Source organism: Talpa occidentalis, unplaced genomic scaffold (assembly GCF_014898055.3).
Source record: "Talpa occidentalis isolate TD23 unplaced genomic scaffold, MPIMG_talOcc4v2.1 talOcc4.9, whole genome shotgun sequence".
Lineage (NCBI taxonomy): Eukaryota > Metazoa > Chordata > Mammalia > Eulipotyphla > Talpidae > Talpa > Talpa occidentalis.
The window spans coordinates 69,135,634-69,594,269 of NW_023605305.1; the positions used below are offsets into that span (position 1 = coordinate 69,135,634).

General features: G+C 45.7%; 5 protein-coding genes, 2 long non-coding RNA genes, 1 other non-coding gene and 1 pseudogene across 20 annotated transcripts in view; 6 read left to right on the forward strand and 3 right to left on the reverse strand.

The window, feature by feature from the left end:
- The window catches only part of LOC119236622 (uncharacterized), a 22,044-nt gene extending 7,350 nt beyond the window's left edge, over window positions 1–14,694 (reverse strand). For 2 of the 6 annotated variants that reach the window (XR_005123111.2, XR_008550341.1), the window contains exons 1-3: window positions 14,507–14,694; window positions 10,689–11,007; window positions 9,639–9,699 (exon numbers count right to left, since the gene is read on the reverse strand). This is a non-coding gene — a long non-coding RNA (uncharacterized LOC119236622). Of the gene's footprint in view, window positions 1–520; window positions 739–9,638; window positions 9,700–10,688; window positions 11,008–14,506 lie in introns of all 6 variants that reach the window. The other 4 variants (XR_008550342.1, XR_008550344.1, XR_008550343.1 and 1 more) reach the window with 4 other exon arrangements.
- An 88,034-nt stretch (window positions 14,695–102,728) lies between these two features.
- On the forward strand, window positions 102,729–164,845 carry UNC5A (unc-5 netrin receptor A). Its single transcript, XM_037500768.2, has 15 exons — window positions 102,729–102,798; window positions 149,356–149,577; window positions 154,799–154,942; window positions 155,210–155,313; window positions 155,448–155,628; window positions 157,054–157,218; window positions 158,200–158,388; window positions 158,496–158,798; window positions 161,291–161,378; window positions 161,568–161,736; window positions 161,860–162,093; window positions 162,230–162,379; window positions 162,458–162,622; window positions 163,246–163,424; window positions 163,652–164,845. Exons 1-15 carry the CDS (start codon window positions 102,729–102,731, stop codon window positions 163,815–163,817), a joined length of 2,529 nt encoding a protein of 842 aa, XP_037356665.1. The 3' UTR covers window positions 163,818–164,845.
- On the reverse strand, window positions 164,777–179,902 carry HK3 (hexokinase 3). Its single transcript, XM_037499884.2, has 19 exons — window positions 179,719–179,902; window positions 177,588–177,706; window positions 173,877–174,039; window positions 173,534–173,688; window positions 173,322–173,441; window positions 173,131–173,226; window positions 172,159–172,258; window positions 171,884–172,067; window positions 171,251–171,406; window positions 170,868–171,101; window positions 170,244–170,539; window positions 169,986–170,125; window positions 169,780–169,899; window positions 167,843–167,938; window positions 167,559–167,658; window positions 165,843–166,026; window positions 165,614–165,769; window positions 165,208–165,441; window positions 164,777–165,122 (listed from the first exon to the last, which is right to left on the reverse strand). Exons 1-19 carry the CDS (start codon window positions 179,780–179,782, stop codon window positions 164,978–164,980), a joined length of 2,862 nt encoding a protein of 953 aa, XP_037355781.2. The 5' UTR covers window positions 179,783–179,902; the 3' UTR covers window positions 164,777–164,977.
- Window positions 171,317–179,760, forward strand: LOC119236183 (uncharacterized). The gene is made up of 3 exons (XR_005122999.1): window positions 171,317–171,378; window positions 178,926–179,044; window positions 179,430–179,760. It is a non-coding gene; the product is annotated as an uncharacterized LOC119236183 (long non-coding RNA).
- Window positions 179,903–185,145: 5,243 nt separating the features above from the next.
- Window positions 185,146–298,480, reverse strand: UIMC1 (ubiquitin interaction motif containing 1). Of its 2 annotated transcripts, XM_037501275.2 has the most exons (15): window positions 298,408–298,480; window positions 287,143–287,297; window positions 261,728–261,812; window positions 245,185–245,309; window positions 244,392–244,497; window positions 243,344–244,080; window positions 235,851–235,915; window positions 233,799–233,875; window positions 230,274–230,377; window positions 225,758–225,911; window positions 191,211–191,289; window positions 189,023–189,191; window positions 187,370–187,433; window positions 186,264–186,306; window positions 185,146–185,762 (listed from the first exon to the last, which is right to left on the reverse strand). In XM_037501275.2, exons 2-15 carry the CDS (start codon window positions 287,287–287,289, stop codon window positions 185,552–185,554), a joined length of 2,166 nt encoding a protein of 721 aa, XP_037357172.1. In that variant the 5' UTR covers window positions 287,290–287,297; window positions 298,408–298,480; the 3' UTR covers window positions 185,146–185,551. The 2 variants fall into 2 exon arrangements, with proteins under 2 accessions (XP_037357172.1, XP_037357173.1); XM_037501276.2 differs by lacking the exons at window positions 243,344–244,080; window positions 244,392–244,497 and having other exon boundaries at window positions 185,147–185,762.
- Window positions 298,481–300,005: 1,525 nt separating this feature from the next.
- On the forward strand, window positions 300,006–401,017 carry ZNF346 (zinc finger protein 346). Of its 4 annotated transcripts, none has more exons than XM_054691858.1 (7): window positions 300,006–300,107; window positions 376,207–376,310; window positions 377,480–377,572; window positions 379,304–379,448; window positions 383,519–383,752; window positions 393,742–393,835; window positions 396,535–401,017. In XM_054691858.1, exons 2-7 carry the CDS (start codon window positions 376,215–376,217, stop codon window positions 396,620–396,622), a joined length of 750 nt encoding a protein of 249 aa, XP_054547833.1. In that variant the 5' UTR covers window positions 300,006–300,107; window positions 376,207–376,214; the 3' UTR covers window positions 396,623–401,017. The 4 variants fall into 4 exon arrangements, with proteins under 4 accessions (XP_054547833.1, XP_037355155.1, XP_037355153.1 ...); XM_037499258.2 differs by lacking the exon at window positions 300,006–300,107 and adding an exon at window positions 367,883–368,331; XM_037499256.2 differs by lacking the exon at window positions 300,006–300,107 and adding an exon at window positions 368,096–368,331 and having other exon boundaries at window positions 383,567–383,752.
- On the forward strand, window positions 307,607–308,523 carry LOC119236601 (E3 ubiquitin-protein ligase RNF138-like; annotated as a pseudogene).
- On the forward strand, window positions 315,415–315,518 carry LOC119237297 (U6 spliceosomal RNA). Its single transcript, XR_005123247.1, has one exon. It is a non-coding gene; the product is annotated as a U6 spliceosomal RNA (small nuclear RNA).
- Window positions 401,018–415,699: 14,682 nt separating the features above from the next.
- On the forward strand, window positions 415,700–426,783 carry FGFR4 (fibroblast growth factor receptor 4). Of its 4 annotated transcripts, none has more exons than XM_037499615.1 (18): window positions 415,700–415,815; window positions 418,366–418,511; window positions 419,150–419,413; window positions 419,498–419,578; window positions 419,680–419,846; window positions 420,722–420,845; window positions 421,295–421,485; window positions 421,614–421,752; window positions 422,087–422,280; window positions 422,368–422,513; window positions 422,602–422,723; window positions 424,022–424,132; window positions 424,218–424,408; window positions 424,994–425,116; window positions 425,201–425,271; window positions 425,501–425,638; window positions 425,937–426,042; window positions 426,140–426,783. In XM_037499615.1, exons 2-18 carry the CDS (start codon window positions 418,421–418,423, stop codon window positions 426,284–426,286), a joined length of 2,406 nt encoding a protein of 801 aa, XP_037355512.1. In that variant the 5' UTR covers window positions 415,700–415,815; window positions 418,366–418,420; the 3' UTR covers window positions 426,287–426,783. The 4 variants fall into 4 exon arrangements, with proteins under 4 accessions (XP_037355512.1, XP_037355514.1, XP_054547832.1 ...); XM_054691857.1 differs by lacking the exon at window positions 415,700–415,815 and adding an exon at window positions 416,264–416,406; XM_037499616.2 differs by lacking the exon at window positions 415,700–415,815 and adding an exon at window positions 416,987–417,349.
- Window positions 426,784–458,636: the final 31,853 nt, after the last annotated feature.

Here is a 458,636-nt window from a genome sequence, read left to right on the forward strand (position 1 = left end):
CTCTAACGGTGGGCTTGTCTGTGTGGTAGTGGCACTTCACTGGTGGTGGGCTGGGAAGCACGGCCACGCCTAAACTCAACACGCCTATGGGTCTTTCTCAAGTGAGTGAGCGCTGCCCTCCAGGCGTGGCCCCCTCCGGGATGTTGTTCTAGTCAGGTTTCAAGCAGCCTTGGTGCCCTCCCTGGGCTTAGGCATGATGGGGTTTAGAGAACGGGGTCAATGTCTTTCCTTACACCTTACAATTGGCCAGGGCGGTGCCGGTCTTGGCAGATTCTTCAGAGTGAAAGGTGGCCAGACTGGACCCTGTGGGTCCAGGGCTCTGTTGATGTTAGAGAATGAACTTGGACTCTGGGCATAAGTGCAACCTAAACTCTACCAGTTGGGTGATTGGCTTTACCTTGCAAGCCATAGCTTCCCAGTCTGAAATAGCAGAGGTACCTATTTAACAAAATGCCTGGCCCACAGTAACGATCAGCCAATAGGAGTTACAACAATAGGAGTTGTTTGTTTTCAGAATTACCCAGAAGGTGGTGTGGTTAAGAGCTTTAATTCTGGATTTGAATCTCCTGGGTGAAAATCCTGGAACTCTCTCTTTCTAGGTGGAGCTTCCAAAAACTTCATGTAACCACTCCAAGCTTTGTCTCTTCATGTGTGAAACAGCTTCATAATAACTCCCTCAGAGGATGTGGAGGACTCAGTCTGCTATTTCGTGGATCTGAAGACATCTAAGCACAGAGGCTGACAGACACAGAGTTAGTGCTCAGTGCATGTGGACTGTTGAACCTCATCTCCAATTGCTACCCTGTTGGGAACTGATGCATGGGATGACCTCAGTGTGCCCCTCAGCCTCCTTCAGCACTTCCCTTCAGTCTTCTGGCCCTTGACAGAATGCTCTGGTCACTGAGATGGGACTCCGCTGGCAACAAGCAAAAGACCAGAGAGAAGATAGAACTGCAGGCAGGAGGGGGTGACCAGAAAGTCTTTCCTTGCCCACAGCCAAGGGCCCCACAGTTACTGGTCAATACTTCATTGACTCCTGCCATCACTACATATCTCCACATCTCTAACTTGAAGGGGGGGGTCTTTGCTGCATAGTCTGGTGTTCCCATGGCAACCTCTCAGCAACGCAAAACAGCCATTGCTCCCATAACAGGCAGCCTTCACCCTTCCTCCTGCAGAAGTCACATTAGCGGTGCCCCAAGGAGCCCTCAGCACCCTGGACAGAGGACCAAGTCAGCCAGCAGCCTCTTTTCTAACCCCCCTAGTTTTCTGGGCTTGCTGGAGGAGGCAGTGGTGGGGAGTTATTTGTTCTAATGTATATCGATTGAGGGCCTATGATGTCCAACAACACACCAAATGCTTGTTAGGGACCCAGCATGGAGAAGACACAGAGCCCTGCCCTCGGGGACTAGAATTATAGTTGGTCTCTACTTTAGGAAGGAGAGAAAGGAGCAAGACAGTTTCAGTCAGTGCTAAACACTGAGAAGGAAATGAAATAGAGCCACGTGGCAGAGGGAGTTGGTAGAGGGGTCAGGGCGGGTCTCTCTGGACCTTCAGCACTGAGCACTGAATTAAGGGGAACCTAGCCAGTAAGACCCTGGGAAGAGTATGTCCAGGTGGAGGGAAAGTGAGTGCAAAGGTCCTGAGGCAGGAGTGAGCCTGAGTGTTTGAATGAATAAACTGAGGCTGGAGGGTGCTGGGCAAGGTAGACAGCTGGCTCCATTATGAAGGGCTTTGTGAGCTGGAGTCAGTTTTGGGATTTTATTTGAACTACAATGGGCAGCCAACAAGTGTTTTACACGGAGTAGAGGCATGGTTAGAAACAGCTTTAAAAAGAATTTTTGGATTATTTTGGGTCAAAATCCTGCCTGGGAAGCCCCACATTTCCTGAGTGAACTATGTTTGGCTGAGAAATAGAACTGCAGCTTCTTGTAGCTGGTCTTCCTTGGACCCCTGTTTTGCTCCTTTTCCCCCTTTCTAGTGTGGAGACCAACTAGAATTCTAGTCCACGAGGGCAGGGCTCTGTCTGTCTTCCCAGGAACCAAGGGGATCCTCTCACCCAGTATATCACCACCCTTACCACCACCCTCATCTCCATGACTTTGCCATTTTTGGTTGCTGACAGCAAAGCCCTCACCCCTGGACCCAGTCAAGCATGTTCTACCCCACCCCCCCAAGCCATTTGAGAATTCACCCTGATGAATGGACAACCTCAGACCTATGAATCCTTCAGCCAGTCCAGGCCTGAGCGCTCAATCTCTCATAACTCTGTGTTAAGGATGTGGAGTGACACCTGAGACAGCTGGATAAAGGATGAAATAAGAGGCTTGATAAGTGGGATTGATGGCTGTCCTTGCCCAGACTGAGCTGGGGGAAGGGCAGAAGACCACCTAGGATGAGTTATTTGTCATCCCAGGGTGTCTGGGGTGCAGACTCGCTCCAGTCCACATGACAGACAGGCTTCCGTTGATCTGTGGCCCCTTCGGGAATCTCAGTTCCAAGGTGCCAGAGAAGGCCCTGTGTTCTTGCGGTCTGAGAATTTAAGAAAAACAAAACATTCTCCTGTGACTAGAAGACACAAGCTGGCAGAAGGGGGCATGAGATGCTGGCACAGGCCTCTGGGAGGCGGAATGGCAGGAAATGGGACCCCCCACCTTCAAGTCCTATCATAAGCAGACAGCATTCTTTTCCATGCAGGACAAAGCTGAGCCAAATTGGCTTAAGCCCAAAGGGACTTGACTGGCTCACCCAGATGAATAGTTTAGGGGTGTCTTTTCTTCAGGTGTGGCTTGATTCAGGACTCCAACAACACGACCAGTCCTTCTATTATTTGGCTGAGCCTTGGAACAGGCTCCATTCTTGGCAGGCTCTCTCCTTATGGTTGCAAAATGGCTGCCAGGAGCATCCAAGATCATGCTTCCTTATTTATATCCAGTGGGAAAGATTCCCAGAGTTGAACTAAAACCCCAAAACTGACTCTCTTTGGTCCACATGATCAGGACTCCTTTATTAATTAACCTGTCATTGTGCAGTGGGAAATACTGATTGGCTAAGCTATCCTGGACTCATCCCTGAAGCTGCAATGTGGGGCCAATTCTACCCAAATGCATAACTGGGAAATTTAGGATTCTCTGAAGAAAGGGTGGGAAAGAAGTAGATGGTGGAGAAGTGACACGATGTACCTGCCATCACCTTTCAGTCTCATTTCTATTATTCCTGGATAATACCCACATCTCTCCTTAATCACTGACCCAAAATCCTTCATAGAATTTCCAGTTCTACCTATCCCCTCATACGAAATCCTCTTTATGAGTCAGGACCATTTGGTTGCAAGTGACAGAAACACAATTAAAATTGACATAAGCCAAAAGGGAATTGTCTCACATAATTGTAAAGTCCAGAGACAGTGCTGCTGGCATTAGACCCAGGTGGTCCCAGCAACTCTGAAGGTGTCATCAGTACTTGGCCTTTCTCCATCTCTAGGGTCTGCTCTTCATGTGACTTCCTTCTCAGAGGAACTCTCCAGGAGTTGCAGGATGGCTGCAGCTGTCCAGGGCCTGTTCAGGATGGTTTGCCCAGTGTTAAGCCAAAGTCCTAGGGTGATACCACTGGTCCACACCTGAGCAATCAATGAGGTGGGACGGGGCCAGCATTAGTTGAATGGCCAGGCCTGAGTTGTGTGCCCCTGAAGCTGCAGGAGGGGTGCCCCACCTGCCACGCAAGGACTAATGGAAAGTCAAAATGCTGTTTCCAGAAGAGCCAGCCTGGAAGCTGGGAAAATGACAATGGCCTGCAGTGACCATGCATTACCCACACTGCATTGCTCTCCAGATGGCCTTCCCGCTCTGGGTGTAGAACTTGGGGTTGGGGGTTACTGTCATCTTCCTTTCTTTAGTTAGTAAGTGCTTAATAAACCCTGCAGAACAAACGAGAGTGGCTTGAAGTTTGATGTCACAATCACAGCTGTTGTGGGTGGTGCAGCTACCCACACACTCTGCAAGTATCACCTTCGGGAATTACACTTAAAACAAGAACATAGGAACAAATGGATGCCCAGAGATGTGACATAATTCTCCTGGGTCACACAGCTGGTGAGTGACAGAACTGACACCCTTGCCAACCCTGCTGGGTCTAGTCCCCCTGGCTTTACCTTTGGCTCTGCACCCCCTCCCCCAACAGTCCGCCCCCAAACCCCACTCACTGGTAAATGTGAGCAACAGGGGATTTGCAAATATTTTGCATGTTTACTGGCCAGCCCTTGTTGTATGAAGAGACTGCACTTGAGTGACCACTAGGGCTTGTTCTAGGGAAAAGGGACAAAGTCTGGGCTACCCCCTTGCAGTGCCTCAAGGAGGGCCAGGTTTTCTTGTTGTCTGTTTACACTTGCACTTGCTGTTCCCTCTGCCTGGGATGCTTTTCCTTGCAAGTCTCTCAGCTCCTTCAAGAGGCCTCCTTAAGTCGCCCCCACTAAAAACACCACAGAGCGTTACAGCACTGCTCAACCTGGCATGTTCTTATTTGCCTACTTGTTTATTTTTTAATCTCATTCCATTGGAATGGAAAGTTCTGGGGAGCAGGAAACTTGTCCATGGCTTGTTCATGGCTGTTGGATCCTCAGGGCCGAGAAGGGTCCCCAAACACAGTAAGTGCTCAAGAAGTACCTTGACATGGGAAGGTTGAACGCATGGCCTCACAGAGCTCATGGTACGCTGTTGTGATTGCTGAGCTCGTCAAGCCTTTCTTGTGTGCTTGCCCTTCTGGACTGGGGCCTCTGCTTGGCAGTCTGGCTTGTCTGTTGCCCACCAGGCTGAGTTGAGGGGCTGGAAACCACCCAGGGTAGGCGGCTTTCTTGCATGAGTGTTTTCCTGCGGGCTGAGGCGGTATCCCCGGGAAGAGCTTGTGTGCTGACTTGCAGGAGGAATGTCCAAGGGGGTTCCCAAGAGTACGTGTGTCTGCCCCCCTGGGCTGCATATCCCTGTGTGGCCTTCGAGGTGGCTCGTGATGGGAACACAATTGGCGATGTTCCCCAGATGGCATCAAGATGGGGTGGGTGGGGGTGGGGGATTGGCAACTGTCTTCCCATTGCACAGTGACAGCCAGATGTCTTGATCTGTGACTCCTGGTCAAGTGTCCCCACCTGGGCTAGGAGTCAGTTTGTGTGTCTGGATCTCTCTTTAGTAGGGCCTCAGCCCCTGCTGTGTCCACACTCTCGCCAGCATGGCTTGCTTTTTGGGTCTCCTTACCCCCCAGTGCATCTTTCAGATCCCATCACTTTGTGGCCTCCATACCCAGTTTCTTAATTTTAGAAATAACCAGAGTCTCCTCCATCCACCTCTGCTGTGCTGGAGCACAGGAGAGAAATGACCATTTACTTGTCCTGGCAGGATCAAATCTTCACAGTCCTGAGCTGGGCATGAGATCATGACCATCCCTGCTCTCCCCTCAGAAAGGAGGCAAGGCTAGAAATCCAGAGGTTTATCCCACACCAGGTGAGGCCAGAAGGAAGATAAGCGACAGCACATCTGGAATAAATCCAAAAGTCATACCAGGGCCCTTGAAGACCTGCCAGCTGCTCATGTCACTTCCAGTGCCCTGGGCTATAGCTCATGTCTCTTGGCTCTGCTCTCCCTTGGAACGCCATCTTCCTGGTAGCTCAGCCTCACTGTTAGACTGCAGAACTAGGGGTTCTCTGGGGTCCCTCAAACTTGCGTGCTTTAAGTGGATTCTGCCATCCACCACATAAAGACAAACATTCTCTTAGTGTGAAAGAACTTTAATAGGATTCATGTGCACAGACAGAAGAGAAGAGAAGAAGGATAATAGTTTCCAAATAAAACACCCAGTTACCTATTCCTAGCCAAAACAGGGCTGACCTAAAGTAGGGCCACTGAGACCCAAAAGCTTGGCACAAGTCTAAGGTAGCTTCTGGTGGGGAGCCATAGGAAAGGGGCAGAAGGGACAAGGCGAGTCTAGAAGGAAAAGAGCAGAATCAAACAAAGTACAAGTCAAGGCAACTGCTGCCATTGTCCCCACGGGTCTCTCACCCGCATCTCTTTCAAGCGTCTCTACATGTCTCCTTCCATGTCCCTCATGTCCCTGGTGCAAGTTCAAAGCCGAAAAGTAAAATTGCTCTACTTCCTCACATGCCTCACTGCTCCATGTGCCTCCTCCTGTGACCCCTTCAAGTCTTCTTCTAGGTCTCTTCAGCTTCTCTCTTCTTGGCTCCACCCTTCATTAGAAGGGGCAGGGAACCTGGAACCTCCCTTTGTGTGGAGATGACACTGTAACATCACCACTTCTCATTCACTCAGCTCTCCGCTCAGGGCTCAGGCCCACATGGGAATCTTGGGAGGGCTTATTTGCACCCCCCACCCCGTGCCCCCCAATTTCCCCATTCAGGAGGCCTGGGTGGAGCCTGGGAGTTTACATTCCTAACAAGTTCCCAGGGATGCTGAAGCTTCTGATCCAAATGACTTTTGACTTAGTGGGGACTCTTTGGACCCCTCCAGTTTGATCACTGCTACCGCCCACCCCATCTTTCTCCATGACAACCTGCTGCTTAGCTTCCTTTTATCTTTTTTCCATAGCACTTATCTGTGCTTATCTTTGGGTTTAGATTGCTTATTTGTTGTCCATCTCCACGACAGCAGACCAAACCCCAGAAAGGCTGGGGCACGTTGTTTTCCATTTCCTGAGTCAGATGTGAGTATAGTACCTGCGTTGGGACAGACACAGGGGCACACCCCCACTCCCACCCCTCTGGGTTCTTCTCAGGCTGGGTGAGCAAACACATAAACATTGGACAGATAAGGAGGAGAAAAGACCAAATTTAATCACATGCATGTGGAGAATTTATATGACTGTAAATTCTAAGGCAAATGGGCCAAATCTGGGGTTTATATGCTGTGTTAAGGGGCCTGAGGCATGAAGGAGAGAGAAGAGGGGTCTCTCTGATGAGGAGGGATGATTTCATGTGACTAAACCTTGCCTCTAAATGTTTGCTCTGCCTTAAAATAGGTTTCTCCAATAAAGAGGTCGTTTCTGAGATGTCAAAAATGTATCCTTTAAGGTTATGGAGACAGCTTCTCCACAGTCCCACAGGGCCTTATTGGACCTCAGGTCCACACACCCAGGTGACAGTTATTGGAAAAGTCCTACTTTGGACACTCTGGAAATATCCTGCCTGAGTACTTTTGGGGAGACTGATCCCACACCAGGCAGAGTAGGAGCTCAGTCAACAGGCGTTGGATGCAGGGATAAGGAGTTTTCTCTACTCTGCCATCTCAAGGGATCCCCTGGTGTTTAGCAGAAAGGTCTCAGGAAATCTGCCTGAATTCAGCAGGCAGATTGTGGAGCGGCTGCTGTGTGATAAAAATTCCAGAGTGGAATGAACGATGAACGTTCTCTGCCCTCGGGCACACACCCACTAATGAGCCAAGGAGGCTATTTTCAAGCAGCCAAATGTTGTTTCCACCACTCAGTCTATAATTGTGCTGCTGACACTTGGTGTGACCACATGGAAGAGGCGAGATTATTATTATTGTTGTTATCTAATATTTCTTAGGTATCTTGTGGTGGCTGCGCCATTTCGCTCCTGGCTTCTAATCGATTTCTGTTCCCTGAAGACATCTTGAGAACCAGTCTCCCAGCTCATCTCTCGGGAGTGAGAGTCAAGGAGCTTCCCGGCCCTGGCGGGGCAGCTGAGAGGCTTGGGAGCGAAGAGGAGGCTGAGTGTACCCATGGGCTGTTTTTAAAGTTCTCATCTAAATTGTAGAATGTGGAAGGATTGAACTTTAAGAGAATTTCCGCAAGTAAATGATTTTTGACTCTGGCTACTTGACAAATGCCCTCACCCTACATGTCTTCTGTAGAGCCCAGCAGCAAATGCCACATGCAGCCTGGAGAGGAAGCAGGACCACAAACTGTCCTGGACCCAAGACATCTGTGTGTGCCCTTTGAGCAAGAGGAGATAGGGGAGGACGACCCAGGGGAAGGGCACAGAACAGGAAACTGTGTCAAATGCCACATGGGGTGGGGCAAGAGCTTCGAACACCCTCCTACCCCTTAGGGGCAGCTGCCTGCCCAATCCTGTCGTCTGCCACCCCAGCCGGGAGGGATGGGCGTAGTCTGGGGTCTGGGGGAGTTTCTGCAGGAGAGACACATTTCCTGCCTAATGGGAGATGGTTGGATTGGTAATGAGCATTCTTGCTAATTTGGAGGAATGATTTAGCACCAGGAGGAGCTTGGGAAAACATCTTCTGAATAGAGAGAGCAGGCTAACCCCCACCAGGCTGCAGCTCAAAAAATCCCTTCACTCCCAGGTGTTTGTGTCAGTGTCCATGGGGAGGGACTGAGAGCACTGGGTGCTGCCTCCTTTGGAAGGAAGGTGGGGAGGTAGGCACCAGTCCAGAGCTTGAGAAGGGAGGTGACCTGAAAGCACAGGTCCTCTCCAACCCCCCTCAAGTGGGAGGTGCAGTACAGAGGGTCAACCTCTGAGGCTGGGAGAGGAAAGCTGTGCGGGAGCCACGGCCCAGCCATGTAGCCCAATGGACACTCACTCTGCCCTCACTGTCTTCCCCTGCTGTGGGGACAGTGGGTGGGGTAAGAGCCACACATTTTTGTCCACTCAGTAAATATTTATGAAGCACCTACTATGTGTCAGGTGTCATTTGGGGATCATGTGGACATGTCTGTCGGGGTCCCTGCTCATGTTCCAGTGGAGAAGGATGAGGACATAGACAGGTAAGCAGTAAATGAATAAGATAGCATCAGGTAACTGCAGTACGGAATATAAATCAGAGAGATGTGCGAGAGAACGCCCGGGGGCAGCAGAGGGAGGTGACACTTCAGCTGTGACCTGAGAGATGACGAGAATCTGGGGGAAGAGCAAGCCAGCCAGAGGGAACAGCAGGGGCAAGGGCCCCAAGGTGGGAACCAGCTTAGATTATTCTGGAGATGGAAAGAAGGGAAATGACTGAAGCAGGGGGAGTAGGGGTGCAAATGGAAAGGAGTTTGCATTTCATTCTAAGTGTAACAGGAAGTCATCCGAGATCTTCAAATGGGGAATCCCATGCTCGGATTTGCTTTAGAAAAGACTGTCCAGGATGCTCTTTCAGAAGAAGACAAGGGGTAGGAATGGAAGGAAAACTCCAAAGACTGTAGTGAGAGGAGAGGGCTTAGGCGGGGAGGAGGTGGCGGGGGAGGGGGGTGGGGGTGGGGACGTGGAGGGGCGGTGACAGGCAGAAGGGGAAGGGGCGGGGCTGGAGTAGGTCCGGGGGTGGAGCCAGCAGTATCTGCCAAAGGGTTGCTTTCAGGGGCAGGTGGAGGCGAAGGAAATCCAGACCTGGAACCTGGGGCATAGGGTGGGGATCAGGGAGTTCGGTTGGAATCTTGATTCAGAGGTGTAGGCCTGGGAATCGGTATTTTTAATGCGCCGACCCTTTCCCTCCCTGTAGGTGATTCAGGTGAAGTTCTGAGCTTTAAAATTCCAACTCTGGAAGCTGAATTTTCTGTGTATAAAAAACAGTCTGAGGTTTGGGATGCCAAGTAAGGGATCAAGATACAAAGGTTTAAACACAGGAAATCACTTATCATTTTACTTGTTACTGCTCTGTCCATGCCTTTTCCCAGGAACCTACCTCCCCAAAGGCCCTTTCTCTTCTTACACTCCAGATTGGAAGGTAGCAGGAATCCTGCTGCCTGCGTGTTGAGTAAAAGAAATGAGTAAATAAGAGGTTGATACCCCTAAACCCAATCTTGGCTGGTACCTAAGATTCCAAGGGTCCCATGCAAGATTTCAAATCTACCTGGAATTCCCTTAGGAATCAAAGATGGGCTTAAAAGTAGCAGACTACTCTCCCTAGGGTTTATTTTCTTGCCAAAAAAAAAAAAAAAATGTTGGGGGTTGGGACCCAGTTCCTTCTATTTGTCTATGGTCCAACCTAGCTTCTATTCTAAGTTTACCTCATGATCCAGAATGGTTGCTGAACTTCCAGCCATCGCGCCAAATTGGAAGGAGTAAATGGAAGAACAAAGAGGGTAAGGCTCCCCCTTTTAAAAGAATCTGCTCAGAAATCCCACATTTGCTTATATCTCATTGCCAAAATTTAGTGCATGGCCTACACCTGGTTGCAAGAGAGGCTGGGAAGTGTAGTTTTCTTTTTTTCCTTCTCCCCCCTCCCCCACAGAGCCCAGGACTCTGCAGCAAGATAGAAGGGGCAAAATGGATGTTGGAAGACAATTCGTCACCTCTGTCCTAACACATTAAGAGTGAAACCATATAAATAAGGTAAGGCATCCGCTTTAAACTCTCTCAGAACCTTCAGTATCTACGGCCCTTAGACTCCAGGTGCCACAGGCTTACTTCTTCTGGATCTGGACCCCCTCACTTTTTCCTTTGCTCCCCCCTCAATTCATCTCTGCCTGCCCTCCTCTTCCCTCTCTACTGGTAGCTTCAACATGTCAAACTCATTCCTCCCTCAGGGCCTTTGCACTTGCTGTCGCCCCTGCCTGTCCTTCCTCCAAGGTCCTTATGTAGCCAGTTCCTTTCAGACTCCTTACACCACCTGCCGTCCCCTCCTCACCAAGTCACTCTCATACCATTCATCTGTTTCATTTTTCCAAAGCACTCAGTATAGTCTGAACTTGTATGTTTTATAGCTACACTTCACAAGAGGAGGGAAACTCACTTTTGCTGGATGCTCCGGGGTCTGCCTCTTGACATTCAGGTGAATACGCAGCTAGAGGAGGATCTGGGTCTGCCTTTTCTTCTGTGAGGTGGCCTGTGGAGTGCGGTGTAACAGGTGGCTGCCCAGGGCCCAGCATCACTGTCGCATTTCTTCAGAATGGACCTTGTTGCGGAATGGACCTTACTCTGGCAGCCTCGGATCAGCCTCCCTGGGGGAGTGGGGGGTCTCACTGATGTCCACTGCACGTATCCATTTTGGAGGGAAGGATGGTTATGGTTTTGGGTCCCTGTTCCAAATATTCAAACTGCCTCGTCTGTACCTGGAACTCAACAGATACCCCGGGATCCCTTGTTATTGTCACCCTGGAGGGCCTTTTCGCCCTCTCTCTGGGCAGACCCCCTGATCCCTGGTCTCTTGGTTTGCTCCCTCATGGTCATGGAGGGTAAACTGCAGGGCTTCCTGAGATGCCTGAGAAGTGAAGACGGCCTACAGGTGTCTCCTTCTCTCATCTGCTTAATAGCTTACCTGGGTTATAGAATCTAGTTGGGAAATAATTTTCTTTCAAAATGTTAAATTCACTACTATGTGTCTTGTGTGTCTTCTAGTTTCTCTGCAAACTTGTGACTCTGCTATTGTTGTTGGGCTTCTGAAAGATTGCTGCATGTGCTTGGGGTGGGCGCAGTTTTAATCCACCATTCTATGTAAAACGTGTGTCCTTCATTCCTCTACAATTTTCTTGAATTATTTCACGGACGGTTTCTTTCTATTTTCTTTTTTCTTTGGCTCTGTTACTCAGATGTTGAATCTCTTGAATCAGGATTTCAATGTTCTTACCATCCTTCTTCTATTTTCCATCCCTTTATCTTTTTGCTCTATTCTCTGGGAAATTTCCTCCAATTTGCTTCCTAATCCATCTATTTTAAAATAATTTCTTTCTGCTTTTACTTTCCAAAGCCTCTCTTTTAATTCTCTATTCTTTATGTGTCCCTTTTATTAGAGCTTCATGGATATAATCTCCTTGAGACTATTAATAATAATTTTAAAAGGTTTTCTTTGCCTTGCATGGTCTGTTTCTGCACACTATTTTTTATTTTTTACTTGTCTACTTTGTTCTCACATGTCTGTGATAGAGGTGTCCCTGATCTGTGCTCCACCAGATCATAAATAATTACCAAAACGTGAAATTGAAGCTCAGAGATCTCCAAGGGTCAATGGTTGGGGGATCCACCCACATCAGTAGCTTGCAGTCTTTCATGTGGGACTGGTCAGATTTCCTAGGGAAGCTCTTTCAGGCTCCTGCCTAAAGGAGTCTGGTCTATTGGCTTCTGGAACTAAAGCCTTTTCAGTTATATATCTAAGTCTTGGCTATGCCTTGCTTTCCCCAGTCCAGAGAATAAACCCTGACTTTTGAGGTTCAGGAGGTGAGGGGTGGCTACCCAACAGCTTGGAGTGAGGTTGGTTTTTGAAAGACTTTGCTCTGTTTTAACTTCAGTTGTTCCCCATTTGCAGGCATACCTGGGGCTCCACGTTCCTGAGGCTTTGAGGGACTCTGGGGTGAGAATTGACTTGAATCTATTCTGGAGAATCAAACAGCTGAGCAATTTGTCTCTCCAGCACCTTGTGTGCAGGTACCACCCCTCCCTGTTTCCAGCTTCCAAAGTCATTGCATCATCTTCTTCCCTGTTATCCTTCCCATTGAGTTGACATCTCAAAAAAAAAAAAAGTGTTTTGCGTGGTTTCAGTGGGAGCTGGAAGGAAGTGCAATTAGATATGGATGCCCAGTCTGCCCAGATGCCCAGTCTGCCTCCCTGTCTCCTTATCTCACAAATGAGGGACTAGGAGTGAAAACTAGGGGCTTTCCATGGTGATGGACAGTGGTTACATATCTGAATCCCAGCCTGTATTTATGGAGGTCATCACTTTATGAGACCCACCACCTCCCACTCTGAAACTGAAAAGTCTAGAAACACCTCCTGTTGTCCCTAGCAGCTAGACCAAGTCTGTGTCCAAACCCAGCAGATAAGATGCTCATTGCACCAGATCTGGGTTTGGAACTAGTGAGCAAAGCAGGTTCAGGGAGAATCTTCTGGGTGCATTGGCAGCAGCACTGTGCCTCCTGTGAGCTGTGGGGGCCAGTGTCAGGGTGCAGGCATCTGGCTAGATTCTTAGCAGGATTTGTATCATGATCATGACCCTGATTTGGACCAAGAACCCTGAAAGATACACACAGCTGGCTAGCGGCAGGCGTGGAGTCAGGGTCAAAGTGGAAGTTTCCTTCCATGTATACTTCTCCCGTGCTATCAGGCCCTACCCAGCCCTTTGAAGCTGCATCTGGAACCCCACGAACTCCCCTCCAAAAGACCTCTTCTTTCCTGCTTTGCCTTTCCTGACGGACCCTCTCCTGCCCTTCCTGGTTCTTGACCTTCTTGACCTTCTTGAAAGACATGTCTCTTTGTGACAGTCAGCACTGGTCATGTATCCTCATCTACTCTGGTCATACTCCTGCTGTTTAGCCATGTCCACATCCCTTAGTACACCCCAGCCCTTGACCACCAAAGTCATCTCGAATCATTATTGAAGTGTTTTCAAAATTATTGCCAGTTTCATATGTTTATACCTTCTTATTCTCACTGGAAATGTAAATGCCTCATCCCTTCACTGCAAAGTATAGGGCCAGGCAACATGCAAAATGTTCAATAAATATTTTCCCATTTCCCTGTTCTGTCAAGGAAATAAGGTGCTTATGAACTCATGTATGATTTACAGACATGAATGTCAGTAGTGAAAACTATTCTCCCTTATCTGAGCTGAGTTTTCTACTAGTTTTTATTGTAAAAACAATAGAACATGAAAGAAATGTTGGGAAAAAAAAGGGGGGAGGAATCACCCCTAATTCTACTAGGCATAACTATTTTCATTTGTGTGTGTGTGTGTTGCCTTCAAGCCTTTTTCTGCAAGTGTTCACACATTTACAAACCTCCAATCCTAGTACTTGCTTCCCACAAAATTCACCGCAAATACCACTTTCCAGGGCAGTTTTCTCACCCCAGTAATTCCTGTGCCCTCTGTCCCTGCCATTCTTACCCCCAGTGTTATTGTCACACCTCTCCCCAGGTGGATGTGCCCAGGAGACTTCAGAGGCCGGAATCGAACCTCTGGGTTTCTCCATCCCAAATCCAAGGCAGGGCACATGGCGGTCACGTCTCACAGCCACGCTTTTGTATTCTACACTGTCACTGCATATTAGAACAGACGCCTATCCCCTGTTGCTCTACAGTTTTCATAACGATCTTTTTTAACAGGTCCAGAATATTTCATTAAGTGGATGTTTCATAATTTAGTTAACCAGTCCCCTATTGGGGAAGATTTGGGCTGTATCCAGGGTTTTTTGTTTTTTTGGGTTTTTTTTTTTTAAATCACAAATAACATTGTAACAACTGTTCTTGCCACTATAGTTTATTTCTCCTTTTAAGTAAATTCATAGAATCCCTGGATCAAGCAGACTCCTGGTTCTTTAGCCCCTCTCAACCTAGCAACAACCTCACCTGGTACCAGCTCACAGGAGAGACACAGTTGCCCCCACAGCCCTGTCCTCCTTCATCATAAACACATCCTGTGGCCAGTTGGAGCTGCCTCCCCAGCTCTTCTCAGAGATCAGGGTTGGAGTTTCCCTCACTCAATAAATGTTTATTAAAGTACTATTTATCTTGGATTCTCCTGGGCCTGCTACAAAATCTTGCATGTCCAAGATGCTCACAACATTCACCTCATGTGTCTGCCTGCCCTAATCTGTGTCCTTTCTTCTGCCATCAACCCACCTGCCTGTATTTTCCATGGTCCTGATGTGGTTTTTGATCCAAGGGGTAGACCTGGGTTCAGGGTAGGCCAATCAGAGTGCTGCCTCCCTTCTCAGCAAGGATTGGCTAAAGGGAGATCATGTGACGCAGCCAAAGCCAGTGATTTGCAAACTTGGGACATGGTGAGAGGTGGCATTTCTTCCTCTAAGGCTGAGGGGATGATGCAGTTGTGATGACATAATATTGACAGTGAGATAATAGTGGGTGGGACACTGGAGCTGCTGGTGGCTATGTTGCCATGTACAGGGAGATCCTACTGAGAATGGCTTCAGGGTAAGTTGAGACTTTTTTTTTGTAAATTGAAGTAACATTGATTATAACACTATATAAGTTTCATGTATTCATCGTTAACATTCTTTCATTTATTCCTTCTGTTCCAGAACAGGAAGAGGGGCACCCCAGAACCCCCAAACCTGCTCATTCTAAATATGTTCTGCCATCCACTGCATCAAGATGGAATATACTCTAGAGTATAAGATCTTTAATGGAAAGGAACTTTAATACAATTAGTGTGCAATATAGAAAAGACAGAGAATGAAGTTTCTGAAAGAAGCACCCAAAGTTATCCATCCCCTTGTGGGTAAATGCCCAGCCGAACAGGGTTGGCCCAAAGCAGGGCCACTGAGGCCTGAAAGCCTGCCACAAGCCTAAAGCACCATCCAGTTGGGACCCATAGAAAAGGGTCAGAAACAGCCAGACAAGTCTGGGAGGAAAAGAGCAAAATCAAAATCAAGACAAAAGCTGCCATTGTTAACCTCCCCACGGGTCTCTCACCCACATGTTTCACCCAGTCCAGGACTAAGATGCAAGCGTAGCTTCTTCACATGTCTCTCTGCTCCACGTGCCTCCTCCAGGTCTCCTGGCTCTCCATCCTGCTGCATTCCTTCTAAAGGTCTCTCCATCTTCTACTCCTCCCTGCTCACCTCCACCCTCCCTTGGGTGGGGCAGGGAACCTGGAACCTCCCCTTTCCTGGGCACTACCCTGTTACGCTTCTGCGTCTATTTGTTAGACTCCACTCAGTGCGGTGCCTGTTCTGGCGTTGGGGGAAACAATCCTGAACTAGGGAGAGTATCTGCTTTTATTGGCCCTTCAGTCCACACTGACATTTGAGCAGGGACTTGGATGATGCAAAGGGACCGCATTTCAGGAGAGAGCGCCTGCCAAAATGCGCTGCCCAAGGTAGAACAGGGAACAATCTACAGATTTTTGTTTTTAATTTTTTTAAATTGTGGTAAATTCCATATAAGAGTTGCTATCACAATCATTTGGGATGCACAGGTTTTGAAGACATTTCTGAACACCTGAATCTTACAGTACCTGAAGCAGTTACTATCCTCTGATTTCTCAGTTCTGGTCAAATTTCAACTAGACTCTCTGCCACTGGCTCCCTGAAACCTTATACAATCCATGTTGAGTGAACAAATAGATAAATGAAAAAACAGGAAATAAACCAAAAGTCTCCAGAAACATACACTTCCCGCAGCAACATATCGGTAGCTTTTGTCCCTGCAGCCTCATCAGCGCTGGGTGTTATCATCAAACCATTATTAAGCCTAGAATATGAAATATGGGGAGGAGACAACTGATCCAAGGAGCGAGAACTGGGATCCAGCCTCGTCTCTCTTCCAGAGAGTTCTCAGTGCTCATCCCCGCACAACTGGGCCACGGCCACTTTGTTCTCTGCTCTGAGCTGTTGCCTTATGGTAGGTTGTGACATTTCCACCTGGAGGTGTCTCGCTTATTGCTCTGGGGACGTTTTTATTTTTTTATTTAAAGAGAATTTTCATGGCAGTCTGTGCCACCAAGGGCCGTCGGGAGCCCCTGGCAATATGATTCTGTCTGAAGAACAAAGAGGCAAATTTGCAGAAGATCAAATGCAAAGGCATCATGAGAGAAGGAGAGGGCTGGGAGTTACAGATGAAAACGGTGGCGCTTCCAGCCCAGATCTGTGTGTTTTGCTGAGATCTGAGAGTTATGAATAATGGAGGATCCACACACAACCTGGGGTGCGTGACTGTTGGGGATGTGGGAAGAGGGCCCCCCGCCTTGCTGAAGACACCACCTTGCCATGAGGAGTAAGTAGGGCTGGTCACAGCCCCTCCGGGCAGGGTCAGCGCAGTGAAAAAGAACGGTGAAGAGAACAAGGATGGAGTTGAGGAGCTTGAGAGCCGGAGCCCCAGCAGCCGCAGGGCTCTCACTGCCGCGTGACAGAAGCTCAGGCACAGGGAAATCTGCAAAGTGGGGTCTGGGTATCCGTGAGGATTTCAGGGGGAATGCAGGACGATTCTGGGCAAGATGTCTTCTCTGCCAGGCTCAGGAAGGCACCCCTGCAGCCCCATGTGGGAGTGAATGCCCCTCCTCCTGGCAGCTACCTGTCTCCTGACGCACCCTGCTCTCCCGTCACCCCCTACTCATGCTCCTCAAGGCTTGCTTGCACTTAATGGCCCAGTGCCCCTCCCTGGTTTCTGCCCTGTGCTCAAGCCCAGCCCCAAGCCTCCCTCCCTTCTACAGCCTTCCCATTCCACAGGCCTTACCCCAGCACCAGGCCCGCTTCCCCTCTGCCCTGGTGCTCCCCCTCCCACCTCCTGGAGCTCTCCATTGCTGGGTCAGCTGCCCACCTGTTTCCACAATCTGCCTGCCCAGTGAGTCCTCATGGGCACCACAGACTCCTCTCTCTGAAGCTCTGAGGCATCTGGTCCTCCCACCCTATTCCTTGGCAACATTGTCTCTGTGGACATGGCCTGTCCTTCTGGGAGTAGATGCCTCATTTTTCCTGGCCTTTCAGCACAGGAACTGACAAGGGAGAGCTGCTTTCCTCTGTATAAACGGAAATCCAGACATTCGCTCTCCAGGCCTTCCTGATCACTAGGTTGGCCCGTCAGTTATACCACCCCAGCTGGCAGGGTCACAAAGAACCGGGACCACTCAGAATCCAGGACCTGTCCTGTGGGTGGGCAGCGGCAGCACTGGCAGCAAGGGCAGGCTCGTCCATCTTCCAGAGGCAGCAAGAACAGGACCCAACGGGGCAGGTTGAGAGGTCGAAACCAAGGGCAAGGGTGGTGATGTCCTCAGGAATTCCTCCTGGTTGTTCCTCCTCTAAGCTTGACGCTTGAGCCTCCCCAGGGCTTCTGGCATTCAAATATCCTGTCATAAATACCTGCCCTATTTACAGCAGCCAGGTATTGTTTCTATTGATTTAAATTATGTTCAGTTACGTTATATTGATAGATCCTGGCTTGTCATTCATCTTTTTCAATGTTGGGGTTTCCCCCTTACTCCGGCATCTCTTTAAAATACATTTAGTATGTTTAAAAAAGATAAATCAACATAAAGTAAAATATTAGGTCAATTAAAAGGTCCCTCAAATTAAGATTTGGGGAATCTATCAAAACATGGCCTAACAATCTCACTTTGGAACTTGTCCTTCTCCTGTCTTATTGAATTACTATAGCTTGGAGAATAGTGAGATTTCCAAACTGGACCCAGAAACCCTCATCTTCTTCCTCCTTCCTATTTTTTCTTACAGCCAAGTGCTTCATTGTGTGACGAGACCTTAGCTCACTGAGGCTTCCTCTCTCAGGGGACAACTGAATTGCTTTCCATCTTTTGTTGCTACCATGCGGTGAATGCCCCCATAGCTATACCGCCTCATCTGTGCAAAGTGGAACATTTATCAAGTCAGAAAATAAGATACAGAACAATCTGCAGATATGTCATGTTTTGCTCAAGAAAGAGGGAAAATAAGAATCTCTTATACCTCCATAATGACACTCTGGAAGGATAGATACAAAGCTGATCCTAAGCACACCTGCCTTTTGTGGTGGCTGAGAGGCCTGGGGAGCTGGAGGCAGGGCCCAAGGAGGCCAGTGACGTTCCTATTCACCTGTGAGTCTTGTTTTGCTTCTGGAACCACATGACAGTATTACCTAAAAACAATAGTAAGTGTGGAGGTGACACAGATGTGGTCAAAGTTGGTATTGATGGCTGAATCTCGGACCTCCTCCATATTGTGGCTTTGGGCCAGGCTATTCCTTCACCCACTGGAGACAGTAGGGAGGCTGGGGCAGAGCGTGACAGTGAGGGTGGGGCCTGTATTGCGGAGCACTGCTGGGCTGTGTGCCAGTGACTACTCCAGCTGGGAAACCTGCCCAGTGTCCTAAGGTGTGGAGGAGGAGAACTCCTTGAGACTGGACACCTCCCCTCCCAAGACTCCAGAGGGGCCCACCAGGTTAGGGAGCTGTGCAATGATGGCCAAGTTGGCAGGTCCCCCTACTTATAGAGACATTACCTGTTCTGCCAGTGAAGCCATGAACTGCCCCCCACAGCGGAGCCTAGCAGAGCAGCCCACTCCCCTGTTGGACCCTGAAGCTGGTAGAGGCTGAACTGAGAACACCTTAATCTCCTCTGCAGCTGGACGAGGACCTTGGGTTTTGGGGAGAGAGCAGAGGAGCCAGGGGCGCTTGGGGGAGGGCTGTGCACCCGCCTGCCTGCCCTGCATGTCTCCAACAGCCTTTGTTCGTGAATAAACACTCTAGGGCTGCCTCCCCCCAACCTGAAAGCCGCTTCTGCCGGAGAGAGAAATCGTATACAATCTCTGCTTTAGATGTACAAAAAGTCTGAAATTGCTTGGAGACCAGGCAGAGGGAGGCTGGGCGAGGCTGGGGGGATCTGGGCGGGTAATTGCAGGTCATCTATCTGCTCTGTCAGCGCGCGCTTGCTCCCGAGCTTTGCAGAAAGGACTCTGTGAATTTGCCTTTCCCCGCGCCCACCTCGCCCCCCCACTCCATCTTGCATTACTTACTCTTTCCTCAGCAGCTGTAAAACCTTTTTCCTAAAGCTGCCCTCAAGCATAATGAATAGGAGATATTCGGAGCTGGTAAGAAAAGACAACCCAAATGATGCACATTGCCTTTTTGGGGGGCCCTGAGATGGATACCCACCTGGCAGGAATCTGCTGGAGGGGCATTTGCTTGGAGAGATTTCCACGGAACCTCTGCCTGTCTCTGCAAGCACCATAAAAAGAGTCTCAGTCGTGCCGTCCTCTACTTCATTCAGGACAATGGCCCCTTCACATGGGCCTTAAGGTACAGGACCCATCAGAACCCCCTCAGCCTCTCCAGCACGCAATTAGGTTCCTCAGGGTAGCCTTTCAACACCCCTTGAGTCAGTTCTGACAGTCCTAAAACCAGTACATTCCCTGAATTGAAGTGAGGAGTGCGAGACAGGTATGTGACCAGCCTAGCTCCTGGAGAGGGTACAGGCTCAGAGATATGTGCCCTAACATGGTGTGATGGTGTGACATGAAAGTCCTGGGAGGGGCTATGGCGCTGGCCTTGCTCACTGAGGCACTGAAGGACCCCGGGGCCACCAGCAGCAGGACTCCAGAGGAACCTTACACCCCAGGAACATGGGAGCCCCTGGCCCTGGCTCTGGCTCACAACTGCTCCAGGTCCTGGCTTCCTCATCACACCACAATAACACCAGAGGGGCTGGTATGCTCACACAAAGAGCACCAGGCGTGGTCCCAGCACTTTGTATTACCTCCCCTGCCCTGTCTGACTTGCCGCTGGGTCAGGCTCCGAGCGCCCTGTAGGTGGGGCTGTTTATAAACGATAACCGACCTTTCGTATAAAGATCCCCCGCTGGAGATGGAAGTGGAGACTTGAGTTAAAAGTTTCCCTAGAGACCATGGAGGCCCCACTCCTTTTCTCACCACCTCAAAGTGATGCTCAGAGAAGTTAAGGAAATCTCTTGGAGTCACACAGAGCTGGGTCCACGATAAGTGAGAAAGTGGCCACATGACTGCCTGTCTTTCAGGGTAATGGAGTTGGCCACAGGGCGGGGGTGGGCAGCAGGTGCTGGTCGGGGTGGTGGCAGTTAGTGGAAGGAGGCTCCTGCCCGTGTTGCTGCAACCCTTCTCCTTGGCCAAAGTGGCCTCAGTCTTGTGTCTCTCCCAGCGTAGAGAGCTGGGGCAGCGACTGTCCATAAGCCCCCAGACACTTCCCAGCTCCTCTCTAACAGGGAATCTGGAACTTTTTATGTGGCTACTTTTCCACCTCTCCAGCTTCCTTCTGTGCCCAGGAGGGTGAATGGGTCAGGATGTGATGGCAGTCAGGGATGAACCCCAATGCAGTGCACTTAATCCCACTGACCCCCTGTGGCTGGTGGAGGAAGGAGGGGTGATTCTTGCTCCCCGCCATGGGAATGGTCATATCACAGGGCTCCAGCCTGCAGAGATGTCAGTGACCTGGTCCTGGTGCGTTCTAGGGGCAGTGGGGGTGAAGCCCTTACTGGAGTGCTCCATCACTTTTGTGGAGGCAGAGCTTGCCAACTCTGATGCCCACAGCCAAGCCAGGAGGGAGGCAGCTGGCAGCAGACCAGCTGATGTTTCACTGGTGGTGGACCTGGCCGGCAGGCCCACATGGGTGACTGTGCTAAGTCTTGAAAAGGAAATCTGAACTTTGAAAGAAGAACTAACTGGATTTTTAGATACTGTATTGGTCACACGTGCCCACGAGCCCCCAGGAGTCTCTGTGGAGCAGAGGTCTCAGGTGCTGACAGGGCAGGAGGGCTCAGGCCGCTGGTTGGGTGGGGCTGAATTTTGATGGGGGTGGGGAGGCACCCAGATTACCACACCACATACCTGGAAAGGCCAGTGTGTTGAGGTCTCTTTCCTACCACAGCCTTCTGATTCTGGGCTCTTCCCCTTCCTGAGGGAGGGGAGGGAAGGCACTGGGCATCCCCTCCTTGCCTCCTGCATGTTGCATCTCCTCAGCCTCTCTGGTCCTTCCCTGCTCAGGAGGGCAGGATGGACCCCAAACATGGCTGGTTCACTGGCACTGCACCCTGCTCAGAGGACCAGCTTCAGGTCTTGGTCAAGGATGGTCTTCTGGCAGGTCTTCTGCCTTTCCTATATTGCCCTGGGCATGAGACTGTTTTACCCTCTTGCTTCTTCTGAGGGGTGTCCCCTGGCAGGCACCTTGGCAGGTTCTGGAAGTAGGACACACTCACACCTGACCTCAGTCCCTCATCTAAGCCCCAGCATCCCTGTCCATAAAATGAGGCAAAAATACAATCAGTACAGAGGAGCTTGCAGAGGCACCGGGGTCTCCTCTGACCTGATGACAGGGAAGGAAGGGGTGCAGGTGGACCGGCCGGCCTGGACCTTTTGTTAACAAGCTTCAGATTCAGAGCCCAGATGAGGGGATGCACAGCCCCAGAGAGATGTTCTGTCAGGACAGAAACTAGATGTTCATCACTCGCTATTAACTATTGTCAGTCTCACTCGCTCTTCCTCTCCGGCTCCCCAAGGGCTTTCTCAGCAACCCCTCCTAGCTCCATCCTCAGGCTCTTTCCAGATCCCACCCCACCACCCTTCCCATCTCCCTCCTGCTCTGCTCTGTCCTGCCAACTGGCCCCTTGCAGGCATGCTCCCCTTTCGGACCTCAGCCTTGGTTGTTCTGTTTACCAGAAGATTCTCCTCACAGGTCTCCATGAGTTTCACTCCCTCTCTTCCTTGGATTGCTGGTGACATTTTATCAAAGACCCATAGAAAAGAAGACCTGCTTCCAGACCACCCGTCCTGTCACCCCTCCCTCGCCCCATTTTTCTTCATAGCGCTTTACCACCTAACCCTCTACATGCTTATTATTTCTCAATTTCACCCCTGATATAGGTGACTACAGAAACAGAACCCTTTGTTTCATTCCCTGGCCTGTCCATAGCACCTATAGCACTGCTTGACACGTGGTAGGGCATCTGTGGACTGGTGGTGAATGAATGTATAGTTAAATGCAGGCATTTAAGTTATTCCAGTTTCCACAACCCTTTGGGACTTTTTTTTTGGGTGTTGTTAACATATGAAACCCAAAAGATAGTATTTAAGTGAGATTTTCTTGGCCTCGAAGAGCATCTGAGGCTGAGCATGACTGTGGGTGCCTGAATCTAGGGGTCCTGGCTTTGGTTAGTGCCCATGAATAAGAATGTTCCTTTTCAGGGATGGGGACATGGAGGCTGCTGTGAGCCCCAAAGAAGAGGCAACATGGTCTACGGCCCTGGGGCTCAGAACAAAGTCCCACAGAAGTCTAGGCAGGTCCAGGGGATCCCAATACAGAATAACGCAGGCCTTGAGGAAGATCTTCAGAAAGGGTATTGTGGGATGAGTAGGAGCTACTAAGCCAACTAGAGAAAAGAAAGTGAGAACAAGGGGATAGAGCAGACACAAATTCAGGGTCAACGTGTATTGACAGATGGACAGTCCTCTGCCTGGAGTTTCATGGGTTCTGTGTGAGAAAAGGTCATGGGTCAGCAACACAGGATTAAACAAGGTGAAACTGGACAGGACTTGTCAGAGCCTTTAACACACAGTGTCCACAGGGGCACTCTAGGACAGCACATAGTATGCCTCATTTCCCAAGCTGATTTACTTCATAGAGCACTCTGAAGGCCCAGAGACCCACTTTACTCACCTTGGGAATTAGTAATCAGCAGAGGGGCACATGGTAGCCAAAGGAGGGGACTGGGATGGGACAGAAGGAGAAGAGATGCTGTTGTCAATGAAGCTAAGGCCCATTTGTCAATTCTTTGAATGGCCTGCAAAAGAGTTTGGATTTTATGCTATAGGAAGCTGATGTTGATGATGATTTTGTATTTAATCTGGATCTGTTTAGTGGTTCCAAGTGCTATCAAGATGCTAAAGAGGTATCGATGAAGAGGCCTGGCACTGGGGCAAACTGGAGCTCACGTGCCCCTCTAGGAAGTGAAAGGCTGTACTACATGCCTGCAAGAAGCACCCATCCTATAAACTACATGAATGGTGCTTCCTGGAGCTGTGTAGTGCATGTCCTGAGCACCTGTCCGTAGCAGCCCTAATGGGGGGACAGGCTCGCTCAGCGCTGTGAATTGGTGCTGAATGGGAAGATGGTCACTAATATTAGAGCTAACTAGTGTTCACAGAAGACTGTATTTCCTTGACCCTTGAAATGTGGATGGGCCATATGGTCACTCCTAGTCAATGATAAATGAGCAGAAGTCAGATGTGTGCCACACGCCGAGGTTGTACACATCCATGTGTTTTTTGCTCTCTTCTACAATGAGGCCATGTGCCACACAGGTCACTACATGATGGTTCCATCAGTCCAGGTCCCTAAGAGGCTATGGGGACAGCCCTTCGACGGCACTGGCTATGCCATGTGAGAAAGAAAGAAACATCCATGTGGTAAGGCCCTGAAACTTGGAGGTGTTTGCTACTGCGGTAGAGCCAGCCTGTCCTGACCTACGCAGAAGGCAGGACTTTCCCCTGGGTTTGACCCAGGCATGCCCACTGCTGGGACCAACGACTCAGGAACACTGGCCACACAGCTGCCCCATGAAGGGGAAGCCCTTGATCTGACATCCTGTCCCAAGCAGCAGCCCTTCCCCACCCTGTCTTGTGCTGACGACACTGTTGAGCATCTACAGTCCAGACTCTGTTACTCTCACCTCCAATTGCAAAGAGAAATCTTCTGGTCTTAAATCTTAGGTGTGGCCTAATGGCCACAGGCCCTTAGAAAACTGTCTACAGAATGCAGCTAACCTGTTCATTTTGCACCTTCCTAGGCAATCTCATAAGCTTGTGGGTGTTTGGGGACAGGACAAGACTCTGGTTTGTGATTAACTGGAAGAGAATAGCTGGTTACAGAGAAAGAAGGAAATGCTAAGACTCTTTTCAGAGTTGCTGGCAGGCAGCTCTGGGGTGGTGGGGGGACTGTGACAGCAACTGACATACTCACTGAATCAGCCTTGAGGGATACAGGAAATGGTGATTAAGAAGCCGGCTTGCTGCTGGCTGGGTGACCTTGAGCAAGTCACCTCACCTATCTGCGCCTCTGTTGCCTTGCAGGGAAGTTGGGGATCATCCTAGAAACTGCTTCTCAGGGACGCTGATAATCAGAGTGAGGTGCAGCCCTCCACTGACAGGAAAGGCTCGGTAAATTCCAACTTTTGAGGTTCTCTGTGTTGGGCGTCAGCAGCACAGAGTTGGCTCTTGGAGCGTCCCTGCCATTCACTGCAGGAGGCTAACCCAGGAAGGGGCCATGATTGGGTTTCCTGAGACACATGCAGACTGGGTCCCCTGATCCCTACCCCCAGCCCAGGGTCCTGCCAGTAGCAGGTTATCTGTATTCCTTTCCTAGGGTTGCTATTATAAATTGACACAAACTTGGTGACTACCCCCTGCCCCAGTTTTTAAAACTGTGGTTTAAAAAAGTACACCATCTGAAATGCACCGTCTTAACCATTTTTAAGTGCTTAGCTGAGTCATGAGAAGTACCTTCACACTGTTGTGAAACAGATCTCCAGAAGTTTTTCCATCTTGCAACACGAAAGCTCTAGATTTTGGTGAAATTGAAAGCAACACAAATTCCAAAATCAGTCTCAGAGGGATAACATCAGGAGCTGGCAGGACTGGCTCCTTCTGGAAGCTCTTGGGGTGAATCCACTTCCTTGCCTTTTCCAGTTTCTGGGGGCCACCTGTTCTCTGTAGCTTCTTGGCCCCTTCATATTACTCCAACTTTTGTTTCTGTTGTCACATCTCCCACTTCTGTGTCAACCTTCCCGTCTCCCTCTTACAAGGAAGCTATGATTGCATAGCTGGAAGATCCAGGTCAGCCCCCATCTCAAGATCTGAAACTAAATCGTATCTGTAAAGTCCCTTTGGCTGTGGAGGGTCACTGGTTCCAGAAGTTAGGGCCTGGGTCCCTTTGTGGGAGCACTATTCAGCTACTGCACTGGCCATTTTGGTTAGCTCAGGGCCTGTGTGCCTTTCTTAGCAGCCCGAGGAGCAAGACTGGGGAAAGCATTGGAATTAGGGGCTCTTGGGGCAGCAGGACCTTCTATGAGGCCACTTCCACCACCTCAACTTCTTTAGGTGGCCGTGTCTCCCCCACACCATTCATTGAGCCAACAAAGCACTGAGGATAGAGGCAAAAATTGCTTTTTTCATGATACTTTTGTTCTTGTGGGGAATATGGAGAAGGAAGAAGGCAAATACCTGGAATGAGAGGCAGGGAAGTGCTAAGGAGAAGAAAGAGGCAGGGGTAGGGGAGGAGGATAGGGTAGGACCTTCTCCCAGGTGTGGCAATTCAGTCCACATTTATAATGCCAAACACTGTTCTAGGCCCCGGACACAGCAGCAAAGACAGGCCCAGCTGCTGTCCTGGAAGAACCTCCTGTTTTAGCAGAGAGACAGCCATGGAGTAAATGGATGCGATGAATTCAGAGAATGATGAGGCTCTACCAAAATGGAATGGTGTCTTGGTTGAATTAATGATAGAACCACTTCATCCAGAAGGTCATAGAGGGCCTCTAGGAGGAGGTGATCCCTGAGGACAGGTTAGTTAGCATGTGGAGATGACAGAGTGTGGAGGGCAAAGATAGAGTGTGGAGAGTTCAGGGGGCAAGGGTTCTAGATCAAGGAGACAGCAAAGGCAACATAAAAGTGAAGCACCTGGAGACACATTGTCTGGGCTGTAGATGCTCAACAGTGTCGTCAGCACAGGACAGGGTAGGGAAGGGCTGCTGCTTGGGACAGGATGTCAGATCAAGGGCTTCCTCTTCATGGGGCAGCTGTGTGGCCAGTGTTCCTGAGTTGTTGGTCCCAGCAGCGGGCATGCCTGGGTCAAACCCAGGGGAAAGACCTGCCCACACCTGGTAGCCACCTTAGTCAGAGTGAGGGCAGGCCCTAAGGCCTAGCTGGAACCACCCAGGCTTGGCTCATCCCCTACCCCTGAAGGGAAGCTGCCTTGGGTCTTGCTACTCCAGAACAGGGCCCTGTTCCCTCATGTGGGCTGGTTTCTTTAACGAGACCATCTGTCTGGCTTTCCTCACTCCGCTGAGCCTGATGGGGCCATCTATCTCCGCCTTCCCATCGCCCATCTGTCTGTCACCACCTGGAACCCCTGCCACCCACACTGGGCTCTGACGGGGGCCTGGCAGGTTTGGCCTCTGGCCTTTGTGTTTATTCTTCTCATCTGGCCACATCTGGCCTCCGTGCTGAGTCACTCGCTCCATCTGCCTGTCCTCGCTATTGGACGGCCACTGTCTCTCCCTGGCTCTCCCAGCGCCACGTGGCAGCCCACGCATGCAGCGAGTGCCAGGGTCTGCACACACGTGGGGAAGTGACTGTGAGCAACTCTGTGCCAGCCTGTGTGCTGGGTGTGGGGCCCACTTCTGGAGCCCCTAAGTCCCCACCGCCTCCAAGGAGAAGGGGCCCATTTGCTGAATCTCAAAGAAGGTGGGTCTCCTTCTTTGTGGCCCAAAGGCCACAGCCAGGCCCAGGAAGAATACAAAATGCAGGAATAAGCCCAGCCTACTCCATGCCAGAGTCAAGATGCAGGGGAGTAGGGAAATGAGGGAAGGGTAGCCCTCTCTTGCCGGGGTTCACATCCCAGCAGGGTGGTTTCCAGGACTGGAGCTCTGAATTTGGGCGGGTCACTTATTCTTTCCAAGTCTTTCTTCATATTTTTTGAAAAGCAGGTTGCACTCGGATGCCTATCGTGTTACCATCATGTAACCGCCCCCATCTCTAGCAACAGCACCCCACATTTGCTCAAACCCCTCCCCACAATTCCGGTGGTTTGGGCAGGGCTGACATTCAGGTTAACTCCAGGAGAGGGCATCTGACCAAGAGTTTAACCAATCAGAGCACAGCAAACTCTGCCCCTCCATCAGTGATTGGCTCAGGAAAAGTTGGGCCCCGAGCTGGGGTCAATGAGGGCTAGAAGATTTGCTGGAACTTACCTAAGGGAAGGGGCAACTCTTCACCCTAGGTCTGTGAACCATCAAGGGTGGCCAAACCTCCTAAGTGGTGAAGCCAGCCTATGAGGGGAACCAGCAAAGGGTGAGCAGAGCCAAAACATGAAGAAGGGGAGCAGAGTCCCAACGACCCCTATATCTAGCTGGGCTTGACCCCGCCCTCACCTCTGGAGTTTTCCATTAGCAATGCCAGTGCTTTCCCAGTTACCATAGAGTTTGAGCTGAGTCATGTCACTTGCAACCAGTCTTATGTGACAGATCCTCGAAGGGGTCTGACACCTGCCTGATTCTAGTAGGCACTCAACAAATATTTATTTTAAAGTAAGGTCTTTGCGAGTGAAAAAAGCCAGTCTCAAGAGATAACATGTCATATGTTTCCGCTTACATAACATTGTCCCTATGGCAGTTACAGAGATGGCAGATCAGCAATTGCCAGAGGTCAGGGACAGTGGAGGGGGTGGAGGTGGACATGAAAATAATGTGATAGCATGAGGGACAGTGTGGTTCCTCAGATCGCATAGGTGATAAAATGACACTTTGTACCAGTGCTAGTTAAGTAATATGCATCATTTTCAGTTAACATAGTAAACAGTGTATGGGACCTCTCAGCTCAATCTTTGCAACTTCCTCTGAATCTATAATTCCAAAATGACAAGAAGTTCTTTGTAGACTGTTACAAACCAGTAGGTCTTGGCCCTAAATGGCAAAGAGCATGGATGTTGCAATCAGACAGTCCCGAGTTAGAATCCCAGCACTGCCATTTAGTTAGTGAGCTGAGTGATCTGAGATCTGTTGTGTCTCTTTTCTCACTCTCAGAGTCCTTATCTGTGAAATGGGACTCAGCTTGCCGGGTGGTGCGGAAGAGAAGATGAAGTGGACTGCACTCTGCCTAGCTCATGGCAGGCACATGGCAGGCAATAAACAGAGCTGATAGGTATAAGAGGATACAAATACAGGGCTTCACAGGAAGTCCATGGCTTGTAGGGGTCAAGGTCTTGGCATCTGGAGCCAGCCTCCCTGGATTTGAATCCTAGTTCTGCAGCTCTGGGTGACCTTGGGTAAGCTACTTGGCCTTTCTGGGCCTCACTTTCTCCATCTGTAAAGTAGAGATAATAATACTTCATAGGCTAGTTTTGAGGATTAAGAGATAATGCACCTGCTGCCCTTAGGGAAGGATGGTAATCAGAGCCCTGGGTACTCATTTGGTGGAGAGCCTGGCTCCCTGGGTGGGATGGGGAGCGTGTGCCTGGCCAGACAGTGGGATCTGTGGCAACTTTGCCCAGGGAAACGCTGACTTCCTGGGATATTAGTACCTGGATCCTACAGCCAATGAGAGATCCCACCCCTGGCTAAGCAAGACACCATCGGGGTCCTGAGAACCTAGGCACAGGCCTTCCCAGTTCTGCTCTCCCTGGAAAGGGAGCATGTAAACCTGAACTGGACTCTACACGGAATGGACTTTGAGGTACAGCTTCCCGGGAGAAAGGGAAGGATATGGGATTCAAGGTCAGTGAAATAAATTATGAGAACAATGGGGGCTGGAAAGTGTGGCTCAAGTGGGGGTAGGGAAACTTCCTCTGTCCCCAGATATATATTTCATGGTTCTGTTGTGGCTTTAAGATGCCTAAAATTTCATCATCACTGAGCTTATCTCTTAGTTTAAACATTGCCCGCACCTACGTTCTGGTGCTCTTTTAAACTAGAGGAGTAACATATTATGCCACTACAGTGTGGATTAATTTATGACAGGGTTTGAGGTGAGGTCTGCTAAAAGAAGATAGAAGAGGGATACAGGAACAAGGGGGAGAATAATGCTGAAGGCACACTTGGCCTGTCCTGGCTGGCTCTTAGTGATAATCTATTTAAAGGCATCCCCTCGCTGTCCTTGTTGATGTAGATCCATTTGAACAGTTTCAGGGTTGCAGTCTTTGTTTGATGCGGCTCTGAGCCTGGCTGCACAAGGGCCCAGCGCTGAGAGGAGGATGGCTCCTGGCAACGCTTACTAGCCAGGTGAGAGCGTGGAGTTCCTGAGGAGGAGGAGAGGCAGTACAGGCAGCAGTACAACATTTGACAGCCTAGTGCCTGCTACTGCTGGGAGGATGGCACATGGTGAAGGTGAAAATTCCCATCCTGGAACCAGACAGGGACACTTGTGAGAAGGGAAGTTCAGACTCAAATAAGCTGATCATTTGGTTGGGTGGGAGAGCTTTATTAGCTGAGAATAAGACAGGACCCAAGCTGGCTTCAGCAAACAGGTATGGCTCGGCCTAGGACTCACTGTGCGAACATTCAGTAGTTCTTGAGACCACATGCTTCCTGTTAAGCATGAAGGAGAAGAGCGTTGTCTGTAGCTGGGCATTCCCTGCAAAATCTTCCCAAGACACTTTCTGACTGATCCGGCTTAGGTCATCATGTGATTCCCCAAACCAGTTGCTGACTGCAGGATTGGATATGCCGATTGATATGCTGGGGTCATGGTAGGTGGGAGGGAGGTGTACGAACTTTGTCCCAGCCTGGCAGAGAACAGAAAAACAGAGCAGGGCTGACTGGCAAGAAAGCAAGCAGGACACTAGCTCCTCACAATAACTTAACCCTCATACCCAAGCTTTGTCCCCTTATTCCCCTGAACCACCTCTGTGGAGACTCTTCTTAACTGTCAACAAATGAGAACATCGAGATGGAGGAACTTGCCCAAGGCCACACACCCAGAAAGGGATTCCAACCTTGTTCTATTTTATTCCAAGTTCTTTACTTCAGCCTCTCTTGGTCCAGCCTGTCTTCCTCCTCTGGCCCTGCTATTCCACAACATTTAGACTCCTAGATTTGGGAACTGGAAAGGATCTTAGCATTTATGACTTCTGAGCTCCTTCAGTGATGTGTTCAAGGTCTCTCAGCCAGGGAATGGCAAGAGACTAGAATCTTTGTCACTTATCTCCTGTCTGTCTCGAGTCACTTGGGAACCTGTGTGGTTGCGCTCTTCATTTGCTTGCTAGCCTCAGTTTCTCCCAGTCCACAAAGCTCCCGAGGGCACTGTGACTCAGGCTCCTTGGCTGATGGGCTGTGCCCTTTCTGGGCCTCAGTGTTACTGCTCTTTGGGTGTGCCTTATTCCTCCTCCAGACCACTTTTCCTCGCTAATTGCCTTGTTCTAATTCTTTAGAGGTAATTTTCTTCTGTTACTTTATTTCTACAGTTAACATCCTCCAATTAATTTCATAGCTCTTGAAAGTTCTCACATAAGTTGCTCTAAAAACTCTTTCAGTTTCATCATTGGGATAATGAGTCTGGTCATCAACTCCTGAGGCACTGGGGTGCATTGGCTGCATATACAGTCTTTTGAGAATAGACTCATTTTACAGGGAGGGAAAATTAAGGTCCTAGGGCCCTACAGGGGCAGGCAGAACTGAAATTTGAATCTTCACTTCCTGCTCCTGCTACAGGGAGAGGCAGTTGTATATAAATCCCCGGTTCCCAAATGTGCTTCTGAACATCTGGAGTGGCTCTGCAGTGAGCTTGGTGGTCATGCCTGTCCTGGGAAACCACCCTGGTGTTTGGGAATATGAAGTTCAGGGGAACAGTCTCAGCATCCACGCACGAATGCAAAGAAGGCAGTGGTGGCTCCAGCCTCTCCCTGGCAGAGGAGGGGGAAAATGCAACACCAACTACATTTGCAGAGAAATAAAAAATGATTTCAAATTCTATTTTCCTGTCTCTCTCAGCACATCCCCTGGCGCTATTTTATCTAGTAAATAGGAGGTCTAGTTGTTATTCTCAATTATGATACTAATTCTCTGGGTGACCCTGGGCTACTTACCTCTCTACAAGGAGCAGGTTTCTCCATCTATCACCACCTGCTCAAGGACAAAAAGATGTTCTACTGGAAGGGACCACCCTGTGTCTGGAATAGGCCTGGGCCCTCATTACCCAGCAGGCTCTGCAGGCAGGGGTGTGGGGTGGCTACCCATGGGTGAACAGGATGGTGCGGCCTGGTGCCTGCATTCAGCATTCATTCTCTCTCCTCTTTCTTTTCTTTCTTTCTTAAAAGATTTATTTATTTATGCATATAAGAACTGGGATACAGGCCAGAGTTTTGGGGGGGGGGGGTGAGAGGATTCACCAGAGACAGATGGGGAACAGAACAGGCAGACTGACTGAAATACACTGCTGAGGGGGGCATTGGGTGAGTCAGGAGAGGTCTGCTGTGCCATGTGGGTCACCTCCCTGGCCAGGGATCAAACTTGTGCTGTAGAGGTTGCAGTAAGCTTCATAGGTTGCATCTTAACCCCTTATGCCACCAGGGAGGCCCCCTCTCTCCTCTTTCTTAATCAAAGACCCCTCCCTCCCTATAGTTTTGTTTTGTGTGTTTATTTTTTATTTTTATTTTATTTGTATTTTATTCTGCCAACCTCCCTGTCCTGTTTCATTCTGGAATTTTCTCCTGCCCCAGCTACCCTCACCCCAGATTTGGGGGAGGAGCGGCAGTAAATTCCCAACTGGCCACCAAATTCTAGCATCATGTAGTTAGTTTGATGTTATTTTCTTATTTTTCCAGCCATCTTGCCTCCTTAGAGGGGAGGGGGCAAGGTTGCCACGGGCAATTGGCCTGGAATCTGTTTACCTCAGCACTCAACATTCCCTCTCCCTGCCTCTCTCCCTCTGTCTTCTTCATTCCACTCTGGCTCCCCAAGCCATCTGGAAGCAGGCTTTCTATTCCCCTCTCCACCAACCACATGTGAGAGCCGGAAAAGGCCAGTTTGAGCTTCATGTGGGAGGCCCAAGCTTCCCTGGAATATGGGCAACTGGATTTTGAAAACAACTCATTGGTGACAGAGGGGAAAAATACAAATAAAGACCCATAGAGACTCTGGGCTAGAGTTTGGCAAATAGGGACGAAAACAAGTCCCTGATGAAAAATTCTGATGATTTTTGCTCTTGTTCAGAACTGAAGACTAGTTTTAGAATATTGGTCCTCAGGAAAGAAAGGGTTCAGGTGGAGGTGGCAACTGAATCTGCTTCTCCATGAGGCAGACATCTTTGCGGCCTGGGGGGCTGAGTCCTCATATTCACAAAGCCTCTACACTGCATTAATGGAGGGTGCTCTGTGAGGCAAGCAGGAAGTATAATCCTTTGTTGCAGTTTTTGATAGAAAAGGAAACTGCAACTGAGAAAGGGGGTTGGTTCTCTCTATGGTTGAGGGTCCCATCCTGGTCTTTCTGCTAAGCAGGCAGGTGCCTTCTGTGGAGACAGAGCTTTCCATAGCTTAGGGAGGAACTTCAAGTCAGATCTGTGACAAATTCTCTCCTAAAACCCAGGGTGACAAACAAAATAATCAACAACTTGAAGGTCAGGTGCTGACCCCTCAAACTGTGGACAGCCATGAGATGCAGCAGGTCCAGATGGCCCTAGAGGCCTTAGGAGGCCAGAGTGGGGACAGAGGACTGGGGGCCTTGGGAGGCAGCCACTACTTACCACCTGGGTTGGGAGCCTTTCAGTATTTTGGTAGCTGGCTCACACCATGTGTCCTGGATATCCCTTGGCACCCTCCTGGGTCCCTGGACGAGGAGCCAGGACACGTCGTCCACAGAAGCCAAACCTTCCAGTTCTCACTGACATAGACCTGGGAGGCTGGCAGGAGGATGGGAGGCCAGGCTCTAGGGTCATTCAGCTGGCCTTGGATTCCTTACCTGTGAGTGGGGGGCAACTCTAGCACCTGGTGGAGAAGATGACCCTGGTTCAGTGCTTGCCCAGAGCCTGGTTCAGAGCCTGGCATTATTGACACTATGATTTGATAAACATTCACTGTTCTGACTTCCAGAACTGCTCTTCCATCCACCTCAGATCCCATTGTGAAAAACGTGACCATCAAGCAGCAAGATTAATTTTCGTAACAAGTAGACCAGCATCCATACATCCGACAGGGCCGGGAAGCTACAGCCACAACTGTTCTCTCTGTTTTAGGCCCCTTCAGTGGGAAGTGTAGAGAATCTACTCACAGGGTGCCACACAGATGACAGATCCTCTCTGGGAGTTATGACTGCAAAGATGGGACATCCTGGCTTGTTCACTTGCCCAGGTCTTGCCTGGCTCTGGAGGATCCCCTCCAGACTTCACACTGTCCTCTGAGTGTACAGGGATGCGCAGAATAAGGGCCCAGAGGCTACCCGCAGGAGGCCCTTCCCACACAGAAGGTGGCATTAGAGTCACCACGCCATCTTCTGAGGGGTTGTGTGGAAGTGTTATGGAACTCTGCCTCAGCAGTGGGAGCCACAGGAGCAGTGGTGTTCTTTTACCCTGCTGCTCCACCACAAGTCAATTGTGGCAGTTGCTCCTCAGAGACCTTTTATGTAACAGCGTACTTTCTGGATCATGGAATGGACCAATCAGGTGCAAGCTATGAGCTGATTGGTGCTAAATGGTTCAATCAGCTACAGGATTGAAAAATGGTCCACTCAGACTTGTGGGTGGGGCACCCTGAAAGAGAATATAAGCCAGGGTCAGAGGGACCTGAGGGGAGACGATGCCAGCCCCTGAAAAGAGATGGCACCAGCCTCTGAAAAAAAGAAGACAATTCCAGCTTCCCAAGGAAGAAGAAAGTAGGGGAAGACTCTGTTTCTGGTCTCCGAAAGGAAGAGGAAAAGAAGCTTCCAGTAGCCCAGCTCTGAGGAGGGAAGAGAAGCTGAAGACCTTGTCAGAGACTGGGCCTCCGGTCCTGTCTCTAACGTTGTCTAAAAGGAGCACAAAAGGCCCTGGGCCTGGAGTGTCAAAGAGCCATTTGTTGTTGGTATAACCCAATAGCTCACAAAGAGCTGTTAACACTGGGTGTTTCTGATGCTGCCTCTGAGGGACCAGTAGTGGCCATCACTACTGGCCACTGCTATCCAGCACTCCTGGTGATTGGTGGCGACTATCACTGATGCTATCTGGGTGAGACAATCACCACTTGTGGACACAGTGAGCTCTTTGTTTCCCCTATTTGTAAAATAAGCCTCATGGTTGTTGCTCTTGGAGCCTAAGGTCTCTTGCAATTGTGTGCGTGGGTGAGAACCCACAGACAGTGACCTGTCCTCTTATCAGGCACTGTCCTTTATTAGGCTTCAGCCCATGGGCCCTACTGTGTTGGTGTTGTATTGCTATAGCACTTGGTTTTGGTTTTTGGCCTTTGGAGGCTTTCTGGCAGCTCTCTTGTCTCAGAGCCCGGGCAGGTGAGTGGGCATTCCATCCTTCCCTCCAGCCTCCTGCCTTGTTGCCCTTTTGCCCTGTTCCAGAAGGGGTCCTTCTCCTTTGAACCCGAGTCACAGTTTTGGAAGGCAGCCCTCTTCTTGCACTAGGTCTCCTACGTGCCTTCTCACCACACATGCACATGTGGCACAGCTGATAGCAAGGGGCATCTCCCTCGGGGGGCAGGAGAGTCCCAGCCAGGTGCAGGATGACAGGGAAGGAACTTCCCCACCCAGATGCCTTTTCTGCCTCTTCTCTGTTCACACCACCAGCCTTGGAAGATTCTGATTCTACTAACTGACAGCAGTAAGGCCACCACTGCACCAGGCCTTATGGCCTCCGGGATAGAGGATGGGGAAGGCGGGCTTTTAGAGGGAACCTCAGTGTAGTCGCTCTATTCTTCATCCAGGACATCCCCATCAAAGCATGAGGGTCCCCATTGCTCCCATATTAGAGTCACCAGGGGCACTTGTTAAACACACAGATTCTGGGTCCCATCTCCATCCTGCAGTGAGAACCACAGGGGGCAAGTCCATGAAAGTGACCTTTCTAAGGATGACACCATACATTCTCTTGCTTCAAAGTGTTTGAGAGCCACTCCCAAGAAGTCATGCTTCTGGGGACAGAATTCTCAGCTCCCTCCTCCCCTACCGCATACTGCCTGGTCTGATGCGTTACAGGCACACTACAGCCGCACCCCAGCTGTGATTTGGGAGAGAAGCAGAACCCCTCTCCTCTGTTTTGACTCCTCTGAGCCTTGTGTCCCAGAGGGCAGAAGGCACCTTGCCTTGCGGCTTCCTAAAAGCAGCTCAGATAGGAGCTGTCACAGTTGAGGACATGTCCTCCTCAGGCACCAGCTGGTGGGATTTGTTGGGATAGGGAGGCCCTAAGCCAGAGGTCAGAGCCTTCCCATCCAGGCTTCACCATCTCCCATCAGCGTGATGAGGGCAAGTCTGTGCTTGGTGCTGGGGCATGACTCTGCCAAGCAGGCATGGCCCCTGTTTCCACAGAGTGAGGACTCAGATGATCAACTCACCAACAAATCAGCAAAATGAAGTGATTGCAAATAACAATAACTATGGTGAAGACAAGGAAAAGGGGTAGGAGTGCGTGCTGATAGAAGGTTGGGGATTGTTCTCTGAGGAGAGAAGTGAATGCAGTTCATTGGCCTGATGTAAATGGTGGCATGGCCTCCAAGCCTGAGTGGACAGCGTGTTCAAAAGTCCTGGGGCAGGAAAGGGCAACTGCTAAGGGAGCAGATCACTAATGTGACAGGAGAATATTGAGGGAGAGGCAGTCAGGAGAGGTCAGCAGTCAACAGGTCTTGCAGGACTGGTGGGGTTTATTCCAATTGTAAGGGGAAGCTTATTCTATCTGGGAGGAGTGAATGGGTAAGTGAAGTTGAGTGTGGGTCCAGATCAGTACCAGGTGCATGCTCTCTGCTCTCACCTGGGACAGTAAGGCTGGGACATTAAGGTCACAGCTAGCTTGGGACCATCACCTCTATAAAGAACTTGAGATTGTTCCCAAGTCCAGGCAGTGGGATCCCATTTGAAGACATCAGGATGGGGCTTGTCTAATGACTGGCTTCTCTCTCTCTCTCTCTCTCTCTCTCTCTCTCTCTCTCTCTCTCTCTCTCTCTCTCTCTCTCTCTGCCACGAGGTGACAAGTAAAGAATATTCCTTCTCTCCTTTGTTTCCTCCCACCTAAAATCCAGCCAGAGTTTTTCAGAGGTCCTTGAATGAAGTGCCCCAGGTAAAGACAGACACTGGGCATTTTGGGTTTCTGGATCTAGTGAGTTTGGTGTCCACACTGGGGAACCTCTTTTCACCTCTTCCTGGAGGATGGATGCACTGGCCACCTGCCTGAGGCTGTGCAACACACTGGGGATGCCTGCCTCTGGGGACAGGAGTGGGCTGCAGGGAGAAGGAGCAGGAAGGAAAGAGGCAGAGGCTGTGCCGGGAGGGAGGGCGACTGTTGCCATGGAAGGAGCTGCAAGGTATTCTGGGATCAGAATTCTCACTGCAGAGGACTGAGGGGGGGGGGCGGTGGAGATGGTTGGGGAAGGTGATGGGGAAGCTAGTGTCTTTCCTTTGTCCTTGGCGCTTTCCAGCATCCCTGCAAGACAGTGAGTGGTCCCCCAACGCCCCTGAAGCTGGCGGTTCTGCAGCGGGCCCCCTAGCGATCCCCTGCCTGTCCTGCCCGTTTGCCTCACGTACAGAAGGCAGCCAGTGGCCCCTTTCCAGGAGGCCTGTTTACCAGCACGACAACAGCAAATTAGTGCTTTTACAAGGCATTCAGCATTTATCCCAGCAAACAAGCTCACCACAAAAGGGGGCCTGCATGCCTGCTCCCCGGAATCTGCTGAAACGGGGTTTGCTGTGCATCTTAATCGACTTCCTTCCACCCACCACATTAAATGCATTTAATCTACTCTTGCAAATGGCTAATTTTGAAAATCCTCTTATCAGAATTAGGTTCTCAACATCCATATTTATTTACTTTTCATTTTCATAATCTTTTTTTTTTTTTTTCCCTGTGTTTGACTGAATTCTGTTTTCAATCGTCTGACTCTATCTCACAGGTCCCGGCGTCTGGGTGTGGGGGCGGGGCGGGAGGCCATGGCTGGGCACGAATGGAAAATGGAAGCATGGCAGGGATGGAAAAGGGTTGGATTTAGGAACTGACTTCAAGGATCAGAAGCTGGGCTTTCCCGGGGTGGGGAGCCATCTTTAGGAAAGTACAAAAAGCTGAGACTTGAGCAGAATTGGGTTAAGAAGACGAGGATGTCTTGACAGGTCCTGGACTCTGGGGCAAACCTCTGTTTTAACAAAAGGGAACCAGAAGACAAGGCAGAAACATGCAGGAAAGGGGTTGGAAACCACTGCTAAGCCCAGGTGCCTTCTGGGTGCCAGCTCGGTGCTACATGTGCAGGCAGACCTCAGAGCTGTTGCAAGTTCAGTTCCAGACCACAGCAATACAGTAGACAGCCCCATAAAGGAATACATGTAAAAGTTCCCAGCACATGTAAAAGTTCAGGTTACACTATCCTGTAATCTATTACAAGTGCAGTAGCATTGTGCCTAAGAAAACAAACTACATACCTTAATTAGATATGACACAGACATGAAATGAGCACAGGCTATTGAAAAAAAGGCTGGACATAGGGTTGCCACAAATCTTCAGTTGGTACAAAACATAATATCTTCCCAGCGCAATGAAGCGAAGTGCAATAAAATGAGGTGTGCTTGTGTATATCATCCCCAATGCTCACGTCGGCCCTGCTTGGGTGGTGGGAGCCCTAGCTTACAGATGAGAAGACTTGTGCAGGATTCCAATGTACACCTTCCCTTTTGCATCATACTGTCAAGATGGCTTATCCATTTGAGCGTGTAAGAAGCACAAGCAATGGGCTCATGACACGGGCCTGTGAGAAACACAGATTCAAGGGAGAGGCAGCCTTTCAGAATCTGGAAAATGGCTCACCACGTTGTAGCCTGTGCCAACAGAAGTGTGGATTTCTTGGGTGCCTTTCCCAACCAGATTAAAACCTCTGAAAGTGACCAGTGACTGAAGAGCTGTGAAGAGTGGGCTAAGCCATTGACTGGGTGATTTTTGTTATTGCTGGTCCTGCTTTCCCCTATCCCCCAATCCCTCGTACTTATGAGCTTCTGTGGGACAATGACTAGAGCAAAACCTGGAATTTGATTATATTTCAATTCCTTTTGATATCAGCTGGGCACCTCCTATGGGCCAAGCAGTGTTATGCAGAATACTGAGCTGGAAGGATGCATCAAAACTATTTCCAGTGACAGGAAGAACATTTAGTGCATTTTGAAAGAAAGGCATGGAACCAAAATATAAGCACATATAAATGAGGTTATTTTATTCTCTCAAAGAGCAGCTAAGTTATTTTGTAGCCACCTGCTCTGGCAAAATAAGTGGAGATTTTCAGATCTAATAGAAATTTTTAAATTGTAAGGCATTACACTTGGTAGCTGAGATTAGGGCTGAATTGTCAAACTGCACTTCTGCCACGATCACAGCGTGTTTGACCTTGGGCAGGTGAGAGACTCAATATCCTCATCTAGAAAATGGGGCTTGTGGTAATGTTTATCCCACACTTATGCAGACTTAATGCTGCACGTGGGGCTTTCAGTGCAGGATCTCATGAGCCATACGCTTAACAACTAAATAGCAAACGTTATTATGTATAATAATTTACACAATCAAACTCAGGTTGAAAGTGGAGAAATAAACATTGATTAACTGTTTTCCAACATAGAAAGCAGGCTTGCTAAGCACCTGGAAAGTGAATTAAACTGTCAGTGGGTCTCTGGGCCCTGGTGCCAGGAGCTGGGGGAGTGGCGGTCCAGCGATTTACCCATGGTTGAGCAGCCCCCTCGCTGGCTTCTCTGGGCCCTCCTTTCCCTCCTGCCTCCCTACCTCTGGAATTGAAGGAAGTCTGTAGGATATGCCAAAGGAAGTTCCTCAGGCTTGTAATAGCCTGCATGTGATCCCCCACCTCACCCACCTGAGGCTAAGAATTTGCAGAAGACAAAATTTCCTCCCATCCCATGTTAGGATGTGTGGGTGTATGTCTGCAGGAAGGAAAGCAGTGGGAGTGTGTGTGTGCATGTCAGGGAAGGAGCTGGTGGGTACATGAGCAGGGAGACACCTGTGGGTGTGGGTGTAGGGATTTATGAATGAACGAGTGTGTGTGTGTGTGTGTGTACGTGCACACACACACATGCGCTCACACTCCCACAGGGACAGGGTTTTGTAAAGGAGAGCCTAAAAGAAGTTCAGTGTTTGGTAAAACCAATTCCTCCAGTGTCCACTATGGATCAGGAACCCTCCAGCCTGAGTATCCAAGTAAGTTAGGTTTAAGTGAGTTCAAATTTTTGAAGGACTGAAGACTCTGCTAGGTGACAGAGTGGAAGGCCGGGCCACCAGGTAGTGACAGGGTGTTTTGGAAGGACAAGGGGGGAGGGTGTTGGTAATGGGGGCATGGATTATCTTCAGAGGTGGGCAAGGTAGAAGTGGGGAGTAGATGGTTATGTGGACAAAAGAGGAGGTGACCAAGCGCAGGGGGACTCTGAGAACAGCATCCAGGATGCTGTCACTGTAGTGCTGACCAGTCAGGGAGAGTGGACAAAGGATGGAGGCCATGGAGGGAGGGTGAACTGCCAACCCAGGAAAGCATGAGGACTCCACCCTGATCTGATGAGGTGGATGGGACTCGGGCAGGGGAGGGCTGAGAAAGGGTGAGGATCTGCAGTGACAGAGCTGCACAAATACCAGGTATTTATAGTATTATCTGTTGATTTTGAAAGCTGAGTCAAGCTGCATTTAAAATATGAGATTACATACCAGAGGAAAGAATCTGGTCCTTTATTAAGAGAAAACAGAAAAGCTCCAGAAGCAGGTCTCTCGGGGGGAGTGGGGAGAGAGGAGCAGTAGAGAAAGGAGGCTCTGGCTGGGGACCCCTCCCCAAATTTGGCATCTCCTGCGAGGAGTTGTCAGTTCTGTTGCGACTGCCATGGGAGTCTCCTGAGAAGCGGCTTCTTGCTCTAAAGCTCTGGCTCAAGCAGAATAAAAATCTTCCATTGGTTCCTTTAGCACAACTCAGTGGGGATGAAGTGTTTAAAATTTGTAGACACATGTACACACTCACACACACACTCCTGCTCCTCATGAGCCCCTGGGAGCACTGAGGGCATTTCCCCAGATTCTGCCCACCCGGCTGTATGGAAGGGTCAGTGCAGTTTTGCTTGTGAGTGACAGAAAACCCAACCCCAACTGGCTTATGCACAAAAGGAAATGTTTTGGCTCTCATAGCTGAGAAGTCAGAGGGCTATCTTCAGATTAGGCTCAATTGCCAGCTCTGTGTGGGAACTCCAGAAGCCCTGGGTGCTGCTGTGTGCTGGCAAGATAGCTGCTCATGCTCCCCTCCCTTTGGGGTCATTTCAGAAGGAAGATCTTCCTGATCCAGTATGTTGTTGGCTAGAATTACACAAGATGTCCCTTTGCTGGGGTTCCTAGACACTGCCCCACCAAGGAGGTCATCAGGGTGCTGGACATGGCTTTGCCTGGCTCGGGCATGTGGTCTCTCTTTTCACACTCCCCTCTCCAAGGCCAATGAGGAGGCAGGTGGGGCCTCTGATGGGAACTCAGATGCATGCCACAGCTCACCTATGCTAAAGGGAAGCTGGGAACAGAGCAAGGGAAATTCAAGAGACAGGGTAGCGGTCTTACTCACTGTGGTGGCCATTTGTCATTTTCCAGTTGTGCAGAATCCAACTATTTCATGGATATAACCCCAGATTTCCCCTCTACATTTGGGTAGCTCAGGCACCCACTTCTCAGAGCAGAAGTTATCAACTTCTCCCTCTTCCACTCCAGATGCAATCAAGGTCTGGGCTTTTCTACTACATGATGGCTCCCAGAATCCTGACTCTTGAGCAGTATCTCAGGGACCTTGGGGACAGAAAGAGGGTCTGTCCTACCTCCCCAAGTTTCTGGCACTGAGATGGGCAAGTTTCCACCAAGACAAGACTACAAGTCATCTTTTTGGCTTCCTGTCTCACTTCCTACTCATCCCTAGACCTTTTTCCCAGCCTCCCTCCTGATTTGGGGAGACCCTGACAGATAGTCAATAATTCCCTTTTACTTGCAGTGGCCTCAATATCCTCTTGCTCATGACACCACTAAGTCCAGTTTGTTCACTCCAGACCTGGTAAACGAAGGGGGCTATTGACAGCTCTGGAGGGGAGAGAATTTCAACCCCCACTCCCAGCCAGGCCTCTGCTGCCAACTCCCAGGTAGACCTCCATATAGCTGGCCTTCACGATCAAGCCCCCTTCCAAGGGGCTTCCCCTTTCTGGAACTTGCCCCAAGTCCTAGTTTCTAGTCTGAGCAATAGGCTAGTCCCTGACTCATTGGTAGGATCCTGGTAAGTTGTTCAGTGAATGAGCTGGGGCACACTGAAATTTTAATCAGCGTGTTTGTCTCCCACTCACCCACCTCTGCAGAACCACATTTCTTCTCGCCCCGAGGACGTCTTTCCTCTCCCAGCCTCCACAGTAAAGCATGAGTCATTTGCTGCAGAGCCAGACATCCAGGCTGCAAAGGCTCAAAAGCCACCAGCCCAAGCAGGAGGGACGAGATGCTGATGGACCTGGGGTTTTCTGTTCTTGGAGGCTGGGGGAGGATGGAAGTGGGAAGGGATGATATCCTGTGATGGCAGAGCAGTAAGTGCTTCCCTGCCACCCCGGCATCCCTCCTTTCCATGCCCTGCCTCCAGAACAACTTCCAGAATGCCCCATAGAGCCTAAGTCCCTTCTAGTAATCTCTGTAGTTGTCAGTTGTCACCAATGGTTAGTGGCCAGTTGGTTCCCCATTAGTGCTCTGAGAGGAGTGGTGTTTATCTAAGCCCCAGCAATCACAGTCCACCCTCGGGCTTGGCCATCCCCCAGAATGGAAGGTGGTGACACACTGAGGGGGGCAGTGGCATAAGGAGAAAGATGGGTCCTTTCCCAGGCTATGTGGGAATGGGTTTGCAGTCACCCACAGAGCTGGAATGGCAGCAGGACCAGTGCTCTGTCCGAGGTTAGGAGCCTGCCTCATGCATCTACAGAAAAATATGGACTCATTTTGACACCAACACTCAATTGGGAATTTTGGTGCACATACGTCTAGAAAATGTGTGGTCATGTTATTAGCACACAGACTAAGGGGCACCCCAAGATCCCCAAACTTGCACACTCTAAAGGGTTGCAGCCATCCATGCACACAAAGACAAAGCATACTTAGTGTAAAAGAATTTTAATAAGATTAGTATATATCAGGAAGATAGGAATAGAACACCCAGTTATCCATCCCCTGTGGGTAAATGCCCAGTCAAACAGGATTGGCCCAAAGCTGGGCCACTGAGGCCCAAAAGCTTGCCATAAGTCTAAGGCACTTTCTGGTGGGGAGCCATAGGAAAGGGGAAGAAGGGGCCAGGTAAGTCTGGGACCAAAGGAGCAGAATCAACGTACAAATCAAGACAATGGCTGCCATTGTCAGCCTCCCCATGTGTTTCTCACCCATGTGTTTCTTTCAAGAGGCCTTTCTTTCAGGGCCTTCCAACCCCAAGGCCCTGATGTAAGTCCAAAGGCAAGAAGTAAGCAAGCTATTCTCCAATATCTCTTCCAGAGTCAACTTGTCTTCCATGTCACATAGCTTCACCTGGCCACTCAGTTCCACCCCTCATTAGGTGGGGCAGGGAGCACGGAACCTCCCCTTTTAGTGGAGTTGTCTCTGTTATGAAGTGTGGAACTAACTCAGTTAATCCACATTCATGATCCTCAGGAGGCTCCTGATACTGGGTGAGCCTGTGTCTGTCAATCACCTCAGTAGGTGGCCTCGAATCACCTCAGGAGGGGGGCAATGGGGGTGGGGTGTGGCATGGGGTAGTGTGGGTGGAATGGGGGTAGAGGTCTGTACTGAGCTTGGCAGTCCAGAAAAACTTCCCTGGAAACCCCCAGACTAGTACTCTTCAAATCTGTTCCCCCAAAATCTCAATAGTCTGTACTGGAAGTTTCCTGGGATGACTTTAACTTATCCACCCCCGCCCCCGCGAAGTGCCCTGTGTACCAAAATCTATCACTTGGTAGAAAACTCCTCAGTAGGTCTTATTTAACACTTAATGAAGACATGAATATGTGCTCCCCAAAAGGCTAGTAGTGGTACGTTAGTTCATTGGGGGGGGGGGCCGGGAGAATGCAGCTATTCAAATACATGAGTTGCACTGGCCACATCCAAATCAGAATTAAATCTAGTCAGATGCCAGAGTTAAAAAGACCCAGTGATATATTGGTCTGGCGGTTTCTTTTATGAAAACAGCTCTAAAGCGTTGCCTATTTTTCACTCAGAGCTCACTTTAAGTGCGTTCCATTTTGGACTTTATAATTTATCTTAGAGCTCCCGCTGTATCTTTGCTCTCCGAGTCTTGCGATGGCTCTGGGCTAAAAGCAATAACCGCCCTCAGATAAAGGAGAAAGGCTCGTGTGGCCAGCGCTCAACCCTGAAAGAAAGAGATTTCCGGGAGACCCCAGGTGGTAGCTGCGCTGCGGGGGCCCTTGGTCTGGGCGGGTGGTCCTAGGCCGCCTTTCATCAAAGGCTGCGAACACTTCAGTACAAAACAACCCGCAGCCCAACGCAGGATGGCTTCTGCTTCTGTGTGTGGGGATCAGTGGGCAACACCCCTGTAATCACGAGTAACGTGGGAACAAGCTCTGCTGAGTGGCCCAGCTCCAGGATGGGCTGTGAGTGGGCTGGCTGCACGTGGCAGATTTGGCCGCCAGACCCGGGATCGCAGCCAGGGGCTGATAAGAAGGATCCAGGGGGTTCGCAAACATTTTAAATTATTTGTTTGTGTTAATCTTATGAGAAAGATCGTGTGATTCACATACATTTTCAGCATGAGGCTAGAGGGGGTTAGATTATAAAACAGGTGAATGGATTTACTGATAATATGTAAGTAGGGAGGCCACAAAAGTGAGTGAGGTCTGGGAAATGTGACTCTGAGCTATGTTGCTGCCCTCTTGGCTAAAAGCATGCAGACCTTAAGCTTCCACATCCTTTCATAGTGATGCGCCTTCTGAAGTCAGAGAGCAGCTATGTTAGATAGATATTTATAGTAGAACGTGGAGGTGGGATGGGCTGTGTGTGTGTGTGTGTGTGTGTGTGTGTATGTGTGTGTGTGATTTATTTATTTTTGGTCACATTTACACAAAAAGAGCTAATCAAACCAGAAATTATAAATCAAAAGGAAACAGACCATACAGTGAAGTTCAGTTTTTTCACACATTTTTGCAGTTTTGGAAAAACCAATTCCCAACAATGAAAATCAGTTAATTATACGGTAAGTTAGAACTGGCCTTAGAATGCCCTTTCTAGGTCAAAGACAAAACCCCAAGCTCTCCAACATGTAACAAATGCTTACAAATCAGTGAGAAGAAAGACCTTGTGGAAAAATGAGAAAGGATTTCAAAGCAAATGCAAACAACATTTAAATATCAGAAAAGATGTTCAACCTCCTGCATAATAAGAAATGCCAATTAAAATTATATTGACACATCTGCTTCCAGCTATGATGGACTAGCTTGTATCAAACCAATTGTCATATTGGGAATAGTTAGAAAAACTGGATGAAATATTACAAAAGCAACTGTTTGGATTTATTGGAACATTACCAAGCCTCCCAGATTCCAGAGAGAAGAAAAGCACAGAGAGGGGAGCCCAGTATTTGGCAATGCTCTACCGCTTGAGGCACTTTCCAGTTCCAAAGCAGAGCCTGAGAGCCTAAGAGGAGTTTCTGGCAATTTCGTGGGACTGGGGAGACAAAAGTTGGAATTCAGAGTCTCTTTGGAAGTCAGGACATTATTTGTACAACCATGTTCATAGCAGTGTTATTCACAATAGCCCCAAAGGCAGATGCAACCTCAGTGTCCATTGGCAGATGAACGAATAAGCGAAACTGATCTACACATACGATAGAAAGTCATTTAGCCTTTTTTTTTTTTAAGATTTATTTATTTATGCATACAACAGCTAGGGTACAAGCCAGAGATATGGGGGCGGGGGGCGGTGAGAGGATTCACCAGAGACAGAGTGGGGAACAGAACAGGCAGACTGACTGAAATACACTGCTAAGGGGAGCAGCGGGCGGGCGAGTCAGGAGAGGTCTGCTGCACCATGTGGGTTGCTCCCTGGCCGGCTGGGGATCGAACTCATGCTGCAGAGGCTGCAGATTGCTTCATAGTGCGGTGCTTAACCCCTTGCGCCACCAGGGAGGCCCATTTAGCCTTTTAAAGGAAGGAAATTTGGCACACACTATAGCATGGATGAACCTTGAGGATATGCTTTATAAAATTAGCCAGACACAAAAAGACAAACACTGTATGACTCCATTTATATGAGGTATCTCAAATAGTCAAATTCATAGAAATGAGTTAGAAATAAAATGGTGGTTTCCAGGGCCTGGGAAGAAGAGGAGAGATACTGTTAAATGGATACTGTACAGGGCTTCAGTTTAGCAAGATGGGAGCGTTCTGGAGATGGAGGTGGTGATGGTCACACATCGTGGAATGTTCCTAGTGCCACGTAATTTGTAAATAGTTAAGGTGGTAAATTTTTTTTGTTATGTGTATTTCATTCCAATTAAAAAAAATAAAGACTCTGGTGAACAGCCTGGGTTTTCTTCTGAGATTGCAAAGGGCTCTATCCCTGGAGCAAGTGACCCTGAAATAAACCAGTGCTCAGGGGCTGCTGACCCATTGCGAGTCACCTGAATCCTGACTGGTAAAGGCAACCTGAGGTGGCTAGGGCTCTTCACTTAGGCAGGAGTAAAGGTAACTTCTCCTTGGAGGAAAATAAATGTTTGGATGGTCAAATGATCTTCCCCCAAATGATCTTTTCCACGTTCATCTATTTTATCTGACATTTAATGAAAAAAAGAAATGTAGAAATACAAGAATGGGACAAAAATCAAAAGAAGGATCCAGATATTTGAGATCCTAGCGTGGATTTTTTTTTAAGATTTTATTTTATTTTTAATTTATTTATGCGTACAAGAACTAGGGTGTAGCCCAGAGGTGAAGGGGGTAAGAGGATTCACCAGAAATAGAGTGGGGAGAAGAACAGGCAGATCTACTGAAATATACTGCTAAGGGCAGCAGCAGGCAAGACAAGAGAGGTCTGCTGTACCATGTGGGTCCCTGGCCAGGGATCGAGATCAGACCCTCTAGGCTATGGCACTAAGTCTCAACATTTATGCCACCAGGGAGTCCCCTACTAGAGTGGATTTTTAAATAACTGTAATTAATATAAAACACTACATCACCACCAAGTTGGATTTATTCAAGGAGGGCAAGGTTGGTTTTCAAAAAGTCTGTGTAATTTCCAACACTAACAGAAGAAAGGACAGAGATGATGATCATCTTAGTAAGTGCAGAAAAGGAAACATCACTTGTAATTTTTAAAAGCTCTTAGCAAACTAAGTATACACAGAAACTTCTTTAATATGATAAAGGGTACAGACAGACAGAAAACATACAGCAAACATCATACTTAATGATAATATTAGCATTTTTGTGCCTGAGGTTATAGATGAAATAAGGATGATCTCCATCTCTACTTCTCTCCAACATAGTATTGGAGGTCCTTTTAATGCACAGGTCAGTAAATACAATAAAAAGTAGAGGGATTGGGAAGGAAGAAATACATTATGGTGTATAGAGAAAAATCACAGGAATATATAGATAAACTCTAGGAATTAGTACTTGAATTTAGCAAGGCCACATGATACAAGGCCAATATTTTCATATACCAGAAAGAATTTGTAAATGAGTTTAAAAAGTGGTGACATTTATAGTCATGTAAAAACTAAATGTTTGGGAATAAATTTAATAAGAGATAAATAAAGTTTCTATCCAGAAGTTAGTTATAATCATTTTAAATACAAGACAACCCAAATGACACCAATGGTAGAAAAGATAAATAAATTGGTATACAGCTACCCATTGTGTAACAACATACAACCTCAGTACACAGTAGGCTAGACCACCTAGGCTTGTATAATTATACTCCATGAGGTTTGTATAATTATACTCCATCATAAGGAAATTACCTAATGATGCATTTCTCCGAATCTATCTCTGTTGCTAAGTGGCATGCGACTGGAGGTATTCAGTGGAATACTATACACCAGTGAAAACAAGTGACGGTCAGCTTGTTGCAGTATCAATCAATCTCACAGACGTTACGCTGAATGAAAGAAACCTTACACCTAAGTATGTACTATATGATTCCACTTATATAAGTGGCTAAAGTAGGCAAAACAATTATAACTGTGGTGATATCAGTCAGGTTAAGAGTACCATGGGGAGAGGAGATAGGGACTAGAAGTGGGGGTGAGGAATGCTCTGGGTGTTCTGATCTTGTTCTATATCTTGATCTTGTTTATGATGTACATTTACTTTGTGAAAATTTATCAAATTGTACACTTATGATTTGTGCTCTTTTCTACAGGTATGTCAGATTTAAATACAAACTTCATTCATAAAAAATTATACTGAAACACCAAAAACTGGCGGCCATCCAACGGTTGAATGGCACTCTGTGTTGGTGTGTGTAAACAGGCACTCACACACCTTGAAGGTGTATACAGCTTCTATGGAGGATGATCTGACAATATGTCTAGTTATGTGCTTAAAAAATTAACTGACTATTGTTTAGGGCAGTTTTATGTTCACAGCAGAATTGAGCAGAAAGAACAAAGAACTCCTATATACCCTATTCCCCCCAAACCTCCCGCCATCAATGTGATAAGTTTGTCAAGAAATCAGCATTGATACAAAACTATCCATCAAAGTCCGCAGTTTACATTAGGCCTCTCTCTAGGTGTTCAGTTCATGGATTTTGACAAATGTATAATGATAGTAACATTCAAAATAGTTTCCCTGTCCTAAAAATCACCTCCCTGCCCCCTATCCCCTGGAATCTTTGGCAACTACTGATCTTTCTTTTTTAATAGTGGTAAAATGCTCATAACATAAAATTTATCATTTTAACCATTTTAGAAATGTACATCAAATATGAATGAATGTACAACATCACCACCAGCCACCTTGAGAGCTCTTTTCATCTTGAAAAACTGAAACTCTGTGCCCATTAAACAACAACTCCCCGTTCGCTGTCCCCCTGTTCCGGGAACCATTGTTTCTTTCTGTCTACTTTCTGTCTCTGTGAATTTGACTCTTCCAGGTACCTCATGTACCTGGAATCACACAGTATTTGTTCTTCTGTGACTGGCTTATTTCACTTAACATAATGTCCTCAAGTTCCATCCACGTTTTATCATATGTCAGTATTTCCTTCCTTGTTAAGTGTGTGGATATGATACTTTTTGTGTCTGTCCGTGATCACTTTGCCTTCCCCATTGGGCTATTGTGAATAATGCTACTATGAATCATGGTCTCTTTGAGACCCAGATTTCAATTCTGTTGGGTATGTAGCCAGAATTGGAATGGTTTGATCATATGATAATTCTATTTTAAATTTTTTGAGGAACCTCCATACTGTTTTCCATAGTGGGGGCACCATTTTCCATTTCCACCAACAGTGCATAAGAGTTCTGATTTCTGGGCCTCCCCTGGTGGCGCAGCTGTTGAACACTGGGTTGCAAAGCTGCCCACAGCCTCTGTAGTGCCAGTTCGAACCCCGGCCACTGGTGAGGACCTCTCCTGATGCGCCCACTGCTCCCCTCAGCAGTGTATTTCCAGTCTGCCTGTTCTGTTGCCCACTCTAGCTCTGGTGAATTCTCTCACCCTCCTGCGCTTCTGACTGTACCCAGTGCTTGTGTAAATAAGTAAATCAATCTTAAAAAAAAAAAAAAGTACTGGGCCTCCCCGGTAGGGCAGTGGTTGAGCGCTGGGTTGTGGGGCTGCCCGCAGCCTCTGCAGCGCTGGTTCGTTTCCCCGCTGCTCCTGGCCATTGGAGGAGGGTCCCACATGGTGCGCAGACCCCTCCTGCCGCCTGCTGCTCCCCTCAGCAGTGTACTTCGGTCCTTCTGCCTGCTCTGCTTCCCACTCTGGCTCTGGTGAATTCTCTCATGCTCCCGCGCTTCTGACTGTACCCAGTGCTTGTATAAATAATAAATAAATAAATAAATAAATAAATAAATAAATAAAATCTTTAAAAAAAACAAAAAAAAGTACTATGGTTTAAAAAAAAAGTTCTGATTTCCCACATTCTCACCAACAATTTTTATTATGTTATTTTTTAAGTAGCCATTTTAATAGATGTAAGGTGATGCCTTAATGGTTTTGATTTGCATTTTCATAAGGATTGAGCACCTTTTTGTGCATTGATTGGCTATTTGTACATTTTCCTTTGGAAAAATACCTATTCAAATCTAAAGGAAAACTGTTTCTCTATTCAGAATACTTCTGACACCAAAATGCGTGGGAGTTTTTTCCCCCACACCAACCAATTTTCCAGCTCTCTGGACACCGACTGGGTGTCATAATTTAATTCAATTCTGACACTAACAACCTGGAGTTAGTGTCAGACTCTACAGGTTAAGAACTCAGTCCCTCAGACTGCCCCCACTTAGATGTCAGTTGCAAGTAATGGGTCCTCAGGGCACCCACACTTCTGTCTGACTTGGCTACAAAGTCACTTATTGCCACTTAAGTTTAATAATTTGCTGGAATGGCTCAGACGCTGAGAGAAACATTTATGCACACTTGCTGGTTTACTACAAAGGATATATTATAAAGGTGAAAAAACACATGAAAAAGCAGAGGGTGAGATCCAGCAGGGTCTCAAGCACAGCAGCTTCTGTCATGGAGTTGAGGTGTGCTAACTCCCAGCATACCAATGTGTTCATCCTTCCAGAATCTCTCTGAACCCCACTGTTTAGAGTTTTTCTGGAGGTTCCATTGTTTAGGCATGATTGATGAAACCATAGCCAATTGGTGATGAACTGAAATTCCAGCCGTGATTCTCACCCTGAAGGTTGGGGGTAATGTGGAAAGTTCCAAATCTCTGATCACATGGTTTGTTTCCTTTGACCATCAGCCCCACTCCTGAAACTCTCTAGGGACCCACCAAAAGTCACCTCATTAACATGCAATTAGCATACATTCTAATCATTTTGGAGATTCCAAGTGACTTAGAAGCTTTTGTGTCCAGAAACTAGGATGAAGACCAAGTGCATATCTGTTTCTTTTATCACAAAGACAATGGCTCATTTTTCATTGATTTTTTTATTATTGAGTTATATATAGTTCTTTATACATTCTTAATATTAACAACTTATTAGATATTTGAATTGCAAATACTTCCTGTCATTTTACTCTATTGTGTCCTTGGATGCACAGAAGTTTTTTATTTTGAAAAAGTTCACTATGTAATTTTTTTCTTTTATTACCTGTACTTTTTGTGTCATAGCTAAGAATTTTTTTTAAAGATTTATTTATTTATACAAGAACCGGGGTACAGGCCAGATGTGTGGGAGGGTGAGAGGATTCACCAGAGACAGAGCCGGGAACAGAACAGGCAGACAGACGGAAATACACTGCTGAGGTCTGCTGCACCATGTGGGTTGCACCCAACCTGCAGGGATCCAACCAGAACTGCAGAGGCTGCGGACAGCTTCACAACGCTGCGCTCAACTGCCTGTGCCAACAGGGAGGCCCATAGCTAAGAAATTATTGCCAAATCTAGTGCCATGAAGTTTGTTTGTTTTTTTTAAACTAACCAAGTTTATTTATTTATTTATTTATACAAGCACTGGGCACAGTCAGAAGCGCGGGAGGGTGAGAGAATTCACCAGAGCCAGAGCCAGGAGCAGAGCAGGCAGAAGGACCGAGGTACACTGCTGAGGGGAGCAGCGGGCGGCAGGAGAGGTCTGCGCGCCATGCGGGACCCTCTTCCGGTGGCCAGGGAGCAGCCGGGGATCGAACCAGCGTCACAGAGGTTGCGGGCAGCCTCGCAGCCCAGCGCTCAACCGCTATGCCACCAGGGAGGCCCCGTGCCATGAAGTTTTCTTCCAAAATTTTTATAGTTTTGATACTGGGCAATAAGGGGCACTAAAACTGGCCAAGAACACTGCCCAAACTCAGGTCTCTGCCTGAGTTCCTCACCTGTGCGCACGATTGCAAGATCACTCAGGTTCAGAAAATAGCAGCAAAGCTGGGAACAGTTTCAATTGTTCAGCTGCCTGCAAAGCCTCTGAAATTTTCTCCTCTGAGGTTGGTAGCTGGAAGCCTCTCCACTTCCTTTGGAAGATCGGGAGTGGTGAGGGCAGGAATGGATGACCCTGGAATCACTCACTGAATCCTGGAAAACGTTGAGTAATCACCTAAGACCTTGAATCCCAGGGGCTGCTTCTGCAGTCCTTTATATTTCCTATCTGAACTTCCACCCCCACCGACACTTTGTCCATATTTCTCCCGGGGCTATTCATCCTCACCAGCACCACCCTTCGGGGGTGCCACTTGTAACAGCCTTTGGCTTCAGCCCCTGACTACAGTTTTAGCTCTTTCAATGAGGTCTTTGATTCTAACCCTTTGAATTAATTTTTGTATATGGTGTGAGGAAAGGGTTCAACTTTATCCTTTTGAATGTGGATATCCAGTCCCCAACACTATTTGTTGAAAAGACTGCCCTTCCTTGATAGAATGGTTTGGCATCCTTGTCAAAAATAATTTGATCACATATGTGAGGGTTTATTTCTGCACTCTATTTCATTTCATTGGCTATATGTTTATCTATTTGTCGGAACCACTCTATTTTAATTACTGTAGCTTTGTCATAAATTTTGAAGTCAGAAAGTGAGACTCCAACTTTGTTTATTAGCTGCTGAGTTTTGCACTGTCTCCATGGTTTTGTCTTTTCTAGAATGTCATATAGTGGGTAGCCTTTTTAGATTGTCTTCTTTCACTTAGTAATTATGCATTTAAGTGTCCTCCATATCTTTTTCTGGTTTGCTAGTTCATCCCTTTTTAGTGCTGAATAATATCCCATTGTCTCCAAGTATCACAGTTCATTAACCCATCCAGCTCCTGATGGACATCTTAGCTGCTTCCAAATTTTGGCAATCATGAATAAAGCTGCTATACACATTTAAAGTAGTTACTGGCATACTTGGATTAGTATCAGCCATATTTATTACTGTTTTCTGTTCATTGTCTTTGTTGTCTGTTTCTTGTGTGTGTTAGTGTTCCACTCCTTTTCTGTCTTCTGTGTTTTTATTTTATAATTCCATGTTCTCTCCTTTCTTAACATATCAATTATACTTCTTGTTTTTAATTTTATTTGGTGGTTATCCTAGAGTTTGCAATATACATTTATAGATAATCCAAATCCACTTTCAAATAACAATATATCACCTTATACCACTTTCAAATAACATTATGCCACTTAATGGGAGTGAAACTATCTAATTCCTTCTTCCCATCCATTCTATCATTAGTGTCCTACATTTCACTTACCTATAAGCTATAATCATCAAATACATTGTTGCTATAATTATTATTATTTTGAACAAAGCTGTTATCTGTTAGATCAATTAAGATTAATTCTTTTTAATTTCACCTTCACTTATTACTTCATTAATGTTTTTTTTTCTTTATGTAGACCCAAGTTTCTGACCTATATCATTTTCCTTCTCTCTAAGAACTTCTTTTAACATGTCTTACAAGGCAGATTTAATGCTGACAAATTCTCTCAATTTTTGACTGAGAAACTCCTTATTTTTCCTTCACTTCTGAAAGATGATTTCACAGAGCACAAAATTCCAATCTGGTGAGGATTTTTTTCCCCCTCTCAACACTAAGTATTTTACTCCACTTTCTTTTTGTTTGCAAGGTTTCTAGAGAGTTGGATGTAATTCTTAATTTTGTCCCTCTATAGGTAAGATGATTTTTATCACTCTGATTTCTTTCAAGATGTTTTAATTCTTGTTTTGTGAAGTGTGAATACAATATGCCTACATGTCTCTTTTTTGGCTTTTGTTCTGTTTGGTGTTTTCTGAGCTTCTTCAATCTTTGACATGGTGTTTGACATTAATTTGGAAAATTCTCAGTTATTATTGCTTCAAATATTTTTTCTGTTCCTTTCCCTCCTGTCTAATATTCTTATTATGTGTATATGACATCTTTTATAATTATCTCAAAATTTTTGGATATTCTGTTCTGGTTTGTTTGTTTAGTTTTGGAAGTTTCTTTTTCTTTTTTAATTTATATATTTTTTACATCATTTTTCATTTTTGTACAATATCATGTAGTGTTTCGCCTATATTTCCTTTTATGTATTTTATTGTTTCAGGTCTTATATCTAGTTCTTTAATCCATTTTGAGTTGGTTTTTGTGCATGGTGTTAGGTAGTAGTCAAGCTTCATTCTTTTGCATGTAGCAACCCAGTTTTCCCAGTACCATTTATTGAACACACTTTCTTTGCTCCAATGCATATTCTTTGTTCCTTTGTCAAAGATTAGTTGACCATAAATCCGTGGGTTTATTTTTGGATTTTCTATTCGATTCCATTGGTTTGTGTGTCTGTTCTTGTTCCAATACCATGCAGTTTTGATTATTATGGCTTTGCAGTATAGTTTGAAGTCTGGGAGTGTGATGCCTCCATTCCCTTCTTTTTTTTTTTTCAGAAGAGCTTTGGCTATTTGGGGTTTTTGGTGATTCCATATGAATTTCATCAATAATTGTTCTATTTCTTTGAAGAATGACATTGAAATTTTGATTGGAATAGCATTGAATCTGTATATTGATTTTGGCAGGATGGCCATTTTAATAATGTTTATTCTTCCAATCCATGAGCTGGGGATGTCTTTCCATTTCTTTGTGTCTACTTCTATTTCTTTTAACAGTGTTTTATAGTTTTCTGTGTATAGGTCCTTTACCTCTTTTGTTAGGTTTATTCCCAAGTATTTGATTTTTTTGTTTCAATCATAAAAGGAATGGTTATTTTGATTTCTTCTTCTTCAGATTTATTGTTTGTGTATAGGAAGGCTACTGACTTTTGTGTGTTGATTTTGTATGCTGCTACTTTACTAAACTAATTGATTAGTTTGATTAGTTTTTCTGTGGAGTTTTTGGGGTTCTCTATGTATATTATCATATCATCTATGCATAATGATAGTTTTACTTCCTCCTTCCCTATTTGGATTCCTTGTATGTCTTTCTCTTGTCTTATTGCTTTGGCTAGGACTTCCAGTATTATATTGAAAAGCAGTGGTGAGAGTGGACATCCTTGTCTTGTTCCAGATCCTAATGGAAATGCTTTAAACTTTTCACCATTGAGAATGATATTTGCTATGGGCTTGTCATATACGGCCTTTATGATGTTGAGGTGTGTTCCTTGTATCCTAAGAATTTCAAGGGCCTTTATCAGAAATGGGTGTTGTGCTTTGTCAAAAGCTTTCTCAGCATTAGTTTTGGAAATTTCTTTTAACAGGTTTTCAAACTCACTGATTCTTTCCTCAGCAGTGTCCATGTTACTGATGGGACCATCAAAGGCATTCTTCAATTCTCTTACATTATTTTCAGTGTGTAACATTTCTTTTTTTATTCTTTTATTCTTCCATTTCTCTGCTTACGTTCTCTATCCATTCTTGAATATTATCTACTTTCCCCATTAGAGCTCTTAGCATACTGATCTTAGTTATTTTAAATTCCCAATCTGACAATTTCAGCATCTCTGCCATTATCTGAGAGTGGCCTCGTGCTGTTCTTTCTCCTGTGTTTTTGCCTTTCAGTATGTTTTTTAACTTATCTTGAAAGCTGGGCATAATAATGAAAGAACTGTGGTAAATAGGTCTTTAGTGATGTGGTAGTAAGGTGTGGGGTGAAGGAAGGCTTTCTAAATTCCTGATTTATAAGCCTGTGCCCCTGGGCTGTGACCTTCAAAAGTGTCACTCAGTTTTCCACTCACACACCCCCACCTTAGGTGGGACAGGAAGGCTAGATTGTGTGGCAACAGAATATTTTCCTCCCCCCACAATGAAAGCAAGATGGAACTGGAATTGGGTATTTTTCTTCTACGAGATCAGTTATCATCTGGTAAAATAGCTTCTTTTTGAGGACAGTCGGCTTATTAAGAGAAACAGAATGTTCTGGGAGATTTCAAAATAGCAGCTTCTTCCCTCCATTGCTGGAAGCAAGAGGACTTTTTTTCTAATCTTCACTCTAAGAACATGGTAAAGCTCCTAGAGGTAAAACTCACAAACACTGTGGGGGTTCCCCTAAGACTGTCCCCTCCCTGAGTTTTTAACTCTCAAACTTGTCCACCTTGAGCTTCCAGCAATTCATCAATTACGGCTTAGGCTTTCCTACCCAAAACTGGTTCCCCCAGAGATTTCTGGTCCTGGCTTTCTGCTCTAATAAATTGTGATTCTCTGTGTGCACCTGTCTGCCTTTCTAATTTTGGAGACAACAATTTGCTCTGTGACCTCCGTTCTCTGCTGGGTCTAAGAAGGGTTGTTGCTTTTCAGTTTGTCCAGCTTTTATCTCATCATGTGAATGGAAGAGATGACTTCCAAGCTCCTTACCAGAAGGTCTGGGACTTATCTCCCATCTTTACAAATTTTTATTATGGATATGTTTAAGCATGCACAAGAGTAGAAAAGACAGTATAATGAACTCATGACTCATCAACTTCAATGTTCACCATTATTCCACAGTTCTTGTTTCATCCAATTCTCTTTCACACACATTTTTAGTTTTAGCAAATGTACTTTGTTCTCTCTGTCAGAGGAGGCCCCACCCCGTGAATCCTGGGTTAGGGGTACAGTGGAGCATGACTGGCTCCACTGTGGGGACTCCCTGCTCCCACCATGACATCTGGCACAAGCTGAAACCAGTATGAGTAGATTTTGATGGCTGACCACAGCACAAGCCTTGGGGAGAGAGGTTTGCGGTATACGGGGCCCCAGAGCTCAGCATGCAGCCAGCTGGTGGCTTCTGACAGTGGCAGGGTGCTCGCTCCTGTAGCATCAGCCTGAGTGACTCCACGGAAGCCCAGGCTCCAGCAACTTGGACATGTACATGCCCTGGTTCCACTTGGGGCCCACCCCCAATGCAAGATTGCCAGGTCTGGGTGTGCCGGCCTGGTTTTGAAAACAGACCAATCAGGTTTGAGTGCCCACCTGTGCCATTCAAGGTTTTGAGATCATTCAGGTATTGAAAATGGACCAATCAGGTTTGAAAGGCAGGCTCCTGGAAGGGGTTATAAGCTGGGCTTCAGACAGCTTCAGATACTCTCATCTGGATGCTCTACTTGAAAGCTCTTCCACATAGACCTCCCAGACCTTTGCAGCCCTCTGAGTCCTGAACTTCACATCAAACAGCTGCCTGATTGCTGCATCTGCCTCCAGCTCTGCTTGCACATCACCTGATGACTGGTGCTGCTGGCCAATGCCCGCATCTCTGAAAGAGATCTACCGCTGGTGCCTGATCCACGTTGCTGACTGCTGACCTGTGTCAGCACCACCTCCTGTTGCTGCTGCATCCATCACCATCCAGTCTGGCCTCTGGCATTGCCTGACATAGCCTCTGAATAGGTGCTGCTGGCTGCTGCAGCGCCACCTCATCAGCACCACCTGTGACTACCACCATGAGCTGGATCCAGGTCCACCGCTTATCAGTGTGCTACCAGCTCCAGGCTCTCATCTAAGGGACAGTGACATCTTGTATGGGCAGCTTTTGGCTTTGGACTACTGGACATTGTAGAGACTGTCCAGGATAGGAAAGCCAGTCATTTGCGGTCTTACCAACTCTTTCCTTTTCCCAATTTCCCTTTTGTTAATAAACCCCAGTGTCGCTGCACCCTGAGCTTGAGTCATGTCTTACAGTTATAAGTGCATAGGTGAGGATCCATGAGCAGTGCCATCCCCCAGGCTTTGCACAGTTTCATCGTTAGCAATTTCACTTCTAAGAATTTATATTTATATATATATATATATCTCTACACATACATATATAAGCAGAATTAGAAAAGCAAGAGATTGGAAGTAATATGAAGCAACAAGGGACTGGTTAAATACACAATGGAGCATCCAGCAATGGAGAACCATCCAGATGTAGAAATGACCAAGGAATGGTGTTATACGGCAGCGTAAAACATTTCCCAAAATGTATTGCTAAGTAGGGGGGAAAAACAAAATAAACAAAACAAGAGGCCAAAGGATCCATCCAGTACATCACCATTTGTATAACAAAAAGGGGAAAGGTGATGTGAACCTATTTTCTGGTAGGTGCATAAAACATCTCTAGAAGGATAAACAAAATGAGATAAGAGTGATTGCCTTTGCAGGCATTGCTGGTAGCTGGGAAGAGGTGTGAGGGAGATTTTCATTTTTCTTTTGATTTTTGAATCATGAGAATGCATTACCCTGCTGAATGAATGAGTGCAATTTTTTTTTTTCTGAAGGAAGGAAATTCTCTTGCAGCCTGGAGGCTGGCAAGATGATGGATACGGAGACCCACACATTTATTGAATATTCATGCCATTGGGTTATCACCCCGGTAAGGTGTGCTAGTGAGGTAAGCAGTTCACACCCATTTCACAGATGAGGAAGCTGGGACTCAGAGGCAGAAGGAGCTAGGCCCAGAAACTGCATCCAGGAAGTGGCAGAACCCGCTTGGCACCCAGGTCTGACTCTGGCTGACAACCCAGCCCATTCCCCCACAGGAGGTGAACAGGCAGCTTGACTTCTGCATGACTATGACCAGAACAGATCTGAATTGCTGGGTCTCCAGACATGAACTCAAGGTCCCTTGTGGGGGAGCCAAATCCACTATGCACGCCAGAGCAGCCACACCTTCAAGTTCATCCACTCCTTCAGCTGCTGAATTAATCCCAACATTCTTACTCCTCTCCCACCCCCCACACCTTTGAAAACAAGATCCAATTTAATTTAGGGAGAAAAAATGTACAAAAGCCGTAACACTCATTTTATCCCTTGAAACACAATCAGGCTGAAGGAAAGAATTAATTTTTAATTCATCTTAATTACTCAGAGAAATAATCTATTGGCACAGCCTGGCCCGGGGATGCCCCTGCTGGATCTCTGCCTGCTATCAAAAGCACCTGAATCACTCCAGGAGTTGACCAGAAGGAGGAGGCTGGTGGGGTCAGGGCTGGCATTCTTGTACAGGTATCCTATGCATCTGTTATCTTCCTTCATCCCCATCTCAGATTTCTTAAAGCTGAGATTTATTCCTTAGAAATGCACAATGGGGAATGCTGGTTTACAGGAACTGCCAGACCATTTTCGACCTGGGCTAAGTATTGTTGACTACGTCTTCCTCATTGTTTCCCGTTTGTTAAGCAGAGGTTGATTGCACACCTACTATGTGCCAGGCATTTTGTGGGAGCTGGAATCCAGAGCACAGGTCCCTACCCTCATGGAACTGACATTCTAGGTGGAGGGGCTGGGAGAGACAGGGAGTAAACCAGTAAGCAAGTAAATACAATGATTTCAACTGGTGATAAGTAGAGAGCAATGGGTTGGAAAGTGATGGATAAGGGTTTGGCAACAGCAGACAGGGAGTCAGGAAAGATATCTCTAAAAAGGGGCTATTTAGGGCTGAGGCCTGGAAAGAGCTTGCCAAGCAGGGGACATGGCAACTAAAAAGGCCCTGAGCCAGGGACAAGACAATGGTCTGGAAGTGAAAAGGCCAGTGCAGCTAGTATGACTGAGGCAGGGAGTGGGTGGGAGTTGATGACTTCCAATTTCATTCTTATACCAGGGAAAGCCATTGTATGCCCTGCATGCATACACTAGGTGCTCAGTCGGTGCTTGCTGATTGGCAGAAATGGCACCCCCTGAACGGAGAGCTTTTGGGAATCCATTCGCTGCCATTTTGTCCCTTCTTTGCTGCCAGGGAAATTCAGACAACTGCTAATGTCCAGGAAACCGCCCTCTGCCAGCCCTCACCAACACTGTTTTGATGTGCTAACAACTCTTAATGAGGATCCTAATGAGTCACTAAAAATGGCATCATTAGGTTGAGAACAGAACAGTCCACACAAGCAAATGTCCAAAACAACTAGATTAGCCAGGGAGCAGATACTGCCCCTTCCAGCCTGCTGGGCAGGCTTTCCCGTCACCCCCTGCTCCCTACTCCCTTACCCCCCAGCCCCAGATCCCCTGGTCCCAAACAAGCAGGGAACTCATTTTCTCCCTAGGTTATTATTCCCCATCCCAACACCTTTACAGACAGTTTTGTTGCTACCACATGAAGCTGTTATCTAGGAACTGAGAAAAAAGCAAAAAAAAAAAAAAAAAAAAGTATAAGGATTTGCTTGAATATAAAAGTGGTGAAGCCATTGCTGGAGGCTGGTCAGAGCGTGAAGTGCTAATGCATTAGGGCAGAGGTTCTAAAATGAGGGCTGCAGGCTAAATCTGACACAAGTATGTTTTATTTGGCCTACACAGCAGTTACAAAAAAAATTTAAATCAGCTTCCTACATTAAATTACTGGAAGGGTTTACATAAAAAGTTGGATGTTCAGCTTTTCCTGTGTTTATTTTAGTACATAGTGTGGCAGTGCTGGGCTGGGGTTGGGTAATGACCGTCCCTTAGAGAGGGCATGCTCTATCCTCTTTGTCACAGTGCCCACCACCCCCCTAGAGCTCCCCAGTCTGAAGCCAAGTGTCAGTTGCCATTTATCATTAAGTGTGTCCAATTGATTTTCTCTTTGGAGATTTAAGAAGAGAGAAAATGTATGTCTCAGAACTCCTCTTTATCAAATCAAGAGAGAGAAAAGAGAGAGAAAGATCAAGAGAGAGAAAAGATGGGGAAGAGACTACTTCTTGAGGATGCAGAAACAATTCCCACACATTTAATATTCAAGCAAAGTATATCTGCCTCCAAAGAATCCACTAAGATGCCAAGATGCCAGGGGAACATGTCCCCACTCCCAATCCCAGCCTGGCTCTCTCCAACCACAGTTGCTGAAGACTTTGGCTCCTGCTGTAGGGATTGTCCTTTCTACTCTGGGGGCACTTTCTACTGCATGGGCAACAACAGAATCTACGTTTTCATCATGGAGAATTAAAATGATTTGCTTTGAGTACGGTACAATATAATGAATACCTTGAATGAATATTCTTTGTGAACTTGAAATTTACCATTTTTTCATTTGAATATAGATTTTAAAGCCCAGAAACAGGACCTTCTTAACACCTTCTATGGCCCAGCAATGAAGCCCACTGAAGACATTTAAGACTTTAAACATCTGGGGAAGCTGGACACACTGGCCAGGACCTCACACATGGTCAACAGGCATTCTGGTGACATGCAGAAGACCTTTTTCAAGGTGCTCAAAAAGTGGGTTGGTTGAGCTACTTCTTATTATTTTGTTTTTAAAAGTAAGTCATGGACCTCCCCTGGTGGTGCAGGTGGTTGAGCGCAGCACTGTGAAGCTGTCAGCAGCCTCTGCAGTGCTGTTTCGATCCCAGCCGGTGAGGGTGCCACATGGTGCAGCAGACCTCTCCTGTCTCGCCCGCTGCTCCCCTCAGCAGTGTATTTTGTCAGTCTGCCTGTTCTGTTCCCCGCTCTGTCTCTGGTGAATCCTCTCACCCTCCTGCACATCTAGCCTGTATCCCAGTTCTTGTATAAATACACAAATAAATCTTTAAAATAAATAAATAAACAAAAATCAGTCATGTGTGTGCATGGAAAAGAAGTCAAATACTGCAAAAAATGTTATCATGAAAATTAGGTATCCCAAAACCCAGACTCTTGTCTCCTGGTTTTCCTTCCAGAGGCCTCTGTGCTCCCATGGAGCAGGAAACTGAAGTGGGTGGAGTTGTGTCTCACCCTGTCAAAAAAAAAAAAAAAAAAAAAGGATATGCTCATGAAAACTGTGATCTTTTTTGGAATAAAGTCTTTACAGATGTAATTAGGTGAGGATCTGGACTTGAGGAAATTGTTGTGAATCATCCAGGTGGGTCCTAAATCTAATGAATCATATCCATATAAAATATCACAGAAAAGAGGAGATAGAGACTGGAGTGATGTGGCCACAAGCCAAGGAATGCCAGAAGCCCCCAGAAACTACCAGAGACAACAAATAAGTTACCCCGCAAAGCCTCAGGACAGAGCACAGCCCTGCTGACACTTGGATTTCAGACTTCTGGCTTCCAGAACAACAAAAGAATTCATTCCTATTGTGTTTAAAGCCAGCAAGTTTGGGGTAATTTTTCTGGCAGGCACAGGAAACATATCTAGAGTTCCTGCCATCTCTACATATTTCTTCTCATTTTCTACATTCAGGGAGTGCACTGTGCCCAATGAACTCCCTCTGGCTCTTTTTTTTGCTGAATAGAATTGCTGGAAAATATGTCTCACAGACAGCTGCATGGTCTTCTGTATGTTACTGTTTTCAAACACATGCTCTATCACATGGAAGGACTGTTGACTGGTCCACCCCATCACTTACTGATGCCACTGAGGTTGTTCCCGGTCTTTCATGACTACAAACAACACTGAGAAGGACATCTTCTCCCACACAGGTGTGGACACCTGCGCAAACACCGTAAGACCGATTCCTACAGCGGAATTGCTGCAACCAAGAGTGTGTGCATTTCCCATTTTCACAGGTATTGCCAAATTGCCCTCCGAGGAGGTTATACCACAGATTCCTTTTTAAAAGAACATTTTTTTTCTCATTATAAAAGTAATCTTTTAGTAGAATTCTTAAGTGTGATTTGATTATACCCTGTAACCAAAATCTTTTCTAGCAGAACATAGTCAATGGGAAAATAACATCAATTACCTGAAATTTTCTTGCCAGCCTGGCTGGATTGGCTCTCTTCTGTTAAACAGTGGGTTCTTGTATCAGGCGTCTGCTTTTCTCCTGGGGCCTCTGTCGGGGGTGCAGGGCTTGAGGACTGGCTCTCTGAGCCCAGATGGTTGCCTGGGCCCCCTCCCTGTCAATGACTAATCCAGCCTGCCCCAATTTCCAACCCCCATGTTCCCTCTGCATGAAGGGGCAGAAGGGAAACAGAGCATTGCTCCTGCATCTGGACAGTCCTCTTCAATACCAAAGGTCCAACTTATCCTTGTTCTTTGTGTTCTTGGGCCAGGCTTTGACTCAGAGGAAAGTTCCCTGTTCCTTGCTATGATGAAGAAGAGGGTGGCCTGGTGCCCTGAGGCTCCCCCCAAACTCCATCTTGCAGGCAATGGGGGCCCTCTCTCATCTTCCTAGCCTGGCTCTGTTGTCAACACTGATGGTCAGTCTCCTCTGGTGTACCTACCTCCAGGTCAGACCCTCACAAGGGTTGTGGGATTGTGGAGTGATCCTGAAGATCATAATGTCTGGTCCCTTGTTTAGGGATGGACAAACCAAGGCCCAGGGAATGAATTGACTGGTCCAAGGCCACACCCACAATGGTCCCCAATCACCTATTATTGAAAACCTTGAGCTCTTTCCATGGGATAAAGAAGATATGGGCCCCACCTTCTCCTCCAGCCTCATCAGCTACTTGCTGCCTCACCTAAAAGGCTTGAACAGATCAAAGGTATCTGAAGTGCACCTGCTGCTGCCTTCCATTGCACCTACCCCCAACACACATGAGGCTGTGGCACAAGTCCAGCTCACATTCACACCAACCTCTTCACCCCTTGGACTGGCCTGCTAAATTCCTTGTCATTTATTATGACTCAGCTCAGATACTCCCTTCTCCAGGAAGCCTACCTTTCTTTTCCCTGTCTGCATTATATGCCTCTTCTTAAGTACCTGAGTACATCTCTAAGACCTCAGTTACCACATTTATTATGATTTGTTTGGGGTCTGTGTCCATGCCACCACACAGAGCTCTTTGAGGATTGAGAAGAAGCCCAAGTGGTCTATGTCTCTCCCGTAACACATGTTGGAAGAATGAGAGCTCAAGCAGAAGCTAGGTGACTGTGATGGACTACTAAGAAAGAATCCTAGGGTGGGAATCAGGAGACCTAGATCACTGCTATATATTTATTATTTATCTGTCATTAGGCAAGTCTCTTACCTTGTTGAGACCTTCATTTCCTCATCTGTAAAATGGTGCAATTTGACTGTATTTCAGTCAGCTGTTTTATGTAACGATTATAGACTCTGAGTGACAATAAGCATTATGCTGTTTCATGCATTCATGGTTGTCTGGGTGTTGGCTGATCCAGCCTGTACTCCACAGAGTGACTGATTGGATTGGGCTCTGCTCTGCATATTTCTCATGTTCCCTGGCTCAGTGGGGTAACCAGGTACTGTCTTTAGATGGGGATGCAGGGGCACCAGAGGACAAGTGGGATCATGAAGTGGCTTCATAGGCTTGGAAGAGGCATGTTTGCTCATGTTCCACAGCTTGTCATGGTGCTGAATCCAAAGTTAAAGAACCAGGGGGCATTCAGCTTCTGGGGAGAAACTGCTGAGTCACACGAGAAAGGGTGTAGATACAGACAGGGTGCGAAATTGGGACCAACAAACCAGTCTGCCTCGGGCTGCCTGGCCCCTGAAGACCATGCAAGGCCTGGGAGGCCATGATCACTGGGATGGTCCAGTGTCTTCTCCTGTTCCCGCCAGTTCACGCCCTCCTGCCTGCTGAACTGCTTCCCCCCTTCTTCTGTCAGCCTGGGGCCAGGTCCAGTGGAAATTCTATGAGTACAATTCTGTCTTCTCCCCATCTCAGCCTGTGGTTTTCAGCCTGTAAAGAAACCTCTGCTAAAAGCTGCTCCCTCCTTCAGCAAAAGCACAACCGCCCACTTGTTCTCTCAAACCTGAAGCCTGACATTAGCCTCCTTCTCCTCCCCTTCAGACTCACACCAAGCCTGTGCATTTCACCTCTGAGGCCCCTCCAAACCCTGCTACCTCCTCCCATTTCCGTCTGTTCTGCCCTGGCTCTGGCTGGCTCATGTCTACCTCCCAGCCCAGAGTCCAGGCCCTGCCCCCTTAAGAGGCAATGCCATGCTGTCACCTGCGAAATCTTCATAACAGGCAGATCCTACTGTATCAGGAACACTTTGCTGGGTCCTTCCTGCTAACAGTAGGGGCAACCAGGCAGGAAGTTAAAGCAATGAAAAGATGGGTGGGTGTTATAATCTGAATTGTGTCCCCCACCAAAAAAAAAAAAAAAATGACATGTTGAAGTACTAACCCCCAGTGCCTTGTAATGTGATCTTATTTGGAGATCAGGTCTTTACAGAGGTAACTAAGTTACAGTGAGGACATTAGGGTGGGCCTTAATCCAATATGACTAGTGTCCTTACACAAAGGGAAAATTTGGACACAGACAGACATGCATGAAAGGTAGATACAGGGAAAAAGCCATCTGCAAGAATGCCTGAGGCTATTAGAAGTAAGGAGAGAGAAATGGAATAGATTGTCTTTCATAATCCTCTGAAGGAACCGTTCCAGCTGACGTCTTGATCTTGAACTTCTGGTCTCCAGAACTGTGAGACGATTTCTGTTGTCTGAGTCCTTCAGTTTGTGGTACTTTGTTACTAGCAGCCCTAGGAGAATAACCCAGTGGAGAAAACAAATAAACAAATCAAATGTTAGCACAGCCGGTGGGAAATTATATCTGGGAATCAATAGGGAGTAGTGGGGACTCTGGCAAACCAGGGAGCCCACGATCCAACAAAAGGCGGTTTCTGCAAATACCTGTGATGTAGGATTACAAGCCTGCTATCACTAAAGCAGACTTTTTAAAGGAACCTGGAACTCTAGATTTCTTTATGAAATCGCCTCATCTTTTAATATTGTTAAGAGGTACAAAACAAAATGCTACAGGTCAGAATTGGTCTGAAGGCTGCTAGTTGTGACTTTGGGCTTAGAACAGGGATTGACTGACTACAATCTACTATCCAAATTTAGCCCTACAGCCTGTGTTTATAAAGTTTATTGGAACACAAAAATGCTCATTTATTTACATATTGACTTTGGCCACCATCACGCTAAAGTGGCAATTGAGAAATTGCAAAAGAGCTGTTGGCCCTCAAAGCCTGAGATATTTACTCTCTGGTTCTTTGCAAATGAAGTTTGTCAACCCCATGACTTAGAGAAGAAATCCCAACCCTTCTTCTGGCATAAAATATCCACAGTAGTCAGAAATTCCCTTCCTTGTCTGCCACTACTGCTGCCTCCCCCCAAACACACACAATTACAGTTGACCCTTGACAACATGGGCTTGAACTTCTAGGTCTATAAATCTATAGGTGTTTTTCTACCTATGGGTCTGCATTCAAGGATTCAATCAACCATAGATGCCAGTGACTGAATCCCTGGATGCAGAATTTGGTGTATTGGAGGATGACTAAAAATTATATTGGATTTTCCACTGTGCAGGGGTTGATGCCCCTCACTATTGTGTTGTTCAGGGTCAGCTGTATTCTTCAGAAGTCCTGGGCTTCTTTGGTTCCTGGAATAGTCCCTGCACTCAGGGGCTGTAAGCTAGTCCACACCATCTGTGCCATTTCAGAGGCCCGTCCTGCTGGTCTGATCCACAGTCTGATTTTCTGGTTTCAGTTCCCAGGTTGTTTGTAAGCACATGGTGTTCCTGAAGCTGCCTTTCCTTGCTCCCTTTTATGCATTCTTTGTAAGCAGCCATCTTGTTCTCATTTGTTGCACTCTGTGGCTTTGGGAGACTAAGCATCTTGAGGGCAGGTAGAGCCTGCTCAATCAGCCTCAATAGCTACCTTGAGCACTGGGGCCCAGCCTCAGCCCACCCCACAGGCAGGGGCTCAGGCGAGAGGGATGTACTGGGAGGGAAGGGGAAGAAGAGCTGAGATGGCAGAGAAAGTTTGTCTGTAGGAGCTGTACCCTCCAGGGTACTCAGCAGCCTTCTGATGCCCCCCAGAAAGGGTGCCAGCTCCTTGCATCCTCTCCCTCCAGTGCTCTGTTGGGAGTTCATGCTCCGCCAGTTGCCATCTCCAACTGATAAATGGAGTAAAAGCTGGAGCCCCTCTATACCACAGTGGGGCCCTATTGTCTCCTACTGAAGGGAGCTCATTTATTTATCACCTCACCCATTCATTCACCTGATACATTTTCATGCAAGACCAACTCAGAAAAGCAATGCTCTGGGACAGTGGAGAAAACAAGAATGATTCACTCAGGGCCCCTGGAGGGAAGTGAATTGTACCACCAAGTTTCACTCCTTCTGCATCAGGTAACAGCCTCAAAGAGAGTTGAGTGCACCCCCCCTCCCGCCTTTGGCTCTAGGTTTGTCCATGAGGCTGGCTTTGGGCCAATGGCAGATGGGTGGAAGTAACAGTTCTGATGTAAACCTCAGGAGGCACCTTGTGTCTCCTCCTCACTTTGCTGCACATGTCACTACCTGGGAAGAGCCCACTTGGTTTGTTGATCCAAGGAGATGAGAGATAGGTAAAACAGTAGCCCAAATCAACATAAACCCCACACCCCTGGATCAGTGACAGACACCTAGCAGCCAGCTGCCCAGCTGAACCCAAGCTGACCCCCAGGTCATGGGTGATAATAAACATGTTCCTTTCAGTCATTGAGTCTTCAGTGGATTGTCACACAGCAACAAGTAACCCAAACTGCCTCTGTCCTCAAGACCCTCCACCAGTTAGGAAACAAGCTAGGTCCCCAAGTAACCAGTATATAAAGCAGGAAGGCTGATTAACTTCTGTTTGGCATCTATGGTAGGTAGAATAACAGCCCCCCCAAAGATGTCCAGATGTCCAGATCTAATCCTTAGACTCTAGGAACAGGTTAAATTATTGGGTAAGGGAGATTTAAGATAGCAGATGAAACTAAAATTCTTAATCAGCTGACCTGAATATAAGGAGAGTAGCTTGGGTTAGCTGGGTGGGTCTAACACGTATCAGGGGACCCTTATATCAGAGAGAGCAGGAGACCAGCTGGAACCCGAGAGATGGTGCTTGACCTGTCACTGCTGGCTTTGAAGAGAAGGAAGCGGCCACAAGCTTTAGCATGCAGGCAGCCCTAAGAACTGGAAAAAGCATGGGAATAGATTGTCCTTAAAGCCTCCTAAGAGGAAGGCAGCCCTGCTGACTCCTGGATTTTAGCTCACTGACTCATTTTGGACTTCTAATCTCCAGAATTGTGAGAGGATAAATGTATTCTCTGCTAAGCCACCAAGTTCAGCAACAATCAGAAACCAATTCAGCACCCTTCCCTGTCCCAGCTCCATCCCGCACCCACTTGCCACCCTCCTCTATCAGCTGTTCCTGGAGGCATACCCTCTCTTGACACATACCCAGGCCCCCTGGCCCTCTGACTTACACTTGGGTGCTGCTAATGGGAAGCATGTTCTGGAAACAAGGGTGGGAGGAGACAGAGCCAGGTATTTCTCCCTACCCCACACACTTCTTCCCCCATCACCACCCTCATCCACCCTCCTTACCCCTCCTTTGAGATGGCAGCTGTGTCCACAGCCCCTACAGGTGGCTCTCCTCTCTGGCACAGCTCTCCCCAGTACCAGTCCTCCTTCCTCTCCCTTCTTGGGTGCAGAGGTGGGAATGGCCTGTGGCTGATCCCTCCTGATTGTGGCTTCCTTTATAAATCCACCTGAACCTCTGTAGACAAACCCCTCCTTAAAGTCTCTGAGTCCCTAACAAGTGACCTTCCATCCCCTGCCAGAACCCTGCCTAATGACGCAGGGTGTGGCCATCAAAGAATATGCCAGTGGATTCTGTGTGGAAGTCAAGGGAATGCTTTGGGAAGGATGGCTCTTGATGTATTGTTTGCAGTTTCTCCACATGTGGGAATGGGAATCCAGGACCCTGGAAGCAGGAAAGGGGCCTGGGGCTATTGACTCTTGCCCCATAATCATGTGAGTGATTAGGTGACTTGCTCACCTCCCTGCCTGCCCCTAGAATGGGCAGTGTTGGGTAGACCTCCCAGGCCGCGTGAGGAGTGAAGCAGCTGGCAACTTTGGAAGCAGGATAGATGGTGGCTCCCGGGCCCAGTGGGACAGTACAGGGACAGAGCATTAGGATCTTGACAAGCGATCATCAATGTGCTTAGGGAGCAGTGAGCAGCTAGCGTGCCTGAACAGTAAGACCTGTGTCTGGAAAGATACATGGGGTCATGGCCCAGAGGCATTTAAAATTAGTGCAAAAACGTTTGGCTTCAATTCAGCTGGCAGTGGGCTGCCCAGAGGGTTTTTGAGCAGGGAAGAGAGACATGATCCAAGTGATCCAGAAGAAAGAGAGACCGAGAGAGACAATAGAGAAAGAGTGGAAGGAAGGGAAGGAGAGAGAATTTAGAAGGATTAGGATCGTTGGCAAGTTCCTTTGGAGAATTTCTCAAAGCCATCTGTGTCTTGTTTTCTTTGTGCAGAAGGGGAAAAGGAGGTAAATAGCACTCTGGAAGCACTGTATTAACAACTTGGGCCCTGAGAATAATTCTTTTCCTAGCTAATGTGTCTTTCAGCTACAACTCCTCTAACCAGAGTGGGCTGGGAATAAGCAGGTCACCGTGTTGAGTATTCTGGGAGGATCATCCCATCAGAGTTTATGAAATGGTGCTCTCTGTGGTTGTGCAAGGCTTAGCTGCTACAGGGACAAGGGAACAGAACAGATAAGTTTAGGGGACCTGACTCACAGCTCTGCTCAACCTGGAATTCCTAGCCTCTTCCCTTCTAGACATGGAGGTGAGAAGGACTTAGTCCTCAGGCTCTGGCTAACTAATATGCTTCCTGTTTTTCCTTTCAACAGGAAAGGGAAAATCTGAGCAGGTAAACACAATTACACAGAGCCACCTGATAAATGAAGTTGGTAGAAGCCATCCATGACTTGGTGACAGCATACTCCAAAAGGGCAGGAAAAAAAAAAAAAAAACACACCATTCTCTTAATTTCTACTACTTAAAACCTGGCCTGCACAGAAAGGCCAGCCCATTAAATGCTGTTTGTTTTTTCTGGTCTACTATAGCAGTGACATCTGACTTTGGCATCTTTTAAATGTTGTCATCATTATTTCCTTAAGATGAATTATTTGGAACTCTTTTCCATACTGTTTGGGAATTTTTGTTTGCAAGAGTCAGAAACCTCATTAAGCTGGCTCAAGAAAAACAAAGGAAGAGAGAAGTTCAAGAGTATGAGCTGCAGCATCAGGCATGGCTGGATCCAGGTACAAAAACACTCTTCATCAGAATTCTGCTCCCTATCCCTAACACAGGTTTGTTTTCTCTGTATCGGTTTCACTCTTCAGTGGCTTCTTTTTCCTGCAGCTCCAGGTTTTTATTTTAGGCTAAGCAACTCCAGAAGAAAGGGAGTAAAGACTTCATTTTTCTTAGATGTGACAAATGTCCCAGAGTGGAGTCCTATTGACTTGTCCAGGGTCATGTGTCCACCCTGACTTCATTGTGTTGGGAATAAAAAGCTCTGAGTGGGTAAATATTAGCCAGGTGCCTGTCCTAGGTGCCTACCCCTAGGAAAGACGGTTTTAGCAGAAAAGTACCCCAGGCACAATGAGTGAGGAAAAGGTGGATGCTGGGTGGGCCAGGGACCACCACATATTCATTCCTTATTTTCTTTTTCATTTTCAATAGTCCAGTGAACTTTCTAATTCAAGAACATACATGTCAATAAACCTGCAAGTACAATGAATCACCGCTAGACCTGGCCAAACTGACTGAGTTCTTGCTCACCTTCTTGGGAGCTGGGAAACAGTCATGATGCGGCCCTACAGAGGCTTGGGCAGGAACACTGGCCCCTCCATTTAATGTAGTTGTCCCCAGAGCAACAGACAGAAGAGTCATTGAACACATCAAAAGGGCCCGGCCTTTTGCTTGTATAAGGAGTAATAGGGGCACAGCCCCAGCACAAGCAGGTCCTAAGGCTGGTGTAAGGAAAGGAATGAGGGAGATGCCATTACACTCTAAGATGGGTCCCTAAATAGGGGTCTAGCCATGTTATTCAGAATCACTTGGTTGCAAATGACAAAGATGAAATTCAGACTGATCAAGCAAAATAGTAATAGTAAAATTATTATTCATAATAAGTAAATTCTGGTTGTAGTAGATATAATTAATAACAGTTGATATATAATTGTATTTTAATAACATAATTGTATAATATAATAATTACTAATAATATTATGGATGCTATTATTTCCTGGCTCAGGTATGGCTAGCTCCAGGTGTTCAGCAGGTCTTCAGGAAGCCATAGATCTCATCTCAGGTCTGTTTTCCTCTGTTGGCTTCATTCTTAAGTTCTCATCAGTATCAGACTGTAGGTCTCTCAGCTCAGCAGTCCCAGTAGAAAGAGCAGACCCCCTTCCAACAGTCCAGGATTCTCCTGGGTTGGACTTTGGTTCCCTATATAACTGGGGGAATGGGAGACACTGGCCAGAGCAGGGGCATGTGCACCCCACCCTTCCCGAGTGATCAGCTCCTTCCAACTATAAGGACTGAACAAGGGGGAGGGATGGTCCCATGGAGAGGGATGTTCCCTGCAGGAAAAAACAACAGCTGTCCCTCGTTCGGGAGGGGGATGGTGGGGAGCATTTGAAGAACAGAACAGAAGGCGGCAGCATGCCAAGCAGAGAGGAAGGGTGTTGCTGGGGGAGAGTCTGAGTGAGGAATGTGTGATGGGGGTGGGGGAAGAGGGGGGCCGGAGCAGGTGTGAGGGTCACAGATGGCAGAGGTCCTGGGTGGCAGCACCAATGGACAGCCCTGCGGGCAGTGCAGAGGGAGACAGGAGCTGGGGTCAAAGGCCTGAGGGGCAGTTTGACGCAGCTGTGGAGTCCTGTGCTCTCGGCTAGAGTCTGACACCCACACAGAGCAGGCGCCCCCTTCACTCCTGAGACTCTGCTGCCGAGAAGCTTCTGGTCAGTGACATTCCGGGCTGTTCTAAATGGCAGAGGTGAGGATGACACTTGTCCTCTCTCAGGAGGCTCACTGCTGCTACTCTGCAGTGCCCGCAAAGGGCTTCCTGTGCGTCTGGCTTTACTCTGGGGACAAGGACATGGAATGAGGGGAGACCCCAAGGCCCAAGTTCCGAGAACTCACTTCCTAATTGTAGCCAGTGACAGGCCCTTGCTATTTCCACTCAGGCTCTCACCATGCCTGGCTCGTGGACAGGCGTGAGGAAACGTGTGTGGAATAGACAGCGCTTGGTGGCAACGGCTCTGTCTTGAGAGGAGCTGCTTGTAATCTGCCCCACCTGTAACTGGCTGGGAGGCTGTCACTTAGTCACACACCCTCGCTGGGCCCCCAAGTCCTCATTTGTCACATGAGGGGTAAGAGCAGCCTGTTCCCAAGTCCCCATTCTAACTCTAACATTCCCTGGCTCTCTGGCCCGAGACAGCCACACTCGCTCTATCCCGTCTCCCGAGAGCTCTGGCTCCTACCCAAGGGCCCCTTTGTGCCCTGTGCAGAGCCAGCCTGGGCTGGCCTGGGTAGGGGAAGAGGCATTCAAGGCGCTGTAATTATTGTAAAGAGGCAAGTTTAAGTGTTTAGTTTTATGAGGTAGCCGGCCCTCTCTGTCAGCAGAAAGCCACGCAGCTCCCTGGGTACGAGTTAATTTCCTCCGTGGCTCGTTTTCTCACCTGCCGTCATTTTTTCTCAGCTGCTTTATGGCTTTCGGAGCAGTGTGTAGTGGCAGTGGCTTCGAGCGCCGGAGCAGGAAGCCTCCCCCATGCAGGAGCCCACAGGCAGCCAGGCCCTGCCGCGGGCAGTGGAGCCAGTGGCCTCTGCGCTGGATGGTGCTTGAAGGCAGCAGCCTAGGGGGGAGGCAACAGCGATGCTTCAGAGCCACACTGGCCCCAAGCAGGCCATGGCCCCTGGAACCTCTGGCCGAGCTTGCAAGGAACAAGTCTAAACTAAAACAATGGTCAGGTCAACCTCGAATCTGTCCCGAGTGCCCTAATTAAAGAGTAGGAGACCTTCCTTACCCTCTGGCTCATAGTGAGCAAGGAGGGGTGTGGGGAGCATGCAAAGCACCAGCTTTGGCCTCAGACAGACCTGGGTTCAAATGCCAACCTTACCATTGCGTGTCACCTGAGCCAGCTGACTTTATCTCCTGGGCTATCATTTCCTCACCTGCACAGTGGGGATGTCTATGGCTTCTGCCCCATGGTGCTGAAGGGATGGAGGTGTGCTGTATATGCAGAGCACTTGACACAGAGTCTGCTCCCCACATGTTAGCTTGCTTTCCTGAACTGCCCTGTTGCTCAGAATGATTCTCCCACCACCCCTGTGGGCTGAGGGGAACTTGTCCCCACACTGGGGAGAAGCAGGAGTCCTATGAGCAACTAGACAACCTCTGAAAGATGCCTGTGTCCACCAAAGCCAAGAGCAGCCTTTCAGTGACATCCAGCCCAGCCATGCATGTGGCATTGACATAACGAAGACCTATGGGGTCCCCAAACTAAGGATTGTTAGTCCCTCCCCAGGATGAGGGATTGGAGCTCTAGAGAGATGTCCATGTACTGAGACTCTCTGGGTGCTTAGAAAGCCAAGCCAGACACCTGGGAGTCCCCAGAGGGCATCTTAGAGTCACAGCAAAAATGGGCTTGCTTCTTGAGGTTATAGACTGGCAGTTTTGAGACCCCATCACCTGATCTCACATAACTGGTACCTCTAAGGAATAATGGCGATAAAATAAAGGGAGGCAACTGGATATGCTGTAAGGAAGGGCTCTGTGAATTGGACCTGAGCTTGAATCCATTATTGCCCTTGAGCAAATATCAAATAATTTCATCCAAAAACTGGGGGAGGGGGAGAGCAGCTACTTTCCAGGGCATGTGTAGAGGATTAAATTAAATGAGTAGAACGCCTGGGCTGTCTTGCACACACTGAGAATGCTGGGGGTGATATCCTACTCAGGTGCCTAGCAGCAAGGAGTTGGGACACCCAGGGTTTCTTCAAGATTCTGCTTCTGCTCATCTTCACCCTTGAGCATATAAGTGCCCCCACCCCTGGCAGTGAATCTCTGTTAAACTGTATACCCCTGTGAGACTTCATTAAAGTTATGAATCCTCTACCCAGAAAAGTACACACATATAGCACCCCATAGATCTGGTGAGTGATTTCAGAGATTCTGGTCCCTCCTTTAATCTATCTACAAATCCTTTGTTAAGACCCCCAAGCAGATGTTTCCTCCAGCACTTTGTCTTCACCTTCTTTGTCTTCATGTGGGGGTGCAGGCTGAAGGTGGGTTCCATGTGGTTTACACTTGTCCTTTTCAGACCCAGAATTACCTGGATTCACAGACTGGCTACAATTAAGCAATGCCCTGCCCATATCTCACACTATAATTGGAAAACTGATTCCATGCCCACCTTCAGTAGCAGACCCTGAGTAACCATTCCGTCTACCCCCTTCTCCCGGCTGTGACTATGGGTTCAGGGATGTTCAGGTAACCCTCGATCAATGAGAAATGAGATTAGTTGCAGAGTTTCTAGGAGAGCTTTTGGAAGCTCAGAAGACATTATCACCATTCACCTGAAGAATGTGGCATAAGACTGAAATGGCAGCAGTTGTTTTGCTACCAGGAAGGTACAGCCTGCAGCTGCTCCAGGTGGAGGGATGGAATAGGGTCTGAGCAGGCAAAGGATGAAACTCACAACATAGAAGTCAAACAAGAGAAATGGAGCTGCCAGATCAAGCATACCTCCAGACTTGGAAACTGCGTAGCCCTTATGGTGTAACCAAGTAGACTGGGGTTTCCTGTCACTTGTAAGCACAGAGTATTCTACTGGAAACCCCTGGTAGACTGGATTAGAGAATAGATGAGGGAGGAGAGCTCAAGAGTTAGAAAGGTAATTCTTTCAAAGGCTATGGAAGATTGGAATATCTACTCATGCATCTGCTGCTGGGGAACCAGGAAAACGTCTGGAATGAGAGAGTTGATTTATTTTTCAGTATTATTTGTCTGGAGAGAAGGACGTATTGGCTCCTTGGGGTTGAATTAATCACCAATTCCATTTAAGTCTGCAAAGTTTTCCTGAAAGCCAGTCATATTGTAAGCTCTCCGGGGAGGGATGAAAGATACACGTACAAAAGGACTGTCCGCGGGGGGTGGGGGCATCTCCCAGTCGGATGAGGAAGACTTAGATAAGACTTCGCGACACAGGCAAGATGGAATAAGTGCTCAGATCAAGATGGACCAGTGGGTTATGGGAGCCCAGGAAGAGGAAAATGCAGGGCCCAGGGAAAAGGGATAGGGTCCCTTTCTCTGCTCACAAAGGCATGGCGCCACTGCCTTCTAGAGAGACCACCTTTTTCCAATTCATAAAATAATGCCTTAGGGGCTATTGCAGCCCCAGGTGCCAGGAGCATTCCAGCAGCTGCCCCTCTACCCTAGTCCTGAATTCTCCGAAATGCTGTGTTCTCCAAAGTGTGCGTTGAGGACCATAGCAGGAAGGGGGTTTTAGGAGGCACCAGGAATAGAGAAAAGTCATACTGTCTCAGTGGGGTGATGAGAAAGTACTTCTTTGCAGTTCTCTCTACAACCTTCTATGGGGGACGAAGTCTCAGTTTGGTGCTAGCTCGCCCTTTGCGTGTCTCTAGCACCTGCTGACCTCCCTCTTAGCCAAAAGAAGGAGCAGGCCTCAGCCTACTGCCTTCCGCAGGCAACAGGCTTTGCTCAAATTTCCGCAGACTGTTTTGTTTTCATGGCATTTATTTTAGCAGTTGTCTTCTATTTATGGCAAGTGATATTGGCTTTCCATTTATGGCAGTGATAAAAAGCTTCCCTTTACATTTCATTTCTTTTAAGTCTTTTAAAGGGGGCTGATTGAAAGGCAAATATTAAGCAGTACAAGTAGGACACAGATATTACCCAAATTGTGACAGTGGAATGTGAATGATGGGTCTGGAGGGTAGTTATTGCACAAATATGGACTGCCTACTATGTGCCGGGGCTGGGAAAAATAGCAGGAAAGCAAGCAGGCAAAACCTCTGGCCTCATGGTGCTTACGGCCTAACCAGAGCATAAAGAGGGGAGGACATCACCAAGATGAACAAAATGCAGGATGTGTTGGTGGCAGTCAATGATCTGCCTGAACCGAGGCGAGGACAGGGATGGCGCTGCCTGCTGTGGGTGTTGCCCTGCAAACCTGCTGCCTGGAGCTGAAAACCTGTAGCAAGTACAGGTTTGGAGGAGGAGGTGAGGCCTGTGGCTTTGAGGCACCCCAGGAAGTGGCACACGGGCAGAAGGAAACAGAAAAACCCAATCCTATAATCCTCTCCTCCTGGTTTAGAGACTCTGGTCAGTCCTGACATCCGCAGGAAACCCCACAGCTAGGCTCTGTCCTCCTTTCTTCGTACCAAAGAGCAAAGCAGTACCTGCTTTGAGCAGGACCTACCTGCTCCCAACCTCACTTTGCAGAGCTGAGAGGGGTCACTTGGAAAGCAGCCCCTGTGCACAGCATGGGCTCAGCTTCTCCTGGCCCTGCACTGTGCGCAGGTGCGGCCCCATGCATGAGTTCCAGACCCAGCATGACAGGGCCCTGCCGGGCGCTGCAATCACTGCCTTCTGAGTCATCAAACTGCCATTGACTTATGGTCAATACTGGTACCGGGTGCTAAGTGCACTTTATTATTTCACTTCTTTGAAAATTGGTCATCTATCTGTGGTCCATCTGTAGCCTGGTAGGTAGGAAACTGGGAATGTGAACCCCAGCTCCCCTGTTTACAAGCTATCTGCTTCTGGGCAGATTCTCTTGCTCTCTTGAGATTTTTATTCTCTTGCAAATGAAATGGGAATAACACATGTCTGAGGTCACTTGTGTGTGTTAGGCACCTGCAGCCAGCCAATGGCTGCTGCCCCCATCCACCATAGCTCTAACTCCGAATTGCCGAGGACCCTGCCTTCTCCTTTCACACACGAGTTGGCAGGAGGAGGAGGTGTTTACTACCCCACACCAGGTGCTTTTCCCCTCACTGAAAGTACAATAGCAAACAAAACAATCACCGCTAAGCTTCTCACTCTTGTGGGAACAAGTCATCAGAGAAATGCATGAGATTTCAGCAAGTGAGGACAATAAAGAATGTTTAGCCAATTCAGATTGGGAATCCAGAGAGGGCTTTGCTTTGGGGCAAGAAGGGGTGAACTTTGCAAAGGTTTGGGTGCCGGGCACTACAGGTAGAAGGAAGAACAAAGCTAAGTCTCTGTGAATTGTCTGAATGATTAAAAGCAAGCCACCCCTGCTGGAGGCAGTGGGTGCTGGTGACGTCAGTAGGGGAGGAGGTCATGTGTCAGTCCCTGCTGGAAAAGGAGAGACCTCTTGGGGTTCATCCAGCATGGGAAAGCCAGGGGTTCGCATTCTGTGCTGGGGTCCCTTCAACAGCATCTTTAAGGACCTCCCACTTGACTGGACCCTGGGCTTCCACCCACTAGGTCAGACAGTCCCTGCTGCCCCCCCCACCCCCCCACCTTGCTTCTGGGGTCAGTTTCATTTTGACCAGACCCACAGAGTGCCACGTGCTGGCTGGAGTTCTCTCCCTGAGTCCCAGTTCTCCTCTAGCTTGGAAGAAATCTTTGTAGTTTGCACGAAGGAAGGGACAAGAAGGAGGGGGAGAGAGTAACGTGTGTTCGCTGGCAGCAGAACCACAGCAGCAGCCAGTGCTGGAAACCATCCCAAGTATTTAGAAATTAAAATAATAAAAGAAAACTGAGCATATGGAGTTTGTAAAGTGCCGTCCATCTCCAAGAAGGGATGAGATTTATTCTGAATGCATAGAAGGGCTGGGCTCTCGGTGGACATGTCCGAGGACTAAGGATGGACTCTTGTCAGGGGGTCAGGGAAAGGAGCATGCGCTGCTCTGGGCCATGAAGAATGGGGGAACCCCCTTTGGATTGTACTTTCAGAGAAGGAGGAAGAATGTCCTCTATGTCTCCCTAACCGCAGGGGAGACTCCAGTGCTGCTCAGCCCAGGGAGCGCCCCTCCCCCCCAGCCCAACCCCAAGCCTGTCTTTACTTCTTCCTCTCTATATCCAACTCCAGAGATGTCCTGTTGACTCAGCCTTCAAAGAATATCTAAATGCAGCACCTTCTCACCTACTCCCTTCCTCTACTTTAACCCAGCACCCTCCTGTCACCCAGCCACTAACAGCCACCTCTGCCTGGTCTCTCGATGCCTCTTTCCATCCTCCCCGCCCCTCCACTCTATCCTCTGCAACTAGGCCTCTCCCTTAGAAGATACTCATTCCGCTTTGGATAAGAGTTCAGCTCCGCCCATGACTTTCAGGTCCTGCATGATCGAGGATCTACCTGCTCCCAACCTCACTGGCTTTCCTTCTTCCCTCAAATAAGTCAAGGTTATTCTGCCTTAGGGTCTTTGCAAGTGCGGTATCCCCTACCAGATACACTCTTTTCGAGTCTTTCTATGCTTGGTTCCTCATTCAGGGCTCATCTCAAAGGCCACCTCCTCAGAGAAGCCCTCCCTGCCACCCCATCTAGAAAGCCACTTCTCCAGTTCCTTTTGACATCACTGTTTATTTCTAAATACACCATCACTATCTAACATTGCCTTGTTCATTTGTTTGACTCTTTTCTCTACCACACAATTGCCATGAGCCCTAGACCCTGTCTGTGCTTTTTCCTGCTATGTCCTCCACACCTGGAACAGTGCTTGACCCAAGTAGATGCTTCACAGGTATCTACTGAATGGGAACTGAATGAATGCCTGGCCACCTGGCTTATTTGAGCATCAACCAGGTGTTGAGCAATACCCACGCATAGCCTTGAGATTGCCGAGTGGCAAACAGCCCCTCTCTTGGGTAGAATTCATGAGGTTCTGGTGGAGCTCACATGATCATGAGTCAGGGCACTGCAGAGTGAGCCTGCTTCCAGCCAAATCACTGGACACCCCAGCATATCTGGGGGCTCCCTACCCTGACAGTAGGAAATCAGGCAAGAAATCTCAACCTCCCATTCCTAGAGCAGGGTGCCCACTTGGGAAGCACAGGTGCCTGGTGTCCCCTGTGCAGACAGCCTGGCTGGCAGAAGCCAAACAGGTGTGCTGGCTGGAAGGGATGGGCAGCAGGGGTAAAGGGACGGCGGGCATCCTGTGAGCACCAATGAAGTAGCAAACTGGCCAGTTCAGGAGTCCAAAGGGTCCTTGAGGGCCTTTAAGTGCCTTGACCTGGGGGTACAGAGGAAACTATAGGAGCAGAGACATCTGTGGGGACAGGGCAGAGAGGCCCTGCGTAGCTGGGCCTGTGAAGGGGGCAGAAGGTTTCCTCCCACAGCCCCTCCCCTCTTCCCTTCTCTACCTCCCCCTCCGTCTGGCTGCTCTTCTCCCGCTCTGCTACACACTGGCCTCCGCAAGATGGATTTTCCTGGCTGTGCCAATCTTGCTGCCACCTGTTCGCACTGTGCTGGAGCCAGCAAAGTGGCTCAGCTTCAAACCCAGAGCAGCTGGGAAAGCGGTTGCCAAGCCTCCTTGTCCCTCTCGTTCCCCTCCTTTGTTGCAGTGGCAGCAGCTTGGGCCCCAAGACATCCTGTCACCTGCTGTCAATTGGATGGCCCCTTCGCTCCCCTCCACACCCACAGCTGCCCCTCCGGCTTCCCCAGGCCTCAGCCCCTCTTGGGAGGGCTAGAGAGCAGGCCACGGGTGGGGCCTTCACAGGGGTGCTTGCCACCCTGCCTGTCACCTACCCCAGCCTGGACTCTCAATCCCCTTCTCCTCCCCCTTCATGGGATTCCTCAACTTATTGCTCTTTCCCCAGGAACTCCAGATAGAGGACTGAGGCTGGGACAAGGGCCTCAGACAGCCAGGAGGACTCCAGCTTGACCTGCTGAGACTGTGACAGTGCCGGTGGCCTGCAACATTCCCAGACAGAGCCACCCGAAATTCCAAGAGAGAGAGCTTCGAAAAGTCCCTGCACTAGCAATCCAACCCCTGCCAGAGGCTCTAGTCCTAGCCCTGCCCCTAAAGCTCTGACTCCATGACCTTGACAAAGCCCTTCTGAACCTGATTTCTTGCCTGCCAAGGGGCTAGGTTGGTGCCTGCCCATCCTGCAGTGCCAGCGTACAGAACAAACAGAGAACGAGCTCCTTGAACTCCTTAGGGAACAAGGCAGGGATATAATTAAACACATGCGTGGGACAGAGAAATGCAAACTGTAAAGTACTGTGTAGCAGGGGGAGCTGTTTTTGCTCATTCTCTCGGGGTATGGACCAACTCTGGGAGAGATGGCTAGGCCCCCTGGCCAGAGTGCCTGCCTGTACCCTCTCCTCCTCCTGGAAAAAGGTGTGGGTTGTGTCTATCTTCAGAAATACCAGCTCCAGCTGAGGGGGCATCTGATGGCTGAGAGACAGACACATCAGAAGATAGAGCAAGACACAGGCAGACAGACAAATAAACACAGATGAAATAGCCGGTGAGGCCGATGGCTCTCCTGATGGGAACAGACAGGCAGCGGCGGCTGAGCTCCCATAGCCTGGGGCCTTTCTCTGCTCCACTGGGCTCCTTCCCTGCCTCCTACCCTGTGCCATTAGCTCTCCTGCTCCCAGACTTTCAGGCACATGCACATGCAAGCGCGCATGTTTGCGCATGCGCGCGCGCGCACACGCACACACGCGCGCGCGCGCGCACACACACACACACACAGATCCTGGTGCTCACACAGCTGCTCCTGCAGTCACAGAGGGCAGGGCTGGGGGCAGAGACCAGCCTCTCCCAATCCTGAGAGGCTACGTAGAAGGGAAATAGTCATCAGAATGTGTGTGTGTGGGGATCTTCCCATGGTGCCAATGACTTGGGGTCTGAGGAGCTATACCTTTAAACCATTTCTGTGGAGCGGGGACCCTAATCCCTCAAGATGAGTGATCAAGAAGAAACTGAGGAGGCTGGTGGAGGAAACATGGCATCTGTTCAATTTTGTCACCATGCATCTTTCTCTGGGTGCTTGGTGTTGGTCACCAGGATCTTGAGACAAGCAGAGAGCCTAGGGGCTCCTAACACCTTTTGATTGATGGGGAGAGAGTGGGCTGGGATTGCCAGGTCTGGTGAGGTATGGAGAAGGCAGGGGCTCAGGCTGGCATTCGCTACCTCTTTGCCCCAGTCATGCATCTCCCCAGATCTGCTCTTTCTAGAATGAACAAAGGATCAGGCCCATCCCCCCTTACCTTCTCCTCCCCCAATTTCCCTTTGCACATGCAATAAAATTCAAATCTACTTTATGACTTACCAGGGCCTCAAGGTCAGCCCTGATTTCCCTCTCTAACATACTTCTTCTTCACCATCCATCCACTCCTGCCTTTTTGCTCCTGCAATAAGGTCCCATCTCAGGGCCTTTGCACTGGTGGCGCTTTCTGTCTGAGACACTCAGGTTCTGGTTCTTGCCTTGGTTGCCTCTTCTCATGATCTAGATCTCAACAGAGAGAGTTTTCCCCACTGCACTGAGTGCCCTCCTTCCTCTGGGCACTAATCTCTCTCTGTAGTTTTCATTTGTTTGTGGCATAGCAGATACCCCTGTGTGAAAATACTTCCTTTGCATGTTTTTAGTCTGTGCCCTATAGAAGGCAAGTTCTTGTCTTGTTCATGGCTATATTCCACAGCCTGAACTGTCTTCCACATGTCTGAAGAAGAGCCTGGAACACAGTAGACATTTAATAAATATTCCCCAGTGAACAAGAGAAAGAACCTAAAGAGTTACCCGAGAAACTGAACAGAACAGAGGAGAATGTGGCTGGAGGACAGACATGATTTTGAGGGGCCAGGACCAGAAAGGCCTCCAAGGGACACACAATGCCAATGCCCATCTTACCATGGATTTTGCTTGGCTTGCTCCCTGTAAGGGAAGTAAAAAATTATCAGGCTTCTCTGACCTCCCGCCACAAGTATTAATGATGGATCCCTGCGGTCCTACATGCATGCCTGATGGTGGACACCTAGAGTAGGGTTTGGGGATGCATAGGTGGGCACCCCTGGGCTGAGACTGGGCTTATAAGGGTGGCATCACAGGGAACCAGCAGAAGAGAGCAGAACCATCAGGAAGGCAGAGACCACCAGAGAATGCCAGCCTCCCAGCTCCCTGAGCCCTCTGCCTGCTGTGTACCTGGTAAAATTTCAATAAAAGCCTGAAAAGCCACTGGGGGCTCCAGGACTCTCCTTTACCCGTCTGCCCAGATCATAGAAAACCTGCACTGTGCCTTCCTGCCCCTACATCCCCTTTACATCCATCACCTAAAGACGATACACTAGTAGCTCCATTTTACAAATTAGGAATGTAGGGGCAGGAATGGGCACAGGGCAGGTTTTCTATGATCCAGCAGATCAGGTAAAGGAGGAGAGAGTCCTGGAGCCCTCGGTGGCTTTTGCAGGTTTTTATTGGGATTTACTAGGTACACAGCAGGCAGAGGTGCTGGGGAGCCAGGAGGCTGGCAGGCCTCCCAGACCCCAGCAAGCCTTCACTCTCTCTGGGCTCTCTGGTGTTCTGTGATGATCTTGTTCTCTGCTGTTCTCGTGGTTCTGCTTCTTGTAGTTCTCTGCTTCTCTGTTTTGTTCTGTTTCTCCTGGTTCTTCTGTTCATTCTTACTCTGCTGGCACCCCCGTGATACTGCCATTATAAGCCCATTCTTAGCCCAGGTGAATCCCATCTACATATGCCCACACCCCATCAGGCATGCATTTGGGACCACAGGGTTCTGTCATCTATCCTAATGGTGGGAGGGCAGAAAAGCCTGATACTTTTTACATTAGCCTGCAGGGCAGCTGAAGTTCAGAGAGGCTATTCAGGTGTCAAAAAAGATACTGCTTAAAAAAAAAATAATAAGGTGGTGACTCCACATCTCACACTTCCTCCCCTGTGGCACATGGCCTCCCAGCTGGCTGGAGAAGGGTCTTGGGCTGCCATCTGTCTTCCCAGAGTCACTCACAGTCACAGTTCTGCTTGAAACAATAGCAAAGAGGAGCAGTGTGTGTCAGGATTTCAGGAGCCCAGGCTAAACAGGGCACTGGTCAGAAAAGAGAAGCCAGAAAAGCTAGTCTTGGGTCTTGATGGGCAAAGAAGAATGAACAGAGATCTGACTCATGGCTGAGAAGAATTTCCTGGAGGAGACTTTGCAAGGAGGCCTTGTACTTGGTCTCCAGGACTAAAGGCTTGTGTCTGAATCCTAGACCTGCTTCTAACAACACACCTCATCTTCTGGCCTCACTGTCCTCTTCTGTGGAATGAAGATAATAATGCCTCACTCCCAGAGTTACTATAAGATGACCCAAGCCCTGTGTGTGAGTGTTTTTATAAACTTTCAAGGGTTGTATAGATGTACATTGGTGGAGGCCCATTTGGCTTCGAGTTGGAAATCCACTTCAAACTAGCTTAAGAAGAGTATCTTATGAGCCCTTGTATTTGAAAAATCCTTGAGGTAAGGGAGGTTTGGCTTCAGGCATGGCTGAATCAGGGTGCTCCAACAGACTGGATCTCTCTCCCTATCTCCATGTTAGCTATCTTTGATGAGAGACTCCTTTCTTTTTTTTTTATTTATTTTTTTTAATTAATAAATTTTATTTTTATATTCCCCATACAATTGCAATCCCCCCATTCTGACCCCAATCCCTCCCCTCCCGCCCCCCACCCCAAAAAGTGTCTCTGGTTCATAGTTTTTGTTGATTTTGATTTTCACTTTCTTATAGTTATTCATTTTCCTGGTCCCTTTTTAAGTTTTCTAGATCCCTGCTATGAGTGAGACCATCCGGTATTTTTCTTTTTCTTTTTGGCTTATTTCACTGAGCATGATCCCTTCCAGCGTCATCCATGTTGCTGCAAATTGCATGTGTTTATCTTTTTTGAATGCTGAGTAATATTCCATGGTGTATATGTACCACATCTTCTTGATCCAGTCATCTATTTTTGGGCATTTGGGCTGTTTCCAAAGCTTAGCTATTGTAAACAGTGCTGCTATAAACATAGGGGTGCAGGTGTTCTTTGGAATTGATGTTTCTGTGTTCTTTGGGTAAATACCTAGGAGTGGAATTGCTGGATCCTGTGGAAGCTCTATGTTTAGTAGGTCCAGAAATCTCCACACAGCTCTCCATAGTGGTTGGACCAGTTTGCACTCCCACCAACATTGCAGAAGAGTTCCTTTTTCTCCACAACCTCGCCAACATTTGTTGTTGCTAGATTTTTTAATATGTGCCATTCTCACTGGTGTAAGATGGTATCTCATGGTAGTTTTGATTTGCATTTCCCTGATTACAAGTGATGTTGAACATTTTTTCATATGCCTGTTGGCCATTCGCATTTCCTCTTCAGAGAAGTTTCTTTTTAGTTCCTCTGTCCATTTTTTGACTGGATTATTTTCTTTGTTGTTGTTGAGTCTCATCAGCTCTTTGCAGATTTTTGTGATCAGTCCTTTATCATTAGTGTTGGGTGCAAAAATTTTCTCCCAGTTGGTGGGGTTTCTCTTTGTTTTTGTTATTGTCTCTTTTGCTGTGCAGAAGCTCTTTAATTTGATGTAGTCCCAGCTGTTGATCTTTGCCTTCACTATCACTGCTTTGGGTGATGTGTCTGTAAAGATGTCTTTGATATGCAAATCACGTAGTGTTTCGCCTATATTTCCTTCTATGTATTTTATGGTTTCAGGTCTTATGTCTAGTTCTTTAATCCATTTTGAGTTGATTTTTGTATATGGTGTGAGGTAGTGGTCAAGCTTCATTCTTTTGTATGTAGCGACCCAGTTTTCCCAGCACCATTTATTGAACAAACTTTCTTTGCTCCAATGCATAGTTTTTGCTCCTTTGTCAAAGATTAGTTGACCATAAATCTGTGGGTTTATTTCTGGATTTTCTATTCGATTCCATTGGTCTGTATGTCTGTTCTTGTTCCAATACCATGCACTTTTGATGATTATGGCTTTGTAGTATAGTTTGAAGTCTGGGCGTGTGATGCCTCCATTCCCTTCTTTTTTTTTCAGGAGAGCTTTGGCTATTTGGGGTTTTTTGTGATTCCATATGAATTTCATCAATAATTGTTCTATTTCTTTGAAGAATGACATTGAAATTTTGATTGGAATAGCATTGAATCTGTATATTGCTTTTGGTAGGATGGCCATTTTAATAATGTTTATTCTCCCAATCCATGAGCAGGGGATGTCTTTCCATTTCTTTGTGTCTTCTTCTATTTCTTTTAATAGTGTTTTATAGTTTTCTTTGTATAGGTCCTTTATCTCTTTTGTTAGATTTATTCCCAAATATTTGATTTTTTTTGTTTCAATAATAAAAGGGATGGTTTTTTTGATTTCTTCTTCTTCAGATTTATTGTTTGTATATAGGAAGGCTACTGACTTTTGCGTGTTGATTTTGTATCCTGCCACTTTACTGAACTGATTGATGAGTTGAATTAGTTTTTCTGTGGAGTTTTTGGGGTTCTCTATGTATATTATCATATCATCTGCAAAGAGTGATAGTTTGACTTCTTCTTTTCCTATTTGGATTCCTTGGATGTCTTTCTCTTGTCTTATTGCTCTGGCTAGGACTTCCAGTAGTATATTGAAAAGCAGTGGTGAAAGTGGACATCCTTGTCTTGTTCCAGATCTTAATGGAATTGCTTTCAGCTTTTCACCATTGAGAATGATACTGGCTGTTGGCTTGTCATATACGGCCTTTATGATGTTGAGGTACGTTCCTTGTATCCCAAGAATTTCAAGGGCTTTTATCATGAATGGGTGTTGCACTTTGTCGAAAGCTTTCTCAGCATCTATTGATATTATCATATGGTTTTTATATTTCTTTTTGTTGATGTGTTGGATAACGTTGATTGATTTTCGGATGTTAAACCATCCTTGTGTCCCTGGAATGAATCCTACTTGGTCGTGGTGAATTACCTTATGGATACACTGTTGGATTCTGATAGCTGAAATTTTATTGAGGATTTTTGCGTCAGTGTTCATTAGGGAGATTGGCCTATAGTTTTCTTTTTTTGTGTTGTCCTTGTTCGGTTTTGGTATTAGTGTAATGTTGGCTTCATAGAACGTGTTTGGTATTGTCCCTTCCTTCTCAATTTTTTGGAAGAGTTTGTGAAGGATAGGCACTAATTCGTCTCTGAATCTTTGGTAGAATTCATTTGTAAATCCATCAGGTCCTGGGCTTTTGTTTTTGGGAGGTTTTTGATTACCATTTCAATTTCGCTGCTTGTAATTGGTCTGTTTAGGTGTTCTATTTCTTCTTTATCTAGCTTTGGGTGATTGTAGAGTTGTAGGAATTTGTCCATCTCCTCTAGATTGTTAAACTTGTTTCCATATAACTGTTCATAGTAGTTATTAATAATTCTTTTGATTTCTGCTGTGTCCGTTGTGATTTCTCCTCTTTCATTTATTATCCTATTTATTTGTGCTTTCTCCCTTTTTGCCCTTGTGAGCCTGGCAAGGGGTTTATCTATTTTATTTATTTTTTCAAAGAACCAGCTCTTGGTTTCATTGATCTTTTGGATTGTTTTTTTAGTTTTGATTTCATTTATTTCTGCTTTGGTTTTTATTATTTCTTTTCTTCTACTGGTTTTGGGGCTTTTTTGTTGTTCTTTTTCTAGATCTTTGAGTTTCGAGATTAGGTTGTTTCTTTGAGTTCTTTCTTGTTTCTTGATGTGAGCATCTATTGCTATATATTTTCCTCTTATTACTGCTTTTGCTGCATCCCATACATTTAGGAAATTGGTGTCCTCCTTGTCATTCAATTCAAAGAATTTTTTAATTTCTTCTTTTATCTCCTCGTTAGTCCAGTGGACTTCCAGTAGTGTGGGTTTCAATCTCCACGAGGTAGGAGAATACCTTGCCTTCTCTTTATGGTTTATTTCTAGTTTGATGCCTTCATGGTCAGAAAAGATGGTTGGTATGATTTCAATCTTGGTGTATCTGTTGATGTTTGTCTTGTGCCCCAGTATATGATCGATCCTAGAGAATGATCCGTGTGCGCTTGAGAAAAATGTATACTCAGATTTTTTTGGGTTTAGTGTTCTATATATGTCTGTTAAGCCTAAGCACTCTAGATCCTTATTTAGAGCTTTAGTGTCTTTACTTATTTTTTGTCTTGTTGATCTATCCATTGTTGATAGGGGTGTGTTGAAGTCTCCCACTACGTATGTGTTTTCTCTGATGTCTGTTTTCAGAGATGCCAATAGTTGTCTGATATATTTTGGTGCTCCTTCGTTTGGTGAATATATGTTAATGAGTGTTATTTCTTCTTGAAGTATTATCCCCTTGATCATAATGTAATGACCACTGGGGTCTCTTTTTATCTTTTTAAGTTTGAAATCTGTTTTATCTGATATGAGTATAGCTGTTCCTGCCTTCTTTTTTGGTCCATTTGCTTGTAGAATTGTTTTCCATCCTTTAACTTTGAGTCTATTTTTATCTTTTGCAGCTAAATGTGTTTCCTGGAGACAGCAAAAGGTTGGGTTTTGTTTCTTAATCCAGCCTGCAACTCTGTGTCTTTTTATTGGAGAGTTTAGTCCATTTACATTTAGAGTTAGTATTGATATGTTAGCATCTGTATTTGCCATTGTGTTTGTCTTTCCTTTGATTTTATTTATTTATTCTTTTAATAACTTTCTTTGGCCTTCTTTTGTTGTTATTCGTCCCTCTGAGGTTCTGGCTTTAGGACTCCTTGTAGTATTTTTTGGAGTGGGGGTTTAGTTGCAATGAAATTCCGGAGTTTCTGTTTGTCTGGGAAGGTCCATATTCTTTCTTCAAAGAGGAAGGAGAGCTTTGCGGGATAGAGTATTCTTGGTTGGCATCTGTTTTCTTGGAGTCTGTTGACTATGTCCCTCCACTCTCTCCTTGCCCGTAGTGTTTCTTCAGAGAAGTCTGATGTCAGTCTGATTGGTTTCCCTTTGAATGTTATGTGTTTCTTCCCTCTTGTTAGTTTCATTATTTTTTCTTTGTCTTGGATTCTTGGGAGCTTTACTATTATGTGTCTTGCTGTATTTTTCCTTTCGTCATGGAAGTTTGGTGTTCTTCTTGCTTCTTGTATATCAATTTTCAGATCCTTCTTAGTGTTTGGGAAGTTCTCTTCAATTATATCCATGAATATTTTCTCTGTTCCTACATCTCTCTCCTCTCCTTCTGGGATTCCTATAACTTATATTTCCTTTCCTCATGGAGTCAGATAGTTCCCGAAGTCTTTCTTCGGTCTTTTTCCTTCGTACTTCTCCTTCCTTTTCTGTTTTAGTTCTTTTTATTTCTGTGTCTTCAAGAGTACTTATTCGTTCTTCCATTTCATCTATTCTGCTTTCACTGCTTTTCCCAGAGTTCTTTAGCGTCTCCATTAATTCTTTGATCTCCTGCATTTCTTTTACTTCCCTCTTTAGGGACTCAATTTCATTCTTCTGGTCATTAATTATTTTCCCCTTATCATTGTTTTCCTTTATGACTTCTGTCAGTTTTTTAATCACAGCAATTTTAAATTCTCTATCTGGAAGGCTCAGAAGTTCTTCCAAGTTACTGTCGTTGCAATCTGGAAGATGGTTTTCTTTTTGTGGTGTGCTATTTTGCTGAGGAGTTGCTGGGTTGCAAGTTGTTTTTCTACTCCCTACTGCCTGTTTTCTAATTTGCCGTATTCCTTGTGACACTGTGTTGCTGGTACTGGCCGGCATCTTGGGCGACCTTCCCAGCTCACCACTGGCTCCTCTGGGGAACTTCTGCTGGGTTCACAAGTCTCCAGCAAAGACAGGTCCCTGCTCTGTCTCCTCGGTGAGCCTTCTGCTGGGTTCACACAGTCTCCAGCAAGAAGGGTCCCTGCTGCAAACTGCCGGTGCTGGCGACGCGCTCCCCTGCATGCCTGGTCTGCCCCAGCGGTGGGTGCTGCTCCCCTCTGGGCTGGAACTGCAGGCTAGAAGGCGCCCAGCATGGGCAAGCCTCCCAGCTTACCTCTGGAGAGACTCCTTTCTTATGCAAGTCATTGCGAATGGGTGGCCACAAGTCACTCCAGGCCCCCTCACTGAAAGAGGACCAACCCCACCTGAAAAGGAGCCTCTCCTGCCTCAGCCTAAGTCCCAAGATTGATTCTTATTGGTGTAAACTGGTGGCCCAACCTGAGCCAATTACTGGAAATCAGGCTACTTAGATCTTTGATTAGCTATCCTTAAAGCCAGGAGAGTGGGGTTGGCACCATATGAACCACAAAGACTAAAGAAAATGGGGTGCTGCTTCCAGGTGAGGAGGGGGCCTGGGAACCCAGCTGGACATTAACAAACTTGCATGGCAAGATAAATGGTGACCTACTGTAGGACTGTAGGATAAATGTAAATTGGTCAGGCTTTTATGCCGCTGGCCTCTGCGACTTTCACCTGTGGCCTTGATGGTGCTAATGCAGAAGGTGCTTGGGATCATGGGCTCAGGACAAGCCCAGTGGTGGACACCTGAAGTATGGAGTGGGCCTATGTAAGTGTGCACACCTGAGCCTGGAGGAGGTATCACACAGGTGATGATGGAGGATGGCTACGGTGGCAGAATGGCTATGAGAGGATGAGTGACTACAGAGGCAGGACCATGAGGGAATGCCAGAGAAAGCCCAAAGAGTAAAGATTTTATGGGGGCTTGGAAACCTCCCAGCCTCCTGGACCCCCGGTCTTCTTGCTTTGCCAGCCTGCAAGCTTGCCCCACAACAATTGGTGTAGAAAGACCATTAAAGCCTAAAAAAGCCACTGAGGGCTCTGGGGATTCTCCTTTACCCATCTGCCCGAAACCAGAGAGAACCTGCCCCATGCTTGCTGGTGCTACACCTTCCCACCTGTTGTGCCAGCAAGCACAGGGCAGGTTCACTATAGATTCCAGCAGATGGATAAAGGAAAGTCCCAGAGCCCTCAGTAGATTTAACAGGCTTTAATGCTCTCTCAGGGAACCATGTACATAGGCATACCAGGCAGGGAGGCTAGCATGCAAAAAAGCAGGCACGGGCCTGGCAGGGATGGGGGTACTGGGAGGCTGGCAGGCAACCGAGCCTCACAGCCCTCCTCCCACAACTTATCTTTATGCTCTTTCTCCAGGCTCTCTCTGTCACACTCTCTCTCCTCATCTTGTGGTCTCACCTCTTTTGTAGTCCTACTTCTTGTCCTCTAGCATTCATCATCTGTCTCTGAGTGATGCTGCCCTTATATCCCTAGCCTCTAGGCTCAGGTGTGCACAATCAGGCACACGTGCCCCACACCCACGGTCCCAAGCACCTCCTGCATTAACACGACGAAGGCCACAGGTGATAGCCACTGAGGCTGGTGGAGAACAAAGCCTGACTAATTCATTTACCCTACACCACCCTCCTAGCTGGCACTGCAGAGCAGCTCTCTTTGAAGCGCCAGGTCCCAGGAGGGTCTACTCTAGGGCTGCCCTTCAGGGGCTCAGAGGAAGCCACTTCTTTGGGAAAGTATTAAACAGAGTTGTGAGGGTTAAACACCATTGTTCTATCAATGTGGCTTGTAAATGATGAACATACCCTTCAAAATGCTAGAGATTGTCCTTAATGTTGTTTTAGAATGGGAGAGAGAGACAGGGAATGAGAGAATTTTGGAACAGGAAGGAGTTTAGAAATCACTGGCCACTTCCCCACCCTCATTTAAAAAAAATAGTTATCACTGCATGGTAGCCAGCAAAATGAGTTTGAAATGCAGATGGTATCTTGTCACTTCCCTACCTAGACCCTCCACTGGCTTCCCTTTGCTCTTGGCATAGTCTATCAACAGATTCCACTCCTCCACCTTTGGTCCCTGGGATCCAATCCCCGAGTACCTCTCCAACACCCTGCCTCCTTATCCCCTCCCATCGTCCCTGTGTGCCCCTGCCTTTCCTTTAATTGTGCAAACAAACCAAGAGGGTTTCCTTCTTGGGTGCTTTGCACCTACTATTCCCTCTGGCTGAACCACTGTCCCCCCAGGTCTCCAAATCACTGCGACCTCATCATTTAGGTCTCAGCTGAAACAGCACCTCTCTTCCCTACTTTCTCTCACTTCACCCATTTTATGTTATTCACCATCTGGAATTATCTTGGTGGTTTATGTGTTTGCTTATTTAGTGCCAGTCCTTCTGCTTGCCACCCCCAGTGAGAAAATCAGATTCAAGGAAAAAGAATCTACACGCACAGGACCTACTATATAGCTGGCGGTCAATAAATATTTGGTGAAGGAGTGTATGATGGACAGATATGGTGATTAGTGGATAGGTAGATGGATGGTGAGTGGATGGGCAGATAGATGGGTGGTAGAATGGAGGGTAGATGATAGTAAGTAGGTAAATGGGTGGATTGGTGAGTGAGTGAGTGGATGGGTGAATTAAGTGAGTGAGTAGGTGAATAGATGGGTAGGTGGGTAAATGCATGGATAAGTGGATGGATGGATGGGAGGATGAGTGGGTGGGTAGATGGGCTGAACCCATGCTCTGCCTAGTCCTGCCTCCACTCTTTATTTTTTTGCTCTTAAAAAAAGTGTGTACTCAAAGAAATGGAGCCAATCCCCTGCTCATAAATAGGAAGAATTAACATAATTAAAATGGCCATCCTACCAAAATCAATATACAGATTCAATGCTATTCCAATAAAAATCTCAATGACATTCTTCAGAGAAATAGAACAAATACTAATGATAGAACAAATACTAATGAAATTCATATGGAACCACAAAGAAACCATGAATAGCCAAAGCCCTACTGATGAAAACAAAGGAGAAAGGAGGTATCACACTTCCAAACTTCAAGCTATACTACAAAGCCATAATAATTAAAACAGTTTGTTATTGGAACAAAAGTAGATACACAGACCAATGGAACCAAATAGCGAGCCCAGAAATAAAGCCACACTTATATGGACAACTGATCTTTGACAAAGGAACAAAGAATATGCAATGGAACACATACAGTTTGTTCAATAAATGGTACTGGGAAAACTGGACCACCACATACAAAAAAATGAAACTAGACCACTACCTCTCATCGTGCACAAAAATCAACTCAAAATGGATAAAAGAACTGGACATAAGACCTGAAACCATAAAATATATAGAAGAAAATATAGCTAAAACTCTACAAGACATACATCGCAATAACATCTTTAAAGACTCTCCACCCAAAGCAAAGATAGTCAAGGAAAAGATAAACACCTGGGATTACATCAAACTGAAAAGCTTCTGTACATCAAACTGAAAAGCTTCTGTAAAGAGACATTAACCAAAACAAAGAGACACCCACTGATTGGGAAAAAATATTTGCACTCCATACAACTGATAAGGGACTGATCATAAAGAGATACAAAGAACTCACATGACTCAACAAAAACAAAGTAAACAATCCAGTCAAGAAATGGGCAGAAGAACTTAAAAGACATTTCTCCAAAGAGGAAATGCAAATGGCCAACAGGCATAAGAAAAAATGTTCAACATCCCTTATAATCAGGGAAATGCAAATCAAAACCACATTGAGATACCACCTTACACCAGTAAGAATGGCACATTAAAAAAAAAAAAAAAAACAAGCAACAACAAATGTTGGTGAGGATATGGTAGAAAAGGAACTCTTCTACATTGCTGGTGGAAGTGCAAACTTGTCCAACCAGTATGGAAAGCTGTCTGTTTCCTTAGTCTAAAAATGGAGCTACCATATAACCCAGCAATTCCACTCCTAGGGATCTACCCAAAAGACACAAAAACATTGATTCAAAAGAACACCTGTACCGCTATGCTTATTGCAACACTATTTACAACAGGTAAAACCTGGAAACAACCCAAATGCCCAAAAATAGATGACTGGATCAAGAAGATGTGGTACATATACACAATGGAATATTATTCAGCAATCACAAAAGATAAACTCATGCCATTCGCAGCAATGTGGAGTGTAGGGTAAGGTAAAAGCATCAGGCTTTTCTGGCCTCCTGCCATCAGGATAGATGAGGGAAACCTGTGGTCCTGAATGCATGCCTGATGGCGGGCACCTGGAGTGGGTACACCTGGGCTGAGAGACTGAGTTTATAAGGGCGGCATCACGGGGATGCCAGCAGAAGACGAGAAGCAGAGAAGCAGAAGCAGAACCACGAGAGAAGCAAAGAAAACACAAGAGAACGCCGGAGAGCCCAGATAGAGTGAAGACTTGCTGGGGGCAGGGAGCCCTGCCAGCCTCCCGGCCCCCCAGCACCCCTGCCTGCTGTGTACCTGGTAAATCCCAATAAAAGCCTGCAAAAACCACTGAAGGCTCCAGGACTCTCCTCCTTCACCTGTCTGCTGGAATCATAGAAAACCTGCTCCGTGTCCTTCCTGCCCTTTACATGGAGCTAGAAGGAATTATGCTCAGTGAAATAAGCCAGAAGGAAAAGAAAAATATCAGATGGTTTCACTTATAGCAGAAATATAGGGGAACCAAATAAGACATCAGTGTAAAAAAAACAACAGTACAAAACACAACAAAGCAAAAACAGACAATTATAAATCATACTAGGAGGAGGAGGGAGGGGGATCAGAGGGAGGGAGGGCGGAGCACAGGGGACTGAGGTGATGGTGCACGGGTGCACTGGTGAAGGAAACTCTATAGGGACTACACCTGAGGGGGTGGGGGGAAGCAAATATTGTTTAAAAGTGAACAATGATGTAAAAAATGTTTAAAAATTAATTTTAAAAAGTGTGTCCCATTACCCCCTTTAGACTGGAACTGACTTGTAGTTCTGGTAGAAAAAAACCCTCCAGAATCCCCATTTCACGTGGGCTCACACGATGGGGCTTCAGTACCACCTGCCTTAATAGCTGAATTCAGCTGACCTCCAAGCCTAATAAACCAATCATTATAAGATTCACAAAACCCTTTCCCTCCATCTGCCCTCACCTGCAGCTGTTTCTCCTCAGCTGGGTCTGCCTGTCACCATTTCCAGGAGCTGGGAGAGAGACACAGGCAGCCTCCTTACCTAGCAGGTCATGCTGGTGAGCTGAGCACTTTTGTCCTCACAGCAGTTCCCAAGGACCGGTGTCACTTAGTCCCTTAGAGCTGCTCCTGGAGGCAGGAAGAGACAGGCTACCTCTTTGAGGATCCTCTGCCTGAGCTTGGAGATCTGGGAGGTTGGCAGGGCTGGTTGCCACCATGGGGCTGTGGCAGCCTCACACACAGCCTTCTATAAACTGCGCTGGCATCTCAGCGACAGAGACTGAAGAAGGGAGGAGGCACTGCTGTGACCCTGGCTCACTCCTATCCCTGAGGGTCCAGGGGGATATGTGGGCTAACAGGACCCTCAGGAAGCAAGGTGGACTAAGAATGCACATCCAGGGGATGCCATGAGTCAGGTCCTAGGCAATTCTTAGCATGAGGTTCCGAGGGAAGCGTCCTCCCTATCTGGAAAATTCCATCTTGATGAAATCTGATTGAAGAAAATATCAACTCTTCACATCACTGATGAGTGGAGGTGGGGGAGTGCCAAGGAACTGTGGTACAGACAGAAGCATATAGTAAGAAACCATATTGTAAAAAAACTAAAAGCAAGCAATACGATATCAGTTATGTCGACATATGTGTGTGTGTACACAGAGCAAAGCCCGGAAGTTTATGCACCAGGTTTTCAGCAGTGGTTCCCTCCCTGGGAAAGTCTGAGATTTGAAGTGGGGTGATTTTTAGTCTTTGTTTGTTTTTAAACAAAAAATAAGGTATTCAGATTTTATATGTGATGTTAAAATTTCATTTTAAAAGATATTCACCAAGTATGTAATTTAGAGTGTGAAGATCAGAACAGCTCACAAAGAAAGGGGCGGGAACATCACAAAAGGGGCACAAAAGGGTGCTGGCTGACACAGGCTCCCCTCATGGCAAGCTGGCTGGCCACTGGAGTCAGCCCTGGGCAGTGTTCCCTGTGAGTGCCCCTGTCAACTTGGGCACTGGGACTGGATACCCCCTGGGACTGGATACCCCAAATGCCTCCCCAGACCTGGCATTCCTTACAGCTCCCCGCAAGATCCCATCCTGAGAGAGCTGATACAGACCCAGAAATTAGCTCCAAGGCTTGGGGGACCAGGAAGGCAGGGAGTTGGGCCCAGAGGGAGTGGGGAGCATTCTGCTGGACTGATCTCATAATGTCAGGCCTGCAGCATCTGGTCTTCTGCCCAGCTGAGTGACAAGAACCCACGTGCTCATGCAAGGGGGGTTATTTTATTAACCAGATAGATTAAGCATCTCTCCTTCTAATTACCAGTTTAATTAACCTTGGCACATAGTATGTACCAACCCTCAAGGGACTGAGTCAGAATTACTGCGCTGGGTGAATGCCGCCCATCTGCTGGTGTTAGATTCAGCTGGCCCTCAAGAGGCCAGGCTGTGGGCTTTAAGGACCTAGAGTCTGGCAGTACCAGGGAGAAACTAAAGAAGAAAGAGGATGGGGGTTGTGAGAAACTCTAAAGAGGAGGGTCTTGCCATGGTGCTGTATTTCAACAGGGTTGCCTCTTCAACTACCCTCCTGCACATAACCCTGGACATGGTGACCACAAAGAAGTCAGTCTGGGCCACCTCACTTGGGCCTTCCAGGTATCTGCAAAGTACTTTGGAACCACAAGATTTGTGTTCAACTGCCATTTAGTGAATGGTGCTTGTGCATGTGTTGCCTCAAATTCCCAAGCCTCAGTTTTCTCATCAATAAAATGGTTACAGTGATACTTAGAACACTGGTGAATTTATGAGGTTTGACTTAGCAAATAGAGGTCACAATGCCTTGTAATTTACATTCATTTATTCATTCACTCGGTACATATTTTTGTAGCAAGCACCCCATGTTTTTGACATAAGTAATATAACGATGATCAGGAAGAATTTAGAGACTGAGTGCTCTGGAAAATGACAGTGTTTGGCTAAGAACCTGAGTCACTCGCACATGCATGTGCACACACACACACAGAGGCAGACATTCCCCTTCACAGCCATGAACAGAGCATGTACTTCTCTGCCACATGCCTACATGCATGAAGAAGGCCTCCTGGTTCCCATGTTCTCAAGAAGTGGGAGGCCAGGGATGCCATGTGATAAGAAGCTCATAGGCTGCAGCAAAGGGGTTTTAATACAGTTATTTATTTGTTTAAAAGCTTATTAAAACCCTAACCTAGTCTTCTCTTCACTAATGCAGTGTTATTGGAGCCTCCCGATGTCTGAGTGGGAGGGTGAAGATGAGTGTGTGCATATGCATCTGTGTGAGAGAGAAGATTTTTGATGTAATTGTGTGTAGGGTGTGCCGGTGTATGTGTGTATGAGTGTACATGTATTTGTGTGTGAGTGTGTCTGAGTGTGGGGGGTATGTTTATTTGTGTATTTGAGTTCTTGCAATGGTGAGCAGTGTACCTCAACCTATTTTTCACTATCGCCCTAATAAGGAGCTTAGTAGACAATTTATTCCCTAATTGCCCCCTCTCTGAAATTGTAATACCACAGATACACTACATATCTGTTTATATGCCTTATATAGGGAGTCAGTTATTTTCACTCACCCACAACTTCAAAGAAACAATTTCCACCCTTGGGGACATTTTTCTGTCCCTGTTGAGAGTTCATGATATAGAGGAAGAGTTTCTGGCTCCCGGGACCTGGGACCTTGACATTGCATGCTGGGATTACCAGCTGCAAACCTTTTAGAATATTCCTGGTCCCCACTTAGGGAAACTGCCATAGGCCTGGGAAAAAGTCAAGAAATCCAGGTTTAGCAAACTCCTGGGGGATTGTGATGCCTCGATTTGGGGTGGGGGAGGACTGGGGCAATCAGGAGTTTAAATCCCTTAAGGGTTTTTCTTCATCCCCCATCCAGTCCTAGAGAACAGGGGCTCTCAACCCACAAAGACAGCCTCCGTGTACCAGAGTTGCCCAAATGACGCTGAGGGGAGGTTGGTAACTCTGCCAGAACCCCTCCCACAGGCTCAGGAGCTAGAGAAGACAAGACGAGGTGTATGTCCCCAAGACCAGGACCCTGCAGCTGGAGTCTGGAACAAACACTGACCCAAGTGTCTGGAGTCCCGTTTTCCATCTGTTCAATAGAGCCACAATTGTCGCACACACTGACCTGGGCCTCGCTTTTGAAAGCCCCAAATTCCCCCCATCCCAGGGACTCAGTGTACGAGGTGCTGGAGAGGAGGCAGAAGCTTGCCTCAGTCCTGCCCACCAGCCCAGTCAAGGATTGAAATAGGAGCTCCAAGCTGTCAGGGGTGGAACCCCATCTGGGTTTTGTCAAGGAACTGTTTGCAAAATCAGTAAAAAACAAGGACCCCCTACCTGGTCCTGCCCTCTGCGGGTGTCAAAGAAAATCTCTGCCTCTTTGGAGGACTGGACTAGTGCCAAGCCCCAGCCCTGCATGTCTGAGTGATCAGAACACAGGGGACCAGTTGATGCTCTGTGGGCACTGGTCCTGTCTGGGGCTGCCTCAGGGCAGATGGGGGCCTGGAAGGGAGAGGGGGGCTATTGTGGTGGTTAAGGAGCTGTGTGGGGTAGGGTGCGGTGAGGTAGGATGGGGGCAAAAGTGGCTCAGGGAGGGCTTGATGGCAGCAGAGAGGGAGGTAGGATAAGAATGGATGGGAGAGAGAGAGAGCAAAGAGAAAGTGCAGCGGGGTGGGGGGAGGACACTGCAGTCTGGTGGGGAAGCCAGGAAGGCATCCTTCTCCCTCTCTTAAGCTTTTAAAGGCATCAGAGCATCTTGCTAATTGTTCATCTCCCAGAGACGCTAATGAAATTAACTCTGCAAAATGCTCATCAGGTCATCTGCAGAGGGCACAGTGCCAGGCTTCGGCTTAGTCCAATCCCATCCTCCTTCTCCTCCTCAGCTCCTCCTGTCCTTTCCTGATGATCCTCCCCCTCCTTTTCACACAGGTCCCTCAGCAGGAAACACCTCACCTCTAAACCTGCCTAAGAGTGCCCAGTGGGGAAACTAGGAATGGGGGCTGTGTAGCCAGGGCAACTTCAGAGTCAGAGATGTCATGGAGCTCACAAAGAAGGAAATGTCTCTTTGTGTGTGTGTATTTCTATTTTCTGAGAGTACATATGTGTGTGACGACATATCCATCATAGGAGCATGTGTCTCTAAAAGTGAAACCATTTGTTAGACTAAACATGCTTTCAATCACTAAGCAAACATTTTTGGAGCTGTTTCTAGGGTTAAATTCTCATCCCATCCCTTACAAGCTGAATGGTTTTACATCTCCTATTGGGAACTTGGTTGTGCATCTATACGGTGGGGACAATAATGGCACATACTTCATAAGGATATGAGAATTGAATGAGATAAAACAGGTAAGGAGTTCCTTGGTGGGCACGCAGCGAGGTCTCAGGAAATGCCGGGAGCTGTCCGTGGTGCTGAAAGCTCCAAGGCCAGATCTCAGTTCCTGTACCGAGGCACCACCAGGCCAGCCAAGAAGTTCAGGCACAAGTTCTCAGCACCAGGAGGCAGCATGGAAAGTGGGCACATGAATATTCTATGCAGAAAAGGAGCAGAGATATGTCAAAGTGTTTTTATGTGTATGTAGATACATACAGGGAATTTGTTTTTATTGGTTGTGTTGCCAAGCAAGCACATGTGTGAGTTGGGTGTAGGAAGTGCACTTGTGTTAGGAACAGAGACTGAGTAGGTGTTGGCATGATGTGTATGTGTGTGTGTGTGTGTGTGTGAGAGAGAGAGAGAGAGAGAGAGAGAGAGAGAGAGAGAGAGAGAGAGAGAGAGAGAGATTCAGGGCATGGATGGGTCTTGGAGTTCTGTGTGCAGAAAGGACTGGCCTAAATGTTATTGGGGTTCCTCTAATCAGGCTTGTTTTCTAGTACTCTCTCCCCTCTCAATTTCCACACATTGCTCACTTGTCTCATGACCCAATTCTCACTCCACCCTACTTACAACTGAGAGGACACCTATGTCTTCTCCCATAGGCTACAGCTTCCCATAGCGCTGAGCACTGCAATCTAATAAACGCTTGCCCTATGTTGGATAACAATCTAGAACAGATGTTTATAAAGTATGGTTGTGTGTCATTCTTTCAAATGCAAATGACAGCAACCCAAATGGGCTTAAACAACAAAAAAGGGAATATAGGTAACTGAAAAACCAGGAATGTATCTTGTAGCTTCAGGAGGAGCTGGATCCAGGCTCTCTCTTCTTCAGGCTCCACTCCTCTCTGCCCAGGCTCAGTGCCTGGCATATTCTCCCCACATGGTGGTAGTTCCAGTATCATATCTTTCTTGCCCCAAGTCCAGCAAGAAAACAAATTCTTCTTAGTTCTGACAAAAGCCCCAGACATGAGTCTCAGTGTGTGACATCCCTGAACATATCACTGTGGTTCAGGGAATAGTGAATCTTGAGTGGGGCAGCTCCCTTACAGGGGTGGTCCCTGTAAGGAAAGATGGGAAGATGTGCTTCCAGAAAACAGGAACTGGATGCTGAGAAGTGGGCATATATGAATGCTAGGATCAGGCAGGGACATCAAGAGCCAGTGTAGGCTCCCCAAGAGCAAGTCCTGACTGCTGAGTTCATTTCCTTTTTGATTGGGATATTGACCTGTAGATCTGGGCAATGCTGAAGGCTCATGAGTCTCTGGAGCTCTGCAGATCTTTCTGTTTATTTTGTGGGTACAGCAGTGAGTTGAGGGATGGGTCAGAGGCTTCCTCAGTGGACAAAAGAGAAGCTAACTTATTGCCCTAGTGCAGTCTCCAGTGGGGAGTCACTAGATTCTGTTCCTGGCCCTGACCTCAGCAAACTGTTTAGTAAGGATGTGGTTGAAGCTGCAGCTTGGTTGAAGGAAAGTATAGAAGACTTCCTGATCTCATTTGAGAATGACAGGAAGCTGAAGAAAATAGCAAGTACTCTGCCTGACAGCCTCCACATCCTGAGAGGGCTCCATATGGGAAAGAGGGATTAGATGGAATATGATGGAATAGAATTGGGATGAATTGAAGTCTCTGCATTTAAATTTAGAAAGCCAGCAATCTAAGAGTAGACAGGAAACACCCAGTTGTTGACAGTACCTATGGTACAGCTCTAGGCACAGTTCCTCAAAGTGTGGGACCAATAGAAATAGTTGGTAGGGAGTGGAGAGGGCTTGGTAAAAACACAGTTTCCTAGACACCTCCCCAGACATATGGAATCAGAACAGGGATAAGGAAAGGCCTGGAGATTTGTATTTGAACCAATATCACAGGAGCTCTGGCCCACCTCCAAGTCAGTGATGGCCTTACCAAGAACTCCCCAATCCAGTGGGCACTAACAGCCCATGTCACTGGCCAGCAGGTGATTTGACTCTTACATGTGTATTGGGCCATGAAGGAAGGAGATGTGCCATGAGGACAGGATTCCCTTCAAGAGGTGCCTTCAGAAGAGTGGCCTCGCTGGAGAGCATCCAAACAGGTAGCAAGGACAGGCCTGTGACAGAAGCAGAACTGTCTGGACTGAAAGGAAAAGATTCAGGGATTGACAAAGGTTTTGTCTCCTGAAGTAAAAGAACAAGTCTTCTGAAATAATAGAAGCTAAAAAGGAATTGGACATACTCGATGTAGCCCCAGATGAAGAACCCAAAGAAGGGCAGATTCCTGCTCCCCAGAGAGAAAAATACCTGGCTAGCACGTGCTTAGAGATGAGATCCACACTCTGTTACTGGTATATTGCAAGGGAGACTACAGAAATTTGTTGAAGGTTACCAACCATGTAGGCCAGGTCAGGCCTCTCCCCTCCAAGTCTGGGGCTTAAGGGCAAAGAAGGTTGGAGATGTCAGGAACCCTGCTCCTATCTGGCCATCTACGAAACAAGCCCTTCTTGGCAGCCCCCACTCTGGATTCTTAGGCAAAAATATCTTCCTAAGAACTGAGTGATTGAGGGAAACATTCATGTGAGGATCTGGGGACAGAGTGTTTCTGGAAGAAATGAAAATAAGAAGGCACAGAGATGGGGATGAGCTTGGGTGCTTGAGAAACAAAAAGTCCTATGGGCTCTAAGTCCATGGCCAGGGTGTAGAGAGAAGAGTAGCAGACAACTGATAGAATTACACTGCCTGATCCTCTGGGGCAGGGTGGGGGTTGCTGTATCAGTTCTGGCCAATGAATTGAGTGGAAGCATCACAATGACAAACCTCACTTCTTCTGGACTTAGCCATTGATTGCTGATGGGTGTACCTAGAGTTCCTTTTTCCTCTACCTCACTGATCAACAATATCCCAGAGAGTAGCTGCTTTGTGAGCCTGTGTCTTAGAGTAAGGATGATCTGGAGCAAGCAACCCATTATGGGCAAATGAGAAATAAGCCTTAGTTGATTTTAGCCACTGAGAGGACTGATTGAGGACTGATTGTTACCATATCATAAACTATACTATCCTGACTGCTACACAGGCCATTCCGTTCCACCTCAAGAAAGAGGGTTAGAGAAGTGAATAGAGCAAACAAATTGAACAGAGACCCTTCCTTTCCTACACTCCAAATTTATCTCCAAATTCTAATCCTACAGCATAAAATGCATGAAGAGGAAATATAAGGAGCATGGACATTGAAGTCAAACCTCCCAGGGACCCATCTCAGCTTTTCTCGCAATCATTGAATAAGGCTGGAGCTTGACATATGGCAATACCCCTCTCCAAACCTCAGTTACCTGAGCTGTAGAATGGGGAAAGTCATGTTCATTTAACAGAACTGCATGTGAAGATTAAACCAAATTATAAATATAGTCAAGGACATCGCAGAAAACACCACACTCCATTATATCGTTTTAAACCCCAGTCCCCAACCTTGGAGCATTGTCCTCAACCACTTCCCTCCAGTATCCACACCCCAGCTCTCATCATCAACCTCACTCCATGGGCCCCAACTGCAGGTCTTACTACTATTTCATCTCTCCCACCACCTCTTTGGGAACAAAGTGGAGAGTGGTGTCAAAGGGAACAGCCTGTTACACATTGCTTCCTCAACACACACGCGCTCTCTGCTCTCTTTCCCCAGCAGACCCAGAGTACATACAAACAATCCCTGAAGCATAATTCAAAACCCAGAAGCTGGTGGGTATTTGTGAACATCTTCATTTGGGCTCATATAAGGTTAATTTTGCCTATTTTTTAGTTAAAATTTTAGGTCCAAAGATTTCAATGGCTTCTATTGAAAATTTAAAAGATATTCCATAGTGCCCCTCCCAACTGGCACCTGGAGCAGAAGAGCCAGCTGCCCCTTTAGCTGGGACTCTGTGTCAGTCCCAGCGAAGTCATTGCTTCCTTGGCTCTGCCATCCAGCTCTGTGGATGTGTCTCTGAACACTAGATGCTTTTTTTTTTTTAATGTAGAGTTAAGAGGAAAGCAGAACATTTCTCATCACCCTTCTCTATCAAAAGTGGAAAACAAAAGACAGACCAAGAGAGGGCCTCGTGTTTCAAGAAATATAAGAGAGCTCATATCTCTTTGTGCAAGCGAAGACCATTCTTATCCTGCCCAGCGAGCAGCACCAATTTGTATTATCGACCGTCTGTCCCCTGTAGGCGTTTTAGTTTGCGACCCCGCCGTTACCCTTCTCATCCCTCCAGACCCAGTGTAGGACCCTCTCCCCGCGCGCGCGTTTGTCATTTTCTCCTTCAAGACAACCCTGTTTATTTTAACCCGATTAGGGAATGGGGGTGGGGAACAGAAGACTCCAGCAGCGGTCAATGCGGGAGGATCCAGGAGGCAACGTGACTTGCCCAAGGTCACAGAAGTAGAAGGCGGAGGCGCCTAGACCCTATCCGAGGTCTCTCTAGCGGCCAAAGCCCAGCTCCTTCTTTCACGCCCACGTCTCCCGCGCGCTGCGCTCTCCCGGCGCAAACACCTAGCGCCCAGCAGATGCGCCCTCGGGTTGTTTTCCTTAGGCGCCAGCGCCCTAAGGTTAGGGAAACCTTGGATCACGCTGGATCCACTGGGCTACGTGGTTGTGACTGCGGTTGTCCCCAAGTCTGGCCTGCCGGGTACTGGGGGTCCCGGCATCTCCGCACGCGGCCAGGGCCTGGAAGCTCTCCCGCAGTCCCCCTTCCAGCCGCGGGCTAGCGGCGTACCGCGGCGCGGGGACGGCCTCCGAGCGCAGCCGGGAGGAAGGGAGTGGGGTGCTGTGGGGGGAGAGAACTGCAGCGGAACCTGCCCGGACACCCCTGCCCCAGACGGATCTCCGCAGGCTGGCTCCGCGCCGGGGTCGCCGCAGCCTCGGGCCCCTCCCGGGCCACCTGTGCGCCGGCTGGCGGGCCCGGGAGAGCCCGGATCCTGAGACCTAATCCGCTCCGGGTTTCAGGCTCCTGCCCCGGCCCCCGGAGGCCGCGCGGGGCGGTGGACGGCCTCCCCACCCGATACCCCTGTCCTTCCCTGGGGGAGCCTCGGGCATCGCCAGGAGGGATCCCCGGAGCTGGGGGTGGCCCGAGCGTGCGGCGTGGGGCGGCTCAGCCCCTCCTTTCTCCCCCCGCCCCGCCCTGCCGCCGCCCCGCTCCGCAACTCCAGTCCGGGTTTTGCGGCGCCCGCCGGCCCGCTCCCCGGCTGCGGGCTCCGCGCGGCGGCTGGCTCGGTGCGCGGCGCGGCTGGCGCTGCGCTCCGCCCCGGCTGCATTGCTGCTCTCCGGGTGCCCAGGGGAGCCTCGCGCCGCGTGCGCCCTGAAGCCAGCCACCCAGAGGCAGCTCAGTCCGCTGGCATGGGCCCCGGGGGCGCCCCGGGCAGGGGCTCTGGGCTGAGGCGCTGAAAGCCGCCCTCCCGCCCGCGGGGCCCCGCGCGCGGCCGGCGAGCCCGCCTGCCCGCCCGCGGCCATGGCCGTCCGGCCCGGCCTGTGGCCAGCGCTCCTGGGCATAGTCTTCGCCGCCTGGCTCCGCGGCTTGGGTGAGTCACGCGCGCGCTCTGGGGAGGGTTGCGGGGGACCGTGCGCGCGAACGCTCGCTGCACTGGGGGGTCCTCGACCCGAGCTGCTGGACCGGGCTGGGAGCCCCCCGAGGCCAAACTTTGCGAGGCGGGACGTGGGGGCTGCCTCTCACTGCTGTACTGCTTCCCTGCGCGCTTCTCCGGAAGCCTGGGTTGTGCCAAGTCCAGGAGCAGCTGTCAGCGCACGGGGCTCGCGAGTGTAGACGCCCCACGCCTCCGGGCGGGGGAAGTTTGCTGTTTGCCCTGCCTCAGAGAAGGGTCGGGGTTTCGATCAATGCCCCGGAGAGCCTGACTTTGAGGGTCATAGATTGGAGGGTTTTGACCACATCCCAGTGCCCAGGAAATTGAAAAGGGGTATTAAGATACCTCTTGCCGGTAGCATCTGCCCCAAACAGCTACTCACCATCTCCCAGCTTGGCACCTGGCCTCTGCCCACGTCCGGAACACAATGTCCTCCTCTGTCCCTGCCACACACGCTCGCACACGCACACACTCAGGCATGGAGGCACATACAAGGGCCTCTGGCCCTTGCAGCCATCATAGTCAACGCGCCATGGCCCCCGCTGGGGCTAGGGCTCCTCGCCTCCCTGGTGCTTGGGACCAGAGTTGTCTGCAGTGGGTCCACTGCCATTCCCCTTCTCCTTTCACTCCACAACCTCATCCTCTCTTCACGTCCCTTTGACCACCCTAGCCTACCCCTAACTTGCCCAGGAACTCTACCCTCAACCTACCTCCTTGGGAAGAGGGGGGTTCCCCTGCATCCTTTGTCTGCTCACCCTGAGCTTCAACCTAGGCTGAGCTGTTGGGGTCTCCTGATCTCTGCCTCCCCGCCCCCTGCCCCCCGTCCCCCGCCCCCCCCCATGCACTTAGCAGAGCTGAGCTTCTGTGTGTACGTGTGTGTGTGGGGGGGTGTCATCTGTGTGTGTTCAATGGGAGGTATGGGGCTTGCCCTAGCAATTCTTGATTCTTGCTGCATGGAGCACCTGGGGGTGGGGGGAGGTGCCCTCCAGCCTGGTCAGACCACTTTTAATCTCTGGAGTGTCAGAACAGAGCGCTGGGGTGCCTGCAATGTGAAGCCAGACTGATAGGAGATCAATGCGTGAGACTTCAGAGACCAACCCAATGATTGAGCTGATGGCTGTTTCCTTAAAGGGTGTCTGCGTAGTGTCTTGCACCCACCACTGACTGACTGCTCTCCCCATCCTGATCCCCTCAGTCCTTTCTCCACCCCCTCCCTTCCCACCACTCTATCTTCCTTCTCCATCAGTCCCCCCTCTCCCCACTGCCCCATGCCTTCCTGCCCCATAGTCTCCCTTCCTAATCCTGGTCAGGTTCAGGGGCTGTGCTGCCGCTGGGTATGTGTTCATATTGCACACATGTGCATTTTAGGAGTGTGTGTGCAACATTCGGGGGATGTGGGTTGCACCAATGACCATGGTGAACTGGAGGTGTCTATGCTGCACACATGGGGGAGGTGTTGCCAGATACCGAGTCGGTGCCCAGAAAATGTGGATTGAGTTGGATGTGTGTGACAGGGCTGTGTGGTCATATCTGCATGTTGCCCACGTGAGCACATGTGAAGGCCGTGGGGTGGCATGTGTGCCCTGGTGATGGCAGGGGCTGGCGGTGTGGGCAGCATGGGTATGTGTGGCCCGCTGCACGTGTGTGATGGCTGTGAGCAGCGGCCCAGGCGAGCATGTGTAAATAAGGGGACTGTGCTAGTGATTCAGGGTGCCGCAGCCTAGGGAAGTGCCACATCGATTCCTTGGGAGGCCCTAGAGTGGGGGAGCAGCATCCTTGGTTGGTGGGCCACCTGTTGGGACCTGCTTCAAGGTTGTCCAGGGAGCTGGCAGGTGGGCTCCTGTGCTACAGGGCAACCATGGAGCAGAACCTGCCTCTGGGCATCAACTGTCAGGCCTGTGGGAGGAGCTGCTGAGGGAATAGGGGGCCCATCTCATCTGGGGCCCCGTGCTGAGGGCACATGTGCCCTGGCAGCCTGGCCCTGCGATGACCCCACTCTTCCTGCACCGCCCATCAGCTCCTCAGCAACAGCAGGCACTGAAAAATGTGTCTGTGAGTGGCTGAGGGAGGGATGGCCAGGCGGGCGGCAGGGGGCGCCGGGGGCTAGCATGTCCGCAGCCTCCTGCTCTCCTGGCCAAGCGCCACCCTCTGTCGCCTAACATCACACACCTCCACCTCACAAAAGGCGGGCCCTTATGAGGGTGGACCCCTCTCTGTCCCCACACACAGGGACCTGTCTGTCTCAAGGATCTTCTCATTCACACCCAGTCGCACAGCTGGCACCTGCCTCCCTGCCCTCTGGCCACATACACCTGACCGTCTCCTGGTCACACAGATCTCTGCCCTCCTAGGGGTTCCATGGGGAGCTGGCTTTCCTGAAAGATCTGGCTGAGGGGTAGCGAGCCGTGGCATTGCCCGTCCTTGCCTCAACATTCTGTCCTGGTGACGCCTTGCTCAGGACTGGTCCTGGACCCCTCTGTCCACCCCCACCCCAGCTGGAGCAGCTGTTTGGGAGGAAGGTGTCTTAATTGGGTTTGGGACACCCCCTACAGGTACTGCTAGGAGAAGGCTGGTCCTCTCACGGTTCAGCCTGCTCCCCCTTGCCCATGTTGGGGGAGGGGGGCTCGCTCAGGAACCAGGGGATTGACATTGGTCCTGGTGCCTGACCCCCAATGAAGAGATACTGACCTGGGCAGTATCTCAGGGGCCTGGGCACCTCCTGTCTTATATCCCTTCTTCCTGTCTGGTGCTGCCCTGGGCCCCAGATCAACAGGCTCAGTCCATGCAACCTGGAAGGCAAGAACCTGCCCTAAACTTGGGGTGGGAGACCCTTTCTCCAGACAGACACCCCAGAACTGGGCTTGGCTGCCTTCTTAGAACATACCTACATGCTAGGCCTGTCATTCCAGGCCAGCCCTGTCCTCTGCCCACCCGCAGACCCCTTCACTCCCAACCCCAGGGCTGGAAACCTTAGCATCTCAGCCCCCCTTTCTCCTTCACGCTTCATGTCTAACCCATTGCCAAGTCCTCCGGCTCATTCCTACTTGTGACATTGCTTGTATTCCTCTCCTTTGTTGTCGCCCCTTTCTCCTTCACCTTTCTCACCGAGACCAGTGCTGCTCCCCCTCCTGTGCTTCCTCCACTTAAACTATTGTCCCTTGTACCAGGCTAGAACCTTCAGAGGCTCCCCAGTATCTGCAGGTAAAGTCAAACCCCAAACCTGGGGCCCTGGGGGAAGCCCCCCTATCACCATACTGCCAGCATGCATCGCTTGGCTGATCCCTCATGAAGGTGGATGTCCTCCTGGCTCTGACTTGCTGGCAGTTGGGCATCTATACCCCCAGACAATCTCTGCCATCCACACTGTAGCTCCCTTGCCTTGAAAAACCTGGCCCTGCCTGCCACGATCCCCACCCTATACCCCAACATCCTCGGCTCTGTCCAGACCCAGGTCTACTGGGCAGGACCCTCCCTGCCCACTGCCACCTCTCCAAGCAGAGATGATCCCAGATGTGTCTTCTGGGACCCAAACCTGCAGACTCAGGACCCTGGGATGTGGGACTGAAGGGCACCAAGCTATGGCACTGCCTATCTCCATCCTCACAGTCTGTCCCGGTGGCCCCTTACTCAGGCCCCTCCTTACTCTGGGCTGGCCTTCACACCAGCACTTCCTTGCTCTATGTAGCACCTACGTGGGGCTCCTGGTTCCTGAGGCTGAGTCCCAAGAGACTGTAGCCCCTGGGCCCTGGCCACCCTTTCTGCCCAGATAGACTTAGCTTCCTGTGACCAATTCTACCAGCCACCCCTTCACTCTGCTGGTTTGCTGCATGAAAGTGGCAGTGAAGGATCCTCTTGCTTCTGGGGAGCGTAGGCCTCATCTTCAGTTAGATGGAATAAAAAAGGCAGGGGCTTTGGAGGCAAACAGAACTAGGATTGAGTCCAAGCCACTTGACCCTGGACAAGTAACTTTTACTCCTTGGCCTATTTCCACATCTATAGAATGGGGTCACATCTACTTCCCGGGATTATAGGGACAGGTTTACGGTGACATGGAGAGAGGATCTCCCTCCTCTATTTCCTCTGGCATTTGAAGGGGCACATATTAGGACAAAACTGGGCTCTTAAGATGTAAAACTGGGGTCTTAAGGGCCCAAGCTGAGAGGTAAGAGAGAAACCATCTGTGAGCTAGATGGGAGAGTCAGTCTTCACCTCTGGCTGCTCCAGCTCCAGGCAAAGCCCCAAGGAGGAATCATTGCTCTGGGTAGAAGATGTCCTCCTATCCCTGACCCTTGCAATCTGTACACACCATCCCCTGCAGGGACTTGGGCCTGATTCAGACACCGATTCCTCCAGTGTGCAAAGAGCTTTGTTTGGGGCTTCTGTGAAGATGATAATTTGAGCCAGCCTGGCCTGGAACTGTGTGCTGATGATCAGCTCTGATACCCAGAACATGGTAACAAAGGAGGGTAGGAGCCCTGGCTGAAACTCACTTTTCATCCTGATTTTGCCTTTTGATTACTGTGTGGTCTTGGACAAATCACTTAACCTCTCTGGCTGTTTGCTTCTTTGTATACAGACTTGATAACTCTTTTGGGACAGAGGCTGCTGCCCAGGGAGGCTGTCTTCAGAGTCTGGGGGAAAGGGGGACTATACATTCAGCACAGTTTCCTCCAAGAACTGCTCACACCTGCCAGCACCTGCCAAAGCCAACAACCACCCAGCAACAGCTGCCCAGGTTGTACTTGTTCAACATAAATTTTGTGCCCTACGCACTTCCCTAATCCATGCCCTGATCCCAACCTAGAAAATCCAGGCGGCTCTAAGGCAAAGATGGGAATTGGGAATCCCAGCACCAAAGTCAGGAAGCAGGGTCCTGCTGTAGCTGGTCATCACCCCCAATGGCAAAAACAGATCTTCCAGGGCACCAAGAAAGTTACAGTATCATTGCCTGAGCTCCACCCTCTTCCCAAGCACTGTGTCAGATGCCACAGGGAGCCTTTGACCCCAGAGCCAGTACTCCAGGTCCATAGAGAAGGTGGTGGAATGGTTGAGTTGACAGGCTCTGGATTTTCTAGGTTGGGATTAGGGCATGGGCTAGGGAGGTGCCTAGGGCACAAAATTTATGTTGAACAAGTACAAGGTCAGGCCCCGAGAGTGAGTACCTCTTGGAATTTTTTGCCCTTGGCACCATCTGGTCTCACCTTAGTCCTAGCCCTGGATCCAGCTACTCCCTGAATGTCTTCAACTTCCTTGTCTGTAAAATGGAGTTGTGCAGATTAGGTGGGATGATGCTTGTCAATCCTGGCGCATAGTAGGTGCTCAGTAAATCTTAGCAATTGACTATAATGAATATGGCAGAGGGTGCTGTTCCTCCTCTCCTTGGGGGAGTCCTTGGTGCCTCCTTGTGGGAAGGGGGAGAGTGGGGTGGGGAACTAGGTGGGAGGGCAGAGGCCTGGGGGACACTTCATGGGGGGAGAGGGGAGACTTTTTCTCTGCCACTGGATGCTCAGGAGCAGAGCAAAAAGAAGTCTCCCCTCCTCCAGGTGTGGGAGCAGAAAGGGTGGAGCCCCAGTTTGAGAAGGGAGCTGGGGAAACTCATAGAATCTGGAAAGATTCAAGGGGTAGCTTCTATCCACAGAATAGCCTGCAAAGGAGTAAGTTTTAGGACCCATTTAAACCAAGGGGTTTGGAGGCTGAAGTCCCTAAGTCCAGTGAAGGGCCAGCCCTCCAATGGCTGACTCCCCCTGAGCCAGGCCCCGCCCCACACCTGAATGCTAGCACTGTGTCGTCTAGAAGGCTCAGGGTCACCTTGAGCTCCAGACGAATATGTGGCTGAGATTTGAGGAGGGGGTGTCAGTCTAAATTGATTGACAGAGCCCTGGAGACTGGTTTCAGGGCGTCCTGGGGAAAGGCCGTGGACCCTGTAACCCACCAATGCCCTAGCGCTCCCTAGCCAATGGGGGGGGGGTAGGGAAGAGGGGGCTCCACTGGCCCCACCACAGCAAGTCCAGCAGAGAGCCCCCAGCAGGGCAACACGCCGAATTAGATCCCTACCCCTCTTCCTGGGGTGAAGACTAGATGGAGTTGCTGTTTTTTCCTAAGTCTTTTTAAGACTACCACCCCCCCAAAAAGAGTGCCAAGCCCTGGCAGCTGGGAGTGAATCCTTTGAGCCGGGTCGTGACCCGAGCCGACATCCTCAACCCACCGCGCCCACCCCGCGCAGCCCCGGACTCCGCTGCAGCGGTGGCTCGGGGAGGCGGGCCCGGGGTGGCGGCGGCCTCCGGCCGCGCCACGGAGCGCGTGAGCGGCCGCGGGGCAGCAGGCGCCCGAGCCAATGGGAGCCGAGCGGCGGGGATTCGCAATTAGCAGTTGCGCCCGCCGCCCGCCCGGGTTCCGGGGGAGGGCGCCCTGGCGCGGGGCTGGGGGCGCCGCGCGTGCTGCCCCGACGCCCCTGCCCGGCGCCCGGCATTGAACGCGCGGGAAACTCGGGCTGCTGCGCCGAAGGGGGCGGGATCCGCCCGCCCGCCAGCCCGCCCGCGGCCGCCCGCCGGATTAGCGGCTCTTTGTTCCGGGCCTGTTAACAAGTTCCTGGCTGAGCGCTCGGCTGCCGCCCGGGAAGCGGACGTCCAGCCTCCCAACCTCCAGGCGCGGCGGTTCGGGCCTGCGGGGCTCCGGAGCTGTCAGGCCCAGCTGCAGCCCCCGCCCGGGTCAGCTGAGATGCGGCAGGACGGCGGGCTCCGAGGGCTGTCTGGTGGGGGGTGGGGGGTGGGGTGGGCCCTCCAGCGCCCCCAGGCTGACCCCACTGCGGAAGAGAGGAGCCTATCCCATTCCCTGAGCGCCTCCTGTAGGCCAGGCGGCTTCAAATACACTTCCATCATTGTCCCCATTTTACAGATGAGGGAGGGCGCAGCTGACCTGAGGGAGGCCCAGCCATCCTAGGTAGGGCTGGGGTTCCAATCTAGGGCTTCGGTACCCAGAATAATTCTGCTAAGAGTGTTACAGGGCAGGGACGGGGCACCCCAGGACCCCCATACCTGCCTGCTCTAAATAGGTTCTGCAATCTTTCACATCAAGACAAAACATATAAGACTTTAATATAATTAGTGTGCAAAACAGAAAAGACAGGATATAGTGTCTAAATCAAGCACCCAACGTTACCCATCCCCTCTTGGGTAAATGTCCAGCCAAACAGGGCTGGCCCAAAGCAAAGCCTGAAAGCCTGCCACAAGTCTAACACACCTTCCAGCGGGGACCCATAGAAAAGGGTCAGAAACAGCCAGACAAGTCTGGGAGGAAAAGAGCAGACTCAAAATCATGATAAAAGCTGCCATTGTTAACCTCCCCACGGGTCCCTCACCCACATATGTTTCACCCAGTCCAGGACCAAGAAGCCAGTGCATCTTCTTCACATGCTTCCTCCAGGTCTCCTTCTGGCTCTCCATCCTGCTTCCTTCTTCTCCAGTCTCCTCTCCAGCTTCTCCTCCCTGCTCAGCTCCACCCTCCCTTGGGTGGGGCAGGAAACCTGGAACCTCCCCTTGTTCCTGGGCACCACCCTGTTACAATAGGAGAGAAGCCTGGAACTGGAAGAGGAACAGCTTTGGTGTCTGTCAGCCGCCACATTATATATATAAATTTGGTGATGGGAATGACCTTTGAGCCCTTGTGGGACTCTGCCTGGAATATCTGAGCTTAACTTCAGGACCATGAAGTAGGTGAGATTAGTCCCATTTATTAGATGAAGATCTTGAGGCTTGATGAAGTGGCCGTGCTCAGTGTGACCACCTCGCCTACCCCTGTGGAGCAGAACCCTACCTCATATGGCCACTTGCTGTCAGGGACTTGTCTGGTCGATACCTCATGGACTTGAAAGACAGGGAGAATCTCTGGGGACCTTGATTTTCTATGTGACCTTAAGTTAATCTCCTCACCTCCCAGACTCCATTTGCCCCTCTGCATACTGCTTCCTAAACCCACCAGGATGTGACTGGGTTCTCTAAATCTGGGTTCCTAAATTTGGACAGGAATGTCCAGGCCACAGGACTTTGATTATAAACTTCTCTAGAGGTTGGCTTTCTCATTTGCTGCACTGCATCAGGTGACCAGGACTGCCCAAAGCCACTGTGATAATGAGAGGGAATCCACCCTAGTGACCTCCAGCTCAGCGGTTCTTCATACAGCCTGGTTCCAGGCCTACCCACCCACCTACCTACCTGTGTGCACGCGCCCCCCCCCCCACACACACCCCTTTCATACCTGCCTCTGGATGTCATTCCTAGGAGCTCATCCCACTGTACACAATGTCCCAGCAGAGAATGCTAAGTGTGTCTGTTGCTGATGTTGGAAACCCAAACCCAAACAGATAAAAAAAAAAAAAAAAAAAAGGTGGGTGTAGATTTACTGGTACATGTAACTGAAAGGCCAAGGGTTGCTCTAGTTTCAGGCATGGTTGGATCCAGGGAGAACAGTGTGACCAGGATACATGCCTCATCTCTCTCAACAGCACTCTCCAACAATCTCCAGGAATTACTAGTGATCCATCCTTGCAGGTTCAGTCTGGGGGTAGGGGCAGGAGGAGAGCCTCTTTGCCCTCAACCATCCAACAAATGAACCGGTCTTTCCTCATTGGTGTCCCCAAGAGCCAGAGTTTATGCTTATGTACTTTGACTTGGACCCATGCCACCAGGCCATGTCCCGCATGTAAGCTGCTCCACCACTCACAGCTTCTTGTTCACTGAAAAGGAATGGACACAATATCCTTGGATTTAACCATTGTGTCATCAATACAATTTGCCCAAGTATTCAGTAAAAAATGCTGACTAGCACCAAGGATACAGTCAGAGACACGAAGATAAAGACCCAAGTCTAGTTCAAGGTTAGCTATTTAATTGACTGTGTTAGTTAGAAGACAATGCTAGCCATTCAACAGGATTTGCATTCCCTTAATTGTGCTGTCATGTGGTTCCTATCTCAGTTTGCTGATCCTGAGATTTATTTTTAATCAGGTGCCTCACTGAAATTCAGACATGCTGTTTCCAACCTGCCGCTGATCCACTAAAACAGTGACCATATAATAAAGGGTCCTTGGGGTCACAGCGTGTCCCTGTGTCCCTGCTTTTCTGGTCATCTGCAGCTGATTGAGAAGCTCTGTCACACTCATGCCTGGGGTTCACATCAGGTTCACCTCTAGTGGACATGTGTTGGGTTTACATTCTGTCCAGCTTCCATTCCCTGTGCCACCAGGACCACACAACCTCTTCTTTTGTGTAGGGGAGCTGCCTAAGGACATTTCAGTCAATGATGATTCCCTGTTTGTGAAATTATACTCTATGACATTCGCATAGTGAGGAAATCGCCCAATGATGCATTTCTCAGAAGGTACCCCAGTCATTCAGCAATGCATGGAAGTACAGCCTCAGTGGGTGTTTGGGGGTGTGGGGCTTCATCTCAGCAGCAGGAACAAAGTGAAACAAGTAAGTGATTTTCCCTGTCCTGTTTCCTTTCCTGCTTCAGAGCCTACTTTTTACACCATTTGTTCTATCGCTCAACAACCCAATTTCTTGCCAGTATGTCCCCCTTTATCTTAATTTTGAGACTCACTTTTGATGCTTCCCTTGAAGAACCCTAGTGGATGCATTTACCAAATCAAACCTTATTTTTTTGAAAATGACACCACAGCTCACATATCCACCCCACAACTACTCTTGTGTCCTCTTTCTCAGAGGTCAGCTGCGGCATTCAGCAGGATCCCCCCTGCCAAGACCTAGGGTGTGATTTCCCAGGACCAAGAGACCTGAACTCATTCCAAACAAAGAATCTCAGCTTGCTCTCCCCTTTTGGTTGTCAATGCTTCCTTACTGAAGTTTATCCTGCCTTCCCAGAGTTTGTTCAGTGCCCTGCAAAATGGTAGGTTGAGAAAGCCAGCTTCCCAGTGTCCCCCAGTCAGTAGGCTACCCTTTACCAGTCTCCCTCCCACTCTCCTCCTGCCCAGTGTTACTGCGGCATCTCCCACTGCCCTCAGCTGGACCTGAGCTCAGCCTTCCCTGCACGCTTCTCCATCCCTACCTCTCATGTGGCCTCTATCCCTGGCTTTGGCTGTCTTTTCACACCGGGCACTTCTGGTCAGAATCTGAACCTACCTAAATATCTGACAGCTGTTCCAGCACTTTCCTAGAGACTCCTTTCCCTCCAAATTCTGTGGAATCACAGAGCCAGAGATCCATCTTTGAAACCCGCCTGCTTCTCCCCTTTCCTTCCATTTCAGATCCCTGGCTTCCCAGGGGGCTTGTCTTTGAATTGGCTAAAACCTGGCCTGGGAACCCTTTTAAGCATGGTCAGCATTCCCACCCCAGCAGTGATGTGCTGGTAAGTATTTAAGAGCTGACTCTCTGGGAGAGACATATTTACCTATTTCCATGGTGAAAATATTCCCACCATAGCCTATTTCCAGCTAGCAATGCCAACCAACTTGCAGAATTCCAGAAATTTTAACAATGAGCTTTCCTGAGTCAAGATGAGCTGACCCCAGCACACCGCTCTTTCTGGCTCACCCAGCCCTTTAAAGATGTAGTCACATGGAGGAAGTGGCACAGGATGCTTGGGTCTCTCCCAACAGGACTCTTTGAGCTCCCTAAGCTTATAAGGACCTTTCTCTGCAGCTACCAGGCTCTTTGGAGGGCTGAGGGATGGGAAGTCCATTAAGCACTAGGCGGTTGCGTGGTTAAGAGCCAGAACTCTGCAGTTGGTGTGGGTTAGAATCTGAACCAGATGACTTTAGACAGGCAGTTTCAGCTCTTGTGCTAGTTTCCTCATCTGGAAAATGTGGAAAATAGAAGGTTCCTACCTCGTAGGGATGTGAGTGTTCAAAGAGTTCCTCTATGAAAACATTTAGCCCAACACCAGGCCCTCAGTGACTGCTCCACGAATAGGAGCTTCAGCTGATGCTCCGTGGATAGCAGTGGGGAGACTCACTTTTGGCCTCTGTCTATGACTTACCCCTGAATGGGGGAGGAGGGAGGGTCCTTGGTTAACAGAACTGGCAGAGCACATCAAGGGCAGGACCCTTGACTCTTGAATCTTGGCAAAGTGCTCATTCTGGGCAAAGTGAATCTTGGCAAAGTGCGCATTTTCGTAAGAGTGCTTGAGAAGAAAGGTTGACGTGGCCAAGGGCGACTTGCCCAGAGTGACTTGGCCAGTATGTCTCCTAACAGCCTGGAAGCTGGCGGGTCCTGGGTTGGGCAGAGCAGAGAAGTGTCAGGGGTTATAGAGACATGTGAAAGTGCAGCTGCACTGAGCAGGGACAATGTCGGGTCTGTTCCCTGGCCACCCTCCTTCCTTTTCTCCTGAGTTCTGGGGGACCTGAGGCCTAAGGAGAGGGGCCCCACTTGGGGCTTTGGCATGGGCTGTGAAGGGAGGAGGAGGAAAGCACGTTCTCCCCTGTGGCAGCACGTGTACAGGGCGGCCAGGAGGCTCAGCGGCTGGAGCAGACAGCGCCTGTGGGGGACCAGCAAGAGAAGGGCTGGCTACATCGCTGAGCCGGGAAGTGACAGGCAGTGAGCGGTGTTTAAGGAAGATTAATCTGGCAGCGTATGGAGGATGGATGGGAGCTGGGAGAGGCTGGAGGCAAGGAGACCAGCCAGGAGACTGCCACGGTCATCCAGGCAAGAAATGACGAGGCCTCTCTTCCCAGCGAGTAGGCTGAGTAGGATGGAGAGAGGGAGATGGATGTGGGAGACATTGGAAAGGAGGAGCCTCTGGATGTTGCATGTGGGGGTTGAGGGACAGGGAAGAGGGAAACATGATTCAGAGCTTTCAAGCCTGGAGAAGTGATGTCAGAAATGGAAAATGGATGAGGAGCTGCAATGGAGAAGCAGCTGAAAGAGCAGGAAAGCTCCATCCAGGCAACTCACCACTGTGCCCCAGCCCCAGCCTAGCGTAGATGTCAGATAGGGCACTGTGGCCACAAGCCACAGAAACTGACTCTGGGCAAGTCAAACAAAGGGAAGGTAACAATATACTCAGGGCTTACAGGTGCAATAGGTAACCAAGAGACAGGCTCAGAGTCGTGTCCTACAACAGAAGCCCTCAAAGGTCAGGGGGTGGGGTCGGGGGATGGAGCTGTCCCCTTTAAGTCAAGGCACTGAAGACAGGAGAATAAAGTGGACCTACTTTGGGTGAGGGTCCGCAAGAAAGCAACACAGGAAACTGAGAGACGACCTTGGCAGGCAGCAAGCTCCTTGCTGGTGGGGCTGACGAAACAAACCTATCAGCATCAGGTGGCCTTGGGGAGGCTCTGGGGTAAAGGAGGGACTTAACTTCAGAATTGACCTGGGCCCCACTCTCTTTACCAGTTGTCCTTGAGAAATTCCTTACCCATTGGCAACTGGGCTTTCCGGAAGGATGAACCCATCTCATGAGATTTTGTCATCTCCCCAGTACCTCTTTTTTTGACTACTCGCTGGTTCTCCCCTGGCACAGCAACCCCACACTTCCTTAGGTGACCTCCTTCCCAACACCACATGGTCCTGGTGGGATTGTCAATCATGGGGCCCCACCTCATGGCAAAGCTCCTGACAAGGCTGGCAAATCCTGGTAGAGATCCTGAACACTATGTTTGGTCCAGAGTGGCCACATGACCTGGACTAAGCCAATCAGGATCTCCCTCATAACGTTTCCTGCCTGAAGGCAGTAACCCTCTCTGCCTCTGGGGTTCGGATTGCTATCTGTGCAGATGTAGGCAGCGATGCTGTGTCTATGGCAGCTACTTCCTCTTTGTGTGGAGGGAGCCTGACTAGTGAGGCCAGAGGATCAGAGCCCTACAGAGGGGAGATAGCCTAGTAGCCCCAAAGTCCCAGAGACATCCCTGGGTGGGCAGGGGTAGGGACCTGGCAGCCACTTATAAGTGTGTACCCCATCTCCCAAGCATCCCCACTGCCAGTGCACCCCAGGCATCACCACTGCTTGTGCATCCCCATCACCCCTGCATTCTTCACCCTGTGCACTGTGCTCGGCACTCCACCCCTTCCTCCGTCCCAGCTCTAAGAGGCTGTGTTCAGGGCCTTCAGACTTTACCTATTCAGTGTGAGGTGACAACCCGTAGTCAGGTGGGAATGTGTAAAAGCTCGTTGGAAGCCCAGGACTGGCACTTGGAGATGCAGTAAGGGCAGGCAGTGGAGATGAGAGGCCACTTCCTAAAGAGTTGCCTGTGGGCTCCCTGAGCTCAGATCCCATCCTAAGAGGCGATTGGGGAATGACTATGGCTGAGACAGAAAAGGAGGATTTGGAGGGGGTGTCAATTTCAGGGGAGCCAGAGAGACAAGTGAGAGCCTGGAGAGAAGTTTGAAATTTGGAGAACAGGGAGGTGGCCTCGAGGCAGCTGCAGGGAAGGCCAGTGGGTGAGGTCTGGAGACATGCCCAGGCAGGACGTCTGGAGGAGCACTCAGCAGCCTGTGCTCACGTGCTGTGGTGGGTGGGCAGGGCGTAGAGGCTGCTTGGGCTGTGTAGACCTGGGAGAAAAAGATCTTAGAGCCTGGAATTCAGTCAAGTCTTCAGAGGAGGAGCCTGAACAGAAGAAGCAGGGGAAAGACAAGCAAGGTTGCTTAGTGTCTGCAAAGCACTTGCACAGAAGCTCTGCTGGTAGGCTGAGGGAGAGTGGCCGCCGATGTCACAGGGCAGCCACTGCAGAGCCAGGTCCCAGTCCCTCTGGTGTCCATCTATGGACAGCCCAGAGCTGGTGAGCTTTGGAGAGAAGCAATGAGGATGGACTGAGGGGCAGGACTAGGTAAATAGGCGCCTTCCATCCTAAGTAAACATTAATGCAGTGCCTACTGTGTGGCCAGCACTGCATTCAGTCAAGACCAGGGTGGAAGAGTTGAAGGCAGCAATTGAAGGCAGGCAGAGGGCTAAGTGCCCTTGAATGAGTTAGATATGGCACATTGGGTGGCAAGTTAGATGGTATGGTCAGGCCTCTCTGAGGAGGTGACAGATGAGCTGAGATCTGAATGACAGGAAGGGGCCAACTATGGGTGCATGGGCTGGAGGTGGGAATGAACTTGGTTACTATAAGGAACACTGTGGTCTGGACCCAGGGAAGTGTGGAGTTGGAGGAGGAGAAAGCATAAGAATTGGTATCTATCTGTGTTCATATATGCTGTATGCCCCTTTGCTTCCAGAAAGGCACAGAGTTGCTGAGGTAGCTCTAATAGAGCACATGGGGGTGAAGAGGGAAACTCGGAGATGGGGGTGCTGCAGCAGAAAGCCCAGATCTGGGATGGCTAGAAATGGCCCTAGCCTGGACCCTGGCATGCATGTTCAGAGGGTGAGCCCCCAGCCAGACATACTCTTCGGCCTCTTTGGGGAAACAGTGAGAATGACCTGGGCCTGGGCCATCATGGAGATGACCTGAGGCATTGGAATGGAGAGCAGGGGTGAGGGTGAAGGAGGGTATGGGGTGAAGGCAAGAGACCGTTGCTGCACCTGTAGCTCAGCCCCTGCCCCTCCATCACCTCCTATAACAAATATTCACTGTAACATAAGCTGAAGGAAGTCCAGTGAAGTGGAGATTCATCCCATTCTTGAGCACATGCGTGTACACACACAAACATTTAATTAAAATGAAAATCACATCACAGAATTAGCCTTTTAGAGTACACAGATCAGTAACATTTAAACCATTCACAGTGTTGCATAACCATCACTTCTGACTAGTTCTGAAACATCAGCTCTCAAGGAGACCCCGTTAGGCAGTCACTCCCAATTCCCCCCTCTCTTCCTGTCTGCCTGGGGGAGGCTATTCTTGGTATTTCATGTCAGTGCAGCCACACATCATTTTTTTCTCCTATGACTGACGTCTTCCACTTGGCATAATGTTTTCGAGTTTCCTCCTAGGGGTAGCATGTATCAGTACTTCGTTCCTTTTGATGGCTGTGTAATGTTCCAGTGTTTGGCTTGAGCACATTTTGTTTATCCAATATCATCAACTGATGGTCTTGAGGGTGTTTCCACCCTTTGGCATTTCTGAGTAACACTGCTTTGAATGTTCATGTGCAAATATCTGTTTAATCACCTGATTTCAGTTCTCTTGCATACATACCTAGAAGTGAAATTGCTGGGTCCTACAGTGACTAGGTTTAATTTTAAAACAAACTTTTTCTTGACAGTGGTGCCATTCTCTCTTCCCACCAGCAATGCATGAGCTCTCCACATCCTATGCTTATTTTTGAAATATTAAATTCTTGGAAAAATTGTCTTTCCCCTGTCTTGGTGTCCAGCTTTACTTAGTGCTGGGGTCCATGTAGAACCTGCCGGCCAGGCCAGCCTCCCTGCCTGGAGTGGGTGTCATGGTCTGGAATGGATATCAAAGGGCAGCTTGGGGCCTAAGGCAGCTGGGCGCATGAGGATCTACAGGCTGCCTGTCAGGGAGGGGACTGGGCCTCTCTCCACGCTCTCCAGACCCTCCACCCTCTCCTTCCTCTGAGACACCCCCAGCCCAGAGCTGCCCGCTCCATCCTCTGCTCCATTCTGTGTGTGTCTCGTCACCAGGATAAATGTAGCTACAAACAATGCAGCGGGCTGGGTGCTAATTTGTCAGACGCAGTGCACGCCTGTGATTCCGAATACATTAACATTTTCACATGAAATCATTTCAATTTTTAGTGATTAAGAAGTATTTGTTTTAAAAGCATCAGGGTGATTTACTGCAGGCCTGGGGGCGGTGGGGGCGGGGGAGCCCCCCAGATGTGATGTCATTCACGGGCACCAGCGCAAGCAAAACTCATGCCAGTCACCGCCCACCCCGCCGAAGGCTGAGGATTTCCTAGGCATGGGCTGGCGGAGGCAAGGAGTAGGCGAGTCACAGGACCCCGGGGGTGGAGACCTGGGGTCTGAAGGTCCCTTGAGGGCCCTGAGGCCCAGAAACCTTGGTCCTTCTATTTTCTCCCCTCTTTTCCATGTAATTTCAGCCTCACTCAAAGTCACCTCCTCAGAGAGGCTCCCTCTGACCCCCTAACCTCAAGTAACAGTCTATTACTCTGTTTTAGCTTCTTTGTGGCACTTGTGCTTGGAGAGGACCTTCTTAATTGACTTATTTACCCTTATATTTTATACCCCCAGTAGAACTTAAGCTGCTTTTGTTTTTGTTTTTGTTTTTTAAAGATTTGTTTATTTATGCATATAAGAGCTGGGGTACAGGCCAGCAGTGTGGGGGGTTGAGAGGATTCATCAGAGACAGAGTGGGGAACAGAACAGGCAGACTGACCAAAGCATGGTGCTGAGGGGAGCAGCGGGGGAGTCAGGAGAGGTCTGCTGTGCCATGTGGGTTGTTCCCTGGTGGGGGGATCGAACTCATGCTACAGAGGCTACGTACAGCTTCATAGGTTGTGTCTTAACCCCTTGCACCACCAGGGAGGCCCAGAACATTAGCTTCTTGAGGTTGGTGGTCTGTTATGTCCCTCATGCCTAGAACAATACCTGGCACTAAGGAGACACTACATATTTATTGGATGGATGGATGGATGGATGGATGGATGGATGGATGGATGGATGGATGGACGGACAGGCGGCTCAGTGGTTGAATGGGGAGGGGAAAGAAGATGATTGTTCCAAAGATCCTTCACCATATCATGTAACCTGTCATCCTTGAGTCAAATTTCCTCTGTGACTTGAGGGATGCTAACCTTCTCCAGACAAACGCCCTCTAGGGTCCCAGAAAATTATAAGCTCATTATCACTGGGACTAGGGCTCACAGGCCTCCCTTCCTCCAGTTTTTAGAGCCTGCCTTTGCCTCTCTCTCTCCAGATGGCTGGGCATCGCTATGAGGGGTCTCTAGGACTTTGGACAGACCATGTCCCAGCTGCTGCTGGCCCTCTCCTCCCCTCCCAGGGCTCTTACGCAGCATGGCCCTCTCAGAGCAGCTCACGGAGCAGCTAAGTTCTGGGAACGAAGGACATGCCTGCAGGGGGCACGCCGTGGCCTATGTAAGACAGGATGTGCTCAGAGCTTTGTCGAGTAAGAATCAGTTTCCTGCAGGCTCCTTTCTTTCTGTGGTAGCCGTACGGGAGACCCTTCCTCATCCTTCTGTGCCTCCCAAACTCCTGTGGCCCCACACCCGACCCCTAGTCCCCGGGATCAGACACCTCCCCCACCTACCCCAGTGAAAGGAAAATAACTGGAAGCTTTTATCGTTCAGCAGAAGCAACATCAGAAAACAATTATTGTTTTAATTACCTGCTGTCGCCGTACAAGACAGGGAGGTTGTAAAGTACGATAAAATCTTTCATGTTAATGGACTGCCAGCCTGGGCCAGGGCACGATTTATGGGACTGCAGCTGGCAACTCCAGGCAGCTGGTATGGAGCCCCTACCCGTCCCTGGGGCCAGGTCTCCCACGCCAGGGGCTTGGCACCCCTTTTGTCCATCACACTTGTCCCAACATGGCAGGGACACTTGCCTTCTGGGCCCAACAGTGCTAAAGACAGCACATACACAGGAGTGTCCTGGAGGCCCTGTCCCCTGTGGAGCATTGGATCAGCCCTTTTTTCTGCTCCTAGGAAGAGGTACCTGGGGCAGGCTGGGGCAGGCATGTGAGCCTGTCTCCCTACAGGTCGTGTCTCCCTTCGACTCCGCTCTGCTCTGGCCGCCCATCCTCCAGCAATATAGATGAGTGTTCCAGGTACCTCTATGGGCTCCTGTGCCACCTGGAGCTGGTCCTCCCCATCAGCCCTCTAATCTTGAACCTGTCTCCTCCTCCCCCACCATCTTCCCCTTCCAGAACCTGAGTGCTAGCCCCCCCTTCCCCCAGGAGAGCTCTTCAGCTGTCCTCATGCCCAACCAGCCTAGCCCCGATCCTGTTCCTGCCTCTTCCTAAAGCCCCTAGTGGCTCATCCCTGATCGGGAACCAGCCCAATCTTCTCCTAAATATTTTACACACTGTCTCACAATAGAACTTTGAGAAGGTACTATCCTTGAGTCCCCCATTTTATAGAATTGGAAACTGAGGCATGAAGAAGTCAAGTGTTTGGCAGACAGTCTGACTTCAGAGGGCTGGTATGAAGCTAAGTGGGATAACAGTTGTGAGATGTTTGGAACAGTGCTAGGAAGGGAGCTCATCCCCACTACATCTGGCTTTAATAATAAGGCTCATTTTTATTGCTGTTCAACCTAGAGCTTATCAGCTGCTTTCATTATGCCTCACTTTCCTCATCTATAAAATGGGGACAGGGATCCCCTGTTCTATGGGATAAAAGGATCACATAAGACCATGTCATGGTGCAGGGCTTAGTGCAGGACATGTCAAAGTGCAGGACAGGGTATGTGGTGAGAATTCAGGACTCATTAGCTGCTGTCCTTGCTGTTGCCATGGTAATGTTGGCAGAAGTTGAGACTGTGAAGCTAAGTTGAGTCTACTTTATGCAAAGTCATTACTGCCACACCAACGAGTTTCAAGTTTCAAGCCAGTGCAGAGATAGTGAGGAGTGCTGAAGATTTTAAATGTGATCAGATCTGACTTTTAGAAGGATCATAATGGCCCAGCGGTAGATTGATGGGTGAGAGTATCAAGGATTCATACCAGAATGACCCAGATGAGGGCTGACGTGCCCTGCTCTGTGATCACAGCTGGGAGAATACCAGCCATGTGAAGGTGGATGGGCAGGGCTTGGGCAGAGGCAAGTCAAGGGTTTGCATCCTGCTAGTCTCTACCAAACTTAAACCTTTTAAAATCATCCTTCCCTTCCTGTTGCCAAGCATGGGACTGACCACCCTCATCTCCAGGACATGGATCATTGGCTAAAACCCAAGGCACAGCAGGCTACTGGGGTGCAGCTTCTTGAATGTCCTCAGGAGCTTGGGTTTGTCTCCAGACAGGCTAGTGTGCAGTCTGCTAGTCAGCCCCAGATAGTGTTATTCAAGAATTCATTCGTTCACCCACTCATGCACTCATTCCACAACACATGTCTCCAACAATTGTTGGTTGAGCGCCCTCTCTGTACCAGGCTCCTGGCTGGACCCTGGGGATGCTGGGAGGTTACGGTAGCTCTGGGAGCTGATGTTCTAGTGGAGGAGATGGGCAACGAGCCAGTGAACAAATGAAGAAATGAAATAATTGCATGCTGTCGAAGTGCAGAGGAGAACAAAGAAGGAGCAGAGACAGGGTCTTCCCTCCTCTCTCTTCCGCTCAGCCTCTGTCCTGTCTGCCTGTGAGAAGTGGCTCTCAGCTCCCCAACCCTGCAGAGATGCATGGTTGGCATTAGCCGCCCAGCCTGCCAGATATGTCTCCCTGTCTTCCCTGGATTACTTCTCCCATTTTGGCCATCACTTCAGAACTCTAATATATTCCCCTGAGCCCAGGAGGGGCCATTCATTTAAAAATCTTTCTACGGTGCCTTCTCCTCTGAGGATCCTGAGGGGAAAGAAAAATGCCAGGAGAAGATGAAAAAGAGAGAAAGAGGAATCTGATTTCAGAACTCCCAAACAGCAGGACAGATGCAGAAGGATACAGGACCCTGCTTGCTCAGAGATGGATTTCTCCAGTGTTCATCCTCCCTCTTACTATGGGAACCTGAACCCCCTTCCCACCTTGCCCTCCCAGGGAGAAGCTACACCTAGGTCCTGGGAGATGGTGTCCCTGATTACGATTCCATTTGCCAGTGTCCTTCCCTCTCTCCTCCAGGAGTGAGGAGCCAGGTGTGCACTGTGGACCACACCCCAGCCTCAGCAAGCTCCTGCCCAGTAGGTGGGCCAGAGTAGCTGGCAGGCTGGGCCCACTCTGTGCCAGGTGGTTAGGGTAGGCACGTGCCAGTGTGTCAGCCTCAAGCAGAATGGAGTGTGAGGAGTTAATGGGAGTGCTGTGAGCCCTGTTTGGTGCTCACATGCCTCTCTAGGCTGGGAGTCATCACCCCTCTGGGGTTTTGGGGCAACTGCTTCTCATAAATGCACTCAGAAATTCCAGGCCCCTGCTCACACAGAGGGTGATCCCTATGCTTTTCAGTCAGCATGACCAGGGAGAGAGGTGGTCTCAGGGTGGCTTGGTGGGGTGACAGGTGTTCTCATGCATCACAGAAACCTGGGAACGGGGCCTCTGGCCAAGGCCTGGCTTGTATACCTGGGGGTGGACATTGGCCCTGGTGTCACTGAGGAAGTATGTGCCCATGGGTGAAGGTGATCTCTCTACATCTTGGAAAGCAGGGATGTCTGCCTTTCCAGGCCAGCCCCTGGAGGTTCAGGGCCACCTGCCAGAACTGCTTCTCTCTAAGTGTGAACAGAAGCTGCCCGCTGAGTCCAGTGTGCACTGAGTGTGTAACACACGTGAATGGTCCCAGGTGGGGGCAGCTGGGCAGCTAGCTGGGCTCCCTGCCCATGGCTGAGCAAGTTTTCATCCAGGATTCTGTAACTACCCCAGTCCAAATTTCAGGAAATTCCCTGATCTCCTCCCAACAATTCCAGATGCTCCAGAGCCTCCGATACATTTCTCTCATATGCTGGCATTTCCCTGCCTGGCTCCGTTCTGTCCCACCTGTCAAACATGAAATCACTGGGTTCTCCTCAAAGGGCAGCACTGAGTCCCTTCTCAATATGCAGATGTGTTGAGCAAGTGTGTGGGGAAGTGTAGAGTGGAGTGCACTGATGTGTCTGAACATGTGTGTAGAGATAACATGCTTTGCGTAAATGGATGCTTTGATAAAGAGAGTGTGTGTGTGTGTGTATGTGGCCTCCTACTGTGTGTATCCTTAAGTGCTCTGGGATGTGGGGTCCATGTGTAAGTTTGTCTTAAAAAATAGGTTCATCTGGAATTTGCAGCAACTCTTTCATCACTGATAAGGGGCTGACAAAAAAAAAAAAAAAGAAACAAAAGGTCTGAACAAATAAACAGTCTTCTGGATAGAGAAGTGTAAATGTGAGCTCAGCCAAGAATTGGAGCTAATCTTTTTTTTAACATTTAAATAAAAGATCTGGAAGAGGATGTGTACAGTGAAATTACCAAGTTTGCAGTTAAATCTAAACTCTCCTGGGTGGTAGTAAAATACCAAGCTGGTGAGGGATAAGCTTTAGGAAAATCTTGTCTTCAAAGGCAGTGGGCTGGCAGAGACTGGCCAGTGAATTTTAGCTGGGGAAAATGATGTGGTTGGTCTCTGTGAAAGGGTATTTGGAGCTTCTTCTCTAGCGGGGGAGCCAGAAGGGCAATAGAAAGCTGAACATGGTTGGGAAGGGAATTTGAAACCAGCCATAAATGATCCCGTCTCCCCACACAAGTGAAGGGACTTGCATCCTGCAGTCTGGTGAGCTTGTGGCCATGCCTCCTTAAGGAACCACCAGTCTGAGAACCTGGATTTTATTAGACTTGACATGATCTGGGTAATTCATTTCCCTTCCTTTACACTCAGTTTATACATCTGTGAAATGGAGGTAATAATCCCTGGGGGCCTACTTCACAGGGGTGTGAGAGAGATCAAGATCTCACATAGATGACAATGTGCAGGTAACTGTTGAAGTTCAGTACAACTGGGAGTGGTTGTTACAGAGAGTTGTGATGAGAAAGGTACCATCATATAAAATCAAACTAGCTCACCTGGGACAGCTTCAGTGTACAGACAGAGGCTGAGAGGGGATATGGTAGAAATTTATAAAACCAGAAAGAGCATAGAGAAGGGAACTTGGGCTCCTTCGCTAAATCCCAGACTGACAGAATGAACTCTTCCCCGTTCCTGGCCCCCACCAAAGCTCAGGAGAGGTAAGTTTAAACCCAGTAATAGGAAACCCTGCTGCACTCAGCAGGGAATAAACTTTGAAAATCATTTCCCCTAGAGGTAATACAGGCTGGAAATATAAATTACTTCCAGAAAGGTTTACATAAGTTCACGGATGGCAGAGTCAGAGTGGCTCCTGGGCAAAATTGGAATGTTAGGAGGCCTTTGCCCTATCAGGATAATGTCAGAGGGGAAGTCCCCATCAGAGCCAAGTGCCAGGGCTAGATCTAGCAACCTGTAACCCTGTCTCTTTATGTGAGTCTATTTGTAGGGCTTGTGTATTCCTAGCTGATGAAGATGACTCCCCTCTAATCAGTCCACCTTTGTTCTGAAACTCTCTTTTTTTAGAAAGATTTTATTTATTTTTGCATAGAACTGGGGTACAGGCCAGAGGTGTGGGGAGTGAGAGGATTCACCAGAGACAGGGTGGGGGACAGAACAGGCAGATCTGCTGAAGTACACTGCTGAGGGGAACAGCAGGCAAGACAGGAGAGGTCTGCTGCGCCATGTGTGTAGCTCCCTGGCCGGGCATTGAGCTCAAGATGTTGTGGTAAGAGCTCTGAGACTTAACCCCTAGGCTGCCAGGGAGCCCTGAAACTCTCTTTACCTCCTCCCCCAGTCCATCACCCCCATTGCTCTTCTCATGTGCCTCCTTAAACTCCATAGAGTTCCCTAAGTCCTGCTCCCAGGTTTCCACACTTGCAGTGCTGATCGCTGTCTCCAGTTCCCCCAAAATCTCACATGCTATAACAGAGAAGCAGCTATTTCCTCCCTCCAGGCAGTGTCTTCTACCGCAGGCACCTAGCCTGGCAGTGCTCGTGAGCCAGTGAGGACTCAGATCTCCTGCCAGGCCCTCCAATTAATGCTGTTGGCATGCAGTCTCTCTCTCTGGCTGCCTGCCCAGAGCCTTTCTCTGTCTGGCTGATTCTCCCAGGGTCCCCAGCAGAGACTGGCCAAAGGTAGAGTGATGTTTAAGCCCCTCAGGGACCCACAAGCCTGGAGAGCTTGGGTACCTGAGGATGCCACAAGGAAACAGGTCTGCTTGAGTCTGGGCCAGATTATCTATCCCAGGCAGAGGGTCTTGGGGAACTGAGATTAGCTGGAGAAGAAAGGTTATGTAATCTGCTTCCCCACTATGGTTCCCAAGATGCTTTCAGCCTTTACAAAGTCACCATGGATGGACTGTATTTAGCTTTGGGCTCTGTTGTAGCACCACGGACAGCGGACCTGGGCACGTGTGTTTTCAGAACCAAGGACAGCTCCCTAAGGGTCTGCTGCCAGCTCTTGGGGCTGTGCCTTTCCAAACTCTGCTACCTCCCCCAGTAAGGTCCCCACCACCACCTCCGTATAATTCATTTATTCATTCACCGAGATTTTTGAGCACCACCTACTATGTGCCAGTCACTGTTTTAGGTACTTGAAGGACATTGTTAAATGAAATGAAAGCTTGCCTCATGGAGTGTCCATTTTCTGGAGTGTGGACTCCCACTCCCTCGGCTTCCACTCAAGTTCCCCGAGCTTGTTCCAGACAAGGTGGCCTAGTGCTCGCTTCGGCAGCACATATACTAAAATCAGACAAGGTGGCCTTGCCTGCCTTTGAAGAAAGAACATAGTATGCCTTCTTGCATTCCTAACTCTGCTGCTGAAATCTAGTGGGAGGAAACTGGAAAGGTAGGAGTAGAGATTGGTGAGATCAAATTCAAATGGTATTTTAGAAATCAAGGAACCCGGTATGATCCGATCATGACCCTTCTGGAAAACCTTCCATGGTTCCCCGGTGTCTATGAAAATTAATAGCAGTTCCTCAGCCTGTCATTCAAGCCCCTTTGTAAAATGTTTCTGATCCACCTTGCCAGCCTTATCTTCTTACCTCTGATCTCATGTTTCCTACACTTCAACCAAACTAGATTCTCAGTTAAGGATCTTTGGGTTGCAATATGGCAGAAATTCAACTCAAACAGACATAAACAGTAAGTGGATGTTATTGACTCTTGTAACTGAAAAGCCCAAAGGTATGCTGACTTCAGCGGAGGCTCCATCCACTGGCTGAAACAATGTCACACGAACTGCTTTCTCTTTTGCTCTAGTCTGCCTTCTCTGGTGTTGGCTGGGTCCTTGGCCTCCTCAGGACAGGCCCTGGCAACCCTCCCTGTCTTAGAAATTAAGCGACTATAAAAAAAAAAAAATAAAAAATAAAAAAAAAAAAAAGAAATTAAGCGACTACAGCAGCCCAGCCCCAACATCCCCACCCCACACCATTCGGGAGAGCACGTGTCTCCATGGAGCCCTTGTCTCTCCCAAACCAATCACCACAGCCAGGGCAGGAAGTAGAATAAGTCTAAGTCAATCAGGCCCACTCCCAGAACTAATAGGGAGTCATTTCCATCCAAACACTGACTGAACGTGGAAGAGCAAGGGGTTCCCTGCAAAGGAGACTGCTCTGGAGGGAAGCGGGGCTGGGGAGGCAGTCGCCTGGTCCAAGTATCAGTGTGCTGTTCTCTTTTCTGCGTCTGTGATTTGGCACCTGTTCCTCCCCTGCAGCCCCAACCTACTGATACCCCAGACGGCCTTCAAAGTGCTTCTCAGACACCGTTGCCTTCCTGACACCACTCTTGTCGTTCCCGTTGGGGAGTCACGTCTGCCTCCTCTGGTCTCTCACAGTACTTTGCTTTCTTCTCCCTGGTGTCTGCTCATGCGTCCCTGACCTGCCGGCACTGGAGGGGGTGGGCACGCCTCCCAGGGCACGTGTGCTGGAGCTGGGTGAGGGGTGGCCGCTGTCACGTTGGCTCGCAGGCAGGCCAGGAGGGCTGTCTGGCCAGGCAGATCCAAGGCTGTCCCTGCTGCCCAGGTCTGCCCCCAACTTTCACTGAAAGTTTGAACTTCCCAGTCTGTGGGGAGAGTCCTTGTCTGAAGCTGCCCTGGCTCAATGTGATGGGAAGGCGGAGGAGGTGTGTGGAGGAGGCACCCCTACCTGAGAGCAAAGGCACTCAGGGGAGGGTCCAGGGGATTCCCAGGAGAGTGGATGCTACCGCACAGGCAACACCGTGTGTCCCACTTCCCACTGTGGCATCATTGCCGCCGCCTCCTCAGAGTGCTAACCTTTCCCTGTCTCTGGCATTGGGTGAGGGGCCTGGGGTGGGGAAGGATTTGTAAGGAAAATGCACATCTGAGAAGAGACGGATACTAAATGGCCGAGGGAGGAGGGAAGGAACTCAGAGATGCTGGGGGCTCAAATGTGAGGGGCGTCGTGACAGACTGAACTGTAAGTCTGGGCAAGGGCCTGGTGGCAGAGCTATCATTCATCCACCACCAGTGCACTAACGCTCACAGCAGCCCATCTCTCTTCCATGCTTTTGTTTTAATAACAAGTTGGGCTCAACAAGGCGGGAGATGACATCTCCTGATCTCTTTCTCCATTTTGTCCAGGAGCCACTGGTCTGGAGCAGAGCTCCGTGTGGCCGAGGGCTCATGTAAGGGACAAGCAGGCATTCTCTGCCACTGCCTCCCCCGCCTCAAGCACTTCCTGGGGGGAGTTAGTCAGCAGGACAAGTGGGAGTCCTCTTCCCAACCTGGCTCAGGCCTCCATGACCACCATCTTCTAAATCAGTAACCCAGAGAATATCAGAGAAATCTTATTCTGCAGTAGGGAAAACAGGACCAGCTGATGGGAACACACTCCTGGGTGACCCTACATGGCCCCCATTGGAAAGGTAGGTGGGGCAGGGCAGGGGAGAGCTTCCTGCCTCCCACTCTTGCCCTCTTCAAGGTTTCCCCCACTATCCTTGAGAAGCCTATGGCTGGGGAAGGGCTGCTGCCCTTGCCAGTTTCCTCTCCTGGGCTTTGGTTTCCTTACTGGAAAACGTCCATCAGATGGAGGGTGCCTTGGCCCATTCAGGCTGCTGGAAGACTGGTAACTTGTGAACTGGTGACTTTGGAACATGTCTGGGTCATAGAGGGATGGGGTGAGGGAGCTCTCTGGGGTCTCTTTTATAAGGACATAAACCCCACTTATGAAAAGTCCACCTTCATGACCTGATCACCTCCCAAAGGCCCTCACTTCAGAGTACCATCACCTTGGGGGGTAAGATCTCAACATATGAATTGCAGGGGAGGGACACACAAATCTGAAGTTTGTGACAGAGGGGAGCGAGTGACCGGGCGTTGAATGGAGGCCGTCTGGTCAGCCAGGAGCTGAGAGCCATGCAGGCAATGGGAATTTCAGGAATTGTTCTTGTCTCTTCCACTAAACTTGTGAGGTCCTAGGTCAGGACAGCATGGTAATGATGTGGAGCCAAAGTTGTAGGAGGCACCAAATGTCTGCTCCAATCTATTTCCTTTGAATCACAGAGCTGCTCAGTGATGCAAGCAATGTGGGTACCTTTTGCAGAGAGGGATGCCCCAGAGTCTGAGGGACTTGGTTGGACATTCTACTAGCCAAAGGTGTGGCTGGACTCCGACATGGGCCTTCAGCCCTCAGGTCAGAGCCCTGTCCCTTACCTGAGCCTTGCTCGGGGATGAGCCCGAAAGAGCTGGGCAGCATGGCTGGGGTCTCGGGACACACTTGGAGCCAGACTGCTGGTTCTGCCACGGGTAGCAATGTGACCTCTCTGGACCTCAGTTTGCCATCTATAAAATGGGAATAATAATTCAGTTGACACTTGAATAACTAGAGGGCTCGCTAGGGGTGCTAGCCGCCCCAACACACACACCATTGAAAATACATGTGTAGGGCCTCCCCAGTGGCGCAGCGGTTGAGCGCTGGCTTGAGAAGCTGCCCACGGCCTCTGCGGTGCCGGTTCGATCCCCGGCTGCTCCCCAGCCACCGGAGGGTCCGACGTGGCACGCAGACCTCTCCTGCCGCCCGCTGCTCCCCTCAGCAGTGTACTTCATCAGTCTGCCTGCTCTGCTCCCCGCTCTGGCTCTGGTGAATTCTCTCACCCTCCCGCGCTTCTGACTGTACCCAGTGCATGTATAAACAAACAAAAAATAAATAAATAAATAAATAAAACATGCCTCTATAAGAAAATAATAAAAAAAAAATTTAAGAAAATACATGTGTAACTTTTGACTCCCTGAAAAGTAACCGCTGGTAGCCTGCTGTTGACTAGAAGTCTTACTGATAACAAAAAGTCAGCTAATACATATTTGTATATTAAATGTATTCTATGCTGTATCCTCATGTTGAAGCAAGCTATAGAAAAGAAAATAATGTTAAGAAAATCACAAGGACGGGAAATACATTGACTTGGCACTACTGGGCTGGATTTGCCAGTACAGTGAGCTTATATCATCTGTTTACAAGAAAATTCATGTATAAGTGGACCCATCTAGTTTAAACCCATGTTGTTCAAAGATCACCTTTAGTTTCTAACTCATCAACTTGTTGAGAGAATTAATTGAGATATTGAATATAAATATGCATATCGTGTAAAACAAAGATGGACTGTCTTATCAAGTTAAACACATGCTTACCATATGCCCCGGCAGTCCTGTTCCCACGAGAAATGAAGATGTCCACCAAAATGCTGTGTGTGAGAGTCACAGCAGTTTGTAATCCCCCAGATCTAGAAGCGGCACCGGTGAATGGATAAACAAGCTGGGGGAATTCAGACAATAGAATACTGCTCAGCGAGAAAAAAAGAACCAATGGCAGATTAAAGCAATACCATCGATGAACCTCAAAGGCATGTGGCAGACACAAAAGACCACATACTCTATGATTCCATTTCAGTAACAGTCTAGTAAAAGCAAAACTATAGTGACAGAAAGCATGTCAGTGGCCCTGGGGCGTTGGGAGAAGGACTTGATAGCAAAGGGCCTTGAGGGAACATATTTGGGGGAACGAATCTATTCTCAATCTTCATTGTCAAAACTCATTGGACCATAGATTTAAAGGGAGTGGATTTTATCTTATATATCAAAGACAATCCTAATTTTTAAAACCCATAGCCAGGGCCACAGTAAACACTATGTTCGCTGCTGTTGTGATGATTACTGTGACCATCATAATTTCCCCTAGAGGGGTCTTTGGATTGGTTGGTCACATTTGGATCTGCCCTGGCCATGCCTGGTGCTCACCTAAGCTCAAGGTGGAGGAAGAGCCTCCCATCCTCTTATGGGTGACCCTTCCTGCCAGGAGTGACTGTCCTCTCTGCCCACCTGTCTCTGGTGGGTGTAGACAGACATGCAGGACACATGGGGAGAGTGCTCAGCTGCTTCCTGCATCTGCCTTCCCTCCTGCTGATCCTGTGAGGCACTCGGCAATGTGTTAGTGAGAAGGATGCCACAAGAAATAAAGTTTGTTATGAATTATTCTACTTGGGACTAATTATAGGCACAAAGGAGAGAATTATTTACAGAGGCAGGAGGCATTGGGGAGGGAGAGGGACCCAGAGGCGTAGAAACAAGGTGGAGAGCTGGAGAGAGTTAAGTAAAGGGGGCTGTGTTTGGGGGAGTAAAATAAATATTAAATAAAAACTGTAACTAAACTCAGGTCCAAACTGATGAAAGTGTCCCAGCACAGATCAGCAGCCTGAGCCTTTGTTGTCAGGAACTCCAGATAAATTGCAATTTCTTGGGGACCAGGGTTCTCTGGAAAGAGTGGGGGCAGACATAGGATGGTTCCCCTCTGAAACTGCAGAGCGCCTGTGGGGGTATCTGTACTGCTGGCAACTGTTTTCCATGTTCCCAGCCTGTCCCAGGGAAGGAGAGGCCAGGGGAGGTGGGAGTGGAGGGAGACTGAACCAAATGCAGGTGCCCACTGGTTCTAGCAGGCCAGTGAGGCAAGAGGCAGGAGGGGACTAGGTGAAATGCACCAGGCCTAAAGGGGAGGGCCAATTGTGGCTCAGGGGAAGGAGTGGGATAGGGTATGGTGTGGCCCCAGTTTCCAGTTCTCTAACAGGAGGTAGGGAGTGTGTCTGTGTGAAAGTGGCCTGGCTTCCTGTTGTTTCAGTTGGTTCCAACTAGGTCCAGCCATAGGCTCCCTACCCAGTGCTCTCCATTGTCAGCAGTCGTGACACCCTCAAATCTGCAGGTGAGCAGGTTGGTGGCTCTACCAGCTCGGTGGAAGCGCCCTACCTGGCCAAAGGGCACAGATCTTACCCATTCCTGAGAGTGAAAAGTAAGATGAGGTTTTTCAGTTTTTATACCTGGTAGCACACCATCTACCCACTCAACCAGGCAAGAAATGATGGTCATCTTCTGGCCCCACCTTGCCTCCCTTCTGGCCAGGTGGGTCACTCTCCACACCCTGCCCTCTGGATGCTTCTCACATGCATTCCCTGTCTCCAACAGCCTGTTCCTGGTTAGGCAGCTCCCTATATTCTGTGACAATGACCTTTACTCTCCCACCCCCTCCCACAACAGAGCTCTCTAAAGCTCTCTGATCCCTTCTGCTCTATTCCAGAACCTTCCCCACTCTCTTCACGTCTTGAATCTGAGGCACAGATTCAAAGCCTCACTAATCCACCCCATGTTGCCATCACATAGCCCTGGCTTAAATTCTTTGCTTCTGCTATTCCCCCAGCCGAATGTCCTTCCCTGCAGCTCCTTCCAGTCCTTTACCTTTTCCCCAGGGCAGAGCGTACCCCCTTTTCAGGCCCCTGTTCCTACAGTGGGGCACAGCCAACTTCCTCTGCCACATGGTGAGCACCCCAGTCTGCAGCCCAGGGCTCAGTGCCTGCCACAGTGCAGGTACTCCAGAAACGTGCTCATTCCTCCACTCAGAAATATAAATTGAGAGCCTCCAGTGTGCAAGGCCCTGTTCCAGGTGAATAAGAGAGACAAATGAAAGCAAAGAAACAAGTCAAATGGGGAACCTGTCAGAGGGGATGAGCACTGCAGACAGACAGGCTGCTCTTTTGGATAGGGTGCTCAGGGAAGACCTCTCTAAGGAAGTGCCATGAGCCAAGATCTGGAAAAGGAGGAGTGAGCTGCAGCATCAGTGGGAACAGCATCCCATGCAGGGGGAACAGCAGGTATAAAGGCTGCCAGGTAGGCCCAAGTATGAAGTAGTAGAAGAACAGATAAAAGGTGCTAGGTAGTGAGTTGAGAGGATATCTGGTGAGGGGCTGGAGAAAAAGAGGCAGATCCAGCAGGTTTCCAGCTGCATCAGTGACAGTGTTAGGGGGAAAGGATGTCCTGAGCTAATTCCATACAGGCTTTGTGGACTCCACCCCCACTCCAGACCAAAGCCATCAAGACATTGGGAAAGACAAATCCCATCACCACCAAAGGGAAGGTTGCTGGGACCTGAGGGTGGAGTTAAGCCAGGTTTGGTATAAAAACCAGACACGTGGGCCTTTGGGGTCTCTCTCTCCTCTTGGCTTCACGGCTCATGGCTTGCAGCCAGCTCTCAGCATGCCATTTGGGATTCCAGGGCAGCGGAAAGGGTAGGACGCATTTAAGACTTTATTTCCCTCTTTTCTCCCTGAGTTGTACATGTCCTCATTTCCCCTCCCCTTGTAAATAAACCTTTTATTAACCTTTTGTGTATTATTAATAAGTCCTTTTAAGTGTGCGGGTGAGGACCCACAGTTAGACAACCCGTTTTATATCGGGGCTGCCCTGTAACAGTTTGGCGCCCAACATGGTTTCCAAGTTACACCCGTGGCTGACCAGCCCAAAGTAACTTTCCTTGCGTTGGTCACCATAAGCACACTAGGTCTGCAGGACTTGCAGTGTAATCTTTGTCTCAAGTCTTCAAAAGTCTGCTTTTTTCCCCTACTGTCCACATGGGGAGCTATGGTTTGGATGGCCATGCAGGATGGTTGAGAAGCAGCAGCCTGCAATTAGAAGCTTGGAGTCTTCTGCCCTGAGATCTTCACTGAATCTCATGTTATCCAGGATCAAGGAGAAAGCAGATCAAAAGAACAGGAGGGAGAGAATATCCTGGGCAGAGCCCTAAAGGTGAATACCAGGAGGAGCTCTTGGAGTCAAATATGTCCTTCTCAACATGAAGGTGGAGGTGACAGCCCAACTGTAGGGGCTAAGTCAGGAACAGGATTAAAGGGTAGAACTATGTGACCCAGAGCAGGGGAATGAGAGAGGGGACCTAGACTAGAATGAAATCAAAGGGCTACAAAGGTGATCTTCTTGTCCTTGATAGAGGATTGCTGAACAATCACTGACACTACCTCCAGGAAGCACTCCTGAATGCCTCAGATCAAACCCCTCAGTTAAAGTGTTTCTCTGACAGAACTCATGATAAGTTGTGACCTTGGAATCATATCTGGTTCTGACACGTAACTAATGTTTCCTCTAGGAATGGTGAGATCCTCAGGGAGAAGCCTAGGTTTTGCCCTCCATGGTAAATCCAGGCTGCTGCCCAGGGCCTGGCAGGAGAGGCGGAGGACACCAGGAAGAGCAGGCGCAGTCCTGGTGTGGAGGCCCCAGAGGAAGCCTTGGCTGCTGGGAGGTGAATTGGCCCAGAAAGAGGTCATGCTGACCTTGAAGCCAGGCAGACTGTGGGCTGCTCCAAGTGTCTCAACAGGGGGTGGATGTGCTAGGGAACAGGGTGGATGCAGCCACTGCACAAAAGCTCCACCCTTCCACCGGGAGCTTCCTCGGGGGCACCCCCACCCCTTTCTCCTGGTAGAATGAAAGAAGCAGCCGCCCCCTTGGGCCTCACACCCATTTGTGCCCCTCTGGTGGCAGTGCCCAGAAAGGGCAGATAAAGGTCTGCCTGGTCCACATCTCCTGCTGACTCCACACGCAGCAGCTGGGACCTTTCCTCCTGGGGTCTTTGTTACATGAGAGGATGCTTGGTAACCCCCCACCCCAGTCCCCTTCTCAGAAACAGGATAGAGGGAGACAGACAGGGCAACTGTAGGGTAAGGAAAAAATGTCAGGCTTTTCTGCCCTCCCACCATGAGGATAGATGATGGATCCCTGCGGTCCTGAATGCATGCCTGATGGCGGGCACCTGGAGTAGGGTGTGGGCATAGGTAGATGGGATTCACCTGGGCTAAGACTGGGCTTTTAAGGGCAGCGTCACAGGGATGCCAGCAGCAGCAGAAGCCGAAAGAGAAGCCGAGAAGCAGCAGAACGAACGGAAGAGAAGAGAAGCAGAGAGAATGCCAGAGAGCCCAGAAAGAGTGAAGATTTGCTGGGGGCTGGGAGGACTGCCAGCCTCCCGGCTCCCCAGCACTCCTGCCTGCCGTATGCCTGGTGAACCCCAATAAAAGACCTGCAAAAACCACTGTGGGCTCCAGGACTCCTCCTTTACCCTGGATTATAGAAAACTTGCTCAGTGTCCATTCCTGCCTCTACAGCAACCTAGGGGACTGGCCAACTCTCCCAGCTGGTCCAGGTGGGAGAGCAGGCACCTTAACCCTTGAGCCCTCCTCTGGGGCCTCCTTGGCTGGGGGCCCCAGCTGGCAACAAGCCTATGAGGGTCTCGGGGAGAGTGCCTTTGGGGCTGAGGTGGGGGGCCTCAGCAGTCTCTTACTTCCCTCAATTCATTAAGAACTGTAAATTTTCTCATTAATATACTTAAAGTTCGTTTTAAGGGGAACAAGCGCAGAGATAATTGATAATAAACCCTCCATTAATGCCCTTGGTTTACTGTATGTAATTTATATCCGCTGATAGCGTCTCTCACTCCCAATTACCCATTTAGCCGTGGTGATAACAGCAGTTCAATCAGACCAATACCAACTTTTATATATTCCAACCCAATAGCAATAAATACCCACTCAGAGTGACTCACTGGGCCCACTGTCTTTTTTTATTAAGATTTAAATATTCATGCAATTGTTAGTGATTTATTAAGAGCTAATGACCCCTTCAAGAGGTTCTAAATCTTCACCCAAAGAGGCCCTGGCCTTTCTCTCTCCCTTCACCCCCATCTCTCCTTAATTTGCACCCCCCCCACCCCCACAATCGGGAAGATAAGCTGCTCTTCCACAGCCCTGATGACATCACAGCATCACCCATGTTACCCTGGCGATGGAAGGCAGGTGCAGCGAAGGCCAAGGATGGAGGTCAGGTCCAGGTTGGGGTGGGGGGTTTGAAGATGGAGACCCTTGCTCCCTCCCCCACCAGGCCTGGGGGACACTGTAACAGGAAGGCCACACTCTGGCACTGCCACCCCTGCTGACCAAAGGCCCCACATTGTAGCCTCCTCTGGTCTGGCTGGTCTCCAGGAGCCCCTCCTCCCCATGCTCTTCTCCGCATTCTCCCCCTCCCCACCTCACAAGTCCAAGTCTCTGCCCATCTCTTTATGGGCCCTTGTGAAGCAGATCCACCAGTTTCCCTCTCCTCTGCTACCCTGTCCCCCCTTTCTTTCATTTACAAATGTTCCACTCTGATTGCATCAAAGATAAGAGGGGGTGCAGAGACCTGGGGCTGGAATTCCAGCCCAGAGAGGGCAACAGCTTGCCTCAGGCCTCGCAGCAGGGCCCTGGCCACCTTTCTCTCCCTCCACATTCTCTCCCGCCCCTTCCCCACCTTCTTCAGCCTTCTCTCCTCCACCTGCAAGACCTCAGAGCCCATTAAAGGGGCAGGAAAGATAATGAACAAACCAGGAAAACATGAAATCAATATCAGGAGAAAAAAGTACAACTGCCATTAAGTGAAATAAACAAGCTGGTAATTATTTGGACAGCGGGTAATTAAAATAGGGTGAGGGCTCAGTACTGTCTCATCAGATGTATAATGGGCACTGCCAGACACCCTCTTCCCAGCTAGAAAGTTGCTTTTGCTCACCCAAATTGGGGGGTGGGGGGTCATTGAAGGGCCATGAAGGGATGGGAGGCGTCTCTTCTGTGTAGTGCTCCCCCAGCCTGTCTGTTCCCCTGTCTCCAGCAGCCTCTTGGCTCACTCTGGGTCAAACTCTGAGACCAAGACCTGAAGTAGAGTCACTCCCCAAGCCCTCTTCTCCGGCACCCCACTACTTCCTAAGCACTACTCTTTCTTGGACCCTCAACCCCTGGAAAAGGAGAAGTGTCCTCAGACCACAGCTAAGTGTGAACACTTGTGTTGACAAATTCTGGCCACCTGGGGTTCTGGACCAATGACCCCTCAGCTTCTGCCTAGACCCCAAGGCACTCCTTTGAGAAGCCACGATGAGGGGTCCCAAGGAAACCCCTCCTTGGGTGATGGGATCCTGAAAGGTATAGGAAGAGTGCAAGAGGGGAGAACAGATAGGAAGAGCTGTGATGGAAGTGGGGGTGGGGAAAGAGGGTGTTCTCTTGTCTTCTGTGACCCCAATTCTTGGATTTGTAAAGTCGAAGGAAGTTTTGGACACTGTCCAGTCCAGCTTTGGACGGCCAACTTGCTTGGCCCACTGTAGGGTAAGGTAAAAGGTATCAGGCTTTTCTGCCCTCCCGCCATCAGGATAGATGATGGATCCCTGCGGTCCTGAATGCATGCCTGATGGCGGGCACCTGGAGTAGGGTGTGGGCATAGGTAGATGGGATTCACCTGGACTAAGACTGGGCTTTTAAGGGCGGCGTCACAGGGACGCCAGCAGAAGCCGAGAGAGAAGCCGAGAAAGAAGCAGCAGAAGCCGAGAGAGAAGCAAGAGAAGCAGAAGCTGAGAGAAGGCCGGAGAGCCCAGAGTGAAGACCTGCTGGGGGTTGGGAGGCCTGCCAGCCTCCTGGCCCTCCAGCACCCCTGCCTGCCATATGCCTGATGAACCCCAATAAAAGACCTGCAAAAGCCACTGAGGACCCTGACTCCTCCTTTACCCGGTCTGCTGGATATTAGAAAACCTGCACTGTGTCATTCCTGATCCTACACCCACATAACATTTAAATATTTAAATTAGTTGTCAACATTTTAAATGGGAAATTTCACAAAAAAACTGAATTTCCGTCTTCTCTTGGAAGAAAAAAATCCAAATCTCGTTGGCCTCTTGTCTGACTTGCCCAAGGAGCAGCACTTGGCTGGCCTGAGAGCATCCCCTGGGCAGCCTGGAGGCCCTCTGCAATCCGGGCCCCCCAGCTCAGCCTCTGACGCCACCTCAGTTTGCCACCCCTGGTCCTTCTGAGGTCCAGAGAGTACAGTGACTTGCCAAAGCCACACAGCCAGGTAGAAGCAGGTGGAGGCTGGGGACCCCATCTCCTGATGCCCACCCGAGGGCCGCTCTGTGATTGTGGGTCCTGAAGCAGTCCTGGCAGAGCCAGCGCCCCACTTCAGAGCTTGCAGTGAGCTGTTGGGAGGCGTGGGACTCCAGTTCAGCCACTTCCCTGACCCCCAACCTGCCAGGTCCTGAGCAGAACCCAACTGAGAAGCGGTGACTCAAGTCTGCCCTTGAGGGGGTAAGGGTTCATGGAGGAGGCAGTCATGGCAAAACCAGAGTATAGTTTTCTCTGCCAGGGAGCTGGGAAAGCAGTCATGCATCCCCTGTGCAAAAAGCAGCTGGGGAGGACATCCTGAGGAGGTGACACCTTGAATTATGAATTAATAGGACTGGGAGGCATTGGTAATGGGTGGGGTGCCCTCAGGTACCTGGGGAAGTTGGGATGAGGGAAGGGGGCCAGAAGTGCAGAAAGAGAGGTGGATGCAATGAGTGGAAGAAGACCTGGCTACTGTGAGACTCCCCTGAGGCTCCTTGGCCCGCTGCCCGGGAGCAGCTTTGGGGGAGCCACCAAGCTCAACTTGGGATGTGCCCAGTGTGAGGTTCCAGGAGGAGTGTCTAGAGGCAGAAGTGTCAGAATAGAACCCAGCAGTGAGGGGACATGGAGGCCCTACTTGGGGAGCCATGGCAGGAGGTGGGCAGGGACCGTGGTAGCAGAGACCCTAGGAGAGGGCAGAGCACAGCCAGGTGGCTGCCGGACAAGGAACAGAGGAGGAGCTGGGTGTGGGCCTGGTCACACAGCTGCCAGGGGCTGGTGGGACCCCCGAGTACAAGCTGGATATGTGGGGTAGTGGCAGAGTTTCCATGTATGAGGAGGGATCCGGACAGACTTAGCTACTGAGATTGCAGTTCCAGGATGCCCCGTGACCTGAGACGGCAGGTTCACCATCCTGGTGAGGGCGTCAGCCTCCCTGGCCAGATCTAGTGCAGAGCACGGCCAGCGGGCCATGGTGGTGGGCCCACTGTGTGCCCAGGAATGCCAGAGAACATGCGCACCACACGATCCTGGGCGCTATGTGTCCAGGCTTTCCCGGTGGAGCAGTGGCGGCTGGACGCTGGACGAGGCAGGGATACAAGCCCACGCTGCACCCTGCCCTGTGGCCACGCCTCGCACAGCATCTGGCACCTGCATCAACCCCCTATTTGTTGAATGCGGTGGCCTGGCAAGGTGCCTGGGGCACGGTGGCCAGCCTGCCTGGGCGGGAATCCATCACTGGCTACTTCGCTTCTCCCTGCCTCCGTTTCACGCCTGGCAGTTGGAGATTACAAATTGTTGTTTGGCTTCTAGAACTGTTGTGAGGGCAAATAAGAAAATGCACGGGAAGTTAGGCATGGTGGCTGTGACGGCGTGTGTGGGGCGCAAGGCCGTGCCGTGGTACTGCTCCCGCAGCCCAGGGCACTGTGCGGGTTCCCGCTTGCCCCTGGGCTCCCTGCCCTGCATGCAGAGCCGGGCTGGGGGAGCAAAGCTGCCACTCCTGAACCACCCCGGCCCCCGCTCTGGCCAGGTTCGCATTAAACTAGTGAGATATGTAATGCCGCCATATTTGAGACAGGGTCTTTAATTAAATTAATTGCCGGCAACGTTGTAAAAATGCTGATGGGTCATAAACAGCGTGCCTGTGAGGCCATTCGTCATCTCCTCGGACTTGCAAGGCCAGCTGGGGGCAGGGGCGGTCCTGCCAGGCTGAGGCCACCAGGGAGCTCTGCTGCCACCAGGGCCGCAGACAAGAGAGGGGAATGCAACCTGGTGTGGGGAAGCTTGTCTTATGGGTGCAGGAGGAGATTAGCAGTGCTGGTCTTACTTAGCCTGGAGGTTTGCCTGGTGAAAGACATGGATGAAAATTGAGACAGGAGTTGGCAGGAGAGGCAGCAGGGGCATCCTGCTGACCATTCAGAATGACCCTCGATCCATGGGCAATCTGAGAGTCAGGCCCAGCCCAGCCACTGATGGCTGTGTGACCTTGAGTAAGTCCTTCCCTCTCTGAGCTCTAGATTTCTCATTAGGAGGACAGGCAGACCTTCTCCCAGCTTCTGTGCCCAGTGCCCTCCTGGCCACCCTAACTCTTCCTCTTGCCTTGCAGGGAACTGAGCCAGGGGTCCCTTTATGTTTCTTACATCTCTTTCAGCTGGGGCTGCCACAGGCCCTGGCAGCACTGAGAGCCTGTGTGCAACCTCCCGCTGTGTGCTGGTGAGGGGGCTGGGCCGGTGCCCACCGACCCTATGCCAGGCAAAATGTAAAGGACACACACACACACACACCCAGAAACGTGCCTACAACAACACACTGCACCAGCAAAAGATTCCAAAGCAGTAGAAGAAACCTTCCTTCCCCAGTTCTCTCTGGGCTGTGTGACCACATAATTACCCTGGATTCCATTCTATTTAATTGCAGCTTATTAAATTCTAACCAGCCAATTATCAGCCACAATTACAGCTTAATTCAGGGACACAATAGCTATTTTATCGTTTGTTAATCAAATGCTTATTTAGACCTCAGCTTTATTAACTATTTCTCTGGCCCAAAGCAAGACCCTGGGACAGGAAGGAGGCCCTGGGAAGGGGTCCCTGCAGGCCTGTACCCCCATCACTACACTCCCTCCCTGGGCAAAGTCCCTTTTACAAGCAGGTTTGTTGACTTAGAGATGGCAAGGGAGAGGCATTGGATCAGGCACTGGACGTAGAGTTGGCAGACCTGAGTGTGTTCATTCATGCACATAGTTATCAAACACCTACTGTGTGCCAGTCCCTGTGCAAAGTTCTGGATGTTTTGACAATAGCTGTGAACAAGACAAGAACCATGACACACTTCAGCAGGAGGGGGCACAGATAATAACAAACAAACAAGTACTTAACCAAGATGGCTTCGGATAGTGGTGTTATGAGGAAAATAGACTGGCAAAGAGGCTGGGGGTTCTAGAAGGGGTGATTTCAGGCTCAGCAGCCAGGGTGGGTGGGGGTGCTTTCAGGGGAGGTGAAGTTGGAACTGAGACCTGAGGGATAAAAGGGGGGCAACTGTGGAAGATCAGCCAGTAGCATGCTGCAGGCAGAAGAGTAAGTGCAAAGGCCCTGTGGTAGGATTTGCTTGAGTGGTTTAAGAAACAGAGAGGGACAGCATGTAAATGGAGTGGTCAGAGGGTGGCATAGTAGAGAGTAGAGCCCAGGAAATGCCCTGAGCCTGGCCTGACTGGGAGTGTGGAGAGCAATTCTGCCCTTTCGTGCCGTGTGACCTTAGGCCATCCAGTGCTTCATGATGCTCATCTGTCAAACGAGGGAAGGTAGAAGGCACCCAAGTACAACTGCCTGATGACAAGGTCTGGTCTGCGGCAGCTGGCAGGCAGCGTGGTCCGGTCACGCACCCCGCTCTGTGTGACTGACCTCTGAGCTGAAGTGGTGCCTTCCCCACCCCCGCAGCCACTCTGTGCTCTGCCGTTCAGCTTGCCTGCGTGTCCTCGTCGTGGTGCCTGTGTCTGTCCTTGTGACCAGGCCCCTGGAGCCCCCTGGGGAAGAGGGTGACTTTCGTCCAATCTTAGGGATGTGGCTGCTGCGTCTGTGATACTTTCACGCACGAGTTACCATGGAAACTGGAGTACCTCACACATGTGTGCACCCGCATGCGTGTGACTCTGGAGAACAACCCTCCATTCCAAGGGACACAGTGAGGGGCTGTTACCGCCACCCAGTCACCTCCACTGCCTGACGCTCACAGACAGGACAGACTGCCAGTCGTCCTCCCTCCCTCACTGAGCACACCCGGGGGCAGACCTGCCCTGCCCTCAGGGAAGCCCTTGCTGTGGGAGCCACAGGCAGGGAGGCAGATGACTGAGGGCTGGACCAAGGGAATGGATGAGAAATAAGACAGGCCTTGGTGGATGCTTCCTGTGCTGGGGCAAGTGTGGCTGTCCTGACCCACCACGGCCTGGTTCCAGGCCAGAAGGGTGTGCTCCAAGGAGAAAACAAAGGCTAAAGAAATAGGGGGCTGGTGTGGGAGTCTGGGTAGCTGAGTGAGTCCTGAGGCAGCTGGTGGGCAGCACAGACGGGTTTGTCAATGTTGGCTTTGAAGAATTCTGGAGCATGCACCTCCACCTGTGCTTTACTCTGGTCCCGTTTCTATCCATCCTCGCCTCTAGGCAGGTCCACTCTGCTGACTTGCCTCCTGGAGCCTCAAGTTTCTTTGTGTGGCCCCCAAATCTGTCATCTTGGAGCCTCCTGGTCCCCAACCCCCAACTGCCCAGGGTCTCTGACAGCAAGTGCAAGTTTGTCCCTGCTTATCAGTTTCATAGAGAGGCTCCCTCATCACAGAACTGCCCATGTTTGAAAAAGAATCACTCCTGAAGCATCTCAGGCCACGGGGGGGGGGGGGGCGGGGGGGGCCAGACAGGCAGGAGAGCACAAATCCCCGTTGCCCTCCATCGGTGCCCCTCTACCCTCCACTACTGTGGTCTTAGCTCCCAGTCCCATCTGCCTCCCCTGGATCCTGTACATCTGCCTCTGCCTGCCAGGGTCTAGCTTGAGCATTTCTGGGGTGGATGGATGGATGGATGGATGGACGGATGGGAAGGTGAGCAGAGCTGGCTCCTGGCCAGACATGAGCCCTCCACTCCTAGCCGTCCTTTCTGGGCTCTGGTCCTGTTTGAGGGAATAATATCTAACATTCATTCAGCAAACATTGTATATTTACTGTGTGTCAGGTGGGGCTGCATGAGGGGTGGGGGCTGTCACCAAACCTGCCCTCAAGGCATTGAGAGTGGGGAGGCAGACTCAGGAATGGTGATGATATGATGTACAAGGTGCTAGGGTGGGTTCTGGGGCTCAGGAGGTATGAGTGACCCTAGCTCAGTCTGGGGTCCAGGAAAGCTTCCCAGCAGAGGAGATATTTAAGCTAGCCTTGAAGGATGAGTAGCAGTCACCTGGGCAGATGGCAGATGGGCATTGGGTCCGAGTGAGTAAGTACCCATACTCCAACTGACTTCATCCAGAACAAGGAATCCAGAGGTAGCTCTGACTTCCCCCTTGGGGCCCCAAGCCTCAAATGCTGCCAGGACAAGTTGGCCCCTGTTCCCTGAGTTCTTCATTCTCTGAGTCCCTGCTTCAGACCAGTGGTTGGGCCTATAAGGCCTGCAGAACTGGTTCAGCAGAAGAGGGGGGTCTCTCTTCCCAACAAGCCAACCCAAACCTGGAATCCCATCTGTTGGGATGGTACAACCTGCCCGTGTTGGAACCTGTCTGTCATATGCGCACCTCTGGGTCCAGAGGTGGGGTCAACCCAGCCCACCTGGACCATATCACCACATTGCCTAAATAGGGTAGGGATGGGGCCCTCTCTGCAGAAAAGCAGGTGCTGTTAGCCAGAGCAGGAGGGAGGCAGGGCCTAGAACTAACAGAATGTGCACATTCCCTTAAAGAATCACAGGTAGTCAAGATGCTGCCCCACAGGGGTGGAGGCGCAAGAGGGGTGAGCAAGTGACAGCTCAGGCCCTGGGCCAACAGGGCCTCTGACGCCAGGTGACGGGCGGGCGTGAAGGGTTCAGGGCTCTATCTTGAGGCACTCTCTTCTTCCCCACCTAAGTGGGCCTACCAAATGCAAACCCCCAGGCAAGGCCAGCTGGGAGCACAGATGCAGGGGCTTGGGGGTGCAGCTCTGCATCCAGAACAATAAAAGCAGGGCCTTGCCAACCCTGCCCTCTTGCCATATCCCTCCACCTCCTGGACTGTTGGGAGGATGACAGGAGCTGGTATTGGACAGGGACTGGGCAAGCCTGCTCTTGGGAAGCAGTGCTCACATCTCCCGCCTGAGAGGGGCCAGGTGACACCCTGCCCCCACCCCTCCTTCCTTTTCCCAGAGTCTTCATTCAGTAAATATAAGTTCATTAATAGCTTGATTAATCACACCTCATATTTTCATGGTGCTTTTAAAAATAAAACATTTGAAAGCATTTTCACACTCGCCCTGGGACTCAGAGCTGCATGGCAGATCTTATCATCCCAGACTGCAGGTGAGAAAAGAGGGGCTCTACCTTACAGCAGAAGCACTTTGGGGTGTGGCAGAGGGCATCCCGGAACTTGAAGCTCTCTCTTTGCCTGTGGGCCACTGCACTCTCCAGGTCTCCCTACAGGACAAGAATGAAGGGGCTGGGGCCTCCCTGGTGGTGCAAGGGGTTGAACATCAGCACTATGGAGCAGTCTGCAGCTACTGCAGCACGAGTTTGATCCCCAGCCAGGGAGGTGACCCACAAAGCACAGCAGACCTCTCCTGTCTCACCCACTGCTCCCCTCAGCAGTGTATTTCAGTCAGTCTGTCTGTTCTGCTCCCCACTCTGTCTCTGGTGAATCCTCTCACCTCCCGCACCTCTGGCCTGTACCCGAGCTCTTGTATGCATAAATAAATAAATCTTTAAAAAAAAAAAAATAGAGTGAAGGGGCTGTTTTTGGGTAGATGTAAAATTCAAGAGCGAGGAAGGGGTAGTCATTGAGTCACTCAACAAACACTCCATCAGTATCCAGATCACACCTGGGCTCCTGCCCAAGCAGGTTCATGGTCTGGTGAGCATGCAAAGAGATCCAGTCCAGAATGTAGTGTGCATCCTGGAGGGAGGCTCAGGGGACAGTGTGGCCACTCAGGTGAGTGACAGAGTGTGGATTCAGGAAGACTTCCCAGAAGAAGTGGCACAATTATTGACACTTAAAGACTGAGTGGGAGTTCCCAGAGGGACTCGTGAGGGAGTCCATTACGGTGCACTCCACTGGATGCCTCTCATCTGGCCATGCACTGCCACTCCTGCCTCCCTCCCCCCTTTCCTCATACAGGGGATTCGCATCATTATTCTGCAGACTGAGGATTCCATTGTCCTTGCAATAAAATCCCAACTCCTTTTAGGACCCTAAAAGTCTCCAGGTTGGGGATTCACCTCCTAGGAGCCTCCCACCTCCCAGTTCCCCACACTGGCCTCCTGGCTGACCTCACCAGGGCAGCTGCTACCCGCTGAGAACCTCTGCTATTCTCTTTTCCTAAAACCCTCTTCTGCTTGAACTTGGCTCCATTCAGATGTCATTCCCACAGAGACCTCCTGTACCCACACTGTTTCGGAAATAGCTTGCCTTACTTGAGAACCCTCAGCAATGTCTAGAATCCTCTATGTTGTTTTATTTCTCTGATTTAAATGAAAATTTTAAATTGAAGCAGGGGTTGTGTCTTTCTTGCTTACTGTGCAATATTCCAGAAGGGTTCCTGGCTCCCCATAAGCAAATTGGGGGGATGAGGGAGGGGGGAGGGAAGGAAGGAAGGAAACACTTCAGGTCATGGGAGCACAGTGGGAGAGGACGGAGAAAGTGGCACCTATCCTAGGTTCAGCTCCGACCATTACCCAAGTGTCATCCCCCTTTGACCCCCAGCATCCCTACACACACATGGACACCCACACATGACATCATCTCTCAAATCCCTTCTCCCTCACTGCCCCTGAGAAGATGCTGGGAGTGGAGACCTCTAGGATCTTTGCCTCCACCCTTGGGGGGTGACCAGAGCAGGGGCCCCAGCTGGACTGACTTGGGCAGCCTGTGCCCTCCTAAGACAAGAGGGAGCCAGCTGGCCAGTTTCGGGGCTCACCAGAACTGGGGTTCCTGTTTCAGGGCTGAACAATGACTGCAGCCCCACCTGCAGTTCCCAGTGGCCAAAAGCCTATTGGGGATCCCCTAGATAGTGAAAAGAGGTCTTTGAACTGAATTGTAAGGAAGAGATTGGGCCTTATTTTGCAGGTGGGCCACAGTGGACAAAACGTTGGGGAACCTGGGCAGTGGGTCCTGGACGTCTGGGCCTGTATCCGCCAGCCCTCCTGCAGCACCCATGTTTCCTTCATGTTGGTGGCCTCAGCACCCCACTCTGAGTCCCCAGTCACGAACACCAGCACCAGGCAGCCTTGAGCTGGGTGACAGGGGCTGGGGTAGACAGGCTAACAGTGGCTTTGGACACCCACTTTCTTCTCCTGAGCTAAGAGCTGTGGTGCCAGTGAGGTTGGACCTCCATGCGGAAAGGTGAAACACTATGTTTGGTTTCGGGGAAAGTGAGGTGGGGGACCTCTTTCCAGAGTGACAGTGGAGCCAGAACCTGAGGAAAAGGTAGGAAAGTTCTGGAAGAGGAAGGGTGGGTGTTTTAGACAGAAGTGCATAGACAATGACCTGGAGGTGGGGAGGAAGTGTTTTGGAGACATCAGTGGGTGTTTCTGCATCGGAAGTCTGGAGAGTTGAAGAGAACCCTCTCAATGGGCCAGCACAGAAGACTTAGGGATGCCAGCCAAAGACACTCGGCCCCATCCTGAAATACCCACAGGAGCTGAGCAGACAATAGTAATAGGCACGATTGTTTAATGATGAGGATATGTTCTGAGAAACATGACATTGGATGTTTTTGGTACTGTGCAAACATCATAGGGTATAATTACACAAACCAAGATGGTCTGTCATACTACATACCCATCCTGTATGGTACAGCCTGTGGGGACCACCACTGCATAGGCCTCCCCTCATTGACCAAAACACCATTAAGCAATGCATGGCTGTAGTAGAAGCAGGTCCAAAGTGAGGAGGGAGTTGTGAGGACTGTTATAAGAATCATAGATCATCTGGCACAAGCTTGGTGTTATCTTTGATAGGCAAGTACAGGATCAGGTCAAAGAGAAAGAATGCTCATTTTAAGTAACTGATGGGAAGGGAAAGAGCTGAGGCTCACGCTGTGCCTTAGTTCAGACATGAGGTGTGACTAGGACAGTAAGAGGGGTCTGGCAGATTGCAGGTGCTAATCGCAAGGGTGGAGGTCACAGCCTGGAGGAGACACGGTGGTGGGGGGGCAGGGGGGAAGCTCACTCTGACTGTGAAGAAAGCTTTGGGTAGCCCCAACAGCCTGTCTGGGGGGAGCCTGAATTTACTCCCACTCATGGCCTTAGAGTGTCCTTGCTAGAGGGCAGAGCTGCAACCTGGAGGGTGCCCCCTGGGTCCACATGATAAAGCCTCCCCTCCCCCGGGATGGGGAGGGGAGGCCACCAGCCTGGCGTGACGGAGGCCCCGGAGAAGTGAGCTATGTCCCTTATTGGTCACAGTACATTTATTTTTCATTAGCAGTTAAATGCAGACATGAGGGATTGTGCTGGGTTCAACGGGCAGCTGACGTGAGCAGTGCTTGGCGCAGTGATCGATAGGGAGGCTGGGGGCCCACATTTGCCTATTCTCCGCCCCCATGTCCCCAGCCCAGACCCCTGCCCACCAGTCCCAAGCCATAGGCAGGCACAGGCCACAACATTGGCCCATGGGGGCTCCCACCTCTTGTAAACCTGTGATGTCTACCTATCACCTCTCAGCCCCCTGCAGGCTGCTCAAGATTCAAGTTTGGCCCTGGCATCTGTGAGATGCTGCAGCTTCCTCATACAAGTCTAGAAAGACCACGGATCAACCAGTTCCCCGCTCCAGGCCAGCCTCTGGAGCCCGACCTCCCATTCATTTGCAGGTGCTGACACAAAGGTGGAGGTCACATAGCCAGGCTTTGGGAGACCTGAGTCAGGTTTAGTTCTGCCCAGGCTGAGCCAGATGCCTGGGTCAGGGGCTGGCAAGCAGCTGTTGAGTGACAGTGAGTAGACGTAATAACAAAAAGTGAGTCCAGGTGAAAGCTGGAGGTTCTAGAGGGTGTCACTTGTCCCTGTGCCCTGAGATTCCCCATCTGTAAGATGTCTACACAGTTTTGCCCCAAAACCTACACCCTCACTTCCCTCAACCTAATGGGAAGACCTGAGGGTGCTGGCAGGGCCCTGTGGTGGTTCAGGATGGGGCAGGGTTGGGCAAGGTGAGCTTTCCCCAGCTGCCAGCATGGTCCCCGGGCAGCCTGACCTTCATCATGTCGCTGCAGGAAAGCTCCCTGCCAAAGAGCCATTCCAAGAGGCAGAAGGACAAGCTGCAGTGAAGCCAGGGGGTGGTCAGGGAGGGGAGGTGGGGAGGGGAGGAGTGGGTGACACCCCCAGCACCACCGCTGCTGCCAGTCCCTGCCTTGCTGTGTCAGAAATGCTCCCACCTCCCTGCATCCTTCCCACAGGGAGTATTCCTGGGAAAAGGCACCTGCCAACTCTGTGCCTCCGTTTCCTCATCAGCCCCCACCCTGAAGAGATTGCTGTGAGGGTTACTGAGGCAAGGGAGAGGAAGCCCTTGGCATTAGTGATAGCAGCCTCAAAAATGCCTTTTTCATTTCATCTTCACAGCAGCCCTAAGAATTTGGTACCATCTCCCCATTTTGCAGGCGAGGAAACAGGCTCAAGGTGGGGTGCCTTGCCTGAAGTCACACAGTTTCTTTGCATCACTCAAGCCTGCCAAACTCATCCACTCTGAGCTGCCCTGAGCCAGCCCAGGATGCCTGCAGGACAAGATGCAGATCCCCTCCTCAAAGTCACAGTCTTGGGGTGGAGGTGCAGATGGAGGGGGTAGAGAGTCCCCGTGCAATAGGAAAAGAGGGCAGCATGGATGCCCCTGGGGTGGGCGGGGTGTGCAGTCTAGGCCCAAGGAACCAGGCCTCAGGGTTTGAAGTCCTGGGGTAGGGGTGGGGAAGTGCCCTTGGGGAGAACAGAGGAGCCAGGAGGCCTCTGTGTTGAGCCCCAGGAGACTTCTCCATGGGGCAGATGACAAGATATGTGACTGGCTCAAGGTCACCACTAGCAGGGAGCAGCAGAGGTCTCTGAAGCCCAAGTTTCTCCCTCTTTATGCTCAGAGGCCCCTGCTGATTGTAAATGTAGGTTGGCGCAGAAATCACAGCAGCCCTAGAGGGGAACTTTTTGAGTGGAAGAAGCTGAGGATGCGCCCCCATCCCCAATCCCCATGGCTTCTCAGGGGTCCTGCCGGTTGGAGCAGACGGTCAGACGGCTGTGGGGTTTACTTTCACCAAAGCCACAGAGCCAATTACCTGTGTAATTAGCAACAAATGACTTGTGGGATGCTTGTGGTTTTCAGTTAAAATTAGAAGAAAACCCATATCCAGTTCTCCTTGAAGGGTAGGGCATGCCCGCGTCCCTCAGGCTCCGAGACACTCTCCTGGTTACACCCAGCCCAGGTTTGCTTGCCCCAGCTCCTCCCTGGGGCCTCTGTCCTACAAGACTGTCACCGGCACCCCAGGGGCCCCTCAGAGCTGCACCCCGACACTGCCTGCTCCTCTCCTTCGTTTACTCAGTGTGTTCTGAGCACCTGCTATGTACAGGGACCAGGAGTGAGGATTGGCTCACAAGCTGTCCCAGGGGCAGCGAAGGCACCGAGCAAACTATCCCTCCCCTGCCCTGCCCTCAGCTGTTCACCTGCCTTGCTAGGGTCCCCTCCTCCCCTCTAGCTTTCCCCTGGGCCACCCTGGGCTGCTGGCTGCTCACCAGATCCCCAGACCACTACCAGAATACTAATAAACCCTGACCACAGCCACATGGGGAGAGCCCCCTACATTTTGGGCTTCTACCCCATCTCATTTCACCCCACACACACACTCTGCAGAGGCTGGTAGGCCCCCATTTGTCAGAGGGATACACTGAGGCTCAGGAAGGGCCATGTGGATTGCTGGGTGGAAGTGGCAATGTCTGGCTTCACTCTGCCCATCGGCCCCACCGCCTGCATCCCAGTCGCCTTGGCCGTAGGGCCCCAGCTCACTGTCCCCCTTCACCCCTGCTGCAGGTGCTCAGCAGAGTGCCACGGTGGCCAACCCAGTGCCTGGCTCCAACCCAGACCTGCTGCCCCACTTCCTGGTGGAGCCTGAGGATGTGTACATCGTCAAGAACAAGCCAGTGCTGCTGGTGTGCAAGGCCACGCCCGCCACGCAGATCTTCTTCAAGTGCAATGGCGAGTGGGTGCGCCAGGTGGACCACGTGATCGAGCGCAGCACAGACGGGAGCAATGGTGAGGGGGCTGGGCAGGAGGTGGGGCACTCTAGGGGTGCAGGAGCAGGCTCCCACCTTGAAGAGAGAGTCTCTGTGCAAGCAGGAGAGAAGGAGCAGCATGATGCCCGCCTCGGGGGTGGGCCAGGACCAAGGAAACTGGCCTCCCGCTTGGAGTCCTTAGTGAGTTTGGAGCTGCCTACAGGAGGGGTCTAAGCCTCAGAGGACACAGAGGCCCACAGAGGACTTGCAGGTGCCCCAGCTACATGCCCTTGAGTGCAAGGCCAGGATGGCACCAGCTCTGTGCCCTCCACCCCAAGCCCCCAGAAGAGGCAGGACCCATAACTAGGACCCTTGGTATCTACACCTCACATTTGGTGATTTCTTTGTGTGCCCATTTGTTCATTCATTCCCTGAGCAACCCCTCCCATGCTGGGGACACAGTCCCACCAGAGGTGGACTTGACTGAGTCCTGGGGGTGAGGCAGCAAGAGGAAAGTAGGACGGAGGCTACTCAGGGGAGGTGACATGTAAACTGAGGGGCATAAGAACTGGTCAGGGAGGAAAGAATGAAGGGATGGCCCAGGCAAGGGACATGGCACAGCAGAGGCCTTGAGAGAGACCAGCAGGGAGGATGTAGGATGTGTGCAGGAGGCAGTGGTGCCATCCGGGAACCTCACCCTTTGGACTCTGGAGTGAGGTCACCATCCTGTGGGATTTCAAATGACAAGTGATGGGGCCAGCGTGGGGGACAGGGTAGATCCAGAGACGCTGAAAGGGGAACCTGTGGTACTTGGTACAGGCAGGAGGGAAGGGTTCTGGGGGAATGGGCCTCTCATAAGACACCCCACCTCTCTTCTTAGACAGCAAGTAGGCAGTGGGCCCATGGCCAGAGACCTTTGTTTGGATTCCAGTGCTCCCTAAGAGCAGACCCTGCAGAGCTGACAACAGACTCTTCTTGTGCCCCTGACTAACTGAATCCCAGTTAAACTTATTTTCTCTCCCTTCTACTTGGTGCTTTGGGGAGCCCCATACACACATGATGAGCCCTCAAATTCAGTCCTGAGCCCCTTCCCATCTTGGCAGATGGGCATCATCTAGCCTGAGACACACATACACACCCATAGGGTCCAGTCGCCAACATGAAATCCCAGCCTCAGTGCAGCCAGGACAGGAGGACAAGGCCCAGGACCACTCATGCTATTGGCAAGGGCGGCAGGAGGGCTTGGGGTGCTCATCCTTCTAGGCAGGAGGAACTGAGTGGCCCAGGAAGGACTTCTGGAGGAGGCATCCAAGCACAATTCTTAAAACCCTCCAGCATTTCCCAAGCCAAAGGACCAAAAGGCACAGGCACAAACACAAGAATGGCAGCTGCTGCCAGGGCCTCAGACTTAGGGAGGGAAAGAAGGGACAGGGAGGAGCTCAGGGAGTGCTGCAGCTAGATTTGCACTGTGGGATGTTGGGCTGAGCAGAGGAAGACTGGAGTGGGGCAAGGGGGGCTTACCTGGGAGAAGATCGAACAACCCAGGAGTGAGCAGAGAGTTGAGCAGAGTTTAGGCATCTTGTCCTGTTCAGGAGGGGAGGGTATGGAGGCCTCTCCTCTGACTCATCTGGCCTACCAGGCTCAGCAGAGGCTGCTGTCCTTCCCCCAAGTCCTAGCCCTCCCCCTCTTAGTGATTCCTGCCCTGGCCTGCACATCGTCTGACATGCAGTCCTCAGGTGTTAATTGGCAGATGCTTGGATTCAGCCCCCAAGTCTCTCTAGGCAGGTGATCCAGCTCTGCCCCCACTTTCAGGAGGAAATGTTGAGGTCGGTGACCTCTGTGGCCCAGAAGAGACCTGGGTGCCGTCAGCCCCTTCCCATCTTGGCAGAGGTACCAGAAGCCTCCCTGCCTTGCCTTCCCAGGCAGCTTTAGAGCCCACCTTGTCCCAGCGGGAGGGTCTGCCTCTCGCGGGCAAATTCCCTCCCTCCCTGGGCTTCAATTGCCTCCTCTGTAAAATGGGCATGAGGAGAGTCCCATGCACAGCCAATGTGAGCCCAGCTTTCCTTTCTCCCCGTCCTACTCTCCCATCTTCTCCCAGGGTCCACAGCCACTTTGGGACATGGTAAGCCCCCTCCCCCCGCCCCCGCGCCCACCACTGCTATGGCTGTGCAGGGAGAGAAAGGACACGTGAGGAGAAGAAGGAAGCCACAACCAGAAACCGCCCTCCTGCCGCGGTGAGGACCCTCTTGGAAGGCCCCAGGCCAGCCCCGTGCTACTCCCAGCCTCCCCGTCCAGGTCCCACACACACACCCCTCTCTTCTCTCCTGCCTGGAAGTCTGGGATCCATGGCTTGGCTGAGACCCAGGCCCCCACCTCCCTCACAGTCACAGGCTGGGCCAACCCACATACCAGAGTCCCCAACAGACTTGCAAGGCTTGGCTTCCTTCAAGCTTGGCAGGGAGCAGAGCTCCTGGGGACACACTCCCCTGGGTGGGCTCCTGCCCTGAACCCCCAACCCAGACCTCCTGTGTCCAGTACATCTGAATTGTCTTTGATTATGTTGCTTTCTCAACCAAAGGCCACTGTGCAATTTGAGGTAAAGAGATCTCTTTCCCTTTCTCTCAAGCAGATGCCAGGGTATGGCTGGTAGCACTGTGCAGACACACAGAATGCAGACCTTGACCCAGAAATGTTCTGTGGCAAGATCAGAAGTCACCCCATAGCTGCAGCTCCACCCATTCTTGGGTGGGGTTGGGGATGGCTGGGCAGATACCCCAGGAGAGAGCACCGCCATGTTCCCCTCAATTGCCCTCATTCCCCATCAAGTAGGTTAGCAGTTAGGGAACAAAGCCTGAAAAGCCCTCAAACCCAAATCTGCTGATGCTATTAAGGCCCAAAGTTAACAAAACCAAGCTTTGGAGTCCTGTCTAAGAGTGTAATTCATTATTTGTTAAACAAAATGATTGATTACTAGAAGCAAATCTGTAAGAAGGAGAACCTAAGTCCCAGCTTGACCTCAGAGGGCCCCCCCTCCACTCCTCACCCAACTCTCCACCTCCCCACACACTCAACTCACCCACCCAGGGTCTCCCCACATGGCCATGGCATTCACACGCCTACTTACACCCCACATGCTCCCGGGCCAGCAGGAGCCCCTCCTCCTTCCTCCCCATCCCTCCCCAAGGCTGGCATCTGCTCACATTTACCAGGTTGGTGCAGACAGCAGTGCCCAGGAACTGCTCCCAGGAGCCAGGCTGCTCTGTGACCTGCAGGGAGGAGGGCACAGCCTTTCACATCAAACACCGGGCAGGGCAAGGTCTGGGTGTCCCCATCAACCCACTACCCTCCCGGAGTTTGTGGAATTCAAGGGCATCTTTTGCTGAGCCCCTGCCTGAAGCTGGGACATTGTGGACAAACTTGGCCCTCATTCATAGCAGCAGGAAGAAGAGGAGGTGGTAGGACAGAAGGGGGAGGAGAGAGGGAGAGAGAAATAGGAGCTTAAATTTAGTGCAGTTCTTCCCAAGCTGAGTTGCCTGGGCGGTATGTGAGGTCCTCCCATCCCCCCTCCCAAAAGACTGGAGCTGTCCATCCCTAGACCCATCCAACCGGGAGACAGAAAAAAGCACCTAGTTTAGAATTTTCTGGAGGTGTCCCACCACTAAGCCCAGAGTCCAGAGGAAAGTGGTCTTATTTCTACCCCTGGGTATACATGGCTCCTTCTTAGATACCCCAAGACTTGGTGTTCCTCAAAGTTCACTGGTGCCCAGGTCCCCTCTACAATACACAGACCTTGTGAGGGAACCTTGGTGCTCAGCCCTTACCCCAGCCCCACAGAACTCACACATCCGGGGCCCTAGAGAACAGGAGAGAAAAGGGGCAGCAGGCAGTACCTAGAACAGATGGATCAAGCCCAGCTATAATGACCTCAGCTGGAGGTGACACCCCCACCTTCTGTGAGAACTCACTGGAGGACAGGAGTGAGTGATAGGAAAATCTGGAGACCCACGGTGGGAGCTGGAGAAACTTGTGGAGAGGGGCCTGGGCAGGGGTCAGGGAAAGACACGTTAGAGAAATTAAGAGAGAAAACAGCCTCCCGGGCTGGCTGCTAGCTGGACTGCCTCGCCTCCCGCAATGCAGCCCTAATTGAATTTCTCTGTTAACAATGGAAACACCTCGGCAGTCCAGCTCTCTCCCTCTTTCTGATAAGCCAGTGACCCGAGGGAAATTGGGGTCAGGAGGAGGAGAAATTGGAAACAAACAGTCTTTTCTCACTCCTGGGGACACTGGTTTTGGCTGGGGCCCCCAAGGAGCTGGAGGAGAGCTGACAACTCCCCTCTGTGTCCTCAGAGGCGCAGACCCTCCCCTGCACGGCCTCATCCCAGGTCCTGGTGTGGCCCAGGGCAGGAGACTGAAAGCATCCATCTCCTTGAGAGGGTTCCCCCCATGCAGATTAACCCAGTCAGGGGTAGAGCAGGCCCCAGACACCCATCTCAGCCAGCTTCCTCTCTGTGGGTCTCCCTCTCTCCACCACTATAGTCTCTCCCTGTGGCAGGAGCACCCCGGCCCACCCTAAGGTGACTGCAGAGTACCCAGAGTGCTCTTTGGATCCAGACAGCCCGGGTGCCTATGACAAGCTGCTCCTCTCTGGGCCTCTATTTCCCCATCCATCAACTGGGAGCAATATGATCTAGGGGTATAACTTGAGGAAGCAGGGATGCTGTGGTGTGGAAAACCCTTGCTAAGCCCTAGGGGTCTATTATCATGCTCCATAACTGCAGTAATTATATTGTTAATAGCTGTTATTATATTATCACAGCCAGAATCTACCTGCTAACCCCCACGGAGGTGAGCCAGATCCTTCTTCACCCATTTTTACCCACAAAGCCCCCAAAGCGGGCCTGTCTGCCCACCCCCTCTGCCCGAGTGGTGGGAGGCCAGCCCTTCCCCAAGCTTCCCCATGCTGTTGTCTCTGAACAACAGGAACCCCCTTTGGAGATATTTCTTTAAGTGACTCCAGGGAGACAAGACTTAGATAACAAAGTGTAATGAATGGAAGTTCTGAGGCCTCCTGGCCTTCAGGAGCTATCAGCTCCTGGGACCCTTCTATGCTCCCTCTGGGCTGATGGGTGCACCCAGTCTCCTGTCCAGCAGAGGGAGTGCAAGGACCTCACACACACACACACACACACACACACACCCTGGTTGCACACATGGACCCCGTGAGAGGCCCAGCATGGCCCCAGTACGCTCTCTCCCACCAGGGCTGCCAGCCATGGAGGTCCGCATCAACGTCTCGAGGCAGCAGGTGGAGAAGGTGTTTGGGCTGGAGGAGTACTGGTGCCAGTGCGTGGCCTGGAGCTCCTCGGGCACCACTAAGAGTCAGAAGGCCTACATCCGCATCGCCTGTGAGTCCAGGGCCCGGGTCTCGGGTGGGGGGTGGCCCAAGCGTGTCACCCGGGAAGATCCCATCAGAAAGCCTCAGGTCCTGTTTTGATGGGTGGAGGAAGAGCCTGTGCATGCTGCCTAGTCACCTGTAGGTCCCCTGGGCACGTGGTACTTCTTCACCTCTTCCTGCCGTGTGCTTTGGCCCCTGTGGGACTGGGAAACAGGCCCAGCCAGGCGGAGCTGACTTGAGGCTCTTGGGCTGGAGGACATGCTTGTTCTTCTCCCAGATTTGCGCAAGAATTTCGAGCTGGAGCCATTGGCCAAAGAAGTATCCCTGGAGCAGGGCATCGTGCTGCCCTGTCGCCCACCAGAGGGCATTCCCCCTGCTGAGGTGAGAGGGGCTCCGCTCCACAGGTGGGCAGGGCTCCCAGGTCTCCTTTCCACCTGCCCAACCCCCCAGACTGAGCCCCTCCCCACTAGGGGTCACTCGCTCCATCAGGCAGCAGAGGCATGCCTCTCCCCCAGGTGGAGTGGCTCCGGAATGAGGACCTGGTGGACCCAGCCCTGGACCCCAATGTGTACATCACCCGGGAGCACAGCCTGGTGGTGCGACAGGCCCGCCTGGCCGACACAGCCAACTACACCTGTGTGGCCAAGAACATCGTGGCACGTCGCCGCAGTGCCTCGGCCGCTGTCATCGTCTACGGTGGGCATCCACGATGGCGGGCAGAGGGCCTCCAGCCTGGGAGAGGCCCTAGAGGGGCTGGCAGAAAGCAGTGAGGTGTGGCTGGCAGGGTGAGAGAGCCATGGCGACAGAGCCAGGTGGACAGACAGTGGCCTGACCAGGAAGGAAAGGGAGAGGGCTGGCTGTGGCTGTGGGGGGCCAAGGGGCGTGTCTGAGGGGGTGGGGCAGTTGGGGTCATATGTGGCCAGACCATGGCCTGGCTTACTAGAAGGCTGTGGGAAGGGGGAGATGAGGGTCCAGGATGGGAGTCTAGGAAAGGCAACAACACACCCTGTGCTCTGTGCCCTGGCCCCCCACGGTAGGAAGTAGTTTCATGGGCACCCCCAGAAACAGGCAGAGGGAGGGTGCAGGAGTGGCCTTTATGAAAGGCCATGGGTCTGTGCCAGAGGAGCATGGGAACTGCAGTTAGGGCTGGCGGCCCCGAGTGTCCACAGCACCCACTGGGAGAAGGGGCTGTGAAGTGGGTGCTGCTGGGCCCTAGGGCAGTGGGCACAAGCATGGCCTCCCCTGGGGGGCTTCTCTTCCGGCACAGCCCCAGCCAGCCCGTTTCCAGCTCAAGCCCCCCTGCCCTCCTGCCCTGGTCCCTGGGCCAGCGTGTCCGAGGAAGCCCCCGCTCCCTGACCCCAGTCCTTCTCTGTCCGGCCAGTGAACGGTGGGTGGTCGACGTGGACCGAGTGGTCCGTCTGCAGCGCCAGCTGTGGGCGCGGCTGGCAGAAACGGAGCCGGAGCTGCACCAACCCGGCACCTCTCAACGGGGGCGCCTTCTGTGAGGGGCAGAATGTCCAGAAAACAGCCTGCGCCACCCTGTGCCCAGGTACCAGTGGCCACCACCTCCCGCATCGCTCCTCACCACACCATCTCCGTGTCCTGGCTTCATCTCGCCCACCAGCCTGCCCCCCATGGCTCCATCCCACCTGCCCACACGCAGAGCCAGGCTCAGTCCAAGGCCAGGATGGGGTTCAGTGTGATCAGAGGCAGGACTTGTTCTTGGTCCCGCCTGAGTCACAGAGTCTGAGGTGTAGTCGGGACAGATGCAGTCAGTGCAGGACAGGGCCCAGCCCGGGGGCTGCAGAGCCACTTGTGCTGGGACTCATAGGGTCCTCTGTGACTAAGCGCTCTCACTGCCCCAGGGCCAGGACGGCCCCTCTGGCGTGGGTAGAGCCAAGCAGGTCCGGCCTCATTGTGCCTCCCGCCATTAGCATGCGTCATCCAGACCAGCTGGACACCCAAGGACATGGAGACTGTCAACTGGGCCCTGGCCCCAGCATTGTATCGGGTCCAGATGTCCAGCAGGGCCGCATCAGCGGTCCAGACGTCCAGCAGGGCCACATCAGCAGTCCACCAGGGCTGGCTTCCCAGCTGACCAACTGTCTGTTTTGTGTCTAGTGGATGGCAGCTGGAGCCCATGGAGCAAGTGGTCAGCCTGTGGGCTTGACTGCACTCATTGGCGAAGTCGGGAGTGCTCGGACCCAGCACCCCGAAATGGAGGCGAGGAATGCCAGGGCGCTGACCTGGACACCCGCAATTGTACCAGTGACCTTTGTGTGCACAGTGAGTCCTTTCTTTCCTGGGAGTCCACTTTGCTTCACCAGGATTGGCCCTGCCCAGTCCAGGGAGGTGGTGGCCAAGGAAATAACCAACCCTTGCAAAACAGCACCTCAAGAACCGCCCCCACCCCGCCCTGCCGGATCTCCAACACACGCCCACACACTCCCCAATAGCAGCCACACTTCCCCTGAGAGAAACACATTTAAACCTTTACCAGGCACACCCATTCCCCAGGAAATCAACTCCCAAACACCACCCCTGCAGATTTGCCTCCGCAGGGACCCCACGTACACAGCAAGTCCTATCGGGACTCCAGACTTGTGAGGCCTGTTAATTACAAGGCCATAACTAACAATTAAAGATCTCCGTTGGATTTTTTTCTTTAGAACACACCCTCCCCCATTCTTTCAATTAAAAACCTAATTATCTGTGTCAATTCCTTTCTGATGGACATTTCTTCCATTATGCAAAGCCCTTCTCAAATCAATATAGTTTCCTCCAGGAAGTCAATCACCCCCTACAGACCTTGCCCAGGCCTCAGGGAGGCAGCCAAGGAGAAGAGGCCTTGAACCCCAGCACCTGGACCAGTGCCCAGATTGTCAGCCCTCCTGCCCCCAAGAAAGCAGATGTTCTGTTTTGAGGATCCAAGGAGCTCACCCTAGCCCCAGCTGCCCTGAGCCCCAGAAAAGCAGGTTTAGCCCACACCAAGCCTCCCTGGGAAGTGGCTCTTAGCATCCTCCATTATTTGGCAGCAACCTCAATCTGAATCGAGCCCTCAATTCTCAGAGTGACCTGGCAAGGTGGTAGCAGATGCAGGGCTTGGATGCACATGGACTGGCTCCGTGCTCCTCATCACCTGCATCAACCGCCCCAAGTGCCGATGCCCAAGGAATGGAGGCCTCACCCTTCTGGGTATAGACTGCTGACCTCTCCTTCCCGGCCTCCCATACCTTTCCCCTCCCAAGGCCACACTCTCTCCCGCAGCTGCTTCCGGCCCCGAGGACGTGGCCCTCTACGTGGGCCTCATTGCCGTAGCCGTGTGCCTGCTCCTGCTGCTGCTTGTCCTTATCCTCGTTTATTGCCGAAAGAAGGAGGGACTGGACTCGGACGTGGCTGACTCGTCCATCCTCACCTCAGGCTTCCAGCCAGTTAGCATCAAGCCTAGCAAAGCAGGTGAAGGGCCCCTTATCCCCAGCACTCGTGCGCAAGCCCCATGCCAAGGATGGTCCTGATGGGGCCACCCCTAGTCCCACTCCCTGAGTCTGTCTCTATCCTTGCAGACAATCCCCATCTGCTCACCATCCAACCAGACCTCAGCACCACCACCACTACCTACCAGGGCAGTCTGTGTCCCCGGCAGGATGGACCCAGTTCCAAGTTCCAGCTCACCAACGGGCATCTGCTCAGCCCGCTGGGTGGTGGCCGCCACACACTGCACCACAGCTCACCCACCTCTGAGGCTGAGGACTTTGTCTCCCGACTTTCCACCCAGAACTACTTCCGCTCCCTGCCCCGCGGTTCCAGCAACATGGCCTACGGGACCTTCAACTTCCTCGGGGGCCGGCTGATGATCCCTAATACAGGTGGGAAGGACCCCAGAATGCCCTGGGGAGCTCTGAGAGGCAAGCCCAGAGAACAAGACAGCCCCGATGACCCTTCTATGCTTCTCAGCCGCAGCCCAAGTCACTGAGCCAGACCAGCAAGGAAGGGGGATGGAGTTAGGAGAATGCAGTGGTGACTGGCATGAGGTTGTGATCTCTTCTACTGGGACTACTGCCCACTCATTTACTCAGCCAGCTTGCATGGGCCAGCTCTTGGGCCCAAAGGGAGAGAGCAGGTGGCCACCCCAATGACCCCAATGAGCAGTGAAGAGAAAGCAGGTAGAGTAGCCCCTTATGCCTAAATAAGGGACCCCTCCACCTACCACCTCACAGAAACACATGTGTCTGGGTTGCCAAGAGAATGGGGGTCACCTTGGCCTCCTGCTCTTCTTCACTTGCCCACTCACACCCTGATGAAGAATCCACAGGCCCTTTTTGTGCTCATTTTTCCTGGAAGTACCTCAGCCTCTAGTGTGGCTGCCCACTCCCACCATGAAATTCTCTATTCCCTCAGCTTAGAGGATCCTGAGCGCCCTTGACTTTTTGCCCCTCCAGCTGCCCCTGGTGTCTGCTCCCTAAGTGTAGGTATTTCTCAGGGCTCCCTCATGGCCCCTGCTGAGTCAGTCATCTCACCCACTTCATGGCGTTAGCCCGTGACTGTGCAGCTCCCTCCCCCTGCTCCATCCCCAGCCACAGCTCTCCTGGGCAACAGAGCTGCACACCCAGCTGCCTCCTGGGCAGCTCCATCTGGATGTCTCACAGCACCTCAGATTCCTCGTGCCTAAAACAGCACCGTCTCCCACCCTCCCCCAGAACCTCTTGCTTCCCTCTTTCCCTCCTCAGGGACAGTACTGTCTCTCGAACCAGAAACTGGGGTCACCTTGACCTGCTCATCTTCACTGGCCCGCTCACCTCCACGCCAACTCGGACAATACCAATCCCATCATTCTTCCTCCTCAGTGGTCCTGCAGCCTCCTGCTCCTCATCTTCCCCGAGGCCTGAGCCACCGTCCACCTCCCACTTGGTTCATGGGTCCCAGCATTCATCCAGGAAGCCATACGTGATCATGTACCACAGCCCCCAACAAAGCCTGCAGGACCTGTCCCTGCCAACTGTGGAGGCCTCTCCCCTCCCACAAACCTTCACTGGCACATGGAGGCCACAGTGGGCTCCCAGCACCACAGACACACTGTGCTGCACTGTGGCCCCATTCATCAACCCCTCCGCGTGGTGATATCGTGCCCCTATCCCCATTGGCTGCTGGAATGATGTCAGGTGGCTGATACCAAGCCCTTAGAAAGGGGCGCAGTAGATACTCAGTGACCATCAGCCCTTTATTCCTCAGGCAGGGTGAGTGACCTGCTTGCATCTGGTGCCCAGCACCCTTGGCTTCCGCCCACTTGCCTCTCCCATTGGCTGAGCACTTCGTGAGCGCAGGGCCTATGGTTTCCCTGCCTGTCCGAGAATGGGCATTAGCTTTCATTGAATGAGTATGCAAGTGAGTGTGCCTGTCACACTTAGATCTCGGGGACTGTCACCAACACTGGCAGCCAGCACCAGGAGGCAGCGCGGGCTAGCGAAGGAAACAGCAACCATAAATGTGCCATCAGTGGCTTCAGTTCCAGGAAGCAGTGGCACTCCACCTGGCCACCAAAGTTGCCCACCCCAGAGAGTGTGTGCACTTTCAGAGTTGGTAGGATGGAGTCATTGAACTTCTTCCCCCTCCCCACTATGTAGGGACTCCCAGTACTAAAAATGCAGGAAGATGGGACAGGATCACCCCCATATTGGATCCTGCCCACTGCCCCTCCCCTTGAATCACTCCCTTCCTCAGCAGGCACTTTTGATGCTGCCCCTACAAGACAGTTGGATGATTCTGCCAGACAGGGTGATTCGTGTGCCCTGGCTCCCAGACTGGGGGGACAAGAGGGGCAAGCTCCATCTGCAGGGGACCACTTGCCCTTCAGGAACCAAAATCACCCAGAGGTGACCAGGAACGACAGAGAGGGTGGGAGGGCAGAGTACCCAGGCAGAGCATGCCTAGGGCAGTAGTTCCAGAATTGGCAGGATGTGAGACATGGGCTGGACTGAAGATGCTGCTGCAAAGGCCATTGGGGCCAGAGGCAAAGGGCTTTACATACCAGGCCAGGGAACCAAACCTTCCCTGAAGGCAAGGAACGTTTTGAGCTGAGAGGGCCCTGGTGATGGGGAAGGTAGGTACAGACCTGGCACCTTGGGTTCTGGAGATTCTGAGCCAAAGCTAACTGGGCATGCTTTCCCCCCTGTGCTCCTCAGTTACTCTTGGGCCACCCTGACTCAGCTTCATGCCTGGGTGGGTGATTAGACAGAGGAGACACCTCGGCCCCCACCCCAGGCTGGGGTCAGTCCCCAAAGAGAAGCTCCTGGAGGGGCTGTCGAATTGGTGTTTGGTATCTCTGCAGCCCTGGTAAACCTCTCCTTCTGCTCTTTCCCAGGCATCAGCCTCCTCATCCCTCCAGATGCCATCCCCCGAGGAAAGATCTACGAGATCTATCTCACGCTGCACAAGCCAGAGGACGTGAGGTGTGGGTATAGGCCCCGCCGCTGGGCCGGGTAGATCCTGTTCGCTGCTTCAGTCTCTATAATGGCCCTTTCAACCCACCCTGGGGGTTGGTTGGTGGGGAGGGGAGGGGTGCGCTGCTCTGCCCAGAGCCCCACTCCAGGATGGCCCGCTGACGCCTTTCCCTCCCCACCCATATTTCCCCACTTGAGGTTGCCCCTAGCTGGCTGTCAGACCCTGCTGAGTCCCATCGTTAGCTGCGGGCCCCCTGGAGTTCTGCTCACCAGGCCTGTCATCCTGGCCATGGACCACTGTGGGGAGCCCAGCCCCGACAGCTGGAGCCTGCGCCTCAAAAAGCAGTCCTGCGAGGGCAGCTGGGAGGTGAGTTCAAGCCCACCCACCCCAGCTTGGGCTCAGCTGGAACTAGGCAACCCATCCCTGAGTCTCTGGCTGCTCCTGGAAGCTGCAGTGGGCCTTGAGCTGACCCATGGGCCCTGCCTGTAGGACGTGCTGCACCTGGGCGAGGAGGCACCCTCTCACCTCTACTACTGCCAGCTGGATGCCGGCGCCTGCTATGTCTTCACCGAGCAGCTGGGCCGCTTTGCCCTGGTGGGTGAGGCCCTCAGCGTGGCCGCAGCAAAACGCCTCAAACTGCTTCTGTTTGCCCCCTTGGCCTGCACCTCCCTGGAGTACAACATCCGCGTCTACTGCCTGCATGACACCCATGACGCGCTCAAGGTACCACCGCCCATCCCTGCCACGGGGGGCCTACAGGCTCCTGCCCTGGGGTGGGCAGGGGCTGGGGGCAGAGGCAGGGTGCAGTGGGGAGGGGCTGCCTGGCCCCCAGGCTCTACTGACCACCATGGTGCTGCAGGAGGTGGTGCAGCTGGAGAAGCAGCTGGGAGGACAGCTGATCCAGGAGCCTCGCACACTGCACTTCAAGGACAGTTACCACAACCTGCGCCTGTCCATCCATGATGTGCCCAGCTCCCTGTGGAAGAGCAAGCTCCTCGTCAGCTACCAGGTAAGAGTGTTCAAGGTGCCTGGGGCTGGGCATATCTGGAGCTGGGCACGCCTAAACCTGCCTCTCCACCCCTCCCAGGAGATCCCCTTTTATCACATCTGGAATGGCACGCAGCAGTACCTGCACTGTACCTTCACCTTGGAGCGCGTCAGCCCCAGCACCAGTGACCTGGCCTGCAAGGTGTGGGTGTGGCAGGTGGAGGGCGACGGGCAGAGCTTCAACATCAACTTCAACATCACCAAGGTGGGCAGGAGAGGCATCAGCAGTGCTGTAATGTGCTCCACCCTATCACCCTGCTCTGTCACCCAGCCCACCTGCTCCTAGAAACCACTTGGCAGCTTACTGGAGTCTCCAGGGAAGGAGGTGTAGATGCAAACACAGACAGTTGGGGACAGACGCAATCAGACTTGGGGGACAGCATTGAAGGGGAATGTGGGAGCAGTGGGAAAGGGAAAGAAGGCAGCCCAGGTACCCTTGGGGGCTTTCTGAGAAGGAAGTTTGTACTAGGCCTCTAAGGATGAGTAAGAGGCAGGCAGGCAACAGATAGGGAAAGGGTATGTCTGGCAATGGGAACTGAGAGGGAGAACAAAGGCCACTAGTGAGAGGAGAGCTGTGAGTCCTGAGAGGTGAGCAGAGGATAGGCAGGTGACTAGGGGGTGGGAGAATGAGGCGCTGGGTTCCCCTGCTCACTGGCTGTATAACTTTGGGCAGGTCTCTGCACCACTGAGCCTTGGGTCCCTCTGAGCTCCATTGAGTGCCCATGCCCCCCACCTGTTCTGGGGTGATCTGGGTCACCCCCGGTGGGAGGCACCCATGGACCTGGGCTGGAAGTTCTAAGAGGCACCTCTACCCTTCCCTACCCCCAGGACACGAGATTTGCTGAGTTGCTGGCTCCAGAGAGTGAAGGGGGGGTCCCAGCCCTAGTGGGCCCCAGTGCCTTCAAGATCCCCTTCCTCATTCGGCAGAAGATCATTACCAGCCTGGACCCACCCTGCAGCCGGAGTGCCGACTGGCGGACTCTGGCGCAGAAACTCCACCTGGACAGGTGGGTGGGAGATGGGTGAGGAGGAGCTGCGAAAGTCATCTGCTGTCCAGCCTGGGTGGGTGGGGTGGACAGGATGCCCTGTGAGGCCTGTGCCTCACCCACCAGCAATTGGGGCATCTGGGGTACCAGGGTGGAGGGGTTTCCCTGCCCTCGGGTAAGCACAGGGGTGGAGGGGACAGCCTGAGTTGCGGGCAGGCTGGTGACAAGCTCCTCTACTTCCTTTGCAGCCATCTCAGCTTCTTTGCCTCCAAGCCCAGTCCCACAGCCATGATCCTCAACCTATGGGAGGCGCGGCACTTCCCCAATGGCAACCTCAGTCAGCTGGCTGCAGCAGTGGCCGGACTGGGCCAGCCAGATGCTGGCCTCTTCACAGTATCCGAGGCCGAATGCTGAGGCCAGCCAGGCCCACAACGTCTACACTTCACCAGCTTTGGCACCCGCCAGGGACAGGCAGAAGCCAGATGGGGCCCTTTCCCCACACCGGGAGAGCTGCGTGAACAGGCCCCTGCCTGACGGACACTGTCCCTTAACACTGGTCCTTCAGGCCCGGCCTTCACTCCCACCCCACCATGGCCTGCCTGGCCAGGCTGGGACTGCCGCCTGCTCTGACTCTGCTCCGGCCCCCGGGGCCCAGAGTGGACAGTGCCTCAGCCTCAGCTGGGCCCAGCCTGTCTGTGTGTGTGTCTGTGCGTGTGATGCTACCTCTCCTCTTGCCCCTGGCCCGGGGGCCGCATACACACGGGCATGCACGCACACCCTGGGCTTGGGACATGGCCCTCAGAGCTCCTGTCTGAGCTGGACCTTATGCAAACATTTCTGTGCCTGCCGGGAGGGGGCACGTCTGAGAGGCCCGGCTCCAAGCCTGCAGGACCAAGGGGCCACAGCCGACAGGGGGAGGCCCCTGGATTCAGGCACATGACCACCACACGGGTATGTGCCCACGCATGTCTCGTGTGCTCATCTTACACGCATCCCCTCCACACACACGCATCTCATGCTGTACACCGGAGGCTGCTCACGTCTCTCATGCCTGGTGTCGGTCTACATCTGCCTCTCACATGCTGCCCTTCTCCCACCCACCCAGGGACACCCAACAGCTCCTCCCTTTCCTCCCCCAGCCCCCAGCTTCGAGGAGCCCTGCCCAGTGGGGCATGTGAATATGCAATGGGAGCCCCGGGCTGGTCAATGGCAAGTGTGCATGCCGTGGCGTGCCGTTCCTGGGGCTGGCCGGTAACCCCATGTGGGGCCTGTCACGTGAAGTTCGTGCCCTGACTCTGTCTCAAGTGCATTCACGCACTTACACTTGGCCTTATGTACACAGCCTTGCCCGGCCGCCGGGGCGCGTAGGGATTTTAGCGGACGTGAATGTAAATAAATTATATATATATATTGCTAACCCAAGTGCTACTTCTCTTGGGGAAAGCCAGGGGTTGAGATCAATAGCCACAGAAGGGACACACAGGCTGTTCTGGGAGTCCTGAGTTACTAGACCTGACTGGGGAAACAGTCGGGTCTAGAACCTGGTCCAACAAGGCTGGTTCCTGGCGACTTCCTCAGACATGGGTCTTCTGGGCAAGGCGGCAGGCAACGGCAGTGACCAGCGCTGCACCTTTGCCGGATCCGTCCTCCGACTGCAGGAAAGTGACCACACAGCGAGGGGCCAGCTCCTGCACTGTGGCCGCCACCAGAGTGGAAAAGCTGTGAGGGGGAGGGGCTAAAGTAAGCCCAGGTTAACCAGGCCCCCTTGGCCAGGCCCCCTCCCCAGCCCAGCACCCAAACTCACTGGGGGTGCAATTTGTAGAGGGTCCCATCCACCCCCACAGACACAGTCAGCTCTTCCAGGCCCCGGTTCTCACGAATCTTCTCCACCACGGCAGCCACACCTGCCCCACAAAGCTGGGCAGCCCGCTGGGACACAGCCTGGCACACCTCCAGGACCATCAGGGCATCATCTGTGTTCAGGGGCAGCCCCAGATCCTCCAGGATGGCTCGGACCTGCCTCAGGGCCAGGCTGTCGCTGGGGATAGGAAAGAACAGAGCACAGAGAACCAGGGTCCTGCAGTCCCTACCCACTTCTCTCACGGCTTCTCCATCCTCTGGGGTGAACCTCCCACCAACAAGCACTTCACCCAAAGTGGACAAAGAGACTCCTTTGGGAGGCTGGAGGAGGTAATGTAGGTCTCATGCACCTTTCAATCTCAGAGAGAAACTTGGTTTTGAAGATGTCCCTGGTCTGAAGATGCTGGGTCTGCTGGCCCCGGAAGAGAACTCCAAGACTGGTCAAATGCAAGAGAACATGGCGGACGATCTCCCCCAGGTACATGCCACTGATCATCTTCTCAAACCTGCACAAAATCATGTCTTTGCATAGGGCAGGAGACCTAGCCAGCCAGCCATCCTGCTAGGGCCAGCCCATACCTCTGCTTGCCGGGATTGATGGATGCCTGGTCAACACGTGCATCGAAGCAGGTGCTGAGCATGTCCAGAGAGCCATCATCCCCAAAGGCACCCCACTCCATGTTGATACACATGTTGCCAGAATCCCCGGGCACACTTGCCACATTCTGGAGCTCCTCCATGTAGCAGGCATTGGTGCCAGTTCCTGCAGAGAGATCCGATGGGGTAGGAGCCACTGACTGAGGCAGACAAGGCCCTGTTGAGCCCTTCCCATACTGAGAGGGCAAAATTTGGGCTCATTCCCTGCCTCTCAGTTACCCCATGCTCACAACCTGCCCAAGGTGCTGGTCCTGCCACCTTTCTGACATCTCTGCCACAGACCTCTGCCGCTGACCCTCCAGCATCAGCTCCTCCAGGTTTCCACTACTTTGAAGCCCCACCAGCACCGCCATCAGTGCATGTGTCATGTGAGCCCACGTGCTGCTAAAATGTCATTCCATTAGGAGTATATGACAGGCCTCTTCCTGCGGGTGAGAGCCCACGCTTCCCAAACTGGCCATCAAGGCCTTTAATCAAACTAGCAGGTGTGAGCCAGGAGCTGAAGACTAAGAGAGGACTCAGACAAAACGAGGCCCACAGTGGCCACAGGTTGGGCAATGAGCAGCCAACTCTGATAGTGTGTTGTCTAAATAGACATGCAAAGAAGAGCACTGTGGGGACCCTGACGACTGGTGAGTCTTCCAAGGCTACAGAGAGGAAGTGACATTTGTATTTGAGGTCAAGAAGCACAGAAAGGAAAGGCATTCCAAGCAGAGGGCATACCCTGGGTAAAGGCATCTCCCTCCTCCCCAACACTCAGTCAGCTCTAGGCAGGTGGTCTCCTGAACAGGCCCACCCAAAATTTCTCCATCCAGTTGTTTATTCTCACAGCATCTCTCAAGAAGACCCAGGTCTCGCAGGAGGCCAGAGTGGACCTTGTATTCTAAGAGACCAGTGCCCAGGGATCAGTGGAAGTCCTCCCTCACCTAACTGGATCCTTTCTTCCTAAGTCCCACTCATACTGCTTTCTCAACCTCATCACTCTGGCCTGCAGAACCAGATTCATCTCTCTGTGAATGCCATGTGATGTTCTGGGCTTAGCCGCTGGCAGATGGTCAGTTCTGAGAAGGCAGGGAGTTCCCCTTCTTCTTGTCTTCCTGTCCCTTCATCCATCCCTCAGCTGGCCACAGAATAAGTGATTAATATAGACTTAAAATTTTGGAATACCTGGAGGACTCTCAGCCCTCCATCTCTATCCCCTGCCCCACAGTTCCTAGCACTGGTTGGGACCATGGCACCAGGAGCCAGGCATCATGCCAGGCATTGCCCCCTCTCGTTACATCCTCATGTCCCTTTGAGACAGGCATTATGACTCTCCATCTCAGAGACAGAGAAATGGAGGCTCTGGGACTTGCCCATGGTCCCGCAGGTACACGTGGCAGAGCCCGTATTTCCACCCAAATCTGTATGACTCCAAAACTCAGATCCATTGAACAGTGACCAAATGGAGTCTTTGAGAGCTTAAGTGACTGTGAGACAGCAGCTGAGCTGAGCTAGACCCCCCTTACCTGATAGAGGGTTCCAGTTCCCTATTGGGTAGAGGGGGATAATCCCATATCCCCCAAGCCAGGGAACATCTAACTCAAGAAACCACCAGGAGGCAGTGAATTATCATCAAACAGTAGGGCCCCTCCTCACCGACAATGAGGCCGACCTCGCAGCAGGGATCCTCATAGCCACAGGACATCATGGTCCCCACTGTGTCATTGACAATGGCAACCACATTCAGCTCCACTCCCTGCACACAAAAGGATGCTGCTAGTTGCTGGGCAACGGGGTCGTCACGGCAACTGGTGCTGGACCCAAAGGTCTCTACAGCAGAGGCCCCCCCTGTCACAAAGCAGGGGACCCTTTGCTCCCCTCAAGGTCTGCTGAAAGCCCCAAAGCAACTATGGAGTCAGGGAGTCACCCAGACCCCTTACCTGTTTACGCCCAATGGCTTCCCGCAGCAGACAAACAACATCTTGGCCCTCACAGTCTGATGCTTTAAAGCCTTTCGTCCAGTTCAGGAGGATGCCCTGCAATGGGGCCAAGGTGGGGCAGGAAGCTGTAGGTGTATCTTACTCTGTTTCTCCAAAGCTTGGATCCCTTCATTGTACACAATATCTCCCTCCCTGGCAGGATTCCCTGTCCACTCTGCCATAAGGCTGAGTACTCTGCCGTCTGCCCCCTCCCAACTCCCTGGGAGGCTTCTGGTATGAAGGGACCTATTAATAAGCCACAGATCTACGCATTCTATTATTAGAAGCCTCAATGGATCTGAGGGTCTGGCCATCTTAAGACATTTGCCCAGAAGGAATGGCCCTTTGTAATTGGGTTAGGAATGAACAGAGCTGATAAAGTGAGTGCTGCGTAGGTATGAGAAAGGGGCAGACCACAGATTCTAGTCTTTCAGAAAGAACTAGCAAGAGCTATGGGAATGGAAGGAATTTCTCCCAGTATTATTTCCTTTTATCCCTTTAGCCATGTAACAACAGATATTCTACACTCATTGTCTCAAAAATAGAAACCAGAGAGAGGAAGAGAAGAGATAGTCTAGAGGAGACCAGATCATGAGTAATAGCAAAGCTTCCATGCTCCCTGACAAGGGAAGGCCCCCACACACACCAGCTTGGAGAAGGGGGGCAGGTGTAGAGGGGAGATCTGGCCAAGCCGAATTTTGGATGACTTCCGAGAAAGGAGTCCTATGTCCTTTTCTGTGGGGGAGGGAGGAGACAGAGGGATTTGGGTGATTTGAGAGCAGAGGAGGCCTCTTCTCCTTCCCTATTTATGGACCACGGAGATGCCAAGACCCACAAGAGGAAGCAGCAGAGTCTAGACCACTGGAGTCTGGGTGACTCCCTGAGTCCCCCATGTCTGCCCATTCTGTACACATGTGCAGCCAAGATGGGCCCCTCTGTGGAGAAGAGATCCAAATTGACTAACATGATGTTCTCCCCACAAAAAACATTGTGGACTCAATAAAGTGATAGGAAATGCGGAAGACTGTGTTTCTTGCATGCTTCACTATGCATACTGAGTCCCACATGCTCTTCCCACTTGAAAAAGAATAATCAGGTGTGTGCATTTAGCTTAGCCTAGAGTGGAGCAGACCCACAGGAAGGCCCTGATGATTACTTGACTCAAAGGATCACCATGTAAAAGAAAGCTGAGGACAGTGTCTGAAAGGTGACAGTGGGAGCAGAGTGCGAGGACTGTGAAGATGGTGGAGTGGATGAGCACAGGCGAGAACACAATGGCACCCTTAGTGAGCTCCTGGTCACAAGAGCCTTTTTGGCAGAAGAGATGCCTGAGCACCTGGCTCAGAGTTCTTGGAGGAGTTGTCCCCACGACAGGCCCCAGGTAGGGAGTTGAGTACTCTCATGAGGACACCCAGTCCCCAGCCAGGCCCTGAGAAGACACAGCAAAGGCAGGAAGGGGAGAGAAAGCTAGCAGCCCCTTCAAGAGAGCGGAACAAATGTGGTTCCCCTGGGTGTCATTGGTCCATGAACCAACGCTGGAGGTGACATAGCCCCTATGTCCCTCATGTAGTCCCTATCCGAGCACACACTGATTCTGAGGAGCCCAGACATCACCCGACTCTCCTGCCCACTACCAGCCCCAGAGGTGTCCACAGCCTGATCCTAGGCCTCTTTAGAGTCCTGCATTCCAGGCCACTTCACCACACCCCCTCCACCTAGGCACACCACACCTGGGGGAACTGAGACCGAGTTCAAACCCAACCAACCAGGGCCTCTACCTGCTCCCCCAGCTGGCCCAGGGCACTTGAAGCCCTCTCACTGGCCTCCTACCCACTCCAGGAAGGGTATGTAGGGGTCGAGCTCCCAGGGATGACTTCTCCTGGTCCTCCCTTCCTTACCTGGTCCAGGCCAATCTGCTTGCAAGGGAAGGAGAAGGTAAAACCCAGGGGGAGGCTCTGCCCACTCAGGCCCTGCTTCTGCTGGAAGTCCACAATGCAGTCCACGATGTGGTCGAAGAGCTGAGGGATAGGGCAAGCCAATGTATGGGGCCACCTCTTGCCTCAATCCTTCCCCACTCCTTACATCAGGCCCAGGCTGTGGGTACCTGCTGTCCAGAGCCCTGGGCTACACTCTCAGGGATGGAGTAGACCTGGTTGGTGATCTGCACACCTCCTGTAGCCACACGCACCAGAAGGACCCGAAAGTTGGTGCCCCCAAGGTCCAGGGCCAGGAAGTCCCCTCGTTCTGTGGGTGCAGAGACCTTCAGTGCCAGGACAGAGCTGGACAGAGCTGGCTCCATCACAGCACACTGGGTAACTCCCTGAGCCTGTGTCCCAGCCCCACCCTCAGTCCAGGTCCTCACCGCTGCCATCAGGTGTGGCCCGGACGTAAGTGGGCAGCATGCGGAGGGAGGAGACTTCCCCTCGGAGCCCCTTGGCCATGGCCTCTCGCATCTGTGTCTGCACCGCTGCTAGCTGCTGTTGGCTCAAGCGGAATGGTGCCAGGGTCTCCTCCAACAGGCGCCGGTGGGCAGCCAAGCGGGCAGCCACAGCGGTCACCATTGCCACACCCCGGCCACCCCCATCCACCGTTGGGATGAAGGACACATCACATTCTGGGGCCAGGAGCATCACTGTGTCCTGTAGAATGCTGAGGAACCTATACAGACACATACCAGGCACACCCTGGCTTGGTACCCAGTCCTGAAGTCCCGGGCCCCATTACTTAAAATCAGTTTAATTCTAAATCCATCTGTGCAACAATCATATGCCCAGCACCCCAGAAAACTCCTCCCTTGCACAGCCAAGGAAAAGCATCCTTTCTCTCCTCTGACTTCATTGGCTGCCCGCCCCCCTCCGGGTCCCACCTGGCCCTCACACTGTTTGGGTACCATTCGTACCCACTGCCCCACACCCTCCAGGTGCTACCACAAGCATACTGGTGTTCCTGCTACCTGCTGTTACAAGCTCGTGTGTATTCCCAGTACCTGGGGTGCCGCTCAAACACGCCACCTCCGGTGGCCACAGCAATCTGAAGCGTCTGCTGCTCCCGGCTGTGCTGGAGGCGGGTGAGGACAGCGGCCAGGGCAGCAGCACAGAGCCGGGCAGCCCGAGTGCACACAGCCACACACACCTGCTGCACGAGCTTGGCATCCGAGGCCCCGACGCTCAGGCCCAGGTCCTGCAGGACAGCCTGCACACGGGCTGCCCCGGCTGAGAAGCTGGGGGGACAGGGTGCTGCTTTGGGGCTCAAGTAGCCCAGAAGCTCCCAGCCTGGCCGAAAACCCCATGGCTATGCTATGGGCAGAGCCATACCCCCTCTCCCAAGATGAGATCCCTTTGTCCAAGTCCGCTCCCCTCTCCCACTCACCTCTCCATTTCAGCCACATGCTGCAGGAGGATGCTGCCCTGGCTCAGCAGGGAGGAGGAGACACAGCCTCCAAAGAGGACCCCACGCTCAACCAAGTGAACTAGCACCAAGCGCACCAATTCACCCAGGTACAGACCCCCAATCATCTTCTCAAACCTGCAAGTGGGAAGGGTTGCTAGCCAGAGCCTCTCCGAAACCCTCAGTTCACCCTGTCCTGCCTCCAACTTACTTTGGGGTCCCTAGACTAGAGGTTCCAGAAGCAGATGGTCTCCCAGGAAATAGGTGTTTTACCCAGAACCTGCTGCATCCTTTTCCAGCTTAGGTGGGATTCAGGGGGCTCCTGAGGTTGGCATAACCCACAGGAAGACAGTAGACACTTTACTCAGCTTCCTCCACTGCCCTATCTGTCAGGGTTGTCCAGAGTCAAGAATAAGGGAAGAGAAGGAAAGGCTGAAAACTCTGGATTCTAGAACCTCAAACCCTTCCTTCTTTGATTCTGTCTAGGCCCTCCCAAGGGGTAACCTGGAGACCCTTCAAGTGAGAGAGAGAATGGCTGGAGGGCTCAAACAGAGGGATAGCAGAGGGAGAGGAAAGCAGAGCAGGGATGGGGCCTGGAGCAAAAGTTTGGCTCACCTCTGAGCACCAGGATTCAGGGACTGGTGGTCCAGGGCATGGTCAAAGGTGGTCAGCACTGGCCCCAGGGCCTTGTCATCGCTGAAGGAGCCCCACTCAACACTGACACAGACACGGCCCCGGTCCTCATCCAGTACTGCCACATGCCGTGCCTCCTCCATGTAACATGCATTGGTGCCAGTGTCTGGCAGGGAAGACCCCATCAGGGCCTGCCCACCAGGCAGCCATGCACAAATCCACCCACCACCCACCATCACAAATGGTCCGCAGCTCACCTACAACGAGACCGATCTCACATGGCCCAACCCCGGGTTCACAGCCCATCATGGTGCCCACCGTGTCATTCACCACGGCAACCACATCGATGCTATAGGCCTGGACAATGGAGAGGGCAGAGGTCATAGCCAGCCTGCATGGGCAAAGCAGAGAACCTGGGGAATGGGCAGGACTGGGGCTTCAATGGAGATACCCAGAGCCCATTAAACATGTGCGTCCCCATGCCTGCACTCTTGGGTACCATATGCTCCAGGTTCTCCCACCCTACAGAGAGTTTTCCTCCCATTCCACACCCACCCTGCCTCCTCCACCCCCAACTCAGGCCCTGGAGGGCTCCACTTCCCACCTCAGTCATCACCTCCAGAATATCTGTGCTCCCCACAGGACCCAGGTGAGATGAGCAAGCATGGCACCTTGAAGACTGCACCCTAGACACCTCCTCGAGAGGGCCTCCTCCTGGCCTCCTCCTTCCCAAGCCTGTTCCTTCCAGCCCTGACTTCTGCCACTCACACACCATAGCAGTGAGTCCAGACAGAACCCTTTCTCACACATCCAGACTTGTGTTCATGACCTTCTCTGAAAGGACATACCTGCCCAATGCCAGCATGATACGCCTGGCAAACGGATTGTTCAAGGCCCTGTTCTGTCTTGGTGGCCCTCCCCAGCACACCCAGTGTCACTGGGCTCCTCAGCAGGGATGAGCTGTCATTGGAATGCTTTCCCCACTAGATGACAGTATCAAGTCATTTCACCTGTTTCCACAAGAGTCCTAAACATTTATTTGACTTTTCTTAGTCTCAGTCTCCTAACCTATAACATGGGAATGGATGCAGCATTTAACCCAGGGTTAAACACAATAAAGAATATAAACAGGAAAGGAAAGCAGGTCTTTCCAGAAGCATTGGCATTGCCTATGGGTAGCTGGTGTGGTCTGCACAGGCAGCCCTCCCAGCATCCCTGCCTCCACTCACCCCCTGCCTCTGGATGGCTTCTCGCAGCATCTGGACCACATCCTGGCCTTCCACACCACTGCACTTAAAACCTTTTGTCCAGGAAATGAGGGTGCTCTGGGGGCAGAAATGCTGGGTCACTCTTCCAACAATCTTCACGGGGCTGCCCATCACAGCCTCCACCCTCCATCCCCATGCCCACTCTGCCTCACCTTGTCCAGGCCCGTCTGGTGACAAGGGAAGGGGAAGTTGAACCCAAGCTGCAGACTCTGTTTGTCCAAGGGGAGCATATCCAGGAATTCCGACAGACAGCGGGAGGCAAAATCAAAGAGCTGTGGGACAGGAGACAGGTGGGGGCTCAGCTCTGCACACTGGAGCCCCAACTGCCCAGCAGAGCTCCAGGGATTAAGCACTGAGCACTCACCTGCTCACCGGGACCCAACATCACCTCTTGGGGAATCACAAACTCCTGGCTTTGGGGCTCCATCCTAGGCCCAGCAGTGCCCATCAGGGTCACCCACAGAACACGTAGTGAGGCCCCTGTGGCCCCCAGCTCCAGCACCACAAAGTCTCCTTGCTCTGGGGGCAAGAAGATCATAGGCACACAGCTGGCAAGACAGCCTTCTGCCTGCCTGAAACACCCCCAAAGCCCACAGAATCTGGGCAAGGGACCTTAGAAATAGGGATGGGAATAAGGAACGTGCCCCATTTCCAGATCAAAATATTTTCCCCAGGGCTGGCCCCCTGTCTTAGTCTATGCCACCCACCAGTGCCATGTGGGGTAGACCCCACAAAGGTGGGCAGCATCCGGACAGCAGAGGCGGAGCTGGCCTGCCCCTTCAGTGCCTGCTCCATGGAGGCCAGGAGGCTAGCTTGGATCTGCCGCAGCTGCGCCTCCGTCACCTTGAACTTCTGTAGACACTCCTGCACCTGGGGAGAAACAGAATGACATCTGGATCTGCTTGACCTAGCCCTGTTTCCCGATTCTAGCCAAAACAGAGTCTAGTCCTGCTCAGCTCATCCCCACAACCCCTCACCAGTCCAGACCAGAACTCATCCCTTGGTTTCCCCAAGAGATGGTGAGTGCCGTGCCTGAGCCCTCTGGAGCCTGGCTTGTCTCCCGGTACATGTCTGCCTCCTGGGCTCTTCACACACGCACAACTCTCTTTAGCTCACATCCTCAGAACACTCCTTTCTAGAAGGAGGACCCACCTGCCTCCGCCTCCTACTCCATTCTCTCCTGGCTCCTGCTCAGCTCCCTACATCCCCCTTCACTTCTTTGAATTTGAAGTTTGACGAGGCCTTTCCAGACACATACATTACAGATCCACTCTGGCTTGCCAGAACCTAGGCAGTTGTTTTTAGTGAGCAAATGAACAAGGGCGTGAATGAACTTCAAGTTCAGGTGCTTCCCTCTCCCAATCCACTCAGGAGGAGCCTAAGCAAGCCCAGCACAGGAGAGCCTGGAGCCATCCCTCCCATCAGCCGGCCGTACTTCCCACAGACACTGGCTGCCCACTGTTCCAAGCCCTGTGCACTGCGTGACCCACCCAGCCCTACACTGGGGAGCTAGGACTCCATTGTAGGGGAAGAAAATAAGCAAAGAAACATGTAATATAGTTCTGGTAGTGATGGTAGAAAAGAAAGGCAGGAACTGAATTTAGAGAGTGGGCAGGAGAAGAGGGATTTTGGGATTTTGGGATTTTGGTCAGGGCAGGTCTCCCTGAGGAGGTAGCCTAAATGAAGGAAGGGAACAAGTCATTTGAAGATCTAAGGAAAGAGTGTAAAGGGTTTTTCTTCAGAAGAAGAGGATGAATTTGGGGTAAGGCAGGGCCAGGCGGGTACCAGAGTAGGTAGGCCGGGATGCAGAGGGTGGGACACCATGTTCTTATCCAATGGAAGACTGAGATGAGGAAGCTTCCATCTCTGGATGGAGAACTCCCCTAAGGGCCCTCTGGCCCATTCATCAAAGAAGCCCCAAGGGCCTCCCTGGGTTTCTTGGGGACTCACAGCCCTGTGATTGCATTCTCCAAGGCCTAACCTTTCCCCGGCCCCCACCTGCTGTTGCCCAGGGATACCATTCCTCAGATGCCACGGGACTTGTACCTGCAAAGTAACTACTCAGGCACGCAGAGAGAACCAGCTAAAAGAGCTGCCCATGGAGGGAGAGAAGGGAGACTCGGTTGTACCCCTGCTTTAGGGAGGGAATGGGAACACCTCTGAGGCAAGTGATCCTAACTGGAGTCAGATGTTTCCTTCCAAGTTTATGTTACAGCAGATGCTTTTTGCAGTCATGTGCACTAGGAGGGATGAGTCCTGTGTTATAAATGAGGAAACTGAGGCACAGAGAGGGAACATCATTTGCCTGGCCCACTGATTGTAGAGATGTTTCCACACACATGTGAAATGAAGTCTTATAAAAATTAGCAATTTCCTGAAAAGAACCCAAAGCTGATGAAGTCTGCAAGTGAAGAAATCCCATGGGTCCTGGAATAAGAAAATTTATATCTGAGTCTTCACCCACCACTTCCTGGCTATGTGGCCTGGCCTGTGACAAATCAAACTGAGAGAATAATAATACTCAGAAGGCCTGCACACCAAGAGCTGGGTCTTGTCCTCAGCTCAGATCCACACAAAGCAGCTGGCTCCAGGCAGGCACTCATGAAGGATTTGTTGATTGAGTGGTTGTGGTGACAAAAGAACTAAAGGGGATAATGTATGTGAAAGTGTAAAGTGCTGTTCAGATATAAGGGGTGTTTTATCACAGTTTAATGACAATAGCAGTTCTGGGGAAGTCTATGACTTGAGCAAATGGATGTTTTTCTTCCTTTTCCTCCTGGGTACAGTGAGAGGAGCAAGAAATAACTGGGAGATGGGCAGAGGCCACAAAAGATTATGGAGGACTTCCCTGACCAAATCTGATGGGTGTGAAGTAGCCAGGAGCAGCTACTGAAGTCCTCCCTGCAGGAAGAGTAGGAAGAGGCCACAGCCAGGAGAGCGAGGGCAAAGCCTCAGACAGGGTCAATTCAATATGGCTACACTGCTGGCTCCTTTGAGCAACTTGCTGCATCGGTCAGTCTGACCCTATCACTCACCTCTCTGAGCAGGTTTTCTCTTCTATGAAGTAGGAGCAAATATAGCACCCACTTCTCAGAGGGGCATGAGGCTGAGAAGACAGTAGCTGTTAAAGGGTGGAATAATGGCCAGCCAGGAAGACATATTCAATGAAATGTGGGTTCCTTTTCCTCTGTGCGGGAGAGTCTGGTTCCAAGCAGAGCCCAGGGTAACACGTTCGGTAAGGGACTCTGAGACAGGGCTGGGCTCTCACCACACAGCCACATGAGCCTGGTCCTCAGATCATCGTGGGAAGGGGAGTTGAAGTAGAGGCCTGTGGAGCTGATGGGGACCAAGGTCACAGGAAATTAAGCATCTGTGAAGTCTCCCAAAACCAAAGGAAATTATCTTTAAACTACAGATGTGTGTGTTGGTGCCAGCAGGGGAAATGTGGGACTGGCACAGGGAGGAGAGGGTGGTGGTGACAGACCCTAGAGAAAGCCCAGTCATGGCTCAGTCCTGTGGCCCAGTTATGGGTTGGGCCCAGAGGAAATGCTTACAGCAGGGCCTGGGGCAGTTTTGGATTGAGGTGAAGTGGGAGCATAAAATGCAGTAAGCAGTGATGCCCCCACCATTTGTGCAGTAAGACAAGCCTAGCAAAGCAAACCAGTACCTAAAGAAATGACAGGAACCAATTCAAAAGCCCTTTCCTGGGGCCCTCCTCTATGCAAGTTCTTTTTCTCCATTAGCTCGCTTCATCCTACAGGGGTCACGGGGAAGACTAGATCTTATTTTCCTCCATTTGCTGATGAAGAAACAGAGAGTAAGAGGTCTGAAATGACTTACACAAGTATTTCCTGCTTGAGGGTGTGGTAGGCAAGGGCTTCTAAATCTTTGTCAAGATGACAGAAAAAAGAGAAACTCACTTCTGAGTTAGCCCAAGGCATGTGGCCTCTGCTACAGAATCACTTCTGAGTTAAGTTCACCCTGAAATCACCTGTGGGCCTGTGAGGACTGTGCTGAGGGGGTAGGGGGAGGCATGCAGGAGTGACTGGAGCTGTAGGGAAAGGAAGGGTCCTAAGAACACAGGAAGGAGGAGAGGGCACTAAGCAAGGAAGTGTTGAAAACCCCTAAGACTCCTTTCTAGACAGTGCCAATCCATTCCCCGTGTGGCAAGGTGGCAAAAAGAGTATATTTATAACTGAGACACACCAGCTCAAGGTCCTGTCAGGCCTTAAACTCAAGCCACTTCATCTCTTCATGAGCCTCCTCTTCATAAGCTCCAAAATGAGATCACCCCCTCCTGGCAGTCATGTGGAGTCTCCAAGGAGGTGGAAGGCTCAGCTGTACCATGGGATCTCCAGCCCATGCTGCCTCTGACAGCCTTGAACAGTCAGGAGATGGGAGCCCCCTGCTGAACTTACCAGCTCAGAGCTGTCTGAAAGGCAGGGCAAATCCTTCTGGGGGCAACCTGGGACTCTGTTCCCCCTCAATGCTCCAGACCCCATGGCGTCCATGTGATTCCACATTGTAGGGTGGCCACCTACGGGAGCAAAGGGGCAGCAGGGTGAACCATTTACTCTGCAAGCCCTAGGAAGCCATAATCCAGACCCTGAACTTTCTTCCTTGTGAAGGTCACCAGGAACGAAGTTGTGGACACAGCTCAGAAACTCTGACCATCAGAGAGCCTTTAGTAATCAACCAGAAGGCCCCCAGAAACATGTGGAAGAAGAGAACACTGGGAAGTCTGATTTTTCAATCCAAAGCCATTCATCCATTGTTGTTCATTCATATTTACTGGTTCCTGATGCTGTGTCAGATGCTGGGGTACAGATGAAGCAGACCTACATCCTCCATCTAGACCTACCCAGCCTCACCAACAATCACAGTACACAGATGGTGATAAAGATGGACATGCTGTTGTGTTTAAAGATTTGGAACACAGGACATGGTGTTAGAAGTTGCCAAAGATATGCTGGAGAAGCAGGCAGGACTATGGAGGGACTTCATGCCAAGCTACACTGTGTAAGTTTCATCCTGATGATGATAGGGAGCTGTGGACAGGGGTGCTTCAGAAAGGAGTTCTACTAATGTTGGGACTTTGGGCAAGGCATTCACCACTTATTCGAATTTCAGTTTCTTCATCTGTAACACAGAAGGAAAAACTTACCTTCACAAAATGGAATAACACCTGGGATAATACTTTAGGAAATTTAATGCACAACACAAATGTTAGCTCAAGGGTGGGTTTTGGAAGATGCAGTGATGCCAAGCTAAAAGACCCCTGCGCTCAGAGTCAAAGTCTCAGCTCTCTGCAAAGCAGCTGCCCTGGGTCTCTCAATTCCAAGGTCTCAATTTCTTTATCTCCAAATGAGGAGATACTGAAAGAGCGCCTTGCTCAGAGTGTGTCTCCTCATTTGCTTAGCTGAATCTGAATGGAAAGTGAATGAGCCTCAATTTTCACTGCCATCACAGGACAAAAATTCAGTTCTTGTAACAATTCACAGAGTTAATGGTTCTCAAAGCCCTTTGCACACAGTAAAGAACATATGAAATGTCAGGTGTTTTGCTCACTCAAGCTAGAGGTGGTGTTGCTGTCCCTGGAAGATTCCAAGGGAGCCTTCAGTGAGTCAGGTGTCCTTCAGGGGTGGAGGAAGAGGGAGATGCAGGGGGAAAATAGTGCAAAACTTTATATTATGGCATTGCAGCCCTTTACAGTGTCTACAACCTGTTCCTTCTCGCCATTCCCCTCTACACTCTAGGTGCAGTGACTGCCTGGTCTCCTGCCACTGAGACTTCATCCACAGTGCTCCCCAAGTCTGGAACTGCTGTGTCTGACTCATTCATGCACCTTCAATGCCCAGCTCAGGTTTTGGCACAGGTAGGTGTTAATACAGCTTTGAAAAACTGAGCGCAAGGGATCAGTATTACCAAGAAATATAACAAATCTTCCCAAAGATGCATTTACCTAGACTCAGTTTCTACATCTGCCAAGTGGGAAAGTTAATTTCACCCATGTTACAGGTCTGTTTCAAGGATGAATGGGGTAAATGAAGCATTTACCTTTGGAAAGGGCCAAGGGCTGCACATGTGGTGAACTTTCATGTTCAAGGCTCAGCTAGCTCCCTCATTCACTCACTCTCTTACTCATTCCCTCTTCCATTCAACATTTAGTCAGCACTTCTATATGCCAGATTCTGCAGCTTCTCCCAAGAAATCCTGGTGTTTACTTTCTCAGTAAATGTATTCATTTCTGTCTCTTCCAGATGAGAACCCCTGTGGGGAGGAACAAGTCCCCCGTATCATTAGGCCTGCCTGCCCCCAAGAATCCAGCCCAGGATCTGCATATGTTTAAGTGTGGCCCCTTGGTTTTTAACTCAGTGAATCAACTACATGGAGTGAGTCTTCCTTCTGAAAAGTATCCAGGGACTGCTGCTAAGGCTAGGAGCCACCCAGGAGGACCAGCTGGCTTAGTCTTTCCAGACTCCTCTAGTACAGGCCAAGCAGAGGACATGAGGGCGAGAGGCAGGAGCAGCACAGGCAGGAGTCTCTTACCAGGGAGAAGCAGCAGTTGGTTGCTCTCCTCGCATCCAAGCTCTTTTCTCTCAACTTGAGACATCCCACTGTCCCGGTTTGCACCCCAAAATAAACCTCACGACCTGAGTTACAATGTTTCCAAGTCCCACCCTGTTCTTCTGCAACAGCTAATTGAGGAAGTTGCATTTCCTTTTCAATCTGCCTGAGGTAGGCAGGGCCATGATGCAAATAAGCAAGATGACCTCGGGAAGCAGGAGCCCTAAACTGGCCCAGGGACTCTGAACTGGGATATCCCTTCTGTGATGCTGGGGATTTTGTCCATTTACATTCAGTATGAATTTTGAGGTAGTGGCTCACCCCTGCAAAGGAGATGTAGGGGCCGAGCCTGGGAAAGGTGCTGTAAACTGCTTGTCCAAAATGTGGAAGTACTAAGGAGCCCAAGGCAATGTGGGAACACAAGAGTAAGAGACTAACTCTGCCCTAAGTGGGTCAGGGCAAGTTGAGGAGGCTGAGTCTTGAAGAATGGCATTATATTGGCAGAAATGGTGCTGGACTGAGAGAACATGTAAAAAATCATGGAGCACAAAGCACCTTCATGAAATGGGGTACAGATTCAAGGGCCTAAAGTGGATACGTGTGGGTGGGTCTATAGGGTGGGAGAGGTGACAGGCAGACTTTAGTCTATAGACCAAGTGGGGAGAGTAGGGTCTTCTCTACTGGAAAGGGAGAGTTTCAGGCTGCAGTGCCATTGTTGGTCAACTTGGTTTTCCCTGACCAACTTGAATGGGTGTTCCTCTAAATCTATATTCCTCAAAAAGTTCCCCAAGGTCATGGCATTAGGAAGTGGGCCCTTTGGGAGGTGAAGAGGTAGGGAGGGCAGAGCCCTAACAGTTGGGATGTCCTCATAAAAGAGGTCCAGTCCTCCACGTGAAGATGAGAAGTTGGCTGTCTGCCACTCAGATGAAGGCCCTCACCTAATATTAGGCTGGCATCCTAATATTAGACTTCCAGTCTCCAGAACTGTGAGAAATAAATGTTTTTTGTTTATAAGGCACTTGTGGTATTTTGTTATAGCAACTTGACCAGACTAAGACATCATCATGGTAGGAAATTAGACATACTGCACCAATTTTCATTTTAGGGGAATTGGTGGGAAGATACTTTAAAACTCTGGACCACCTCATCATCAGTAACCCTGTCGTTATCCAGATTGTAGTGGCCCCCACTCAACAGCAGAATGGAGGCCAGGAACGACGGGTCTTATCTCACTTTTGGTATGACCAGGCCTGGAAACATGTCAGATACAAGCCCTGCTGCACAGTTCACTGAGTACCAATCAGGCACCAGGCTCTGAAGGGTAAGAAGTCAGGGTAAGAGCAGAGAAGACAGACTGGCTATCACCTACAGCATCTTGTCCAGTCTGAGTTCCAGTCTCAACCTAGCTGAGTTGGGAGAAACTTTGGAACTGAAAGTAACAGGCCCATGCCGAGAGTACCAGGGTATGCAGTCTTCTGAGTCAGGGTGAGGGCACGCACCTAACAAGCAATACCAGGACTCTTCATCTGCATTTCTGGAGGCCATTTCCCCAGTAGTCAGGGTGTCATTTCCCCAGCAGTCAAGCTCTGTCAGAACCTTTGAAGGGAGGGGTGGGCTGGGGTTTTGGTCTGTGAGCAGCTGTGACAGGCGTGGCTCTAGTGGGGGCACAGCAGAGGCCCAGAGTTCTCTTCCAACACCAAATGCCCAACAAGGGAAGGACAAGTCCTGACAAGGCTGCCTCATAGCCCCTTAAGGCCAGACTCCAGCTGTCCAAAAGGAACTAAGGAATGGGGAGAGGCAGTCAGCTGGGGAAAGGTAGGCTACAGCTAGAGCCCCACTGCTAGGCTGGGAGCCAGGCCCTCTCTGCTTGGAGCTGCTCAGACTTGCTTCTCACAGCACAGTGCCTTGGAGCCAGGCACATAGGCGCCCTTTAAGCTGGCCCACCAAGCCCTCCATACCCTTGTTCTGCTGATGCGCTTCCTCCAGCCATCAGACTGTTTCTTGCCATTAGGACTTTGTTCATGCTAATCTGTCTGGAATGACCCCTCCTTTGCCCTCTCTAGCCTTTTTACCTAATTTTTCTTCATTCTCTAAATGACACTTCAGTCATCATCAATGCTGGGGAGCCTTCCCCAACGAGTTACCTCTGGCCCTGACCCCTGCTGTGTGTGGCCTATTGAAATACTCTGGTTTCCACTGTTAAGTCTATAAAATCATCTGTTTAGGTGTTTGTCTTCCCCCACTGTAGTGCAGGTTCCCAGAGAATGTTTCTTACTCATTTTTGGAGCCCCAGGGCCAATTCTAGACTTGACAGGAAATAGGTACCAATTAATTTTTGTTAAATTGAAGAGTCCTCCCACAGCCTTGACAGTTCAGGGCTTTTGAAACTGATAGGCAATAAGCAACCTCTTCCTGCCTTCCTGATGTATGTAGTGACAGCAGCCTATCCACTCTGGATTTATAGTTTCTTCTATCTTCCCACTGGTACTTCTCTCCCATCTACCCACTATCTGCCTCCCCTCACCCCATTTCCATCTATTAAATCAACTTAGGGCCAAAGCTCACAGGTGAGAATGAATCCATCCAAGCCTGAAATTTCCAGTGAGAGGTAGGAGGTATAGTGTAGTACAGAGAGCATCAGCTCTGGCGTTAGACACGCCTGCTTTCAAATAACATCCCATTTACCAGCTATACGACCTAAGGTGAATTTCTTTACTTAATGAGCCTCAGTGTTCCACAAATAAAACATACAGACTAATTTCTCCACAGGATTTGCCTTAGGTTGGGTTCCTCCAGAAGCAGACCTATCTGAATACAAATAGGTTAACTGGGAAGTGATCTGGACCAGGGTTGGGACTAGGATGAAGCAGTGAGGTGATTTAGCACAAAATGTGAAGGCCACTCTGAGTTCACAGTGCCCACCCTGCCTTTACATGCCTTTACAACTCACTCTAGTCCTAGCCCTGATTCAAGAAGCACTGACAGGAAAGCAAGAAGAAAGGAAGAGCGGGAGGAAAGAGGGAGGGAGGGAGGAAGTCAACAGAATATACACTGTTAAATTGCTGTTGAGAGCTACTAAGGCTCAATCCCACAGGGAAACTCTGGGAGAAGGTGGAACACAGCCAACTGAAAGAATGACCTTGGGAGTTGAGGAAGGTGAAGTATTTATCCTCCAATTTCCATCTTTCTAAGGCTAGGGGCTGCCTCAGGGGTCCTAACCTCCAGCACTCCCAGCCTATGCCACACACGAGCCTAGAGAAGTACAAAAGCAGAGGGCTGCAGGTTCTTATAACAGGCTCTTTGGTATGTAATAGAATGGCGAGTGTCCAGGGAGAACAGGTAAGGCACAGCCTCTGCCAGAGAGGGCTATTTTAAGGATAAAATGAAATAACACAACCACAGAGCCTAATCTAGAGATGCCCCCTTCTCTTTCCTAATATGTGGCAATAACTTGTGAAGTTCACAGAGCTTCGCAGTTCTCCATGAGTTGGCAGCACAAGGAGCACTGCTGCTCATTTTTCAGAAGAAGCTAAAGAACACCCACAGGTCCTAGGAGAACCCTAAATGCCCAGGACCCAAGCTTGCCTTGGAAGACTGGTGGTTGATGAAGCCAACACAGTAGAGGGCTCTCTCCTCTAAGAACTTATTTGCACTTCATCTCTGGCTTTTACACCTCTCGTTCTAACACTACTTATGGACATGTAAAATTAGCATCACTTTAATAACAACTGCTGCCACTTACTCATCATCTCTCAAGTGATAGATACCACACCTAGTACCCATTATCTTAAACCTGAGAATCCCAAAGGTATGACTTTTCCCACTTTATGGACAAGGAAATTAGGTTTCAGAGAAGTTAACTTTTATCAGATGCAGTGGTTCAGACTCCGGCTGATGTGGTACTCTTTCTACTTTCTTCACTGTCTCATTAATGCCCTTCCCACAGGACCAGTGGCACAGGAGAGTAAGACAAATAAGCAGCCTTTACAATTGACTGCCCCCTTGGGCGGGAACAACAGTCTAAGGGTAGCTGTTTTCACATGATTCCTATTAGCTATTCCTGGTCCTGCTGATCCACAATTTCGTCCAACAATTTGCCACTGACCCATGTTCTAGGGAGACTGCTCAATTTTAAGCTAAATAATTCACTTTCTAGAATCAGCCATTTCCCTTTTCTTATCTTCAGGCAGAGAGATAAATATACTATATCCTGTTTATAGAGCTCTACCTCCAATAGATTGCCATTTAATGAGAGAGAAGACTAGTAAAAGCTGAGCTGATGGGACATAACTGATAAACTACTTTTCATTGGAAGGAAAACAGGAAAATAATCAATACTAGAGTAAAAATATAGCATTTTCTACAGGACTGAAGGGGTCTCATTGCTATAGACAAAAAGTGGCTTTATTTGTTCCTCTAAGCATTTGCTTCCTCATCTGAAAAATTTGGGAGGGATAATATCTACAGGTTGCCATGAAGATTAAATGTCACTGCCTGAACTACAGTGGTTGCTAAAAAAAAAAGTCTTGTGTGATGTTGGCTGCAGTGTCAGCACCATCCCACACCAAGACATGGAAGCAACACACAGCGCGCCTGCCATCCTGCCATCTGCTAACAGAGTGCTTGTGTACAAAGGCACCTAGGCAGGCAACATGCCTAAAAGGCTGTACAATGCCTTCCATTCCAGCTTCTCTGAGGCCCACAGCCTAGTATTGACTTCATTATCATTTTAAAATAAAGAGACCAATAGCTTTGACTTAATAAATCAGAAGGTAGCAGAGTCTAAGTGGTGACACTTGTTAATACTGTCCAAGCATCCTTCCCTGGTCAGCAGCCACCCCTCACAGTCTTCTATTACATCTTCAAATCAGCTTGAGCCCAAGCTGGCTTTCTTAACAGCCTTGTTTGGTCATATCCCCAAGTAGTTTTCCTGCTATTCAACATCCTCTGTCCTTTGGCGTCCACTCATGCATTGAGGACCACATCTCTACTGTATACTGGAATTTTTCTGGGCAATGTGGTTGAGAATGTATACTTGTCAACAAATGTACTAAAATAGAAGCTATTTCCTATTGCTGGTATGACCTTTGACAGCAAGAGAACCAATCCTGGTTTTAATAGATGAATATCCCTATCATCGCCACTGGTTAATCTAGGAAGAGAAAAAAATTGCATAGAAATTAATAACAGCATTCACTTACAAATTCCTGGGAACAATGGCAGGACAGATCCCTCAAAAGTTCTACACTCTGGCTAAGAATTCTTAATTGCCTAAGTCAGCAAGATGAAGTGATAGGTCACTGAATGGCAGGGATAGCAGAACAAAAAGTAGACTCAGTGCCCTGGCACCTTCCAGAATGTCAAGATCAAGGGACTATCCACACAGGTTAGGAATTGTGCACTATACACTCAATGACTACAGACAGTGCGTCAAAGACCAGTAATAAATTCATTTGGAATCATGTAATTTATGTCTGAGAACTAGCTCCACAATTAAAATACTCCCATCCCAAATCCCACAACACAGAGAAAAAATGAAAGCAAAATCTTGTTGAAGTAAAATTTCATACAAACATAGATAAATATATTTAAATTTTCTTTTAACGATTCAAACAGACTGTTATAAAACAGAATACTATACACAGATATTGGTATAGATTATAGAAAACATAAAAACTAGAACGCTGAAATGGTGCTGGTGCTGAAAACTGCAGGGCTGAAACTTACTCAACAAAGAACTGGAGGCCACTAAGGCTTAATGAACATGGCCCACCCCTACTGCTAATGGCTTTGTCAACCTTTGGACCCTAGAAATTCAGGATTTTCTCCTTCTTCCTCTGCCTGCTTTGGTCCTTGTCCGGCTACCCGATGGGACATTAAGTTGCTTTTTGAAGTCCACTAAGCAATCTGTGGCTTCTGATATAGAAACAAAAGACTTGATAGGAGACTCATTTAAGTCAAGATGTGCAAGGGGATCCTGCATGTCTCTGCTGCAGCCTGCCTCTTCCATTCCTGGTGAAGGCACCCTAGAGAGAAGGGGGAAAAATTTTGAATTCAATATATATCAACTACTGAGCACTAAGTACACATAATGTATTTTACCATATATTGTAAGTGCACATAAACTTTGCAATACTCTAAATAAGTACTATCATTCTCCTTTCACAGATGAGCACACAGGGTAAATCATATACCTATAGCCACACAGTTAGGAAGGAGAGAATGAGGATCCAGACTCCAATTCTCAAGCTATTTGAAATCTAAGTCAGAAGACCAGGGCTGGGTAGGTGGGGTTAGAAAGGCAGAGATGAGTATTACACAGCTTATGCTCTGCATGCTTTAACACCATGAGTGAACTGAGCTAGTTACCCAATTCTTAGCCCAGATATATGGAGGTGACCAAGTTACACAGTTCCAGTGATTTCTACTTCAACAGTTTGAATATCACACTACACACAGAAACCGGACCAAGTCTATACTTTTCTAGAACTGCTGGCAGCCACACTTTAGCACACATCCCAATTCACCTGTAGGCTCTTATTTCCGAAGACTTGGTTTTTATCTCTGCATCTGTGATAGGAAAGAAAAAGAATATTTTGAGTAGTGTTGTAATCTATCACTTTTCAGTGATCTTGTGCTTCCTGTGTTCTGGGCACTGCTTCTCACCAAGCTTATCCAGGAAGCCCAGATCCCCAAACCATTAGACCAATGGAATGTAAGCTTTAGCATCCACTAGGCTCAGTCCAAGAAATTCTGAGGTGAATACTTGAATGAACCACTTCAGAATAAATCTATTTCAAGTCTGGACTCTAGGAACAAGGAGTTTCCAAGGGAAATGTGCCACCTGCAGAGATTCACAACCTGCTGATATAGAGGCAGTAGGATGTGGAGTTCGGAAACACTGCCTTTTTATAGCCATCAGAAGGAACAACAGATTTGTTTGGTGGGATGAACTATTAGAACTAGATGGTAGGCAAAAATCACCAGGCTTACGGAAAAGCTCCCATCCCATCTGCATCTAGTGAATTTTAACAGTAACAACTAATAACAACAGTAATAAGAGCAGCTAACATTTATCAAGAGCCTACTGACACCAAAGAATATGTTTGGAGTTTGCAATCTATGAAGTTGGTATTACTAACTATAGGCAATGCTCTTAACCAATCCACTTTACTGCTTCCTAAATAGGACTTTGGCCCAAAGAGATAGAATTACTTCCTATAATTCCTCAGGATCACAGGATGGGACATTAAGTTAAAGGTAACATATGAGTGATGCATAAAACATTAGAAAAAGGTAGTAATGTCTGCATATCTAGTCTTCGACGCATGTTCCTTTACAAGGTATTTGGAGTCTGTGATTGGGAAATGTTTTTTCCCAGTTCAACAGGTATTCCAGAAAGTTCAGGTTTTATAAAGCCTGAAATAAAACACCTGATGAATAGGCTAAAACAGGGCATCATCTCCCCCATCTTCCTTAGGGAAAGATGACTCAACTTGAGTCTCAAAGACTGGCTGATTGGGTCAAATGTTCATATATATAACTCCAACAAATAGTCAGGGAGTTGGCAGTAGCTATGTTCCCTGGAAGGCCTTAGACAGGAGCTCAGAAAATTGGTTCTAGGGTTCCTCACCTGCAGTCTCATGCTCTGACCCTTCCAAGAGATTAAGGAGATGGCTTCCACTGCGACTTTTTTCCTGTGAGAGAGAAAAATAAAAAGTTACTTCATGGCAGAGAGCTTAAAATACAGCTTCCTTGCCCACATCACACCTGTCTCCAAAAGAGAAAAGGTGTGGGACACAGCTCTAAGAAAATCTTTTGCTTTCTAATAAATGATGGTACACAAGTAAAAAGGTAACCATGATAAAGAGAAGATATCTTTATACCAGGACTATTAGCCAAGAATGGTAACTGAATTAAGGCAAATTATTCCACCATATTAAAGAATAGTAACCTTTGACCTATGATAAATTAGAAGAGATTTAAAATAGAAAATAACAGTTTCAAGATAGCTTCTAGAGGTTCTATGATATAAGGACTTAAATATAAGCCCCAATTCCATATCAATACCTCAAAGTCATCCTATTCATACAGGGGTCACTCTTTCTTCTGTCATGACAGCTAACATTTCCCCATCTTAGTGTGTGGTAACTGCCACGTGAGGCGATGACTACTATGTGACTCAGCCTAGAATATGGAGTTGTTACTTTATCTTTGATCCAAATCTAGACTTGCTCTTCCTGATCTCTAATCACAAAGTCCAGAAAGTACATCCACCTTCCCAGTGACCAGTTATCAGACTCCACAGCTTCCCAAGGTCAGGTACCCAAGTTCAACAAAGTTGATCTATAGATATGTTCCTGACAGTGGAGGTAAAACTGGGTATCCTTTCTGAAAAGCAACTGGGTGGTAAGTTTCAAGTGATGTTTATACCCACTGCCCTAAGAGTTTCACTTTAGGAAATCTATTCTAAGGAAATAGTAAGTGGCACAAAGACTTATTAATGTTTTAAACACTGCCTTATGATACAGATGAACTGGAAAGAGACTGAATGTTCAATAATATGAGAATAGTTAAGTGACCATTTGTGTGATATAAACACTGAGTAATTTCTTAAAATATACCCAGGAAGGTATCTATACTACAATGTTAAGTGTATACACACTCACATACACAGATAATGTGTGTCTGTATGGGGGAAGAGGGCATGGGAAGTTGTGCCAACTACCTTAAAAACTCACAGGAAAAAGGCTAGAAGAAAATAGGCCAAAATATTAAGTTATCTGAGTAGCTAAATCATGGATGATAATTTCCCGATTCTTTATATTGTTTAACTTCCTGTATTTTCTACAATGAGGATAAATTACTTTTTTAATTAAAAGAAATAATTTTGAAAAGCACAAATCTTGCTTCAAGAGAAACAGAAGAGAGAGCAGGAAGAACAGAGGGAAAGAGGTAAGGAAAAAAAACTCAGAACAGAACTGTGGAGGGTTAAGGAGTTTATTTTGTTTTTTGGGGTTTTTTTGTTTGTTTGTTTGTTTTTTGTTTTTGCATAAAAGAACTGGGGTGTATGCCAGAGGTGCTGTGGGTGAGAGGATTCACCAGATACAGAGTGGGGAGCAGAAGAGATGGATTTTACTGAATTATACTGCTAAGGAGAGGAGTGGGCAAGCCAGGAAAGGTCTGCCTTGCCATATGAGTCAGCTCCCTGGCTGGGGATGGAGGTGATAGCACTGAGGACACCAGGGAGGACCAAGAAGTGTTTCTTAAAAAATCCCACACATACCTTTGGGTTCTTCAACTGCTGTCGCTTCCCCTCCACAGTTGCATATACTCTCTCACTTTCTTCAGACCCACCTCCTTTGTCTTTCCTTGCAAGCTGGAGACAGGACTCTACATGATCCTGATACTCCCTTAATGAAAGCAGGGATTTACAGAGATAACACTTTTCATTCCTAGCCAACCAGAAGGAAAAGGGGAAAAAAGAGTTTTTAAAATTTGCTTTTGCCACCGGGCTTCTAGATATGTCTCAAATTGTGTTTTTACATCTTAAAGTTATTCTGTGGGAAAGACATGTCAACCAATGCAGATTTGCTCAGCAGGATTGCCAATAAAACTAACCCGACGCCAATCAAAAGGACTGAGTGATTAGCGGTTTTCCCTGGCTGTTTCTCTGTACCCTGCTGTTGCAGCAGTGGGATGGTAATGAAATCAGCTCTTCTAACTATTTCAAACAATGCTGATTGCTCTTCAGACATAAAATATTCTGTCAAACTCTTCTGAAATTAAGTGTAATAGTTTTTTCAAAGGGAAGTTAAATTTTAGATAGAAAAAGGAGCACCAAAAGCATTAAATCAAGATGACATTTTTACCAGGGTGGATGAAGTTGTCTGATTAGTAAATCAAGTCTGTCTATATGCTGATTTCCTTAATTCTACAACCTGAAACATCAACTAGGAAGTTACCAAAACCATGTAGTTCTGGCAGAGGCTTTTGCATAATTTCACACACACAGTTATTTTTAGAGGAAATTGTGTCCTTGAGTTAAGGTTTATTGGGCATCAGTGAAAATGGGGACAAAGAAAGACAATGAACATTTAAGTATTTTTCTCTGAGAACTGATGCAGGGCCTTTAAGTACAATATCTTAATTAATTCTTTGGCCCTCATAGGAAGGTACTATTCTTGCCAAGATCCTACAGCTAATAATTATAGTAGCCAGGTCTGCCAGATTCATAAGGTCATCTGAGTTGCTTTGTTTTTAAAGATCATCCTTGTTTTAAGTAGATAAAGAAAAATTTCCAAAGCATACTATCTTAGATTTATAGCAAGAGAGATCTGGACTAGCTCTAAGGAAGAATTTCTTTGTAGGTGTTTAAAATTAGAGAAATAAGTACTTAATCATTTGGAAAAATGGGGTTAACGCTGCCTTATGAGAAAAGCTAAACTAGTGTACCCTTCAAGGTTTACCAATTAATCCTAAAAGCATTTATTAATCCCCACTATGTAGAGACAGCAGCACTGTGTGGAAAAAGCATAATAAATTTTGAGTCAGGTAGACTTTGCCAATTCTGACCACATAATCTTAATTTCATAATTTATCTTCAGATTCTTAATCATTTTTTTAAAAAAAGAATATCTTATCAACTACTGTGAGTTATAAAGTAAATGAATCACCTACCATAATGGCTGATACATATTAGGTGCTCAACAAATAGCTATTATAGTTACAGCTGTCTCAGATACATTTTATTAGAACCTAGGGATACAAAGCATGAATGAAAGCAAGTATCTATCTTCAAATAACAGCCAGAGAGACAGAAATGTCAAAAATGGAAAAAAAAGAAAAAAAAATACTGCAACACAGCTTGTGATGAATACTACCCACATAATAGTAGGATCTCAAAGGAGCAAGTGAGTAGGCCGTGCTCAACTGGATTAGGGGAGGCAGCCATGCAATTTAGGATCTAAGATACGTGTTTCAAAGATATTCTGCCTAATAACTAAGTGCGCTAATGTACTACTGGTAATGGGGAGTGGGGGGAAGTGAAGAGGGTACTTACACCTGCCCCCACCCTTTGTCAAGCCAAACCCACAACCCAAGCAAGTCTTCTGTATTGCCCAACCTTTTGCAACTCAACTTCTGTATCATTACATAGCAAAATAGCTCACTGCTTCCCCAAAGCACCAAACACCAATATATAAAACACCAGTATATATAAATTCAAAAAGAACAGAAAGCTAAGAGCAATGTGGAAAGTGAGTGGGTGGCAGAATTTTTTAAGGGTGATTAAAAGGGATACAGAGGCCACCTACACTGACATAAAATGGGAATAAGAAAAAGAAAGGTAGGCACCTAACCAATGAAGTGACTGGCAGACCAAAGGAAACCTGGGTAAGAGGAACTGGTCTCTTTATTCATTGCAAGCAATGGTATGTTAAACAAGAGCTCTCTGTAAGAGCATACCCACTTACTTGTCAATGTCTAGGGAAGTCTGAGCAGCTGTCCCACTGTCGCTCTTGCTCTTAGCTTCTTTTTGTCTCCGAGTCAACACTTTCAGAACAACAAATGAGACAGGAAAGTTAAGAAAAACTGTTAGTTGGCAATAGATTCTGAATACGAAAGACAAAATGTATAGTTAAAAATCCTACTTCAGATAAGCTCTGTCTGGGAAACCTGGCCTTAAATAGAGAATCACGCCTCTAACGCATGTATAGAAACTGCTGCCACAAGATGTTCCCCTATTTGCCATGAGCACTACAGATCTATCTACTCCACACCTAGAAATGTTTGTGTGTAATACCCCAACCTGCAGCACTTGAAGGACAGAGAGCTATGCTTCGCAACCAAAATTTCCAATCAATGAGGCTCTCTATGTAATAGAGTAATAATAGCTACATCTAAGAGCCCACAATAGCGCCAATCTTGACAAAATTCTGCACTCTGCCCCATTTCCAAGTAAGAAAGCTGGAGCTCAGAATGGTTAGCACGGTGAGTCTCTCCCACTATACCCTGACCATCTTCCAACTCTAGATGTCCAATACAGACAGCTTTAACCCCAGTGATATACAAATACTTTGTCTCACACCAAAAAAACCACATCTGTTTATAAAAACCAAGGTCTTTTAAAGGGTCTTGGAGGTTACTGAATCAAGTGTTTTCCAGTCTTCATTCCTTGTTGTAACAGGAAAACTTGTGACCATCTCACTTCAAATCACGCCTTCCTTCCTTCCTGACACTGGAAATCCCCATGAAAGAGAGGTTAGGAAAGTTATCAGTTCACAAAACAATTTAGGCTGTGACACATTTGTCTAGTCCAGAGGTCAATACACTTTCTGTAAAGGGCCAAATTTAGTATTTTAGGATTGACAAGCCAAATATTTTTGTCACAACACTCAACTCTGCAGTGTAGAAGGTAGCCATAAATAGCACATAACTGAGTGTGGTGAGTTCCAATAAAACTTTATTTATAAACACAGCTGTCTGTCTAAATTTGACCCCCTGCTGGCCATTGTTTACCTACACTTTTAGCCCAACCTCCTATTCATAACAAATGCCTTCTCTAAGCATCCCTAACATGTAATCACACTGTTTCAATCCATTCACTGCAAAGAATTCACTTTCTCTTAAGGAAAGCCATTCTATTGCTATACAACAATCTGGCTCAATCTGCATTAAGTGAAGATCATAGGAATAAGTTTGTTACCTTTTCCACAAATCAGGTCTTTGAACATTTTACAAAGTGAAATTACAATATTGGGTTTACTCAGCTGTCTATCCCATTAAAATGTAATCTCCTTCAAATTAGGGACTCTACGTAGTCATTAAGTAAATCCCTAATAAGACTTGGGTTGCAGAACCTTTTGAGCACCTAGGTTAGCTCTAATCCAACCCTCCAGACTGACACTATTATTCTATTCTATTAAAAGGTATGCAAACAAACTCAAAGGAATGAACTTCACCAAATTATTACAACTAGTAAGCAGAACACATGATAGAATCTAGATCTGATTCCCATACCAATAATGTTTTACCTTCCTAGCAAACTTCCTCTATGTACACTCCAATTTGTCAGCCTCTCTTTATATGTGTGACACCCCAAAACTCAACAAGCAGTCTGACCAGAAAAGAGGACAGAAGAACTACAAACTATCTTATGTGGACTCATACTGTAATTTGGCCAAGGCTGTTTGTTTAATTGACAGTCCAAAAATATTATTGGCTTAAATTGAGCAATTAAGATCCATCATCTAGGCTCCCCTCTCAAAGCATCTTCAAATAAAATGTTATCAACACAGGTCTCTCTTAGTTACTAAAATTGTTGGGTATCCCGACCCCCTATATACAAGACTTTATATTTGTCCCTGTTCTTTTTAGTAGAACATTCCAGTCTGTTGAGTTCTGCAGTCTTGATTCTGCCATCTGATATTAACTCTCTTTTCCAGTTTTGTGTCAACTGCAGATACAACAAGTATGCTTTCCACATCTGCATCCAAGTCACTGGGGAAAAATGGTCGTAAAAGATATAACCAATGAGGGAGCCCTCCCTAGTGGCACAAGGGGTTGAGAGACAGGCACTATGAAGCTATCCACAGACACTGTAGTACGAGTTCAATCCCCGGCCAGGGAGGTGACCCACATGGCGCAGCAGACCTCTCCTGACTCACCCGCTGCTCCTCTCAGCAGTGTATTTCAGTCAATCTGCCTGTTCTGTTCCCCACTCTGTCTCTGGTGAATTCTCTCACCCTCCTGCGCTTCTGACTGTACCCAGTGCTTGTATAAATAAATAAATAAATCTTTAAAAACAAAACAAAACAAAACAAATATTTATTGAGAATCTTCAATGTACAAGTCACTTGGGGAGAAAGGAAATTATAAAGAGAAGACTTGTTCTTAAGGAGCTTACAATTTACTAAGGGAGACAGAACATATATACACTGAAATAACTATAAAACACAGTATAAAGATATGCATAACAAAACAAGATCATACATACAAGCAACTATTAATAGTGTATATACACTCTGGGGAAGATGATAGAAACAACTAGAGATTAGAATAGAAGGAAGGTATAGGTTTCACTATATACTTTTCTGTACTATTGAATTAAAAAGTAAAGAGGAGGGGGGAAGGGAAACCAGGTCTTAAAGAGGTCTTAAGCATGGGTTAGAGCACAGATTTTTTAAAGTAAAAATAAAGTACTGCAGGAGAAAAACATCCTGGACATAGTTGTATAACTACCTTCCAATCCACCTCCTATTCTATCAGTCAGCCCACATTTCTCCATCTATGTACAAGGACGTCATGAGAGATTTTATCAAGTGCCTTGCTAAAATCAATTCTTAAAAGGTTGGCACCTCACAGATTACAGAATCCTTTAAGGGTTGTTTTCTCACTCTCTATTTCTATTTGTCCCTCATCTAGACTACCAAGTATTTTTCCAAAAGGAATACTTGGAAACCACTCCAAAGACTGGGCTAGAAAAAGAATTAATTGCTTTCAGCTCTTTATATATACCTCTATTGCATTCAGCACATTTCTGTTATTTGTTTATATGTCAATTTCCTTTCTATGAGGTATAACTTTCTGAATTCAGAGGTTCTAGGTTTTGTTTTAATCTCTTCAACATCCTCAGCAGAGTCTAGGACAGATTAGATGTTAATAAATATTTGCCAAATTAAATCAGCAGTAGATTCAAGGGGGAAAAAAAGAACTCTTATTTTATGAAACCTACTCTGTGCCAGGCCCTTAATAAAATATAATCTCTGATCCTTATAACAACCCTGTGGGGCACATATCATTATTTATATTTTGTAAGTGATGAAACATTAAGTAACCAAAACCAAAAAGTTACCACAGTAACAAAGAAACATGGCACCAGGAATGCAATGCAAGCCTGACTTTAAAAAAGAGTATGTTCTTCTACAGGAGAAGGCTGCAGGAAAATAAGAGGGTAAAGGATAGGAAAAGAAAAAGTAGTGAGTGGGTAAGTGATAAGAATCTGAGAGGAGATACTTAGCAGAGGGGTGGGAACTATGTGCTAACTCAATTATTATTAAAGGTAACGATCAGAGTGGACTGTAATGGGCACTGCGAAATCTGCTGCTCCTACAAAAGAGCAGCAAAGTTTAAGTTGCTCTAAAAGAGCCACCTACTCCAGTTTATAAAGTAGGGACAGCCATTTCAACTAGCTGCAGGCAAGGAGTTCATTATGAAATTTATTTTTTTTAAAGATTTACTTATTTATTTATACAAGAACCAGGGTACAGGCCAGACGTGCAGGAGGGTGAGAGGATTCACCAGAGACAGAGTGGGAAACAGAACAGGCAGACTGACGAAATATACTGCTGAGGGGAGCAGCAGTAGCAACAGGAGAGGTCTGCTGTGCCATGTGGGACCCTCGCTGGCCGGCCAGGATCGAACTGGCACTGCAGAGGCTGCGGGCAGCTTCACAGTGCTGCACTCAACTGCCTGCACCACCAGGGGAGGCCCCATTATGAAATTTAAATCCAAAAATCTAGATGCTGGTGACAACACAGTCAAAGATTTCAAAAGGAAACAGTGGAATTTGAGGATAATGATCATGAAAACATCTACCAGGCAAGGTGAGCAAAACAGAGAAAAGGAGACCAGTGAGAGTGAAGGAAGGAACCACCTATAAATCTACAAACATCAACTGGTAAATATACCACCAGATGGAAAATACCCTAAGGTGAACTGCACTCTGGGACTTGTTTAGCACTGTACAGATACTTCAGAATTGGCCAGAAGATATCTAAGTTGGGATTCTCCTAGCTGTGCAGCCCCAGGCAAGTTCCTTAGCAGAGCTGAAACCTACAAAGTGATATAATATCATCCACTCTCACAGGCTTTGGTAAGAATTACATCAGATAATTTGGCAAACATGGGTAGTTGTTATATAATTCTCTTCATTATTCTTCCAGATTTATTTCTTAGCCTCCAAGATTTAGGCCCATCTTTAGAACCAGTGCCTACAAGTCTGTCTATAATTTGGGTTAGGTTTTAATCTTAAATGGTTCCCATACTAATTTGCACAAACAGGAATGACAAGTAAATAACCAACTCATTACAGAACAATTATCAATAATACGTAAATATCAGCATATTCCTTTCCAAAATCCAAAGACATCAAAAGTAAAATCATATGGCCTAGAAGTGTAAAGAGTGAAGACAACAGCTCCTTGAGAAAAGTAGAAATTACATATAAAAAGAAGAGAGGTTTGGCAGCATGACAGTAGTTAGCCTTCTCAGTTTGAGGACACAGAGCTGTATGTGCTTCTGCTAAGAGTGGCCTTCCCTAACCTCCCACTTCCTCAGTGGGATATAAGAGGAAGAAGAGTAGGCACTCCATCTACAAGTTGCTGGCCTCCACTAAAACCAGCTCCAATAAAAAGGCTACCATTAGAACAACTAATCAACCATCCTCTGAGAGTGGATATTTTAAATCTTAATTAGCATTAAATGTAATTTAAGATTCTGCTCCTCAATCCCATGACCAAATTTCAAGTGCTCAATAGCCATGTGTGACTACTGGCTACCACAATTGACTTCACAGTTATAGAACATTCCTGTCATTGCAGACCATTCCACTGGATAGCCCTTCTCCTTTAAGAGAGTCAGGACTAATCATATCATATCTTAAATCTCTTTACCTTGGACATGATGAGAAACCCAAGCATCCTCTGGCATCCCTCATCACTTAAGATTCTCATCCCCCTCGTGACTGTAATCTGTCATCTGGAGGGACTTTTCTAAAATGAATCAATCTCCTACTCCTAGTCTTAAAATGACTCTGGTATTCATGTCAGTGATTAACAAAATTCCCAACATTATTAACTTCCTCTGTGACTGCTCCCTTCATCTTCCTTTAACTTAAAAACGATTGTCCTCTGAGGACCCTTCTTCTATTTATATCTTTCTCAAGTACTGGATGTTACATCTCAACACAGCACTACCAACCTAGAGATGGCATAAATATTCTCCTTACTCTTGATGTTGCTTCCAGAGTATACTGGTATACTGTAAAGACCTAGTTTGAAGAACAAACCATTGTGCTGCCCCTGCCTCTCCACCCTGGGAGTCATCTACTAGTCTCCTGGTTACCTCCCCTCCACCAGCTATCTCTCATCCTGACCATTCACTGTATTTTTCTTCACCACTCTCTCCAGCATTCCTGGTGACTTCATTACCTATATTTTAGACTGAGGCATATGAAGTGGCAGTTTTTGTAGGTTCAACCTAAGGTATGAGTCATTCAGTACTCTGTTATCTTAGTTCTTGACCCCTTGGTGGATCACACCTTCTCATTCTTTCTCAAGTGAGCTCTTGAGAGAGGAGTAAGCCTTATGCCCTAAGGCATCCATTGTTATGTAATGAGTAAAACTCTGTTCTGTGCATCAGGTACATTCCACCCTTAGATGTAAACAGTTTGTACATTTTTTTATGTTCTGCGGTTCTGATGAGAAACCCTGATTGAGCTACTTCGAAGATCTCAATTTCAGATGTCCTATTCTCTGATCACTGCCATCCTTTCCAATTACTCCTTCTAATATTTTAACCCTGATAATCCTTTAGTTCCACTGAGGTGTCTAACTCCAGACACCTTTTCACTGTCCATGACCCTGATACATCCATACTTTCCTTCTGACCTTAGATCTCAGTTATCATATTAACAACTCCCTTGGATCTTACCTCAATTTATTTCTAATTTCTACTGTACTCCCTGGCAAAATCCAAATTTGGTTAAATCCAACTCTCTACCTAAATCCAACTCTCGCTACCCTAAACAGCACATATTGGATGAGCTCACATATATTTAAGACCACAAACCTCAAGTAGTCCCTCAGCCTAGCAACTCTAATATGTTTCCATGGTCAGTTATTCTTCTGCTCTCCCAAAGACTATTTCACATCTTACCCATTCTCCTCAGTCCTACTATAACCATGCTTACCCTGCTATCACCATTCTTTTCTGTTTTAATACAACTTTATTGAGAAACATTTCACATACTATACCATTTTTCCATTTAAAGCATGTAATTCAATTTTTCATATATTTAAAAAGTTGTACAACTATTACCACCATCAGCTTTACAACAATTTCATTAACTGAAAAAGAAACCTGTCCCTATTTTAACAGTCATTTACCATTTTCCCCAAACTCTCAAGGCAACCACTAATCTGCTTTATATCTCTATGAATTTGCCATTCTGGTCATATCACATAAATGGTATCATATAAAATGTGGGTTTTTGTGACTGGCTTCTTTCATTCAACGTGATTTCAAAGTTCACAAACACTGTAGCAGATGTCAGTACTTAACTCCTTTTTTCTCCATAGTAACTGAACCATCTTACATTCCCACCAACATTGGACTGGGGTTCCAATTTCTTCACATTCTCACCAAAAATATGTTATTTTTTATTTTCTTGTTTTAATTAGCCACCCTAGTGGGTATGAAGTGGTATCTCATTGTGATTTTTGACTTGCATCTCCCTAATGACTAAAAATGCTGATTATATTTTCATGTGCTCATACATTGCCTTTGAGAAATATCTATTTAAGTCCTTTATTTCAATTGAGTTGTTTGTCTTTGCTGTTGTCAAGTGCTGAGAGTTCTTTATGTAGTCTGGAATCTAGTCCTTACCAGACATGATTGCAAATACTTTTTCCCATTAAGAGAGAAAACCATTAGGTGAGTGTTTGTTTTTTTAATTTTCTTTTCACAAAGGATAGTGTATCCTTTTGATACACATGTTTCATGTTTTTTTTTTTTTTAAGTTTTATTTATTTATTTATTTATTTATTTAAAAAGATTTATTTATTTATTTATTTAAAAAGATTTATTTACTTATTCATACAAGCACTGGGTACAGTCAGAAGCGTGGGAGGGTGAGAGAATTCACCAGAGCCAGAGCAGGGAGCAGAACAGGTAGAGTGACGAAGTACACTGCTGAGGGGAGCAGTGGGTGGCAGGAGAGGTCTGCGCACCATGTGGGACCCTCGCCTGGTGGCAGGGGATGGAACTTGTGCTGCTGAGGCTGCGGGCAGCTTCGCAGCCCAGCGCTCAACCGCTGTGCCACCAGGGAAGGCCCATGTTTTATGTTTTGATGCAAAATGGTCAATGTATGAAGTTCCACATAGCTATATTTTTTCTTCTGTTGCTTGTGCTTTTGGTGTCATATGTAAGAATTCATTGCCAAGTACAAAGTCATGAAATTCTACCCCTAAGAGTTTTAGCACTTAATATTCAGTTCTTGATCAATTTATGCATATGGTGAAAAGTAGGCTCCAACATTTTCTTTTGCATGTGGATATTCAATTGTCCCGCACCATTTGTTGAAATGATATTCCCCAACTATCTTGTCCTGATACCCTTGTTAAAAATCTATTGCCCATAAACACATGGTTTTAATTCTGAACTCTCAATTCTATTTAATTGATATATACATATGTATGTATGTATATATGTGCGTATCTTTATGCCAGTACCACCCTATCTTGAGATTAGTAAATTGTAAAATCAGGAATTATGAACCCTCAAGTTTGATCTTTAAAAGTGTTTTCACTATTCTGGATCCCTTTAATTTCCCAAGATCCAAAAATGGAATTTTCATTAACCCAGTTGCATGGGCCAAAACCTTGGTGTCCCCTGAGTCTTCTCTTTCTCTTATACTCCAACAAACCCTATAGGTTTGGCCTTCAAAATACATGCCAAAGTTGCTCAGTGCACTGCAGTCACTGTGGCATTCCTGCTACTCTAAGGAGTATGCCAAACACACTCTTGCCTTAGGGCCTATTTATACTTAACCCTTTTACCTAGAATGATTGTATTCAAATATACAATTTGAATACCTCAAAAAGCCTTCTTCGATCTTTTTATTTAAGAAGATCCCCTTCCCTGGTCTTGGTCATTCTCTATCCCCTGTTCTTGCCTTAATTTTCTTAAATTTTATTTAAGATATGTAATCTTAAAAAGCTTAAGAATGTAAGCTTTATGTGAGCACAGACTTCTCTTGTGTCCAGGCTGTAGCCTAAGGTGGCATAGCAGCATCTAGATTATGGATTCTAGATGAACATCAACTGACTGTTGGTAAAGAGGAGTAAATACAGTATAAACATCACAGTCATGTGAATTACTCAGGCAGAACTTCTCTAAGTTGAGCAGTCTGTGGTGTGCTTAGTCAGAAACCTGAGTCAACGTTGTCTTCTCTTATTCTGACCCTTAATCACAAATTGTGATTGGTTTTCTCACCAAGCAATTCTCAGGTCTGTCCACTGCCATTGACACTGCTTCATTACATGTCTCCCTGTTTCTAGTCTCAAAACCTTCAATTCATATTTCATACTGTTCCATGAATAACTCAGGCCCAGCATTAAAACTAGCAGTACTCAGGAAGTCTTCCCTGATCCAAGAAGGCCCCAGTCTCTACATTCAAACAGGACCCCACACTAAGAGTTTATCTAATACAGCACTTCTCATACAACATCTGAATTATTACTTTACCTATTCATCTCTTCCACTTAATCACTTCAGTATTCCACATTCCCGCCACAAAATTGACACTCAATATAAATGCATATTTAATGAAACAATTTGGAAAGATAGTTTTTATTCATACGTTTGAGGTATTTTCTTGGTTTTAAGAAAAGAATATTTTTTAATGACTTAGATAAAAGTATCTTTAAAGCCCTATCTGAAATAACTTGAAACAGGCTCTCTCTGCTCATTCCATTCAATAAATACTTATCTTCTCCCAGGTACTAGATTTGATAATGTTTTCTACTAGTGATCATTTCTACCTCTAAAACCCAATATAAATATGTTGATAGTTCCTAAACTATCAGTACCTATGTTGCCAATTTTTTTTCAGCGACTACATACCATTTTCATAAATGCCCTAAAAAGATAGGAAGTCCATTTTACCGATGAGTAAATAAAGCTCAGAGGCCTTGATTCTAATAAATACTTTTGTCTAGCACCTGATTCCTATAAATACCTGGTCTTGAATCTGATTCCTAGTCTGTTACCCTCTAAAGCAAATACCAAAATAGCAAACTGCCTTCTTTGCTGCAGAAGCCCCCTGTCTTTACTCAAGTTGTAGCAATTTCCTTTCAAGTTTAGAGACAAGTTTGCTTTCCCTAGAGTTACAATTTAATGTTGAGCTCTTGACCTTAAAACTTCAGTGCTGCTATAGTTATTCCTGCATCTCAAGTATTATCATAGCTTGCATAACACCTGTCTATACAAAGACAAAAGTATTCATACAAAAATATTCTTAGCAGTGCTCCCCACCTCCAAGCTACATGGAAGAGTCAATACTGATAATAATCTTTAAACCACACAATTCTACTACAGATATAAAGGGGCTAGTCCCATTCTATTTTTATGAACAAAATCCCTTAATTTATGAGGTATTAAATAATTTACAGGTCTTAGAAAAAAGTCACTTCTTTAGTTTTACTAACACTTTATATTATTATAGGTCAATCTTTTTCTTAAATAGCTAGGATTTTTATTTAAGCAAATTGGCAATGCATATCTAGAATTTTAAAATAATTCATATCTCTGATGCATGAATTTTGGGAATCTACTCTGAAGAACCATCTGAATTTTAGCTGAGACTATAAGACAAATACATTTTATCAAAGCATTATTTACAGCAATGAAAATCTAAACAACCCATGGTTCAAATACAGGGTGAAATACTATACTGAAATATAGACTGATTCCAAAGAAAGACTAAAATAAACCAAAATATTAATCATAATTGGGGAATAGAGCTTTGGGGTAATTCATTTTCAACAATAATTTTCTATTTTGCCAATTCTTTTTCAATGAGCATATACCACTTTTATAATTTAAAAACTTGCTTAAATATCAAAAGATGATATTGGCAATGATTATGAATGCCATTAACATAATTTATGGTAACTTTTGAGCACTTCCAGACACACACACACACACACACAAAAACACCTAACAAATCATTTCATATTGGGTACATTCAACTTTTGACTAGTGCAGGAAATCTGCAGAAGTGAAGCTCTGGATGAGGTGTGTGAAGGTGTGATATTATATCAGCACTAGTCCTGGTCACCATGCCCTTTCCAGATGTTCACAGAACCCTCATATTCTGGAAAACCATTGCTATAGACAGGAATGGGCAAAGTATAGGTTGGCCATCTTTTATTTACAAACTTTTAAAACCCAAGGACCTCATTCATCTATATATTTTCTAAGGTTGTTTTCATACTATCAAGGGAGAGTTAAATTGCTATGACAGAGACCTAAGCAGCTGTAACAGAGATCACAGGGTCTGTAAGGTCTAAAAATTTGCTATCTGTCCCTTTAAGAAAAGTCGGTTAATTTTCCTTATGTGGGCCTACTTATGTTAAGATATTGTGGAGGAAATAAAAATGAATGTGATACAGTTATATTGATAGTAATACTAAGCTTAGAGTATAAATCATGAATGCTTCAGTCATAAAAAGAAACCTTTGAGTTAGACCCTACTATAAAGTAAAAGAATCTGAGATAATAGCATCAAAAATGCTATGCTATGTGTGAACTTTGCTTGCACCCTGATTTCAACCAACCAGCAACTATTTTTAAAAAAACGACGACACAATTATGATATTCAAGGAGATTTGAACAAATCAGATATTTGATGACAGTAATTTTCTGGTGTAACAGGCATTATGGTTAGTTGGTTTTTTTTTGTTTTTTTTTTAACAAGATCGTATCTTTCAGAATACACAGTAAAGTAATGAAATGTTATCTGGGATTTAATTTTAAATCATCTGGGGTGGGGATGTCTAGAGGGGCCCTATGTATAGAATATAGATGAAACAACAGTGACCGTGAAAAGATTTTTAAGTTTGAAATGTTCTATAATTCAGAGTAAAACACTCAAATACAAAGTTCTTTCATAAGACAAGAACCAAAGTTAAGTTGGACATTGTCTTTTGAAGAAACCAGTATATAAACACAGATGTAAGAACTCAGAACAGGGGCCTCCCCAGTGGCGCAGCAGTTGAGCGCTGGGTTGTGAAGCTGCCTGCAGCCTCTGCATGCTAGTTCGATCCCCGGCCCCTGGGCAAGGTGGGGGGGTCCCACATGGCGCGCAGACCTCTCCTGCCGCCCGCTGCTCCCCTCGGCAGTGTGCTTCCTCAGTCTGCCTGCTCTGCTCTCCCTTCTGGCTCTGGTGAATTCTCTCACCCTCCCACGCTTCTGACCGTACCCAGTGCTTGTATAAACAAATAAATAAATCTTTAAAAAAAAAAAAAAAAGAACTCAGAACAAAAACCCAGATGCTTTCTAAAGAATCATTAATAGTAATCAAATCCAATGGTCATGTATTGTCATCAGAGCCTAAACTGAACTAATATTAAGTTAAGTAAAAAGACTTTAAAATTTTCAGAACTTTACTAGTGGCTGCTTTATCAAGGTTCCTCTGAAAGTGAAATGGATGACAGTTGAGTATAGAATAAACACACAAGTTCTTTATGGTTTATAATGCAGTATGTTCAAATATGTATGCTACAAATCGTATGTATGCAACAAATCATCCAACTTAAGAAGTAGACTACTGACAAAACTGATGAGCCAATTGTACACCTCTGCCTGATCTCATCCTCTGCCTCCACCCATCCCTATCCCAAAAAAGCCTTTATTCTCAAAATTATGTTATCATTACTTTGTTCTTACATAAACACAATTTTACCATAAATTCTTAAAACAATACATTGGCTATCACATTGGATTGAGTATTCCACGTTGGTATTTTTATCTGAACATTCATGGATGACTCTGTGAAGTACAAGCTTTTGAATTAAACTGGTTTTGTATTCCAGCTCTTGCCACTTTCTAGATATGTGATCTTGGGGAAATTACTTTCCTGTCATGTCTCACTTTCCTCTTCTACAAAAACTGAATAGTATCTGCTTCAAAAGATAGCTGAAAAAAATACCAAAAAAAGTATAGTTTCCAATATAGAGCAGGTATTGCTGTATTAGCCATGATTTATAAAGACTTAGCAACTTGAATCCTTATTCTTAGTGAAAAAACAAAATCTTGCTATCAAGTATTTCCTTTAACTAAGTCCCCAGACCATAATAACAAATCAGTCTGTAAATGATCAATCTCCATAGTCACCACAGAAGTCAGATAGTTCTCCTGATCCTTTAACTTTGCACACATGCTATTAAAGAGGTAACTCATGTTACATAGATGCTGTTCACCATCAAACTGCTGTTTGAATCCATCAAACTGTTTCTTCCACATAATTGAAAGCTGACAAGGTCATTCTGATGAGATCAGATTTCATGCTTGCATTAGCGGGTAAAGGATTCTAGCACCCTGCTTTTCTAAAACTAAGGTTTCCGTGGTCTCCTCAAAGTTTCCCCTATGTGTCTCTGTCTCTACATATGGGATGGCAGAGACCGTAGCAATGAAGAAGACTGCTACTTCTGCGGTCAGACTTGGGCTGGGTCCCTGGCTCTGGTACTTACTAAGTCTGATGCTCGACAAGTACTAAAGCTCTCTGATATCAGCTTCCTCATGGGTAAAATGGAGGTATCAAATACCACTTACCCTCTAACGGTAATATCCTTACTGTGACTCTAGGATAGCTGAATGGAGATGACTAATCTAATATTAATTCCTTGAACTTTCTTCTTTCTTAAAATGCTCTAGATGCCTAAATTAAAAAGTGTGACTAGATCATGAAGTGAGAGAGAGAACTTCTCTAAAGTGGTTTTTAGCTGTTAATATTCCTTCAACACATAATGCTTTGGGTATTAGCTCAGGTGTTAATAAGAGCTATTTTATTTTTCAAGGAAGGAATAAGCACATCTGGCAGGAGAAAACTGCTAAAAGAAATACTGAGGTCTGGCTTTTCAGCAGGAAGGCATAATAAGTAGAGGAAACTAAACCAAAGACAAAGTCAATGTGAAGAGAATCAAGATGCGAAGAATAAAGGAAATGAGGAATCAAGGAGACAAGAATTGTAGTCAAGACTGCCCTTCACATGCTGCAACTTAAGGAACTTCATTAATGCATCAACAGTGGACATGACATGAGGAGATGTTCTTCAGAAAGACTGAAACAAAGTGGTCAGAAGACAACTGAGATGACGCGAGTGGGAGCCAGTACACACTGCTGCTATGTTAATACAAGAGGAGAGAGTTACACACAGTGGGACCTCACAAGTCTGGAGTGGAGACTAAGTGTTCGTCTAGTAGTTAAGAGTTATGATGTATTTCTGTATCAGTGCCACAGGCCTCCAAATAAGATGGTGGTCTCACCAAGAAACACCAAACTTTTGGGGGGTCAAGCCTATCAAAAAGGAATCTTCTTCATGGCTAAGTTCAGAGCCTAGGCTCTGTTCCAAAACATCCTCTTCTTAAATGTGTTTGCATTTATTTTGCTTCTTTCCCTTTTTTGTTCCAGTTTTATTTGGATAAAATGGACATATAACACTGCTTTAGTTTAAGATGTAGAAAGTACTGATTTGCTGTATGTATACATTGAGAAACGATTACCACAAGAAGTTCAGTCAATAATATCTACCGACTCACAGAGTTACAAGTTTTTTTTTTTCTTCTGGTGAAAACTTTTAAGGTCTCTCTTAGCAACTTTCAAATCTGCTATACTGTATAATTATGGTCACCAAGCTGTAATAAATTATATCCCCACGTCTTATTTATCTTATTATAACTGGACATTTCTACATTTTGACTATCACTCACCCCCTCATCAGGCAACCACCAATCTGTTCTCTATGAGTTTGTATTTTTTCCCCAGATTTCACATACAAGCGAAATCATACATATTTAGAGTAATATCCTCAACATCTATCCATGTTGTCACAAATGGCAGGATTTTCTTTATATGACTAATTATATTCCACTCCGTGTATGTGTGTGTTTATCACATTTTCTTTTCTTTCTTTTTTTTTTTTAAAGATTTATTTATACTAGAACTGGGGTTCAGGTCAGAGGCGCAGGAGGGTGAGAGAATTCACCAGAGAGAGTGGGGAGCAGCACAGGTAGACGGACCGAAGATGCTGCTGAGGGGAGCAGCAGGAGAGGCAGGAGAGGTCTGCCACGCCATGTGGGTTTCTCCCTGGCCGGCCAGGAATTGAACCGGTGCTGCAGAGGCTGCGGACAGCTCCACAGCACTGTGCTCAACCCATTGCGCCACCCAGGAGGCCCTATCACATTTTCTTTATCTGTTATCTATCATAAACACTTAGGTCATTTCTGGGTTTTAACTATTATAAATAATGCTTTAATAAACAAGGAAGTACAGACTTCTCTTCAAGATAGTGATACTATTTCCTCAGATATAAGCCCAGAAGTAGAACTGCTGGGTCATATAGTCCTATTTTCAGTTTTCTGAGCAAACTCCATATTGTTTTCCATAGTGTTCCTACAATTTACATTCCCACCAGAGTGGTTTCCTTTCTCCACCTCTTATCTCGTCTTTTTAATGATAGCTATCTGACATGTGAGTGATATCTCACTGTAGTTTTGATTTGCATTTCCTTGATGATTAATGACACTGAGCATCTGTTCATGTGGCTGTTGGTTATCTGTATGTCTTCTTTGAAAAATAATTCCTTAGTTATTTTTTTTTTTTTTTTTTTTTTTTTTTTTTTTTTTGTGGGACCCTCGCCAGCGGCAGGGGAACGAACCGGAGCTGCAGAGGCTGCGGGCAGCCTCGCAGCCCAGTGCTCAACCACTGTGCCACCAGGGGAGGCCCCTTAGTTAATTTTTCAATCTGACTGTGTTTTTTGTTATTGAGCTGTATTAGTTCTTTATATCTTTTGAATATGAACCCTTTTCAAATATTTTCTTGCAAATTTCTTTGCAAATATTTTCTCTCAGACTGGTTTGTACTTTTGTGATGCAGATGCTATGCAGCTGCTTTTTAGCTTAATGTAGCCCACTTATTTCCCTCTTGCCACCATTGAAGTCAAATAAAAAAAGAATCACCACCAAGACCAATGAAAAAAAGTTTATCTCCTACATTATCTTTTAGGAGTTTTGTGTTTAAGCTACATTTTGTTTATTAGTTACCATTCTCACTTTGGTTTCCTTGTCAAAAAATATTTCCCCAATGGAGATAAAAATTAAGTACAATTTGTATAATTTGTTAAAGTAAAAAACCACAATCTCACTCATGAATATAAAGAATTTCTAACAGCATGAAAAAATACTTACCATGTTATGTTAGGGAGGGAAAAGTCAAAAGAAAAACAGGAAGGGCCTGTGTATGTGTTTGTATAGTTGTGTGGTATGTGTGCACATAGTTGAATCCCAATTCCAATAATGGAAGAAAAAGTGCTTGCTTCCGTAGCCCCCAAAAATGAATAAGGTAATATACAAAAATACTTGGTTTTACTTGGTTGGTTTTACTTCCATTACCTTTATATTCAGCGAAAAAAAATGGTGTTTTTTTTTTTTTTTAATTACCAGTTGCTTGAGAGATTTGTTTCAATTCCTTTATTTTTTTAATTTTTTTTAATTTTTATATTCCCCATACAATTGCAACCCCCTGATTATGACCCCAACCCCTCCTTTCCTCATCATGCCCCCCCCAAAGTGTGTCTCTGGTTCATAGTTGTTTGTTGATTTTGATTTTTTTCTTTCTTAAGTTATTCTTTTTCCTGGTCCCTTATTTAGGTTTTCTAGATTCCTGCTATGAGAGAGACCATCTGGTATTTTTCTTTTACTTTCTGGCTTATTTCGTTGAGCATGATCCCTTCCAGTTCCATCCATGTTGCTGCAAATTGCATGTGTTTATCTTTTTTGAATGCTGAGTAATATTCCATGGTGTATATACACCACATCTTCTTGATCCAGTCATCTATTTTTGGGCATTTGGGTTGTTTCCAAAGCTTAGCTATTGTAAACAGTGCTGCTATAAACATAGGGGTGCAGGTGCTCTTTGGAATTAATGTTTCTGTGTCCTTTGGGTAAATACCTAGGAGAGGAATTGCTGGATCATATGGAAGCTCTATCTTTAGTAGGTTGAGGAATCTCCACACAGCTTTCCATGGTGGTTGGACCAGTTTGCACTCCCACCAGCAGTGCAGGAGAGTTCCTTTCTCTCTACATCCTTGCCAACAATTGTTGTTGCTAGTTTTTTTAATATGTGCCAAGAGCTGATGAGACTCAATAAAAACAAAGAAAATAATCCAGTCAAAAAATGGGCAGAAGAGCTAAAAAGAAACTTCTCCAAAGAGGAAATACAAATGGCCAACAGGCATATGAAAAAATGTTCAACGTCACTTGCAATCAGGGAAATGCAAATCAAAACTACAATAAGATACCATCTCATACCTGTTTCAATTCCTTTAAATACACCACTTTGGATACACAGCTCCTGTTGATCCTGTACTAAGGCACCTCCTTCTCCTACCTTATAGCTTCTTCCTCCCATCAACAATGGTAATGGGTTCTTAATCCTTCCTTCTTGTTGCCCACCCCCTCCTAATTCTACATGGATTCTAATACTCTTTTCCCTGTTACAGTGCCACTTCTGTTCACACTGATTAGATCTTTCTGCAGGATCAGCACTGCTTCTGCTTTAAGAAATAAAAGCTTCAGCGGTATTCACACTAAAAAGGATTGCTGTCCCAACTGCATAAATCTGGAAACTTGGTGAGATTGATAGGTTGGAGGGAAAAAACCTAGACAGCACCTTTGAAGCAAAAGGCAAATCACTAATATAGAACTTATATAAAATGATATGAAAATACTAAGAACCTAATAGATAGTTGGGCAAAGTTCAGTGAATAATTATTCAAAAAAGAAATACAAATTGACTTTTTAAAAATGAAAAAAAATTCAAATGCACTACTAATCAAAGAAATATAATGTATATTAAAATTACCTATCAAATAGATGATGGTTTTTTCAAAAGGAATATTCCTTAATATTTGGATGGTGTGCTCAAAGGAACACCCTCATACTGAGTAGAAGTTCAATGAGTATTCCACTTTTAGTAATCCAGTTTAAAGAAATAACTCTAATAAGAAATATAGATGATTTTACACATTACAAGGCTCATTGCTATTTTGGATCATTAATGGATAAAAAGGGTAAAAAAACAACATCTGAACTTAGGGAAACAGTTAAGTAAAAATCTATTCTTTTTCTCACCAATCAGAAGTAATCCTTCTCCCTCTGTGAATGGCTTGCTGCCTCTCTTTTAGCACTTCAACTGATTTGTATCATACTTAGTCATGCACAAGTCTGTTTGCCTCATTGAACTGTAAATTCTTTGAATACAGATTTGAGGTACAACCCAGCTCTGTATAACCATTATCACCTCTTATGCACACCAAGCACCTAGCTAGCACACTACTTTTTACTAAGCAGGACACAAGAATCACTGTTGCAAAGAAATGAATCAATGATTTTGGAGAATATAATTTTATACATATAAAGACATATAAACACACATAAAAGACATGAAAAAATACTAAATTTATATATGAACTAATTCTACCACAATTTGGAATAAACTCAATTCCGTAAGATTACATGAATGAATAGATTGCAGTAGTTAGTGCCCCTTTACTGTTTCTCCTTCCTGCCTGAAACACAGATGACAGGTCTAGAAATGCCACAATCATCTTGAAACCATGAGTCAAGAAGCCACAAGTCAAGGACTGTATGGCCAAAAGAGAAAAGTCTAAATTCTCATTATACCACTGAATTACTGCCTCACTCCAGAGATCTTATTATATGAGAAAAAAGAATCCCTACACGTTAAACCCATTGTTTATGGACTTGTTATTGTGACTGAGAGAATTTTGATAGGCATTAATATGATTTTGTTCCTTATTCTGACTTATAAACAATACATACCCATCTACTTAGGTACAGTGAATAATCATCAGTAGACACTTAAATCAAGTAAAGCTAGTCTTTCACTAGACTGATGTATGCTTTCCTGAGAAAACTTTCATTAAAGGTTATAGTCAATGACTACCGGCAGACATTTTGTTTACTGTTGAATAGAAACAAGTGGAGCCAAAAGAGGGAGAAGACATCAGTTACTCGAATTAAATTTCTAACACTTGTTTCTAAAAAAGTCCTTTAAACTACCATGGGATAAATACACAAATAATAATTCTATTACAGCTGAGAAACACTTTGCTTCATATTAACCCATATAATTCAGGTTACATCTGTTATTCTGCAACTGCCTACTATTTCCTTTCATAATGCACAAACTATAAACCCAATGAATTACCTGAAAATTCCTGTACACCCTTCACATTTTTTCTATTCATGTGACTTTTGTCTACTGTTCTCTTATATTAATGCCCTTCCCTCTTGATTTCTAATCACACTTCCTCTGAAACACAAAAGGATTTTATCTGTATGTCCCTTAGTAGTTTTAACCTTGTATTACAGTTATTCATGTACATGACTTATCTACCAATTGTACCATAATCTCAGTGAGATCAGGGCCTGTGTTTGGATTTGTACATCTCCCTACAGGTCTGTCTCCAAAATCCATGTTATTTCTAGTTAAACCTATGCTATTTCCCAACTTTTAATACCTCAGTAGTTAGGCGCCAATAACCATATACTTAATCTGCTCATCTATCTGTACATCCATTAAGGTATACAAAACGTTCATTAGTATCAGTGAGAAAACAGAATAGGGCAGAAGTTATATTCAGTAAGCAAATACAGGTATATAAAACAGAAAAAGTTAATTTTGTCCAATTTAAGAAGTTTTACTTAAGAAATGTTCAAATCTTACAGATTTTTGCTGACTCACCCAAGTCAAGCCTGTTAGTCCACTTCTCTGTTAGTTTTCAGGCATCCCCCGCACTTACTTATCCACCATTATTTTTTCAGGAAATATCAGTGAAGAGAAAAATCTACTCCTGGCAGAATCCTGATATAACAGTGTAACTTCCATGGAAAGAGGAGGTTCCATGGTCCCTGCACCACAGACCGAAAGGTGGAGCTGAGGATCAAGGGGAAGCTAAAAGGATCATACAGAGGAGACTGGGAAGTGAAGACTTGGAGGAGGCACATGGAGCAGAGACATGTAAAGCAGCAGCCACACTTGCTTCCTGTCCTTGGACTTGGGGGACATGGAAGGAGACACTTGAAAGAGACATGAGTAAGAGATGCATAAAGAAGGCTGACAATGGCAGTCTTTCTTTTGACTTACACTATGATTTTGATCCTTTCTTTCTGGATTTCCTTGGCCCCTTCTGCCCCTTTCCTATGGTTCCCCACTAGAAGGTGCCTTAGACTGTGGCAGACTATTGGGCCTCAGTGTTCCTGCTTTGGGCAAACCCTTTTTAACTGGGCATTTACCAATGAGGGGGGATGGTGAACTTTGGGTGTTTCATTGGAAAACTATCCTTTCTCTCTCCTCTCTCTCTACTGCATTTAATTATTAAAGTTTTTTCCTATTTAAAGTTTTACACACTGGGCCTCCCTGGTGGCGCAGGCGGTTGAGCACCACCAAGGCGAAGCTGTCCGCAGCCTCTGCAGCACAGGTTGGATCCTGGCTGGCCAGCGAGAATCCCACATGGTGTGGCAGACCTCTCCTGTCTCACCTGCTGCTCCCCTCAGCAGTGTATTTCAGTAGATCTGCCTGTTCTGCTCTCCGCTGTCTCTGGTGAATCCTCTCTCTCTCTCTCTTTCTCTCTCTCTCTCTCTCTCTCTCTCACACACACACACACGCACACACACACAGAGGCACTTCTGGCCTACTCCTCAGTTATTGTATGTATAAATAAATAAAAATAAATCTTTAAAAAAATAAAATATATTTTGTCTTTATGTTGGTCGATGGCACATAAAGTGTGCAAAGTTTGAGGGTGTCTCAGGGTGTCCCTCAGTCTGCCCACTAACATTGACTCTAAGCCACAGCCCTGTATCTTGATCCTAAGTGTATACTGTTAAGGCCTTCGGCTTCCCTAACTCTCCTATGATCTATTTCTCCTAGTTTATCCTTTACCAATTTGACTCTCAAGCTTTTCCTTGCCCTTTCAACTTTCCCATAGTTCTACCTGGCTGATGGCTTATCTACGGATTAGCATACAGAAACACAGACCTCAGAAAGACTATATAGGCAGTTAAGTATATTCAATAATAATAGAATCTACCATTTATTAAATATCTATTATATAGCAGACAGTGCTGGGCATATTACAAAGCCTGCTTCTCATGACAATCCTGATGATGTCAGACCAATATTACAAATGAGGCACCTGATTCTCAAAGAGGTAAGGTAATTTGTCCAATATTACCCTGCTGACAAGTATTACAGCTGAAATTTAAGCTCAGATCTGTCTGGTTCCAAAGCTGCTTCTCTTACTCTATCATATTGCCAAAAATAAAACACTGGCTGTTCTCCCGGCTTCCAACCTTGTCCCCACCCTAATAATCTATGCACACAGCAGTCAGTATAATCCTTTGCTCAAATATTAATTCGTTCTTTGCTCAAATCCCTCCAATGGCTCCTCTTTTGCTCAGAGTAAATGCTAAAATCCTTACTATGGCCTAAGAGTTCTATGTAACATGTCTCCTTGTTCCCTCCCCAATTATTTCTCTGATCTCATTGTTTCTCTCTCCTTCACTTACTCTATTCTAGTGACATTGACTTCTTTGTCATTCCTCATACACACCAAGGATCTTTGCACTTACTGATCCCTCTGCCTGTAACACACTCTCCTTTCCACCTCAAAATTCTCTTAGCTTTTTCTACCTTTCCTTTACTTCCTTTACTTCCTCTAGGTCTCTGCTCAAATGTCACCTACTCACCTACAATGTAACTTACAATGGGATCTTACATCTAACCAATTATTTTAAGTTGCTATTTTCTCTATCCCCACAATTTCTCTTTCTTTCCAAAATATTTAAAACTATTAACATATTGTCAGTATCCCACTATCAGATTATAAGCTCAATGAAAATAGGGACTTTGTATATTCTTTCTATATTTTATATACTGTATCTGGTAAAGAGTAGGTACTTAATATTTATTCAATGAATAAATGGAGAATTTTATTCCCCCTAGGTTTTTAAATAAAAATAATCTCACGAATAGTCTCATTTCCAGAAAGCAAATGCAAAGGCAACCTGCCTTTGTCCTAGTCTAGATTAAGCAAATCTTCTCCCTTCAAACACAGCCTTTAAAAAATACTCCCTCTAATTTTTCCATAGTTGTGAATTGATAGACATGTCATTGAGCAACAAACTGAGCAGTCTGAGCCAACTTAACAGAGTATAGTATTATAATCAAATAAAAGTTACAGCAAAGTTAATCAGACACATATTTAATGATATGCATAATTGTTATTGTGCTGCACGGTAACTAGGCATAAATGGTAGACATTTCATGTAAATGACTCTAATTACTATTTCTTTTACACAGCCAAACCAAGCATGTCTAGGATCAGATTCAGAGGAAAACAGGAAGGAGGGCAAAGCTGGATACTTAACTCTGGGAGGTAAGTCCTCTTTCTTATTCCATCCCCTTAGGCATTGAGCTCATAGTCTCCCCCAAACTCAGTTATGTATCTACAGAAATAACTTTTTTCCCTCCAAAGTGGAGGAAAGAGGCTTTCTCTCACCAAATGCATGACAATTAGGCTGCAGACCCTGCCACTGTCTCCAGTCATAAAACTGAGGGAAACAACAATCACTACTGTCTCTGACAAGGAAGAAAGGGGCATGCAAACTGGTGGAAAGGAAGTACTATATACCAGGTTGCAGGTATTTCACATAGCTCTTCAAACTACTTCCCATCCTACCTACTCTGTTTCCAGGATTGTAGAAGAGTAAGAAGAGAATGGGATCATTCCAGTGAGGACTCCCTGCCCCAACTCTTTCCTAAAGCCTAAAATGTCACCAGAGAGGATACGTAAGTAAGCTAACACTACTGGGAAAATTAAGAGGAAGTTTCTTTTTGCTAAGCATTTCCTTTGCTTCTCAATTATCTAACCCATAAGAGGATAAAAGCCCTCCCCCTACTTTCCCATGGGTTTATCCACACCCATCTAGTCTTTACACCCCAGGTTATATGCCTGTCCTCTCTGGGATCATCTCTAGGTGCTGCAATTCTCCTCTTTCCTAATTCACTTACTGTCAGGGACATTCATTTGGATACATGATCATTCACTTTGTGTCATCTTGTAATTAATTTCTTAGATAAATGCTTATCTCCCCAATGAGACTGCACATTGCTTAATGGCAGAAATTTTGTCTTGAAATTCTTTAATAACCCACATAAGGTCTAGCACCATTAAAAATAAACTGTTCCAGGGGCCTCCCCGGTGGCGCAGCGGTTGAGCGCTGGGTTGCGAAGCTGCCCGCGGCCTCTGAGGCGCCGGTTCGATCCCCGGCTGCTCCCCGGCCACCAGAGGAGGGTCCCACATGGCGTGCAGACCTCTCCTGCCACCCGCTGCTCCCCTCAGCAGTGTACTTTGGTCCTTCTGCCTGCTCTGCTCCCCGCTCTGGCTCTGGTGAATTCTCTCACCCTCCCGTGCTTCTGACTGTACCCAGTGAATGTATAAACAAAACAAATAAGTAAATAAATAAATAAATAAAACATGCCTCTATTAAAAAAAATAAATAAAATAAACTGTTCCATAGTATTTAGTGAATTAAAGTTAAATAGGAAATCAATAGGTGGTAGAAAGGAGTCAAATTTCTAGTTCTAGGAAGACACACCGGGGTTGAAAAGGTTAAAGTAATCTCTCTTTGTCTTTATTATACTTCTGAGCTCATTTTTAAAACAAATTTCCCTATGAAAAAGAAAGTGTAGCTGACTGTCAGAATACAGCAGACAACTTCAGATCGAAGTTGAGACATTAGGATCAGAGCTACAAGAAACAAAGTGCGAAGATGTGTCTTTATATTAGAAAACACAAATCTATAATGTCCAGAAGAGTCCTCAAGACTCAACGTAAATAAATAACTAACAGTATGAGACAGGATCGCTGACCCTTGGCCCAAGGGAATACAGAGAACCTGAAAGGCTTTCCCTGAATGGGTGACAATGTAAATCTTCAGTCTGCTTTGCCCACTTGATAGTGTCAGCTTCTCACCAACTTGTTTTCAATGAAAACAACCTGGTTCTGGTGGTATAAATCTACATTTGTTTTGGAAAAAACCCAGAAACAAACCTGAATCAATTTCAGCAGCAAGTATTTGGGTATGTGAGTTTTTCTACCACACCCCAATAAAAAACAGGCTTAAAAGCAAATACTATGTAACTGAAAGATGCCTGAAAGACATCTTTACCAAAGCTTCACTCTGTGCACAAATGATCAGAGTTCACTCTGTAGACATAAGGAATAGCTACTCTACAATACTCCTTTCCTAATAATTCTAACCTGAAGAAAGTCATCTATTCTTCTCAAACTCACATATTTCTGGACCTCAATGCTGACTCAGGTAAATAGTACTAGCTGGGTAAATGTGTTTGGTGAGACAGATAAGACAGCCTCTTCCTTCTCTGATGACCAAATATCCAGTAAAGAATTCTTTCAGTCACTGGAACTCTGCTAAAAATGAGACAAAAGAGCTATGTCAAATTAAAATTGCATCTAGAATCCTAGTTCTTCAGTGCTCTACCATTAAATGGAAGTAATAGATTTAGGTCCTTAATTATCATTGTTATTTATAAAACTACACTGCTATTCATAAAGATCCTTTAAAATAATGACAAAGTTGAAAAAAAAGTCGATCAACACGGCAGCAAGTTAGGATCTAGTTCTTCCATAAAAAACATCTGATAGGGAGAAATAACAGGGAGTTCCCAGCGGGAACTCGACACATTAGACAAATTTGGCGACATGGTGATTCACTCAGATGCAGAGGAAATTTGCAAAGACAGGGGAAGGGAAGAGAGAAAATCATCAGAATCCTTTTCCCCTCCCCCACACAAAAAGCCGGCCCACTTCATCAAGAAGAAAAGGAGGAAAAGGGGCCTCCCCTGGTGGTGCAGCAGTTGAGCACTGGGCTGCGAAGCTGCCTGCAGCCTCTGCAGCACCGGTTGGATCCCCAGCCACTGGCGAGAGTCCCACATGGGGCGACAGACCCGTCCTGTCTTACCTACTGCTCCCCTCAGCAGTGTGTTTCATCAGTGTGCCTGTTCTGTTCCCCACTCTGGCTCTGGTGAATTCTCTCATCCACCCGCACTTCTGACTGTACCCAGTGCTTCTATGTATAAATAAATAAATAAATAAATAAATAAATAAATAAATAAATAAATAAAATAAGAAAAGGAGGAAAAGCTTGGAGACAACAAAGCCCAGAGAGTCCTGAGACAGCTAAGAAGTCCAGACTGTGACAGGTAGGCAAATGGGACCTCCCCACAGGCATACAGCACAGGCACGAGCCTCTTTGTTGTGGCACTTCCCTCTCCTCCCCGCTTATGGAGACCAGTGAGAACATTTAACCAGTCGAACTTACCAGTGTAAAGAACATCACGGGGAGCCTCACAGGGCTGGTACCTACAACGGGGTAGGGGGGGGGCTCTTGGTACCCCTAGCCCTCAGATGAAGGAGGCCGCAGGAGTCCCATCACCTGCCCAACTACCTCATGGGCCCAGAAAGAATGCCAATCCAACCACATCCACAACTGCAATTTATCCTGTGCCCTTTTGTGCTTATTTGTTTTATCCTCCCTGGGAAGACTTTTCTACTCGGCCCTACAGACCAGACTAAACAGTAATGACTAGTTCACAGGAAGGCATCTGAGTCCTCAGAAGCAATTCTCCCCTCATCTGTTTGTGTGTTTGCTTATTGGTCAGTTGGTTGTCTGTTGTTCCTTTCCGTCTTTCCTATTTCTGTTTTCTGATTCTTCTATTTTTCATCTTTCTCTCCTTTAACATTACCATCACTACTTTCTCTTCTCTTTCTGTTACATTCCCTCCTTTTCCCTCCTCCCCCTATCTAGCCCTTTCTTTCTTCTCTCACCTTCATTCCTTTTACAATTCCCTATCATCCTCCTCTTTTGTCTTATCCCTTCTTTCATTCCTTATTCTCTCTCGATCCCAGTATCCTTCTGAGACCTGCCTAGAGTGACCTAGCAGTTCAACAAAGAAAAATATATCCCACCCAGCCTCCAGGCACCTCCCAGTGGACTTAGCCTCCATATGAGACTCTTGACTACCACAGGCTGAGACATCAGATCCCATGCTATGCAGGGCAGGGGGAAGGGGCGGAAAAGCACTGGCTCCTGGAGCAAAGAGAAGCTCAGAACAACACCTATCATAATGGATGAGTCTCTGGACATGTGCCCGGGTGGGAACTGTAGGAATCCCCCAACTCTCAAGTCCGGTAGCCCTTAAAGCCCTGGGAAGAGTGATGGGAACTACCACCTGCCTAAAGCAGGGGTACAGCTAAAGAGCAACAAGGGGAAACTACAGGAACGCTCACCTACACCTCTACTCACCAGCCACAGTGGCTCAGACACTAGGCAGACACATCCACACCTCAGAAAGAGAAATTAGAAGTCATGCCCACCAGGACCAGTGGTACAAGGGCACTACAAACAGAGAAAAGCTAAAGGCTAACAATGGGAACAAAGAATACAAATGATCAAGGAGGCCCTTTTGAGAACAATACACATCAGAAAGAAAGTCAACCTCCAGAACCTGATAATATGTATACAGAAGAATATCTCCACCTATTAGACAAAGAATTCAAAAAGGCCATAATGAAAACAAATAAAGAGTTAAGAGAAAATGCAGAAAGAGTGGCCTCCCTGGTGGCACAAGGGGTTAAGCACAGTGCTTTGAAGCTATCCTCAGCCTCTGCAGCACGAGTTCTACCCCAAGCTGGCCAGGGAGATACCCACATGGCACAGCAGACCTCTCCTATCTCACCTGCTGCTCCTCTCAGGAGTGTATTACAGTCAGTCTGCCTGTTCTGTTCCCCACTCTCTCTGGTGAATCCTCTCACCCCCCCGAACTCTGGCCTGAACCCCAGTTCTTACATGCATAAATAAATAAATCTTTAAAAAAAGAGAGAGAAAAATGCAGAAAGAGACAAGATTATAATCAATGAACTGAGGAAGAAAGTGAAGGAACTGGAGGATATCCAGAGATTTGTGGAGGAGCTCAAGAATTCTGGGAAAAGCCATGAAAATAGAATAAAATAAATGGAACAATGATTCAGTACTCTCAAAGATACAAACATAAAATGAACCAAGAAAGAAAAGGAAAGAGAAGCACAAAGGAAAAAGAATGAAGAAACACTTTGAGAACTATCTGACACCATGAGGAAAGGAAATATAAGAGTCATAGGAATCCCAGAAGGTGAGGAGAGAGACAAAGCAATCAAGAAACTATTCAAGGAGATAACTGAAGAGAACTTCCCAAGCATGAAGGAGGAAATGAAAATATACATACAGGAAGATAGAAGAACACCAAATTACCACAATTGAAAGGAAAACTACAGCAAGACACATAATAGTAAAGCTTCCAAAGGCAAGGAAAAATTAATGAAACTGACAAGGGCAAAGAAACAGATAACCTATAAAGGAAAACCAATCAGGCTGACACCAGACTTCTCTGAAGAAACACTACAGGCAAGAAGAGAAGGGAGTGACATATTTAGCAAACTCCAAGTAAACAAATGCCAACTGAGAATACTCTACCCAACAAAGCTCTCCTTCCTCTATGAAGGAAAAATAAAAACCTTCTCAGACAAACAAAACCTCCAGAAATTCATTACTACTAAACCCCACAAAAATATTATAAGAAACCCTAAAGCCAAAACCAATAGAGGAATGAATAGGAAGAACAGAATAAGGAATAAAAGCACAAAAAGGCAAACAAAATGGCAAATACAGATGCCAGTATATCAACATTAACTCTAAATGTACATGGACTAAACTCATCAATAAAAAGACACAGTAGCAGGCTGGACTAAAAAACAGAACCCAGCCTTTTGCTGTCTACAGGAAACACATTTAACTACAAAAGATAAACACATATTGAAATTAAAAGAATGAAAAACAATTCTACAAGCAAATGGACCAAAAAAGAAAGCAGAATAGCTATACTTATATCAGATAAAATAGACTTCAAACTAAAAAAGGTAAAAAGACATAGCCAGTCACTACATTATGATAAGGGGACAATACATCAAGGAAACATAATACTCATCAATATATACTCACCAAAGTATATTAGACAATTATTATCATACATGAAAACAAACATTAGAGAAAATACATATGTAGTAGAAGACTTCTATATACCACTATTACCAATGGATAGATGGAGACAAAAAATAAGCAAGAACACTAGAACTCTTAAATAAAAGCCTAGACCGCGTGGGCTTAACAGACATCTATAGGGCACTGCACCCAAAAAAATCTGAGTACACATTTTTCTCAAGCGCACACAGATCATTCTCCCAGACTGATCACATACTGGGACACAAGACAAACATCAACAGATACAGTAAGATCAAAATCATACCAATTATCTTCTCTGACCATAAAGGCATCAAACTAGAAATAAACCAGGAAAAGAAAGCAAGGAACCCTCCAAACTCATGGAGACTGAAACCCATACTACTGGAAGATCAATGGACCAATGAGGAGATCAAAGAAGAAATTTAAAAATACCTTGAGCTTGAGACGAATGACAACGAGGACACAACTCTCCAGAATGTACGGGACACAGGAAAAGCAGTTATAAGAGGAAAATATATAGCAATAAAGGCTCACATCAAGAAACAAGAAAGAACTCAAAGAAACAACCTAATCTCCCACCTTAAAGAACTGGAAAAGAACAACAACAACAAAAAAACCCCCAAAAGCCCATAAAAGGAAGGAAATAATAAAAATCAAAGCAGAAATAAATGAAATAGAAGTTTAAAAAAAATTCAAAGATCAATGAAACCAAAAGTTGGGTCTTCGAAAAAATAAACAAAATAAACAAACCTCTAGCCAGGCTCACAAACAAAAAAAGGGAGAAAGCACAAATAAATAGGCTCATAAACAAAAGACAGACACAGCAGAAATCAAAAGAATAATCAGAGATTACTATGAACAGTTATATGCAAATAAGTTCAGCAATCTAGAAGAGATGGACAAATTCTTAGAACTATGCAATCATACAAAGGTAGATAAAGAAGAAATAGAACACCTAAACAGACCAATTACAAGCACTGAAATTGAAACCGTAATCAAAACCCTCCCCCAAAACAGAAGCCCAGGACCAGATAGCTTCACAAATGAATTCTACCAAATGTTCAGAAACAAATTAGTGCCTATCCTACACAAACTCTTTTAAAAAAAATCAAGGAAGGAAGGAATACTACCAAATACCTTTTATGTATCCAACATTACACAAATACCAAAACCAAACAAGGACAACACAAAAAAAGAAAACTACAGGCCAGTCTCTCTAATGAACACAAATGCAAAATGCTCAATTTGATGCAAAAATGCTCAATAAAATCCTAGCCAATAGAATGCCACAATGCATCAAAAAGATAATTTACCATGACCAAGTGGAATTTATTTCAGGGGCATAACATCTGAAAATCAATTAATATAATCCAATACATGAACAAAAAGAAAAATAAAAACCTTATGATCCTATCAGTAGATGCTGAGAAAGCATTCGACAAAGTTCAACATGCATTTATAATAAAGGCCCTTGAAATTCTCAGGATAGAAGGAACATATGTTAACATAATAAAGGCCATATATGACAAACCCATAACCAATATCATTCTCAATGGTGAAAAGCTAAAAGCATTTTCCTCAGGATCTGGAACAAGACAAGGATGTCCACTCTCAGCACTGCTTTTCAATATAACACTGGAAGTCCTAGCCAGAGCAGTAAGATAAGAGAAAGACATACAAGGAATCCCAAAAGGGAAAGAAGAAGTAAAACTATCACTATTTGCAGACAATATGATAATATACATAGAGAACCCTAAAAACTCCACAGAAAAACTAATCAAAATAATCAACCAGTTTAGGAAAGTAGCAGGATACAAAAATCAATAGCCTTCCTATATGCAAACAATCAATCTGAAGAAGAAATCAAGAAAACCCTCACTTTCATAATTGAAACAAAAAAAAAAAAATCAAATACCTGGGAATAAACCTAACAAAAGAGGTCAAGGGCCTCTACAAAGACAATTATAAAACATTATTAAAAGAGATACAAGACACAAGAAATGGAAAGACATTCCCTGCTAATGGATTGGAAGAATTAACATTATCAAAATGGCTATCCTACTAAAAGCAATTTACAGATTCAACACTATTCCAATAAAATTTTAATGACATTCTTCAAAGAAATAGAACAAATATAGATGAAATTCATATGGAACCACAAAAATCTCAAATAGCCAAAGCTCTTCTGACCAAAAAGAAGGAAAATGGAGGTATCACACTCCCAAACTTCAAACTATACTACAAAGTCATAATTAAAGCTATGTGGTATTGGAACAAAACAGATACACAGACCAATGGAATCGAATAGAAAACTCAGAAATAACCCCACATATTTATGGACACCTACTCTCTGACAAAGAAGCAAAGAATATACAATGGAACAAGGACAGTTTGTTCAATAAATGGTGCTGGGAAAACTGGACTGCTACATGCAAAAGAATGTGAAGCTAGACTACTACCTCACAATGCACAAAAACCAACTCAAAATAGATAAAAGAATTGGACATAAGACCTGAAACCATGTGGTATATATACACAATGGAATATTACTCAGCAATCAAAAAAGATAAACTCATGCAATTTGCAGCAACATGGATGGAGCTGGAAGGGATCATGCTCAGCGAAATAAGCCAGAAAGAAAAAGAAAAATACTGGATGGTCTCACTCATAGCAGGAACTTAGAAAACCTAAATAAGGGATTAGGAAAAAGACTAATTATAATAAAGTAAAAATCAAAATCAATAAGCAATTATAAACCAGAGACACACTATGGAGGGGTGGGGAGAAGGGAGTAGGATCAAAACAAGGGTGCTGGGAATTGTACAGGGACTATAACCAAGATGAAAATGCATACATTGTACAAAAATGAAAAATGATATAAAAAATATATAAAATAAAAATAACTAAAAAGTTTCTGTACAGCAAAAGATACATTAACCAAAACAAAGAGACACCCAACTGATTGGGAGAAAATTTTTGCACTCCATACAACTGATAAGAGACTGATCACAAAGATATACAAAGAACTCAGACGACTCAACAAAAACAAAGAAAGCAATTCAGTCACAAAAATGGGCAGAAGAGCTAAAAAAAAACCCTTCTCCAAAGAGGAAATGCAAATGGCCACCAGGTATATGAAAACATGTCAACATTACTTATAATCAGGGAAATGCAAATCAAAACCACAATGAGATACCACCTTACACCAGTGAAAATGGCTCATATTTTAAAAAAAAAAAAAAAAACAAGAAACAACTAATGCTGGCAAGGATGTGGTAAAAAAAAAAAAAAAAAAAGGAACTCTCCTACACTCTCCTACACTGCACTCCTACTCATGCAATAAACAAATTGCATGAGTTTATCTTTTTTGATTGCTGAGTAATATTCCATTGTGTATATATACCACATGGTTTCAGGTCTTATGTCCAATTCTTTTATCTATTTTGAGTTGGTTTTTGTGCATTGTGAGGTAGTAGTCTAGCTTCACATTCTTTTGCATGTAGCAGTCCAGTTTTCCCAGCACCATTTCCCAGCACCAGTTGTGCCAACTGGTCCAACCACTATGGAAAGCTGTGTGGAGGTTCCTCTAACTATTGAAAATGGAGCTACCATATGACCCAGCAATTCCACTTGTAGAGATCTACCCAAAGGACACAAAAACATTAATTCAAAGGGACATCTGCACACCTATGTTTACTGCAGCATTATTTACAATAGGTAAGATATGGAAACAGGGGCCTCCCTGGTGGCACAAGGGGTTAAGACACAGCACTATGAAGCTACCTACAGCCACTGCAGCACGAATTCGATCCCCAGCCAGGGAGATAACCCACATGGCGCAGCAGACCTCTCCTGTCTCGCCCTCTGCTCCCCTCAGCAGTGTATTTCAGTCAGTCTGCCTATTCTATTCCCCACTCTGTCTCTGGTGAATCCTCTCACCCCCCACACCTCTGGCATGTATCCCAGTTCTTGTATAAATAAATAATCTTAAAAAAAAAAGATATGGAAACAACTCAAATGCACAAAAATAGATGACTTGGATCAAGAAGATGTGGCATGTATACACAATGGAATACTATTCTGCAATCAAAAAAGATAAACTCGGGCCTCTCCGGTGGCGCATCGGTTGAGTGCTGGGTTGCGAAGCTGCCCACAGCCTCTGCAGCGCGGGCTCGATCCCCGGCTGCTCCCTGGCCACCGGAGGAGGGTCCCACATGGGGTGCAGACCCCTCCTGCTGCCCGCTGCTCCCCTCAGCAGTGTACTTCAGTCCTTCTGCCTGCTCTGCTCCCCGCTCTGGCTCTGGTGAATTCTCTCACCCTCCCCTGCTTCTGACTGTACCCAATGCTTGTATAAATAAATAAATAAATAAATCTTTAAAAAAAAAAAAAATGATAAACTCATGCCATTTGCAGCAACATGGATGGAGCAAGAAGGGATTATGCTCAATGAAATAAGCCGGAAAGAAAATGAAAAAATATCAAATGGTTTCACTTTTAGGAAGAATGTAGGGGAACCAAATAAGGGATCAGGAGGAAAAAATAATAATAAATTAAAAAACAAAATTAACAGGCAACAATAAATCAGAGACACTCTGCAGGGGAGGGGGAAGGAGAGGGATCAAAACATGAGAGAAAAGAGCACAAGGGACTATGGTGATGGTGCACAGGTGAACTAGTAGTGGGAATTATACAGGGAGTACATCTGAGAAGAGAAAGCATACATTGTACAAAAAGGAAGAATGGTGTAAAATATATAAAAATAAAATTAAACAAATAAATTTAAAAAAATAGTGAAAAATCTTTAAGTCATTCCGCGATTTACTGTAATAACTAACGGGAGCTGGAAGTTCTTAAGTACGTACTATGTTCTTAAGTACATACGAGCGCGCTAAGCACTCTCCTTAAAATTTCATTTAACCTCACAAAAACTGAGTAATATCATTACCATTATTTGACGGATGAATAAAGGGAGGCTTATAAACTGGCCCAAGATCACACACAAGTAAGTGACAAAGGTGAGACTCAACCTCGGAAAGACTGGACTCCAGAGCCCATCCATCCAGAGCCCATCTCAGGGCCTCTATCCTTGAGAAATAACTCCAAAATATAGCAACATGTTTAGGCACAAAAGACTCATTACTACATAAATATAACATGACAACTCAAAGCATTCTAATAGACAATAGCTAAGTAAATAGAGATGATCCAGATTATCAAATATTATGTAGGCACTAAAAATAGTTTTACATGTAACTTTTGGTGAAAAAATCTATGCCATAAGTAGAAAAAGCAAAATTTTACACATAATTTTCAACTAGATAAAAAATATAATGCACATGGGAAGATCTAAGTTTAATGTCAAATTTAAAAGGGCAACTTGCAGAATATAGTATGGATAATATATATAGTATGGAGATACATATAGTATGGTATATGCTATATACTGGAATATATAGTATGGATCCCATTTATGTAAATAGTGCCTGATTAATTTAAAGTGTTCAATAAACTAAGCCATTACTGTTATTATTTCAGTGAACACAAATTACTTTGCAAGAAGGAGAAAAATCTTATTTCTTTAAATTTTAAGTTTAGGCAACAAAAGATACTTCCTTATTTAATAAATAAGTGTATTACTGTAAGAAAATTAAATAACATGTGCCTTTCTTTCTTGGAAATCTTAACTTATATAAAATACTTTACAATTATACAATTTCAGATTAAATATCCCTAAAGTTATAGTGGGAATCAAGTAGCATTGAGAAATGTGACAACACATCCAACTGTCTAAGGTATATGCAGCATGTTGAACACAAAGAGCCGTGCCTCTAACATATTGAGAGTTTGAAGTCATGGAAAAAAAGGTGTAATCAGGGTGCTACTCCAAGGGTTGGGATGAACAAGCAGATTCTCTTGGCCAGAAGCTCACACTGCATCAAAACTAAAGTTTTTGGGGGCCTCCCCTGGTGGCGCAGCAGTTGCGCGCAGGGCTCAGAAGCTGCCCACAGTCTCTGCAGTAGGGCCGGTTCAATCCCTGGCCAGAGGGTCCCACATGGCGCGCAGACCTCTCCTGCCATGCCCACTGCTCCCCTCAGTAGTGTATTTCATCGGTCTGTCTCTTCTGTTCCCTGCTCTGGCTCTGGTGAATTCTCTCACCCTCCCGCGCTTCTGACTGTACCCAGTGCTTATATGTATAAATAAATAAATAAATAAATAAATAAATAAATAAATAAATAATATTTGAGGGGGAAAAAAAACAAAACTAAAGTTTTTGGTGCACTCTTTGAGAGAAAACCAACAGCTCCAGGATGTTGCAGTAAGTAGAGACACACAGGACATGAATGGAAATTATGGACATTTTTGGCTACTTTCAGAATTTACACACACACACACAAAATGAAAACTCCCAAGGAACTTATTTAGAATGAAAAAATGGGCAACTCTAGAACTTAGTTCCCCAAGCTTCATAGTTATTCAACATATTTTGAATATATAACAGTTGAAATGCAACAGAAATGGCAGCACACTGATTTCTGCTCTACCTATGCAAAAAGTAAGTTGAAACATTAAAAGATGAAACTTTTTTTTCCATTCCCCTTCTAAATGCAACAAAATAGTGTACCTGTCAAATAACTAGAAATTGAAAAGTACTAGAAATTTAATTAGAAAACAAAATTAAACACACACACAATAACTTTAATTATGAAGAAGAGCTGTTTTTCTCACTCAGTACTATACAGGATTACAAAACCACCACACAGACAAAGAATTGGGTTGTCTTAATGAGTCTTTACCTGTTTCTTGTCCCATCAGCCCATTGCAGTACATGGCATGTTGCTCAATCTTTGTGGGTGGAAAGCCTTGGTCACAGAGTGGGCAGGATATCTGGACACTGGATGAAAAGGTAGAAGCAGGTATTTTCTTCTTAGTATCGTCCCTGTTACCAACCTGAAGAACATGACAATCAACAATTTTAACAGCTTTATAAAATATCTTTTACCCCAAAGAACCACAAGCGATTCCATTCCATATTTCATTTACATTCTAAGAGATGATACCAATCAGTTTTCCAAATTCAGTACTAAGGATTGAGGGATACCCTCAATATAAAAGTCACAAGTTCATATTTATTCAGTGCCTACGCTACTATGTGCCAAGCACTCTGTATGTATTACTCATTTAATCCATATAGTAATCTTATAAAGGAATTAACATTCCCTTTTCATACATCAGGAAAGCATTGCTCAAAACAGTAATGCAACTTGCCCAAAGTCACAGTACAATCAAGTACTATTTGCTTCCCAAACCTAAGGGTACTCCACTCTACCTCACTGTAAGGCACTGTTCTCAGTGGGTCAGTATGCTATATCTGCTGTGTGTCAAACTGCATCTTAAGGACATTTTCTCAATCTCACAAAAGAACAGTGACCGCTGGAACTGACTTCAGATATAAGGAGTTGGAAGACAAGAGTTTTAAGCAAAAGCAGCACAACTGAAATTTAAGTAAAGAACCTAGACCTCAGCTTAGACCAGTAAGATACCACCTCTTGTGTCTCGTGACTTTTTTTTTTTTTTAAAGATTTATTTATTTATTTATTTATTTATTTATTTATTTATTTATTTATACAAGCACTGGGTACAGTCAGAAGCGTGGGAGGGTGAGAGAATTCACCAGAGCCAGAGCAGGGAGCAGAGCAGGCAGAAGGACCGAAGTACACTGCTGAGGGGAGCACCTGGTGGCAGGAGAGGTCTGCGCACCATGTGGGACCCTCACCCTGTGGCCGGGGAGTAGCCAGGGATTGAACCGGCACTGCAGAGGCTGCGGGCATCTTCGCAATCCAGCGCTCAACCGCTGCACCACCGGGGAGGCCCCTGTGTTTCGTGACTTTTATATTGAAAGAGGAAATACAACTAAGGCCCAGATACTTAAGAAGACCCAAAGAAAAGTCATTAACAACTCTGTCGAGGCTATTCTTATACCTTATCTCGCTTAGCCCTCAGTGTTTTATAGTTATCATTTCTCCTATAGTTGCTGGTGTCTCTCACAAGCAGTTTTATTTTGCCTTTATAGGTCAGAGCCAAGAACTCTTCAGTGATTAATTCAACAGTGTGTATGAGCATTGCACTTGCTTCAAAGGACAGCATATCCTATCCAATCAATGTGAAACTGTCCTGCATAGCTACTGCTTCCATTTAAGTGTAAAGAGCACTCGGACTGTCACTATTTCTTACTACATGGTAAAAATAAATCCTTTTCTGGTATAAGAACAAAACAGAACCACAAGTGTAATAGGTATGTACTTTGAGCTCTGAACTAACTGGGCTTCTTTGGTCTTTAAAGTTTAGGCCATCCCTAATATCTACTGCTTGTGAATATGACCTAGTAAAAAGAAAAATAGGCCATCTAAATACTAAGTCAAACAGTTTCTTCAATTTCCAGAAAATATCATTCTCAACACACACCTGCCTTTCACTTAAAAGATATACTCTAAGGGGTGGGGGGGAGGGGCAGAGGAGAGGAAGGGAAATAACAGTGGTTGAGCTCTGACAGTATTCCAGGCTTGGCCAAATGTTTTCCATGTCCATTCCTCATAACAATCCAATTGGCAGAAAGATATCACTAGCTCCAGTTTTATGGAAGTTTTAAAGAAGACTTGGAAAGACAGAATAACCCCCTGATCACAAAGTTAGTAAATTGATAATCCAGACTCAACACAGGCCTAGCTAGCATCAAAACCTTCATTATTTCCGTTTCACCACGCTGTGATAAAGCAAAAATTATCCTCTCCACTTCATTTCTGGAAGCCTACCCTATTAGGTATTGGCAGACTATCTGGTTCTATTATTTTCTTGGGGGTGGGAAAGAATCAAACGGGTCTATAAGTTCTAGTGTTCTTTATCCCAAGCTTAGTCACTGAATTAATCTTATAAGAAAAAGTTATCTTGTGCATAAAGGCCTATTTGAGGAGATGAAAGAAAAATCTACATACCCTAAAATTTGCAAGTGATCTTGAGTTATTGAAAGATTGTGGTAACTGGGTAGTTAATTAGCATTCTAAAGTTCACTAAGCACAGAAATGTTATATGACATGAAAAAGACTGGTGCTCACACCCAGCACTATATGTCTTTGTGTTCATCACCATCTCCACAAAACACTGAGAACTCAACTATTAATGTATTTAAGAGGGAATAATCTATTATTGTCTTATTGTAAAATTCCAATCACATTTGTAGGCAACCAGAAGTTTCTGGTTTTATATTAAGGTTTTTTTTTTTTCCAAAACCATGAAAAAGATCTATTTAAATGTGAACTACAATGGAGGAGCCTCAAAAATAAAATATACATGCAGCTTTTATTAGGGCCATGGTCAGAAATTTCATCTCTGCAGAGCTTTCTCTGCTTTTTAAATACATACAGCCACTTCACAAAAGACGTACTTAAGACACCCAATTTTGACCCAATTGGCTGGTCCTTATCTTCTGGCCTCAAAAGCAATCTCGCCTCAAGAAATGAACCTAGTGAAAATAAAAGTATGTCCTACAAATCATCAACAGCCCTCTGCTCTTCAACCACCCAGCTTAAAAAAGCTATTGTTTAGATATTTCCCAGACAAATCAAAACAGCTATTTAAAAACAAACTACTTGATTCTGAATAACTTATTAAGAACTGAATAACTTATTCTGAGAACAAAAAATCTGACACACCAACTAAGGGAAACTCCCAAGCAAGATATTCAGAAAATCTTGCTTCCAAAGGGACTATAAGAAATGAAATCAAGAGGGATTACAGTTCTGCCATAGGTATCCCAAATACCTCAAATACTGTCTAGTAATTCTGTTAATAGTAAACTGGTATCACTGAACAGCCATAATACATTACAAAGCAGTAAAATAATAACTGGTTCCACATGCAAACCTCTACTTGTGCCAAATTTCTGCTATTTCATCTTCTTTATCTAATTTAATCTTCAGAGCTGTCCATAAAATAGTAGTCTGATTTTAAAAATTGGTTATTTTCATCTCCATTTTATATATGGAGAACTGCAATTTAGAAAAGCACTCCTCTTCTATGTTCCCCTAATGCTCTGGCCTCTCTTTATCATTACATTTGTGAGACCACATTTTAAAGATCTTTTTATGTGGCTCCTCCCTTACCAAGCCCTTTGAGGGCATGGATTGTTTTTTTTTTTTTTTGCTTATTTATATGTGTATGTCAGGAGTCTAAAACAATGACTAGCACATACTACAAACTATAAATATCTGCCAAATAAACAAATGAAGTGACTAAATAATTTGCCAAAAGTGACAGCTAGGTGATAGGGTTGGCATTCAAAGCCATGTCTTATTTCTAATGCTCAAGGAACATCATCATCTTGCCTACTGCCCCTGGCATCAGGGAATCTCAGACTGTCAGTTGTGACAGATCAGGTTCCAGGGAACCAAGTAGTGTGCATGATTCATGAAAGCAGAATTTCTATCCAGTTACCTACAGTGCAGAGACTAGGCAGAGGATCTAATCTTTACTTTAAAAGCTGTTTTCAATTTTGTATATGGAGTATAAATAAGTGATACGAGAATGAAGCTTTTTAAAGCGTTCAGGAGAGTACATACAAATGTAACCAAAATCTCTATTTCCACAGACAAATTAGTTTAATTCTCAAGGAGCTCTTCATGTGATTTTAAATTCTTTAAAAAAAAATTCTTGGTAAATTGTTTTGTTAGATTCAATATGAATCTTAATCAGAAATATAAACCTATATCAATCAGCATTATGGCTGATGCCAGATACACAAAGTTAGAAAAAGTAATAACACAAATAGAAATTGACTAATTTTATCATGCGCGCTATCCTGACTTTGTATTTCTGATCACATCTAGAAATTAGTGCTGAAAGTTGCAATGTAAGTATAGGTGCTTTTTCCAAGATTGTTCATCCTTATTACTTTTCAATTTATAATGGAAAATATCCCACCATTTGGAGACAAATCTAGTTCAAAATCTAGTTCCAGCAGTATTATAAATTTGAATTTGAGCAAATTACTTAAATGTCCTAATCCTCTGCCCAGTTCCCCATCTTTAATAGAAATAATAAAACATTATAGTACTCAAGAAGAGGAGTGAAAGAAAAAATATACTCAAGAATTGATAGCTACTATTTTTAGAAACAGTGCTGAACTGATCTTAACTACAAGAGTCTCCAAGGGTCCCTAAAGCTACAACCCTCTGTCACTAAAGCTTTCGCTGTTACATAAGAGAGAGGACTACCAACAGAAAGAAAACACTCAGAGAAATCATAGAGAATATTCACCTCCTTGTCCGCCATTATTATTCTTAGTTCCTCTGGGTTCTCTCTGCTACCTGGAGAGACTTCTCTTTCAACATCAAAAGTTTCAGGGGAACTTAATTGTGTCTCTGTAATTTAAAAAATTAAAACCTCATAAATTTTCATAGTTAAAAAAACAAATACCCATTTCCCCTAAAGCTTAGTATGATAATGCTGCAGTGAGAATACAGACCTAGAGCACATCTTTTTAAAACTTCATGGAGTTATAATTTATATACAATAGAATTCAATTTTCAGTATATAGTTTGATTATAATTTGTACCACACAACCACCACCACCACATTCAAGATATAAAGTATTTCTAGACATCTAAAAAGTTCTAATGTATCTCTCTGTAATCAATCTCCTCCCACTTGGCTCCTTTCAATAACCAATTTACTTTATGTTTCTAAAGTTTTGCCTTTTCTAGAATGTCATACAAGAGAAATCATATAGTGTGTCATCCTTTATTTCTGACTTCCTTCATTTAGTATAATGTGTGTGAGATGCATCTATGTTGCAACATACACGCATTCCTTTTTATTACTGAGTAGTATTCCACTATATGAATATATCAGGGTTTACTGATAAATTAATTCATTTAACTATGCTTGTTTCCAGCATAGTTCTGATTTTAAGGTGTATATTTTGACAGAAAACAAAAGCCTGTGGATAAGTTCTGGGATTAAAAGAATAATTAGAAAAGACAAAAACTGGGAGTAGAAATAGAAAATACATTTTAGACAAAAATGACTACTATATCCTTAAAGCAGCACTTCTCAATATTAATTCAAAAAATATTTATTGAACAAGTTATAGGAACTATATAGGCAACCAGCAATATGGAGAAGTAAGATGGGGTCCCTCATAGTCTAGCTTAGGGGTCAGCAAACTGTCACTGATAGGCCAACTCCATCAATTGCTTATTTTTATAATTAAAGGTTTATTGAAACACAGCCACACTCATTCTTCTTTACAGTTACATATGGGGTTGCTTTTATGCTAAAATAGCAGAACTGAGTATTTTAAAAGAGAGACTATATGGTCCACAAAGCCTAAAACATTTACTACCTAGTCTTTCATTAAAAAGCCTGCCAATCTCTGATCTAGACATTTGTCACTTAATATAACAAAAGAATAGCAACTATATTTCAAAGAAGGACATTAAACATGGAAAATAAATTGGTCTCAACACAAATCCATTAAGTTCTCTGTTACATGACATGGTACATACTATATATCTAACTGCTAGTGCTATGCTTCACAAATACAACGAATGGCCAATGTTGGACAAATAAAATACCTAAAAAATTCTGAGGTATCTTCTGAATCATCAAAGTATTAAATACATTTCTGTCTTAACTGTATTTATTTAATACATCAAAAAATTCTGATGTACATACACACACAGATTTTTACTCCCTTGTTGAAAAAAGGTTTAGCATGCGTAATTTTTAAAATCTTGTCATGTTTCCCACAGAGATATTCCCAAAAAATATATCCATCCTGTTAGAAAATAAAAGCTGCTCACTGCTTCCATTATTGTACTCATAAAGTCTTTAATTAAGCATTCTGTGAACAGCTGAAATGTTCAACGATAAAGACAACTTAAGAGGGCATTATTAGCTCCTTAGAAATAAACAATGCTCACAACACACACAATGCAGGCATAAGGCTGGAATCCTGCATCTTTAACAAATAACTCTAAAAAAGGATGTTATCATTTTGAATGTAAGAACTCTGGAATTGTCAGAAACAGGAGATGACACAGGTAAGTTGGTAAGATTTACTACTCAATCTGTGTTTCACCCATTTAGAACAAATTTTTGACAATTTATCAATAGATGCATAGCTTCTAAATTATATCTTTAAAAACAGCTTCAGGAGTCCATGAAGAAAGTGCTATACTTTCTTAGCAAAAGGAACAGTAATATTATAGAAACCTTTTGCAATATGTCAACCAAGAGTTGAATTTAATTAACAAATGACAGCAAGTCATGATCATAAAAGTTACCTAACCTCAGTCATGAAGGGTTTGCTTTTTCCTCTCTCATTAACTAGGGATTTCAAGATTATTGCATTTGCAGGTTCCTCCTGCGAGATCCCAGGGTGACGTCACATGCCGTGATCCTAAAAAAAGACTGAGTGACTTCCTAGCAGGATGGCACAAGTCAGCAGTCCCAGAGAGAGAGGGGATAAAGCTTTCTTTTCACAAGGATAGCTCAGCATCCCTGAGAGCTCCTGCCAAAATCAGAACACTTTACAGAGGGCTTGCTTAGTGGGTATCATTAGGCAGTAATCCAAATATATTTCAAATTAATTAAGAAACCACTTTCAATTAAAAAAAACATAGCTAAATGTTAAAAAAAAACAAAGAAAGTAAAAGAAAGGCCTTTATGATATGCTTCCAAATGTTTAAAAATATTTACAGGACTTTCCTAGACTAACATAAAAGCTCAATTTGAGTATCTGTGGGAAAAACTTGAATGAACCAAATTAAAGAACTACAACTCTCTTGGACCATACAGATTACATGAGACCTAAGAGAAACTAGATATGACTTATGGCAACTTTTGTACAACACCTGCTGCCCAAAGAAGTAACATTAATTGGAAGTCCCTATACCTCACGTAAATGAGGTTACTGACAGATACAATGGACTCCTTTTTTTTTTTTTAAGAAAAGCCAAAAAAGAAAAATAAGCTAAAACAAATTCTTTAGAAAGTAATTCATATCACAAAATAATATTTTATACCATACAATGATTCAACTCAAATTCCCTTAAATGGTATCTTAGTTCACTTAAAACTATTTTATGTATCAAAATCTATCCCTGTACAACTTTGAACAAACATCTCGTACACTAAACCAAGTTATGCATGTCTTTGCATCTCTAACAAAAAAGCAAAGCACAGAACTTAACCAGGTTAAGTGTCTTGTCTAAGATTGAAAACTGAGAAAAAGTCAATGACAAGAGTGTGTGCAAAAATTATTTGCTAGACTGCCTATGCCAAACACCCAATGAATGACAATGTAAAACTACTGGTAAAATGTTCTCAGAAAAAATATGCTTGATGAGAGGCAGATTTGAGGACAGTTCAACTTTGAGAACCTATAAATCAAAACATAAAGTTCTCTTGGATCTGAATGTCCAGTTAAGTAAGTTCTATTCCTGCCGCTTTGTTGCCATCTCTGATGAGGTTGGTAACAAACAAGCAGACAAGAGAGTCATGTTAACTTCAAAACTAAAATATCCTTAGGAGAAAAAAGATTGAGAATCTGAGCCAACATCCATTAAAAAAAAAGTGTGTGTGTGTGTGTGTGTGTGCGGGCGCACACACACACACACACACACACACATGAGTATATGCACACATCTATGTGGAGACACACATATCAATCACATAAACCTCCTGAGAGTGGGTTAGAAAAGTCAGCAAAATTAATAAGTACAAAAAGGTAGATAACAAAGGATCAGAAATTCAGTAAAATCAAAGTAGGGAGCTTACCAGGACATACAGTGATTTCCTCTGCAGAACTCTCTGGCATAAGGACTGAGCTTCTCTTACTAGTCAAAGCAGCAATGCTGAAAAATGACCAAACCCCAAGTGAATTCCCAGTAAAATCAGAACATAGGACCAATAGCAATAGTGAGTCATTCACAAATCCACAGGTAATCTGATACCTGCTATCCGATACCATAAAAGCACAAGAGGGACTCAAGGAATCAGTAGTGAAAACTCAAGGCCAGAAATAGGGAAAATAAACATGCTTACAATTTTGGGTCCAGTGAAATTACTGAATGAAAAGAACCCCCTTTTGGTGTCTTCAAAAAGGAAGGCTGAAGGGTAAGGACTGTATGAATACCACAGAAAACAAAAGCTGCACTACAACATAACGAAGTCAAAAGATATTTTATAGTCCACCTCGGCTTTCTGAAGGCTACAGATTTGTAAATTCAGAAGAGAAGATATTGAGATTCTCATGACAACACAGATTTCCCCTCACCTTGCAGTTAAATGTCCTCTTTATCTCAAGATGTGGCTTCCCAAACAACACGAATAAGATACAATTCCAAATTGCCCTACAGCAAAAGTCTGTCCACACAAGTTGATTATCTCTTGAGAAAAACATAATTATGAATTTTTCCCCTCACCCTACCTTCTGGTTTTCCCTGCCTGTTCATGGAGTGCAATCTCTTCCTGATATAGAAATATAAGCCTAGGAGATAGGAGCATCTGACCTAGCCCCTCCTCATGCTTCATAGAGCTTTACGATTAGTTTGATCAAATATGCAAGAGGACGCTTAAAAACACAAATCTGCACATCAACCAAGAACCACAGAGAAGAGAGAATAACCACATCAGTGATTCATGATGAATAACTAAATCCTGATAGGAAACCACAAGCGATTTCTCTTTCTAAATAAAACATCTCGTAGCATTTGCTATAAACCCAATTCAGACACATTTCATTCCACGTGTAACATTAGGGTTCTATTCAAAGAGTCCATCACAAAACAATTTGCTGACATTTATAAAATGGGCTAATCAATTTGAAGTCAAACCACATTGCCTGTGATTCCTACTCTCTCCTGATGACAAAGCGTATAATCATTTATTAAAACCTACATCTGCTGTGCACAAGACTCACCACAACAAAGCAGAGGGGCCTGCAGGAAACAGAAGGCCTACTCCACTTAAAACCACTTCCAAAACAGTCTTAACAGCAGGAGAATCAAACCAAAACCATATCTTCAGCTCAAAAAGAAATACCTAGTACTATCAATGAAAAGCCTCAGAACACCAACTAAATTACAATAAATAGCAATTGTACCTCAACTTCCGTATGGGAGATGAAGGTCACTCAACACTGAATTAAGCTCTTGAGTAATCCCCAAAGGTCAACAATGAGATAAGAGGTAAAAAGGACTGAAAACCTGATTCAATTAATAATGTAGCTTGTAACCAATCAACCACTATATATTAAAGTGACAAGACTTAAGAGGATAACCCCGTCAATCAACCAGAAAGAATAATTGAGGAGATAATGTAAAAACAATCATTAAAGGGAGAGATTAAATCAGATTACAAGTGGCATAGGGAATGAGGTGATATAGGCTTTGCGTGGCCTGAATAACATAAAGACCTCAAAGAGGATATGCCTAAGAGTAGACGTAAAAGATGTTTATGGTTTGGATATGCATATAAAATAAGTATAAGCAGAGAGAACAACTGTAGAAAGAGGACAGAAGAACCATAAAGGTACCAGAAACTTCAGGTACAGTTTGTTGAGATAGCAGGATGTCCCCACTTCAGGAATTGTGAAAACAATTTGTGCCAAGATGGCTGGACTAGACAAGAAAACCTCTGATCTCTTCCATTCTAAATTCTAGACTCCTATGAGATGAATATTTGAGTAAAGGGAGATAATGATTTCTCCTAGTCTGTGCTAATAAAAGCAGCTAAAAGATCACCATACAGTCTTACTCACATGACTCATCTCTTATTCTAAAACCATCTGAGGAGAATTCAGACCCATAACAACATATATAATCTTACCTTTGTGAGGCAGGTACAGAGTTTCCTTCTTCAGATGTTTCTTCAACAAATAACCCTTGAGAAGACTGCAAAGAAATATGTAACATTCTAAATATATAAGTACAGATGAACCGATTTTTCATCCTTTAAACAAAATTTAATTGTTCAACATTATCACTCAGCAATTAGGGATAAGAATAAAATAAAACATTTTATCTAAGTCAGCAAGTTTCAGAAAAAGAGCATAACAGTCTGTGGAGTTAGAGGACTGGTGATTTAAATCATGGCTGACTCACCTATTAACTTTGTAATCTTGGATAAACCACATCTCAATCTGTTTCCTCATCTTAAAATGGTTATTAATGATTGCCTCACAGAAGTTACTATGAGAACTAAACAAGGTAATATATGCAATGAACTCTTTAAAATATAAGACATATTGGTAAGTCAAATAAATTATGATTTCAAAAAGCAGTTATAAAGCTTTTGTTGTGGAAGGAGTAACTATAGAGAAAAGTCCAGTTATCGGAAATATTGAGTTGGGGGCAACAGTGCAATACAACTGAGCCATAACACAGGACATTTCTAAGGGGGAAGGTTATGATTCCTTTTGCTACAAATCTTCCACTAATGCCAACTCATTATCAAAAATGAGTTATCAATAAGCATAACAGCAACTACTGGAGCTTCTGAGGAAATGCCTGAGCTTTGAGGCGTCATCCAAAAGATAAGAGTTCCTTACCAAAGTTTTCAGGGTTACCTAATGAGTTAGGCAACTACCACTCAAGTAAATGATGAAATATACTAAAAAAAAAAACAAGAAAAGCTGAGATGAGCTCTCAGTCAAAAGGAAGATAAAGTTGGGCCTCCCCGGTGGCACAGCGGTTGAGCGCTGGGTTGCGAAGCTGCCCGCGGCCTCTGCGGCGCCGGTTCGATCCCCGGCTGCTCCCCGGCCACCGGCGGAGGATCCCATATGGCGCGCAGACCTCTCCTGCCGCCCGCTGCTCCCCTCAGCAGTGTACTTCGGTCCTTCTGCCTGCTCTGCTCCCTGCTCTGGCTCTGGTGAATTCTCTCACCCTCCAGCGCTTCTGACTGTACCCAGTGCATGTATAAACAAAACAAACAAACAAACAAAATAAATAAATAAAAACATGCCTCTATATATTAAAAAAAAAAAAAAGGAAGATAAAGTTATAGAATGATCTGGTATATTGTCATTATGAAAAATGAGGGTTGGACAAAACTGTCAAAAGGACTAAAATACAACAGCAATAAATATTTCACCCGATTATTTGAAACCAGCAGCGACAAAAGTGTCATTCCTGAAATCGCAACAAAAAAGGTAAATAGTGACACCTAGTGTCCATTTAGTAGATTTTCACCTTTTTAGAATGACTAATAAATAAGCCTTGCGACTTAAAAGCAATTAGGGCACTAATGTGATAAGATACATCTTTGGCTAAAATGTATTTTACTTTTCCCAGTGTTAAATTTTTTTACATTATTATACACCTATTATGTGCCAGGCATGTGCTAATTACTTAAATGCAATATTTGCCTTTAACCCTCACAAGAACCTTCTGAGACAGAAATATTTTAGAAATGAGAAAAATTAAAGTTCGATGGACTAAATATTTTGCCAAAATCACAGCTGGTGAAAAGTGGAGTTTGGACCTTTCTGACTCCAGAAAGGAGTCTACTGTTGTTTAGTCACATTATCTTCCCAGTCATTTTAACATAGAATCTCAAGAATGTCTTCACTTCAATAAATCCTTTTTAATTTCTAAACTTACAACTCCATGGAAGTAATATGAACATTGGGGAAAAGGAAGGTTCTTTAGAATATGAAAACAACATGGCAAAACAAATTTTGGTTAGTAAACCCATATCTAATAAGGTTAAATGGAAAGCATGATAGGAATGTCATTTCAATTAAAGATGCTTGGCCTAACAAAGATATTGCAGTCTCCCTGAAGAAATAATAAGTTAATGGTAAAGAGATGACTTGTAATGAATCAGAAAAACAGTAACTCAAAGACCTAAAATCAAGTAGTGTCTTCAACACCATGGCCTGGGAAGTAAAAATGAACAGACATATCATCTGATCATTACAGAAATGTTCTCTGCTGTCAGGCACTGATTGGTTATCAGGTCTTTCCATAAATCAGTCCAATCATCCCTTAAAATTTCAACTTTCTGTTCACTGTATTTTAGCCTTCCAGGTTACCTTCATCTAGAAAGAAGCCCAATAGATGGAGAACCTAAGTAATCTGGTTACTAAAAATCACTTCCATAGTAAATAAAATTCTTTTGGTGTACATATCACCTGAAGTTTGGTTAGTCAGTCAGTTCTCATACTCCCACACAAACTGGTCATTTCTAGAAAGTAAATTCCATTACCTGGCCAAAAAATTAAGGATCAAATCCCAAAAGAGTAGTGACCATGTCACTACCACTCCTCTACCCCCCTGCCATAAAGCCATTTAAATGACCTCTCATCTTCACTAATAACTTCCCAGTCATCTCAATGATGCTAGAAACCAGTTATTACCTGATTCTCAAACTTGTATAACCCTCCTATAGACCAAACAATTTCCCTCTGGTAAATGATTTTTCTGAGTTCTTATTTCTGGGACTCTCTAGCTATCTTTGTCAAACATGGACTCTCAAATATGGGCAGTTGCAACAAAACCATTATCAATAGAAAATGTTTAACAAACTCTCCCTACCCATGGCTCCTAAAGCAAAAGACCAAGATGAGACCTGAAATAATAATCAAGACTTTATTTATTTGTCTATAAATTAGTTTTTTTTTTAAAAAAAAAAAAACCTGTTCTATATTGATAAGCTGCAGTGAACTAAACAGTCTCAGAAATTGCTGGGCAGAGGGTATAAAAATTTGAGCAACCGGGGCCTCCCTGGTGGTCCAGGGGTTAATGTCTCAGAGTTATCAAGCTATCGCCAGCCACTGCAGCATGAGTTCAATCCCCAGCCAAGAAGCTAACCCACATGGTGCAGCAGACCTCTCCTCTCTCACCTGCTGCTCCCCTCAGCAGTATGTTTCAGTAGATCTACCTGTTCTGCTACCCACTCTGTCTCTGGTGAATCCTCTTATCCACCCTCTGGTCTACACCTCAGTTCTTGTATGCATAAATAAATTTTTGAAAATAAGATAAGTACTAAAATATTTTAAAAATTTTGAACCACCTTTCTGAAAAGCAATTTGGCAGTAAATAGCAAATGTGACCTTTTTTTTATGTTCATAACCCAGCATTTTTCTGGATCTCTATCCCTAAAGACATTAATTTTAAATTCAGAGAAGTTTTATTTAGAAAAATGTTTATCATAATGAAAATATCCAACAATAGGAAAATGGTTAAAATATTATGACAAATTCATAAGCTAGATTATTATATAGCCTTTAAAAACACAATCTATAAATAATTCTGAAACCATATAAGATATTTACATAATGCTAACTTAAAAATTTAAATAATATGATCTAAGTCATATGAAAAGGAGGTACAGGAAAAAATGTGAAGGAAAAGATCTGTAAATGATACAATTATGGATACTTTCAATTTTATTTTTTTAACTTTTTAGCATTTTTCAAAATTCTACAAGACTTATAAAATTAAAATTAATGACTATTTTGGATACTACCAGGTTGCCTGCCTTGTTTCCTTTTACTGAGGACCACCCATCACCCCTCCTCACCACATTATAGCAGTAGGCTCATAATGTGAGCCCAAATGGGCCATAAGTTCTTTCCTAGAAATTAGACATTGGAATTGGGAGAAAGTAAATCTCTTATAACCTGTATTTAAGTTTGGGAAATGCAGGATCAGTATCTTCTACCTACTATGTAAAACAGAGACGCAAAGGAAGTCAGTATGCAGGAAGAAAAAGAAGCAGACAGAATATAACAGTAAGATGCAGAAGAATTACAGGTGATTTTCTAGACATAGTTAACCTCCAGACTTGGTTACCTTTGTATTTTAGAATTTATGATTCATTCTGTATCTTTTGATAATGCCCACCTTTTAATTAAGTTAGCTTGATTTGGTTTGTTATAGCCAAATAGTACCAGTTAATACAATTTGGTGGCCTATTAATGAAGTCACAGAACTTTAATAATTTAATAAGGTCAAACACTAAGTTCTGACCACTTCCCAGACTATTTCAAAGGCACTGCTTTCATTATGGGTGCCTTGGTGGTGGGTGTGGTATGACGACACACATCTGAGGAGGTATGAGCCTACTCCTCTAAATCATATATAAAGAGACATGCTTTCAAACCTCAGATCTTGATACATATCTATGCTCTAGAACTCTGGCACCTGGGATTTTCAAGCTAATAATCTGAATTACAATAAATCATTAAATGTTCACTTTGTGGAGTTAATTTATACTTTTAAGGGAAATCTCTGAATTGCAAAGAATACACAAAACATTTATCATAAGCATACTAACTTTCCTTTAAAAAGAGGCCAGTCACAGACCTCCCTGGTGGCGCAAGGGGTTAAGATGCAACCTATGAGGCTATCCACAGCCACTGCAGCACAGGTTTGATCCCTGGCCAGGGAGATACACATATGGCACTGCAAACTCTCCTGACTTGCCCACTGCTCCCCTTAGCAGTGTATTTCAGTCAATCTACCTGATTATGGTGAATCCTCTCACACACACCCTCCCCCGCCTCTGGCCTGTTATCCGAGTTCCTGTATACATAAATAAATAAATTTAAAAAAAAAAAAAAAAAAAAGGCCAGTAACAAGGTGAACTGCTAAGCAAACTACTTTCTCTTCCTATATGGCAATTGTTCCAGAGTGTGGATAAAGGCTGCTAGGGAAGAATAATTCCCACAGGGGCCTCCCCGGTGGCACAGCGGTTGAGCACTGGGTTGCGAAGCTGCCCGCGGCCTCTGTGGCGCCAGTTCGATCCCCGGCTGCTCCCCGGCCAGCAGAGGAGGGTCCCACATGGTGCGCAGACCTCTCCTGCCGCCCGCTGCTCCCCTCAGCAGTGTACTTCGGTCCTTCTGCCTGCTCTGCTCCCCGCTCTGGCTCTGGTGAATTCTCTCACCCTCCAGCGCTTCTGACTGTACCCAGTGCATGTATAAACAAAACAAACAAACAAATAAATAAATAAATAAAAACATGCCTCTATTTAAAAAAAAAAAAAAAAAAAGAATGATTCCCACAGTTACCCTCAATGAATAGAGTTCTGGTCCCTTAAAGAGAACTACCATTTATTGTCTATAATCTCCTAAACATTATACTAGGCATTTTACATAATTCACATGAAATGCTATTATCATTTTATAGATATAAAAACTGAGATTCAGAGGGCCTCCCCGGTGGCGCAGCGGTTGAGCGCTGGGTTGCGAAGCTGCCTGCAGCCTCTGCAGCGCCGGTTTGATCCCCAGCTGCTCCCCGGCCACTGGAGGAGGGTCCCACATGGCGGGCAGACCTCTCCTGCCGCCCACTGCTCCCCTCAACAGTGTACTTTGGTCCTTCTGCCTGCTCTGCTCCCTGCTCTGGCTCTGATGAATTCTCTCACCCTCCCGTGCTTCTGACTGTACCCAGTGCTTGTTTAAATAAATAAAAATAAATCTTAAAAAAAACTGAGATTCAGAGAGGTTAAATGACTTGTCCAAAGGCACATAATTACTAAAACACAAAAGTCAAACTTCAAATTCCAAATTCATGTTCTCTACACCATGCTTTGAAATTTCTCTCAAGTAACCTTTCTTGAATCCTTAATATAAGACAAACAGGGTGACAGAACATGGTATCAGCAAAACAAAACCAAGAACAGAAATGCAAATAAAATACAAGCTAGTCCTAAAATAAAACTCTCTTTAGGGACCTCCCTGGTGGTACAAGGGGTTGAGTGCAGCGCTGTGAAACTGTTTGCAGCCTTTGCAGCGCGAGTTCAATCCCTGGCCAGGGAGCTACCCACATGGCGCAGCAGCTCTCTCCTGACTCGCCCGCTGTTCCCCTCAGCAGTGTATTTCAATCAATCTGCCTGTTCTGTTTCCCTCTCTGTCTCTGTTCTGTTTTCCTCTCACCTCCCACACCTCTGGCCTGTACCCCAGTTCTTGTAATCATAAATAAATAATTTTTTTTTAAATTTCCCTTTAGAAGTATAGTTTACCAAAAGATTTTAACTATGTAATTGCTTTTATAATATTCAGAGGAAAAGACAAAATAAGCTTTCATCTATAATATGTTTTAGATATATCAGAAAAAGAGGCAAACTAAATGTCCCCAACAAGACTGTTTTCAATAAATTATATAAAACCACCAATAAAAAAAACCACAGATGCAACATTATGGTAGCTAAAAAATAAACTGGTAAACTATCTGCACTTAATATCACAAAAGTTTCCCTTAACATACAAAAGGTACCTAACAAGCCACTAAGAAAAAGATAGTCAAAATGTAAAAATGCCCAGAAAATCTAAAATGACAAGGTAAATACAAACAGATCTCAACTATATACATAATAAAAAATACAAATTAAGATTACATTTTTTATCTCTCAGATTGGCTAAGATCAAGAAGTCCTGGTACTACTGTACCCATATGAACTGTGGTGAAGCTGGTACTCATGCACTGCAGTCAGAGTGTAAATGTACACCTCTATGGACCACAATATGTCAATAGCTAACAAGGTGCACGCAGCCAACAGTTAAATCTACAAGAAATTATCCTACAAATATCTCCCATTTGGATAAAACATTCTCTGCACTAGACACTACTACAGTAGTGCTTTTAACAGAAAATGTGAGAAACAACTTGAATCCAACAAAAGGGCCCTATATAAAATAAACTTATTCATATACATTGTATTAAAAAATTATTATTGTGCTGCTATGGGATGATCTCACAGAAATAGTAAATAAAAAAACAAAATAGAAAATAATATATAGAGTATGCTATTATTTGTGTAAAGATGAGGAAAGACTATGTACACCCATTTGCTTGTACTGCATAAAATATCTTGGAAGGATACCCTAGAAACCAGTACTAAAGGCTGACTCCAGAGCAGTTGGCTAGAGATGTGAATAAGAAACAAACTTACTTTGTTTCTATCTTTTTAAAATTTGAGCCAAGTGAACATTATTATTCAATACATTAACTTCTTAGGAAAAAAAAATTTTTAATGAAATATGGTACATCCCATATGGCAGGATAATGTTTTCAAGCATGTAAGATAAATTAAGTGGAGAAAAGAAACAATAACTTATACAGATGACTCTTCATTTTATTGAAAAATTTTAAAATATATATTTTTATATGTGTAGAAATGATTGTCTCAGTGCTGGAATTAAGGGTATTTTTTTCCTTCTTTACACTTTTTTAAGTGTATTATTTTCCTGATTTTCCAGAGTTAGCACATATTACTTTAAAAACCAGAGGAAAAGACCACAAAAACAACAAATAGCTAAAAATAATCCTTGTTTAATCTGTGAATAAATCATCCTTAATCACAGCATCACTGACCCTTACCTGACCATGACTGGTTGTTGGTTCTTCCTCCAACAAAAGTTTCTCTTTCAAGCTTTTAATTGGGCTTTCTTGGAAATCCTTGGTTTTTGAATGCCAGACAGATGCCCTAGACTCCTGCCTCTCCTTTTTGTCTTCATCTCCCATCTCTTCTGAGTTGCCTTCATTTTTTTCACTAGCCTGATCTTCTTGGCCACATTCACTCTGGATCAGAGAAGGAGGTCTAGGTAACACTGGTTCCCCAAACCCTTTTTTTTTTAAGAGCTGCCTCTGGGCCATTTTCAGACTCTTTTGGTAAACCTCCAACTGACAGAGAATGACCTTGGTATACTGGTTAGGATCTACTCCAGAAGGGCAGAATGGAATACCCCAGAAGTAGTGCACAGTGCCACCAATGTCCTGGAGACTCTTGGAATCTGCTGAGGTAGGCAGACAATGCCTACCTGTGTCCCCCCTACCATGGGTAGCTTTGTGCAAAGCACAACCCCTCCCAGTACTTTCCTGTGGCTTCCCACACTGTGTGTGCTCAGCCCAGTGGCCAATACATCTGTCAAAACATTTAACGTTCTCATTCTCAAACACTGGCTGGCTTGACTGGTCCCAGCTTCCTGAGCTGCCAGAGACCGGCTCCTCTTCAGTGTTTTCAGTGTGGTCCCAAGGCTCCTCTCTTTCCTCAGCCTCGTTTCCCTGACTGATATGTGAGCCTTTAAACAGTGATGGAGGTACCGGCTGCCATATGCCTGTAAGTATTTGAGAAAAAGTAAGGCTAAGGACAAACTTTTTTATTAAAAGGGCTTGGTAAGTTATCACTTACCAAGAATTACATAATGTGGGTAAAAAAGGCTCTTCTTTGGGTTTAACCATATATTGTTTTTCCCTTGGAGATAAATATATGCTGCATTTTAGTAAGATCTCAACTACTTTCTGATTTAACCTCTTTAACACCACACCAAAGGGATTTGGGACTTTTCTATACATCTACTCTCAGCATGAGATCCCTGTGATAAGGTTCTACTTGATGAGTGGAAGGAGTCAGAACAGGGAGACATGCCTTCAGTGGTCCCAGAGTCTGCGGTCTTCTCTTGGTGGAACTGTGAAGATGGTCCAGTGGCCAGAAGTCGAGATCTGGTAGCTGAAGCATCTGAAAGCCGGCAACTCTGAAACAAGTGATTCCACACCAGACCATGTTTATTATTCAAATAGCTACACAGGAAGGTCAGAAAGGGGAGGTGGGGGTCATGTCCCTAAGAGATTCTCCTCTCCAAAGCGTAGATGCTCAATTCAAATGAATTCCACAAAGTGTACTGAATGCCTTCTACGTGCAAAGTGCTGCATTAGATCACTATATTAAAAGGAAGGCTCAGGACCTGCCAGTGGCAAATCTTCTTCACATTTAAAGTAATTTCAATTATACATATTTGAGTCACAATTTAACATTATTTGAAAATTTTTTAAACTGCCCATTTTTTCACTCCATAACCCACCCTGGTTCACATTCTGCTCTACCCAAAAAACAGTAGAGGTAAGCACATTATCATTTTGATTTCCTGCCATTTGGTACCGTTTTTCAGATGCTGCCAACTACTATATTTCATTCTTTTAAGTCAAAGACTTTAAAATCTGCAGAGTGGAAAAAAACTCTCTCATATAGAATTAACAAAACATTTCAAATTGAGCACACCAACAAATCAACATGGACGTTAAAAATTGTTAGGGGAAATATATGTTAGTTGAATATGTTATGAACTACCATAGCTAGCTCCTAATGCAACCATTAACACTGCAGAAGTGAAAGAATATTGCTGATCAATCCTCACAAAACTTTTTCAACATTGCATATTTACATTCAAGCTTTCTGCAATGGCTTTCCTCAAAAGCTTCTCCTCTTCCTCTTCTTGGCTATTCACTTCCCTGGCTTCCTGCTCACTCATTTTGAGAGCCAGAGCAAACTGTTCTTCTTCTGTCATCTCTGTAAGAGAACAGGGGAAAGAAAAGGGGAGGGATACGACAAACATTGAATAAGCATGGAGGCAAAAACAGAATTAGTAAACTTTTCAATTGAAGACACTACAGACAACTGTGTACAATTCTGTAACCTTATAAATGAGGGAAGTCCCCCAAAAGTAAGGTCTGTTGGTCAAAATTCTTAGTAGTGCTTACAGCAAGAATCCTGGGTTAATTAGACTGTAAGCTGTCATGAAGTTAGAGTTCTTGACTATTTTGTTCACTCTGTATCTCTAAGCACATAAAAGAGTTTTTTGGCATGTGGTAGATACTGCTAAATGAATAAAAAGAGGAACTGATTCCCACTCCAAGACTTTTTGCTATATATCATAAGACTGCTTTATGTTCAAAATTCAACAAGAATTTTATGCTTCATGATTCTCTGATTTAGCCAGTGAAAAAGAACATTCCCTAGTTACCAAAGTGTGGTCCCCAAATACCATTTCCACTAATAGTAAGTGGGGTGTTTTTGAGAAATGGTTGATACCAAGTCTGACACATAACACATAAAAGATGAGCTGGCATATCTGTCATATCTGTAAAGAAAAAAAAAAATCTCACATACCAAAAGGATCATATCAAAAGTTAAGAGCTGGGCCTCCCCGGTGGCACAGCGGGTGAGTGCTGGGTTGCGAAGCTGCCCGCAGCCTCTGCAGCGCCAGTTCAATCCCTGGCTGCTCCCCGGCCACTGGAGGAGTGTCCTGCATGGCGCACAGACCTCTCCTGCCGCCCGCTGCTCCCCTCAGCAGTGTGCTTTGGTCCTTCTGCCTGCTCTGCTCCCCGCTCTGGCTCTGGTGAATTCTCTCACCCTCCCGCGCTTCTGACTGTACCCAGTGCTTGTATAAGTAAATAAATAAATAAATCTTAAAAAAAAAAAAAAAAAGTTAAGAGCTAACTTTAAAAGATTCTCACTAACCAAAAATGAAACCACTGGAACATCAGTAAGGATAATGAATGCAGTGAGTTAAAACAAACCAAAAGCGGGGCCTCCCTGGTGTCACAGGGGTTAAAGTCTCAGCACTGTCAAGCTATCTCCAACCACCTTGTCCAGAGTTCACTCCCTGGCCAGGGAGCTAACCCACAGGGCACAGCAGACCTCTCCTATCTCTCCCAATGTTCCCCTCAGCAGTGTATTTCAGTAGATCTGCCTTTTCTGCTCCCCACTTTGTCTCTGGTGAATCCTCTCGACCCCTGCACCTCTGGCCTACACCCCAGTTCCTGTTTGCATAAATAAATCTTTAAAAAAATCAAGTGTTAAATCTCTGAGTTCATAGTGCTACTTAAACACACACAACTAAACTGATCATTGTTAAAGAATATTAGTGAATCAATTATTTTGAAAACTGGTAAAATAAAGAATAAAGAATCAAGCTTTTGTCCTATTCTTCCAATACAAGCTGTACTATAAGATAATCAAATTAATAAACAGAAGTTTCTCTTTAAAAATTATTTTAAAAACTCCAGATAATAAATGTAAAAAAAATGATAAACGATCATTAGGACACTAGAAGAATAAGACTTGCTTACTATGAATGAAGAATTGAAATGGGCTAGAAAAGTATATGGTGAGGCAAATTTACACTCTCTGAAGCTTCACTGACTTCTGGAGAAACCATATATAATTACTGTATTTCCACAGGAAGGTCCTGATTTCTAGTCATGTAAATAATGGACACACACTGTTTTCCACATTTATTTTCATGTCTTTGATTTTAGAGTGATATATGAGTCTTTAACTGACTACCTTTATATTTATTATACTTTAACTACTCATTGGGTTTTAATGACCCAATAAGTTGAAGCAACTTGCAAACCGTGCAGTTATTTCTGTCTTGACAACTTAAAACAGTGAAGTAATATTAATGTATTAGGTATATTTGTGCCATTGTAGGCTATACTATAATTCTTTAATATGTGAAATCTAAATGGTATCTTTGACTTTATGATAGCTGAGCATGTGATACATGTATTCTAAAGTTTTTAGATTATAATGTTCAGATAGGTGAATACTGAGTTTCTTTTAAGGCAGAGTGCTTGCCTATTTTGTTCATTATTGTATCTGTGTTTCTTTCAAGAATAAGATGATATAAGAAAGAGTCTCTTAGGGCCTCCCCTGGTGGCACAGGCGATTGAGCGCAGCCGTGTGAAGCTGTCCTCCACCTCTGCAGTGCCAGTTCGATCCTGGCCAGCCAGCAGAATCCCACATGGTGCTGCAGACCTCTCCTACCCCACCCCGCTGCTCCCCTCAGCAGTGTATTTCAGTCAGTCCGCCTGTTCTGTTCCCCACTCTGTCTCTGGTGAATCCTCTCACCGTCCTGCACATCTGGCCTGTACCCCAGTTCTTGTATGCACGAATAAATAAATCTTTAAAAAAAATTTAAAAAAAAAAGTCTCCTAGAGGAATCTCTTAAGATAATTTGTTTTAATATTCTTTTATTTCAAAAGACAAGAGTATTTTTGGAGAAACAAAGTTTCATATGGGGCCTCCCTGGTGGCGCAGGGGGTTGAGTGCAGCACTGTGAACCTGTCTGCAGCCTCTACAGTGCCGGTTCGATCCCCACCGACCTCGGAGCAACTCAATGGCTAGCAGACCTTTCCTGTCTCGCCCGCTGCTTCCCTCAGCAGTGTATTTCATCAATCTGCCTGTTCTGTTCCGGGCTCTGTCTCTGGTGAATCCTCTCACCCTCCCGCACATCTGGCCTGTACCCCGGTTCCTGTATAAATAAAATTTAAAAAAAAAAACTTAAAAAAAAAGTTTCATATGAATGTTACCATGTTGGAAGATTGTTTTTATTTAAAACCTTTTAGGTTTACAACATACTATTTGTCAAGTTTAGAAGAACTCCTTTTTCCATTTCAGATCAGGGCTTCTACAAATAAATACTTTCAAGAAGCAGGAATGGCATTGCTTAAAAAGCTGATGGCGGGGCCTCCCTGGTGGCACAAGAGGTTAAGACACAGCACTATAAAGCTATCTGCAGCCACTGCAGCACGAGTTTGATCCCAGGCCGGGGAGGTGACCCACATGGTGCAGCAGACCTCTCCTGACTCACCCGCTGCTCCCCTCAGCAGTGTATTTCAGTCAATTTGCCTGTTCTGTTCCCACTTTTGTAATTCAGAATATACAGGTTATTTGCAAGTGTTTAGTTTATTGTATTAAATTATTATTGCACTTAGCTTAAAAAGAGAGAAACATTGTAATACTGGAAGTCCTAGCCAGAGCAATAAGACACGAGAAAGACACACATGGAATCCAAATAGGCAAAGAAGAAGTCAAACTATCACTATTCGCAGATGATATGATAATATACATAAAGAATTCCAAAAACTCCACAGAAAAACTAATTAAACTGGGCCTCCCCGGTAGTGCAGTGGTTGAGCGCTGGGTTGAGCACTGGCTTGCGAAGCTGCCCACAGCCTCTGCAGCACCGGTTCGATCCCCGGACACCGGGTGAGGTCCCACATGGTGCGCAGACCCCACCTGCTGCCCACTGCTCCCCTCAGCAGTGTATTTCGTCACTCTGCCTATTCTGTTCCCCGCTCTGGCTCTGGTGAATACTCTCACCCTCCCGCACAGCACGAGTTCTGCAAGACTGTACCCAGTGCTTGTATAAATAAATAAATAAATCTTTAAAAAAACAAAACCAATTAAACTAATCAATCAGTTTAGTTTTGTAAAGTGGCAGGATACAAAATCAACACACAAAAATCAGTAGCCTTCCTATACACAAACAATAAATCTGAAGAAGAAGAAATCAAAAAAAATCATCTCTTTTATTATTGAAACCAAAAAAATCAAATACTTGGGAATAAACCAAACAAAAGAGGTAAAGAACCTAAACAAAGAAAACTATAAAACACTGTTAAAAGAAATAGAAGACACAAAGGCATGGAAAGACATCCCCTGCTCATGGATTGGAAGAATTAACATTATCAAAATGGCCATCCTACCAAAAGCAATTTACAGATTCAATGCCATTCCAATAAAATTTCAATGACATTCTTCAAAGAAATAGAACAAATATTGATGAAATTCTTATGAAGCCACCAAAAGCCCCAAATAGCCAAAGCTCTCCTGGAAAAAATAAAAAAGGAAATAGAGGCATCACACTCCCAGATTTCAAACTATATTACAAAGCCATAATAATCAAAACTGCATAGTACTGGAACAAGAACAGACATACGGACCAATGGAACCAAACAGAAAATCCAAAAATAAATCCACACATTTACAGTCAACTAATCTTTGACAAAGGAGCAAAGAATATGCACTGGAGCAAAGAAATTTTGTTCAATAAATGATGTTGGGAAAACTGGGTCGCTACATGCAAAAGAATGAAGCTTGATAATACCTCACGACATGCACAAAAACCAACTCAAAATGGACTAAAGAACTAGACATAAGACCTAAAACCATAAAATACATAGAAGGAAATATAGGCAAAACACTACATGACATGCACCTCAAAAACATCTTTAAAGACACATCACCCAAAGCAGTGATAGTGAAGACAAAGATTGTGGAACCAAGCTTAGCCGAGGTTTCGCCATTTTGTATATCCTCCACCTTGCTATGTTAGTCCTTGTCCAGCCGCATTCCGGAGATAGTTTCAGCAGTCACAACCCTCACTCCACTTGGTGACGAAAAAGCAGACCACCCCAGCCACCAATGAGGGCAGTCCTATCCATAAATGGGACAGCATCTCTAACCGTGCAATCAGTTTGAAACTGTAACCGCGCGCCAAAATGCCTTTGTAGTAGCCAATGAGTAATTGCCAGCTTCTTTCAAAGTTCGCGCCACTCGCGACCCTATAAGATACCCCTGCTTCCTCTGTTCGGGGCTCTCGACCTCTGCCGTTGTATCAGTGCGTGTCAAGGGCCCGGTCTCGAGCCCGTAATAAACTCCCTTTTGCATTTGCATCAGCTGTCTTTGGATTCTTGGAGGCTATGCTTGCCGAGTCTGCTGATCTTGGGGACAACAAAGATAAACAGCTGGGACTACATCAAATTAAAGAGCTTCTGTACCACAAAAGAGACAATAACCAAAACAAAAAGAAACCCCACCGACTGGGAAAAAATTTTTGCACACAACACTAATGATAAAGGACTGATCACAAAAGTCTACAAAGAGCTGATGAGACTCAACAAAAACAAAAGAAAATAATCCAGTCAAAAAATGGGCAGCAGAGCTAAAAAGAAACTTCTCCAAAGAGGAAATGCAAATAGCCAACAGGCATATGAAAAAAGGTTCAACATCACTGTAATCAGGGAAATGCAAATCAAAACTACCATGAGATACCATCTTACACCAGTGAGAATGGCACATATTAAAAAAACTAGCAACAGCAAATGTTGGCAAGTATGTAGAGAAAAATGAACTCTCCTGCACTGCTGGTGAGAGTGCAAACTGGTCCAACCGCTATGGAAAGCTGTGTGGAGATTCCTCAACCTACTAAAGATAGAGCTTCCATACGATCCAGCAATTCCACTCCTAGGTATTTACACAAAGGACACAGAATCATTAATTCAAAAGGGCACCTGCACCCCTATGTTTATAGCAGCACTATTTACAATAGGTAAGCTATGGAAACAACCCATATGCCCCAAAATAGATGACTGGATCAAGAAGATGTGGTATATATACACAATGGAATATTATTAGCAATCAAAAAAGATAAGCTCATGCAATTTGCAGCAATATGGATGGAGCTGGAAGGGATCATGCTCAGCGAAATAAGCCAAAAAGAAAAAGAAAAATATCAGATGGTCTCACTCATCCCAGGAATTTAGAAAACCTAAATAAGGAACCAGGAAAAAGACTAATTATATTAAAGAAAAAAATCAAAATCAACAAGCAACTATAAACCAGAGACACACTACAGGGGTGAGGGGAAGGAGGAGAAGAGGGATTAGGGTCAAAATAAGTGAGGTGGGAATTGTATGGGGAATATAACCAAGATGAAAATGCATACATTGTGCAAAAATGAAAAATTATGTAAGAATTATATAAAATTTAAAAAAACTAAAAAATAAAAGAGGGAAAAATTGCACTTAAAGGATTACTGAATATTACTTTTTGTGAAACTGAACATTCTGTGTGCCACTTACAAACATAAATAAGTATCCAGGAAAACTTTACTTTTTTTTTTCCTTGAAATTTTTTTTAAGTATTTATTTATTTATTTATACAAGCACTGGGTACAGTCAGAAAGGTGGGAGGGTGAGAGAATTCACCAGAGCCAGAGCAGGGAGCAGAACAGGCAGATGGACAAAGTATACTGCTGAGGGGAGTAGCGGGTGGCAGAAGAGGTCTGCGTGCCATGTGGGACATTCACCCGGCGGCCGGGGATTGAACCGGCGCTGCACAGGCTGCGGGCAGCTTCACAACCCAGCGCTCAACCACTGCGCCACTGGGGAGGCCCGGAAAACTTTACTTTTTAACTTAAGGTACAAAGAATAAAGTATGCAACAAATTAATACTTGAATTTGACTGTGATTTAATTACTGGTAATATTCCACCCCCAATTACTGGTAATATATGTTTAGCTGCTTAGTCTCAAAAAAAAAAAAAAAAACTTTTCCTATATTGAAAAAAAAAAAAAAAACACGAGGGCCTCCCCTGGTGGCACAGCAGTTGAGCACTGGGCAGCAAAGCTGCCTGCAGCCTCTGCAGTGCCGGTTCAATCCCCGGCCATGGGCGAGGGTCCCACATGGCTCGCAGACCTCTCCTGCCTCGCCCCCTGCTCCCCTCAGCAGTGTACTTCAGTCTTTCTGCCTGCTCTGCTCCCTGCTCTGGCTTTGGTGAGTTCTCTCACCCTCCGGCGCTTCTGACTATACCCAGTGCTTGTATAAATAAATAAATAATTTTTTTTTTAAAAAACACGAACAAATGGTCTCACTCATAGCAGGAATCTAGAAAACTTAAATAAGGGACCAGGAAAATGAATAACTGTAAGAAAGTGAAAATCAAAATCAACAAAAAACTATGAACCAGAGACACTTTTTGGGGGGTGGGGGGCAGGAGGGGAGGGACTGGGGTCAGAATGGGGGGGTTGAAATTGTATGGGGAATATAAAAATAAAATTTATTATTAATTTTAAAAAATTAGAAAAAATAAATAAATAAAATCTTTTTTAAAAATAAATAAATAAATAACACGAACAAAAATTGAAATTTATCAAAAGTTTAAAATTTTCTTTGGAACATGCTGTTAAGAAAGTTAAAAAATTAAAAGGTAAGTCACAAATGGGGAAACACACCGCCAATACAAATAATCTGCAGAGGACATGTATTCAGTATTTATAAAGAATGCCTACAATTCAATAATAAGAAAACAAGTGATCTAATATTTAAGCTAATTAGCAAGAGATCTGAACAGATACTTCACAAAAGAAATTATGAGAACCACCAATATGCACATGAAAAGATAATTAGTCATTACAAAAATATAAGTTAAAACATACAACTAGAATTGCTAAAATTAGAAAGACTGACATCCCAATGAAGTCATTAAGTCATCAAGAAAGGCTGATTATATCCTCTATGTTCAATGTAAGAGGACCAAAAACCATGTAATGCAAAAGAGGTAATTCTGAGTTCTTTGTAATACTCTGCTTTTTAAAATACTCCATTTCCCAGAGGTTCTGAAGAGATGAAGCTTTGCTTTATTAACTGAAGTATTCTCCAGACTCTACTCTCTTGTCCCATAGTTGAAACAAGAACTTTAATGAGTAACACAGTGTGGTTCTATTTTCTAGTATCTAGGAAGAAGACACCAGGGCCAGACTGCCAGGGTTTAAATCTTCATTTTGCCTCTTGGTTGTGCCTTACTTATCCTCTGTAACTGGATACTGGTGTTGGTCTGTTAACATCTCCCTCCCCCATTTACTTTGCTTCTTTTAATCTTTGGACACATACATACAGCAAATGTACTCTTGACTTTAGGAAATCTCATGAAAATACCATGTTTTTTAAATACTTGTTTCAGTTCACACCTACATAGTTCACAAAATATTTAAGGCTGCTATGAAGATTAAATAATTTAATACATGTGAAACAGTATAGATCTTGGCAGACAAGTGCCTAACAACTGTTAATTACTACTACCAATAATCAATAATCCAATTATTTGTTGTTATCGTGCATTATTTAAGGAAATTCAAAACTTTGCAATACAAAGTATTATCTTTCTAACACAGCCATTTTATGTACATTTTACAGATAGCAATAAAGCGACATAACTGGACAAAACCACCATAACACATAATTAATGGGTAAAAGGACATTTTTATTCACTAGTATTCACTAGTTATTGTCCCATTTTTACATAACATGATCTAAGACTCAAACTCAGGATCACTATTGACTAGAACACATTTTACCTGACCTTTCTATTATATAAGAACGCAACCATTAGAAAAAATGGAAAAACAAACTGAATCCCACCTGAGAACATTAAGGAAAAATGTCAAGTGTCAACCTTAGAAGCTCCAACTGAACTGCTTCAGCTTATCAGATTATTCTGCTGAGCTAAACAGAGTAGTAACACAACTTGTGTGAGACTGATTACACTGATCATAATTTATGATGATTAATGTCCCCCAACACTCAGGTTGGCCTCACACTGAGATGTGAAAACAGGCTGTTAACAATCCAGAACACAAAATTCAATAGTATACATCGGAGAATCTATATAATTTGTGGGTATATAAAATGTTTGAAAGAACATTTCATACAACAAAAAAAATAAACAAGGTAAATTATTTTCCTGCCCAAATCTCTTCCTTAGAACTTTCTTCTCATACAATTCTGCAATTGTGATAAAGTTGATTTATCTACATATAGCAGTTACAGTGTAAATTTATAAAACACTTTTGAAAGCATGAACATACTATGTCATAACTCTTATGGATAGGTGTACCTTCTCAAACAGTGTGATATCACTTCTGAGAATTTATCACAGGCAATCACCAAAAAGAAAAGTGCCATAAACAAAAAGATGTGAATACTAGCACTGACTTAAATACCTAAAATCAGGCAATGGTTTAAGTTAATTGTATCAAGTTAACTGAAGAGACTCAAAAGTTGGTATCGAAATGCTAAACATGAAGGCATGTAAAGTATTACCGTATATGAAAATGACACAATCAACTCCTGGTTCTATATTTAAGGAGCTTGGAAGTTGTTATTTGTCCTAACAAATAAAAAGATGGCTAGACAAAAAAATCAATACAGCTTTTCATGGATCCATTAAGAAATGGAAAGCATAGGGAAAAATGTTCCTGGATGAAGAGACAAGGAGGGAATACAGGTACTCACTAAACATAGAGACATAAACATTAAAAGTAAATAGATTTTAAAAATACACCACAGTAACACTAACTAAAAGAAAGACTAGCATATTAATTTCAAATAGAGCATACTTCAAAGCAAGGAAAGGTATCAAGAATAAAGAGCACTACCATGTGATAAAGAGGTCAATCTTTCAAGAAGACATAACAATTCTCAACATGTATGTGCCTAACAACAGAGTCACTGCATGAGGCAAAAACTAGAGAAACTGAAAGGAGAAATAGATGAATCTACTAAAGTTGAGAATTTCAAAGTTAAAAACTTCAAAGTTGAAAACTTTGATGCCTCTATCAGAAATGGACATCCAGCAAGAGAAGAAATTCAGTAAGGATATGGGTGTTGTTAAACTAAACACCACCACCTATCAACTGCTTATAATGGACCTTCAACCAGTAACAACAGAACATACATTCTCAAGCTCACACAGAATATTCACCAAGACAAACCACATTTTCAGTATAAAACACAACAAATTTCAAACAAAAGAAATGTCTGAGGCCTCCCTGGTGGCACAAGGGTTTAAGATGCAACCTCTGAAGCAATCCGCAGCCACTGCAGCATAAGTTCAATCCCCGGAAAGGGAAGTAACCCACATGGCGCAACAGATCTCTCCTGATTCACCTGCTCCCCTCAGCAGTGTATTTCAGTCAGTCTGCCTGTTCTCTTCCCCACTCTGTCCCTGGTGAATCCTCTCATCCCCCACACCTCTGGCCTGTACCCCAGTTCTTATATGCATAAATAAATAAATCTTAAAAAATAAAGAAAAGAATGTCTGCACCCCTATTACAATGGAATTAAACTAGAAATTAATAACAGAAAGATAACTAGAAAATCCCAAATATATGGAGATTAAATAGCACACTTCTAAATAAATGGATCAAAGATGAAATCTCAAGGGAAATATAAGACTATTTTGAGCTAAATTAAACAAAAAAACAACTAATCAAAATGTGTGAAATGCAATGAAAACAATGCTTACAAGGGCATTTATAGCATTGAGTGAGTGAGTGAGCGTGTGTATGTGAGCGTGTGAGTGTGTGTGTGTGTGTGTGTGTGTGTGTAAAAAATCTAAAATCAATTATCTAAGTTCCCACTTTAGGAAAACTGTAAACAACTGTGCCATAGATTTGATAACCTAGATGAAATAGACCAATTCCTTGAAAACATAACACACCAAAACTCATATAAGAAACAGACCACGTGAATAGGTCTGTATCTATTAAAGAAATAGAATCCATAATTAATAATCTTCCAAAACAGAAATCACCAGGCCTACATGTGTTCGCTGGTTAATTCCACCAAACATTTAAAGAATAAATTATACAAATTCTGTATATGCTCTGCAGGTAGAAGCAGAGGGAATATTTCCTAATTTATTCTATGCGCTACATTAATCCTAACATCAAAATGAGAAAAAGGCATTACAAGAAAACTACAGATCATTATCTCTCATGAACACAGATGTAAAAACACTCAACAAAATATTAGCAAATCAAATTTAGTAACATAAAAAAAATTATGTATCACAACCAAGAAGACTTACGCCATATATGTAATGCCAGTTGAACATTCAAAAATCAATTCGTACAATCTATCAGATCAACTCAACAAAAAAGAAAAAAACACATGATCATATCATGTAATGTAGAAAAAGGCATGGAATAAAATCAAATATACATTCATGATAAAAAAAAAACTCTCAATAAACTATAAATAGAGGGGAATTCTGTCAACTTGATAAAGAAAGCCTACCAAAAAAAAGTTATTATATTTAAAGGTGATGTTCCCTCTTACCACTCCTTTTCAACATCATATTGATTTGCTAACGCAGTAAAACTAAGAAAAGGAAATAAAAGGTATACAGATTGGGAAAGAAGAAATGAAACTTTGTTCATATATACTATAACTACCTATTTAGAAAATCCAAAAGAATCGGTAAAAAACTTCTGGTATTAATAAGCAATTATAGCAAGGTTCCAGGACACAAGATTAATATAGAAAAATCAATCAAGTTCCAATATACCAGCAATAAACAAGTGAAATTTGGAATTTAAAACTCAATACCGGACCTCCCTGGTGGTGCAAGGGGGTAGGTCTCAACACGATGAAGCTGTCCACAGTCACTGCTGCACAAGTTCCATCCCAGGCCAGGGACCTAACCTACCTACATGGCACAGCAGACCTCTCCTGTCTCGCCTGCTGTTGCCCTTAGCAGTGTATTTCAGTCAATCTGCCTGTTCTGTTCCCCACTCTTTCTCTGGTGAATCCTTTGACCCCCGCACCTCTGACCTGTACACCAGTTCTCTTATGTATAAATAAATAAATCTTTTTAAATAAATAAATAAAAGAAAACTCAATACCATATATATTAGCACCAGAAAAATAAAATGCTTATACTTTAGGTATAAATCTAACAAAGTAATGTGTAAGATCTACAAGAGGAAAACTAAAAAATTTTGATGAATGAAAAAGAATTTAAATGAAGAGATAATCCATGTTCATGGAAGGAAAGATTCAATATTGCTAGGTGGTCAGTTCTTCCCAATTTGAACTACTGAGTCAATAAAAATTCCAGCAAGTTACTTTATGTATATTAACAGACTTATTCTAAAGAGAAGGTGAAAGACCCAGAACAGCCAACACAATACCAATTCTTCATTTCTTCCAAAAAACAGAAGAAAAGGGAAATAATGCCCAACTATTCATCCTACTACCAAGCCCAATGACATCACAAGAAAACTATAAACTGGTATCTCTTATGAATACAGATGCAAAAATCTTCAAAATAATACTAACCAAATTCAACAACATATAAGAAATATACAAAAATATACAGCAAAAAAATAGAAAAACACTACAACTATGTGGAACTTATCCCAGAAATGCAAGGTTGGTTTAACCTATGAAAATCAATTAACTCACTGAATGTGGAACCCACATAACTATCTCAATAGATATAGAAAAAGCATTTGTCAAAATCTAGCACCCCTTCATGATAGAAACATTTGAAATGGTTAAAATGGTATATTTTATGTGTATTTTACCACAATAAAAAAGTAATGAGCAAAAGTGACATATCGCCAAAGAAAATATGTAAATGGCCAATAGCATGCAAAAAGCTGCTCATTATCATCAGCATTGGAAAAATGCAAATCAAAACCACAATGAGATACCACTTTACACCCTTTAGGATGGCCATAATAATGTTAAAAAAGGAAAATAACAAGTGTTGGCAAAGACGTGAAGGAATTAGAACCTTCATGCGCTGCTGGTAGAAATATAAAATAGTGCAGCCACTTTAGAAAACAATCTGGCAGTTTCACAAACAATTAAATATTGAGTTTACCATAGAGCTAAGGAATTCCATTCCTAGAAAAATACCCTAGAGAAATAAAAACATGCCCACACAAAAACTTGTATATGAATGTTCAAAGCAACTTTAGTCATAATAGCCAAAAAGTAGAAACAATCCAAATGCCCATCAAATGATGAATGGATAAACAAAATATGGTACCATCATGTAATGGAGTATTATTTGGCAATAAAGGAATGAAGTACTGATACATGCCAAAATATGGATGAGTTGAATCTGAAAATATTAAGCTAATTAAGTAAAAGTCACAAAAGTCAACATATTATAAAATTGCATTTATATGAAATGTCCAGAACATATAAATCTATAGAGATAAAAAGTAGGTTAGTAGTTGTCTAGAGTTGGACGGCATGCGGTAAGCTTTGGGTAACTGATTAAGTATATGTGATTTCTCTTTGGGCTGATGAAAATATTCTAGAATTACACCATGGTGATGGTTGCACAACACTACTAATACACTAAAAACCACTGTACACTTTAAATGGATGAAATATATGATATGTATGATACGTAAATTATACCTCAATAACAGGTACCATAAAAAGAATTATCTCCAAATGACAACCTCAGACAAAATGAGAGAACTGCCAAGAGACAATTTCTTTTAGTAGAAAGAACATGATACTGGCAGAAGTTAGGACAGAAATAAACAGCCTTTGAAAAGGCATAAATAAAGTATGGAGGGCCTCCCTGGTGGCGCAGTGGTTGAGCGCTGGGTTGCGAAGCTGCCCGCAGCCTCCGCAGTGCCAGTTCAATCTCCGGCTGCTCCCTGGCTACCGGAGGAGGGTCCCACATGGCGCGCAGACCTCTCCTGCCGCCCGCTGCTCCCCTCAGCAGTGTACTTCGGTCCTTCTGCCTGCTCTGCTCCCCGCTCTGGCTCTAGTGAATTCTCTCGCCCTCTCGCGCTTCTGACTGTACCCAGTGCTTGTATAAATAAATAAAATAAATCTTTAAAAATAAATAAATAAAGCAAAATATTATTAATATTTTGGGTTTATAACAAGCAAAAGTAAAGTGAACAGCAAAAATAACACAAAGGAGGGCATAAAGTAATTGGGAATATACTATTGAGGTCATTATACTAGATGTGAAGCAATATAAAATTATTTGAAGGTGACTGTGATTGTGTATTAAAAATGCAAGGGTAAACACTAAATATTTTTAAAAAGAGAAATTATTTGTAAGTCAATAAAAGAAACAAAATGGAATCATAAAATAATATTCAACAATACAAAAAAAGAACAGAAAAAGAAAAAGGAAACAAAGAACAGTAAAAAAAAAATAAAGCTTTCAAAATGGTCAGTTTTAATTCCAATCACATCAATGATTACACTAAATGTAAATGTAAAAGACAGAGGTTGTCAGACTGAATAAAAAAAGCATGACACAAGTAAATAAATAAGTAAAACCCATGTTGACTTAAAGATGAAGAATAACCAAACAGACAACTATCAGTAGTATTCCAATGATAATAAAATTTAACGATCATTTAAAGAATTTTATATCTTAAAGTAACTACTACCAATAATTTTCAAGACTGATAGTAACTTGAATATATCCAATAGATCTAATCATACTGACAGCTGTCTCTAGATATAATGCAATGAATCAATAACAAAAGAGCTATTCATGGATAATTTTAGAAAGTTGAGAATTATACTTTAAATCAAATTCAGATTAAGAGACACCGACTTGTCTAAACTGTTGCAACAATTTCAACTAGTTACCGTACTTTCTGAAAAGTTCACTGAAATATATGAACATTGCACTTCACATTAAAATGCAAAAATATATTTATTATTAAATATATTTAATAACTTTGTGATTAGCAATGTCAGAAGAGAAGGCAAAACTTCCAAGAAAGGATTTCTGTGATATTTTGATTTATAATAATAAATATATATATTTGGTGTTTGTGCCTGTTCCCGTTAAAGAATTCCTAAATTTCCTAAATGAACAGTGACAAAGGCATATTTTGCTTTTCATAATAAGCCCCCTTCAATCACATTGGAGTTTATGTTAATGACTTCCTTTTAGACCACCCCAAAGGATGGAGACTGGCTGACAAAGGAAACCAACCACATAACTGAAGGGTTAGAACTTTCAGCCACACCTCACACCCTGCCTTCTGAGATGGGAAAGGAACTCACTTGAAGGTAAAGCAAGATTTAATCAATGATTTAATCAATAGAGCTACATAATGAAGCCTCCATAAAATCCCTGAACTACAAGATTTGGCGAGCTTCTGGACTAGTGAACACATCAAGATTACTGGGAGAACACCTGGAGAGTGGATGGACGCTCCCCACTTCTCCCCCCATGCCTTGCCCTAAGCATCTCTTCTATGCGGTTATTCCTGAGTTATATCTTTTGTAATAAAGCAGTCATCTAGTATGTAAATCATATCCCTGAGTTCTGTGAGCAATTCTAGCAAATTAATCAAACTAAAGGAGGGAGTAGTGGGAACCTCTGATTTACAGGCAGTTGATCAGAAGCACACAAGTAACAATCCAGACTTGCAACTGACATCTAAACTGAGGGTAATTCTATAGGACTAAGCCCTTATCCTATGGAATTGGATACTGTGTCCAGGTGGAAAGTGTCAAAATTGAATTTAATTACACAACAATCAGTCAGTGTCTGCTGGAGAACTGGAGAGTTGCTTGGTGTGGGGGGGAAAAAACCTATACATTTGTAGTTTTACAAGCCTTTCAACCACACTGAGGTTTGTCTACTTTTAGAACAACCCTTACAATTTTTTTAAAGATTTATTTATTTATGCATACAAGAACTGGGGTACAGGCCACAGGTGGGGGGGGTGGGGGGGAGGATTCACCAGAGAGAGTAGGGAGCAGAACAGGCAGATCTACTGAAACACACTGCTGAGGAGAGCAGCGGGGGAGCTAGGAGAGGTCTGCTGCACCATGTGGGCAGCTCCCTGGCCAAGGACTGAACTCGTGCTGCAATGGCTGCGGACAGCTTCATAGGTTGCATCCTAACCCATTGCACCACCATGGGGGCCCACCCCTTACAACTTTAATGACAAAAATATTAACAGATACTATTTTTTAAGCTGCTAGTAAGAAACTACTTAAGTGTTATTATCGTCATTTTACTGATGATGAAACAGAGGTAGGCTGAAAGCAATGACTTAAGAGCCACACAATAAGAACTGAAATAAGGACTCAAATTTAGTTAAGCTCATAATGAAATGCATACATTGTACAAAGAAGAAAAATGATGTAAGAATTATATAAAATAATATTAAAAATATATATATTAAAAAAAATAAATTTAGTTAAGCTACCTTCAAGCTCCATGATGCAGCAGTCAGCACATCTGCTTTACACACAAAAGGTCCTGAGTTTGGTTCCCAGTGGAACCACAAAAAATAGCTTATATTTACATCCAAATAAATTCAAGCACACCTAGACTTGGAGGCAATATTTTTAATTTCAACACTCTACCTCTAATAAGTCAACTGTATAAAATATAGATAAATTCCAAGTGACTCATAAAAAATTTAATGAAACGCACGATAAACAGAAAATACGTATGTAACCTTATTCACAGAAACTTCTTCCTAATGAAGAAACTAGTGTCAATTCTATGACTCTTAGAATTTCCAAACCATTTTCAACACAAAAATGAAAACATACGTGCAATTTTTCTTTTAGCCAAACACTTTGCTCTATTTGACTGTTTCATCTTCATTTTCTGCAATCCATTCTCCTCCTTTGGTTCCTGTTATAAAATAAGAAATATGATCAGAGAATTACCATTAAAGGTAACAGTCTTTCTGTCCCCACTACAGCTAATAGAGGTGAGCCTCTAAAGTATCAATGATTGTTGTAAATGTTTACATAAAACTGTAGAAAAAGATCTGTTTCAGTAAAAAAGGAAAACAGAAGTGAGATGAATAAACTTGCTACAATTTATGATATATGGACATTACCTGTTACATATACATTCATATAAAAATTGACCCATCTGCAAAACAACAGTAAACATTCACCCAAATTCAGAATAAACTTGATTTAAGGTTTAAAAGTCAATACAAATGCTTATACTCAGTGCATATTTATTTTAAAATCAGTACTTAACAACAGAACAATTGAAAGAAAGTGTGCAACATAGGAAACAAGACTTAATTTTCGGGCCTCCCCGGTGGCGCAGCGGTTGAGCGCTGGGTTGCAAAGCTGCCGGCGACCTCTGCGGCGCCGGTTCGATCCCTGGCTGCTCCCCGGCCACCGAAGGAGGGTCCCACATGGCGCGCAGACCTCTCCTGCCGCCCGCTGCTCCCCTCAGCAGTGTACTTCGGTCTCTCTGCCTGCTCTGCTCCCCGCTCTGGCTCTGGTGAATTCTCTCACCCTCCCGCGCTTCTGACTGTACCCAGTGCATGTATAAACAAAACGAACGAACAAACAAACAAATAAAAAAAAAAAAAAAGTTTCTAAATTAAAAAAAAAAAAAAAAAGACTTAATTTTCCTCATATATAGAGCCCTTACAAATCAACAAAAAAAAACAATATAACCTCCTCCTATCAGTAAAACACATGACGAAACAATTCACAGAAAAACATGTACAAGGGACTCATAAGCATATGGATCAAAGATGAATTTTGAAATATATTCCAGCTCATTTTAACTAATATATTAAACACCACAATCTTATTGAACTGCTTTAAAATTCTTCCTGTTCTTCTTGAGAGCTTGTTTGGAGGTTCTAGCAGGGGAGCGCAGCTACTCGTATACCCTCGACCGAAGACCGGTCCGTCTCTATTCGGGGAAGGCCGTCCTCTTCCACCGAGCGCGCAGCTTCGGGAGGGACGCACATGGAGCGCTGAGGGAGGAAGGGGACACCCGCCTAGCCAGCCAGATCAGCCGAATCAACCCTGGCGATCAATGGGGTGACAGATGTCGCAGTCAGATCGCCCTCACATCCCCTGTTCTTCTTAATGACAATACTTAATAATACATATTACATATTTGGAAGTTGCCAAAAGACTACATCATAAAAGAGCTCATCACAAAATACCTGTATGTGTGATGATTGTTAGCTAAACTTATTTTGGTGGTTATTTCACAATATATACAAATATCAAATTATTACGGGCACATTAAGGAGAGATTGCAGGTTAAGTTCCAAACCACCACAATAAACTGAGTCACACACAAATGTTTCTGGTTTCCCAGTGCGTATAAAAGTTATGCATATGCTATACTGATGTCTGTTAAGTGTGCAATAACATTACTTCTAAAATATAAATATATACTTTAAAGAGACTTTATTGCTAAAAAATAAATGAGCAAATACTGGTGGGAAAATGATGCCAAAAGATTTGCTCAATGTAGCATTGACACAAATGTTCAATTTGTAAAATTATATTTAATTAAATTTTATGACCTCTAACAGTGAAGATGTATGCTCATATTTGTCATTTAATTTCATTTCTCTAGTAATCCATTTTTACCGTACCTTTGAATTATCAGTTGGAAAGGTTATGGTTTTTCCTTTTAAATAAACTGTTACAAGTTTTTAACTTTTATTGGCATAAATGTTGATGTTTAAAAGATATTTTGCATTGATATACAAGAAGCAAGAAGAACACCAAACTTCCACGACAAAAGGAAAAATACAGCAAGACACATAAGTAAAGCTCCCAAGAATCCAGGACAAGAAAAAAATAATGAAGCTGACAAGAGGAAAGAAACAGATAACATTCAAAGGAAAACCAATCAGGCTGACATCAGACTTCTCCGAAGAAACACTACGGGCAAGGAGAGAGTGGAGGGACATAGTCAACAGACTCCAAGAAAACAGATGCCAACCAAGAATACTCTATCCCGTAAAGCTCTCCTTCCTCTATGAAGAAAGAATAAGGACCTTCCCAGACAAACAGAAACTCTGGAATTTCATTACGACTAAACCCCCACTCCAAAAAATACTACAAGGAATCCTAAAGCCAGAACCTCAGAGGGACGAATAACAACGAAAGAAGGCCAAAAATAAAAAAGTTATTAAAAGAATAAATAAATAAAATCAAAGGAAAGACAAACACAATGGCAAATACAGATGCTAACATAACAATATTTAAATGTAAATGGACTAAACTCTTCAATAAAAAGACACAGAGTCGCAGGCTGGATTAAGAAACAAAACCCAACCTTTTGCTGTCTCCAGGAAACACATTTAGCTACAAAAGATAAAAATAGACTCAAAGTTAAAGGATGGAAAACAATCCTACAAGCAAATGGACCAATAAAGAAAGCAGGAACAGCTATGCTTATATCAGATAAAACAGATTTTAAACTCAAAAAGATAAAAAGAGACCCCAGCAGTCACTACATTATGATCAAGGGGACAATACTTCAAAGAAGAAATAACACTCATTAACATATATTCACCAAACGAAGGAGCACCAAAATATATCAGACAACTATTGTCATCTCTGAAAACAGACATCAGAGAAAACACATACGTAGTGGGAGATTTCAGCACACCACTATCAACAATGGATAGATCAACAAGACAAAAAATAAGTAAAGACACTAAAGCTCTAAATAAGGATCTAGAGTGCTTGGGCTTAACAGACATCTATAGAACACTAAACCCAAAAAAACGGATTACACATTTTTCTCAAGCGCACATGGATCATTCTGCAGGATCGATCACATACTGGGACACAAGACAAACATCAACAGATACACCAAGATCGAAATCATACCAACCATCTCTTCTGACCACGAAGGCATCAAACTAGAAATAAACCATAAAAAGAAGGCAAGGAACTCTCCTACCTCATGGAGATTGAAAACCACACTACTGGAAGACTACTGGACTAATGAGGAGATCAAAGAAGAAATTAAAAAATTCTTTGAGCTGAATGACAAGGAGGACACCAATTTCCTAAATGGGATGCAGCAAAAGCAGTAATAAGAGGAAAATATATAGCAATAGAAGCTCACATCAAGAAACAAGAAAGAACTCAAAGAAACAACCTAATCTCGAAGCTCAAAGATCTAGAAAAAGAACAACAAAAAAACCCCAAAACCAGTAGAAGAAAAGAAATAATAAAAACCAAAGCAGAAATAAATGAAATTGAAACTAAAAAAACAATCCAAAAGATCAATGAAACCAAGAGCTGGTTCTTCGAAAAAAAATCAATAAAATAGACAAACCACTAGCCAGGCTCACAAAGGAAAAAAGGGAGAAAGCACAAATAAACAGGATCATAAATGAAAGAGGAGAAATCACAACGGACACAGAAGAAATCAAAAGAATAACCAGTAACTACTATGAACAGTTATATGGAAACAAGTTCAACAATCTAGAGGAGATGGACAAATTCCTACAACTCTACAATCACCCAAAGCTAGATAAAGAAAAAATAGAACACCTAAACAGACCAATCACAAGCAGTGAAATTGAAATGGTAATCAAAAACCTCCCCAAAAACAAAAGCCCAGGACCTGATGGATTTACAAATGAATTCTACCAAACATTCAGAGACGAATTAGTGCCTATCCTTCACAAACTCTTCCAAAAAACTGAGAAGGAAGGGACAATACCAAACACGTTCTATGAAGCCAACATTACACTAATACCAAAACCGAATAAGGACAACACAAAAAAGGAAAACTACTGGCCAATCTCCCTAATGAACACTGATGCAAAAATCCTCAATAAAATTTTAGCTACCAGAATCCAACAATGTATCCATAAGATAATTCACCACGACCAAGTAGGATTCATTCCAGGGACACAAGGATGCTTCAACATCCGAAAATCAATCAACGTTATCCAACACATCAACAAAAAGAAATATAAAAACCATATGATGGTATCAACAGATGCTGAGAAAGCTTTCGACAGAGTGCAACACCCAATCATGATAAAAGCCCTTGAAATTCTTGGGATACAAGGAACATACCTCAACATCATAAAGGCCATATATGACAAGCCAACAGCCAGTATCATTCTCAATGGTGAAAAGCTGAAAGCAATTCCATTAAGATCTGGAACAAGACAAGGATGTCCACTCTCACCACTGCTTTTCAATATAATACTGAAAGTCCTAGCCAGAGCAATAAGACAAGAAAAAGACATCCAAGGAATCCAAATAGGAAAAGAAGAAGTCAAACTATCACTATTTGCAGATGATATGATAATAAACATAGAGAACCCCAAAAACTCCACAGAAAAACTAATTCAACTCATCAATCAGTTCAGTATGTGGCAGGATACAAAATCAACACGCAAAAGTCAGTAGCCTTCCCATACACAAACAATAAATCTGAAGAAGAAGAAATTAAAAAAAAAATCCCTTTTATTATCGAAACAAAAAAAATAAGATAGTTGGGAATAAACCTAACAAAAGAAGTAAAGGATCTATACAAAGAAAACTATAAAACACTGTTAAAAGAAATAGAAAAAGACATTAAGAATTGGAAAGACATCCCCTGCTCATGGATTGGAAGAATAAACATTATTAAAATGGCCATTCTACCAAAAGCAATATACAGATTCAATGCTATTCCAATAAAAATTTCAATGTCATTCTTCAAAGAGATAGAACAATTATTGATGAAATTCATATGGAGCCACCAAAAACCCCGAATAGCCAAACCCCTACTGAAAAAAAAAGGGAATGGAGGCATCACACCCCAGAGTTCAAACTATACTACAAAGCCATAATCATCAAAACTGCATGGTACTGGAACAAGAACAGACACACAGTCCAATGGAATCGAATAGAAAATCCAGAAATAAACTCACAGATTTATGGTCAACTAATCTTTGACAAAGGAGCAAAGAATATGCACTGGAGCAAAGAAAGTTTGTTCAATAAATGGTGCTGGGAAAACTGGGTCGCTACATGCAAAAGAATGAAGCTTGACCACTACCTCACACCATACACAAAAATCAACTCAAAATGGATTAAAGAACTAGACACAAGACCTGAAACCATGAAATACATAGAAGGAAATATAGGCGAAAGACTACATGATATGCACATCAAAGACATCTTTACAGACATATCATCCAAAGCAGTGATAGTGAAGGCAAAGATCAACAGCTGGGACTACATCAAATTAAAGAGCTTCTGCACATCAAAAGAGACAATAACCAAAACAAAGAGAAACCCCACTGACTGGGAGAAAATTTTTGCACACAACACTAATGATAAAGGACTGATCACAAAAATCTGCAAAGAGCTGATGAGACTCAACAACAACAAAGAAAATAATCCTGTCAAAAAATGGACAGAAGAGCTAAAAAGAAACTTCTCTGAAGAGGAAATGCAAATGGCCAACAGGCATATGAAAAAATGTTCGACATCACTTGTAATCAGGGAAATACAAATCAAAACTACCATGAGATACCATCTTACACCAGTGAGAATGGCACATATTTAAAAAACTAGCAACAACAAATGTTGGCGAGGGTGCGGAGAAAAAGGAACTCTCCTGCACTGTTGGTGGGAGTGAAAACTGGTCCAACCACTATGGAGAGCTGTGTGGAGATTTCTGGACCTACTAAACACAGAGCTTCCATATGATCCAGCAATTCCACTCCTAGGTATTTATCCAAAGGACACAGAAACATCCATTCCAAAGAACACCTGCACCCCTATGTTTATAGCAGCACCATTTACAATAGCTAAGCTTTGGAAACAGCCCAAATGCCCAAAAATAGATGACTCGATCAAGAAGATATGGTACATATATACCGTGGAATATTACTCAGCATTCAAAAAAGATAAACACATGCAATTTGCAGCAGCATGGATGGCGCTGGAAGGGATCATGCTCAGCGAAATAAGCCAAAAAGAAAAAGAAAAATACCAGATGGTCTCACTCATAGCAGGAATCTAGAAAACTTCAATAAGGGACCAGGAAAATGAATAACTATAAGAAAGTGAAAATCAAAGTCAATAAAAAGCTATGAACCAGAGACACTCTGTGGGGGATAGGGAGCGGGGAGGGGAGAGATTGGGGTCAAAGTAAGGTGGTTGCAATTGTATGGGGAATATAAAAATAAAATTTATTTTTAAAAAACTTAAAAAATAAAAGATATTTTGAGGGAGAAAATCCCTTTATTTTGTTCAAACATAATTAAACATTATTAATTTTACTTGTACAGTTTGTTCTTTTTTTGTATCAAAAAGGGCAGGTTTCTAAAAAGGGAGTGAATAAGGTCATTGCATAGACACAAGTAGGCAGAAAGAGTTGCCCCCAAAAGGGACAGGTTTATTAAATAAAAGAGAGACCCACACAATCACAGGCAGGCAAGAAAGCTGCTGCCCTGCAAAGGGAGAAAGTTGGTGGCGAGGAGCACCTGCAGAGGTGCAGATGGGCAGAAGGGCTGCTGCTGTACTTGTACAGTTTTACCAGCTATATTATACAGTAAATATGGAAAAAGCTTTAGTAAAAAATAAATTGTCTTTCCAGACTTATGATTGTAGCACATTTTCAGTTATTTTGTGTAACTGACAGTAGGAAAAAAGTTATATTTAAAAAATTGCTTTCATGGGGTCTCCCTGGTGGCTCAAGGGGTTAAGATGCAGCACTATGAAGCTATCTGCAGCCACTACAGCACAAGTTCGATCCCCAGCTAGGGAAGTGATCTACATGGTGCACCAGACCTCTCCTGACTCACCCGCTGCTCCTGTCAGCAGTGTATTTCAGTAGATGTGCCCTTCTGCTCCCCACTCAGTCTCTGGTAAATCTTCTCAACCCCCCACACCCCAGCATCTATGGCCTGCACCCCAGTTCTTGTATGCATAAATAATCTTTTTTAAAAAATCGCTTTCAGGGCCTCCCTGGTGGCCTAGGGGTTAAGTCTCAGAGCTATCACCTCTAGGGCCTGAGTTTGATCCCCAGCCAGGGAGCTAACCTACATATGGGGCAGCAGACCTCTCCTGTCTCACCTGCTGCTCTCCTTAGCAGTGTATTTCAGTGAATCCACCTGTTCTGCTCCCCACTTTGTCTTTGATGAATCCTCTCACCCCCTGCACCTCTGGCCTACATTCTAGTTCTTCTGTGGAAAAAAAAAAATGACTTTCAGGCAGTTTTGTTCTTTAAGACTGCCCACCTGTGTCTATGCAAACATCTCTCATCCTTTCCTCAATAAAATTGCTGTATGCTAATGAAAAAAAAATCACTTTCATAAACCTTTTCCCAAATACTATGGGTTTTATGCAGTTTTTATCAAATCTTGGATTTTACCAAGTGTTTTTTTCCTCATATGGATTTTTTAGACACTGGTTTATCATATTTGAATTTTCCAAGTTTTGCAGTCTGTCATATAAGATACAGAAATGAGAATGAAATTTCCTTCTAATATAGTCATGTCTTTAAATAGGTTAGTTTCCTCATGTGGTACTTACATTTATTATAATAAGCATCAATGATTGACTTTTTCCAATTCAAAATACTACTTAAAAAATGCTACTTAAAATACTACTTAAAAAATACTACTTAAATGACTTCCTTGGGGCCTCCCTGGTGGCACAAGGGATTTAGTCTTAGCACTCTGAAGCTATCTGCAGCCACTGCAGCATGAGTTCAATCCCTGTCCAGGGAGCTAACCCACTTGGTGCAGCAGACCTGTCCTGTCACGCCAGCTGCTCTCCTCAGCAGTGTATTTCAGTAGATCTCCCTGTTCTGCTCCCCACTCTGCTCTGGTGAATCCTCTCATCCACCCCCTGCACCTCTGGCCTGTACCCCAGCCCTTGTATACATAAATAAAAGAAATCTTAAAAAAAAAGACTTCCTTAATAAAGGTGACTTAAAAAAACTTATAAAGTTGAGACATTTCTCAAACTTTTATCATTTAGTTTTGAATTTTATATAGGAGCTTAGATAGTTGATTTCAACAGGGTTAATAACCCTGAGGCCAGATTCATTTTTAGGTTTTCTGCAGGAGTCTTAGGATTTTATTGAATTTCCAGGCACCAGACTAAATTATTTAAAAAAAAAAAGAAACCAACCCCACAAGTTTTGTACTTTGTAGATTGTCACTTCATTTTTAATTAGTTTTGTTGTTATACCAAAAGGCATACTGTGTATTGTTACAGAGAAGCAGGATAATATAACACAGTATAGACTGGGAGATTAAAATGAACTTTAGTATAAGGGGGACTCAGTACTTAAAATATCAGTAACATTGTATCTGTTACCAAATTCTTTAGAATATTTGGGGACAATACTTCTATTTTATATGATTTCTTTAAGATTAGTAATAATATTATAATCATATAAAATAGAAGTATTGTCCCCAAATATTCTAAAGATTTCAAAAAGGATAACAAGGAAATATTATAAACAACTTTGTATCAAGAAATTCAACAATGTAGCTAAAATTTCAAATTCCTTGAAAGACAAAAATCAAAATTCATCAAGACAACTATTTTTTTTATTTTCTTATTAATTTTATTTTTTGTTCATTTTTAAACAATATTTAAAACATCATTGTTCATTTTTAAACAATATTTGCTTCCCCACCCCCTCAGGTGTAATCTCCAGAGTTTCCTTCACCAATGCACCCGTGCATCATCAACTCAGTCCCCTGTGCTCCTCCCTCCCTCCCTCTGATCCCTCTCTCTCCTCCTCCCCTGCAGGATGTCTCTGATTTATAATTATCTGTTTTTGCTTTGTTGTGTTTTGTACTGTTTGTTTTTTTTTACACTGATGCCTTGATTCCCCTATATTCCTGCTATAAGTGAAACCATCAAATATTTTTCTTTTTCCTTCTGGCTTATTGCACTGAGCATAATTTCTTCTAGCTCCATCCATGTTGCTGCGAATGACATGAGTTTATCTTTTTTGAATGCTGAATAATATTCCATGGTGTATACGTACCACATCTTCTTGATCCAGTCATCTATTTTTGGGCATTTGGGTTGTTTCCAGGTTTTGCCTATTGTAAATAGTGCTGCAATAAGCATAGGGGTACAGGTGTTCTTTTGAATCAATGTTTTTGTGTCTTTTGGGTAGATCCCTAGGAGTGGAATTGCCGGGTCATACAGTAGCTCCATTTTTAGTAGACTGAGGAACCTCCAGACAGCTTTCCATAGTGGTTGGACTAGTTTGCACTCCCACCAGCAATGTAGGAGAGTTTCTTTTTCATCACATCCTCGCCAACATTTGTTGTTGCTTGTTTTTTGATATGTGCCATTCTTACTGGTATAAGGTGGTATCTCAGTGTGGTTTTGATTTGCATTTCCCTGATGATAAGGGATGTTGAACATTTTTTCATATGCCTGTTGGCCATTTGCATTTCCTCTTTGGAGAAATGTCTTTTAAGTTCTTCTGCCCATTTCTTGACTGGATTGTTTATTTTGTTTTTGTTGAGTCGTGTAAGTTCTTTGTACATCTAAGAAAGATAACTTTAATAGCCTTATGTGTGTGTGTGTATATGTGTGTGTGTGTATATATATATTTAAAGATTTATTTATACAAAAGCCAGGGTACAGGCCAGAAGCGCGGGAGGGTGAGAGGATTCACCAGAGACAGAACGGGGAACAGAACAGACAGACTGACAAAATACACTGCTGAGGGGAGCAGCGGGCGAGAGAGGAGAGGTCTGCTCACCATGTGTGTTGCTCCAAGGCCAGCGGGGATCAAATCAGCACTGCAGAGGCTGCGGACAGCTTCACAGCGCTGAGCTCAACCACATGCGCCACCGGGGAGGCCCACCTTATGTATATATTAATGATATTGAAACTGTAGCTAAAATCCTTCCCACAAATAAAAGTTCAAGCCCATACAGCTTTACTGGTATATTCTATAAAATATTAAAGTTAGAAAAAATCCAATCTAGGGGACTCCCTGGTGGCGCAAATGGTTAAGACACAGCACATGAAGCTACCCGTGGCCACTGCAGCACAAATTCGATCCCCGACCAGGGAGGTGACACACATGGCGTAGCAGACCTGTCCTGACTCACTCACTGCTCCCCTCAGCAGTATATTTCAGTCAATCCACCTGTTCTGTTCCCCACTCTGTCTCTGGTGAATCCTCTCATCCCCACCCCCCACCTCTGGCCTGTACCCCAGTTCTTGTATACATAAGTAAATTAATCTTTATTAAAAAAATAATCTAATCTACCAAAACGCTCAAAAAAAAAAACCTGAAGATACACTATTTCCCAACATATTCTAAAAAGCCAAAATTACTCTGACATCTAAATCAGACAACAGTATTATAAGAAAACTAGAGACCAGAAACCCTCAAGAACATAGCTGCAAAAATCCTAAAAAGAAAAATTTAAGCAAATCAACAGTATTATATATAAAAGGCTTATAATGTGTCATGAGTAAGTGGAGTTTATCCAGGAATATTAGATAAGATCAATGTAATTCACTGCATTAACAGGTAAAAAAAGTCATCACAATGCATGAAGAAAAAAGCATTTGACAAAATCTAATATCCATTCTTGATCAAAATTCAGCAAACTAGGAAGAGAAGAAAAATTCTTCAACCCCTTTGAAGGCATCTACATAAGAAACACCATAGTTAACATCATAATCATTAAAGTCTAAATCTTCCCCCCTACGATCAAGTCAAAAATGTCTTTCTCTCACATTTCTTTTCAGCACTATACAGGCAGTTCCCATCAGGGAAATCCAACTGCAAGAAGAAATAAACAGTGAATCCTGTCTACTCAACTGACACATATCCCCTCCACCCTCCTACTGCCCTAATCAACTTTCAAGGTAGGAGCGCAGACCTGGGTGGGAGTGCCTGGTCAGGGAGCAGGAGTTAGACTGAGGCAGGTGGCAGAATGGGAAGCAGCCTGCAGTGGCCAGGGCCCCTGTGGCTGCCAAGTCACCACTCTAAGACCAGCGCCACCTCTAGCTCACAGACTCCAGCAGGAAATGGGGGATAAGTAAGGAGGTCTCTGTACTAGGGCTGGTACAAAGCAGACTTTTTGACAAGTAGGTGGTAGAGCGCCAAGGAAGTTGTGGCTACAAAACCTGTTCACAAGAGTGCACCCTCTAGGAAGTGGGGGAAGAAACCTCACCCTTACAGGCTAGGGTACTGTGGCACACCTGTGAAATTAGGTTAACATAAGTACAATGAACTGATTCACACAGTTCCCTTCTAGCATCTGATGGAGAAATTGCTCAGGACTTCAAAACAGATCTGAGAATGCTAAAACTTATTTTTCAAATAAATTAATAGTAATAATGTTCCAGATTCCCCCTTCTCCAAAGTAACCTACCAAATCATACCAAATAGGAACATTCGGAGACCATGGGAAATCTGTGAATTTAGCAAGACTGCAGCATTCAAGAAAAATATGCAAAAATCAACTGTATATGTATATACTAGCAACAAACAGCAACTGGAATTTTAAAATACCCTTTATAACAGCATCAAAAATTAAATACCTAGTTTAAATCTAACAAGATGGGAATGATTTGACTACTGAAAACTACAAAATAGTACAGAGACATTAAAGAAGATTTGAGAGAAATGGAGAACTATACCTTCTTCATTGGTCAGTAGTCTCCATATTAAGATGTCAGTTCTCCCCAAATTAATCTACAAATTCAATATCACACTAATAAAATCCCAACAGTTTCTGTAGAACTGACAAGCTAAATTTAAAATAATAGAGAAAAAGGGGGCAGGGAGTCATAATAGTCCCCAAAAGTGTGCCTGGCACAGAATCTACCAGAACTTCTACTTTAAAACAGCTTGTTCCTGACCGCCGGCGAGGGTCCCACATGGTGCACAGACCTCTCCTGCAGCACCCGCTGCTCCCCTTCAGCAGTGTATTTCGTCAGTCTACCTATTCTGTTCCCCACTCTGGCTCTGGTGAATTCTCTCATCCTCCCGCACTTCTGACTGTACCCAGTGCTTATATAAATAAATAAATCTTTAAAAATAAATAAATAAATGAACACTGTTAAATTTATAAAAAATGATAAAAAAAAATAGCTTGTTCCTAGCAAGGGTTTTTTTTTACACCCCCCCCCCCCCGTTAGTCATACGTCTTAAGCCAGTTCAGGAAACTATTCTCTAAAAGATGTGTTGGGGGTGGGAGTGGGAGTCATGGCAGGCAGGAATACATTTTTCTCTTTCCAGAAAAGCAGACTTTTATCAAACTGAAATACTTCAAAGTCACAGCTGAGGATCTTGAAAATGGAAAACTGAACATTGAAAGAAATAAGAATAAATACATTCAAATAATCATCTGGTCCCATGGACTGTTTTGGTACTGACAGAATCTACTGGTTATTTATTTTTTTTTAAGATTTTATTTATTTATTTATACAAGCACTGGGTACAGTCAGAAGCACAGGAGGGTGAGAGAATTCACCCGAGTCAGAGGGGAGAACAGAGCAGACAGAATGACGAAGTACACTGATGAGGGAGCAGCGGGCGGCAGGAGAAGTCTGCGCGCCATGTGGGACCCTCGCCTGGTGGCCGGGGATCGAACCGGTGCTGCAGAGGCTACAGGCAGCTTTGCAACCCAGCGCTCAACCACTGCACCACTGGAGAGGCCCAAAATCTACTGGTTATTGACCCTTAAGGGCATTTTATTTCAGGCAGTGAGGCAAATATTCCAGCTAGTATCAAAGACGGGATTTTTTTTCAATATAGTACACTTTTTTTGTCTCATATAAATGTGTTTAAAATAAGTAATTACCTTATAGATCAATGGCTTAACAGTAAATTCTTACTTTTACTCATATACTATATTAAGAAGTATTCTTCATCTAGAAACATTGGATAAACTTCAAAATATTAGCTAGCAATTTATATCCATGTACATTTTTATCATAAAGCAAAAGTTTTTGAAAATAAAAATAATAACAGTTACCATGTATTGCATGTTTACTAGTGCCAGGTACTTAATCTGCATTATCTGATACAATTCCTCTCAAAATTCCTGTGAGAAGAGTTATCCCTGGCCCCATTTCACAGGTATGTAAAGCTTAAGCAGTGTAAGGTCAACAATCAAATAGGCTCTGTCCAACTATAAAACTCCAGGTGTTGCTTTTTTTCTTTGAATTTGTTATTGTTTTATTTTGTTTGTTTTAACATGGAAGGATTTAAGAGAAAACAACTAATAGAGTTCTTATCCACATAGGATAGTTTACTGCCTGCCAAGTGAAACTATATCCTGAACATTTAGAACAAATAATAATAAACTTACTGAAGTATAAATCTAAGAAATTTATTAATATTCCTAATCCTCACAACAATCCTATAGAGTAAATATTACTAGTTTTTTAGATGTGAATAAAAGTTCAGAAAGGTTCCAGAGCTAGTAACTAGTAATTCAAACACAACAGTAAGATTTGCACAAGTTCATGTTTAATCTCTTAGAGACTTGATGACAGTGCAATTGTGAGCATGGATCAGTCCAAGTAACTACTCAACAAACACAAGCTATGATGACCTTCCAATAATCAGGTTTGTACCACTGTAGTGGCAGGATGGGCACAGGGCAGGTTCTCTATGACCCAAGAAGACAGGACAAAGGTGGAGTCCTGGAGACCTCAGTGGATTTTTGCAGGCTTTTATTGGGTTTACCAGGTACATGGTAGGCAAGGGTGCCTACATGGTAGGCAAAGCTGGCAAGTTCCCAGCCCCCAGCAAGTCTTCACTCTCTCTGGGCTCTCTGGCGTTCTCTTGCGGCCTCTGCTTCTCTAGCTTGTTCTTCTGGAGGTTCTCTCTTTCGTTCTGCTGTTCCAATCTCATTCTGCAGACTTTCCTGTGACACCGCCCTTATAAGCCCAGTCTTAGCCCAGGTGAATCCCATCCACATATGCCCACACCCTACTCCAGAAGCCCGCCATCAGGCATGCATTCAGGACCTCAGGAGGGAGGGTAGAAAAGCCTGATACTTTACCTTACCCTACAATCCACCCCCTCAGGGTTTTCTGCCATACAGTCTATATCAGTCTATATACAAGTTATATACACGTTTCTTTTGGCAGTATGAACACTGTGCCCACAAAAGTAAACGGTACACATCACAATATAATGATATAACAAAATACAACAGAACACAAATTAGTCCAGACAGGGCACCAACCTAGTGACAAAAGATAAGATTACTGGCACTAGGAGATGATCTACCATACCTGCTGCCACAGGCACTGCTCATACAAGGGAGGGGAACTACTCGTGGTATCTGCCATCACACGCCAGGAGCCATCAGGCTTCTCCGGCTGTGGTGTAGGCCACAAGCCACACACCATATCCACCCCCAGGATGCATTCACTCTTGGATTGGCGATTCTTTACTCTTGTGGGTAATCGCCCAATCCTCAGGGTTTGTCTGCAGTCATTCCAACACTTGGCTTTCATAGCCACCAATGCAACATGCAGATCCCTGCACTCAGGCCAACCCATTGCACATGCACATGGGTCGGGGATCCGTGGATACAAGCTCCACATGCGGCCTCCACCACAAGCCATGTTCCCCACCTGTCCCCCAAGGACAGGTTCCTCAACAGTCACCTTCACTCAACAATGAACAGGGCATCACCCACAGATGATTTTAAGAGACTCACTGGCCTTCTTTAACAAACTTAGGCTGCTTAACAGCAGCTCAGGGCTTCCCAATCTCAGCACTAGCTTTCGCCTTTCTAAGTTGGCTTTTTTGATACATCTCATCTGCCTGGCTGCAGAGAACTTGGCGAGGGCTTACTCCCTCAGCTTCTTGGGCTCTTCTCATGCCTGCCCTTCCTTTACTCTGGCCACTGCCTCTCTGGGCTGTGGCCCGAGGATTGCCAGGCAGTGCACAGGCTGCTTTTGGCCACCAAGACCTACTGGCCATGCCTTGATTTTTATCTCCTGGGGTTTACAAATGATACCATCCACACCCAGGGTCCCCAAAATGTAACATCAACCTGCCAAGTTTCCTCCTCCTTCTGGCAGGATTGTCAGTCCAAGTCCATAGGTTTTTTCCTTGTGTCAGCACTGGGTAAGCAATGAATCATGGTCCTCTTTCTCCTACAATTCTGCTGCCTCAGGGGTCGTGGGGCTGGTCCTCTTGGGCTGATCCCTCCTCCATGCGAGGTCTCATCCTACAGCTCCCAGACCTTGTCTGCCTCCTGTGCTCCTGCAGTGTCTGTAGTGCTTCCCACAGCTCCCGGACTCTGGTCACCACTGGTACTGCCATGGTGCCTCCAGCTTTGTCACAGGCTCTCGGTCTGCTATTCCTCAGTCCCTCCAGAGGTCTTTAGAAGGCTCCACACCCGTCTGCTTTGGATTATCCTGCCGACTATGCCAATTGTAGTGGCAGGATGGGCACAGTGCAGGCTCTCTATGACCTGAGCAGATGGGGCAAAGGAGGAGTCCTGGAGCCCTCGGTGGATTTTTGCAGGCATTTGTTGGGATTACCAGGTACACGGCAGGCAGGGGTACCGGGGACCAGGAGGCTGGCAGGCTCCCAGCCCCCAGCAAGTCTTCACTCTCTCTGGGCTCTCCGGCATTCTCTTGTGGCCTCTGCTTCTCTAGCTTGTTCTTCTGGATGTTCTCTGTTCCGCTCTCGTTCTGCTGGCATCCCTGTGATGCTGCCCTTATAAGCCCAGTCTTAGCCCAGGTGAATCCCATCTACATATGCCCACATCCTACTCCAGGTGCCCACCATGAGGCATGCATTCAGGACCGCAGGGTTCTATCATCAATCCTAATGGCAGGAGGGCAGAAAAACCTGATACTTTACCTTACCCTACAGCCATTAATCTTCACATTTAGAAAAAAAAAGTAAAACACTTCCTGACTTCTTTTGCAGCAAGACACTAAATCATTTTGTTAAATATTCAAATAAATAAAATAGTACCAAGAAGTAAAACCTAACATGTGTATTTGGAGAGTGCTTACTAACACAAAGCAAGCTAACAGATATTAGAAGATACAAAATTCCAGGCCTCCAGGAAATCATAGACTAGTAATGAAGGGAAAAAAAAAAACAAAAACAGGCAATTTCAAAACCTAAGTAAGCTTTGGCTCTCTGAAAGCACAAGACAGAGTCCTCCAACAGTCCTGAAAAATCTACAAGGACCCCCAAAGAAACTGACATCTAAGGTGAAGAAGTATTTGGAGTTAGCATTACAGGCAGAATATCAAATAACCCATTTAGTATTCAACACACAAGACCAAAAATAAAATGTTATAAGATGACTCTACCAACCATTTCTTCATGTTCTACAACAACAACAAAAAAATCTCATTTTAAAAAATCAAGTCATTAAAAGAACATAAAGTATATATAAAAAATTAGTTGGTAGGGCCTCCCCGGTGGCGCAGCAGTTGAGCGCTGCATTGCGAAGCTGCCCACAGCCTCAGCAGTGCTGGTTCGATCCCCGGCCACCGGGCGAGGGTCCCACATGGCGCACAGACCTCTCCTGCTGCCAGCTGCTCCCCTCAGCAGTGTACCTCGTCAGTCTGCCTCTTCTGCTCTCTGCTCTGGCTCTGGTGAATTCCCTCACCCTCCTGCACTTCTGACTGTACCCAGTGCTTGTATAAAATAAACAAATAAATCTTTAAAAAAATTAGTTGGTAGTCCAGTTTCATAAGCAAGCTCTAGTAAACCTTAAAAAAACAGGTAATACTTTTATAATTTAAACTGTGGTAGGATACCGGGCCTCCCTAGTAGCACAGTGGTTAAAGTCTCAGTGCAAACAAGCTATCACCAACCACTGAAGTTTGAGTTCAATTCCTGGCCAGGGATCTGACCCACATGATGCAGCAGACCTCTCCCTGTCTCACCCACTGCTCCCCTCAGCTGTGTTATTTCAGTAGATCCGCCTTTTCAGCCCCCCATTCTGTGTCTGGTGCATCCACTCCCACCACCCCCACCCCAGCACCTCGGGCCTACACCACAGTTCTTGTATGTATAAGTAATGAAAATAAATCTTATAAAAAATAACCTGTGGCTTAAAAAGCATACACGGATCACAGCTGCCCAGGTCCCCATGCCTGCTACCTAGGCTTGCAGGGAGACCATCATTGAGGTGAATGTCCCTCACTGAGTAATCAGAAACCAGGTGCCCGGACACAGGAGCAGGGTGCAAAAGGCGCCATTTCTGCGGACACTGAACTGGGCTACAGCCGGCGTCCTGGACCTGAGGGTTTTGGAACTGAGACCCAGGGCATGAAATTCGGGGCATGGGATCCCCACGATGGTGGGGCACAAGGCAGACACAGCACCCCCACGCCGTTGAGGCGCTCCATGCCACTCCCACTCTGTTCCCCCGACCCACGGGGTAAAAAAAACAGTTCCCGAAGGACATTAGGAAAGATCTCTGGTGTCACCTAGCGACCAGAAAAAAAATCACCAATACCCTATAGTTGGAAACCAGGGATCCCAAAAACACCCTCAGGCGCTGAGAGAGGGTGGCCACGCAAACAGGGGTAAGGAGGGAAATAAAGCCTGGAGCAAGACCCCATCCTGGAACTGAGAGCTAGGCACAGGATCCGGAGCATGGGACGCGCCATAGCAGCAGGCACTGCACAGGGTGACAGCCAGCATTTTGGATCTGATAGCCCTGGAAGTGAGACCTAGAGTGCAGAATTCAGGGCGCGGGATCCATACAGCTGTGGGCACAACACCGGGTAAACACGAGGCAGACACAGCACCCAGCTTGAATAAGAGCCCCTGTGTTGAAGTGCTCGCCTCCACCCCCCACCTCCGCTACTCAGAGAACCACGGGGAAAAAAAGCTCAAGTCAGCAAGTACTGGTCTCTGGCGCCACCTCGTGACCAGAACTAAATCACCAACTAGCTGATTCCCTGTTGGAACTGAGTAAAGACAGAGGGAGGGAACTGTAAGGGACAGAGCCCAGCAACACAGCATCAACACCTTGGTGGTTTTGGCCTACCAGTGTTGGTCTCAGTCTGGTAAACAGTTTCCGACACCCCTAGAGGAGCACTCCAAAGAGATGCCCGCCAACACCATTGGCACAACGTCCCAACGCGTAGATCTAATTAGAAAGCAAACAACAGGCAGAAGAAAAAATATAAATAACCAAGCAAGCCAGCAGGAGGACACACCACAAAAAGAAATACAGTCACCAGAGCTCAACAATGACATGGAAGAACTTCTTGGCCTATCAGATAGAGAATTAATAAGCATCCTGATTAAAAAACAGAAAGAAAATGAAAAGCAAAAAAATGATTTGAGACAAATAATCACTGAACTGAAGAATGAAATTGAGACCTTAAGAAAGGAAAGAAAAGAAACGCAGGAGATAAAAAGATTACTAGAGGAGATAAAGAACTCTGGGAAAAGCAATGAAAACAGAATCAATGAAATGGAAGAATGGATCAGTATTATCGAAGATACAGAAATAAAAAGAGCCAAAGGAGAAAAGGAGAGAGAAGTGCAAATGAAGCAGTATGAGGAGACTCTTAGACAATTATCAGACTCCATGAAGAGAGGAAATGTAAGAGTTATAGGCATTCCAGAAAGTGAGGAGAGAGACAAAGGAACTGAGAAATTATTCAAGGAGATAATTGAAGAAAACTTCCCAAGCATGAAAAAGGAGATGAATATAGGCATACAAGAAGTGAGAAAAACTCCCAATTACCATAATGAAAAGAAAACTACAGCAAGACACCTAATAGCAAAGCTTGCAGGAGTCCAAGACAAGGGAAAAATAATGAAACTGGCAAGGGGGAAGAAACAGATAACTTATAAGGGAAAACCAATCAGGTTAACGTCTGACTTCTCCAAAGAAACATTACGGGCAAGAAGAGAATGGAGTAACATATTCAGCAAACTTCAAGAAAGCAAATGCCAACCAAGAATACTTTACCCTGCAAAGCTCTCCTTCCTCTACAAAGAAAAAGTAATGGACCTTCTCAGACAAACAGAAACTCCAGAAATTCATTACAACTAAACCCCCACTCCAAAAAATTCTCTAAGAAGTTCTAAACCCAGGGCCTCCCCTGGTGGCGCAGCAGTTGAGCGCTGGGCAGTGAAGCTGCCCTTAGCCTCTGCACCACCAGTTCGATCCCCGGCCCCCGGTGAGGGTCCCACATGGTGAGACAGACCTCTCCTGCTGTGCCTACTGCTCCCCTCATCAGTGTATTTCGTCACTCTGGCTGTTCTGTTCCCCACTCTGGCTCTGGTGAATTCTCTCACTCTCCTGCGCTTCTGATTGTACCCAGTGCTTGTATAAATAAATAAAATAAATCTAAAAAAAAAAAAAAGTCCTAAAGTCAAAACCAACAGAGGAATGACCAAGAAGAACAGAATAAAGCAAGGAATAAAATCACAGAAAAGACAAAATGGCAAACACAGATGCCAACACATCAACTCTAAATGTAAATGGATTACACTCATCAATAAAAAGATAGAGACTAGCTGGCTGGATTAAAAAACAAAATCCAACCTTCTGCTGTCTCCAGGAAACACATTTAATCACAAAAGATAAACACAGAGTGAAAGTAAAAGGTTGGAAAACAATCCTACAAGCAAATGGACCAAAAAAGAAGGCAGGAACAGCCATACTTATATCAGATGAAATAGACTTCAAATTAAAAAAAGTAAAAAGAGACATGGACGAACACTACATTATGATCAAGGGGACAATATATCAGGAAGACATAACACTCATCAACATATACTCACCAAATGAAGGGGCACCAAAATATATTAGACAATTATTATCAGCTCTGAAATCAGACATTAAAGAAAATACATATATAGTGGGAGACTTCAACACCCCACTCTCACCAATGGATAGATCAACGAGACAAAAAATAAACAAAGACACTAGAACCCTAAATAAAGACATAGAACTCATGGACTTAACAGACATCTATAGGACACTGCACCCCAAAAAATCCGAGTACACATTTTTCTCAAGTGTGCATGGATCATTCTCTAGAATCGATCACATACTGGGCCACAAGACAAACATCAACAGATACATGAAAATCAAAATCATTCCAAAAATCTTGTCTGATTATAAAGGCAGCAAGCTAGAAATAAATCATGAAAAGAAAACAAGGAACCCTCCCACTTCATGGAGATTGAAATCCACACTACTGGAAGGCCACTGGACTAATGAGGAGATCAAAGAAGAAATTAAAAAATACTTTGAGTTGAATGACAAGGAGGACACCACTTTCCAGAATGTATGGGATGCAGCAAAAGCAGTAATAAGAGGAAAGCATGTAGCAATACAGGCTCACATCAACAAACAAGAAAGAACTCAAAGAACCAACCTAATCTCACATCTCAAAGAACTAGAAAAAGAACAACAAAAAAACCCCAAAGCCAGTAGAAGAAAGGAAATAATAAAAATCAAAGCAGAAATAAATGAATTAGAAATTAAAAAAAAACAATCCAAAAGATCAATGAAACCAAAAGTTGGTTCTTTGAAAAAATAAACAAAATAGACAAACCTCTAGCAAGGCTCATAAAGAAAAAATGGGAGAAAACACATATAAATAGTGTTATAAATGAAAGAGGAGAAATCACAACAGACTCAGTAGAAATCAAAAGAATAATCAGAGATTACTATGAACACTTATACGCAAACAAATTCAACAACCTAGAAGAGATGGACAAATTCCTAGAATGATGTAATTATCCAAAGCTGGACAAAAAAGAAACAGAACAACTACACAGACCAATTACAAGCAGCGAAACTGAAGCAGTAATCAAAGCACTCCCCAAAAACAAAAGCCCAGGCCCAGACGGCTTCACAAATGAATTCTACCAAATGTTCAGCAGTGAATTAGCGCCTATCCTACACAAACCCTTTCAAAAAATTGAAAAAGAAGGAATACAACCAAATACGTTCTATGAAGCCAACATTACACTAATACCAAAACCCAACAAAGACAGCACAAAAAAAAGAAAATTACAGGCCAATCTCCCTAATGAACACTGATGCAAAAATCCTCAACAAAATCCTTGCCAACAGAATCCAACAATGCATCCATAAGATAATTCACCATAACCAAGTAGGATTCATTACAGGGACACAAGGATGCTTCAACATCCGAAAATCAATCAATATAATCCAACACATCAACAAAAAGAAATATAAAAATCACATGATAACATCCCTAGATGCTGAGAAAGCATTCGACAAAGTACAACACTCATTTATGATAAAGGCCCTTGAAATTCTCAGGATACAAGGAATATACCTCAGCATCATAAAGGCAATCTATGACAAGCCCACAGCCAATATCATTCTCAATGGTGAAAAGCTGAAAGCATTCCCATTAAGATCTGGAACAAGACAAGGATGTCCACTCTCACCACTGCTTTTCAACATAATACTGGAAGTCCTACCTAGCCAGAGCAATAAGATAAGAGAAATACATACAAGGAATCCAAATAGGCAAGGAAGATGTCAAACTATCACTATTTGCGGATGATATGATAATATACATAGAGAACCCCAAAAACTCCACAGAAAAACTAATTAAACTAATCAATCAGTTTAGTAAAGTGGCAGGATACAAAATCAACGCACAAAAATCAGTAGCCTTCCTATACACAAACAATAAATCTAAAGAAGAAATCAAGAAAACCATTCCTTTTATTATTGAAGCAAAAAAAAATCAAATACTTGGGAATAAACCTAACAAAAGAAGTAAAGGACCTACACAAAGAAAACTATAAAACACTGTTAAAAGGAATAGAAGAAGACACAAAGAAATGGAAAGACATGCCCTGTTCATGGATCAGAAGAATTAACATTATCAAAATGGCCATCCTACCAAAAGCAATCTACAGATTCAATGCTATTCCAATTAAAATTTCAATGTCATTCTTCAAAGAAATAGAACAATTATTGATGAAATTCATATGGAGCCACCAAAAAAACCCGAATAGCCAAACCCCTCCTGAAAAAAAAAGGGAATGGCGGCATCACACTCCCAGAGTTCAAACTATACTACACAGCCATAATAAAAACTGCATGGTATTGGAACCACAACAGACACATGGACCAATGGAACTGAATAGAAAATCCAGAAAAAAATCCACAGATTTATGGTCAACTAATCTTTGACAAAGGCGCAAAGAATATGTACTGGAGCAAAGAAAGTTTATTCAATAAATGGTGCTGGGAAAACTGGGTCGCTACATGCAAAAGAATGAAACTTGACTACTACCTCACACCATGCACAAAAACCAACTCAAAAATGGATTAAAGAACCAGACATAAGACCTGAAGCCATAAAATATATATAGAAGGAAATATACGCGAAACACTACATGACATGCACCTCAAAGACATCTTTACAGACACATCACCCAAAGCAGTGATAGTGAAGGCAAAGACAAACAGCTGGGACTACATCAAATTAAAGAGCTCTGTACCGCAAAAGAGACAATAGCCAAAACAAAGAGAAACCCCACTGACTGGGAAAAAATTTTACACGCAACAATAATGATAAAGGACTGATCACAAAAAGCTGATGAGACTCAACAAAAACAAAGAAAATAATCCAGTCAAAAAATGGGCAGAAGAGCTAAAAAGAAACTTCTCCAAAGAGGAAATACAAATGGCCAACAGGCATATGCAAAAATGTTCAACATCACTTGCAATCAGGGAAATGCAAATCAAAACTACCATGAGATACCATCTTACACCAGTGAGAATGGCACATATTAAAAAAACTAGCAACAACAAATGTTGGCGAGAATGTGGAGAAAAAGGAACTCCTGCACTACTGGTGGGAGTGCAAACTGGCCCAACCACTATGGAAAGCTGTGTGGAGATTCCCCAACCTACTAAAGATAGAGCTTCCATATGATCCAGCAATTCCACTCCTAGGTATTTACCCAAAGGACACAGAAACATCAATTCCAAAGAGCACCTGCACCCCTATGTTTATAGCAGCACTATTTACAATAGCTAAGCTTTGGAAACAACCCAAATGCCCAAAAATAGATGACTGGATCAAGAAGATGTGGTACATATACACCATGGAATATTACTCAGCATTCAAAAAAGATAAACACATGCAATTTGCAGCAGCATGGATGGAGCTGGAAGGGATCATGCTCAGTGAAATATGCCAGAAAGAAAAAGAAAAATATCGGTGGTCTCTCTCATAGCAGGAATCTAGAAAACCTAAATAAGGGACCAGAAAAAAGAACAACTGTAAGAAAGAAAAAAATTAAAATCAACAAACAACTATGAACCAGAGACACACTATGGGGGGGGGGCAAGGAAAGGAGGGGCGGGCTGGGGTCAAAATAAGGGGGTTGCAATTGTATGGGGAATATAAAATTAAAATTTAAAAATAAATAAACTGTGTCAGGATATGGAAAAAGATGAAAAGCTTTCCATCTGTTTTAAGCATAAATCTAATACTAAAATCTGATGAAAACAGTACCCCCCAAAAAAGACAGCTATATAAAACCAAAGCCACCAGAAATACAGATGCAAAACTTCTAAATGATATAATTAAGACAAATTTGATACATGTCCAATTAAAATTTACTTCAGAAATGCAAAGGTGTTACATTAGAAAATGTATTCACATCTAATGTTAACTAACTAATGGAGAAACACTGTACCATTATCTTGCTAAATAATGAATAGGCATTTGATTAAACATCCATTCCTAAAAATACTAATAATAAACAATTAAAGGCTATTTCTGTAAGACAATAAAAAAGAATTATCAAACAAATGGCAAAACATCAGAAGTATGCCACTAAAATTCAAGATCAAGACAGAATGTGCTCTATCATTGATATTAATCAACATTATTTAGGAAGCCATAGTCAATACAATGAAACCCCCCAAAAAGTATAAATACTAATAAAGAAAATGATCATTATTAATAGATGTAAGTGCCTACCTAAAAAACTCAGTATAACATAGTGAACAAATTATTTTGAAAATGTGTGATAGATCAATGGAATGAAATAGAAAATCCAAAAACAAACTCTTTTGAAAACATTTTAATTTACAATAAAGGTAATTTCAAGTCTTTGAAGAAAGGATAGATTATTGGAAAAGGTTAGTAGTAGAAGTGTATAATCATTGAGACTCAGTTATTCAATATATATGTATACTATTTAAAAATACACATAGATGTAGAGAAAAGCATTAGAAGACAAAACAAACACAGAGGTTAACCTCTAGATGGGTGGGAAAGGATGCAGCTGGGGAAGGATATACTAAGTCAAGAGGCCTTGTAAGATAGTGAATATAGGCATTCAGATTATTTTTTAACTATGCACTTAACATTTTATGCATTCTCCTATACATGTGTCATATTTGGCAATTTTTTTAAATTTAATTAGCTCTGTATGTGCATTTACAGAAAGAGCTCCAAGAAATACTAAGTGAAAAAGCAATACTGTTTGCACAGCATGAGTCCTTTTCTAGAAAAGTTTCACTTGTGTTATATGCATAAAGACTTTTTTTAGGGAAAAAACTGTTATCTTCCATTAAATATCCACTGACTGAGGTGTATATCTTCATTTTGTACCTTTCTATACTATTTTGTTTTCAAACAGTATTGAATTGTGTTTATTGTTTTGATTTTTTAACATAAACATATATAACTTTGTAACTTATCTGTGTCTGAGTATTTAGCTACCTAATTTTTGTTAAGGCGGGTTATCCAAGTGGTAGAATTGATGTATTGTTTCACTTAAGTTAATTAATTTAAATTTAAAAAGCTACAGGTAGCTACTAATCGCAATCACGTTACAGAGTACATCTGAAGATAAGGTGCAATTACATTCTCTTTCTCTCACTTCCCAGACCAAGAAAATTAATATTTACATTTGATTTGTATTATTCATATAGTTCATAACTACTTATATTCATATAGTTAGATATTCATATAGTTTTAAAATACCATGTTGGGTTAATACATTACCAAACTGAGAAACTATGAGCCACTCCTCAGCCAAACAGAATCACTACCTTATTTTAAGTAATTCTTAATTCCATTTACAAATCAAGTGGAGCTGATTAAAAATGCACAGTCTAGCAAGGTTTAGGTTACAAAACTATTAAGGTTTAGTTGGCATTAAGGTTTAGTTACAAAACTATTCATGGATAAGGAGGGCTAGTTTTGAGACCATTCTTCAGAATACCAACCTCTCCATCACTATCAGATATCACAATGAATGCATCCTCAAGTCTACGCTTCTTCTTCACATTGACCAAACTGGTAGTTTCTGCACTCTTCTTCTCCAGATTCTCTGACTCAGAGGCTTCTTTAACTTTTTTCTTTCTCCGAGGCATCCTTTTGTCTGAAAAACAAGAAAAAATAATTTACTTAAATTATATACCTTAATTGTAAGTTTTCTAGGTGCTATTTGAAAAAAGATGTGGAAGAAAAAAATATCCATCTGATAGAAAACTAGATTTCTGAATTTCTCCAGTACTAATTAAAATTGATATTTTCCTATAAACAAATACATGTATTTAAATCTCATCTCAGTAAGGACATTTCAAAAGAAATAATGTAATAATTTATCCTGGTTCCTTTAACATTAACTTAGATAACTGATTCCCTTGACCACATAATTAATAATTTTTTTGGTTTTTTTTTTTTTTAAAGATTTTTATTTATACAAGAACTGGGTGCAGGTCAAGAGGCGTCGGAGGGTGAGAGGATTCACCAGAGACAGAGTGGGGAGCAGAACAGGCAGACAGACTGAGGAGACTGCTGAGGGCGAGACAGGAGAGGTCTGCCACGCCATGTGGGTATCTACCTGGCTGACCGAGACTCAAATCCGCATTGCAGAGACTGCGGGCAGCTTCACAGTGCTGTGGTCAACCCACTGCACCACCGGGGAGGCCCATAATTAATAATTTCTTTTAAGAAACACCAATTTCTCACCATGATAAAGCCGTATCTACAAAAATCCCCACAGCTAACATCACACATAAAGGTTAAAAACTCAATGTTTTATCCTTAAGAGAGTAACAAAAATGCCTGCTTTCATCATTTCTATCGTCCATTATACTGAAGGGTCTAGGAAGGTCAATTATGCAAGGAAAAAGAAATAAAAGGCATTCAAATTGAAACGGAAAAAGTAAAACAATCATCATTTGCGGACAGAATATTTTGTATTTAAAAAAAAACTATTATACCTATTGAACAAGTTCAGAAATACAAGAATCAAGTCAATATACAAAAAAATCTATTTTATTGCTACCAGCTACAAATAGTGACTGAGTTCGCTGTCTACTGGATATGACCTACAGGCAGGTGGAAATCTCCAATAATAATAACAAACAAATGGAATTAGGGAACAAAGAAGAGTGTCAATGGGACTGTAAAATGATGTAACACTGGAAGTAAAAAGTCATGGAAGGAAAAAAAAAGGAATGAAATACTGATATATGCTATAACATGAATGAATCTTTAAAACATGTTAAGTGAAAGAAGGTAGTCACAAAAGTCCACACATTACATGATTTCACTTATATGAAATGTCCAGAACAGCAAAAAAGTAGATTAACAGTTGTCTAGGGGGCCTCCCCAGTGGCGCAGCGGTTGAGCGCTGGGTTGCGAGGCTGCCCGCAACCTTTGCAGCGCCGGTTCAATCCCCGGCTGCTCCCCGGTCACCGGAGGAGGGTCCCACATGGTGCGCGGACCTCTCCTGCCGCCCGCTGCTCCCCTCGGCGGTGTGCTTCGGTCCTTCTGCCTGCTCTGCTCCCCGCTCTGGCTCTGGTGAATTCTCTCACCCTCCCGCACTTCTGACTGTACCCAGTGCATGTATAAACAAAACAAACAAACAAGCAGACAAATAAATAAATGGAACATGCCTCTAAAAAAAAAAAAAAAACAGTTGTCTAGGTCTGGAGAGTTGGGATAATCCCTAAGGAGCAAGGACATTTATTTGTGAGGTAATGAAAATGTTATAAAAGCATCTACTCTTCAACTGTATACTTTAAATGGATGAATTACACATATATACATACCAATATATCAATAAAACTTTCTTTAAAAAGGATAATATCAAATGTTAGCAAGGACGTGAAGGAACCAAAAACCTCATACACAGCTGATGAGAATGTAAAATTCTGCAGTTATTGTAGAAAATATTTTGGCAAAATCAGGCAAGAGAAAGACATAAAAAGCCTCCAAATAGGGGAAGAAGAGGTAAAGCTTTCATTATTTGCAGATGCTATGACAACATATAGCAAGAACCCTCAAAAATCCATGGAAAAATTAAAACAATAAAGCAGTTCAGTAAGGAAGCAGGTTACAAAATCAATACACAAAAATCAGTAGCATTCCTATATACAATCAGTCTGAAGAGGAAAAAATTAAGAAAACCATTCCATTTACAATTGTACACAAAAACATTAAATACCTGGGAATAAATCTAACAAGGGAGGTGAAAGAACTGTGCAAGGAAAATTGCAAAACATTGTTAAAAGAGAAAAGAGACAAAAAGAAATGAAAGGCATTCCCTACTCATGGATCAGAAGAATCAACATTATCAAAATGACCATTCTACCCAAAGCAATTTACAGATTCATTGCAATTCCAATAAAAATCTCAAGGATATCCCTCAAAGAAAAGCAACAAATATTAGTGAAATTCATATGGAATCACAAAAAAAATCCAAACAGCTAAAGCCCTCCTGACTAAAATGGATAACAGAGGTATTACATTTCCAGACTTCAAACTGTACTACAAAGCCATAATAATAAAAACAATGTTTCAGGGCCTCCCCTGGTGGCGCAGCGGTTGAGCGCTGGGCTGCGAGGCTGCCCGTAGCCTCTACAGCGCCAGTTGGATCCCGGGCCACCGGCGAGGGTCCCACAAAAAGAAAAACAAAAAACAATGTTTTATAATTTTCCTTGTATAATTCTTTCACCTCCTTTATTAGGTTCATTCCCAGGTATTTTTTTATTTTTTGTGTGTGAATAAAACAGGCACACAGACCAATAGAATCAAATAGAAAGTCCAAAAATAAAACCACACAAATATGGTCAACTAATCTATGACAAAGGAACAAAGAATATACACTGAAACAAGAAAAATCTCTTCAATAAATGGTGCTGGGAAAACTGGACTGCCACATGCCAAAGAATGAAACTAGACTACTATCTCACACCATACACAAAAATCAACTCAAAATGGATAGAAGACTTGGGTCTAAGACCAGAAACCATAAAGTATAAAGAAGAAAAACAAAACTCCATGACATAAACTTCAGAAATATCTCTGAGGACTCATCTTCTAAGCCAGGAAAATTTGGGCCTCCCTGGTGGTGCAAATGGGTTAAGATGCAAACTATGAAGCTGTCCACAGCCACTGCAGCACGAGTTCATTCCCTGGACAGGGAGCTACCCACATGGCACAGCAGAACTCTCCTGACTCGTCCACCGCTTCCCTCAGCAGTGTATTTCGGTCAGTCTGTTCTGTTCCCCACTCTGTCTCAGGTGAATTTTCTCACCACCCCCCCACACACACACACCTCTGGCCTGTACCCCAGCTTTTGCATGCATAAATAAATAAGTCTTTAAAAAAAAAAAAAAGCTAGGAAAACAAAGGGGAATGTAAACAGCTGGGACAACATTAAACTATATAGCCTTTGGACAGCAAAAAAGAGAGCAGCCAAAACAAAGAGACAGCCTACAGAATGGCAGAAAATATTTGCACACCATGCATCAGATAAAGGATTGGTATCAAAAATCTACAAAGAGCTTACAGAACTCAACAAAAACAAAGACAACAATCTAATCCAAAAAAAAAAAAAATGGGCAGAAGTGGGCCTCCCCGGTGGCACAGCGGTTGAGCGCTGGGTTGCAAAGCTGCCCGCGGCCTCTGCGGCGCTGGTTCGATCCCGGGCTGCTCCCCGGCCACCGGAGGAGGGTCCCACATGGCGCGCAGACCTCTCCTGCCGCCCGCTGCTCCCCTCAGCAGTGTACTTCGGTCCTTCTGCCTGCTCTGCTCCCTGCTCTGGCTCTGGTGAATTCTCTTACCCTCCCGCGCTTCTGACTGTACCCAGTGCATGTATAAACCAAACAAACAAACAAACAAATAAATAAATAAATAAAACATGCCTCTATTAAAAAAAAAAAAAAAAAAGGGCAGAAGACCTAAAAAGACCCTTCTAAGAAAAAATGCAAATCGCTAACAGGCATATGAAAAAATGTTCACTTATTGCAAATCAAAACAATGAGATACACCTCACACCTCTAAGACTAGCCTATACTGAAAAAAAAAAAAAGAACAAATGCTGGCGATGTGGTAAAAAAAAGAACCCTCTAACATGGCTAGCGGGAATGCAACTGGTCCAGTTACAATAGAAAGCTGTGTATAGAGGTTCCTCAAAACACTAAAAATGGATCTATCATATGACCCAGCAATTCCACTCCTTGGAATCTACCCAAAGGACACAAAAACACTATCTGAAAGCTTCACTCCTATGCTTACCACAGCACTATGTACAATTGCCAAAATTTGGAAACAACTTAAATGCCCCAAAACAGATGAACAGATCAAGAAGATGTGGTATACCTACACAATGGAAATCTACTCAATGATCAAAAAAGATAAACTCATGCCATTTGCAGAAACAAATGGGGGTGGGGGAAGATAAATATGGGATGATTTCACTTATATGTAGAATATAGAGAAACCGAAACTAAAGGATCAAGAAAAAAACATGTAACTTGCAAGTTGACCATAGAGCGGAGCCATAGAGCAGGGGAAGGGTCAAAACAGGGGTGGGGGGCCTCCCTGGTGGCGCGGGAGGTTGAGTGCCACACTGTGGGGCTGTCCACAGCCTCTGCAGCACAGGTTCGATCCCGGCCAGAGGGAGAGAAACCCACATGGCGCTGCAGACCTTTCCTGTCTCGCCCGCTGCTCCCCTCAGCAGTGTGTTTCGTCAATCTGCCTGTTCTGTTCCCCGCTGTCTCTGGTGAATCCTCTCACATCTGGCCTGAAACTGGTTCTTGCATAAATAAATAAATGTTTTAAAAAAAAAAAAAAGGGTGGGAAGAACACAAGTGACTGAAACGATGGGTGCTATGGTGGTAAGAGAACTATGGAAACTACACAGGAAATAAATAAGGAGACTCACGGAAAGGGTAAGTGACAGGAACAGCTGGTAGGAGAAGCAGTCAGAATACACACCTTTTATCAATTGCGTTCACTGTTTCATGGGCAAATTCATGGCACCCCAAAACATGTATTGTTATAAAGAAACATCAAAGGTCAACATAAAAAATATAATGAAAAAGTTTGAAATATTACAAGAATCACCAAAATGTAATACAGAAACATGGAGTAAGCATGCATACATCCACAATGGAATCGGGTTCAGGAACCCTAAACAAAAGCCCAGAAATATATACTCAATCTTAGAGTCAACTGATTTTCAACAAGGATGCCAAAATCATTCAAAAGGTAAGGAACTGGGCCTCCTCGGTGGCTCAGTGGGTTGAACGCCATGCAGTGAAGCTGTCTGCAGCCTCTGCAGCACAGGTTCAATTCCTGGCCGGCCAGGGAGAAACCCACATGGCGAGGCAAACCTATTCTTCCTGTCTCGCCCACTGCTTCCCTCAGAAGTGCCTTTGGTCCATCTGCCTGCTCTGCTCTCCACTCTGTATCTGGTGAATTCTCTCACCCTCCTGCACTCTGACCTGTACCCCAGTTCTTGTATAAATAAATCTAAAAATAAATTTTTAAAAAAAGGTAAGGAACTGTCTTTTCAACATACGCAGGCCAGAGGTACAGGGGTTAAGAGGATTCACCGGAGACAAAGTGGGGATCAGAACAGGCAGATTGACTGAAATGCACCACTGAGATGAGAACAGGGCGAGGCAGGAGAGGTGCTGTGAAAATTGTATAGCCACTTGTAGAAGAATGAAATTGGACCTCACCATACAAAAATTAACTCAAAATAGAGCTTTCTTTAAATTCTAAGAGCTAGAATTATGAAACTCTTAGAAGAAAATATAGGCATAATTCTTTGTGTGCTTGAATTAGGTAATGGTTTCTTAGATGCAACATCAAAAGCATAATCAACAAAAAGAAATATATAAATTGGACAGCATCAAAAATAAAGAACTTCTGTGCTTCAAAGGGAACAATTTCAAGAACATGAGAGAATAATCCACAGAATGGAGAAAATTTTTGCAAATCACGTATCTATCAGGGACTTGAACAAACTATATTTTTTAACTCATAACTCAATAATAAAAAGGTAAAAACACCATTAACACAAGAGAAAGGATCTAAGTATACATTTTTCCGAAGATTTTCCTAATTTATTCAAATAAGCACATGGCAATATGTTCAATATTATCATCACGGAAATACAAACTAAAATCACAGTGAGATACACTTCATACCCATCAGAATGACAAAAATCAAAAGATAACACAGTAACAACGGCAAATACTTGGATAAATTGAATTCTCATATACTGCTGATGGGTATGTAAAACAGTGAAGCCTCTTTGGAAAACAATCTATCAGTTCCTCAAAACGCTAAAATTAGAGACCTCCCTGGTGGTGATTCAGTGGGTAAGTTTCAGCACCAACTACAGCATAAATTCTATCCCCTCCCTGGCTGCCAGAGAGTTAACCCACATATGCGGCAGCAGACCTCTCTTGTCTTGCCCACTGCTCCCCTTAACAGTGTATTTCAGTAAATACACCTGTTCTGCCCCGCCCTCAGTCTCTGGTGAATGTTATCATCTCCCTGCACTCTGGACTACACCCCAGTTCTTATATGCAAAAAAAAGAAAAAGAAAAAATGCTAGCGGTATAGTTACCATACTCAGCAATTCCACTATTAGGTAAATAATTAAGAGAAACACAGATTCACACCAAAACTTGACTACCATGTTCATTGTTTTTAAAGATTTTATTTATTTATGCATACAAGAACTGGGGCATAGGCCAGAGGTACAGGGGGTAAGAGGATTCACCAGAGACAGAGTAGGGAGCAGAACAGGTGGACTGACTGAAATGCGCCACTGAGATGAGAATAGGGCGAGGCAGGAGGGGTCTGCTGCGCCATGTGGGTTAGCTTCCTGGCCAGGATCGAACTCATGCTGCAGTGGCTGGCGATAGCTTGATAGTTCTGAGACTCTAATCTCTTGCGCTACCAGGGAGGTCCACCACCATGTTCATTATTTATGAAAACCCAAATGTCCAACGGATAAATAAGTAAAGAGTGGTATGGTCACAAAATGGAGTATCATCCCACAATAAAAAGGGGTGAAGTACTGCTACATGCAACAACATGAAGATTGAAAACATCATACTAAGTAAAAGAAGCCAGCACCAAAAAATTATATATTATATGATACCATTTGTAAGTCTCCATATTTATAAAGACAAAAAATAAATTAGTGGTTGCTTAGTGCTGAGGAAGATTAGGTACTGATGGTTAGGGATATAATGTTCTTTTTTAGAGTTTTAAAACTAATTGTTGTGATGGTTACACAACTCTGAAAATACTAAAAGCCACTGAAGTACACTTAACTGGCTGAATTTTATGGTATATGAGTTATATTTCAATAAAGCTGTTTTTAAAAAGAGTCTATAGTGATCAGAGGACAGTCACCTGTCCACTGTCCTCTGGAGTGCTAGAAATGCTCTATATTTTTATTTTGATTTGGGAGGCAGTTACATGAATGTATAGATAGAGCAAAAGTTAAGATTGGTTCTCTGCACTGTAAATGATATCTTAAAAAAATTGTAAGGCCTCCCTGGTGGCACAAGGGGTTAAGCACCGCACTATGAAGCAATCTGCAGCCTCTGCAGCTTGTTTCATCCCCAGCCGGCCAGGACGCAACCCACATGGTGCAGCAGATCTCTCCTGTCTCACCCACTGCTTCCCTCAGCAGTGTATTTCAGTCAGTCTGCCTGTTCTGCTCCCCACTCTGTCTCTGATGAATCCTCTCATCCCCCACATCTCTAGCCTGTAGCCCAGCTTTTGTATGTATAAATAAATCTTAAAAAAAAAAATTTTAAGTAAAAGTAAACATCTGAGTGAATATTTTAATTACTCCTCATAAAAATCTAAGAAATACATAAAATAATTATGAGGAAACAGGTTTCCTCATAGTCAAAGGGCAATTGCAATTTATTTCTCGACTCTATAACAATACACAATATTCTATGACTTAATCTTTACATCTCTTCTAACTAGAAATGATGTCTGATGTATAGTTGGTACACAAAAATATTTACTGAATAAATAGCATAAGGTATATAAATATTAGATGCTATATTAAGACACAGAAGAATAAAATTATTCTAAGTTGAACAAAGCTATAAGGAGAATAGTAAGACTTAAGGTAATCCTTGCGTCTAAGAGAACAGCATGAGTAAGGCTTGGAAAAACATCTTATATGGAATACTTCCCATCTTATTAAATATTTTCTGTACCTTAAGGTTATTCAGACCAATATGCTAAAAACTGATGGCAAGGGTAGCTATACCACCACATATGTATATATAAAGATACATAAATAAATACCCTTCTCCCTGGCACAGAACCACCTACAGGCTCCAAATGGTTTTCAAAAAATCATAGCAGATAAAAGATCTATAAGAAGGCATTAAAAAGAAACACCCAATAGGGCCTCCCCGGTGGTGCAGCGGTTGAGCACTGGGTTGCGAAGCTGCCCGCAGCCTCTGCAGCGCCGGTTCGATCCCTGGCTGCTCCCCGGCCACCGGAGGAGGGTCCCACATGGCGTGCAGACCTCTCCTGCCACCCGCTGCTCCCCTCAGCATTGTGCTTCGGTCCTTCTGCCTGCTCTGCTCCCCGCTCTGGCTCTGGTGAATTCTCTCACCCTCCCGCGCTTCTGACTGTACCCAGTGCTTGTATAAATAAAAATAAATAAATCTTTAAAAAAAAAAGAAACACCCAATAGAGAAATTCAAAATTCCAGTGCTTTCTGAGATTTAGCCATACTTTTCCCCTAGTAATTTCACAAGTTAAAACAACAGTCCCTGCTCAGCCCACTTAGATAAGCAAAACAGCATATAGTTCAACTCCTATTAGTATAAGATGCTACACTTCAAAACGAAGAACTCACTAAACAATGGTTTATCTTCAAACACTTGAGCTGAGGCTATCAAATGAATTACCACTAAGCTTTCTTTGAGTCTCACTGCTAAAAGGAATATCCTGGGGCCTCCCTGGTGGCACAAGGAGTTAAGACGCAACCTATGAAGCTACCCCAACCTCTGCAGCATGAGTTGGATGCCCAGCTGGCCAAGGAGCAACCCACACGGTGCAGCAGACCTCTCCCTGTCTCGCTCGCTGCTCCCCTCAGCAGTGTACTTGGGTCAATCTGCCTGTTCTGTTCCCCATTCTGTCTCTGGTGAATCCTCTCACCCACCCACAACCCCCCCCACACACACACACACCTCTGGCCTGTACCCAAGCTCTTGTATGCATAAATAAATAAATCTTTATAAAAAAAAAAAAAAAAGAATAGCCTGGATGCCAACAGCTTTTTAATCATGACAGGTCAGAACCAAATGTCTCTAAAACAATGTACAAGCACAACAGGTGGCCCAACAATGAGACTTGTTATTTCTTACACAGGTAACATTTTTTGGCAGTGTCCTTGAACATCTCCAGTTCAGTATAGTACTTACTATTTTCTTTCAGCACATCCATCACCTTGATTTGTCTGAAGAACAATCACTGACGAGATAATTTAAAATCTTGACATAATACCTACCAAACTGTCAAAATTTTTCTGAATGCTTTGGGGGCATAGGAATCTTAACAATGCTTTAGAAATGACTAATTCTTACTTATTCAAGAAATTTGGTACCAAGCTCCTTATCAACTGAATACATGAACTTGATTATTTCTATTTTTTTAAAGAGATGATAAATTAAATACATGTACATGCACTAGCACTCACAGACTTGTGATGCATATTTCCCAGCCTATGTTCAGTCTCAGGAATGACAAGTGTGTAATAACGGAATCCAAACACACCTTGATAATAAATATAGGGGCCTCCCTAGTGGTGCAAGGGTTAAAGTCTCAGCATTATCAAGCTATCGCCAACCACTGTGGCATGAGTTCAATCCCAGGCCAGGAAGCTAGCCCACACTGCTCCCCACTCTGTCTCTGGTGAATCTTATCACCCACCGCTCCCTGCTCCCAGCACCCCCCAACCTCTGGCCTGCGCATAAATAAAAATCTGTTTAAAATAAGAATTATTATTATATTTACTGTGTCCAAGGAACCTTACTGTTCGAGATACTTTACATGCATTGTAAGTTATTTCTCCCATATGTGATAGGCATCACTATTTTACACTACTTTTGTCATGACTTTACAAGATTTTATCACTTTTTTAGTATACTATTTTTATCACAATTTTACACATCAGAACTTAAAGTCAAACAGTTGCTAAGTCAGTAAATGGCTATCATGGGAAATGAAGCTCAATGTGTCTGATTCCAAAAAGACACATTCTTTGATTCAATTATAACGCACTGCCTCCTAGACACGAAAAAATAAAACTTTCATGTTCTCCTCGGGGTTACTTATATAAACGTAAATACACTGGAATACTTAAATAAATACTTAAATAATACTTAAATAAACGTAAGAACACTGGAATCAGGCTGCCTCGATTCAAAACCAGTTTTACCACTTATATGTGTCTTGATTCTCAGTTACCTTATCTATAAATTGAGGAGAATAATGGTACTTCTCTCATAAGATTATCGTGAAGATTAAATCAAAGCTTAAAAAATTGTCACCCGAAGGAGGGGACACACACCTGTTCTGCTGAAGGGACAAATATGGATTTCTAAGGAAAATCTTATTTTTTTCCTGGGCAAATAACTAATGAAAGCAAGAACTACTCCCCAACAAAGCAGTACCCAGGCAGAGGGGCCAGATCTCTCCGGGCGAGATCCCAACAGTGGGGACCAGCGCGGAAAGGCGGCCAAGCCTCCTTCCGGAGTATCGGGATGTTCAGCGCAGGAACACGCCCTGGAGGGGCAAGCAGGGGCCAGAGGACCTCAACGTCCTGCATGAAGTGGCGAAGGGGATTCCGGGAGGATGGAGGTCGCACCCCCGGTGAGTGAGGCTGGCGTGGCACCGGAGACGGGGAGCCAACCCAGGCGTTCCAAGTCGCCCACCCGGCGTCCCGAGAGCTCACTCGGGCACCCCGAAGGCCCATCCTGGGGTCCTGGGGGGCTAGCCCGGGCGGCCGGAGGCGCCCACCCGCCGTCCCGAAGACTACCCGGCTTCTCGAAGGGCCCACCCTGGCATCGGGAGGCGCCCACCTCAGCGTCCTAGACGCCCCTCGGCGGAGGAGCGGGCCGAGGCCCAGGTGAGGGCGGGGTGACGGGAGGAGGGCCGGCCCGAGGGGTGAGGACGCGGCGGGTACTCACCGAGCCTCGGGCACCGCGCCGCCGAGCCCCTCCTCCCGGCCCCAGGGGTCTTGAGCTTCCGCGGCGCGTCAGGAGCGGGAGGCGGCGCGCGCGCGCGCACCTAAAGCAACGCGCACTCCCGGCGAGCGCAGGCGCGGGCGCCCCGAGACGGGGCGGAACCAACTCGCGCCGCAGGGGGAAGCCCGCGCAAGGACGAACCAACTGTGCGAGGCGGGGCGGGGGGGCCGCCGCTACCCCTAGGCTTAGATGATCTGCAAGTGTGTTTTGCTACACCATTTGCAGACATTTTAAGGAAAACCAAAGAGCATTGGTAGGGCCCCAAAAGGCTACAGTGAAGCAGTTAGAGTCTTCTCTGCCATATCAAACCACCTCCACGTGTGTATGTGAATTATACCAAAATTATCTGTTCATGTGATGGTTCCAGAGAAAACCTTGATTTGGGTCGTGAATGTTAAAGTCTACTCCTTTCCGGGGAGGGAGAGAAATGTAACATTTAGGAAAGTCAGGTGGAAGTGTAAAATTAGAACAGCCACTTCTGAGGATAGTTCTGAATCCTAAGGCAAGTTAGGGATAATTAGGCAGCCTCCAGGGCAGTGCAGGGACTTCAGGAGAGTTAAGGAAGGATCCAGAGATAAGGGCAACAAATTCCAAAGGGGACTAATCAAACACCCCAGGACTAGGAGCAACAGGACATTCCTGGACAAGGACGATAAAGAAAAAAGATAAGGGCTGGGACACAGAGACTTAGTTCTGGGCACAGAGGCATTTAGGCAGTGAGTGAGACCACTGAGAACTAACCAATCACAAAGATTCTGGTGGAGCTTTAGAATAATAAGGAAGAGAAGGTGTATATTCCCTGGGACATGACTCCACTTTCCCCTTCCTTGGCCCTCCCTGGCCTGGTTCCATGGCTTGGGAGTCCCACTTTATTTCTGTTCCTTTTCTTCTCAATAAATTTACTTTCGCTACACAAACCTGCCTCGTCTTGCTTGCTTGCCTGAGGGTCTGTGAAATTCCTGCTGCAGCTTAGTGAGACACCAACCCATGGTGGTCTAGTGGCTGGGGCTCAGCACTGCCACTGCAGCCTGGGATCTGTTCCTGGCTGGGAGACTAGGCCTGAAATCCTACAATTCCGGTATCAGTTTCATGAGGTGAAAATTTAAATGTGCATTTTATGACCCAGCAGTTTAACATCTAGAAAAATACAATAATGTCTACAGGTGTACACAAAAAGACATGTTCAATGAAGCCTGCTTCCTTGAGTAAAATGTTGCTTGGACATCCCTGTTCGGGTGCCATTGCCACGGACAGGACAGCCAATGAAATTCTCTCCCATTAATGAAGACTTGGAGTCTAAATGAATTTGCAGTGGGGGAAGGCTGAGGACAGTGCCATGGAGAGCAGCTCTGCCTTTCACTCTCCCAGCCCAAGCTTTTATTACAGATAGTGATTTCCTGAGTGAAATCCATACAGGCTTTGTGGATGCCACCTCTACTCCATCAAGACACTGGGAACTACAAATCCCATGATCCCCAAAGGGAAGTTGCAAGGACCTAAGGGCGGAGTTAAGCAGCCGTTTTCTCAGTTTGTAAATAAAAACCAGCCATGTTAGTGGAGTTCAGGGCCTCACTTGGCTCATATTCTTGGCCAGGCAGGTTTAGTCTTGGCAGGTCAGTCGGGATTCCAGATCAGCAGAACAGGTAGGACGCATTTAAGAATTTATCTCCCTCTTTTCTCCCTAAGTTGTACATTTCCTCATTCCCCTTCCCTTGTAAATAAACCTTTGGTTAACCTTTTGTGTGTGCCTGCACTGTAAGTCCTTTTTAAGCGCATGGGTGAGGACCCACAGTCAGGCAACCTGTTTTAGAGCAGGGTTGTCCTGTACAATATGAACAAAGGAACAATAGCTGCAATTGTGTTTTTGCTTATACAGTTTAATAAGTTACTGCTGAAAACAAGTCTTCCTGGTTAGTAGGGAACATGAGCAGAAGCCAGTACATCCTCAGAGAACAGGAGTCAATTCTGGGAAGAAGTTCTGGAACTCCGTATGCAGAGTAAACAGTTATTCGCCAAAAATTCCAGCCCCCTTTAGGGCAGCAGGCTCCCAACAAAATGTAAATATTAGAAATGTTCAATAAGACAGGGATGAATAAAACATGATATTGTAAGAGTATAGTGTCCATTGAAAGGGGAGGTTCCAGGTTCCTATTAAAGGATGGAGCTGAGCCTTGAGGAGAAGCTCAAAAGGACTGGAAGAAACCTTGGAAGAGGGCTTAGAGAGAATAAGAGAAGAGTTGGAGAAGGCACATGGAGCAGAGATATGTGAAGAAGCAGCCACACTTGCTTCTCCACTTTGGACTTGTACCAAGGATTTGGGGGACATGGAAGGAGATACTTGAAAGAGACAGATATGGCTAAAAGACCCATGGGGACGCTGACAACGGCAGCCTTTATCTTGACTTGTATTTTGATTTTGCTCTTTTCCTTCCAGACTTGCCTGGCGCCTTCTATCCCTTCATACGGTTGTCCACCAGAAGGTGCCTTAGACTCGTGGCAAGCTTTTGGAATTCAGTGGCCCCACTTTGGGCCAACCCATGAAGGGATGGGTAACTTTGGTGCTTCATTTGGATACTTCGTTTGGAAATTATATTCTTTCTATATTGCACACTAATTCTAATAAAGCTCTTTTCTATTAAAGGTCTTATGTACTCAGGTCTCCCCAATGGCTCAGCGGGTTGAGCGCAGAGCTGTGAAGCTATCCACAGCCTCTGCAGTGCAGGTTCAATTCCTGGCTCACCAGGGAGAAACCCACATGGCACGGCAGACCTCTTCTGTCTCCCACACTGCTCCCCTCAGCAGTGTTTTCCATCATTCTGCCTGTTCTACTCCCCGCTCTGTCTCTGGTGAATTTTCTCGCCCTCCCATGCCTCTGGCCTGTACCTCAGTTCTTGTATAAATAAAAAAAATCAATCTTTTTAAAAAAAGGTCTAAAAGGTCTGATGCACTCTAAGAACTCTAAGAGTTCTATCTTTATGTGGCAGATGGAAGAACCCATTTAGAGCAGATAGGTTTGGGGATCTCAGGGTGCCCCTCATTCTGCCAACTAACAATATGTTCCTGCAATAAATTACAGAAAAACCCTAATAAATGAGTTCTTTTACATATCAACATTTGATAATCATAGCATTGGTTTTTTGTTGTTTTTTTAAAAGATTTATTTATTTATACAAGCACTGGGTACCGTCAGAAGTGTGGGAGGGTGAGAGAATTCACCAGAGCCAGAGCGGAGAGCAGAACAGGCAAACTGAGAAAGTACACTGCTGAGGGGAGCAGCGGGTGGCAGAAGAGGTCTGCACACCATGTGGGACCCTCACCCCGCGGCCGGGGATCAAACTGGCGCTGCAGAGGCTGCGGGCAGCTTCACAACCCAGCACTCAACCACTGCGCCACCAGGGAGGCCTTTATTTATTTTTTTATACAAGCACTGGGTACAGTCAGAAGCGCAAGAGGGTGAGAGAATTCACCAGAGCGGGGAGCAGAGCAGGCAGATAAACAGAAGACACTGCTGAGGGGAGCAGCGGGCATGGCAAGAGACATCTGCGTGCCATTTGGGACCCTTGCCAGTGGCCGGGATCCAGCGGGCACTGCAGAGGCTGTGGACAGCTTCACAGCCCAGCACTCAACCGCTGTGCCACCAGGGGAGGCCCTGTATATATCTCTTCTGGAAGACTTGTCAGCCTTCTGAAGGCACATCATCCTTGTAACCCTAGCAAATAGCAAAAAGACTAGCTAAACATAAGCAATAAATGTTGATTGAATTGAAAATGTTTCAATAGAAGGCCAGAAAAATCCTTTTGGAACATCATACTTAAGAATACGGGCCTCCCTGGTGGCACAGGCGGTTGAGCGCAACACTGTGAAGCTGTCCACAGCAAAGCTGTCCACAGCTTCTGCAGTGCCAATTTGATCCCCACCAGCCACAGAGATACCCACATGGCATGGCAGACCTCTCCTGTCATGCCTGCTGCTCCCCTCAGCAGTGTATTTCGTCAGTCTGCCTGTTCTGCTCCCCGCTCTGTCTCTGGTGAATCCTCTCACCCTCCCGTGCATCTGGCCTGTACCCCGGCTCTTGTATAAATAAAATAAATCTTTAAAAAAAAAAGGAGAAGAAGAGGGCTTCCCTGGTGGCACAGGCAGCTGAGCACTGCACTGTGATACTGTCCGCAACCTCTGCAGCGTGGGTTCGATCCCGCTGGCCAGCAAGAATCCCACATGGCGCAGCAGATATCTCCTGCCTCGCCCACTGCTCCCCTCAGCAGTGTATTTCGTCAGTCTGTTCCCCACTCTGTCTCTGGTGAATCCTCTCACCTTCCCACGCATCTGGCCTATACCCTGGTTCTTGTATAAATAAAAAAATCTTAAAAAAAAAAAATATGATGCAGTTATTGGCAGCCATCTTGCAACACTGAGGGGTGCTAGCCTCACATAGGCAAACCTGGACATTATTCCACTTGTTGTTTTTATACTTTCTGTGATGTGTTAATGTCTATATCATTGTTAAAACCATGCCAAGGATGAGCAGCCAAAATATCACAGTTGGTGGGTTCTCATCCTTACGCTTACAGCTACAATTTCAGGATACGACTCAGACTCAGGGGTTTATGTACAAAGAGGAGAGAAGGATAGAGAATTTGGAGAGGAAAGAGTTAGAGGCAGGGCCAAAAGGTAAAAGTTCACAAAAGTTGAAGGTCACGAAAGTCTTGAAGGTCTCTGCAAGATGGCACCACAGCAGCCAGCAAAAACAATCAGAAGGTAAACCCACGGACTTATGGATAACTAATCTTTGACAAAGGAGCAAAGAATATGCAGTGGAACAAAGACAGTTTGTTCAATAAATGGTGCTGGGAAAACAGAACTGTTACATGCAAAAGAATGAAGCTAGACTACTTCCTTTCACCATGCACAAAAACCAACTCAAAATGGATTAAAGAACTTGACATAAGACCTGAAACCAGGGCCTCCCCAGTGGCGCAGCGGTTGAGCACTGGGCTGCAAAGCTGCCCACAGCCTCTGCAGCGCCTGTTCGATCCCTGGCTGCTCCCCGGCCACCGGAGGAGGGTCCCACATGGCGCGCAGACCTCTCCTGCCACCCGCTGCTCCCCTCAACAGTGTAGTTCAGTCTTTCTGCCTGCTCTGCTCCCTGCTCTGGCTCTGGTGAATTCTCTCACCCTCCCACGCTTCCGACTGTACCCAGTGCTTGTATAAATAAATCAATCAAAAAAAAAAAAAAGACCTGAAACCATAAAATATATAGAAGAAAAAATAGGTGAAATACTATATGACATACACCTCAATAACATCTTTAAAGACACATCACCCAAAGCAAAGATAGTGAAGGAAAGGATAAACAGCTGGGACTACATCAATTTACAGAGCTTCTGTACAGCAAAAGAGACAGTAACCAAAACACAGAGACACCCCACTGACTGGGAGAACATTTTTGCACTCCATACAACTAAGGGACTGTTCATAAATATCTACAAAGAGGTGACAAAACTCAACAAAACCAAAGTAAACAGGGCAGAAGAGCTAAAAAGAAACTTCTCTGAAGAGGAAATGCAAATGGCCAACAGGCATATGAAAAAATGTTCAACATCACTTGTAATCAGGGAAATGCAAATCAAAACTACAATGAGATACCATCTTACACCAGTGAGAAAGGCACATATTTAAAAAACTAGCAACAACAAATGTTGGCGAGGGTGCGGAGAAAAAGGAACTCTTCTGCACTGTTGGTGGGAGTGCAAACTGGTCCAACCACTATGGAGAGCTGTGTGGAGATTTCTGGACCTACTAAACATAGAGCTTCCATATGATCCAGCAATTCCACTCCTAGGTATTTACCCAAAGGACACAGAAACATCAATTCCAAAGAGCACCTGCACCCCTATGTTTATAGCAGCACTATTTACAATAGCTAAGCTTTGGAAACAACCCAAATGCCCAAAAATAGATGACTGGATCAAGAAGATGTGGTACATATACACCATGGAATATTACTCAGCATTCAAAAAAGATAAACACATGCAATTTGCAGCAACATGGATGGAGCTGGAAGGGATCATGCTCAGCAAAATAAGCCAGAAAGAAAAAGAAAAATACCAGATGGTCTCACTCATAGCAGGAATCTAGAAAACTTCAATAAGGGACCAGGAAAATGAATAACTATAAGAAAGTGAAAATCAAAATCAACAAAAAACTATAAACCAAAGACACTCTATGGAGGGTGGGGGGGGGGAGGGAAGGGATTGGGGTCAAAATAAGGGGGTTGCAATTGTATGGGGAATATAAAAATAAAATTTATTATAAAAAAAAAAAAGTAAACAACCCAGTCAAAAAATGGGCAGAAGAGCCAAAAAGATACTTCTCTAAAGAAGAAAGGTAAATGGCCAACAGGAATATGAAAAAATGTTCAACATCACTCATAATCAGGGAAATGCAAATCAAAACTACAATGAGATACCATTTTACACCAGTGAGAATGGCAAATATCAAAAACACTAGCAACAACAAATGTTGGCAAGGATGTGGAGCAAAGGGAACTCTCCTACACTGCTGATGGGAATGCAAACTGGTTCAACCACTATGGAAAGCTGTGTGGAAGTTCCTTAAACTACTAAAAATGGAGCTTCTGTATGATCCAGCAATTCCACTCCTAGGTATCAACCCAAAGGGCACAAAAACATTAATTCAACAGGACACCTGCACTCCTATGTTTATTGCAGCACTATTTACAATAAATAAGCTATAGAAACAACCCAAATGCCCAAAAATAGATAACTGGATCAAGATGTGGTATATATACACAATGGAATATTACTCAGCAATCAAAAAAGATAAACTCATGCAATTTGCAGCAACATGGATGGAGCAGGAAAGGATTATGCTCAGTGAAATAAGCCAGAAAGAAAAAGAAAAATATCAGATGGTTTCAATTATAGAAGGAATGTAGAGGAACCAAATAAGGGATCAGGAGACAAAAATAACTATAATAAAGTAAAAATCAAAATCAACAGGGAACCATAGACCAGACATTCTGTAGGGAAGGATGAGGGAGAGGGATCGGGACAGGGATGGGAAGAGCACAATGGACTATGGTGATGGTGCATGGGTGAATTGTGGTGGGAATTTCACAGGAAATCATACATTGTACAAAAATAATATATATAATATATTATATATATAATATATTATATATAATATATAATTATATATAATATATATTATATATAATATAATATATATTATATAATATAATATATTAATATAAATATTGTAATATATATATATTACATCATCCTTCATTTTGCAGGTCCAGTCTGCAAGATATATATATATATAGGTCCATTCACATTGGTCCATTTACAATCCCAGCTATTTGATTGGTAACGGTTAATCAGCACCAACCTGACCTATACTGAGGTCGGGCCTGCCTTTCAAACTTAATTGGTCCATTTTACTTGATTGGCACAAATGGAGCTGCAATCAGAAACTCCAAACTGCAACAGTGTGCCCAACCTGACCCATACTGAGGTTGGGCTTCATAACTGAACACTAGGAGACAAGGGGTGGGAGATATAATTCTAGCTGTTTGATTGGTGCTGGTCAAGCTCCAATAAAATTGGCCCATTTTCAAGTCCATTTTCAATCCCATGTTGGTCCATTTGCAGTGTGGTTGGACTTCAAGTGTTCAAGAGCCCCTTTGGCTCTGGTGCAAGCTCTCATCTGATTGATCCATTTAGCTTGAAACTACACATCCGATTGATTCATTTAGGAATCTTCAGCCAGAAATTAAAGGGAAAAGCTGAGTCCCTGCCCAGAGTGGACCTGCATTGTGGTCAGGATAGGCCCAGGGGCTGGAGGGCTCTGAGGCACCATGGTCAAAGCTGGCCTTAGGGGGCCTGGAAATAAACTACAGCAGAGCTGGGTTTAATAATTTAGGGGGTCTTGCTTCAATTAGGAGTCATGATTTCTGTTACTTGCAGTGAAACAATTTCCCAATTGATATTAACCTGAATGTTCACCAGTAAGGGAATGATATATTACATATTTCCTTCAAACTCCATTTTCCTATAAATGGCAATATTTCAACTTTCCCTATAGCTAAATAGTATTCTTTTTCTTTTCCTTTATTGAGATAACATTGGTTTATAACACTATATGATTTCGGGGAATACCCTCAAACCTCTTCAGACGGTTATACTACCCACACCATCCAAGTACCCATATTTCTTTAGCCTACGCCATTGCACTCATTCTTTGCTCTTCTCTGCAATGCCTTTTTTTTTTGCACATAGTACCATCCCTCGCCTCTCTCATCTCTACCAAGAAAAGCTGAGACTGCTTAGGTGTGCCTACAGTGGAGTAAAGTCATCCAGCAATGGTTGAAGTAGAAGCAAGTTCATTTAGTGTATTATTTCTCAACTAGTTACAATTTTGGGTGGGGAACATGTTATTCACCTCCTCAAGCCATAATAAATAAGAAATTAGCAGAGCTTCTTTCACAAAGTATGTTTATGGAGGTAAAGTATGTTTACATCATTGTATCTACTTTGGGGGTTACAGGTTTAAACCTCTATGAATGTATATTTTCACATCCTGCCCACTGCCAATGCTACAATAATCCTCCCTCCATGTTCCACCGGAACTCTTCCCTCTCCCAGTCCACCCCACCATCCTCAAGGTTGGCAGTTCTTTATTTTTTTTAATGTAAACCTAGGTATGTCCATCTATTTAGGTAAACCTGTAACAAGAGAGGCATACCACCGCATGTACTCAGCAACCCAGAAAAAGCTCCTATTAGGCATGTGTACAGCACCTGAAATCGTCTTATTTTTGGTCTTAGCATTTAAGTTTTGGGTATATTTCATCTATATTTATTTATAAGGCATACACGTGATTAAATAATGTGTTTTTATTATTCCATCTACTTTTTTTAAAAGCTTCCAAATCAGCTTAACTGAAGAACAGCTTGGTAAGGCAGCAAGCTGTTTTAAAACTGTTGTAATTAATAAATAGTCAACTATATGAATATAGATTTCTTTGGATATTATGAATCAAAAGAGACATGCCTTCAATAACACAAAAATACATATATGTAAAATTGTTCATTGGTGATTAGAAAATACTGGAAATTGGAAATAGGGTTCGCACAGGGAGTTGGCCAGCTGCCAGGAACACCATGGCCTTGATTCCAGCCCACCCCCTTAACCTCCCTACCATCTCCTTCTCACCACCCCCTACTCCCATGTCCTACACCAAAGATGGGGACCATGGCCTGTCAGCACGTTTTCTATAGAAAATACTTCTTGACTGCAATGAGAGAAAGCTGAGTACATTGTTCCCTCTATTGTGGAAATGTGACGAGGTGAGAGACAGCATGCGCTGAATGGACCTCAGACCTTGAAAATATGAGGAAGTTTTCTGGTAGCTGCAGATGCTGTTCAAGAGATTAAATTCTAACATACAAGACATCATTACAAATCCTGTAAGAGGTATGGAGATAAATATGGTGTTTCCTCTATCATTCCAAATTTCAGATCAATCAAGATTCATTAGAGAACAGTAATAGGGGTGAAACAGTCACATCTGATAACACAGAGACTTACCATGAGAATACAAGTTCTTCTGGTCATCCTACCTTTAAGTGTCCCTGTGTCAAGAATTAAATTTTACCAGTATTTGCTGGGTCATTGTAATAATACTCACCTATTTCAGATAGTTCCTGTGAGGTGTCCTATTTGTATATTTCTTACTTGGGAAGATCCTAGCCAGATTACTAGAAGTTTCATTAGTCATCTAAATTAAAGACATGGGTTTGATTGTGGAGGATTTGTAAACCTTCAGCTAGATGAGGAAACCCAATAGCAAACTGATGTTGAAGAATCTTTTCAAGTAAACATCTGAAGACTGCACACATCTCTGCAACTTTGTACCTACAAGTGCCATTTTATAGGGAAAATTATATTAAGTCACTGTTTCAGGAACTTGATGTATATATTTGTAAAAGTAAAGTCTATATTTAGTAAAAGCCTTAAAAAAAGAAAATACTGGAAATAACCTAAATGTCCATTCATAGGAGAATGGAATACTCAATTAATGGAGTATTGTGTAGAAGTAGTATGCAGCAGTAAAACACACAAAAACAAGGAAAAGGACAGCTTCAAAACTATAAACCAGTTGTCTAGTGGGGATGGATAGACTCAAAGTGGGAGGACTGAGGGGCAGCAGTAGTCATTGGAATAGCACAGAAATATGGGGAAGAGGAAACATTCTATGCTAAGACATTTTTGTACAGTTCTAGTTGTGGAACTGTAACAGCGTGGTCCCCAGGAAAAGGGGAAATTCCAGGTTCCCTGCCCCACCCAAAGGAGAATGGAGTTAAAAAAAAAAAAAAGAGAAGAAGCTGAAGACGAGACTGAGGAAGGGAGGAAGCAGGATGGAGAGCCCAAAGGAGACTTGGAGGAGGCACATGGAGCAGAGAGACATGTGAAGAAACTATGTTTGCCTTTTGGTTGTGGACTGGTTGAAATAGATGTGGGTGAGAGACCTGTGGGGAGGTGACAATGGCAGCTTTTATCTTAATTTTGATTTTGCTCTTTTCCTCCCAGATTTGTCTGGTTGTTTCTGCTCCTTTTCTGTGGGTCCCCACCGAAAGGTGTTTCAGACTTGTGGCAGGGTTTCGGGCCTTCCTCTGGGCCAATCCCGTTTGGGTGGACTTTTCCCTATGTGGGGACGGGAAACTTTGGGTGCTTGATTTGGAAACTATATTCTTTGTCTTTTCTGTATTGTTTATTAATTGTATTAAAGTTCCTTTCCATTAAAGTCTTACAAGGGATTAGCATAATCCGTTAACCCAGTTGTAGAAACCAAGACCCTTAGGCATCAACACTCAGATCAGAAGGCACAACTATCAGACTGCTATAGGGGCACAAACCATCCACCCACAAAGATGAGCCCCTCCCTTAAGATGATAAAACCAAAAAAAAAAAAGATGATAAAACCTAACACAGCCCTCACAACAGGGCAGCACTCTGTCTGGCCACCTGTGACCGTGCAGGTGCTTCTTTTCACCAACTCACTCTCTCTGCAGGGCAGCAGACTTCCTGCCTGCCCATGACCTGTACCAGGTTGGACTTCTCTTCACTGACCTCCTTCAGCAGAGGCAGCTCTCCATAAGGCCTCCCGCCTGCAAACATGCAGGCCTCTCTCAGCAAACCTGGCCCTTTTGGGGCAGCTCTTACTGCCCACTTGTGTCTATACAAGTGTCCTTTATTCTTCTGTCCCTTTCCCTAATAAACCTGTTTTTTTTTTTTAAAAACATTTATTTTTGCATACAAGAGCTGGGGTACAGGCCAGAGATGTGGGGGTGACAGGATTCTTCAGAGACAGAGTAGGGAACAGAACAGGCAGATTGACTGAAAATAGACGACTGAGGGGAGCAGAGGGCAAGACAGGAGAGGTCTACTGCACCATGTGGGTTGCTCCCTGGAAGGCCGGGGATCAACTTATGCTGCAGAGGCTGCAGACTGCCTCATAGTGCGGTGCTTACCCCTTGTGCCACCAGGGAGGCCTCCTAATAAACCTGTTTAAATATAACTAACATCTCTGTCTTGTGGAGAAACTCGCCTGAGAAACTCACCGCATGCCACTGAAACGGGTGCTCTGATGTAACCTTTCCCAGAGTGAACCCAAGGATCCCGCACTCCAAATCCACTGACTTCAAAAACCACATCAGATGGCAGAACCTATTTAAAGCAGGCAGATTTGGGGGTTCTAAGATACCCCTCTCCCTGCCCTGTAACAGAACCATGTTAATATTTTACATATTGTACTAAAAGATAAAATCAGCAAAGATGTGGGGTAAATCCTAAATGGAATAAAAACAAATAAACAAAACTGTAAAAATTTATCACAAATCAGTAATATAACCAAACTGAAGAGGAGAAAAAAAAAGCAAGTGCACATTGAAGAAGGAGAAAAACCAAAGACGGAGAAATGCATATGTGTATGTGTACCCTAAATCTATGTACTGAAAGAACTTAGAAGCAATGACATCCCAATAGCATGAAAACACCTAGTAATCAGATCTTGGTTTTTAAAAATCATTCTCTTCTATAAAGAACTAGGACTACTTGGAAAAATTACTGACTCCAGGGAATGTACAAGATGACTTTGGATCATCTATGCAAGAAAGCAAAGAAGTGCCCAAAGACGAGGGCATATCAAACATATGCTGAAACCATCTTGAAATGTTTCCTACTGTCAAGTTTGGGCCAATATGAACATCAAAATAAACAATGACATTCCTAGAGTATAACTCTTTGAATGAAATAATTCTTGAGTTTATATTGGTATAAATACATAAATAAATAAGGGAAGAGGGACAACTCTTCCATTTGATAGAATGTCAATTAATAAATATATAATAGAGAGGGACTCCCTGGTGGTGCAAGGGGTTGGGATGCAACCTGTGAAGCTATCACAGCCTGCAGCGCGAGTTCAATCCCAGCCAGGGATCTACCCACATGACTCAGCAAATCTCTCCTGACTCGCGCACTGCTCCCCTCAGCAGTGCATTTCAGTCAATCTGCCTGTTCTGTTCCCCACTCTGTCTCTGGTGAACTCTCTCACCCCCACACCTCTCGCCTGTACCCCAGTTCTTGTATGCATAAATAAATCTTTTTTAAAAAATAAATAAATACATAATTGAAGTAGTGGTAAAATTAGAAAACCACTGTGTGACAACCATCAGAGTGATAATTAAAGCAAGTGTCATCAGTGGATACTAAAACTAGTGGATGCAAGTTTGATGACTAACAGGATCTTTATATATTCTCAAAATGTTTCCTCACAAAATACAAATTAATTACAAAGAAAAAAAATAATAACTTTACAGTGGATATAACTGAAATGCACCATCTTAATCAAGTGATCAGAGATATTATCACTAGGAATGAAATATGTTGCATCGTGCAACACCACACTGATAAAGAAACAGGAGTCCTGGAGCTGGCCACATAATGCAGGATGCTGCTGAAGAGCAAAAGCCTGGCCTTTTTATTGACAGAATAATTATACAGCATCAGTTGTGAGAGGAAGGAGGACAAAGAGAAAAGGGAGTGGGTGAATTTAGAAAACTGTGCTGTGTTGATAGTAGCAGGGTTGTGAGTCTGCACTCCAGGCACTTCTAATTTGCTTGATGACTTGGCATTGTAATTGAGATCAAGCTCTAGATATCCAGCCATGGTTTCAAATCTTATCAACAAGGCTTTCCACTGATCAGCTTCTAGGGTCCCTTTTCACACATAGGTTATAAGCCCCCTGGGCATTCCAGGTCTAACCTGTGATGCACAGCCTTCCCAGAGTGCTCAAGCTTTAAGCTCTTGGTTAATTTGAAAGGCACTGTAGGGTAAATAGTTTGGTAAGTGGTTTTCTGGCTTTTCTGCCCTCCCACCACTAGGATTGCCCTGGCTGATGCGGTACCTACAGTTGTTACATTGTTGCAAACTGTCTTACTTCTGTGGGCTGTGGGAGGAGTATTGAGATCCTCACCAAGAGAAGCAGAAGCAGTAGCAGTAACAGTAGGGAAGCAGAAGCAGCAGGAGAGAGAAGGGGCATAAGAAGCCAGAGAAGCCCAGAGTGAAGACTTGGGGTGGGGGCGGGGGGGGGGTGTGTGGTTACGTGCACTGAGCAGGTTATGTATGATCCAGCAGATGCGTAAAGGAGAGTCTTGGAGACCTCAGTGGCTTTCTCAGGCTTTTATTGAGCTGCTACATATAGAACAGCAACCAGGTACACGGCAAGTAGGGGTACCAGGGGGCCGGGGGGCCAGGAGGCAGGCAGGCCTCCAAGCCCCTGGCAAGTCTTCACTCTGGGCTTCCCTCTCTCTCTTCTCGCTCTCTTTCTCCTGCCTCTGCTTCTGCTTCTCTTGGTGACGATCTCATTACCCTTCCCATGGCCCACAGAAGTAAATAAGACAGTTTGCAATAATGTAACAACTGCAGATGCCCCATCAGGCAGGGCAATCCTAATGGTGGGAGGGCAAAAGAGCCTGAAAAACCATTTTCCCTACATGCCCCTACAGGTATCTTGCAAAGTTTGCCTCTGACTGATTGACCAGGCAGTTCTGACCTAGTATAGGAATGCAGAACTGCAGGTAATAAAATGGTGGCTGCACAGGTCACTTAGGATTAGCAGACCCACAAAATACATAAATATCATGGGCTTTCCCTGGATGGCCTTTCCTGAGGCTTCAGAGTTGAGATGGAGGAGGGTAGGACAGAAAAGGGCTAAAAAGGAAAAACAAAGAAGAGAGAGAGAAGAGAGAAAGAGAGAGAGAGAGAAAGGGGAGGAAGGGAGGGAAGGAGGGAAGGGAAGGAAGGAAGGATCCTATTAAATAAGGATGAGCTAAACACAACTGAATCCCAAGAGACCCATACACAGTATGGGAGGGAGGGAGGGAGGCAGGCACCTGACACTTCATAAATGCTTAGTATAGGCAGCTTGGTGAGCTTAGGATTTAACTCAAGATGAATCATAAAGTATCTCTGCTTTAGTATATATTTTTAAAATGTCATGTAGATCTGGAAGAGGCAGCACATTGAATCTGTAAATGACTTTATGGGATATGGCCACTTCATAAGCTCAGATAAAAGTGGTAATAAAGTATCACTTTTAACATTCAAACAGTAGGAATCTATATAAGATCATGTTTGAAATAAAGTAAGCAAAGTAAGTCATGATCTAGTTCAACTTCTTCAGTTCACACTTTGAGAAATTGAATCACAGAGAGGCAAGGTGACTATAGACTTGCCCAAGTCACACATTTATAAACAAAGTTGGGGCAAGGAAAGTGGGGGTAGGAACAAAGTGGGGGAGTAGGGCTAATGATGTAGGGTAAAGCACTATGGGTGCTTTAATGGTGCATGTGGTGTGGTGACATACATCTGAGGAGGTATAAGCCTATTCCCCTAAGTCACATAAATTGTTGTAAACCAGTGGTGCCTCAATAAAAAATAAATAAAATAAACAAAGTTGGAACTGTTAAATATGCAGTTAATCCACAAAAAATGTTAACAATAAACAGCACTAGAAAAAAATGTGCACCATCTCTAATAAAGAAAAACAAAATTGAAGTTCCACAAGACACATGTTAAATTAGTAAAAATGAATAAGACAGACAAACACAATGCTCACAGGACTATGAAAAAATATATTTCTACATTGGACACTTACAATCAACAAGTATAATCTTTCCAGACAGAAATTTAGCAATAGCTGACAAGAAACATAAAAATGATTACACTCTCAACCTGAGCAATAATACATTTGGGAATACATCTCAAAGAGATGATTCAAAAGAGAGGAGAACAGATTTGAACAGAAATGATTATAGCCAGACACTATGGTATAGTCAGAATCTAAAAACAATCCACATGCTCCCCTGTGGGACAAAGGCTAACTAGAAACAGGCCAAAGTGGAGCAACACAATATTATTACATTGCCACAGGGAATCTCAACAAGAGGATCTTGTAGAAATGTGGTTAGAACCCTATTAAATAAGGATGAGCTAAAGACAATTGAATCCCAAGAGACCCATACACAATACTGACAGCTAATATGTATGTCGCTGAACAATGTGTATGTAGGTGCCAAAACAAAAAGTAAAAATGGCAGATGTAAATACAAATATATCAGTAATATTAAATGTGAATGTATAAAACAATCCAATCAACAGAGATTGTAGACTAGATTGAAAAACCAAGATCCAACTATGTTTACTGTAGGAATCACTCTTTGTATTCATATATACAAATAAATTGAAAGTAAAGAATATAACAAGATTTATCATGCAAACAGTAATCACAACAATTGGAATGGCTATCATGATAGTATACATAATAGACTTTATTTTTTTTAATATTTATTTATGTATACAAGAACTTGGGTACAGGCCAGAGGTATAGTGGGTAAGAGGATTCACCAGAGACAGAGTGGGGAGCAGAACAGGCAGATTGAAACACACTGCTGAGGCTAGCAAGGGGCAAGTCAGGAGAGGTCTGCTGAGCCTTGTGGGTAGCTCCCTGGCCGGGGATAAAATTCGTGCTGCAATGGCTGCGGATAGCTTCATAGGTTGCGTCTTAAGCCCTTGTGCCACCAGGGAGGCCCCACACAATGACTTTAAAACAAAGAAAGGTTACTACAAAGAAAAATATTTTATAATGATTAAAAGATCAGACTTTTGATTAAAAGTATCAGACTTCAAAAGAGAAAAATTTTACTAGAGACAAAGGATATTTTATAATAAGAGATTCATACATTAAGAAGATACAATTGTATGGGGAATATAAAAATAAAATCTATTATTTAAAAAAAAAATACAGGGCCTCCCCGGTGGCGCAGCGGTTGAGCGCTGGGTTGTGAAGCTGCCCGCAGACTCTGCGGTGCTGGTTCGATCCCCCGCTGCTCCCCGGCCACCGGAGGAGGGTCCCACGTGGCGCGCAGACCTCTCCTGCCGCCCGCTGCTCCCCTCAGCAGTGTACTTCGGTCCTTCTGCCTGCTCTGCACCCCGCTCTGGCTCTGGTGAATTCTCTCACCCTCCCGCGCTTCTGACTGTACCCAGTGCATGTATAAACAAAACAAACAAATAAACAAATAAATAAATAACATGCCTCTATAAAAAAAATAAATAAATAAATAAATAAATCTTTTTAAAAAAAATAAATAAATAAATAAATAAAAAAAAATACAAACTGGCTTTTGTTGTCATGTTTAAAAAAATAAATAAATAAAAGAAGATACAATTACAAACATATGCATCTTAGACCACCAAAATACATAAAGTAAAAACTGACTGAAATGACAGGAGAAGCATACAACTCAACAACAAATTTGGAGAATCCAATACCCTAATTTCAATAACGGATAAAAAAATTATGCTGATGGTGCTCACTTCAGCACCACATATACTAAAATGGGAGTGATTCAGAGATTAGCATGGCCCCTGCACAAGGATAATACACAAATTCATGAAGCGTTCCATATTTTTCATACAAAAATGAAAAACAATGTAAGAAAACAAAATAAATTATGCAGATGATCAACAAGGAAAAAGAAGACTTGAAAAACACTATAAGGCAATTAGACCTAACAGAGCACTATAAAACACTCTACCAAACATTAAAAGTATACTCTTCTCAAGGGAACATTTTCCAGGATAGTCCATATGTTAGTACACATACCTCAATGCATTTAAAAGAATAGAAATAATTTATTATCTTCTTTTATGGAGGATAATAGTTTGGATATTTTCAAGGAAAAACAACTAAATTGATAAAATATTTTATTTATTATATTTATTTTATATTGTTCTTATTTTTTTTAAAGATTGATTGATTTATACAAGAACTGGGATACAGGCCAGATATGCGGGAGAATGAGAGGATTCACCAGAGACAGCAGGGAACAGATCAGGCAGACTGACCAAAATACACTGCCGAGGGGAGCAGCGGGCGAGACAGGCAAGGTCTGCCGCACAATGTGGGTATCTCCCCAGCCGGCTGGGCTGGAACCCTCACTACAGGGGGTGCAGACAGCTTCACAGTACAGCACTCAACCGCCTGAGCCACCAGGAAGGCCCTATATTTTTCATTTTATATAATGTTCGATTGCTCCCCCAGATATAATCCCTGTAAATGTCCCACCACCAAATCACCCGTGAACCATCACCATAGTCTCTTGTGCTCTTCCTTCCCCTGTTTTGACCCCTCTCTTTGCCCCTCCCCTGCTCATTTATTCTTTGCCTGCTAGTTTTGTCTTTTTTCCTGACCCCTTGTTCAGTGCCAAGGACCAGCACAGCAGTAGACGATGAGGCCACCACAGGGTTGAGAGAAGCGTGCAGGGTGGTCAGGGCGTCGGTGAAAGAAATGACAAACAGACACACTTCAAGAGTGAAAATCTGAGTGTAATTTTCTTTGAGTTTGTGACCAGTATATATATGTTTTCCAAAAGCACAGGAACAATGAATATCAATGAAATCAGCTTGCTCATGGGCTCAGCCTATCACCATCAGGGTGGTGATCTACATAACAAGCAATGACCTTTATAGAAGAAAGAAGGAAGTTTAGAAAGACAATAAGGGATTAAAGTTTGTAGTTCTAGAAAGACGGGATAAGATTTTTAGCATTCTTGTAGTGGTTCCTGATGGTCGTTATCTTTTCATAAGCTTCTGTCTTTTCAGGGAACTTCCACTGTACTTCCTCTGCTTCAGGGTGTTTTGCTGTTCTCCCCCTGCGTGCTGGTTGCCCAGCCCGGACCTAGGGACCGTGGCGAAAGCCATTCCTAAAGGTCACTGCAGGGGGAGGTGCAGCAGGTATGTCTTCAGAGGGTTTTGCTGTTCTCCCCCTGCGTGCTGGTTGCCCAGCCGGACCTAGGGACGGTTAGCCCTAAAGGTCACTGCAGGGGGAGGTGCAGCAGGTCCCCCTTTGTTTTTAGAACGGAGCTGGAAGGCGTACATATGTCGTTGAAGATGATGAATGGACCTGTGAAGTAAGCGGACACAGAGGGGAAGGAGTAAACAAAGGAGCAGGACGAGTAGGGAAAGAACAATAAAGGAGAGAACAAGATGATACCAGTGAGTAGGAGTCAAAGATTGGAGAGTGGAAGCTAGAGAATGAGCAAAGGAAGAGAGTGAAGTGTGCAGATGAGACTTACTGATAGCAGAAATTTCAGCTTGGAGAGACGAAAGGTCATGAGAAAGGTCATTGTCTTGCCAGATGCCCAATAGGTGATGTTTGGTAAGATTCCAATGTAAGGAAGAGTTATAATGTAAAGGCGTAACACAAATGAAACGAAACTGAACATGGCAACGAGTAGACAGTTGTTGTTTGAGAAGTTGAACCTCATTGCCAATAGCAATAACAATTTCTTCCAGAGCATTTAACTTTTTTTTCTAACTTATAATCAATGTCCCGCTGTATTGCGAGCGCCATGGACACGTTTTTGGTAAGGTCATTTACAAAAGAAGCTGTCTTAGCTTCCTGAATTAAAGCAACAAAGGAAGCAGCTAAAGAGATAACTAAGGAAATCAGAGCGGCAATGCCTAGAATAAGGGTAGCAATAAAACGTTTGGGACGAAGAAGAGCATGTACTTCATCTAAAACTTGCATGGCAGTATTATCATACCAAGGCATATTATGTAAATCAACAGGTAACATAACATAGGAGGGTCTTTTGAGCAAAACCACCACAGGATATAGACGAACAAGAGAGGGGGTGATACAATTAGTAACAATGCAACTGGAACAATGAATGGAGTAAGAAGTCCCATGCGATTGAATGCGTGTAGCTGAGGCATTCCCCAGAAGTAGAGCGAAGGGGTATCCAACATAGGCACGCACTGGGATCTTAGCGGTGTCCTGTCCAGGTTGTTTGAATTGTACATCATCAAAGGCAGTGAAAAGACGAAAGAGTTCAGGCTTTATGACAGAGCTTTCTGTTCAGGGAACCGGGTTATTCAGTCCTGCCAATGGAGGCAAGCTTTCTCATCATTTTCAGAGGTGTCTGGAACCCTACGAACAAAGCAGCAGTTTCTCCACATTTTAGTTTAGCTCTATGTCAGCTCCCTGGAAGAATTGTACTGAAAGCCACACAAAAGGTTAGCTCTGCTAGAAAAAGAAAAAAAAAAAAATATATATATATATATATATATATATATATATATATATATATATAACATTGCTGTAGAGTGTGGTCAGTCAAAACAAGAAAACTTTGTTGAATCAAGGCAAAATGTAAAAACATTTTCAATGTTATGCCAAACAAAACAGTAAAAATCAGGTGTATCAACAGTTTATACAGTTTTTTGTAGAAAAATTTTTTACTCTCAAAATTTTATTATTTTGAATCAATTGAGGCCTTTTTCTTTTCTTATTTTGTGTAGAAACAAGTCCTGCAGACATTAAACCATTGAAGTATATAATATTGCAAGGCAACAATAATCATTGACAATTTACATACATCAGGTATTGAAAGATTTTGTTTTAGAAAACCAATGTTAACATTTTTGTACATATTAGAGTTTTACCATTTTTTCAAGTGACAGTGATTTCCTTGTAGTGTAACTTTACCAGGTAAACCAGATAGGATAAATTTATCTAATGTCCTTCCCAGGAGGAAAAGGAGAAAGTTTGTGGAGTATCTCTAAAGCTCTGCTGAGGTTCCACAAAATTTCCTTTAATTGATTAAATGACAGGCTACCAAATTTTATTTTAATTTAGATTTTTGGGAAGCTATGTCATAAATACTTAGAAAACAGCAAAAACAACCATATTTAATTTTTATAAAAATTCTAGCCCTGAGTATAATATTGACAATCAAATCATAACCTTTAATTGTCATCTCAAAAATCTTAGTTTTTCAGACACTAAAAGACATTATGTACCCAAAATCATTAACCTAGACAAGGGCCAAGATTATACCCAATGTTAGTGTATAAGTACATGTTTTGAAACAACCCATTAAATTAAAACTCAGTTATTATTAACCAAAAATTATTTTAGCTAATGTGTTCCCAAAATACTAAAATAATATAAATCATTTGAGTATACAAAATTTGTTTTTTGTAAAATTTCTTTGAGATTTTTAACACTTTCCTTAGCCTTGTTACTTTTTTTTTTTTAATATTAAATTTTATTTTTATATTCCCCCATACAATTGCAAACGCCCCATTCTGACCCCAATACTTCCCCTCCCGCCCCCCACCCCCCAAAAAGTGTCTCTGGTTCATAGTTTTTTGTTGATTTTGATTTTCACTTTCTTATATTCATTTTCCTGGTCCCTTATTTAAGTTTTCTAGATTCCTGCTATGAGTGAGACCATCCGGTATTTTTCTTTTTCTTTTTGGCTTATTTCGCTGAGCATGATCCCTTCCAGTGCCATCCATGTTGCTGCAAATTGCATGTGTTTATCTTTTTTGAATGCTGAGTAATATTCCATGGTATATATGTACCACATCTTCTTGATCCAGTCATCTATTTTTGGGCATTTGGGTTGTTTCCAAAGCTTAGCTATTGTAAACAGTGCTGCTATAAACATAGGAGTGCAGGTGCTCTTTGGAATTGATGTTTCTGTGTCCTTTGGGTAAATACCTAGGAGTGGAATTGCTGGATCATATGGAAGCTCTATGTTTAGTAGGTCCAGAAATATCCACACAGCTCTCCATAATGGTTGGACCAGTTTGCACTCCCACCAAAAGTGCAGAAGAGTTCCTTTTTCTCCACACCCTTGCCAACATTTGTTGTTGCTAGTTTTTTTAATATGTGCCATTCTCACTGGTGTGAGATGGTATCTCATGGTAGTTTTGATTTGCATTTCCCTGATTACAAGTGATGTTGAACATTTTTTCATATGTCTGTTGGCCATTTGCATTTCCTCTTCAGAGAAGTTTCTTTTTAGCTCTTCTGCCCATTTTTTGACTGGATTATTTTCTTTGTTGTTGCTGAGTCTCATCAGCTCTTTGCAGATTTTTGTGATCAGTCCTTTATCATTAGTGTTGGGTGCAAAAATGTTCTCCCAGTTGGTGGGGTTTCTCTTTGTTTTTGTTATTGTCTCTTTTGCTGTGCAGAAGCTCTTTAATTTGATGTAGTCCCAGCTGTTTATCTTTCTCTTCACTATCACTGCTTTGGGTGATGTGTCTGTAAAGATGTCTTTGATGTGCAAATCCCGTAGTGTTTCGCCTATATTTCCTTCTATGTATTTTATGGTTTCAGGTCTTATGTCTAGTTCTTTAATCCATTTTGAGTTGATTTTTGTGTATGGTGTGAGGTAGTGGTCAAGCTTCATTCTTTTGCATGTAGCGACCCAGTTTTCCCAGCACCATTTATTGAACAAACTTTCTTTGCTCCAATGCATAGTCTTTGCTCCTTTGTCAAAGATTAGTTGACCATAAATCTGTGGGTTTATTTCTGGATTTTCTATTCGATTCCATTGGTCTGTATGTCTGTTCTTGTTCCAATACCATGCAGTTTTGATGATTATGGCTTTGTAGTAGAGTTTGAAGTCTGGGAGTGTGATGCCTCCATTTCCTTCTTTTTTTTTCAGTAGAGCTTTGGCTATTCGGGGTTTTTGGTGATTCCATATGAATTTCATCAATAATTGTTCTATTTCTTTGAAGAATGCCATTGAGATTTTGATTGGAATAGCATTGAATCTGTATATTGCTTTTGGTAGGATGGCCATTTTAATAATGTTTATTCTTCCAATCCATGAGCAGGGGATGTCTTTCCATTTCTTTGTGTCTTCTTCTATTTCTTTTAACAGTGTTTTATAGTTTTCTTTGTATAGGTCCTTTACCTCTTTTGTTAGATTTATTCCCAAATATTTGATTTTTTTTGTTTCGATAATAAGGGTGGTTTTTTTGATTTCTTCTTCTTCAGATTTATTGTTTGTGTATAGGAAGGCTACTGACTTTTGCGTGTTGATTTTGTATCCTGCCACTTTACTGAATTGATTGATGAGTTGAATTAGTTTTTCTGTGGAGATTTTGGGGTTCTCTATGTATATTATCATATCATCTGCAAATAGTGATAGTTTGACTTCTTCTTTTCCTATTTGGATTCCTTGGATGTCTTTCTCTTGTCTTATTGCTCTGGCTAGGACTTCCAGTATTATATTGAAAAGCAGTGGTGAGAGTGGACATCCTTGTCTTGTTCCAGATCTTAATGGAATTGCTTTCAGCTTTTCACCATTGAGAATGATACTGGCTGTTGGCTTGTCATAGATGGCCTTTATGATGTTGAGGTATGTTCCTTGTATCCCAAGAATTTCAAGGGCTTTTATCATGAATGGGTGTTGCACTTTGTCGAAAGCTTTCTCAGCATCTATTGATATTATCATATGGTTTTTATATTTCTTTTTGTTGATGTGTTGGATAACGTTGATTGATTTTCGGATGTTAAACCATCCTTGTGCCCCTGGAATGAATCCAACTTGGTCGTGGTGAATTATCTTATGGATACATTGTTGGATTCTGATAGCTAAAATTTTATTGAGGATTTTTGCATCAGTGTTCATTAGGGAGATTGGCCTATAGTTTTCCTTTTTTGTGTTGTCCTTATTCGGTTTTGGTATTAGTGTAATATTGGCTTCATAGAACGTGTTTGGTATTTTCCCTTCCTTCTCAATTTTTTGGAAGAGTTTGTGAAGGATAGGCACTAATTCGTCTCTGAATGTTTGGTAGAATTCATTTGTAAATCCATCAGGTCCTGGGCTTTTGTTTTTGGGGAGGTTTTTAATTACCATTTCAATTTCGCTGCTTGTAATTGGTCTGTTTAGGTGTTCTATTTCTTCTTTATCTAGCTTTGGGTGATTGTAGAGTTGTAGGAATTTGTCCATCTCCTCTAGATTGTTGAACTTGTTTCCATATAACTGTTCATAGTAGTTACTGATTATTCTTTTGATTTCTGCTGTGTCCGTTGTGATTTCTCCTCTTTCATTTATGATTCTGTGTATTTGTGCTTTCTCCCTTTTTTCCTTTGTGAGCCTGGCTAGGGGTTTGTCTATTTTATTTATTTTTTCAAAGAACCAGCTCTTGGTTTCATTGATCTTTTGGATTGTTTTTTTAGTTTCAATTTCATTTATTTCTGCTTTGGTTTTTATTATTTCTTTTCTTCTACTGGTTCTGGGGTTTTTTTGTTGTTCTTTTTCTAGATCTTTGAGCTTCGAGATTAGGTTGTTTCTTTGAGTTCTTTCTTGTTTTTTGATGTGAGCTTCTATTGCTATATATTTTCCTCTTATTACTGCTTTTGCTGCATCCCATACATTTAGAATATTGGTGTCCTCCTTGTCATTCAATTCAAAGAATTTTTTAATTTCTTCTTTGATCTCCTCGTTAGTCCAGTGGTCTTCCAGTAGTGTGGCTTTTAATCTCCATGAGGTAGGATAGTACCTTGCCTTCTTTTTATGATTTATTTCTAGTTTGATGCCTTCGTGGTCAGAAAAGATGGTTGGTATGATTTCAATCTTGGTGTATCTGTTGATGTTTGTCTTGTGCCCCAGTATGTGATCGATCCTGGAGAATGATCCGTGTGCGCTTGAGAAAAATGTGTACTCCGTTTTTTTTGGGTGTAGTGTTCTATAGATGTCTGTTAAGCCCAAATGCTCTAGGTCCTTATTTAGAGCTTTAGTTTCTTTACTTATTTTTTGTCTTGTTGATCTATCCATTGTTGATAGTGGTGTGTTGAAGTCTCCCACTACATATGTGTTTTCTCTGATGTCTGTTTTCAGAGAGGACAACAGTTGTCTGATATATTTTGGTGCTCTTTCGTTTGGTGAGTATATGTTAATGAGTGTTATTTCTTCTTGAAGTATTGTCCCCTTAATCATAATGTAGTGACCATTGGGGTCTCTTTTTATTTTTTTGAGTTTGAAGTCTGTTTTATCTGATATAAGTATAGCTGTTCCTGCTTTCTTTTTTGGCCCATTTGCTTGTAGGATTGTTTTCCATCCTTTGACTTTGAGCCTATTTTTATCTTTTGTAGCTAAATGTGTTTCCTGGAGACAGCAAAAGGTTGGGTTTTGTTTCTTAATCCAGGCTGCAACTCTGTGTCTTTTTATTGAAGAGTTTAGTCCATTTACATTTAGAGTTAATATTGATATGTTAGCATCTGTATTTGCCATTATGTTTGTCTTTCCTTTGATTTTATTTATTTATTCTTTTAATAACTTTTTTTTTTTTTTTTGGTCTTCTTTCGTTGTTATTCGTCCCTCTGAGGTTCTGGCTTTAGGATTCCTTGTAGTATTTTTTGGAGTGGGGGTTTAGTCGCAATGAAATTCCGGAGTTTCTCTTTGTCTGGGAAGGTCCATATTCTTTCTTCATGGAGGAAAGAGAGCTTTGCGGGATAGAGTATTCTTGGTTGGCATCTGTTTTCTTGGAGTCTGTTGACTATGTCCCTCCACTCTCTCCTTGCCCGTAGTGTTTCTTCAGAGAAGTCTGATGTCAGCCTGATTGGTTTTCCTTTGAATGTTATCTGTTTCTTCCCTCTTGTCAGCTTCATTATTTTTTCCTTGTCCTGGATTCTTGGGAGCTTTACTATTATGTGTCTTGCTGTGTTTTTCCTTTCGTCGTGGAAGTTTGGTGTTCTTCTTGCTTCTTGTATATCAATTTTCAGCTCCTTCTTCTCATTTGGGAAGTTCTCTTCAATTATATCCATGAATATTTTCTCTGTTCCTACATCTCTCTCCTCTCCTTCTGGAATTCCTATAACTCTTATATTTCCTTTCCTCATGGAGTCAGATAGTTCCCGAAGTCTTTCTTCATTCTTTTTCCTTCGTACTTCTCTTTCCTTTTCTGTTTTGGTTCTTTTTATTTCTGTGTCTTCAAGATTACTTATTCGTTCTTCCATTTCATCTATTCTGCTTTCATTGCTTTTCCCAGAGTTCTTTAGTTCCTCCATTAATTCTTTGATCTCCTGCATTTCTCTTACTTCCCTCTTTAGGGACTCAATTTCCTTCTTCTGATCTATCACTTTTTTAATCATGGCAATTTTAAATTCTCTTTCTGGAAGGCTCAGAAGTTCTTCCAAGTTGCTGTCGTTGCAATCTGGGGAGTGGTTTTCTTTTTGTGGTGTGCTTCTTTCCTGAGGAGTTTTTAGGTTGCGTGTGGTTCTTCTACTCCCTACTGTCTGTTTTCTAATTTGTCGTATGCGTTGGGACACTGTGTTGCTCGGACTGACTGACATCTTGGGTGAACTTCTCCGCTCCCCTCTGGCTCTTCCAGGAGCCATCTCTGTCTTCTGGGGGAGCTTTCTGCTGGTTTTAGGCAGTTTTTACTGAAGAAATGTCCCTGTTCTCAAATGGCGAAGCGGGATGCAGTCCCTGCGCCTCCGGTTTCAGGCACACTCTTCTGCGCACCCAGTCTGCCCCAGACGTGGGTGCCTGCTCCCTCTGTGGGCTCAGACTGCTGATCGGAAGGGGCCTGGCATGGAATAACTTCCCGGCTGGCCACTGGGTCCTCCAGAAACCTTCTGCCCTTTTCAAGCAGTCTTAAGAAATGTCCTGTTTTATAGGGTGTTAGTGACTTTTTTTTTTCCTGGTCGCTAGGTGGCGCCAGAGATCTCTCCTATTGTCCTTGGGGGGCTGTTTTTCGCCTCCCCCCACCCCGTGGGACAGAGAACAGAGCGGGAATGGTAGGGTACACCTCAACAGCTTTGGGGTGCTGTGTCTGCCTTGTGCCCCACCGTCGTGGAGAAACCACGCCCCGAATTTTCGTGCCCCGGGTCTCAGTTCAAAGCCCTCAGTTCCAGGACGCGGGCTGTAGCCCAGTTCAGTGGCGCGGGAATGGCGCCTTTTGCACAGCTCCCGTGCCTGGGCGCCTGGTTCCTGCTCACTCAGGGAGGGACCTTCACCTCAGTGAGGACCTCCGTGTGTCTCCCGCAAGCCTAGGTCGTCTCCCCGCAAGCCTAGGTCGCAGGCGCGGGGACCTGGGCAGCCGAGATCCAGGTCTGCACTTGCTTTTCAAGCTCCCCGAGCGCGCCGCTTTCCCGCGCAGGCTTACCGGCAGCCCGGGCTGTGTGCGCGTCTCCCGGGGTCTTTGTTCTTCTCTAATGGCGCCCGGAGCCGATCCTGCAGGGTTCGCCTCAGCTCCCATTCACGGGGTGTGGTGGCTGCAATAGTTCCTTTCCACTCACAGTCCCGCTTGCTGCGTCGTTTGTTCTTGTGGGCCGTTTTGGTTTGTTGTTTCCTCCTCTCTGCCGGTCGGAGAGTCAGCCTTGTTACTTTTTAATTCTTTTAGACCTTCAACATTTGCTTTAACACTTATCACTTTACTTTTAGGACCATTAAAATATCTATTTTTAATACATGTTTTTCTTTGCAAACACACATTTTACATTACATCGATTTAGGATTGTCACATCTTTCATTAGCAGTAAGGCATTACAATACTGTTATTTGTTTGTACTAGATGACTTAAATGTGAACACACAAGGTAATATGACATTAGAATTTTTAGCTTTCACAAATAGGTGCAAAAAGTAAACCTGAAAGTTTAGTTGTAGTTTTAGTTTCTGTTATGACTGGAATTCCATTTTGCATGGCTGTTAATAATATAATGGCACATACCTAGGTTTTTCTAGGCTAGCTAATAAAGAAGCAATTAGGCAAATTAATAAAAACAAAAAAAATCAGAGCACCATATAGATAATATGTACATTTTTCACATACATGTGACTCAGTAGGAAGGACAAAAGTACTTTTTATACCAGAAATTTCTTTTTGAAATAAACACATTTAAACAAAGTATTCATAACTTTAAGGCATATATGCTTTGAATTATATTATAAAATTTAAACTAGTTTTTGTTTATTAAAAAATTGTTTGATTAAGATCTTAAGATTTGTTTTATGATAATTTATAAAGGCGCCATCTATAATTAGTCCTCCGGAGGTAAAAAACAAAACAAACACAAAGACAGACAAACAGATACAGAGATCTCTTGATAACATTTAAAATTTTGGCCATGTGTATATATTTTGAAACATAGTTATTTTACCAATATGTGTGAATATACTGAGGTTTTTAATGAGTTAACAGCTAAAATCTGTACACAGAATAAGTGTCTAATCTTAATTATTACCAAAGACCTTGGGCTCCAGACCACAGTAGTCACGGCAGTTTTTACTAATTTTTTTTTTTTTTGATAAGAAAATATTTTTGGAGTTTACATTTTTAAGAAATGATTATTTGGCTTTAGGTTGTTAACATATTATCTCACTGGGAACGGTCATATTTTAAAACATAAAAGTACACTGTTATCTTGAGAACAGGAGAAGAGGTAAATTTTTACAGTCTGCCTGTAAAATTTGAGGTTTAGAATTTAGCTCAAAAATGTCTGTATCATCACTTTATGTTTTACCAGGTTAGTTTGTTTTAACAAGAAACTTAATCTTTTACAGGTCCAATAAGTAAAATTAAAAGCTTTTATTCAACCAATAAGCATTTTGTATAGATTGTTAGCACGTCAAAAGTAACTCAGCAGTTTTTGCCTAAGACAATTTAGACTTTAAAATCAGAGAAACACAGGGAAATGGAACTTTTTTTGTAGAATGAACCAAAATAGTTATTTAAGGTGGATAACAGAAAAGTTCAGTCCTCCACAGCAGGAAGGTAGTAGAGACCTGTCAGTGATCCCAACACTGGAGAAAAAGTCCAGGCAGCTGCTTGTTGAGATCAAGGGCAGCGTCCACCAGCCCACTGCAGTGGGTTCATACTATTTTAATAAAAACCTTTTATTTATATTATAGTCATATAGTCTCATACACTCATATTTAACCATTTTTTATAACTTTAACAATTGTGAATGAACTTTGAATACTATTATTTAAAAATGCTTTATTTATTTATTTTAAAAGAAACAAATGGCAAAAAACTTCACTGGGGGGAACCTAGCCTCTTCCCCAAATAATTAACAGGAAAAGATTGGAGTATTTTTTCTTTTATTTAAGGTCATGTCACATTATTTGCTACTTGTTTTTGAGTTTTTATTTTTATCTCAACAATTTTAGCCAAGTCCGAGCTGGAAATTTGGGCTGGATTTTGGAATGGTCTCATAATTGGGAACCGATGCCTCTGCAAAGAGGTCAGCATTGGCTCTAGAATCAACTTTTGGCTTTTGAAAAACAATTTTACTATCCCAAGAATCCTGATCACTTTCTCTAATACTGCAGGCTATTTTTTCTTTTACCTTTTGTTTTGCATATTTCATTTTGCCTCCAGCCAGGCAAAAAAAGACCTATCTGTTCAGGCAATTGTTTTATTAATACGGGGCTGTCAGCTGAGTCCTCATTGATGTTATTTAGGGATACAGACAGCCATAAGTTTTTGAGTTATTTATTTATTTATTTGTTTGTTTGTTTGTTTGTTTGTTTGTTTATTTTTTTATTTTTTCCAGACTCTTGATCTAGTGTCGCGGGGGAAGTATTTAAGCAAACTTTAATGTAATCTTGAAGCATACCAGTTTTTTTTTATAGGTCTAATTAGTTCTTTACAGAGGGAATTAGCATTTTCCCATGCAAGTTGTTTAAACAATAAATCTCGTGCTCCGGAGGATGGAAGAACCTTATCCAGAGCAGTTTCTAATCTAGCCACAAAATCCTGGTACATTTCATCCTGGCGTTGGTGTATATCAGTGAGATTAGTGGGTTTGTACTCAGGTGAAGGAAGATTTTTCCATGAGGCAACTGATAGTTTATTAATTTCAATTAGGACATCTTTTGGAAGGGCAGCTTGTCTGCATACCTCAGCATATTTGTCTGTTCCCATGAACATAGAAAGGGAAATTTTCTCAGCCTTGACCTCATTATCATGCTTCTTAAGGAAAGGCATGTACTTGGTCCTCATATTCCATGCAGAATAATATATACATTCCTGAAGGAAGTACAGCCTTGGCAAGATTATGCCAATCATACGGGGTCATCCAGGTGGCCGATAGCATGTCAATAATTTGATAAGTATAAGGGGAGTTATGACCTGTTGTCTGAACAGCTAACTGTAATTCTTTTAGAGTTTTTATAGGGATGGCCTCCCATGCAGGGCCATCGTCATCAGCACGAGTCAAGGTCGGAGGTCCGGCCACGGGAAAGGCAAATGAAAAATCTCCCATCTTACTGGCCTCCCTTGCTGATCCTAGAATGCCTCCCAGCGGCCCTCGATGGGCCTTGATATGATTAGGATTATTATGTAATGCAATGTTAGGTTTGGTAACAACTGGAAAAAGGTTAGCGGTTGGGCGGGAGGGTTTATCATTTTTGAAAGTTAATTTATCTAGTATTTCAGTATATTCATGATCATTAAACTCATCCTCTGACTGGGAAAGGGATTCCTTTAATACGGGAGCAGAGGCTTGAGTGAATAATGACGTGTTTAGATCATTATTGTTTTTAGGATTATCCTGAACTTCATCCTGTTGGCCTTCCCACAATTCTGCCTCAGTGGCATCAACCAACAAATCTCTAATTTGTACCCACAAGGACAGAGCCTGTCTCGGAACCTGAGATGGTCCATGAAGGGCATAAAACTCTTTCACTTCTTTTCCTACTTTCTTCCAAGTTTCCAGTGACAAACTACCTTCTTCTGGAAACCACGGGCATACCTGTAATATAAATTCATAAAGTTGCAGTAGAGCTTTCTTATTTACTTTAATACCACGTGTTTCAATCATGTTTTTTAATATAGATAGAAAAAGATCTCTGTTTTTGGTCTGCTGTTGACCCATGGTCTCATGGTGCTTTTGTTCGCTCAAGCAAAGATTTCTTTCAACTGTGCTGTCCGGCCCGTGTCCCTCGCAGGAACTTGCGGAGGCGTCTTAGCTTAAGGTCTGTCCGTATAAATCCCGGACCAGGCTACTCCGAAGAGCAGATGACCGTTATGCCGTATGACATTCCTCCACGGGAATTGCGGGTGCAGCCCACTCAGACTCCGAAGCCACGAGGCCGTGGAGCCGTATTCATACACTCTCACCCACACACAGCACCACGAGCATTCACTCTTAGAAAAACTTCTCACTATTTCAAACTGATCACCCTTTATCAGCGAGCTCCAGACGCTCCAGTGAGGATCCTATCCCTGACTGTTTAAAAGAGGGTATTTTAAGGGAATCACATTCACACTCACACACAAGAAGGGAGATAGCTTACCCAACACGATCTCTTCGTTACTCACCTCTTCTTTGGGTGGAAGACTCAATGAAATGAAATGAAATGTCGGGGCCCCACGTTGGGCGCCACCTGCCGCGGATCAGCACAGCAGTAGACGATGAGGCCACCACAGGGTTGAGAGAAGCGTGCAGGGTGGTCAGGGCGTCGGTGAAAAAATGACAAACAGACACACTTCAAGAGTGAAAATCTGAGTGTAATTTTCTTTGAGTTTGTGACCAGTATATATATGTTTTCCAAAAGCACAGGAACAATGAATATCAATGAAATCAGCTTGCTCATGGGCTCAGCCTATCACCATCAGGGTGGTGATCTACATAACAAGCAATGACCTTTATAGAAGAAAGAAGGAAGTTTAGAAAGACAATAAGGGATTAAAGTTTGTAGTTCTAGAAAGACAGGATAAGATTTTTAGCATTCTTGTAGTGGTTCCTGATGATCGTTATCTTTTTTTTTTTTTAATAATAAATTTTATTTTTATATTCCCCCATACAATTGCAAACGCCCCATTCTGACCCCAATCCTTCCCCTCCCGCCCCCCACCCCCCAAAAAGTGTCTCTGGTTCATAGTTTTTTGTTGATTTTGATTTTCACTTTCTTATATTCATTTTCCTGGTCCCTTATTTAAGTTTTCTAGATTCCTGCTATGAGTGAGACCATCCGGTATTTTTCTTTTTCTTTTTGGCTTATTTCGCTGAGCATGATCCCTTCCAGCGCCATCCATGTTGCTGCAAATTGCCTGTGTTTATCTTTTTTGAATGCTGAGTAATATTCTATGGTATATATGTACCACATCTTCTTGATCCAGTCATCTACTTTTGGGCATTTGGGTTGTTTCCAAAGCTTAGCTATTGTAAACAGTGCTGCTATAAACATAGGTGTGCAGGTGTTCTTTGGAATGGATGTTTCTGTGTCCTTTGGGTAAATACCTAGGAGTGGAATTGCTGGATCATATGGAAGCTCTATGTTTAGTAGGTCCAGAAATCTCCACACAGCTCTCCACAGTGGTTGGACCAGTTTGCACTCCCACCAACAGTGCAGGAGAGTTCCTTTTTCTCCACACCCTTGCCAACATTTGTTGTTGCTAGTTTTTTTAATATGTGCCATTCTCACTGGTGTAAGATGGTATCTCATGGTAGTTTTGATTTGCATTTCCCTGATGACAAGTGATGTTGAACATTTTTTCATATGCCTGTTGGCCATTTGCATTTCCTCTTCAGAGAAGTTTCTTTTTAGCTCTTCTGCCCATTTTTTGACTGGATTATTTTCTTTGTTGTTGTTGAGTCTCATCAGCTCTTTGCAGATTTTTGTGATCAGTCCTTTATCATTAGTATTGTGTGCAAAAATGTTCTCCCAGTTGGTGGGGTTTCTCTTTGTTTTTGTTATTGTCTCTTTTGCTGTGCAGAAGCTCTTTAATTTGATGTAGTCCCAGCTGTTGATCTTTGCCTTCACTATCACTGCTTTGGGTGAAGTGTCTGTAAAGATGTCTTTGATATGCAAATCCCGTAGTGTTTCGCCTATATTTCCTTCTATGTATTTTATGGTTTCAGGTCTTATGTCTAGTTCTTTAATCCATTTTGAGTTGATTTTTGTGTATGGTGTGAGGTAGTGGTCAAGCTTCATTCTTTTGCATGTAGCGACCCAGTTTTCCCAGCACCATTTATTGAACAAATTTTCTTTGCTCCAATGCATAGTCTTTGCTCCTTTGTCAAAGATTAGTTAAGGAAATGGAGGCATCACACTCCCAGACTTCAAACTATACTACAAAGCCATAATCATCAAAACTGCATGGTATTGGAACAAGAACAGACATACAGACCAATGGAATCGAATAGAAAATCCAGAAATAAACCCACAGATTTATCGTTATCTTTTGATAAGCTTCTGTCTTTTCAGGGAACTTCCACTGTACTTCCTCTGCTTCAGGGTGTTTTGCTGTTCTCCCCCTGCGTGCTGGTTGCCCAGCCGGACCTAGGGACCATGGCGAAAGCCATTCCTAAAGGTCACTGCAGGGGGAGGTGCAGCAGGTATGTCTTCAGAGGGTTTTGCTGTTCTCCCCCTGTGCGCTGGTTGCCCAGCCGGACCTAGGGACGGTTAGCCCTAAAGGTCACTGCAGGGGGAGGTGCAGCAGTTCAGTTTCTCTATATTCCACCTATAAGTAAAACCCTTCTGTTTTTCTTTTTACTTCCAACATATTTCACTGAGCATAATCCCTTCCCCTTCCATCCATGTTGCTGCAAATGGCATGAGTTTATCTTTTTTGATAGCTAAGTAGTATTCCATCATGTAAATATACCACATCTTCTTGATCCAGTAATCTATTTGGGGGCATTTAGGTTGTTTCCATATTTAGCCATTGTAAATAGTGCTGCAATAAACATTGGAGTGCAGGTTTCCTTTCAAATTAATGTTTTTGTGTCCATTGGGTAAATTCCTAAAAGTAGAATTGCTGGATCATATGGTAGATCCATTTTGAATAAATTGAGTGTACTCCACACAGCTTTCCATAGTAATTGGATCAGTCTACATTCCCGCCAGCAGTTTTAGAGGGTTCTAAAAGTGTAGAGGGTCCTCCCTGGTGGCTTAGGGGTTAAGACTCAGCACTGTCACCACAATGACCTGAGTTGGGTCCCCAGCCAGAGATCTAACCCACAGATGGTACAGCAGACTGCTCCTATCTCACCCACTGCTCCCCTTAGCAGTATATTTCAGTCAGTCTGCCTGTTCTGCTCCCCACTCTGTCTCTGGTGAATCCTCTCACCCCCTGCACCTCTGGCCTACACCCCAGTTCTTCTACATAAAATAAATAAAAACATTTTTAAAAAATGATAGAAATAATTTAAAGTTTATTTTCCATCAAAATGGAAAGAAATTAGAAATCAATAGCAGGAAAAAAAATCAGGAAACTCACAAACACATAGAAAGTAGATAACGGGCCTCCCCAGTGGTGCAGTGGTTGAGTACCACGCTGCGAAGCTGTCCACAGCTTCTGCAGCGCTGGTTCGATTCCCCGCTGGCCAGGGAGAACCCCACATGGCACAGCAGACCTCTCCTGTCTCTCCTGCTGCTCCCCTCGGCAGTGTGTTTTGGTCAGTCTGCCTGTTCTGTTCCCCACTCTGTCTCTGGTGAATCCTCTCACCCTCCCACGCTTCTGACCTGTACCCCGGTTCTTGTATAAAATAAATAAATCTTAAAAAAAAAAAAGTAGATAACACACTCCTAAATAATCAATGAGTCAAAAAGGTATCAGAAAACACTTTGAGATGAATGAAAATCAAGATACCACATACTGAATGAAACCTATGAAATACAGCTACAGCAGTGCTCGGAGGGAAATTTATAATTATAATTGAAACAATGCGAATCATCCAAAAGAGTGCTCAGAGTTCAAAGGGTACTAATGAGACAGTGCCAAAGGACAAATCAGGCCATTGTCAGTGGGGTTTCACCCACTCAGTTACACTCAGATTTAGGGTCCAACAACAACAGGGTTTATTTAATAACCAGAAATTGTGGAAAAAGAAAGAGATTGAGACCATAAGTGGCCAGCTATCTCACCCCAGATAGTGTCCACAGTGTCCAGAAGTTCCAAACAAAGGCTGATCATGGAAGATAAAATAACACTGCAGCAGTCCACAATAGCAGTCTAAAGGCTAGGCTGAATGCCAAACCAGACAGCAACAGTGGTCAGCTCTTTGAGATGGTAGGCCAAGCACAGCAACGGTGCTCCTTGGAGTCAATTTCAGAGGCAGGGTTAGAGGAAGATGCAATGGCTGAGTCTTTGCAAAGGTCTACAGAGATGTGAACATCTAGAAGTCTAAAGTCTATGAAGTTCGACAAAGTTCTATGAATGTCTGATGAATCCCACAGAGGTCGACTGCTTGATGCTACTCTCTCTTCAGATGCTTGGTGCAGAAACCTTCTTCAAAGGTGGGCTGATGAATGCTTCTTCGAAGGCTGGCTGCTGACATTCTTTGAAGGCAGTCCAGTGAACTCCTTTCTTTGGAGGCCAGGAACAGAGTGAATGAAACTGGCTCTTGCTTGGCTTTATATATCCTTCAGGGTCACCTACCCCATAAGCTTGATTGGACCATTTTCAATCTTAAGCATCTGATTGGACTATTTAGCACCAATCAGTTCATTTTCCATTTTTCAATCAAAATAATTAGTTAATGAAGTGGGCTTAAACCTGATTGATCCAATTAGCTCACACCTGATTGATCCAATTAGCTCACACCTGACTGATCCATTTAGCTTACACTTGAGTGGTCCGTTTTGTTCACGCCCGATTGGTTCATATTTAAATCCTAGAACCAGATATAAAAGGGAGAAAGCCCAGTCCAGCCTGCACTCTGGTCAGTGCAGGCTGGTAGTCCTCTTGGTTCCAGCAAGCCATGGTTGGAACCATCCTCACTGGGGCTGGGGGAGGGGAAACATTTGCAGGCAGTAGGCTGAGGCCAGTTTGCCTCATCCCCCAAAAATCTATCTTGTCCTGCAACCTCTGGCCCCTCACCTCCAGGTATCTGGTAACATAATGACAATATTTGGAAAAGAGAGCTCATAAACCAATATGCTAACCTTCCATCTTAATACATTGGAAAAAGAAGAGCACAAAAACCCTAAAGCAAGCAGAAGGGAGGAAATAATAAAGATTAGAGCTGAAATTAATGAATAGAAATCATAAAGGCAACAGAGAAATAACAATGAAACTAAATGCTGCCTCTTTGAAATGATCAACACAATTGACAAAAAATTAACTGATTAACAAAGACAAAAAGAGAAATGATTTAAATTACCAGAATTAGAAATTAAGGAGGGGACATTACCCTTGACCTTACAGAAATAAAAAGAATTACAAAGGAATACTATGAAAAATTCCAGGGCAAATTTTGATGAATGAAATGGAAAAATTCCTAGAAAGACACAAACTAACAAAACTGGCTGAAAAAGAAATATATAAGGCTTTCCTGGTGGCCTAGGGGTTAAGTGTCAGCCCTATCACCATGATGGCCCACCACCTCTGCCTGAGCTCAATCCTCGACCAGGGAGCTAACCCACATATGGCCCTCCTTAACAGTATCTTTCAGTAAATCTGCCTTCTCTGCTCCCCACTCTGTCTTTGGTGAATCTTTTTCTCTCTCTCTTTCTGTCTCTCTCTCTCTCTCTCTCTCTCTCTCTCTCTCTCTCTCTCTCACACACACACACACACACACTGGCACCAGCACCTCTGGCCTACACTCCAGTTCTTCTAAGCAAAAATAAATAAAATCTTTAAAAAAAAAAAAGAGTCTGAATGTGTAATCAGAAAACCTTCCACAAAGGAAACCTCGGCCCCAGATGGCTTTATCATGACTTCTATGACATATTCAAAGAATAATTAATAATGATTTCTTTTTTTTAAAGATTTTTTTTTACTTTTTATTTATTTATACAATCACTGGGTACAGTCAGAAGCACAGGAGGGTGAGAGAATTCACCAGAGCCAGAGCGGGGAGCAGAGAAGGCAGAAGGACCGAAGCACACTGCTGAGGGGAGCAGAGGGCGGCAGGAGAGGTCTGTGCGCCATGTGGGACCCTCCTCCAGGGCCAGGTTGCAGCCGGGCATCTAACCGGTGCTGCAGAGGCTGCTGGCAGCTTCGCAACCCAGCGCTGAACCGCTGCGTCACGGGGGAGGCCCAATAAAAACCCACAAAACAGAAAAACAGAAGAGAACACTTCCCAACTCATTTATGGGGCCAGTATTGCCCTTATACCAAAAACAAAGACACAATAAGAATAGGAAACCACAGACCAGTATCTCTTATTAATATGGTTATGAAACGCCTCAAAAATATAAAGACCTAAAGTAACAAAACTCTTAGAAGAAAACATAGGACAGACTTCATGACATTGGATTTGGTAATGATTTCTTATATATAACCAATGGCAGAGGTAATGAAGAAAAAGAAAAATAGTCAAATAGAACTTCATGAATATTTTTAAATTGTGGAATCCTAGTCAGGCCAGAGGTAGGAGAGAGACACCCCCCCAATGCAGTCTGAGTCCTGGGCAGGGGGAGCCAGTCCACCCCCTGCAGGCGGGTGTGGGGGTCAGCTGCATCTTATGCTACTAGGGTCTTGGAGTCTAGGAATCTCTGGGTGGAGAAGTGGGGCCACCTCCATGTGGATCGGAAGTGAGGGCTGGGCTGCCTCAGCAAGGAGTCTCAGAAGGGGAGAGGAACACAAGGCTACGCTTCCACATAATCAGGCCCATCTCCAGTCCCAGTCAGGCCAGAGGTCTGAGCCGGGATGCCCCAAGGTAGTCTGTGTTGTGGCCAAGGGGCTCCAGCCCATTCCATGCAGCCAAGGCTATAGACTGGGCATGGGGACCAGGATAAGATGGGGGAATCTCCTTCTGGTCTGACCCTCACTTCAGTCACATCAGTGCAAGGCATCTGTAATGCAGGTGCTTCTGCTGCAGACCTCCAGGAGAGGAACAAATCAAAGTCACCATCTGGGGCAGACCCAAACAGAGCACAGTTGGAACCATGGGAGATAAGACTGAGGGACAAGCTGGTGTGGCAACCTATCACATGAGCTCCACCTACAAAATCTCTGGGGCTAGGGAACCAAACCCCTGATCCAGAGATGTCCAGAGATGTGTGCAACATGAGTGAGGCTTCTTCCTTTTCCAATTGGGGGAGGAAAACATCAGAGATGTGACTGGATACCCAGAACAGGGCTGAAAACCACCAAAGGAGTCTAGAGGAGCTAGAGCAACCATCTGCTGGAGTCTGTCCCCACCAGGGAACTTGTCCATGGGAAGAGTTAGGTTCCCAATGTCAGATTATTAGACTAAGAAGCAGCATTCTGCAACAGTCATCAGAATGGATGGGACAATCAGGGTGAATGAGGAGGCACAGGACCCAGAGATCACCCTGGTCTGGAGAAAACAGGACAGTCTCCTATATCACAGGAAGCTCCAAAATTAAGGAGTCTGAAGAACCACTCCATACACCTGCCCTACAAAAGGTTCCTGAAGTGCTCTGCCTTCCTACCACCTGACAGTTGCTCCGGGGATATAAGCAGCCTGGTCTGCTGTGGTCCAGGAATGCAGGTCCTCACCCAGGAAAAGGACAAGTTTCCAGGAAAAGGACAAAGCTCATGGGCCAACCATGGATCTAGGGTGTGCGTTGAGGGAGGAGCTGGAGTGCTGGGTGCGGGGGAGGGAGAACAGGGGAAAAGGGGTGGTATGTTGGTGGAGTATTGTTGGGAGCTCACACCCAAGGGGCACAATAACTATGCAAAGATGATTGACAATGTAAGAAATTTAAAAATAAAAAATTTAAAATAGCACCTCCCTGGTGGCACAGGGGTTAAAGACAGCACTATCAGGCTATCGCCAGCCACTGCAGCATGAGTTAGATCCCCAGCCAGCCAGGGATCAATCCACGTGTCGCAGTAGACCTCTCCTGCCTCACCCACTGCTCCCCTCAGCAGTGTGTTTCAGTGGATCTGCCTGTTCTCTCCACTCTCTCTGGTGAACCCTATCACCCTCCCCCCCACTTCACACCTCTAACCTACACCCCAGCTCTTGTAAGCATAAATAAATAAAATAAATCTTTTTTTTAAAAAAGGTTGCAAGGGGGGCCTCCCCGGTGGCGCAGCGGTTGAGCGCTGGGTTGCGAAGCTGCCCGCGGCCTCTGCGGCGCCAGTTCGATCCCCAGCTGCTCCCCGGCCACCGGAGGAGGGTCCCACATGGCGCGCAGACCTCTCCTGCCACCCGCTGCTCCCCTCAGCAGTGTACTTCGGTCCTTCTGCCTGCTCTGCTCCCCGCTCTGGCTCTGGTGAATTTTCTCACCCTCCCGTGCTTCTGACTGTACCCAATGCATGTATAAACAAACAAACAAATTAATTAATTAAAAAAAAATGCCTCTATTAAAAAAAAAAAAGGTTGCAAGGGGGTGGGGAAGGAAGGAATGGCAAGTTATTGTTCAATGCATAGAGTTTCAAGATGTAGATTTCTGGAGATGGTGATGGCGAAGGTTGCACAACTATCAATATATGAATGTACTCAGCACTACTGACTGAACCCTTTAAAATGGTTAGGGTAGGGGTCTCCCCTGGTGGCACAGTGGTTGAGCACTGGGTTGTGAGGCTGCCCGGAGCCTCTGCAGCGCCAGTTTGATCCCCGGCCACCGGCGAGGGTCCCCCCCCAAAAAAAAAAAAAAAAAAAGAAAAGAAAATGGTTAAGGGAGTAAATTTTGTGTTATATACATTTTACCAAAATTTAAAAAATGGGAAAAAATCTATAAATTCGCTATTATCTTCTCAAGACCAGTATACTTAATAATATTCCTTATGTCTATGAATAAGATCACTATCAACCCATCCCCTCAACTACAATACAAATTTCATGAATGACACATTCCCAGTTGAGGCACATTCAGCAGGTCAGAGAATCTTATTGTCTTCAGAAGGACACTTATCCAACCCCCTCTTTTGCCTTGGTCTTGGTTTGTGCCCTTATCGTGTCACACCTGGATTACTGCCATAGTTTATATACTATTTTGATAAAATACTAATCTGATCCTATCATTTTTCTGCATAAAAGTCTTGAATAGCTCACCACTGCCCACAGCTCCCACAAGTAGGCTCAACCTAACCTTCTAGGCTTAGCTCCTACCACTCTCCACACTAGACTTCAGTTGCCAGTCCCTAGTGTCACACATTCTGACACTTTAACATCTGTTACACAATTTTCCCATTGTCCCAAATTAACTTTCTCTCCTTGTCCATGTAGAGAAGTCTCAAAGTCTCCCTTTACGGAACATCTCTAAATCTCCATTCTAAAACATTTACTTGCAGAAAATTAATGATTTTATTTAATTAAATAAAACATTTAGTTGCTTCTTCCATCAGTCAGTCAATAATAATTGAGAGCCAACTTGTGCCCTAACACAAGGTACTAAAGAGACAGTAAACAAAATAGATCCAGGCCCTGTCAATCTAATGGGAAATACAAAATAATACACAAATAATTATAAGCCTGTTGAATACGATAAAGACAAAGTTTGGAAACTATGGAACCAAAAATGTTGTCAGAAGTTATTAGGGATGACTTCCTTGAGAAAATATATTTAAGTTTTAAGTTGAAAATTAAGTAGGGGCCTGGAGCCAAAGGCCAGTCCTTAACCATTTTCGTGTAGTCAACTAGTATTTATTGAGTGCCTAATATAGGCCAGGTATTACTTTAGATGCTTGAGATATGTCAAGGAACAAGTCAAAATTTCCTTATTTTCCTGGTGCTGATATTTCAATAATTACATTCTAATTCATCAATTCACTTACTGAACAAATATCTATTGAGCTTACCATGTCTGGCATTATACACAAATGGTAAGAATAAAATACGATGCCTCCCCTGATGGCGCAACGGTTGAGCGCTGGGCTGCGCGAAGCTTCCCGCAGCTTCTGCAGCACCGGTTCGATCCCCGGCCACCAGCGAGGGTCCCACATGGCATGACAGACCTCTCCTGCTTCCTGCTGCTCCCCTCAGCAGTGTATTTCGTCAGTCTGCCTGTTCTGTTCCCCACTCTGGCTCTGGTGAATTCTCTCACCCTCCCGTGCTTCTGACTGTACCCAGTGCTTGTATAAATAAATAAATCTTTAAAAAAAAATAAAATAAAATATGAAAGTAGAAAAAAAATTCCTTGCCTCAGGTTATTGTTAGTTGATTCTAAATTTACATGAAATATAATACTATCTTGAAGAAAACAAAACTTTAGAAAATACAACCAGTAGACCTCAAGATGTATTATAAAACTAGGGCCTCCCTGGTGGCGAAAGGGATTAAGCACCGCACTATAAAGCAATCCACAGCCTCTGCAGCACGAGTTCAATCCCTGGCTGGCCAGGGAGAAACCCACATGGCAAGGCAGACCTCTCCTGTCTTGCCTGCTGCTCCCCTCAGCAGTGTATTTCAGTCAGTCTGCCTGTTCTGTTTCCCACTCTGTCTCTGGTGGATCCTCTCACCCCCTGCATCTCTGACCTGTACCCCAGCTCTTAAATGCATAAATAAATAAATCTTTTTTAAAAAAAAGATGTATTATAAAGTTATAGTCACTAAGACAGTATGGTTTGGGCACAAAGGTAGACAAACAGAATATTGATACAGAACAGAAAACCCAGAAATGGACCCACTATACATATATACATAGACACATGATATATGACAAAATTGACAACTGTGCAGTATGAGAAAAAGGTCTTTCTAAATAAATGGTATGAAATCAAATTAATATTCACATGGGGGGAAAAGTACATCTTTATCCTTACCTCAAACCATCATGCCCAAAAGTCTATTCCAAATGATATTTAACCTATGGAGAATAAAACAATGTGTTTTTAGAGGAAAACAGGCAAATGCCTTCAAAACTTTGGGGTAGACAAATATTTCTTTTTTTTTTTTATAAATAATAAATTTTATTTTTATGTTCCCCATACAATTGCAACCCTCTCATTCTGACCCCAATCCCTCCCCTCCCGCCACCCACCCCCCCAAAAGTGTCTCTGGTTCATAGTTTTTTGTTGATTTTGATTTTCACTTTCTTATAGTTATTCATTTTCCTGGTCCCTTATTGAAGTTTTCTAGATTCCTGCTATGAGTGAGACCATCTGGTATTTTTCTTTTTCTTTTTGGCTTATTTCGCTGAGCATGATCCCTTCCAGCGCCATCCATGCTGCTGCAAATTGCATGTGTTTATCTTTTTTGAATGCTGAGTAATATTCCACGGTATATATGTACCATATCTTCTTGATCGAGTCATCTATTTTTGGGCATTTGGGCTGTTTCCAAAGCTTAGCTATTGTAAATGGTGCTGCTATAAACATAGGGGTGCAGGTGTTCTTTGGAATGGATGTTTCTGTGTCCTTTGGATAAATACCTAGGAGAGGAATTGCTGGATCATATGGAAGCTCTGTGTTTAGTAGGTCCAGAAATCTCCACACAGCTCTCCATAGTGGTTGGACCAGTTTTCACTCCCACCAACAGTGCAGGAGAGTTCCTTTTTCTCCGCACCCTCGCCAACATTTGTTGTTGCTAGTTTTTTTAATATGTGCCTTTCTCACTGGTGTGAGATGGTATCTCATGGTAGTTTTGATTTGCATTTCCCTGATTACAAGTGATGTTGAACATTTTTTCATATGCCTGTTGGCCATTTGCATTTCTTCTTCATAGAAGTTTCTTTTTAGCTCTTCTGACCATTTTTTGACTGGATTATTTTCTTTGTTTTTGTTGAGTCTCATCAGCTCTTTGCAGATTTTTGTGATCAGTCCTTTATCATTAGTGTTGTGTGCAAAAATGTTCTCCCAGTTGGTGGGGTTTCTCTTTGTTTTTGTTATTGTCTCTTTTGCTGTGCAGAAGCTCTTTAATTTGATGTAGTCCCAGCTTTGCCTTCACTATCACTGCTTTGGGTGATGTGTCTGTAAAGATGTCTTTGATGTGAATATCACGTAGTGTTTCGCCTATATTTCCTTCTATGTATTTTATGGTTTCAGGTCTTATATCTAGTTCTTTAATCCATTTTGAGTTGATTTTTGTGTATGGTGTGAGGTAGTGGTCAAGCTTCATTCTTTTGCATGTAGCGACCCAGTTTTCCCAGCACCATTTATTGAACAAACTTTCTTTGCTCCAATGCATAGTCTTTGCTCCTTTGTCAAAGATTAGTTGACCATATATCTGTGGGTTTATTTCTGGATTTTCTATTCGATTCCATTGGTCTGTATGTCTGTTCTTGTTCCAATACCATGCAGTTTTGATGATTATGGCTTTGTAGTATAGTTTGAAGTCTGGGAGTGTGATGCCTCCATTTCCTTTTTTTTTTTTTTCAGGAGAGCTTTGGCCATTCAGGGTTTTTTATGATTCCATATGAATTTCATCAATAATTGTTCTATTTCTTTGAAGAATGACATTGAAATTTTGATTGGAATAGCATTGAATCTGTATATTGCTTTTGGTAGGATGGCCATTTTAATAATGTTTATTCTCCCAACCCATGAGCAGGGGATGTCTTTCCATTTCTTTGTGTCTTCTTCAATTTCTTTTAACAGTGTTTTATAGTTTTCTTTGTATAGGTCCTTTACCTCTTTTGTTAGATGTATTCCCAAATATTTGATTATTTTTGTTTCAATAATAAAAGGGATGGTTTTTTTGACTTCTCCTTCTTCAGATTTATTGTTTGTGTATAGGAAGGCTACTGACTTTTGCATGTTGATTTTGTATCCTGCCACTTTACTGAACTGATTGATGAGTTGAATTAGTTTTTCTGTGGAGTTTTTGGGGTTCTCTATGTACATGATCATATCATCTGCAAATAGTGATAGTTTGACTTCTTCTTTTCCTAATTGGATTCCTTGTATGTCTTTCTCTTGTCTTATTGCTCTGGCTAGGACTTCCAGTATTATATTGAAAAGCAGTGGTGAGAGTGGACATTCTTGTCTTGTTCCAGATCTTAATGGAATTGCTTTCAGCTTTTCACCATTGAGAATGATACTGGCTGTTGGCTTGTCATAGATGGCCTTTATGATATTGAGGTATGTTCCTTGTATCCCAAGAATTTCAAGGGCTTTTATCATGAATGGGTGTTGCACTTTGTCGAAAGCTTTCTCAGCATCTATTGATATTATCATATGGTTTTTATAATTCTTTTTGTTGATGTGTTGGATAACGTTGATTGATTTTCAGATGTTGAACCATCCTTGTGTCCCTGGAATGAATCCTACTTGGTCGTGGTGAATTATCTTATGGATACTTTTTTGGATTCTGATAGCTAAAATTTTATTGAGGATTTTTGCATCAGTGTTCATTAGGGAGATTGGCCTGTAGTTTTCCTTTTTTGTGTTGTCCTTGTTCGGTTTTGGTATTAGTGTAATGTTGGCTTCATAGAACGTGTTTGGTATTGCCCCTTCCTTCTCAATTTTTTGGAAGAGTTTGTGAAGGATAGGCACTAATTCGTCTCTGAATGTTTGGTAGAATTCATTTGTAAATCCATCAGGTCCTGGGCTTTTGTTTTTGGGGAGGTTTTTAATTACCATTTCAATTTCGCTGCTTGTAATTGGTCTGTTTAGGTATTCTATTTCTTCTTTATCTAGCTTTGGGTGATTGTAGAGTTGTAGGAATTTGTCCATCTCCTCTAGATTGTTGAACTTGTTTCCATATAACTGTTCATAGTAGTTACTGATTATTCTTTTGATTTCTGCTGTGTCCGTTGTGATTTCTCCTCTTTCATTTATGATCCTGTTTATTTGTGCTTTCTCCCTTTTTTCCTTTGTGAGCCTGGCTAGGGGTTTGTCTATTTTATTGATTTTTTCAAAGAACCAGCTCTTGGTTTCATTGATCTTTTGGATTGTTTTTTTAGTTTCAATTTCATTTATTTCTGCTTTGGTTTTTATTATTTCTTTTCTTCTACTGGCTTTGGGGTTTTTTTGTTGTTCTTTTTCTAGATCTTTGAGCTTCGAGATTAGGTTGTTTCTTTGAGTTCTTTCTTGTTTCTTGATGTGAGCTTCTATTGCTATATATTTTCCTCTTATTACTGCTTTTGCTGCATCCCATACATTTAGGATATTGGTGTCCTCCTTGTCATTCAATTCAAAGAATTTTTTAATTTCTCCTTTGATCTCCTCATTAGTCCAGTGGTCTTCCAGTAGTGTGGTTTTTAATCTCCATGAGGTAGGAGAGTTCTTTGCCTTCTTTTTATGGTTTATTTCTAGTTTGATGCCTTCATGATCAGAAAAGATGGTTGGTATGATTTCAATCTTGGTGTATCTGTTGATATTTTAGACAAATATTTCTTAAGCAGGACAGCAAAAGGACTTGTCATTTTAAAAATGAGGAAAATGTTCACTTCCTGTCTATAAATACCTTCCATTTTGTGTCACCCCTTGCAGCGTTTACACCGGATGCTGCGTGGCATGAATCATTTAATAAAGCCAATTAATCTCTTTAAATATAGAAAAATGGGGTCTCCCTGGTGGCTCAAGGGGTTAAGATGCAACCTATGAAGCTTACCATAGCCACTGCATCATGAGTTCAATCCCCAGCCAGGGAGCAACCCACATGGCACAGCAGACCTCTCCCGACTCGCCCGCTGCAGTATATTTCCTCTTAGCAGTGTATTTCAGTCGCTCTGCCTGTTCTGTTCCCGACTCTGTCCCTGGTGAACCCTCTCACCCCCCACAACTCTTGCCTATACCCCAATTCTTGTATGTATAAATAAATAAAACCTTTAAATATAGAAAAAGTGAACCTACATACTAAAATTAAGTGGTTTTCATCAGAAATCATATTTAGGAGAGTGAAAAGTCAAGCTGCAAACTGGAAAAGGATATTTTAGAGTAAACACATCCATAAAGAATTGGTATCCAGGGGCCTTCCTGGCGGCACAAGGGGTTAGGATGCAACCTATGAAGCTATCCGCAGTCACTGAAGCACGAGTTCGATCCCCAGCCAGGGAGCTACTCACATGGCACAGCAGACCTCATCTGACTCACCCGCTGCTCCCTTCAGCAGTGTATTTCAGTACATCTACCTGTTCTGTTCCCCACTCTGTCTCTGGTGAATCCTCTCAACAACACCACCCCCGCACCTCTGGCCTGTACCCCAGATCTTGTATGCATAAATAAATAAATCTTAAAAAAAAAATAAGAATTGGTATCCAGTGTCCTTTTGCTTGGTAGAAAGAAAAGGTCAGATAATCCCACAGAAAAGCACAGACCAAAGAGTGAAATATGCACTGCACAGATGAGGATACCTGAATGGCAGATAAACCTGTGAAAGGATAGTCAGCTGCATTGGGAAATGCAAATTTCAACCAAAGGTAATTGCATTACATACCCACCATCACAGTTAAAATGATAATAGACATCAGGTGTTGGTGATCATGTAGAATAAGTGCAGATAGGAGTGTAAAATGGTAGAGATACTTTAGGAAATCTAATCCATATGGCACAACAGACTTCTCCTGTCTCGCCTTCTGCTCCCCTCAGCAGTGTATTTCAGTACATCTGCCTGCTCTGCTCCCCACTCTGTCTCTGGTGAATCCTCTCACCTCCCCCCGTACCTCTGGCCTGCACCTCTATTCTTATATGCATAAATAAATAAAAATAAATCTTTTTAAAAAGGCACATACAAGAATATACCTAGCAGCACTATATATATAATAGCAAAAAGCTAGAAACAAATAGGCAATTAATTTATGGAATATTATGCAATAGAATACCATATCGTAGCAAGAGTAAACAAACTGCAACTACATGCAATGATCTCAATTATTCTCAAACACAAATACACACACACACACTTATAAAATTATTCCATTTATATAAGTTCAAAAACAGGCAAAATTGGGCCTCCCTGGTGGCGCAAGGGGTTAAAATGCAACCTATGAAGCAGTCCGCAGCCACTGCAGCACATGTTCGACCCCTGGCTGGGGAGTTACCCACGTGGCACAGCAGACCTCTCCTCACTCTCCAGCTACTCCCCTCAGCAGTGTATTTCAGTCAATCCTCCTGTTCTGTTCCCCACTCTGTCTCTGGTGAATCCTCTCACCGCCCCCCTCCACCTCTGGCCTATACCCCAATTCTTGTATGCATAAAGAAAATCTTTTTTTTAAAAAGCAGGCAAAATTAATCTAATTTTGTGATGTTAAAATCCAGAAGTGGAATAAGGGGTTAAAACCCAGCACTATGAAGCTATCCCCAGCCACTGCAGCACTGAACGAATTTGATCTCCTGCTGGCCAGGGAGCTGACCCACTTGGCACAACAGACTTCTGTCTCGCCTGCTGCTCCCCTCAGCAGTGTATTTCAGTACATGTGCCTGTTCTGTTCCCCACTCTGTCTCTGGTGAATCCTCTCAAGCCCTGCTCCTCTGGCCTGTACCCTAGCCCTTATATGCATAAATAAATAAATCCTTAAAAAAAAAAAAGTCGGGGCCTCCCTGGTGGCGCGGGCGGTTGAGCACAGTGCTGTGAAGCTGTCCGCAGCCTCTGCAATGCCGGTTCAATCCCGGCCGTCCTCCGAGCAACCCACATGCCACGCAGACCTCTTCTGTCTTGCCCGCTGCTCCCCTCAGCAGAGTATTTCGTCAGTCTGCCTGTTCTGTTCCCTGCCTTGTCTCTGGTGAATCCTCTCACCCTCCCACGCATCTGGCCTGTAGTTGGGTTCTTGAATGAATAAAATAAATCTTTTTTAAAAAGGCAGAGCCTCCCCTGGTGGCGCAGCGGTTGAGCGCTGGGCTGTGAGGCTGCCCGCAGCCTCTGCAGCGACGTTTCGTTCCCTGGCCACCGGAGAGGGTCCTACCAAAAAAAAAAAAAAAAAAAAAAAAAAAGGCAGAAGTTGTTACCCTAGGATGGTGACAGTAGTGATGGGAAATGGCACAAGAGGACTACTTCATTGCTAGTAATGTTCTGGTTTTTGCTCTGGGTTCTGCTTACCCCAGTGTTCACTGTGAATATTAAGCAAACCATACCCTTAATGATTTGTGCATGTTTACGTATGTATAGTCATACATTAAAAAAAAAAAACTTACTTAAATGAGTAAAACAGGGGAGGTTTTTTGTTTGATTTTTTGCTTATCCATGGCCTCTTTTACAGAGAGAAATCAAAAACATTCTTGAAGGAGATCAGAATATAATGTCCTTTCTTCCCCTCACCACCATCTCTTATGTCCCCTTGTCCCTTTCCCTCTCAGCTCCCTATTAACCTCCAAGTCCACAAGATGTTTATGTCCACTAGTTTTTGAACACTTTGTCGAATTGTTATATGATTGTCCAATATTTGTTTTTGTCATTCTGACTTGCTTTGCTGCACATAACTATCAAATTTCCTCCATCTTGTTGAAATGGCTGCATTTCATCCTTTCTTGTGACTATGTAATAGTCCATGGCATGTATGTACCCCACATTTTTGACCCATTCATTAACTGAATGGAACAAATTGAATGGCTGCTTCCATGTCCTAACCATTGTAAATAATGCTGCTGTGACTATTGTAGAACAGATGGGTTTTTTTTGTTGTTTTATATTCTGTGGTTATATGCACAACAGTGGGATAAGTCCTATGGTATTTCTATTTTTAATTTTTTTTAAGATTTTATTTATTTTTATACAAGAACTGGAGTACAGGCCAGATGTGCAGGAGGGTGAGAGGATCCACCAGAGATAGAGTGGGGAACAGAACTGGCAGACCGACGAAATACACTGCTGAGGGAAGCAGCGGGCAAGACAGGAGAGGTCTGCCTCACCATGTGGGATTCTTGCCAGCTGGCCAGGATCGAACCCACGCTGCAGAGGCCGCAGACAGCTTCACAGTGCAGCGCTCAACCACATGCGCCACCAGGGAGGCCCTCTATTTTTAATTTTTTAAGGAAAATCCAGATTGCTTTCAGTAATCGTTTCACCAGTTTACATTCCCACCAATAGTGCAATAGGGTAATTTTTCTCGGCATCCTCTCCAGCACTTGTTGAGGGTCTTTGTGAAATGTACCATTGTCACTTGTGTGAGGTGGTATCTCATCATAGTTTTAATCTGCATCTTTCTTTTTTTTAAGAATTTATTTATTATTGTGTAGAAGAACTGGGCTGTAGGCCAGAGGAGTGGGGAGTGAGAGGATTCTCTAGAGACAGAGTGGGGAGCAGAGCAGTCAGATCCACCTAAATACACTGCTAAAGGGAGCAGCAGGCAAGACCAGAGAGGTCAGAGGCACCACATGTGGGTCAGCTCCCTGGCAGGGGATCAAACTCATGTCAACTCATGCCACAATGGCAGGCGATAGCTTGATAGTGCTAAGACTTTAACCCTAAAACCACCAGGGAGGCCCTGCATGTCCTTTTTAGTGACATGTCTGTTCATATCTGTTTGTTAAGTTATTTGGGTTTTTGTTGTTGAATTTTATAAGATTTTTATATATCTTGGATATTAATCCATTATCAATTATATATTGTATATTTTTTTCCATTCAGTAGTGTTTAATTAATCATATTATGTTTTCTTTTGCTGTATAGAAGCTTTTTAAAAAAGATTTATTTATTTATGCGTACAAGAACTGGGATACAGGCCAGAGGTGTGGGGAGTGAGAGGATTTACCAGAGATAGAGTGGGGAGCAGAACAGGCAGATGTACCGAAATACACTACTGAGTGGAGCAGTGGGCACGTCAGGAGAGGTCTGCTGTGCCATGTGGGTCACTTCCCTGGCCAAGGATCGAACTCATGCTGCAGTGGCTGCAGATTGCTTCATAGTGCTGCTTCTTAACCCCCTGAGCCACCAGGAAGGCCTCAGAAGCTTTTTAATTTGAAGTAATCCCAATTGTTTTTTTTTTTTTAAGATACATTTATTTATGCATATAAGAGCTGGGGTACAGGCCAGAGATGCAGGGAGTGAGAGGGCTTCCCAGAGACAGAGTGGGGAACAGAACAGGCAGACTGACTGAAATACACTGCTGAGGGGAGCAGCAGGCGAGAAGGAGAGCTCTACTGCACCATGTGGGTTTCTCCCTGGCCGGACAGGGATCGAACTTGTATTGCAGAGACTGTGGACTGCTTCATAGTGCGGTGCTTAACCCCTTGCGCCACCAGGGAGGCCCCCAATTGTTTTTTTTTTTGTTTGTTTTGAATTCCCTTGGCATAGGGGTTGAGTCATCAAAATTATCTTTATTGTTGATATTGTGGAACGTATCCCTGATGTGCTCTTCTATGTATTTTATTGTTGCAAGTCTATATCTAAATCCACTTGGAATTTATTTTTATGTATGGTGTTAATGAGTAATCCAACTTCATTCTTCAGTTCTTTTATGAGTGCCTTTCCAATTTTCTCAGCATAATTTATTAAAAAGAAAGTCTTTTCCCCAATTTATGGTCATAACTGTTTTGGGTTTTGGTTTTTGGGTTTTTTTTTTTTTAAGATTTATTTATTTATGCATATAAGAGCTGGGGTACCGGCCAGAGGTGTGGGGGGATGAGAGGATTCACCAGAGACAGAGTGGGGAACAGAACAGGCAGACTGAAAAACACTGCTGAGGGGATCAGCGGGCAAGACAGAAGAGGTCTACTGCACCATGTAGGTTAGCTCCATGGCCAGGGATGGAACGCATGTTGCAGTGGCTGCTGATAGCTCATAGTGCTGAGATTTAAACCCTTGAGCCGCTGGAAAGGTCCCTATTTATGGTCATAAATGTTGTCATAGATTAGGCACTGATATATGTGTGGATTTATTTCTGAGCTTTCAATTCTGTTCCATCTATCTATATTTGTGCCAATACCATATTGATTTTAATCTATTGCTTAATAATAGAGAGGTAACATGACACTGTTAGAAATAGAGAAACTGTTTCTCTCCTTTTTACTTAGGGTTGCTTTTGCAATTAAAATCCTTAATAGTTCTTGGGGCCTCCCTGGTGGTGCAAGGGGTTAAGATGCAGCACTATGAAGCTACTGTGGCCACTGCAGCAAGAGTTCGATCCCCGGCCAGGGAGGTGACCCACCTGGCAAAGCAGACCTCTCCTGACTCTCCCACTGCTCCCCTCAGCGTTGTATTTCAGTCAATCTGCCTGTTCTGTTCCCCACTCTATCTCTGGTGAATCCTCTCACCCTCCACACCTCTGGCCTGTACCCCAGTTCTTGTATGCATAAATAAATCTTTAAAAATATATAAATAAATAAAATAAATAAAATCTTTAATAGCGCCATATGAATTTTGATATTTTGTAATCACTTTCTTTGAAAAATATTCCTGGAATTTTGATGGAGAGTGTATTAAATTTGTATATTGTTATAGGCAAGATAGTTATTTGATTATACGCGTTCTCCCCATCCACAAGCACAGGCTGTCCATCTCCTTATGCCACTGTTTTGCTTTGTTTTTAAGATTTATTTTTATTTATTTTTTGCATAGAAGAACTGGGGTGTAGGCCGGAGGTACGGAGTGAGAGGACTCACCAGAGACAGAGTGGGGAGCAGAAGAGGTGGATTTTATTGAAATACACTGTTAAGGGGAGCAGCAGGCCAGACAGGAGACACTGAGACTTGGTAACACTGAGACTTAACCCGTATGTCACCAGGGAGGCACGGTTTTCAAATATCTTGCAGTTTTCATTGTACAGTTCTTATACCTCCTTTGTTAGGTATAAGGTATTTAATTATTTTTTTAAAGATTTATTTATTTATACAAGAACCAGGGTACAGGCCAGATGTGAGGGAGGGTGAGAGGATTCACCAGAGACAGAGTGGGGAACAGAACAGGCAGACTGAGGAAATACACTGCTGATGGGAGCAGCGGGCAAGACAGGTGAGGTCTGCTGCACCATGTGGGTTTCTCCCCAGCCAGCTGTGACCAAACCGGCACTGCAGAGGCTACAGACAGCTTCACAGTGCAGCGCTAAACCACCTGTGCCAACAGGGAGGCTCAAGGTATTTAATTATTTTATTTAATTATTTAAGTGTTTAATTATTGTGAAGGTATTTAATTATTTTGGTATTTAATATTTTGAAGCAATTATACATGAAGTTATTTTCTTCATTACTTTTGCTTCTTGTTTATTGTTTGCATATTTAAAAAAGCTATGGATTTTTAGTGTGTTGATTTTGTGATCTGCCACTTTGTGGTATTCATTTATTGTTTCTGATAACTTTTTTTTTAGATTTTTTTTTTCAGTTTGAATTTGCATTTTTTTAAATTTTTTTTTAAATAATAAATTTTATTTTTATATTCCCCATACAATTGCAACCCCCTCATTCTGACCCCAATCCCTCCCCTCCCGCCACCCACCCCCCCCAAAAGTGTCTCTGGTTCATAGTTTTTTGTTGATTTTGATTTTCACTTTCTTATAGTTATTCATTTTCCTGGTCCCTTATTGAAATTTTCTAGATTCCTGCTATGAGTGAGACCATCCGGTATTTTTCTTTTTTTTTTCTTTCTGGCTTATTTCACTGAGCATGATCCCTTCTAGCGCCATCCATGTTGCTGCAAATTGCATGTGTTTATCCTTTTTGAATGCTGAGTAATATTCCATGGTGTATATGTACCACATCTTCTTGATCCAGTCATCTATTTTTGGGCATTTGGGCTGTTTCCAAAGCTTAGCTATTGTAAATAGTGCTGCTATAAACATAGGGGTGCAGGAGTTCTTTGGAATGGATGTTTCTGTGTCCTTTGGGTAAATACCTAGGAGTGGAATTGCTGGAAATGCAAATGGCCAACAGGCATATGAAAAAATGTTCAACATCACTTGTCATCAGGGAAATGCAAATCAAAACTACCATGAGATACCATCTTACACCAGTGAGAATGGCACATATTAAAAAAACTAGCAACAACAAATGTTGGCGAGGGTGTGGAGAAAAAGGAACTCTTCTGCACTGTTGGTGGGAGTGCAAACTGGTCCAACCACTATGGAGAGCTGTGTGGAGATTTCTGGACCTACTAAACATAGAGTTTCTGATAACTCTTGATGGCGTCTTTAGATTTTCTATATGTAATATATCATTTGTAAATAGTGATAGTTTCCCTTCCTTTTTTCCTAGATTTCCTTTATTTCCCGTGTGTCTGATAGCTATGGCCAAATATTCTAGCGCTAAGTTAAACAGAAAAGGTGATGGATCTCCCTGGTGGCGCAAGGGGTTAAGCACAGCACTATGAAGCTATCCACAGCCTCTAGACAGGGGTTAGATCTGGCCTGCCAGGGAGCTACCCACATGGTGCAGCAGACTTCTCCTGATTTGCCCACTGCTCCCCTCAGCAGTGTATTTCAATCAACCCGCCTCTTCTTTTCCCCACTCTGCCTCTGGTGAATCCTCTCACCACACCCCCTCCCCACCGCACCTCTGGCCTGTACCCCAGTTCTTGTATACATAAATAATCTTTTAAAAAAGAAAAGAAAATGTGACAGTGGGCATTCTTGTCTTCTGCCAGATATTTTGGTGAAAGTGTTCAGTTTTTCACCATTATTGGTTATTATATTGGCTATTGGTTTTTGATATATGACTTTTATTATATTGAAGTAGATTCTATCTAGCCACATCTTGTTTAGAGTTTTTATCATAATAGGTGTTGAATCCTATCAAATGCTTTCTCTTCATCTCTGCATCTGTTGATATTATGATATGATTTTTATCTTTACTTTTGTTGACATGGTATATATTATGTTAATTGATTTATATCTATCAAACTTACTGTATCCCTGAGATAAATCCCACTTGATCATGGTGTATAATCCTTGTAACATACAGTTGAATTTGATTTGCTAGTTTTAGTTTTTGCATTAATATTCACCAAGGATATTTGTCTATGATTTTCCTTTATTATGCTGTCTATGAGGTAATGTTGCCATCATAAAATGTATTAGCAAAAGGGCCTCCCTGGTGGTGCAGGAGTTAAAGACAGTGCTGTGACGCTCTTACCAGCCACTGCAGCACAAGCTGATCCCTTGCCCGGCCAGGGAGTAACCCACATGGAGCAGCAGACCTCTCCTGTCTCCCCACTGTTCCCCTCAGCAGTGTATTTCAGTCAGTCTGCCTGTTCTGCTCCCCACTCTGTCTCCCGTGAATCCTCTCACTCCCCACATCTCTGCCAGCCTTCTGGCCCCCCAACCCTCCTGCCTGTCCATTCTGCACCTGCTTGTTGGCATTTAATGAAATGTTACCGCAGTTAAAAATTAATTTTTAAAAATCAGCATAGTGTTTTTTAGCTTCACTACTTCTGAATGCAGCCCCATATTTTCATTATCTTTATTCTGTTGTTTTTAGCCTGTGTTTACCATCAGAATTGCCAAAACTATTGCCCTGAATTTCCCTCTGTCATACTCTGTAATTCCAGAGTCGCGGCTCCTTTCAAGGTTTTTTTCTTTTGTTCTGGCATTTATACTGTTCTTCTGTCTCGTCATTTTTTATTTTGTAACAATAGATTTTCAGCTGTCATTGAAGTAGTAGGTGGACATGTACTGGCAAGTGGTGGTGGGTATAAAAGAGGACCAAGGCAATATGCATTCAGGCAAATGAAAAAAGAGCCCGAGTACTCCAGCTTACTGGAAATCACCTGCAGTAGACTCAGAATTTGAAATTCCCATTGTAAAGTGTTTCTTTGTAGGGGACGGCAAAGGCTTTATACATCTCAGCCTGGGATGGGGGTAGTGGGTGTTTTGGATGTCTCAGCATAAGTTTGGGTTAGTAGGTGTTTCAGGTATCTCAGCCTAGAATATAAGGAATCCAGGTGTTCTGACCCATTCAGCCTATAGCTGTTTTATGGTATGAGCCTCAGACTCAAGCCAGCAGTCTTCACTCTGTGCTCTCACCTCAGAAGCTCTCCTGCAATGTACCACACCCACTCCTCCTTGTGGGTTGTACTGTTACTTTACACAAATTTCACTTAAGGAGTTTTCCCTAGGGCCTCCCCGGTGGCGCAGTGGTTGAGCACTGGGTTGCGAAGCTGCCCACAGCTTCTGCAGCGCCACTTCAATCCCCCGCGGCCGGCGAGGGTCCCTCATGGCTCGCAGAACTCTCCTGCTGCCCACTGCTCCCCTCAGCAGTGTACTTCATCAGTCTGCCTGTTCTGCTCCCTGCTCTGGCTCTGGTGAATTCTCTCACCCTCCCGCACTTCTGACTGTACCCAGTGTTTGTATAAATAAATAATCTTAAAAAAAAAAATTTCCTACCCCTTTCAGTTAGGCTGCTGCTGCTATTTTGCACACTGATAACTGGTTTTTGTTGCACGTGTTTAGAGGAGGTGAACCTGATCTCTTCACTCTGCCAATAGGTTGCCAGGTTTATATTTTTTAATTGAAGATCTCTATAGATCTCTATACGGGGCTCCCAGGATATGATGCTAAGTTAAAAAAAAGTGTAAATCATGGAGACAAAATTAGATTAGTGGCTGCTTAGGGCTCAGAATGGGAGCTGAAAGATGCAAAAATGCACAAGGTTTCTTACTGTGCAAGTACCCCCATGGTGTAATTTTACAACTCTGGAAATATGCTATTAATCATTGAAATGTTTACTTTAAATGGATGAATCCTATGATATATAAATTATGCCTCAGGCCTCCCTGGTGGCCTAGGAATTAAGTCTCAGCACTATCACAGCTATGACCTGAGTTCGATCCTAGCCAGGGAACTAACCCACATATGACACAGCAGACCTCTCCTGTCTCCCCTTCTGCTCCCCTCAGCAGTGTATTTCAGTTAATCTGCCTGTTGGGCTCCCCACTCCATCTCTGGTGAATCCCCCCACCCTACCCCCGTATCTCTGGCCTACACCCAAGTTGTACACAAAATAAATTAAAATAGGGCCTCCCCAGTGGTGCAGCGGTTGAGCACTGGGTTGCGAAGCTGCACACAGCCTCTGCAGCGCCGGTTCGATCCCCAGCCACCTGGTGAGGGTCCCACATGGTGCACAGACCTCTCCTGCCGCCCGCTGCTCCCCTCCGCAGTGTATTTCATCAGTCTGCCTGCTCTGCTCTCCCCTCTGGCTCTAGTGAATTCTCTCACCCTCCCGCGCTTTCCCGCGCTTCTGACTATACCCAGTGCTTGTATAAATAAATAAATAAATCTTTGAAAAATAAATTAATTAAAATATTAAAAATAAATTATGCCTCAATAAAGCTTTTCTTAAAAGATTTTTTTCTTAAAAGAGTAAATGTAACAGTATGTTATGTTTTATACATCAGGAAAGGTAAAAAGGAAAGGATAAAGGGTTAGAAGAAAGTAGGCATGGACAAAAGATCGTTTTGACCTTTGCTTCACATAATCAAAAAGAATACTTTCAGGGCCTCCCCTGGTGGCGCAGGCGGTTGAGCGCCGAGCTGTGAGGCTGTCCGGGGAGGTCCCACATGGCGTTGCAGACCTCTCCTGTTGCGCCTGCTGCTCCCCTCAAAAGTGTATTTCAGTCCATCTGCCTATTGTGTTCCCTGCTCTGTCTCTGGTGAATCCTCTCACCCTCACGCGCATCTGGCCTGTACCCCAGTTCTTGTATGAATAAACCTTTAAAAAAAAATACTTACTTTTTAAAATTCCCTAAACTGAAATGAACTGAACTGAATATCAAATTGGTGATCACATAAGTGAAAAATTTTCTTCAAGGACTTTTTTTTTTAAGATTTATTTATTTATTTATTAGATTTATTTTTATTTATTTATACAAGCAGTGGGTACAGTCAGAAGCATGGGAGGGCGAGAGAATTCACCAGAGCCAGAGCGGGGAGCAGAGTAGGCAGAAGGACCGAAGTACACTGCTGAGGGGAGCAGTGGGCGGCAGGAGAGGTCTGCGCGCCATGTGGGACCCTCCTCTGGTGGCCGGGGAGCAGCCGGGGATCGAACCGGCGCTGCAGAGGCTGTGGGCAGCTTCGCAACCCAGCGCTCAACCGCTGCGCCACCGGGGAGGCCCTCTTCAAGGACTTTAGGACACAGTATGTTGCCTGAACACTCTGACACAATTCAAGAAAAAATTACAACAAACTTTTAAACTTTCCTCAGTAGTTTTATCTTTTGTAGTAATTTCAGATTTGGTCTTTTAGACTTTGTCTTTATATTGTAATTGAAAACAAAGAAATAATAATGTTAGTAACATAGGAATCAAGATTTTCAGTGAAATATAAACAATTTTAAAATCAAAGAAATTAAATGAAAACTGAATAGAAAACACTAATCTGAACTCATTTTTAACGTACATCCTTATATTCTTTCCTAAGCTGGAAATGGACTAGAAGCAAAGTGTCCCTATTAACAAAATCCCTATTAACAAAATCCAGACTGGGGTAGCTAATATTTCCCACTAAAAGTGAACAAACAATATAGGTCTCCTTAGAGAAATGGCTGAGTCAAGGTCTCACACAAGGAAAGTATAAGGTGAGCCTAGACCATCTTATTTGCAGGAGAAACAAGGAAGCTTTCAAAGATTTATAGGCTGATATCAAAAGGATCAAAAGGAAAAAAAGTTCCATCACTAACCAAAGTTATGAAAACCTGAGGTTCAAGAGAATAATTCCTTCACCCTTTGCCCACTGCTATTCCCTCCACCTTCTTTCTTGAGCAATTTAATTCTAAAGTAACTACGTGGTGCAAAACAAGATAGGCATATGCACCTATGCCTGGGAAGAGCTGCAGTGGCACTGGGTGTAATGATGGAGCCAAAGGGGAAGGAGGCACAGGAGAATTGCCAGAATGGAGAGATATCAAGTAGTATAAAAAGAACATCTTGCAGAGCCTCCCTAGTGGTGCAAGGGATTAAGCACCGCACTATGAGGCAAGCCTCAGTCTCTATAGCACGAGTTCGATCCCCAGCCGGCCAGGGAGCAACCCACATGGCGTGGCAGACCTCTACTGACTCACCCGCTGCTCCCCTCAGCAGTGTACTTTGGTCAGTCTGCCTGTTCTGTTCCCCACTCTGTCTCTGGTGAGTCCTCTCACCCCCCTGTATCTCCGGTATCTCTGGCCTATACCCCACCTCTTGTATCCATAAATAAATGAATCTTAAAAAAAAAAAAATCTTGCAAGGCAACAATATGCTACAAAGTATCAGGGTGAGGAAGCTATCCATAAAGGGGGCCAGGCCTGCCTGAGATGGCTGGCAGAGCCTGACTTGGGGGATGACATTTCCCCCATGGAGAGCAGTATAGAAAGTGGTAATCCAGATTATGGTGTTTAGGGGACAAGCCAGGATCAGGGCACGGAGGTGTGTGGTGGATTTGGATCCACCAAATCAATAAAGGATCTTAGAGCCTTTGGCAGATTTAACAGGCTGAAGCAATCAAATATAGGCAGACCAGCAAGCAAGCAGGCAGGTAGGGAGGCAGGCGGCAACCAAGCCTGACTTGCTCTATTTTCCCTACAGAGTGTATTAGGGCTAGCTCTGTCCATTGAGAAAGCCAAGAAACAGCAACACCCAAATGACAGACAATAAGCACACCTAGTGCCCAGTCTGTGACTTCTAAATACCATTCTCCGGTGAAATGATCCAGGATCTTTGGAGAAATGGCTAGCTCCAAGACTGGGGCAGGAAGGAAATCAGCATCTTGTTATTCCAGAGAGCAAAGCATTGCGCAAAGAATGATTAGGAACCTGCCAAAAGGACAAAGGAGACTCTGTAGGAGCAGAATAGGCACAGTGCAGGTTTTCTGATCCAGCAGACAGGTAAAGGAGAATCTTGGAGCCCTTAGTGGGTTTCTCAGGCTTTTATTGAGCTTTACATGTAGTGTGGCAAACAGGTACACAGAAGGCAGGCAGGGGTGGGGGTGGGGGGCCTCTAAGCCCCTGGCAAGTCTTCACTCTGGGCTTCTATGGCTTTCTCTCCTCCTCTTCTCTATCCTGCCTCTCTCCTGCTTCTGCTTCTGTCCCAGACTATTAATACTCCTCCCATGGCCCACAGAACTAAACAAGATAGTTTGCAACAATGTAACAATTGCAGGTACCCATCAGGCAGGGCAATCCTAATGGCCCTAGGGCAGAAAAGCCTGAAAAACCATTTACTCCTACAGACTCCCACTTACCAATTTTAGGACAGTTTGAGCATCAAAATACTGATAGGAATGATCGCAACCCACTGAGTAAAAGGAAACCATGAGCCCATTTGTATATAAATGAATAAATGGGAAATGTGATGAACACGATAATTACTGGCTTCAAAGTAATTCCCCACAATATACTTACTGATCATAAGCAACATACTTATTGATTATAAATTACAAGAGTAATTTTAAAATTGGTAAGTCTGGCAGACATCATCTTAATAAGGTGATCATGGTGAACATCATCAGTAATGAGACAGAGGAGGGCTGTACCCTACCTAAAAGGCTGCAGTAAAGATCACAACCTCACTTCTCTAATATTTCCCCTAAGAATGCATAATCTGAAGAAATGGCAAACTCAAACTGAAGGACATTCTATAAACTAACTGGCAGGTAATCTTCCAAAGTGTCATGAAAGATAAGAAAAGTAGAAAGTACTTTTCAGAGGAAGGAATTATACACAAAATGACAGCTAAAAACAATTGATTCTAAACTGGATCCTTTTGCTACAAAAAAAAAACACTATGGGGCCTCCCCGGTGGCGCAGCGGTTGAGTGCTGGGTTGCGAAGCTGCCCGCAGCCTCTGCAGCGCTGGTTCGATCCCCGGCTGCTCCCCGGCCACCAGAGGAGGGTCCCACATGGCGCGCAGACCTCTCCTGCCGCCCGCTGCTCCCCTCAGCAGTGTACTTCGGTCCTTCTGCCTGCTCTGCTCCCCGCTCTGGCTCTGGTGAATTCTCTCACCCTCCCGCGCTTCTGACTGTACCCAGTGCATGTATAAACGAAACAAACGAACAAACAAACAAATAAATAAATAAAACATGCCTCTATAAAAGAACAAAAAAAAAAAAATTAAAAAAAAACACTATGGGTGCCTCCCTGGTGGCCTAGGAATTCAGTCTCAGCACTATCACCACTATGGCCTGAGTTAATTCTCTTCCCACCCCACTGCCCCTAGGACGCTAACCCACATGGCACGCTGCAGACCTCTCCTGTCTCACCTGGCTCCCTTTGGCAGTGTATTTCAGTAAAATTTGCTTGTTCTGCTCCATTCTGTCTGTGGTGGCTACTCTCACTCCCTGTACCTCTGGCTTGCACCCCAGTTCTTCTACACAAAAAATTAATTTAAAAAAGAAAAATGCCTTTTGTGAGCCAGAAAGCAAGTTCTTGGGGCCTCCTTGGTGGTGCAGGGGTTAAAGTCTCACTGCTATCAAACTATTGCCGACCACTGTGGCCTAAGTTCAATCTCCCACTAGGGAGCTGATCCACATGCAAAGCAGCAGACCTCTCCTGTCTCAGGACCACTGACCTACACCTCAGTTCTTCTATGCATAAATATATAAAAATCTTTTTTAAAAAAAGATTTTTTTTAAACAAACACCAAACACCAGCAGAAGAGAGAAAGAGAGTAGCAGTGGTGGAAGTAGAGAGAAGCAGAGACAGCGGGGACACCGAGAACACCAGAGAGCCCAGAAAGAGTGAAGACTCAGTGGGGGCTGGGAGACCTGCCAGCCTCCTGGCCCTTAGCACATCTGCCTGCTGTGTACCTGGTAAAAGCTCAATAAAAGCCTGAAAAAGCCACCGAGGGCTCCAGGATTCTCCTGGAGAATCCTGGTGTTTCACCAAACACCAAGTCGGCCTGCACCTTGATGTTGGACTTGCTAGCCTCCAAACTGTGAGAAATACATGTTTGTTGTTGAAGTCATTCAACCTATGGCATTTTGTTTTAACAGCCCAACTACTACTGGCACATAATATAGTAGGTTCTAAATAAAGACTTGTAGGGGCAGGAATGGACACAGTGCAGGTTTTCTGATCCAGCAGACCGGGTAAAGGAGGAGTCAGAGTCCTCAGTGGCTTTTTGCAGGCTTTTTATTGGGATTACCAGGTACACAGCAGGCAGGGGTGCTGGGGGGGCTGGGAGGCTGGCAGTCCTCCCAGCGCCCAGCAAGTCTTCACTCTATCTGGGCTCTCCGGCGTTCTCTGCTTCTCTCTCGGCTTCTGCTACTTCTTTCTCGGCTTCTCTTTCAGCTTCTGCTGGTGTCCCCGTGACCCCGCCCTTAACAGCACAGTCTTAGCCCAGGTGAATCCCATCTACATCTGCCCACACCCTATTCCGGGTGCCCGCCATCAGGCATGCATTCAGGACCGCAAGGATCCATCATCTATCCTGATGGCGGGAGGGCAGAAAAGCCTGACATTTTTCCTTACCCTACAAGCCTGTTTTGATGTGATTCAAATTATTATGCCAGTTCAAGATCTACAATGATTTCTGGATGTAGGGCAGGAAGGGCATAGAGCAGTTTCTCTATGATCCGAGCAGACAGGTAAAGGAGAATCCTGGAGCCCTCGGTGGCTTTTTCAGGCTTTTATTGAGCTTTTACCAGGTACACAGCAGGCAGATGTGCTAAGGGCCAGGAGGCTGGCAGGTCTCCCAGCCCCCACTGAGTCTTCACTCTTTCTGGGCTCTCTGGTGTTCTCGGTGTCCCCGCTGTCTCTGCTTCTCTCTACTTCCACCACTGCTACTCTCTTTCTCTCTTCTGCTTTTCTGCTGGTGTCTCCGTGACACCGCCTTTATAAGCACAGTCTCAGCCTAGGTGTGCCCACCTATGCATGCCCACACCCTACTGCAGGTGCCCGCCATCAGGCATGCATTTAGGACTGCAGGGATCCATCATTAATGCTGACGGTGGGAAGGCAGAAAAGCCTGATACTTTTTCATTTACTCTACATTTGGAAATCCATTGGTAGAGATGACAGGATCATCTTAGGCAACTCTAAATTACATATATTAAACTAGACTAAATCACTTTGATCCAGACTACTCACTCACTGAAACTGGTTCTAAAAGTGGGATTTATCTGACTTGGTTTTCACTGAATGGAAACTAGAACCTAACATCAATTTGTTAAATTATCAGAAAAATAGTTTCCAGAATAATAGCTATCATTTACTAAGTGTCAGGCAATGTGATAAGTAATTTATACAGATTATTTTGGTTAATCTTCACAACCACCATTTAAAGTGAGTAGCATTTTCTCATTTTACAGATGAAAAGGCAGATTTACAAATAATAAATAATTTACTGAAGGTCACATAGGTTATAGGTGCAGAATGAAGCAGGTGATTTCAAGTTAAGTGCCTGCAGCTTTAACTGGGCTTGTTTATTGATCAGAAACTAGAAGGGTTAACCCCGCCCTGCTTGCCTCTGATATCACTGGGGTCCAAGATTTAAGGAGGCAGGACAGGACACAGAGCAGGATCTCTATGACCCGAGCAGACACGCAAAGGAGGAGAGAGTCCTGGAGCCCTTGATGGCTTTTACAGGCTTTTATTGGGATTTACACGGGAGGCAGGGGTGCTGGGGGGCCGGGAGGCTGGCAGGCCTTCCAGCCCCCAGCAAGTCTTCACTCTTTCTGGGCTCTCCGACGTTCTCTGGTGGCCTTGTTCGCTGCTGCTCTCTTGGTTAGTGTGTTGCTTCTGCTTCTGTTTCTGTTTCTCTGCTTCTCGTGGTACAGCTCTCTGCTCGTGTCCCTGTGACTCTGCCCTTATAAACCCAGTCTTAGCCCAGGTTAATCCCATCTACATAGGCCCACACCCTACTCCAGTTGCCCGCCATCAGGCATGCATTCAGGACCACAGGGATCCATCATCAATTCTAATGGCGGGAGGGCAGAAAAACCTGATACTTTTTACCAAAGACATCACATGGACCTAGAATGGCTGAAGTCCCTGGACCACTACTGGGATGATGAGAAGCAGCAACCTTGTCTGTTCACACTAATATGCCATAAAATGTGCTCATTTTCTTTTTTAAAGATTTATTTTATTTATTTATGAATACAAGAACTGGAGTATAGGCCAGAGGTATGGGGGAAGGGGGGCTGGTAAGAAGATTCACCACAGAGTGGGAAACAGAACAGGCAGATTGACTGAAATACACTGCTTAAGGGAGCAGCAGGTGAGACAGGGGAGGTCTGCTGCACCATGTGGGTTAGCTCCCTAGTTGGGGATCAAACTCTGTGCTGCAGTGGCTGCCAATAGCTTAATAGTACTGAGACTTAACCCTTGCACCACCAGGGAGGCCCCCAATGTGCTCATTTTCTAAGTAGTACGTGATATGGATCAAGCTGGAAAACTCCACTTGAATCTAGTCTAATCTTCCCCCTTCCACTCCTTTCCAAAATCCTCTAGGTATCCCAATCTATGATCAGCAAACTCTCCTATGCCCTCAATCTGTCCTTGGAAAGTCACTCATTAAAACCTGACATCTGGGGCCTCCCTGATGGCGCAAGGGTTAAGACGCAACCTATGAAGCAATCCTCAACCACTGCAGCACGAGTTCGATTCCAGGCCAGCCAGGGAGCAACCCACATGGTGCAGCAGACCTCTCCTGACTTGCCCACTGCTCCCCTGTAGGGTAAGGAAAAATGTCAGGCTTTTCTGCCCTCCCGCCATCAGGATAGATGATGGATCCTTGCGGTCCTGAATGCATGCCTGATGGCGGGCACCTGGAATAGGGTGTGGGCCTAGGTAGATGGGATTCACCTGGGCTGAGACTGGGCCTTCAAGGACAGCGTCATGAGGACGCCAGTAGAAGCCAAAAGAGAAGCCAAAAAAGAACAGAAGAGCAGAAGAAGCCGAAAGAGAAGCCGAGAAAGAAGCAGCAGAAGCCAAGAGAAGAAGAGAAGCAGAGAGAATGCCAGAGAGAGCCCAGATAGAGTGAAGATTTGCTGGGCGCTGGGAGAACTGCCAGCCTCTGGGCGCCCAGCACCCATGCCTGCCATATGCCTGGTAAAATCCCAATAACAGACCCGTAAAAGCCACTGAGGACTCTGACTCCTCCTTTACCCGGTCTGCTGGATCTGAAAACCTGCACTGTGTCCTGTCCTGCCCCTACATCCTCTCAGCAGTATACTTTGGTCAGTCTGCCTGTTCTGTTCCCCACTCTGTCTCTGGTGAATCCTCTCACCCCACACACACACCCCTCTGGCCTGTACCCCAGCTCTTGTATGCATAAACAAATAAATCTTAAAAAAAAAAAAAAACAACCTGATATCCCCTGGAGACACTCTTCCATGCAGCCCTGAAGACACTCTAAAATGACCCAGCCTGAGAAGTAAACCAGAATTATAGCAAAGATATGCCCCCCAGAATGTGATTTTTCCACAGTTTCCTCAGGGCACCCCTACTGTTCTGGGGGTTCTAAGTCAAACAATACAAGTCTTAGTAAAACCAATCACTTTTAGACAAATGTTCACAGAACTGAGAAGTAGAAAACCTAAGTGGTAATCCAGGTACCATCATGATCCCCACAGCCGTGATTTCATGGCCCCATTCCACCCATACTAGCCTTGGTTACTGTATTAATCATGTTTTTTAACCTGTATTGTATGATACTTTGATATCTGGGGGCCTTTTGGGCCAAGGTAGAATGAATGATCAAGGTAGAATCTCGGGATTAGAATTCCTAGCATTAGCAAACATCTTGCCTCCAAGCACACCTTTCAAAGCAGCTAACCCAAAATCCTACTCCCAACTCTCACACACCAGCCAATATTCCCTCTACTTGAATCAGACAACTTGGCACCACCTTTATAGCCCGGAGCCTGCTGTAATTACTCAAACTAGCAAACCTTAAACTATCTCATCCATTCCTTCCTGTGGAAACCACAATAAAGTGGTGCGACATTCTCCCATCTGCCTATTCCCATCCCCACCTTCCATATCTTGGTCAACACTGGCACTTCCCCACAAGGCCCTCCATGGGGAGTCATACCCCCTTCCCTCAGGAACTGTAAGAAACTTTCAACAGCATTGAACTCCCATGTCATCATTCAGTCACCTCTATATATTAAATCCTGGGTATACTCAAAATAGTTGTCACTTCCGCTAGCAGTTAACATATATTTCTATTATGTATATTTTGATATTTGGAGTTTAATTTTCCTGAAAGCAGCAAGTATTTTTTACTGAGTTCTGTAGCAAGGCACTGCAGGTGCATACACACACACACACACTCAACTGAAATATTTACTAATTTCTGACCCTTGCAAAGTCATTTTCTTTAAAGATTTATTTTTATTTATTTATGCATGGAAGAACTGAGGTGTAGGTCAGAGGTGCAGGGGGTGAGAGGATTCACCAGAGACAGTGGGGAGCAGAACAGGCAGATCTACTGAAATACACTGCTAAGGGGAGCAGCGGGGAAGACAGGTGAAGTCTGCTGCGCCATGTGGGTTAGCTCCCTGGCTGGGGATCGAACTCACGCTGCAGTGGCTGCCTAAAGCTTAATAGTGCTGAGACTTTAACCTCAGTGTCACCAGGGAGGCCAGCAGAGTCATTTTCTTAGGATTGATCTTCTCCCATAGCAACAATATAAAGTAGAACACACTGGAAAATGGATCTCACTTTCTATAGGAAAGAAATAAAAAGCCAGCTCTACAAATATAAGTCATCACCTGTACAGCCAGCTACCGGCAAAGAATCCAAGACTGAGTCATTATTGGAAGCACTTACACAAAGACAAAGCAGCAAACTGTTGACATTAGCAATGTAGCTCAGAATTCGTAACACAGTGTCACAGGGGACAATCTATGCCAGCAGTAACTAGAGAATTAATAGAAAATATCTTGTGTCTTGAGCATGTAATTGGTTTGGGACTTCGGGGAGTTGTGGGGGGGCTATTTTCCAATAATACACATAGCATCTTAAGTATTCCACCCCCAGGATTTACTCCCTTCTGTTCAAAAAATATCCTTGAGTTCTGGGACTTGAAACAAAAATTTGCCCTCCATCCCTTGGGATTTCTAACTGACTAACTTGCATTATTTATTTATGCAAATACGGGTAACTAGAAATCTTTAAGACAAATTCGTTTTCACTGGTTTTTAGGTTGGTCATCTAGTGTTGGCAAAAGGACATGGATTTGCAGTCTGAGGATCAGTGTCCAAGAATGAGTTCTGTCACTAACTAGCTGTGTAACCTGATAAAATCGCCACTTCTTCCACTCCGTTTTTTTTTTTTTAATTTTTTAAAAGATTTATTTATTTATACAAGCACTGGGGTACAGGCCAGAGGCGCAGAAGGGTAACAGAATTCACCAGAGACAGAGCAGGGAGCAGAACAGGCAGAAGGACCGAAATACACTGCTGAGGGGAGCAGCAGGCGAGACAGGAGAGGTCTGCGCACCATGTGGGACCCTCACCCTGTGGCCGGGGAGTAGCCAGGGATTGAACCGGCACTGCAGAGGCTGCGGACAGTTTCACAGCACTGCATTCAACCTGCTACACCACCGGGGAGGCCTTCCAGTGTGTTTCATATAAGAATCCCTCATATGAGAACCACCTTGAGGATTAAATGTTATAATGCATGTTAAATACCAGTCATCTACTGCACTGGAAACTCCAGAGCCTGGCATGAGGTCTGAGAGACAGTGCTCAATATTTGTAGTATAAATGAGTAAATCCCACTGATAAGCATGTGATCTCAAACAAGAAGTTTCTCTTTCTTTCGCCTTCTCATACCATTTTCTGGGGATCCCTGATGGTACAAGGACTTAAGTCTCAGCACTATGAAGCTATCAGCAGCCACGGCAGCAGGTTCTATCCCTGGCCAGGGAGCTGGCCCACATGGGGCAGCAGATCTCTGCTACCTTGCCTGCTGCTCCCCTCAGCAGTGTATTTTAGGAGATCTGCATGTTCTGCTCCCCACTCTGTCTCTGGTGAATCCTCTCACCCAAGTTCTTCTATGAATTAATAAATAAAAATAAATCTTTCAAAAATAATAATAATACCACTTTCCCCTTTTCAATGGGCTCCAGTTATACTGTCCTTTTCTCTGTTCCTCCAACACAACAAGCTCATTCCTGCCTCAGGAACTTTGCACCTGCTATTTCCTCTGCCTAGAACACTCTCCCGCAGTTCTTTAGTTCTTTGCATGCCCTCTCCCTCATCAATCAGAGCTTACGTTAAATGTCACTTCTTCAGAGGCTTTCTCTGACCACCCTAATGTCTGCCCCATCATTTACCCAATGTGTATTCCTGTTTTATACTCTCCTTAACACTAATTACTACCTGTTGACGGGTTTATTAATCTCCTCCACTAAAAAACACACTACAACAGCTTCCCTATTTGTCTCCTTCATTCCAATACCCAAATACCCAAAATAACATCTAGATCATAGTAAACTCTCAATAAAACATTTGAATTAGAGCCTCCCTGGTGGCGCAAGGGGTTAAGATGCAATCTTGAAGCTATCCACAGCCACTGCAGCACAAGTTCGATCCCCGGCCAAGGAGCTTCCCACATGGTGTCGCAGACCTCTCCTGTCTCGCCAACTGCTCCCCTCAGCAGTGTATTTCAGTCTATCTGCCTGTTCTGTTCCCCACTCTCCCTCTGGTGAATCCTCTCACCCCCCACACCTCTGGCCTGTACCCCAGTTCTTGGATGCATAAATAAATCTTTTTTAAAAATCTGAATTAATGAGGTAGAAATACATAATTATGTCTCATTCATTCAATAAATACTTGGTATGTACCTATGAGGGTTCAAGCTCTATTTCAAAGTCAGCTGAAAACAAAACAGACAAAATTCTCTGCTTTTCTAGGGTTTGTCTTCTGTAGGGAGACAAACAATAAACAAACTATATGTCTGATAATGGTAAGTGTTAAGGAAGGGGGAAAAAAAACCAAGAAAGCATGAAGTGTGTATGGAGGAATAGATCTTTAGATAAGGTAGCCAGAAAAGGAAAAGAGAGACTGTAGGGTAACTGGTTTTCAGGCTTTTCTACCCTCCCACCATTAGGATTGCCCTGCCTGATGGGGCACCTATAATTGTTACATTGTTGCAAACTATCTTGTTTACTTCTGTGGGCTATGGGAGGAGTATTGAGGTAGTCACCAAGAGAAGCGATCCCGGAGAAGCTGAAGCAGGAAAAGGCCAGAAGAGGCCAGAGAGGCCCAGAGTGAAGACCTGCTGGGGGCTTGGAGGCCTCCCAGCCTCCTGGGCCCCCCAATCCCACCCTGCCTGCCGTGTACCTGGTTGCCACGCTACATATAAAGCTTAATAAAAGCCTGAAAAAGCCACCGAGGGTTCCAGGACTCCTCCTTTACCCACCTGGTCTGCTTGGATCAGTGCCCATCCTGCCACTACAGAGACTAAACCATGAGAAAATGCATTCCAGGAGGCAGGGTAACTAGGACAGAAATGAAGGGGTTGAATGCTAACACAGCAAATGAGATCAGGGAAGTTAATGGAAGTCAATGTATGTTTGCTGAAGTATGGACTTCACTTTTAGGAAGAGTGAGGTGCAACGTGGGATTGGAAAGGTTTGGGGAGTCTGAGCACAGGGTTATCACGATAAGCTTCTTACAGAGGGGATGCCTGAAGGGCAATTAAAGAACCCTAGCAAGAGATAGTTGCCGGGCCTCTCCGGTGGCGCAGGCGGTTGAGCACAGCGCTGTGAAGCTGTCCACAGCCTCTGCAGCGTAGGTTCGATCCCGGCTGGCCAGCGAGAAGCCCACATGGCAAAGCAGACCTCTCCTGCCTCACCCACTGCTCCCCTCAGCAGTGTGTTTCAGTCAATCTGCCTGTTCTGCTCCCCACTGTCTGTAGTGAATCCTCTCACCACCATCCTCCCCGCCCCATCTCTGGCCTGTACCCCGGTTCTTGTATACATGAATAAATAAATCTTAAAAAGAGAGAGAGAGCGCGATAGTGTTACAGGGCAGGGAGAGGGGCAGCCCAAACCGGGCAAACCTGCCTATTCTAAATGGGTTCTGCCATCCGTCACATCAACACAAAACATATGAGACTTTAATGGGAAGGAACTTTAATACAATTAGGAAACAATACAGGAAAGGCAAAAAATCTAGTTTCTAAATCAAGCACCCAAAGTTACCCATCCCTCCTGGGTAAAACTCCATCCAAATGGGATTGGCCCAGAACAAGGCCCCAAAGCCTGCCACAAGTCTAAAGCATCTTCCAGTGGGGACCCACAGAAAAGGGTCAGAAACAACCAGACAAGCCTGGAAGGAAAAGAGCAAAATTAAAATCAAGACAAAAGCTGCCATTATCTCCTCCCCACTGGTCTTGTAATAGGGTGGTCCCCAGGAAAGGGGGAGGTTCCCTGCCCCACCCAAGGGAGGGTGGAGCTGAGCAGGGAGAGGAGAAGCTGCAGAAGAGACTGAGGAAGGAAGCAGAATGGAGCCAGAAGGAGACCTGGAGGAGGCGCATGGAGCCTAGAGACACGTGAAGAAACTGTGCTTGTCTTTTGGCCGTGGACTGGGTGACACAGATGTGGGTGAGACCCATGGGGAGGTGACAATGGCAGCTTTTATCTTGATGTTGATTTTGCTCTTTTCCTTCCGGGCTTGTCTGGTTGTTTCTGACCCTTTTCTGTGGGTCCCCACTGGAAGATGCTTTAGACTTGTGGCAGGCTTTGGGGCCTTGTTCTGGGCCAATCCCATATGGATGGACTTTCACCCACGAGGGGATGGGTAACTTTGGGTGCTTCATTTAGAAACTAGATTCTTTGCCTTTCCTGTATTGTTTCCTAATTGTATTAAAGTTCCTTCCCATTAAAGTCTCATATGTTTTGTGTTGATGCAGCGGATGGCAGAACCCATTTAGAATAGGCAGGTTTGCAGGGTTTGGGCTGCCCCTCTCCCTGTCCTATAACAGTCTCACCCACATCTGTGTCACCCAGTCCAAGACCAAAAGGCAAGCGCAGTTATTCACGTGCCTCTCTGCTCCATGCACGTCCTCCAGGTCTCCTGGCTCCATCCTGCTTCCTTCTCAGTCTCTGCAGCTTCTTCTCTTCCTGCTCAGCTCCACCCTCCATTTGGGTGGGGCAGGGAACCTGGAACCTCCCGCTTTCCAGGGGACCACCCTGTTATAATAGTTGCCCTGAAAAACTGGGATGGAGCAGTTGTGGGGACGTAAAATTAAATTTTATGTTTGACAGTTGCTGGCGATGGGGGAGAGGGGCTTGAGGGGGTCTGGGCTGGGTTTTAGCACTTACAACTCTATTGGTATCTATTATTTGCCGTAAAAGAATCACTGAGCCTGAGCCCAGGTTCCACCACTTAATAGCTGCAAACTCTTTGGGTTAACTATTTCTAAGTTTACCTACTAGTGAAATGGGGGAAATATTTCTATATATCAGGACCTTCGTGAGAACAAACTGAGAGTCAAAGGCTGACCGTGAGCAACGTGCGAACCCAAGAACCAGCAAGGGGCCGTCAGGGAGGGAGCCGACTGCCCTGGATAAGGCAACCGACTTTCAAACCCACCGCACAAGCTCTAGGTTGCAAGAGGCGCGAGAAAATTGAGCGCTTAGGCGGACGCCGCAACGCGGTCTGCGGCCAAGCATCGCGAGATTTGTTGGACGATGGCAAAGTCCCACCGAGATCTCGCGAGAGTAAGGCTGAGCGCCTGCTAAAACTTGCGGGGAAGATGGAGTATCCCAGTTTGGGCACCATGGAGGCCGCGGACGGCGGAGGGACCCGGCCTTACAACAGCTCGGCGGAGAGGGAAGGCCGAGAACAGGACGGACCGCGCTTCGACCGCGAGAGGGCGCGCTACCTCTGGGAAGCCGTGTCCGGGGCCCAGCCGGTAGGGCGGGAGGAAGGTGAGTGCGGCGGTCCTCCGCCGCAGGAAACCCCTTGCTCCCCAGCCCCTTTCGAGGGGAGGGGACGGAAGCGCGGGGTGGGAACGCGGACCCGCCCCCGGGGCTCTGGTCACACCCCCAGACCTGCCCCCTGCGTGACGCTCCTTGGGATTCCCGGCCTCGTGAACCCGGTCAGGGCCAGGCAAGTGTAGGCTAGCTCCCCTGAAAGCCAGGACCGCGACACCGCAAGAGACAGACCTCAGAGCACAGATGGTCGAGGGCCTTCCCAAGCCCAGGGGCTCCCCACCCGCGCCACCCTTGCCTTGCTCATTCACCAGAGCACGGTTCTTCTGCAGCTCAAGGTCTGTAATCTATCCACACCTTGGAGAACGAACCACAGAACCGTTTCTGCCAGACTTATAGCCTCCTCCCCATGTCTACCTGATTCTCTTTCGTCCCAGTCTCCAGGTCTTCCCGCCCCTTATGTCTCTGCATCCCTTCTCTCATAACCCACATGAGCTTTTTTTTTTTTTTTAATAGAGGCATGTTTATTTATTTGTTTGTTTGTTTGTTTCGTTTTATACATGCACTGGGTACAGTCAGAAGCGCGGGAGGGCGAGAGAATTCACCAGAGCCAGAGCGGGGAGCAGAGCAGGCAGAAGGACCGAAGTACACTGCTGAGGGGAGCAGCGGGCGGCAGGAGGGGTCTGTGCGCCATGTGGGACCCTCCTCTGGTGGCCGGGGAGCAGCCAGGGATCGAACCGGTGCCGCAGAGGCCGCGGGCAGCTTTGCAACCCAGCGCTCAACCACTGCGCCACCCGGGAGGCCCCCACATGAGCTTTTTACCCCCATGTACCTCCTGGCCTTGGGGACTGAGACCAGGCTTAACCCGTTTCTAGGTATCTGGCCTTCACTGGCTGGGTCCTTTTCCGAGATACAGAGCAGGAGCCTGAGAAGCTAACCTGGGTATGCTTTGTCTTCAGCTTGTTTTTATCCCACTCTTGACTGAAGCCGTAGAGAACAGGATATACAAGACCATCTGGTGGATCACTGACTTCTGAGCTGAAGCTTGCTTTGTATTTGACTTGGCATTGCATGAGACAGAAAGAGGAGACTGCAAAGATCTGGCCCTACCTGGGCCCCCCTTCACAGTCCTTAGCAGAGCTAGCTACATAACTCTAACCCAGATGTACACTAACTGGGTTTCTCTGCTAATCCTGTTAGGCTTCTGCAGGGAAATGAGATTTCTCTAATGATTGGCTTGCTTACTGAGCAGACTAATCTTGGAAAGTTTATTATGTTGCTCTAAATTGATTGTCCTGGGATTAAAATGAATTTTTGACCAAATCCAAGGAAAAGATGTTTAAATTTGGGGTAATACACAGACCTATCCCCTGATGTGTGCATCTCCAGTTTAAAAACTAGTCTAATCTGACTCCTAAATTAATATGTGCTGCCTCCTGGTCTCCTTCTGGTTCTCTGTCCTCCTTCCTTTTCTCCTCCTTTCTCCAGTCTCTTCCCCAAATTCTTCTCTCCTCCCTGCTCAGCTCCACCCTTCCTTGGGTGGAGCAGGGAACTTGGAATGTCCCCTTTTCCTCAGGACCACAATCTAGTGTTAGATAACAGCAATCTAGTGTTAGACTGTTTCCAAGAGACCTCCCTGGTGGAGCATGGAGTTCTCAGCACTATGAAGCCAGCGGCAGCCACTGCAGCACAAGTTCAATCCCTAGCCAGGGAGCTAATCCACATGGCTCAGGAGACCTCTCTTGTCTCGCCTGGTGCTCTCCTCAACAGTGTATTTCAGTCAATCCGCCTGTTTTGCTCCTCATTCTGTCTCTGGTGAATCCTCTCACCCTCCCACACCTCTGGCCTGTACCCCAGTTCTTGTATGCATAAATAAATAATGTTTTTAATAAATAAATAAAAAGATGAAATAGTGCCTTTTGGGACAAAATGGAATCACCTTGAGGTAATTGTGCTAAGAGAAATAAGCCTCAGAAAGTGAAAAACAGATATTGGATGTTTCCATCTTTGGACTCTTAGTAACAAAAAATATATACACTGACAAAATAGTTTTAGATGTAGTAAAAAATATATTGGTTACTAGAGGGAACAGGGAGGAGAAAAGAGGGGATAAAGAAAGTGAGGGCGTTGGGCCTCCACGGTGGCGCAGTGGGTTGAGCGCTGCGCTGTGAGGCTTCCCGCAACCTCCACAGTGGGGGTTCAATCCCGGCCAGCCAGCGAGGGTCCCACATGGTGTGGCAGACCTCTCCTCTTGTGCCCGCTGCTCCTCTCAGCAGTGTATTTCTGTCATCTGCCTGTTCTGCTCCCCGCTCTGCCTCTGGTGAATCCTCTTACCCACCCGCACCTCTGGTCTGTACCCTAGCTCTTGTATAAAAATAAATAAATCTTTAAAAAAAAAAAGTAAGGGTGTCAATTAGCACAGGTTTGTTGGAGGGTAAGTGAAGCATGTGTACATATGGAGGAGTAAAAATGTAACCGCAAAGTTATATAAACTTGTAAATGACTGCTAAATTTAATAATAAAAGAAGAATATTTCCATCATTATAGTTAGTTCCTTTCTGCTACTTTACCATAACTCCACTCCCACCTCTTGCTCTAGGCGACCACTGATCTGTTTCTTTGTCTCTATAAATTTGTCTTTTCTGAACATTTTCACATTGATGGAATAATACAACATGTAGTCCTTTGCATTTGATTTCTCTCACTCAACATGTTTTTGAGGTGCAGCCAAATTACCTTGTAAATTAGTATTTCATTCCTTTTTATTGCTAAGCATAATTCCAAGTTCATTGATTGTTCTGCCATTTTGAATCTGCTCTTGAGTTCCTGTAGTGAATTTTTCGTTTCACTTATTGTACTTTGGGTTCTATTTATACACATTCTAGGTAGTAAAGTTTTAGCACCACATCATCAATGCCTTTATATTTGCTTTCTTCATGTCTTTTTTGTATGATAAAAGTTTGAGTTGCTTGAGATCAACAACATTATGGGTTTATAAAATAGAAGTACTAAAGTAAATTTAGTGGGGCTAACTGTCCAGTTCATTCTTATTTACCACCCTACACTACTACCCTACTGTACTGTTTGATCAGCTTTCTTTTCTTAGGCTCTTTTGTTGTTTGCTGCTTTCTAACTATAATTATACCTAGAAGCCCACTACCTCCTAATAAGCCATAAATTGGGGAGTAAATAGGTTTCATCTCTCTCTAAGGGCGAACGCCCTTAGATTGATAGATTTTTGCAGAGCTGAATTGAAGATTAAAGACCACATCTTGGCCCTAGGCCCAAGGAATAGCTAGTCTTTATAAATTAGTGGCATTCCTAATTAGTTGAAGTATAAGAGGTGATTTAGTTGTGCAATTACCAGATATTCTGGCCCTAAGTCAGCTTACATTACCTTAAGTCACCAAAGACAATTCTAGCTTGAACTGAATGTTGTTTTGTCTCCCAGATACTACTTCCCCTCAGTTTCTGAAGTTTATGAATTATCTTGCTTCCCTATAGTAGCACTCTCTGACCCTACCTCATTGACCCTGTGGAAATAAACCCTGTGCTTCATGTTCTAGTTCTCTCAACTTCTGCCCCATACATTGTGTTTGTCTACAATATGGATAAAAATTAAATCGTACAAATCAGATGTCTTTTCATAAGATTTGGAAGGCAAAAATGCAGTGAAGATCATATTCCTATAGCTATTGGCTGTTACTGCCAAGAAAGGTCATGGAACTATGAGATCTTCCTACATCAGTGTTCCAGGATCCATTCCCTAGCTTCATAGGGTGAGAGACAGTTCAGTAACAATGGAAGCTTCTTACTTCCAACAAGGCTGCAGTGGAGTCCTCAGAGACTATAGTTCATCTATTAGAACAGTTGTACATTGTTCCTAGGAACATTTCTGAAGGTCCAACTTAGTATCTTCAACCTTTCTAATGCTTTTCTAAGCACATAATTTCCTATATCAAGCCTATGCCCCTCTGGAGAGGCAGTTGGTAGTTAGAGTTGTATGTGGCTATCAGGACATCAGGGATGCACATTCAGGCTACCATTTCAAAATTCTCATTAATTTAAATTATTTTTCCCTCTCTGGACATTAGCTGCCTCCAACCTCATACATTCTCATGGTTTTTATAGGTTAGGAACTCAGGAAAGGCATAGCTCAACCTGATTCCAGGTTTCTTAGGGAGCTGCAGTCAGATGGTGGCTAGAGCAAACACAGCAGTGGGATGGAGATGCTGGGAGCTGGCCAGGCACCTTTCTCTTTTAAGGTAGTCTCAGGGCCTCTCCATGTGGTATCTGCTTGGAAACGTTAGCACTCCCTCAAAGTATGGAAGAAAACTGCTTACACAGTGACTAAAGACTTTAAGAAAAAATATTCCTAATTTGGTTATTTTTAATCATTTTTATCTCCCTGTGTCTTTGTTGCTTAATGATCAGCCAGTGATTCAAAAGAGCTCATTCTCAAACACCTGGAGCCAGTAAGGCCTTGGCCCTCTGTCGTTAAATCTGTGTTGATAGGGAAGCACACTTAAAGTTCAGGCTTTAAAATCTTCCTGGATTTTTACTTTCTGTCACGCCTTTTTGCATCTTTCCTGCGCATGTACATAACCTCAGAATTGGCTGAGAGTACATGGCTAACTTCAACCCTCTTGGGTCTCCACTGTCATGCAGTCTTAGCCAGGTACACTCTTTCCCCAACCGTGACTACAGACTCAGGGTATTAGGGCCTTTGGCATTCTCTGCTCACCTGCCTCTTTGAGATCACTTCCACCAACAAAATCAGTAGGTTTGGGCATTACTCACCTCTCCAACAGGCATTTCCTCCCCCTTCCATAGGTAAGCTATTGGTTCTCACATTCTACCTGTTCCTGGTAGAACCTCTGTGTTGACTGAGAGTAGGAGGGAATGAGAGCACCCAGATTCCCACTGTTCGCACCCAGATTCCCACTGTTCCCACCCAAGGCTCAGCAGGTGTGCAAGCATAAACGCTTCCCAAATTCTTAAGTGCGAAGGTTAATTTTCAGCGCTAAAGTGATTCTTTTCTGGGCTCATCCATTTTTATGGTTGCTTTTTAGGGAAGAGGACCTCATTCTTCCATAGCTGAAAGTCCTATCCTGTATTCATTTTGTTTTGTATTAAACTTTACTTCTTCTGCCTGACTTTTGACTCCAAGACCTCTTTCCTTTTCCATGTCGGCATTGTTTTCCACAGCTTAAGTATGATTGGTAGACCGATGATTCCACACTTTTTTTTTAAGAGTTATTTATTATGCGTACAAGAACTGGGGTGCAGGCCCTCCCCTGGTGGTGCAGGCGGTTGAGCTGTGAAGCTGTCCGCAGCCTCTGCAACACCGGTTTGATCCCGGCCGGCTGGCGAGGGTCCCACATGGTGCAGCAGACCTCTCCTGTAGTGCCTGCTGCTCCCCTCAACAGTGTATTTCGGTCCACCTGCCTGTTCTGTTCCCTGCTCTGTCTCTGGTGAATCCTCTCACCCTCCTGCGCATCTGGCCTGTACCCCAGTTCTTGTATAAATAAATAAATAAAAAGAAAAGAACTGGGGTGCAGGCTAAAGGTAGGGGGAGTGTGAGAGGATTCCCCAAAGGCAGAGTGGGAGCAGAACAGGTGGATCTACTAAAATACAGTGCTAAGGGGAGTAGTGGGTGAGACAGGAGAGATCTGCTGCACCATGTGGGTCATCTCACTGGCTGGGGATCGAACTCGTGCTGCAGTGCCTCCAGATAGCTACATAGGCTGAGACTTATCCACTTGTACCACCAGGGAGGCCCTGATTCCACATTTTATATCTCCAGCTCTGACCTCCTCCCCACCTATATGTCCAGTAGACCATTCATGTTTAGTGTAGCTGAAAATTCCTCCTCCAAAAAATCTTCCTTTGTTTCTCACCTCATTTGTTCAGTTGCTCAAGTTCAAAAACTATTGATACGTTATCCTTGATTCCTCTCCTTCCTTCACTCCCACCCCAATCTAATTTTAAAAATTAGATGTTGGATCTACTTCAGAATGTAATTCCAAATCCATTCTCTTTTCTCTTTGCCAATCTGCCTTGGCCAAGCATCTATCAGGTATTGTCTTCCAGAATAATCTTCCCTGATTTATATTCAACTTCATTTGTTCTGTGCTTCCATTCCTATCCCCATACAGTCTGCTGACACAACAGAATATCTTTTCAAAACATAAGCCAGGCCTTTTTGCCACTAATTACACTAGGAATAAAATTCTTTGTTCATATCATGACTTACGAAACTTAATATTGACTCAACATCATCTGAGTAGTCTTGCAATTGTGCACACAGGTGAAGAACTCAGATAGTGACTGGTAAACTATTTGGGCAATGTCTTTGGCCAGTTTTAGTGTCCCTTGCTGCCCTGTATCAAAGGCAAGGATGGTTTAATATTAGGGCTTCCCTGGTGGCACAAGGGGTTAAGTTTCAGCATCATCAAGCTGTCACCAGCCACTGAGTCCTGAGTTTGATCCCCAGCCAGGTTGCTAACCCACATGGCACAGCAGATTTCTCCTGTCTTCACCTACTGCTTCCCTCACTGGTATATTTCAGTACATCTTCCTGTTCTGCTCCCCACTCTGTCTCTGGTGAATCCTTTCACCCCCTCCCCACACACACCTCTGGCCTACACCCCAGTTCTTGTATGCATAAATAAATAAAAATAAATCTTGGAAAAAAAGATAAAATCATAAAATACATAGAAATAAACATAGGTAATAAGTTCTTTGACATGATATCTGTGGATTCATCTCCAGCAGCAAGAAAAACAAAAGAATATAAACAAATGGAATTATGTCAAACTAAAAAGCTTCTGCACAGCAAAAGAAACAATTGTTACTACAAAAAGGCAGCTTTATGAGAGAAGCATAATGGATATGGAAGATTCTTGCAAGCCACATGTCAGAAAAGAGGTTAAGGGCCTTCCTGGTGGCGCAGGGGTTAAAGACTACTATCAAGTTATCCCCAGCCACTGCATCATGAGTTTGATTCCCAGCCTGGCCAGGGAGCAACCCATATGGTGCAACAGACCTCTCCTGCCTCACCCACTGCTGCCCTTCGCATTGTATTTCAGTACAGCTGCCTGTTCTGCTCTTCACTCTCTCTGGTGAAACTTGTCACCCCCAGCACTCTGGCTTACACCCCAGTTCTTGTATGCATAAAATCTTAAAAAAAAAAAAAAAGAGGTTACTATCCAGAACATATAGACAACTGATACAATTCAACAACAACAAAAAATACACTAATTAAAAAGTGGGCAGAAGCTCTAAATCTTTTCACTAAAGAGAAGGCAGATCTTTCACTATACAAAAGAACAGACACATGAAAAGGTGTTCTATAACACTAAGAAAACGTAAATCAAAACCAAAAAAAAATGTTTAAAATTAGTAAAGAAAGTTGGATTACATGAAATTATAAAGTAGCAGTATAGAGTGTGAGAACATTGTAGAGGAGGTTTGATATAATAGTATAGCATAATCCTGCATTTGAGGCAGGATTCAGAAACAGTGCTGGGGTTTTTTTGGTTTGTTTGTTTTAGTTTTTTTTTTTTTAAAGATTTATTTATGCATACAAGAACTGGGGTGTAAGCCAGAGGTGCAGGGGGTTTGAGAGAATTCATCAGAGATAGTGGGGAAAGAACAGGCAGATCTACTGAAATACACTGCTGAGGGGAGCAGTGGGTGAGACAGGAGAGGTCTGCTGCACCATGTGGGTTGCTCCCTGGCCAGGCTGGGGATCAAACTCCTGTTGCAGTGTCTAGGGATAGCTTGATAGCACTGTCTTTAATTCCTGCACCACCAGGGAGGCCCAACAGAGCCTTTTTAATTAAAGATTTTTTGTTTTCCTCTCTGTAGTGGAGCACATGATCCAGAAGAACCAATGTCTTTTCACCAACACCCAGTGTAAGATTTGCTGCGCCTTGCTCATTTCTGAGTCCCAGAAGCTGGCACACTACCAGGTATGCTATTGTACCTTTAGAATTGCTTTACTTTCCAGACCCAGTGCCAAGCCCCCACTTCTTCCTGGCTTACATGGTGAAGTATCATTCCTTCTTAACCACCCGGATGTTGCCTTCATACTTGTTGACTGTGACTTGAAGATTTACTTAAATTTCCTGAGTCTCTGGCCTCCCCGGTGGCGCAGCGGTTGAGCACTGGGTTGCAAAGCTGCCCGCAGCCTCTGCAGCGCCGGTTCGATCCCCAGCTGCTCCCCGGCCACCGGAGGAGGGTCCGACATGTCGCACAGACCTCTCCTGCCTCCCGCTGCTCCCATCAGCAGTGTACTTCGGTCCTTCTGCCTGCTCTGCTCCCTGCTCTGGCTCTGGTGAATTCTCTCACCCTCCCACGCTTCTGACTGTACCCAGTGTTTGTATAAATAAACAAACAAATAAATAAATCTTTAAAAAAAATAATAATAAATAAATAAATAAATAAATAAATAAAATTTCCTGAGTCTCATCTCCCATCCAAATCAAGATCATTAGGGGGCCTCCCCGGTGGCTCAGAGGTTGAGCACTGGGTTGCGAAGCTGCCCGCGGCCTCTGCGGCACCGGTTCAATCCCTGGCTGCTCCTCGGCCACCAGAGGAGGGTCCCACGTGGTGCGCGGACCTCTCCTGCCGGCAGCTGCTCCCCCCAGCAGTGTACTTCGTCAGTCTGCCTGCTCTACTCTCCGCTCTGACTCTGGTGAATTCTCTCACCCTCCCGCGCTTCTGACTGTACCCAGTGCTTGTATCAAATAGATAAATAAATCTTTAAAAAAAAAAAAAAAGATCATTAGGCTTATGTCTTTCTTGCGGCTTGGTATAGTAGAAAGTATGTGCATTGGCTTTAAATAAACCCGAGTTTGAATCACAATTCTATTTCTCATCTTCAGCAGGAAAGCTTAGGCTCAATTTCCTGATCTATAAAATAGAAATGAAGGTAATTTTCTCATAGATTGTTGTGAAGATTAGGTTTGACAGAATGTAAAGTGCCTTGCACAGAGAACGAACTGAATAAACTAGGTTTCTTCTACTTCTCCTCAGAAGTTTTTCTGAGGATTAATCAGATGACAATCTACTGGTTTTGATTGCCTTAGATATGAATTGGCATGTCGCTATCCTTGATCTTTTTCTTGGGTTCTTACAGAGCAAAAAACATGCCAACAAAGTGAAGAGATACCTAGCAATCCATGGAATGGAGACATTAAAGGGGGAAACGAAGAAGCTAGACTCAGATCAGGTAATCCAGCTTCCATCTTGAGACCACTTGCTTCCTCATGAAGCCTTTCAGGCAGGTTGGTGTGGTTAAAAGAACGTGGGCATTGAGTTAGACTGAATTGGCTTCAAATTCCAGTCCTGTTTTGTGACTCGGGGAAAATCTTATTACTTCTCTGAGGCTTGAATTCTTTCTCTAAAATGAAGATGCTAATCTAAACTACTTTCTAGGATTTTTCCAAAGTAAAATGAGGGAAGGTTCAGAAAAAGTACCCAACACAGAGCCTGATTCATAGTGAGGGTTCAGTTTGCCTGTTCACTACTCAAGGAGAAAAAGCCAGGCGACTTACTTTCTTGCGATCTGGGGGATAGAGCTAAGTTTAGCACTTGGATATTTTTAATAAACAGGTGGAAGTAACACCTTTCCAATGCTTGCTCTGATTGAGATGTAAATACATTTGCTGTTTGGCTTAGAAGTACTCTGAGAATTATGCTGAAACTACCCTATCCCTCAGGGATACCATTTTTATTTTGTGTGAAGCTGTGCAAGCATCATGGATATCATAACATGAAAAATCAGCAGACTAGGACCAAATACTAGTTCTGCAACTTACTGTTCGGATAACTAGGCAAGTGACTTAACCATTCTGTACTTTACCCATACAGGGGAAATAATAATTCCGACCTCTTATGGACATTGTGAGTTAAAATTCCAGTTACTAATGGATACTCAATAAATAGGTGTTTACACTATAAACTCTACCTCCTATTTTTGTGACCACAGATTTAGAAGGACCTGTTCATCCCTTCTCCAATTTCACTAGATTCATCCCCTGGTTGCCCTTCTCCTTGATGATTTAAAATATCAGAAAAACAAGGTCAACTCTGACACTGGGCAAATCATTTCCCCTCTTTGTATCATGGATAGTCAACTCTCAGGATAGCCCTGTAAATGAAATGAGATCAGAGTCTCCCTTGTCGCCAACCCAAGAATTATCAGCTCAAAATGTCAGTAGTACCAAGGTTGAAAGATGCTGTCTTAGAGGGAATACTCCATTTATAGATCAGACCTTCTTAGAGGGAGGCTGGGAGTGCTTAATATAGACTTGAAATACATTGTTTTCTAGCCTATCATAGTCAACAAATAAAACCCAGTGATCTTATTCAACAAACCCTGAGCATCTACCAGATGCTGTGTGTCAGACTCCAGCAGGGAGCTAAGGAGAGGAAACAAAGATGAGTTAAATGGTCCATGTCCAAATGTTGGACTGTAGTTTACAGAAAATTCACCTAAACTGTGACACTCAGTTTAGGGTGACAAGTGGTACAATAGAGGATTATTTAATGCACTGTGGGAAGGGATAAGATTAATTCTTCCTGTAATATTCATACAACATGGCTTGATAAATGTTTACTGAATAAAATATTATCTTGAGTAAAAGTCTCCCAGAAGAGGTACTATTTAAACTGGGCCATGATGAAGACTAAGCAGATGTATCCCAGATAGGAAAGAAAGGAAGATCACTCTAGACAGCAGGAATAGCCCAAGCAAAGCAAGGAAGCATCAGAGAATAAAGTGGGTAATGGTGAGTAGAGCCTGGGACAAAGGTAGCTGGACAAGAATACAGAAAGGTATGTTGGGCCAGTGTGTAAAGGGGGCCTTGAATGCCCATTCGCCTATGGGCAGTGGGGAACCATTGAAGATTTTCTGGCTGGAAAGTGGCATGATCAGACCTGTGTTCTTTCTCCTAACCAGAAGAGCAGCAGAAGCAAAGACAAGAACCAGTGCTGCCCCATCTGTAACATGACCTTTTCTTCCCCTGTCGTGGCCCAGTCGCACTACCTGGGGAAGACCCACGCAAAGAACTTAAAGCTGAAGCAGCAATCCACTAAGGTGGAAGGTACTGGTTTTCCTGAGTAGTGCTATATTGGGACCCCTCCCATCCTCAGGGCAGCAATGCCAGGTGTTCCCAGAAATGGTCACTGGAGCCACAGACTTAAAGAGGTTAAACTACTTTTCAGAGTCCTTAAAAATATCAAAGTAGACCTAGCTTGACTGTAATGCAACCTCAGAGTTGTGCTCACCTAACATCCCTTCCTTTGGTTATATGTTTTTTTTTTTTGGTGTGTGTAGAAGCTTCTAAGCCCTGAGCTTTTGTCCTGACTCATAATTTTAACTGAGGAGTACCAAAGTCTCCCAGGCCATTCTCTTTCCTGCCTCTCCCACATAGCATCTACCTGCCCTTATTACCATGTGTTCCAGGTTCAAAGCTAAATCCTTGTCTTTTCGTGTACTAAGGTTATGCCCTGCTCACTTTAATCCTCAAAGCTGCCTGTTCTCCTCAAGACAGGGACTTACCTTTCAAAGCTGAAAACTTCAGTGCTACCACTACTGCCCAGCAAGCTGTGTTTGCAATTTGCCATTAATTCATCCCCTGTGCTCTAACTTCTATAATAACTCCCTTTATCTTATCACCACTGGGGCTCAGCCCATGCTTTCATCTCATTAGCTCCTGACTTTCTGGGATTTTTAACTTCTGCTAACTGCAATTAGTCAAGCATGAAAGGTCTTTGATCTTTATTTCATTTTTTCTTGTAATTTTTGCTTCTCTGTTTTGGACCAAGAAGTAGGCTACACTATCTTATTATCCTTTCTTATATTACTGTACAAGACCACAGTGTTTAAGGAGGCTCTGAAGATTTAAAAAAATCACTCATAACCTCTTGTCACACCCAAATCTATAGTTATTCATGCTGTGAAACAACAGAATTTGGACTTTCAAATCACAAATAATCCAGGTTTAAATCCTGGTACTGCTTTTTACCATCTGTATAATTTAACTTCCTTGTGTCTGAGGTTCCTCCCTACAAAATGTTGAATATGATCTACTTCATATGTTGTAAGAATGAAATAATGTATAGAAAGAACCTGGAACTTAACAGATGCTCAGAAAATGACAGCTACTGCTGTTAATTTTAACACCATCATCAAGTCAATGGAATCCCCCATAAAATGGCAGTAAGTGGTCAGGCGTAAAAAGATTAAGCATTAGGCCAAAGGAAACTAGCTTAAGAACACAACTTTGTAACGTCACTTATCTTTATATAGAATTATCTTTCCATAAATAGGAAAATTCCCTAGAATATGTTTGGTCCCAAAGATTCTGTATTCAAGAGGTTATTTTGTATTCACTATTCAGCCTTTGCCACATACAGATATGTTTTCATACAGTTGTAATCATAGTGCATGTTCCTTTTACTTCTCATTTAATTTTGCAGCTTAAGCTTATTAAATGAGTTTATAGCTATATTTCTGAAATCAATTTTTTTCTAATACAAAAGTAATACAAGATACAGAAAATATGGAAAATATAAATGAGAGAAAAGTTACTCATTATTTTTCCATTCAAAGATAACCACTGTTAACATTTTGGAGTACAGTTTCTTCTGTTAACTTTTGTAATTTGTGTGTTTGTGTGTATATCTGTGTGTAATATTTGTTTTCTGTGCAGTTAGGGTAAATCTATGTGTAGTGTATATAAAAATTGAATAATTTAAATAACCTTATTTTAATAAAAACAGTGTCTACTGATGATTAATTCTAGTTTAAACAATGCAAAAGGTACAAAGAAATAAATTATTACCCAAATCCTACCTCCAAAAGAGAAACCTTATTAATATGTTGGTGAATATTTCAAAATACCAATACTCACATGTAGAATTGTGCACGTATTTCTTTCAACAGTCATATATTGTATGTGTAATTTTCTTTTATATTCTTTTCATTTAATATAACATTTGTATTTGCCCACTTTACTAAAAACTTTCCATAAACATTTTTATCAACTATTTAATATCCCATCATACCACCTTTAACTATTCTTCTGATGTGAAACATTTTGTCCCCTTCCCCTCTTTTGGTATTTATAAATAACACTACAGCAGACATCCCTGTAGAATGCTCTCAATATTTCAAGCTGCTTCCTGAACTAAAACTCCCATACCTCAAGTCCATTAAGAGGTTCCTCCAACTTCACTTTACCATTTACCTGATACTTCTCCTTAGTATGTTTTAAAGAATGACCTTTATGTCTCAACTACCATTATTATCTCATGTTAAAAATTTACATTCATTGTGAAAAGTATTGAAAGCATCCTTTCACTTTAGGCTTTTGGTCTTTCGTCCATGCTTTACCAGTATGTTTTACTGCTTTTTTATAAAACTGAGGACATAAGAAACAGATTGCTATATGACCTACCTTTTATTTTCCACTCAACACCACATACTGAATATTTTCTCATACTATTAAATATTCTACAACATATATGTTACTTTTGTAGTGACTTGCTGTAGGGTCAGGAATGGACACTGTGCAGGTTTTCTATGATCCAGCAGACCGGGTAAAGGAGGAGTCAGAGTCCTCAGTGGTTTTTTGCAGGCTTTTATTGGGGTTTACCAGGTACACAGCAGGCAGGGGTGCTGGGGGGCCAGTAGGCTGGCAGGCCTCCCAGCCCCCAGCAGGTCTTCACTCGGGCTCTCCGGCCTTCTCTCAGCTTCTGCTTCTCTTGCTTCTCTCTCGGCTTCTAGTGGCGTCCCCGTGATGCCGCCCTTAAAAGGCCAGTCTTAGCCCAGGTGAATCCCATCTACCTATGCCACACCCTATTCCAGGTGCCCGCCATCAGGCATGCATTCAGGACCGCAAGGATCCATCATCTATCCTGATGGTGGGAGGGCAGAATAGCCTGACATTTTTCCTTACCCTACACTTGCTGAAACAAAGTCTATGACAAGGAAAATTGAGAGTCCCTATCCTGGAAAACCATTGTGGGAAAAGCCAGCAGGTTTCTTCTGGCTTGCTAAAAATCCTCAGAACTTCCCCCATTGAAGTGCTGGAATGAAAGAGCATTATCACCATCCGTCTGTGAGTGCTGCAAACCACCACCACCACCACCACCACCCCCCTCCCAATCATTGGTGGAGGTTCTTGGCCACATTTTTTTCCCTCCCAGCCCTCTCTCCCTGCCCCGCCCCTAGCAGACCACATTTTTTAACCAGTGGTTACTAGCATTCCATCCCTCTAGGCTCTTTAGAGAGGCATGGCTTCTGCTTTGTAAGGCAGTGTTCAGTATCGGGCCTGCAGCCAGCAACAGGACATTTGCTGCTTCAAGATGCTCATAACAGACTGATGAATTGAATTCATTGATCAGGGCTACCTTTTCTGAAAGTGGAAGCATGAGTTGTAGTCTTCAGGTCTCCCTGCCACCCTCTGACAACCTGACATAGGAAAGAGGGCATGATCTAGAGCCACACCAACCTGGGCTCACCACTATGTAGGTGATCTTGGGCAAGTTACTTCACCCAGCTGAGTCAAATTTTTTTTTATTTGTAATAAATTGATGACCTACCTCCTCAGGTATTTCTGACAACCCAAGGCAAATATATATGTACAATGTATTATAAATATATAAGCACATACCCAAACATCAATGTCATCCTCTCCTTTACTCAGTCTAAAGCCAGCGCAGCCTAAAATGCCTTTTTCTAAATGACCCTCAGGCCCTCAGTTTCTATTTTGGTGTATTGACTTCCAGCTTTGTAACTGAGAGGGGGTGGGGAGACTACTTTGAGGAAAGGAATAAAACAATGACTACTTGTCCCACTTGCTATGAAGTTCTGGGAAGTCTGAGGGTTGAAAAGACTGCAAGTATGTGAGCATTGTAATTTGACAGCTTAAGGGAAGAAGTGCAGAGCCTCCTGAGAATATGCTTAAATCAGCATTAACTAGTTAAAGCTGCTGAACAAAATAGCTCCCCAATTAGAGAAGACTTTCACTATGTGATTCACATAGGCAGTGGCACATCTGCAAGTGTGATAAAATAGTGACCCAGCCTTTCTTTCCATTCAGCATACTAGAAGACCTGGCACTTTCTCGGTTTTTTAATTGTTTCTGTTTAAACTCTCTTACCGCAGCTCTGTCGAAACGCCTTACAAACCCTTTCCTTGTGGCCTCCACCTTAGCCTTGCACCAGAATAAAGAGATGATAGACCCAGACAAGTTCTGCAGCCTCTGCCATGCAACTTTCAACGACCCTGTCATGGCTCAACAACATTATGTGGGCAAGAAACACAGGAAACAGGAGACCAAACTCAAACTCATGGCACACTATGGGCGACTGGCAGACCCTGCTGTCACTGACTCATCAGGTAAGGGGGCCCAGCTCACACCCAGAGCTGGATCTGGGCTTGGCAACTAGGGCTCCCTGATCATCAAGACAGTGCTTTTCCCCCATAGTGCTTCTTAAATAGCAGTCTTAGCAAACTCAGATGCCTGCAACAGCTAGACAGGAAATTTTAAATAAATGAAAGAGCCAGGAAGGTATATGTTCAGCTGAAGAGTGCATGCCTCTTCTGATCAGTTCTAGCCAGTTAACTTATCCTTCCATTTCTCAAAAGATTTCAAGAAGCCAGATTTAACTAAGGATTCTTCTCACTTTTTTTTTTTTTTTTAAGAGCTGGGGTAAAGGCCAGATGCGCGGGAGGGTGAGAGGATTCACCAGAGCCAGAGTGGGGAACAAAACAGGCAGACTGACGAAACACACCGCTGAGGGGAGCAGCTGTCAAGACAGGAGAGGTCCGCTCACCATGTGGGTTGCTACGAGGCCGTCGGGGATCGAACCGGCACTGCAGAGGCTGTGGACAGCTTCACAGCGCAGCATTCAACTGCCTGCACCACCAGGGAGGCCCCAGATTCTTCTCACTTTTAAATGAGCAACTAAGTTTTAAAAACTTAAATCCTGGCGCCTCCCTGGTGGCGCAAGGGGTTAAGCACAGCACTATGAGGCAATCCACAGCCTCTGCAGCATGAGTTTTTGACCCCTGATCCCTGGCTGGCCAGGGAGTAACCCACATAGTGCAGCAGACTTCTTCTGTCTCGCCCGCTGCGTCCCTCAGCAGTGTATTTCAGTCAGTCTGCCTAAACTGTTCCCCACCCCGCACCTCTGACCTGTACCCCAGTTCTTGTATGTATAAATAAATAAATCTTTAAAAAAAAAAAAAAACAACTTAGAATCTGTATCAGTCTGACCTGTTTTCAAGCCAGATTTAGGTCAAGGACCACCAGTATTTCACCTCTGATTTCAGCTCTTTGTCATCCACATCTCTTGTGTGAGGGGTTCAGCAGCCTGTGCCAGCTTTTAGAGTATCCTCTAGGACCATCATCTTCAGCAGCCAAAGCCTGCCTGTGCCCCTAGAATAGTGTAATGAAGGAGAACACTCTGACTCAAACGCACCTCAGGATTGCAAGTCAACATTACAGGAATGAGCATCACAAAAAAGTTAAGAACCCCTCTCAGCACAGTAACTTCTCAGAGCCTGTAGGAAAGGGGAGGGGGAGATTATTGTTTTCTCTTTCATTCAGTCAGTAAACAATTACTGATCCCTCATTGGAGTACAGTAGTGACCCAACACTGACACAGTTCCTGTCTCATGGAGCCTCTGTGAGTCTTGGTGTTGGTCCTCAGGACTTTCTTCCAAGCCATGGAAATGCAGCATCAGTCAGCATTTGAGGCCCTAAGACATCCAGGTGTAAACAAGTTGGCTTCAGGGAACCTGTTGCTCAGGATCATCTGTGTTCCCCACACAGTCATGGAAAAGGAAATACCCAGATGTCCCAGACCACATAGGGTGTGGGGCAGAGGCTGTGACGCAAGGAGGATATCCCTTGAGCAGGGTGCCAAGGTTTGCTCCTCCAGTGCTATTATAGGGTCCAACTTTACAAACCTCTTCAAAATTGGAAAAGGATGACTTAATGTCCCCACATATAGGAAGTGCCTTCCCCTTTAACAGTATCAGTCCTATATTTGGGAATTTGGAAACCAGAAACAAGCTGCACAGAACCCAGCTTTACCACATTCTTCTATTTTCCCCTGTAACTGATAGAAATAAAGTAGCATCCAGCAAGCAGGATCCAGGGTTCTCTTGTAGTTGACCCTTTGTTTCCACTCCTGTGGATCAGGTGCTTGGCTCTGCCCTGGTTGTTTCCTCATTATCTCTTGTCTAGTGGCGGGACTCAGGATATGCATTGTTTGGGGCTGCCTATCTTAACTTGTATCCATTCTGTTCTTTTATCTCAAGCTAAAGCCTTTCTGTATCCACTTTCCTCCTCCATTTGTCTAAGACTAAATTACCCATACTTACCCTTGAGCTGTAGCCCTCTTTTTTTTTTTTTTTTTTTTTTTTTTTGCATAAGGTATCTAACTGCTCTGTACATAAAACCAAAACCTTTCATGAAAACATAGGCAGAGGGATAGGGATATCATGTCCCCTTTTGGTATTAATATATACCTTATAATTTAATCCTGACAGCATTTCTATAAACAGGTTTATTTTCCCTCTTCACTAGAAAGTTCAGATTTAGAGTGACTTGATCAGGGTCATAGAGTGATATGTTAATAAGTGGTAACATCAGTATGAGTTTCTAGTTCTAACTCTAAAACTTAAACTCCTTTCTCCTGTTTCCAGCTCTGGGAATACTAAGCAGGAGGCTTCCCAAGTACAGAACATCAACAGAGACTCTGAGCCCACTCTGACCCCCTTCTTATAGAGGTGGGATGTGGACCTAGGTTTCACAGGCAGTGACTTCAACTCCCAGGGATTTTGCCTTTGCAAAGTATTAAGTTTGTTAATAGTTTGACTTTTCCATGTTGACTTTAGTCAAATCTTGTTCATTTGTTTATTGACTCAGTCATCCAACATTAAGCTATGGCTATTATAGTCCAGGCCTTAGGCTAGATGCTCTCACATATAATTACATGATTAAGTCCTCACAAAAACTCTCCATTTTGCAAATGAGGACATTAGGATGAGAAAGATGAAATGATTTTCCCTAGGCCCCACACTAGGCAGTAGCAAAGCCAGCATTGACACCCAGATCACTGGTGGCCTGGGAGTTAATTCTCAGTGCAATCACTGCTATGGCCTGAGTTCATTTCCCGGCCAGGTTGCTAACCCGCACATGGCGCAGCAGACCAGACCTCTCCTGTCTCACCTGCTGTTCCCCTTAGAAGTGTATTTCAGTAAATCTGCCTGTTATGTTCCCCACTCTGTCTGTGGTGAATCTTCTCTCTCTCTCACTCACTCACTCACTCACACATACACACACACCACCCTGTACCTCTGGCCTACTACGCAAAAATAAAAAAAAATTTTTTTAATTGCTCTAAAAAAAAAAAAAGAAATGAGGGGGCCTCCCTGGTGGCCCAAGGGGTTAATTCTCAGCATTACCAAGCTATCAGCAGCTATTACAACATGAGTTCAATCCCCGGCCAGGGAACTAGCCCACATGGTGCAGCAGACCTCTCCTGTCTTGCCCTGCCACACATCTCTTGCCTACACCCCAGCACTTGTATGCATTGAAAAAAAAAAAAAAAAAAACCGGGCCTCCCCAGTGGCGCAGTGGTTGAGCGCTGGGTTGCGAACCTGCCCGCAGACTCTGCAGCGCCGGTTCAATCCCCGGCTGCTCCCTGCCACCGGAGGAGGGTCCCACATGGCGCGCAGACCTCTCCTGCCACCCGCTGCTCCCCTCAGCAGTGTATCTCGGTCCTTCTGCCTGCTCTGCTCCCCGCTCTGGCTCTGGTGAATTCTCTCACCCTCCCGCGCTTCTGACTGTACCCGGTGCTTGTATAAATAAATAAAAATAAATTTAAAAAAAATCTTTAAAAAAAAAACCAAAAACCCAGAATAAATTCTGTGTTGAATCCAGGAAACAAATTCCATGGAGCTCCTGGCAAGTGTTCCATAACAAGTATGGGTCAAATGTGAGAGATGGTCCAGTATGTCCAGATCACTCTCATCAAGGGCAGCATGTACCAAGTAGATCAAATAAGACTTGGGGTTTGTGCTATATGTCAGGCTCACATTTCTCTGATTTACCCAAGACTGTCAAAACTAAAACCTGAGTATCATTCAGACAGCCAAATCCTTCCTGAGTACTCAGCATCCCTCCAGGTTCCCGGACTCCTCCTCTGCATCATCCCATCAGTTTCTCTCCCTACTTAGGCCTTGCCTCCTGCAAAGAACAGGTCTGCTTTTTCTGTCCCCTGCTTATTCCCAATTTCTTTAACCCCTATATATAAAATAGGTTTTCAGGTCTGATTAAACTTACCTATAGTCAAATATGTGATGAGTTCTTCTCCAATATGTGCTAAACACTTTATGTATGATAACAAACAAGACAGGCATAATATTCTTAATGACAGGTATGGCAGCCATTGAGCAAATAACTACAAAATTAACGCACTTTAGAAAAGGAAACAGGAGCCTCCTTGGTGGTGCAAGGGGTTAAGACTCAGCACTGTGAAGCTATCTGCAGCCATTGCAGCCTGAGTTCCATCCCCAGCTAGGGAGTTCACCTACATGGCAAACAGACCTCTGCTGTCTTGCCCACTGCTCCCCTTAGTGGTGTATTTCAGTAGATCTACCTGTTCTGTTCCCCACTCTTGTCTCTGGTGAATCCTCTCACCCTCACACCTCTGGCCTGCACCCCAGCTCTTGTATGCATAAATAAATAAAATAAATCTTTTCTTTTTTTTTAAAAAAAAAGGAAACAAATGGAATATGTAGAGATGACTTGAGATGGGAGAACAGGGAATCCAGAAGGCCTCCCACAGGGCAAGGGGATAGTGTGGGGCAAAATAATGCTGGAGAGAGAAACAAGTGTCCAGTCATGGCATTGTGGGCCTTGTTAAGGATTTGGGCCTTTCTCCCAAGAACTTAGGAAGACATTGACAGTTTAAGCATTATTAGATCATTCTGAATACAATGTGAAGAAGGGGGCCTCCCTAGTCGTGCAGAGAGGATTCAGTCTCGGCACTATGAAGCTATCACAGCCGCCGCAGCACAAGTTTGATCCCCAGTCAGGCAGCTGACCCACATGGCGCAGCAGACCTCTCCTGGCTCACCCACTGTTTCCCCTCAGCAGTGTATTTCAGTAGATTCATCTGTTCTGCTCCCCAGTCTGTTTCTGGTGTATCCTCTCACCTCTCTGAACCTCTGGCCTATACCCCAGCTCTTATATGCATAAATAAATCAAACTTTAAAAAAAAAAAAAAGAACGGCTTAGCATAGGGAGGAAGGGTAGTAGAGATACTATCAATGAGTCTGTTGTAGTAATTCATACTGGAGAAGATGGGCACATGGACTGAGATAGCAATGGAAGGGGTACACAGAAATATGATTCAAGAGCTGTGTAGGAAGAATTGTCAGGACTTGGCCATCAAATGCAGGAGGTGAAGGAAAGGGAGCAGTTTTAGGATGCCTATGCAATTTCCAAGTAGTATGTTAGAGGCAATCTAGACCTCAAAGGAGAGGTCTGGGTTAAAATACTACAAGCTAAGTAGGTCAAAAACTAAAATATTGATAGAAGTTTTAACCTAATCAGTAGTAATTGAAGTCAGAGAAATGAGTGAGATCCCTCACTCATTTTTGTTTTGTTTTATTTTTCCTTCGAGAGTTTAGAGAGAGAAGAACTGAGGGTCTAAAATCGAGTCCTCTGGAAATTCTGGCACATGCTACGCATGGATAAGCCTTAAGGACATTATGCTAAGTGAAATAAACTAACAGTAAAAGGCAAATCCTCTATGATTTCACTTGTATGAAACATCTGGAGTAATCAAGACGCATAGAAGCAAAAAGTAGAATGGTGTTTGCCAAAGGTTGGTGGAGTTCTTTAATGGAGAGTTTCAGTTTTGTAAGATGAAAATGTGGAGATTGGTTGCCCTATGTGAATGTGCTTAATGTGATGGAAACAAAGATTTCTCTAACCCACAACTCTCCTTGGACATTTCTGAATTGTACGTGGAAAATGACTTTGATGGTAAATTTTCTATTCTACATATATATTATCACAATTAAACAGTAATAGTAATAAAAGGGGGGTGGAGATTGAGCCCTTGGAATGACAATATTAAATGGTAGAGGTGAAACTAGAGAAACTCTGATGGAACAACCTGAGGCAAAAAATTAAAAGTGTGGCATCCTGGAGGCTGAGACTTGGGAGACTGAAGAAGGGAGAAGTGACCAGTTCTGTCAGCTTCTCTTGAGAATTCAAATATGATGAGACCTAATAAGCACTCATTTTGTCTATCAAATTTTATACAGGAGAGCCCATGGGCCTTGGAAGGCTTGGGGGGAGAGGGCCATTGCAAAATCATTGAGAGGCAAGGAAATGGAGAAGCAAGTATAGACAGACTTTCAGGACTTAAAAAGGGAGGATTTAAAAATGAAAATGATGGGGCCTCCCCAGTGGCGCAGCGGTTGAGCGCTGAGTTGCGAAGCTGCCCGCAGCCTCTGCAGTGCCAGTTTGATCGCGGGGCTAGGGTCCCACATGGCGCGCAGACCTCTCCTGCTGCCCGCTGCTCCCCTCAGCAGTGTACTTTGTCAGTCTGCCTGTTCTGCTCTCTGCTCTGACTCTGGTGAATTCTGTCACCCTCCCGCACTTCTGACTGTGCCCAGTGCTTGTATAAATAAATAAATCGTAAAAAATATATTTTAGGGGGCCTCTCCTGGTGGCGCAGGCGGTTGAGCACAGCGCAGTGAAGCTGTCTGCAGCCTCAGCAGCACAGGTTCGATCCCGGTCCACTGGCGAGAATCCCACATGGCGAAGCAGACCTCTCCTTCCTCACCCGCTGCTCCCCTCAGCAGTGTATTTCAATCAGTCTGCATGTTCTGTTCCCTGCTCTGTCTCTGGTGAATCCTCTCACCCTCCCACACATCTGACCTGTACCCCGGTTCTTGTATGAATAAATAAATCTTTAAATATATATATGTATTTTTTAAATGGGGGAGGAGATTCAGGTGTTTTTCCAAATATACCAGATGTTTAAAAATCAGCTTTAATGACTTTAACTTCCTAAAATCACAGGGGCAAGCCAATATATCAAATGATAAACATGAAAATTAAGAAGTGTGGGTACTGGACATATCTGGTTTTTTAGAAGTACCAGTAAATTCTGCAGTTGCTCCAAATGATTTGATTCTAGCTTACAGACAGTTAAGTAGTATACTGAGATCTTATAGCTTATAGGAGACCTGTGGTGCAGAAGGAAGACATGGACAGAGGATTCACATACCGAAGGGCAAATCCCAGCGCTGGCCGAAGTCAGCCACTTAACCTCTCTGGGTATGTTTCCTACTGAAAAGTGGAAATAAATGGAGACATCCACCTATCTTGCAGAATTTTTCTAAGAATTCAAGGACATAAATATCAAAAATTCTATTATGGTACCTGGTGCTTAGTTGATAGAGTGGATAATTGTAATGTGGTGTCAGTGACTTAACCATTGGTGGTTGTCACTCCCATACCAGCCCCAGGAACCCCTGACCTTGGGGGAAGGGTGGTTCTGCTAGTCCATAATGTATCCTATTAGTTTTGAACCATTGTGTTCAAACTTCTGGCCATAAATGTCTTAAAAAAGACTGTGAATTCCAATTGTAATAATTTTGCCTTAAATTCTTTGAAGGGACATTTCTCCCAGGAAATAACCTGAACTATATAAGGGAAACGTAGTTGGGAACATAGGCTAAAAGGAGCTGGTTAGTCAGTGTTCTCAGTAGCTGCAAATGGTTAAGAGATACTTTTTGCCTCTCCTTTGCCAGCATGACTTAGGAAGCCCAAAAATGTAAAATGATAACAGTGATAAAAGCTCACATTGTTGATTGCTTACTGTGTGCCAAATGCTTTTATTTGGATCATTACAATAACCCAATGAGGTTGATACTAATATAACCTCTTTTTTTTTTTTAAGATTTTTATTTATTTATTTATACAAGCACTGGGTGCAGTCAGAAGCGCAGGAGGGTGAAAGAATTCACCAGAGCCAGAGCAGGGAGCAGAGCAGGCAGAAGGACCAAAGCAGGCAGAAGGACCGAAGTACACTGCTAAGGGGAGCAGCGGGCGGCAGGAGAGGTCTGCGCGCCATGTGGGACCCGGTGGCCGGGGAGCAGCCGGGGATTGAACCGGCGCTGCAGAGGCTGCGGGCAGGTTCGCAACCCAGCGCTCAACCTCTGCGCCACCGGGGAGGCCCTAATATAACCTCATTTTATAGGTGAGGAACCAGTCTCAGAGAAGCCCCACTTTTACAAATAAGGAAACCAAATCTCAGAGAGGTTAAGTCACTGGCCTGTGGTCTTACAGGTAAGAAATAATAGAGCTGGTATTTGAGCCTGGGTGCTTTCACTCTAAGCTGTGTCTTTAAGATGCCAAATGACTTAAAAGGTATTAGAGCCACAAGGACTCTTCAAGGCATGTGTACATGACTTTCTTGTACAGCTCACACCTGGCCTGCTAGAATAAGTACAATCTTTGTAGTCAGCCAAACCTGAGTTTATCACTTTGTATGTTAGTCGTGTGACCTATTTTCCTCCTCTGTAGAATAATGTTGATGATTCTCACAGGATTATTATGGGAGCAAACAAAATTATCTGCAATGCATGCCCTATTATCAGGCACTTAGTAAATATAAGTACTTATAAGTTGTATATAGCGGCAGGAATGGGCACAGTGCAGGATCTCTGACCCGAGCAGACGGATGAAGGAGAGTACTAGGAGGTCTTGGTGGCTTTTGCAGGCTTTTATTGGGATTAACCAGGTACACAGCAGGCAGGGGTTTGGGGGGGCCGGGAGGCCTGCAGTGAGAGTCCTCAGTCTTTTTTTTTTTTAAGATTTATTTATGTAAGAGCTGGGGTACAGGCCAGCAGCGCGGGAGGGTGAGAGAATTCACCAGAGATAGAGCGGGGAGCAGAACAGGCAGACTGACCGAAGACACTGATGAGGGGACCAGCGGATGAGACAGGAGAGGTCTGCTGCGCCATGTGGGAATCTCCCTGGCCAGCCGGGAATCGAACCCGCACTGCAGAGGCTGCGGACAGCTTCACACAGCGCAGCGCTCAACCCGCTGTGCCACCAGGGAGGCCCAAGTCCTCAGTCCTTCTAGGCTCTCCGGCATTCACTCGTGGCCTCTGCTTCTCTGCTCCTTTCACTCTGCTCTTCTCTTTCGCTCTTCTGGCATCCCTGTGACATTGCCCTTATAAGCCCAGTCTTAGCCCAAGTGTACCCACTTATGCATGCCCACACCCTACTCCAGGTGCCCACCATCAGGCATGCATTCAGGACCACAGATCCATCATCAATCCTAATGGCGGGAGGGCAGAAAAGCCTGATACTTTTTTTTTTTTTTTTTAAGATTTATTTATTTATTTATTTATACAAGCACTGGGTACAGTCAGAAGCGCGAGAGGGTGAGAGAATTCACCAGAGCCAGAGCGGGGAGTAGAGCAGGCAGGAGGACTGAAGTACACTACTGAGGGGAGCAGCGGGCAGCAGGAGAGGTCTCCGTGCCATGTGAGACCCTCCTCCGGTGGCCAGGGAGCAGCCGGGGATCGAACCGGCGCCGCGGAGGCTTCGGGCAGCTTTCGCAACCCAACGCTCAACTGCTGCGCCACCGGGGAGGCCCAAGCCTGATACATTTTTTACCTTACCCTACATGGTGTAAATGGCTTATAGTTGTGGCAAGCTAAGGATCAGAGGGGAGAAGAGATTTAACCAAGGTCATGGCACCTGATCCATGCTTTCTCTGCTAGACCATGTGGAGAAATGCTACTTTGTCATTGAAACAGCCCTGGTAGTGAGACAGGGTATCTGTGAGCCCCCAGGTAGAAAGACATTGATTTTCATAACAGACCTTTCATTAAGTACCGCTACTATAAGCCCGAGGAAAGTGGCACCTTCCCAAAGATCTGTCAGCGAAGGGCATCCTTACTGAGGCTATATTTAGCACAGTCGAAGTGGAAAAGAGACTTACTCCAAATGTTGCCTCTTTTAATTGTGTCATTTTAGTTATGTCATTCTTTTTTTTCCAGTGATTCTTTAATTTACTCAACAGATAGCTATCTGGGCCAGGCTGAATTCTGAGACTGGGGCACAGGGGAAATGAGATTCCTAGGTCAGGGAGCATAAAGGCACACAGCCTTGGTCCTCTGAGCAGCTAGTAGGCCTCTGGGAGTCTCATCAGGCCCACCACCTGCCCTCACCCCACCCACCCAGCCTCAGAAGAGCACATGCATGCTCTGTGAAAAGCATCAGTCCCCAGGTCCCTTCTAATTGAATAACTAAGCATCTTGATTTTGATGTGTTTCAGCTGGAAAGGGCTATCCCTGCAAGACGTGTAAGATAGTGCTGAACTCCATAGAACAGTACCAAGCTCATGTCAGCGGCTTCAAACACAAGAACCAGTGAGTAATCATCTTTTGAAATTCAAGGGTCTGCAGCAGGAAATCAGGGCTTCTGAATCAGAACCAAACAAGGTACTCCTTGGTTAGAATAGAATCCTAGCAGCCTTTTCTCAGTCAATAGAAAATCAGTTAACAGAAAAAGTGTCTCTAAGCTTTTTTCCCCATCACTTGCTCTCCGGCCTTTGGACCTATTGGGCTGAACATTTTAGTATAGAAATGTAAATTATTTCCATGTTGGTCTCCTAAAAGTACTTGGAATTCCTGGCCTTAGCAGTCTGTCTAGGGAATCGTGAACATAGATTCTGTAACAAGAGCTCCCCCTACAGGTTCTTTCATTCATTGACTAAATAATTACTGCACGCCCTCTGAGTGGTGTCCTACACAGACCCAGTTCCTGCTCATTACTTTACATTCTCATGGGCAGAGATAAACAATAAGTGAATAAAATCCAATAATTTTAAATTCTTAAATGCTTAGGGAACAGGTAAGTGGAGTTGTCTGTTTGAGCCCCTGTTTTGTTGTAAGCTATATGCCAACCAAATTCTGTCAAATAATGTTCACAGCTGTAGGAAGAAAGGACAGTTTTTCAGATTTTATAGATATAGGTACCCACCATTCAAATGATGTTGTGATTCAACTGAGGGCTTTCTGGCTCACAGAATACTCCTCCCGGCATCATGCCGAAAAGAAAGTTGTGGCACCATGTGATAGGAAGAGGTAAGGACCCTCAGGGTTCTCTCCCTCTCAGAGGGGAACTGTGTAGTATGGACAGTGTGCCACAACATAACCTTCTGAGATAGAAGTCATCATCCCCACTTTACAGGAAACCTGGGTTTTAGCAAGTCTGCTGAAATGATTGCTTTGATTTTGGTGGTTGGTTCTGCATTGCTAATAGAGCCAAATGAATTAGAGGTGGTAGAATCACTGTCACTGATGGAGTGAAAAATGTCCTTGGTCTCTTCTTCCACACTGTAACAAATCTTCCTCTTTTCGCCTGCATCTTTAACTATCAAGACTCCGTGGGCCTCCCCTGGTGGTGCAGCGGTTGAGCGCTGGGCTGCGAGGCTGCCAGCAGCCGATTCGATCCCCAGCTGCTCCCCGGCCACCAGGTGAGGGTCCCACATGGCGCGCAGACCTCTCCTGCCACCCGCTGCTCCCCTCAGCAGTGTGTTTCATTCAATCTGCCTGCTCTGCTCTGCTCTCCGCTGCTCCGACTCTGGTGAATTCTCTCACCCTCCCGCACTTCTGACTGTACCCAGTGCTTGTATAAATAAATAAATAAATCTTTAAAATAATAATAATACTCAACGGTAGCTCTGATTTAAGATCCTTGCTTTTAAGGGAACCTAAGTTAAGTGGCCTGCCCAAGTTTACAGATACTTGGAGTTAAACACAGGAGTCAGACTTCTTTGACTTCGAAGCCCATTCCTTTTGGTCTGCCACTCACAAATGGAACTCATTATCCTCACTTTGTGGAATGATGTGAGGATTAGAGATAATACATGCGAAGTACTAGTACCAACAAGAGGAGATGTTAAAGATAAGCTTTTGGGCCTCCCTGATGGCACAGCTCTATCACGCTATCACCAGCCACTGCAGCACGAGTTCGATCCCCGGCCAGGGAGCTAACCCACGTTGCGCAGCAGACCTCTTCTGTCTTGCCCACTGCTCCCTTCAGCAGTATATTTCAGTAGATCTACCTGTTCTGCTCCCCACTCTGTCTCTGGTGAACCCTCTCACCTCCCCCCATACCTTTGGTCTGGACCCCAGTTCTTGTATGCATAAATAAATAAATCTTTAAAAAAAACTCTTTAAAGATAAGCTTTCATTCAACGAATTATTGAGCAACTATTATATGCCAGGCCCTGATGTGGACACCAGAGGTTCTGTTCCTTGATTCTTTGCATGCCCCTCAGGTGGTAAAAATGGGTCCTAAACAAATAAGACATCAGGTGGTATTTGATGCCCAAAAAGTGGGCTATAGAGGGACAGAAAAGCTACTTTAGATTCAGTGTGAAAGGGAAAATAGTCATTCTTTACTACCCAGATTGTGTAGATCCCTGTAAGCAGAGTAAATGATTTGGTATAGTCCAAAGGAATGGACTGGGGCCTCCCTGGTGGTCAAGTCTCACTGCTACCACCATGACAGCACACTGCGCTGCGACTGCCTGAGTTCTGTCTCTGGCCAGGGAGCTAACCCACATATGACAGCAGGCCTCTCCTGTTTTACCCACTGTTCCCCTCAGCAGTGTATTTCAGTAGATCTGCCTATTCTGCTCTCCACTCTGTCTCTGGTGAATCCCCTGTGCCTCTGGTCTATACCCCATTTATTCTATGCAAAATAAATAAAAATCTTACAATAAAGGAATAATCTTTAAAAAAAAAAAAAAGGAATGACTGTTTCTGAATCTACCAGACTTAAAACTTACCCTGGGCAAGTTATTCACACTTCCTGAATTTTAGTTTCCTCATTTATAATATGGGAGTGCTATTACAGAATTGCTATAAGGGGGAAATAGGATGCTGGAAGCAAAACATCCAGTATTGTTCCTCACATGGAGCGACTCTCATTTATGAGCTACCCTGCTTGTCACTCCAAGACCCTGGAAGAATTGTATTATTAATAGAATGAACTACCTGGAGAACCATCACAACTGCCACAAACTGACTCTGTGTCTTTGTTCCTTCTGAAATTACAGGTCACCAAAAACAATGGCATCACCCCTGGGCCAGATTCCAACACAAAGACAAACCATTCAGAAAGACTCCACCACCTTTGAAAACTAACGGTGTTTCTGCTAGCACCCCAGATTGAAGCAGCCATGAGCCAGCATCCTGTGACTGTGGTCAACCTTTGGCTTCCTCTTCCTTCACACCTGGAGATACGTAGGCCTGAGGCAAGAGTGGGCCACAGGAAGCCGCTGATTGTTCCAGGCAAACCAACCCCTGTTCTGCCCTTTGGAATGGGTCCTGTTGGTCAGGACAGGGGAAGCAAGGGTCTTGCGAGGACTTTAGGCCTCAAAGGGTGGTAATTTACAGGATGGGCTTTACCCTTCTTCAGCCTCCTTGGGCCAAAGGCCAAAGATCATGAGGCCCCCAAGCTGCCTTTCCTCTGTGGGTCAGTTTTGAACTATTCCCCACAGCTAAGGAACTGAGCTCTCCCTGGGCTTCATGCATCTCCAGTGAAACCTGGAGCTTTCACACCAGACCTTGGCCTGTGCAGAAAAGGGTAGATGGAAGTGACTCCAATGGCAGTTTGGAACTAGTGTGATACTCCCCATCCCCTAAAAAGTGCAGGTTTCTCTGAGCCTGGGACTGGATGCTGGCCCATTGCACAGGTTTCTGCCACTCTGACACAGTCCTGGTAAAGTGTTGATGTCCCTTCTGCCCCTTCTCCATAGGTCCTAAATGGTGCTAAGCATCTGCAGCAGCTGGGGACACGTTAGAGCAGAAGAAGACCTCAGTACCAGTATGGTAATAGAAAGCTCCAGTGGGGCTTTTCCCCCAACTCCATCAGAGGTGCTCTGACCCAGGGTCATGTGGTAAAGTCCCCACATGGAAGTCTCCTTGATGGTTCTGTGTCCTTAAAAGCAGACTGCCTCATGCCAGGAGCACAGAGGAACAGCCCCATTAGTCCTCTCCTTCTCCCTGTGCAGCAGGCTGCCTGCCCAGGTTGCTATGGTGCTAGCCTTTTCCTCATATCCCCCAGGAGATTCCTGGGTACCAGGGAGCAGGTTGGGCCTCCCAGGGAAAGAAATGGAAAACTGTTGTGGTTTTCTACAGTGGGGAAACAGATATTCCCCAGGCCTTCAGCTCTGCTGTTTCACTGCTTGGGACTTCATTAGGAGTGGATTTTTCCTTGTAGCTTTTAAGAAGAAATTCCAGGGACTATCACCATTAGAGGTCCTTCATTGGGTCCAAGAAACCCCTACCTACTCTCATTACCTCCTCCCCCAACTCTCTGTCCCTTTGCCTGTGAAATGCCTTTAAGTATTGTGTGTGGGTGTGTATGTGTGTGCTTATGCTTTGTCTCTTGGTCACTGAAGCATCTAAATAAAGGATTTCTTTCATGAGCCGCACTGCAGTGAACAGACCTGGGATTTGGGGCCATCTTGCTGTTGGATCTGGAACATATGTCTTGACCCCTCTCGTCACCTTGCTTAGACTCCTAGGGCAGTAAATACCCATCTTCAGAGTTGGACAAAGACATATATCCAAATTGCTGAAAATCCTGTGGAAATTTTCCCAGGTGCCCTAAAACAACTTCATCTGTTCATGTATCTCCCTTTGTCAAGTAGGCCTCATGAAGGTTTTTAGGTCTAAGCTGGGAATCTGCTTTGTTTGACCCGATTATTATGGCTGCTGTGTGGAGAAGACAGGCATGCTCCAGGCTAACCCTTTGAGAGCAGAATCCTCCCCTAATTCATGCCTACTTCCCTGATGTCCAGAATGTGCCATGAAGTGTTTCTTGAATGAATGAATGAATGAGGGTTCATGAGGAGAGGGAGCTTTTTCCTGCTTAGCTCTTACACAGGAGCTGGTCTGTTTGACTCATGACTGGTGATTCTTGGAAGAACCTTTTCCGTGACCTAGAAATGAGCTGGGAAAGGAGTGAGCGTGATGACTTAGGATTCCCTGGTCAAACCTTTCTTTCAGATAGCCAGATCTTAGGATGGTGCCCAGGCAGCCTCAGCTCCCAGTTTTCACTCAACAAACTGTTCTTGGGCACCTGCTCTTGGCCACCTGGGGAAAGACCTACACAGGCCCAGGATGAATTCTTGGCTCTCAACTTCCAAAGCCTGGACTATCTCAGCAGTTTCCCAGAGTCCTTCTCTCCCTCCCAGGAGGCCAGAGTCAATCCCACCTACCAGGCCAAGGAAGTGAAGGGGTGGAAGTGGGGGAGGGGGCTGCCATACCATGACTCCTTAGCCTGCAAAACCTCTTAGTTTAGGAATCCAGCTTTCCTGTGATGTAAGAATACATGAATGAATACTTTGCCCTTGGGGAGCTCACATGTTAATATTGTGGCAGTGATCAGGGAGTTATACTCAGTCCTATGGGAATGTCCAGGATATAGACACTAACTCAGCCAAGGGTATGAAAAAGCCAGAGAAGTAGGTAAAGTAGCATTTGATCAGCATAACAGCCTTTAATGTTAGGTGGTGATACTCCATTTTATAGAGCAGGAACAAGGATCAAAGAGGTATGGTGATTTGCCCAAGGTCTTGACGACAAGAAGTAGCAAAATGGAGAGTAAAATCCAGTTTTCTAGATATTTCTAATCTAGAACCCTTTCCAAACAAGGACCAGAGTCCTTCCCACATGACCCTGGCCTGCCAGGGCCATGATCACACAAATCAAGCAGCCAGTCCAAGCAGAGGCAGCAGTAGTACCTACAGAATAGATCACACAGGCTCAATGTTCATATCTCCAGCCCCCATGCTTTTCACTTTTCCCAAGATTACCAGTAATAACTAAGAAACCTAAATCAGAGTGGTTAGCTAATAAAGGGAATTTATTGATTCACCTCATGAAATATCTGGGTACAGGGATGGCCTGGTTCAGGTTGTGTCACAGTGTCCAGGGTTTATTTCATCTCTACTCTGCTTCCCCCATGTGGTCTCTTTTTTTTTTTCTTTTTTTTTTATTTATTTGTTTGATGGTTTGTTTATACATGCACTGGGTACAGTCAGAAGCATGGGAGGGTGAGAGAATTCACCAGAGCCAGAGCAGGGAACAGAGCAGGCAGAAGGACCGAAGCACACTGCTGAGGGGAGCAGCGGGCGGCAGGAGAGGTCTGCTTGCCATGTGGGACCCTCCTCCGGTGGCCGGGGAGCAGCCGGGGGATCGAACTGGCACTGCAGAGGCCGCGGGCAGCTTCGCAACCCAGCGCTCAACCACTGCGCCACCGGGGAGGCCCCCCCATGTGGTCTCTTTCTCAGATTCTCCAGAAAGTAGCACGATGGCAACTAGCAGCACCAGGCTTAAATCCTGCTAGATTAGAACCTCAATGGAAAGAACATCCTTCTATGCTAGTTACAACAAAAAATTCTGATATTAATTGATGATTAGCTCATTGGCCCTGATCCCATCCTAAACCAACCCCTGTGACTGGGGGAAACCGTTCTCTGATTTGGGACCTGGGAAAGAATGTGCTTCACCTAAAACACATTGAATGGGAGAGATGCATCTCTAAAAGAAATTGGGCTCCTACCAGACTCAGGGAGAAAAATGGATATGGGTGGGCAAAAAGAACTATTGTCAGCCATACCCATAAATTGTCTTTATTCAATCTTTTCTCGTTTTTCCTAAACTTAGAGATACAGTGCACATTTTGTAATGTGCATCAATATTCAGAGCACAGTTTGATAAATCCTCACTTATTTATTCAACTGGGCAGTCACCCTCCAGATCAAAAACACTGTCAACTCTCTAAAAGGTTGCATTGTTCCCTCTCTTAGTCAGAATCCCCCGAAAGTAAACACTGTTTTGACCTCTGTCACCACAGATTTGTTTTGCTAGCTCTTGAATTTTATAAAAATGGAATCACACATCTTTTGCTCAATTTTATGTCTGTGAGCTTCATCCATGTTAGTGTACTAGAAGTTCATGTTTTTCAATGTTGTGTAGTAGTTCATTAGATGAATGTACCACAGCCATTTTACTGTCGACAAATTGTGATTGGGTTGTCTCTAGTTTTGTACTGTTATAAATAAAGCTATTGTGAAAATGTGTTTATCATTTTGCATGCATGTACATGCACATAGTCTGGTGTGTAATTGCTGCATTACAGAGTAGGTGTGTGTTTCATTTGGCTAGATACTGCCAAATGGTTTTCCAAAATAGTTCTACCAACTTAACATTCCTCCTGCAATGTATGCGAGTTCCAGTTGCTCTACTTCCTTGTTAGCACTTGGTATTGTCAGTCTACCTACTTTTGGCCATTCCAATCACACCCAGGAATTTGAACTCAAGGGTCCTGACTTTACATCAGGGCCCCTCTTATGATGAGCACCCTACGATCAGGTTTGAATTTCTTTCGCTAGGAATTAGTGCCCAGTTTCTGCAATATACAACACAGGTAAACCTCAGAGGAGCTCCTGTCCACGGTTCCAGTGGCCAAGGGAGGTCTCACTGAGAGAGAGGCAGTTTAGTGTGGTGGCAAAGAACTCAGGCCCTGGAATCAGGCAGCCAAAGTTCAAACCCAACTCTGTCACTCTAGGTCTTTACCTGGGAGTAGAGCATCAGTGTCTGGCGCCTCCCCGGTGGTGCAGTGGGTTGAGTGCAGCACTGTGAAGCTATGTGCAGCCTCCGCAGCGCGGGTTTGATTCCTGGCCGGCCAGGGAGATGCCCACATGTCACGGCAGACCTCTCCCGTCTCACCCGCTGCTCCCCTCAGCAGTGTCTTTGGTCCGTCCACCTGTTCTGCTCCCCGCTCTGTCTCTGGTGAATTCTCTCACCCTCCTGCGCTATGGCCTGTACCCCAGTTCTTGTATAAATGAAATAAATCTTAAAAAAAAAAAACAGTGTCTGACACATTTTAAGTACTATGTAAGTAGTGACGACTGTTTCTGTTATTGAAGTGCTTGGTCTCCTTGGACAGGTGAGTCCAAAGGCAGATGGCACCTGGTATAGCCCCCTCCCTATATTTATTTTTTTTAAGATTTATTTATTTATGCATATAAGAACTGGGATACAGGCCAGAGGTGTTGGGGGTGAGAGAATTCACCAGAGAAAGAGTGGGGAACAGAACAGGCAGACTGACTGAAATATACTGCTGAGGGGAGCAGCGGGTGAGACAGGAGTGGTCTGCTTCACCATGTGGGTAGCTCCCTGGCTGGCCGGGGTTGCAGATAGCTTCCCAGTGCTGTGCTTAACCCCTTGTGCCACCAGAGATCTATATTTAAACCCATGATTTATGAAATGCCAGAAACCTGATTTAATCTGAAGAGAGAGGGGAAAACAACAGGCTAGTCAGAACTAATCCCTGGGTTCTATTTCTACTGCTGAGAAAACCTCATCTTATCCCAGGCACTTTAGGCTCTACAACAAATAATGCCTGAGAAGACTATAAGGAACTATGCATATAAAGCTCTTGGCCCAGAACTGGGAATAAAGCAAATGTTTGGCTATTATAATCTCTCAGCACAAACACAGAATCACGTATGTACCCATATAGTAACCATGAGGCATGTTCTGGGAGACACTGGTCTGGCATTTGGGGGCCCTGGGCATTGGTCTGACTCTGCCACCAGCTTGATGTGACCTGGAGCCTTGAAGTACAACTTGGGAGATTCAGTTCCCAGCCAAAGTCCTGAAGAGAGTAATGAGGGCCCTTCTCAGAGCAGATAAAGAAGAAATACCTTCCTTCACAGCACCCCTGCCAGGTGAACTCTTCCCACCCCTAACTAGACCTGTTGGGACGGGACAGGAGTAGAAGGGTCACCAGCATCAAATACAGTAGAATTTCTCCCTCTGATCATCTGTCTACCTAACATCCTAATCTACCCTGTCCTGTACCAAGCTCTCGTTACAAAGAGGGCAGACAGATCCCTGTTAAGACACTTTTAGTTTCAATGTCTGCAAATGCAGCTTACCTGTCCCGGAATATCAAAACCAAGGGCTCTGGAAATGGGTCAGCTCTACAGTGCAATGACCTTGATGGCCACTAGGTGGAGAATGCTCCCCTTTTGCTGGGCAAAGTACACCAGACCCAGGACTTCACTGATAAAATGCTGAAAAGGATGACTTCTCCTTGAGCCCCTGTAGCTGAAAATTCATTTAGGCCTCAAAACAACTTGAAAAGGACCCATTCAGATGAGAACCTCAGAGGCAAAATCTTCCAGAGCTTACACAATCAAGGAAATAACCATCGAGAGATTTGACACAAGTTTTTGTTAGCATACCTCTAACTCTACTTCCTAAGGCCTCCTTATCCTTCCCGCAGGACATTTAGTCACTGGCCTGGGAGGACACTTGATGTTTGGCCTGTGCATCAGCCTTTAATTTACTCTTCTCCCCTTGGTAACATCTCTGCACCATTCTGAGAAATTGCCCCTTTTCCCTGGTTCTAAGGGTGAACTCGTGACCCAGGTCTGGAGGAGCTAGCACTCATCTTTGCCAACAGATAAGGACAGTGCACCTGAGAATTAAGCCAACACAAAGGAAAACAGCTGAGAAGAGACTGGTTTCTGACGAACATCTCTATCCAACCATGCCTGAAGCTAATGCTTTCAGGACTTTTTAGTTTTCAGTCAGTAAGTTCTCTTTTTCCTTAAGTTAAGGAAGCTTAAGTTGGGTTCCTATCACTTACAACCAAGAGTTCTGACTAATACATACTACAGTTCTTTTCAACCTGGAGACCTCCACCCATCCTGAAAAGATCACCAACCCCCAAGGCTGAGCTAGCTGTCATTTTGGGCTCCAGGATCCCTATTCCCCCTCTAGCATTTCCCTTTATATTCTGTGCTATTGTCTGTTTAATTCCCTATCTCCTCTTTTAGATTAGAAACTCTTTGAGGGCAGGAACTGAGTTTTATTTATCATATTGCATCCATGGTACTCAGCATAGGAGTGTGATTGTTCTGATAATTGCTTGGTGTTTAAGTAAATTATTGGATACATGAATAAATTTGGATATGGACTGGTGGGGATCTCTGCTGGGGTTTCACAGAAAAAAGAAATTTCTGAAGGAGATGAGCCTCTAGTGGTGATATATATAGGGAAAGAGTTAATGAAAGCATCTAGAAGAGAGCATCTGGAAGAGATGAATGGTGGGGCATAGTAAAGGCCTCTCATGAAACTTTATCTCCTTGTGTCTATACCCCTTTGCAGTGGGACTTGTCACTCTACCCATCAAGATGGGGAGTCCATTTCCCAGCCCTTTAAATTTGGACTGGCATCAACACTTGCTTTGACCAGAAAATGCAGCAGTGTTGTTGAGGCTCAGTTTGCAGGATTTTTTGGGTCCTGTGAAAATGAATTCAGCAGTCTCCTGTTTGGCTGCATAGGGCGTTTATTTAGAAACATATGTCTGTGAGCTTCCCTGGTGGAACAAGAGGTTAGGTCTCAACACTATGAAGCTATCTGCAGCCACTGCAGCACGAGTCGAATTCAGTCCCCAGCCAGGGAGCTACCCACATGGCGCAGCAGACCTCTCCTGTCTCACCCGGTGCTCCCCTCAGCAGTGTATTTCAGTCAGTCTGCCTGTTCTGCTCCCCATTCTGTCTCTGGTGAATCTGTAACAGAGTGGTCCCCAGGAAAGGGGGATGTTCCAGGTTTCCTGCCCCACCGAAGGGAGGGTGGAGCTGAGCAGGGAGAGAAGAAGCTGCAGAGGAGACTGAGGAAGGAAGGAAGCAGGATGGAGAGCCAGGAGGAGACCTGGAGGAAGCACATGGAGCAGAGAGACACATGAAGAAAATGCTCTTGCCTTTTGGTCATGGACTGGTTGAAACAGATGTGGGTGAGAGACCTGTGAGGAGGTGACAATGGCGAGTTTTATCTTGATTTTGATTTTGCTCTTTTCCTTCCAGACTTGTCTGCTTGTTTCTGATTCTTTTCTGTGGGTCCCCACTGGAAGATGCTTTAGACTTGTGGCAGGCTTTGGGGCCTTGCTCTGGGCCAATCCCATTTGGATGGACTCTTACCCACAAGGGGTAACTTTGGGTACTTGATTTAGAAACGATATTCTTTGCCTTTCTTGTATTGTTTCCTAATTGTGTTAAAGTTCCTTCCCATTAAAGTCTCATATGTTTTGTGTTGATGCGGTGGATGACAGAACCCATTTAGATCAGGGGTCTCCCTGTCCTGCAATAAATCCTCTCACACACACGCCCCACCTCTGGCCTACACCCCAGCTCTTATATGTATAAATAAATAAAATAAATCTTTTTAAAAAAGAAAAAGATGGGGCCTCCCCTGGTGGCACAGGTGGTTGAGCGCCGCGCTGTGAAGCTGTCTGTAGCCTCTGCAGTGCTGGTTTGATCCCAGCCGGCCAGCAAGGGTCCCACATGGTGCAGCAGACCTCTCCTGTCTCGCCCGCCGCTCCCCTCAGCAGTGTATTTCGTCAGTCTGCTTGTTCTGTTCCCCGCTCTGTCTCTGGTGAATTCTCTCACCCTTCCATGCATCTGGCCTGTACCCTGGTTCTTGTATAAAATAAATATATAAATCTTAATTTTTTTTTTAATTTTTTTTTATAGAGGCATGTTTTATTTATTTATTTGTTTGTTTGTTTGTTTGTTTGTTTGTTTTGTTTATACAAGCACTGGGTACAGTCAGAAGCTCGGGAGGGTGAGAGAATTCACCAGAGCCAGAGCGGGGAGCAGAGCAGGCAGAAGGACCGAAGTACACTGCTGAGGGGAGCAGCGGGCGGCAGGAGAGGTTTGCGCGCCATGTGGGACCCTCCTCTGGTGGCCGGGGAGCAGCCGGGGATCGAACCGGCACCGCTGAGGCCGCGGGCAGCTTCACAACCCAGCGCTCAACCGCTGCGCCACCGGGGAGGCCCAAATATATAAATCTTTAAAAAAAAAAAAAAAAGATATATGCATAGTCCCAGTGGGCAGCAATCTTAAAAGCCAGGAGCTGCATTTTGCCAGAGCAAGGGGCATCCTTAGATACTGTCCTTTGATGGGATTTACTCCTTTGTGGAATTTTTTCACTTTGTGGAATTTATCACTTTGGGGTGGAGTTGGGTTCATTGTTTTGTAAGACTGATAATCCTTTCTGCCTCCACCTCTGCTGTTTAACCTTGTGAAAACTTCCATGCTAAATTTTCTATTCTAAGCTTCCATCAATGTGACATTGTAGAAATTCCAAGGCTAGGACTTGGGCTTGCAACTTCCACTCTTGCAACTGAAGAGAAATCTGGGTTAGACCTTTGACCTTGTGCAGATGAGAGACCACATGGTGAGAGGCCAGCAGCCAGCTCCACACATTAGGAGGACGTCTCAGGCCCCAGCACAAAGGGGCTACCAGCATAAGTGATGACATCAGGAGAGACCAGCAGAACTGCCTAAGTAAGCCCAGCTCATCCACAGAATTATAAGAAAAATAGTCTTAAATCATTAAGTATGGGATGGTTTGTTACTCAGTAAAATTTCTCAGAATAACCTGATATAGTAACCATGCTTAGTTTTGGCGTCCTGGTCTCTATCTTCTTATAATGGGATTTTCCTTAAGGAGTCCCACCTTCAGCTCCTGTGGTCTGGGTGGTGGGTGAACTCCACTCTTCTGTCTTCTGTTAGGGCCGTTGGGAAGGATTTGCTCAGTGGGAAGTCCTCAAGCCCAGAGCTGTTGGTAGCCCAAACTTCATTTCTTGGGGAAGCTGCTGGAGAATGGAGCAAGAGGGAAGAAAGCAGAAGAGAGAATGAGTCGTGAACACACTTTGGGGCCAGATTCCAGCTGAAACCTGAGCCACCCTGGATTTTAAAATTGAATAAGCCAATAAAGTCATTATTTTGTTTAAGCCCTTTTGGGATGAGATTACTGTTAATTGCAACTGAATGAAAATGTTCCCCGAGGGTTGGAAAGTTTGATAGGGGCTGAGCAGTTCCTGGTAAAGGGCTATTAGGGTAGGACAGAGGTCCCTAAAGAGTACTGGAAAGGGAATTTTTTTTTTTCAGTCTCTACTGTTAGTCCCTGGAACAGTACATAATATCTGTCTTAGAGGACTTCATAGGCATAAAGGACTCATCACAATTGTGATAAAATTACTGTGAAGGAGTGGCCTCCCTGGTGGCCTAGGGCCTAAGTCTCAGGGCTATCACTACCATGGCTTGAGTTGGATCACTGGCCAGGGAGGTGACCCACATGGCGCAGCAGACCGCTCCTGTGTCTCCAGCTGCTCCCGTCAGCAGAGTATTTCAGTAGATCTGCCTGTTCTGCTCCCCACTCTGTCTCTGGTGAATCTTCTCACCCCCCACACCTCTGGCCTACACCCCAGTTCTTGTATGCATAAATAAATAAAATAAATCTTTATAAAAATATTACTGTAAAGGAAAATGACAATACAACCAGAAAATATATTAAGGAGACTGAACCTACTGGAAGTGGGGCAGGGAAGGTCTCCTTGAGGAAATGACATTCAAGCTGAGACTGGAAATCTGAATAGGGATTAATTAACCTGTGGGGTAAGGGATGTTTGAGGCAGAGAAAACAGCATGTGCCAAGGCCTGGAGGCAAGAACATGCTTGTCCCCTGAAAGAAGAGAGAGTGGGCCACCAGGTAAGGAGAAAGAGTGACAGGAGTCAGGTCCCTCAGGGCATATCAGGATTTTCAGCAGAAAGCATCAGCCAGTTTAAGTTGTGAAACTACCAAAAGAGCTAAAGAACTGGCCTCAGGCTAGTTCCTAGCCGTCACATCACAGAACAGATGCAGGACGGACAACATTGTCTCCACCAACACTAAGCACTGGACACTAATGCCACTAGCCCCACCAGCTTGGACATTTGAGAAGATCTCCAGTGCCCCATACTAGGAAAACTCAGTCTTATGACCATGGGCCTCAGCAGGGCACATTCCCCCTAAGCCTCCCAATCTGCAGAGCAGGGGGCTCTCTGGAGTTGATGCTAAGAATGGGCAGAATCTAGGTCATAACTGGAAGAGAAACTGGGGCAATAGTTAGTTTTTACAGCTTCTATCATGAGAGGTGAACACTGCCACACAGTTTGGGGTCCTTCCCCAATCTTACAAATAGTTTCAAATGACAAACATCCCCTCTATAGGTTGTTACAGACTAGTGTAAGATTTGATCTTGCGGTAACTCTAAAATGTGTCCACAAATATTTTTTCAAGATTTATTTATTTATGTATATAAGAGCTGGGGTGTAGGCTAGAGGTGTGGTGGGGGAGGTGAGAAGATTCACCAGAGACAGTGGGGAGCCGAACAGGCAGATCAACTGAAATACACTGCTGAGGGGAGAGCAGGTGTGCCAGGAGAGACCGGTCTGCTGCACCATGTGGGTTGCGCCCTGGCTGGCTGGGGATGGAACTTGTTGCTGCAGTGGCTGACGATAGCTTGATAGGGCTGTCTTTAAACCCTGTGCCACCAGGGAGGCCCCCACAATTTTTTTTAGTATTCCTCTTTTCAACAAGTTTATTCTTCACCTTCTTGCATGCTCCTCTCCCTCCATTTAGGCTGCAATTACTAACTCACTTCTGGCAAATAGCATACAGTAGAAATGATGGAGTGTGACTTGGAGTGTGACTTCTGGGTTATGTCATAAAAGACATTGCAGTGTTGGTCTTTCTGTCCTGGTTTGTTGACTCTGAGGGAAAACATCTGACATGTCATGAGAACACTCAAGCAGCCCTATGCAGAGTCCAGTAGAGAGAGAAGGTCTCCTGCCAACAGCTAGTTTGGTATTTTAAATCACTGAATTTTGGGGTGATCTGTTATGCAGCCATAGATAACAAAAACAGGTATTTACCTCAAATAATATGCATCCAGTGGGCCTTCCTGGTGGCGCAGGTGGTTGTGCGCCGCACTGTGAAGCTGTCAGGAGCCTCTGCAGCGCAGGTTCAATCCCAGTAGGCAGGGAGAAACCCACAGACCTCTCCTGCCATGCCCACTGCTCCCCTCGGCAGTGTATTTCATCAGTCTGCCTGTTCTGCTCCCCACTCTATCTCTGGTGAATCCTCTTACCCTCCCACACATCTGGTCTGTACCCCGATTCTTGTATAAATAAATAAATCTTTTAAAATAATAATAATAATCATATGCACCCAGCAATTTCACCAGCAAATGGGGTTTATTTGGAAATGGCAACAAATGGCAGTTTGGCAAAACATGGCACATTTCCTTAGAACAAAAGAAGAAAATGTTCTCTCTCTTTTTTTTTTTTTTAATAGTGAAAACAAATTATATTTAGAATTAGCCAGCTGGATTCAGTTTAGATGATCCTAATTTTGTTGGCAACAACCAAAGCATCCTAGTCAGAAGCTAGTTGAACATATGCCTCCTTCTCTCCGTCAGGTCTGATCAGGGTGTTGACCTTGGCCGCCTCAATGTCATAGAGCTTCTGCACAGCTTGTTTGATCCGGTGCTTGTTGGCCTGTTGTTCTCTGCTATCTTCTTCATGACTGGCTGGGTGGTCAGAGGGAACTTGCTGATGGTAAGCTTTAAATCATTACATTTTGGGGTGATCTGTTATGCAGCCATAGATTACAAATACAGGTGTTTTTCCCGGGATACCTTCTGAGATTATGTGGGCTGTCTTCAGAATCTCTTTGTCTTGGGTCACCTCAGAAGTGGGTGACTGCAGATTTGTGTGTGTGGCTTTTAGCACTGTTTTCCTGGCCTTCATAGCTTTTCCTTTGGCCTGAACATTTGGAGAGGAGCAGGGGCTACCTTCTTTTGCTTTGGAGGGGCATCTTGGTAAGAAATGTGTCAAGAAAATTGTTCTCATATAGATTTTAGAAAGACTATTGTAAACCAAGAGTCAATTGGAGGAAACTGAGCTCTCGAAGTATAGTGGCTTCTTGTTGGTTGATTAAGGATCTCTCACTGGCTGAGCTGTTGCTGGGCCTCTTCCTTTCTCCACTGGGGCAGCAAAGCAGCATCACTACCGGTTGGATTCTATAGTGTGTGTGACTATGCATGTGAAGAACTCTCTTCTAGCCTTCCAGTCTTATTCAAGTAAGATTTCTGTGTATTAATTTCACATATCTTTATCCTAGAAGCAATGGGAAGCCATTGAAAGGTCCAGACAAATAACAATGACATGATGAATTTGCCGACATGTAAACCAATGAGTACCATGGCCAAGGAGCCTACAGAGGATCATGAAGACACAAAGGAATGAGGAAGGAGAGGAAATTTATTAGAAGACTTTTACTCATAAAGAGTTTGTTTTTAGGGCCTCCCTGGTGTCACAGGGGTTAAAGTCAGTGTTATCAAGCTATCCCCAGCCACTGCAGTGAGAGTTCCATCCTTGGCAGGCCAGGGAGCAACCCACATGGTGCAGCAGACCTCTCCTGACTCGCCCACTGCTCCCCTCAGCAGTGTGTTTCAGCAGATCACCTGTTCTGCTCCCTACTCTCTCTGGTGAATCCTCTCAGCCCCAGCACCTCTGGCTTACACCCCAGTTCTTGAATGCATTAAAAAAAAAAATCAAAAAAGAGAGTCTGTTTTTTTAAAAAAGATCAAATTGGCTTAAGAAAAAATTGTTTTCAAAACACTGGCAAGGATGTGGAACAACGGTGCTTCAATAACAAATAAATTTAAAAATGGAAAAAACTGCTGTTTCACATAAATGAAATGTCCTAAGCAATAATTTTTTAGCTTCAGGCATGGCTAGATGGAGGCACCCTCCATCTCTTGGCCCTCTGGCTCTCTGTGTTGACTTCGTTCACAGGTAGGCTCTCTCAAGCAGCACGAGACTTCCACATTCATTCTTCAGCATACTCTGAGAGTGTTAGTTTTCCATTAGTTTTGTAACAGGGTGGTCCCCAGGATAGGGGGAGGTTCCAGGTTCCCTGCCCTACCCAAGGGAGGGTGGAGCTGAGCAGGAAGAAAAGAGGATGCAGAGGAGACTGAGGAAGGAAGGAAGCAGGATGGAGCCAGAAGGAGACCTGGAGGAGGCGCATGGAGCCTAGAGACACGTGAAGAAACTGCGCTTGTCTTTTGGTCGTGGACTGGGTGACACAGATGTGGGTGAGACCCGTGGGGAGGTGACAATGGCAGCTTTTATCTTGATGTTGATTTTGCTCTTTTCCTTCCGGGCTTGTCTGGTTGTTTCTGACTCTTTTCTGTGGGTCCCCACTGGAAGATGCTTTAGACTTGTGGCAGGCTTTGGGGCCTTGTTCTGGGCCGATCCCATATGGATGGACTTTTACCCACGAGGGGACGGGTAACTTTGGGTGCTTCATTTAGAAACTAGACTCTTTACCTTTCCTGTATTGTTTCCTAGTTTTATTAAAGTTCCTTCCCATTAAATCTCAGATGTTTTGTGTTGATGCGGCGAATGGCAGAACCCATTTAGAATAGGCAGGTTTGCGGGGTTTGGGCTGCCCCTCTCCCTGTCCTATAACAGTTTCAATAAAAGACCCAAACTGACTCTCATTGACCCTGTTTGCATCACATGCCCATCCCTGACCCAATCACAATGGCCTGGAGAATGGAACATTCTCATGATCCCAGGTTCTTGCACATATGCCCACCATAGGAGCCAAGGGAGAAGTATTGACTCTACCCAAGCCCCTGTGGACTGGGAGTAGAAGATGGTCAGGATCTCAAAGAAAATTGAGGCATAGTTAAGTTCTCAGAGTAAAGGCAAGAAAACTGAATGTCAGGCATCTGGACTGAGGAAGGACATGCCCAGCAACAAAGAGCAGCAAGTGCAAAAAAAAAGGGCACAAAGGGTACCAACCAGGGATACTCAGGAGGACTGCCGGGCTCAGTGCAGCTAGTGAACAGAACAGGGGAAGGGGAAATAGGACATGAAGGAGCAGCAGAGTTCAGTCTGGAAGGTTCCTGGGCACCAGGCTGAGGGGATGCCTGTCGGTGTTAGAGTAGTTAAAGCTGAGATGTGACTCAGTTAGATCTGTGTTTTATTTATTTATTTTTATTTATTTATGCATACAAGAACTGGGGTACAAGCCAGAGGTGTGGGGGTGGGGGTGGGAGGATTCACCATAGACAGAGTGGGGAGCAGAACAGGCAGATTGACTGAAATACACTGCTGAGGGGAGCAGCAGGCGAGACAGGAGAGGTCTGCTGTGCCATGTGGGTATCTCCCTGGCCAGGGATCGAACTCATGCTGCCGTGGCTGCGGATAGCTTCATAGGTTGCGTCTTAACCCTTTGTGCCAGCAGGGAGGCCCAGATCTGTGTTTTAAAACTGCTGGGTGGGCAGCAGTTTTGTTTTTTTTTTTTTAAAGATTTATTTATTTTTATTCATTTATTTATACAAGCACTGGGTACAGTCAGAAGTGCAGGAGGGTTAGAGAATTCACCAGAGCCAGAGTGGGGAGCAGAGCAGGCAGAAGGACTTTGAAAGAGGCAGCAATTCAACTGTTAATGGAACAGTGAGAATGTGAGAGATCAACTGCAGAGGGTCAATGTGAGAGGTTGTGAGTATCAGAGGGGATCCCAGCAAGGCATATGTGACATGGGGTTGCCAGTCTAAGGGATGCTTCCAAAATGCTCACGGTTGTGTGTCCCAGAGTAGAAATTGGACATGGATGTGCCCAGAGGGTGGTGAATGAGGGGTTGTGAGGGCTCCAGGAGGGTTAACCATCACAGTCTCTTCCCTCTGGGCCGTAGAAGTGTGTTTCCCATTCTTTTGAGTGGGTCCCTGTTAGGCCCATAGTTGCTAATATTTAAGTTAACCTCTCTTTACTCAGCACAAGGGTGTGCCAGGTGTTGAGTCCTCACAGAGGAGAAATTATTCCCATTTTACAGAAAAGGAAAGTGAGGTTTAAGATTGTCAGGGCTCACGGTTTTTAGGATTCAAACCTACATATGCCTGACTCTATCACCCAAACTTTACCACTCAGTTGCTGAGTCAAAGCAGACTTCCCTGGAGTCTGTGGGAGAAGACAGCATAGAAGAGAGGAGTAGGAGGGGGTGTGATAGTCAAGTCCTAATAATGATCAATTCTGAGTAGCAAAGATATGGTATTGCCCTGTGTACTTTTTCTACATCTTAAAACTTTCTCAAACTCTATGTTGTTTCAAAAGAAAGAAATTAAGGAAGGAAGACAAAAAAGCACAGGGCTAGGTCAGAGGATGGAGCCAGGCTGGGCTGGAGTGGGGCCTGGGCAGGGGCTCAGGGGAACCCTTCTGCACAAGAGCCCCAGTGTTCCCTGGGCCCGGCTGCTATCCAAGAGCAACAAGGTCGGCACCAGGCATCTGCCTCCTTCCCCCACCTCAGCTCTCGGCAGGTGGGAGGAGGGCCCTGGCCTCAGGCGTCCCTCCTGGAACCCAGAGTCTGCAAACCCCTGCCCAGGACATGGTACTTCACAGGCACCCTATCAGCCCCCACACACTCACCTTCAGGTGATTTCCACCTTCCTGGATAGCAGCTAAGGACAGAAGCAGAACATGGGCAGGTATAGTGTGTAGCATCAACAATCCCTCGGAGGAGGGACTCTGTGGAGAGGCACCCTGAGCTCTCCCACTTTGTCCCAAAAGATTAAGTTCAAGTGTCACTTTTGTTGTTCACTCACTCGCTACATGACTTCAGACAAGTCTTTCCATCTGCTTGGACTTGAATTTCCTCACCTACAAAACAGAATGAAGGATCCCTACCCCTGTGTGTCTTTGAGGAAGTCTCAAAGCCTACAATGTATGTAGAATGCCCTGTTGAGTATGCTGCCTGGCATCAAGTGCGGGGTCAGCCAAGGTGAGGACTCTTAACTCATTCATTTCCTCCAATATCGCTGGGGAAAGGGAAGTAGGAATGTGCCTATTTAGTGGGTGGAGAAACTGAGGCAGAGGCAGGCTAAAGGCATGATCTTAGGATGGCAGGCTCCCGGGCCCCTACTAGGGGACTAGGGGTGTTTGTGTGTGTGCGTGTGTGTGTGTGTGAACATCTTTGAAAGAGGCAGCAAATTCAACTGTTAATGGAACAGTGAGAATGTGAGAGATCAACTGCAGAGGGTCAATGTGAGAGGTTGTGAGTATCAGAGGGGATCCCAGCAAGGCATATGTGACATGGGGTTGCCAGTCTAAGGGATGCAGGCGTCTCAGCAGGGAGGCTGCACAATGTGGGCTCAGAAAGCCTTTGCTTTGCCATTGGCTCAGGGAAAGGTGGGAAGGGCCTAGAAGTTGGATGAAAGCTGTGTGGTGTCCAGCTCCTGCTGGCAACTCCCTCTGTCGTTCTCCCCTCCTCCACACAACCACATTCACTATGGGGAGCCAGCTGAGGACCAGAAGTAGTGTTATAGGGCAGCCCCGATACAAAACGGGGTGCCTGACTGTGGGTCCTCACCCGCGCGCAGCCACCTTCCCTTTGGTGGTGACGGGATTTGTCTTTCCCAATGTCTTGATGACTTTGGTCTGGAGTGGGGCTGGGGTCCACAAAGCCTGTATGGAATTAGCTCAGAACATCCTTTTCCCCTAACAGTAGGGAGTTGAGTTTGTCAGAGAGTTCTGGAGGCCACCTCTGGGCAGGAGGAGCTCATTTGTTCAACTGCTGGGCATCTACAGTGTCAGAATCCATAACCTTGCCAGAAGGGCTCCAGCAAGAAAGAACCCTGGGTGGAGAGGAAAGGGTTGGAAACCAGACATGCTGCTTTTAAAAGATACCCAATTCTTTTTGGTTTTATCTTTGGGAGGAGACCACTCTTTTGTTTGATGAGGAAACGAACAAAAATTTTAATTACTTTAATGGGTCTTTTGGTTATGCAAAGGAAAAGCCTCAATCGCTGTTGGAAGTAAGGGTGGGAAGAGCTAACTTCTTCCACATAACAATGGGGAAGGAAGCTGCTTCCTCTAGGCCAGGTCTCCACCAGTCAGGGCTAACCTGGTGGTAAACCTGAGACACCAGCTGACTCTGGGAGCTATCCCGGGAGGGGAAATAGAGCTTGAGGGATGGACTTCAGGTAAGGGTTGGGTGGATCAAAGGTCAGTTGACTTTCCAGTTTGACCATTGTTCAGATGCTTTAGAGACAAGTGTTTGCAGGTGAAGGAAACCTGAGTCAGGTGGGCCAGAGAACTTGGGGGTGGGGGCACCTATGTGTACCAGGCACTTCCTGCCTTCCATATGTACAGCTGTTTAGTTACAATTCTAGAATGTGCAATGAAGAAATAACAGGTCCTAAATAATCAAAGCAAGTGCTGTGTTCTAAAGGCTTTACATACTAACATGTCTAGTTTTGCAGCAACTTTTTGAAGGTGGTACTGTCATAATACCTGTTTTATTAATGGGGAAATTTACTAATGGAGATGGAGTCACTGTCAAGACCATGTTCGTGGTGCTGACACTTGAGTCCTGCCATTCTGTGCTCAAAATCACTTTACTCCCTGCTTCTTTCTCCAGCCTCAAGAGAGAGAAGGCATGTGGTAAGTCCAATGGGCTTCTTTGAGGAAGTGAGCTGAGACCTAAGAATGAGATGAAACTACCCAGGTCTGGAGTAGTATCATTCCTGTGTAAAGGCCCAGAGTTACGAGTGGGCGCAAGGACAAAGTGAATGAAGGACTTGTCCGGAGAAGTGGGAAGGAGCCAGATTATGAGAAGCATTTTTTTTTTTTTTATGCTCAGAATCTTTATGGGAAACTATTTTAAGGGGTGGCTGTGATTGGTCAAGTCTAATTTGTATTTTATTTTTTTAAAGATTTATTTAAACCTACAAAAAACTGGGGTACAGGCCAGCGGTGTGGGGGTGAGAGGATTCACCAGAGACAGACTGGGGAGCAGAACAGGCAGATCTATGGAAATACACTGCTGAGGAGAGCAGCAGGCGAGACAGGAGAGGTCTGCTGCGCCATGTGGGTAACTCCCTGCCCGGGGATCGAACTCATGACGCAGTGGCTGCCCATAGCTTCATCGTGCTGTGGTTAACAACCCTTGCGCCATCAGGGAGGCCCGAGACCAGCCAAGGTCTGAGGAAAGGCGTGGGTCAGGACTACTGGGTCTAGTTCCCCGACAGTTGAAGAGCAGGGAATTCAGCAAGGGGCTAGAACTTGGAAGCCTGGCCTGGGTGGACCCAAAGAGGCGGGGTCTGAGGGGGTGTGCAGTAGCCTTGGGCGGGGCCGCGAGATTGGGTGGGATAGCGGGGCTGGTCTTCAGGTGGGCGGCACGCTGTGCCACCCGCAATCACGCGGCTGTCAGGGTCGAGCTGGTCCAGAAGGGGTGGGATCCGAGATGGGCGGGTCAGAAGGTGGGCGGGGAGCCGAGCCGCCCGCGGCCGCGCTGCCGCGGAGGGTGCATTCCTGGCTCTCTGACCGAGGCTGAGCGTCGCCTGGGTTGAACTTGCGGTCCCCACTCGGTGCGGGCGTCGGGCCTGGCGGGAGCTGAGAGACTGGCCGCGGAGGACTCAGGTGAGCCGGCACTCTGTGCAGGGTGTGAGGCCGCGGGCGCTCGAGGCGAGCCAGCACCCTGAGCGGACCCAGAGCGCGCTCCTAGCCGCTAGGGGGCGAGCGGCGGCGGTGCCCTGGGAACTGCCCCTTCTCCGCGTAGGGCACCTAGACGTCCGCTCGGCAGAGGGGGGTGAGGGTCGGTAAATCAGTAACCCGCTGAGCACACAGGGCCTTTTGTCCCGCTCCGTCCAAAGAGCACCCTGGCCGCGGAGCTGGTTACTCATTGCCCACCCGGGCGGGGGCGGGCCGGCTGTCCCTGCCAGCTCCCTCTCGGGACCCGCCGACTCGCACCTCCCGCCGGGGTGGCTGGGTAGGGGTGGAGGGGGGAGAGCGGGCTGGTCCCTAGGCTGCAGGACCGTCTGCGCGCGCTGCGTAGATCCGAGGAAGCTGCGGCTCCGAGAGGTGCAGCCTTTTGCCCTGGGTCCCTCAGCGCTTAAGTCCGGGAGGCTGGAGAAGAAACCAGGACTGCCTGATACCAGATCAGGCCCCTCGACCCCGCCTGCCTGTCTGCCGCCAGACATGTGATCCAACTGAGGGTCCTGAGGGTCTAAGGTCAGGGCAGAAGAGGGTGGGAATAAAATCCCCAGGCCTCCCTACCCCACTCCCAACCCAACCAGTGCAGGCAGAGAGCTGCCCTCCCTTACGGAAGTGGGACTGGGGGCTGGAGGGAGGGGTTCTGTTAATAGGGAAGGGAAGACCTTGGAAGCTGACTGTGTGCAGAGACAGTGGCTCCTAAGCTAGGTGGAGTAAAAAAATGTAGGGTCCAGAGGCATGGACAACAGAGCAGGCATACCCAATTTTGAAAGGCAGTCTCTCCTCAGTGCTGAAGAGGCTGAAGGGGCCAGATTGTGTGGCCAAAGAGATTGACTGGGGATAAACAGCCAGGACTGGATCCAGCTGGACGCAGGCAGACATTAAAGACTTGTAAGCTGGAGGAGTATGTGTCACATAGTGGCTTTGTAATTTTTTTTTAAAAATATTTTATTTATTTATACAAGGACTGGGGTACAGGTCAGAGGCAAGGGAGGGTGAGAGAATTCACCAGAGCCCGAGCGGGGAGCATAACAGGCAGGCGGACCGAAGACACTGCAGAGGGGAGCAGCGGGCGAGGCTGCCGACAGCTTCACTGTGCGGCTCTCCACCCTCTGCGCCACCGGGGAGGCCCTGGATGTGTAATTTTTAAAGCTCTGCTGGAGAGTGGAGGCCAGTGAAGCCTGGGATTTGTTTGCAAATGTTCATGTAAGAGGTGACCATGCCTCGCCTGCATCTGAGGAGGGGAGGTTGGGTAGGAGAGGGAGCGAAGAGGCAACCATGAGGAAAGGGGGAAGGAGTGAAGAAGGGATGGTGGAGAGGATGGGTTTGTGGGCAGCCCAGAGAGCAGATAGTTTGAAGGAAGAAATGATGACTCCGGCGAGGAGAAGCTAATTGCCCCTGAGCCGGACCTGGATGGAGGGCAGTGGCTGAGGAGAGAGGAGCAGTGCATTTCCTGGACAAGGTAGGTCCGGAGACACAGGGCAGCCTAGCTTACTCAGCCAAGGTAACAACCCTGGGAATTAGCTGATCACCCTCTTCCCCTGCCCTAGACGAAGTTGTTTTGAGTATTCTTGGTGGCATTTGGAGGAGGGTAATCAGATGGGGTGTGTCCATCACACCTGACCAGGCACACACTGGAACCAGATGTGACTGACCGAGGGGAGAGCCAGGGCTACAGTCATGAGGAGAGTTCAGGGAGAACATTCCAATGTCGTGTATGCCCACACATTTCTTGCTTATCCTGCAAAGCTGTGCTATGAGGACAGTAAGTAGCCCAGAGAGGGAAAGGGACTTGCAAGTTGGTAAGAGACAGGATTTGAACTTGGCTCTGTTGGACACAAAAGCCTGTGTTGCCTCAGATGAAGCTGTGGGGGCCACAGAAAGCAGAGCAATCTGTCAGAATGAGGAAGAACTTCTGTTGGACACGCGCTACCCTGTTAGTACTGAGCGCCCTGCTGCTGGAGGTATCCAGAGTTGCTATAAGGACTGGGGGGGGGGGGGACAGGGGAGCAGGGCGCGGAGGTCAGATCAGATAACATCCAGATGGTGAAGTTTGGCCATGTATTATATTTCAAATCTTTTCTTTTTTGACTCCTCAGCAATAAATTCATTTATTCAGCAAAAAATAAATTATGTGTGCTGAGAGTGAGCAGAAGCTATGTCTCTGTTCTCTGCTTTCCTCTGAGGAAAGAATCCCAGAACTGCCCTTTCTGTGAACTCGTGCCAGGGTCTCAGCGGGACCAAGGAGAGGAAGCCCAACCCACCCCCTGTGCACAACCTACTGTGGTTTGGTGCCTTGGTCTCCAGCAACTTCAGAGCTGCTTTCAGTCTCTGCCCTGCTGCTGCCTGGCAGGGGGCAGGAGGTCTTGGACAAGTCTGCAGACCATTTCCGGTCTCAGTTTCCTCATCTGCAAAATAGGGGGATAGTACCAGCATGCGCATGTGATAGGAGCTCTTCTCTTCCTCCCCCTTTTGTAGGAAAGCCTTTGGCAGAAGCCCAGCCTGGGTGCCTTTGAACAGCAGCAGGAAGGAGATGCGGCTGCTGTTGGCCCTATTGGGGGTCTTGCTGGGCGTGCCCAGGCCTCCAGCTTTGTCCTTTGAGGCCTCTGAGGAAATGGAGCTGGGTATGGCCTTTAAGGTGGGAGAGGATGGTAGGGGTGGGCACTGGAGGGGGCTGCTGGCCAAGCAAAACTGGAAAGGGTCCTGCCCAGGTTCAGAAGAAGTGGCAGCAGGGCTCAGGGTCCAACCATTGAGAATCAGTGTCTGGCTCTCAGCAACCATCCAAATATCTCTGTGTCCATGAGAGAGGATTGGCATTGCAGGGCACAGGGCCCTCGTTGGGCTGCAGAGCTGGTGGTGAGCCGTTTGTGTGTGTGTGTGTGTGTGTGTGCACCGCGCGTGTGTATGTGTGTGTGTGAGCACACTTGGGTATGTGCCTTGGGGAAGCTATATAGCATGTGTGGTGTATTTGCTGGGTGTCTGATGTGCCCCCAGGGTATGACATGTGCCTGTGTGTGGCACCTATAGCATGTGAAGTGTGTGTATATCTGTCTTAGGCAGCGGCATGTCCAACCCAGCATGTGTGTGATGTGCACCAGTGGTGTGATATTTGCCCTGTGTGTAGTATCTGGCATGTGATTATGTGTATTGAGGACCAACAGATGTCCAGCATGTGATGTGAGATGCTTGTGCCCTGCATGTGCAGTTCTGTTCTCTGTATGCAGGAGATTGTGGAACTCACTCACCTGTCCTTGGCCCACAGAGCCCTGTCTGGCCCCTAGCCCAGAGCAGCAAGAGCAAGAGCTGACAATGGCCCAAGGACAGGCTGTGCGGCTGTGCTGTGGACAGGCTGAGCGTAGTGGCCACTGGTACAAGGAGGGCAGTCGCCTGGCACATACTGGCAGAGTACGAGGCTGGAGAGGACGCTTGGAAATCGCCAGCCTTCTACCCCAGGATGCAGGCCACTACCTCTGCCTGGCACGGGGCTCTATGCTTGTCCTGCACAATGTCACCTTGATTGTGGATGGTAAGGTCTGGCAGGGGCTGCAGGGACCTGGGAGAGAAGCCCCTGGTTCTAGACCTTAGATGCTTCTTTTTGTCCCTGACATAGACTCCTCAACCTCCAGCAATGGTGATAAAGACCCCAAGGTCCACAAGGACCCCTCAAATGGGCATATTTACCCCCAGCAAGGTCAGTATGAGTCCACAAGGATTTATTTCCCTGAGAAGAGACCTGTATGAAAGCAGGTGTTCATCCTGGAGCACTAAGTTCTCCCAACACCCCCACTTCAGCACCCTACTGGACACACCCTCAGCGCATGGAGAAGAAACTACATGCAGTGCCTGCTGGGAACACTGTCAAGTTCCGCTGTCCAGCTGCAGGCAACCCCATGCCCACCATCCGCTGGCTCAAGGATGGACAGGACTTCCATGGGGAGCATCGCATTGGAGGCATTCGTGTGAGTCTCCGGGTTCCAGGGCCATCTGCTCCTCCATTTTCACTCTCCCCTCCATCCTCTCCTAGCTATCAGATCCTCAGTTCCTTCCCTCATGAGGAAGGCGGTGCTAGACTGACAGTGCTAGACTGTGGACCTGGACAGATCTGGTGCAAGTTCCTTCTCTGCCACTTTCCAGCCACTGACAACTTCTCTGTCAAGCAACTCCATTTGTAAAGTGAGAAGGCTCACTGACCAGCAGATATCAGTAAGTTTTAGCAGCTCATTCACTGCAGGGACAACCTGCAGGGTGAGTTGTACGTCGTAGAGGAAGATGAGACTCAAAGAGACAAAGACCATCTCCAGGTAGCACAGCTAGGAAGAGAAAGTTAAAACTCAAAGACTCAAACCCAAGGCTCAGATATTTGATGTTTTCTGCTTCTCACAATGTCCTTGTCCTTGGCCTGACCTCCCCAGCACCTAGAAAGCTTGGGAAGACCCAAATGGGCAGGATCTGGCCTCATGCCCTGGCCCCCAGGGTTGCCATGGGTTGGTGACTCCTCATGGACTTTTTTTTTTAAGATTTATTTATTTATTTGTTTGTTTGTTTGTTTATTTATTTATACAAGCACTGGGTACAGTCAGAAGCGCGGGAGGGTGAGAGAATTCACCAGAGCCAGAGCGGGGAGCAGAGCAGGCAGAAGGACCGAAGTACACTGCTGAGGGGAGCAGCGGGCGGCAGGAGAGGTCTGCGCGCCATGTGGGATCCTCCGCCGGTGGCCGGGGAGCAGCCGGGGATCGAACCGGCGCCGCAGAGGCCGTGGGCAGCTTCGCAACCCAGCGCTCAACTGCTGCGCCACCGGGGAGGCCCTCCTCATGGACTTTTCCCTCACCCCCAGCTACGCCATCAGCACTGGAGCCTGGTGATGGAGAGCGTGGTGCCCTCGGATCGTGGCACGTATACCTGCCTGGTGGAAAACTCTATGGGTAGCATCCGCTACAGCTATCTTCTGGATGTGCTGGGTGAGCGGATGGGCAGGCGAGGGCTGGGGGCCCTGACTCTGCCCTAGTTGGGGCCCAGTCTGGGAGACAGTCTTAGCTGACTCCAACTGCTCAGAATGTCCAGGTGGGTCAGGGGGAAGTTCAGGGAATAATGTGGGCCTAGAAGAGCAGGGGTTGATTGAGAAGAAAACTGTGAAAGACATGGGCAGAGGCTACAGGCTGGGGTCTAAAAACAATGCATTTGTGGGGAGTTGTGTGCCTGGGGTTTGAATGCTCGCCTGAGTTGGTGTCCTTGCCCCTAAAGGCAATAGGGAGCCATGGAATGTTTAATCAGGCTAAACGATGGACAAGTAAGGTCTGAGCTGGTATCAGGAGTAAAGCCCGGGAGCTGGGTGGTGGCTGGAGGCAGGTGACCAGGGTACTTCTGTGGGTGCCACTGGTCAAGGTTGACGGCTCGGCCCGGCCCCCAGAGCGGTCCCCGCACCGGCCCATCCTGCAGGCGGGGCTCCCTGCCAACACCACAGCTGTGGCAGGCAGCGACGTGGAGTTGCTGTGCAAGGTGTACAGCGACGCCCAGCCCCACATCCAGTGGTTGAAGCACATCGTCATCAACGGCAGCAGCTTCGGCGCTGACGGCTTTCCTTACGTGCAAGTCCTGAAGGTCCAGTCCCTGCTGGCACCTGCTCCCTACCCTTCTCCCACAGGGCGGGAAGGGTGGTGCCAGCTCCCCTCCTGGCCACAGTGTGGCCCAGGCCCTGCTATGACCCTGAGTCTATCTCCTCTTCTCAGACAGCAGACATCAATAGCTCAGAGGTGGAGGTCCTGTACCTGCGGAACGTTTCTGCCGAGGACGCAGGCGAGTACACCTGCCTGGCAGGCAACTCCATCGGCCTCTCCTACCAGTCGGCATGGCTCACAGTGCTGTCAGGTGAGCCCCAAGGGGTCCAAAGGAGGCTGCAGGATCCTGCTGTGATATGTTAGGTGGATGGTCTCCCTTGGCCTCTGGGCTCCAGGCGTGGGACGTGGCATGTGGATTTGTGCGTTGAATTCTACATGCAGTCATCCCTCTGTGGGTCCACATGTGACTGTTAGTGCTACCCTCTGGGATATGGGCATGAGGGACTGGGTATAACGTAGCTATTTTGGTGTGTGTCCCTCTGTATGTTGGGGTTGTATGTGCCCATATCAGCGGGTGTGGGGCCAAGCCCTGTGGCTACTAAACAGCCAGTTATCTCTGTGTGTGTGTGTCCATCTGTGGGCAGAGGAGGACCTTGCATGGACAGCGGCAGTGCCTGAGGTCAGGTACACAGACATCGTCCTGTATGCTCTGGGCTCTCTGGCTTTGGTTGTGCTCCTGCTGCTGGCCGGGCTGTACCGTGGGCAGCTGCTCCAAGGCCAGCACCCCCGCCAGCCAGCCACTGTGCAGAAGTTGTCCCGCTTCCCTCTGGCCCGACAGGTACCATTCCATCCTTCTCTCCCATATTCCCTCCTGTGTACTGAGACTTTCGGCTCCAATTGGCCAACCAAGTCTCCCACTTTGCAGTTCTCTCTGGAGTCAGGTTCCTTGGCCAAGTCCAGTTTGTCTCTGGTGCGAGGTGTCCGTCTCTCCTCCAGTGGCCCCCCATTGCTCGCTGGCCTTGTGAGTGTAGATCTACCTCTTGACCCGCTGTGGGAATTTCCCCGGGACAGGTAGGCTGAGCAGTATGAGGATGAGGGTGCAAGCTCCAGGCAGGTATGAGGCCCTGGCATCAGAGTTCTGGGCTTTCTCCATTTCCAGGCTGGTGCTTGGGAAACCCCTAGGCGAGGGGTGCTTTGGACAGGTAGTCCGTGCAGAGGCCTTCGGTATGGATCCTAATCGGCCCGACCAAGCCAGCACCGTGGCTGTCAAGATGCTCAAGGGTGAGTGTGTCAGCCTGGGGGAGACGCCATGGCCTTGGGACTAACAGCAGGGGCTCATGGTGCTAATGAGTGAGCACTGGGGGCCAAGAGAGGCTGCTGGACTCCAGCCTGGGACCTGGGGCCCAACTCTGCTACTGACCCTCACAAGTCACTTCTGAGCCTCAGTTTCCCCATGTGTCGACTGGGTAAAGAGTCCCCACCTTCCAGCCCTTAATTCCCAGGAGGAGCCTAGTGCATTATATCTTAACTATGGAGGTGATAATGACTACAAAGATATGGGGTGACGGATTTGGTACCTCCCTGTCAGTTGTGACCTCAAATAACCTTGTTAGCCTCAAAGGCCCTCCATCTCATTCTCCTTGATTGCCACCCCCAGTGACACCCTCAGCTTCCCCCAGGCTTTTTTCAGATCTGTCCCCATGTCCACCATTATAAGAAAACAGGTCTACTTAAGTGCCATCCTACTCCCAAGCAGCAACCCCAAGATGCTCAGGGCACACCTGAGACCCATCATCAGGCCTCTTGCTGCTGTCCCCCATCCCTCTCCACAAGAGTGACCCAAGTAGCTGTTCTGCTCCCCTCTTTCCCCTCTGCACAGCTGGGGCCACCTGGCACTTTCTGGGAGGCAAAGATTGAGAAATGTTCATTGTGAGATCCAATGGGGAGGTTTTATCATTGGCCCAGAGCCACAGATCAGTTCTAGGGCCTAGGTCTTTGTCCTCTGCCTTCTCAAAAGAATCTGAAGCCATTTCTTCCTGACCTTTCCTAGCTGCACGCTGCTGGCAGCTTTCTGAATTCCCTACCTAGATGGACTCCAGGCCTGATCAGAGGGACCTTGGGGAGCCAGCCCGCTTCCCGCCCCCAGGAACCCACACTTGACCCAGGGACTAATGCCATGCCCTCCAGACAGAACTTCCTTCCTGTTCAGAGCTCTTCCCTCTGCCCTGCTTCTTGGTCCCATTCTGTCAGGAATAGCCTTGACCTTATGGCATCTTTGCAATTGCTAGGAGAGGTAGGGTGTGACTTTTTGTCCCATTTCACACAAGAGGAACCAAGTTAGGAGACTTCCTCCCTCCCTCCCTCCCTCCTCTTCCCTCTCTCCCTCCCTCCCTCTCTCTTTCTCTCTCCTTCTGTCTCTCTATCTGAGGTAACACTGGTTTACATCACTTTCTATAACTCAGAGGAATAGGTTCAAGAGACTTTTTCAAGGCTACATAGGCTCGCAAGGATTCAGGTATGATGCTGTCCCCTACCCAGAGGCCTCCTTGGTTTAGTCACCTTGGCTGTTGTCCTTGCAGATAATGCCTCTGACAAGGACTTGGCAGACCTGGTCTCTGAGATGGAGGTGATGAAGCTGATTGGCCGACATAAGAACATTATCAATCTGCTGGGAGTCTGCACCCAGGAAGGTGGGATGGGGTGGGGTTAGGGGTGCGGGTGGTTGGTACACGGAGCCACAGTCCCAGCAGCTTCTATGTACCCCTCTTGACACAGGGCCCCTGTATGTGATTGTGGAGTGCGCCGCCAAAGGAAACCTGCGGGAGTTCCTGCGGGCCCGCCGCCCCCCAGGCCCCGACCTCAGCCCTGACGGGCCTCGGAGCAGTGAAGGGCCACTCTCTTTCCCTGCCCTGGTCTCTTGCGCCTACCAGGTGGCTCGAGGCATGCAGTATCTGGAGTCTCGGAAGGTAAGGGCTGTGTTAACACTCTGGACCCTTCCAACTAATCCATCGCCACACTTTCATGGCCTTGGCATTAAAGGTCTCCAGCTTCTCCTTTCTCCCCTTTATACCCTGTCTGAGTGTCCCCAAGTCTTTCCATGTACAGTTGACATGGTATGTTCCCATTACTTCCTTTCACAAGTGTGCAGAGCAAGGGAGGAGGTGATAGAGAGGGTGTGGGCTTTAAAGTTGGAGCACTTAGGGCCTCCCCGGTGGCACAGTGGATTGAGCGCAGCTCTGTGAAGCTGTCCACAGCCTCTGCAGTGCAGGTTTGGTTCCTGGCTGTCCAGGGAGATACCCACATGGTGCAGCAGATCTCTCCTGTCTTGCCCACTGCTCCCCTCATCAGTGTTTTCGATCCATCTGCCTGTTCTGTTTCCTGCTCTGTCTCTTGTGAATTCTCTCACCCTCCCGCGCCTCTGACCTGTACCCTAGTTCTTACATAAATAAAGTAAATCTTTAAAAAAGATAATAAAGTTGGAGGACTTAGGTTCCCCTTTCTGAATTTTGACTTCCTCATCTATAAAATGGGTACATGATCCCTGCCCTCAGTGCATTCACCGGGACCTGGCTGCCCGCAATGTGCTGGTGACCGAGGACAACGTGATGAAGATTGCTGACTTTGGGCTGGCCCGTGGTGTCCACCATATTGACTACTACAAGAAAACCAGCAATGTGAGGGGAGCAGGGCAGAGCCAGATAGGGGGCGGGGGGTACTTGGACCTCTTGATCCGGCACCAATGCCCCCTCTCCGTCCAGGGCCGCCTGCCTGTCAAATGGATGGCACCTGAGGCCTTATTTGACCGAGTCTATACACACCAGAGTGATGTGTGAGTCCCAGAAGCTGGGGTTTGGGGTGTCTGTGGCCAAGATTGTCCTACCCCACAGAAAGGGAAAAGCACTTGCCCAGGGTCACACAGTTGTGGGACCTGAATGTGATCAGATTAAAAAAAAAAACCCCAATCCCCACTCCTGTGATGCTTGTGGGTCCCCTCCCCATACCAGCCTCAAGAGTGGGTAGCCAACCTGTGCTCTGCTGAGCCCCCATCCTGCCTCCAGGTGGTCATTTGGGATCCTGCTGTGGGAGATATTCACCCTTGGGGGCTCCCCGTACCCTGGCATCCCTGTGGAGGAGCTGTTCTCACTGCTGCGGGAGGGACATCGAATGGACCGGCCTCCAAACTGCCCCCCAGAACTGTGAGGCTTCATCCGCCCCACTCTCCCTTTCCTGTCCCCATCCTCTACTCTCCACTTGACCTCAGAGTCTGGCCCTGGGGACTCACCAGCATTGACTCAAAAAGTTGCTAAAGCTGCCACCTCCTCAGCCCAGGTGAGGAGGTTCTAGTCTGGCTTCTGTGCCCTTCCATAGAATCACCCCACTTGCCCCTTTTGACACAATGCACCCAAGGCCCAGAGACCTCCCCCAGAGTCCCTCCAGTGCTCCCCTTACCCCAACTTTCAGGATCCCTCTGACCCTACACCTCACCTCTCACAGGTATGGACTGATGCGTGAGTGCTGGCATGCGGCACCCTCTCAGAGGCCCACTTTCAAACAGCTAGTGGAGGCACTGGACAAGGTCCTGCTGGCCGTCTCTGAAGAGGTACTGTTCCCCTCCTGCCCCATGACTTCCTTCTCCTGCTCCCCTCTGGGCCTTCTCCTTGCTGACTACCAGGACTGACCAGCCCTGTTCCCTGCAGTACCTGGATCTTCGCCTGACCTTTGGACCCTACTCCCCAACTGGTGGGGACTCCAGTAGCACCTGCTCCTCCAATGACTCTGTCTTCAGCCTCGATCTGCTGCCACTGGGATCCAGCTCCTTCCCCTTCCCCAAAGTGCAAACATGAGCAGGAGCATGAGATTATGTGGGCCACCAGGCCCAACCAGAAACCTTAGACCTCCTGGCTCAGCAGCAACCTGGCAGTGTTTGACCTCGGCAGCCCCAGGCACTGACCTCAGGGTGCTGAAAGGTTCTGCTTTGGGGAGGTCTGCTCAACCTACTTGAGGTTTCCTGCTCTGGTCTTGGGTTTCAACCCGTGACAAGGCCCTTAACCCTGGGAGTTATGGCCCCAGGGTTCTAGAAGTCCGAGTGTTAGGGTTCTGCTTGGGACTTAGCATACTTAGCATTCAGCCCTTGTTCCCGGGGTCTGGCTGGACATGGCTGCAGGACTTTCCTAAACCTCTTGCTTCCCTACACCAGCTGAGAGATCTGGCAGTCTAGAATCTCCTCTCCTAAGGCCTTCCCACCTCCCCTCTGCTGCTTGTCCCAACATCTTGGCTGAAGGAGCATTGGCCTGTGCTCCTGGCTGAAAGGCTGGAAGCCTGCCGAAAACAGAGAAGCAAATGGCCTTTTATAAATTATTATTATTATTTTTTTTGAAGTAAACTTCTGTGTGCCTGGTGTCTTCCCTGCAGCAAATGAAGAGCAAATAAGGTGGAGGGATCCCCCAAACTGGGATGCTGCCGAGTGACACAAACTGAAAGTTCTCTGTCAAGTTTTAGGGTTGCATTCACCTCAAGCTGTCTCCAGGTGGACCAAGTTCTATGCAGCACTCTTGCTCAGTCTGTCTTTCTGGTACCATCTTGCGTATGTGATGGTGTGAAGTGAGCCAGGGTAATTCATGGGCAGAGACCACAGCTCCATCCACTGTAGAGATACCAGTGCCCTTTGCACATGTGTCAATGTGCCCTCTGCACATGCATGAATGTGTCCTGTGACTGTCCCCAGGGAAGCTGGCAACACCCCTCCCCCCATCTGCTGAGCTGACCGTTAACACAGCATGAAAGCCTGAAACCCAGCCTCAGGGCTGCAGCCTGCTCCCACGCTCTGCCTCTGTCTGGGGGCTCATGGAGCCATGCCCAACCCGCCTCACCCTGGCCAGTCTCCCAGGCAGCAGCTGGTTGCCGCCTGGCTGGGCTGCAGCTGTCCCTGCCTGCCTGGTCCTCCGCTGGGGATGTTGACATGGCCCTATTCTCAGACACCCTCCTTGGGGGCAAGTGGGAGGGGGGTGATCAGCATCCAGGCCTCTGAGCCTGGAATCTTCCCTGGCTCCATCCCTGAAGTATCTATTGCTTTTAGCCCCTAAGCCCCAGAATTGATAGGTGAGCATGCCTGACCCAGTGCCTGGTGCTTACCCTTTGTGGGAACCACCTGAATTGCCTCCCTAGCCCCCCAGGGGTTGGTGGTTGAAAATACAAAGGGAAGGGATAGATATAGGAACCGGGGCTGGAGCTGCCCTGGAAGGCTGAGCAGCAGCTAATGGCCATGCTCCTCTCCCCACTCCTGGCCTCCCACCATGCACTCTAACTCACCATGTCCCCCACAAAACCACCTCCTCCAAGACGACCCCTCAGAAGGCACCAAGCCTAAAGTCAGGGAGTCGTCCCCAAACAATGACTTCCTCTCAGGTACCTGAGAGGACGGGATTTGAAGTCAGGAGTTTCAAATCCTATCATTTCCACTGTCCCCACTTTTTTGAACAGCATGAGTTTTTTTTTGGGGAGGGGTGGGTTCGGGGAGGGTGCTCCTTCCCAGGGCAGGAGTTAAGCTGAAATGAATCTTGGGTGAACACGTTTGGGTGAGCATGTTTGATGCAGCGTTCACATGGATTATGCTGAGTGTTCTGAGAACTGGTGCTCCAATCTTAATAGGGACCCTGAGTGCCCCCCACCCAGCCCATGTTCTCCACCATCCCTTCCCTGATTCCCCTGCAGGTGGTTCTAGAAGCAGCTTCCAAAAGCAGGTCTTGGCCAATGTTCCTGCTCTATCTAAGGCCTCCCATTGTCTCCCTGGAGTCCCCAAACTTTCTGACTGACCCCCACTGTCACACTTAGAATCTCCCACTGAAGGTCACTGGCCAGTGATCATGTCCTTCACCAGCCCAGCCAATGGCAGGAGAGGCAGATCCTTCAGAGCCCACCTGGAAGGAAAGGGGTGAGAGGCTAGAATATAGTGTGTAAAGACAAAGAATGACTACTGAGCACCACTGTCCACTTTCCAACCATGAGCCACTGCCATGCCAGACTCAGTCACCCACCACTGTCCCTCACCACATCCTCACCAGGTCAATTATTTTTCCTCCTTAACGGTAGAGAAATGGAGATGTGATGGGCCAAGTCCCAAGGATGTAGCTTGAGTATCCCCCACCCTGCCAGGTTCTCAGCAGGTCCTGTGCATGTGGGAGACCAGTGCCAGTTCACTTGGAGTGACAGAGGCAGCTGCTGCCTGGCAGGTCTTGGGGACCAGGAGGAGCTCAGCTGCCCACCCAGTGCCCCCTCCCTGCCTGCATCCCTGGCAGGCATGCGCTTGCTGGGGCCCTTCCACATTCCTGATGTCCCATGTCAGAATGAGACAGATGCTGCTAATTCCCTTGAGCAAGCTTGGCTGCTCCATCACCTCCCCCAGTCTGCTCCAGGCAGCTTGGCAGCAACTAAATATGGCCCCCTTGGTCTGCCTGAGTTCTGATCTCTGGGTGACTTTCTAACACTAGGGGAGCCTGTGGAGAAAGCCCTGGGTCATCTCTGACTCTGCCACTTGTTTGTTGCGTGTGTCTGTTAGGACTCTGATAGCAGCAAGAGAGAGAACGCCACTCCAGTCACTGAAACTGCAGCCAAGGACAGAAGACTGCTGGGAGGGAATCCATACCTGGGAAAGAGGGTGAGGTTGTCTACAGTGTGGGCAGCTCCCATCTCTAAGCGTTCCCCTCTCTGAGCCTGAAGCTTGGGGAATAAGGACGCCGCCTTGGAGCAGCTGTCGTGTGGGGATTAGAAGGAACTAGTCCCGGGGCTGACTGGCATGATCTCATTCCCTCATGGCAGCCCATCCAAGAAGGCAATCGTGTCCCCATGGCCCAAATGAGGACACTGAGACTCAGAAAGTGGACATGGCTGGCCTGAGGTGACATGGGGCAAGTGGGTGAGTCGGCACTCAGGACCAGGTTCTCTGTCCCACCTCAGATTCAGTCCCACAGCCACAGTGGCTGGGTGGCTTCAAGGACCAGGAGAGGCTCTGGATTTGCACAAACCAGGAGACATCTCTTAATGGGAGATCCATGCATATGGACAAGCAGACAGTCACGGTGCCCAAGCACAGATGCGCTGGACCAAGTGCTCTGGGGTCTAGCTCTAGGACGCTCATGAGTTTCTTCCTAGGGCGTGCCTCCTCCCCCCTCACCTGGCCAAACCCTTTAGATCTCATTCAAACTTCACTTCTTGGGGTGGCCTCCCCAGCCCCTTTCCCAGTTTGGGCCCTTTCATTTAGAGGCTCTCATCCTTGTAGAGAGGGGCTCACTCTCAATCTGGGATGGGAGGGTTCTTCCTCCAAACTGTGAGCACCAGGGTGCAAGCACTGCTTTGACAGTTTTAGGCCTCACGTAATGCCGTTGACAGGTTCTTGGAAACAGGTCCTTGAATAATGTCCTGGCCAAGATCAAAGTGGGCCGGGATTGTTTTTTTCTCATCAGCGTTATAATGAAATGACTGTACAAAACATTATTCAAGCTTCTGCTGTAGTTGTGAGATTTGAGCATAAATCAGAAGCACCTAGAGGGCTTGGCTGGCTGGGCCCTTCCTTAGAATCTTGGGTAGGTTTGAAGTGGAGCCTAGAAATTTGCATCCCCAGAGGTGCAGATGCTGTTGGTCTGGGGGCCACCCCGTGAGAACCATATTTAGAGGTATTACATGTTAATCCTGTAAGCAACAGGAAAAAAAAACCCTCCAGTGGCATGAAAGGTTTTTTTTTTTTTTAAAGATTTTTTTACTCATGCATACAAGAACAAGGGTACAGGCTAGATGTGCGGGATTCACCAGAGACAGAGCAGGGAGCAGAACAGGCAGACTGACTGAAATACAATGGGCGAGACAGTAGAGGTCTGCCGCGCCATGTGGGTATCTCCACTGCCGGCCGGGATTGAACTGGCACTGCAGAAGCTGTGGATAGCTTCACAGCACTGCGCTTAACCACCTGCACCACCAGGGAGGCCCACAAAAGGTTTTCAATGAAAAGCAACCCCATATTCCAGCTCTCCTCCTCAGAGGTAGATGTCCCCATTTCCTGAGACTTCTTGGCCTGCCTGCCCCCCATGCTTGTGTAGCTATTGATCAATTTAGCCATTTCTGCTCTTGCCCCCCAAATCGCTCCCAGGGCAGCACCAGCAGAAGTGAGGGAGGTGCAGGAAAATGTTGAATGAAGACCATGCCCAGTCTAGGCACTCAGGTGTGCACAGTTGGGCTGTCATGCCCATCCCTTCCCACACTCCCAGCCCCTAACCAGGAGCTCCCCTACCCTTCCACCTGCTGTAGGATTTAGTCTAATCCCTGACTATGCATGAGAGGCAGCTGCAGCTCTCTCTGGGGGGAGGGCTCCCCTCCAAAGGAAATTTTTTATTCTCTTGCTACCGAAATCTGACCTTCATAGGCACCTGGGCCCCATGGCTAAGGCCTGTCCCCAGTAAGTGGCTGAGGAGGGGAGGGCGTGAAATTGCCAACAGCTGAACTCACCCAGCCTTTCCCCACATCCTCTCCAACCCAGTCACTCCGTACATTCCACAGAGCCAGCCACTTCCGGCCCCCCATGCCAACCTCACATTCTTGTGTTGGTCCTCGGGGCCCAGCCTGACCTGACCCTACTGATCTCACCACCTGGCCCTGTGGGATATGACTGTGCCTCTTGCAGTTCTCAAACCACCAGGCCACTCTTTCAGCCTTGAGAATTTAGCTCAGTTATCCCCTCTTTCAGAAAGTCCAACTTGACTCCTACCTCTATCCATGACTAAAATGACCCTTCTATGTCTTTCAGTCCCACTCAGGGCAGGGGCCTCTTAGGTTCCACCTTTGAGAACTCAAAGGCCCAGTGTAGAGCAGGCCAAGGTAAGGCTTGTTGAATGACTGAATGACCTACCAATGGTAATAAAGCTCCCAACCAGGCCCCCAGGAAGTCAGAGGTTGCAGTTTTCTTTCCTAGGAGGCAGGGATGAGGGCCTGGCTGACAGGGCTATGACAGCAAGATCCATATTAAATAGCACAGCTATAGAGCCTTCAAAAATGGGTAGCTCTGAATCCTCGGGAACTGAAAGATTATTATTACTACTGAGGCTGAGAAGGGCTTCACCAACACGGTTGAGCTTCTGTCCCTGTGGGCATAGCCCCTTCCAAGTAGCCCCTGAAGAGCAGTTAGAGATCAGTGATAGGGGGCACAGAATCCTCTGGAGCAGCACAGTCCAGTGGCACTTCCTGCTGTGAGGGCAATGTTCTGTGTCTATCCTATCTAATAGGGTTGCCACTAGCCACCTGTGGCTCGTGAGCACTTGAAATGTGGCCCATGCAACCAAGAAGTTGATTATTTTGTTTTAATTAATATAAATACAAATAGAAAGGGCTGTGTATTGACAGTAGCAGCCCCTTTGGGGCTGCTGTCCGTATACTGATGGGGCATTCTCTCCAGTTTACACAGCTGAGGGGCAATGCCAAGGCAGAATCAGTGTGCAAAGGGCAGAGATGCCCGCACCAGCGGGGATGCAGGAGCTGGAGGCAGCAGGCAGAGTCACAAAGGTTGCTCTGGGGAGATGAATGAGGAGGCTAGAGTAGGACAGAGAGGGGACCTTTGTTTCTTTTTAATGTTGTACCTGTGGGTGCATTACTTATTTACAAAATTTCAAGATTTTTCTAGAAAAGAAAAAATACCAGAGAAAAGAAGTATCCCCTCTGAGAATACACCAGCTTCCAGAGATGCCTGGTCCAAACCTCAGGCCACATCGGAGTTCGTTAGCTCCTCCAGGCCTCAGCACCCTTCCACACAGCCACGCTGATCTCCTGCCAGTCTCACACACTAGCCCAGGCTGGAATCAAGGTCTACCAGAAACATCCTGATCTGTGCTCCTACACACTCCCTAAACTCCTTGAATACCTGTCCCCATCTAGTCCCCACCCCAGGGAATTTTTTTGTTTTTTTATTTCTCTATCACCTCAAGCTCATGAGACTCCAGGCCTTTGCATTTGCAGCTCTCTACCTGGAGTGCTAATTCCCTCTCTGGCTGGCTCTCAGAACAAAGGCCATGCCCTAAGAGTGGCCTCTTCTGACCAGGCTGGCTGAAGTCCTCTCTCTGTTATTCCATATTTTAGCCCCTTGTTTGTTTTCCTTTGCAATTACCTTATTTGTTCACTCTACTGGCTGCCACCTCACTAGGTGAACTTTTTTTTTTTTAAGATTTATTTATTTATGCATTCAAGAGCTGGGGTGCAGGCCAGAGATGCAGGGTGGGCGGGGAGGCTGGGGGTAGAGGATTCACCAGAGACAGAGTGGGAAGCGGAACAGGTAGATTTACTGAAATCACTGCTGAGGGGGAGCAGTGGACGAGACAGGAGAGGTCTGCGGCGCCATATGGGTCACTTCCCTGGCCAGAGATGGAATTCGTGCTGTAGTGGCTGTGGATAGCTCCATAGTGCTGCATCTTAATGCCTTGCGCCACCAGGGATGCCCCACTCACTAGGTGAACTTTGAGAAGCCAAAGTGTTGTCTTGTCCACAGGGGTACCTCAAGTGCCTACAATAGGTCTGACATGCAATAAGACTACTTCCTGGAAGTTCATGGAATGGATACATGTCAAATGCATTTCTCCAAGTCAGAACTGAAATCCCAAGCTGGTGAGCTGATCACAAAGAGGCTTCCCAAGCCATTTAGAAGCTAGAGCAGTAACACCCAAATACATATGTAGCCTGCTGAGGGGACCACAGTGTCCTACAGTGTCCATAAAGGGACTATTAACCCCATTCCCCTCCTTTTACCTGGGGTTCAGCCCTGAGGTGGGCCTGGAAACCTAGAGATGGCTCAGGACTGTCATAACTCTTAAAAGCATCTCAAGGTTCAGGGTGTCTGCTTGCAAGCCAGCATCCCTTTCCCCCCCCCACTCCACCACCAACCATGTCAAGAATAGGATGGGGGACAAGGAACCAATATCTAAGGAAGGGCTGCAAATCCACAAGAAAAAGGCAAAACACTCGAAACACAAATACAGAGGGTGGATAATAGAGCAACTGACAAGAAAACCAGAGGATAACAAGCATAAGAGGAGACTGTGAATCTCAAGTAGAATCCAAGAGATGTCCTTTTCACCAATGAGAGGAATAGAAATTAGAAAGCTGGAGTCAGCAGGGATATGGGGTGGGGGGCTCCAGACTGCAGGCACAGGCACCCCAGAGCCATCTGGGAGCTTTCAGTTAATTATATAAACACATGGCTTTGATCTGGCAATTTTGCCCTGAATATAAATGCCCACCCCCCACCTGCCCAGGAGCAGGGTACCCACATATGACATTTGAAGAAGGTTGGGGGAAGGGTGAAAGCTATTTGGATTCCCTCACTTCCCATCTCTTGACCTCCTCTTCCCCTTTCCTTACCCACATCCCCTTGGCTTCTCTTAACATGAGTGGAGGACCTGATAGATACACAACCATGTAGAGGGACTCAGAAACCCAATGCTGAGTGGAAAGAGTAAGAAATGGAGTGAGCTCTAAAGCAAAAAGCCATCTGCATGCAAGAAATGATGACACAGAAAACACATGTGTTGGAAGAACAAGTACAAAATCTTTAGCACTGCTGCCTCAGTGAGGGCCAAATAGATACAAACAGGGAAGGAGGATCAAAGGGAATTGAAAAAACAAAGAAAGGAGGCCCAGCCTCCCTGGTTAAGCACAGCACTATGTAGCTATCTGCAGCCTCTGAAGCACGAGTTCAATCCCCCGACCGGCCAGGGAGCAACCCAAAAGGCGCAGCAGACCTCTCCTGTCTCGCCCACTGCTTCCCTCAGCAGCGTATTTCAGTCCTGCTTGTTCTGCTCCCCACTCTGTCTCTGGTGAATCCTCTCACCCTCTGCACATCTGGCCTGTACCCCAGTTCTTGTATGCATAAATAAATAAATCTTTAAAAAAGAAAAAAAAGAAAGGAGGCCCAGGAGCAGGGTACCCACAGGAGGGGGCAATGGTGCTTCTTGGAGGAGGTGTCCTGGGAGCTCAGGTTGAAGAATGAAGAGCTAACCAGATTGAAGTGTGGTATGTATGTGTGTGTGTGTGTGTATGTGTTGTGTTTACATGTACATGCACACTAGTACATGTATCAGAGAGAGAAAGTGAGGTTGAGGGAGTGTTGGGGTTAGAAGGGACAATAACATGTTCACTGAGCACCAGCTGTAGGCCAGGTGCCATGCTAGGCACTGGGTATATACTCTGTGATGAGACAGGCCACTACCCTGGAGGCTTACAATCTAGAGGTGAAGACAGACGCTAAAAAACACATGGAAAAGTGGGGGCTTTAATAAAACAGACTCTCACCATCAAAGGCTCCAGCTATGTGTCTATGGAGGGACCTGATGTGGACATGTCTCAGGGAATAGTCCCATGAGATAGTAATGTTTGAGTTGAAGGAGAGGAGGATTTGGCCTTGGGATGAGTGAAGGAAAAGCATTCTAGGTAGAACAGATTCATCAAAGGTCTGGAAGTGGGCAGGTGTGAAAGAGTCAGAGGTACTCCAATCTAGCCACGTGGACAGAGCACACAGTAAGGGAGAACAAGGGGTCAGAAGAGGCCACGCTACAGTCGTGTGGATTTCATTCCCAGGGGAGAGCAGAGCCAGAGAGCAAGCGGCTGCTAGAGCAGATGTAAGGAGACTCGTGAGGGATCTGTTGCTGTGTCTGGTTAGAGATCTGGGAATTGGAAAGCACCCCCAAAATACCCGTGTGGTCCCTCAAGTGATGGAAATGAGCCCAGAACATCCATGGAGGGACTGTCCAATTCCCCTCCCAACCACTACCCTGCGACCAGCCCTGTTCAGCACAATCAAATTGCAGGCCCCCAGACTTGGAGGCTGTGGAGAGAAGTGGAAATTGAAGGACCTCTGCATTCTTTCATCCAGAAGGGGACTTAGTGATGGGAGCAGGAGGGAGAAGATAATCAAGACCAAGAGCTGGGTGACCAGGTGGAGTCCACGTGAGTGTTTCAGGGGCCGGAAGAGGGGTTGCATGAAGATGGGTGTGGAAGATAGTGGAGAAAATCTAAATGAGACCAACATGCTCTGCTTGACTCTGAAAAAACAACCCACAGGGAACCAGCAGCCCCCCTGTTCTCATCGTCATGACTTGCATCCCTACCACCCCCAACTCCCATCTCTTGACCTCCTTGTCTCCTTTCCTTACCCACCTCTTTCCCCTCCAGTATCTGCAATTGCCTGGAAGTAGTCTCCATCACAGGGAGCGAAGTGAGAGGATGTGCTGGGTGGTGGTGCCACCTCCTGGTGGACAGAAGAAGTGCAGCATCCCACTTCAACCTCCTGGTGCTTGAGTGTTGGGGATTCACCTTAGGCTGAACCCATAGAGGTTTGTGGTAGGGACCCTGGAAAAATGTCCCCCCCTACTGGAGGTCCAGTCATTCCTGGAGGACTGTTCAATTTTTTGTATTTTTTTAAAGATAACTTTTTAAAAATGAATACTAGAACTGGGGTGTAGGCCAGAGGTGCCAGGATTCACCAGAAACAGATCAGGGAGCAGAACAGGTGGATTGACTGAAATACACTGCTGAGGGGAGCAGCAGGCAAGACAGGAGAGGTCTGCTACGCCATGTGGGTAGCTCCCTTGCTGGGGATTGAACTCATGTGGAAATGCTGGTGGTAGCTTGATAATGCTGAGACTTTAAACCCTGCACTACCAGGGAGGCCCTAGGACTGTTCAGTTTTGCTATACTTTTCAGAGTAATGCTGATAAGTTTCTTTCCATCCTACCCAGAAGAATTGATGGAAAAAACTACTATATCATCCCTGCTCAAAACCTCCCAGCACCCCCAGGATTGGGTCCAAGTTCCTTAATATGGCACTTAAGGATTTTTCCCATGCCCTAGTCATGGCTCTTTCTCTCTCTCTCTCTCTCTCTCTCTCTTTTAAAGATTTATTTATTTATGCATACAAGAACTGGAGTACAGGCCAGAGATGCGGGGGTGAGGGGGTGAGGGATGAGAGGATTCACCAGAGACAGAGTGGGGAACAGAACAGGCAGAATGACTGAAATACACTGCTGAGGGGAGCAGCAGGTGAGTCAGGAGAGGTCTGCTGCACCATGTGGTAGCTCCCTGGCCAGGGATCGAACTCGTGCTGCAGTGGCTGTGGATAGCTTCATAGGTTGCATCTTAACCCCTTGCACCACCAGGGAGGCCCCATGCCTCTTTCTCAATAGTTCCAATCCCTGTCTCCTGTCCCTCACATGTTCGTCCATCCTGTTGTACAGTTGCTCCTCTTCCTGAAACCCACTTCTTCCCACTGGCTTTCCAAACTCCTAGTCCTCTTTTGAATTTCCCAGCTCTCAGGAGAAGACCTTCCAGCATTTCTGGCATTAAGTACACAAATGGGATGGGTAAATGAGTTTCAAGTAGTGGGAATAACATGTGCAAAAGCCTAAGATACCTTCAAGGAGTCGGGTAAGGGCAAGACCAGTTACGATGACATAACTGGCTGACTGGCAGGTGTGCAGCCACAGACCCCTCACCGCTCATGGGTCCCAGTGAAGGCTTGAATCCCTGATGAGCAATAGGACTCAAATATTTTCTGCAGTGAAGGACAGATGTGTGTTTAGAAAGGCCCACATGAGCCCCACCAAGTGAAAAAGGCACAGGTGGGACTAGAGTAAGAAAAGGTAGCAGATGCATAGGTGAAAGATGATGGGGACTTGACTGCTGTGCTCCTACTTCTTGTTGATCATGTCCTGAGCGAGGGCTCCTAGTCATTGACTGCAGCCTCCTTAAGGGGACCCTGACTTGCCCCAGTAAACTCTATACCAGTTCTGGCTACCACCCTACCTCAACTTCTCATCCCTGGATAGTAGGGCCCTAAAGGCTGCCTGTCCCTCAACTGTGCCAGGACTTCCACTCATCTGAGCCCCTCCTGCTGCTTTCACAGGCTCTTTCACAGGAAGGTTCATTCCAATTTAAAGGGGGACAAGACACTTAGATTAAAAGTTTGGAAGTCTAAGTAGTAAGTGGCAGAGAAGATTTGAACTGGGGTCTGTCTACCTTCTCCACCAGACAAGGTGGCCTAGCAGTTAGAGGCAGAGCTCTGTCACCAATGGCTGTGACTTTGGGTGGATTGCTTTACCTTTGTCTGCCTCAGTGTCCTCTTGTACCCAATGGTGTAATAAAAATGGGTGCCACCCAGTGAAGTTTGTGAAGAGTTTGTGGAATAAATGTGCATAAGGGTCACAGCACAGCATATAGTAGATGTTCAATAAATGGTCGCTAGTCACAAGAACAGCAAACCAGTAACTTAACATGTTTTTAAATCGAGGGAAGAGAGAACCTTCCTGGGCAGGTCCCAGGTCTGGAGCTAAGTCACCCTGAGTTCCAAGCACAGATCAGGTGTCTAGGATAGCAGTTTTCAAGGGCTTCAAATGCCATACTGAGGAGTCACCAAAAGTTAGGGAATCAGGGGCCTCCCAGGTGGCGCAGCGGTAGAGCGCTGGGTTGCGAAGCTGCCCGCGGCCTCTGTGGCGCCGGTTCGATCCCCGGCTGCTCCCCGGCCACTGGAGGAGGGTCCCACATGGCGCGCAGACCTCTCCTGCCGCCCGCTGCTCCCCTCAGCAGTGTACTTCGGTCCTTCTGCCTGCTCTGCTCCCCGCTCTGGCTCTGGTGAATTCTCTCACCCTCCCGCGCTTTTGACTGTACCCAGTGCATGTATAAACAAAACAAACAAACAAACAAATAAATAAATAAAAACATGCCTCTATTTAAAAAAAAAAAAAAAAAAAAAAAGTTAGGGAATCAGAAGAGGCACAGACAGTACCCTAAACTCAGGGGTGGGATGCGTTCCCCTCTATGGGTGACAGCAGTGGCCTTGGAGGCTTGGACAGTGAAGGAAGGCAGTGGCAGAGGGAGTACATTGTCAATCTACAAAGAACTCCACAGTCCAGAGCTCTACTCTAATCAAAGACTCTCCCCTATGTAAATTCCCAGCTCCTCACACGGTGGCGATAGTGCACCACAACAGCCCTAGATCCCCTTCCAGTCTTTCAGTCAAAACAGTAGCCACAGGGCCTCCCTGGTGGCGCAGCGGTTGAGCGCTGGGTTGCGAAGCTGCCCGCGGCCTCTGCGGCGCCGGTTCGATCCCCGGCTGCTCCCCGGCCACCAGAGGAGGGTCCCACATGGCGTGCAGACCTCTCCTGCTGCCCGCTGCTCCCCTCAGCAGTGTACTTCGGTCCTTCTGCCTGCTCTGCTCCCCGCTCTGGCTCTGGTGAATTCTCTCACCCTCCCGCGCTTCTGACTGTACCCAGTGCATGTATAAACAAAACAAACAAACAAACAAACCAGCAAACAAATAAATAAAGCATGCCTCTATAAAAAAAAAAAAAAAAAAAAAAAAAAAAAAAAAACAGTAGCCACGTATCAGTGCCTTCTAGTTACCTCTGAGAGTTTTAGGGGGAACCCTTATAAGATAGAATCTATTCATATTCCCAACTTACACGTGGAAATGGGGAGTCCAACAGTAGCCTTAAAATAGAACTCAACCAGGATTTGAACTTTGGTCTCTGTCCCTCCCAGACTGTCTGCAGCAGCTGCCTGCCCCAGGATGGCAGTTCCTGGTTCCCTCTCCTGCCCCCAGTACTAGGCAACACTGCCATTGTTCAGCTGACAGATTAGACCTGCCCTGGGAGTGGAATATTATGCAGAATAAAGAGGACTTTCACTTTTATTTTCTCTCTCTGAAGCTTAGCTAACTGAGGTAGTTTTTTTGCGATGGCGAGGCCATAGAACAGCACCCATCCCCTGGGAAAGAGGAGCAGGGTTGAAGGAAAGGCAGTTAACTCTGATAGAGCTCCTCCTCTGTGCCACCATGCCAGGTTGTCTTTCCTGCCCGATTTTCAGCTCAATAATGAAGCACACACTGTGTGCTGGTCATAGGACATACTGTACCTCAAGCTTTGGGCACACAGAAGTCAACATTCATATATGTAGTTTATATATACTTATATTATAAATAGGCAATCAATGTAATAGATATTTATTGAATAATAAATGACATCCCTCTAGGGAGACTGAGCAAATGATCGGCACAGTGGGGCCTTTGTTTTCAGTGCAAGAAAAAGCAGCATGCCGGTGATGGGGAGGTGTAAAGAGTTGTGAAAGTGGCAGGAGGGGCCCAGATGAGCAGAAGTCCCGGGAAACTGTAAAATGCTGCCCAAAGTAGCAAATATTATTAAATACGCCTGGATTTGGTCAAAATGGCACTGTTATCACCTAAAGTCAAACTGTGATGGAATGAGGAAGGCAGGCCAGAGGCAGAGTAGAGGAGTGAAGATTTTTTTCTCTTTAGAGGGGGGGAGATTACACTGTTCGTGGGCTGCTAGGAAGGAGCAAGAAGACGGGAAGGTCTGGGGATCCAGAGAAGCAGGAGAAATAGTCATGAAAGCATCTGGGCAGGACCCAGAGACCACCACTACCGGTCCAGTCCTTTTCCGTGTCCTTCTCGGAGCGCTGGTGCAGGGCAGGTGGCGAATTCTGGTACAGAGGCGCAAAAAGCCAAAGGGGTCGCTAGCTGGATCGGGGAGGGGGGCACACCGGCCATCACCAAATATTGGCGGCGGCCTTGCCCCGGAGCTGCCCAGCGCACAAGAATCGCCTTTTCCGCGATTCTGCGCCGGCAGCCAGCGCAGCGACGGTCCTCGGCCAGGCCGACGCTGATTGGCCGGCGACAGTCACCTGACCGCCCCGGCCAATCAGAGAAGCTCTCCCAGCAATTTGCCCCGCGTGGGTCGGGAACGGAAGCCCGGGTTGCGGGGGGCTCTGGAATTGTGCGGGCCGCGTGCGTGAGCCCGGGTGCTGTGTCCGCGGAACTTGGGGTGAGAGGCCCGACCCCATCCGCCCCGCTCGTCTCGGCCCCGGCTGCCACAAACCCGGGTCCTTTCCTACGGCCACCTCTTTTGTGGACTTATGTGGCCGGACCCAGTCTGCCTGCTCCTGTCTCACTCGGTCATTGGTCCAAAGTGGTGGCTAGAGCCAAGTGCAAGGCACTCGCGCATCATGCGACCTAACCACGGTGCTTAACCTTGTTGAGCCTCAGCTTCCTCATCTGTAGAATGGGACTACCAAGGGGCCTCCCTGGTGGCCTAGGGGTTAAGTCTCAGAGCTATCACTGCTATTACCCCCATGGCCTGAGCTAGATCCCTGGCCAGAGAGCCAACCCACATAAAGCGTGGCTGACTGATAGTGTCTCCCCCACTGCTCCCCTCAGCAGTGTATTTCAGTAAATCTGCTCCCCACTCTGTCTCTGGTGAAGCCTCTCTCTCTCTCTCTCTCTCTCTCTCTCTCTCTCTCTCTCTCTCTCTCTCTCTCTCTCTCTCTCACACACACACACACACACACACACACACACACACTCCCTCCCCCATTCCCATCATTCCCATTCCCCCTCCCATTCCACCCCGCCATGGCCTACATCTCAGTTCTGGGCCTGGCAAATGGGGTGCTTCCAGGAAACATTGTTTATATTTGTTATGACTCTTGATATTCCCATCCTCAAGGAATTCACAAGCCTCACCACAGGAGGCATTATGTTAAAGTTACTTTTTATTCTTATTCTCTTAGTAGAATGAAAAGTGTCAGTATGTACTCAGTCTTCCAAATCCACAATCCTTCCCTTAGTCTGACAAGGGAAAGTTGAGCCTGCAGAAACAATAGTAGGAGAGGCTATACAAAACCATGGGATCCCTAGCATGGGAAACCTCAGCATTTGGGGATACTTATAATGCTTAAAATGCTACAGGGGTGTTCTGAAAAGTATCTTCTTACAAGGCTGCCAGGTACCATCATGAGCTGAGAGCGATCTTGACCTTTTCTGAGCCTCATGAGAATAATAATCATGACTATAACCATTGTAGGATTACCAGATGCCAGGCACAATTTGAAGCTTATGTTAACTCTCAACAACCCCTCTCAATAAAAGGACACTCAAGCACAGAGAATAACTTGCCTAAGATCACACAGCTATTAAGTAACAGAGCTGGGGTTTCAAACCAGGTCTTCTTGATCAGACACCACACAGGCAGCTGGCACACTAAAGACCAACCACACAGAGCTATGGAGAGGCCTTTGTCTAGCAGAGCAAAGATTTCATCATCCAGGAACCAAAGGAAGCCAGAGTGGCTGAGAGATGGAGAAGGAGGGAAACAGGGTAAGCAATAATCCTGAAATTCGTAGGCAGGGCCACATCTTGCAAGATATTCTAGACCACAGTTAGCAGCTGCTGTCAGTACATGGGAAGTGTGTGACAGGGTGTTTCTGACCCTTCATTTGTCACAGGCCTGGGCTGCAGAAGGCAGCAGGGGCCTCTCTCTTAACATGATTTGATATCCATCCCTGACTAGACAGAAGACCAAAGGCCCATCAGAACTCTAAGTTCCCTGTCTGTCCCCTGGACTCCCTTCTTGGGGCTAGGCTAGAGATGTCACCATCTTAAACCCCCAAATTCCTCCTTTCTGGTTTCATCCTTTGCCTTGGCCTCATTAATATGACTAATGAGGCCATCTGAAACCAATTGCCTCCTCACATTAACTAGCCAAGTCCTACACTTTCAGTTTTGATTTTGGAAATACCCCATTATTATTTAAGAGCTCTGCAGTTCTCCACTGGGGACTTCTTACCAACTCTAGACTCACTAACTGACTCTCCAGCTGAGGGACCCAGGATTTTTTTGGGGGGGTGGTGTGGGAAGAAGGGGAACAGAGGCTTTGGTAGCTGTCGGGCCTAAGGTGATCATTTTATTGATCCTGTTTTACCACTGACTACTTAGAAAGTCACTGGGATTCTCTTTCTCAGATTTTCTGGTTTTTCTCATTGTCTCTCCCACCCCCATCAAAGGTTTCAGGTCCCACCTCCTCTATGAAGACCTCTGCAGTACTCTCTCTCACCTGGTTCTTCCGCCAGATCTTCAAAGCACATGTATGTCCAATCACTAGCATGACATCTGTCTCTGCTGTCTCTCAGGCTCTTGAAACCAAAACGCATTCTTGCCAAAAACTTTAACCCATGTCTAAACAAGTCTCTGATTTAATGGCCAGTTGACAGGAAATGAGAGGGCAGAGGTACAGGGTAAATGGCACCAGGAGGAATCTACAGTCAACTGCAGGATGTGGGTGTTCTCAGGAAAACTGACCCAGTCACCTCAAAAGTCAAAAGTCATGGGAAACATAAGGTAGGACATTCTAGATTATAATTTAGATTATAAGAGACATAAGAGAAACAAGATCAATGCAATATCTGATCATTGATTATAGTGGGGGGAAAAGAACCATCCCCTAAAGATATGTTAGGGGAAATTTACATGTGCACAGAGAATTAAATATTAGGCAATATTATGTGGGAGAATGTCCTCTGCTTTAGAGAAGTTTTCTAAGTGTTTCATTGAGAAGTATTAGAATATTTATTTCAAACTCACTTTGAAATGGTTCAGCAAAATAAACAAATCAAATATGGCAAAATATTAACATACATTGAATCTAGGTGTTGTTGGTTATATATGTGTGTGTATATATATTCTATATATTTGGAAAAAAATCACAATAAAATACATTTGTTTTAAAGATTTATTTATTTATGCATACAAGAACTGGGGTATAAGCCAGAGGTGTGGGAGGTTAGAGGACTCACCAGAGACAGAGTGGAATGCAGAACAGGCAGACTGACTGAAGTACACTGCTGACAGGAGCAGCAGGCAAGACAAGAGAGGTCTGCTGCACCATGTGGGTAGCTTCCTGGCTGGCAGGGGATCGAACTCATGCTGCAACGGCTGTGGATAGCTTCATAGTGCAGTGCTTAACCCCTTATGCCACCAGGGAAGCCCTAAAATACATTTTTAAAAAAGCTGAACAGGGAGCCTCCCCGGTGGCACAAGGGGTTAAGACACAACCTATGAAGCTGTCTGCAGCCACTGCAGCCAGCATGAGTTCAATCAGCTGGCCAGGGAGCAACCCACATGGTGCTGCAGACCTCTCTTGACTCACCCGCTGCTCCCCTGAGCAGTGTACTTCGGACAATCTGCCTGTTCTGTTCCCCACTCTGTCTCTGGTGAATCCTCTCACCCTCCCCTCCCCCGCCTGACCCTCTAGCCTGTACCCCAGCTCTTGTATGCATAAATAAATAATTTTTTTTTAAAGCTGAACATATTGCTCACCCCTGGCCCAGATATATTCTTCTGACTCCCCATCTCAGTAGCTGATGCTGCCATCCCTCCAGTACTTCATATGAGCTGGAAAGCTGGACCGCACCCTGACTCTTCATATTCCCTCATGATCCCATCCAGTCTCCACAACCCATACATTCTACCTTCTGAAATACTTCTTTTTTTTTTTTAAAGATTTATTTTTATTTATTTATACAAGCACTGGGTATAGTCAGAAGCGCGGGAGGGCGAGAGAATTCACCAGAGCCAGAGCAGGGAGCAGAGCAGGCAGAAGGACCGAAGTACACTGCTGAGGGGAGCAGCGGGCGGCAGGAGAGGTCTGCGCGCCATGTGGGACCCTCCTCCGGTGGCCGGGGAGCAGCCGGGGATTGAACGCGCAGCAGAGGCTGCGGGCAGCGTCGCAACCCAGTGCTCAACCGCTGCGCCACCGGGGAGGCCCCTGAAATACTTCTTATTCCATCCTTTATCCTATTTCCCTACCACTGCTCTGCTTTGACTCACAACTATCTCATGCAACATGGCTCTGCTGTCTTCCTAGCTCCCTGTCTCCAACTCACCATCGTGCAGAGTCCCAGGGCCATCTTTTTCAGTGTTAAATCTGATTTTGGCACTCCCTATACCTGCAGAATGAGACCCAATGCTTTGGAGGCCTTCATTGTTTGCTCCCGACAGTTTTTTCATACTCTCCCCCTTTAGCCACATTCAATCAGCTGGCCCTTTGTATCCCTTTTATGTCCTTGAAGAATATCTTCCATGGGCCTCCCTGGTGGCGCAAGGGGTTGGGACGCAACCTATGAAGCTGTCCGCAGCCACTCAGCACGAGTTCGATCCCCGGCCAGGGAGTTACCCACATAGCACCGCAGACCTCTCCTGACTTGCCTGCTGCTCCCCTCAGCAGTGTATTTCATTTCAGTCAATTTGCCTGTTCTGTTCCCCACTGTCTCTGGTGAATCCTCTCACCGCCACCCCCGCCCCCCGCCACACCTATGGCCTGCAAAATAAATCTTTTTTTTTTAAATTATTGTGAGAACATGAAATCACCTTTTTTATTTTTATTTTATTTATTTATACAAGCACTGAAGTGCGGGAGGGTGAAAGAATTCACCAGAGGCAGAGTGGAGAGTAGAACAGGCAGACTGACGAAGTACACTGCTGAGTAGAGCAGTGGGTGGCAGGAGAGGTCTGCGTGCCATATGGGACCCTCACCTGGTGGTCGGGTATCGAACCGGTGTTGCAGAAGCTGCGGGCAGCTTCGCAACACAGCGCTCAACTGCTGTGCCACCAGGGAGGCCCTGTAAAATAAATCTTTAAAAAAACAAAGAATATCTTCCACAACCTAAAGAATATCTTCCACAACCTGTAGATATTACAAATCTACAGACAAAAACGTGTAAATACCGGGTCTCACTGGTGGTGCAGCGGTTGAGCGCTGGGCTGCGAAGCTGCCTGCAGCCTCTGCAGCGCTGGTTCGATGACGGGCCAGCTGGTGAGTGTCCCACATGGCACGCAGACCTATCCTGCTGTGCCCGCTGCTCCCCTCAGCAGTATACTTCGTCAGTCTGCCTGTTCTGCTCCCCGTTCTGGCTCTGGTGAATTCTCTCACCCTCTTGTGCTTCTGACTGTACCCAGTGCTTGTATAAATAAATAAATCTTAAAATAAATAAATAAATAAATTTAAAAAAACACAAAAAGATGTGTAAATACCAATTCCAGAGAATAGCCAACCTCACTGAGGTGGGTAGACATGTGGGTTCATTTAGCTGGGGCCTCATTTCTGCTCCCAAACCAACGTCATATCTTGCATTTGCCTGTGATGGCCAAGTGAGCTGCTGCAGGTCATTCCAGCCTTCAGAAGTCAACTATAAGAGGTAGCCCGGGCCAACCTCCCTTCAGCACTCCATTCTGTCCTGTGTCCAGCAGTGGCTGGCAGGGAAGGTTTGGAAAGGTTGCCTCTGGTCAAGGGCCCTGTGCTGAGGCTTCTTTCCTGCCTCTGCCTGCCTAAATCCCAAGGTCAAATTTTGACTGGTACTTCCATTCTAGACACCCTTTTCCAACATCTCACCCCTTGACACTTTATCAGGTTCCTTTCCCCATCAGAACTCTGGAGCAGACCCAATAATCAGTATAGAATGTCCACCATTTAGACCTAACTCTGGACTTGGGCCCCAAGGTCACTCAGTTGTCCTCAGCTCCTTGAGCACACATCCGCTCCCTTCTCTCTCACTCCCTACTTCTCTGAGAAAACAGAGCCACTGGGTAAGAACCCTCAATTTCTTTCTCTTCCCATTTAAAACATAACTGAGACATCACCTTACCTTTCCCCACATGTCCCAGAGGAATGAGGGGTTTCTCCTCTACTCTGTGGCCCATCCCTCCATCCATGATCTCATCTGCAAGCCCTGGCCCTTTGTATCCCTTTTATGTCCTTGAAGAGTATCTTCCATGGGCCTCCCTGGTGGTGCAAGGGGTTGGGATGCAACTTATGAAGCTCTCCGCAGCCACTGCAGCACAAGTTCGATCCCCAGCAAGGGAGCTACCCACATGGTGCCGCAAACCTCTCCTGACTCGCCCGCTGTTCTTGTATTTTTTTTAAGTGTGACTTCATTTTTATAGTACTTCTGGAAATACTTTTTTTTTTTAAGATTTATTTTTCTTTATACAAGAACTGGGGTACAGGCCAGAGGCATGGGAGTGTGAGAGGATTCACCAGAGACAGAGTGGGAAACAGAATAGGCAGATATACTGAAATACACTGCTGAGGGGAGCAACAGATGAGACAGGAGAGGTCTGCTGCACCACGTGGGTCATCTCCCTGGCCTGGGATTGAACTCGTGCTGCAGTGTCTGTGGACAGCTTCATAGTGCTGTGCTTAACCACTTGCACCACCAGGGAGGCTCAAGCCCTGCATGTTCTTGACCTCAGTGGCCTCTGAGTACTCTATCTTAAATTTACTCCTCTTATCTGGCTTTTCCAGCAGCATTATGCTCATTTGAGGATCGACTCATTTAATTCGCAAACATTTATGGAACATTTAGTCTGCCCCAGGCCTTGTTCTGGGCGTGGGGAACACAGCATTAAATAAGTTTTGATGGGTATTTCCATTCTAGACAGTGAGGAAGTCGAAATGTAGACAAAAACAACAAGAAAAATTAGGTAATCAAGACAATGAAGTATGGACATAAAGACAGGATTATCGCTCTAGATAATCAGTTTCACTAGATTGAGAACGCAAAAATAAAGTCATTCCCCTATGATCAATTGATTTTTTTTTTAAGATTTATTTATTTATTCACACAAGCACTGTGTACAGTCAGAAGCGCGGGAAAGTGAGAGAATTCACCAGAGCCAGAGCGGGGAGCAGAGCAGGCAGAAGGACCGAAGTACACTGCTGAGGGGAGCAGTGGGTGGCAGGAGAGGTCTGCGCGCCATGTGGGACCCTCCTCTGGTGGCCAGGGAGCAGCCGGGGATCGAACCAGCGCTGCAGAGACTGCGGGCAGCTTTGCAACCCAGCGCTCAACCACTGCGCCACCGGGGAGGCCCCTCAATTGATTTTTTTTAAAGATTTATTTTATTTATTCATACAAGAGCTGGCCAGAGGTGGGGGTGGGGTGAGAGGATTCACCAGAGACAGAGTGGGGAGCAGAATAGGCATATTGACTGAAATACACTGGTAAGGGGAGCAGTGGGTGAGAGAGGAGAGGTCTGCTGTGCCATGTGGGTAGCTCCCTGGCTGGGGATCGAACTTGTGCTGCAGCAGCTGCGGATTTGCTTCATAGTGCTGAGACTTAACATTTTGCACTACCATGGAGGCCCCAATTAATGGATTTTTTGGCAAGGTTGTCAGGACCCTTGCCAAGTCCCTCTGCAAATGGTGCTGGGACAATTAGATATCCACATGTAAAAGAATAAAATTTGACCCCTACCTCACCAAAAACTCAAAATGGATCAAGTTCTAAATGTAAAGAGTAAGACGATAAAATTCTTTTTTTTTTTTTTATAGAGGCATGTTTTATTTATTTATTTATTTGTTTGTTTGTTTGTTTTGTTTATGCATGCACTGGGTACAGTCAGAAGCGCGGGAGGGTGAGAGAATTCACCAGAGCCAGAGCGGGGAGCAGAGCAGGCAGAAGGACTGAAGTACACTGCTGAGGGGAGCAGCGGGCGGCAGGAGAGGTCTGTGTGCCATGTGGGACCCTCCTTCGGTGGCCGGGGAGCAGCTGGGGATCGAACCGGCACCGCAGAGGCCGCGGGCAGCTTCGCAACCCAGCGCTCAACCGCTGCGCCACCGGGGAGGCCCAAAATTCTTATGAATAGGAGAATATCTTCACGATTTAGGATTAGGCAGTGATTTCTTGGATATTATCAAGAGTACAGCAAAGAATAGGTAAGTTTGACTGCATCAAAATTAAAAACTTTTGTATTTCAAAGGATAGTATCAAGAAAGGGAAAAAATGGCCTTCCTGGTGGCGCAGGGGTTAAAGACACAGTGCACAGAGTTTGATGCCTGCAGCCAGCCAGGGAGTAACCCACATGGCATAGCAGACCTCTCCTGTCTGGCCCTGTTGCTCCCCTCAGTAGTGTATTTTGGTAGATCTGCCTGTTCTGCTCCAGACTCTGTCTCTGGTGAATCCTCTCACACTTCCGCACCTCTGGTCTACACCCTTGTTCTTGTATGCATAAATAAATAAATCTTTAAAAAAAAAAAAAAAAAAGGAAAAAACACCCCACAGAATGGAAAAAAAAATTGTAAATTTTCTAGTCCCTAAGGAACTTATGTCCAGAATATAAAAACACTAATAACAACAACAAAATACCCAATTTTTTAAATGGGCAAAGAATCAGAACATTTTTCAAAAGTGGATATACAAATGGTCAGTAAACACAAGAAAAGGTGTTCAATCACTGGTCATTAGGGCAGTGCAAATTAAAATGAGATACCATTTTGGGCCTCCCCTGGTGGCGCAGGCAGTTGAGCGCAGCACTGTGATGCTCTCCGCGGTCTCTGCAGCACCGGTTTGATCCCGGCCGGCCAGCGAGGGTCCCACATGGCGCTCAGACCTCTCCTGACTCGCCTGCTGCTCCCCTCAGCAGTGTATTTCATTAGTCTGCCTGTTCTGTTTCCCACTCCTCTCTGGTGAATCCTCTCACCCTCCTGCACATCTGGCCTGTACCCTGGTTCTTGTATAAATATATAAATAAATCTTAAAATAAAATAAAAACTGTAAAAAAAAAAATGAGATACCATTTTACACCCACTAAGATGATTAAACCCCAAAAGGCAAATTTTTTTAAAAGATTTATTTATTTATTTATACAAGCACTGGGTACAGTCAGAAGCACAAGAGGGTGAGAGAATTCACCAGAGCCAGAGCAGGGAGCAAAACAGGCAGACTGACGAAGTACACTGCTGAGGGTAGCAGTGGGCGCAGCAGGAGAGGTCTGAGCGTCATGTGGGACCCTCGCCGGTGGCCAGGGAAGAAAGTGGCACTGCAGAGGCTGCGGGCAGCTTCTCAGTCCAGCGGTCAACTGCTGCGCCATCGGGGAGGCCCCCAAAAGGCAAATTAAAAACAATATTTGTGAAGGTTTGAAGAAATTGGAACCTTCATACATTGCTGGTGGGATGTAAAATGATACATTCATATTGCTAGCATTCTTAAAAAAAATGTTTCTCAAAAAGTTAAACATGGAGTTGCTATAAAGTATTTTTTTTTATAGAGGCATGTTTTATTTATTTATTTATTTGTTTGTTTGTTTTTGTTTATACATGCACTGGGTACAGTCAGAAGCGCGGGATGGTGACAGAATTCACCAGAGCCAGAGCGGGGAGCAGAGCAGGCAGAAGGACCGAAGTACACTGCTGAGGGGAGCAGCGGGCAGCAGGAGAGGTCTGTGCGCCATGTAGGACCCTCCTCCGGTGGCTGGGGAACAGCTGGGGATCGAACCGGCGCAGCAGAGGCCGCGGGCAGCTTCGCAACCCAGCGCTCAACCACTGCGCCACCGGGGAGGCCCTGGAGTTGCTATATAACTCAATAATTCCACTCCCAGGTGTGTACCCAGAAAAATGAAAATGTATGTCCACACAAAAATTTGTACGTAAATGTTCATAGTAACATTGTTCGTAACAGTCCCAAAGTAGAAGCAATGCAAATATCCAACATAGGGGCCCCCCTTGTGGCCCAAGGGGTTAAGATGAAGCATGAGTTCAAACCCTGGCCAGGGAGGTGACCCACATGGTGCAGCAGACCTCTCCTGTCTCACCCTCTGGTCCCCTCAGCAGTGTATTTCAGTCAATCCGCCTGTTCTGCTCCCTGCTCTGTTTCTAGTGAATTGTCTCACCCCCTGCATCTCTGGCCTGCACCCCAGCTCTTGTATGCATAAATAAATAAATCTTTAAAAAACAAATAAATATCCATCATGTCCATTACCTGATGGACATCAATCAATCAATAAATGTGGTTTATCCATACAATGGAATATTAGCCATAAAAAGGATTGTAGTACTGACACAGCTACAATATGGAGGAATCTGAAAAGTATTATGCTCAGTGAAAGAAGTCAGACATAAAAGACCACATTTTGTATGATTCCATTTATCTGAACTGCCCCAAATAGGCAAACTTAAGAGACAGAGAATATGTTAGTGGTTGCCAGGGACTGAGGGAGGGAGGGAAAAGGGAGTGGCTACTAACAGGCCCAGGGTTTCTTTTTAGGGTGATTAAAATGCTCTGGGATTAGATAGCAGCAGTGATGGTTACACAACTTTGTGAGTACATTAAAAACCAAAGGGGAGGGCCTCCCGGTGGCGCAGCGGTTGAGCGCTGGGTTGCCAAGCTGCCCGCAGCCTCTGCTGCTCCGGTACAATCCCCTTATGCTCCCCGGCCACCTGAGGAAGGTCCCACATGGCGCGCAGACCTCTCCTGCCGCTTGCTGCTCCCCTCAGCAGTGTACTTCAGTACTTCTGCCTGCTCTGCTCCCTGCTCTGGTTCTGGTGAATTCTCTCACTCTCCAGCACTTCTGACTGTAACCAGTGCTTGTATAAATACATACATAAACAAATAAATCTTTAAAAAAAAAAAAAACCAAAAGGGAAAAAATACATCAGTAGGAAGAAGTATCAGATAAGTTTCAAGAATAGTAATTGTTGGGGCCTCCCTGATGGCGCAAGGTGTTAAGATGCAACCTATGAAGCTATTTGCAGCCTCTGCAGCACGAGTTCGATCCCCGGCCAGCCGGGGAGACACCCACATGGCGCAGCACACTTCTCCTGTCTCACCCTCCGCTCCCCTCAGCAGTGTATTTCGTCAGTCTGCCTGTTCTGTTCCCCACTCTGTCTCTGGTGAATCCTCTCACTCCCCACATCTCTGGCCAGTACCCCAGTTCTTGTATGCGTAAATAAATAAATCTTAAAAAAAAAAAAAAAGAATAGTAATTGTTGTAAGTTACTTAAGAAGGAATATATAATAGAGTGCCCTGGGGCTGATGGGGCCTCCTCAAGGTGAGGACCTGTCTGAGGGACTGGAACTGACAGTCCTGGGAGGGTTCTGATGGGAGGCTTCAATGCTGAGAGAACAGCAAACGCAGGCCCTGAGATGCACGGGTTTATAGATAACTAGTCTCTTAGGCCTTTGGAAAAGCACTCTCTCCCAAGCTGTTACCACCTGCCATGTCCTGTACTCAACAACAAAGTGTTTTCCAATCATGTTTTTTTGCCTAAGGTCTTTACAAGGGAGATGTGCAGATTTTCAGATTATTCTGAGCAGGGTTGTTTGTCAAATCATGGTTTTGGGATGTTGTGATTTTCCAGATTGTTCTGAGCATGGTTAGAGTTAAGGGAACAAGTTCCTAGATCTTTAACTTCTATCAGAAATCCTTCACCTACCTGAGAAATTGCCTCTCTCCAAGTCTGTTTCAGAAGGTTCCCACTGGCAAAAAACATTTTTTAAAAAAGATTTATTTATATATATAAGAACTGGGGTGTTGGTCAGAGGTACAGAGGGTGAGAGGATTCACCAGAGACAGAGTGAGGAGCAGAAAAGGCAGACTGACTGAAATACATTGGTGAGGGGAGCAGCAGGCGAGACAGGAGAGGTCTGCTGCACCATGTAGGTCACCTCCCTGGCTGGGGATTGAACTCGTGCTGCAGTAGCTGAGGATAGCATCATAGTGCTGATACTTAAGCCCTTGTGCCACCAGTGGCTCTGCTCCCCACTGTCTCTGGTGAATCCTCTCACCCCCCCCCACAACTCTGGCCTGTACCCCAGTCTTATATGCATAAATAAATAAATCTATAAAAAAAAAGGATTATTTGAGCAAAAATTTTAGAAGACCATCCACTTCATGAAGCTCTTACCCCAGAGTCTCTTCTCTCTCTCTTTATCTTACCTAACCTCCTTTTAGTATTTATTGAGCTAAGTTTAAAGTCTGCCATTCTACTACTTAACCAAATGGGACATTTCTCAAGTTTTTCTTCTTTCTCAGCCTGTTTCCATCTCTGGAGTGGGATGAGATTGTCTCCATGCAAGAAGACAATGTGTAGGTAAGTTGCAAAGAAGGAATCCTTATACAGGTGGAAGGGGAAGGGATAGTCACTCTCCTGGCCACAGGCTGCGCCTTTCCTAAACTACATCCCTCTAGAGCCCAGCATGCTTCCACTTGGAATCAGTGTGTTAGGAAGTGCTTGGCTGAAAGCTGAGGGTGCATCTAATACCCAGAGAAGGAATGGTTTTGGGGTGGGGCAGGGGAGATTGATATGTATGGTTAAAGAGCCAGGTGGCACCCTGAAGAAGGATTCAATTGGCAGCTCCTCTCTGGGGGCCAGAGTCTACCTCTATTCACACATTTAATCTATAGGAATGGGCCTCCCTGATGGCTCAGGGGTTAACTCCCAGCACTATCAAGCTATCTCCAGCCACTCTGGCCTGAGTTCAACCCCCGGCTAGGGAGCTAATGGTGCAGCAGACCTCTCCTGCCTCCCCACTGCTCCCCTAAGCAGTGTTTCAGTATATCTGCCTGTTCTGCTCCCCACTCTGTCTCTGGTGAATCCTCTCACCACCACCACCCTGCCCCCCGCACCTCTGGTCTACACCCCAGCTCTTGTATGCATGCATCTTGTATGCATTTATGCATGCATGCATAAATAAATACATCTAAAAAAAATCTGCAGGACCACTCCATTTATGAGGTTCTGAGAGTGGAAGTGACTCACTTGGTAAGTGGCCTGGTGCACGTTTGAATCCACATCTATCTTACTCCAAATCCTTAGGCTTGCACACTTTCTGAAAATGTTGTCTGGCACAGAGGCCTGTGTGTTCCCCTGAATCCTTTTTTTTTTTAAAGATTTATTTATTTATTTATTTATTTATTTATTTATTTATTTATTTATTTATATAAGCACTGGGAATAGGCAGAAGAGCGGGAGGGTGAGAGAATTCACCAGAGCCAGAGCTGGGAACAGAACAGGCAGACTGACGAAATACACTGCTGAGGGGAGCAGTGGGCATGGCAGTAGAGGTCTGTAGCACCATGTGGGACCCTCGCTGGCAGCCGGGGATCGAACCGGCGCTGTAGAGGCTGCGGGCAGCTTCTCAGCTCAGCGCTCAACCACTGCGCCACCATCCCCTGAATCCTTTTAGGGAGAGTTTATGTGTTGCACAACTCATTTGTTCCATAATTTGTACCATAATTCTTCAGTCTAATGGAGACACAAACATGGAAAAAAGGGGAGAGACCAAATCAAGAGTTAAGAGATGCTTTCCCAGTACTTATTCTGAGACTCAAACTCCTAAGCTTGGTCACTGGAGGTCAGAAAAGTAAGGGGCTCACTTATTGATTGGGGCTCACCTATTGACTGGGACTAGATTTGGAAATCAGTAGTTACTATAGGGGCTAATCCAGAGAAATGTGACTGCCTTCTGGAGTGGGATCAGGGAGGACTTCTGGAAGAAAGAGTCAGTTTGGGCATTGGAGGATATATATGAGTTTGCTTACTAGTCAGGTGGAAAGGGAGAGGAACCAGCATGAGCACAGGCTGATTGGAGGTGTCCTATACTGACACAATGAATACAGTGAGCAGCCAGGGATGATGATGAGGCAAGAATGGCAGGGGTTAGTAGCCACCACACACAAGACTTTCAAAAGAGAACATTTGAGAAAAAGAAAACTTGAAGGTGGGAACTTGGGGCTGGGGTCACAAGGCTATAGGGTAAGGTTGACAGACAGAAACTTGGTATTTTTGGTAGGAAGGAAACTTTGCTGGAGGGAGGGCTGTATGGTTTAAGATCAAGGCCTCTTTTGATCTTAAGTTAAAGTCTGATACAGTTCTGGGACAACCCTGAGGTGAAGAGAGAAAAGACAGTTTTTCCATCAAAGGGGTTGTTGGTGGTATTCACCAGCACCATTTGGGATTAATTGCCAAAGTCCTCCATGTCCCCAAGACTTGATTGTTTTGTCAGAAAGCAGATTCTGCTCCTGTCCAATGGGGATGAAGAACTTGAACTGGGAGCTGAGGTTTCAAGTTTGGCTTTGGGCAAGTCATACTTCCTGTCTGGAAAAGAGGGGTAGCAATTTAACATCTCAGGATTAAATGAGAGGGTGCTTGGAAAGTAGTCGTCACAGAGGAAAATCCCCAACTATTATTAGAACAAGATAACCCTGGCATAACCCACAGACAAGGACTGGTCAGTGCTGTGTTTCCAGAGGAAGTATTAATTTCTGAAAGACACTGCTGCCAGAATGAGCTTTCTATTGCATAGATGTGATCCTTCATCCTTAATCTACTCCCTAACTTTCTATGACTCCCTACTGCCCTCCAGATAAATTCTCTAACTTTTTTTTTAAAAGATTTATTTATTTATGCATACAAGAGCTGGGGTATAGGCCAGAGGTGCGGGGGGTAAGAGGATTCACCTGAGACAGAGTGGGGAACAGAACAGGCAGATTGACTGAAGTACACTGCTGAGGGGAGCAGCAGGAGAGACAGGAGAGGTCTGCTGTGCCATGTGAGTTGCTCCCCGGCTGGCCTGGAATTGAACTCATGCTGCAGTGGCTGCAGATTGCTTCATAGGTTGAGTCTTAACCCTTGAGCCACCAGGGAGGCCCCTAAATTCTTTAACTTATCCAACAAGACTGTAAGGTCCCTTTGACCTTCCCTGATCCTCACCTGATGCATCTTACTACATGGGTTACCCTCTCAGCTTCCCACACTAGCCTCTGGTCATACTAACTTTTGGTCAGTTCCTGCAAAGTCAGGTGTTTCTTGGCCTCTTCTGCTGTAACTTCACCTACACTCCTCATTTCCTGGCTTGTCCTGTATAAATTTCAGGACTCCCTCTGGATGTCATTTCCATGAGTCTTTCCCTGAAGGCCTATAAGGCCTCCCCAACTCCTCTAGCCTAGCACCTCTGGTTTCTCTCTCAGTGCTCTGTTTTGCTATTGCATATCTCCTCTGCTTACAACAGGGTTATGTTCTCATAAACTCATTCTAAATTAAAAATATAAGTTGAGGGGACTCCCTGGTGGCTCAAGGGGTTAAGCACCACACTATGAAGTAATCCACGGCCTCTGCAGCATGAGTTCAATCCCCAGCCAGCCAGGGAGCAACCCAGGGAGTCAGACCTCTCCTGACTTGCCTGCTGCTTCCCTCAGCAGTGTATTTCAGTCTGCCTGTTTTGCTCCCCACTCTGTCTCTGGTGAATCCTTTCGTCTCCCCCGCATCTCTGGCCTATACCCCAGTTCTTGTATGCATAAATAAATCTTAAAAAAATAAAAATATAAGTTGAAGTGCATTAAATGCACTTAACTTACCAAATGTCATAGCTTAGCTTAGACTACATTAAACACGCTCAGAGCCTTTACATTAGTGTATAGCTGGGCAATTATTTTTATTTAAAGATTTATTTATTTATGCATACAAGAACTTGGGGTATAAGCCAGAGGTGGGGGGGGGGTGAGAGGATTCACCAGAGAGATTGGGGAGCAGAACAGGCAGAATGACTGAAATACACTGCTGAGGGGAGCAGTGGGCCAGACAGTGGAGGTCTGCTGCGCCTGGCCTGACCAGGGCTGGGGATCCAACATGTGCTGTAGTGGCTGGCAGCAGCCTGATAGCACTGTTTTTTAACCCCTGTGCTACCAGGGAGGCCCTGGGCAATTATCTTGATTTTCATCCCAAAAGTCTCTTCTCATTAGAAGGAGAAGACACAGATGGGTGTTTTGTAGACACTGTGGGCTGTGAAGGCACAAAACATAATAACCAAAAAATGCTGGCAACACAGTATACTGTAGAGTATCGGTTGTGATTTTTTTTTTTTAAAGATTTATTTATACAAGCACTGGGTACAGTCAGAAGCGCAGGAGGGTGAGAGAATTCACCAGAGCCAGAGCAGGGAGCAGAACAGGCAGAAGGACCGAAGTACACTGCTGAGGGGAGCAGCGGGCAGCAGGAGAGGTCTGAGCGCCTTGTGGGACCCTCGCCCTGCAGCCGGGGATGGAACCAGTGCTGCAGAGGCTGTGGGCAGCTTCGCAACCCAGCGCTCAACCACTGTGCCACCAGGGAGACCCAGTTGTGATTGTTTTCTCCTGGAGTGACTCACTGAGAGCTGGCTTGCTGTCTGTGATGCCCAGGATCACATGAAAGTATGGGATCATATATGGAAAAAGATCAAAATTTAAAGTGCGGTTTATCCTAAATGTACATTGCTTTTGCCCCATTGTAGAGTCAAAAAGTCATAAGTGGGACCATCGTAAATTGAGGACTGCCTGTATTTACCTGCCTTCCCCACAAGGCTATAAGGGGAAGTTTAGTAAATATCTACTGAATGGGCCTCCCCTGGTGGCGCAGGCAATCGAGCACCACCTGTGAACCTGTCCGCAGCCTCTGTAGCACCGGTTCGATCCTGACCGGCCAGCGAGGGTCCCACATGGCGTGGCAGACCTTTCCTATTGCACCCGCTGCTCCCCTCAGCATTGTATTTCGTCAGTCTGCCTGTTCTGTTCCCTGCTCTGTCTCTGGTGAATCCTCTCACCCTCCCGTGCATCTGGCCTGTACCCTGGTTCTTGTGTAAATGAATAAATAAATCTTAAAAAAAAATAAATATCTACTGAATGGATGAATGAAAAGGGGGCAATTCTAAGAAAAAAGGGGTCACTGTACACTGGCCAAATGTCCCAATAGATATCTCAGCAGTGTAGGTGATATCAGTAGCCATAATTTACAGATAAGAAAACTGAGGCTAAAATAATCTGATTTTGCCTGAATTTTTAATTCCTGAGCACCTGTGGGTATGACACTGGGCTGGGTCTTCACACAGATGGTGTCTGGAAGGTGCATTAGCTAAGAGCAAGGGAGTCAGTTACACTAATGGCAGGTCTCTGGGGCTTGCAGGAGGGCTTCATCTTTTGGACCTCAGTTCTTTTTTTTTTTTTTTTTAAAGATTTATTTATTTATTTATACAAGCACTGGGTACAGTCAGAAATGCGGGAGGGTGAGAGAATTCACCAGAGCCAGAGCAGGGAGCAGAGCAGGCAGAAGGACCGAAGTACACTGCTGAGGGGAGCAGCGGGCGGCAGGAGAGGTCTGTGCGCCATGCAGGACCCTCCTCTGGTGGCCGGGGAGCATCCAGGGATTGAACTGGCACTGCAGAGGCTGCGGGTAGCTTCGCAACCCAGCGTTCAGCTGCTGTGCCACTGGGGAGGCCCCCCCCTTTTTTTAACCTCAGTTCTTTACGGTATTGCTAAAGGATTGAAGGAACTATGTGTATCAAGTGCCCAACATGGTGTCAGCACACTGCACAGACTCAGCCACGATTTATTAATTCTAGTCTCTGACTTAAGGATGGGAGGCACAGACCTAAAAATGGTCCCAGATCTGGGCCAAGGAGAGCAGGACACTTTTGCCCTTCTTCTCCCACTTTAGGAGCCAGTGTCCTGGGAGACTAGTGGGCCTGTGGATGCCTCAGCCCCATGCTAGTATGTGAGATGCTCAGCCAGGGCCTACTGGATGGGAAAGCTTCCTAGGGGATAGATGTGCCCTGAGAACTCTGTGGCCAAGTTCCAATGCACGAGGCAAGAAGGGCCCTTAGAAGTCACTCCAGGGAAGTCCAAAAGGTTTTTCCTGGGGTTCCAGACTTAACACCAAGATCTGTCAGTAACTTGTTCACCCCACATGCCTGTCCCCTGTTGCCTCCATTGCTCTTCCAGGATGGCTGAGAGGTTAGAAAGAGGAGTTCCTATAGGGCAGTGACATTCAGAGGTCAGCTCTGGGAGGAACCATGGTCCCAGTCCCTTTTCACACCTTAGCACCTTCATTTAACTCTTTACCTGAGGCCTGAGGTTTTCTGAGGCAAGCATTTCACCTGTTGTTTCCCTAGCACCCAACACTATTGCTTGAAATGCTAGAAATAGTTACTGAATGAAGCAGAGAATTACAGCTCAGCATTCATCAAGTGTTTAGTCTGTACAGTCCTTTAACACTTACATTTCTCAAGCCACCCTATGCAGTGGAAGCCACAGTTGGGGAAACAGACATGGGGCTGTCAAGTGACTAGTTCAAGGCCATACAGTGGCAGCTGCCAGGGTCTCAGGATGACAGGTGGGAAAGTAAAGGGCTGGGGGGAACCTTGAGGAATTGAGGCAAATGGCGGGGAGTAATTGTTGATCAGAAATGATTGGCTTAAATTATGAGGTGTGAGGAAGGAATCAGTCAGAGCTTCCCCACTGAATTGCCCAGAGGGTTAGCAAGAATGACTCCTTAGCAGAACAAAGGCTGGTCCCCATAGGCAGGATCTGGGCCCTAGACCGGCTCTTCTCTGGCTAGTTCTAACACACAGAACACTGCCAGCCTGACTTGGCACCTGGGAACATTCTTGGTACCTCACTGTCTTCTACAGAAGGAAGCCCCTTAGGGTGGCAGTGCCTGACTCCCCTCTATACTTCTGGTTCCAAGGGCACCCTCCCTTTGAGAGAGCCCACCTGCTGTCTCGGCAGGGCCCCCATCCCAA

What these genes read in the sequence shown, in the direction of transcription:
- UIMC1 (XM_037501275.2), bottom strand. Translation starts at nt 287,289, where the DNA reads ATGCCTCGGAGAAAGAAAAAAGTTAAAGAAGCCTCTGAGTCAGAGAAT. An exon ending in CCATTGCAGAAAGCTTGAAT is followed by an intron (nt 244,498 to 245,184) that starts GTAAATATGCAA and finishes CACTTGTTTCAG; the next exon opens with AGTTGCCGGCTTTCAGATGC. An exon ending in ACTTCCCTAGACATTGACAA is followed by an intron (nt 189,192 to 191,210) that starts GTAAGTGGGTAT and finishes CTGGTTGGCTAG; the next exon opens with GAATGAAAAGTGTTATCTCT.
- UNC5A (XM_037500768.2), top strand. Translation starts at nt 102,729, where the DNA reads ATGGCCGTCCGGCCCGGCCTGTGGCCAGCGCTCCTGGGCATAGTCTTC. An exon ending in CATCAAGCCTAGCAAAGCAG is followed by an intron (nt 158,389 to 158,495) that starts GTGAAGGGCCCC and finishes CTATCCTTGCAG; the next exon opens with ACAATCCCCATCTGCTCACC. An exon ending in GCTGATGATCCCTAATACAG is followed by an intron (nt 158,799 to 161,290) that starts GTGGGAAGGACC and finishes GCTCTTTCCCAG; the next exon opens with GCATCAGCCTCCTCATCCCT.
- FGFR4 (XM_037499615.1), top strand. Translation starts at nt 418,421, where the DNA reads ATGCGGCTGCTGTTGGCCCTATTGGGGGTCTTGCTGGGCGTGCCCAGG. An exon ending in GGCTGTCAAGATGCTCAAGG is followed by an intron (nt 422,724 to 424,021) that starts GTGAGTGTGTCA and finishes TTGTCCTTGCAG; the next exon opens with ATAATGCCTCTGACAAGGAC. An exon ending in TATACACACCAGAGTGATGT is followed by an intron (nt 425,272 to 425,500) that starts GTGAGTCCCAGA and finishes TCCTGCCTCCAG; the next exon opens with GTGGTCATTTGGGATCCTGC.
- HK3 (XM_037499884.2), bottom strand. Translation starts at nt 179,782, where the DNA reads ATGTCTCAAGTTGAGAGAAAAGAGCTTGGATGCGAGGAGAGCAACCAA. An exon ending in CCAACTGCTGCTTCTCCCTG is followed by an intron (nt 177,707 to 179,718) that starts GTAAGAGACTCC and finishes TTGCTCCCGTAG; the next exon opens with GTGGCCACCCTACAATGTGG. An exon ending in AAGCCATTGGGCGTAAACAG is followed by an intron (nt 167,659 to 167,842) that starts GTAAGGGGTCTG and finishes TTTTGTGTGCAG; the next exon opens with GGAGTGGAGCTGAATGTGGT.
- ZNF346 (XM_037499258.2), top strand. Translation starts at nt 368,157, where the DNA reads ATGGAGTATCCCAGTTTGGGCACCATGGAGGCCGCGGACGGCGGAGGG. An exon ending in AGAAGCTAGACTCAGATCAG is followed by an intron (nt 377,573 to 379,303) that starts GTAATCCAGCTT and finishes TCTCCTAACCAG; the next exon opens with AAGAGCAGCAGAAGCAAAGA. An exon ending in GGCTTCAAACACAAGAACCA is followed by an intron (nt 393,836 to 396,534) that starts GTGAGTAATCAT and finishes CTGAAATTACAG; the next exon opens with GTCACCAAAAACAATGGCAT.